Source organism: Canis lupus, chromosome 32 (genome assembly GCF_003254725.2).
Source record: "Canis lupus dingo isolate Sandy chromosome 32, ASM325472v2, whole genome shotgun sequence".
Lineage (NCBI taxonomy): Eukaryota > Metazoa > Chordata > Mammalia > Carnivora > Canidae > Canis > Canis lupus.
The window spans coordinates 8,234,538-8,739,693 of NC_064274.1; the positions used below are offsets into that span (position 1 = coordinate 8,234,538).

Below are 505,156 nucleotides of genomic sequence, written 5' to 3' on the forward strand. Positions count from 1 at the left end.
TTTGCACCTAGTCCAAATCTGGCTTTCATTAGCCATTAAAATCAAAGGCAACTTTATATCAAAGAATAAAAGAGACTTTTCCTAAGCTTAGTCTCACATTAGCATTTGAGAGAACCTGCATCAGCAAAAATCTTTTTTTTAATCAACCTAAACCTCTGACTAAATTAATAAGTGTTGAGTTTGACCTTTAAAATGCTAAAAAATACAGTTCCCAGTATAATTCTTGTTCATCCCTGGACCGAACCATTCTCATAGTAAATTATGGCATTAACAGCTGGCTACCAATGAAGTCAACTATTAATTGTATGTTCACTGCACTGCCTGATATAAATCAATATGAGTAATGAGCAACTGTCCTCAGTCTATAGATACACAGATCCTACATTGCAGAATAATTTAAGGTTGGCTGTCAACCTTCTCAGACTAGATGTCATTTGGTCTTTGCTAAAGATACAGCAAAAACTAACACATTGAAAACCACGTAATCTGTCTCTGCAGCAAACTTCTAGTCATCCCTATAAAAATGACAACAGAAATTATTTTGATAGCATATTAAAATAAATAATTTCTACACTTCTAAAAATCCCCAAGACCTTTAAAGAATAGGACTCAGGGTGTCACTACTTTCTGATCTCAAAGTCTCAAAATTCCCTCTCTGTCCATGTCTTTCTATCTTCCCCACTCCCTCCTTTCTACCAAACCTGCTCTTCATCTTCATAAAGGCCACCAGCCTCTCTGTTTTCCGACTTCCATTACTATCTAGCTTCTTTTGTCTCTCTACCCTGTTTCAATCCCATGGACACTAAGGGGTGGTGACACTTTCATTATATGGTTGACTCTTACCACTTTGGGAATGGCTTACACTAGGCCACCCCATTGTTCCTCATCTCTGACTCCTGGATGGCAGAGTATTGCCAGGGAATATAAGAAAATGACACTGACAAGTCTATCATACACCATCTTGTCTAACTTTGATAGGCTCTCTATACAGTTCAATAATATTTAAGTGCCAGGCTTTCAAAATGGCTTCTGTAAAGCACTCTCAGAATATCTGACCAGTATTTGGTGTGGTTGGTGGATTCCTTGGCTATTTAATCTTGAAAACCACTGGTTTAAATGAGGTTAAGCTCTTTTCTGCAGAACTTAATAGAGCCAGGCATGCATTGAGGATTTCCAGAGAGGGATTACATATGAACCATTTCTCAAAATTTCTGCCTAAGGAACCACTTTTTCACATTACAACCATATCTCTATACACTGTGAAACAAGTTGGTGATATATTAATTCATTTCTTACTAACTCCTAACACAGCTGTTCTGAACCATGTTTTTTATTTATTTTTTATTTTTTATTGGAGTTCGATTTGCCAACATATAGCATAACACCCAGTGCTCATCCTGTCAAGTGCCCCCCTCAGTGCCTGTCACCCAGTCAACCCATCCCCCCGCCCACCTCCCCTTCCACTACCCCTTGTTCGTTTCCCAGAGTTAGGAATCTCTCATGTTCTGTCTCCCTTTCTGATATTTCCCACTCATTTTCTCTCCTTTCCCTTTATTCTCTTTCACTATTTTTTATATTCCCCAAATGAATGAGACCATATAATGTTTGTCCTTCTCCAATTGACTTACTTCACTCAGCATAATACCCTCCAGTTCCACCTACATCGAAGCAAATGAGTATTCGTCCTTTCTAATGGCTGAGGAATATTCCATTGTATACATAAACCACATCTTCTTTATCCATTCATCTGTCGATGGACACCGAGGCGCCTTCCACAGTTTGGCTATTGTGGACATTGCTGCTATCAACATCGGGGTGCAGGTGTCCCAGCGTTTCATTGCATCTGTATCTTTGGGGTAAATCCCCAACAGTGCAATTGCTGGGTCGTAGGGCAGGTCTATTTTTAACTCTTTGAGGAACCTCCACACAGTTTTCCAGAGTGGCTGCACCAGTTCACATTCCCACCAACAGCGCAAGAGGATTCCCCTTTCTCCGCATCCTCTCCAACATTTGGTGTTTCCTGTCTTGTTAATTTCTACTATTCTCACTGGTGTGAGGTGGGATCTCGTTGTGGTTTTGATTTGTATTTCCCTGTTGGCAAGTGATGTGGAGCCTTTTCTCATGTGCTTGTTGGCCATGTCTATGTCTTCCTCTGTGAGATTTCTGTTCATGTCTTTTGCCCATTTCATGATTGGATTGTTTGTTTCTTTGCTGTTCAGTTTAATAAGTTCTTTATAGATCTTGGATACTAGCCCTTTATCTGATACGTCATTTGCAAATATCTTCTCCCATTCTGTAGGTTGTCTGTTAGTTTTGTTGACTGTTTCTTTTCCTGTGCAGAAGATCTTTATCTTGATTAAGTCCCAATAATTCATTTTTGCTTTTGTTTCCCTTGCCTTCATAGATGTATCTTGCAAGAAGTTGCCGTGGCCAAGTTCCAAAAGGGTGTTGCCTGCATTCTCCTCTAGGATTTTGATGGATTCTTGTGTCACATTTAGATCTTTCATCCATTTTGAGTTTATCTTTGTGTATGGCATAAGAGAATGGTCTAGTTTCATTCTTCTGCATGTGGCTGTCCAATTTTCCCAGCACCATTTATTGAAGAGACTGTCCTTTTTCCAGTGGATAGTCTTTCCTGTTTTGTCGAATATTAGTTGACCATAGAGCTAAGGACCCATTTCTGGGTTCTCTATTCTGTTCCATTGATCTATGGGTCTGTTTTTGTGCCAATACCTCATTATCTTGATGATCACAGCTTTGTAGTACAACCTGAAATCAGGCATTGTGATGACCCTGGCTCTGGTTTTCTTTTTCAGTATTCCCCTGGCTATTCGGGTCTTTTCTGATTCCACACAAATCTTAAGATCATTTGTTCCAACTCTCTGAAGAAAGTCCATGGTATTTTGATAGGGATTGCATGAAATGTGTAAATTGCCCTGGGTAGCATTGACATTTTCACAATATTAATTCTGCCAATCCATGAGCATGGAATATTTTTACATCTCTTTGTGTCTTTCTCAATTTCTTTCAGAAGTGTTCTATAGTTTTTTCTTCTTTGGTTAGGTTTATTCCTAGGTATCTTATGCTTTTGGGTGCAATTGTAAATGGGATGGACTCCTTAATTTCTCTTTCTTCATTCTCATTGTTAGTGTATAGAAATGCCACTGACTTCTGGGCATTGACTTTGTATCCTGCCACACTGCCAAATTGCTGTATGAGTTCTAGCAATCTTGGGGTGGAGTCTTTTGGGTTTTCTATATACAGTATCACGTCATCTGCGAAGAGGGAGAGTTTGACTTCTTCTTTGCTAATTTGAATGCCTTTTATTTCTTTTTGTTTGTTCTGAACCATGTTAAATAGGTTCTGGTACTAATTCCAATATGGGGGCAGAGGGAAGTAGATGCCACACCAACAAGCAATTCTCAGATGCCCCCTGAGTGTCCTACAATTGAATTCAAATCCAATACTATCTACCTGGAAATAGCATCAGATCCCACAGGTTAAAAGTTCAGTCCTAACAAGACTGTCCATCTGCTCCTCCCCCCAACTTTAAATGCCAGTTGCAAAGACCTGGGCTTCTGACCAACTAGCTATAAATCGGAGGTTTCCATGACCTCCTCCTTGGGTTCTGCTAATTTGCAAAAGCATTTCACAGAACTCAGAGAAACAATTTACTTGCTAGATCACTGATCTGTTACAAAAAGATATAACTCAGGAACAGCAGCTGGAAAAGATGCATAGGGCAAGGTGTGTGTGGTGAGGGATTGGAGCTTCTAAGCCCTTTGCAAACAGGCAGCTCTCCCAGCATCTCCCAAAGCTCTTCAAAGCTCTTCAGACTCCCCTCTTTTGGGTGTTAATCCCAAAGATTCAGATGCAATGAAACGCCGGGACACCTGCACCCAGATGTTTCTAGCAGCAATGTCCACAATAGCCAAACTGTGGAAGGAGCCTCGGTGTCCATCGAAAGATGAATGGATAAAGAAGACGTGGTTTATGTATACAATGGAATATTACTCAGACATTAGAAACGACAAATACCCACCATTTGCTTCAACGTGGATGGAACTGGAGGGTATTATGCTGAGTGAAGTAAGTCAATCGGAGAAGGACAAACATTATATGTTCTCATTCATTTGGGGAATATAAATAATAGTGAAAGGGATTATAAGGGAAGGGAGAAGAAATGTGTGGGAAATATCAGAAAGGAGACAGAACATAAAGACTCCTAACTCTGGGAAACAAACTAGGGGTGGTGGAAGGGGAGGAGGGCCGGGGAATGGGTTGACTGGGTGACGGGCACTGAGGGGGGCACTTGACAGGATGAGCACTGGGTGTTATTCTGTATGTTGGTAAATTGAACACCAATAAAAAATAAATTTATTTAAAAAAAAAAGAAAAAAAAAGAAGCTTCATTACATAGGCATAGATTGGCTATTGGTTGTTCAACCTCCAGCCCCTCTCCCCTCCCAGAAGGTTGGTGTGTGAGAGTGAAAGTTCCAACCCTCTAATCACATGGTTGTCCCTATGGCCAGCCAACCCTCTTTCTTATGTGCTTTCCAAAAGTCACTTCATCAACATAACAAAAGATATCTCATCGCTCTCCACACTTAAGAAATTCCAGAGGTTTTAGGAGATCTGTGCCTGAACCAATACAAGACCAAATACATTATTTATTATTTTAAATCACAATATCACACATGACCACTCTAAAAATTCTTGACCTCTTCTTGCTTCCTGGGCTGTAACAAATGACTTAGTTTACATAGAAGCTGAAGACTTCCTCACATGAACTCTTCAGTTTAGCTGCTTTTCCTATTCCATTCCTCTCTCTCTTTTCTCTGAAGCTGAAGAAGTGGTAGAGGTAGGTTCATGCTGACCTATCCCCTTAATGTGCTTTAAGACTCTATCCCCTTTCCCCATCTGTAGAAACCTCCTTCAGGGATCCCTGGGTGGCGCAGCGGTTTGGCGCCTGCCTTTGGCCCAGGGCGCGATCCTGGAGACCCGGGATCGAATCCCACATCAGGCTCCCGGTGCATGGAGCCTGCTTCTCCCTCTGCCTATGTCTCTGCCTCTCTCTCTCTCTCTCTCTCTCTCTCTGTGACTATCATAAATAAATAAAAAATTTAAAAAAAGATTTAAAAAAAAAAAAAAGAAACCTCCTTCATTAGCCACCTCACTTCCTTACACTTAAGATCTGTACCTACAACATGTCAACCCTCATCTGGCATAGTCAACTGGTCTTTGACAAAGGAACAAAGGCTATATACAAAGGAGAAACAGTCTTTTCAACAAATGGTGCTAGAACTGGACATCCACATGAAAAAAATGAATCCAGACACAGACCTTACACCTTTCACAAAATTAACTCAGAATGGATCATAGACTTAAATGTAAAATGTAAAACTTCTAGAAGATAGCATTGGAAAAAACCTAGATAACTTTGGTTGATACCAAATGATGATGAATTTTTAGATACAACATCAAAGTCATGATCAATGAAACAATTGATAAGCTGAGATTCATTAAAATTAAAAATGCTCTGTGAGAGACGATGTCAAGAGCGTGAGAAGGTAAGTTGTAGACTGGGAGAAAATACTTGCAAAGAATCCATCTGATAAAAGACTGTTATCAAAAATATACAAAGAATTCGGGCAGCCCAGGTGGCTCAGCGGTTTAGCGCCACCTTCAGCCCAGGGCGTGATCCTGGAGACCGGGGATGGAGTCCCACATCAGGCTCCCTGTATGGATCCTGCTTCACCCTCTGCCTGTCTCTCTGTCTCTCTCTGTGTCTCTCACGAATAAATAAATAGTCTTAAAAAAAAAGAAGTTTAAAATATATATTATATATATAAATAAATATATATAAATATATAAATAAAATATATATATACACACACAAAGAATTCTTAAAACTCAATAAGAAAACAACTGGATGAAAAAATGGGGCAAAAACCTTAATAGACACTAAGATTTACAGATGGTAAATAAGCATATGAAAAGATGCTCCACGTCATATGTCATCAGTGAAATACAAATTGGAACAACAATGACATACATTGTTACATACACATACACACATCTATCAGAATGGCCAAAATCCAGAACACTGACAACATCAAATCCTAACAAAGATGTGTAATAGGCACTCTTCATTCATTTCTGGTAGGAATGCATAATGGTACAGCCATTGGAAAACAGTCTAACCGTTTCTTGGAAACAGTCTAACCGTTTCTTATGAAATTAAATGTACTCTTATTATAAGATCCAGGAATTGCACTTTTTCGTATTTGTCCAAAGGAGTTAAAAACTTATGTCCACACAAAAACCTGCACATGATATTTACAGCAGCTTTATTCGTTACTGCCAAAGTATGGAAGCAACCAAGATGTCTTTTGGTTGGTGAAAGTATAAATGAATTATGGTATATCCAGACAATAGAATATTATTCAGTGTCAAAAAGAATGAGGTATCAAGCCATGAAAAGACATGGAGGAAACTTAAATACATATTACTAAGTGAAAGAAGTCGATCTGAAAAGGCTATGGTTGCAATTATGTTATTCTGGAAAAAAACAAAACTGTGGAGACAGTGAAAGGATGAGTGGTTTCTAGGAGTTGGGATGGAGGGAGGGGTGAATAGGTAGAGCACAGAGGATTTTTAGGTCATTGAAAACATTTAGACAATTTGCCAACTTGCCCCAGTCACCAGGCTTCTCCTCCAGCAACACACAATGATGCCTTCAGGTATACCGCCCACCAGGAGCACATTGCCTATGTTAAGCTGGTTCTTCTTGCCACAGTACAGGAATTGGCCAGTGTGGATGCCCTTGGTGGCAATGAATAGCTCCCTCCACTTCTTAAATCAGCATGAATCCCAGAAGACTACCTCTGTGAGGGGCACACCCCAACCTGGATCATGGATGATGTTCTTCATGATGCTCTTGATGTAGCTCTACTGCTCTGTGAAGTCTACAGTGCGAAGATGGGCAGTGCCTTGCTGTCCTTCCCATGGGTGTGGAACACTGAGCTGGCACCCTTTCTCTACCTCAGAATTATGTAGCTCATGGTGCTAGTCTACTGCCAAGTGCAGTCGGAAGAGCTCTAGTAAATTCTGAAATCAGGTAGTCTCAGTCCTTTGACTTTCTTCTTCTGCTTCATTATTGTGTCAGCTATCTGGATTTCTTGTCTCTCTATATAAATTTTAGAATCAGTCTGCCAATATCCATAAAATAATTTGCTGGGAATCTGACTGGAGTTGCATTGAATCTATAGATCTAGTTGGATGAAACCGATACCATCATAATATTGAGTCTTACTATCCATGAACATGAAAATGTATCTTCATTTATTTAATTCTTTGGTTTTGTTCATCAGAGTTTAGTAATTTTCCACATAAAAATCTTGTACACATTTTGTTAGATTTACACCAAAGTATTTCATTCTTTGGGTGCTAAAGTAAATGGCATTATGCTTTTAATTTCAAACTCCATTTGTTCATTGCTAATATATGGGAAGCAATTGACTTTCACATATTAATCTTGTATTCTGCAACCTTGCTATAACCACTTACCCCAGTTTTTTTAATAATTCTTTCAAATTCTCTACACAGATGATCATGTCATCTATAAAGACAGATTTATTTCTTCCTTCCTAATCTGTGTATCTTTTTTTCCTTTGCTTGTCTTATTGCATTAGCTAGAACTTTCAGTATGGTGTTAAAAGGAGTGGTAAGAGGAAACATCCTCTCTTCGTACTTGATTCTAGTGGGAAAACTTCCGGTTTTTCATTGCTAAGTATGACACGAACTGTTGATTTTTTGTAGATATCCTTTATTGAGTCGAGGAAGTTCCCATCTCTTCCTAGGTTGCTGAGAGTTTTTATCATGAAAGAGTGTTATATTTTGCCAAATGCTTTTTCTGTATCCACCGATGTGATCATTCAGTTTTTCTTTTCTAGCCTCTTGATGTGATAGATTACATTAGTTGGTTTTTGAATGTTGAATCAGCCTTGCATACCTGGGATTGATCCCACTTGGTTATGGTGTATATATGTGGTCTTTCTTGGTTTTGTTTTTTTGTTTTTTTTTTTTAGTTTTGTTTTACTATACATAATGTGATCTATTTCTCTAGTTGCTCTTAAAGTTTGCTTTTTGATATTGGTTCTCAACATTTTATTTTATTTATTATCTTATTTTAGAGAGAGAGAAAGAACATGAGCAGGTAGGAGAGGGAGAGAGACTTTTAGGCAGACTCTGCTGATTATGGAGCCCAACATGGGGCTCCATCTCACAACCCTGAGATCACAACCTGGGCTAATACCAAGAGTCAGATGATCAACTGACTGTGCCACCCAGGTGCCCCAGTTTTTAGCATTTTAATTATAATATGCCTTGATATTGTTTTCTTAATATTTATTTTACTTGACATTCATTGACTTTGTTATATCTGTAGGTCTATACATTTTCTCAAATTTGGAAAATTCTTTATCATTACTTCTCCAAATTTTATCTTCTGCTCCATTATCTTTTTTTCTATTTCTAGGTTCTCAAGGTCACTATTTTTCATATGCAGCACCGAAACTCCTTTAGACCTATCCTACAATTGTTTTATTTTATTTTTTTAATTATGTATTTATTAGAGAGAGGGAGAACTCAAGCAGTGGAGAGGAACAGAGGGAGAAGGAGAAGCAGACTCCCTGCTGAGCAGGGAGCCCAACTTGGGGCTCAATCCCAGGACCTCGAGATGATAACCTGAGCTGAAGGCATTCTTAACCAACTGAGCCACCCAGGTGACCTGCACATTTTTCATTTTAAATCTACAGTTGACCGGGCAGTCCCGGTGGCTCAGTGGTTTACACGACCTTCGGCCCAGGGCGTGATCTTGGAGACCGGGGATCGAGTCCCACGTCGGGTTCCCTGCATGGAGCCTGCTTCTCCCTCTGCCTGTGTCTCTGCCCCTCTCTCTGTGTCTCTCATGAATAAATAAATAAAATCTTAAAAAAAAATCTACAGTTGACTATTGAACAATGCTGGGGTTAGAAGAGTATCAACGTCCTACACAGTTGAAAATCCACATATAACATTTGACTCCCAAGAAGCTTAACTATAATAGCCTACTGTTGACCAGAAGTCTTACCAATAACACAGTCAGATAATACGTTTTGCATGTTATATTTATTTTATACTGAATTCTACAATAAAGTGGTTAGAGAAAAAAATGTTATTAAGTAATTAAAAGGAAGAGAAACTCACTGAAAAAAAATCCACATATATGTGAATCCATGGAGTTCAAAATCTTGTTTTTCAAGGATCAGCTATATTTTTTAAGGTCCAAAAGTTCCATTTGTTTTTATATCTTCCACTTCTGTCCTCATTGTGTTCATGTTTTTATTAAATTCTTAAAAATATTTACACTAGCTATGTTAAAGTTCCTGTCTGCTAGTTCCATTATCCCTGTCATTTCTAGCTCTGCTCCTGTTGACTGATCTTTTATTCATGCTTATGGTCACACATGTTTTCTTACATACCTAATAACTTTGATGCTGGACATTGTGGATATTATACTGTTAAGTGCTGGTTGCTTTTGTTTTTGAAATTTGTCTTAATAATCAGATAAATTATAGTTCAGTCCCTTTAAGATTTTTTGTTTAAACTTTGTTAGGGCAAGTTTAGGAACTTTACTCTCAAACTAATTTAGCCTTGTTATTGAGGCATGACCCTTCTGATATTTCTATGAATTGCCCCAAGAGTTCAATGAGATCTCTCTAGTCTGGCTAGATGAAATTTGGTCATCTCTCTGCCCTATGTGAGCTATTGAATTTATTTTATAGCCCTCTTGTGACACATATTCCTTTCCTAGCTTTATAAAGAAATGCACTGATAAGTATTCACTCAAAGACTTTAGGGCCCCCCTATGCAGGTTCAAGAAGCTTTCTTTCTTGTCCTACATAGCTTTTTTTTCTCTGGAACTCTGTTTTCAAATTCAAGATGCTTAAGCCCTTCAATCTCTATCGCCTCAAATCAGTTAAGTGCAATGTGCTTTCCTTGAGTTCCTCCTCCCTCTGCCATTGTTTAAAAACTGCCTCTAGAGATACAGCATTCATAGGTCTTATATTTTTCTAAGGGATCAGAGTCCTGGATGGCCTGTTGTCTCGATTCTGCAATTTTTTAGTTGTTTATGGGGGGAGGGCAAGTTCCATACCATGGCAAGTCCTGTCGTGTCCAGAGCACATGTCTAAAAGGTTTTGCTCTGTTAAATTTGAATAAATAGGTCCTTTCATCAATTAGTGTATCTTTTCCAAACTGTTTAATATTCTCAATATATCTTTAGATAAATATGTGCATAAAAGAAAGGATGGGTGTGGAAGCAGTGATGGCACTCTTGGTGGGGACCCCGGACACCCCGGCCTGCTTGGTGAGCCTCTCTGGTAACCAGGCTGTGCACCTGCCCCTCATGGAGTGTGTGCAGGTGACCAAGGATGTGACCAAGGCCATGAACGCAGGAAATTCGATGAAGCCGTGAAGCTGAGAGGCCGGAGCTTCATGAACAACTGGGAGGTGTACAAGCTTCTGGCTCACATCAGACCTCCTGTCTCGAAGACATTGGCTAGCATGCACATGGTGGCCGTGACGAACGTGGATGCCCCAGCCGCAGGCATGAATGCTGCCGTCCACTCCACCATGAGAATTGGCCTCATCCAGGGCAACCGGGTGCTGGTTGTGCATGATGGCTTTGAGGGCCTAGCCAAGGGTCAGATGGAGGAGGCTGGCTGGAGCTGTGTGGGGGGCTGGACTGGCCAAGGCGGTTCCAAACTTGGGACTAAGAGGACTCTGCCCAAGAAGAGCTTTGAGCAGATCAGTGCCAACATCACTAAGTTTAACATTCAGGGCCTGATCATCATCGGGGGCTTTGAGGCTTACACTGGGGGCCTGGAGCTGATGGAGGGGAAGGAAGCAGTTTGATGAGCTGTGCATCCCGTTAGTGCTCATCCCTGCTATGGTGTCCAACAACGTCCCTGGCTCGGACTTCAGCGTGGGCACTGACACAGCCCTCTACACTATCTGCACGACCTGTGACCGCATCAAGCAGTCAGCAGCAGGCACCAAGCGGCGGGTGTTCATCATTGAAACTATGGGTGGCTACTGCGGCTACCTGGCCACCATGGCAGGCCTGGCCACTGGGGCGGATGCTGCCTACATTTTTGAGGAGCCCTTCACCATTCGGGACCTGCAGGCAAATGTTGAACATCTGGTGCAAAAGATGAAAACAACTGTGAAGAGGGGCCTGGTGTTAAGGAATGAGAAATGCAATGAGAACTATACCACAGACTTCATTTTCAACCTGTACTCTGAGGAGGGGAAGGGCATCTTCGACAGCAGGAAGAATGTGCTCGGCCACATGCAGCAGGGTGGGAGCCCAACTCCGTTTGACAGGAATTTTGCCACTAAAATGGGCACCAAGGCTATGAACTGGATGTCTGGGAAAATCAAAGAGAGTTACCGTGATGGGAGGATCTTTGCCAATACACCAGACTCGGGCTGTGTTCTGGGGATGCGTAAGAGGGCTCTGGTCTTTCAACCAGTGACTGAGCTGAAGGACCAGACAGATTTTGATCACCACATCCCCAAGGAACAGTGGCGGCTGAAGCTGAGGCCCATCCTCAAAATCCTAGCCAAGTACGAGATTGACTTGGACACCACAGAGCATGCCCACCTGGAGCACATCAGTCGGAAGCGATCTGGAGAAACTTCTATCCAACCCTCTTTGGAGTGAGGGTCATGGATTGTCTGATCATGGTCAGCTCACCCCCTGATAGATCCAAGTCCATGTATCCCCAAGTATTTTAGCTCATTTTTCTTTAGGTTTCCTTTTATTCTGCAACTGTAGCCATGATCAGCTCTGGCCAGGGAGTTGGGGCAGTGGGCAGTGAGTAGAGGCTCCTTTTAGGTGGAATTTATCAACTTCTACCCCAGCTTCATCTGTCACACAAGACTGGGCTCCTCTAGTGCTACTGCTAGATTTCAGTTACTCGGTTATTTATAAGCTTTATTTATTTATTTGTGATAACAAAGTCTTGGTTCCCCTATTACTTTTACTGCAGTGACAAACAATGGCTACACTAATAAATGCCAACTGGTCACTGTGAAAGAAAGAAAGAAAGAAAGAAAGAAAGAAAGAAAGAAAGAAAGAAAGAAAGAAAGAAAGCAATACTTAAAGATCTGTAGAAGTTCCTTACAATGGATCTAATATGGTTTTCCTGTCACAATCACGAATGCAAAAAAGCAGGTCAAAACAATTTTTGTAACACTATCCTCTCTCGATTGCAAAGGAAAGTTATTGGCTGTCCTTACCTGGAGATTCAAAAACCCTGAACTCTAATCGCCTTTCTTAGTTACTGATTAGCTTTCTGTGTCTATTTTATCCGATAACAGGGACCGAAGGAACTAAAATTGATGGTTAAAGGTATATACACATAGGAAGATGGGAATTTCAGATATACTTAATATGGATTTAAGCCTCTAATATTTGCTTTCAACTAGGTCAGACAGGTAACCTAGAAGGTTGAAGGGACATAGTGGGGAATGAGGCAAATTGTGTAACACATGGCCCATCTGAGGAGTTCCGGTAGACTACTGACATGTGGGATGCAAAGCAAATGTTTTCAGCTCTTCTAATTATTTAAGAGAAGATAAAGATCTCAGAAATGTAAATATTTTGTATTAAATCCCCTAACATATAAATTTTGGAAATTAATTCAAAATTTAAAATATTATTAAAAATAGTGGGATTTAACCTAGTAACCACCATTACACTCTACTGCTCTTCTTCCACTCCTGAAATTAAACATTTCAGACATCAACCATTAGAAACAAAACCAATGTATTATAGAGAAGGTTCAAAGAGGTTGGGACCAACATGTAAATGATCACAAGATATCTATAACAAAAAGCTAGTACACTTTGTGGGAAAGGAATGTTCATAAGAGTTATCTTGACGTTACATTCCCAAGTCTTTTATAATATTCCCATGAAAATTGTTATTGAAATGGAGCCAACTGTGAGATTAATGGGGAAGAATAAAAAACTAACTTAAAAGAAAAAGGAAAAATCGGGTGGGATTAAGTGAAAATGGAGGAAAGCTCCTACAAGATGAAATATCCAAGTTGTTGAGGCATCATGCATTATAAAATAGTAAAATAAGTAACTGTAGAAAGTGTATAAGCTTTAGAAAGATAACATCAGTGCATGAATCAAAAGTGTGAGAGTAGAAGACAAGCTTCTCTATGGTGAGATATTTGCTATCAACACTTCACATGTCTAGGTGTAGAAATTCAACATGCAACAGACTGCTTATTTTCTCTAAATACTCTGCGGTTAGAGTAAATCTAATCTAGAAGAGTAGCAGTAATTTTATGCATGGAAGTCAAGCTTTCAATTACCAGGTAACCAAAGAAACATTATCAGATTTTTTGTCTCCTTTAAGTATAAAAGTAACTGTTTAGCAAAATGTTAATATAATGATATTAGAGAGTATTTGAAAGCTATATATAATAGCCAAAATTAAGATAAATTAAATATTTAAATATACTTTAGCACTTACACATTAATTCTTAACTATGCTCAACTACCTGGTTTTATGCACGAATTGAGAGACCATTCCTTTCTAATTTCAGGTCATTATCTGGGAATTAAGGCCTTTCCAGGGCCAAGGTCATGAGCTCCAAGATTTCAACCTACTTTGATAAATATTTTCAGCTCTTCTAATTATTCATGACTCTTACTTTGATTCTCGTTGTTTTTCATTTTCCAAAAAAAATTATTTACCCTTGACTTTTTTTAAAAAAAAGATGTATTTATTCATTTATTTGAAAGAAAGAGAGAGTGTGTTCAAGTGGGGAGGCGCAGAGGGGCAAAGGGAGAGGGAGAGGGAGAATCTGGAGCAAACTAACTCCCTGCTGGCATCGAGCCCAATGCAGGGCTCAATCCTACAATCCTGAGATCATGACCTAAGCCAAAATCAAGAATCAGACACTTAACTGACTGAGCCACTCTGGCAGCATATACATTTGACTTTTAAAGATAATTAAAATGGTGGTTCTTTGACTCTTAGTTCTCCTACTTTAAAAGGAAAAGAAACAAAAATTTAAAAATCCTAGCAGTGTAATATAAGTTACTATATTTAACCCAATTGTCTCCTCTTTCATTTAGTAGATTTAAGTTTCCTTACTCAATTTTCACTGCTCAAGACACTGGCCTACCTATATCCTGTCACTGGCCTTTTCTAGGCCTGTTTCATCTATTCAAGGAGGAATTTGAATTGAACTATCTCTGAGATTCAATAATTCAGTCAAATTCTATAAAATTGCAACCTAAGGCAAAATCTGATTTGGATTTCCAAAAATATCAGTTTACCCTAGAAATTGTTCTCTAAAAGGGCTTGTTACTTCTTCTAGAAAAAAAAAAAGAAGAAGCACTTTCAAATAGGATTTATATATAAAATTTAATGTGGTTTTTAAAGAGATATACAATGATAGCACCACAACAGCATGTTAAGAAAATTTCTAAATATACATAAAAATTACAGGGCAGAGTGTCACTGCCCAGTTAATGGACCTATAAGTCATTGCAAGCCTTTTCAGGATTCTGCTGTAGTCAAAAATACAAAAATATTAAACATCAACCCAAGAGGCAGGGTAAATAAAATTAAGAAGTAGTACCTTACTTTCATACAAAATTAAAAGTTATGCACAAAATTCTGGTCACTGCAGCATTAAAAAGCAAGCCTTGGAGAAGAATATTTCAATAATAATGAAATGGCTAAATGGGATGGCTAAGGCCATAGTCTTTGAGGTTAAACTTTTTTAAAGGTAAGACTGTTTAGTTTTAGCGACAAAGGGTGAAGGGGATGCAATCAAAGTTAATATCATTTTAAATGGAATGGACAGCTTAAACATGAACTCATTAATCAAACCCTAGAACACTAGAGTACCAATTGAAATTGGAAAGAGGTTTTTATAGAGCAAAGGAAGGAAGATAGCTAACATGGAAATTCTTACTTTCAAGAAATGAAACAGGCTGGGGAAAATTTGTGTGTGTGTGTGTGTGTGTGTGTGTGTAATTTCAGTGCAATTTGAGATAAGTTGAGATTTAATTTAGTGAAAATGTACCTGTTATTGTGTCCAGAACAATACTAGATATGACAGAAATGTTTAAAACATGGACCTTCTCTTCAAGATTTATAATCCGCCTAAAAGAAGTGTACATTCATGGATTAACAATTCAGAGTAGGCTGCTAAGAGACAGAGTTATGTTGGGGTATAAATTGAATCATTTAAACTTTTTTGATGGCATTGTTAGAGATAAAAATCTGAGAAGCAGACAATGCTTGACCCTATGATAGTGTTCATTATGTCACACATTCTTAATGAAAACTATAAGAATATAAACTATAATTTTCTGTTCACCTATGACTCTGCATTTCATGAGTTGAAAAAATGCCCTACAAGAAAATAAACATTAGCAAGAACACAAAAAGTCATAAAAACTGAGGACATACCTAGGCCCTAAAGTGATATGCAGCAGAGCATAAGTGTGCACATACAGCCAATCTCCCCAGAGGCCAACACAGTAATGTTGGCTTGGGAAGGCAGTTAGTTTAGTGATGAAGAATATGGCTCACGGAGTCAGCCTGCCAGGTTTGGATCTTAGCTTCAGTATGGAAAAGCTACTAAGCCTTCATTAATCTCAATTTCCTCATCTGTAAAATGAGGATAGATATTGAGTCATCCTTATAGAGTAGCTGTAAAGATGAAATCAGATAAACCATGTAAAGAACTCAACACAATAGCAGGCACATGAAAAACATTCCTTAAAATACTAGCTATTTTGTTAGTAAACAACAGACACATGTAATATGAAGAGCAAAGAGTCTCAGCTATTCCTTTAACAGCTAGCTGAGTTTGTGGAGTCCCTTCATCTCTAAGTCAAGAGCATAAACTCCAGTGGGAAGCAGAATAAGAACATGGATGTCAAAATGCTTTGTAATATATAAAATGGTAAATGCATGTGGGTTCTTGCTATAGTCACAATTCCTGTGCACCCTTCCAAATAAGTTGGCTGCTTATATTTTTGTTTGCTTTTCGCAGATGTATCCCAGCATTTAGGACAGTGATTGGCAATTGGCATATAGCAGTGGTCATTAAACATAATTGAACGAATAAATGAAGATCATGTCTCTATAATCCTGAAGTTCGTTTTGTTTGCCCTTTTATCTCTCTGAAATCAGTACAGATGAGGAATCTGAAGGCCTGAGTAGTCACATAGACTACTGTGTGACTACTGCGTGGCTGTGTAACAAGCTATCACAAACAACACCTACTCGTGCACTCACCGTTCTATAAGACAGAAGTCTGGCTCCATGTAACTGGGTCCCCTGGGGTTGACATCAAGGTATCAGTCAAGCTATATTTTTCACTGGAGGCTCCACTAGGGAAGTTTTTCAAGCCCATTAGGGTTGTGGCAGATTCCAGTTCTTTGTGATTGCAGAACTAAGGTTCCTGTGTCCTTGTCATCATCTGGCTATTCTCAACTCCTGGGGGCTGCCTATATTCCTTCTCATGTGGCCCCTCCATAAGCAATTCACAATATCTCATGGCCAGCAGCAGGGTCCTCCTCACCGTGAATCCCCCACATGCTTCAAATCTGTCTTCTCCTGCTCATCTGCTAGAGAAAAACTCTCCTAAACCCAGGGGCACCTCAGTGGCTCAGTGGTTGAGCATCTGCTTTTGGCTCAGGTCATGATCCCGGCATCCTGGGATCGAGTCCTGCATCAGGATCCCTGCAGGGACCCTGCTTCTGTCTCTTTCTCTCTGTGTCTCTCATGAATAAATAAAATCTAAAAAAATAATAATAATAAAGGAAAACCCAGACAGTCTCCCTTTTACTACAGAATGTGACCTATCCAAGGGAGTAATATCTCATCATGATCAGAGGTTCCACCCACACTTAAAGGGAAGGGGCTTATGAAAAGTCTAGGGTCATTGTAGGTTATTCTTAGAATTCTGCTTCCCCACATACACTATACTGCATGAAGAGATAGACTGTCATAAATACGTTGGTGAACGTTTTAAAAGCAGGTGATAGAACACACGTCTAGGATGATCCTTTACGTTTTTGGGTTTTTTAGACTTTATTTATTTATTCATGAGAGGCACAGAGAGAGAGGCAGAGACAGGGAGCCCCATGTGGGACTCAATCCCAGGACTCCAGGATCATACCCTGAGCCAAAAGCAGACGCTCAACCGCTGAGCCACCCAGGTGTCCCGCCTTTTTTCAATGCAAATTCTAAACACTTGTTTCTCTCCCGCTTTAACTCAGTTCACCAATAATGCCGCAGATCAAGTAAAATAATTTCTTCTCCTTTACAGCATCTTTCTCTAAGAGCTTTACATATATTTCCTTATGAATCATCTCTGAGTTCTTGCTCCACGCTCTCCTAGATTCTCCACTTAAGGTTCAGAAGGCTCTGTCTTCATGGTCCCAAAGGCAACAAGAATTTCACAGCTCTGCTAACCCCACTCTCCCGATACTATGGACTCAACACCATCATTTTTATCAAGTAAGCTAGGTCTCATCTATGTTTTTCTGCCCAAGGAAGGAAAATAAAACCTCAGAAAACCCTCCAATTTAAAGAAAACTGTCATGTTGTAGCCGAGCATAACTGCACAAACCATGTTTGCGCCAGTAGATTGGATTAGCTGTATATTGTACAGTAAATGAGTTAGAAATCCAAGCAGTAGGTGTGCTGATATTTTGTTGTAAAATTCATGTGTCAAGAAGTATTTGACAAGCAGTATTTCCATGCTTAAATTGAGCAATGGATTGAAGCCTGAAAAAAAGCAAAGGGAATGTATTCTGCAGTTGTCTCTTAAATCGTGTTACCCACTGATAGTTTTTTTCCCATGGAAAAAGCAATCCCTTCAATATAGAGAGACTGAAAGCCAAGAAAACAGGCTTTAATTAAATCAGTTATGTTGCATTATATCATGTGAACAGTGTGCGCCCACAGCAATCTTTCCATGGAAAAATTAAATAAAGCAAATTTATAATTCAAATGTATATAAACATGGTTGGGCCACCTCATACACTGCCTGTTGTCTGTTCAAGAAAAACCTCTAAATTCTAAAAATAATGGATTCTTGGCTGGGGTGAGAGATACCAAAGAGATTTTATAATATATTTAAATTTCATCAGATTTCTACACAGTCTTCTCAAATAAGCTAGAAAAAGTCCAGAAACAGTGACCTTTTGTCTGTACCAAGCCCTACCCTGATTATCTATTCTTGTAGTTTCAATAATACATTTCTCACTGTGCCTTGGTAACTCCTATCTATAACTACCCACACAAAGCCCAGATGGCTTTGCATTTTTTCAAAGTACCACACAACATAACATATAAATCAAAAGCAATGTAAGTGTTAGCCTAGAAGAGCTGGTCACCTTGAGTAACTTTCCCTAGCTGCCTAATAAGGTTAGGAGTAAGATCCATTTTTCAATGTGTTAGCAGTGTGTGATTGTTGTTACTATGAGAGAGATTTTTCATTTAAAAAAATGCATATTTCATCCTCAGAAAAATCTTCTTATCCAAATCTCCCAAAGAACTGAGCAAGCATACATTATTCTATATATTATGATGTGGAAGTATTTTGAAAAGCCAAAAGTGCTACACACATTTTTTTAATTATCAATATTCTGAGTGTTTAACTTCTGAAATATGTTGGATGCTGAGCTAAATTGACTTTTTGAGTTTTCCAAAAGTAAACTAATAGGTGGGCTCCAGTGTTCTATCTATACTTGAACATATTCACAAATATTTCCCTCAACATTTAATTTACTATGAGAGGTTGAAGAACTGGGTTTATTTAATTATGTAATGTCCCTTTAGGGCATGTAATTAGTAAAAATGGGTCACAAAGAAGCCAAAAGACATAACCATAGCAAGAAAATACTGCAAACAGCAGTATTTATATTCTGCAAACAGCAGAAATGGACCATGTTTTAATCCTCAAGGTTCCATTTCTCACGTCAAATAAAAATTTAAGTAACGGCAACTGAGGGGGGTTTTTTTGTTTGTTTTGTTTTGTTTTTTTGGCAACTGAGGTTTTTAAACAGCAGAAAATCTGAACAATAAAGATAGCATTCAATCAGGATAATGCTAACTGACTTAATATTTAATATCTGAAGTCTCAATGGATTATCAAAGAGGGTATTTCTTGCTCACTTAAGGTTCAGGGAGGAAGGGAGAATAGAAACTCCATGGAGTCATTCAGGGACCCAGGCTGATGAAGGCTGTCATCAACTGTTAGCTGTCAGTGCTGCCCTAAGGATAAACAGCTAGCCAGTAGCTGGAGCAAGAGGGATGGGAATATCACGGAGAAAGCGTCTCTGGGTCAGGCCTAGAAAGTGAGATGCATCACTCCCACCCACATTGCATTGGCCTGAACTCAGTACTATGGTCACACCTAAATGCAAGGGAGACTGGAAAATGTGATCTATCTGTGTGCTGAAAAGGAAAGATACTTGGCTTAGTAGACTGCAGGCTAGTCTCAGCCAAACCACAAATGCTCTCTTAACCCCCATTCACAAGAAAAAAGAAAGAAAACAAACATCAAGAACAATTTTTAAAAGGAAGAAAAAGAAGAAAAGTTCTCTCCTAGTGGGGCAATTTAGTGTCTGGCTTTTCCAGAACTTCCATTTCTCCAAACCATTTGAGCCCCGACATTCATTCTTCTATTGAGCGGTATGTCCATTCACATGGCCTTCAAAAACACAAAAAATCATAAAATATGGAAATAAAGGGCAGAGCAGAAAACTTATGCAATTTAGTGCTCAGAAGTTTGTGGGCCAACTTGATTTGCTAATCCACAGTCTGTGCTTCTGGAGAGGAGAAGAAGGGGGAGTTCACAATCCACAAACCAATTTGTGTTGTTTCTGCAACACTGCAAAAGTGCGACTCATGAATATGCTAATGAAATTGCAATGAGAGTTTTGGCACTATTTCATCACCTCAACTAGATTAGAGAGTAATAACACTATGGGTTTACATGTCTTCAGAAACTGCTGTGGTAGTAGAAAAAAAAATTGGATCTGCGATATTTATAATGCAACAAAAATTATAACCATGCTACAATAAAATAATGATAATTATTTTATATGTAATAGTTTGCAGCACACGCATACAATAGTTCACTATGAAGGTCATTCACTGCTTTCCGTGTTTCTGCTTCCTGGTGTTAATGTGAGTCGATATTTGTGAATGGGCTCACACATTTCTACTCCTTTTTCCAATGATAGAAAAGAGATTTAAAAAAAAATGGGAATACTAGTGGAAAAAATTTTATTGGCAAGGCAGGAATCTCTTTATAAGCACATAGTGCCTTTTTTATCATTAATTAGGGTACTAAGAACAGAAGGACTAAGAAAAATTTATTCTTACCCTTATATTCCAATTGCTAACAAATAGTCAAACTATATCCTGGGACTCTAGAGTTGTCCCTCAATTCAAGCCTTCTTAACAGTTTATGAATGCAGTTTTAAGGTAGTGACCTATTTGACAGGGAACTATATAGAGACAAAAAGGTTAAAGATTAAATGAAAAGTCTTCAACAGCCTTCATTAGGCAACCTGGGCCACAATGAGGCATCTGAGCATTTTCTCCACGTGGCATTTCAGAATGCCTATTATGAGCGTTCAGCTGAGCTGACCCCCTGCAAAACAGAGATTATGCTCAGCCTTCAACTTCCCAATAGACGTTCTCATTAGAAGCTACGAGAAGTAAGAGAAAATATGGGGAGTAAAAATCCATAGGCTCCAAGATTTGGAATAATCTCTGATCCCATAAGAGATGAGGATGTCGCTAGTTCTATAAACTAAGTGGATGCTGATGATATTCTCACGTTTCACAGGCACCTTGTAAAGGAAAATATACTAGGATTTCTTTTACATTTGTTTAATCAAGAGAGAAAATTTTTTTTAGATTAGTGAGTAATGACCTGTATTTAAAAGACATGTAGCTGCTAAATACTTTCATACACATTATCTCAAGTAATGCCATCCATCCATCAGTATGAGGCTAGGCATCCACTATTTATGATATTAAATATCCCAAAGTGATAAAATTTCAAGGCTATTTATATACATCCTCTGTCCTTCTGGTGTGCCCACTCAGTTTATTATTTTCAAAACAATAAATAAGTTGTGACTAACTCCAGTGACACTTTCAGAATATCCCTGTCCCAAAATGCCTTCATTTTGAGGGCAATTGGGTGCTTTAAATAAAGAAGATGATTTTGCTTATAGAGAAGTTTTTTGGAAAACAAGAAATGGAAATAATTCACTCTAACTGTACATAAATAACATTGTACACATTTGAGCTTTTATGTACTTATACTTGTATATGTATGTATGGATGTGTGTATGACACACATACATATACAATCATAGGAAGAAAAAGAAAAAGCCAAATTGGACATTATCTTTGAGTTGGTATGCATTGTGAGTTCTGTGTTTACTTTGATTCCAAATACACACCTAACTGCTGTTGGTGATACAGTATCATAAATAAGCTCTAGGTTGGGGTTTAACAGACTCTGGTTCTCGCTCAAAATCTAATTTGGTAAAGAATGACTCTGTAATATCAAAGATCTTTTCCAACTCTGAAATTCTGACTCTGTGCTTTTCCTATACCTGTGGAGACCTGGCCCCTGGGGTCCTAAACATATTTCTACATTTCCTTGGATCTCATTTGGCACAACTATAGAACTATTTAATATGTGCTTTATCTCACAGGGATTATCCATGGATGTAAGTGTTTCTGCTACATTTCAATCTGAAATATTTGGGTAATTATTAATTTGCAAAGCTTATAATGTGGATACAACAACATTAGGAAGAAAAAAAACACATAACACCAGAAAGGATCATTTATATAGAAATTCATTTTTCTTTGTTCCTGTTTAGTCTCTTTTCAGACCCATTTCATTTGACCAAAATCTTCGGTGGCTTGGTATCGAAAATGACTTCAAGAAGTAAAGATTGAAAATTAAAACTATGATTTTTTTTATTCAGGTGAGAGTCACTTGGGGTGGAAAAATGCAGGTATATGAAACAGGATTTCTTAAATTTGTATGTCTACAAAGGAAACTAAGGGATCTCTTTAAAAAGTCAAGAACTTTTCATCCCAGCTGGATCATAAATAAGTAGCAGATATTCTAATTAAGTAACACTTTCTGAAAAACAGAGAGTGTAAACGCGATTTGATTTAATAGAACCATCTAGAATATTTATACTATGTTATGGTTCTTAGACTCTTTGGATGCTGAACCCCTTTGAGAATATGACGAAAGCTATGGACCCTCTCTCTAGAAAAACACAGAGGCATGCAATTTTGCAAATAAATTCAGGACCCTACTGGGCCATGGACCACAGGTTAATAACCCCTGATTTACAATGTTACAGCCCTGTTTATAAAGTACAGGGCTCTTGGATCAGAAGAGTCTGAATTTGTAGGGTTATTTACATAAATTTGCATACTCTATTCAATCTGCTCTACCTCTATGTTTATAAGATAAATTATTTAGTCTAACCTACTACAATAGTATTCAAATTCAATATCAGTGACATGATATACATAAAATCCTTTAGCAGATTTTTAAACCAATCAATTTAATCACATCTCACAACCAAAGTATAGCTACAAATACTCTGGCTAAAATGAAGATTGCTCCATGGGCTTTCATATAGTGAAGCCAGGCAGACCCTGGCTTGATCTTACCACAAAAATGCCACAGCCCCTTCCTGATGTTTCCTGTATGCAGCCCTAGAATGTGATGAAATTGCCTTTGGTAGTTTATTTACTAGCCATCAAAGCTATTCTTTCATTACCTTCAGAATGTAATGGTTATTTTATGAAGACTCATTAAATTTAATGAGATACAGCCATGTTTATTGCTATCCTATAAAACAGGGGTTAGGGGGAGACCCATCTTCAAACTGACTCTTTCTTCTGTGGAGTACCAAAAATAAAATGTCAGCCATTGCACTGTACTCAGAGGAAGGCGCTTCAGAATTCAAGAAGTCCTTCCCAGGAGTTGAAGTTGATTAAGATCATAATGACCATTGTTGTTCTTATTACAACCTGGCCTTATTAACAATAACAGCAAACTCATACAACTTAATAGTAAAAATATAAATAATCCAATTAAAAAGTGGGCAATGATTCTGAATAGACATTTTTTCAAAGAAGACATACAGAAAGAAAAAAAAAAAAGAAGACATACAGAGGGCCAATGGGCATATGAAAAAGTGCTCAACATCACTAGTTATCAGGTAAATGCAAATCAAAGTCACGAGACCTTATACTTGTTAGAATGGTTATCATCAGAAAGGCAAGAGATAACAGGTGTTAGTGAAGATGTAGAGAAAAGGGGACACTTGGGACACTTGGGTGGCTCAGTGGTTAAACATCTGCCTTCGGCACCGGGCGTGATCCCAGAGTCCTGGGATTGAGTCCCACATCAGGCTCCTCACAGGGAGCCTGCTTCTCCCTCTGCTTATGTCTCTACCTCTCTCTGTGTCCCTCATGAATAAATAAATAAATAAATAAATAAATAAATAAATAAATAATCTTTAAAAAAAAAAAAAGGAAAGGGGACACTTGTGTACTATTGATGGGAATGTAAATTGGTACAGCTACTATGGAAACCAGTATGGAGGTACCTCAAAAAATTAAAAATGGAGCTACCATATGATCTAGCAATTTCACTTCTAGGTATATATCCAAAGGAAATTAAAACAAGATCTCAAACAGCACCTGCACTCCCATGTTCAGTGCAGCATTATTCTCAATAGCCGAAACATGGAAACAGCGTAAGGGTCCATCAATGGATGAATGAATAAAGAAAACATTATATAGTGTCATATATTATAAATGTTGATTTATAGATATATGAATGTGAAATATTTTTATTTCATAATGGAATATTATTCAGCCATAAAAAGAAGGAAATCCTGCCATTTGCAATAACATAGATGAACCTGGACAGCATTATGCTAAGTAAAATAAGTTAAATAGAGAAAGACAAAAACTATATGATCTCACTTATAAGTGGAATCTAAAAAAGCCGAACTCATAGAAACAGAGTAGATTGGTTGTTGCCGAGGGCTGGGTAATGAGGAAAATGGGGAGATATTGGTTGAATGGTACAAACTTTCAGTTGTACAATGAATAAGTTCTGGGAATCTAATGTACAGCAGTGACTATAGTTAACAATACTGCATTGTATACTGGAAAGTTGCTAAGAGAGAAAATCTTTAACCACCATAACAATAACAAAAATCTCACCATAACAACAATGAAAAATGGTAATTATGTGAGATGAAGGATGTACTAATTAATCTTATTGTTATATGTGTATGAAATCATCACACCATATACCTTAAATGTACTCAATGTTACATGTCAAATATATCCCAATAAAGGTGGAAAAAAAGTAGTATGGTGACAGTCATAGTAATAGTATCAATAATAATAACAGCTACCAATTTTTACACCCTTACTTTGTACCAAGCATTACTGTAGGCACATTACATACTATCTCACTTAATTTAGTTATGCCATTAGTCATAAAGCAAGAAGATGCTACATTTTCATATGCAATCTGGAGCCTCAGCCCAGCCTAAAAATTGAGTTGGGATATGATGAAAGAGCCCCATTGGAAAGGCAAAAGAGCAGAGCCAGATCTTAAAGCAGAACCAGGAGAAAACCCAAGAAGAGAATCCAGATCCACTTTTAGGTAAAAGTTCTGCCTTGTAGTTTTATGGCCAAATCTCACAGTTGAAGCATCTCGTCTTAGAACTCACCCAAACCAAGGGCAACCAGTCTGCCAGTAGTGACCAAGAGCTAAAAAGTACTAGCAAAGAGCTACTTAAATAGAGTCTCAACACTTGGAATTTGGAATAGGATTTGCTGCCCCTATGGTCCAACATGTTGGAGTTGAAATATTTAACTATCAATAGCAATTGGGAGACCATAAATTTTATATGCCAGTTCTCAGAGCAGATTTTAGATTTTGTCATATTTCATACATGAGAATTAAGTTCTACGTTAGAAATCGAATAATTCCAGAATCTGGGTATATTCTTTCCTTTACCTTAATTTTGCCATTCATAAAGGAAAAAAGGAAACTCTATGCTGGGCCCTGAAATTATGTGTTTAACTGACCATGCTCGTCTCCTCTTAAGTTTTCTTTACTTTTAACCCTGTCCCAGAGAGTGTCCAACGTCAGAGGCACTCAAAGAAGGGCAAGGTTGTTTGGAAGGCAGAATAGGAAACTTCCATTGCTCTGAGCCCAGATTCATCCCACTGAAAAATCTTCCACAGTGTATAATGAATATTGAGCATCTGGAAATAGAAATATTTATATTTTCTATTTCCAAATATGTTTCTAATTAATTCTAAATACAAGCTTATGAACAGATTGTCCCTGCAATCTGTGACCTGCAAGTGTCCCAGAAAGTTGCATTTCAGAGGCCAGGTAGAAAAAATAGTCTGGATAAAGAAAGACCAGAAAAAAATGTGCATTTTTCACTTCAAAAGGTTTGGTCCAGCCTACATGGAGAAAGCAGGTTAATAGATGAAACAAACAGAAACCAGTACATGCTGAGGTATAGAGTCTGAATAACAAACCCTCCCAAGCTCCAGGAAAAGTAACTCTGAAGTAGGATGCTTGTCTGAAACTTTCTCAATTCCATTGAAAGTTACCTTAACTTTTTTTGTTTTGGGGGCACCCATGTGAGCTAATCTGATATAATTAACAGTATACCAGTCAATTTACTAAGAAAAAGTTTCTAGGAATGACAGAGTCCCATGAGAAACTGTCCTTTGGAAAGTACAAATCTGGGACACCTGGGGGGCTCAGTGGTTTAGCACCTGCCTTCGGTTCAGGGAGTGATCCTGGAGTCCCAGGATCAAGTCCCACATTGGGCTCCCTGCATGGAGCCTGCTTCTCCCTCTGCCTCTGTCTCTGTCTCTATCTCTGTGTGTGTGTGTGTGTCTCATGAATAAATAAATAAATAAATAAATAAATAAATAAATAAATAAATAAGAAAGTACAAATCTTTTTTTCTTTGGGAGTCACAAGGAAAGGAATCATTTAGGAAATTACTATGGCAGCAATGGGCTCCTTGTGATCTTCTCTTTATCTCACTTAGTTACCTCAAAGAACTTCCTAACTACAGACATCAGGCAGGCCATTTACATTTGGTGGTGTTGACCATCATATACACTATGGGACAGTTTTTTTTTTGTTTTGTTTTGTTTTTAAGATTGATTGATGAGGGATGCCTAGGTGGCTCCGCAGTTGGGCGGCTGCCTTCGGCTCCAGTCGTGATCCTGGGATGCAGGATCAAGTCCCACATCGGGGTCCTGCGAGGAGCCTGCTTCTCCTTCTGCCTATGTCTCTGCCTCTGTGTGTGTGTCTCTCTCTCATGAATAAATAAATAAATCTTTTTAAAAATTGATTTATTGGAGTGTGTGTGTGTGTGTGCATGTGGGGGGAGAAGCAGAGGGAGAGAATCTTCAAGTAGACTCTCCAGTGAATGCAGAGCCCCACATAGGGGGCTTGATCTCACAACCCATGAGATCATGACCTGAGCTGAAATCAAGAGTCAGAGGCTCAAACGACTGAGCCAGTCAGGCAACCCAACACTATGAGACAGTTTTGGTTAAACAACACTGATTTATCATCCTACCCAATTACTTGTTTATCAGTGTTGTGTGAGTTAAGTACAAAAGCTTATTTTTTCTTAGAACCGAAGTAGCTGTATACATTTCTTAGGCCTTCTTCTTCTATCATGTTAAACTGAAAAACAACAGCTGCATGGTAAGATAAGAGTCTAAAATGATGAGAAACAGTTTGCAAATGGAAGTGTTTTAAATGACACGTTTCATGAAGGCACCATCAGGCATTTTAACTGTTTTAGCGACCAAGTTTGACTCCAGATTAATAGCTCTCTTAGTCAAAGTTAAATAAGTAACCTCTCTGAGGCTCAGCATCCTCATCTATAAAATGATGACCATAATAATACCTACTTCATATGGTTATTGATAGGATTACATGAAGTGATGTGAAGTACGTGAATATGTGTACAGTATGTTACTTAGTGCCTGGTATGTGGTGAGCACCCAGTAAATGAAAAATATTGCTAAAATTTGAGAAAAGAAAACCTAAAAATTAAACTTACAAAAAGTTATTTTTACCATTCTAAGAAATGAGCTAAAATCTCTCAGGAAACCTTATAAGGTAAGCCAAGCTTGTCTATGCTTATTTAGATGAAGTTGAGTAAAAGTCTATTCCTGTTTTAATGCAGTGATCTAATTAACCTTTTGCCAGTATTAAAATGACCTTGAGTTGGTCTTGTGACCTCAAATGCTTCATACTGTTGACTTTAAACAGGCTTTTTGGGATGGTCAGAAATAGCATCTGGTGACATGGGCAAAAGGTCATATTCATTTACTTAGTAATAAATAGCAAATATATTTTGCATTAGCCACTCACAAATAGGAAGGAACGCATAAAATTCATTTGTCAAAGCAAGTAAGATATTACATAAGGAATTTAGAATAAATCAAAAAATTCCAAAAAGGTTCCAACATTGATTTTTGGTCTCACGCCACTTATTTTATACCAGAAAGTGATTAAATTATTCATTTTTATAAACTAAAGAAATACATTTCCAGCTAACATTAAAATGAGGTAAAGATGCATCTAATTAAACAACACTGATTTATCATCATAAACATTCCTGTCTCAGGCAGAGAAATCACTGAGCTATGATGAAAGGGAAAAGATAAATGTAGCTTGTGAAAATGTCAGAACTGTATGATTTCTAAAATTCTTTCCTGTTTTACAAATGTTTATGCTTCAAAAACCAAAACTCTAGTCGCAACCCCCATGTTATCCACAAGCTTTAGGGTAAATGACTTAAAAGTAGCCTCTTTGATCAACAGAACCACGTTGGGAAAATTAATTTCAAAAGAGAATCCCAACTATGAATGATATTACATACATTATTTAACCAAAGCCAGTAAATACAACCACATCTGATTTTTGTACCTCTTACTGAAACCTTGTGTGTGTGTGTGTGTGTGTGTGTGTGTGTGTGTGTGTTGGCGGGGGAGGGGTACACTATTCATAGAGCAGGTTTCTTTCTATTCATATAACTCTAAGTTGAGTTTCATCATACGTAATAATCATAATTACTCTTGATACAGCAGAAGGAGCTGTATCTTTTTATTTACAAATTCCATTTATCACCTTAATGTCCATTTCCATTTCAAAAGGACACCAAAAGGAGGACATGAAAGCATTCAAATATACTGTTAATATGTGTGCAGTCTAGAGTCTTTTTCAAAATGAAATCAAGTTCAAATGCCTGCCTGTCCAGCATTGTTAAGAAAGATTTGTAAAGAAAGCATCACCTTATTGGAAATATATCCAGCTCCTCTCTCTTCCCTGTAATAATTGTTAAGCTATTTAGTCAATATCTGGCATCTGTGCATAGTTACTCACATTATGCAGAAGCACTTTATGCCTCCACTGATCATGTAGGGCCATCATTCGCCTTGTATTCCTCTAAGCTCAAATGTTTACCTCGGCAGTAAGCTCATTCAGTTATCATTTATATTAGTTATTGGTTACAAACTGATCATTCCAATCCCTCCATTTATTAATTTTTTCATTGCCCCTCAGATCATGCCCCATTTTTCAAGTGGTGTTTCAGAGCCTAAATCGTTTCTTCCTGCAAAAAATCTAGACATAAATGCCAACTATTTGTAGTGCATTATCATTTGTAATGTTCTAATTATTTTACATAATCAATAACATCAAGTCCCTTTTCTTGGGGACTTTCTGTTTATTTACATTTTATTCTACACACGTCAGTTTCCATCAAGAGCAAAACCGATTTTCTTGTCCTGCATCTGCTCTCAAGACAACCTTAATTCACCATAAATCTATTTGTGTTCACTACATAGTTAGACCCAGTTGGCTATGTTGATAGAATCTTGGGGCCAAACATGTCTTGCTCTGCAAAACAAGACTTAAATGTAACTCAAAATGTTACTCTAATGATGACCACGGAGACCAGAGGGGGTGTTTTATTTCACTGTTGTTATTTTGCAGAGGTCTCTGTTTATGATGTGATGCATTTGGGCCTAAGCACATTAGCTGCATTATTCATTGGGTACATTTGTCAGAACATGCATGTGTATAAAGAACTAATGATCCATATTAAATTAATGGCGCTATAAAAAAGAAAAATACTCCATACAAGCAGCTATGTCAGAAACTACAGACTTTGATAAACCATAGAAAGGACCTAATCAGATGAAGCATTGGACTGTTCTGTCTCCAAAATTACATTTCTAGAAATGTACTTGTACACAATGTTGGTTTTATTAAAACAAATTAATTCAGTCATTAAGGAATCATAAGGCAAGTGTCTCATAAGTCAGGACCTCCAGTGTAACAAATTGATTAAATGACTGTGTAATAGTCTCTTTAAACAAATCTAGTGTAACAAGTTAATAGATCTGCTCAATTACCATGCTGGGGTGATGAGGATGTGGGCGACTCTCTCATTAAATCCGGGAGATTGTTCTTAGTTTTTTTCCCCCCCTTTTCTATTTTTCTGTGAGGGCTGTGTTGTGTTTTGGATTTGAGGTTTATTTTTAGGCCTCTGGAAATTGATGGTCCCAATGGCAATTAAAAAAAAAAAAAACTGAATTCGATGCTGCTGGCTCCTCCAGTGGATTGATTGGTCAGCTGCTGTTTCGGATCCGTGTGGGCCCACCTTGCCCCTTCCCCACCGCACGCCGGGCGTTGGCTCAGGGGCCGCCGGGCACCACCACGGCCCGCGCCCTGCGCCCTGCGCCCTGCGCCCTCCGCATCCGCCCCGCGCTTTCCCTGCTTTAGCAAAATTTACGGCAAAGCGTTCTACCCAGGAACACGCGGCGGGGGTGCGGGGTGGAGCCTGCACGGGGCACCTAGGTTTCCGCAGAGTGGAAGCTGAAAGGAAACGTTCTTAAGATGTAGCCAGGGGTGGAGGTGCACAGAGTGCTTCCCCGGGCTTCTACACGCGAGGGTACAGGTGCCAGCAAGCCCGCCGGCCTTCTCGGGCCTCGTCTGCCCCCACGCAGTGTCCCGGCCGGGGGGACAGAGCGTCCCGGAGCGACTCCAGGTGGGGTGGGCTCCCCCTGCGGCCAGTGTAGACGGAGAGTGGCCTGGGGGGGGGGGCGGTGGGCAGGGAAAGAGCGAGAGGGGGAGAGAGCGATTTGGAGAGGGAGAAATGGTTTGAGCCACAAACCCTACCTTGGCATTTCTTTCGGGTGAGTGTTGAGATCCTGGAGCCAAAAGAGGGAGGCCAGGTAGGGAGCAGAGCTCTGGAAGCCTTCCCTCTCCCAACTCTGAGGGGATCTACCCGGGGCTGGTTCCGGGGTTCGCACAGCACCCAGGGAGATCGAGCCTTTTGCCTCTCCCGAGGCGCGGGTGCCCATGACACCCTTTCGCCAAAAGCCCTAGGAGAAAAAATCTATTACCTCCACTGCCATTTTGTTAAGTGTTTGCTCCTGCGATGTGACCCTGCCACTTTATCTGTTGGTTTTTATTTTCTGAGTGCATGTTGCCCATATGTTACTCTAATAGTTGCTATAATTCTTGAGCAATGGGGCTCGTATTTTACGGGGCTGAATTAAAAAGAATGCACTTTAATAAAAACCTGAGCAATACACTAATGGCCTGACATTGATGTATTTGCATAGAAATGAATTATACCGGCCTGCTTGACACGACTTTTAATAAATGATTGAGGAGGTTATTATAGGGATGCACTTTGGTGTGTGTTAACAGGTTATTTTAGTGCATCCGTAGCCAAAACCGAGAGCAATACAGTCCCGCAGACAGTTGCAGGGTACTTTTTTGTCTTATATCTTGTGACATTTATTGGGACCAATCCGTCCCCATATCACAGTCGCAAACTGCATTTTATGAACCATTCGTAATGTTCAATGTGAATGGAATCGGAGGAAATGAAAAAAGAAAAATGGAGCTGCCCTCCTCTTCCCCATATGCCTCGTCCCACATTAGCCGTCAGGGTAGTCAGTAATGAGCGTTTGATACCAGGAGCCCTCACCTGGGAAGTTACAGAGGCTGCCCACGCTCGACTCCAACGAACGTGGCAGGAAAAGTGGCGGCTCTCCCGGGAACCGCGAGGCCAACTGCTGCTGGGCAGAGGCGGCGAGAAACGGCCCAGGGACGAACTGTCGGTGCACGCGGATGGTCCAGGAAATGATCCTCCCGGGTCTGTGGCCACATGCACCCGTGAGGGTCTTTCTGAGCCCAGAGGTTCCAGAGCTCAGACACTCTAGATTTAGAGAAGACACCCAGGAGGATATATTCAAATACCTGCCTGCATGTGCGTCCTTTTGTCCTGTTTAAATTTCTTTTTCATCACGCGCGTGCACTATCTAGGACAATATACACAAGATAAAACTTAGTTGTAACTGGAGGCGGCCCCGCCTTTCCTCCTGGTCTTAGAGGAGGCCGCTCCCACGCGCCGCTCGCGGGGTATCCGCCGCGCACCGGGAAGCGCCCCAGCTCCGCGCCCCAGCTCCGCGCCCCAGCTCCGCGCCCGCCCTTGCACCCACCCCGGCCGGCGACCTCGCGGGACACGGGCGCAGGTGCAAACCTTCACCTCCAGCTGGCGAGGACAGTGGAGGAGGAGAGGCCCCCCCACCCACCCACCCACCCACCCGGAGCCTACTGGGTGGTGGAGTGAGAACAAAGGGCCAAGGTGGGTAGCACAGGGCGGGGGACACCGCAGAGCGCGCCCACCTCGCGCATTTCGGGCAGCGTCGCGGTGCCCTTCGGCTTGCGGTGCCTGCGGGCTGGAAAATCCTTTGCTACCTGCAGGGACCCTCTCCCCTGGCGCTGCGCCGCGGTGGGGTGCTCCCCGCGGCGCCGCACCCGCCGCCTCGGCTTCCAGCCTCTGCCCGAACAGATGTTTTCGTCCCTCGCAGAGATTTGTAACGGATGTTCGGGACAGCTGGTGGACGGCGCCGGCAACCTGTGTCTGTTCTAGAACATACCTGGTGGGAGCTGGGAGGGGAGGGAGGGAGGTAGAGGCAGCAATGGGGGGGGGGGAGAATCAGGGGTGTGTGTGTGAGAGAGAGGGAACAGATGTACACACATGTGCACACACTTCTCTAAAGATACCGTTTAATAGCTTGTTTTGAACGGTGGGGTCTAGCCTAGCGTGGTGGCCTTTATGGTTTCATCGCAAAGCCCAGAAGGGAGAGAGAAGACCGAAAACTGCTCCGCGGAGGCGAGCGCCCAGCCTCGGTGCTGGGGCGCTCCGGGAAGAGGGCCCACACTTGCACGAGCTGCGAGACCCGCAACCGCTGGCCCAGCGCTGCAGCTCCGTGAGCCCGGAGCCCCCAGGGAGCCGAGCATCCCCCAGGTCGGGCGCAGGGAAGGTGCACGCGGCGCTGGGGGCTCAACCCCGGAGCGCGCGGCCGTCGGGGGCGCTCGGCCCCGCCGCGTGGGGCCAGCCTCGTCCGGATCCGCAGCGCCCGCCGGGACAAACCGCCCAGCCTGCAGAGGGCGCGCCCGGGCGTCGGGGGCCCGGCTGGGGGCTTCCGAGGTCAGGCTTCCCAAGCTCAGCTTCCTCCTCCAAGCTCCGACTAAAAACCCGAGGTGGCCAAGAACGAGGGAGCTGCCAATGCTCAGCTGGCCCTGGACACCGTGGCTTTGCTCCTCTGTGAAGCTGCGCTGTCAGGTGCCTCGGCAGGAACGGGGTCAGTCCTGGGGACAGCAGAATCGAGGGCGGATGGTACAGAGGACGGTCAGGGACTCCCCAGGGAGCTGCTCAAGCCCTCTCTTTTCAGAGAGAGGCCGTCTAGGGGAGGGTCCGGGACTGATCGCGCACACCCGGTGAGGGCAAGGAGCACCCCAGGCCCCCGCAAGTGTGCACCCAGCCTCCGCGGTGGACCCTGCCCCAGTTACAGGCGAACTGGGGCCAAATGTGATCAGGGTTCTGAATCAAACAAGGACTTTCGTCCAGCTGGGCTCAACAAGGAATTTGCCAAAGGCCGAATCAGGACCAGAAAGGGAAGTAGGGTGCCGGGCACTTCCAAAGTCTCTCGAATTTCCAGGGCCTTGGCCTTGCGGTCCCCCAAAGAAAGAATGTGGTAGGGAGCATCTGGTGTGGAAATGAGTTCCTGTGAGACCCGCTGGATTTTAGCTCAATCCAAACCGTGGGAAGGTGTCCCAGAGGAGTATATGAAAAGAGGTGTATAAAGTAAGGGACAGTCGGATGACAGAAGGCAGCGGCCACTGGCACCCTTTCTGGCTCTAGGGGGATCTCCAGGAAGGATCCAGACCAGCAGCACCTGTTCCTCTGCGTGTAGGCATGTGTTTCCTGGACAAGTGTCCTCAGAGGCACCACCTTTCGGGCTTAAAGGTGTCCACAAGCAAACTAGAGAAGCAAACTCATTCACGGGGCCCAACTGCCAATGTCCTGGCATCACCCATATAGCGAGCACCACCATTAAACCCCATGCTGCTGACTCGCCCTTGCCCTCTCTCCTCCCTTTCCAATCGTGGACTCAGGAAGCCAGAGTGTGAAATTAGAAAGACAGGAGAGGACCCACCTTGAGCATGTGTATAGGACTCCCTGGCGGGGAGCCGTTTTCATAGCAGATGGCATGACACAAGCAAATAGTGTTTTTTTAAATCTGTCTTTCCATTTGATCAAGACGAATTCGGATTTGTCTCCTTCTCACCTCTGCCTGTGATTCAAAGGGAGCCTCAGCATCTTTTCTTTCTAGGTCCTTTTTGAACCAGTAGGACCCCTGAGAGGTCCACTCAATTAGGCCCTGCAGGCTTCCCTTTTCCCCTCACCTGGATGGAAAGTGGTGGGAGGCCCAGGCCAGATATTGGGCGAGATTACTTTAGCCCCAGCCAGTAAATAGGACCACTGAGCATATTGCAGATGTCCCAGTGCAGGAAGCCTTTATGTGCAGATATGGCCCTTTTCGCCCTAGGGAAGCCAAGTTTCCTCATTCTCTGCTCGCAAACAGACCCAGCTCTTTAAAGAGAGCCTCATTTGTGACAGTATGAGGTGCAAGGTGGGATCATGGAAACAGCTCCTTGCAAGGGAAACAAGTCTTCCGCCCAGCAGAACAGAATCAGGTAAAGTAAGAGAGCGCAGACTTCAGCTGTGGGACTGAGACCCGCGAACCATGCTCCCACTCCCCCGGTAAAGGACGCCCAGATTTGGAGGGAGCCTAAGATACCACAGGGTTTTTCTAGGCTGCCTGGGCTTCTAGGGGCCAGTGAGGGGGCTATTGCCATAATGCAGCTATGGAGAAAAAAGTACTGAAGAAAAGGAGTCGACCAATGAAGTCATTACAAGCGGAAGAATGCAAACCCCTTTGGAGAGGGGGTGGGGATAGAGAGCTGCGGAGTGGCAGCTATTGCTTGTTTTATCATCTTATTTAAAAGACCCGAGGTCTGGACTTATTCATTTCTCCTCCTCCTTAGACCCTAAATTTGTTCATGGCCCTCAGGGGAAAAAAATTTTTTTTAAAACCTTCCCCTTGGAAACAGAAGTGGTCATTGGCAGTTGGCTTTCCATACAGAGGCTAATGGGGAAGAGTAAACAAAAAACTAGGAGCTCCTAAATTCCCTGTTCTGGAGGAAAGGAAAAGGAGTGGGCTAAAGAAAACAGCCGTAATTGTAGCCTTGGCCAACAGGTTAAGAGAAATTGACTCCAGCCCCACCACCACCTAAGTGCAGCAAGTTCTGCTGGGGGTTTCTTAGCCCTCACACAGCCTCTAAGATCAGTTCACCACAAAGGGGGCTCTAAAGATGCAAACAAAGGTCTCCCAGTGCATCCAGACTCTTCAGGTACTGAGATGGGCATCAGACAGACACAGAGGGAGGAGTGGTCAGGAGACATTCTTCCAAGTCTTAGAGAGAGAGGAAAGCCTAGTTAAAATATGTAGGAGGTGGTTGTATTAATTTATATCATTCTAAGTTTTTGTCTCAGGGAAAATATTGCTGGAAATCTAAGATTGGTATTCCAGACTCTCTGATGGGATCAGTGAAAGAGACATGAGTCTCAACTGCTAAGAGTACTTTAAATGGCCAATAAGTCCTCCATGCAGCATTTTAACCCATGTGCCTTGGAAAGTGAGGCATACATTTCTACAAATGATGATTGTACTGAAGATTTTATTTTACAGTTATTATGTTTTGAGCTGATAAATGAATGTGTTATAGTACCCTTACTTGATCTTCCATTTTACCCAAGGAAAATCTTCACATTGAACTCCCTCATGCTACTTAACCTGTGTGTGCTTATTTTTACAGCAATTTATCAGATGTTTATATATATATACTCACAGCTAAAAGAGACTCCTGATAGTTTGGAGATCATTTCTCTGCCTCCAGGCTGGGAGAAGAGAAAAGGTTACATTACAGGTTTATCATTAAAAAAAAAAAAAAAAAAAAAAAAAGACAACAAAACAAAACAAAAAAAAAACTTCAAGGGAAAAATAGAACGAAACAAAAAAACCTTGCAAGAGAAAGCAAAGTTCCCTGCAGCTTCAGCGTTTGGGGGTATAGTGTATGCTCATGTGCGAGTGCAGACACTCAAGAAATCTTCTTTGAATACCCTCTACGTGTCAGGCACCATACAATGTCCTGGGGTCACAACAGTAAGCAAGGACTGTATAGTCCTGTCCCTTGCAGTCCTCCTATTCTGGGTTTCAGTCTTCCAACAGGTAGAACAGTTGCACCTCTTCCAAACTGTAACCCACTCTGATCTTTCGGATCTTTCTGAGGCACGTTCTTCCCCTAGGTGAAATGCACAGCACTATACTGTACAGAAGGAGGGGGAGAGAAGAAGGGAAAGGGAAGGAGGAAGAGGAAGAAGGAGAAGAAGAAAAGAGGAGAAGGAAAATAGAAGGGAGGGAGGAAAGGGTAGCAGATAGACTATCCACTTGGAAGCCATCATGGTCTCCAGGTAGAGCATGGGTCCCTGGCTGACATCATCATCTTAAGGGTGCTGAAAGCAAGGTCCCTTGAAGTCATCCACTTCTGCCTTAGTCTCTATTTCATGGAAGTTAATGACAGTGTGCTGATTTCATATTTGCCTTTGCAGTTCCTTTTCTCTGTAATTGCTTTTAACAGAATACCTAGACAGGATGGCTTCTTACACCAGAGGCAACGAAGCCCGTCCTCAAGTGTATTTTCCGTTTTTATTGTTACCCTGGTGCACTGAGTTCGCTCTGCTGCTCTGTTGGAAGGAGTGTCCAAGAGTCAAGTAGGAAGAGGAACTTCTCCCCATCAACTTCAGTTGGCAAATAATGTCCAAGCTCCCTGGAAGGAGCAAGGTCTCTAGGAGCTTTCTTCTTAATCAAGAGCTCTCCTGACTTTGGGGCCAGGTGTGGTGGAGGAGGTTTCCTTTGTTGTTCTAGGGGCTTGTTGCCTCTCTTCCTTAATCCCAAGTAACCAACAGCAGCTTCAGCATCCATCACTCACCCCCTCTCTCTCTCCTGCCTTCTTGCCATCCTGTCTTGGAAACAGAGTCATGTCCCTAGTTCTCAAAGGAAAAGTAAAGGGGACAATTCCAAACCCTCAGTCCTAACTTGAAATCCAGGGTCCCTTCTCTCCTTTGCATCTTTTTTTTCTTTTCCTGAGCTCCTCCCACCTCCCCCCACTCCCCCACCCCAGATTTTCCAGCATCCAACCAGTCTGAGTAAAGCTAGAAGTGTATCTGGGCCATTTTCCATGGGGAGAGAAAAAATACCACCCTGCAAAGCCAGATTCAGACTTTTTTCTATGTCTGAGATTCCTTTGTGGGAAACAATAGTATGACATGTTTAACCAAACTATATACATCTGTATTATAGGACAGTCATCACCTCCTACGTTTATGCGCTGCTTCATGCTTTATGAAGCCCTTTGGCTTTTGCAACTTTGTGAGGTAGTAATTCAGATGGTTTTATAGATGAGGAAATGGAAGCTTGTCTAAGTTAAGTAACTTTGGGGGGGGGGGTCAATTTACCATCAAGAAATAGAAATGAGCAATAGGGCTCAAGTTTTTTACCCTGATAAGTTACCCAAGGCTTCTTTCATACTATGTGGGGTCGTTCTGGAAGCATTTTCAAATGACTTTAAGTAATCATGAAAGATGTCTTTCTCAGGAGTCTGTCTTACACTACTCTTTATTCAGAGAACAGAAATAGTTCTGTTAGATACTGTATTAATTATCTAAGCTACATAACAACTTATCCTCAAATGTAATGGCTTAAAACAATAAACACTGAGTATCTCACTGCAGTGGGTAAGGAATCCTGGAGAGCTTAGATGGGTGATTCTGCCTTGGGGCTCATAACATTGCAGTCTGGATGTTGGCCAAGTCTGCAGTCATGTGAAGGCTTGGCTGCACTGGAGGATCAGCTTCCAGAGTTTGTTTACACTCCTTGCAGATTAGGACTGATTGTTGCCAGAGGCCTCAGTTCTTTCCCAAATGGACCTCCCCATAGGGATGCTTGAGTGTCCTCACAACATGGCAGTTGAATTCCCCCAGAGCCATAATGCCTTTTATGACCCAATCACACACCATCACTTCTGCTGTACTCTGTTCATTTAAGTCACTAAACATAGACACAAGAAGAAGGAGATTAGGATACATTTTTAAAAGAAAGGAATACCAAAGAAATTTTAGAAATCTTTGAAAACCACTACCAGTAGTTAACTTTTAAGTTTCACATAAAATGAAAATATCCCTTGCTTACTTCTCTTCCCACTTTCACTTTTCATAACCTTTCCTCAGTTGAATAGTTATTCTACACATGACAGCAGGGTCCAAGCTAGGAGCAACCTGAAACTGGCTGTTCCTGGTGTTGGTAGTGGTGATGATGGCTAAGAATTCCATAGCTTACTATTCGCTGGGCACTGTTCTAAGAACTTCTGCATGTTAATCCATTTAATTCCCCTGATAATCCTATGGATTGCATACAGTTATCTCCATTTTAAAGATGAGAAAACTGAGGCATAGAGAGAGTCATTTGACCAAGATCACGCAACCAGTCAGTGATAGACCTGCAATTCAGATCAGATAATCTGGCTTCATAGTCCTACTCTCAACCACTATGTGATCTGATTGTGGCAAAGGTAAACCATTTCTCAGACCCTCTCATTCACTTGGAACCATTTGGATTTGGGAGAAAATTAGGCAAATGCTTACAAACCAAGTATGGAGCTCAAAGAGGAAAGAAGAAAAATCCAGTGTGAGAGTGGGAGTGGGGGACAGGGAGAAAAGGTTTACAAAATTCTTTTCAAGAGCTGAACCACAAGAAAAAAACAAAAACAAAAACAAAACCCAACAACAGCAAAAAAGAGCTGAGCCACAGCCTGAAGCACAAGAACCACAGCTACCCATGATGACTAGAGGGATTACTACAAACCTTGGACCCATGGAGGAGGCTCAGATTGGAGGCAGGAAAATTTGGATGCCTTTATTTGAAGGTGGTTAGGCCATTTGGTAGTAAAGTTAATAGATTTTCAGCAACCTTGCCTTTCTCTGATCTATACAAACTGGTCCCGAACAATTTACTGGTGATTAATAGTGTTTTTTTCATAATTTTTGCATATCCAAAAATAAAACCGTTATAGAGGTGTGCTGGTTTTCTTTCTCAATTTGATATATCTGTCTCCCTTGTAATAATCAAATATATGGAATAATTATATCTTGACATTTCTTTTGCCTTTACCAAAATACACGGAGGCAATAACATCAGTGAAGTGGTAGGGCTCCTCTACGACAATAATGCTCATTTTCAATTCTGTAGAAAAAACTCTTCCTCTCCCTAGAATGAGGAAGAGATCCATCGTTGAATGTGTATCTTCATTCAAACTAGCCCTTAGTATTCAAAATATACTAAATAGAAGCTCTGGATGAGGCTTCTGCTTCAGAATTCTAGCCAGACTCCGATAGATATTAAACACCACAGAGACATCATGCTCTACTTTTTAAAGTCTTCAAGTGTGGTATTCAATGAACACATTTTGTCGGGGCCAGAAAACAAACGATGCGATGCGTATCTAGAGATTTTATCTTTAGGCTGAATGATCTGGTGGATGAAAGAGGAAGAGTAGATAGTGAACTGAGGCTCTCAGATAAACTTTCCAGTTTGTGGAGCAACCCCAAGCCAATCTATGGAATGCTAAAGCCCCAAATTCAGGAAGATACCCCATCCCTTTGTCATCCCTTCACACCATTGCTCTGCTCCCTAGTCAGACTTTACATTAACAGTGGAGAGGAGTTGTATGAATGTGTTTTCTGCAGATCTGCAAAAGGGCTATGTTATGAAGAATGTATTTCTCTGTGAAGCTTGTAGCCTAAATATTGCAGAACAAAATACTTTCCTGTCAAAAAAGGAAGTGTACTGAGGAATCGGCTTTTTTAAAAGTCCTACTGAAGAGGGGAGAAGACCATTTGTGCATGTATCTATGTGTGGTAAGAGCGAGGAAATTTAACGCAGAGAAAGCTGTCCAATTTAGGTTAAAATAGAGTTGATAGATGAAATCTATTGCTTACCTCTGTTGCTATTACATGATTGTATTGTCAATGATTAACAAAGGAGCCACTGTCTCTTTAAGCTATTCAGTGCTAGGAGTTCCCAAGTGGAATTTCACCTCCTGGTGTGTGTGTGTGTGTGTGTGTGTGTGTGTCCCCACCAATGACCAGCTTAAAGGACAAAACAGTGAGGATCTAATAACATACTCATGTACATGACATTAGGCCCCAAGGGATTTCAAATGCACCCTCAGACTCTGTTGCTTAGTACGTTATTTCCAAGAAGAGCTGGTCTCCAGTCCGAACTTCCTGCACAGTAAGCAGTGACAAAATGCACATCTCTCCAGAGAAGAATGAGTGGTTTTCAGTGCCCCCTCTTCCCACTGTCTCCCAAGGAGTGAAAGAAAAAATGGATTAAAGGTGGATTTCCCAAACTTGGAAAGCTGCTCACTCTACCACAGCTTCTGGGAAAGAAAGCATAGAGCTCTAAGTTACAGAATCCTCTGAATGTGAATGGAAGAGAAAGTTAGCCAGCAATGGAGAACTGAGCTTGGACTCTGGAGACTAGGAAAATAACTTTATAGAAGCTGAGAATTGTAAATGTTGTTGGAACATCTGAGAGACCCAGATAGGGCCCTTCCCTTCCATCTATATCTCTCACCCAACCTCACTGACTCTCTTTTCAGAAAAAGGAACAGAAACACACACACTTTAAAACACAAATGAAAAAGCAGTTTTACCCTTCCTTTCACTACACATACAAACCACCCCCCCCTTTTTTTTCTCATTTCTCATATTTCCATGTTGACATTTCATTGCCTGCAAGCATTTTTAAAAGGAGAGGTTGACTGCTGGGGAGTTAATGGGTGATGGTGGTCAAAGGTAGAAAACATCTGGCCATGTAATGGTGATAGTTAGCAATATCATATATTGGAAAGTTGTTAAGAAAACAGACCTTAAAAGTTTTCATCACAAAGGAAGAAAAGTGTAACTATGCAAGATAATGGATGTTAATTAGAGTTATTATGGTGATCATTTCACAATATATACATATATCATTATATTGTACCTTAAATGGATATGATGTTATATGCCAATTATATCTCAATAGAAGTGGGAACATTTTAAAAATAAAAGTAGTCCATCAGGTCACTTGCTGTCACTTTGTGTTTAAGTCATGACCCCTTTAGTTGTAATAACTGAGTGTCAGCCTTAATCAAATGTTTATGGCTGGTTAATGCCATAAAAGTTTCAAGCCAAAATGGAAAATGATTCTTACTCTGCCTTGCTTGAGCAGTTTCCTTAGCTTCCCCACCATGCTAACTCTTTAAAAAAAAAAAAATTATTCTTGCACATACACAAAACCAAATCAAACTGACCCGTATAAAGGAACACCTAAGTAAAGTGTCCCTCACCCACTTATCCCTCATTCCCAGTTTTCTGGGGCCAGTTGCAACTGGTGGCCAGCTGGAATCCTGGGTGGAAGTAAATTAACTGGAAATGTCAAGTCACTGTTGCAGTCAACTGGAAAAAAGGAACGAAGCCAGTGCAGAATGGCCCATGAGCCCAGCTCTGGCTGCTGCCCACACAACTCAGAGCACTTTAGCAGAAGCATGAAGACCCTGTTTGCTCTCCGTATAATCACCCGTAGGGCACAGGCCAGCCCACCAACTTCCACTTCACAGGTGTTCTCAATGTAAAGGTGAAGAGCTCAGAAGGAATGCTTCCTAAAAAAATTGGAAGAAGTGTCTTTCCACATTTCTAACTTGGAATAAATACTGTAACCCTATTTGCTTCTTGAGAGAAAGCTTCAGTCTTGGTTCCAAGTTTCTATGGTTGATTCTACTATATTACTATTACTACTACTACCAACAATATTAATAATAGTTGTTATTATTCTAAGAATAGCATTTCTAATTATCTTGTGAATTTTTGTTTTCTTAGGAAGAAGGAATAAGTAAAAAGTTGCTTGGCTTTTCAAGGTAGAAAAGGTTAAAAAGTAGTAATGAAGTAGGTAAGACACTTTCATTTGTTGCACATCAGCAAATAATAAAGTGAAGTTTATAACAGACTTTCACAGTGCCCCCTCCCCAGATCCTTTCATAAAAAAAAGAAAGAAACGAGAAAAGGAGGGAGGAAGAGAAAGAAGGAAGAAAAGAAGAAGGGAGGGAGGCAGGGAGGGAGGTAAGGAAGGAAGGAAGGAAAGAAATTCTTATTATTTATAACTAAGGCTCAAATTATATTACCCCAGCACAACAAAAACTCTTTTGAAATAGCTACCTCTCTATAGGAGACACACCCCAATCTTGCTAAGAATGCAGAAATTCAGAAGTTTAAAACTTATTGGGAACTTCACAGAGAAACTAGAGAAAAGAAATAGGGCAGATTTGCATCCTTTCTTTCCATTACACCATGCCATCAGGAATATATTCTATAATAATTTCCTTCAGGCAATCTCATTCCCAGTTTTCACAGTTTTTTTTCCCCAAGGGAACAAAACAGACCCACACTTTCTTTACCTAAGGCTAGCCTGAAGAATCCACTGAATTCTATTGATTTTTCTCTCTTTGAACACAAGCTCATTAACCTGAAACACTAAGGGGATAACTATATTTCACCAAGCCTATAACTGAGTGTCTGAAAACAAAAAGATCCCAAGATAGTGATAGAGCCCCTTTCCCTAGGTAGGATTCCTTCCCACCCACCCACCCCCTGCAAATTTAGCTGCAGAAGCTGTGACTTTGATTCCATAACCCTAAAGACTTTTGCATCCATTAGAAAAAGCTTTCTTTAAATTCATCCTTCTTTATTGTAATGGTTAGCAAAATCAAGGTTCTGTCTTTCCACCAACTTCTACATTCTTACAAGCTTCAGGGGGTGGCTAAATGTTAGCATCAAACATTGCAAACAGTGCTGCAGTGCCAGGAATCTCCTCTGCCTCCTCTCAGCTAATGGAGCCACGGCTCCACTAAGGAGCTATCTTGGATATATGGAAATGAGGCCTTCCTCAAACCCTCCAGGGACTTCTTTGAGAAGGAAAAAAAGCAATCAGGAAAAAATTAGACAACACAGACATCAGAAGCAGCCTGTTAGACAAGTCTGTTCAAGAAGCCCCATGAGTGGAGCTACATTTCTTTTATCTTCCTAATCCAAGAGAATGAGAGCTGTGACCCCCTCTTGAATGAATGAATGAATGAATGAATGAATGAATGAACGGCAGCTATTTTACCCAAGGAACCAATATTAATAATTTTGTGGTCTTGACTTTTGAGATCTCTGGCGAGATCAAATGATCTGTACCCTTCCATTCAAGGCAACGGACATCTTCAAACTGTTTTTTTTTTTTTTTTTAATTTGATTTATCCTTTGAAACAGAAAGTGCATTACATTTAACTGGTCTTGCAAAGGGGGTTCTCTTCTCTTTACAAACCGAATTCCTTATATAAATTAATAAAGGTTAAAGATGCTAATATATCACCATTATTAGCTTAAAAAAGAAAACAATATACATAGTCTATAGTATTCTTATGATACAAAACACTTCAAATTCAATTACAGCAACTAAATGGATTTTTATGTTTCTGACCCGGAGCAGTTGTAACAATTCCCACCATCTACTTTAACACGCAATCTTATCAGAAAGGAATTAAATTAAATACAAGCTATTGTAGCCCCTCCCTCCCCAATACTTCTCTTTAAATCACTAATAAATAGCAACAAACGACTGTGCAATTTCAGAGAGGAACGGAGAGGCAGGTCTGAGGCCTTCCCTGGTTCCACGTCTTCTACTTCAAGTCCTGGAGGCGGGAGCGGGGCGCGGAGCCAGGGGGGTGGTCAGGGACGAGCAAGAAGGGACAAAGGGAAAAGTGAGATTGAACAAATCCAAACCCGAGAGAGGAGCGAGGGGGTGGGGTGGAGGGTGGTGGTGGAGAACATTCTTGCCTCGCTTCTCAAATTAAGATCAAAATACGAGGGAAACGTGTGGTTTGAGTAGCTCTTAAAAGGAGGCAGGGCGCAGGAAGGAGGAGGAGGGCCATCTTTTTATACCAAATTCAAAAAAAGCATTTTACATTTTAAATATTCACAATAAAGTAACTTCTAGTCAGTGTGACTCACGATTTATTTACAAAGAGCCTTCAACAGGTTGCTTTAGTCGGCACAGCAGTGTGTGGGGGTAGGAGGCTCCCTCTCCGCTCCCCTCCGAGGCGGCCGCCCGCCCGCGCGGCTCCGAGGTCCCTGCGGTGGGCGTGGAGCCTTCGGGAACACCTCCCCGCCCCCGCCCCCGCCCCGGCCGCCGCGGGGGGCACGGGCGGGAGGGGAGGGGGCGGTGCGGGGCCGCAGCTCCCGCGGGGGACGGGTCCGGGGCGCCGAGCGGGGCTGGGGGGCGGCCGGCTGCTGGGGCAGGTGCCTTGGAACGCAGCGCGGTGCGTGGTCTTTTCTGCCTTGTGATCAGCCCCCGAGTCTCCCTCTCCATCTCCATCCCTCTCCCTCCATCTCTCCATCTCTCCATCCATCTCTCTCTCTCTCTCTCTCTCTCTCTCTCTCCCCCGCCCCCCTCAATTTCCAGGTTAAAAAAATAGACATGTACATCTCAGAAAATAGCAAAGGGCCCCTGCGGGCGGGGCGGAGGCCGGAGCGCCCGCGGGGCCGGGGCGGTGGCGCTCAGGACGAGCTCTCGTTCTCGGACGCGTGCAGCAGGAGGCCGCCGCCGCCGCCGGACTTGTGCTTCTTCAGCAGCTGCGTGATCTTCTCGTCGTCCGAGTTGGGGTCCAGGGGCTTGTTGTAGTCGTCGTCCTCCTCCTCGTTCTCCGAGGCCCCCTTGAGCCGCTCGGTCTCCGAATCCTGCTTCTTCTTGGCCGTGGCCATCTCGGCCGCGTGCTTCTTCCTCCACTTGGTCCGGCGGTTCTGGAACCAGACCTGGGGACCAAGAGAGGGATGGGGAGGGGAGGGGAGGGGAGGGGAGGGGAGGGGAGCGGAGACGGGGCGGCCGGGGTTGAGGCGGGCGGATCCAGGCACAGCCGCCTCTCCCGCGCCCCCAGGTCGCGCCCCCAGGCCGCCCCCGGCCACCCTCCCGCCCTCCCTCCGAGACCTCCCCGGCCGGGGCCGTCACTGTCCGTGCCCAACGCCCCGGCTTCCTCCCAGGATCCGGCACCGACGGACCGACTGCCGTTGCCATAGCGATGGTAACACAGGAGGACGGACGGTGTCAGCGAGCTCGCTCTCCGAAGAGAAAACACTCGGGAACTGAAGTTTCCCTAAAAACGAGTCCGCCTTCCTACTTCCTAGTCTGAAGTAGAAGAGCTCTCGCCTTCCTAAGTTTGCTTCACAATATGCCTGTGATTTTATTTGTTGTTTACTTTCTTAGATGAATACTTTCAAACGACTTGGAGCGAGCGTTCTTGCTTTTTAGTGTGACTTGTGGGAGAAAGCACAGCATTTACCCCAATTACCTCTGTTCTCCTTTTCGATTTTGGAGGTTGGTCCGTTTCCCCTATCTCAAGTCTGAACCCACACAAACACGGTAGGTAAACACTCTCCTCCCCATTTACACTCGCAATGTACCACATCAAGTCAAAAAAAAAAAAAAGGATTTGCTAAAACACAAACCTCAAATCGCTAATAATAATCAACATAGATGCTTGAAAATATTGAATAGGTAGGTTAGCTAGAATCATCACAGTAGTTTGTGTGTGAGTCTCTCTCTGTGGCTTAATGTTTTTCATAAAACCAAATCAAGCTGAAATTTTCACTAGGTTTTTTAAGTGAAATGTTGCCAATTAAATTATTTCCCACTGTTAGCATGACTACCCTTTCAAATATTATTTTAATATTGTTCTTCTCCAAGACATTTATTTTATATAACAAATATTTTAGCTATTCACGGTGTTTGACACCGTGTGTGATACACATAATTTAACCTAAAGCATCAGCAATAAGCAACCAATTTCCCAAAGATATTATCCTCTTTTTTATGCTTCTCATCCATTTTCTCATCTGTTATGTATTTTATCTAGAGAATCAGAATTGTTAAGAAAGTGATTTTTATTTTCCTTATACAGCTATAATAATTCACTTCTAGCCACACAGACATATTTACGGTGACAAATGAACACTTCCAGATTACTGTGGTAGGCTCTGTACCAACCATTGCAAAAATAATTTTTTACTGTGATGGTATTCTAATGGTCACATACAAAATCACTTCTGAAATGCATTTTATGATGCTTGCCCCCAGGGGAAATACACTCTAACCAGCAGACGTGGCTAACAGTTATTCCTACTTAATTTAAGGAGCAACAAAATTACTAATGAAAACAGACTTACACTCCTCCCTCCTCCCCCCCCCCAAAAAAACCACCCAAATATAATAAACTGAAGAAGAAACTCAAATGAGAATACTGGAAATATAGGAAACCACTTTAATTTGCCTAGCTGGTTCAATCTTTTTATTTTTCAGGGAAAGACTTCTCAAATTTGATTTGAGAAAATATACTGTACAACTCAATTATAAGCTAAGTGACATTTTAATTATAAATTGTTGTCACAAACAGTAAATATGGTACTTCTGTTTATAAACTTAGACAGGATTCTTTCATAACACGGTAATAATCTTGTCAAATCACTTGGAAAATTGCTATTCCAAAGTGATGATCCTCAGCTGAACTAAAAGCAGATTCATCCCTGTAAGTGGTTGGATCTTGCCGATTTTTTTTTTTAACCTGCAAGTTAACATAGTAGCTAGCCCTATAAGGCTGATCTACATCAGGAAATTATATAACTAACGGAGCCTGACTTGACAAACAAAAGCTTGAATAACCTTACAGATAGAATAAATAGAAGCTATCTAACTGGCCTGATCTCTACTCTGGGCTGATATTTCGGTAATGCTTTTATTCTCCAATAATGGCGAGCTCCCCCAGCACAGGCTGCTATCTAGATTAACCTAATTTCAAAGGCGGGGGCTTGATTCCTTTTGTTCATCAACAGTTTGCCCGCCTCAAGACCCCAGGGCCTTTGTAACCCCCACTCCCACCCCTTTCGCTGATTTCATCTTCTCCCCTGGCTCCTCAGATCCGCACCCCCGAGCGGCTGTTTGTTAGAGGGGGATGCGCGCGCGCGCGCACGTGTGTGAGTGTGTGTGTGTGTGTGTGTGTGTGCGCGCGCGCGCGTGTGCTGGGGATTGGGAGACCATCCCTCGAGGTTTGCAAGGTCTGCTCACCTTGACCTGACTCTCCGTCATCCCCAGCGAATAGGCCAAGCGAGCCCTCTCGGGACCCGCCAAGTATTTCGTTTGTTCGAAAGTCTTCTCCAGAGCGAAGATCTGCTGGCCCGAAAACGTGGGTCTCGTGTGTTTTCTCTTCCCGTCTTTGTCCAACAAAATGGATCCTTGATCTGCGAGAACAGATAAACAAGGGAAGTGGGGAGACAGTCCGTTACAAGCGGCGCTACTGAAAAGAAACGAATTCAAAAAACAGTGTTTTCTGGACAGCCTGTACCGTCGCAGACAGCAGAATGGTCTGGCGCTTCCAGTCCCACCGCGCGCCTTGGCCTTTCTACGCCCACCTGTTTTAAAAAGCCCGGTGTGTTTGGAGCAGCAGTAAACAACCTTCTGTTGAACCCAGACGTCAAACAGTGAGGCAGCGCATTGCTGAAGTTTTCCGGGGCGGAATCGCCAGGCCCCCGTAAATTGAGGAATGCGGGGAGAAGGCCCCTCTCGCCTCCCAGCCTAGTAGTGCTCGCTCGGCCTCGGAGACTTTGCACGAGGATGACTAATTTTCCCTTCCTTTTCTTTTTTTCTTTTTTCTTTTCTTTTCTTTTTTCTCCTTGAACGCTTTCCTAACCTGTGCCTGCACAACAAAGGACGCCTTGTTTTTTGCACACAAGAGAGCTAAATCGCCCCCCAAGTCTAAAGCCGCTGCGGCCGAGGGGGAGGGGGGTGCCGCCTTTGTTGGCGGTCCCTGTAGGGCCATCAGAACTAATACAATAGCGTCTCCCCGACACCCTCACCAGCCTGGGCCGCCCTCGGTCCCCAGGCTTCCCGAGGGAGCCTCCCCTTGGCTCCCGCAACCTCCCTTAGTTACACGGAAGAGGTGTAACTCTTTCTCTTTCCATCAAGTGGAAACTTGCGGGACTCGGTCAAGAGCAGAGAACAGAGCAAGAAAAAGACCCGGACAGGGTCTCGAACTCCACCTGGAAGGCTAGGAGCCTCTGCGGAGGTGGCCAACCACCCAGAAGGTTGGAACGATCGCCGGTCAACTCGGTTACAAGCAAGGTCGCGGTGGGACGTGCACATTCCCCAGCCCTTCTGCCGCGACCTCGTTTTTCCTCTGGTTCGTTTTCTTGTTAGGATGTTGGAGGCCGCGATGCCTCTCAATATTCCCAGGCCCAAGACGTCCCGGCCCTTCGCCACCCACACACCCCCCTCCCCTCCCGGGGCCAAGGCAGGTGGGAAAGCGAGAGCCCCGCGGAGGGGAGTGGCCCGAGTGACTGAGCTCGCTCCAGCTCCTGCCGCGGGCCTGGAGTCTAGGGGCTCACTGGGCCCGAAAGTACTGGGGTGGGGGTGGGGGTGGGGGAGCTCCTCGAAGGCGGAGAGGTTAGGTGGGGACTCCCTGGGCCGAGACGTAGGTGCAAATATACGCGCTCGCTCGGGGCTGTGGGGGGCTTGCAGCTGTCGTTCCCCGCCCCCCACCCCGGTCCGCAGAGAGGCCAGCTCGGCTGGCGTAGGTGGGGTGCAGCCCCAGCCGACTACGCGCGGGAGCCGGGAAAGAAGAGGTGGAGGCGGGGGCGCAGCGGCCTCACCTGCCCTTCCCACATCCTTAACCCGGGCAGGGCCTGAGGTTGCCGTCAGGCTGTTCCAGAGCAGCCGGGGCCTCGCATGAGACCCACGCCCGGCACCGCGTTGTTTTCAACGCGAAATGTTTTCCTGCACACCCGCTCCTCGAGGCGTGCCCAAGACTTGGAGAGAGGGGGGCGCTTGGACGCAGGCTCAGGGAAGCCAGAGTCCCTCCACGAAAACGCTGGCAGAGCCTACAGTATCGTGCGATTCTGGCGCTGCCAAACTACTGGGGAGCCAAGAGGGTGCACGGATCCCCGTGCACAGCAGGGGCCATGGCCCGAGCGTGAGCGGGACACGCACAACTGGACTCGGGGCGACCATACTCACGAGGGGTGCAGGCCAGGCGGGCGTCCCTCCAGGGCGGGCTCTGCATAACTCCTGGCCAGAAGATGGGCGTCCGGCCGGGCAGTTCAGCCAGCGGTTTGGGGTACCGACCTACGGCGGCCACGGCCGCTGCGCTGGGGCTGAAGTAGAGCCCGGGCGGCGGCGGCGGCGGACTCAGGCTGCTGAAGCGGGGCAGGCCCGCGAGCAGCCCCGCTGGGGAGGAGGCGGCGGCTGCAGCGGCCGCCGCCGCCGCGGCGGCTGCGGAAGCGGAGGAAGCGGAGGTGGACGAGGAGGAGGAGGAGGAGGAGGAACCGGAGGGCGAGGCGGAGGGCAGGGCGGCCCCTGAGGCCACGGGCATGGAGGGCCGGCTCAGGATGTCGTTGATGCCATGGGGGGTGGCGGCTGAGAGCTGCTGTGGGGGGCTGCCCAGGGACGAGAGCCCCCCCGCGGGCGGGGGCTTCAGGCTGCCTGGGTTGTGGGCGCCCAAAGGCGGGGAGGGCGACGACGAAGAGGACGAGGAGGACGAGGAGGAGGGGGGGCCGGCGGGCAACGGGGGGTACGCCGCGGGGTACAGCGGGGTCTTCATTTCGGCCATGCTGTGCAGGGCGGCCAGGGGCGGGCTGCTGAGCAGGAATGCGCTCTGCCGGGTGCCCTCCATCGCCCCCACCGCTAACATCCCACGGCCCGGCCGGAGCCCGCAGCCACTCAGGGGGGGCGCCGGCCGGTGCCCCGGCGGGGCTCGGGAGAGCGGGGAGTGCCGAGGGCGCGAGCGAGCCGCCGCTCCGCGCTCCCGGAGGCGACCTGCCCACTGGGCCGAGAACGCGGCGGCCGAGAGGTGCTCTCGAAGCTGCGCAGCAGAAATGTCCAAAGGCGCCGCTGGAGAGGCGGTGGCTCGCGGATCCGCGCGCGTCCGGGCGGCTTTGGCTGTCCTTTCGCTCCTAGTCGTGGACTCGATCTCAGTTTCTTCTCTCTTCCTCCCTCTTCCTCGCCTCTCAGTGTGCGCTACTTCTCATCTTCTCTCCGCCCTCCCCGAGAAATAAGCAAAGCAAGACCCAGGCCGGCCCCAGAGTTTGCAACAAAGTTAAGAGTCACTGGGTCTCCACTTGGATGCTGGAGCGTGGGGACTGGCTCGCTGTCCTTGGGGAGGCTCGGAGGGCTCCCGGTTCCGCTGGACGCGCTCCTCCAATCTCACTCGGCCGCTCTGTTCTTTCTCCGCGAGGCTGATTCGCACTCGGCGCTCCCCGCTCGCGAGGAGAGAGCGCATCCAGCCCGCGGGAGGATCTCGCCTCCGGGCGGCCTTCCTCCGCCGGCTCGGCCCGGGGCGGGTGCGCCAGGAAGGGCAGTGCCACCAATCCCCGCGCCCACGGGACTCGGCGCGCCTACCCGCTTTCCCCTCTGGGCCACGGGGCACCGGAGTTGCAATATTGAAAAAGAAAAAGAGGGAGGGGGCAAAAAAAGAAGCCCGCAGAAAAACAAAGACCAAGTGTGAAAAGTCTGAAGGCTCCGTTCGTCGGTCCACCTCCGTAGACGGGCCTGGAGACCCCCGCCCTCCCCCCCCCAGCACCCTCTCCTCTTCTCACTCTCCGCCTTTGCCTCTCCTCTCTCGCATTTTCTTCGCAGCTTTACAGTCTTCGTTCTTCTAAGCCCTGTCCTCTGGCCAAGCTGACCCTCTCCGGCTCTTCCACTCCCTCCCTCTCCTCTCTCCGCTCTCCTCTCTCCCTCCGGGCCTGACAGTTCAGATGAAGCTCTCAAAGGTAATAAAACATTTGCATCACTCCCTACCCCTCTTTAGCTGGGGGACGAAAAGGAGGGGGAGGTGGGGGTCCAAAATGAGAACTTTGAGGGACGTCACCGGAGGCGGCCGGCGGGCGGAGCCCAGGAGCGGGTGCAGGCTGGGGGCGTAACCACCGTCTCCAATTGCGCGCGGCCTGGGGCCTCGCGGCGCCTCCGGGGCGCGCCCTCCCCGGAGCGCCGCGCCCGCTCATTGGCTGGGGAGGGCGAGCCGTAGGGCCGCGCCCGCGGGGCTCCCGCCCCCTCCCTCCTCCGTCCCTCCCGTGGGTGGGACCGGGGGGCGGGGCCTGGCGAGCGGTGCGGCTCCGCCTTGGGGCCAGCGGACGCCTCAATTAATTGTGTTAAATAAAATGGAAAAGTGGAGGGGGGAGCGGAGACGGAGAGGGTATTACTTTTTAAAGAGAAGAATAATGAAAACCCAGCCCTTTTATGGAAAAGCAGTTCATATTCTTCCCTCGCCTCCCCCCTCGCCTGCTCGCCTCCCCCTACCCACCCCCCTTGCCCCTGCGAGCTCGCGACGCCTCACCTCGAACAGTCTGGTCCCTTGTAAAATGGAGCTAATGGAGCGGGCAGCCGGCGCAGCCCTGGCCTAGCTCCTTCTTTTGAAGGGATTAATTAAAGGCCATCTGGGCTCTCCCAGAATTGTGTAAATTAATTTGTTGCTCCTTAAGCCTATAGATGTCCTTAATCCCTTAGTAGGCCGAAGGATCGTCCTCTTCCATTTTTGCCACCTCCCTCTTTCCCTCTGTTCTTTCTTCGTTACTTTTCTTTTCATTCCTAGGTTCCTCCGCAATGTTGCCATTTATAGGATTACTCAATACACAGACAACGGAATCAGCTTAATGGGAATATTTGTTTTTCGTGTGATGTTTAGACCTGAGCGGAATGAACTTTTTTTTCTTATTATTATTATTTTTTTTTTGGCTTTTCATTCCTCTGATTATTGTTGTTATTTGTTCTGAGTTTACGCGGGAGCAGAATCACCAAAATTGGCGTCTGTGTACAGAAGTATCTGGGTACCCGGCTCCCCCAGGGGACTGTACGTTTTTGAAAACTGCCTCGGAAACTCTGTCCCCTTGCCTTCAACTCCAGGGTTGTTTGGAGAGATGGAGATGTCCGGGCTTCTGGGCTGTGGTGATGGGATGTCTAAGATCTGGAGAGTGATTTCCTTTATTCTTTTTGTATCTTCCATCCCTGGTCCCTTGCAAAAAGATCTTGAAATCGCTGGCAGGGCTGAGCCCTGCAAGTGAGGAGGAAGACCTTGGCACAATTTTGAGAGTTCAGGATGTTGAAGTAACATACCAGTGAGAGGTAGTCACTAGAGCAATTTGGGCGAGATCATTAAGTCCAAACTTAATTCTCAGCAAATAGAAATTAATAGCTCAAGAGTAAAATCTGAGCGGTACCACCCAGGGATGGAGTTTGGCTGAGTGCTAAAGCACTCATGTGGGTCCAAGCACCAAAAGCCAGGAGGGCTCATGCTGCTCTGATAGCCCTCCTTTCTAAAGCTTTGGTCTTTTCAAGGTGGCAGCTTGAACTTGAGTTATTTTTTAAATGTTTTTGTTTATCCTTTGCCGTTTTTTAGTATTCATTTCTGAGATAAAAGGAATTTTGCTTTTATTTGGTCCCCCCTTTCCCTCTCCACCCTCCGCCCTTAACTTCGAGCCTGGGCTAAATCGATCACTTCTCAGACCTTAGACCCTGGCCTGAAACAAGGTGAATTCCTTCCTCCACCTGAATTATGCTGAGTCGGACAAGAAAAGAGGTCCTGCGGGGACCGTCTGCGTTTCCCCGGGAAGATGCTCTGCTGGCCTGGGGTCGAAACTCCAGCCCCCCCGCCTTTTCGGCCAAAAGACTGCGTCAGAAGGATGAGGCGGAGAGGCCGGCGGGTCGGAATTGTTGGGGCCCCTCTGCCTCTCGCTTCGTTACAAACGAAACTTTTCCTTGCCTCAGCGGACTACCACTTGACAGTGGCACACAATCTCCCTCCTGAACCCCTCGTCTGGGCCACCCGCGACCTCTTCATGTTCCCCCGAGGACCTCACATTCTCAAGAACGAAGTAGGAATGGGGGGGGAGGTGGCTAGTGATCCCCAAAGATTCCAATTTCCAAAAGCGATCCCTCCTTTATTTCATGTAAATATTGTGCCCCGGGAAAGAATTGGATAGTCTCCTTTTGTAAATTCAATATCTGAAATGGGGAGAAGTGAGGTAAAGAGACAGAGAAATATGAGAGAGACATTCAACTCGATCCAACCAACTCCGGCTTAACTGACACTAGCTAATAGCTGCAAAGCTGGGTGCAAGGCGTCCCCATCGTTTGCTTTTATTTATCAATCACATTGAGGAATTCGAATAGCAGCATTTTTTCTCGTGACAATAAAACAATTCTGGAGTCTGTGTACCTCGATCCCCGGGGTGGGGGTGAACCCTGGGTGCCTGAATCCCGCGTGGGGCCGCCTGTGTTCCACACACACACTGCGCTGCGCTGCGCTGCGCTGAAGGAAGGCGGTGCCTCCTGCCTGGTGCTGGTTGTCACCGATCTGCTCTGTCTCCAGCTGGGAGCGGGAAGAGCTAGGGGCGTCTTCCGAGGGGTGTGGGCTGCTCCTGTCACTCGCAGGGAGAGATGGCCCTGCCCCTGCAGAACTATTCCCACATTGGGGGGCCGAGTCTTGGAAGAGCAGATCCCAACGCTGACCAGGGAGGCCTGTTTCTTACGCGCGGCTTGCAGACGCCCTGCAGAGTCCGGACTTTCCCCTGGGGAATCTCCAGGACCCTCACGCCTCTCTGCCCACGACCCAATAAAGTCGGACATTTCTAAGTCCCACTAGGAGTAGACTCTAGGAGTAGAACGCGTAACACGTGGTCGCGACGCCCCCTCGCATCTCTGCACTGTGTATATATATATATATGGAGGGGCTGTGTTTGCAAGTGAACGATTTGCATTTTAATTGAAAAATAAATGAAAGAGCGTTGGCAAATTCTGAGGTTGCAAAAAACAGCTAAAATGATCCGGATGTGGAAGGCAACACGCCTCCCTTGACTTTCTTGAGCCCGTGAATAAACGGATCCGTTTTCCAGTTACTGTTGTTAGCCCGCTCTACGGTTAAGCCGCCTGTGCGACCCACTTGACCACCCTACCCTCCGCGTAACCCTCGACTCTGAACCTCCTGGCGCGTTCTGGTACTTCTGCTTTAAGTTAAAGGAACAGCCAGTGCATTCAGGGTAACTCGCAGAAGGAATGCAAATGAAATCTCAGCTAAATGTACTTAAATTCAGCAGTGGGGAATGAATAACTATTCTTCCCCAAATATATTAACGTCAAATGGCAGCACACTCCAGTGCAACCGCAAGAAGCCTATTCTACACTCGCAACAGACCGGGGACACGGGCAGGGGTGGCGGTAGGAAGGGAATTAGGTGTGTGTCTCAGGCCATAAACCTCTCTGGTATGGGTTTGCTTGAATTACCTGGATAACATCTTTAACGACTCCACTTGCCAGAGAGCGGGGCCTGTAGGGGCTGAACCCCAGGCCGGCTGGGTTTCTGTGAGTGCTGTAAGAGGGGTCGGGCAAGCTCGAGGGAGGAAGGAGAATGGCCCCCAGCTTGAAACAAGCCAGTCCCGAGGAGAGCAGGGGAGACGGGGAGACGCGCTGCTTCTCCGTCTGTCCCTCTCTTTGCCTCCTGCAAACGCTGAGTGGAAACTGCACCCTTGGCTGCTTCTGCTGACCAGCAGTTAAGGGGGCGGATTTGGGGGAGTGTTGGAGTCGAAAAGGGCCAACAAATGCCCGGTGATGGAGAGTGCTGTAGGATCCTGCGGTCCAAGCTCTCCCAAGGGAGCCCAACAAAATATGCGAGGGAGGTGACTGGTGTAGACGTGAATCCACTACCAAAAAGATCTCGAACCCCACGCCAGGATACTCCTCAGGGATCTTCCAAGTGGCAGCATATTCCTCCTGCTGCACCATCACGGAATAGGTGCTGAGCTCTCTTGAGGCCGGGCTGGGAGGGGGATACTCGCACCCGGGAGGGTTCTGAAACGTCCCAGAAGATGGAGAACTCTCAAGTCCAGAAACGTCTGCAATATCAAAACCCTATTCAGGAATGACAGTATTAAATGCAAGAAAACACTTAAATACCTTGCTGGAGAGAAAACAGGTGTTGAACTTAAGCAAAGCATATAAAAGCATATATATATATATATGCATAAAAGCATATATTTTATATATTATGCATATAATATATGCATATATTGAACTTAAGCAAAGCATATAAAAGCATATATATATGCATAAAAGCATATATTTTATATATATTATGCATATAATATATGCATATATTGAACTTAAGCAAAGCATATATATGCATAAAAGCATATTTTATATATATATTATGCATATAATATATGCATATATTGAACTTAAGCAAAGCATATATATGCATAAAAGCATATTTTATATATATTATGCATATAATATATGCATATATTGAACTTAAGCAAAGCATATAAAAGCATATATATGCATAAAAGCATATATTTTATTATATATGCATATATATATATATATATATATATTCCTCTCCCCTGCAGCATTTTCTGCGGAGAGAGATCCGTGGGCTTCCAGGGAGCCCCCTCGCTTGGGAGTATCTCCTGCAAAACGCCCTGTGCTTGAAGGCATGTCTGCGGGGCACTACAATTTCCTTGCGGAATTAAAGGCTAGCCCGGTTTCATCCACCAGATTATCTCGTGTCTGATGTGAACGGCCATGAAAAACTCCTCTATCTGTGTAAATAATGTCCACCGAACATAATTTAGGTAATTTCCAACGAGTCTATAAATTAATTGCTCTTTATGTCCTGCTTAAAGTTGCTGCTTCTGATGGGTGTGCGTGAGTGTGTCAGGATGGGTCCTTCCTCACACGTGCGGCGCCTTATTCTTCATGCAGAAAAAGTTTATTTCATTTGGGTCGCGGCGTGGTTTCCAAGCGTCTGGCTCCTTCACGAGGCCCTTTGGAAAAAACAAAAAAAAAAAACAAAAAAAAAAACCTGAGCAGTTACTGCCCTCTTGTGGATAAAAACTTCGTAGCGTTTCCTTCTGTCGAGGGAAGACCGGCCTCCCGGGTTGCAAGTGCCTTTTTCGGGATTGATTACCTCCGTGACTCGTCTGCCTTTGTTTCGCTGCAGTGGTCTCTAACTAACATTTATTTAATTTGATCTGAAATGCCAAATTCATAAAATGAAGTGTGGGTCTGCAGTTCTTGCTTTCTCAAATAGCGGGAGCTCTCTAAAATGAACATTTTAGATTTTAAATCTTTCTTCCTCACCTACTGGGTCTTGATGCTCTGTTATTTGACTCAATGATGGTAAAACAAATTACTGTTTTCATTGGAATCATTTTCATTTTCTACTTTTCTTCCCTGATTATCAAAACAATACTATGCTCAATACAGAACACTTGGAAAGTAGAGACAATGATAGAAACACAAGGAGTGGCCCATAATCTCCCTTCAGGGGCAAATGCTTCTGATATTTGGCATATGTGCTTGCTATCTCTTTATTTTATTTTATTTTATTTTATTTTATTTTATTTTATTTATTCATGAAAGACACAGAGAGAAAGGCAGAGACACAGAGGGAGAAGCAGGCTCCATACAGGGAGCCCGAGGCGTGACTGGATCCCAGGTCTCCAAGATCAGGCCCTGGGCTGAAGGCGGTGCCAAACTGCTGAGCCACCCGGGCTGCCCACCTGCTTGCTATCTTTTCTCCAGGTTTATTCTATGCTTTGTTTTAATGGTTGAGACCATATTGAGCCTAGAACATTGTATCCTTAAGTCCATTTTAATAACCTGCTTTATTTACATATTGTAGCAGGTACAGCTCAGCACTGAAAAATCCTAGACTTTGTCTTCAGTGAGGTGGGAAGGGCCCTGAACATGTGTCAGAAGACCTGGGTCCAATAAAAAGGTAATCTTGCATGGAGGCAATGTGCTCCAATGCCTGATTTTTCCACTCACCGTTAACCCCTTCAGATTCTCAGACACTTTGTCACTAGTTCTTAGAATGTTAGGGAATAATAATAATAATAATAATAATAATAATAATAATAGTTAACACTGAGTGTTGTGTTTACAATTCTGTGTACTTTATGGTATAAATTCAACAGCAACTCTGAATCTCTGAATTAGGTACTATAGTGGTCCTCATTATAAGAATGGGAAAAGAGGGGATCCCTAGGTGGCGCAGCGGTTTGGCGCCTGCCTTTGGCCCAGGGCGCGATCCTGGAGACCCGGGATCGAATCCCACATCGGGCTCCCGGTGCATGGAGCCTGCTTCTCCCTCTGCCTGTGTCTCTGCCTCTCTCTCTCTCTCTGTGACTATCATAAAAAAAAAAAAAAAAAAAAAAAAAAAAAAAAGAATGGGAAAAGATAACAAAAATTAAAGCAAGAAAAGTTAAGTAACTCATTTAAGATTACACAGCTACTAATTGGGAAAGGTGGGGTTTAGACCCCAGGTAGTCTGGCTCTAAAATCTCTACTTTTAACCATTACACTAAACTGCCCCTCTGACAACTGAAAAAAATTTTGTTTGGGAGCAGGAAACAACCAATGTTGGAGAAGATGTGGAGAAAGGGGAACCCTCCTGCACTGTTGGTGGGAACGTGAACTGGTGCAGCCACTCTGGAAAACTGTATGGAGGTTCCTCAAAGAGTTAAAAATAGAGCTGCCCTGTGACCCAGCAATTGCACTGTTGGGGATTTACCCCAAAGATACAGATGCAATGAAACGCCGGGACACCTGCACCCCGATGTTTCTAGCAGCAATGTCCACAATAGCCAAACTGTGGAAGGAGCCTCGATGTCCATCGACAGATGAATGGATAAAGAAGATGTGGTCTATGTATACAATGGAATATTACTCAGCCATCAGAAACGACAAATACCCACCATTTGCTTCAATGTGAATGGAACTGGAGAGTATTATGCTGAGTGAAGTAAGTCAATCGGAGAAGGACAAACATTATATGGTCTCATTCATTTGGGGAATATAAATAATAGTGAAAGGGACTAGAAGGGAAGGGAGAAGAAATGGGTGGGAAATATCAGAAAGGGAGACAGAACATAAAGACTCCTAACTCTGGGAAACGAACTAGGGGTGGTGGAAGGGGAGGTGGGTGGGGGGTGGGGGTGACTGGGTGACAGGCACTGAGGTGAGCACTTGACGGGATGAGCACTGGGTGTTATTCTATATGTTGGCAAATTGAACACCAATAAAAAATAAATTTATTTAGAAAATAAATAATAAAAGTGGGGCTTCTTGAATTCTTTTTTAAATTATTCAAACACAAATATAATTCCTGAAAATAATATTAGGCCTTGGTGTACACACAAGACAAGTATCTAAGTTTCAGAATAATGTTGATTTTAGTTACTTTTTAAAATTAACAGACTTTGGGCACGTCAGTGGCTCAGTCAGTTAAGTGTCTGCCTTCACCTCAGGTCATGATCCCGGGGGGTCCTGGGATCAAGTTCCACATCAGGCTCCCCGCCTGGCTGGGAGTCTGCTTCTCCTTCTCCCTCTGCCTGCTGTTCCCCCTGCTTGTGCTCTCTTTCTTTCTCCTTGTCAATAAATAAACAAAATCTTTAAACAAAAATTAATGGACTTTATTTTTAGAGCAGTGTTAGGTATTCTAATTACTTTTTAGCTTTAATTTTTCTTTTAGCATATACACACTTCAGCTTCCTATCTTCATCCCTGATCATGGATTTGCTTCATAGATAATGTAGATTGTAGCTTTAAAAAGCCATTCAAAGACCAAGTAGCATTCAAACAGTCATCCCAACCATCTTATCCTACAAAATTACCAAAGATGTAGGTTATCCCCTTGGTCACCAAGAAAATCTCCAATTACTTGGAATACTTCAGTTATCATGGAGTAATGAGCAAATCTAAGTGGTACTAAAGTCATTTTACATCAGCACAGCATAGCTATCAACCAACCAGAAGTGATACTCTTGTCTATTAAAATGAATGTACTATTTATCACCCTGGAATTCAGCAACTCTACCAAGTTCTGGCTCATGCCCTGTACCCTCCTAGCTGTCATCTTAGTTAACTTAACTTAGTTAAGTTAGTTACTTTTTCTATAAAACTGGCACTCTTGAAGAGAGGCTGGATCTAGTGCATTATCTTCCCTAAGCTTGTCCTGTAGAGGCGATCTTGCAGTGATTGTTGCTCTTGTGTATATAGGGGTGAGGTTTCCTCGCCAGAAGGGAACTTTCCTGGTCTGAATTATTAATAGAAGAACAGGAAGGAAGGAAGAAGGAAGGAAGGAGGTACTTGAAGCCTAGCTTTAGATAATTAGGAAAGAGGAAATGTTTATCTCATTCAGTATCCCCTGTTTTGGTTTGGATTTTGAGCTCTCCAAGGTGTTTCTAAGGTAGAGATTAAAGATAAGCACTGTCACTGGAGGCAAAACTCAATCTAGAAAGGAGGAAATCCTGGGAGGAACCCCAAATCAATGATGAGTGTGTTGTATAAACTAGCTTATCTAGTTTTATGATACTCATTTTTGCACTTCAATTTCCTCTAGATTATTAGTAAGGCTTTGTTTAAATGTTCTAGCATGGTCTATGAATTGCTCCTGGAAAGTACAAATCCACTGTCCACGTTTGGACAGAATATTAAAGAGAGGTCTGTGTCCCTCCTAGGACGTCTAGGTCAGCTATCCAGGTACTTGGATACCCTTGGATACTGGTACCCTTCCAGCTCAGAAATGTTGCCTTAGTGTAATAGAAGAGGTGACAATTTGTGTTTTTCATAGAAATGTGCAGTCCTCTGACAGGTTAAGAGATTACAGCAGACAATGAGAAAAAGGACTGCATTGGCTTAAAACAATGGCTCTTAACTGTATTAAAACTAGTGCTACCAGTACTATAGAATGAATATTTGGTAATGGTTCTTTTACTATTCTGAAATTATAGTAATAGGCAATATAATCTCCCTACCCACATAATTTCCAAAAAGAATCAATATAGAACTTGAACTACAACACAAAGGATAAATAAAAAGAGAACTATTTATAATGAGAGAATGTGTAATTCTATATTTAAATGCACAGAGATGGGGTACCTGGGTGGCTCAGTGGTTGAGCGTCTACCTTTGGGTCAGGTTGTGATCCCCGTGTCCTGGGATCGAGTCCCACATCGGGTTCCCTGCATGGAGCCTGCTTCTCCCTCTACCTGTGTCTCTGCCTTTCTCTGTGTCTCATGAATAAGTAAATAAATAAAATCTTTAAAAAAAATAAAATAAATGCACAGGGACTATCTACACTGGAGACAATGAAATAATCAGACATACCTATATATAGAATCACAGTAGATGCAATCATTACAAATATAGGCTGATTAAGGAGTTTCAAATATTATTAGTGGCACTGATATTTGTGTGTTGAGTTTCAGAAATGGTGAGTAACTCTTGAATGATACAAAGTATGTCCTTCTCTTAGTTTATGTGGAAGTTACATTCCCGGATAAATCAGTGTTTATTGAAATCATTATTAAAAACCTTTTTGTTTAAATATCAAATGAAGTAAATGCTGGGCTCAATAATAAATAACTAGATTTTTTTACACATGTAAATGTTCATTAGGAGAATTGAAAATTTTACTTTTTTCACGAATGTTTCATATATTATAAGATATCTCACCTCCCTGGGCTCTGTCTGTTAACCAATCTGACAAAGGAAAAGCACCCACAGATTTGTCAAATGCCCCCAAAGGAAATCACTGTTTTAGAACTTGAGACAGTTGAGAAACTATTTATATAAATATTAAGTTTACAAAGCATTCTCATATATATTTCACTTAATCCTCCCCCAAGTGCATGAGAAGTATATCATTACTGTCATTTTTAATGATGAAGAAATTGAAGCTGTAAAAGGAGATGTGAAAACTCAAAGCCATTCACCACAGCACATCTTTGTCATTTTTTGGACTCATCAGTCTGGAGTATAGAGGCAGATAGAACAAGTGATAAAATTCTGCATATAACCCAGAAAATTCCACTGCATCTAGCTTGACTATCTAGACCTGGCTGTGCAATATGGTAACCATTAGCCACATGTGACTATTTAAATTAATTAAAAATAAAATGAAAATTAAAATGTAGTTCCTCACTTGCACAACCACATTTCAGTGCTCAATAGCCACATATGGCTAGTGGCTGCCACATTGCACAGAAAGAACCAATATAGAATATTTCTGCCATTACTGAAAGTTTTATTAGGCAGCACTAGTATATTATTTCAATTTATTGTTAAACTTTCAATTGCCTCCCTATGGCCCACTCTTTCCTGTAAGCTGCTAACAATCTTAAACACACACAAACATTTTATTCTCAGCTCTTTCTCCACTTCTTGGTTTATGCTGTCCTGTGTCTAGAATGTCCTGTTACTTCACTATTGAACCTATTTGCTTACATAGTTGTCTCCCTACTGGACCATATACTTGAGACCAGAACCATACCTATTCATCTTTGCATCCCCAGTACCCTGCACAGTACCTGGTACACAGTCAGAGCCCAACACTCACCAATCAATACTACCTTGCCTGCATTTCCTTTTTGATCCTCATTTTGCAGGGTAACTGATAATGAAAATATGCACGCTCTCAAATAAAGTGGATGTAAATAAAATTAATCTTGAAATCCAGGTTATTAACTAGTTTAAATGAAAGTACTTGATATTTACTAACTCCAATCTGTGTGCCCAGTACACAGATTGTGTACTGACAGCGGTGGCTTATCCCACTATGGTGGAAACTTAACAGATACAGAAAGCATAACCCTAGCCCATGGCAGTCCATTGTCCTTGGAGAAACTAAGCACATACAATATATGAAATGTCTGGAGATAATTAATCAGTATTTAGTAGAGCTTGTGATTTAAAAGTTTAAACTAAATGTTGCAGGAATACAGAGATATACAATGTAATTAAAGGGTCGTGCTTCGAAGAGAAAACTTGTGAAAAAGAGCCAGTCACTTATAGTGGGTCTTAAATGAAAGCAAGATTTGCATAAGAAGAATGAGAAAGAGAATTCTGGTTCTAGAGAAGAGCATTGTAGAAAGAAAGCACATAGTCAAGAAATCAAGAAAGAAATGAAAGTGATGTTGGCAAGGGAGGAGATGATATTAAAATACACTGTAGCATTTACTAGCTGCTTCTTTTGTGTCCTTGACACAAACAGATAGAGCAGTGAGGAAAGGGCATTGCTTCATAGAGGTAGAAACTTTTAGTTCTTCCTGAAAATATGAGCTTTCCTCAAATTGCCCTCAAGTTGTGTTTTTTCCATTAGTATTTACCTATTATTCCCTGGATCCATTTTTGCAGGACTTGACTGCCCATACCTCAATCAGGTGAGAAAAAAAAAAAAAAAAACCAGAATGGAAGCAAATGACACAGGATCAGGCCAAGGAAGGTGCCAGAAGTACCTCCCCTTGCCCCTGGGAGAGTTAGACTTAAAACACACGGAGAAATCAGTAGCTTAGGACACTAAACTTCACAGGAATAAGAACAGAGAGATTTAGAGTTTCTAAGCCACATTTAAAAATCCCACTTCAGGAGTCTAAATTAAAGACAATAAAATTACTCAGACCACTAAGGAACAAATGTCATGTTTTACAATCACAGCCACAGTTCCCAGGTTTGGGGCCCCTTCTTTGTTAGGATTAGCCTGGATTAGTATTTAGGGGTCCCAGAATCATATGGGTTATTTTATCTTTGCAGATCTATTTTTTTTTTCACCTTCAAAGTGTCCACAGGTAAAGCAGAGAGTTGTTTTAGGACGTTTCTATGGTTCCTTTTGAGTCTCATACTCTATGGGTCTAATAATCAACCAACAGCCAGGTGTATGCAAAAAAGCAATCTAAAGGCTAATATGAAGCAGACTGTAAGGCTGGAACATAGGAAACCAGTGAGAAATACCAGCAGACTCCAAAGAAGGACACAAATGAAAATACTGTTAACCGGCTGCTGTAGTTTGGCTTCCAGAGGGCTGGTTTCCTGGGAGGCTGCTACCCACTGGCTGTATCCAATTTCTGTGCTTGGAGCAGTGCAGCACACTTGTGATCACAGCTCATTTAGGCACTTATTTTTAACTTAACACTGTTTACCTTGTGCTGATGTATTACAGTCTCGTAGGTCTGTACAGCATTTACTTCCCCGGCATTCTAAGACCCGTGACAGCGGTGGCTTATTCTGTAAGAACTCTCCATAGAATTCCTTCACAATTATTTATTATTTTAAAAAATTATATTACAGGCAACAGATCTCAAAGACTTACTAGAAGGATGCCATGACTGCCTACCTGCAATTTGGAATATGAATAGATACATGGGCAGATACAAAGATGTTTAAAATATTTTGAGAAAAAATTAAAAATATATTTCTACATTTTGGATGCAAATCAAGTCCAGAAATAAAGCAAGGTGTGATATTGAAGTTTTAGAAGTAACTTGTATTTCCAAACTTTCCGGAATATAGTGAGTAGAAAGAGTGCTTTACTAGAAATTGGAATCTTAGGTGCTAGCACTTAGTCTGGTTTTCCTCATGCAAACAAACAAACAAACAAACAAGATTAAAACATAAGTCTATTCAGAAACTTTTATGCTAATGTTCACAGTAGCATTATTCACAGTAGCCAAAAAATGGAAGCAACCCACACGTCCATCAACTAACTGATGGATAAATAAAATGTAGCATATCCATATAATGGAATATTATTGGACAATAAAACGGAATGAAATACTGACACTTACTACAACATGGACGAACCTCGAAAACATTATGCTAAGTGAAGAAGCCAGTCTCAAAAGACCGCATATTCTATAATTCCATTTATGTGAAATGTGCAGAATAGGTAAATCCACAGAGACAGAAAATAGATTAGTGGTTCCTTGGGGATGGGATGGGGTGAGGAAGCAGAAATGGGAATGACTGCTAATGGGTAGGGGGCTTCTTTGGGAGTTATTGAAAATGCTCTAAAATGAGATCGTGTAATGGTTGCACAGCTCTGTGAATATACTAAAAATCTCTGAACTGTACACTTTAAATGGGTGAATTTTATGGCATATGAAACATACATAGCTCAATAAAACTATTTTTTAAACAAGACAGAGATTGTGTGAAGGACTGAAAGGAAAATGCTCTATTTGTGTATGAGAAGCCACTATCATCTTCACCTAAGGAAATCTGCTGGAAGGGAAATGACCAAGTGCTAGGAGCTAAAGGAATCGATACCTGAAGACAAGGGCATGGGGATGACTGCCATATAAAAGGAAGACTAAAGTAAAATGTAATAACACAATGTAAAAACATGGCACCAACTCACTTATTTTTCCTTCTAGGTTTGCCTTATGTTTTATATGTAAACCAGATGTAATTGGCTTGTAGAAACAACAAATGTGCATTTCAGATACTTTTTTACTATTTTAGAATCATAGAATCTATAAATCAGTCCTTGACTGCCCTAGAGACCAAGAAAAGGTATGCAGAGCATTTAAGCCAAGAAATGTTGATGTCCTACTGGGTGTTAATTCTACCTCTTAATCAAAACCTGATTACAAAAAAGGAAGGCAGAACATAAAAATGCTATAAAGATTTAAAATTTTTCACTCTTCTCCATAACTCACACTGTAAATGTGCTCATTATGACATTCACTAGAGCAAGAAAATTGAGATGTTGTTGCAAGGTTCTGTACAGCAGAATCTCTGCCAATTATGATGAATAATCCAAGTCCATATGCTAGCTCTATAAAGCTCTGCAATATCAAGGTATTCCATGCTGCTTTTGCTTCCTCAGAAATATATACTATATCCAAAGAATAGTAAAAGGGAATTAAAAGTACATAATAGCTTAATCACAATTAGTCTTCTATTTGCCCAGTGCAGACACTGGTTTGCTGGTGATGCAGGTGTAAGGCATTATCTTGAGCCAAGAAAATGAATCAGATATTTAATGGATATGTGGAAATGGAAATTTTCTTGTAAAATTACAAAAAAAAATGCAAGCCAACAGTACACTAAATTATAATAAAGATTTTCATTAATATTCTGAGCAGGAACATTATACATTGTATTCTTTTCCCCTGAAGGATTAAGTATTCTCAAAGGAATGCTTGAATACTATGTTCATACTTTTATAGAAAAATAGAACTCGCAGGCTAGTCTACAAAGCAAGTGGATGAATTTTTCCCATTTCATTATTTCTATACATTAAAGGCCTGGGGCAAGAAGCGAGATCCTGGTTATCAACTAGCCAGTTCTGTGTAGATCTCTAAATCAAAATTGAAAATGCCTTACAGCAGAATATCAGATCAGAAGCTTAAATCTCTGAAGAGTCGATAGGAGTAGTTCATACTGTATATAACACTACAGTGCTTTATCAATTACTCCTCTTTAAAAGTAAGGCTTTGTCTTTGGCTAAAATTGAAAGTCCCTGGAAAGACTGAGTGATATGCCTTAGCAATCATATAAGTCCAGGTGTAATGAATTTAGCAGATCCTTACCTAAGAGTAAGCTTTAATAATGGGAACACGGCATGGGACATCTTGGCTACATTGAACATCTAAGGGCTAGGGAAAGGGGCCATGCTGGAGCAAGGGGTCATTACAAAAGATGGAATAAGAATAAGAGATTGCCTCCAATAAGCTTTGACTTCAAAATCATAGAGCTGGAGAACATAATCACGGAGCTACCACAGTCCAGGGAGTCAGCTGATACGCAGAGGAAGTAGGAATATAAAATCTTTGTAGGGATGAGTGGGTGGCTCCATCTGTCAAAAGCTTCTGACTTTGGCTCTGGTCATGATCTCAGGGTCCTGAGCTCTCTGCTCAGTGGGTAGTATGATTGTCCCTCTCCCTCCCTGCTCATGCTCTCTTCCTCAAATAAATAAATAAAATATTTTTTTTTAGAAAAAAGCTTTTGTAAAATTTCTTGAAGTTAGTGACTTAGTTAAGTTACAAGCTTAAGCACCCTTGTTTTTCTTTTTCCTTCCCAAAGCCTAGGGATTCTGTGTGCTTATATTTAGGTACAGCAAGCAACAATGATACCTAGGAGACTTCCCACACTCTTGACAGGTCTTGAGGAGATCTTATCTCCAAGCAAGGCATGTTACCTGGTGTGTATGTATCCTTGTGTCTGTGTGTGTGAACTGGAAAAAGTGGACAGGCAGTGGAGCAAGGCTGTTTAGCCTACAGCTTCCACACAAAAGGGCCTCACATTTAGATTTTGTAAGTTTCCAAAATAGAAAATGTATATAATCACAGTCATATACACTGACCAATGGAAAGAAAACGATGGAATTTCAATTTTAATCCTGTGTCCCATTACCCTACCACATAGTCTTTGTAGGATCTACATTAATATTTATCAATATACCACAAACTTCAAAAACTAGAAGTAGCTCGTGCCCCTATCAACCTTTGACAGATTCTGATGTGAAGAAATTGGATGAGTATGTCAGCTGCTAAGAAGAGAGGCAAGTACACTTAATTTCTGGAGTCTGTAGTAATGGGAAAGGAGTAACAAAGAATTTTGCTGGTCTGAGAAGGGACCCTGAAACTCTAGTAAAAAGATCCTTAGGAGTGTCCCTAGCATTATTATTTGGACACTATATCACAATCTACTTCTGCTTGAATTATCCTAACATTTTCAATAAAGGTAATTTTTTGTTTTTTTAACCAAGCATTTTTTTAAGCAGGCTTCCATGCCCAAAGTTGGGTCAAACTCATGACCCAAGATCAAGAGTCACATGCTCTACTGACTGAGCCAGCCAGGTGACCCTTAAGTTTTTATTTAAATTCCAGTTAGTTAACATACAGTGTAATATTAGTTTCAGGTATCCAGTATAGTGATACAGCACTTCCATACATTACCCAGTGCTCATTACAGCAAGCATACTCCTTCATCCCCATCACCTGTTTGGCCCATTCTCTCGCTCTCCTGACTCCTGCAGTAACCATCAGTTTGTTCTCTATAGTTAAAAGCCTTTTCTTTATTTCTCTCTCTTCCCCTATGGTAGTTTGTTTTGTTTTTTAAATTCCACATGAGTGAAATCATATAGTATTTTTCTTTCTCTGACATTTCATTCAGCATCATACTCTCTAGCTCCAAGTAATTTTTTATTTAGATAAATAAAAATCATTTAGATAATTTAGACTTTTTGTTTAGATAATCTAGAACATCAATTTACCCCTTGACTTTAAGGATGTAGAATATAGTCTTGATCTTAAATCAGCGAGGTGCTGAGTACCCACTGATAACTTAGTTCATTTATGTAAAAAGATAACTAGCAATGCATGGCAGAGGCTAACTGATAAGTACCATGCCTGTGGCTGGTCAACTAGGAAGATCCGTGGGAGCTCATTGAGAAGAGAGCCTCTGGTCAGAGAGAAACTCGCAAGTAAGACAGAATCTAATCCATGCTGGGCCCTTTCACTTTTGAATATGTGTTTGTGCATTTTCCCCTAGACCAGATGTTCATGTGCATTTTTGCAGAAACCAGGAGGAAGAAAATGCAATGGGAGAGACTGAAGATTCTAAAGAAGGATTGCTAAGAAATTTCCAAGAGGATGAGAAAAGATGGAAAGGTAAACCTTTCTTCAGGGTTGAAGGAGGCAAGACAGGGTATAAAAACAAAAACAAAAACAAAAACAGAAGGATGCCTGGGTGGCTCAGTCCATTAAGCCTCTGCCTTCGGCTCAGGTCATGATTCCAGGTTCCTGGGATGGATCACGTGGGGCTCCTTGCTTAGCAGGGAGCCTGCTTCAAACCTCTGCCTGCCAGTCTCTCTGCTGTGCTCTCTCTCTCTTTCTCTCTCTCTGACAACTTTTTTTTTTAATTAAAAAGAAAAACCCACAGACATTTAGGGTAGGAAAATAGATAAGGAAATTTCTATCAGGTAAACAGGAAACACCCATCTGATGGAAAGATTCAGGGAAAAGTTGGTGATGTAAGAAGGGAGAGAGGTCAAAAAAGTTGCCACAATAAATGTGGGAATGGATCAAGAAGAGGTGAATGTAAAAGTTACTTAGTAACAGGATGGAGCTCCCCAGTGACTGGTCGAATGTATCAGAGCTGGAGGTTTGTGAATGCAGCAGCTTCTGCAGCAAGGGTCATCCCACACCAGAAGCTGGATTGTTGAGTGATTAGTGGACAGTCAACAATGTGACCCATCCTGTGAAAGCAAAGGGCCTGAACTTTGAATTCTTTTTCTTATTGGTCCAATACTTGGTTCCTAACTTTTTAGAGTGGAGGCATGGCTTGAGGATCTGACCAGCCTGGCCAGATCTCAGGCTTTGCAGAAAGTAGAGGTGGCCCAATAAATGGGATCATCTTTATCTGCACTTTTTATAAGAGGTATTTCATAAATGGCTTATTGGCAAGGTGCATCTCTTCCATCAACTGGTTATTTTTTTTTAATTTTATTTATTTAAACCTACAGAATGGGAGAATCAGACAAAGGGCTAGTATCCAAGATCTATAAAGAACTTATTAAACTGAACAGGAAAGAAACAAACAATCCAATCATGAAATGGGCAAAAGACATGAACAGAAATCTCACAGAGGAAGACATAGACATGGCCAACATGCACATGAGAAAATGCTCTGCATCACTTGCCATCAGGGAAATACAAATCAAAACCACAATGAGATACCACCTCACACCAGTGAGAATGGGGAAAATTAACAAGGCAGGAAACAACAAATGTGGGAGAGGATGTGGAGACATGAGAACCCTCCTGCACTGTTGGTGGGAATGTGAACTGGTGCAGCCACTCTGGAAAACTGTGTGGAGGTTCCTCAAAGAGTTAAAAATAGACCTGCCCTATGACCCAGCAATTGCACTGCTGGGGATTTACCCCAAAGATACTAATGCAGTGAAATGGCAGGACACCTGCATCCCAATGTTTCTAGCAGCAATGTCCACAATAGCCAAACTGTGGAAGAAGCCTCAGTGTCCATCAAAAGATGAATGGATAAAGAAGATGTGGTCTATGTATACAATAGAATATTCCTCAGCCATCAGAAATGACAAATACCCACCATTTGCTTCAACATGAATGGAACTGGAGGGTATTATGCTGAGTGAAATAAGTCAATTGGAGAAGGACAAACATTATATGCTGTCATTCACTTGGAGAATATAAAACTTAGTGAAAGGGAATAAAGGGGAAAGGAGAGAAAATGAATGAAAATATCAGTGAGGGTGACAGAACATGAGAGACACCTAACTCTGGGAAACAAACAAGGGGTGGTGGAAAGGGAGGTGGGGGGGGTTGGGGTGACTGGGTGATGGGCACTGAGGGGGGCACTTGATGGGATGAGCACTTGGTGTTATGCTATATGTTGGCAAATTGAACTCCAATAAAAAAAATTAAAAATAAATTTTAAAAAATGTTTAAAAATTATTTATTTATTTACTCATGAGAGAGACAGAGAGAGAGAGAGAGAGAGAGAGAGGCAGAGACACAGGCAGAGGGAGAAGCAGGCTCCATGCAGGGAGCCCAACGTGGGACTTGATCCCGGGTCTCCAGGATCATGCCCTGGGCTGAAGGTGGCGCTAGTCCGCTGAGCTACCCGGGATGCCCCCAACAACAGGTTAAAATGTTGTTTCTGTTTCTCATTTTTATTTTATCAGTATAGTTTAAAAAGTACAGCTGTGCCCTAGATTCAGAATTGCTGACAAAGGAGTTACATTTAAACCTATTAGTCGGGGAAAATATCTATTGGTTTCTCCTAAAGAGCTTATTATAATGGTGATTCAAGATAGAAATTCCCAATATCCTCTTTGACTCCCAATCAAGATTCAATTAACAGGAAAGAAGATAAAACATAAAAATAGCAGCTCTATAACAGATTTGCATTGCCTTAATCTCTATACTTAACTGATGCATCACATAATGCACCTTTTTTAGGCCCTGAAGAGTTCACCTGCAGAAGAGCATCCCCAAGCACTGTGCTTTTACACTGCATTGATCATGATGCATTGCATTTTTTTAAACCACAGAGTAAGAGCTTGATCCATTCTGTATGCCTAAAGCAACCTACTCTAAGTATCTGTTTACATCTCTTCATCCTGACCTTTGCTTCCAAAGCTTGACCAGCAAAACAGCACTCACCAATGAGTGGTCCTTTCTGTAGTTAGGAGAAAACTGTCAATTATATAAAAAGATGTATTTTCCTGTCAATTGGTTCAAATGCACAAAAAATACAGTCACCCAGATGACTACAGATGCCAAGTCACAAATTTGATAAAATTTTGAGTTAAGTGAAGCATTATTCAGCCATAAAATACACATGGCCAAAACCAGGTCTACCTCTTCCATCAATAAGCAGAGAACTAGCCCTGAAAATGTCACCTGGAGCACCTGCTAGAGAAGCCAGACAGAGGGTGATGTGATTTATAAGTTTAGCTCTGACTAACACCACAATTACTTGAAATACGGTATGCTTCCACACAGCTATATTTTTCTAATATTTTCCTTTAACAAAGATATAGTTCATATCACATAATTCAGTTTAATGTTAAGTTTAGAATAAATTAGTTCCACAAATGGAATTTCAAGTAAAAGTAAAAGCATTATCAGAAAAAAAAAAGAAAAGAAAGGAAGGGAGGGAGGAAGGAAAAGAAGAAAGAAAGAAGAAAAGAAAGGAAGAAAGAAAAGAAAACACGGCACAGGAGGATTCCTGCACCATGGAATGAAATCTAATAAGGGCAAGTGGGCACAACACACAGGAATAGAAAAGCAGGCAGATATAAACACCCACTAGCATGGATCAGGAAGGCAGAGATCCAGCCAAAACAGACCTGCAGACGTGAGCTGCCAAGATAACTCTGGGCCCACCTCATGTACACAGAGCTGATGGTCCTTGAGTAGCAGGAAGTGAGGCAGAGTTGCTCAGATCTGTCTTTCCCATCTCTGAGTGAGAGTGGAAACCACTCTGAAATCCTCCTTTGAACTTTCCCTCAGTCCACAGTCCAAATTCTCAGTTTAGAAATTTGAACTGTGACATTTAGCATTGCAACCCAGGAAACACACACATACATGTCTATAGGGATGATGTCCTCTAATGCTTCCTATTCTATTTTATTCTATTTCATTCTTTTTAAGTTCTGATGAAGATACATATTTTGGGTTGAATTGTATCCTGCCTCAAAATTCACATGTTCAAGTCCTAACCCCCAGGAACTCAGAGGGTGACCTTATTTGGAGATGGTATCTCCATATTACAGAAGTCATTGTGTTAAAATTAGGTTATAAGAGTAAGCCCTAATCCAGTATGACTGGTATCCTTATAACAAGGGGAAATCTGGACACAGAGACATGCATAGAGGGAAGACGATGTGAAGAGACACAGGGAGAAGATGTCCATCTGCAAGACAAGAAGAGAGGCCTGAAACGGACCCTTCCTTCACACCCTCCAGCAGGAACCACCTGCCAGCCACCTGCCAACACCTTAATTTCAGACTTCTTGCCTTCAGAACAGTAGGATGATAAATTTCTGTTACTTAAGCCACCCCATCTGTGGTGCTTTGTTATACATCAGCCCCAGCAAATTAATATAACACACCAAATCAATTTCATGATCCATTAATAGACCATGAAGAGCAGTTTGGAAAAAATGCATCTGATCCCATCAACTTCTCCAGCGTCTTCTGTCCATCTCAAACACATATGACAGAGAACTCACTACCTACCATGGCTAGGCATTTTGTCTTGCAGATCTCTGGCAAAGCCAAAACTCCGATGCTTATAAATTTTGTCTCACAGCTTGACTGCCACCTTTTGGTCATCAGAGAAGTCAGTTTTCTCCTTAATATGTCAGTCTTTTCAACCTGGCATTTATATTCTAGGGCTACCATATTTGTCCCAGTATCTCCTGTAAACTCTCTGCTTTCTTCCAAATTGTTGTCTTTCAGTCCTGTGAATAGATACAGACCTATTTCTTTGCCTTTTTTGCTGACCTCTCTAGCAAAGTGGGATTGCTGGCCCTTCCTCTCCTGCTGGCCAAGCCCCAACCTAAAGGCTCAGCCACCTTTACAAGTCATTTTGGGGTCCTGCCAACCCAGGGCAATCTCTTCCTTGTCAAACATCTAATGCTGTATGCTAAATAGTAATTAAAGATGGGCTCATACTTATCAGTACTTAGGCAAATGGAGTTTTGACAATAGTTACTGAACTTCAAATTTAATAGAGGGAGTTTGAGGAGAGGGCAGCTTCATGTATCAGATCCCAGATAGACATACCTGAGTGAGCATCTTCTAACCCTTTACTTTTGTTCAAACCAGTTTTTCCCAAAGCGTCTTCTAACCAGCCTCCTTTTGAGGTAAGTAGAAGCTTTGAATCAACAGACCAGGAAAGAATTGCAGATCCTCATAAATCTGAAAGTAGGCTGCTGACAGAGTTGTGTAGTCCCCCCAAAGCCTCTCTTCCCATCTATGTTTTCCCTTCCCCTCTCTCTGTTTTCTATGCACTACGTTGTATCATCTTGCCACTTTTGTGGCTGTGGCTCATTGATGCCTCTCTCACCAGGTCTCTTATTTGAGATCTCCACTTACCTGTCCAGTAACTGATTTCACAGGCTCCTCAGACTCCACAGGTCCAATATGAGCCCATCATCTTCCTCTCTTCATCAGTCTCTCCCACCTAGGGAATGGCCTCATCATCTACCCATTTGCCCAAGCTAGAAACATGGGTATCATTATAACTCCCCCTCCCACCTCATAGTCAATCAGGTGCAGCTATTGTGAATTCTACCTTCCTTTTTTTTTTTTTTTTAAATGATTTATTTGTTTGAGAGAGAGAGAGAGAGAGCATGCAGACACGTGCATGGGGTGGGGGAGGGGCAGAGGGAGAGGAAGAGGCTCTCCAGCAGACTCCCCACTGGGCAGGGAGCCCATTATGGAGCTCAATCTCAAGACCCTGAGATCACGACCTGAGCCGAAATCAAGAGTTGGAGGCTTAAGAGACTGAACCACCCAGGACTCCCTGGTTTCTACCTTCTTAAAATCTCTCCAATTAACCTCTTTTCATTTTACACTCTGACCACTGCCTAAATTCAACCCCTCAACATGTCTCACCTGGGTTACTGCGCCATCCTCAGTTGGTCTCTCCACTTCTGTCTTCCTCCATGCAATCCATTTCTCCCCTGCAGTTTGAATGATCTTTCCCAAATATTAATCAATTATATCATTTTTGTACCAGTCAGTGTCCATCCAAGGAACAAACTACTCTGACAATAGATGTAATTTCATGCTGAAAATTGACTAGAAGTCAAAGGAAAGATGGAGGAGCAACCCAGAGATTCAGAAAAGCAGAAGAAAGAGCCACCTCCTCTGCTTGTCTCTTTAGGTCCCTTTTACCAAGCCTATGAACCCTGGCTTACCCTCACACCCAACTCAGTGCTCCCAGCTAACTATCTGCCTGCAACTTTCTGAATATGCTAAGCTCTCCCACCACTAAACCTTTCTTACTACTAGTCCCCCAAACTAGAATCCACTTGCTATCCCTTCCTCACCTTCACACACCGGCTCCCACTCCAACACCACTTGTGCCTCCATGCACCTGTCAGCATCCTGGGAAGCCTTCCAGAACCTCCTGCCTCCCATCCTCCTCCATTGGGTGCCCTTTCTGTGTGTTTCCATGGCACCCTATGCTCACCTCCAGCATCATATTATCCCATGGATACCAAAATTGTCACTTTTCTGGTCTTCCTCATTTGAATGTAAACCCTTTAAAGGTAAGGACACTTTCTTATTCCCTTTCTCCTTCTCAATACAAAGCATAGTGCCCAGTACATTTAGTAAATACTTATTGAATAAATGAATAAATTTGGTTTTAAGGAAAGTTATACTTCACTTAAGATGGCAGGGCCAAAAAAAAAAAAAAAAAGGATGGCGGGGCCAGTTTGATTCAAAACTTATGACTTCACTCTTCAACCACAAGGTTTATTTTAAAAATTTATTCCAAATATTTTTAATACTGGACAAAGTTTCCTTTCTGGAAACCAGGGAGTCCCTCCTAGATATTTTTGGAATATGACTTGAAAACTGAAAACCTCCTAAAAATAGAAAGTAAGAAAGCTAAAGAATAAGCAGCATTTTAATATTTTCCAAGCTACTTAAGGGTATTAATTTTTTAAACAAATAATATTTTACTTAACAAAAGTTTTTGTCCTAAATCATAGTAGGGCAGTGGTTCTCACAGAGTGGTCCATGGAACCCTAAGAGTCCTTAAGATCTTTTCGGGGGGTCCACCAGTTCAAATTACTTTTATAACAATCCCAGGACATTTTTGCATTTTTCACTGTGATCACTTTATGGTATAAAGGCAATGGGAGTTAGACTACTATTAAGTTAAAATGAATTTAGGTCATGGCACCAAAGTGTACTAGTAGTCATTATGTCCTTTACCACCATGCACTTGCAGGAAAAGAAAAACTAAATAATGATGGTTTTACTTAATAATGTCCCTGACAAAGCTGTAAAAATTACAATCTTACTAATGTTGACATTTGAGTAAATATCTTTTAAATATTCTGTGTCATGAAATTGGAAGTATACACAAAGCACTTCTGATGCATACCAAAATATGATGGTTGCCTTGACCTCATTTGTGGTTCCTTACAAGTTAAACTAGACACTTTCCCAAAAAAATACCATTTTTACTTGAAAGAACAATTTAGACACACAGATCTAATATTTGGCAGGCATTTTCTCAAATATAAACATGATAAGCTTCTCACTTTAAGGAAAACAACTCGCAGTATTTTTGTCAGTGATAAAATATAAGGTTTTCAGCAGAACTTTTGAATATTTGTATTTACTACTATGAGCCTGACCACTTTCTAATATTTAAATCCTTTCTGATTCTCTTGGAAAAATGGTGCATGGTTGACACAAATTTCCATAAACTTAGTGGCTTAAACCATCACAAATGTTTTATTTTATAGTTCTCTTGGCTAGGAGTCCAATACAGGCCTCTCTGGTCTAAAATCAAGGTGTCAGTAGGTCTGTCTGGAAGTTCCAGGGCAGAATTGGTTCATTTGCTTTTTCCAACTTCTAAAGGCTTCCTTGGCTCATGCCCCTTCCTCCATCTTCAAAACCAGTAACATAGCATCTCTGACTTCTGCTTCTATCATTTTTCCTCTCACCCTCTCTTCCAACTCTTTCTCCCACTTTTATAGATCCTTGTGATTGATTACACTGCATCCACCTGGATTATCCAGGCTGATCTCACGCTTAGCTGATTAGCAAACTTCATTTCATCTGCAACCTTAATTTCCCTTTGCCATGTAATCTAATGTATTTCCATACTCTAGGGATTGAAAACTGAATTCAGTTTTCAAAGGTGTGGACATCTTTGGGGGACCATAATTCTGACTACAACAGATAGTATTATTAACAATTGTGATTTTAAAAATATTTTTAAATGATATGTATCAACATTCGAAAGTTCTGCATAATTTAGTGAGTCAACATTTTTGAAATGTTCAGTGATTGATATTCAAAATCATGCATGAGTAAAAGATCCATTCAAACTGCAAGGCACATGGATTTCAGGTTATAGAGTACAAAAATGTTATTGACGTGGTTTCAGATTCCAAATTTCACTAATCTTTTAGAAATTAGTACTTGTTGAATTTTGATGTGGTATCAAAGAAAAATAGATACAATCATCTGAAAAAGGCTACTAAGTTCTCCTCTTTTCCAATTACATATCTGCGTAAGCCCAGATTTTCTTCATGTAAATCAACCAAAACAATATATTGCAACAGATTGAACACAAAAGGAGGTAAGAGAAACTAGCTATTTCCATAAAGCCAGACTTTAAAGAGGGTTACAGAAATGTAGAATAATGCCACTCCTCTCACTAATTTTTTTGAAAATACAATTATTTTCATAAGAATATGTTATCCAGGGGCACCGGGGGGGCTCAATCAGTTAAGCTTCTGCCTTCAACTCAGATCGTGATCTCAGGATCCTGGGATCAGCTCCCACAACGGGTCCCCTGCTCAGCGGGGAGTGTGTTTCTCTCTCCTTCTGCCACTCCCCCTGCTCTCAAATAAATAAATAAAAATAATAGATAAATAAAATACATTTTTAAATAAATAAAAATATTTTTAAAAAATTATATAATTCATCTTAACATGCAATATGTTTATTAAATACATTTTTAAATAAAAATATTTTTAAAAAATTATATCATCCATCTTAACATGTAATATGTTTATTATTGTTACTTCTAAATAGATTAATAAATTCACATTTTTAAGTTCTCAGTTTTCATTTCTGAAATTTATATTGATAGATATAACTCACATAAGCAAAAACTTTCTGAAATCCTCAATGATTTTTAAGAATATAATGGAATCCTGAGGCCAAAATGTTTGAGAACCACTGCACTAGAGTTATAATTTTTCCAGTGAGACCAAAGAATATGTGATATTTAAATTGTGTTCTGCCTTGGGACGTTTCCTTATCTTCTCATGGCCCCAGATTCTTCTTCTATTACCTAGGACTGCCTATTCATGACGGTTGTTGTGAAGCTCAAAAACAAAAATAATGTATATGGTAGGGCTTTTCATAAATTATAAATTCTCTTGTACAAATGACAGCACTAAGGAGGAACTTGATGGCGTAACTTTATTTCTCTCTCCCACCTTCATCATCCCCACTCTCAATTCAACCCAAATGCAATCAAAGTAAAATCATAATTTTTGCTATAAAAATGCAAACTTATGGGGTGCCTGGGTGGCTAGGTCAGTTAAGCACTTGCCTTTGGCTCAGGTCATGATCCTGGGGTCCTGGGATGGAGCCCCAACATCGGCTTCCCTGCTCTGCGAGGAATCTGCTTTTCCCTATCCCTCTGCCTCTCCCCCTTCTTGTGCTCTCTTTCTCTCTCAAATAAATAAAATGTTTCTTTAAAAAAAAAGCAAACTTACTTTTTCCAACCAAACTGTTACTCCCAATACCTTTCTACACAGCCATCCTATACCCTTCTTTGTTCTATTTATTCTTCTGTTCAGTTCTATACATTCTTGTGTTTTATTTATTAATATTTGGCAATATGGTGTTTTTATAAGAATTTGAAATGCTCAGTAACTGACTTGTGCAATCAATCATTCCATTCCATTAAATAAATATTTAAGTATTTACAAAGTGTCAGGCTCTGAACAAGGCAGTGGTTATATAGCAGGGAAAAAACATACAAAAATCCCTGCCTAGAGAGAAAGTTTATATTCTAATGGGGGCTGGGGGTGAGATGATAAGTAGTGAAAGCCAACACTACATCAAAGGGTGATAATGAGCTATAGAGAAGAAGGGAAGGGGATAGAGGAAGGTGTAATAAATTATGTAACTAGGACAAGGCTTCAGGACTATAATGTTTTTAAAGCTAATATCTGATGTTGGATGGAAAAGATGGTTCAAGGCAAAGAAGACAACAAGCACAAAGGTCCTGAGGCCTGGTGTACAGCAAGGGTACAACAAGGAAGCAGGATACCTATGGAGAGCAAAATAGGGGGACAGTAGTAGAAAATGAGTAAGAGAGAGAGTGGTGTGGAGGAAAAAGACAAGATCCAAGGTCTTCCAAGGTCACTATGGAAGAGCTTTGAGCAGAGGACTGAATGGCCAGGTTCAGGTTAAAAGAACTACTTTGGGGCCACCCTGGCGGCTCAGCAGTTTAGCGCCACCTTCAGCCCAGGGCATGATCTTGGAGACCTGGGATCGAGTCCCATGTCAGGCTCCCTGCGTGGAGCCTGCTTCTCCCTCTGCCTGTGTCTCTGCCTTTCTGTCTCTCTGTCTCTATCTCTGTCTCTCTCTGTCTCTCATGAATAAATAAATAAAATCTTAAAAAAAAAAAAAAAAGGAACTACTTTGGCTACTGTATGGAGAGTAGACCATTGAGCAGCAAAGATAAAGAAAGGCTAGCTAGGAGGCTTTGAAAAGAGATCAAAGTGATGACCACAGAGATGGTGGGAGGTAGACCGTCCAGATATGTTCTGATGGTTGAAACAGAAGGATTTGCAGGATTGGATGTGGGTTATAAGAGGAAGAGAGGATAACTAAGGATTTGGCCTGAACAACTGGAACAATGGAGTGGCCTTTTACCGAGAGGAGGTGGGCTGAAGGTGGACCAGGTCTGGATGGGAGGGAAGATTAGCAGTTGTTTTGGACATGTCAGTTCGGAGACGCCTTTTTACATCCAAGATGTCAGGAAGTAGTCAAATATGAGTCTGGAATTCATGGGGGAAAGTCTGGGCTGGGTGTAAATTGGGGAACATCTGCATTTATATGATGCTTAGAGCTATATTGAGACTAAATGATACTGAGATCACGAGTATGGATAGGGAAGAGAAGAATTTCAAGGACTGAGACCTGAGCCTTTTGAATCAAGACTCTGGGGAAGAACCAGCAAGCAAGACTGAAGAATGACCAGTGAAGTCTAAGGAAAAGCTGCAGATTACTGGAATCTAAAAGTGAACAAGCATATCAGGGAGCACAGAGTGAGGGATCAACCATGTCAAATGCTGCTAATAGGTCAAGTCAGATGGGAACTAAGAATTGACACTCAGATTTAGCAAAGGGAAAGTCATTACTGACCTTGATGAGAGCAGGATGGTAGCTGCATCAGGTAGCCCTAACGAAGTAGATTCAAGAAAGGATACAAGGAAAGCAACTAGGGACAGCAAAATACAGATGGCTCTTTTGAGGAGTCATGCTATAAAAAGAAACGGAAAAACAGGGAGAAGGAGAATAGAGGGTTGAGAGGCTTTGTCACCTGAAATATTTTTATGGAGGTGTTTATAAGATGTTTATAGACACTTTATTCATAGTTCTTTATATGTAAGTATACAAACAGCCAAGGTAGGACATAGATAAGTTTTACTCTCAATTTCTCTTTTCATAAACATGACTAGCAACTGTACAATGAAGAAGGAAAAAGCCAAGTCTTACAGAGAGACCAATGCCCCATCCCCCGACACACAGCTAACAGGCAGATCTTAATTGGCTTCAGACTTTGAGCACAAATGAACCCAAATGGATTCAACTTTACTGAACTATGTATCGTTTATTTTGTTACTGAAATAAGAGTATCAGGCAACTGGAAATCAATGAATTGATTTAAATATTATGCAAAAGATGGAGCTATTACTATGGGCACATTTTTATGATTTAAAAATCACATTTCAGCATTTTCCTTATGTCAGGGGCTATGACAGGGCAGCATTGATTAACACATTCAGACCCAATCATCAAGAAAAAGACTTGGAACTGCAAATTTCTCTGGTAAAAGATGTCTTCATAGGTACATGCTGAGTTCAAAGTTATTAAATAATAACTACTGGGTTTTGGAGTTTTTTTGGTATGTAATTTGTTTTTTAACTTTTTACTATGAAAAATTTCATAATATGCAGAAGCAGAGAGAATAGATGATGACCTTCTTCTAGATATTGAGGACCCAGCTTCAATGATTACCAACTTATGGTTAGGCTTATTTCCTCTATAGTCCCTCCCTCTTTTCTCTCCTCAAGCACTGGACTCTTTTGAGACAAATCCCAGACAACACATCATTACATCTGTAATTATTTCAGTGTGTATGTCTAAAAGAGAAGGACTCTTTTTTAAAAAGCCCGCTATATTATTAACAACCATTTACACACCAAAAACTAGTTAGAATTCTTAATTCCATCCAGAAATCCTTCAGTGTTCACACTTTCTCAAATGTCCCATCAATGTGTTTTTACATGTAGTTTGTTTGCATCAGCATTCTAACAAGGTCTACAAATGGACACAACATTTTTGTAGGAGATAAATGAATATTTTAAGACAGTTTTGCAAATTACCAGCTCTTTAGTGTTAGGGTAGATGGTATAAAATTCATTTTGATTGAAATGGGAACTGTGTATTTTTAAATATTATTTGTTATAACGAATCTTCCAAACTTGAAAAGGATTTTCTCAAACAAAATAAAAAGTGGAGATATGATTTGGGGCTGCCAGTTACAAATACATTCATGACTGACATGGAAGTTTCCAGTTGAAAACTTAAATCTGATTTTTAAAAAATATATATTTCTTATGGTAGTTGCCTTGGCTCTGTGTTGTAAGCCGTAGCCCATTCATTCTTCTTAGCTATACTAACATAGCCAGCTTAAACATTCTTCAGTTCGGTCCAGTTCTAAGAAACTATTCTCTTATCCTCCAAAAAGAATCAAAACACAGCACGTAATAAAAATAATTACATGTTAAAGATTTCTGCATGAGTAAATTATGACTCTGATTCTGGTGTTACAGGAGGTTTGGCTAGAGCAAAACGAGGACCATATGACCATAACACCTAAGGTATTAAGAGTTAAGCAAACACCTATCTTAAACATAATTACACTAATTTACTGCTGTTTACTGTCACTATCATAGAGTATCCAAATCGGGAAGACCCTTGGAGCTCCCGTCTTTTTCTCTTAGGGGTAAAGCAACTAAGGCTGATGACTTACCTAATGTCAAACAGCAAAACAGCTGGCCCCCCAAACCCAGGTCACCCAACTAGACTACTAGGCCAATCCTTTCTTATGCTGCTCTGTCACACTGAGTCTCTTAACTGCCAGATTATTTCTGATTCAAAGCCATTCCATTTCCATTAAAAGTCTCCCCTCCTCTTGGGGGAGCAAGACTTGGGAGAGCCACTTTTAAGTTGTCATTCGTCTTTATTTTACTTTCTACAGTCATTTCAGAGGATGCTGTTAACTATTTTAAGTGGTTTGTTTTAATTTCCCTATTTAATGTGACCTTATTTAACTATACAATACAGCTCTACCGATTATTTATTTACCTCTTACAATTTCTGCAAAATCCTTTTGGCCAAGATGGAATGAGATCCTAATGCAGTTTTCAAAGTTTAGTAAATACTTATTATCTCCAAATTAAATTCATGTTTGTCTTTTAAAGCAGTTAGCTATCATATTTATTGTCTGCCCAAAAGTACAGCATAGTACTTACCAATTTTCACCCCATAGCAAAGACACATTGTCAATAAACTATGAGAAATATTTTTAAAAAGAATACCACATAGTTTGTTATAATAGCTCCCCCTAGCGAACATTCCACTATTGTTTTTTTAACACCATTTAGAGCAATTACTTTTAATACTTACTACCTTTTCTTAGAGCTTTTCTATCACACATACAAACAAAAGTTATGTTACTAAATGTATTTTCAGCCTTACATATACTCACAAGAATTTACCCCATCTGCAGAGTGGTTTTCAACTAGAAAAGAATAGTGTAATTTTTTTGCATTCACCTTGAAACAGAAAAAAAGAAAAAGAACAAAGAAGTCAGTAAATATGATTGATAATATTAACTATGTTTTACTGAGGATTCACTCTGTGCTATAGATTCTGCTCAGTACTTAAATGGGGTTTTAATTTAATCCCTGTATTACTTTATGTTGTTAATGTGATTACTAATCTCACTTTATAGATGAGGAAATGAAGTCTTTGACCTAAGGACATATAGCTAGCAAGTGACAGGTGAAATTTGGATCCAGGTAGTCTGACTCCAGCTCTTTAGTGTTAGGGTAGATGGTATAAAATTCATTTTGATTCAAAGGGGAACATTCCACAGAATAGAATAATGCTCCAAGCCATTATTAACAGCTACAAGACAAGTTACATCTCAAACTTGGTTTTTCTCATAATAGCAAAACTGCTTGCTAGATTATTGCATTATTTATCCTCTCTACTTTGCTTGTCACAGAAAGACTGGAAGTCCTCCTGTCTCAGGGTTATAATTCCCCTCTTTCTGCACACCCACCTGAGTCTATAGCTGCCACCTTGTTAAGAAGTAGTAGATTAAAGTATTGCATCAGTGTAAAGAAACTCCCTGAACTTGAGCACTACACTGTGCTTATGTAAGAAAATATCTCTATTGTTAAGAAATATACATGGAAACGTATGGGGGTAAGTTAGGGGTAAAGGGTAATGATGTACATAATGGGCCCTCACATGGTTCAGGAAAAGGGGTGTGTGTACATATATGTGGGCACAGAATGTCAGAGTTGCAAGACAAAAAGTTGCCTGGTCAGATCGGGGTGTGGTTGCACAAAAGTGAGAATGTACTTAATGCCACTGAACAGTGCTCTTAAAAATGGTTTAAGGTGGGGCATCTGGGTGGCTCAGCTGATTAAGCATCTGCCTGTCGACTCAGGTCATGTTCCTGGAATCCTGGGATCAAGCCTTGAGTGGGGCTCCCATCTCAGTGGGGAGTCTGCTTCTCCTTCTCTCTACCCCACCACACCCCACCCCTGCTCATGCCCTCTCTATCTCAAATAAATAAATAAAAATTTAAAGAAAACATACATAGAGAGAGGGGGGGAGACAAAGAGAGAGTAAGCAAATGATAGAGCAAACAGGGTAAAATGTTAAGGATAGGTAACTTTGGGTAAAGAACATTTGGGAGTTCTTCATACTACTTTGACTTCTGTAATTTTTCTGCAAGCTTGAAATTTTTCCAAGTTCAATTTTACATGTAAATAAAGTAATAGCAGTAGTCACAGCTACCTTGAGAGTGGCAGGAGATGCCCTCTGGGAGCTGCTACCTGCACCCAGCTCTGCACCCCCCCCCCCCCACCACCACCACCACTCTGCACTGCACCTGTGCAGTGGCCCTTTCTTTCAAAGGCCTCTGATCTGAGGCCACGTGACCAAACCGACTGCATTCTTTTAATGAACTGTCTGGCTCCCAGCGGCCTGGATAAGATTAGAGAGTGGGTGTAAGGTAAAGAGCCCTGGACAAGGAGGGGAGGAGTCTGCACCTGGCTGATCCTGACCCCACAGATTAGCCATGTGGCCTGAGCAAATCATGCCACCCCCAGATAAACACACCAACCTGGAATTTATCTAAGGTCCCTTCCATGGTTTTATGTTTTACACCCACCACTTTTCAGAACTGGCCACCAATGAAGCGGTAGATGATATATCTCTAATGTTAGAGCCACCGAGGATTTGAAATCTTCCATGTGTTACTTTCTTTTCTTGCTGCTTGACCTTTGGTATTATGTCGCATTCTAGGGAAAGTAGAGGTAAGGGTATGTGTGTGCACTCGTGCAGAGAGAGAGTCTATCAGGAAGACTGATAGACTCTCTGTAAAGATCTGTAGCATTGAAATTTTAAAAAGATATGTTGGAACAAATATAGCCTGGAAGAAAGTGGTGAAAGAGGTCCAGTGTTTCTTCTGTATGGTCATTAAAATGCAATTTGAATTTTACATGCTTTTCAAAGAATATCTTAGCAGAATTCATAATACTACTTTTAATAAAGAACCAAAAATGGGGCCGCCCGGGTGGCTCAACAGTTTTGCGCGGCCTTCAGCCCCGGGCCTGATCTTGGAGACCCGTGGTCGAGTCCCATGTCGGGCTCCCTGCGTGGAGCCTGCTTCTCCCTCTGCCTGTGTCTCTGCCTCTCTCTCTCTCTCTCTCTGTGTCTTTCATGAATAAATAAATAAAATCGTAAAAAAAGAACCAAAAATGTGGGCAGTTAAAAAAAACCTGTAGCATTAACTCACAACTAAAATGAATTTCATTTTTTTTATTCTTTATCTAAACACACTTTAGTTAATATATAGTATATTATTAGTTTCAGGGATAGAATTTAGTGATTCATCAGTTGCTTATAACACCCAGCACTCATTACATCATGCGCCCGCCTTATTGCCCATCACCCAGTTACCCCGTTTCCCCCACCTCTCCTCTAGCAATCCTGTTTTGTTTCCTAGAGTTCAGCATCTCTTATGGTTTACTTCCCTCTCTATTTTCATCTTATTTTATTTTTCCTTCCTCCCCCTATGTTCATATGTTTTGCTTCTTAAATTCCACATATAAGTGAAGTCATATGGTATTTGTCTTTCTCTGACTGACTTATTTTGCTTAGCATAATACCCTCTAGCTCCATCCTCACTCCACCAAACAAATGGCAAGATTTGTTTCCTTTTGATGATTGAGTAATATTCTACTGTGTATATACTACATCTTTATTCATCTGTTGATGGACATCTATAAAATGCCTTTCATTTTATGAAATGCTTTGCAGTTTGGAAATAGTTCTAGATTCATGTTCTTGTCTTCTGAAGAGCTCTATGAGACAGTTGGGTCAGGCAAAATTATCCCCACTTTCTTTTAAAAGAGTTACTATTTATTTGAGAGAGACAAAGAGTGAGGATGCAGGAGAACAGACGGAGAGAGAGAGAATCTCAAGTAGACTCCCCACTGAACATGTGGGGCTTGGTCTCATGACCTGGGCCAAACTAAGAGTGGGACACTTAACTGAGCCACCCAGGGGCCCAACATTATCCCTATATTAAAGATGAGTACATTGGTTCCAAGAATGCAAATGATGCACATCTCATTTATGGTGGATCATCAATTAGAATCCCATATCTCTGACCCTATGTTGATATTCTTACCTCAAATTTCAAAACCTGTGAGATTTTTTTTCCCACAAAATAGGTCTGTATGCTTCAAAAAGGTCACCATCATGAAAGGCAAAGAAAGACTTAGAAACTGCCTTCTAGAATACAGAAAACTAAAGAGGCACCACAACTAAATTGAATGTGTGGTTCTTGACTGGATCTTGAATTAGGGAGAAAACGTTGTTTTTATAAAATACATTACTGAGTACACTGTCAAAATTTCAGTTTAGAAATTTGTTTTGTTAAAATTTCGGAATTGGGGATCCCTGGGTGGCGCAGCGGTTTGGCGCCTCCCTTTGGCCCAGGGCGCGATCCTGGAGACCCGGGATCGAATCCCACATCGGGCTCCCGGTTCCTGGAGCCTGCTTCTCCCTCTGCCTATGTCTCTGCCTCTCTCTCTCTCTGTGTGACTATCATAAATAAATAAAAAATTTAAAAAAAATTTCGGAATTGTTTCTTGTTAAAATTTCGGAATTTGATAATAGTACCATGGTTATGTATGGCAATGCCCTTGTTCTTAGGAGATGATACTGAGGTACTTAGGGATAAAGGGCCATAATCTCTAGCTTACTTCTAATTTGTTCAGGAGAAAATAATTAAAAGAATAAAAAATATTGTACAAATTATATTGTATATTATAACCATATTTATTAGAAATATATGTGTAGCAAATATAATATCTAGAAGTTCTTTGTAATATTATAATTTTTCTGAGGTCTGAAATATCAAAAGTCCAATAAAATAAATAAACAAGAAAATATCTGACTTCAAAACACTCTAGGAAATATCCTATTGATCTCTCTATTATTTTCATTACAATAATAATTGTGTAATAGTGCTGTTTCTATGATTTTATTATAATATACTGTCTTCATCTGTCATTATTGAGAAATATAGTAATTCACAGAAATCACTTTTCTAAAACACAAGCGAAAACAAAGTATAGACCCTTCAATGCTGATATACATTTTTAAAAACAACTTACAAATACATTTAACATATTTATATTTTAAAAAGAGTGTAAGGAACATAATGTATTCATGATTCTGCACATTTTAGGAGTCAAATGCTCTAAATAATCCATGTGGTGATAATTGTTCCTTGGAGGCTATTGAGATGTGTAAAGCTTTTTGCATCTAATCTACAGGACACCCCCAACCCCAACCCCTGACCTCTGAGTCTTGCTGGAGAAGCTGCCATGGTAAAATCAAGATTATCAGCTTCACTACCTGACCATCTTACAACTGCCTTTAATTCTCTAATTCTTTCATTTTCACACTCCCTTTCAAACCACTGAAATATTCCATGTCAGCCAATTCACCAAAACAGTGTTTGCTATGATCTCCTGGTTGATAAATCCAATACGATCTCCTGGTCCTTACTTTACTTGATTTCTCTGAAACATTTAACTGATAGTTCTTCCATTCTTTCTGAGACCATTTCTTCCCCTGGTTTTCATGGGTCTAAGCTTTATTGATTTTTCTATTTCTACTATTATTCTTTCTTCATATCCTTGAAGGAAAAGGCCTTTTTTTCCTCCTGTGTTTTGGTTTTGCTTTTTTGAGAAATAAAGTGTTGTTTTGTTTTGTTTTGTTTTGAACTCTTAGCTATTATTATGAATTCTCACAGCTAGAGACGGGTGGGAAGAGAAAGAAAAATGGAGTTAAGCACAAGGAAGAGGAATGAGCAACAGGTGAGAAGAAAATATTATAAATATTTTATTCAAAAAATGGTGTATGTTCAGAGACACATGTCAGAATAGAAGGAAATATAAAGGCACATAAGGACAACTGGGACCAGTTTCCACTTCTCCTGCCTAGTACTTACCAGTGAGTTTAAAGGCAGTGCCTTCATCTGAAGTAAACGTTGGAGGAGACCTATTTTGGCAGATGTTATTTTACCTGGAAAATGGGTGTGGGGGTAGGTGGGTGTGTGGTGTGTCTGTATATACACTCCAAGGCTCTATTATATATATTTGAACTAACTCATAGCTCTCCTCAGTTCTAATTGAGTAAATAGAAATGACAGGAAGTAGAACTGGCAGCCTTTTGACAAGAAGCTTTCAGACACCCTTACCCCATCCCCATCTCCCTTACACCTCCTTTCAATAATACTCAATAGAGGGAGGAGGGGCTGCCTGGGAAGGCAAGGTCCCTTGTCCAAGGCTAAGGAGTAGTGATGGGAGTAGAAGATTCCGGTAATCCAAAGAATAAAACTCCTTATTTAGCAAGGATTTACTCAACAATCACTGCTGTGCACTTTCCAGACAGCATCTACTTTCCAGGAGCTCAGCATTCAGTGGGGAGATAAAGCCATAAAGAGGTACTCTGATGTAATATATAATATTATTATATATGTCCACAGGATAGTGGTACAACGTGGCTCTCTTCTCTGCAGAGTTGTGCAGTTAAGTGAAGCCTCTGTATCAAGGTGAGTATTGAAGGATGAATGAACATTTCACTGAGTAGGAACTAGAGTCTGATTAACTCAACTTTCTGCACCTGAGAGTCATAAGGTAAGAATATATAGAGACTTATCACCTCGGAAGCTGATGGCAGATCCAAAGGGGATGACGAGCAGAGGGAAAAGTTCATTCTGTGATCATTTTAATACATTTTCATATTCAAACATGTAATGGATTATCAAACTCATGTGAAGTTTTTAAGATAAATCATAGAACTTTAAAGGAAGGTCACTATTTTAAGTACTTCAGAGTTTGCCACCAGCCCTGGAAGATTGCATTTCTTTTCTTTGCTCTTATAGGCAAGTCCCTGATCATTTCATATATATATTTTTTAAAGATTTTATTTATTTATTCATGAGAGACACACAGAGAGAGGCAGAGACACAGGCAGAGGGAGAAGCAGGCTCCATGAGGGGAGCCCGACGTGGAACTCGATCCTAGGACTCCAGGATCACGTCCTGGGCCAAAGGCAGGTGCTAAACCACTGAGCCACCCAGGGATCCCCAGGTCGTTTTATATTTATGTTAAGTGATGTTTTAATATTTATGTTAAATCTATTTCTATTGCATTCCTCTCCTTCCTTTTATGCTTATAATGTCTTTCATGCAGGGACCTGCGAGGTAGCCACTCATGATTTTTCAACTTGGATATAATTTCCCTGCATTTTTCCTCTTCACAAACTTTAATTCTTTAATCCATTTGAAATTTATTTTTATTCATTTATTTAAAGTGCACATATTAGGCATGGAAATCAAATAGATTTTTTTTCTTCCTAATTACCAATTTTCCTAATATATCCTATTATTTTTCCTGTTTTTTCACGGTATACCCCTCATCAATACCAACTCCTCTTTTGTGACAGATTCTGTCACTGACCTATTCTCTCCAAATGGAGTTTTGCTTGTAATTGCATGAACGTCAAAGTTAATTGAGTAAAGCAGGCCACAGTACAGTAGTAGTCAATCAGTATTCCTCACAACCAATAGACTGAGTTCTGCCTAACGTGGACAAGGAAGGAACTGGGACGGACCTGTGGCAGCTCCTAGAGTCAACGGAAAAGCTGAACAACCACAGGGCAAGTCCAAAACCCTCACAGCTCCAGGCTCTGAAACAGAATGCCCTGTAGAGCACCACCTCTGGGATGGATGGGCATCAGTTTCCCAGCCTTTGTGTCAACCAATCAGAACTCAGACTGCAGGGGGACCAAATCCACAGAACCAACCTGGGTCACACGCTCACCTAAATCAAACAGATGTTAGTGGAAGAAAAGAAAATGAATGTCAAGTAAATCACTCAGTGTAGCTCTACCCAGGCCCCACCTCAGCTGCCTGCACTCAAGCTCTTGTCTCAGTCTCCATTCTCAAGGAGGAACCAGACTGCAATTCTTTCCGGTACCAGATGTGACACAGAAGAAGACTGAGACCTCCCTGATGTTGCCACTTCTTTGTGGATAACAATTTTCTTGGATTCTGTAGGATTTCTTCTTTATCATTAAAGTTTTCAATTCTATCAGAATATATTCAGGCACGTTGCTTTTTGCAAAATTTGCCTGGTACATAGATGGCACTTGCTCTTAATTTTCAAAGTGGGGTCTTTGTGTGTTTTTTTGAGTACATGTTCACATATTTATTGGACATTGAACTTTCTCTATTTGGGAATACACATAATTTTTGACTTTTCTATTTGATTATTTTACTTTTATTACTTGTATTTTTTTTATTTTTATTTTTATTTTGGGGGGACTGGCAGCAGCTTTATTTGGGAAGAGACACTTGAACTGGCTTTCAGTTGGGGGCATGGACAAGAAGGGGTACCCAGGGCAATAGACTCCCCATAAGGGTAGGCTGAGGACTGGGGCTGAGCCTTGTACCGTACAAGCAAGGCTCCCCTGCACAGCTCCTTCCCCCAAAGGCTTTATGGGGGCCATAAGAGCAAGGAGCCTGGGAGGGCCCACGGTGGCTGTTCACTTGGGCAGGATGTCAGACGACTCAGACGCCAGCTTCCCATCATGAGTCTTGATCTTCTTCACAACCATGGCCTTGGAGGAGCTGCCGTGGCTGAAGGAAGAGCCAGGGCCAAAGATGGACTGGAAGGAGCTGTGGCCATAGTTGAGGCCAGGGCTTGTGAGGCCCCCATAGGTCAAGTTCAGGCCACCTGAGTAGCCGCTGGTGGTCTTCCTATGGATGTTCATGTTCTGCATCCCAGACTCCAGCCGGCTCTCCTCGCCCTCCAGCAGGTCGGTGGCGATCTCGATGTCCAGGGCCAGCTTGACGTTCATGAGCTCCTGGTACTCGCTCAGCTGCCAGGCCATGTCCTGCTTGGCTCGCTGCAGGGCGGCCTCCAGCTCCAGCCCGGCCACCTTGGCATTGGCGTCCTGAATGGCCAGCTCCCCGCGCTGCTCAGCATCGGCGATGGCAGCCTCCAGGGCAGCCTTCTGGTTTTTGAGGGTCTTGATCTCAGCCTGGAGGCAGCTGATGCTCGGGTTCATCTCGGAAATCTGTCTTCGTGCGACGGAGGTCATCCCCGTGCTTCCCAGCCAATGTCTGCAGCTCCTCGTACTTGATCTGGTACATGGTCTTGGCCTCTGCCCAGCTGTGGTTGGCGGTGTCCTCATCCTGGGCCTTGACCTCGGCCTTGATGTCGTCCAGGTCCAGGAGCAGCTGTTGTCCACGGACAGCATGACGGACGTGGCCGGACGTGGCCGAGATCTGGGACTGCAGTTCATGGACCTCCTCTTCATACAGCTGCCTTAAGAAGTTGATCTCATCGGTCAGCCCTTCCAGGCGGGACTCCAGTTCCATCTTGTTCATGTAAGCTTCGTCCACATCCTTCTTGAAGAGGACAAATTCATTCTCCATATCTGGAAGCAATTTGATCTCATCCTGTATTTATTCTTGAAGTCCTCCACAAGCCCCTGCATGCTGCCAAGCTCCACTTCCAGCTTCAGCTTCTCCTGCCCCAGGGTGTCCAGCTGCCTCCAAGGTTGTTGATGGAGCTCCCAAACATGTTGTCTATGTTGCTCCGAGCAGTTTTCTGCTGCTGCAGGAGGCCCCACTAGGTCTCCAGGATTTTGTTCTGCTGCTCCACATGTCTGACCTTGTCAATAAAGGAGGCAAACTTGTTGTTGAGGCTCTTGATCTGCTCCTTCTCCTGGGTACGCACTGCCTGGATGTTGAGGTCCACCTCCAGCTTAAGGGGGCTCAGCAGGCTCTGGTTCACTGAGACAGTCGTGATGCCCCCGGTGCCCCCGGGCCCTCCGTAGCCCCTGACCACACTCATGCTGCTATTCAGGCTACCCTGGAAGCTGCTGCGGCTGCTGCCCACCCAGGAGAAGGTGGAGGAGCTGATGCGGGAGCCAGGCCCACTCGTGTAGGAGCGGCTGCTGAAGGTCCGGGGCCGGAGGTGGACACCTTGTAGGACTTCTGGGTCACCCTGATGGACATGGTGGAGGCTGCCACGGAGGCTGGAGTGGAGGCGAGGAGGCCGAACCTGACAGAGGCTCTAGAAGGAGCGTGAGGAGCTGCTTCTAGGTGGGCTGTATTTTTTTCTTATCTATTTAGTAGTATGTTTTACACATTTTCAATGTAAGAATTGAAAAAATGGGAAATAATGTAAGACTGAAGCATGAATTTAGAGATGTTTTTCTAGGTGGATATCCACACATTAATCAAAAATATCTATCACTGGGATGCCTGGGTGGCTCAGTGGTTAAGTGTCTGCCTTTGGCTCAGGGTGTGATCCTGGAGTCCCAGGATTAAGTCCCACATCGGGCTCCCTGCGTGGAGCCTGCTTCGCCCTCTGCCTGTGTCTCTGCCTCTCTCTCTCTCTCTCTCTGTCTCTCATGAATAAATAAATAAAATCTTTTTTAAAAAAAGGTCTATCACTACCATGATAAGTCAATTCTGGTTTTCCCCAAGTATGAAAGTTTAATATATATGCATATATATTTTATATATATGCTCATTTATATATTTTTAATTAAAATTCAACTAATTAACATACAGTGTATTATTGGTTTCAGAGGTAGAGGTCAGTGATTATCAGTCTTATATAACACCCCCTGCTCATTACATCACATGCCCTCCTGAATGCCCATCACCCAGTTACTCCATCCCCCGACCCACCTCCCCTCCAGCAACCCTCAGTTTGTTTCCTATAACTAAAAGTTTCTTATGGTTTGTCTCTCTCTCTGATTTCATCTTGTTTTATTCTTTTCCTCTCTTCCCCTATGATCCTCTGTTTTGTTTCTTAAATTCCACATATGAGTGAGATCATATAATTGTCTTTCTCTGATTGACTTATTTCACTTAGCATAATATCCTCTAGTCCCATCCACGTCATTGCAAGTGGCAAGATTTCATTTATTGATGGCTGAGTAGTATTCCATTTTATATACATATATATATATATATATATATAGTATATAGTATTCCCATATATATATATGCAGTATTCCTATATATATATATATATATACACACACACACACATACCACTTCTTTATCCATTCATCTGTTGATGGACATCTGGGCTCTTTCTACAGTTTTGCTGTTGTGGACATTGCTGCTATAAACATTGGGGAGCAGGTGCCCCTTCAGATCACTACATTTGTATCTTTGGAGTAAATACCCAGTAGTGCAATTGCTGTGTCATAGGATAGCTCTATTTTCAACTTTTTGAGGAACCTAAAGTGGAGTCTCTCTTTGGATCAAGAAATTTATCTTCTTTGATTACTGCTTCTGTGGTGATTGTGTCAAAATTCCTCTCACTGAGAGATTAGATTTCTTCCACCTGTCTCATTTAAGACTTTCATAATTTTCATCATTTTGTCATTTTTTCTGTGAGTTTTGGACCATCTCTCAAATTTGCCTTCTGTTTAATTAGCTAGATTTTCGGCAGTTTTTAGCCTCCTATCTAACTAGCCCTTTGGGGTGAATACATTGGCTCAGGTTCCCTGCTAACTCCTGTAAGTAGATACAAATAACATGTCATATCCTTTTTGTGCTTAGTGACTTGCTTTGCCCAAATGGAACTCTCTTCAGTGCTCAGTCCTGGCTTGGAGTGCCCAAACACCCTGTGACCTGACAGTTCTCCATCCTACTAGTGGGCTTGAAATGTATTGTTAGGAAAGAGAGGGGATAGGTCCAAGTGGAGCCCATCCCTACATTCTCATAGGTTAGTCTCATTTCCAGGCCTTGGGGCAGGTGATATTTGCCTCACAATATAAAGGTTACAAAATAATGTACATAAAAGTGCTTTGTAAACATGAAAGCCTTTTAATTTAAAACCATCTAGTGGTTAAACCATGAAAACACTCTGGTTATGGAACTTCACATCACAGCATTGTTACCTCCTCAGTAAGCTCTTGGAGTGAGCAGACTAATTGACTGAGAGAATCAGGAGCATTGGCCCTTTGCCAATATGCTTCTCTGAACTTCCTGCTCCTTTGTAAGGACTTGTGCCAAGCCTTTAATCTATCCAGCAGTTTCCCCCCCTTTTACTAATACCAGCACTCAAATGTCCCTTTCCAGATGCATCTCCTCATTACCAATAAGCACAGTACAGATGGGGCTAACCTCATCCTTATTCCAAACGTGGGCATTTCACCCAATTGGGGTCAATAAATGTAAATCTCTTTCTGCTAGGGTTGGCAACTGGTAGAATGTAAGCCTGGAATTATTGGCCACCATATTTGCCACCAAAGGAAAGAAACTCTTGGAGAATGGGATTAGAGCAAAAGAGAGCAGACCCATTGCATAGCAAGAGATAGACTTCTGACTGAACACCTGGCTGTGCAGTATCCGAGCATGACCTACCTTGGCACCTTCCTGTTTCCTAAACCTATACATTGCCCTTCTGCACAACCTTATTAGAGTTGACATTGTGTCATTTACAACAAAATATTGCTAATAAGAAAGGCTACATATAAGTTTGGTCCTTTGTTGAGATTGCATTTGCAGTGTATAGTGGGGGAAGAAAAGAGAAACTGGAATTTAAAATAGTTTAAGTTTCAAGTCCTGACACTTAGCAGGTGCTGGACATTGTGGTGTGGTCTGAACGTCTTTATCCCCACCAAAATTCATTTATTGACATCCTAACCCCCAAGATGGTGGTATTAGGAGATGTAGCCTCTGGAACATGATTAGGTTAGAAGGGTAGAGACTTAGTTAATGGAATTATTGTCTTTAAAAGAGAGCCAAAGAACATGTTTTCCCCTCAACCATGTGAGGACACAACAAGAAATCTGCAACCCAGAAAAAGGCTCATACCTAAATATGACAGCATCCTAATCTCAGATTTCTAGCCTCCAGAACCATGAGAAATAAATTTCTACTGTTTATAAGCTGCCCAGTATTTTGTTATAGCAGCCCAAACAGACTAAGACACATTGGAGCAGTCATTTCAAAGCCTTATTTATCATTTTTAAAATGATAACATCCGGGATCCCTCGGTGGCGCAGCGGTTTGGCGCCTGCCTTTGGCCCAGGGCGCGATCCTGGAGACCCGGGATCAAATCCCACATCAGGCTCCCGGTGCATGGAGCCTGCTTCTACCTCTGCCTATGTCTCTGCCTCTCTCTCTCTCTCGTGACTATCATAAATAAATAAAAAAAAATTTAAAAAAAATGGTAACATCCTATTTACCTCACAGATCTGTTTGTGTATCAAATCTGAAATGTAATTGAAAGTGCTCTGTGAATTATATAGCATTCTGAAAACTTAAGTTTTTAAAATCTGATTATGTTATTTTGCTTCATTCCAAGAAGAGATACATTGTCTGGGTTTTTTTTTTTTTCATGAAAAATGCTATCAAATGACTGTTCTTTAAAATCATTTTGTTTTACCATTTTAGCTAAAAATTTAGGTATGTTTTTAATTCCTTCTCATTTTTTCCCACTGATGTTTCTAAATACAATAATAGGAAAGCTTTATTATCAAAATATGTCCTGAAACAAACAATACAATGTCTAGGTTTTGCAAGATGGGGAGTGGCAGGGTAGTGGGTTAGAAAAGCTCAAGAAAATTGTGAGTTGATAATTGTTAAGGCTGGATAACTGCATGAATGTTCATTATACCATTTTTATCTGTCTGTGTATATGCTGGAAAACTTACATACAAAAATGTAAAAAAGGGGATCCCTGGGTGGCTCAGCGGTTCAGCGCCTGCCTTAGGCCCAGGGCATGATCCTAGAGTCCCAGGATCGAGTCCTGCATCGGGCTCCGGGCATGGAGCCTGCTTCTCCCTCCCCCCGCCCTCTCTCTCCTGCTTCTCCCTCTCCCTCTCTCTCCCTCTCTCTCTCTCTATCATGAATAAATGAATAAAATCTTTTTAAAAAATGTAAAAAAATTCTACTGTGTCTCGGTGGCACACTCTTAGATTCAGCTCAGGTCATGGCCTCAGGGTTCGAGAATTGAGCCCTTCATCAAGCTCCATGCTCAGCATAGTGTCTGCTTGAGATTCTCTCTCTCTCCCCCCTTCTCTCCCTCCCTCTGCCCCTCCCACTCCTGCTCTCTGTCTCTGTCTCTATCTTAAATAAATAAATAAATAAATAAATAAATAAATAATAATAAATAACAATCTTTAAACAAAAATTTTAAACGTAAAAAAAAAAAAAATTTTTAGGGATCCCTGGGTGGTGCAGCGGTTTGGCGCCTGCCTTTGGCCCAGGGCGCGATCCTGGAGACCCGGGATCAGATCCCACGTCGGGCTCCCGGTGCATGGAGCCTGCTTCTCCCTCTGCCTGTGTCTCTGCCTCTCTCTCTCTCTCTCTCTCTCTGTGACTATCATGAATAAATAAATAAAATCTTTAAAAAAAAAAAAATTTTTAAACGTAAAAAATTCCCTGAAACTCTAAGGTAGCAAACACCTGTTCAAGAAGACTTACTAGCATGCATACTCAAATGTCGGGCCTAGTTTTTATAGGTAAAATCATATCACTCAACTTGCAGGAATATAGTGGTGACAGATAATCTAGAAAAATGACATTGAAATACCCTAGCTAGAGCTAACAAGAGAAAAGCAGGGCTTGACAGTGATAGTGATGATGATAAAAATTTCTCACAAATATAAACAACATCATTATCATTATAACTATGGCTAGAATCTTGTGCTTACTTTGGCAGCACATATACTATGGCTAGAATCTTAACACTTTAATAGACACTGCTCTTTGAATTGTTTTGTACTCTATATAGTGTTTAACTGTACCTATGTCTTTATCTGAAAAGAAAAGAAATCCATGGAAAATATAAGAGAAAAAAAATCAGAACATTCTTGAAGAATATCAGTACTTCCCTAAAACCAAAAGGTCATGTCCTGCATTCCAAGAGGTCTACATTTAAGCTGCCAAGTGGGTGGCCATCTATCTCGATCAGTAGGGTATCAGTCATCATGTAAACCAAAGCTCATGTGACAACCTTGAAAGAATCTGGAATTGGGGGGTGCCTGAGCAACTCAGTTGAGCAACTGCCTTCAGCTCAGATCAATGATCCCAGAGTCCTGAGATCGAGTCCCACACTAGGCTCTCTGCTCATTGGAGAACCTGCTTCTTCCTCTCCCTCTGCCTGCTACTCTGCCTACTTGTGCTCTCTCTCTCTCTGTGTGTCAGATAAGTAAACAAATAGTCTTTGAAAAAAAAAAGAAAAGAAAAGGATCTGGGATTTGAAGTTAAAAGCAATGGACTGAAATAGCTCAACTATCTACTGGCTCTAATTCCTGAGCAAGTCATTTAACCTCAGTGACTTTTAGTTATTCATCCTTAAAATGGAAATGGTAGTAATCTCCACCTAAGAGGTTGCCAAATACAACATAGAGGGGTAAAAGAACTTTGTAAACTGTAGTAGCCTGACTACTTATTTGGTTACTGGTTACTTATTTGGTTGCCATTGTTGCTATTAATATGATTGATTATAAGAACATTTTCATGGTAAAATGTTTCAAAGTAATATAATCCTTATGTTCAGAATATTTTTCTTAAAAGTTACTTAAGTTCCTCCTGCTAAAATTAAACTCCATTCTTCTTAGTGAAAATAAATGGATCCATTCAACATAATCCATGGAGCATCCATTGAAAATCACAGATCCAAACGCTTGTGTGCTGGAGGGGACTTTGGCAATTGGTCCAACCTTCTCATTTCCTACATGAGGAAACCAAGGTCTACAACACTGAATCGTGAGTTAGGGTGACAGAGCCAGCAAAAGAGATAGCCTGAGCTGTAATCTAAGTCTCTGGACTTTTTGTCTTTGTCAGACTATGATGTGATGTCCACGACATCACAGTATCTAAAGAGGGAAAGAGAGAGAGAGAGAGGAAAAAAAAAACAAAAACAAAACAAAACATAAGAGTAATTAAGACACCCTATATCTGTATTATTATTTACCAGATGGTATCCATCGGAATACAAATTCCTCAAGATATTAATAAATGGTATATAGAAAAGAGTTCCAAAGATAAATTTATGAACTGTATTAGATAATTTGATACTGATTATTATCAGTAGGATATCAGCAGGATTATTTACAGAAAGGCTTCTCAAAGTTTTGCACTAGTAAATTATAAATCAAAAAAAAAAAAGAGCAGAATTTCTAAAAAAAATTGATCATAGAACTCTTCTTTTAGTAACAGACTCAAGAGCCAGATGGCCTTTGTTCAAATGCTGTCTAATAACAACAGTGTCTATCTTGGACAAGTTACTTAATCATTTTGTGCCTCAGTTTATGCATCTGAAAAGCTGAAATAATAAAGGCACTTACTTTATTAAGTTGCCACGAAGATTCAAGGAGTTAATATATGTAACGTTTGAAAATAATACCTGGCTTATAGTAAACACTAGAAAAGTATTTGCTATTGTTACATCGTTCTTATTATGTTGTTGTTGCTATTGTTACTCCAGTTGTTATTTTAGAGAACTACACAGTAACACCTCAGTGAGCTAGATCAGCCTAACAACTAAAGAAACTGCTCAAGGTCAGTGGTTACCCAACCTGGTAGATCTTCAAACAATAGTTTGCCAGTCCTCCCACCGGAGATCCTGATGGGACGGATCTGCAATGGGGCCAGGAATTTGCATTGGCTTTTTTTCTTTTTAAATAGTCTTAAGAAGACTTTTATTTGATATGAAAATTATAGTCTTTATCATAGAAATGGATTCCTGTGGTATCATGTGAAAATCTGATGACATGTCTTTGTTTGAAGACATGTCGGGATAAAGAACCAGAAAGTAGCAATAGTTTTGGCAGGCATAGTTGATGCCCATCTGGTATCCTGCTCTTCCCACCCTTTTTTCAGTAGCAGAGCCCCTGTGTGATTGTGTGCCCAGGAAAGCTGATCCTATTTTAGACTCAGAGAGAATGTTGACTAGTTTTAGTCAATCTTGACAATTTCATCCTTCCTGCTAACAGAGTCACCAGGCAGGGGCCAGTAACACCAAAAGAGGTTTGGTAGGGGCTTTGGTGAAAGATATTCTTCCCTATCAAAAAAGAGACACCAAAAGAGAAACCGCCCTTCCTGTCTTTGAACAAAGTTACATGAAGATATGATGTCCAACTCAGGGGGAAAAAAACAGATGTTGGCAAGGATGTGTAGAAAGGGGAACCCTTTCCCTGTTGATGGGAATGCATTGATTTTTAAAATGCCCCATTTCTGTCGTCAATCGCCCTTCTTGTCGCTAAAGGAATGCCCCCAGGGCATGAAGAAGACTTTAAAGCTATTCCTAACTGGAGTTGACAGGATGTTCCCAGGTTCACCCCAGAAACAATACGTAACCTTTCTTCCTCAGTTATGCTAAAACATCATGCTAAGCCTCCTTGTTTGGGTAAACAGGAGCTTTGGTCTCTACCTTTAAGAAATCTATAGTACCTGTCACTGTCTTAATCTTCCATGGTAATAAATAGATTGGCTTGAAGATGTTATCTTTTATTCCACATCGACAAAGAAATGTCAAGATGCTTTTAAAAATCGGTTTCATACCATTATGTTATTCCATAAACTGAATATGGCTATTTAACATATTACGGAAGCTAAATTGATTGCAGTATTGAGACGGTGAATTGATTTAAATTACTTTAATTAAAAAAATATTATCTATCGGCTAAGCATAATGAATTTGTATAAAGTTTTATGTATCACTTAAAGCACAACTGGAATTGAACCCAACAGAGAAGTCACTGGCTTCAGCTGATAGGGAATTACTTTATCCTCTGCAGAGCTTACTAACTAGAAGGTACTTGAAACTTATTATATTGATTATAATACCATAAATAACTGTAAAATAATGGATTTTTTTCCCTCTTAGCACACACATACTTTCTCTCTTTTATTTCTAATGCAGGAGTAAGCAGAAAGGACTACTTTCATCCAGCTACTCCATGTGGGCTCTCATCCAACAAAAGGGACATAGACACTAAAGAATGATCCTACAAAACACTAAATATATCATTTCCCATTAGCACAGCACACATCCCATTCCTGGTAGTAGAAATTAGGCCATGCTAATGTCAGAGCCCAATAATGAGAGCATAAAAATTAATACACATCTCTACAATGAGTTTCAAGTTTCCAAGAATCAACTAATTCTTTTTTTAATATGCTGAGTTTTGGTGAAAAGAGAATAATAGCATGATGGTTAATTTTGTGTCGACTTGGCTAGTCATGATACCCAGATATTTGGTCGAATGTTATTCTAGAATTTTCTGTGGGGGCATTTTTCAGTGAAATGAACATTTAAGTCAGTTGATTTTGCAAAAAGCAGATTATTCTCCATAATGTGGATGGGCCTCATCCAATCAGTTGAAGGCCTTAATAAAAGAAGACTGACCTCTCCCAATGAAGAGTGAATTCTGCCAGGAGACTACTTTTGGACTTGAATTACAGCATCAACTCTTCCCCTGGTCTTCAGCCTGTCAGTCAACCCTGCAGACTTAGGACTTGTCAACCCTCACAATCACATAAGCCCACAAGCCAATTTCTTAAAGTAAATCTCCATTTCTTTTCTTCTTGATAAGATAGATAGATGGATAGATAGATAGATAGATAGATAGATAGATAGATAGACAGACAGACAAATAGATTCTATCCTATTGGTTCTGCTTCTCAGGAGAACCCTGACTAATACAAATAGTAAAGGGTTTACAAGTAATACTTGGAAGTAGGAAGTGAAAGGGAGCAAGGAATGAGCCCAAGAAGGAAGAGGCAACTCTCTAAACAGCTAAGGTATCTGTAATGAATTGGGCAACCACATGACATCAGACCAGGTGAGGCACCTTCCAGCTGTGACACAAGACTTTAAGCCCAGGTCCAACCATGCAGACAGCCCACAGTGAGGGAGCTCAGCCTTGTTTACAACAAAAGTTTGAACTCTCCCAAATTACTCCTGCTTTGTTTCCTAAATATATTCAAGTGTAGTGGAAGAAAAATAACTTTCCATTTTAGGTTCTTGGCTGAGACTTTCCTGTAATAAAAAGACAGACTAACAGAAGAAAAACAAATTTAATTATGGACACACATATTAACATACAGAAACCCCACAAAGGCCTGACATTCAAAGAAGTGGCCAGAACAGGAAGATTTCATCCCTTTTTGACAAGGAAACAATAGATTTGTAAGGAATTGACAAGAGAAAGGGGTTTGGGATAAGGGTAGCAGAATGGTGAAGAAGTAATAATGTTTGTTTATGTAGCCTTCTTAGTCCTAAATTCCCAGACAACGGTGATAAGGATGTCTTCCAGCCTCCTGGCACAGGAAGGGTAACTTTCATATGGGAGATTTATCTGCTGTGTTTTTTGGAATATACTTCATACACTGGCTGATTCTCAAGTACCTTTATTTATTTATTTATTTTTTAATTTTTATTTATTTATGATAGTCACAGAGAGAGAGAGAGAGAGAGAGAGAGAGGCAGAGACACAGGCAGAGGGAGAAGCAGGCTCCATGCACTGGGAGCCCGATGTGGGATTCGATCCCGGGTCTCCAGGATCGCGCCCTAGGCCGAAGGCAGGCGCCAAACCGCAGCGCCACCTAGGGATCCCCTCAAGTACCTTTAATTCAAGATAGTCAATATGCCAAAATGGCGGGTTTGGGAGTGACATATTCTGAACCCTGGCACGAATTAGCCTCTGGTTCCATCCCTGGCTGCCACCTCACCCCTCATCATCACCAGCATCCCTACTACCTGATGATAGATTTCGTTTCTTCCACTTAACCCTTGGTAGACTTCCATGGACATATGACATGTGTCTTCTAGCTTTATCCACTCTTGACATTTCTCCAAACAGGTCCCAATCTCAGCCCCTGTTCCTAGGATGCTGACCATTCATTAAGGAGAGACTCTTATCTGCTCACTTCATCTTAGCAGCAGGGTCCTTCTTCAATGTGGGCTGTTAAGGTTCAGGACTCTCATCTTCTCTTTAATAATACTTAAAGAGACTTTATAAAGGAAACGAAGATATTACTTGTAAAAAGCTAAACCTATAAGATGGTATTAATAAAGTATAATTTACTAGATGGCTAACTAAATTGTATATATGTATATAAAACAAAATACAGCTGACCCTTGAGCAACACAGGGGTTAGAGGCATCCTGCATAGCCAAAAATCAACCATAACTTTTGACTCCCCTAAAACTGAATTATTAATAAATAACCTATTGTTGACTGGAAGCTGTGCCCATAACATAACCATCAATTAGCACATATCTTGTATATTATATGTATTATATACTATATTTTTACTTTAAAGTAAGCTAGAGAAAAAAGTTATTGAGAAAATCATAAAGAAAATACATTTATAGTACTGTGTTGTATTTATTTTTAAAAAATCCACATATAAGTGGACTCACACAGTTCAAACCTTGAGTGTTGCTCAAGGGTCAACTGCATAACAGCTGTGACTGTTATCAATTGCTGCATGTGCTTCACTCCAAAATTTAGTAGCCTAACACAGCAAATGAATTATTTCACACAGTTTCTGATGGTTACCAAGTCCCAAGAGCTGGATGGATCCTGGATCAGGAACTCATCTTGTAGGCAAGATGTTGGCAATGACTATAGTCATGTAAAGCTCAAGTGGGACTGGAGGATTATGTGCTGCAAGGGTAGCTCACCCACATGACTTGTGGGAGAATCCCTCAGTTCCTGATCACTTGGGTATTTCTACTGTCCTCAGGACATAGCAGCTGACTTCTTGCAGAGTTAGTGATTTTTGGCAAACAAAAAAGGAGCTGCAACATTCTTCACGAACTCTCCTTAGAAGTCACACTCTGTCATTTACACAATACCCTGCTAGTTACACAAGTCACTCCTATCTGTTGTGGGACAGGACGATACAAGGTCACAAACACCTGGAGGTGGGCACTATCTTGGAGGCTGGCATTCACACTGGTCTGTGGGCCATGCACCGAGGAGCAAGACTTGACTATCTTGAATATTGGCATCATTCGATACCAATTGGATATTCCAATATCCTTGGAAGCTTTGTTGTTGTTACTCCCATGGCATCCGATTTCACTTACATATAAATAAATTCTAAATTTTTTTTTAAATTTATTTTTTATTGGTGTTCAATTTACTAACATACAGAATAACCCCCAGTGCCCGTCACCCATTCACTCCCACCCCCCGCCCTCCTCCCCTTCTACCACCCCTAGTTCGTTTCCCAGAGTTAGCAGTCTTTACGTTCTGTCTCCCTTTCTGATATTTCCCACACATTTCTTCCCCCTTCCCTTATATTCCCTTTCACTATTATTTATATTCCCCAAACGAATGAGAACATATAATGTTTGTCCATCTCCGACTGGCTTACTTCACTCAGCATAATACCCTCCAGTTCCATCCACGTTGAAGCAAATGGTGGGTATTTGTCATTTCTAATAGCTGAGCAATATTCCATTGTATACATAGACCACATCTTTATCCATTCATCTTTCGTTGGACACCGAGGCTCCTTCCACAGTTTGGCTATCGTGGCCATTGCTACTATAAACCTCGGGGTGCAGGTGTCCCGGCGTTTCATTGCATCTGTATCTTTGGGGTAAATCCCCAACAGTGCAATTGCTGGGTCGTAGGGCAGGTATATTTTTAACTCTTTGAGGAACCTCCACACAGTTTTCCAGAGTGGCTGCACCAGTTCACATTCCCACCAACAGTGTATGAGGGTTCCCTTTTCTCCGCATCCTCTCCAACATTGGTTGTTTCCTGTCTTGTTAATTTTCCCCATTCTCACTGGGGTGAGGTGGGATCTCATTGTGGTTTTGATTTGTATTTCCCTGATGGCAGGTGATGCAGAGCATTTTCTCATATGCATGTTGGCCATGTCTATGTCTTCCTCTGTGAGATTTCTGTTCATGTCTTTTGCCCATTTCATGATTGGATTGTTTGTTTCTTTGGTGTTGAGTTTAATAAGTTCTTTATAGATCTTGGAAACTAGCCCTTTATCTGATATGTCATTTGCAAATATCTTCTCCCATTCTGTAGGTTGTCTTTGAGTTTTGTTGACTGTATCCTTTGCTGTGCAAAAGCTTCTTATCTTGATGAAGTCCCAATAGTTCATTTTTGCTTTTGTTTCTTTTGCCTTCGTGGATGTATCTTGCAAGAAGTTACTATGGCCGAGTTCAAAAAGGGTGTTGCCTGTGTTCTTCTCTAGGATTTTGATGGAATCTTGTCTCACATTTAGATCTTTCATCCATTTTGAGTTTATCTTTGTGTCTGGTGCAAGAGAGTGGTCTAGTTTCATTCTTCTGCATGTGGATGTCCAATTTTCCCAGCACCATTTATTGAAGAGACTGTCTTTCTTCCAATGGATAGTCTTTCCTCCTGTATCGAATATTAGTTGCCCATAAAGTTCAGGGTCCACTTCTGGATTCTCTATTCTGTTCCACTGATCTATATGTCTGTTTTTGTGCCAGTACCACACTGTCTTGATGACCACAGCTTTGTAGTACAACCTGAAATCTGGCATTGTGATGCCCCCAGATATGGTTTTCTTTTTTAAAATTCCCCTGGCTATTCGGGGTCTTTTCTGATTCCACACAAATCTTAAAATTATTTGTTCTAACTCTCTGAAGAAAGTCCATGGTATTTTGATAGGGATTGCATTAAACGTGTATATTGCCCTGGGTAACATTGACATTTTCACAATATTAATTCTGCCAATCCATGAGCATGGAATATTTTTCCATCTCTCTGTGTCTTCCTCAATTTCTTTCAGAAGTGTTCTATAGTTTTGAGGGTATAGATCCTTTACATCTTTGGTGAGGTTTATTCCTAGGTATCTTATGCTTTTGGGTGCAATTGTAAATGGGATTGACTCCTTAATTTCTCTTTCTTCAGTCTCATTGTTAGTGTATAGAAATGCCACTGACTTCTGGGCATTGATTTTGTATCCTGCCACGCTACCGAATTGCTGTATGAGTTCCAGCAATCTTGGGGTGGAGACTTTTGGGTTTTCTATGTAGAGTATCATGTCATCGGCGAAGAGGGAGAGTTTGACTTCTTCTTTGCCAATTTGAATGCCTTTAATGTCTTTTTGTTGTCTGATTGCTGAGGCTAGGAATTCCAGTACTATGCTGAATAGCAGTGGTGAGAGTGGACATCCCTGTCTTGTTCCTGATCTTAGGGGAAAGGCTCCCAGTGCTTCCCCATTGAGAATGATATTTGCTGTGGGCTTTTCATAGATGGCTTTTAAGATGTGGGCTTTTCATAGATGGCTTTTAAGATGTCGAGGAATGTTTCCTCTATCCCTACACTCTGAAGAGTTTTGATCAGGAATGGATGCTGTATTTTGTCAAATGCTTTCTCTGCATCCAATGAGAGGATCATATGGTTCTTGGTTTTTCTCTTGCTGATATGATGAATCACATTGATTGTTTTACGGGTGTTGAACCAGCCTTGTGTCCCAGGGATAAATCCTACTTGGTCACGGTGAATAATTTTTTTAATGTACTGTTGGATCCTATTGGCCAGTATCTTGTTGAGAATTTTTGCATCCATGTTCATCAGGGATATTGGTCTGTAATTCTCCTTTTTGGTGGGGTCTTTGTCTGGTTTTGGAATTAAGGTGATGCTGGCCTCATAGAACGAATTTGGAAGTACTCCATCTCTTTCTATCTTTCCAAACAGCTTTAGGAGAATAGGTATGGTTTCTTCTTTAAACGTTTGATAAAATTCCCCTGGGAAGCCATCTGGCCCTGGACTCTTGTGTCTTGGGAGGTTTTTGATGACTGCTTCAATTTCCTCCCTGGTTATTGGCCTGTTCAGGTTTTCTATTTCTTCCTGTTCCAGTTTTGGTAGTTTGTGGCTTTCCAGGAATGCGTCCATTTCTTCTAGATTGCCTAATTTATTGGCGTATAGCTGTTCATAATATGTTTTTAAAATCGTTTGTATTTCCTTGGTGTTGGTAGTGATCTCTCCTTTCTCATTCATGATTTTATTAATTTGAGTCTTCTCTCTCTTCTTTTTAATAAGGCTGGCTAATGGTTTATCTATCTTGTTAATTCTTTCAAAGAACCAACTCCTGGTTTTGTTGCTCTGTTCCACAGTTCTTCTGGTCTCGATTTTTTGAGTTCTGCTCGAATCTTTATTAACTCCCTTCTTCTCTTGGGTGTAGGATCTATTTGCTGTTTTTTCTCTAGCTCCTTTATGTGTAAGGTTAGCTTTTGTATTTGAGTTCTTTCCAGTTTTTGAATGGATGCTTGTATTGCGATGTATTTCCCCCTTAGGACTGCTTTTGCTGCATCCCAAAGATTTTGAACGGTTGTATCTTCATTCTCATTAGTTTCCATGAATCTTTTTAATTCTTCCTTAATTTCCTGGTTGACCCTTTTATCTTTTAGCAGGATGGTCCTTAACCTCCACGTGTTTGAGGTCCTTCCAAACTTCTTGTTGTGATTTAGTTCTAATTTCAAGGCATTATGGTCTGAGAATATGCAGGGGACAATCCCAATCTTTTGGTATTGGTTCAGACCCGATTTGTGACCCAATATGTGGTCTATTCTGGAGAAAGTTCCATGTGCGCTTGAGAAGAATGTGTATTCAGTTGAGTTTGGATGTAAAGTTCTGTAGATATCTGTGAAATCCATCTGGTCCAGTGTATCATTTAAAGCTCTCGTTTCTTTGGAGATGTGCTTAGAAGACCTATCGAGTATAGAAAGAGCTAGATTGAAGTCACCAAGTATAAGTGTATTATTATCTAAGTATTTCTTCACTTTGGTTAATAATTGATTGATATATTTGGCAGCTCCCACATTCGGGGCATATATATTGAGGATTGTTAAGTCCTCTTGTTGGATAGATCCTTTAAGTATGAGATAGTGTCCCTCTTCATCTCTCACTACAGTCTTTGGGGTAAATTTTAGTTTATCTGATATAAGGATGGCTACCCCTGCTTTCTTTTGAGGACCATTCGAATGGTAAATGGTTCTCCAACCTTTTATTTTCAGGCTGTAGGTGTCCTTCTGTCTAAAATGAGTCTCTTGTAGACAGCAAATAGATGGGTCCTGCTTTTTTATCCAGTCTGAAACCCTGCGCCTTTTGATGGGGTCATTAAGCCCGTTCACATTCAGAGTTACTATTGAGATATATGAGTTTACTGTCATCATGATATCTATTCAGTCCTTGTTTTTGTGGACTGTTCCACTGAACTTCTTCTTAAAGGGGAATTTTAAGAGTCCCCCTTAAAATTTCTTGCAGAGCTGGTTTGGAGGTCACATATTCTTTTAGTTGCTGCCTGTCTTGGAAGCTCTTTATCTCTCCTTCCATTTTGAATGAGAGCCTTGCTGGATAAAGTATTCTTGGTTGCATGTTCTTCTCATTTAGGACCCTGAATATATCCTGCCAGCCCTTTCTGGCCTGCCAGGTCTCTGTGGAGAGGTCTGCTGTTACCCTAATACTCCTCCCCATAAAAGTCAGGGATTTCTTGTCTCTTGCTGCTTTAAGGATCTTCTCTTTATCTTTGGAATTTGCAAGCTTCACTATTAAATGTCGAGGTGTTGAACGGTTTTTATTGATTTTAGGGGGGGATCTCTCTATTTCCTGGATCTGAATGCCTGTTTCCCTTCCCAGATTAGGAAAGTTTTCAGCTAGAATTTGTTCAAATACATATTCTGGCCCTCTGGCCCTTTCGGCGCCCTCGGGAACCCCAATTAAACGTAGGTTTTTCTTTCTCAGGCTGTCGTTTATTTCCCTTAATCTATCTTCATGGTCTTTTAATTGTTTGTCTTTTTTTCCCTCAGTTTCCCTCTTTGCTATCAACTTGTCTTCTATGTCACTCACTCGTTCTTCCACCTTGTTAACCCTCGTCGTTAGGACTTCTAGTTTGGATTGCATCTCATTCAATTGATTTTTAATTTCTGCCTGATTAGCTCTAAATTCTGCAGTCATGAAGTCTCTTGAGTCCTTTATACTTTTTTCTAGAGCCACCAGTAGCTGTATAATAGTGCTTCTGAATTGGCTTTCTGACATTGAATTGTAATCCAGATTTTGTAACTCTGTGGGAGAGAGGACTGTTTCTGATTCTTTCTTTTGGGGTGAGGTTTTCCTTCTAGTCATTTTGCTCAGTGCAGAGTGGCCAAAAGCAAGTTGTATTGGGAAAAAGAGAAAAAGAGAGGAGAGAAAGAAGGAAAGAAAAGAGAAAGAGAAAAAAAAGGGAAGAAAAAAAAGGAAAAAAAAAGAAGAAAAAGAGAAAGAAAAAGAAAGGAGAAAAAAAAGAGGGTGGGGGAAGGAAACAAATCAAAAAGCAAAACAAAACAAAACAAAAAAAAAAAAAAAAAAAAAAGAACCACGGGGGAGTATCTTCTGATTCTGTGTACTTTAAGTCCCTTGGCTTCTCCTGGAAGTCCGTCTAGCTGGTGTTCTGGGGGAGGGGCCTGTTGTGCTGATTTTCAGGTGTTAGCACTTGGGGGAGCTGCTGTGCCCCCGCCTGGTGCAGGGCTCAGTGGGGGTTGTTTACCCCGTGAGGCCCCAGGAGGTACAGCCCCAGTGGCGGGGCCAGCTCTGGAGCCCTGGAGTCAGCTCCGGCAGGAACTCCGGGGCTCTCCGTCTGCAGGGCCTGGAGGCTCCAGGGCAGGGCCGCTGATCTGCTCAGCTGGGGCAGGAGCTTCCTTGCTGTCCCGGGGGAGGCGGGATCCTGGGCTGTGTCCCGGCGCCCTGTGCTCCGGAGCCTGCGCTGGTGGATTCGCGCTCCCGGGCCGCGCAGCCCCCTCCGCGGAGCCGCCCCCGAGCCCCCCGAGCTGCTCCCCCCCCCGCAGCCCCCTCCGCGCAGCCGCCCCCGAGCCCCCCGAGCTGCTCCCCCCCCCGCAGCCCCCTCCGCGCAGCCGCCCCCGAGCCCCCCGAGCTGCCCCCGCCCCGCAGCCCCCTCCGCGGAGCCGCCCCCGAGCCCCCCCGAGCTGCTCCGGGTCCCCCGTGCGCGCTGCAGCCCTTAGGGAGCTCGGCGCACTCTCCCGGGGCGCAGGTGTCTGTTACTGTCCCCGGGAGCCCGAGGGCATCCCCGCCCTCCTGGGTCCTGCTCCACCTCCCCGCGAGCCCCTTTCCGCCCGGGAAGGTCGGTGCAGCTCCTGCTCCTCCGGGACGGGGCTCTCCTGTCCTGGGGACCCTCGCCCCGGCCTCAGCCCGGCTCCTCGCGGGCCCCTCCCCCTTGGAGGCCTTTGTTTCTTTACTTCTTTTTCCCCGTCTTCCTACCTTGATAGAAGCGCGAACTCTTCTCACTGTTGCATTCCAGGTGTTCTCTCTTTAATTCTCAGGCCGAATTCATAGATTTTCAGGATGATTGGAAGGTTTTCTAGGTAATTTGGTGAAGACAGGTGATTTGGGGACCCTACTCTTCCGCCATCTTGCCCCTCCCCCTCCAAATTCTAAATTTTTATGACCCTCCCCCCCCCCCATTTTCTCCTGAGTTCTATACTTATAACTGTTACTGGCATATCTTGCTATTTGAGAAGCACTTCAAACTCAATATGCTCCAGGGGCACCTGGGTGGATCAGTGGTTGAGTATATGCCTTTGGCTCAGGTTGTGATCCCAAGGTCCTGAGATCCAGTCCTGCTTCTCCCTCTGCCTGTCTCTGCCTCTCTCTGTGTGTCTCTGATGAATAAATACATAAAATCTTTAAAAGAAAACAACTCAGTATCCTCCAAAATGAACTAATTTCTGCCCTTACATGTGCCTCATCCTCTCAGCACAAGATAGAGTATTACCATCCACACAGGTGTTCAAGTAAAGAACCTGATAGTCCTCTACTCCTTTTGTGTCACCTTCATATACCTAAATGGTTACCAAGTCCTGCATTTTTGTCTTGCAAATATTACCCTTCTTCACCAATATCATCACTCCTCCCACCTTAGGATCAGATCAACTGATCTTAAAACAATTTTCCTTAACTAATTCAGCTATGATTAAACTATATAGTCACCTAAAATTCATTTAAAACATTCCATATATGATAGGCAAGTGTCAGTCCCTTTTAAGAATTTCTGCATACTCTCTCTTTCCCTGGGGGTGGGGGGGTAGGGTTCTATTTCACCTACTATTTAGCCTTAAGGATTTTTTTAAAACACATTGTCTAAGGACATTTTCTTTTTCTTTTCTTTTTTTTTTTTAAGATTTATTTATTTGAGAGAGAGTGAGTGAGAATGCATGCATGCATGCTCTGGAGAGGGGCAGAGGGAAAGGGAAAGAGAAACCAGGGAGCCCAAGGTGGGGCTCAGTCTCATGACCCTGAAATCAGACCTGAGCCATGACCAGGAGTAAGATGCTTAACCAACTGTACCACCCAGGTGTCCCTAAGGACATATCTAATCAATGTTTTTTTCTAGTATGATTTTAAATAATATTTTTTTTAAACTTTTTATTTATTTATGATAGTCACACACACAGAGAGAGAGGCAGAGACATAGACAGAGGGAGAAGCAGGCTCCATGCACCGGGAGCCTGACGCGGGACTCGATCCCGGATCTCCAGGATCGCGCCCTGGGCCAAAGGCAGGCGCCAAACCGCTGCGCCACCCAGGGATCCCAATATTGATGCATTTATACACAATTACAATGTTTTTCTGTTTCTGAATACGTATGGTTTTGTTTCTCTATTTTGAAAATTTCAGACTTAGCCATCAATGATGCCGCTTTTTATTTTCAAATGTTTCATATATTTATCAAATCTGTGGTGCTCAAATCCAGTATGTCAAATGTTTTCAATATTCTTGTCTTTTTTCAAGCTTTTTTCCTGATTGTACATGTATATCTTTGCTACAAAATAGATTTATTTCATAAATCAGCACATGCTCATTGTTGATTTCTGGTTACTTCAGCCTAATGTGCCGAACATAAGAGTAAAAAAATATTATGGATATATCTAGTGCAATATTAGTGTACTTTTCCTTTTTTCATACTATCTAAATCATAAAATGATGCTGGACTTGAAAATATTTATCAATATAAGTAACATCTTTTAATCTGATCTTTTAAACAAAGTATTTTTAAAAGTAATATAGTTCATTTTCTTATTTGAAAGATACATACAAAGTTTTAAAAATCAGTCATAATTAGGGCCAGATTATGAACATTAGAAGCTCTAAGCACTGAAAAGATAGCTTATCCACTCCCAGTGTAATTCTATGTAAACCACAAAAACACAAAACTTATATATGTGTTGAAATCAAATAGATTATATCTAGACTTTTCTGAGTCAATAGTTTGAAACCAAACTTCTGTCTCTCCTTCCTTCTCGCCTTTTCCCTCCCTCCCTGCCAACCTACCTCTCTTTCCTTTTCTCTCTTTCCCTCTTTGCTTTTGTGTATATGTCCTGTTTTGCTACTGTCCTAAGTGCAGGTTTAGTTTACCTACTGCAAAATCCATCACCTTCCGTGGTCTCACTCCTTCACTTAACAAATAATATATTGACTATCTGCTATGAGCCAGATGTTGTATCAGATGCAAAGAATACGATAGTGAGCAAAAGAAAAACAGTGCCTGTATTCCTGAAGCTTATATAGTCAGGCCTGAGTATTTGTTGTTTAAAAAGAAAAAAATCCCATTAATAAATATAGAATTTCAGTCTGTGATAAGCATCTCGAAGGAACAAGGCAGGATGCAATGAGAATTGATTCCCTCCTAATTCAGGGTGCTAGGAGAGTATGCTTTCCTGAGATGGAGATAATTTTTTTTTAAGATTTTATTTTTAAGTAATCTTCACACCCAGCATGGGGCTCAACTCACAACCCTGAAATCAGGAGTCTCATGCTCCACTGACTAAGCCAGCCAGGTGCCCCAAGCAAGAGATATTTCTGAGTGTAGGTAATCATAATAGGTGGGAATTAACTATACAAAGACGTTGGGGACAATGGGGAAGAAGGTGTCAAGGCAAAGAGTCAAGAGTGGTCTCGTGGTGAACAGAATCTAGCAAAGAATTGATGCATGTAAATATAATGATAATTTGGGTATCAGTTATGTGTGAGGCATTTTTTTCTAATCTTTTACAACCTTGAAAAGTAAATATTATCGTCTGCCTTCAGCCTAAGGCGTGATCCTGAGACCTGAGATCAAGTCCCACATTGGGCTCCCTGCAGGGAACCTGCTTCTCCCTCTGCCTGTGTCTCTGCCTCTCTCTCTGTCTCTCATAAATAAATAAACAAAATATTTTAAAAAAGAAAAGTATTATCTCCACTTCTGAAGAGAGGAAACTGAAACCCAAAGAGTTTTTATGCTGCCCAACATGGCAGCCACTAGCCACATGTGGCTATTTATTTTCAAATTAAATTTAATAAGGCTAAAAATCAAGTTCTTCATTCATACTATCCCCACTGCAAGTACTCCATAGCCACCTGTGGAGAGTAGCTACTGTATTGGACAGGGCTAAATCATAGAACATTTCTTTACTGCAGAAGTGCTACTAGACAGCTTGGTTTAAGTTAATTCAACCCAATCTGATAACTGGTAAGTAATGGAGCAGTGGTCTAAGAGCAGATCTGTTTAACTGCAGTGCCTGTTCTTTACACCAGTAGGGAATGGGCCTCATGAGTGCTGCTTGATTCTGAGCTAAAGGTGTCCTAGACAAGGAGTCACTGAGCATGGCTGACCTGGCCAGAACCAATCTGAGAATGTACATGAATGCACTTAGGCCTTAAGGCGCCAAGCAGGTAGCCCTGGCTGAAATAGGAACCGATGTGGTAGGAAACAAGCAATTACTAATTTGTTGACTTGGTCTGCCCACAGTCAGCATATACTTAATAGTCCACTTTTGAGAATGAAAGGAAGCATTATTAATAATTATGCCAGACAATAAGCAAAAAACAGAACTGCACTAAGCACACCTTGTTATCCTGGTAATCAGGCACTGTGCATGACATAAATATACAAAAGTTGCTTTCAATTTACCTTCATTTTTTGCAATTCTTCCATAATTATTCTCTTAGAATAATTAAAAACTAGTGTGCCTGAGTGGCTTGATGAGTTAAGTGTCCAACTCTTGGTTTTTGGCTCAGGTCATGATCTCACGGTCATGTCTTCAAGCCCTGCAAGGAGCTCTGTGCTTAGCAGGGAGTCTGCTTGAGATTCTCTCCCTCTGCTCCTCCCTGACTCACATGCGTGCCCACTCTCTCAAGTTAATAAATAAATAAAATCTTTTTAAAAAATCATAAGGAACTTAAAAACATTTCAGTCATTCATTGTTTAAGGAAAAATGAATAATTTTACAAATGAAAGGTATAACAAGAAAATTTTTAATGTCATTAATCTAAAAAAAATGCCTATATAAAGTGATCAAGATAAGTGCCAACGATAAGTGATATAACATCATTTCTGCCATGTACTCTTGGTCATACAGACCACTTGGCACAATGGGGAGGGAAACAGATAAGGGGATAAATACAAGAGGCAAGAACTGAGAACCATCTTGGATGCTGGCCACCACAGGTATAAATTTGTTTCCTTGGGCTTTTTGTTTTGCCTCAAAAGCCTAACAAAAGCTGAGTAGAGAATTATTGAATGATTGATGAGTATTCCAGATAGATGTTTGCATTAAAAGTAAAGATATTTGATGAATTATACATTGCATTATGCTCCTGAATCTTAGAGAAAGAAGTCATTGCATGAGAACAAACTACCCCTGCCACTCAGTGGTAAATCATACTTTGAGGATCCGTTTGGGGATGCAAGAACGAAAGAAAAGAAGTAAAGTAATATATACTACTTAGACACATTTCATTTAGTTGAAAAGTTAACTAAAAACAAAACTTTAAAAGAGCTCAGCTGAAGACTGGCTGAGCTCCCCTTGAGGCGCCTTCTTTTGAGTGAACACCAGAGAATCACACAGATGAACAGGATCCAGATGATAATTTATTACTAGTCCGACACCATGGCCTTTAGACCCAGGGAGTTTATGAGGCTTATTAAAGTTACATAGCTGATTCACAGCAGAAGCAAAAGCAAACATGGTCTCCTAATTCCCAGTCTAGGGTTGATTTCTTTTAAAAGATTTACTTATTTGAGAGAGAGAAAAAGAGAGTGTGCAGGGGGAGGGGCTAAGGGAGAGAAAAAAAATCTTTTTTTTTTTTTTTTTTTTTGAGAGAGAAAAATCTTGAAGCAGACTCCCCATTGAGCAGTAAACCCAACTACGGCCCAATCCCAGGACCCCAGGATTATGACCTGAGCCACCCAGGAACCCCAAAGTATTTAAATTTTTATAAATTGCATTATATTTAATTCTTTTCATTTTTATAGAAATAAACTCATATGGCAATATACGATTTTAATTTTGAGTAGTAATTTTTAAAAAGCAGTGATTTTAATTCACAGTGATTAGTTTTGGAAAAGGCAAAACTATGGAGATGATAAAAGATCAGTGGCTGGGCAGCCCAGGTGGCTCAGCGGTTTAGCGCCGCCTTCAGCCCAGGGTGTGATCTTAGAGTCCTGGGATCGAGTCCCATGTCAGGCTCCCTGCATGGAGCCTGCTTCTGTCTCTGCCTGTCTCTCTCTCTGCATCTCTTGTGAATAAATGAATGAAATCTTTAAAAAAAAGAGAGAGAGAAAAAAAAAGATCAGTGGTTGTCAGGGGTTATCGAGGAGAGATGCATGAATTGGCAGAGTACATAGGATTCTTAGGGTAGTGAAATTATTCTTTATGATATTTTAATGGTGAATACATGTCATTATACATTTGTCCAACCCCATAGAACATACATCAAGAGTGAGCCCTAGTATAAACTATAAACTTTGGGTAATAATGATCTGTCAATGTGGGTTTGTTAATAGTAGCAAATGTACCACTCTGGTGGGGGGTGTTGATAGTGAGGGAAACTGTGTAGAGAGGCAGGGAGTGGTGAAAAGGGATATAGGGGAATTCTCCATACTTTTTATTTATTTTTCAAGAAGGCTTCATGCCCAGCATGGAGCCCAATGCAGGGCTTGAACTCATGACCCTGAGATGAAAATTGAGCTGAGATCAGAGGCAGAAGCTTAAACAGCTGAGCTACCCAGGTGCCCCTTCTCTGTACTTTCTGCCTGATTTTACCATGCACCAAAACTGCTCTTAAAAACTAAAGTCTTTTTTTATTCAAGTAATTTTTTCTTTTTAAAGATTTTATTGTAATTTTTTTTCAAAAATATAAAATTAGAAGGAATAAATTGAATCCATCAGACCAGTTTCAGTAATTATCAACACAATAGCTAATCTTATTAAATCTCTACTCCCACTTACTTCCTTCCACCCCCTCCACTGAGTTATTTTGAAACAAATCCCAGATATCAAACCATCTCATCAAGCCAAATTAATTTCAAGGAGTTGAGAAAGATTGAACCAAGCATAGTAGGGCGTCATAACCAAAGGTTTCAAAAATCTTCACCATTTTCCTCATTATGCAATAATAAATAAAAATGGAATTTTCAAAATAACTTCAATTTATATTCAGTCACCTAAACTAATAATGTGAATTATTTTACTGTATTTTCTTTTAGATTTTTTCTTTTACATCTAAACATTTTTGGATGTTTTTTCCCCTAATTTACAGTATGCCCATCTTTTTCAACTTCCAAATACCTTCTAAACAAAATCTGCTTATAAAAATTGAAAAATAGGGACTCCTGGGTGGCTCAGCAGTTTAGTGCCTGCCTTTGGCCCAGGGCATCATCCTGGAGTCCTGGGATCAAGTTCCACATCGGGGTCCCTGCATGGAGCCTGCTTCTTCTCCCTCTGCCTATGTCTCTGCCTCTCTTTCTGTGTCTCTCATGAATAAATAAAATCTTAAAAAAAAAAAAAAAGAAAAATATCATGACTACTGTACTAAGTGAATAACTTACAAAAGCTCCAAGGGAGAAAAAATAGAACACTACAAAATAGTGTCTAAGCTGTCTTATGACTTTTGAATAAGTCTTCAGAAGTAAAAACCCACACTTTTATTATCATATTTTCTTGGCACCAGGACATCTTTTTATGGGCCAAGTTCTCATTTACCACTCGAGTAAGCCATTATGAGGCACAACTTGGTCAACATTCCTGGAGTGCTGAAGTCAATGACCTGAGCTTCCTCAGGGACGAACTGAGTAACTTCACGTGATATGCTTAGGAACGCTTACAACAATATCACCTGTTCACGAAGGGCAGGGCTGGGATCTTTTTTTCTGATAAATATTATTTTAAGTCATATTGCAATAAGGATCTCCATTCACACATGGTATACTTAGTACCATGTTTATCACCACCATCTACCAAAACCCCATTGAAACTACAGGAAGGGAATTTTAAAAGATATAAAGCCAAAAGAATCAAGAAACAGGGAGATGAAAGAAAGAAAAGAAATGGAAATGAGAAGAGAGCAGATGAAATGTCAACAAAATCTTGGAAACTGGGAAGTAGACAGATGAATAATAACCAAAGTACAGAGCAGATAAAACGGAAGTTGAATTGTTACCAAGGAGAAAAGCCAGTACAGGGTAAGATATTTCTCATACAAGGCACCTCTGCCTCTTTTTTTTTTTTTTTTAAGACTTTATTTATTCATGAGAGACTTTATTTATTTATTCATGAGAGAGAGAGCAGGGCAGAGACATAGGCAGAGGGAGAAGCAGGCTCCATGCAGGGAGCCTGATGTGGGACTCCATCCCGGTCTCCAGGATCAGGCCCTGGGCCCGAAGGCAGCGTTAAACCAGAGACACCCGGGCTGCCCGCACCTCTGCCTCTTATCCCTGCCATTGAAAAAACACTATAACACCCTGCCTGCCTGCAGATGGGAAGTTGGGAGTAGGGCAAAAAACTGGAGGATTTATTGAGATCCTACATAAGGAGCAAATAAAATTATAAGGAGTTCAGGATCCTCATGTACAGCCTGTGTGGCTAGGCTAGTACCATTCCCAGTCTGGCAGAAGACCAGTTAACTCTCTGAACCCTGGAGTCCATGGACTTGGAGATCCTAGACATAGGGGAAAGCAACGGGAAGGGACTAAACTGAAAGCAAGTAATGACATCCACATCCTCAAAAGTGAGACTTCCAAATCTGCTCCACTCCACCACCAATGTCCATCTGGCTTCTAGAACATGAGAGGCAGACTTAACTCTATATGCAGATGCTGAAGAATGTCTCTCTGGGGAAATCAATCAAATCAAGGGGGCAAAAAAAAGGATATCAATATTCAATACTTGATCACACAGTAATGAAGTCCATAGGTCAGCAAGGCCTACCACGCACAGGGGTTCTCAGCAGATATTTAGGGGCAGTATTGCTGGCTGCAGAGCTTCAAAGCCTGGCTCTGGTTGTCCCAGAGATTTGTTCAGCTACTCAGTAGTCTTCCACAAATTCTCTACTGTTTAAATCATCCAGAGGAAATTCTGTCATCCACAACTAAGAATCATGACCAATACTGTACAATGGAAAATGCAATGCTATTCAGACATTAACATCATAAAGTTCATTGATACACCCTCATATACAAGAAGCGCCAAGGCATAATGTTAAACAAAAAAGGAAAAGACACAGAATAATGTGCAGTATTCAAAAATAAATAAAATAATATAAGAAAGGCCCTTGGATTCACTGAAATAAACTAACTTGAAAGGACTCCAAAATATCATCATCTATTGGGAGTCAGAGTGTCATAGTGGAAAGAACAACACTTTAGCCTGTGTTCAAAGTGTACTTTTGCTGTTTACTAGCTATTACACCGTTGGCAAATTTCTTTTTTTTAATTTAATTTAATTTAATTTAATTTTATTTTTTATTTATTTTATTTTATTTTATTTTATTTTATTTTATTTTATTTTATTTTATTTTTTTTGGCAAATTTCTTATCCTTACCCTCTCTGAAACTCAGTTTAAGCACATGTGAAGTCATGACAGTACCTGGTGCTGTCAGTCTAAGAACTAAAAGAGAACATAGGTAAAGTTCTGGGTAGAGTCTCTGGCCTCTAGTAGGCTTTCACTAAGTGGTACCCCACTTACTACAGATAGTCACCCTTCCTGTCACTACATGGATGGAAACCACTAAGCCCTCTTTGGTTTACATTGTGGGGTGTTTGAGGGAAGTGGAGGAAGGCTGTGATAGACCATGGGACAGCATCAAAGCTGTGTGGATAACTGCCACACAGATAAGGGCTGTGGGACCTTAGCATTATGAAAAAAAGAAAATCGGCTGCCATTTCCCCTCCATTTTCTCATCTTCAAGAAGGTCTGGCAAACACTCTATAAAAATGGACAACCAGTGACAGAGGTGGGTTTGGGTGACTAGGGAAATAAAGACTGTCCGGACTTGAGGTTGAGTGATTCAAAGTGCTGCTTAGGATGCAAGGTAACGGCTAAGCCGGGAAACCAGCAACGAGCCAGTGGGTCCGACAGACACCACCAGATGCCCCACAGCCCAGCCACAGAGGTGACACTGCCACATCATGCCAGCTGCTTGAAGTTCTAATTCATAGATAGAATTAGGAGAAAAACTCCTGTGTAATCCAGCCCTTAAGAGTTCTGCTTAGGAAAATGCTTATATTATTAAGTGAAAAAAAAAAAGATTAAAATGCAGTGTATGCAGATTATATATATATATATATATATATATATATATATATATACACACACACACACATATATATGTGTCCATGTGTCTATGTGCCTGTGGGTACTTCCAGAAATGACTAGAAAGCAATATGTCAAAAGATCAATAATAATTTAAAGTTTAAAGCAAGATCTCAGGGGCACCTGGGTGGCTGCAGGCTGAGCCTCTGCCTTTGGCTCAGGTCATGATCCCAGGGTCCTGGGATGGAGTCCAGCATGAGGCTCCCTGCAGGGAGCCTGCTTCTCCCTTTGCTGGTGTCTCTGCCTCTCTCTGTGTGTCTCTCATGAATAAATAAATAAAATCTTTTTAAAAAATTAAAAATAAAAAAAAAATAAAGCAAGATCTCAGGAAAATCCAAATCCTGGGGAAAGAATAATCATTCTAAAGAGTAAGAGTTAATAAACAAACCAACCAAAACTCCATAAAATTCACTTCAGTTTTAGCAGGGAAAAAAATAATCCAAGTAATCATCCTAACAACAATGAAATAAATAACCCTTGGGCTGTTAGTGTTCTTTTTTATCTCATCATTCATGAGGCATGCTGATTTGTGGGCTTTGGTTCTTGGTTGGGATAATGATCTCTAAGATTGTTTCTGGGTGTGTCTGAAGAAGACAGCAGGGTAGTGAAAGTGGGAACTTCAGAGTCCTACAATTCTTATTTTTCTTTCTTCTTCACACAGAAAGTTGATACTCTGGGTTTAATCTTTTTTTTGTATTGCGAGGCTCAAGAAGAAGAAAACAATGAAAAATCTTGCTGATAAATATCTTGAAATGAATTTGAAGTTAGGTTGTCATTATCTGCTTTTAACTTCCTCCTGGAAAGAGATACTGTTTGTGCTTAAGGATTTTTCACAGCAGCAAATTATGTGCAGCACTGTGAGCTGCCTGTGAAAACAGGAATAATATGTTTAAGTGGTAACATCCTACTAGTTATAATTAAAATAACACCTTTTTTTTCACCTGTCCAGTTGAGGCCATGGTATTCTGTAACTAGAATGCCTACATAAAATTGCTAATTAGAATGGTACCAAGTCTTAAATACTAGAATAAATAGGAGGTATTTGTTGGCCAAGCCTATGAGTTCTATAGTGCAATTCATTCAATTTTACAGATGAGAGAACAGGCTTATGGAGATTAAATAGCTTGCCCAAAGCCACATGTTAGGAAGTAAAAGGGTCAGAATTAGGAACTAGGACGGACTACCTGGGAACTGCTCCTATCCACTGAATGGCATGACTTTTCCAGAGCTGGCTTTTAGAAGTTGTTGACCTAAAAATAAAATGGCTAGCTATTTTACCAGCAAAATGTGTTTTTTGGAATAGCAGAGGAATTGCAAGCCATTCAGGACATGCAAGCTACAGCGTAAGTCATAGGCAAATCCAGAAAACAAAGGCCAGGACTGCTCCTTAATAGGGGGAAAGGGTGATGGTGCCAGAGTGGCTGTCATACACAAAAAAATCCATTGGAATAAACTGGGAGTTTAAAATGTAGTGATTTTTCATTGGCTGAGTTGTGACTGTCCTTATTGGCTAAACTCTGATTATGTCTCACTGGCTGAGCTGCTACCAGGCAAGAAGAAAATCATCCTTCCCCTCTTCCGTAGTAAGAATGCAAAGTATATCTCTTCCTGTTGGGTCTGCCAAGGGCTGCAAGGAGCAATAGTGTGAGAGCTCCCCCATTCTGGCCTCCCAAATTCATTTTATATTTTATTCTATTTTATTTTATTTTTTTATTTTATTTTCTTTATTCATGAGAGACATGAAAGAGAGAGAGAGAGAGAGAGAGGCAGAGACATAAGCAGAGGGAGAAGCAGGCTCCCCGCAGGAATTTCTGACCAGGGGATCACACCCTGATCCAAAGGGAGACATTCAACCTCTGAGCCATCCAGTCATCCCCCAACTCCATATTAAATGAAATTTATTTAGTTTTCCAAAGCCAGCTACCCCAAATGGCTTAAGTTGCCCATCATCTTTTCTTCCAACCTCTTGGTTTCCCATTTCCTCCCTCTCCACCTTCACTAGTGCCTGCTACAACTGACAGGGATGGCCAGGGCAAGTCGAGAACTATTGAGAAGTTTATTCTCCTCAGGTCAGATGGATTGAGATCAGAAAATAGATATTTTCTTTAAAGTATGTGTATTTAGAACACAATTTAAAATTAGTTGGGAGGGACATGCTCTCCAAAGTAATACCATAGGGGTGTCTGGCTGGCTCAGTCAATAGGCATGCCATTCTTGACCTTGGGTCATGAGTGCAAGCCCCATGTTGGGCATGGAGCCTATTTAATTAAAAAATAAATAAAAATAAGGTAATACCATAAAAAAATCACTTCTAAGGCAATGAATGATTGCATGTATGAGGTATGTGTGTATATATATATATGCATATGCATGTTAATTTGGGCAATTTTGGATTTCTTGATATTCAGTTTGGATTGATACATTAAACACACACCCTTACAAAGTACATCCAGAATTAAGTCAGAAAATATAGAATAAAAACAAGAGTAAAGGACCACATTGGATTTATTATGAAATAGAGAACATTTTGTCTAAAAAGAAAGACTAAGTGGAGAAAAAGCCTCAATGATTACATATTAATAAAAAAAAAGAAAAAAACTACTTTAAAAGATCTTTATACAAAATGTATAAAGGAATCTGATTAAAATGGTTATTCTGAAAGGGACAAAGTGAATTATTCTATGTAGACAAATAAACCAGAGAGTTATGCTGCATGGTGAATCCACACTGGATGTCCTAGTTCAATCACTTTGGAGTAAGATTGGTTTCTGAAAAGTAGAGATCTTCTGAATTCTAAGAATTCTTATTGTGGAAAACGAGTGAGTAGGTGGTAAGTCAGAGTTTACTAAATCATCTCAACCTTTTAACTTGCAAATATTGGCGAAATGTTTTTTGCAAGGATGCCACGTCAATAAGGATGGTTTCGTTAAAAGCTTAAATTGATTTAGATTTCAGAGTCTTTCCAGATTCTTGCTCATATTTTACAGATCTGCATAATCAAACATAAACACTTGAGACTATCATTACTGAATATTTTATCAATATCTGTGATGAAAAATAAACTGCAAATATATATTCATGTGTTTTGAAAGTTAACAAGCACATTTGCCTTTTATTAACCGATGTTGGGTTTTGCACAGAGCATCTGAGATTATTATAAGCTCCAGAAGGGCAGGGACCATGCCCGTTTTGTTCACAGAGAAGCTGGACATTACAAGAGAGTGAGCTTGAGCAGTAAACTGCCTGAGTTTCATCCTGCCATTGACACTTTCTGGGAATGTGATGCTGGAGAATTATTCAACCTCCCTTTGCATATCCAGATCGGTGATTTTACAGATCACCCATCCATAAAATGGGTGATAATTATTAAAGTATCTATTCATAAAGAGTGCTGTGAGGGTAGGATGACACATATAAAGCTTTTGAAGCGGTGGATGGGCACAAATGAAGATCAGCTACCATACCTCACAGCTGCATCCCCAGCCAGGCTCAAAGCAAATCCTTATTGGCTGAATCAATAAATGACAAAGAATCAATTCCTTTTTCTCTTCTTTTGGATTTGTTAACAGATATTAACTTTATGGCAATTTCATGGTGTTGACATACATTGGTTCTTTTTACTGTTAATATGTATAAAGATATTATATCTAGCAGAAAAAAAGAAGCCTAAGGTAGGAAAACCACAAATCAACATATATTCTATCTCAATTGCAATCATGTTTGTTTCTGATTGGACATTTTTAATGGTTTTATAGATAAGAAAAGGGGCCTGGAGTTGGTAGAGTACTATAGAAAGTGAGAAAGTGAATAACCTAGTAAACAATTACCTAACCTCTAAGACTTAAGTCAGGTATTTAAAAGTAAACAGGAGAGGCTTTGGCAGGACTTTTGAGTAGCCATTTACTTAGTTTAAATAAACTTGAAAATCACAGAATTGACTCAAATTTTTAATGGTATAGATTTAGCCAGTGAATGTTCAAATTCAGTGTGAACCCATGTAGCCATGAGACACCCAGACTGAACTTATAGCACAAATAAAATTCAATTTAGCTACATGTCATGCTCCATTCCTTGGGAAATGTGGGCGTCCTGTTTCCTGTTGTCCACAGCATCTGAGTACTCAGGAAGTATGGTTTATAAATATCTCCAAGTATGTTCAAATGGAACTGAATCTCAGAGGCAACATTTTGTACCATTTCTCATTTTGTGCAATGAGTTGCTGGGTTAAATTAATTTGAATTGCCAAGTCAGAATAAAAGATGACCTGAACTCATAGTCTGGTCAGGTTGCCAGATCAAATACAGGATGCCTAGTTAAATTTCAATTTCAGATCAACAGTGAATATTGACTTTTAGTGTAAGTATGTTTCAAATACTGCATAGGACATATTTACACTAAAAAGAAAAAAATTGTTGTCTGTCTGAAATTCAAATTCCACTGGGCATCCTGCATTTTTTGCTAAATCTGGGGAGAGGAGGGAAGAATACTAGCCTAAGAGGGAGTAGAAAATATTTAATAGTTGTCTTGGCTTCGATCAGAAAGAAAAGAAATGGAGAAGGAAAAGAGAAAATAATACCTTCACGATTAACATTTTTGTCACATTAGGGTGGTCAGCTATTTTCTACTTGCAACTAAACCTGTTCAACTGGGACTATTGGACCCTTCAGAAATGTCAAGTTCTCTCTGGTGGCTGAGAAGGAGAAAAGGGTCAAAAGGAGGCAAGAGACCATGAAATGAATAAGACATGATTTTTTCAGAGGCTGAGCTTGCAAGGTAGATGCAGCACAGGTAGAAGTACAAGAGCCACCTGACAGAGGTTAAGGCAGTGGCTTTCAAACTTTAGTTTCATGAGATATATTTAATTGCTAACATGGAATAATGGCTTTTTACCCCCCACTTTAACTTTATATATATATATATATTTTTAACTCCAGAACAGACTTATAGAGTTCAAATCCCAACCCCACTATCTAACAACTAAGGTGCGTTATGAACACTTCTCAATAACTTAATTGGGACTAGAAGGTCTGACAAGTGTGTGAATATTCATTAAGTATATAAAAGGCACATCACTGAGCTTGGTACACAATAAGGATTATATAATTGTATAGAAACTCTGGATTCTCAAATGCATTCTCCAGAGTAGGGCTTAAGGGCCTGGATTCTAAGGTTCTGGAATCAAATGTGGATTTGATTACCAATTATGGGACTCTCAATAAATTATTTAACTTTCATACGTCAGTTTCCTCCTCATCAAGGAGAGGTATAATGTAACAGTACTTTGATCATATGGTTACTGAGAATTTTAACTGAAATAAATGCATGTCATTATTTTTTTATTTTATACTAATTCCAGTATAGTTAACACAAAATGTTAGTTTCGGGTGTACAACATAGAGATTTAACACTTTCATACAACACCCGATGCTCATCACAGCAAGTGCACTCCTTAATCCCCATCATCTATTTCACCCATCCCCCACACACCTTCCTTCTGATAGCCATCACTTTGTTCTCTACGGTTACGAGTGTTTTGTCTCTCTTTTTTCCTTTGTTTGTTTTGTTTCTCAAATTACACATATTAAAAGTTTATAAATGTTGGCTATTACTGTTCTTGTTGAATAAAAACATTCACTTCATTGGCATCCACAACAGTTTTTTTTGATTCTGTTCTTATGTCTTCATCCTTTGCTTGTCACTACCTTATATTCTTGCCTTTTCCCTGCCAATATGAGTGAGCCTTTTGCACACTCACTCTCTCCTCCAGCCCTCATCTCCATGCTAACAACTTGTAAGTCTTTTACCTTCAATCTTTGTTCTCCCACTTATACCACAGTCTCATCAACTCCCACAACCTCAATGTTGTTACTTCAGAGTATTACTAGCATCTCAAAACATGCATGTCCAAATAAAATTCTCAGCTCCCACCCACTGCTAATTTTCTTGGGATTACAGAAGTAGCAGTTTTTTTAAATTTCCCTGCTTTTTTGGCAAACACGGTCATTCTCTAGTGTTCTCAAAGATCTTGGAGTCACCTTTGACATGTCCATTTCTATCCTCCTTCATGCCCATTCAATCACCAAAGCACTAGACCACCTACCAAATACCAGGAAAAGAGAAATCAAAATCCCTGATAAAAATAAAACTGGATGATGCAGAGGTAGAGATGCGCTAGGGAAAGGCTAAGGAGACCACTGCAGGGAAAAGTAGCCAGAAATGAACCTCAAGAGAAATCACAAGTTTTCTGACAAGCTCTTCTTCGGTTAAGAGTGGGACCTAGATTGGATCCTGGCTCTACCATTGTGATGGCTAACTATGTGTCAACTTTAGTGGGTAAAGAGGTGCTGAGATAACTGGGAAAACAGTATTTCCAGGTGTGTCTGTAAGGGTACTCTCAGAAGAGATCAGCATTTGAATCTACAGACTGAGTAAAAACCACACTCACCAATGGATAGGCATTATCTAATCCTTTGAGGGCTGACAGAAAAAAAGTTGGTGGAAAGTGAATTTGTTCTCTTGCTTGAACTAGGATATTCATCTTCTCCTGCTCTTGGACATTGGTACCCTTGGTTCTTGGGCCTTCAGATTTGGATGCGGATTACACCTTAGGTCCCTTGCTTTTGGGTTTTCAGACTTAGATTGAGACTTACACCATTGGCTCCCCTGACTCTCAGGCTTCTGGGTTTGAACTGGAACTGTACCACCAGGCATCTCTAGGCCTCTGGCTTTCAGACAGCAGATACTAGGACCTTTCGCCTCTACAATCCCATGAGCCAGTCATTTATAATAAATCTCTTTCTAGAGATATATATCTTATTGGTTTTGTTTATTTACTATTAAATTTTGCTTCACAATCATATTTTCCGTTTTTTGAGAGCTCTTTCTTATTGTTTTTTCCCTTTTTCACAAAAGCTGTGATACAATGCCTTCTGAGAAATATATATATTTCTCAGATATATTTGGTCTTCACCCACATTTCTAGAGCCATAAAGGTGACATGGATGTCTTGTTACTAATGAAGGTGATTTTGGATTCCACAGAAGGCTGGGGGCTAGTTGCCAGGAGGACCAACCATATCATTAGAAGTTTGGACTTATCAGCTTCACCCCCTGAGCTGTAGGGAGGGAGAGGAGCTGGAAGTAGAATCAGCCAATGGCCAATGACTTAGTAAATCTTGACTGTGTAACAAAACCTCCATGAAAACCTACAAGGACTGGCTTCAGGGAGCTTCTAGGATGGTAAACAGGTGGAGATGCAAGGAGAATGGCATGCCTGAAGGGGACATGGAAGTGCTGCACACTTCTCCCATATCTCACCCTATGTATCCCTTCATCTGGTTGTTGATTGATTGGTATCCTTTATCATATCCTTTAGTAAATTGGTAAACATCAAGTGTTTCCCTGAGTTCTGTGAGTCATTCTAGCAAATTAAAAGAACTGAAGGAAGAGATTCTGGGAACCTCTGATTTATAGCCAATTGGTCAGAAGTACAGGTTATAACCTGGACTTGCAACTGGCATCTGAAATCCAAGGAGAAGATTGTTGGAACCCCCAATCTGTAGCAGACTGATCAGAAGCACAGGTAACAGCTTGAGACTGGTGTCTGAAGTGGGGGGTTAGGGGCAATCTTGTTGGACCGAGCCCTTAACCTGAGGAATTAGTACTATCTCTGGGTAGACTGTGATTGAATTCTCCGACATCCTGTTGGTGTCTGAGAACTGCTTGGTGTGGGGGAATGGAGGGGGGGTCCCTCGACATTGGAATTGGGTCCAGGAACCCAAAGAGTTTGTACCAGTAAAATAGCACTCCATTCTTATTTCAAAAGTCTCTTCTAGTTTTGAAATTACCTTTGCCAAGGGTAATTGTTACTGCTTAGATATCTATATCTTTATTTTGTAGCCTGCTTTCTTTAAATGTCTGGTGCCTTTTTTCACTTTCATATTAAAGTAAAGCTGGAAGGGATCCCTGGGTGGCGCAGTGGTTTAGCGCCTGCCTTTGGCCCAGGGCGCGATCCTGGAGACCCAGGATCGAATCCCACGTCAGTCTCCCGGTGCATGGAGCCTGCTTCTCCCTCTGCCTATGTCTCTGCCTCTCTCTCTCTCTGTGTGACTATCATAAATAAATAAAAAAAAAAAATTAAAAAAAAAAAAGAGGTAAAGTAAAGCTGGAAATATCACATCATGATACTGCCTGTGGGTGGGATTGGTCAAATAAGGGAAGTTGCTTTGAGAACTGGATAAGATGCAGGTGGTGGAGAGATTTTTTTTTCTACTCTTGGACTGGTCCACTATCTTAAGGAAAATAAGTCTTTGATATTTGCCAAGCATTCTGTGTACAAGAATGAGGTGGAGGCATAATGCCATGAAGTTAATTCTCTAATACACTGGTTTCCAATGCCCATTTCCAGTCACATTCCCCATTCTGATAGTTGGCATGTTATTTTTTTTTAAAGATTTTATTTATTTATTCATGAGAGACACAGAGAGAGGGAGAGGCAGAGACACAGGCAGAGGGAGAAGCAGGCTCCCTGAAGGAAGCCTGATGCAGGACTCGATCCCAGGACTCCAGGATCACAACCTGAGCTAAAGGCAGATGCTTTAACCACTGAGCCACCCAGGCATCCCATAGTTGGCATATTATTAAATAATATGCTCCAAGTCATATTATTAAATTAAAAAATATGTTACAGAATATTATGTAGCACATATATGTATATGACATATAATGTATAATGTAGTGTTTGTATATATAATGTATATATCTCTATATATGTGTCTGTATATGTATATATGTATATGAATATATATAAATATACATATATATGTGTATATATGTGTGTGTATATATGTGTGTGTATATATATATATATCAGCAAGGAAGTCCAGCAGTTAAACAATGGTTATTTCCCAGAAAAGTAGTATATTTTCAGGAAGAAGGAAAGAAGACTACATGTTATTATATACTCTAGATAATACAGATTGTTTAACTTTTAGCTTTGAGTATATACTCATGTATCATTTGTAATTGGATGTGTGCGTACACAGATAATAAAAAACAAATCTACATATTGGGATTTCAGTTGGTTCTTATCTCTGAATCTCATAAAGTACCTAGCATAGTGCACTGACATTATAGGTACATAATAAATATCTGTTACATCCATGTAAAGAAAACAGATATGCATTATTATGGCTGCTAAAGTATAATTTCCAAAAATCATGAATCATAAATCTCATAAAAATATGAAATGAACACATGTAAAAGATTTTAATGCATTAATTAATGAGGGAGCCAGAAAGACATTAAAATCAAATGGTAGGGATCCCTGGGTGGCGCAGCGGTTTGGCGCCTGCCTTTGGCCCAGGGCGCGATCCTGGAGACCTGGGATCGAATCCCGCATCGGGCTCCCGGTGCATGGAGCCTATCATAAATAAATTAAAAAAATTAAAAAAAAATCAAATGGTATTTTGACTTAAAATATTGTCTATCGGACAAAATTCACTTACGTTGTCATGAACAAGAACCATGTCCATGATCATTAGTTTTCCACAAATCAACTTTCATCCCTACAGAGTTATAAAATAGCCTCAGTGATCAACTACAATTGCTATAGACTGAATGTTTGTGCCCCCCCCACCAAAATCATATGTTGAAACTGTATCCTCCAATGTGATGGTTTTAGAAGGTGGGCCCTTTGGAAGGTCATAAGGATTAGATGAGGCCAGGAGGATAGAGTCCTCATGAGTAGGATTGGTGACTTATAAGAGTCATTAGATAGTTTGTTTCCTCTCTCTGCTTTCTGCCAACTGAGGATTTGAGAAGCCAGCAGTCTGCAACCTGAGAGAGGTCCCTTAAAAGAACTCAACCAAGTCGACAACTTGATCTTAGACACCCAACCTCCAGAGCTGTGAGAAATAAATTTCTATTGTATATGGGCCACCCAGTCTGTGCTATTTTTGTTATAGCAGCCTGAGATGACTAAGACAACAAAGGTGCATTCCGCTATAGTACCAGATAACCCCCAGTGGACCTGCTAGGCAATGGCTAACATCCACTGCAAGGATCTTTTTTGCTTCTTTCCAAAACATTGCTAATTTTTCCTGACACCATTATGTTAACAATCATCTGTTGTCTTGATGTTTTGGAACACTTATGAATCTCTTTTCTGTTGATGATTCCATAGTTCTGAATAATTTCTTTAATCCATATATATGCAAATTGATACTGTTCATGCATTCTCTCTCTCTCTCTCTCTTTTAAAAAGATTTTATTAATTTATTCATGGGAGACACAGAGAGGCGGAGGGAGAAGCAGGCTCCTTGCAGGGAGCCCGATGTGGGACTCGATCCATGGGACCACGCCCTAAACCAAAGGCAGATGCTCAACCACTGAGCCACCCAGTTGCCCCAGGGAGCCTGCTTCTGTTTCTGCCTCTCTCTGTGTCTCTCATTAATAAATAAATAAAATATTTTTAAAAAAAACAGCACAAATATTCATTGATCAAGATATCAATTATTGTTGTTAAGGGGATGGATGAGATTAATCTTTGTAATTTGGGATATTAATATTAATTTAGGAACCAATAAAATATCTTAAAATATGATAAAAATATTTTTAGTAAATCAAACTGTAAGAGGGGCAACAGACATTAGATATTACCAGAGATATATCTAACATTAGAAGTCTTTTTTCAGATGCAGGAATAAAATAGATTAACTAATGAAACAAATTTTTAAACGTGCTTGCTAATGTTATTTTCCAAGCCAAAAATTAGTCTAGCAAAAAGTGTATTTGTTGTTTTATTTTGGGTTTTGTTGTTGTTTGCTATGAGAATATATAAATGTGGAAAAGTTTTTCAAGTTTTTGAAACCTTAATAATATTATAGTTATATATTAAACAAATATCCTTACTGAAAAGAAAAAAGATGTATGTAATTAGGACCCATCTGGAAAATCCCAGATATGTGATCTTCCTAACCAACCAATGCCAATCTTTAAAGTGCTTTATGCTTCGCTGACTCAATTAAACCATCATTTTTAAACTACACCATTATTTCATGTTCTGCTAAGATAAATAAAATAGCCAATTCAAATAAGACACAATGTTTTCTTACCACATCAACTGTAAGACACAGTTGGTTTGTATGATTTTAGAGAGGTTGAAATGTAAATAAAAAGGGAGTCCTAGGGGCACCTGGATGGTGCAGTGGGTTGGGAGTCTGCCTTCGGCTCAGGTCATGATCCTAGGATCCTGGGTTTGAGCCCCACGTGGGGCTCCCTGCTCAGTGGGGAGGCTGCTTCTCCCTTTCTCTCTGCAGATCCCCCTGCTTGTGCACTCTCTCTTTCTCTCTCTCTCTGGAATAAATAAATAAATAAAAATTTTTAAAAGGGGGAGTCTTAGAAGAAATATGGCATTCGTTATGTCTTCCAACAGACATGAATTATAGCTTTTATTTCTCTGCTCAGTAAGGATTTTTTTTACAAAAAGTTCTTATGGCTATTATTGATTGCATCTTTTCAAATTATTTTTCCCTTTTTCTATTGAAATATAATTAATATACACTATTATATTAGCTTGAGGTGTATAACATAACGATTCAACAATTCTCTGCATTACTCAGTGCTCACCACAATAAGTGTGGTTATTCTCTGTCACCAAACATTATTACAATCTATGGACAATATTCCCTATGCTGTACTTTTCATTTCCATATCTTATGCATTTTACAACCAGAAGTTTGTACCTTTTTATCCCCTTCACCTATTTCACACACAGCCCCACCCACCTCCTCTCTGGCAACCACCAGTTTGTTCTCTGTATTCGAGAGTCTGGCTTTTTGTTTGCTCCTCTCTTGGTTTCTTTGTTCATTATTATTACATCTTATAAAGAAATGAATCCCGTTGTTAAAAGTATAAGTAAATAAAAGTTTGTGAAGAAAAACCTAAGTGAGAAAGAGGCAGCTGTGGCAACTGTGGCACCCAGTGGCTGCTGCCCTCACGGAAATGGTTCAAGCTATGGTGGCTTGTCCCAATGGGTCCAGTAGTTGGGATCTCTTGGCTGGTTTGGCGTATGGCTTGGACTCTAGTCCTGGCTGCTGCTTAGCATCTTTTGTTTCTACCAGTTTTCTATATGGGTTCTTCAGCTTTCGCAACAGTTCTGTGAGCTTCTTTTCAGTAAATTCCTCGTCTGCCTACATCAGCCTGATTTGCAACTAAGAACCTTGACTGGTATTTCTGGATTTCAGCAATTTGTTGACCGAGACCACTGATATAATTAGGAACAAATCCGTAATTCAACCCCTCTAAGGACAGTTAACCAATCTCTTCCACTTCTCTAAACGACCACCTCCAAAAGAGATATAAATCCAGCCAGATTCAACATTAACAGAATAGTTGAACTACGCAGTATCAAAAGGACCCCTAGATCTATTCTTTTAGTGCATAACTCAAAAAGTTACAGAGGGAATATACTGCCTATTTTATAAGAGAATTAAATCACCAAAATAAAATTTGCTGAGAGTTATTCTGATTCATTGGAGAAGCTAGAAAAAAGAAGGAACTTGCAAGTTACCACACCATATACAAGCTACACGGCAGGAACGGATTCCAGTTAATGATACGGACTGCCAATTTCATTAGTTTTACTACCACTGAAGGGTAAAGCAAAAATTAATTAATTTGATAAGCTGATGATTCCTTTGCACTTATTTGCAAAGTTGCCCTACTCCGTTTTATAATTTCTATCCACCTTACCAAAACAATGTTGGCATATCCTTTCTGCTTCAAAGTATTCTGGGGGAGTTGAGGCTCCAGTTAGTTTAGAAGTTGAACATTGTTCTTGAGAAATGCAACTTTTAGTAACACAAATGGTAATCACAGATAACACTGGCGTAGTGCTTCACCACCGGCAGGCACAGTTCTAAGTATTTTATATATACTAACCAGTGTCATCTTCGTAAGAATTCTAGGAGGAAAATATTATTACCCTTATGCTTATTTTAGACACAAGGACACTGAGGCACAAGGGGGTTAAGTTACTTGACTGATAGCACAGGCCACTATGTGGCAGACCTGGGATTTGAACTCAGGTAGGCTCCCAAAGTCCTGTGTTTAGTTGTTAGGATAAGTTGTCCCCTCGTAGAAATTATTTGTTTTTGCTATGACCTATTTGCAGTACAGAGTGGGCGCAACAGAATTTGAACTATAAAAACCCAAACCCGGGCAGTTTACATACTGAACCTCAGATGTTTTTACCTTGTAAAGTGGGAATAACAATAATTGTCCTGCCTACCTCACTGGTTGTTGAATAGAATAAATAATGTATATAAAAGTGCTTTGTGAAAAAAAAAATAAATAAAAAAAATAAAAGTGCTTTGTGAAGTGCTACATGAAGAGTTATTACTTAAATTTTGAATGGTCATGTCAGTAAGCATACGGCTCCAGCCGTATGTGATGTTTCACAAACTAAACTGGGTTACAGCTAGAAGATGGCAGAGCTATGCCTGGACCCCATGGCTGCCCTGTGCTTCTAACTACACCACTACCCTCATTCCTCTGATACTTGGTAGTACATCATGAATTTCCTGTGTCATTTCATTAAAAATAAGAACATAAACAGAAATTATCCTTCAAGAATTTCCCACAAAATGGTTCTCTGGTAGGCCTATACCAGAAATTTCTACTACCAACTTACAAACTGACGGAGGGCAACAGAAAAAGATAGGTCAAGTGAGGAGAGCTATAACATTGGTGTTCAAGCAACCGGAAATGACTCTTGCCTGAGGAAGATTTCTTCCTCCCCCAGCAAGCTGGGACATTCCAGTCAGGGGCCTTTGTGGCTCTGACGCGGAAAGCAGCTCAAATCCCACACAGGAGGAGAACGTTTATCAGTCTGGGAACATTCTCAGGGAAGACAGTGATAACAGGTCTCCCCACATCATCCAGTTACCACTCCAAGCAAGGTCTGTCCATCTTTGGGTAAAATCAAACTAAAATAAAAACCATATAAATAATAATGTTAGTATTCTCCCTCCTTCCCTTCTAGCAAATCCCTTGCTGAGGGTTATAAATCATCCCGATATCATTAAAGTAGAGAATCTATAAACCAACCAAGAAGTATTGGCAAAGTGTCTCCTGTGTAAGTAGTCCATGCATGCACTTGTGGTTCACATGATGCCCTTTAGCAGATTAAACTCTCATAAAACTAACAGGTGAGGACTTCGAAACCATTATATGCCAGATTCTGTGTCACTGTACATAAGTATAAGAAACCTCAAGAAAGGGATCCCTGGGTGGCGCAGCGGTTTAGTGCCTGCCTTTGGCCCAGGGCACGATCCTGGAGACCCGGGATCGAATCCCATGTCGGGCTCCTGGTGCATGGAGCCTGCTTCTCCCTCTGCCTGTGTCTCTGCCTCTCTCTCTCTCTCTCTGTGACTATCACAAATAAATAAAAATTAAAAAAAAAAAGTGATCTTCGACATCACAAAATATTAAAAAAAAAAAAAAAAAAAAGAAACCTCAAGAAGTAAGCTCCTCGAATGAAGAAAAATGAAAGATAAAAATGAAAAAGCACACCTGAAACTAATGTAACATTGTGTATCAAAAAAAAAAAAAAAGTAAAAAAAAAGACACCAAGAAAGTCTGAGAACACAGAACTCAGGAAGGCCATTTGTGGCTGACTATATATCATAATATATCTGAAGTAAAATGTGCAAGTCATTACTAGAACCCCCTTTTATTTATTTATTAAAATTTATTTTTGTTTATTTATGATAGTCATACAGAGAGAGAGAGAGGCAGAGACACAGGCAGAGGGAGAAGCAGGCTCCATGCACCGGGAGCCCGACGTGGGATTCGATCCCGGGTCTCCAGGATCGCGCCCTGGGCCAAAGGCAGGCGCCAAACCGCTGCGCCACCCAGGGATCCCTAGAACCCCCTTTTAATACATACTAAAGTCAATCTTTCTCTTTTCATATAACTGAAAAATGACAAGTGAGCACCTACCTTAATCCAAAAGAGATCTTTCCATTGCAAAAGCACAAATACCATATATCTTTCCTGACTATGCTGCACTCATTCATTTCTTCATTCACTTCTTCAACAAATGTATTCACTAGAAGGGAGTAGGGGCCAGCACTATGGCAACGGCTTGGCCTATGAAGATGAATTAATTACGGTTCTTGCTGTCTGGACTCAGTATGATCACTCGACAAGTGGCAATAATTATAATGAAGAAGACAAAGAAATTTCTATCTCAGCTGAAATTCAGGAAGTAGGCAGAGCTTAAGGAAAGGTGAGGTAAAGTAGTAAACCAGTCTATTTTGGTGGTCTCTGAATAGGTCTCACTTTTCCTAGGTCAGGGAGTATCATTTCTTTTTTCATGCACTTTTATCCTTTATTGTTCCCTCCTGCTACTTCTCTCACCCTTTTTTCCTCCTGCAGCAAAAGGAGAAGAAAGCCAAAGGAGCTATTTGGTTGACTAGGGAAAAGAGAAGGAGGAAACCTTACAGGTGTTTTGCTATGGTAGGTCCCCCTTTCTTGAGGTGTGGGGGAAAGGAAGGACTGGGTTCTGAAAAAGTGAGATTTTAGTTGCAGAATCATGTGTGAGCTGGAAGGGACCATAGGGGCCATCCTCCTCAGTATCCATGTTATAGCTGGGGACATTGAGGCTTAATGACTAATTCAAGCCAATGAGCGACATTAATGAGACTGGAACTCAGGCTTCTTAACTTCCATGAAGGCCAGAATGGACCAGTGGAGAACTTCTTATGCCCCTTTTCACTGAGTTGGGTGAAGGAGCCGGGGATGGAAACTTCACTACTGCCTTCAGTAGCCTTTTCAACCTTATGTTCTTGACAAGTGGGTAGTCCTTCATTTCTGGGCCTTCAAAGAAATGGAGGACAACTGATTAATCTAGTCACCCCCTAGTATTCTGTTCCTTTAAGAAAACCTCACTATGACCATCTCTCAAAGGATTTTTTTCATATCTTTTATCATTTTTGTTATGCTTCCCATAAATCTGATTTCCCCACATCCTTTTGAAAATGTGATGACCCGGGTCGCCCTGGGGGGCTCAGCGGTTGAGCGTCTGCCGTGGGCTCAGGGTGTGATCCCCGATTCCCTGGATGGAGTCCCCACATCGGGCCCCTTGCATGGGGTCTGCTTCTCTTCCTTCTGCCTGTGTCTGTGCTTCTCTTTCTCTGGCTCTCATGGATAAATAAATAAAATCTTAAAAAAAAAAAAAAAAAAAAAAAAGGAAAGCAAATGTGATGACCCATTCTGAACCTAGAGGTTTAAAGATTTGTTTGGTGAAATAAAATGGTGTGCTTGTGCTCTGGTCTTTAATGCATCCTACTCTGACTTTTTGGTTTCGCTTGTTACTAAATTTTCAGAACAATGTGTTAGTAATGACCTTACTGATTTTCAACGTGTTGGTAATGACCTTGAGAAATCTGTATTGTCGATTTGTCTTAAGGGTGTCTTCCTGAACATTGTTGCATTTGTGTGACGGCCTGTCTCCCCACACTTCGCCCTCCCGTGTCAGTAATGACCAGGTGGTGGATACACGTCAAGAAAACTAATCACCTTGTAACAGGATTTGGAATGGAATTAATGCGGATCTTGTGCCCTTCCTGTTCCAACTTTAGCAGCCCAAGGTCCCCGACTGCTTAGAGATTAGCTGGTTGGCAAATGCATCCCGAGTCACTTTAGGGTCTGGGATCTCTCCTTGGACCCCGTAGGCAGTGAACTCTGTGAGATCCAACGCTCGAGTTTCTAGGAGGCAGAGCTTGGGTTTGTCACTGAACCTGGCCAGTCCACTCCAGGACGCCCCGTGCGGGTAGACGCATCTCCTGGCATCTGTTTTCAAGGTGATGACCCTGGGTTCAAATGCCGCGAAGTCAACGCGTTCATCCTGCCGGACAAGTTTCTGCTTCTGGACGCCTCTGAGGCTCCGCCAGGCCGCGGTGGAGCGAGGGGGTGCGGCCGCGGAGCCCTCGGCGGGGGTGCGGGGTGCCGGGAGCACTTGCAGGCAGGCAGGCAGGCAGGCGCCCCGGGAGCCCCTCCAGCCCCCTCGGCTCTCGCGGGCGAGCCTGCGAGCTCTTACCTTCTCCGCTAAGCCCGGGGCTCGTCCCACCTGGCGGCGGGCGCGGCGGGGGGGCCGCGGGGGCCGTGACGTCAGCGCTCCGCGAGGGGGCGGGGCCGTGGGGACCGCAGTGCAGCGCGGAGGGGCGGGGCGGGGCGGGGCCTGCGGCGCGTGACCCGGCTGCGGGAGGCCGAGGTGTGGGGGGCGGGGCGGGGCCGGGCGGCGGGCGCCAGGTGGAGCGCTGGGGCGGCGGCGCTTCCTCCTTGGCTCCCCGCCCCTCCTTCTCCTCCCACCTGGGCCTCTGCGGGAGACGCGCACCTGGCGACGGCGGCCGAGCCCCGCGGCGTGCCCGCCTTCTCCGCTCGGGCCGGGTGCCCCGAGCCGCCCCGGGCCCCGGCGCTCGCCCCTCGCCCCTCGCCCCTCGCCCCTCGCCGGCGCCGCGCTCTCCGGGGGCGGCCTCGAGCGCTCGCTCGTTGATGCCGTTCTGGGGGTGACCCGGCGCGGCGGCGGGGGGCGTGTGAGCGGCCGCGGCTCTGCCCACGTCGGGGCGCGCCTGCCGGGTGGCGGAGCAGCAGCTCGGGTTTCGGGGCGCTGGCGGAGGCCGCGGCGGCCGCGCGGGGGATGTTGGAGCTGAGGCACCGGGGAGGCTGCCCCGGCCCCGGGGCCGCGGGGGCGCCGCCACCCCGCGAGGGAGAGGCGGCCGGCGGCGACCACGAAACCGAGAGCACCAGTGACAAAGTAAGCGGAGCCGCGGGGGGCGCGCACCTGCGCCCTGGCCGGGTCCTGGCTTGGGCCCCGGGGCGCGCGGGGGCGAGGCTGGGGCCGCCGCGCCGCCCTCCGGCCTGGCGCTGTTTGCTCCTTGCTCAGGCGGGGCTGGAACCGGGCACCGGGGCACCAGACACGGGGCTTTGCCCGGAGGGACCACGGCCGCCGCCCGGCAGAGCTGGAGGGTTCAGCTCCTTGCCATTGCCTTTGCCTTTGCGGTGGCCCCTCCCCGGCGTCCCAGGCCGAGGCCAGACGCGGGATGGAACCCGCCACCCTCGTAGCTGCCGCCCAGCACGTCTTCTCCGCAGAGGAATAAAGTTGGGAAGGGCTAAAGTTAAGACGTGCGCCTTCGTTCCTCACAGGTCATCGGATCCTGACGCTGGAAGCTTCGCTGATGGCGCTCCCCCCCCCCCGCCCCGTTTCCTCTGCCCTTTCTCTGAATGATAGATTTTGGAGGGGGGAGGGGGCGGGGGGGGCGCGGGGGAGGGTTGAGAGTATCATACACGTGACACAGTTGTGCTCCTCCAGCTTCTTTGGAGTCCAGGACAGGGCAGCTCTTCCGTCTATAGCGGGCTTCATTTGACCTTATATGCTAATTCATGACTTTTTTAAAAAATTTTATTTATTTATGATAGTCACAGAGAGAGAGAGAGAGAGGGGCAGAGACACAGGCAGAGGGAGAAGCAGGCTGCATGCACCGGGAGCCCGACGTGGGATTCAATCCCGGGTCTCCAGGATCGCGCCCTGGGCCAAAGGCAGGCGCCAAACCGCTGCGCCACCCAGGGTTCCCCTTCATGAAGACTTTGAACTCCCATTCTATTAAAGGCTAGAAAAAGAGTCAGGGTTCAGCTTATTCCACAATAGAGTGGTCCAAGTAGGACTTTTGGGAAAACAAAGCACTTTTATGATCTTTTAAACTAGATGGAAATTGACCTTTTAAACTAGATGGAAACTAGATTGTTTCATAAAACCTGTTTATGCAGCTCCATTGTATTTTAGAAGCCCGAAGCTCTTAAAACTATTCCTAGAAGCCTTCTTTTCTAGAGCAGATACTGCCGTTTGAATTACAGAAGTGAAGTGGATTGCCCAAGGTCAAGTCAGTGGCCTTTTGGAGGTAGAATGTATTTCCTGATAACCCTTTCTTCCGGTTTGTACTGTTGTTGAGCCTCACTGGCAGTTCTGATTTGGGGAGGGTTCCACCTGCAACTTGATGTTGATGAACTTGATGTACCCAAGTTATAAAGTCCTGGTAGGAACATGACGGGGTATCATGAAATAATGAATTTAACAGTGATTTCAGGAATGAAACTTTAGAATCAGTGGGATGACAGATCCTTTTATTTTCTACTCTTGATAACAAGGAGGAATAAAATGAGAATCTATGATAGAACATATGTGTCAAGGAATTACACAAAATATATAACAGTTTCCAGTTACTGAAGGTTGGTGTTACAAAGCTAGAAACAGTGAGCTGAGAATAGTCTTTGTGAAGACTGCCTTGGAAACTAGACCAAAAATAGAATTAATTAGGTTGGGATTTGTTTTGTTTTAGCACTGGTATAGTTTAGAATCAAGGAAATACCCGCTTCCCGGTGTTGACTTACTTAATACCGGCAGAAGCTAACAAGCTTTTAATCGGAGAAAACATGTTCAGGAAGTCATGCATAAAATAACTTTTGAATTAATTTAGCTTCTTAACACCCTAATGTATTTAAAAATGGAAACTACTGTGGTTTGATTTAACTCATTAGAACTGTTGTCTCTAGCTATCTGTGAATGGGTTACCTCACTGTGTATTTATTTATTTATTTATAAATACGGTGCTGTTGGTTTTCATTAATACATACCCAGCTGGATTTTGTTTTCTGAGAGTAGATGTTGCCGTCTATTAAGATTCCTTAGACAACAGTGAGCATTTTCAAACTAAAATATTGCTGCACTTTTAGAGTTTATCACAAGGAACCCTTGACTGGGCAGGCTCTGAGAAATTGAACTCTATCCCCTATCTGTCCTTTCTTATCAGGGTGTATATTTGAATGCACCTGTATTTCCAGGTCAAGGGCTGTTTTAAAATCAGTTTGCACATCAGAGGCTAGTTAATATTTGGTCCATTTAAACTGTTTAAGTCCCCTCTCCGTTCAAGTCGACGTGAAGGTAGAACTCTTGGGGAATTAATGAAGTAGAGGAGGTGCATTATATTCTACTGTTCTGGTACACTCCCATACCATTTAGTAATCTTTTTATAGTAGTGTTGGTAACTTGACATTCTCATTGTTTGGGACCTGGAGACATGCTGAGAGAAGGCTCTGTGCTCCAGAGAATGAGCAAGTGAAAGTGTGTCTTACTGCAGGGTAGTGTTTCCAATTGTTAAATGCTGGAGTAATACTTGAAAGATGACAAGACCATCTCCTCAAGGAAACTCCCAGGAGACAGATGAGTTAGATATATTAAAAGTCTCAACAAGGCTCATTGTTAGCATAGGGGGTCTTCTTGGACTCTATATTGGAGACAACACGTAAAGCTTTAAAGAGGAGGTGAGGGTTGAGCTTGGAATGAAAAGATGCCTGAGGACTCATCAGGTGTGCAAGAGTTGGGGCAGGGTGTTCTAGACAAAGGGTGTGAGGAACTGTTTCTTGAGTCAGCATTCAAAGCATAGGGAACTGAAATTTGTTTGATAATCCTGGAGCATAAACTGTGTATATTTGGGAGGTGAAATTGGGAGATTGAGAGTCTTGTGAAGGAGGTTAGGCTTTATTTTGTGGACCCTGGGAAGTCACTGGAATGTTTTTGCAGAGACATTAGCCTGTCACTCTAGCAGCAGTCTGGAGAAAATGTTGGAAGCTGGAGACACCTGCTACAAAGAAACCAGATAGGAGCGTATTGCAAATGTATTAGATATGACATGATGAGAGCTTGTAGTGGGTCTGGTAGGGATAGGGAAATAAGAGTTGAGAGAGGGGATCCCTGGATGGCGCCTCGGTTTGGCGCCTGCCTTTGGCCCAGGGCATGATCCTGGAGACCCGGGATCGAATCCCACGTCGGGCTCCCTGCATGGAGCCTGCTTCTCCCTCTGCCTGTGTCTCTGCCTCTCTCTCTCTCTCTCTCTCTCTCTCTATCATAAATAAATAAATAATTTAAAAAAAGGGTTGAGAGAGAATGTATATTTTAGATGGTGGTTATGGGACCTAGACTAGAGTGATCACAGTAAGAGTTATACAGTAAGAGCCTGCTGGCAGATGTACTTTGATCCATAATTTAAAGAGATTTTAAGGGAAGAAGCAGAAATTTCAGGGTAATTTTGCAGGTTGAGGGTAAGCATGAGTGAATTGGGTTGAGCAGGGTTTGTCGTTCTCTAGAATAAGAGAGGTGATTCAAGGTGGTGATGGAAATTAAGATGAAAGGTCAGGCCTCTGAAATGTTAACTTTTGGTTAGAATAGTGACGGGAGAAAACTGAAAACAGAACCTTGGGAGGTGCCCATGTATAGAGCAGAGTTGTAGATGTAGGGAAGGAACCAAGATAATGAGGTCCTCTGAGCTGAAGGAAGAGGGATTGCTTAGAGAATATCATTAATAGTATTTAGGAATAAAGGTGAGGCAGAGAACACTAAGTTTAGTAAAAGATCCTAGTAGAAGCCAAGGTTTTAGGTTAAAGAATGTGAGAGGTGAAGTACTGGTAGCTAATGTCAGGAAGTGGCAGTGAAGGGGAGTATATGATAGCAGCTAGAGAAGTTGTTCAAGTGAAAATTTCCTTTTTCAAAGGAGGGAAGATAGTTATTTGTATGAAGGAAATCAAGTGAAAGTAAAGATGCTGATGAGGATGGGCAGGCCTAGAAAAGAAACAGACATTGTGTAGAGAGTACAGTAGATTAGGGTATCCAAGGAAAGGAAAGAAGGAATGGAGGGTGGATATAGAAACATTTTGAAAAGCAGAAAAGGGGAGATCAAAGTATTTAATGCTTTTACTTTTCTTTTTTTTATAATAAATTTATTTTTTATTGGTGTTCTATTTACCAGCATACAGAATAACACCCAGTGCTCATCCCGTCAGGTGCCCCCCTCAATGGCCATCACCCATTCACCCCCACCCCCTGCCCTCCTGCCCTTCCACCACCCCTACTTCGTTTCCCAGAGTTAGGAGTACTTATGTTCTCTCTCCCTTTCTGATATTTCCCACACACTTCTTCTCCCTTCCCTTATATTCCCTTTCACTATTATTTATATTCCCCAAATGAATGAGAACATATAATGTTTGTCCTTCTCCGACTGACTTACTTCACTCAGCATAATACCCTCCAGTTCCATCCACGGTGAAGCAAATGGTGGGTATTTGTCATTTCTGATGGCTGAGGAATATTCCATTGTATACATAGACTACATCTTCTTTATCCATTCATCTGTCGATGGACACCGAGGCTCCTTCCACAGTTTGGCTACTGTGGACATTGCTGCTAGAAACATCGGGGTGCAGGTGTCCCGGCATTTCATTGCATCTGTATCTTTGGGGTAAATCCCCAACAGTGCAATTGCTGGGTCGTAGGGCAGATCTATTTTTAACTCTTTGAGGAACCTCCACACAGTTTCCCAGAGTGGCTGCACCAGTTCACATTCCCACCAACAGTGCAAGAGGGTTCCCTTTTCTCCGCATCCTCTCCAACATTTGTGGCTTCCTGCCTTGTTAATTTTCCCCATTCTCACTGGTGTGAGGTGGGATCTCATTGTGGTTTTGATTTGTATTTCCCTGATGGCAAGTGATGCAGAGCATTTTCTCATGTGCGTGTTGGCCATGTCTATGTCTTCCTCTGTGAGATTTCTCTTCATGGCTTTTGCCCATTTCATGATTGGATTGTTTGTTTCTTTCCTGTTCAGTTTAATAAGTTCTTTATAGATCTTGGATACTAGCCCTTTGTCTGATAGGTCATTTGCAAATATCTTCTCCCATTCTGTAGGTTGTCTTTTAGTTTTGTTGACTGCATCCTTTGCTGTACAGAAGCTTCTTATCTTGATGAAGTCCCAATAGTTCATTTTTGCGTTTGTTTCTTTTGCCTTCGTGGATGTATCTTGCAAGAAGTTACTGTGGCCGAGTTCAAAAAGGTGTTGCCTGTGTTCTCCTCTAGGATTTTGATGGAATCTTGTCTCACATTTAGATCTTTCATCCATTTTGAGTTTATCTTTGTGTCTGGTGCAAGAGAGTGGTCTAGTTTCATTCTTCTGCATGTGGATGTCCAATTTTCCCAGCACCATCTAGAAGAGACTGTTTTTCTTCCAATGGGTAGTCTTTCCTCCTTTATCGAATATTAGCTGACCATAAAGTTGAGGGTCCACTTCTGGGTTCTCTGTTCTGTTCCATTGATCTATGTGTCTGTTTTTGTGCCAGTACCACACTGTCTTGATGACCACAGCTTTGTAGTCCAACCTGAAATCTGGCATTGTGATGCCCTCAGCTATGGTTTTCTTTTTTAAAATTTCCCTGGCTATTTGGGGTCTTTTCTGATTCCACACAAATCTTAAAATAATTTGTTCTATCTCTCTGAAGAAAGTCCATGGTATTTTGATAGGGATTGCATTAAACGTGTAAATTGCCCTGGGTAACACTGACATTTTCACAATATTAATTCTTCCAATCCATGAGCATGGAATATTTTTCCATCTCTTTGTGTCTTCCTCAATTTCTTTCAGAAGTGTTCTATAGTGTTTAGGGTATAGATCCTTGACCTCTTTGGTTAGGTTTATTCCTAGGTATCTTATGCTTTTGGGTGCAATTGTAAATGGGATTGACTCCTTAATTTCTCTTTCTTCAGTCTCATTCTTAGTGTATAGAAATGCCATTGATTTCTGGGCATTGATTTTGTATCCTGCCACGCTACCAAATTGCTGTATGAGTTCTAGCAATCTTGGGGTGGAGGCTTTTGGGTTTTCTATGTAGAGTATCATGTCATCGGCGAAGAGGGAGAGTTTGACTTCTTTGCCAATTTGAATGCCTTTAATGTCTTTTTGTTGTCTGATTGCTGAGGTTAGGACTTCCAGTACTATGTTGAATAGCAGTGGTGAGAGTGGACATCCCTGTCGTGTTCCTGATCTTAGGGGAAAGACTCCCAGTGCTTCCCCATTGAGAATGATATTTGCTGTGGGCTTTTCGTAGATGGCTTTTAAGATGTTGAGGAATGTTCCCTCTATCCCTACACTCTGAAGAGTTTTGATCAGGAATGGATGCTGTATTTTGTCAAATGCTTTCTCTGCATCTAATGAGAGGATCATATGGTTCTTGGTTTTTCTCTTGCTGATATGATGAATCACATTGATTGTTTTATGAGTGTTGAACCAGCCTTGTGTCCCGGATATAAATCCTACTTGGTCATGGTGAATAATTTTCTTAATGTATTGTTGGATCCTATTGGCTAGTATCTTTGCTTTTACTTTTCTCAGTAGAGTCTGAGAACCACAGAGCTTTGAGGGATCTTTGAAGTAATTTAATTCAACACAGTCTCTCTCTCTCTCTCTCTCGTATATAAATATATACATTTTATATAGAATTAAATATATATTATATATTTTATTATATATTTATGTTATATGTTTAACATATAATAATAATAATAAAGTTGGTCTAGAGTGTGGTTGTTATTTCCCAAAATGACCTAATGCAAGCAGCAGAGCTGGAACTAGAAATCATCTCTGACTGGGATCTGTTTAGAGTGTTATTTTAAGGAGTGTGATATGAAATGACTGAGAGGCAACTGGTAGAATTATCACTCAGTGCAGATTCAGTTGAACTAAAATAAAACAAATTTACTATGTACCAAATTAGCATAGTTCTTAACTCAGTGTTATTGGTCATAGTAGTTGATGCTTGTAGAGTGATTTAGAGTTCACAGAGTACTTTTGCATTATTGGGGCGGAAGACTTTGCTCTTCAAGGTCCTTCTAGATGGACTAAGAATGAGATTGAAATAAGACAGATAAACAAGAGAATATAAAATTCAATTTTATATGTACAGGGAATCGAGACAGACATGGAAATTCCACAGCCAAGCAACGTGAGGTATACGTGGTACACAAAGAGAAGAGGGTGTATTGGTATATAAGGAGAAAGGGAGTAGGGATCTGGGATTTTGGAGGGAAGGAATGCAATATCACAGGAAGATGATAAAGAGTAAGTGTTCGATAAACGAAATGTTTGCTGGGCCACTGAGAAACAATGGGACATGGAGGACTTTGATCAAACAGGCGTATCTAGGTCCCTCCCTATCATACCTAGTGTGTAGTATAATATAGTTCTCTGTGGTGATAGCTCTCTACCTGGAGTAGGTCTTCTATCTAATTTCTTTTATGCGGTTGAGGTAAAGACTTTTCCTGTCTGCTGGGTTTTGATTGCTTTTAATTCAAAAAAATCTTCAAGTCAAAGTGTCCCATCTTGGGCCTGCCTGCTCTTCACCCCTAACGTCTTACTTTGTTTCTCACAACTACTATATGTGTTAGGAATAGCCATCATTTAATGGCTGAGAATAAGAAAGGCAGTAGGTGTGATTTCGGCCTGGAAATGCCAAGTCAAGAATGCCAAAAGAACAAACAAATCAACAAGAGCAAATTGAAGTGACTGACCACAAGTTAGGGTAGGCAAAGGAAGTGGACTGAAGGCCAAAGTGAGCTATTGAAGCTCTGAGTGGATTGAGAGAGATGGAGCAATTGGAAATCAAGCTAAGACCTGATTTCCTAGACCAAAAGTGGGAAAGAAGGGGGTGCACATGGAGGTTGTAGCTAATAAAGGGGAGCACATGTGGAACAGTGTGCATGGGACAAGGTCCCTGGGATGCTTGTATGTGAGGCTGCTACTTTAAAAAAAAAATTTTTTTTTAAATATTTATTCATGAGAGACACAGGGAGAGAGGCAGAGACATAGGCAGGGGAGAAGCAGGCTCCCTGTAGGGAGCCTGATGCGGGACTCAATCCCAGGATCATGACCTGAGCCAAAGGTAGATCCTCAACCACTGAGCCATCCAGGTGCCCCGAGGCTGCTGCTTCAATACAGGTTTTGGCTTGTGAAGTTGAGGGTGAAACAGTCTGGTCAGTTAATTTCTGTCCTTCCTCATTTCAGATGTGTGTAGTTTCTTTCATTAATAACTTTAATATTGTTTTAAATAAACTTTTAGTTTTGGAACTTGTGTTTCTGTAAAATCTTCATTTTGGCACACTTCTCTATGGGTTGTCTTGGTATCACCTGTAAACATTTCCCTTTTTTTCATTAAAATCTAGGCCACTAATAAATACTAATATTTGTGTATAGACATCTAGAATACTGTTTAGACTAATATTCCCCAATTGTTGATTAATTATTAATCGATATTACCACCTAAGTAATTTTCCATGATTCTTTTGTCGTTTGCAGCACACTCATTTTATTTAACATTTTTTGCTTGCTGGCTCCTAAAATATCACCAACCAATCAATTGATAAGGTAAATGTGAATTTATGGCTTCCTGTGTTGAGGGAGAACAGTACCTCAATAGAGCTTTGGCAGAGTCTTGGAGTGGGAAAGGCAGAGTGGGATTTTAGTGAGAATTGGAAGTTTGGCTTGAGGCAGATCTTTGGACTGTTTAGGAATGAGTAAAGACCACAAGTAACAGTTTGGGATTGGTGGCAACAGCCATGTAATGATTTTAAGGCAAGCGTTCAGAGAATCTTAGAAAGAAACTTCTTTGTTGATGCTTCCCATTTAAGAGTTGATGTGTATTTCAGAAGTTCTTTTGGTGAACAGTGATCTCCAGACCGAGTGTCCAGGAATAGGAAAGTTATGCTAATGTAGACAGGCACATTTTAAAGTCCTGTTAATGTAGTCAGTAAACTTTGTGGAGGTGAGGGGGTGTTAGTTTCTTTTCATATCTTTAAATTATGTTTTATATTTTTCTTGGGACATCTAAAGAATATCCTGGTGTTGCCATATGAATTTTTATTTACTATTTGTGATCTTGTCTTTTTTTTTTAGAGGTTTTATTTATTTATTAATGAGAGACACAGAGAGAGAGAGGCAGAGACACAGACAGAGGGAGAAGCAGGCTCCATGCAGGGAGCCCGATGTGGGACCCGATCCTGGGTCTTAGGATCAGGCCCTGGGCTGAAGGCAGCGCTAAACCGCTGAGCCATCCAGGCTGCCCTGTGATCTTGTCTTTAAACGGTTTATTTTCTTAATATTTTGAGAAGTTTTATCATATGATGTCATCAGTTTTATCAGGCTTTGGATGTGTACTGCAGTGGACTTTTTGATGCAAACAATATTTTGTCATAAATATACTAGGGAAAAGTCGGACAATTTAAAGTAGTACTCTGGAAAATTATCTCATAAAGAAAAATAATGTATATATGTAAAGTGTGATTATCCTTTATGTTAATATATATGCAGTTTTGTAAAACAGACCTTCACGTTTCTTCATAGATAGCACAGGTAAAAATAAAGTTGTTTTCTGTTTGTGTTCCTTTACTCTGTAGTTAGGAATGTCTTTTTAAAAAAAATACAGGTTTTGGTCCAGTATAAGGAAAATAGGTCATTTAAGAATTTGTATGCAGACATGTTTTATGAGGCTTGTCTGTTTCTGTGCATTCAGTAAATACTTGTTGGATGCATATTTTGTTTGAAGTTCTGATTAAAAGTTTTCTTTTTTGTGGCTCTTTATACCTTTGAGAAAAGGGGCGAGGCCAGGATTTGTTTGTTGTTCAATAACTAATTGTAGGATATATACTAATTTCTTGGACTTTGGACTTTAGCCATATGGAATAAAGGTAATAAAGTAATTTATAGTTTGCAAAATACTCACTTGCACATAATGCCAGTTTGAATCTCTTAACAATTGTGTAGACAGGAAATAGCCTTAGTTTATGCCTGAGAAAACCGAAATTCCTTTCCCAAGGTCATATGATATTAAGAGCTGGGATTTACCCTAAATTTTGTAAGAATATGTGAAGGAGGAAATTAGGTATGTGGTCTTAAATTTATAAAATTAATTAAGATACTTTTTACTTTACTATTAAAACCTTTTTTTTTTTTTTTACTATTAATAAATAGTAAAAAAAATTTTTTTTAAGTAGCAGCCTCACATACAAGCATCCCAGGGACCTTGTCCCATGCACACTGTTCCACATGTGCTCCCCTTTACTAGCCACAACCTCCATGTGGAACCTTTTTTTTTTTTTTTTTTTTTTAACTATTACCCCTTGTGTGATTTTTTTAAAACTAATTTGGCTTTTCTGTTCAATTAGAACCTTTTAACTGAAAACCTATAAATCTGTGATTTTAAGTACCTGGATTCAAATCAAACAAAATAGTTTCTAGGGACGCCTGGGTGGCTCAGTCTGTTGAGCATCCCGTTGTTGATTTCAGCTCAGGTCATGATCTCAGGGTCATGAGTTTGAGTCCCATGTCAGCTTCTACGCTGGGCACAGCCTGCTTAAGATTCTCTCTCTTCTTCCTCTGCACACCCTCCCCCCACCATACACACTCTCTCTCAAAACAACAAAACCCAAAATAGTTTCTTTTTCACTTATTTTTGTGATTGATTAGGAGAAGAAGTCATACATTTTTACTTTATAGGCATTTATATTTTGATTCATTTAGTTGGGAGATGTTTCAGAACTTATTTTTAATGAGAATGATGTCAGATTTTTGAAGTGACTCCAGGAAAGTAATTTCATTAGTGACTAATTGGTTATTGATCATATGCCAATTTTAGTTATCTTTCGAATTGTTTACTAGTTTTCTTATCCACAGGAGAGGTCAAAGTTATTTTTCATGTCATGTCATTGAATGTTTGTTTGCTTAAGACTCAGAACTATCAACATTATTAAGCTTTCTTTTAAATATAAAATTGGAATGCACAGAGAGAAACAAGAATCTAGGCCAACATGAGGAGCTCATACCAATGGAAATTTAAAGTTCCTTTGTGCTAACTTGGTGGCTAGGAAAGCAGTGTTGCTTTTCTGTTTCCTAGCTGTGCTTGCTGTTGCCTTTATTTGCCAGGACCTATGGCCAGCTATTGAAGAGCTTTATGTGAAGCTGATAAAGCCAATCTGACTTCATCAACTGTCTGTCCCAGGTGAAACCAAACCTTGGCAGCTCAGATTGGGCTCAATGCCACCTTCCTATTCTAAGCAGGTAATTTGAAAACAATGTAGTTCTTTGGGGCAGCAAATATTTATTAAGCTCATCTGAGGCTTAACATTTTACCTCAAAAGACAAAAATCCAGATCTGGAAAATCAAATTAGTTTCCTGTCCCTTTCAGGGTTTTTATTTTTATTTTATTTTCACCCATTTACTGTGTTCGTACATGAACTGTTTCTGTGTTGTCTTTGAACAACTCTGGGACACCATTCATGTAGGGATTAGTGTAGATGGTGCCCCCTGGAATTCTGCATGTGGTGGTGCTCCTTATAATAATTTATATTGATTGTTATTAATAAATATAGAATTGATACAAAAGGATCATGATTATAAGGAACCCCGTAGGCATCTAACTAACCACAGCTTGAATTTTCTATTTAGTATTTCCTTCTTTTGGTAGGTTTACAACATATTTATATCCCTGGTGTTGTGTAGTTCTGAATTTTTTTCCTAGATTTTTATTACAAAAGTTTTTTTTTTTTATTACAAAGTTTCTAATGTAGAAAAGTTAAAAGACTAGTATGGTGATTATCTGTCACTCAGCACTTAGATTTAACAATTGTTGAGATTTTGCCAGGTTTGCTCTATCTTGCCATATATGCATATGCAAATATTTTGCTAATGAGCAAAATATTTGAAAATAAGTTGCAGATCTCATGGTCCTTCACTCCTAATATTAAATCATGCATCTCTTGAAGACATTGTCTTTTGTAACCACAATACCATTATCATATCTAAAACAACTAACAATAACTTTCTTATCTACAAACAGTTCATATTCATATTTTCCCATTTGCTGCCAAGTGTCTATTTGAGATTCCTCTCTTTCTCTACCCTTTCCCTTCAAACCAAGATCCAGTCAAGGTTCACACATTGCAGAAAATATCCAAGGACAAATTTAATCACTCTTAATGCATATACTTGTTTTTCTTTCCAAAAAGCAAGATGAGCTGTAAGCATTCTTTCTCTTAGCCCTAAGCCCTACGGAGAGCCCTGCACTAATATGATCTCAGATAGAATGCAAATTTGTGATAATAGTAATATTTCACATTTGAATAAAACTCCTCAAATTTCTGAGCTCATGTATATTATCCCATGGATTTTGCCCTTAGAGATCTTTATTTCTAATTTGGAATTTAACACTCATATAAATGAAACCATAAGATCTAATAAGATTTATCTAGTAAGATTTTAATATGTAATAGAATTGGGTGTCATTAGGGGAAAATCTGAAGGAGCCAAAAATTTAGCAAAGATTTAAAACCGGCCTAGAGGGGCACCTGCCTGGCTCAGGTGGTAAAATGTGAAATTCTTGATCTCTGGGTTGTAAGTTTGAGCCCACTTTGGATGTAAAGATCACTTAAAAATACAGTCTTAAAAAAAAGAGGCCTGGAAAGTAGATTGGATATGAATATTGTAGGTAGCATTCTAGGAATGGCAAAAAAAAAAAAAAAAAAAAAAAGTAAAAACAAAGCTACTATAGATTGGGAGAATCAGCTTGATTCTATTTGGGGGTAGAGATGACTAGTTACCATTTCCTCAGGACACACTCACTGGGCTCCTTGTTGTAGGAGTGGCCATAGTGGGCAAGACTCTGGTGGGCAAACCAGAAACCTCACTACGTGTCATGTAGGCTGTGGCAGAGGTAGGCTGCTTGAGGGGCATGAGCAGCACAACTGGGCTGGGGGGCTCTGAATTTAGTTTCCAGTTGCTACTGCCAAATCACCACAAATCCACTGTCTTACAGTTCTGGACATCACAAGTCCAAAATGGGTCTCACTGGGCTAACACTGAGATGTTGGCAGGACTGTGTTTCTTTTGGAGGCTCTTGGGGAAAATCTGTTTTGCTGCCTTTTCTAGCTTCTAGAGGCTGCCTACATGCCTTGGTTCATGGTCTCTTCCTCCATCTTCAAAGCCAGCATCACTGAGACCTCTGTTTCTGTCATAACATCTCTGACTCTGACTCTCCTCTCTTCTCTCTCACCTGAAGGACCCTTATGATGATATTAAATTTACCTGGATAATCCAGGCTAATCTCCCCATCTGAAGGTCAGCTGATTAGCAAACTTAATTCCATGTATTACTTTAATTCTCCTTTGCATTGTGACGTAACATATTCACAGGTTCCTCAAGACGAGGACATCTTTGGGCACCCTTGTTATTCTTCAGGGAGCTTATGACAGGCTCCCTGAAGAAAGGTTTTCTAGAAGTGATATCAAAACTGAGACCTTAAACAAACAAACAAACAAAAAACAAAACAAAAAAGCCCTAAGACCTTCAAGATAAATAGATGCTAGCCAACAAAGCTATGCTCTGAGGAGGAAACATTATTATAAGTGGAAAATGTCAAGAAGTTAAGACTGTTGTTTCTGCACATGCAAGAAGTTCAGTTCCACAGAGCATGAGTGGCAGGTTGGACATACTGAGAGCCCTGGCTGGAGAGTAAGAGGAGGTTGGATTTGAGCAATGGGAAGTTTCTGGAAGATTTTAAGTGGGTGATTGACAGAATCAGATTTGCATCATTTTTACAGATTTATTTGAGAGAGAGAGTGAGCATGTGGGAAGGTGGGGGCGGGGTGGGGGAGGAGAGAGAGAGAGTCTTAAGCAGACTCAAAGCCTAGCGGGAGCCTGACTCCGGGCTTAGTCTCACAACCCTGACATCACGACCTGAGCTGAAACCAAGAATCAGATGCTTAATGGACTGCTCCACCTAGGCACCCCATCAAGGCATTTTATGTGTTGCTGATGCATATTGAATCTTCTCTGATCCTGACATTGGACCTACTAAATAGTGTGATGTAATGCCTGATCAGAATAGTATCATGGTGCACTGGAGTATAATAAGTCACCTCTTTCCTTCAGTGGGTGATTAGAACAGGGCTGCAAAGATTTGAGGACCAGTCTTTTTCTTTTCTTTTCTTCTCTTTTCTTTTCTTTTCTTTTCTTTTCTTTTCTCTTTTCTTTTCTTTTTTTTTTTTTTTTGTCTTTTTCTTTTCAATTCAAATTTGGAAAAGGCAAAGAGGCTTTGTCAATCATAGTAAATATAGGATAGGACCATAGAGCAGGTCACTGAGATAATCAGATTTCTATCTGTAGAATGTAAAACATTCATCATCATCACAAAGGTCTTGAAGACCCCTGTACGCCACTCTTCACTCTTAGTTCACAGTACTGCTGACTCACCAGGAAATAAATCAGTTTAGTCTCCCTCCCCAGCACAGATATAAGCAATTCTGTCCTCTGTTCACTTCTTGTCCTTGAAGAAGAGGAATCCATGTGTGTGTGGACACAATGAAGGAACCAAAAGAAGATGCTGAAATTGGAAATATAACCTAATATTCTTTCAAGTAAGAACTGCTTAGCATCAAGATTTTTTTTCAGGCACCAAGCTGTTTTACTTATAATTACCTTCCCCACTCATAGAATAAGACATACCCCAGGAATAAAGATAATCTATTGTTAATCTTACAATAATTTATATCACCTGACTTCAAGATAAAGGTAATGAAATTTTAAAAAAAGATCACTTTTATGGGAGAATTACAGGAGACCAAATAGAACAAGATCAGTAAACTTTGCTTGATGGGCTGGCTCACAGGATGAGAAGGTTCAATAGGGAAAGAAGAGACTTCTTGTCAGGGAAGTGTAGTAAAACAACTGTGGAATGAATGTGTATAATATCCTTGGGAAAGGACTAATAATGTAGAGAGGAAGTGAGGAATGCAGCCTGAAATATAGGACAAATGTGTTTGCAGATGGCTTATGATTCCAAAATTGGAGTTGGGATTTTCATCTTATAGAGAAAGAAATATATTTTTGAGAAAATTCATACGTGCCTTCAAAAAATGATCTACAGTGATCTTTCACAATATATATTTTTATAGCTTCATGATTTTTAAAAGCCCTCCTCCTTTTAAGCACACTTGAGGGTTTCCATTTACTTAGTTGCAATTTTAATGTTGAATTAGTACAGGGATCGACATGAACCTCAAGGAACCAGTAGTGGAGAAGCTGACCCTGACTGACTGACTTTTTAGGGAATCAGATATAAAAGGATTGGAAAGTGTGAGTGATTTAATATATTATCCTTTGTTGAATTCTAAACTGCTGCTTACCATAATTAGTTTAGAGCTTTTGCATGATCTTGTATGGACTGGAGCCATTCCCTCCTTCCTATCCTTGAATCCCCAGCATTGGCATGTATTTCGGTTCTCTTTCCCTGACCACTGGCTCTTGTGTGCTCTTCAGGAGTCATCATGAGTTATAAATGACATACACTAAGCCATACAGACACTGCAAAATTTTGTAAGTTCTAACGTGTATAACAGTGTGAATTCATCACCGGAATCAAGATAATAAATAAACATATCCATCACCATGAAAAGTTTGCTCCTGCTCTTTTGTAATTACCCCCTCAAATCCAGTTAACCACTGATCTGCTTTCTGGAACTACAGATGAGTTTGTGTTTTCTAGAATTTTTATATAAAGCAAATACTATACATACAAGTATGCATACAAACATACATATGTACTTTTTTAAAAAAAAAAAACAAGGCTTATGCTCAGTGTGGGGCTTGAACTTATGATCCTGATGTCAAGAGTTGCATGGTCTACCAACCAGCCAGGTTCACATCTCACATCTCAGGTCTACCTGAGCCAGCCAGGTACCCCATATGTACATTTTTATAAGTCCTCTTTATTCAGTGTACTTATTGTGACATTCATCCATATTATTACTGAGTAGTATTCCTTTGCATGATGTAGCCCAACCTGTCCTTTTCCCTGGTGGACATTTATTTCCAGTTTGGAGATATTTCAAATAAAGCTGCCATGGGGGGAAAAAAAAAAGCTGCCATGAACATTTGTGTACAGTCTTTGTGTGGATATATACTTTCATTTCTCTTGGGCAGATACCTAGGAATGGAATGATGGGGTCATATAATGGGTGTATATTTAACTTTTTAAGAAACTGCCAAACTGGGCAACCCCAGTGGTGCAGCGGTTTGGCGCCGCTTGCAGCCTGGGGTGTGATCCTGGAGACCCTGGATCGAGTCCCACGTCAGGCTCTCTGCATGGAGCCTGCTTCTCCCTCTGCCTGTGTCTCTGCCTCTCATTCTCTCTCTGTGTCTCTATAAATAAATAAACAAAATCTTAAAAAAAAAAAAAAAAGAAACTGCCAAACTATTTTCCAAAGTGTTTTTACCATTTTACATTCTTGCCAGTGGTGTGTGAGAGTTTCAGTTTCTCCACATCTTCTCTAACATTTGGTATGTTTTTATTTGTTGTTTTTTTAATTTTAGCCATGTTTCTCAATGTGTAGTAGTATTTATATGATATTGATTTGGATTTCCCTAATAACTAATGATGCTGAACATTTTTTCATTCATTTAGTTGCCATCATGTATTGCCTTTGGTAAATATCTATTCAAATATTTTGCCCATGTATTTTGAGATGATTTTTTAAATTATATTTTGAACTCTTTATGTATTCTGGATTCAGGACCTTTACTTGGTATCTGATTTACTTGATTTCTAGCCTATGGCTTGTTTTCTCATTCTCTTAAGAGTGTCTTTTGAATTAATTTTTGTAAATGGTGTGAGATGTGAACCAAAGTTCTTTCACTTCCCTTTCTTTACATATGGACATCCAAATGTTCCAGCATCATATATTGAATTACCTTTCAACTTTGTTGAAAATCAGTTGGCTGTGTACGTGTGGGTTTATTTTTTGGGCTCCTTATTCTGTTCCATTGATCATTTTTTCTTTCATACCTATACCACAGCTTGATTACAGCTTTATTTTTTTTTAATTGTATTTATTTATTCTTGAGACGCACAGGGAGAGAAAAGCAGAGACATAGGCAGAGGGAGAAGCAAGCTTCATGCAGGGAGCCCCATGTGGGACTCGATTCTGGGATTCCGGGATCGTGCCCTGAGCCAAAGGCAGATGCTTAACTGTTGAGCCACCCAGATGTCCCATGATTACAGCTTTATAATAACAGTTAGACAGGTAGTGTTAGTCCTTCAGCGTTGTTCTTTTTCCATGGATGCTTAGGCTCTTCTAGGTCCTTTGTCTTTTCATGTAAATTTTAGAATCAGCCCATACATGTCGACCAAAAAAAGAAAAACAAAAACAAAAACAAAAAAAACCCTTTTGAGATATTTATTGGGATTACATTGGATCTATAGATCAATTTGTAGGAGAACTGTCCTTTAAATTTCCCTCCTGCATGGTTTCAAATCCCAGCTATATTGCTGAAAGCTGTGTAAAACTTGGGCACTTAGCCTTTTGGAACCTAAATTTTTTCACCTAGAAAATGGAAATGATTATTTACCTACCTCTATGGTAATGTGAGCAGTAAATAAATCAATATTTTTAAAGTGCTTTTGCTCTTATTTTCTAAATATACTTCTGTAGAAATTAAATTTACAGGAAAATAAACTTATTTTTTTTAACTTTGAGCCATCATTTCCCAGACATATTTTCATTAAAATTTAATATTTGGAAAATAGTAGTCCTTCATAGTCAGCAGCCTTTGATTCATGTAAATAAGTGCATCTGAGGTCTCATGCAAGGTAACTTGGCCAAGACTACTCAGCAAGAACAGATGAGAACTTCTTATTTTTAATCTTAAATATTAGCATGAGTTGACAGACTCAGTTTATTCGACATATTTATGTAGTGTCTAATAAATAAATGTCAGCCACTGGGCAAGTTCCTCTCCTGGCGTCTTGGGATTCAAAAATGAGGCCAGTATTTCCACTTCTCACAAAGCCTTTGGACTACTGGAAAATGAAGATAAGCAAACAAATAATTTTAATGTAAACTAATAGGTAAAAATTAAGGGGATTGTGGGAACATAGTTGAAGAGCAGCTAACCTTTAGCTAGGGGGTCAGGGAAGACATTTCAAAAGGAAATGACCTGAAAGCTGAGGTCAGAGGATGAATGGGCAATAGCTAGGTTTGAGAAATGGAGAAGGGAAGATTGGAACTGGGATCCAGAGAGAAAAAGTGTACAATTTGTACTTTATACATAGAACAAACATCTGGATTCAAGAGAGTATGGCACTGTGTGAAACTGGGCAGTCATCAAAGAGTGGCTGGGAGAGCAGGGTCCCGTCATGAAAAACAGTAAAAACAATGCTAAGTAGTTTAACTTTATCCTGATGATTTTAGGCTGTGGAGTAGTAAGATCAGATTTGCAATTTAGAAAGATTCTTTTTGTGTTGAACATGAATTAGAGGGTTGCCTGGGTGGTTCAGTTGGTTGAGCGTCCAATTCTTGATTTTAGCTCAGGTGATGATCTCAGGGTTGTGAGATCGAGCTCCATGCTCAGTGTGGAGTCTGCTTGAAATTCTCCCTCTGCTGCCCCTCCTCCTGCTCTTGCATGCACGCGCGCACACACACACACACACACACACACACACTCTCTCTCTCTCTCTCTCTCTCTCTCTCAAATAAATAAATCTTTTAAAAATGAATTAGAGAAGGCAGGACAGAGGGCAAGGGGATGAGCTATGCAAGAGAGGATGCTCAGCAAGGATAGAGCAGTGTGTAAGGATCAAGACAGGGAGAAAGATGAATGACAGGTTCAGTATTAACTGAATGAGTTTTGGTCAAAGGAAATGCAGGTGTTGATAGCCAAGTTTCAAACCTGAGTTAATTGTTGAACTGTTTTGGTGGTGGTGTCTTTACCTGAGTAGGACATACAGAAAGGGCAGTAGGTTTAGTGTGGAAAAGATAAGTCAGTTTGCTTATGTTGAATTTGAGATGATGTTCATGGAAAGCCCACCCACTCAGAAATGGCATGTTGGAAGCTAGAGATGCAGGTCTTTGGAGAATCATGAGTTCACAGAGACGAAGAGGCTAGATACCATTGGATACCCTGGTAAGTTGTGGGGGAGAACAGGGCTTATGATGAAAAGTGGAGGATCATCACCTTTAAATTACAGGCTTGAGAAGAAGCCCCTAATTTGGTTTTCTCAAACATTTTAAGTACCTTCATTCAGCAGGCACAATGTTTCATGACTCTAGTTGATCACTGAAGTACTACTTCTTTCCCATGATCTCCAGTTACACTCATTTTTGTGTGTGTGTGTGCCAGTTTTGGTATCTTGTAACGGGTCCCATATAAGAAATATAGAGTCTGCCATTCATAGAGTCTGCCATTCACTGAAGTATTTGAGTAACATTGCTCAATGAAATGTCATTATTTTGGAATTATCTTTCATTATTTAGTTACTGGAATGGAATTGAAGAAGCCTAGTTAAATCTTAAGTGTTTCATTTTGTGTTTCTCTAAGGTGTATAAAATAGAAATTAGAAGGGTAAATAATAAAAATAAAGCAGGGCAGCTGTTTTGAGAATGTGTGCATGGCGGGGTTGGGGGATTGTGTCATATCACCATTATTGCCAAGTGGACTTTGAAGTGGCTTACTGAGAGCTTTAGTGTTTGGAGGGCACAATTTGAATTCTAGTCCAATGTTTTTATTTTATGGGGAAACCAAGGGCTGAGTTTCTTAACCGAAGGGCCGAGTACTTTGCCTTTCATCACAGTAATAGAGCAGAAGTAGAATTAGTACTGGCAACTTCTGATTCCTAGTCTAGTGCTCTTTTGGCAACATGATGATGTTGCCTTCAGGAGTCACATCCATTAGTCACTATCTCTACTACTACTCATACCACACCTACAACACTGTATTATTGAAGGTTAAAAAAGAGTAGCAGGGAAAAGGGGGAAAAAAAGTGATCCATCATTCTAGATGTCAAAGACCTGATGGCATGTCGGACTGAGAGCAGATGCCTTGAGATTTTCGGGGGGTGTTCTGGCTCGTGGTTTATTAGTCCGCATCTCTCTCTGTATAAGCTACTTTGGAGACAACTGACTCTTTACAGTGAGAATTCAGCATGTGTATTTCATTTATCATTTTTGGAATAATGACATTTAATAATTGCTTAATATGAAAGTTATAGTTAGTAAACAAAAGTTTATTACTGCTTTATGAAAAATGAAAATGCTCCCCCAAGGCTAAAATTTTATTTGGTAAGCTACTTAATGGAAGGCTTTGGTTCAATCATAATATTAGCTTGTTATTTCTTTGACTTTACTAAGTCCTCAGTATTATATTAAATGCTTTTGTTTTATGGATGAAAAAACAGGTATACACACACACACACACACACACACAAATGTATTGCTCTGCTGGTGTAAGATCCTGCTTTTGTTGGTGGTGCTTTGATTGTAATCAAAAAAGGGACTATGCACAGTTGATCAGAATTTATATGGAAATAACACCATGCTCTCCCAGTTAAATAGCCAAACAACAAACACTTGATTCTTGTTGGTAAATTTCTGATTTAGATAATATAGGAAGTTTCTAGTTGTGTCTTTTGTTCAAATTAATCCTTTATATTGACAGATTTTAGCAAAGATCATCAAACTCTCCTAACAGGGAAGTACAACAGTGCTTGGTTGTTCAAGATAAATTAATAGTTGTTTCTTTGTTTCAAGTTATATAACTAAGATTTGATACACTGAACAATAAATAAATGCTTTGGCAATCGTGCTTTTTTCTTCTTTTTCAATTTTGCAAAGTGATTTTCTTTTTTCTTTAACTTTAGGAAACAGATATTGATGACAGATATGGAGATTTGGATTCCAGACCAGATTCTGATATTCCAGAAATTCCACCATCTTCAGATAGAACCCCTGAGATCCTCAAGAAAGCTCTGTCTGGTTTATCTTCAAGGTATGATTGAATGAAGATGACTATAATGGGTGCTCAAGAGAAGTTGTGAGGTTAATGCTGGTCGATGTAATAAATCTCCCTTTTTCTAAGTTTTGGAGCTGTGAAAGAGAAGGCTTTTACCTTTTCACCATATGTGAGGCATGGTACTAAATGCTTGATGTACATTCTTTCATTTAATCCTTGCAGTCTTGTGAAGTATGAGAAAACCAAATCTGAGAGGTTAACTGGGGAAGGTTACAGAGCTAGGAAGATGCAGACCTGGGACTCTTGCCCTAATCTGTTATATTTCTCAAGTGAATGATCCATTTACCACATCAAGTTACCTTTTCTGGTATTGGAACATCTAAGAAAATTCTGTTTTCTCTGCTCCCCATTTTTCAAATGCCAGGTGAAAATAGGTCATCATTTTTTTTTATTTTATTTTATTTTTTAAGATTTTATTTATTTATTCATGATAGTCACACAGAGAGAGACAGAGAGGCAGAGACATAGGCAGAGGGAGAAGCAGGCTCCATGCACTGGGAGCCCGACGTGGGATTCGATCCCGGGTCTCCAGGATCGCGCCCCGGGCCAAAGGCAGGCGCCAAACCGCTGCGCCACCCAGGGATCCCTCATCATTTTTTTTTAAACTGAGTTTAAAATTATCAGCCCAAACTCTACAAACCCTTTACCATTTTATGTTTACTATAGTTTTGAATGTTTGGTCATCAGCAAATTTGAGCTACTCTTATATTACCCTCCATTGTATGCCTTAGTAATATGAATTATAAAATTTATAAAAGCAAAATAAATATAAGCTTTTATCCAGATTAATGTATGAAATCTTAAATGTTGATATAGAAGAGTGTTTTTCCAACTTTTTTGACTGTGACACACAGTAAGAGATACATTTTACACCACATCCCAAGAGACATACAAATGTGTATTTTAGGTGTTGCAAAAATATTACAAAGCAGTTCTTGCTATTACTGTGTGATGCCCTCTGATTTCTTTTGTTTAATATTGTCCTGTATTGCTGAACAAAAAATGCTGGATGTGACTTACTAAATTGATTTACTATCCATAGGTCAAAACACAAGCCATTGGTTAGCTGTATCTAATAAATGTTGTATGAGTTTTTTTGTTTTTGATTCCTAGCAGATAATCATATTAGAATAAATTGGTTCAAACAGGAGTTTTCATATTTCTTAACCAATAGAACAACTTTTTGCTGTTCGTTACTGAAAACATGATTAGTATTTCAGTCATTATTGATCTCAGTTTTTCCGAGATCATTCACAGATGTTTGCTTTAAAGTATTATCAGGTCTATCTCAGAACTGAAATTTTTCTTATATTGATATTATATAAGAATGATGCTGGATTCCTTTGTGTCATTTATAGTAGATTTTCCTTAATGATGAGGTGTTTTTCTTTTTTTTTTTTTCTGGCATAAAGTAACAATAGCAAATAATAGCAACTGATATTTATTGAATATATACTATGTGCACTACTCCAGGCACTTCACACATATTGACTATTCTCATAGCAACCCTGTAACACAGGTTCAGTCATATAAACCTTTTTTATGAATGAGGAAATTGAGGCACAGAAATGTTATATACGAGGGTCATGCAGTTAGTAAGTGATAGAACCACATTGTGACCCTAGGTATTGTGCTGTTTATAAAAGAATTGGTTTTAAAAAATGAATAATGCATAATATATAACCCCCCAGCCCCAGGCTGCCTGCAACCCAGATTCTTGATGACTCGTGATATTTGTGCCACTAGGAAAATAAGTTTTTAAACCTTACCATTACTTTTGAAGTAAAAACCACTTAATATTTGTAGTACAGTAAGACGTTGTACATCTCATGAATGATTTGAGCAATAAGCATATAACCACTTTACATAATCACTTTTAAGGATGCTGCTTAATTATATACTTTTTAGAAATTTCATTTTTAGCTCATGTAAGTCTTGGAGACATGAGACTTGAATGCAGTTCTTCTTTACTGATTCTGAGTTCCTTTTTCCAAAGCAATCATGAGGTGATGGCTTGAACTCGAAATTAAGACTTTTCTAATGTGATTATGGTAGCATGGTAAAAGAAATAACGAGTTTTAAATTTAGAATCGGGCTATCGTCTGGTTTTTGTAGCAATGATTTTTCTCTCTCATATCATGCTCTGTTTTGAAATCAGTGGTTCTGTCTTAAAAGATGACTTTCAGTTACTGCATCAATGGATATATATGTTTTAAGTATGTTCCTTTACTGGCTTAACTTTGTATTAGGTATTCTTAGGAGATTTGGGGAATCCGTTAAAATAATTAAGGGAATTAAGTCTTTGGCCTTGCTGAAGGAGGATAGTTTTTCTGGGAGGGGGAAAAAACTATATAAAAGATAATCAGGAAAAAAAAAAGATAATCAGGATATGTTTCTTGAGAGCTCAGGTTTTAAGTTACCATTGAATTTTTGGATAATATAAAGAAAGTAGGTTTTCTGTTTAAGATCTCTGGTTCTCAGTAGCTACCATCCTTTGAAGTTCAAAGCCAGGCATCTAACAGAGGTACAGATGGACGTTGGCAACATCCTTACCTGGGGACTGATTTCTGACACCTACATAATATTCTCTTCTGAAGGTTCTCAATGATCCCAAGTCTGAGGGGTCAGTTATAAAGGAGAGCTAAATACACTTCTGGGTTTCATACAGACAAGACAGGATTATTATCAGGAGACTGGCTTCTGGTCCTTTATTTACTTCTGACTAGCCCTCTGACGTAGCCCAGTTCCCAGTCTATTCATTAATCCACAAAGAGTTATGTCTGTAAAAGCAAATGGAACTTCTCAGCTGTAGCATTTTTTGACTCTCTACTCACTTCAGTTCAGCCCTAAAAGTTACAGTCTCATGAGAAATTGGTGAGTCTACATAGTTTGTTACACAGTAGAGGGAAATAGAGTTGGGTAAGTACAATTTGACCACTTCATAAAAAACCTGGGAAGCTAGATGAAAGAGTTTCAATTCAGTGTTGTTGGCATTTTAGAACTTGAGTGCAGAAATGACATCCTAAAAGGCATATTTAAGAAATATCTAGACTGTATAGGAGAGTGATTGAAAGCAGGGAATGCAATCAATATTTGACAAATGGGTGAAGTCAGCTAATATTTCTTTCTATAGACAGGACAATGAAGGCCTGTGCTTTGAACACTGTGTGTGTATATGTGTGTGTATACACACATATATGTATGTATGTTACTATAAGGTGAATCCAGATCTCTTGTAACATAATTTCAATGCTATCATTAGAATTAATAAAACCCAGAAAAGTCTTAAAAAAAAACTTTACTGTGAGTTCAGTATAAAAGGACTGTAGAATGAATAAAACAGGGGGAAAGGAATTTTAAATTCAGAAATACCATGCATTTATAGGTATTATTAGAATCCTTTTGGTTTTACATAGTGGCTGCTGACATTTTTCATGACATGGCCACAGAAAGAGTGACAGTACTTGTAAAATACGCTGGGGATGAGTGTGAGTCTCCTGGGTATGGAGGGAGGGCCACTGGGCACCCCGTGCCCTTACTGACACCCAGAGGATCCAGGGAGATTAGTTCTCAGGCTAGCCAGGCATATGGCAGAGAAGCTCTGCCCTAAGGAACATGAGAAGGCCCACAGATGTGGAAATGCTTTTGTACTTCAGGCTCCTGTCCCTAAGTGAGGAAAACCAGCAGCTTACTTTGAGAACTAGAAGGAAGTGAAGGAAGTGGCCTTGTCCTTAGTGACTGACGACCTCGTGTCCTCTGAAATTTCAGTTAAACCACTATGCTCTGCAGTTTCACTTCTGTGTTAACCTTTCTTTACTTTTTCTCATTGGAAAGCTGTGTTCTCTAAACCATCCTAATAAAATCATTATTGTTTTTATCTGCCACCCAAAAGGATAGAGCATCTTTTCAGAGGGCTTTTCTTCCCTTCTGAATAACCCTGGTGGGGTGTGCACATGTACACATTGACCATTTCACTGCCTAGCCTGGTGATTCATCTTCAATCATGCTGAACAAAAAATCATTTCTTTCTTTGGCTAACATAATTTTTACACTTAATTTAGCTCTAAGTAAGTGAATCAATGCTGTTTGTTTGGCTTTTGTTTTCATTATTATTGTATAAGGTGAAGTAAGGGATTCTTTTTTTTTTTAATTTTTATTTATTTATGATAGTCACACACACACACACACACACACACACAGAGAGGCAGAGACATAGGCAGAGGGAGAAGCAGGCTCCATGCACCAGGAGCCCGACATGGGATTCCATCCCGGGTCTCCGGGATCGTGCCCTGGGCCAAAGGCAGGCGCCAAACCGCTGCGCCACCCAGGGATCCCGAAGTAAGGGATTCTTAAGAGGAGTTTAGGAAAATCCATACTGAGACCACACAAAAAACTTTAGGAAAGAATACATTAAATGCTAACTGAATAAACATTTTCTCTGTAGGTGGAAAAACTGGTGGATTCGTGGAATTCTTACTCTAACTATGATTTCGTTGTTTTTCCTGATCATCTACATGGGATCCTTTATGCTGATGCTTCTTGTAAGTGTTTTACATTTACCTAAGTATTTCTTGCTTTGTTTTTCAGCACTGATCTGATTGAAGTAATTTGAGCATTTCATGAAAAAGAAGGTAGTTCAAGATTTGCTAACAGCAAATTTAGTTCCCTTAGGCATCTTCTAGTTCATGAAATGACCTGCACCAATTTTTTTCTGTTTGCAAAATGGCCATTCAGTGTGTTCACTCAGCAGAGACCAAGTATACATAATAAATACGTCTTGCCAAGCATTAGATATTGCTTACACACACATGATTTTATCATATAGGACTATTAGCTAGATCCCTAATTTCAAAGAACTCAATCTAATGGCAGAGACATATATAAGTAACCATGTGAATAAATAGTATAATACATAAGTGGGTGAGTACTGTGATAGACATTGTTGGTTGAACACAGTAAAAAAATATCTAATCCAGCCACTCCTGATCTTCTCAGGGTGAACCCATAGAAGGCAGTGAGTGCCAGCGACCACCACTTGGGCCTTTCAGGAGTGAGTGTGTGCAGACCACTTTTCAGTGCTGTGTGCTGAGTGTCAGGGCAGGGGATGAAGGGATTGGGTTATAGCTGACAGCTCAGTAAGGCTTGGTGGAGGAGGGGACCTTTCAGTGGACCTGAGGGTATATCAGGGTGGAGTGAGCGCTGAGCAAACGCCTAAATGGCTGGATGCGTCAGAACAAGGTGAGCATTACTCTTCCTGGAGCACCTTTGAACTTGCAAAAGTAATTGGAGATCAGATTCTGAAGGCCCTTGCAATACTGTGTGAAGAAGTTTGGGATTTATTTGTAAAGCACTGGGGAGCCATTGAAAATATTGGGGATCACTTAAATTATTATTCCCCTTTAGAAGGTACTTTTGATCTAAGACATTGACGAACATGAACGTTCTTGATACTTGGATTCAGGCTGGTTTGGTGGGCTCCCTGTGAGTAAGTTAACATTTTTCTCCAAACTAAACTGTTTGGTATGGTAACTCAGGCCAGAATTTGTAGATAAAGGCTAATTTTTAACCACTCATTAATGAGAAAATTCAAAACACTTTTTAAAAAATTTTATTGGAGTTCAATTTGCCAACATATAACACCCAGTGCTCATCCCAGTAAGTGCCCCCCTCAGTGCCCATCACCCAGTCACCCCAACCCCCCGCCCACTTCCCCTTCCACTACCTCTAGTTTATTTCCCAGAGTTAGGTGTCTCTCATGTTTTGTCACCCTCACTGATGTTTTCACTCATTTTCTCTCCTTTCCCTTTATTCCCTTTCACTAATTTTTATATTCCCCAAATGAATGAGACCATATAATGTTTGTCCTTTTCCGATTGACTTATTTCACTCAGCACAGTACCCTCCAGGTCCCTCCATGTTGAAGCAAATGGTGGGTATTTGTCGTTTCTAATGGCTGAGTAATATTCCATTGTATACGTAAACCACATCTTCTTTATCCATTTATCTTTCGATGGACACTGAGGCTCCTTTCACAGTTTGGCTATTGTGAACATTGCTGCTATAGACACTGGGGTGCAGGTGTCCCGGCGTTTCACTGCATCTGTATCTTTGGGGTAAATCCCTAGCAGTGCAATTGCTGGAAAACACTTTTTTTTAAAATTGAAGTTCGATTTGCCAACATATAGTATAGTACCAAGTGCTCATCCCTTCAAGTGCCCTCCTCAGTGCCCATCACCCAGTCACCCCGTTCCCCCCACCTGCCTCAAAACACTTTTAGAGACATCCTCACATATTTGGACTCTGATTTAAAAAAAAGAATCATAAGCATACCTAAAGTACTTAGGCTCTCTTGTCTCTCTTTCTACTATGAGGGGAAAATACCATTTTATTACAAGTTCTTCCTTTCATTGGTGAGCTTAATCAGCAAAGAATATTAAAAATCTAGTTAAAGTAGATTTGAACTCTTATTGCTTTTACTTAGGTTTTTGCAGTGCATGCACACACAGGCACACATGTGCACATGCATCCATACTTATGTTGTATTTATGGTATTCACATTAAGGAAATATGGATGAATAAACACATAGGCACACATTGTTGGTATTCAATTGATACTACTTTTATGTGTTATAAAGTCTTATTTATATTCATATCACTCACGAGGTCATTTATATTTTGAGAAGTATGCATTGTATCTAGCTTGAATTTGCCCTACAATATCAACATTCATAAATGACTAATTCAAGGGAATTTTATTGAAAACTTATTTCTAGGAAATGATAGTTACTACTTTAAGATGGAACTCAAGGGATCCCTGGGTGGCGCAGCGGTTTAGCGCCTGCCTTTGGCCCAGGGCGCGATCCTGGAGACCCAGGATCGAATCCCACATCAGGCTCCCGGTGCATGGAGCCTGCTTCTCCCTCTGCCTGTGTCTCTGCCTCTCTCTCTCTCTCTCTGTGACTATCATAAAAAAATAAAAAATTAAAAAAATTAAAAAAAAAAATAAGATGGAACTCAAAACATGAGTAATGAATAATAAGATGTTCCTTAAAATAAAAAGAGCTTTTTTTCCTTCAGCCTTCTACTTATAGTATTGTAGCATTCATAGCTTGCAGTCATACGTTCTAAGTGATGGAGATACTAAAGCATATTTTGATATAGAGGCAGATAACATAACAGGCTCCCCGCCTCGTCTCCTTGGAAATGCCTATAAGTTTTAATTTACATTATATAATTTATAATATACTACTTACAACTAAATTATATATTTAGTTTATTTTTTCATATTGTGAGAGTTATACAAGTGTGTTAAAATTACTTTGGGAAATTGATAATTTTTTGAAAATCACTCCTAACCCTATCATCAACTACCAAAACCCAATTAATACTTCTGTTTTTCTTTTATCTCTTTTATGTATTAAAAATCATGGCTATAGTCATAATATGACTAGACTTTTGTATCCTGCTTTTCAAACTAAATATCATATCGACTGTTTTGTGTTGTTCCACCATCTTTACAGCCATCAACTTCATTAAAAATTTTTTTTTAACATTTTATTTATTTATTTGCGAGAAAGAAAGTGCACATGTGTGCCAATGAACTGGGGAAGGATCACAGGGGGAGGGAGAGAGAATCTGAAGCACACTCCTCACTTAGCTCAGAGCCCTGTGGGGGCTTCAATCCCATGAAATCATAACCGAAACCAAGGGTCAGACCTTCAACCAACTGAGCCACCCAGACAGCCCCTATCAACTTTAACACATGCATTGACTCAGTGGAATGGAATGCATCATAAGTTATGAACCACTGTGCTATTTTCAGACATTCAAGTTATGTTTTGGTTTTTCTTTATGTTGAATAACACTATCCTGAACATGTTCTTTTTCACATGCAGGATTATTTTCTTTTACTTTTTAAGATTTCATTTGTTTATTCATGAGAGAAACAGAGAGAGAGAGAGAGGCAGGCAGAGACACAGGCAGAGGGAGAAGCAGGCTCCGTGCAGGGAGCCTGACATGGGACTCGATCCCGGGTCTCCAGGATCACGCCCTGAGCTGAAGGCGGCGCTAAACCGCTGAGCCACCTGGGCTGCCCAGGATTATTTTCTTTGAATAGATTCCCGAAGTGAAAATGGGCACTTTTATTTGGATAACCCACGGATAACCATAGTTTGAACTCAACATATCCAAATCTGAACTTCTGTTTCATCCCCAGCCATTCTGCATAAATCTTTCCAGATGTTATTCTGTGTTCCCCAGTCTCTCTTAGCCACCCTTCCCCCGCCCTGCAGTTTCCTCCACCAGAAAATCCAGCCGGTTCTACTTCCTCATTTTCTTATTCTGTATACTATCCCCCTCTGCCACTGGCCCAGTTAAAGAGTCATCTGCATTTGGGTGAATGGTGGTATCTTGCCTGCCTTACTCTTTCTACTTTTGCTGCTGCTCTAGTCCATTCTTTCTACCTCTCTTATCCCCAACCCATACATCTGATCATGTCCCTTAGTGATCAGCCTGAACTCCTTTGTGTACTGCTTGGTGCTGCTTGCTGTGATTCTGTGACCAGGCTTGTCTCTGCTTCTCAACCCCATCTTTGCGTCTCAGCAACTCTGAACTACCTGTAGTTCTCTAACATGTGCTCATCCTCTCCAGTGTATGTGATTCTATATATCCTTCTCTGTCCCAACTGCAGCCTGTCCCCCTTGCCAGCCACAGGTGTTTTGTTTGCTCATGCTTACATCCATGTGGCTATTTCGACGTGGTATTGTAGCCACTTGTGTCTTCCCTGACAGGCTATACCTCTCTGAGGAAAGATGTCCTATATTATTTCTCCAAATCCTCCATAACTAGCAGAGTCAGCATTTACATATTGATGGTGGTTTTTAAGGCTCTTAATACATTTATGGGGCCAGCAGAGCCCTACATTGGTATGTTGCTACCGGTATTGATTATGGGGCCAGCAGAGCCCTACCAATGTATGTTGCTACCGGTGTTGATGGCCTGGAAATTTAGTTTCCATGTGATCACCCAGCCTGGAAGATGCACATATATTTTAAGGATTTTAGCTATGTTGTTTTGAATCCTCCATTTGCTTTTATCCCAGTAGCTCTATATTGATTCTACTTGCAAACTGTGATTGACAGTCATATAAATATATATGTATGTGCTATTAAAAGTAGTTTTTCCCCCCTCGGTAAAATACCATGTATAGTGCTAATGGCTGTTCTTGAGCAAATGTGTTCATTTAGCAAATAGAAATTGCATCAGTACATCTGATATTTTAAAAGCCTTTGGTTCTACAAATAGCATGGCTTTGCCATTGTATTTAAATGTCTATCATTGTCTCCATTCTGTGATTATTTTAAAAAATGACTTTTGACATTATATTCAAAGCTTACTTGAAGGATGCTATTTGAATTTCTTCTTGTCTTTATGTTATAAAACAGTAATGACTTTTTCTTAAAAAAAATACTTATAGTAGTTTGGCCTAGTATTTTCTTATCGTGTGGCTGAGGGGGCACAATTACTTTAAATATGTACATGTAATAGGTAAAATGGGAAATACAACTTAAGAACATCCTGAACACTAGCTTTAGGAAAGCTAATTTGTGGAAAGCTTAAAAGAAACACCAAAGTATTCTTGGGCAGAGTTTGGTAAGCTTTTTAAAGAAGCAGGTGAAAATATTTTAGGTTTTAAGGAACCACATATTTCTCAGTCACATCATGTTTGGGTTTTGTTTTTAACTTTTTAAAAACAAAATCTGAGGCACCATGGTGGCTCAGTTGGTTAAGCATCAGTTTTTGGTTAAGATCATGATCCCAGGATCCTGGGGACTCAATGGGGAGTCTGCTTCTCTCTCTCCCTCTCACTCTGTCCCTGCTCTTGCTCTTTCTCTTTCAAATAAGTAAGTAAAAATCTAAAAAAAATATATACGTATAATATATACATATGTGTGTGTATGTGTATAGATATAATTGTTCTTAGGTGCAGGGCTGTACTAAACCAAGCCCTTGGATATACTCTCTAGAGACTGAAAAAGTTAGTCTGCTACGTTCACAAAGATTTCAGTCTCTTGGTTCATGGTAATAAGTGTTCAACTTGCCAATTGCTCTTGAAGTTTTGGAGTTGATTTAAGGCAAGCGTTACGTATACCCAAGTTGATGGATACAGCAGTTTGAAGGACTATTAAGTAGACCATCAAAAAAGGATTTGTAAATATTAATCCATTTATTATGAATGTACATAGGACACTGTGCAAACAAAAACACATAGAATCAGTTGACTGGCTGACGTGGCTGCAAATGTAGAAGGCTGTTTATAATTTGCCAGTGTAGCACCACTTGGATTGATGAGAGATGTATGCAGCTGGCTATATGAGAGTTAGCACAGCTGGAAGAATAAAAAGATTGTGCCCAAACCCTGCTGGGTGACAGGGTATAGATGTTTTAACCATTTGTTCTGACAGTATCTTTATCTTTAGAAAGCATACCAGGATGTAAAAAAATACATATAAGCAAACTTGCACATATGATTGTTTTCGTAGGGTAACTCAAGAAACAAAATGGACAAAAAGATTGTCCATCTTAAGATGGACTAATGAAATGAAATAGTAATGAGGGATAAAGCCTAGTCAATTGAGACCAACCAGACTCTATCCCTGTTGATTTGCTTACCCCTCTGAAATATCACTTGATTTTAGAAACACCAACTATTGAACTTCTGCTGCTGACATTTAGAATAATTAAAAATGGGCAGGCTAAAGATTTTTAAAATACGTATGACAACAAACTGTGTGTTAAAGGATGAAGCACAAATGTAAACACTAAGAGATGTATGTTAATGTATTCTCTTGGTTTCAGGTTCTAGGCATCCAAGTGAAATGCTTCCATGAAATTATCACTATAGGTTATAGAGTCTATCGCTCTTATGACCTGCCATGGTTTAGAACATTAAGCTGGTAAGTAATTTAAAGCTGTTTCAGATATGAACATTTGACTCTTTTCTAAAGTTTGAAAAGGAAGCATCCTGATTGGTCAGTATCACACAGTTGATGGTATAGATTGATTTCTGGAGGAAGATAAATAAAAAGAATGTAACTGGATTTTGAAAAGAAGAAAATCACCTGTAAGTCTCCCATCCCAATGCAACTATTTTCATTTCTTTCAGTCTTTGTAGAGATACTTTATATCTGTATATATCTTCCTCTTTAAAAAACATCATATTGGACACATTTTTATATCCTTTATAATGATAATTTTAATAAAATTTCATTTTGTAAAATGTTATAAATATGCATGATTTGCTTTATTTTGCCTCAGTTGACATGAGACCACACACAAAATTAGATTATCTCTACAAAGAGTGATAGATGAGATACGAAAATAGTTGTGGGTTTTCTGTTTTGTTTCTTGAGTGGCTTATTCAAGGGAAGGAAAGCCTAGGATAAATAGCTGTCTCCTTCCTACCCTCACTGGCCCACCTCCCTGTAGGCTTTGGGGACAGGGCAGGGATGGGGTATGTATGTGGAGGACACAGAGAGAGGAATGATGGCTCCTAACTTTGTTGTTCCTGGTTTGATCTTGTCTTCAGGCCTGGGACCCCATGACATGCGACCTGGAGGGTAGTTGGAGGGAAGAGTAAGACTCTTGGAGGGGGCAGTATAAGGCAACCTTATAAGTAGCACTGGCAATTACCAGCCCATGAAATATTGTATATGTACAAATACATGTAAAAATTAGTTTAAAAAGTCATGTGATTTTAATATTTAAAGTCTTATATATCTTTACAACTTTTTAGCTAGGATTTTTAGTTATTAAGACTTTTATCAGGAAACATGATAATATGATTATTCATTATTAACTAGCCATGCCTTTGAATATAGTTTTAAGATTATTATCAGCCAGAGGGTCCAGTGTCTTAAGAAAACAAATGTATCACCTTTGAGGTTTAAAGGGGTCAAAAAATAGTTTCTTGGTTTTGGTAATAGCTAATTTTCCCTTATAGCAGGTTTTTCTCATGAAGGGCAAAATATATGGGAAATGTTAGGTAGATTAAGCAGTTAGGGAACAATTAAATGCTAAACCATGAAGGATTGATTGATTCTAGGTATAGGAGGAAAAAAAACTAAGGATGGGCTCCAGTGATTGTAGAAGTCTTTATGGAGAAGGTGAGAAACAAACTATCACTTGAAATAAAGACAAATTTTGGATAGAAAAGAGTGTTCTGGATTGGGGAGGACACACTCATCAGGTTCTAGATGGGGAATGGAGGAGGCACATGCCACAGATGGAGAGACTTTTCCTGGGCAGAATAATGGGGAAAAAGTTGGATTGGTGGGCTAGAGTAGGCCTTGATAGCCTTAGAGAGGAGTCAAAGACCGTTTCCATTGTAAGAGAATGGAAAATGGTATTACAGCTAATAGAAATGAGAATACTTTAACTTTGAAAACATTGGGATCTGATTCAGCCCATGACAACTAGAAGGGAAATTGTTCCTTTCCTCCTCTGCTCTCCTGACCACCTGGAACTCTGCTCTTCAAAGGAAGAGGGAGAGAAGAACTCTGAGGCAGTGTCTCTCAGCCTTTTCCCCTGGCTCACACAAGCTGCCATCAGCAAAATGTCACGGTTGATCCATCAAAGGATGGATCCCTCCTAGAGGGAAAGGATATACCAGGACAGAGCTGGGTGGAGGGATAGGTGATTACACAGTGTAAAGAGGTTTCTCTTAGAGATTTTTACCTGCCGCTTGCTCCCATCACCCACTACTACTTCTTAAGAATCACTGTGCCACTGGAATCCATCTGTTACATGGAGGAGAGGAAGAAAGACACCAGTATGCACAGGGCAGTGAAGAGAGAGGTCAGAGGTTAAATTACCTCTTTGTGCTTTCCCCTTTGATTTTCCTTAAGGCAGGTGGGGGTTTGGCATAGGATCTGCCATATTAAAAGGCTTTAGAGCTGTGAGTAGTTGGGAGTGAATTTTCATTATAATCAGTACTGAATGTGTGTATCTGTGTGTGTCTATGAGAGAGAAAGAATGTGTGTGTTTGTGTATGTGTAGCATTTTTTACATTGTTTCCCAATGTGTCTGGCATTAGATTTTGACCTAAGTAGAGGCATGAGCTATTTTCAGTCAATTTTTGTTGATGGATACATTTGGAATTGAGTTTAAAAGCAGAAAAACATGTTTTGGAATATCCTAAACCTGCCTACTTAATTTGGTTTTTGATCTTTGTGGGATCATCAAAATGTAGAGAATAGTCTTTTGAGTTTCACAGGGAAAGAAGGCTTCGAATATAAAAAAGGCTAATTGTTTTTGAATTATAGGTACTTTCTACTGTGTGTAAACTACTTTTTCTATGGAGAGACTGTAGCTGATTATTTTGCTACATTTGTTCAAAGAGAAGAGCAACTCCAATTCCTCATTCGCTATCATAGATTTATATCATTTGCCCTCTATCTGGCAGGTAAGGAAAATAGTATTGATATGTTGCTAGTATATGTTACGTGTTTATTTTTACTTCATGTGATTTAAATTCACAACCTTCTTTGTTACATTTTAACCCAGCTTCTCTTTTCACCTGTCCTGTGTATAAAGCTGTTTCTCTCATTGTGGTCTTAAATAGCAGTTACTCCCTAATGTGACTAATAAGAAGTACAGACTCATTTGTCCACAGATTTCAAAATTTCCTTTGGAAATTGTAATAAAGAAGCTTTTTAATATATGAATTGGTTGTTAACCAAGTATAATTTACAAATAAATTTTTGCATATATCTTGCTTTATTCGTTCCCAGGAAATAGTGTTCATATAGAATTAATCAGGGTATTTAGTTTTACGGACATGTTTTATTTTATATTCTTTATATACATTTATATATATATATATATAAATGTCATATGCATATTTGTTTATTGTATAGTATTTTTATGATTTTATTTTTAAAGATTGGATTCATTCTAGAGACAAGGGAGGGAAAGAGAGAGCATGTAAGGGGTGGGGCAGAAGGAGTGGGAAGAGAGAGGGAGAGAGACTCTCAAGAAGACTCCCTGCTGAGCACAGAGCCTAACTCTTGGCTTGATCTCAAGATCCTAAGATCACGATCTGAGCTGAAATCAAGAATCAGACGCTTAACCAACTAAGCCATCCAGGCACTGTCATTATTTTCATTTTAAAGGAGGATATGAACTTTGAGTTCTACTTTAGCTCTTAATAGTTACTGTTGTAGTTCTTAAGAGTTTTCCAATAAATAAGTTCTCAGTACAATTTTGGAAACTGAATACAACATGGGTTTTCTATTTCTCGTTAAAATAGACATACGCAGAATATATGAGGAAGTGTGTCAGGTTCTCTAGAAGTATGTCATTTTATTCAGTTGTTATGTTGTTCCTTCAAAGTGTTCCCGTTTTAATAAAGCCTTCCTCAGATCCTGGTCTGATTTTGTTTCTGAATCTAGAAAGTCAGAAAGTGAAACACAATCTGAAATGATAATAGTAATTTTCAGAGAATCATTTTTGGGGTAGGAGGAACCTGCATTTTCTCAAGAGTTTTCTTCTTTTTGCATTCAGGTTTTTGTTTTTTGTTTTTTTTTTTGTTGTTGTTGTTGTTTTTGCATAGTCTAGTTTTCTGAGTCTGTTTACTATATTTTTAAAAATTATTACTAATACATCTAAAGAAAGTACATTCTTAGGAAAAGATATTGAAAGGTATTCCTGTTCTTTCAAGGGCATAAGAAATTACTCATTTTAGTTCTTCAGTTTTAAATTTGAATTAGTTTAGAAGAATCATGATGACAGAGAGATTATTGATGACCAATACCAGCTAAGATTTGGGAAAGAAAAACACTTGACTCTGATTCTGTGTTTATCAAAGCACATATGTGACATTTTTTTCTTGGTAGAAACTTTGAGTGTTTTATCTCACTAATCAAACCAGTGCACTGATAAATGTAAGGTAGATATTGGGATGGATTCTTTACTGTTATTAGAGAGAAGAATACAGTGCCTTCTCACTTTATATATAGACTGGCAAGACTTTATTGGTATTTTGAATTTTAAAAACAGTTATTAGCAAGAAATATGTCTGTAGTGGCTTCTGCTGCTGAACCCAACAACTTTATGTTATTTCATAAGATCATTCTTGTACTTGCTGATAACAAAGTTATGATTAATGAAAATATAAATCATTCATAGCATTAATAGATGTCTAAGAAAATAAATTTTAAAATACAATGCAAATAGCAACCCTGCACCCCACCACTTACAGACTTTTTTTTTTCATTTTTTTAAGTAATATTCCCATTTCTTAATTTTTTATCAGGCATTACCTATTGACTTCCTATTACAACCTTTCTCTCTTCTCCATACTGTTTGTTATTGTCATTGTTGACATTGTTAAACAGATACCTAAAATATCACTTACTGGGGATCCAAATAGTGTCTGTGATTACATTTCTATTCTTATACAACTTTTGTTTTTTTCTTGAACTTAGTAACTGCTCCACCTTCTCCTTTCCACATCTACAAATTTTCATGTAGGAATCCTTAATTTCTCTTCTGGGTCTGTTCAGTGTCTATTGGTAGTTTTTTTTCCATGTTCACACCAATCCGTGTATCAGTTTTTTTTCTTTCCTTGAGACTCACTCTGTTCTAGAAACTCTGTAGTACTATTGCATTTGGACTGTCTGCTTGTAGGCCTCCTGACTCAGTATCCTGATTTGGCCTCCTCATTTCTTCTATCCTGCATCTTCCAGTTTCTGGGTTGACATCCTCCAATAGTTTCCTGTGAAATGCACTTGGAAGATAAATGTTTTATGTTCATATGTTTCTCAAAATATTCTCACAGTTGACTGCTTTGGGTAGGGCTTGCACTAATTACTAGTAGATTTTTACTTAGTACTCTTGTCTAGAAATCTAGGCCTTAGACTTGCCTTCCACTGAGTCTTTTCTGCTCAGTTTTCTCTAGAAAGTACTATTGGTCCCTGATTTCTCAGGTCTGCTAAAAGTTATCTAGTCTGTTCTCCTTTTGCAGCTGTTCCTCTTAAGTTTTCCTCAAAATGTCTTCAGTTCTCCTCGCTCTGTGGGTTTTCACCTTAATTAATTAATTAATTTCTCTCTCTCTCTCTCTCTCTTTCTCTCTCTATTTAAATTAGTCTCCACACCCAGCATGGGACTTGAACTCAGAATCCCAAGATCAAGAGTCTACTGACCAAGCCAGCCAGGCATCCTCTCACCTTGATTTCTTTTAATGTTAATTTAGTGAACTGCCAGGACAGATTTTAAATAAATGCATGTGATCAACTTGCATTTTAAGGCAGAAATCCTTAACTAGTTTTTCTATTTTTTCCTTTGGCTTAAAACAATTTATTCTTTTTTCTCTCCTGGTTGGCTTGGCTTCTCTGGGCAGCTCTCTTATGATTGCAGTCAGGTGGAAGTAGTGCTCATCATTTCAGTCTTGACTCAGCTGGATTGAGGTAGCTCACTCAGGGCCATAGTCTGTGCTGGCCACTGACTTGAACACACACATCTGGCCTCTTGTTGGGGCTTGGATGTCTTAGAGCACAATGGCTGGGTTCTGAACAGGGAGAGTGCCAAAAGCCAAGTGCTTCAAGAGTCCTTAGGTAGGTTGTGTTTGTTTTTGTTTTAATGAGATTTTAAAGATAAAAACCTAATACAGACCCATAGTAAAAATCTGGACTAAAATGGAGTATTGTGAAATCTCCCTCCTGCCTCACAGCCTTACATACAATCTCCAGAAACTGGCCACTACTGTTGGAGGAAGTTTCTGAGTATTCAAGCTTATATGTTTATATCCTCTCCACCCTCATTTTTAAAATACAAATGAGTATACACTATTCCTTAACTGTTTGTTCTTCCAGTTAATGCAGTTTATGGATGATTTTATATCAGCACATCTAAACCTAGTGCATCTTTGTTAATGTGCATACTGTAATACCGGAGGTAGAATGTGAGAAAATAGGGTGACTGCTATTTCCTTTTCTTACTTTCCTTTTGGAGTTTGTTACAACTAATATTTGAGAATAACTGTTCCCACTGAGTTGGTAAAGAATTGAATTTATTTTCTTTGTTTTATTTTACATGTAATATATACTCTAATTTTTAGTAATTGCTTCATACATTAAACTTTCTGTTTTTCTAAAGTAAACTCAATGTCTCTTTTTTTTCTGATTAATTTCTTGCTATTTTAGGCTATTAGAATCATAAAAGCTCATTGCAAGTCGTCATTTTTTCAGCAAACATGTGAATGCTTTCCAAATGCTAGGTACTGTGAATGATTTAGAGGACAGAGAGGGAAATAAGGCTGATAGGGTGCCTTCCATGGTCTTGAAACTAGTGAGACACTAGTCCCCTTGTGCGCTGCTGAAATGTGAACAAGGACCTCTAAGCTCATGAAGGGTAAGGAGAAATCTGCTCTGCTGAAGACCATAGAAGGCCTTTGAGAAGAGATGGCAGGTGTCACGAAAAGTAAAGAACAAGTAGGCATTTGCTAAGTGGATAACGGTAAAGGGCATTCGAGGCAGAGGAAGCAGCTGTGCAAGGCTTGGAAATGGGCGAGGATTGTGTGTTTGGGACCAGAGGCAAGCATTAAAGGTTGGAAAGGTGAGCAGGAGCCACATCTTGAGAAGCTTTGTGTGTCATAGGAAGGGTTGGGACTTTATCCCTAAGAAACTATTGGAAGATTTTAAGAGGTGATATAGCTAGATCTGTAGTAAAGTGAAGGATGGATTGGGAGACATTAATAGGATGAACAAACAGGAAGCTGTTGCTGTGGCTCATGCTAAATACAAGAAGGGCCCGAGCCATTGGGGTTTGTATTTAAATACGAAGAGGGTTGGTTATACATAAAAAAATAAAAATACTGTGGGCTGATCCCAGAAACCAACTGTGCTTTATGACAGTCTATGAAAAATTGTTTTTGTATTCCATATATTATTGGCTTAAAATGTACTTTTTGTTGAGCTAATCATGTATTTACATGTAGTTGTAGGAAGCGACAGAGCTATCCCTTATGCACATGGCCTAGTTTCCACCAATGGTAGTACCTTGCAGAACCATGGTACAATATCACACCAGGATATTGACATTATTAGAGTCCTGTGAATGTAATTTCCTAATGCAACCTTCTTAGGAGCTACTGGGTTAAATGATGAAACGTCAAATATACATCATGCATAATATTCTGTATCTGTTACCATTCTACATGTGGCCTAAATATGGTCCTGTGAGACCATAAACAACCTTCTCTGTGTCTCTCCCTCTTTTTTTATTTATTATTTTTTTTTATTGGAGTTCAAATTGCCAACATTTAGCATAACACCCAGCACTCATCCCGCCAAGCGCCCCCCTCAGTGCCCATCACCCAGTCACCCCAACCCCCTGCCCACCTCCTTTTACACTACCCCTTGTTCGTTTTCCAGAGTTAGGTGTGTCTCATGTTTTGTCACTCTGTGTCTGTCTTATGTTTTTAATTCCTAGTGCCTAGTGCAAGGCCTGGCATTTAGGTTCCCAATACATATTTGATGCACAGTCAAGAGGCTGAGATCGTGCACATTCATATACAGTGTTTTTCAGAGATATTTTTTCAGCATCAGTGTTTTCTTTGCTGAGTCTTGAGACCCTACTGGTGATTCTTGAAGTGGTAAACATTTCATGGGCTTAGTCTAGCAAATGGAATTTGACTTTAAAACTGGAGTGAGGAAATAGAAAGTATGCTTTGTCGAGGTGTGTGTGCCTTTCTCTTAAATGATTCTGTGAGAATCTTTGGAATTCTTTTCATATAACAATATTCAAAGAGTTCTGTCAGAATTTTAGTTCTGCTGTGGTCAAATGACTTTGGAAGGTATAGGTCTTAGCAGATTTAAATAGCAGAGACAGCCCATGTTCTTTCACTGATGCGGAGTTTTGTTAAAATAGAATACGGGTATCTCCAGGTCTGACTTCCTCCCCACAACCCATGAGACTAAGTGACTTATCTAATATCCTACAGAACGACTCACTGACAAAGACCCAGAAAATCATTCTGACATTTAGATAATTTTGTTGTAAAATGAATTTGCCTGATGGCAAAAAAAAAAAAAAAAAAAAAAAAAAATCAGTGAGACTGAAGGTTATAAGGCAAACATTTTCTCTAGAGTCTAGATAATTTTTTAAAAGATATTGGTAATTTGGATTTGAGGCTCTTTAGGAACCAGAGCAACCGTGTGATTATAAATGAGTAATGTTGAGTGAATAAGCTTAGAAATGTTTGACTCTTAATATTATCACCTTAACATCTATGTAGCCAACCAGTGACATGCATGTTATTTTTAGTTGTTTTTGTTTGTTTGTTTTTCCTTGTGTATGCATGGCTATTTTGATTTTTTTCAAAACCCTTAAGGAGAAAGTACAACTTGAATACTTTGAATTTGAGAAAATCAATAGACATATGAAATTAAACTTAGCTAAAATGAATACATAATTAAGAAATTTTCTCCCAAACATCCTGTATATCTTATTATCTCAAAGGATGTTGATGAAATCTTTAGAAAGATGTCACAAATAACTGTGCACAGAGGACTCTACCTCCAAAACTACACTTATAGTTTTGGAGTTAAAGACTATTAGACTCTGTGCACATGTGCCAGTGTCGTTCTACACTTTAAACCCAACATGTAGATTAATAGAAAACTTCTTTATCTTAGCTAGCATAATGGTTGGTTTGTGTGCCAATTTCTACAATGCAGATTCATTTAAGACTTCTTAAAAACTCCATCATGGTATAGTGTCTCAATAGGGGCCACATAATGCAGTGTGTTTCTGAATTAACCTAACATGATATCTGAAATGTTTTGAAAAATATAGCCACATGGAAGATTGAAGAAGAGTCATTAAGCTCCAGTATTTAATCCTGGGCCAGTCTTAATGTCTGTGTCTTGAATTAAGGACTATGTGTGTTTATTGAATTAGTTGATTACCAATAGTAAATTTTAAAAACAACTTCATTAATTTATGTTTTCTTTTTGACTAGATTTTGAGTTCCTTGAATGGGAATACCTGTCACATTCATTTTTTGTGTCTAGTATATCGTTAGTGCTCAATAAATATTTTTTGATTGTCCATTTTTCTGAAATTGCCTCTATCCCATCTTTTGGACTTCTGAATATTTTCTTTCTCCTTTACTTCTCCTGACTCCTTTAGAAATCTCATTCTTTTTTGTTCTTTTCAAATATACCTCTCTTTAGTCTATTGGGTAACTGATCTCCTGAACTCCTTGGGAGCTCTTTGATATACTAGACAACAGGATGTACACATCTTCAGACAACACTAGGCACAGGGCTGTGTACATAAATGGTGATCAGTAATAATAACTAGACATAATTACATAATAAGAACTGTAGGTTAGGAAACTTTTTCAGTGAATACTCTTATTTATAATACTTATATCCTATTTTTTTTTTTTTTTGGAAATGTAACAAGACAGAGGTTCATTGTTAATTAGGAAAAAAGAACTATGGATCCAAATGGATGAAAATTTTCTTTCCATTAGATTTATTGAAATATAGAATAATGTATTTTTACACATTTAAACATAAAATATATACATAGCTATATGGTTGTGAATGAAAAAGTAAATTTATGTGTTTCTTTTTCAGACTGTTTTTCTTTAAAAATAATATTCCTTAGATGTTCTAGGAAAACACCTTACTTAGGCCTTCCCCAAATTAGAAAATTATGTTATCTTAATGTATCTAGAAGTCAGACAATTATATCCTTTATTAAAGCACCCAAGAAGCTGAATGTTATTGGTGATTTAACAGTAAAATTGGATCAGGTAAAAGTGAGTAGCCAAGACTGTCCTCGATAAAATCACCATTAGGACAATACTGAATAATTCTGCTAGTAATTTTGTTTCAAGAAATGCTTAAGGGTGAATGGTATTATATGACTTCAGAAATGAGAAAACCATACATGTGAGAGCAGTATTCATGAAGAGGTAATTCACAGATAATGATGTTCAGAAGTTCCCAAGGTCATGCTGGGAGAGTCAAAGGGGTCCATTTGCGTGGATTTGGAGGTTTCAGAGGCATCGGACTTAGCTTAGCTCTTACCCCATTTGCCTCTGCACCAATTCCAATTTCCATTCATTTCTAACTATGAAGCAGTAGCATAAAACACAGAATTTACATTATTATTTGAGCCACAAAATAAACCTGCCTGTTATAGAATAAAAACTTAAAAGCAATGATTTTAAAGAGGTGTTTTTTTTTTTTTTCTTTTTTTAACACTGCTAGTGATTTCAAAGCCACCAGTAAGGTCTCAAGACTCAGCAAACTCATGTTTTTTGTTTTTTTTTTTCTCTCTACCCCCTCCCAGTTTCTTTCTCTGTCTCAAGAAAGTGACAGATGACTTTCAGTTGTGCTGCATTTGAAAATGTTCCCATATTTCTTTTGCAGTTCAGTCAGATTACTCTGTAGGTGACAAATAGGAGGTGAGATGGGATCTGGGAACCAGTATGTATTCTCTTCCTTTGTCATTATCCTTTACATTGGTGTTTCAGATTAGCCTTCAGAAAATAGGTCATGGAAGCTGCTGGTTGATTTTTTGCTCTGGTCAGAGTAGTATGAACCTTGCTTACTCTGGTGGGTAGAATTGCTTTGGTAAGTATTACTTGTATGTATAAAATCTAGCATTTATTTCATGTGGGATAACTTACCTGATAATTCATTTTCTATTTTGGAGAACTCACTGTAAAGATACTGCAGAATAGAATGGATGGATACCTATTAATCTGAAATTAAACTTTGTTTATACATTTGCAATATCTACCTATGTAAAAGAATATTTCTCTTTAGAAGTTTACTGATATATTGGGCAAAAAGGGCTTCCTGTTGCCTCCCATTATTTTTGTGTATGATTATTAAATTTCAGTTAGGTAGACTTTTTATTTAGTATAATGTCATTGTAATAAATTTGTGGGATATAAACATAAACACAAAGCACAAACATTTGCTTTTATAAATCTTTAAATTATTAAGAGTGTTGTATTTTACTACAATTATTATAATATGGTTCTGAGAAATTTCAAGTCATTCTTAACCTGAAACTTACTGATAATGGTTTATGGAACTACATGACACTTGAGAGTCAATAGGATCTGAAGGTCTAACTGTTTCCTAGCCCTGTAATTTTCAGTCAATTAATAAAGTCCTTTGTCCATTTTTCTTCACCTGTAAAATGGAGATAATAATAGATATGTTCATTATGGGGATGTTGGAAGCATTAAATAAGTTAATATTTGTAAAATGTTTTAGACAAGAGCCTGGAACACAATAAGTGTTCACTAGATGTTAGCTGCCATATAATTATTATTAATTTTCCTATTATTGTAGAGATTGAAACATTCTATACATGTACACTTAATGGATTGATACAGCGAATAAGTTTTTTTTCATAGTGATATTTTTTTTTAGTTTAGTTGATACAATATTACATTAGTTTCAGGTGTACAACATAATGATTTGACAAGTTTATACATTATGCTATGCTTACCACAAGTGTACCTACCATCTATCCCCATGCATTGCTATTACAATATCAGTGACTATATTTTTTATGCTTTTTTATGATTTACTCATCCTGTAACTGAAAGCTTGTATCTCCTACTCCCCTTCACCCATTTTGCCCATTCTCCCACCATCTCCCTTCTGCCAACTGTCAATTTATTCTGTATTTTTAGGTCTGGTTCTGTTTTTTGTTTATTTACTGATTTTTTGTTTTTAGATTCCACATATGAGTGAAATCATATAGTATTTGTCTTCCTCAATCTAACCTATTTCACTTAGCATAATACTCTGGGTCCATCGGTGTTGTTGTAAATGGTAAGATCCCCTCTTTTTTTATTCTCAAATAATATTCCATTATATATATATACTACATCTTCCTAATCTGTTTGTCCCTTGGTGGACACTTAGGTTGCTTTCATATCTTGGCTATTGTAAATAATGCTGCAATAAATATAGGGTGCATGTATCTTTTCAGATTAGTGTCTTTGTTTGGATAAATACCCAGTAGTGGAATTATTGATTCATATGGTTTTTCTATTTTTTTTTAATTTTTATTTATTTATGATAGTCACAGAGAGACAGAGAGAGAGAGAGAGAGAGAGGCAGAGACATAGGCAGAGGCAGAGGGAGAAGCAGGCTCCATGCACCGGGAGCCCGACGTGGGATTCGATCCCGGGTCTCCAGGATCGCGCCCTGGGCCAAAGGCAGGCGCTAAACCTCTGCACCACCCAGGGATCCCTGGTTTTTCTATTTTTAATTTTTTGAGGAACCTCCATACTGTTTTCCACAGTGGTTGTAACAATTTACATTCCCATCAACAGTGTATGAGAGTTCTTTTTTCTCCATATCCCTGCCAACACTTGTTATTTCTTGTCTTTTTAATTTTTGGCCATTCTAATGGGTATGAGGTGATATTGTGGTTTTGATTTCCATTTCCCTGATGGTTAATGATGTTGAGCATCTTTTCATGTTTACCATCTGTGTGTCTTCTTTGGAAAAAATGTCTATTCAGGTCCTCTGCCCATTTTTAAATTAGATTCTTTGTGTTTTTGATGTTGAGTTATAGAAGTTCTTTATGTACTTTGGATATTCACCCTTTATTGGATATATCATTTGCAAATATCTTCTCCCATTTAGTAGGTTGCCTTTTGTTTTGTTGATGGTTTCTTTTGTTATGTAAAAGCTTTTTATTTTGAGATAGTCCCAGTAGTTTATTTTTGCTTTTGTTTCCCTTGCTTTAGGAGATACCATCTAGAAAAATGTTGATGTGGCTGATATCAGAGAAATTACTACCTGTGCTCTCTTCTAGGATTTTTATGGTTTCAAGTCTCACATTTAGGTCTTAAGTCCATTTTGAGTTTATTTTTGTGTATGGTGTTAAGAAGTGGTTCAGTTTCTTCTGCATGTAGTTTTCTAGTTTTCCTAGCACCATTTATTGAAGAGACTACCTTTTTCTTATTTTATATTCTTGCCTCCTTTGTCATAGATTAATTGACCGTACAATCATGGGTTTATCTAAGGGGTCTCTATTGTGTTCCATTGATCTATGTGTCAGTTTTAGTGTCTGTATCACAGTGTTTTGATTATTATAGTTTTGTAATATATCTTGAATCCTAGAAGTGTGATATCTCCAGCTTTTTGGATCTTTTGAGATTCCATACAAATTTTAGTATTATTTGTTCTAGTTCCATGAAAAATGCTGTGGGTAGTTTGATAGGAATTGCATTGAATCTGTAGATTGCTTCGAGTAATATGGACATTTTAACACTATTATTATGACCCATGAGAATAGAATATGTTTCCATTTGTTTGTGTTATCTTTAAGTTTTTTCATTAATGTTTTGGAGTTTCCAGAGTCCAGGTCTTTTATCTTTTTGGTTAAATTTATTCCTAGCTATTTTATTCTTTCTGGTGTAATTTTAAATGGTGTTGTTTTCTTAATTTTTCTTTCTGCTACCTCATTATTAGTGTGTAGAAACACTACTGATTTCTAGGTATTAATTTTGTATCCTGTAACTTTACTGAATTCATTTATTACATATAGTCAGTTTTTTTTGGTATATTTAGGATTTTCTATGTCTCATGTCCTCATCAGTTTAACTTTTACCAATATGGATGCCTATTTCTTTTTCTTGTCTGATTGCTGTGGCTTAGACTTCTAGTACTATGTTGAATAAAAGTAGGGAGAGTGGACATCCTTGTCTTGTTCTTGATCTTAGAGGGAAAGCTCTCAGTTTCTCACTATTGAGTATGGTATTCACTTTGGGTTTTGTGTGTATGTGTGTGTATACATACATACTCTAGCCCCACTTTGTTGAGAGGTTGTTGGGTTTTTTTTATCATGAATATCATCTTGGGATGATCATATGATTTTTATACTTCATTTTGTTGATGCTGGTGTATCATAGTGGTTGATTTGTGGATATTGAATTATGCTTGCATTTCTGGAATAAATTCCACTTGATCCTTGAATGATCTTTTTAATGTATTGTTGTATGTGGTTTCCTAATATTTTGTTGAGGATTGTTGCATCTATATTCAGGAATATTGGCCTATTTTTTTTGTGTGTGTGTGTGGTATTTTTGTCTGGCTTTAGTATTAGGGTAATGCTGGCTTTGTAGAATATATTTGGAAGTTTTTCTTTTATTTTTTTTGGAACAGTTTGAGGAGAATAGGGATTAACTATTTTCTGAATGTTTGGTAGAATTCACCTGGGAATCCATCTAGTCCAAGACTTTAATTTTGGTGGTTTTTGATTAGCGATTCAATTCCTTTCCTTGTAATCAATTTCTTCAGATTTTCGGTTTGTTCCTGATTTAGTTTTAGAAGAGTGCATATTTCTAGAAATTTATCTATTTCATCTATCCGTTTCTGCTAGATTGTCCAATTTGTTGGCATATAAATTTTCATAGCAGTCTTTTTTTTTTATAGCAGTCTCTTATAATCGTTTTTATTTCTGTGGTTTTAGTTATTACTGCTGTCTTGTTTCTGATCTTATTTATTTAGGTCTTTTTTCTTGATGAGTCTGGCTAAAGGTTTATCAATTTTGTTTATCTTTTCAAAGAATCAGGTCTTGGTATCATTCATTTTTTTCCTAATGTGTTTTTTAGTTTCTGTGTCACTTATATCTGCTCTGATCTTTATTATTTCCTTTTTTTCTACTGACTTTGGGCCTCTCTTTTCTTTTTCTAATTCCTTTAGTTGTAAGGTTAGGTTATTTATTTGAGCTCTTCCTTTTTGAGGAAGGCCTACATCACTTTGTATTTTCCTCTTAGAAATGCTTTCACTGTGTTCCAAAGATTTTGGATCATTGTGTTTTCATTTTCATTTGTCTCAATATATTTTTTAAATTATTTCTTTGACTTCTTTTGGCCCATTAGTTGTTAGGATCATATTGTTTAGCCTCCATATGTTTGTGTTGTTTCCATATTTTTCCTTGTAATTAATTTCTAGTTTCATACCACTGTGATTAGAAAAGATGCATGGTATGATTTTGTTCTTCTTAAATTTATTGATGCTTGTTGTGTGGCTCAATATGTGATCTATTCTGGAGAGTTTTCCTTGTGCACTTGAAAAGAAAATAGTGTATTCCGTTTTATGTATTTTTAAAAGCTTATTTATTTATAATCTCTACACACATTGTGAGGCTCAGACTCATAACCCTAAGATCAAAAGTCACATGCTCTACTGACTGAGCCAGCCAGGTGCCCCTATTCTATTGATTTTATTTTTATTGTTACTTATTTTATTTTTAAAGATTTTATTTATTTATTTGATAGGAGGAAATGGGGAGAGAGAGAGAGAGCAAGCACAAGCAGGGGGAGAGGCAGAGGGAGAGGGAGAAGCAGGCTCCCCACTGAGCAGGGAGCTTGACATAGGGTTCGATCCTAGGACCCTGGTATCATGACCTGAGCTGAAGGCAGAAGCTTAACCAACTGAGCTACCCAGCTGCCCCTATTCTACTGTTTTTAGATGGAATGTTCTGTGTATATCTGTTATGTTCATCTGGTACTATATATCATTCAAAGACATTGTTTCTTTTGTTCATTTTCTGCCTGAATAATCTATCCATTGATGTAAGTGGTATGTTAAAGTGCTCTAATATTATTGTATTACCATCAGTTTTTCCTTTTATGCCCATTAATATTTGCTTTATGCATTTAGGTACTCCAGTGTTGAGTGTATAGATGTTTACAATTGTTCTATCTTCTTTTTGGATTGACCCCATTATCATTATGTAATGCCCGTCTTTGTCCAGTACAGTTTATTTTAAAGTCTGCTTTGTCTGAGATAAGTATTGCTTCCCTGCCTCTTTTTCCCCCGCTTCCATTTCCATGGTAAATGCATTGTCATCTTTTTGCTTTTGGTCCATATGTGTCTTTAGATCAGAGATGAGTCTCTTGTAAGCAGCACACAGATGGATCTTGTTTCTTTATCCATTCTGCCATCCTGTGTCTTTCGATTGGAGCATTAAGGCCCTTTATATTTAAAGTAATTATTGATAGGGGAGCCTGGGTGGCTCAGTTGGTTAAGCATTTGCCTTTGGCTCAGGTCATGGTCCTGGGGTCCTGGGATTGAGCCCCACACAGGCTCCCTGCTCAGCAGGGAGTCTGTGTCTCCCTGTCCCTTTGCCCCTCCTCCTGCTTGTGCTTGCTCTCTCTCTCTCTCTCAAATAAATAAATAAAATATTAAAAAAATAATTATTGATAGATACTGCCATTTTGTTGTTTTCTATTTGTTTTTTTGTAGTTCTTCTCTGTTCCTTCTCTTGCTCTCTTTCTTTGTGATTGATGAGTTTCTATGGTCTTATGTTTGGCTTTCTTTATTTTTTGTGTATCTATTATAGGTTTTAGGTTTGTGGTTACCATGAGATTCATGTATGACATCCTAAGTAAATAGCAGTCTACATCAATTTAGTGGTCATTTAAAATCAAACACATTCTTACTAAAAAAAAAAAAAAAAAAAAAAAAAAAAAAAAAAAAAACCGGAAAAGAAAAAATACCATTTCCTTTTCCTTATCTCCCCCTTTCTTTATTCCTGCCTTCATGTTTTATGTATATGTGACCATATTTTACAATTTTTCAAAAAAATATTTATTTGAGAGTGCATGTGAGAGTATGAATGCAGGAGAGGAAGAAGCAGAGCAGGGAGCCCAACATAGGGCTTCATCCCAGGACCCTGAGATCATGACCTGAGCTGAAGGCAAACATTTAACCCATTGAGCCACCCGGATGCCTCTACATCTTTTTTTTTTTAAGGTTTATTTATTCATTTGAGAGAGAAAGCACTCCCATGTGTTTGTGGGGGGAAGGGCAGAGGGAGAAGGAGAGAGAGAATCTTAGGCAGGCTCCATGCTGGGAACATGAAGCTTGATGTAGGTCTTAATCTCACAACCTTGAGATCAGGATCTGAGCCAAAATCAAGAGTCCAAGGCTTAACTGACTGAGCCACCCAGGTGTCCCACATCTCTTTATTCAAAATTGTATTATGTCTACTTATAGCCATTTCTTTTCTACTTAAAGAAGTCCCTTTAACTCTTCTCGTAAGACTCCTTTATCTTTTGTCTAGAAAATACTTTATTCTTCCTTCAAATTTAAATGATAACCTTGCCAGATAGAATATTCTTGGTTGTAGGTTTTTTTCCTTTCAGCACTGGCATGCCACTCCATTCTGGCCTGCATAGTTCCTGCTGAAAAATCAGCTGAGAATCTTATAGATTTTCCCTTGTAGGTAACTGTTTCTCTCTTAGCAAATAACTTTCATTCAACTGAAATTCAAAATCTGTTTGTCCATGTCCACATATTTGCAGGGGACTAATTCACTTAATTAATGAAGGCGATGTTTGTTGAATTCGTACCATGGATATGCCTAATATATTAGGCATTTTGGAGAATATAAGATCATTTTACTCAAGAAACTTATTTAACATGCTTATTATGAGTAGGAGAGGTGGCTGATGAATAAATGCTATAGTGTACTTTGAAGTGATAAGAAAATCAGATTATTTGAGCTCAGTGGATTTTACATTTTGTAACAGATTGCACAACAAGCACATGTTTTTTGTTCTCAAACAGGTTTCTGCATGTTTGTGCTGAGCTTGGTGAAGAAACATTATCGTCTACAGTTTTATATGGTTTGTATTAACCATAACTATATATAATAAAAACGCCTACCTTTATTTTTTCTTCTATAGTGAGAAGATCTAATCTGCTAGTTGATGTTTTGCCTAAATGTGAGGGGTATTTCAATTTTTGATGATTAGTAAATATAAAGGATTTAAGTTATACAATTTTTGAAGATTTAAAATTTTTAACTGGTTTCAAAGTTTCCTAAAAACTCAACTCTTTCTTTGAATATTTTCAAAGACTGTAAAATTAAAATCAAGTATTTGAAGTGTTTTTATAGTCTCCTGAATAGTTAGTAAGCCTGGAAAATATCTACCATATTTTTTTATGGAAAGTAACTATATTTGTTCTTAGCCTGCACATAAATAGAACAAAACATACATTTTCTTGCTAGCTATGGTTAGTCACACAGATAATTACATAATTCTTTTTGCCCTAAGGTATTTTATGCAGTGTATCATTGAACTGTGTTTAGTATCTTATGAAATTTATCACTGATGCAAACTGAGTATGATGAACTTTCTTATTTTCTTAAAAGATAGCTAATTAAAAGGTTGCAAAATGGAAAATATAGCATTTAGATCTGTGAATCCATGTATTAGTAAGGCTTGTTCTGGATTTGGGTATATTTCCTATTCTTTATGCTTTGCTTTTCTTCATTGAGACATTCTGCTGAGCATCATCACTGGGTAACTGTAGTATTTCTTACATTTCTAATTTCTAGGGATCCTGAGAGGAGAGTAAAATGATCCATGAAAATCTAGAAACCATCAAGACAAATTATAAATAATAGTATCTCCTATGAAAATATAAATGGTGCCTATTGGAAAAAAATCATTTAAGCATTTTGAAGCAACTGGAATAAAAAAAATTGGATCTTTTATGCAGATAAAAATAAAACAAAACAGCTAATATATTATTTGACAAAATTGGAATAGGTTAATTATGAATAAATCAAAAATTGTAAGAATTTTGAACGTTTCCTAAATTCTAGTCAAAATTATGAGACAAATATTTAGAAACATCAGATTTTTCATTCATATTGTACTCATGCTGGTGATGCGAAAAATTACTAAAGTGGCATCTCTTAGGCTAGATGGGCTTGATGAAATCCACAAGTTTGAAACTGAAGTTGAACGCCATCATTGAACAGTACTGTGAAGACAACTTTCAAGTATGAAAAGCTGGCATTTAAGAGTAATTGGTCCCTGCTGGTTTGAATTATTTGAAGTCATTAATAACTCTTTATGGGAAAAAGTTACCATAATGAACTCTGAAAGAATAGCTTTTAGCAATTTTAATGCAGAATGCAGCCAGAGTAAAATGTTCCTCTCTAAATGCTGTAACACCACCATAAATTTCTCATTATCATTTTAATCTAATGATTTGAGATTATTGTATATTTTGTATGCGTTTTTAAATCCAGTGGTGTTTCTCAGTATTTTGAGCATTCCATTTGTGTATAAATTAAGATTACTTTGTTAAATGTCTTCATGGTTTTAAGGTTCCAGTAGGCACCAAAATGAATATAATTTACTAACAGCATTTATTTTGTACAACCCTATCATACAAAATTTGACCAGAAATCATGCTAGAAATTTGTGTTTCAAAATTGCTATTGCTCCAGGGCTGCACTGATCAGTTGTATTCACTAATTGTTGTGTTGTTGGGCTATTAACAGTTCGCATGGACTCATGTCACTTTACTGATAACAGTTACTCAGTCACATCTTGTCATCCAAAATCTGTTTGAAGGCATGATATGGTAAGGGGACAGTATTATGCTGCTTTGTATTTATGTCCTAGCCTTTTTAAAGCTCTTTCCCTTGGACAGTGTCTTGTAGATTGCTACTAAAATGTACTCTTTGTTGTTGCTGCTCTATGTCACTAAAATATCTTACTGAGTTTTTCTTACTATTTGACAACTGAAGACAAATACTTTGTTAACCTGAAAACCCTTCTTTTTGGGGTTCCAAATAAAATCCAGGAAGTCCTTGTGAAAGCTCCAAAAATTAAGTATATTTTCAGGTGTTACTACACCTTAGTGTGGCTTTTTACAAAGCATACCCAGACTTTAAAAAGAATATATTATTTTTGTGGAATGCAAAAAGAACACAAAAGTTGGCTTGTCAGCAAAGAGTGTGCTGGCAATGTATTTTCTCTGGGTGAAAGTTGGGTAGGTTCTACACTGCCTTTATGTAGCAGTGGGTATCCAGATTTCAGATGGAGTTACTTGCTATGTAGCAGCGCCTTGCAGGTTCAGAAAGCATTTTTGTTAGTTTTAAAATTATAAAAATTATTAGTTAAAAATCAGAGTGAAGAAAAACAATTTAAGAAATCTGACATATTATACCCATATTCTTTCTAAACCCATTAATTAAAATCTCTTACAGTTGTTAGGTTTTATCAAGATAAAACCCCTCCTCACAGCTTCATGTTTTATTTTGTTTTTATACCAAGGTGTATGTACATAAAACAATCAGAATCATTTTAAGATTGTCTTCCATATGCAAACTTTCAATTGATATGGGGCAGTTACTGAAATTAGTAGGTTCTGTACAATTAGTAGGGTTTAATGTAACTATAGACTAAGGTAGAATTAAAATTCATAGTTATTCCTGAACAAGAAATTGTGCTAAGAGCTTGGTATAAATTTATGAAATTATATTGTGTCTAAACAAATGCCTTGTTTCCATTTTGAAATACTTCTTTCTTTTTTATTCTTTGTACTATTATAACGTATTCTTCACAAAACTGAAATTTGAAAGTCTATAGCTGTAGAAATAGATTGCTTAATATTAAAATTAAATTGATTAATATTTTCCTTAGGAATATTCTCCTGGCATGTTAGTTTATTTATAGATTTTGCTCTGCTGAATTGCATTAAGCAGATCTGGGCAATTTTACTTGATATACATCGTTTCTACTAATGTTTTGGCAAATGTTATGTTCTGGATGAAGCTGCAGTGTAATCCAAAGGGTTATTGCATTGGTTCATTATGAGTCATAACCTGTATAAACGTTTGCCACTTAATCATATGGACTTTTTTTCTGATTTTTTTTTTAAGGTTCCTTGTTCCAATATCAAGTGTTATTTGCAATGACATAACTGCTTACCTTTTTGGATTTTTTTTTGGGAGGACTCCATTAATTAAGGTAATGGAACAACATCACAAGCAGGTCATTACCATAACCTTAAAGATGAGCCACTGGAGAAAATTTCCAACAACTTGGTGCTGTCGCACATTTTATTTCTGAGGTGCTTTGATTTTGCTTAACTGTATTTAACAACTACAGTGTAGGGGCAGTGAGCCATATTTCCCAATGATTCCATCTAGAGCCTTCACGAGATACTCTGTTGGCTCCTCAAGAAGGACCTGGCTCCATCAGTTATCCTCCATCTTGTGAAGGCTCGATTCACCTTTCTGCTGGTGCCTTTCCATTAGCTACAGTGCATTTTTTCTTTCTTCCATTCTCCAGCAACCCTACAAACAAGCCTTTACTAGACTCTGTTCTCCCCTCAAGCCATCTCATCTGTCACCTCTTTTACCAAATTTTTTGAAAGTCTCTCTACACTTAACCATCTTCACATATTCATGTCTATTTGTAAACTTTACACCCAAACTCATTTAAAAAACAAAACAAAACCCTGAGGCCCTAAAATAAAATACTGATAATGCAGTAATAAGTAAATGTTAAGATAAGGGAAAGAGACACGAGCAGATTTTGTCGTTTTGCCTTAGATTTGGTTCTACTTACAGTCAGTGGAGGCAAAGAAAGAAGTAAGTTACACAATTCTCATTTTGGGGAAACTAAGTCCTTGTAGAAAAACAGAACTTTTACTAGAACTAATTACTTTTAAACAAACTTTTCATGTTGGGGCTTTAGATATGCTTCATTCCATTCATGTATTGGGCAAAATATTTAGTAATATTCCCACAAATATGTTAATTGGCTATTTTGATGTTACTCTATGAAGGCAGTTTGGAGAGACTGAGACAGCTGTACAGATACAAAACCTGTTTGATCAGAATGATGCAAGAGGAGCTTAAGTGTTTCCAGAGAAAAGCATGGGCTGCTTATACTTCAAAAAAAAAATCTTCCATAAATTGTTCCCCACATAGGAGTCCAGCATACAGCATTGGGCTGAGCTGTAGGGATACTGGCAAGCAAGCAAAGCAAATATATATATTTAACATTTCTAAAGCTGCTTCAGCATAAGAGAAGTGATTAAATATTCAAGGCATCTATACCAGATGAGAAGTTTTTGGCTTAGGAAGCCTTCAGAGAGGCTGTTATGGTTGTAGAAGAATGTTACTGTCTGATTTTTAACATAGATTTCTAGTGAATTTACCAGGCTACATTAGTTGTATAATATACCCATATGTAATTAAACAAGTTAACCCCTAAATCAGTTTGATATAGATCAATTTAATTGATAGGTTATCTTTTTTTTTTTTTTAAGATTTATTTGTTAGAATACAAGTTGTGGGGAGGGAAGGAATGAAAGGGAGAGAGAATCCCCAAGCAGACTTCCTTGCTGAGTGCAGAGCCTGACACAGGGCTCAGTCCCAGGACCCTGAGATCATGAACTATGCCAAAGTCAAGAGTGAGCTGTCCAACTGACTGAGCCACCCAGGCTACTGATAAGTCACCTTTAAAATAATCAACAGGCACTTTTTAATTTGATTCAGCTCCTACTCCATGACAGTAATATTGAATTATCCTAGGAAATAGTGTATATCAGTCTCTTCTCTGTGGCAGAATTGTTCTCAGATTTGTCAAGAAACTGTATCAACACTTTTAGCTTTGGACTTTATGAACATCATTAGGACAAGAGGTCTATAAAGAGATCAGGTAGGTTAGCCTGTCACCTGTTTCTGTCTGCAGAAACTTCTGTCTGATATTTATGTGGCTTCTGTCCCCACCCATCCACTGAAAGGATCCTCACAGAGGTCATCCATGATCTCCTGAAGACCAGATCCCTGTTTATCAGGCCTTACCTACAGGGCACCTCAGGCAGTTAGTGCTGTCCATTCCCAAATCTTTCCCTCCTGCCCCTGCATCACTGATTTCCAAACTTTCCTCCAGATTTCTCTGCCTGAATGCCCCATTGACTGAGAAACAATAGCCGGAATCTGAAACAGTATCTATTCTTAGAAGCACAACATGTTCCTTTCTTCATGGAGACAGACATAGATTGTGACCAAAGGGAGAAGGATATGTGAATACTTGTGGAGCAAATACTGTATCTGGAGTGTTTTGCCATTTCAGAAAGAGGTCTGTTGTATGCATGGCATTTTTGGGAACATATGAAAATCTGGTGCGCTGCAATGTCTGTGTTTTGTTATACTCATTCTATTTTTTGTCAGTAGTAGGTCAATACAGACCATATGTACTTGGAATGAGTACGCCTCATCCTTATTGCGAGAACTACACTATTGTGGGGGTTTATGTAAGCATAAAAGTCATGGGACGATGATTTCAATCTAGAGATTATAGTTCTTTGAGAGAGAAAAAATAAGTGGAAGTTATATAGAAACAAACATAAATTCACAGTATTTCAATTGTTTGAGGGTCTAATATGTTAGATATTATTAAAGAAATTTGCACAAATAAATTAGGATCATGGAATGAAGGAAAAAGGGTTGCAAAGCCATTCCAATAAGCAAAATGTAAGGAGAGATGTATAAGGTATTGTGGGACTTCATTGAAGAGAGTTTGCATATGTATTTGTGTGTTTTGTGAATGCAGTAACTCTTTTTAATTTATTTGGCTTTTTTTTTAGCTGTCTCCTAAAAAGACTTGGGAAGGATTCATTGGCGGTTTCTTTTCCACAGTTGTATTTGGATTCGTTGTGAGTTTTACTGAAGTTTTTATTTTATTTATATTTTGAAAAATGATGGGAAGTTTATTAGGATATTCTAAACCAAAAAACTGAACCACAAAATGCTAATAATGTATTTATTGAAACCCACTAAACAGAACCAATTCTGTACCCCAGTAGCTTTGATGTGGCCTCTTATCAGAATTACCTGGGGATCTTACACAAAATCTATGTTCCAGCCTCCTCCCAAGTCAGTTAATTCCCCCGGTTGATTCTAATATATACCCAGGCTCGGGACCACTGTTGTGCTGTTGTGCTTTGGTAGTTTCTAATAGCTATTCTGCCTTAAGGGGGACACAGGTGTTTGGACAAGTAGTGGCTTTGAGTGAAGTATAGAAGACAAATGATGTTGAAGAACTCTGCCTCCTTAATGAGTGCCGGCTAATTGGCTTTTTGGATGCTACTGTGAGCGCCAACTTACAGGAAAAGTTTGTTAAAAATAGTGGACATTTACTTTTAGCCATGCATAATGGGTATTGTTAATGTTTTAAAAATTAGTGTACAGGGATCCCTGGGTGGCGCAGCGGTTTAGCACCTGCCTTTGGCCCAGGGCGCGATCCTGGGGACCCAGGAATCGAATCCCACGTCGGGCTCCCGGTGCATGGAGCCTGCTTCTCCCTCTGCCTGTGTCTCTGCCTCTCTCTCTGTGTGTGTGACTATCATAAATAAATGAAAATTAAAAAAAAAGAAATTAAAAAAAAATTAGTGTACAGTTATGAAATTTAGGTTTTTATTTAAAGAGTTTTTGTGAGAATCAAAGGACAATAAAGTGGCTGGATATAAGATGAGTATACAAAAAAATGACTGTTAGGAAGTTTAATTTTTGGAGCCTAATGAAAAAAGATGGATAGATATTTTATATATATATATATTTTTTTTTAATTCAATGTTTCATGGACTCTTACTTTGTTATTCAGGCTGCCTACATGTTATCCAAATACCAATACTTTGTCTGCCCAGTGGAATACCGAAGTGATGTAAACTCCTTTGTTACAGAATGTGAACCCTCAGAACTTTTCCAGCTTCAGAGTTATTCACTTCCTCCCTTTCTAAAGGCAGTGTTGAGACGGGTAAGATAAACATAGTTGAGGATCTTGTATCCCAAAGATAAAGGCTCATTTAAAAATAGGACTAAAGCTTTTTACAAGAAATCAGTTTTTATAGAATCTTTAACTCTATGATACAGAAGTGGTATCACTGTCTACTTAGCATCAATAATGTTTTCTATCCCCTTGTGATTCCCCTTTCTTGAACATAAAATGAATATTACTATCACAAACCACTTGTCTATTAGGAATTTACTTACCTAATGATTTGAATGATTACTGATAGTAATTTATCTTATATTTGTTTTGAAAACATTTTTCAGGATTCCTTAGGTTTCTACAATCAAATGGGTTACAGTGAGCTTCACTTGTAACTGGTAGGAACTGACTCAATTTGAAGCTTAAGTAAAATTCAGTAGCTCAAGGATTCCTTGATTTTTAGGGGACCCTTACTAGTGCAGAAAGCTCTGGCTTCTAAAAAAACGTTTCCCTTTGAGAAGCACACTGTTGTCATTTAAAGGCAGTTGCTGAGGTCTCTCACTGAAGAATGTTGACATGCTGCCCAATAGAACCCTGCTGATCTGTGCCATCAGGAGTGGTGGGTGCTTGGTTAAAGTAAGGATCAAACAGCTCTGTGTGTGTGTGTGTGTGTGTGTGTGTGTGTTGTGTATGTGTGCGTATCTGAAATATTTTAAACTAAAGTCCATAATTTCTGAGGAGCATGTTGACCAACAAATTATTTCTCTCCTTGAGTGCATAATACATTGAATCCAAGAATTTTTTCCAATGTCCTAGCCATCTAACCTGCTACAAAACTTTTTGATGATATCAATCTTTGATGAGGGACAAGGCCTTTGCTTTGAGAACAGATCCAGAGATTGGTGTTCTGAATGATCTTTTTTAAGCCATACCTATTTATGCACTGTCTACAATTTGTAGTTTCAGTTTATTTAAAGTGGAGCAAGAACCAAGAATTTACAAAATAATTTGCCTGCAGAATTCTTCTGTTTTTATTATCTCCTCCCTGAATCTTTTATGACTGTCTTGCTGATGCTCAATTTGGTGGTCTTTTTAAAATCAACTTAATGACAAACTTTTCCCTCATTTTGTCATATAAAAGTGAAATAAAATACAAAATTAAAATATATAAAGTTCTACTGGTAAGAAATAAAGTCAGAAATTAACCGATTCTTAGTAATCCTACAACTCAAGTGTTGTAGAAGTTTCTAGATGAACTTGAGTATCCTGTCAACTGCAAGATTTCACTGTGCCAGGTGCTGTCAGTATGCTTAGAGAGGGAATGGAGAGTGCTGGCTATGTAGAGGTTGGAAATGAGAGCTTACACATACTTTTTTCTCCCATGATCCTGAAAATTTATGAAGTTAACAAAAATGTGGTATAATGATTTGACTTAATATTTATACCATTTTTAGTTTAGGTGGCATGCTCAGATATAATTTTAATGCACTTAAAACCCTTTTTCTTTATTTTCTCTTTAGGAAACAGTGAGCTTGTATCCTTTCCAGATACATAGCATTGCTCTTTCAACATTTGCATCTTTGATTGGTCCTTTTGGAGGCTTCTTTGCCAGTGGATTCAAAAGAGCTTTTAAAATCAAGGTGTGTGTTTAGAATCTGTTACATTATTAGAGAATATCATTAGGGAATGTGATATAGTTGTAATTTGTTTCTCTCTTGGTCTCCCACTTTAAGTCTATGGGCAAAAACTTATACGTACTATTTGTTTTAGCCTCACAGAAATGCTTCCTGGCTAATTTGAGTGTATTCGATCTTGTAAATTTTGGTCATGCTACGTTAATACGTTTCAAAGTGTTATGTCAGCCTCATTTATAGAAATGGCATGTGTCACTTAATGTTGGGACAAACACGAATCTTGGTCCTCAAGTGCTCATCTAAAAATCCAGCTATGAATAAGTTTATGTGTTGTGCCATAGTCTCATTTGAAGAGACAAGCAGAAGAGCGTTTGGATATAATCATCCATTCTTACTAGATCTGGGGCCAGTTAATTATTTCTGTAAAGGGAGAAATCATACATTTATTAATCATATTGCAACTACTCAACTCTAAACTCTGCCTCTGTAGTGCAGAAGCCCTGTGGGCAATATGTCAATGAATGGACATGACTGGGTTTTAATAAAATTTTCTGTACTAAAAGAGTCAGTGGGTGAAACGTGGATTATGGGACATAGTTTGCTGATCCCTGTTCCAGATACTTAAAATTATCCCTATATTTAATTTAATTTGGATTCTCACATATATTTGCCCTATTATCTCAGCTATCCTCACATGCCTTCACTAAGACTGAATGTTATGCCATTGGGAGAGTGGCTGCTGAAGGTGGGGTGGACAGAGCAGGCCTCTCTGGAGGAGGTGCCATTTGAGCAGGGGTCTGAGAAAGAAAGGAGAATGAGTCCTGTAGAGAAATCTAAAGAAGAGAGTTCCAGCCAGTGCAAAGGAGAGGAGGAACTTAGCTTGTTTGAAGGGGAGTGAGAACAGTGTGGCTGCAGTAGAGAGTAGGTGATCAGAGTGCAGAAATTGGTGGGGACAGATTACACAGGGCCACAGAAGCCAGAGAAATAGAAAAACTAACTCAGTGAGTGCTTAAAATGGGGATGATAGTGTATTAGGTGGAATGCAGTATGCGGAAGTGTATAGGATACTGTCTCTGTTCTTCAGATGCTCACCACCTACTAGGGGAGATAACACATGTCCACAGCGAACCACAGCAAGAGCTGTGCATGAAAAGTGTCCTGAAAAGGCCTCAAAGAGCAGAACGGCATTGAGTTACTGTGGCCCTCTTATTCCTTCAGATAGTAGGGAAGAGAAGGAAGAAAATGTGTTGGCAAAAAGTAGAGAATTTTTCAGTAATTGTTTTAAAACAGGAAAATGTTACATTTACAATGGTATTTTCTTTAGTGGTCTCTGATGCAAGGTTTCTTTTTGAGTGATGAGATTATTTGGCATGTCTAAAGTAAGGCATAATAGCTGTTGGATTTAGATGTTTTTAGGTCATCTGAGTAAACTCAGAAGAGAATCTTTCATTTCCATATCCTTAGCACTCAGACATGTGGATATATCTATAGAGTCCATTCAAGAGACTTATTAACCATTCCGTCAGTTTGGCCATTTAATGGACTAATGTGTCCCAGATCTGTTTTGATTTTCTTTTTACCCCAATGCTTAAAGGATACTTATTATAGTAGCAAAATATTTACTTCAGAGTAGAAACTACTAGGATAAACACGAGTTAGAACTAGTTGTACATTGATCAACAACACTAAAAACTCCTCAAATAATTTCTGCTTACACAGAAAAGTAAGCTACAGTATTAGATTAATAGCCGATAGCACTTTTGATTTAGAAAAAGCTTTATTAAGTAAAAAAAGTTAGTGCTAGATTTAATTAATAATCAGTACTACTTGAATGCTATTGGTCAATTCGGGAATCATTCTAATGTGTGTACATATTTGAAAGATGTGGTTTTAACTTGTGAGACATGTTCTAGTAGTTAGTGAAAAAATCCCGTAGTAAAGTTATTTCCCTTAGAGCCCCATGATGCCAAAGAGGCATTTGCAGGTAGGAGTTTAATAGCAGGTGATTTTTTGAAAATTTGCTCATATGTTTGTTTGTTTGTTTCTGAAGGATTTTGCAAACACCATTCCTGGACATGGCGGGATAATGGACAGATTTGATTGTCAGTATTTGATGGCGACTTTTGTGCATGTGTACATCACAAGTTTTATAAGGTACTTTTAGATCTTTTACAAAAGGTTTTATTAGATGATTCCTTTGAGTTCTCATTTCCATAGGCATTAATTTGAACTAGTTACTTTTCCTGTCAATGGTAATTTATGATATAAAAAGGGAATGGTGGCCCCCGGAGTTTGTGTCACATTATAGCCCTGAGAGGTATGATTAAGAAGAAACAATTAAATCATAATTATTTTGTACACATTTGAACAACTTAAATAGTATATGTCCTGATCTTTAATAGGACCAAGGTAAAATCTGGGTAATGTGGATGGATTGAAACATCAGATTTTTCATTTTCAGTGGTATTACAATGATAGTGAACACAAAGTAAAAAGATCCAGTCCACCAGTTATTGCTGAGTGCCTGTGATGTGCTGGGGAATGTTCTAGGCATGGATGTAGCAAAGGACCAAACAAAAGCCCTGCCCTCAGAGCTTACATTCTTAATGGGGAGTTGGAGAGAGAAGGGGCAGAAATAGAAAACAAACCTAGTTTGTTAGGAGGTGGTAAGTGTCAGAGAAGAATAAAGCAAGTCAGGAGATTATGGTTGTATGAGGGATGAAGAGGTGGGGTGAGTGGAGGGGGTGTTGCTTTTTTATATAGGGTGGCTTATTCTTGTTGTTAAACCTTAAGCTTTTGGATCTGCCCTAAAATGTTAGTTTGGAGTGTGAAAGCAAACCTCAACGACCACACATTAACTATTTTCCATGGTCTCTACTAAGTGCTTGACCACAGAAAATATGTATTTCCTTCATAAAGTATTTGGAATGAAACTCATATTTGTAGACCCCTAAACACATATTTTAAATATATACCCAGAGGAGTGTAGGAATTTTGAATTAATTTTTGTTTTTCTTGAGCAGTCTTGTTAGGAGTTTATTTCACTAATCTTGTCAAAGAATCAAATTCTGGCTTTGTTAACTTTCTGTTTCATTGATGTCCACTTGCATCTTTCGTTCCTTCATCTTTCTTTAGACGCGATTTGCTGTTGCTTTTTGAGTTTCTTGAGATAAAGCTTAGATTTTGATCATCAGCCTTCTTGTCTAATAGATTCATCTAATAGAGACATCCCTCTTAAGTACTACCTTATTCTCATCTTACATGTTATGTTTGCCTTTTCATTATCAGTTAAAAATATTTCCTCATTTCCAGTTTGGTATCTTCTTTAACATATGGATTATTTAGATGTGTATTGATTGCTTTCCAAACAAATGCAGATTTTCTTATTCTCTTTCCTTTATTGACTTTTGCCTTCATTCCACTGTGGTCAGAAAACATACTCTTTATTATTTCAGTTTTTAATATATATGGAGACTTGTTTTGTGCCCCCGCATATTATCTGTTCAGGTATATGTTCATATACCCATGGAACAAAGTGTGCTTTCTGCCGGTTAGGGATGTAAGGTTGACTGATTGTTTGCTTTGTTTTATCCATTTTTTCATTATTTCAGGAAGAGAGCTTTGTCAAAATCCCCCACCATGATTGGTTATTTTATTTTATTTTATTTTATTTTATTTTATTTATTTATTTATTTTATTTTATTTATTTTATTTTATTTATTTTATTTTTGAGAGAGAGAGAGAGAGCAAGCACACATGAAAGCACACAAGAAGGGAGGGGCAGAGGGAGAGAAAGAATCCCAAGCAGGTTCCACACCCAGTGAGAAGCCCAATGCAGGCCAACCTCGCAACCCGTGAGATCATGACCTGAGCTGAAATCAAGAGTTGAATGCTCAACCAACTGAACCACCCAGGTGCCCCTCTCTCACTGTGATTGTAAATTTATCTATTCTTAGTCTGCCAGTTTTTGCTTTATGTATTTTGAGGTGGTTTTAGGTGCATGCAAATTTAGAGTGTCATATCTCCCTATTGACTTGCTCCTAATGTCATTAAATGACATCCATCTTGATATATTACTTGCTCAAAGCCTGTCTTTTTGGATATTAGAAGAATGGCATCAGCCTTCTTTTGGTGTTTATATAGTGTTGTTAGTATTTATATAATGTTTCTTTGTTGATCCTTTTATTTTTAGCATTTCTTTATCCTTTTTGTCCTCTAACAAGCATGTACCTTGGTTTTAGTTTTTTTTATTTTTTTATTTTTTTGGTAACCCAGATGATCACCTTTTTTTTTTTAAAAAAAAAAAAAAGATTTTATTTATTTATTTGAGATACAGCAAGAGAGAGCACAGTTTTGGGGAGAGGCAGAGAGAGAGGGAGAAGCAGGCTCTCCACTGAGCAGGGAGCCTGTCACGGGGCTCAGTCCCGGGACCCTGAGATCATGACCTGAGCTAAAAGCAGATGCTTAACCAACTGAGCCACTCAGGCATACCCAACCTTTGTTTTTTTTAAATTGGAGTGTTTAATCTATTTATATGATTCATTTACCGATATATCTGAGTATTAGTCATTAATGCTTAAAATCCTTGGAACTCTGTTTTCAGATGGTGGCAGCTTTTAGGGCATTAACTCACATTTTTTTTATCCAGCAATTCTCTCAGCAGAGGAAAGTCATGCTGAGCCATGCTGTCCACCATTTGAAAGCAAATATTTAGACTATTAGAAATACAGGGCTAGTGCCAGGGTGCATCTAGCTGGGAGCACCTGCTGACATAATTTTGCATTTAGCTGAACTTGCTATAGTACTCTTCCTTTTCCCTGTGGGTCCCTACTCTGGGTTTGTTATGAAGTTGCTGAATCTCTTGAAGACATGGAAGACAAGCTATGCCCTGACTTAAATAGATATTGGCTGTGAGAGACATATGGCCACACTTTTGGCAAATGAGTTGAGCCACGTGCAAGAAGGGCTAATCTGTGCTATTGTGAAATTTTGTTTTGGGGGGTGCAGTTTTTTAAATAATGCTTTTGTTGTGATATCCCTATATAGCAGACATTCCTTTTGTTGCTGGGTTTTTTATTTCCTGGAATTCCATTTGAACTGAACAAGTTCAGTTCAAAGTTGTGATTTGTAGATCATAAATTTAGTTACCCTGTGTAAATGTCTTTCTCAGAATTAGGTGCCATTCTCCATATATCATTTATGTCTTGCTTTTTTCCATTGGATTTTACTAATCTCTCTTTATAAAAAGTTAACCATAATCTCTTTTTCTCATTCAAATAGGCTGTAGAAATTGCAGAGAACAATACGTATACACTAAAATCTGAATTAGGTTCATTCTGAATTTGAGAAAATAGCCCTCTAGAAGATCCCACATGTGTAAACGGCCTGAATTCTAGAGTCCTGGGGATGGAAAGTTAGGAACCCCTGACTGTCAAAGTGTCAGAGCAGGGAAAGGGTAAGAGTCCTGGTTAGGACCTTTCCTGAGTCCCAGTGCAGCATTGAAGGGTGGGAAGAGGAGGTCTGGAGCAGGGATGCTGGGGGAGCTGCGGAGGAGCCCCCCTCCCCCCCACCCACGCTGGCCATTGAGATGTCCCTTAGAGAGGAAGGGGAGCTCACCACATCACTGCCTTGTGGCTTCAGTTCTGCCTGGCCTCGTTGCCTCACTACTGGGCCTGCAAGGGGCAGGCTGCCTGCCTCCTCCTCCTCCCATCAGCTAGAAAGGAGGAGGATGTTTCCTATATTGGGGTTCACCTAAGACTTTTTTTTTGGACAAATCTGTAGGCCCTGAGTAGGGGCTCCAGTGCTAGATCAGCACCTTTGTGTCCTCTTCCCTTGAACGTTGGTAATACCCAGGGGCATTTCTTGGAGTTTCTTTGAAGCTAAAAACTTAAAGTATATTTTCATGTTCTCTTTTGGCTTATCTCCATCAACCAGGATTTTTGCTCCTTCCCTTACAGGTTAATTTTTGTGTCTTGTCCTGTCTCCACCTTAACTCAGGTTGTTCTTTGAGAAGCTTTGTAGAACTTAGATTTGCACCCCCTAGATTGCCTTGTGTTGTTCCTGGGGTTTGTGTTTGTGCATTCTTCCCAAATCTAGACCATATGCCTCTCAGTGCAGAATATTTCTGGGTCTTTTTCTCCCTCTGACATTAATGTTGGGCACTAAAGTGAGCTGATCAAGTAAAGATTGTTACTCTACACTTAAGTGTATGGTTTACTTTCAATTGGGGGAATATGCTTCCCTTAGCTCTCTTAAAATAGCATGAACTTGGCCTTTTCTGCTTTGTTATCAGGGGTCCAAATCCCAGCAAAGTGCTACAGCAGCTGTTGGTGCTTCAACCAGAACAGCAGTTGAATATTTATAAAACCCTGAAGACTCATCTGATTGAGAAAGGAATCCTACAGCCCACCTTGAAGGTATAGCTGGATCCAGAAAGGGGAGGACTGACAATAAGGAATTCTACAGAAAAGCACTGGCAGATAAAATTTTGTGATTGTACAGAAAACTGGTTGAAAATGCAATAGATTGAAGTTTTACAGACACAAATGTTCCTTCTCGAAATTACTGTGAATATTTAGCACTTACTTGATCTTAGTTATGAAATAAGTAGCAAATTATCAGCAAAAGATCCTGTACTTTTTCTAAAGTGTATTTTCTGATGTTAACTTCCTTCCCCTGACTTGGTAGGTTTCATAATGTAAAAAGACTTGTATTTTAAAGAGTCAAACAGAAAAAGAGTAAATTGAGGATGTCTTAAGATCAGATCTGGCATTGTGCCCTTTGCACAAATATTTACTTTTGTACTTGGAGCTGCTCTTGATTTTAACAAAATGTTTTATGTGAGGCACAATAGGATGTTAGTTCTCCTGCACTTCCTCCTCTTAGTCTGAAGTCCTTTCTGAAGGGCTAAGTTGGATCCAAAAAAAAAAAAAAAAAAAAAACTTGTTCAATTTTCAAAGAAGTAAGTAATTATTTGCCTGGGAAAAACATTCCACTTTTAGGTAGGTTCAAAAAGAGCAGACATCAAACTCTAATCCTGATAAAATTGTTTGGAAAAACATGACACTAGCAAAAAAAATTTTCAAGAGAAACAAAGGAGAATTCTGCTATGAAGAACATAATGTACACATCCTCCACAGATTATCTCCACAGATGACGACAGTTCAGAAGGCAGCGTAAGACAATGGTGTGGGACCCGGGCCACCTCTTGGTCGAATTCTCTCCTTTTCCTTTTTTCCCAGTTAGCCGGTTTCTATCAGTTCTGTGGCCTCAAGCACATAAGATCAATATATAGGGTAGCGAGTAGGGGTGGTGGCTGAAGCAGAGCAGGGGGTGCTTCGCTGAGCAAGAGTGGCCCGTCCCCGGATGAGGCTCTGCATGCCTGTGTCCTGGGGGCCTTCCTGCCAGTGCCCTGGGGGCTGCCCCTGTGCCACCCACAGGACACCCACCTGGGGAGAAGAGATTCAAGCCGGGACTAACTCCATGGTAACAGTTCATCCTTGCTCCGTTCCTCTTTCACATCATGTCATTAAATCTGAGGACATCAGCTGATGATTTTTTTCTTCCAAGAATGAAAATCAAGCAGAAGTGACTCTCATCAAGAACAAAAAGCACACTAATGCCAAACCTTTCCTTTGTTGGACAGGACACTGTAACCGGATAAGAAATTTATTCTCATCAGTGAATGTAAATAAGCTGTAGTTGCTGTGTGCCCTCTACAACCGTATTTATTGTAGTGAACAGGTGGCACTAAACCTTCAGAAAATTGCCTAGTGCTCCTTGGCTCTTCAGAGAGGAGAAATTGATATATTTCAAAGAATGTTTTGCTAATGAGAAGAGTAAATATTTTTGTTTAAATCAGAAACAAATTCCAGTTATTTTATATTTCCGTTCTATACGTGAAATAAAAGATCACAGATCTGCCTGAGATCCATGGATCTAAATCTAACTAGCAGCTTCATCATGCGCACTACATGATTCGTAGAGATAGTTGAACTCAATACCAGGAGTCTGCTTTCTTGGTTTGGCATGCACACAGTCAGTTCGTCTGCACTGGATGTGTTCAGTCAGCGTTATTTCAGACCATCCGTCCCGTAAAAACGTAGAATTGGCACTGGAAATGTTATTGCAGGAGGGAATTATTCCTCTTAAAGTCAGGCTACCTACAGGTTTAATTTGCAGCATCTCTCACTTATATTTGCCGCATTAAAAGCTCCAAATGTTACCATAAAAGAATTTAGATTAGCAGAGGATAAAAAATAAAATGGAAAACCTGTCACAAGAACTTACAATAAAAACTTGGGTGATTTATACAGTAAGAACTGCATGGAGATACACGGTTCCCTCCCCAATTTTTCTTTAAAGTAATTGGTGAGGCACTGCAATACAGAATTACAAGAAAGCATTACTGAATACGTGTATTATAAAATCAATAATATTATAAACAAAATATGAAGCTAGAAATATTTGGGGTCACAGTAAATAGCTTTCCTCAAATATACTTTTAGAGGTGGGTGTACATTATTCTGTATGTAAAAAAGTAAATTCTTAATTTTAACAGAGCTCTAACGATTGACTTTTTAGTGTACTTTTATAGCATGTATATTAAAATAGAATATATTTTAGCAAAAGATTGCCATGAAACCCTGATTTCGATCATTTTTATATTTGCACTGTGAAGAGAGCTTAAATTCCAGAGTGGGAATGTGGTGGCAGAAAAATAAAAGACTGGGGACTTCCTTCACAGTAATGGCTAATTCCAAATTTGCTATTTTTGGAGGTACTCGTACTAATTGCTTGACTTTTTAACCTGTGGGATGCAAATGTTTCCTCAGTGCTTTTCCCTTTGTGGTGGTTACATACACATTTACTGTCTGTGAATAAAAAGACCACACTTTTTGCTTTATTTATAATGTCTCTTCCTTGGTACTTTGGTTTGAACAAAGACTATCACCTTGTTCAGTGAAAAAACAAGTAGGAACAGTGGACATGTACTGTATATGGGTGGGAGATAGCTTATTATTTGCATCAATAAGTTCTCTGAATCTTTTACTGAAATTGAGATAGGAAAATAAAATGGAAACAAATCACATTTTGACTTTGTTGTGCTATTTTCTCTTTGGAGAAGAATCATTCGTTCTAGCTAGTGTTTACAAAATGACCACGAATGTGTCAGCATTGCATATTGTGTATATTCCACCGTCGACATCTGCAGCGACATCTTCAGGGCTGGGATACATAGTTCTGTGTTTGTTGAAAGGTGATGTCCTCTTAATAGAAAGAGTACTTCATTTTTATATTTTCCACAGTTTATAATTACACATTTAGTTTTGTGGATCTCTGATCTGGGCCCCAGTAGAGCTTTAAGCTGATGGGTGCTGAATGGCATTGGTTTGGTTATTCCCTGCCCACCCCAGTTTTCATTTTGCATGACTCTAAAATGGATGCCACCATTCCTAGTTCTTAGGGTTGTTTTAAGGATTACGTAAAAAATTCGTACAAATGTACCATGATTTGTGTCCAGCATAGAGGAATCTGATGAGTAATCTTTTGTTACCTTCCTTCTTCCTGTTCCTCTTCTGTTGCCCATGTCCAGTGCAAAGTGACAGTCTAGTAGAACTGACCAGAAAGGAAACCACATTTGGCTGCTTATGATTTGGGTGGTGGTAACATTAAGAGTCCCCTGTATGGTAGATGGCCCACCGGCTTACTTCAGCAAACCTACAGCATTTCCTAGACACCCAGCACTGTGCTTTGTTCTGGCACCAAACAAGGTGATGGGACACCATCATGGGATGTTGACTGGGAGAGTGAAATGTATAAACCGGAGGGAGAAAACAGGAGATCACCATTCTGACCTCTACAGGCGGCTTAATGTTGCAGGACCCCCCCACACACGGGCTGAATCCCAGACCTTGATATTAAGACCTGAGCCACAATCAAGATCAGATGCTCAACCAACTAAGCCATCCAGGCGTCCTGTCATGTCCATATATATATATATATGATAGCCATTTTGGCTGGGATATAGAGGTATCTCAAGGTGGTTTTATTTATCTGTTTAACCTTTCTAAAAAAATTTAATTTGCCAACATAGAGTATAACACCCAGTGCTCATCCCTTTGAAGATGGTTTTAGTTGCATTTCCCTATGGCTGATAGGGCTAAGCATCTTTTCTTGTGCTTATTTGGTATTTGTGTATCTTCCTTGGTGAAATGTCTATTCATATCTTTGCCCATTTTTACATGGGGGTAGTTTTCTTCGTACGGAGTTACAAGAGATCCCTATATACCCTGGATGCAAAACCCTTGTCAGATACATGACTTGCAATTATTTTCTCCCAGGCTGTGGTTTTTCATCTCTTTGGTTTCTTTTTTTCATTTTTAAGACTTTTTAAAGTTTTTAAGTTTTATCATTTTATTGTTTTTAATTGTATTTAAATTCAATTAATTAACATATAACTGGTTTCAGAGGTAGAGGTCAGTGATTCATCAGTCTTATGTAACACCCAGTGCTCATTACATCACGTGCCCTCAATGTCCATCGCCCAGTTACTCCACCCCTCCCCCTCCCCCACTCCAGCAACCCTCAGTTTGTTTCCGATGATTAATAAGAGTCTTTTATGGTTTGTCTCCCTCTCTGGTTTCTTGTTTTATTTTTTTTCCTCTCTCCCACTATGATCTTCTCTTTTGTTTCTTATGCTAAGTGAAATAAGTCAATCAGAGAAAAGCAAATATATTATCTCACTCATGTGGAATTTAAAGAGTTTCTTAAAAGCTGTTTAAAGTTCACAGTAAAACTCAGGCAAAGGTACAGATATTTCCCATAAATCCTTTGTTCTGCATCCCGCCCATCTATCTGTCACCACATTCATAGTCTCCCTATTATTTACCTACCCAACCAGTCATGCATTTGTTGCAACTGATAAACTTGCACTGACACATCATAATCACCTAAGTACAGAGTTTACATTAGGGTTCATTTTTGGTGTTGTACATTCTTTGGATTTGGAAAAAAGTATGATGCTATGTACCCATCATTGTGGTATTATACAGAGTATTTTCACTGCCCTAAAAATCATCTGTGCTTCCCGTATTCATTCCTTCCCATACCCCTAATCTGATCTTTTTGGGAATTATAGTTTTGCCTTTCCCAGAATGTCCTAGAGCTTGAATACAGTTGGAATCATACAGAAGCCTTTTCAGATTGGCTTCTTTCACTTAGTAGTATGCATTTAAGTTTCTTCCATGGCTTTTCATGGGTTAATAGCTCATTTCTTCTTAGTGCCAAATGATATTCCACTGTCTGGATATACCACAGTTTATCCATTCATCAATAAAGGACATCTTGCTTGCTTCCAAATTTTGGCAATTAAGAATAAAGCTGCTATAAACATCAGGTTTCTGGGTGGACATAATTTTTCATCTCCCTTGGATAAATATCAAGAATTGCAGTTGCTGGATCATACGGTAAGAGTATGTTCAATTTTGTAAGAAATTGCTAGGATGTCTTGCAACATGACTATATCATTTTGCATTCTTACCAGTTACTTAAGACATTTGAAGGGAAAATGATCAGGATTCATTTAGAGTATTTATGCCTAAAGACAGATTGCCTTCCATGTAATAGCTACATACAAAAAAGTTATAAAGTTATAAGTTTGTCCTTGGTTTTACAATGAACAATGAAAAACATTAAAATTCTCTAATCAAGGTATGTAAGGATTTTTATATTGTTCTTTTTTTTCATTAAAGAATGAGAGCAAAGTAACTTCCTGGAATATAAAGCTAAGAGCTGAACGAGCATGCCATGAATGGAGAGAAGAGGTATTTTTACAGAACAGTATTTCCCCCATCCATCTCCATTTGATGTTGATCCAAACATACCATTGGCCATTTAGTCACAAAAATGCAATATGCTTGTGTACATACATAGTTACTTTATGTATAATGAAGGAATTAGGAAGGAAAAAAATGAAAGAGAAAAACTGTAGTGGTTGGGAGGTGGCAGGACCAAATTGCAGTTTTCTAATTGAGAATGTCGTCTTGGTCTGGAGGAGCAGAGTCTGCAGTAAAGTAGCGGGCTCCTTTCTTAGTAGACACCTCTTGTCTGCTGCTGGAACCATCAACTGGATCTTCATCCTCCATCTCCGACAGTGCGGTGTGTCTGTTTCATGGACTGGTTCATGGAATTGGAATCTGATCCACTTCATTGACGAACCTTCCAAAGTAGCAGCAGCCCAACATGCTCCAGAAATCAACAGGTTTCGGATTCTGTATGAGAAATGAACATACAGCTGTGTTGGGCCGCTGAAATCAACTGGAAAGATGAAAAGTCTTTGGGCTTTTTTTGTCAGCCATGAAGAGTGCCAGAAGCTCCTTAGCTGCCACTTCACAAAAGAGGTACCAGGTCCACAGCCAACCGGCACATGAGCAGCACCAGGAGCGGCAGGAGGAGGCAGCAGTGGAGCATCTTTTCATATGCTTGTCATCTGTAGATCTTAAATGGTGAGATGCCTGTGAAGGTTTTTGGCCCATTTTTTAATGGGTTTGTTTTCTTACTGTTAAGAATCTTTGTATATTTTGGATGATAGTCCTTTATCACATGTCTTTTGCAAATATTTTCTACCAGTCTGTGCCTTATCTTCTCATTCTCTTGACATTATTTTTTGCAGGACAAATTTTATTTATTATTTATTTTAAAGATTTATTTATTTTAGAGCGTGTGTTTGCAGGGGAAGGGGAAAGGGTAGAGGGAGAGGGAGAGAGAAACTTCAGCAGACTCTGCACTGAGCCCGATGTGGGGCTTGATCTCACAATCCTGAGATTACCACCTGAGACCCTAGCTGAAACCAAGAGTCAGTCATTCAAATGACTGTGCCACCCAGGTGCCCCCAGAAATCTTTAGTTAAGTCGATCGATTCCTTCTTTCATGAATTGTGCCTTTGATGCAGTAACTATGATGTAACAACAACTTAGATGTTGTCATTGCCATACCAGGTTACCTAGGTTTTATGTTATATTCTAGTTTTATAGTTTTGCACTTTACATTTAGGTTTATGAGCCATTTTGAGGTAATTTTTGTAAAAGGTGTAACATCTATCTCTACACTCATTTTTTTTTGCATGTGTGTGTCCAGTTGTTCCACCACCCATTGTTATCTTTGCTCCATTATTATATCCTTTGCTGCTTTGTTGAAATCAGTTGACTATGTTCATGTGCTTCAACTTCTGAGCTCTGTGTACTGTTCCATTGATCTGTATGTTTATTTTTTTTGCTACTACTACACTGTCTTGATTATTGTAGCCATAAGTATTTACTGTTTGCTATATGTAAGCTTCTGATTTACAACTTAATATAAGTAAGGCTTCAAGTTGTGTAGTGTCAGACTTCCAACATTGTTCTCCTATGATATTGTTCTGGGTTTTTTGCCTCTCTGTATAAATTTTAGAATCAGTTTATTGATATCCACAGAACAATATGCTAGGATTTTAACTGGGATTGCAGTGAGTCTATAGATCAAGTTGAGAAGAACTAATATTTTGACAATATTGAGTCTTCCTATCCATGAAGATGGAATATCTCTCCACTTATTTGATTCTTTTGATTTTGTGTGTCAGAATTTTGTGATTTTCCTCATAGGGATCTTGTACATACTTTGTTAGGTTTATAGGTATTTCATTTTGGGTATGCTCATGTAAATAGCATGGTTTTAATTTCAAGTTCCACTTGTTCATCGTTGATTGTTAGGAAAATGATTAGGTTATGTATATTATCTTTATATCCTGCAACCTTTCTATACTCATTAGTTTTAGGAGGTTTTTCATCAATTTCTTTCAACTTTCTACATATGATCATGTCATCTGCCAACAAAGACAGTTTTATGCCTTTTCAAGCTGTATATTTTTCTTTTTCTCATCTTATTGCATAAGCTGGAACTTCCAGTATGATTTTGAAAGGGAGTGGTGAATGGGGACATCCTGCCTTGTAACTGATCTTAGTGGTGAAGCTCTGAGTTTCTCACCATTGAGTGTAATGTTAATTGTAGGTATTTTTAGTCCTCAGAGCAGACATTGTATGATGTCCATGTGAGCTTGAGAAGCATGTGTATTCTGCTGTTGTTGGGTGCACTAGTCTGTAGACATCAGTTATATTCAGTTGTTTGATGGGGTTGAGTTTAAGTGTGTCCTTGCTGATTTTCTGCCTGCTAGATCTATCCATTTCTGATACTGTCATGTTGGTCTTCCACTATGATAGTACTTTAAGGAGAAACAGATGAATGCACTACCAGGTTTTGGCTCACATAGTTTGAAACTCAGTTGTTAGGTGCATGGCTTGGTTTTATTTTCTTAATGGTGTCTATTGAAGTTTGATGCCTTTTGATTTTGATGATAATCAGTTTTACCTGTTGAGAATACTGTGGGCAGTGTCAAGGTCAGCCAGGAGGATGGAGATCACCCAGACCTTCTCTAGGTCTCCACCATGCATGGACATAGCCTCATCCAAGAATATGCTTGGCTCAACCACAAACTTCCAGGCTTATGGGCCCATTAGCTCCCCCAATTCACTCTCTGCTGAGATTGTCACTTCCACTGACAACCTTACTGGGTTCAGGTTTCATCCATCGTTTCAAATTTAGTGAGTCCTGTTTGACTGCTTATATTTGTCCTCATAGTTCTGTCACACTCTGACCAAACCTTCATGTCAACTTAGCTGGCAGGGGAATGGGAGTAGCCTGGGGAGACAACTGCATAGACCTCCTTGTGCAGCAGTTATTCAAGCATAAATGCCTCTCACATTGTTGTAGATCTTTGGCAGTTCCTTAAAATGTTAAACATAAGTTATCATATGATCCAGAAGTTCCACCCTTGGGCATCTATGCCCAAGAGAAATCAGATGCCCATCCACACAAAAACCTGTACATAAATGTTTACAGCAGGGTCATTCACAAATAGTGAAAAAGTGGCAACAACCTAAATATCCATCAAGTGGTAAATGGATAAAGTGTAATTTATGCACACAGTGGCTTAAGCTGCTCAGCCATACAAAGGAGTGACCTACTGATACATGCTACGATATGGATGGTAGCACACTTAACGTGTGTTAAGTGAAATAAGACAGTCACTAAAGACCATGACTCCATTACACAAAATGTCCGAATAGGCAAAGCTGTAGATAGAAAGTAGATTAGTGGATGCAGGGGGTTGGGGAAGTGACTGCTAACAGTATGAGGTTTCTTTGGAGGCGATATGCTCTAAAATCACATGGTGGTGATAGTTGCCCAACTCTGAAAACATGGTAAGACCCATTGAGTTGTACGCTTTAAATTGGTGAATTTTATAGTACATTAATTATAGCTCAATAAAATGGTTTAAAAATCTGATTTAGGAATCTGTAATGATGGGATCTGCAGGGGAAGCTATTCTGGGCTTTGGGAGGGTGAGGGAAGGGCTGGCCAGGAGGTTCCATTGTGGGACCCCACAACTGGTCCCACCTCCCTGAACTGTCCGATGGGCAGTACTGAGGATGGGGCTTGTGCTGGAATATTTCAGCCTACCAGTTAGGTGAGACTAAGAGGAGGAGGGCCGGCTGTCTCCTCTGGTGTTGCTGCAAAGGCCCTAAGGCTGCTATCCTGGCCTGGCAGGCAGCCGGTTCTCCCAGTAGGGAGAGGCTGCCTTGCTCAAAGGTGCCCTTAAGAGCTGAGGAAATTGGGATCCCTGGGTGGCGCAGCGGTTTAGTGCCTGCCTTTGGCCCAGGGCGTGATCCTGGAGACCCGGGATCGAATCCCACGTCGGGCTCCCGGTGCATGGAGCCTGCTTCTCCCTCTGCCTATGTCTCTGCCTCTCTCTCTCTCTGTGTGACTATCATAAAAAAAAAAAAAAAAAAAAAAAAAGAGCTGAGGAAATTTGAATGTTTCAGATTGAATCCCCGTGACAGTTTGAAACACAAGTACTCAGGCATGTGGTATATGAAAGCTCAAATTCAACACATTAAAAAGGATGGAAGAGCTCCTGCAGAGCGGGTTACATTAAGGCTCAAGATCCACGACATGATGCTAAGTGCAACAAGCCAGTCACAGAAGGACCAACACTACGATTCCCCTCTCGCGAGTTCCTGAAAGTACTCGAACTCCTAGAAGTAGAGCGAGGAACGGAGTTTGCCAAGGGCTGGGGTGAGGGGGCACAGAGCGAGGCTCTTCAACAGGCATAAGGCGGTTCCTTCCGTTCCCAGGATGGTCGAGGGTAGGGGTCTGCTGCACAGGCCTGTGCCAACGCTCACCAGCCGGGAACTGTACGGTCAACACTTGCGGAGGGGATAGATCTCAGGTTAAATGGTCTTCCTACAGGGGCCCCTGGGTGGCTCGGGGGTTGAGTGTCTGTCTGTAGCTCAGGTAGTGACCCTGGGGCCCTGGGATCGAGTCCCACGTCGAGCTCCTCGCAGGGAGCCCGCACGAGCACGTCCCCTCGAATAGGGGGGACCGGGTGGAGAAGTCACTGTCCCCGGAGCTCAGAGGCTGAGGCTGAAGCGCGGGCGGGGGGGGCCACACTGCGAAGGAGGAAGATGAAAACCGGCGTCAGGCGCCCCCGGAACAGAGGCAGGCAGCAAGTGGGCAGAAAAACGCTTGCAGAAGAGCACGACCCAGCCCGTCGGCGGGGTGCAAACAGTCCCCGTAGAAGAGAACTTTCTGGTAAGGCTTTGTGTTGTATATGACTTAGAAGAACGTGCATTCAATTCGTATCCAAGAGGAGATGGCGAAATCACAGCATGGTCAATGGTCAATGGTCAATGATCGCAGAGCTAAGAAAACAGATGCGAAGGCCGCGTCGTCCTTACCGAGTCGGAAACGGCGAGGAGTGGAAGGACGTGTTGAGGACTGAGCTACGGACAGCTGCATGGAGGCGAGCCTTTGGGCTTGGCTAGCAAGTCCCTGAAGGGGGTAGTCGTGGCATCTCTCTGCCCTCCTCAAGGCCCAGTGGGGTTGGTGCCCGCAGGAACTCAGAAACTCCCTTTGGAGAAGGCAGATGCGTCCACGTGGGTGCACCCGAATTTGAGCCAGACGCATGCCGGATGCCGCTGCTTTGGTAGCTGTGTCCTTCCTTTTGGCAGAATCAGCTGCAGAGCCAGGCTGTGAGGATTCTCCACTTTATAACCAAAGACTCCTTAGGTTGACCTTTGTTCTACAGTTTGTTTCTAATGAGGTTGCAAAAAAGTGGAATAGAAATACCACTTAGGGCATAGATTTTGTTTGCAATTTGGAGTACTGTTTGAGGACAAATTAATAAGTTGTCTTTTTTTTTTTTTTAAAGATTTTATTTATTTGAGATAAATAGTGACAGAGATAGTGAGAGAGAGTAGGAGCAGGGAGGAGAGGGAGAAGCAGGCTCCCTGCTGAGCAAGGAGCTAGACTCAAGGCTTGATCCCAGGTCCCCGGGATCATGACCTGAGCCTAAGGCAGATGCTTAACCAACTGAGCCACCCAGGCGCCCCAAGTTGTTTGTCTTTAAATAACTGTCCTCTAAATAAATAAATAAATAAATAAATAAATAAATAAATAAATAAATAAATAAAATAAAAATAAAATAAAATAAATAAATAACTCCTCTGCTCTCGACTGCAGCTTGCACCTTTCTTTTGTAGAGCAGGAAGTGTGACAGCAGAAGGCCAACACTGAAGTCCTAGTGTTTTATTTTCCCAATAAAGTAAGCATGATTATGTATGGATGATACTGAAAAAAAAAATCCTAAGTACATTTTCACTGCACTCACTCAAAACAAACAAACAAACAAACAAACAAGAAAATGCAAACTGGGAGCTGTTTATAAAGAGCGTTGGCCTGGGAGCCAGAGCTGAGGGGTGGAGATGAGCAGGATACTCAACACCAGCACAGCTTGCAGACCAGACACCTCTCTCAATCCTTTTCCTCTTGCGTTAAATCAGGGTCTGCGCAGGTGATTTCTAAGGCCTCTTCCCACACTTAACATTCTGGCTGCTGTGCAGCAGACTGAGGATGAACCACCTACCACTGGCTTTATTTGGGCCTCTAGAAATGTTTTAACACATTCCTTTTATGTTCCTATTTCCCCATTGACACAACAATATATTGAGAACATACATGTCAGGCACGACATGTCCCACATCTATAAATTGATTTAATTCTTGCAACAATTCTCTGGGGGCAGGCATCATGATACAGAATTTACACGTGAGGAAACTCAAATGCAGAGTGGTAGCCCCCTCCACAGCTAGTGGTAGAACGGGCACTGAACCCCCGGACCGACTCTGGCTCCATGCTCCTCACTGGTGTATTACACTAGGTAGAAATGTACCTAACACGAGGATAGTCCTTACTGACAGGTTTTTTACTTGATCATAATTTGAAAGTCTTGACTAAAAGAACTAAGAAAAGGACACACAAACTCCCAACACTTCAGAAACTCACTCTTGGTCTCTGTTCTGCTTTGAGCTGGGGGGGTGGTAGTCCCATAGTGGGGTGTGGCCGCCAGGTGCTGGGTGGCGGAGCCTGGTCTTGCACTTGGCAGGTTTCCGTGGGAGCCCAGTTGGAAGGCCCAGGCCTATGATTGGGAACCCGGTTCCCAAATGGGACTGCACACACGCTTCTTTACAATTTGAGTAGTGTCCTCACACATCTCCTTGGACCGGTGCTTCTGAAAGTTTGGTTCACAGAGCCCTGGGAGTTCTGAGTGCCTTTTGGGGGTCTGCCAGAGAAGATTATTTTCATGATTATACTAAAACACTGTTGGCGCTATTTGTACTGAACTGAGGTGCAGAAGCAATGGTGAGTAAAAATGCTGGAATTTACACATTAATCAAGCTGGAATCTACACACCAAACTGCTGGTAGGATCATGATATTCCTTATCTCAAGCACTTGCTATAAAAAGAAAGTGCCCATTTCACTTAAGAATGTCTTGGGGTGGGGGCCCGCGTGGATGGCTCAGTTGGTTAAGTGTCTGCCTTCAGCTCAGGTCGTGGTTCCAGGGTCCTGGGATCGAGTTCCACATCGAGCCTTCTTCTCCCTCTCCCTCTGCCATTCCCCCACCCCCCAGTCCCCGCTTGTGCTCTCTGGCTCTATCGCTCTCTCTCTCTCTAAAAAAAAAAAAAAAAAAAAAAGCAGTAAAACTTGCTTTTATTAAATCTTGAAATTTAAGTTGTGTGACACAAAATGAGAAGTACCATCCACAATTATAGGCATCCTCTGTGGAGCCTGGAACACATCTCCTGTGGTTAAGAGGGGACTGCTATACACCAGCTAGCCTTGACAGTATCATTGACCATCTTCCCCCACCCCCACCACCAAATATCTCTGGAACCAGTGAATATGTCCTGGGACATGGCAAAAAGAACCTTGTAAATATGATTAAGCATAAGGAATTTTACAGAGGGAGATTAGACATGCTTACCCAGATGGGCCCAATTTAATCACACAGGCCCTTAAAAACAATAAATTTCTCTACTTAAAGTCAGAGATGAGGGATGCCTGGGTGGCTAGATGAGCATCTGTCTTCAGCTTAGGACGTTGATCACAGCGTTGAGTCCTGCATCGGGCTCCTTGTGGGGAGCCTGCTTGTCCCTCTGCCTCTGTCTCTGCCTCTTTCTCTGTCTCCCATTAATGAATGAATGAATGAATGAATGAATGAATGAATGGCTAAACAAACAAACAAACAAACAATAAGTAAATAAATGGATGTGTGGCGGAAGAAGGCAGTAGAGAAATGACTTCAGATGGGGAAGTCAGAAAATTTTAGATAAATTTTGAGTATGAGAAGGATGTAGTGTACCACTTGCTGGCTCTCAGACATAGGGCCCAAGTCCAAGGAAGAGAGAGGCTTTCAGGGGCTATAGGTACTAGTAACTTCCCAGAGCCATCAGATACGAGCCCAACCAGCTGACATTTTTACTTCAGCCTTGTGAGACCCTGAACAGAGAAACTGGCAGAGACCACCAAGGCTTCTCAGTTCCAGAACTGTGAGTTAATATATTTATGTCTTAAGAGCAAAATTTGTGTTCATTTCTTACAGTAGCAATAGAAAACACACAGTAGAAGGTACCATCACAAATCAATGCTTGAAGATGTTCTGTAACATGAATACCAATCCTTCAATGCTATGTGAATGCCTAATACCTTATATTTTAAGTCAAGACCTCCAAAACGTATGTTTAAATGTCATGGAGATATATGAATCCATTTCTGCAGAAGAGAAAAGACAGAAATTTAATGTTGAATGTGTAGAAAGAATGGAGAGCTTTGAAAATATTTTTTGAGTATATTTCATGAAACTTGACAGTCAAACCAGAAAACATGGCAACATCCTAACTCATCTTCCAAGTTACTGCATTTTCAGTGTACTTAGTACTTCTTGAAAGAATAAACTAACCTAAAATATAAAAAAAACCAAAAAAACAAAAAACACAAAACAAAATGAGAAGTACCCATAAGGCACCCCCATCCTGAAGTACAATGTTGGCCTTGAAGAAAAGTACTGTGTTAATTGAATTGTGAGTTGAACTAGCTGTTTTCTCACTGTACGCCATGTTTACATCAAAGAACTGACAAATTGTGGTTCTTTGGCAAAGATGTTCTTGAAATTAAGAAAGAGAACCTAGGGGATCCCTGGGTGGCGCAGTGGTTTAGCGCCTGCCTTTGGCCCAGGGCACGATCCCGAAGACCCGGGATCGAATCCCCCGTCGGGCTCCCGGTGCATGGAGCCTGCTTCTCCCTCTGCCTGTGTCTCTGCCTCTCTCTCTCTCTCTCTCTCTCTGTGTGTGACTATCATAAATAAATAAAAATTAAAAAAAAAAAAACTTGTGCCTACATTTAAAAAAAAAAAAAGAAAGAGAACCTATTGCTTCAAAGAAAACAGCAAACTATTTATTGGCAGTGATAAAACTTTAGGTTTTAAGCAAAAATTCTACTAGAAAACCTTGTATCTATCACTCTTTGGCTTAGAAGTTCCTGAAACTGCGGGTGATAGTTGATGTTATATATAATTTTTAATATATATACTTTGAAATGAAATATGTCAACACTTGGAAGATCTGTACACACTTCAGTTATAGTAGTGACATACTGCATTACTCTGTCAGTGAATCAGTATTGTCTAAATGACCAGCGCGTGGGGCACCTGGGGAGCTCAGGTCATGATCCCAGGTCCTGGGATCAAGTCCCACATTGGGCTCCCTGCCTGGAGCCTGCTTCTCCTCTGCCTGTGTCTCTGCCTCTCTCTCTGTGTCTCTCATGAACAAATAAATAAAATCTTAAAAAGATCAGTGCATGCTATAAATTATGCCTGGGTGAATGATGGATTCACAGTGTAAGATTATCAAAAGTTCACGGGTGTAGTTCCAGATGCTATACAGTAATCAAACTTTAACAAACTATTATTTTAAGAAAACCCCAATAATCTGGATATGCTATTAAAATACTGCCCCCCCCCTTCCAACCACATACCTGTGTTAAGCTGCATTTTCCTCATCTGCTTCCACCAAAATGAAGTATCCCCAACTGGAATGTAGAAGCAGACACAAGAGTCCACCTGTGTTCGATTAAGACAGACATTAAAGAGATTTGCAAAATTAAAACAATTCTACTCTTCATTAATTTTTTTTGAGTGTGTAAGGTTTTTCCCCCCATTGAAATATATAATTGATGTTAATATATAATTATTTTATCATTGTTATTTTTAAAGGAATTAACATTATCTTTTAAAAAATCTGTTTTGATTTCTAATACAATGACTATTGATAGATGCAAACCACATAAACAGAAGTGTTGGGGTCCTTGATAGTTTTTAAGGACCAAAGGTTCTAAAACCAGAAAGTTGAGGAAGCGCTATCTTAACCCCCTGCTCCTGGCGGACAGGGCCACAGGAAAACCTGACGCATTGAGCTGCTTCAACAGAGGCTTCTCGAGCTTCTCGAGCTTCTCAAGTTCACAAGCTGCGGGTGCCTGCAGCCTCTGGCTCTCGACTCCTATTTCAGGGCTCCCCGAAACACTGCGCTGGCTCTCAGTGTGGTAGTTCGGCTTGCTGCCATTTCTAGCAAAAGTCAAAAGGAACAATTAATAAAAAAGAGCTTCGCAGTGTGTGGGGAAGGTGAGAATAGCAATAAAGAAGACTAAGCCAAAAAAAAAAAAAAAAAAAGAAGAAGAAAAGAAAAAGACTAAGCCAATGCTAGATCAATTCCATCGGCCTGCTTCTTCTCTGAGGGGTGCAGAGGGAATTTTCTTGAAGATGAGAAGCAAACGGCAAGAGACTTAGTGACCATTTGTCTGTTTGTTCTTTAAAGCCTTAAAAAATTTCAGCAATGCCCATCCTTGACTGCATCTCTGAGGTCACTAGAATAGTATTGCACTATTCTCAAGAATGGTGGGAATGACTAGAGAAATGGGAATGACCCTGTTTTCTCTCTTACCACTTTGTTGTGTTGTTGAAGAAATGGCTGTTTGTTGTCTTAGAAGTTCTTGGCATTCCTCTATCTTTGCCTCCAAAGGGAGTTGCACTGAGGTGGGATTTGCAATAAGCCCCATATCCTCAATATTGGGACTCTGCTGTTCAATCTCGTATTAACTGGAATTTTGTTAGCATCTTTAGAAAGAGGAAAACTAAAGTTGCTAAAGCAGCTTAAATAAGTTTACAGTGTGTTTTCTAGGCTCAGAAGGCAGTTTTACAACTAAATAAGCTAGTAAGACAGGAAGAATGGATTTGTGAGTTTCTTAACTCTCAGACTGAAAACCGAAATGGAAAGACTAGCATAGGAGCACCTGGGTGGCTCAGCGGTTGAGTGCCTGCCTTCGGCTCAGGGCAGGGATCCCGGGGTTCTGGGATCGAGTCCCACATTGAGCTCCTTGTGGGGAGCCTGCTTCTCCCTCTGCCTGTGTCTCTACCTCTCTCTCTGTGTCTCTCATGAATAAATAAAATCTTTAAAAAAAAAAAAAAAAGACTAGCTTGGGACAGAAATATGCTGTGCTTCCAGAAAAGGGGTGGGCTACCAAAATATTCCTGATGTGAATATGGCAGGGGTAGGAGATAGATGATTTACTGTTGCATACTTTTCACAATGTGATGGATAGAGACTAAGGCTCAGTAAAAAAGACCCCAAACCACACTATGTAGGCTTTGTCCATGGGTCCATTGGAGTTTGCAGGCATGTCTCAGAGTCACCTGCTGCTTCCCGCAGCTGTCCACACACACTCATCAAACCCAGGAAGCCAGCACGACCGGGAAGCTTGATGCAGAAAGCATTTAAAGATGGATCAAACAAGAGCTTGAACCAGACCCTAACAGCCAACATTTCTTTAAGCAGGAGCTTCTGGAAGGTATATTCACAGCTAGAAAAGAACTACAAAGTTTAGGGAACTTTTTGCCTTCTGTTTTGTTTTTCCTTCTCTGAATAAACTGGCTTAAAAACAACTTTTTTTCTTTGGGTGGTAAATAGTAGGTATTTATTTGAAATGAAAAAAAAAAAAAAGTACCTGGACTATTGCATTTAATCATGTATTGTAATTGTGTTACTCTACCTTTTTGCATCAGAGACAGATATACAATGAACATTCAGTTATCACAGATTGCACACTAGATAGTAATTCTTCAGGCCTTTTACATAACCACCAAAGAACAGATATTGGATTCTGCAGTATAGTACAAACGTCCACAATCAATCCAGTCTTAGCCAGTATCTTCAGTTTACTTCTGTTGCTGTACAAATAATTGGCCATTACTAGGGCTTACAAGTTAATAACAGGACAAAAAAAATATACATTGCACTGACACAAAAAGTCAGCTGTGTTAATAGTCATGCAACAAGTAACCAAACTTGCTGAAATTAAAAATACTTTCTAAAAACAGTTTTAACAGCATAAATATTTTATACACAGTTCATTTACCAAAACAAAATGTATTTAAATGATACAAAGCAAAAATAAGTTTCTACCAACTTTATACATAAGAAAGTGCAAAATAACTTATCTAGAGTGTTTTGCTATTATCCAGACGGATGGCTGCTATGGGCAGCTATTTTCCCCTTCGGAAGCATGACATTACGGTCGCACGCTACACACAAATGTTAGAATAAGTGGATGAATGAACAAAGGAACTACAAAGGTCAGGCAGGAGCCCTGTGAGGTACTCTCAGAGAAAGAATACAGACCACACAAAGGTGGATGTACATGCTGAGAATATATGTTGGTAAACAAATTTACATGGAACATAGAAAAACATCCAGAGAAACAATTAGTTTATGTATGTGAGTGTACTTGCATGTGTGAGTGATTTGTGATTTCTACATTAGAAAGCAAAAAGAAAAGAAATCCCACTGAATAAAACAGTTGCCCACAGCACCAGCTGCCAGAGGAAATACTATCATGAGGGTTTTGGTTTCCACCTTCTAGTTATGGAAGTTGTGTTGGAAAGTTTAAAAGTGTTCATCCCATATAACTTCATATTACATAGAGGAATAGCCTTTAAGTAACTACATACACACATTCATATATTCAAGTCTTTAAAGAACACCTCTGCTATTGGGTTTGGGGTAAACATGGTTCGTAGACACAAGGAGGACGCTTCTTTTAAAAAGTGTAGAATAACACTGCTACAACTCATCTATAGGGCCGGACAAGGGCAAAGCCCACGATTATGTGATAGCACAATTCCTGCCACTGTTGAACATCCAGCATTATTTATTAGAATTGGAGTAAGATGGTGGGTGGGGGTGGGGGAGGGGTGGGGAGTTAAGACACAGGAAGGAAAACAGAACACAACTGTTCTTCAAGTTAAAGTATTAATGCCAATAATCCTTTTATTAACAAGTGTATTTGAACTTTTAGAAATGGAGGTGTATTAATCAATTTTGATATGTAATCATAAATAGACTGTAGGCTCAAACCTAGGTAAATAAAGGGTTAAATTTAGTGAGCATAAGGCACTAAAGCAGCCTTTATATTTCTCTTGGAGACCTAGTTATCAGGAAGAACAAATTTGTTCTTAAGCTGGTTTCAGCCCATTAGGTACAAGGTTACTATTGTACCAATGCCTATTTTTGAATGCATGTGCATATATGTGCATTTTAGTGCATAAGTGTGCCTGTCACCAGGGCCTAAAGATGAAAAGTTGGGAAAGCCAAAGCCGCTGTCCTTGTATGATACCTCCATGAGGGCGTGAAGGCCTGTCCTTCCTTGCTTGGGCCATAAATAATTCTCCTTTTTTTCAAATCACAGGGCTTTTAGAATTGTTCATAATATTATCACTAAATATCTGAAAATGTTAAAATCTAGATTAATTGTTTCATTTGTTTTTTTATATATATGTATATATATATATATGTACATAACACACATTTAAAAAAAATCCCACCACCAAAGCCTTTTTTCTGTAAACTAAACTTCTCTCTTAGCCCCAACCAGCTTTAGTCTCCCTAGATTTGTGTGTTCTGTATCCAACTAGTAGAACAAATTAAATAACTAATTATTAAAATACTGTAATTATATTCATAGCAAAAACAAAAAAATAGACATTGATACAGTATAAATCTCACTGTTTTCAGGTAGATGGCATTAAATGGTAAAGATTAATTATAAGCAGTTCTGACATGATCCAGTTTTACAAGATTTATATGTTAATTCTGTACACTTTTTTCATTTTTTTACCCTTTTTTGAAAATAAGATATAGTAGAACATTAGTGTCCCCAAAGACACATACTTATTATGTTCTATGCAAGAGAAGCTAATGTGGGTTACATGCAAGTATATTTCCATTAGATGAGGCAGGGCTGTCTCCTGCATCGCATCGATCACCTGACCGCCACACTCTGCAACACTAAAAGGGACGCTGTGGCCACATGGCAGTCCAGATATGAGTTTATGAGGGGCCTTAGGACACTGGAACAACACCGAGGTGGCGCGTAGCCAGGTGTAAGTCGCCCAGCTATTTGCAGGGTATCTTGTGGCAGGACGCATAGTCTCCCACACTGTTTCCTAAAGTAAAGAAGGTCCACATTGTTTTGGTTACTAGCCTAGTTTAAGTGGAGATACTGTGGGCAACTTGAAAGAAAGCACACTGGGCACACAGGCTGGGCTGGGAAGGGGGGAGAAAAGACCACAGATTATGTCTTTGAGGATTTAAAAAACATATTTATAATTAATTTGTGAGAGGTGTCAGACAAACCGTAAGTAGTTCACTGAGTTAGTGGTTTAAGTTTGAAGTCTCATGTTACAGACAGTTAAGTCCTTATTTAGAAAAGAAAAGGCCTTTATACCTATTTACAATATACACAGTTACTTGCAAAGAAGTCAGATTTACAACCATTTTCTAAAAGCCTTTTTGTTTTGTTGGTGGTGGTTTTTCCAAATAAGGATGAGTAGATCTATAAAAATGAGACGCAAGAAAAGCCAGTTAATAAGTGAGGATTTTCTCTTAGAGACAAGCTACTGGTAACAGGGAGAGTGGGATACTGGAGAAGTCGCTCCTGGGAACCACCTGCCGCTCTTCTGGCGCTGCTCCCCCGGAAGGTGTCCGCCCCCCGACTGCACTCTACACCCGCTTCTTCGCTGATCCCTCGGAATCCAACGCTCCAAACACGCGGTATGGAGAGAGGCAGAAACGGAGACTTGCTTCGATGCCTCCCGAGCTGTGAGCCGTGACGGGGGAATCGGGAAGGGGGTCTACAGACTGCAGTCTGCCACCAGCCTGTGGGATCTTCAACAATTCCGAGGCCCGTCCTCTGAACCCCTCTCGTGCTGGAGGTTGTAGTAACAGTTCTGACACACACGCACCGGGGAGGAGATCTTCAAGCGTTTGATTTCTGACTGAAACCGACTGCACCTGAAGGGAAGGCAACATCAGGTATTACAGGTCACCTCCACGTTTGATCACTGGGCCCACTGGGCCGAGAAACACAAACTGAAAAACTCTGCAGAAAGCTTGCGCTGTCATGCCAAAGACCTGCTGGTTTGTGTCGTGTGGTTCACCCAAGATCCCAAACACTACCGTGTTGTTTCAGTCTGTGACGAAAAGTAATATTAAATCGAGGCAAGCTATCTATTTGACAGAATTTTTATTTTTTAATTTTTATATATTTATTTAGGTGTATACTATTTATTAATACATTTATTAAGGCCAGGTTTATTTATTTATTAAGGCCAGATTTTCCTACAGGATGAAGCCAAGAGTCTGAACAGCTATGCGGGCCTGGCCCTCCTGCCCTAGAAACTTGGGAGGGATGCCAATGCCTATTTGGAGCTTAACTTTTTTCTCTTAGCAGAAGATTTTCTACTAGTTTTAAAAGACTCTTTCTTTGGTCACTATCAAGTTCCTCTGGGCTTTTAAACACTGTTTGATCTAACTCCTCGGTGATTTCTTGAACAGTAGTTTGGCTTTTCTGTCTGGTCCAAATGGTCTCATTTTCTGTTTATTTTGATAGAATTCCGTGAAGTAGACTCTACTTTAAGAGGTGCTCAAATTCTTTAAAAAGTATTCCTCTTCCTGGAATAAAGCAGGGTGTGACCTTGGATGTGGCATTTAATCACTTTAAACTTGCCTTTTCATGAGACTGAAATGGAAAATTCTATCTTCTCCAATACTGTACCAGTAAAGGTGTCCAGAGAATAAACAAAGTGTCACTAGCCTAAGAGGCTTTTTTTAAATTTCATTTATTTATTCATGAGAGACACAGAGAGAGAGAGAGAGAGAGAGAGAGAGAGGCCGAGACACAGGCAGAGGGAGAAGCAGGCTCCATGCAGGGAGCCTGACATGGGACTCGATCCCGGGTCTCCAGGATTATGACCTGGGCTGAAGGCGGGGCTAAATCTCTGAGCCACCCGGGTTGCCTGCCTAAGGGGTTTAAAGGGCTGTTCTTGGACTTTGAGGGACCCTCAGGAGTGCTGACAAACTCTAGGGGCGCCTGGGTGGCTCCGTTGGTTAAACGTTCAACTCTTGATTTCAGCTCAGGTCACGATCTCAGGGTCATGGAATCAAGCCCTGCATCTGGCTCCATTCTCAGCGAGGAGTCTGCTTAAGATTCTCTCTGTATCCCTCCCCACAGCTCACATTCTCTCTCTCTCTCTTAAAAAGAAAACTATAAAAAAAAAAAAAGAGGAAGCGCTGACAAACTCTCACCAACTGAAGGGCACAAAGAATGGCAGGGTGATGCTGTGCTCTGCCAAGACAGCTCTTCCTTCTGTGTCTGCTCTATCATAATCAATCACTGGTTGGTTGGTTTTTCAAATACAGCCTCCAACTAACATCTGATAGCAACGGATAAAGAATTATCTACCCTTAAACAATATTTGGAAAATTAGACACTACAAGGAACACTGTATGTGCCAGTGCATATACAGGGGTATTGACTACCCAAAATTACTAGATTACTAGGTTTTGTAGAGTGGGCTTCTTAAAGCCCAGAAACAAAAGACAGAATCCTCTGCCAGCCTCCAGGAAGTCCCAGAAGGAATGGCTGGCACCAACATTCTGGCTACCTCATCTTGAATCAGATTTCCTAGGAAAATGGTTTAAGACATCAATCTGAAAAACAAAAACAAAACAAAACAAAACTACCATTCTATAATAACATCTTTTACTGAAGACCTATACTTGGTGTTTTATAACATTCACACACATGATTTCATTGTTTTCTCACTCAGCACCTCTATGAGAAGGTGTCATTATCCTCATTTTACAGGTTAAAAAAATAGACTCAGGGAGGGTCAGTAACCTGCCTGAGATGACATAATGGACAGTAACCCAGGACGTATTTGGTCACTGTAAACCCAAGGACCACACCTTTTTCAATAAGCCAAAGCCTGCAAGACCACAATAACTGGCTGAAAAACAACTATATGGTTCATGCTTTCTGTGAAAGTATCTCTATAGTTAAGCAATGTGAGCACTGAAGACCATTGCCTATGGGACCCTTTCCATTGTCTGCCATGAAAAGTGTGGACTGTACATGCATGTTGGGGATCCCAGCATATGAGATGGCATCCAAGTCAATGGTGAGGGGACAACTGACTTCTCATACAAGGAAAATAAAAAAGATCCTCACCACACACCATGCTACCAAATAAATTCCAAGTGTATTTGGACCTGAAGACCTAAGCGTGAAAAACAAAACCCTGAATGTTGTAAAAGGAAAGAAAAAAGGCTGTCTTTAATGATCTCAGGACAGGGAAAGATTTCTTAAGCCAGAAAAAAGAAAATCACAATAAGTAATAAATGTGACTACATCATTAAAAACATGTCTGTCAGAAAAAAACATACATAAAGTGAAAACATAAACCACAGACTTGGAGAAGGTATCTATCTGCAAGATGTATATAGAAGACAACTAGAAACCAGAATAAAGAACTTCTCAAGTATGACGGTGGGGGGGGAGGTGGGGGGGTGGGGGGAGTCAAGCAAACCTAAAAGGAAAATGGGCCACGTTCCCCAAGAGGAAACTCAAACAGCCAACAAACACACGCCAATCTGTTCCACCTCGGCAGTGCTGCGCGTTACAACCACCAAGTAGTGCTGGCTCCTGCACTGGTGAAAGTGAGAATGTGTGGCAATCCCAGGTACGAGGAACGGGGACAGCCTGCCGCAGGTCATGTCGAGCAGCACTGCTGGTTTGGACAGCAATCTGGCAATATCTAGGGCAGCTCACGAGTATGTTTATCATCTGTCAGTTCCAATCTGAGGTCCCTCCTCTATGGAAACTCCAGCTCACGTATTAGGAGGGCATTTATACCAAGGGTGTGTGCTGCAGCACTGTTCAGAGCACTAACCAAATGAAAAAGTCCCCTAGGAGCCCATCAAAAGGGAAGCAGATAAACTCTTATATCTTCATGCAAAAAATGTATGACAACAGTTAAAATGAAAATATTAGTTATTTATATGAATGGATTTCAAAAACCATGTTAGGCCAAAAAAAAGGAAGTTCTAGAAGGTATAGACAGTTATGCTGTATTTATGTAACATGAAACAGTAACATGGTGTTGTTTATGGAGATGACCCGCACTCTAAGTAGAAGGCCAGGAGGGCAGTGACCGCGAGGGCAAGCATCCGCACAGCGTTTAACATGCAAGTACGACGGCACCGCAGCACCCTCCCATCCTGAGTCACGGATGACCAGGTGTCTGTGAGCATCATCTCCACAACTGCGACGGGACACAGGTTATTCACAATTGTGATGAAAGAGAACAAAGAGGAAGGGAAGGCTGGGTGAGGCTGTGGCAGGGACCCCAGAGCAAATGGGAATTAACACCCCGGGCCTGACCCACGGAAACTCAAAGAGCTCACGTCCCCTCTTACTTCTGGCAGAAGAGCTGGCCACAGTTCCTGCAATGGTGCCGTCGTTCTGTCAGGGAAAACCGCACAGAGCAGCCCGAACAGCTGTCCCCGCCTTCATCCTTCACCCAGTGGTCAGCGGCGGAGCGGCCCGGCTGGTCACTCACAGACCAGCTGAACACGCGTCCTCGGCTATCACCAACGAGGATCCTGCTGTGATCCCTGCAGGGGACATGACAGGACATGGTGTCACCCGGGGGGAAGCCTCGGCACAGGCACGATCACCCCTGCGGTTCTCCGGTTTTCTGCGGGTGTTTGTGCCCTGCTGGGGTGGGGGTCGTGTGTCTGGGGAGACAAAACAGAACTGAGCCCGAATTTACACTTTCATCTCAACTCTCTGGGTCAAACCTTGCCATCACCTCGAAAAGCAGAGATTTTAAAATCTATGTGCTTTGTCTGTTCGAGCAACATCTGATACTGCAAATGCAATCTGTGTTCCCCTAACTGGTCCAGGCCGTGTGGACACGAGCTAGGCCAATGACTCAGTGAGGGGGAGCAGCTGGCAAGGTCTGGCACTCACTTGGAGACACCCAGGGCGGTGATCTCGGCCGGGTGTGCGTTGTCCTTCCGATCAAAGGCCGTGTGCATAGTTAGCTTGCTCCTGAACACCAGCTGCCGTTCCCACCGGTACCCTGCAGTGCAAAAGTGTGAGACATGACACTCTGAATGGGAAAAGCCGGCATCTGGTGGGGGTGCCCTGAAGAGTTAGGGTGCTAACAGAGCAGCGGCCGCTGCCTGGGCTAAAGGGGGAGAAATCTATCGTGAGGCTGTTCGTGGGCCCGGTCAGAGAGCGCCCCACTTGAAAAGACAAATGCAGAGACGGGGACATGTTCAGTGTAAGAAGACAGAATGCCTCCAATTGAGAACCTAGCCGCTAACTCTCTGAGAGCCAAAGCTACCTGTAAATATGGTTTCATTTATTTCTCTGTAATCAGTAACTTAACTTGTTTGTTTTCAAAAGCTTTCATGATTTGTGAAAGAATGAAGTTTTTGGGTTGAGGTGAAGGTCTTTAAGAAACGCCCAACATACAGCAAACCATTGTGGGACAGGATCTCTAAGTCCATTTTATATAAGAAATTTCAAAGGCCTTCTCTGTGGGTCCCTGAGGGAGAACTAGAGCCCACAGCCTCACTCCATCAACACACCACCCACAAGGAGCAAGACACTGACACCAGATTTCAAGTTACCAGGCTTCAATCTGCTGTAATTCCGCACTTCAATGGGGCTGGGGTGAGGGTGGTTAAGGGGACCCTGCAGATGGGCTCTGGTCTGGCCCTCTGAATAGTTCACAAATATGAAGCCGTCCTTCTCATCCAGACTGAGTTGGTCGGACCAGCGCCTGGAGTCATCTGAGCCACTGTCCGTACACCAGACAGCCGCTGCTCGGCAGGAGGCCGCCCGGGGCCTGTGGCTGGTGCTGCTGGGCTGACTGGGCACGTCCTTGGGATCCTGGCTGGTGCTCTGCTCATCTGCTTCTGAATCGCTGCTGTCCTCGTCCTGGGCTTCCTGCCCTGGGTAATGCATGGGGAGAATAGAAAACACCCACACATGTTATGCTTAGACCCAGCTTTGTCCCACTGGTATTTTCCCTCTACCAGTTAAGACCCAACACACATAGCATTTTAAGCTAAGTATAACAATAATAACAACAACACCAGAATTTTCAGCTAGATTACAATAGCAAAAAGGAAAAAAAAAAAAAAAAAGGAATTTCTGAGTTCAAAGAATGCTTTGGCCACAATCCTGAGGTTGGCATTCATGCTCTGCAATCTGGCCAAAACCTGCCTTTGTGAATTTCTCAGTGCCTGCTGCACATTCCCTACCATGGCTCAGCTGGCCCATGCCAACTCTGTTCTCCACGAAATTCTGTTCCCCCTCATGGCCAATGCTGCACGTGCTGCTGGTCCTACAATACCCTGCTACCCCATCTCTCAAGGCACAGTGGGCATTCTGCTTTTGCTCAAATCTTACCCGGTTCCTGCAGCAGAAAGTAATTCTCACTCTTCGGGACTCCTTGAACAACAGCTGTATGCCCTGCATTTTGGAATTCTCACCCCAAAATATTACTTTTGGGTAATCTTTCTATAAGACAGTGGTCAGCCCCAAGCACAGTGCCTTCCATTTGGCAGTCAGTATAAATGACAATCTAGATGAATCAATTATTGATGAAAGCATAATCTATTGATGTGGGGTTATTCCTTTTTCCCATTGTTATTATGCATTGCCTCAACCCAACTCCCTACTCTCCTGCAAGAGTCTGACATAGAAAAAATTTGTAAGAAATAAATATATAGAATCGAAAAAACCAGAAAGCCAAGAACAAGTGTGCAAGCACCAGCTCGCTATAAGTACACATTTTTTTTAGCAGGACAAATTCCTTGTACTGACACTAGTAGTCTAGTTGGCTAATTTGGGTGATTTTTTTTTTTTTTTTCATTTCAATGGCTTATGACTATGAGCTTTAAGGTCTTCAATGACAAACTGTCTTAAAAATGGCTTTCGTTTCCAGCAAACCACTGGCTTGCCTTCCTATTCATCCAGGCAACTGCCTCGAGCCCTGCCACTCCTGTGCTGTCCAAAGTCAACCCTTCCCTGTGGGCTGCTCTCCACACTGCCACTTCTTTCAAGCTCTGTCCACAATATGAATAGGTAAGAGGAAAGAAGACACACCAGTATGTTTCCTTCCTGAATGTGACCTCTTCTACCTCATTATTGATCTCATCCTCTGCTTTTATTCACTTAAACCCTTGTTAAAGGAGACTTCTCCTCGGACTGCTTAATTCAATGTCTAACACAACAGGTAACCCCCAAATACTTACTGAACTGAACTGGATTTAGGTAGAAACTATTTTCAGCTTACAAGGAGAAGTGATTTATGCCTTTCTGATAATAAGCCCTTCTTCTCATATCATCAAACTCATGCAGAATTCTCAGTGTACAAAAACTCAACAAGAAGAAACAATCTGAAGGTCAAAGTTAAAACCCTGTTCCTCTCTGGCAAGTCCATTGTACCAATTGTTCTAAATCAAAGGCGAGGAGGTAATGTCTCTGGAGATTAGCAACCCAAAGCAGATCTCAGTCTGGGTTTATGGCACTGCTTCCAATCATTCTGTATGGCAATCACCCATCTCTGTATTCCTCTGGAAAACCTTAGAGTGTTTCATAAAGAACAAGTAACAGAGTACAGAACACCAAGCTTCAGTCTGAACAAAAACCCTTTTTCAGCAGACCTATGGTGGGGATTCTGGTTGGCCTCCACAAACATGATGCCACCCTGTCATCTATACTGAGCCTGTTAAGTGATGAGCAGAACAGATGTGGGACTGAGGGCCATCTGATTTGTCTACCACTGTGCCCTCCAGATTTGCTTGTTTTTTCAGAAGTGAAAGGCCAAGCCTTTGGTTGCTAGCCTCCGGGAAGCTAGCAACTCTATTTACCATGGGATGAGGAAGCCAACCACAGATGCTAGCACACCAAGTACTGCCTGATGAACTGGAGAAATCTTTGTGTGTCTGCCCCATAATCTCACGTGTTCGGTGGCAATCGTGCCTCTGACAGCTACACTCAGCCTTAGGCTACTGGTTTATGCTGTTTGATGAAAGTTGATCCATAGTGACTTTAAACAAACAAAAGAAATATGAAAACCATGGAATAATTAGAGAGTATTTAATACCTATTTGTGCTTCTGGACAGTCTTCCTGCATTTCTAGGACTTCAACAGGCTCAGGAGCTGGTGTTTCAGGAACTTGCAAAAATTCCATTCTCCAAAACTGAATTTAAATAAGTATGAAAATAAAAGTTAAGCAGCTTCAAGAAACAACTTACATGTTACTGGATGAAGACGAATTCTTGGGGTTAAACAGGTATCTTTTATTATTGTGTAAATTTCCCTCTATCTTGAAAAATGTGGGAGAGGACTGTGAACACACAGCACTTCCTGAACTTGGTTCCATGAGTTATTGGTGAGTGTTTCATGGTGGAGGGAAAAGGATGAGGGTCAAGAAGGTTGGAAAAACATGGTTCAACTGAGCACACTTTTATTTCCTACAAAAACCTGAGAGCCTTGTGTGCATACTAACATATACTCTAGATCTCCAAGGAGGCATGTAGTAAGCGGGATCCCCAAATGCCTCGGGTGGAGTCATCTGGAACACTGCTCTGGAGCCAGCAGACATGGGGGGTGCCTGTTGCCTAAGGCACAGGTTGTGGTGTGGCCAGGGCTGACTGCCTCATTGTTCGCTCAGCTAATGACTGACTACAGGGCTGCAATGATCTGCTCTCTCTGCTTTTACAAAGAACACAAAGGAAATCTCCTGAGAGAGAAAAGCCCAAGTATTTGAAAACACTGTAAAGGAAGACTCTGTGGATTTTGTTCTCTGCAGAAGCCCAACACAAAGAAAACTATGAAAAGGATAAACTAGGACTTAGGTGAAATTATCCAGGATTCTAGATAGGGATCGGACAACATGAGTCCTCTGAAAGCGGTTTCCAGCTCTGTGATTCTCTGTAAAGAAGAGATAGTGCCTGTTTTCCCCACGAAGCCACCTAAGAGGCTGAAAAGCCAATACTTTTGCCATCCACTGTGACAGGGAAATCATGTTTGTGTGGCCTTGGGTCAAGCTGTCTGGTGGTTACTGGCACTAACAGGTTGATGTAGTGGAAAGGAAAGGGGCCGAGTCACTGATGTTGCTTGTGTCTGAGAATGCAGCTGCTGAGGCTTGTCTGAATCTGAGCAAAAGCTGGCTCACTAATACTACAACCTGTTCAGGGGTCTCTCCACCGTGGACAGCTCCAAGAGCTTCTGGTAAACCAGGGCAGCTAACCCCTAGGGTGTTTCCTCACAGAGAACTTACCCGGACCACGCCATCTGAGTGTCCCGTTACTATGACATTCTGTGTGTCCCACTCATTCATCTCCGACACGCAGCAGCAGACGATCTGCTGGCTCCTGCCTGTGAATGTGTTCACGCTCACAATAGGGTTCCCGTTGATGCTCCACACATGGATATACGTGCCAGCACAGGACACGATGTCCCCCTGAGAAGGTAAAACAACCTCTTCACTCTCTTTGCTCCCTTCGTATCACATTCTGGTTTCAGAAGCAAAGTGGATCTTTGGCCTAGCTCTCAAAAAACCTTTTAAGTTCTTCGATGGGTGATGTGGGATTTCTGAGGTAGCCTGGAATTCAGGGCTTGCGGACCTAAAAATATACTCCAAACAGAGAAGCTCTTAAAGAATTCACAGGTTGGTGGATGCTGTGGCTCAGGTGTTCTCAGACGGAAAGAAGGGCAAGAGCCCCCTTCCACGCTGTCAGTTTCTGCACCAGGATACTACTGGGTCATGCTTGACTTCGTGGGAAAGCGGCCTGGAGGTGAGGCCCTACTCTTGTGCCTCCCATTGTTTACAAAACCTATTTATATCTTTCATTTAGAGGCAGGAATCCACCTCTGCATAATTTTACAAAATCAGTCCAATCACCAACCCCACAAGGTAGAAAAGAAATCTTTCAGTCCAGATACAGTTATATCTCTCTTCTCAATAAATGAAGATGAAATGTTGACAACACTGTAGCACCTTTTTTACAATTTGTATTCATAGTAAGGGGAGGAGAATGAGGAAAAAAAAAGAAGAAAATTGGAATATAGGTCACTTTTTGGGAAACTGACTCTCTAAGCTGTTAACTCAGGTTTTTGTAAGTTCCAAAGACAGAAAAAGGATAGGCTTTTCCCCTTAAGTTCTACCAGGTAGGGCTCCACCCAACCTGGTGAGAATCCAACTCATTCCTGTTATAGGAATGAAGATGCTTCTGAAGCATCTACTATGTGTCACTTAGTGTGGTGGACACTTCAGACATTCCATTTTATCCTTTCAACAGCCTCAGGTTAGCGATTACCAGCGCCCCTGAAGAAGGGATCAAAGTCAGGTGCAAAGAGCTTAAGCAACCTGCCCATTGTCAAAGGATAAAGATTTGAACTCAGTCCTCTCTGCCCCGAAGCTTATGGACCACACCATGCTGCTTCCCTAATCCCTAAGACAGCCTGGATGTCACAATGCCAGGCACCGACTTTAGAAATGACCGGGTGAATTTCAGTACAGTCAACAGGTACATGAGGACCTATCGAAATAGGAAGATGGCCATCAAAAGCAGGAGGAAACTAAAAGCTGAACAGCGGCTTCGACTCAAGAAAGAAGGGAAGGGAGAGCCAAGGGTGGCATGATGAGGAGGCCTGGGGCCTTCCCAAACCACCCTCTGCGTCAGTCTTGCTACTGTTCTCTTCCTTCCTCTGTCTTTCTTCTACCAAGATGGCAAGAACCAAACCAAATCCCAAACAAAAGAGACACTTGGCCAAGTAGTGCTATGTCTACCTCTGATTCAGCCACTGAACCACCTCGGACAATGAGTATTAGCAGCTGTGCTGTAATTAATGGCCTCGGTCTCTCCAAGAGATGAGAAGCTACTGCTCCACTGTGCACTGTGTGAGGCTCTCATCCAGTACTCCAGGGTGCCTCAATTAGAGAGCATTAGAGCAGGTCCTGTGGCTGTGAGGGCTAAGCATAAGAGGAGCTAAAGGGCAGCTGCAAGGTCGCTTATGCCCAAAATGCAGACTGAAGCCACGCAGACTTGACACTGGCTGCAAAAGATACGACAGAAATAGAAATCTTTTCATGTGTTATTAAGAGATTACAAGAGCACGTAAAAGGGAAAAATCAAACACATCTGTGGTGTTTGCTACAACTACTGCAATCCACTGCACAATAACAACTGCAATCTGTAGCAGAATAACTTCCCTGAATAACAACTGACTATAAATAAAATTCTCTGTATTAAAGTTAAGAACAACACAAAAACAAAGCCCTCAAAATAGTGCCCTTTAGCATTTCATTCAGAGCAACACTGCCATATCAGAGCCATTCTGTTGCATTGAGGTTTTCATTAAGCTCTTCAGTACAAGTGTTTGCAGGACCAACCCAAGGTGCTGTTCTAAAAACATCTTAAACCTTTCAAATATACCAAAAAATGAATTTGACTTCTTTTATCCCTGTATGCTCCCCACTCATTGCCAGGTCTGATTGCTCTTACTATTACCAGCCACTCTATGTGCCATTCACTACAACTGAATTGTTTTCTTCTTCTTTGACTACAAGGTATCTGACTAAAAGCATAAGTTAGTATCTTCTGGTGGAAATTAAGGATTTTGCATCCCTCCAAAGAAAAGCTGTCTGTGTGGGTGATGCTATGGTGTGGCTACATGGTGTCACACAAGAAGACACTGGGACAGTACTAAGGATGAGGGAGGGAATGAATACAGCTAAGAAGCAGTGAGGCTGGGGAGTTCTGGTCTATTTGCAAGACTGATTTGCATATGCGGGCATCACCAACCCATGAATGTGCTAACTTGTCCCTCAGACAAAGGGGCCTCAGTCTTTGCATGCCCACCCTTAGTTTCCCCTGCTTTCCCACACACCTTAGCAAGGACTATACTTTCTGCACCCCACCTTAGGTGGGCTCAGTCTCCGTGGGGGTCTTCTAGGCCAGTGCATTTATTTTATGCTGACGTATTTATTTACATATAAAATATTTATTTTTTGAGAAGAGATAATATCCTCCAGTAAGTTTGGGATAACTTCGAAAATAGTTTCTATAACAATTCTGCTCATTTGGTTACCCAAATGTTACTCTTTTCACCTGACATAATAAATTATCTGAACATATTCCATAAAAAGGTCAACACAACTTTAACATTCCTAACAAATCCTACAAATTCCTTGTTTTTAAAAAAAGCTAGTCTAGAATGTTGTTTTGAACTAAATCTTGCTCATCAAAGTATGCAGCAGTGAATGGATTTTAAGACAAAATTATTTCTGAGTTACAAACTTTAATATCCATTCGCTTTTTGCATAAATCAAGGAACATGTAGTAGCATTTATTTTTATTTTAAAGATTTTATTTATTCATGAGAGACACAGAGAGAGACAGGCAAAGACATAGGCAGAGGGAGAAGCAAGCTCCATGAAGGGAGCCCGATGCAGGACTCCATCCAGAGACTCCAGGATCATGCCCTGAGCCAAAGGCAGACGCTCAACTGCTGAGCCACCCAGGTGTCCCTGTAGTAGCATTTATAAAATGAGTGCCTATCAACTTGGAAAACACTCAGAGTCATTTTTTGTTTACATTAGCCAGAAATACTTGTCTTCCTAACCATAAATCAAGTGGACAACTGACTACTTACTGTTAGTTCATTGATACAAAGAGCAGAAACTGGAGCTCGGTGGCCTCGGAGCTGCGTTAGGAATGATAGTTTGTTCAGATCCCAAATGATGCAGGTTCGGTCACGGGACCCGCTGACGATTATGTGATAGGCTAATGATGCTGTGGCACAGGTGACAGTATCGGTGTGGCCAAGTAAGGCCTATGAAGGAAAACAGAAAAAACCAGGCTGATCACAGTGACTGTACTTCAAGGGGCTCCAGAAGGTCCTGGATGCACTAGGAATGAAAGGAGCGTGTGTGGGGAGCAGCAGCATCTGGAAAGTCTTCCTTTTTTGCTGACAGTCCTTGTATCATCCTACTAGGGGAAGACAGAAGTCTGGAGAGCTCTGGAGGCTCTAACCTCCATCTTTTTTTTTTTTTTTTTAAGATTTTATTTATTTATTCATGAGAGACACACAGAGAGAGGCAGAGACACAGGCAGAGGGAGAAGCAGGCTCCATGCAGGGAGCTCGATGCGGGACTCGATCCCGGGAACCCAGGATCATGCCCCGGGCCGAAGGCAGGCACTAAACCGCTGAGCCACCCAGGGATCCCCCAACGTTCATCTTTATATCACTTCTTTCCTGGACTTGGGCCAGAATCTTAGAAGGGGGAATGGAAGCTGCAACACAGCTTAGGTTTCTTCATCCTGTTTCTACATGGAGATGCATCCATTATGGCCCTCAAAGTATACAATTTAAACTCTGCATTGAAAAAAAAAAAAAAAAAAAAACTCTGCATTGATTCTTTTATGCTACTGTCTCCTGTTAGTCTGAGGAACTACAATTGGATGGATCTTTAAAAAACAAATGCGTTGAGGACTGCATAGTTAGGGTACATGGTCCTAGCAAGATAAAGGAAAAGCGTGGTTCTGACGAGTGTGCTGAGCTCCTGTTACTGACCTGGACACATCTATGCCCAAGAGATCCTTCTTCAGACTAGAATAGGAACCTTTTGTCTTTTGCTAGAACATGAAGAGAAACAGGACACTGGGAAATGGTAATGTGGGAGAAGAAGCATTTCAGAGAAGAAGATTCAGATTACTCTTAAAAGTTCCTGACAGTTTAACTATTTATAAATAATGGGTTGGTTTATAGTTTTTTTGTCCTATATAAATCCCTTCTGTATGCTTAGGAAAAACCCCAGGAGGCTGTTTTTAAGTAAGTGCCTTCTACTGAGGGGTTACTGGCAGGTACACTAGGTTCAAAGCCTATTTTCTAAATTGAAAATATTGTTAAGTAAGAGAGTCTGGATCAGCAAACTACAGTATCAACCTTGTATTTGTTCATGTTGGCACTGTATTTTTTTATGTGGTCCATATTTAAACTCAGCAACCAATGAAGTTTTTGGCCCATATACATGACTGGTGGTGTAAGTACAAGGGGGTCCATTCTTTCCACAGATATTTAAGATGCCACTGTCTGAGTTTGGCTTCTAAAGAACTTTGGAGTCACAAAGAACTGAATTCACATCCTGGCTTTACTTCTAAATGTGACTTGGGTTTGTGTCTTCATCTCCTCAAGCAGTGGTATTCTCAGGTATAAACAGGCTTATAAACTACCTCGTAGAATTGTGAGGGTTGGAGTTTTACATTTTAAAACACCCAGCACAGTGTTCTGAACATGATACATGCTCAATATACAACAGATATTATTGTTACATTGTTTTTCAAATCTGTTATCATAAAATACACTTAGATGTGTACTACATAAAAAAAACCCTCACAACTCAAATGTAAAAAAAAGATGGCTTTAATTATAAAAGGTTTCTTGCTTTAGGTAAAACTTTATGCAAGTACATAATAATCAGATGATAAATAAGGAAAGAGAAAAAAATGAATCAAAGAGTTACTAGTTTAGCCAAACAGAAATCACCCAGAAAGATAATTAATAGGAATCAATCACAAGTATAATTTGGCTTGGAAAAATCCAATCTACATACAACACAGTTGATCCTGAACAACATGGCTAGGGGTACTGATCCCTGATTAGTAAAAAATCTGTGTGTAACTTTTGAAACCTCCAAAACTTAATTACTAATAGTCTACTGTTGGCTGGAAGCCTAACCGATAACATAAACAGTTGTTAGACAAATATTTTGTATCTATATTGTATACTTATAATAAAGTGAGCAAGAGAAAGAAAATATTAATAAGAATATCAAAAGGAAAAAAAAGAATATCATAAGGAAAAGAAAATACATTTATAGCACTATACTGGATTTATTGAAAAAAAGTCTGTGTATAAGTGGACCAGGTCAGTCCAAACCCATGTTGTTCAAGGCTCAACTGTATTACTTAAATATATTAAAGTGTGTGTGTGTGTATATATATATATACACACACACACACACACTTGTTCTTGTTTTTAAGATTTATTTATATATATATATATGTATATATATATATATTTAAGATTTTATTTATTTATTCATGAGAGACACAGAGAGAAAAAGAGGTAGAGACACAGGGACAGGGAAAAGCAAGCCCCATGCAAGGAGCCTGATGTGGGACTCGATCCCGGGACTCCAGATCACGCCCTGGGCCGAAGGCAGGCGCGGAACTGCTGAGCCACCCAGGGATCCCTATTTATTTATTTTAGAGAAAGAGACCACATGTGCACATGTGAGCCGGAGTGGGGAGGGGCAGAAGTGGAGGGAAAGAATCCTGAGGCGGAGCTTGACCCCATGACCTTGATTTCATGACCTGAGCTGAAACCAAGAGTTGGATGCTCAACCGAGCCACCCAAGAACCCATATTAATATATTACCTAAAGACAGCTTGCTTTAGATTTTATTTATTATTTATTTATTTATTTATTTATTTATTTATTTATTTATTTATGAGAGAGAGAGAGAGAGAGAGAGAGAGAAAGGCAGAGACACAGGAGGAAGGAGAAGCAGGCTCCATGCTGGGAGCCTGACGTGGGACTCGATCCCGGGACTCCAGGATCACGCCCTGGGCCAAAGGCAGGTGCTAAACCACTGAGCCACCCAGGATCCCTGTTGCTTTAGATTTTAAAAAAGGCCCAGTTTAGATCATTTTTAGAAATAGTACCATCTGATTTCATTTCTTTTTTCTTACGACCCATTTGTAGCAAAAGAACATACATTTTTTTAATTTTGTCCATGATATCTGAAGCACCTTAGAATTAAGGAAGCTTTGTAGTTTCTCTAGAGCACAGGATGCCAAGACGGGATAGGTCCATCTTCCATTTATTTGGTTACCTGTTTGAGAGTGAGGGTCTTGGCCTTTTCTTTGGAGGTGCCCATCTCCCAGACACAGACAACTGTGCTCGTTCCACCGGTGATGACCAACTTGGGGTTGGGGCAGATTGCACAGAGAATCTGGCCCCACTCAGACAAACATTCGTAAATAGTCACTACCTGTAAAATAAAATAGATGTGAGACACACACCAAGCACACTGAGTGAAGGACAACCCCCACGTAGGTACCTCATAGGCAAATGTCCACATAAATTCTGGACTGGATTCACTCTGGCAACATTTCTGCTGAGGCTCTACCCTGAACTAGCCCTACGGCCTCTAGCGGCAGTTGTGGTAAGAAATCATATTAAAAGGGACTTTGCTCATAGTGGGTATCTCCAGTTTCTTCAGTCCAGAAAAATGATGTTCTGACTGTGTGATGCTGTGTATGATGCAGGGGACAACCTGGTAGAAGGATGTGTTTGCTGTAGCCAGTTAGAGGTGAATGGAGATTACAGTGCTGCTGTTCAACAAGAACGTTAACTAAATAGAATTGTGTCACACAGCGATACACAGACTTGCATAAACTAGATCTCACCTGCCTTCAGGAGGGGATCGGCAGAGGGCTAGCAAAGGAAATTGAACGGTCACACATAGAGCCTCTCCAAGAGCTACTATGGGACTCCACACAGTAGTTGCTGCTGCCTGGGTGACAGGTGACGGGTTTTCCATCAGCCACTTAAAAGTACTGAAATGGTAAGTGGGCCAGACCGTGATCCACCAAAAAGAGGCTCTTTTAAGTTGTCAGAAATGGTGAATACCTGGCTGGCGGACCTCTCGGAGGAATTCTTTAAGAGGGAAACTGCTAGAGCATAGTGCACAACTTTTCAAAAGAGGCTTATTCTGTAGGAAACATGCCTTGTCCACAACTCCTTCAACCTGATTTGATGCCGTAAAGCTCTCCCTTCTTCGAGTCTCTGGAGGAGCAGGTGATTAGCCCTTGGCCCAGGCTCTTCCCACCCCTTTGAAGCAGGATATCCAAACCACAAAAGAGCAAGATTAAATGAGTGAGCAAGAAACAATGCAAACCTTGTCTGACTCATAGGTTCCCAGCCTGCAGCTCAGGTCTGCATAGCCCCAAGCGAAAGTTTTGTTCCAGGTTGGTGGAATAAGAACTTTATTCTGTTCTACTGCAAGAATGCCTTTATCTGTACACACTATTTGTCCCACAGGCTCTTTAAGTTCTGTAAAAAAAAAAAAAAAAAAAAAAAAACATCAACAGAACAGGGACAAGAAAAATGAACCTCATGACCCTATAAGGGATTGTCCTCTCAAATATTCATATGAATCAAGTATCCTGACATGTACATTAGGACAAAATAACCTTAGCCAATGAGCTTGGCTTTTGAGTCTCCACTGGGTGGATGGACTTGGACCCTGACAAGTGTTCTGCAGGGCTTCCTTCCAGCCTTCCTGTCTCTTGACACATGTGGGTTTGGTTCCTAGCAAGTGGCTAGTCTTCTTGATCATTGGACAGCACAGAGTAATCTGGGATGCTCTCCAGAATGCCATATCCAGACCTTCAATTAACCTAAGCCTTCAGCACCTCCCAAATGATATCCAGCCTTAGACTTCCTGAAGGAAGGACATGCTGTCCCTCAAGAGGTCCGACTCCCTGCTCTGCCCCAGAACACTGCTGAACACACCAGTGTTCCATAACCACTACTGGTGGTGAGTGGAGTTGGCACAGGTCAGTTTCTGTAATGAGCCAAAATGGCACGGAGTGCCTACCAAATTAACCAGACTTTGATACTCCAATTTTTGGATTTAACGGTGACAACCTCAAGATGTAGCAATAACATTTTTTCATTCTAAGGGAAAAAAATCCACTTGAGAAAGTACATTTATTTATTTAAGATTTTATTTGGTGCGGGGAGAGAACGGGTGGGGAGCGGCAGAGGGAGAAGCAGGTTCCCTGCTGAGCAGGGAGCCCACTCTGACTGGGGCTTGATCCCAGGACCCAGAGATCATGACCTGAGCCGAAGGCTTGCTTAACCAACTGAGCCACCGAGGTACCTCAAAAAAGTACTTTTAGATAACTCACAACCACATTAGATAAAAGACAGATAGTTTTAGTTTGCATATCAAAAATGTAGTCTTTTTACTGTTATCTCTAAATTGACAGAACACATATTACTGTAGATTACAAAGGTTTTTCTACACATAAAAAGTTGACCTACGAAATTTGGTATATTAGAGTTTTCTCGCTATCTTAGCAGGGAGGAGAAACCTGTTTGGTTCTTCTTGATGAAAAATCCAATAGGCCAAAAATACCCAAACCAACTAAAAGGAAAAGGAGAAAAATCTAACAAGTATTTGGTGATTTATCACAAAAAACACAGCACTTACTACAAATGACACTAATGTTGAAAAACACATTTGCTATTGTTAAGCTGAGATTGTTAACTACTCCCACAAACAAAGGCCGACTTCCTATCACACCTCACCTTTTACTGGTGTTAGAGAAGGCCTCAAGTTGTCCAGGTGATGGAAAAAGATCTTGTCACTTGAGGACCCCGGGGGGGCAGAGGCACCCATACTGTCTCCGTTCAGTCGGCTCCTCACTCGTTTTGGTGGATGAGGTTTCTTAAATAACTAGGATGAAAGAGGTGACACATTTTACAATGAAAGCTAACACTTACTGAGCGCCCTTTTATATGCCAGTAGTTAGTTACATTTATATTTCACTTGAGCTTTACAATGACCACTAGGCACTACATTACCACACCTTCCCCTGGAGGAAAGAACTTTTAGGGAGGCTCAGTAGGATGCCAGAGGTCTCCCCCATCTCAGCAAGCAGGGACGGGACCATGAAACTTTTTAAAAGCTTGGGTTATCACCATGCTCTATGCTGTTCTGATTTCGTAACTTTTCAGGAGTAAATTAATCTACTCAAACTATAGTTGACCAACAATTATTTTCCAATGATTTTAAAAAGTAACCAATTCTTTATAGCCAGATACCATTCTGTACCACTGTTGGCAGGCAGACATTCTAACTAAGTTATTTCTGGCTTCAACATGGTCTTTCTCTCTGTGACATCATTTTGGTGTCTTTTAGATGCTACTAATTTGTTGAAAGTATGAACACTATTGCCTTCTTTGTGCATTACAATGCTATAAAGGGGAAAAAAAGAAAATAAAATCTTTGACATCCCTGTTCGGTTCGGTATTACTATAGAACTAAAAAATTATCAATACAGATTTAAGATGATTTTTTCAAATACTATAGATCTCCAAAATAGGCATAGAGCCATTTCTGTTAGTCTGAGGAAGATACTTAGAAAATCTTATGAAAATGAGATTTAAAATGACTAGAAAACCTTCACATTTTGTGAATTTGACATTCTGGATTTCCGAAGAAAAAATGTTTTGTACAGAGAAAGACATTTTAGACACCCAAACATTCAAACACATTGTTCCTATCATATATATATATATATACATATATATATATATATGCATAGATCAGGGTTCTGTTATTTTCTCTAAATGACACAGACTCTTCAGTTGCATAAAAAGACCCCCCTACTTTAAAGCATGTTCATAAATGGACATTTGCTGAAAAACTTTTAAGAGGACCTAGGGATAGAGCACCTTGCCAGGCGAGGGTATATAACAATGTATGGATAGGCTGACAGTTAAACCTAGATTTTTCTCTTTTTCTTGAGGATTTTAAAAATTTATTTGAGAGCAAAAGTATGAGTGGCGGTGGGGGAGGGGGGTTGGGGGTGGCAGGCAGAGGGAGAAGCAAACTCCCTGCTAAGCAGGGAGCTCAACGTAGAGCTGGGATCATGACCTGAGCCAAAGGCAGACATTTAACCAATTGAGTCACCCAGGTGTATCTAAACCTAGACTTTCTAGAATGGCATACTTCGAAGGACTCTTATCAGTCACTGGAATGTCTGAGAAATATTCAAACTATAGTTCCCATACTGTCTGCCTCTTAAACTCAAGAAAGTGGGACTAAAATCCTTAGTGCATGTGTCTTGATTTTTTTGTTCAGAATATTTGTGTCTTAAGAGAGTATGAAACAGTTCCTGTGCTTGTAAACCTCAGTAAAAAGGAAAGGTATGACTGAGATTCTTCAGCTGCAATTAAAGGTCATCAATAAGCATTTCACATTAAAAGTAAACACAGTTCCAGGGTGCCAGGGTGGCTCAGTCAGTTAGGCGTCCAATTCGAGTGTTGGCTCAGGTCTCGGTCCAGGATTGTGGGATCAAGCCCTGCATTGGGCTGGGCGTGAAGTCTGCTTGGGGCTCTCTTTCTCCCTCTCCTTCTGCAACTCCCTCTTTAAAAGTAAACATAGCTCCTTGGTTGGGGGGTCAGATTGCACCATGAGTGGTGTGGTTACAGGTTCTCCTGCTGTATGTCATACAAAGATGTGTCCTTGTTCTGAGTGTTCCCAACTATCAACCCTGGAAACCTCCAAGTTGGTTTAATGTACAGAAAGGGAGCCCAGGAGAGAGATCTGAGGCAGGACCAGAGAAGGATAGCTAGGACAAAGTGCAGAGCCTGGGGCACGGAAAAGCAGGTGGTTTGAACGGCCAGCAAAGTGTGTCTTTCCGACAGCACTGGTTACCCCTGGCACATCACACTCTTCTGGTGTGGTCTGGAGGATGGGGAGGAAAGACGGTATAAAGTCTCTAATAGGGGTTTGCTCACTATGAAGTGAGAGATCTACTCCATCTGGGTACTGGGTGGCTATGTTCTTGGTCTTTCTGTTCAGGTTGGAGACAGCAGTTAGAGCAGCTAGTACAGGGCTAATTCTTGCCATTCACATGGCATGCATCTCCTCCAGAGCACTCATCAGACCTGCATCCCTAATCTAATCTACACACCACCATCTGTTCCCTCGACTATTATTAAGAGCTTCCTGGGTGGTATTCTCCTGCTAACTTGGTTCCCCTAGAGTGTGTGCATTTATAAGACTATGGACAGGATGATCTTTAAAACTGAAATAAATATGGGGGCACCTGGCTGGCTCAGTCGGTATAGCACACAACCCTTAATCTAGGGGTTGTAAATTCAAGCCCCATGCTGGATGTAGAGATTACTCAAAAATACTCAAAAATAAAATCTTAAAAAAAAAAAAATCAAAATATGACCATGCTATTTCCTTGTTCAAAGTCAGCACTGGCTTCCTACTCACCTTGGGATGAAACCCCCTCTGGGTGTGCTATGGCCCCCAAGACCCCATCTTCTTTCCTGATTGTGCTCTTCCCATCCTCCCACCAGGTCTTGTGTAGATACACGGAAGCACATTCTGCACTAGTCTGAGGGGAAATTCTCTTTGAACATTTCTATTTACCTAGACTGCAGAAGGGAGGAGAAAGCAATCATCTTGGAACCTACTGAACCTATCGGGTGGTATGGCTCTTCAATGAAAACTTAGCCTAAACTTATTATATTATATGGCCATTCACCATCTATAGCAATATTATTAAAGCTTAAAAAATGAAACTGAAAGCAACAATAAGAATATCCGTACCTGTTTAGGGATCTGACCAAAGTTATTAATAAATCCTATGGTGGCTGTCTCCTTTAGTGGATCATTTATGTTGTAGATATCCACTTGACCCTCATAAAAAAGATGGTGGAAGACATTTACAGCTTCTACTGCAGCAGGGCCTTGCTGTTTATAGCCAAAGATTAAGTCAATCCACTCATGCAGATGGGCACTCACGTAATCACATTCCAAAGCCTGTAATTTCAAAACACATGTTCAGTCACAGGCTGACTTTTATTACTTGCTCAGAAAGCAAAAAGAACTGGTCAGAGATCACAAGGAACTAAGATAACTAAAAATCATAAGAACCATATCTGTAATTTGAACAAATGGGTGATATTTTGCTCAAAGTCCTCTCTTTGTAAGGAAATCCAAATTCAACTGCAAAGGGGGCTCAAAATTCAACTGCAAAGGGGGCTCCCATTACCTCACGGTGGACTCTGATGAATTCCCGTGGGTCCCCTTTTGCCCATGGTGGAAGGATAACATCTCCAAGCTTGGTGCCATTTTGTTTACAGCCTGTGCAATTGGATAAATTAAAGAGATAATGAAAGACAGGATAAATAGTAACTTTACATTAAAGTAACAGAGAAATAGTGGGTTAGGTTCATCACCAGAATTATGAGATTTTACCACCAGAAAGGGCCCTCTGAGATCATCTACTCTGGTATTTCCCTAAGTTTGCTCCTTAGAGTGTTCCCTCTCAGATTATTAAGCGTTAGCAAAAATAAGGGGCCCGCCCTGTCAGATGACTTCAGAAATGCTGAGTTACCCAAAGTTAAACATGTTTCCTCCTGCAAGACTCCTCAGAGGCACAGCCCTTCTCTGGGAGGGGTGTTAGGCACAACATTCCTGAAATTTAACTGACCACGGGACTCCTTTGTAATGAAAACTTTTGTGAGGCTACTGTTTTGAGTTTGGAAAAAATGCTCAAGTTCCACCCCCTTAGGTCTGCACATTTGGAAGATCATCAGCAATTTCTCTCAAATCTTTTGTTTGTGTTTTTCCTGAATGCTTAGAACTTGGTGAGTCATCAGCAGTGAACCACTACTGAATTTCTTATCTTTATGTTTTGACAAACTTTTGCCATTCACATGAAGGCTGCTGGAGGAATACCTAATTTCTAAGTCACTGAGATGTTTGAGTGCTCTTTTTGCTAAAGAGGAAATGAAAATATCAACCTTTCAGAAATATTCGCAATACACGTGGTTTCTCCTATTTCTGATTCTTAAACTCTTGAGAGAGCGCTGTAGAACTGACATGTATTATGCCGTAGGGACTCTCATTAAAAAAAATCAAATCTGATATGTAACTTTTTGCTATCAGTATACCATTTAACACAAAAAAACATCTGGAAAAACTATGGGGCTATTGGCAGAAACAAAAAATACAAGGAAGTGATATTTATTCCATAGAAACTGTTAATTTAGTCACAGCTAGATAATCTGAAAAATATTAAAGAAACTGTTTGCTATAAAATCCATCCAAAACAAAACATATTACATGGGACTGGTATCTCAGGAAACAGGTCCTGTCTTTTCATTTTTATGAAGTAAAGATCAAAAAGTCAACCTTAGATTACAGTTTTCCTCAATACAAATCAGATGATCAATGTAAAAAATGATTCTATGAATAGTTATGTTGACTCAGATAAACAGTCGTATTAGAAAATTTCAGAGAAGTTCAAATTGTTCAAATTCTAGAACACAAAGACAGTTTCAAGTGAGGGCCAATAAAAATATTTCCCACAGAAACAATCTTATCCTCATCACTGTTATTTAATGGCTTTACTGACAATGTGATATAAAGTGAGAAAAACAAAAATCAGTTTATTGTTTAAAGGAATGTCTTAACTTGTTGGAAAAAATACCATATGACTTAAGAAAAAAATAAAACAACCAAGTTACTGCCATCTCTCCCTCTCTTTCACACTCTCAGTCCACTCCTCTCAGGCCCAAGTTTTCAATAAGAAGCAAGTAATAATCCCCAGACTTGACATATAATCTACTTTTCAAAAAATATGCTTATAATCCCTAATATTTGTGCTATATAATTTTATTTCACCAGCACTATCTGCAATTTAAAAATTTAAAGGGAACATTCTGTAGTATACTCCTGGTCTGGTTCTGGTACTCTGCAGCTTCCCTGCATGTATACCTATATCCAAGGGTATACAGATAAGAAGACTGGGAGAATGTTACTCATCCCAGAACCAGGAAAAAAAACCCAAGTGCACTTTGTTTCACATCATTTCTATCTTTCCCAGTTAGAGGCCAAACAACGTTTTTGTGTGTGTGTGGTTTTTTTTTCTTGGTAATTGAAATGAAATTTACCTAACCAAATTAACCATTTTAAAGCGAACAATTCAGTGGCATTTAGTACATTCACAATTTTGTGTAGCCATCACCTCTATCTAGCCCTAAAAGATTTTCATCACCTCACAGGGAAATCTTATATCCATTAAGCAGTGGTTCCCCATTCCTCCTGCCCTATCTGGGTAACCACTGATCTATGTTCTTTGTCTGTAGATTTATCTATGCTGGATATTCTATAAACAGAATCATAAATTAAGTGATATTTTGTGTCTGGCTTCTTTCACTTAGCATAATGTTTCTGAGATTCATCCATGTTAGAGCGTGTATCAGTAATTCCTACTTCTCCATGGCTAAATAACATTCCACTGTATGTATATTCCACAATTTGTTTATTCATCGGCAGACATGTGGCCTGCTTCTAACACGTGGCTACTGTGCGTAATGTTGCCATGAACAGGTGTGTATATGTACTTGCCTGAGTCCCTGTCTTCAGTTCTTTTGGACAGAAATCTCAGAGTGGAATTGCCAGGTCTTATGGTGATTCTATTTTTAAATTTTAAGAACCCACCAAGCTGTCTTCCACAGCAGCTGAGCCATGGTATACATCCCCACCACCAGTGCATGAAGCTGCTACTCTTTCCACACTCTTTTCAGTTCTTACTTTTTTCCATGGCTGTGGCTTTTTTTCACCACAGCCATCCTAGTGGATGTGAAAGTGGTACCTCACTGTGATTTTCACTGGTACTTGCCTAATGACTAATGATGCTGAGCATCTTTTCATGTGCTTACTGGCCATTTGTATAACTTCTTTGGAGAAATGTCTACTTAGGTCATTGGCCCACTTTTTTTTTTATTGGGTTATCTTTTTGCTGTTGAGTTATAAGAGTTCTTTATATTCTGGATACTAGACCCTTAAGAGATATATCGCTTGCAAATATTTTCTCCCATTCTGTAGGTTTTCTTTTCAGCTTCTTCATAATGCTCTTGGACACAGAAGTGTTACATTTTGATCAAGTCCAAGTCATCTTTTTTGTTGTTGATGCCTGTGAATGCATCAGCAAACAGAAGATCAGTAAGATTTAGATTTAACCCTATGTTTTCTTGTAAGAGTTTTACAGCTTTAGCTTTTTTTTTTTTTTTTCCTTTATGGCTTTAGCTCTTACATGCAAATAGTGTTTTTTAAAGTGTGTGATTTCATGGAAGGAAGATTTATTATGAAGCTGAGCATGACAAAAATACATGACCCTTTTTAAATTTACTTATTTAAAACTGGGTAATTTAGTGAGGTTTGTAAGTGGTCTGGGCTAAAACATTTTTGCAACGTATGTTATTATAACTGATCTAGTGTTTCTGGAAGAATGGGGCTCTTTCTGTACCTCTCCATATTTTTCTCTTTGAAAGTAGTATCCCCAGAGAAGAGAGTAGCATTTTCCAAATGTGAATTATAAGTGAACACATAAAACACTAAATGTGCATCCATATTCAAATACTGTGTATGCATTTGTCGTTTTTCCCTGTTCACCATCTATTCTATTCCTTTAAGGAGCCATCACTCAATCCAACTCCAAGGTCTACAACTTGGTATTTTTAGTTTCTCAAAAGTTAGCTCTAGGTCCGATCACAGGTGATGAGACTGTTTCAGGTCTTTTGCGAGAGCTATTGAGAGAGTCTTATTATCTTTCCCATTATACCTGGAGCAATAATTTCACAAAGTTAGAACTGCCAATGGACAATTAAAAATCATTTAAAACTAGTTTTAAAAAGAAAAATCCTCAGATGTATTGGATATGAACATTTCCCTGAATTTTCTATTAACAAAACTTCGAGGTAGTACAGTATGTTGAACTCTTAAATATGATATGATATGAAATATTAAAAATATATGAAAATAGAAGAATGTCTGGCAGGAATATTCTAAAGTGGAAACAATGGAATTTTGATGTTGAAAAAGAAATACTCAGAAACCTAGATCAGCAAACTATGTTCCAAGAAACTGTAGCCGAAATCAAATCTATTTCCCATAACTGGATTATATAAAGAAAGCAGAGTACTGACGAAATTTCTCTACTTCTTAGAACTATTGATTTGTTTGTTTTTCTAGATAATACTACTCTAACAGGATAGAGAAGAGGAATTAAAGTTATTCTAAAATTCTAATTTTAAAACATATTAGCATGCAAGCTGAGAATGCCTCAGGCAATACATAAGATTAAAGCAATACATGAAAAATGTGGCTATATCATTTTTGGCTATTAACTTCAACCTTAATAATTTTGAAATATATTGTCACCTCACCTTTGTTTTTATTGAAGTCACAATATTCTGACCATTAAATGTAATCTTTGTTAGTTTTTAAATTTTCCCAAGATTCCACATTTGAAACAGCTATTTTGGGCATAAATCTATTTTTCCATTTACACCCACACACAGTAAATAATATCTGCTGAAACCACAAGGAAGTCCTTTCCTGTCAGTGTGTACTGCAGACAATATATAGGAAAGTTTCATTTCTATTGGTCTTTTCCAGGTTAATGTTCCTAAGACAGTGCCACAACTGTACATACCTAGATCAAAGTTGTTGGAATTGAACAGGAATTCTGGTAAGTAAAAAAACTCTGGGATAAGTTCTTTTACGTCTGCCATATTGTGCTTTGATGCTGAATACCAGGCCTCACGCACACTGTGGAACATCCGGTCAGCCAGGTCAAAGTGGCCTCCCTGTGGGCAAAATGAGAAGACACTGCTCTGTTAGAGAGCCGTCCCTACCTCATGGCTTCTGTCAAGCTCACTGGCTTGAAAAAATAAAATAAATACATTTGGTCACAATTCAAATTTCCCATCATCCTAGACCAAACACAATTTTAAGATTTTCTTTATTTATTCACGAGACACACACACACACACACACACACACACACACACACACACAGAGGCAGGCTCTATGCAGGGAGCCCGAAGCAGGACTGGATCCCAGGACTCCCGGATCATGCCCTGGGCCGGAGGCAAATGCTAAACCGCTGAGTCACCCAGGGATCCCCACACACACAATTTTAAAAATCACAAAAAGAAAATTAGTCTCATTCTTTTGGGGGTGCTTCTTAAAAGGAGTGCTTCATAATTGTGCTTAATGAATGTATATTTTGTAATCAAAGTGAAATCCAAATACAAAGACTTTTAGAAGTCATTTAAAAATTAGTTTTTAGTGAGAGGGCAAGAGTGTAAGGAAATATGAATTCTTCCACAGTTTGATGATGCTCCTAAAAATAAGATTCTAATGTGGCCATCTACAGTTGGAAACATTCAAGTTAAATATATGTTTGATTGATATTTTAAATTAACATGACATTCAAGTTCTCACACTTCTAAGAATTAGGTGAAAAATTAGGAAAGTAGGGCGGGGCAAGCTGGAGGAGGAGTAGGGTCCCCAAGTCACCTGTCCCCACCAAATTACCTAGATAACCTTCAAATCATCCTGAAAATCTATGAATTCGGCCTGAGATTTAAAGAGAGAACAGCTGGAATGCTACAGTGAGAAGAGGTCGCGCTTCTAACAAGGTAGGAAGACGGAAAATAAATAATTAGACAGAGAGATAGATAGATAAATAAAATAAATAAAAAAGAATCAAGTGGGGGAGGGCTGCTGTCAGGAGCCCTGCTAAGGCCTGGCGGCAAAAGCCTCTTGACAGGAAAGCCCAGTCCCGGAGAAGCAGGAACTTTTAAAAATCTGCACCAGATTCTTCCCGGAGGGAAAGGCACTCGCAGGGAACTCGGGCAGGATCCCAGGAGGGGCGGTGGAGCCCCCAGGTTCCTGGGGTCACTAGGAGAGGAAGTGTGCCTGGGGGAGAGCGCGCCACACACCGCGGGCTGAGTTCAGTAAAGGGCTGGAGCAGGCGCCGGGTGGGCCCGGGGAGCAACTCAGGCGGGGACTCCGCGCGGAGGGGCCTGCGCGGCCCAGGAGCGCGATTCCAGCAGCGCAGACTCCAGAGCTCAGGGTGCCGGGGACACAGCCAGGATCCTGCGCTCTCCCCGGGACAGGCGGAGGCAGGGAGGGCATAGGACAGAGAGGATGCTCCTGCCGCCGGGTGCCTCCAGCTGTGCAGATCGGCGCCCCCGTGCCCGGAGCATCCAGGTCCCTGGGGACTGGGAGCTGCGGTAGTTACTGCGGGAGCAGACTCCAGGGCTGGAGAGGTGACCGCCTTAGGGATGGTGTTCCTCTTGGTGTCATCCTGTGCCTGGAGAGGCGGGGCTGCCAGGGAACAGGGGCCTCAGCATAAACAGCTCGCACTGAGCTGTGCACCTGGCAGGGGGTGGGCAGCTCCCCCAGGTGCACACACGTGAGAATCAACACAGCAGGCCCCTCCCCCAGAAGACCAGCTGGAAGGACAGGGGAAGAGCAAGTTCTTGGCCAAGCAAGAACTTGGATGGAAAGCTCCAGGGGAAGTCGAGGGATTTACAGTATATAGAACCAGAGGATGCCCCTCCTTGTTTTTTATTTTTTCTCTTTTTTTTTCTTCCTTTTTCCAGTACAACTCATTTTTAGCCACTCTGCACTGAGCAAAATGACTAGAAAGAACTCACCACAAAAGAAAGAAACTGTACTCTCTGCCACAGAGTTACAGAATTTGGATTACAATTCTATGTCAGAAAGCCAATTCAGAAGCACAATTACGAAGCTACTGGTGGCTCTGGAAAAAAGCAAAAGGATTCAAGAGACTTCATGACTGCAGAATTAAGATCTAATCAGGCCAAACTTAAAATCAATTAAATGAGATGCAATCCAAACTGGAGGTCCTAAAGACAAGGGTTAATGAGGTAGAAGAAAGAGTGAGTGACATAGAAGACAAGTTGATGGCAAGGAAGGAAGCAGAGGAAAGAAGAGAAAAACAATGAAAAGACCATGAAGAAAGGTTAAGGGAAATAAATGACAGCCTTAGAAGGAAAAATCTACGTTTAATTGGGGTTTCAGAGGGCGCCAAAAGGGACAGAGGTCCAAAAGTGTATTTGAACAAATCATAGCTGAGAACTTCCCTAACTTGGGGAGGGAAACAGGCATTCAGATCTAGGAGATAGAGAGATCGCCCCTAAAATCAATAAAAGCCGTTCAACACCCCGACATCTAATAGTGAAACTTGCGAATTCCAAAGATAAAGAGAAAATCCTTAAAGCAGCAAGAGACAAGAGATCCCTAATTTATATGGGGAGAAATATTAGATTAACAGTAGACCTCTCCACAGAGACCTGGCAGGCCAGAAAGGGCTGGCAGGACATACTCAAGGTCCTAAATGAGAAGAACATGCAACCAAGAATATTTTATGCAGCAAGGCTCTCGTTCAGAATAGGAGGAGAGATAAAGGGCTTCCAAGATAAGCAGAAACTGAAAGAATAACTGACCACCAAACCAGCTCTGTAAAATATATTAAGGGGGACTCTGTAAAAGAAAGAGGACGCCTAAAGAAATATAACCCACAAAAACAGGAATGGAATAGGTATTACGATGACACTAAATTCCTGTCTTTTAATAGTAACTCTGAACGTGAATGGGCTTAATGATCCCATCAAATGGTGCAGGGTTTCAGACTGGATAAAAAAGCAAGGTCCATCTATTTGCTGTCTACAAGAGATTCATTTTAGACCTAAGGACACCTACAGCCTGAAAATGGAAGGTTGGAGAACCATTTACCATTCAAACGGTCCTCAAAAGAAAACAGAGGTAGCAATCCGCATATCAGATAAATTAAAGTTTATCCCAAAGACTATAGTAGGAGATGACGAGGGATACTATATCATACTTAAAGGATCTATCCAACAAGAGGACTTAACAATCCTCAATATATATGCCCCGAATGTGGGAGCTGCCAAGTCTATCAATCAATTAATAACCAAAGTTAAGACATAATTAGATAATAATACACTTATGCTGGGAGACTTTAACACGGTGCTTTCTACAAATAACAGATCTTCTAAGCACACTATCTCCAAAGAAATGAGAGCTTTAAATGATACATTGGGCCAGATGGATTTCACAGATATTTACAGAACTTTACATCCAAACGCAACTGAATACACATTCTTCTCAAGTGCACATGGAACTTTCTCCAGAATAGACCATATACTGGGTCACAAACCAGGTCTTAACCCATACCAAAAGACTGGGATTGTCCCCTGCATATTTTCAGACCATAATGCTTTGAAACTAGAACTCAATCACAAGAAGAAATTTGGAAGAAATTCAAACATGTGGAGGTTAAAGGCCATCGTGCTTAAAAATGAAAGGGTCAACCAGGAAATTAGAGAAGAATTAAAAAGATTCATGGAAACTAATAAGAAAGAAGATACAACCATTCAAAATCTTTGGGATACAGCAAAAACAGTCCTGAGAGGGAAATACATTGCAATACAAGCATCCCTCAAAAAACTGTAAAAAAACCCAAATACACAAGCTAACCTTGTACCTAAAGGAACTGGAGAAAGAACAGCAAATAAAACCTACACCCAGCAGAAGAAGAGAGTTAATAAAGATTCGAGCAGAACTCAATGAAATAGAGACCAGAAGAACCATGGAACAGATCAACAAAACCAGGAGTTGGTTCTCTGAAAGAATTATTAAGATAGATAGACCATTAGCCAGCCTTATTAAAAACAAAAGAGAAAAGACTCTAATTAATAAAATCACAAATGAAAAAGGCGAGATCACAGCCAACCAAGGAAATACAAACTATTTTAAAACCATATTATGAGCAGATATACACCAATAAATTAGGCAATCTAGAAGAAATGGACACATTTCTGGAAAGCCACAAACTACCAAAACTAGAATAAGAAGAAATAGAAAATCTCAATAGGCTGATAACCAGGGAGGAAATTGAAGCAGTCATCAAAAACCTCCCAAGTCACAAAAGTCCAAGGCCAGATGGCTTCCCAGGGGAATTCTATCAAACGTTTGGAGAGGAAACCATACCTATTTTACTAAAGCTGTTCCAAAAGATAGAAAGGGATGGAATACTCCCAAACTCATTCTATGAGGCCAGCATCACCCTAATTCCAAAACCAGACAGACCCCCCAAAAAGGAGAATTATAGACCAATATCCCTGATGTACACAGATGCAAAAATTTTCAACAAGATATTAGCCAGTAGGATCCAACAGTACATTAAGAAGATTATTCACCATGACCAAGTAGGATTTATTCCTGGGATGCAAGGCTGGTTCAACACTCGTAAAGCAATCAATGTGATAGATCATATCAACAAGAGGAAAAAACAAGAACCATATGATCCTCTCAATAGATACAGAGAAAGCATTTGACAAAATACAGCATCCATTCCTGATCAAAACTCTTCAGAGTGTAGGGATAGATGGTACATTCCTTAGCATCTTAAAAGCCATCTACGAAAAGCCCACAGCAAATATTCTCAATGAGGAAACACTGGGAGCCTTTCCCCTAAGATCAGGAACATGACAAGGATGTCCACTCTCACCACTGCTATTCAACCTAGTACTAGAAGTCCTAGCCTCAGCAACCAGGCAACAAAAAGAAATAAAAGGCATTCAAATTGGCAAAGAAGAAGTCAAACTCTCCCTCTTTGCAGATGACATGATACAGTACATAGAAAACCCAAAAGACTCCAGCCCAAGATTGCTAGAACTCATACAGCAATTTGGCAGTGTGGCAGGATACAAAATCAATGCCCAGAAGTCAGTGGCATTTCTATACACTCACAATGAGACTGAAGAAAGAGAAATTAAGGAGTCCATCCCATTTACCATTGTACCCAAAAGCATAAAATACCTAGGAATAAAACTAACCAAAGAGGTAAAGGATCTATACTCTAAAAACTACAGAACACTTCTGAAAGAAATTGAGGAAGACACAAAGAGATGGAAAAATATTCCATGCTCATGGATTGGCAGAATTAATATTGTGAAAATGTCAATGCTACCCAGGGCAATTTACACATTTAATGGGATCCCTATCAAAACACCATGGACTTTCTTCAGACAGTTGGAACAAATCATCTTAAGATTTGTGTGGAATCAGAAAAGACCCTGAATAGCTAGGGGGAATATTGAAAAAGAAAATCAGAGCTGGGGGCATCACAATGCCAGATATCAGGTTGTACTACAAAGCTGTGATCATCAACACAATGTGGTACTGGCACAAAAACAGACACATAGATCAATGGAACAGAACAGAGAACCCAGAAATGGGCCCTCAACTCTATGGTCAACTAATATTCGACAAAGCAGGGAAGACTATCCACTGGAAAAAGGACAGTCTCTTCAATAAATGGTGCTGGGAAAATTGGTCAGGCATGTTAAGAAGAATGAAACTAGACCATTCTCTTACACCATACACAAAGATAAACTCAAAATGGATGAAAGATCTAAATATGAGACAAGAATCTATCAAAATCCTAGAGGAGAACACAGGCAACACCTTTTTTGAACTTGGCCACGGCAACTTCTTGCAAGATATATCTATGAAGGCAAGGGAAACAAAAGCAAAATGAATTATTGGGACTTAAGATAAAAAACTTCTGCACAGCAAAAGATACAGTCCAGAAATATAAAAGACAACCTACAGAACGGGAGAAGATATTTGCAAATGACCTATCAGACAAAGGGCTAGTATCCAAGATCTATAAAGAACTTATTAAACTCAACACCAAAGAAGCAAACAATCCAATCATGAAATGGGCAAAAGACATGAATAGAAATTTCACAGAGGAGGACATAGACACGGCCAACTAGCACATGAGAAAATGCTCCGCATTCCTTGCCATCAAGGAAATACAAATCACAACCACAATGAGATACCACCTCACACCAGTGAGAATGGTGAAAATTAACAAGACAGGAAACAACAAATGTTGGGAGGATGTGGAGAAAGGGAAACCCTCTTGCACTGTTGGTGGGAATGTGAACTGGTGCAGCCACTCTGGAAAACTGTGTGGAGGTTCCTCAAAGAGTTAAAAATGGAGCTACCCCCTATGACCCAGCAATTGCACTGCCAGGAATTTACACCAAAGACACAGATGCAGTGAAACACCGGGACACCTGCACCCCAATGTTTCTAGCAGCAATGTCCACAATAGCCAAACTGTGGAAGGAGCCTCAGTGTCCATCGAAAGATGAATGGATAAAGAATATGTGGTCTATATACACATGGAATATTACTCAGCCATCAGAAATGACCAATACCCACCATTTGCTGCAACGTGGATGGAACTGGAGGGGTTATGCTGAGTGATTAAGTCAATTGGAGAAGGACAAATATTATATGGTCTTATTCGTTTGGGGAATATAAAAAATAGCAAAAGGGAATACAGGGGAAAGGAGAGAAAAGGAGTGGGAAATATCAGTGAAGGTGACAGAGCATGAGAGATTCCTAACTCTGGGAAACGAACAATGGGTAGTGGAAGGGGAGGTGGGCGGGGGGATGGGGTGACTGGGTGACAGGCACTGAGGGGGACACTTGACAGGATGAGCACTGTGTATTATACTATATGTTGGCAAATCGAACTCTAATAAGAAAAATTAAAGAAAAACTAAGAAAGCCCAAAAAGTTATAATAAATTCAAATAGAAAAAGGATTTCTTTTGATTGCATAGCCTCATAGATATACCACACCTTCCTCAAACGAACTCCCTATTGCTGTTTTAGGTGGACACAGTGTATCTGTCTTCATGAGGAAGCTCACTGCAGGAAAATGCCAAAGTCCATACAATGCCACCAAGGCCTGCCACCTCTCTGATGCCATCCTCTATGAGTTTTCTCTCCACTTACTCTGATCTAGACACAGTGGCCTCCTTGCTGCTCCTAAAACATCTCAGGCACATGCTTAACTCTGGGCCCTCACATGGACTCTTCCCTCCACCTAGGACACACTTTCTCCAGATAGCTGCATGAATAACTGCCTCATCTCCTTCAAGTTTTTGCTCACATGCCACCTTTTCAAGGAGACTCACTCTGACCACTCTATTTATAACTGAACTGCACCCTCCTCTACCTCCTACTCCTATATTTCCCAGCCTCCTTTCTCTGATCTATATTTTCTGATAGCATTTATTATATTCCTAGATACTTTAAAATGTATTTATTTATTATTCTTGCCTTGTTTCCCTCAAGTAAAATATATAAGCTCTACCAAGCAGAGCTTTTGTGTTTATTCACTGATATCTTCCATGTACTTAGAACAGTGCCTGGTACATAGTAAGTATTCAATAAACATTTTCTGATTAAATGACAGAGAATGTGGAGAAAAGTAATTATAATCAAGAAGACAGGGAATAAGCTAGAGTATATTACTCTTTTTAAAATATTTGTTGTTAATTTAAACCAGTCAGGTAGAGAGCACACAGTACTTGCTTCTTTAACAAAAGGACCCTAGCTCTTGCTTACTATAAACAAATTCTAGTTTACTTATTAATTTTGATCCAGTGAAATTCCACTTTGTTTGACTATGTTTTGTGTCTAAAACTTCAAAGGGCTTCTTGTAAGGCAGTATACCAACATTAAAAAGAAAAAAAAGCAACAATTTTAAGTAGAAAGGAGGTTTGACTAAAATAGAAAAATAGCAAATTTAGAGTTTTACCTGCAGCCTTAAGAATATCTGTGTGAATGGCTCCATCCTTACTAGATACGAGGCCACAATCATTGCAGATGAATAGTGGGTCCCATAGTGGTAGGCTGGAGTTTCTCCTGTTCAAAAAAATTAAAGCATAATTGAAAACAAAACTGTAAAGGTGAAAAATAAAATTGGTATTAATATGCTTGAAAACACTAACACGTGATAGTTGTGACACTAAACACAATCAGTATTAGCATTTGTGGAGTTGAAAACTTTATGGCACCACTATCCCTCGCTTATCTGGCAGTAATCCAAATTAACTATAACTCAGTGCCTTTCCCCACAAACTTAGCATATCCACCAATTCATGTTTTGAGGCTTCCTATAATAGATAAGCCTTAATAGCAAACGATCTTCCACTAAAGTAGGATATTGACTTACAGCTACTTTTCATGAGGTTCTGGCTTTGCAATGATCTCTCTTTAAATTGTTGTCTATGAATATTATGCAATTGTTATCACATATTTTCCTTGGAGGGAAAAAAAAAAAGGTCCACACAGGGAATACTGTTAGGCTTAGGTTTTTCTTTCCTTTGTTTCATCCATCTCAGGGGGACACATGATAAACACTAAACATAATAGGGGTGCCTAGGTGGTGAAGTCAGTTAAGCACCCAACTCTTGGTTTCAGCTCAGGTTGTGATCTCAGGGTTGTGAGATCAAGCCCTGCATCAGGCTCTGTGCTTAGTGCTGAGTCTGCTTAAGATTCTCACCCCATCTCCCTCTGCCTTTACCCAACTCATGAAAGCAGACACGTGTGTTCTTTCTCTCTCAAATAAATAAGTCTTTAAAAACAAAACAGTATCAAAACATTAAATATAATAAATAAGTATAGAGTTTCAGGAGGTAATCTATTATTATTATTATTATTATTATTATTATTATTATTATTATTACTGTTGTTGTTGTTAAAGTAAAAGGATGCCAAAAAATGCCTCAATAAAATTAGAAGACAGTTTAATTAAGGAAACTGTAGTTCCTGGTATATTATTATTTTTTTTAAAGATTTTATTTATTTATTCATGAGAGACACACACAAACAGAGGCAAAGACAGAGGCAGAGGGAGAAGCAGGCTCCACACAGGAAGCCCGACGTGGGACTCGATCCTGGGTCTCTAGGATCAAGCCCTGGGCTGAAGGTGGCGCTAAACCGCTGAGCCACCCGGGCTGCCCGTAGTTCCTGGTTTAAATATGATTAGAAATAAAAGCAGATTAGCTGATGGGAAATTTCTAACCTACACAAAGTAGACACTTAGTTTTCTGCCAGTACCTGATAAGCCACCTAAAACACGCCTTCTAAGCAGGGCCATTCGGTGGCATGTTAAATCTGATAGCTGTATATATGTGTGAATATGTAACCTATATAGATGTCATGATATATAAGCAATTTGGGGAAAGATACAAGGACGTCAGGCCACTAAATCATGGCTTACATGTGAAACTAAGGTACAAAGTTCAATGACTAGAAAAGTTACTTACCATTAGGATCTTCCCAGTCTTTATACCGCTTCTTATATTGAGCTAATCGTTCATCTGTCTGTGCTCCCATTGGCTTAGCCAGGTTTCTAAATGTCTTGGGATTAGTCAGATCCACCTCCTAAAATACAAAATGAAATCCAATTCCAAATTACTCTACACTTTTCATTCTTGCCAGTGAAGATACAGTAGCCATAGCAGACAATGATTTATAAATATTTGTGGTTACACTGGGCAGAAGGGACTCCAAAACAATGCCTTGTACCTGCTGGTTATCCATATTTTACAGACAGGCACGAGGCAGTTTGTTAACTGATTAAGTTTGAAGCAACTACTTAAGAAATTAAGTATTTATAGAAGACACTCAGGATCCAGGTTGGAGATGAGGAATAAGAGAAAATCCTTCCTAGTCTTGGCAAGAACATGGCAGGAGACTTGACAGAGGAGCCCTAATTCATCTTTATCCTCCATCACCCATGCAACTGGAGTACCAAGTCTCCTTTTCTGTTCTTTTCCTCTCCTCCATTTCACCCTGATGTCACTTCTCAGTATTCTCTTCTTAGAGGTGATCAGAAAGTGAAATAAACTAGAGCACTTGGTAACTCGTTCACCTCTGAAAGTCATCATACTAGACCATGGGACTTCCAAATGAGATGGAATCTTTCATCTACCACCAATTATTTTAAAAGTTCATTTCTAACTGACCTAATCCATATACTTAGAACCAAAATTTACCACTGGAGGTTTCCAAAGTAAAAATCTGAAATATGTACCAGGGGGATATTTAATCTGTGTCCTTTCAAGGGCAGCACGACCAATCAATTTTGTCAAATTTGTACTTTATTTTTTAAAATTTTATTTATTTATTCATGAGAGACACAGAAAGAGAGAAAGAGAGAAAGAGAGAGAGAAAGAGAGAGAGGCAGAAACACAGGCAGAGGGAGAAGCAGGCTCCATGCAGGGAGCCTGACATGGGACTCGATCCCAGGTCTCCAGGATCAGGCCCTGAGCTGAAGGCAGCGCTAAACTGCTGAGCCACCTGGAGTGCCCAAACTTGTACTTTAAATTAATCTACTTCCATGAATATAAGTCAAGTTAATTATAAATCTGTCTTCTCAAAATCTATATGCAAAATCCCTCATTAATACTTTTTTGGTTAATTTAACAAACATTAATTGTATGCGATTTATGGACCCGTTCTAGTGGTTGGGAATGGAGAGATCCGGGACTGTTTTCTTTGTGCTCAACGGATATATGTGTAAGAGCTACTTTGTGAAGGGTGCTGTGCTGAGGTTTCTAAATTCTTTTCAAGTTGTGATGATCATTCACTGAGTAATTTTAAACAGAGCGATGACTTAGTTACAGTAGTGTTTCTAAAACTGGCTGCAGTGTAGAGGACAGAGGGACACCTACCAGGGGATACAAATTAACTAGCTCTTAAGAAAACAAAATAGATATTATAAATATTTAAAATATTGGTCAGTGATCTAAATTTTGTACAAGTTCAAGCTAAAACTCTTCTCATCTTCTTAAAATAAGTGCCTGTTAAGAACTTTAAATTATAAAAATCATAAATTATAGTATAAATTAAATTATAAATAATAAAGCAAGTAAAACATTCAAGCAATTTAAGTACCTCTTAATTACTTCTGAAAATGTGTTCCACTTACATAAAATGTTTTGAGATTTACCTCTGAGTCGTAATCTGCAAGGATCCAGGGGAAGACAGGATACTGCATGAGATCATTATACGATCTGCCAGCCAAAGTGTTCAAGTGCATCAAATACTGGAAGTTGCTGATTTCACCTCTCTTGGGAAATATAAATAAAGGTTCATTTCAGGACAATTATTACTACTACGTTCACTTTAAAAAAAAATTTTATGCAAAATGAGGTAAAAGTCAGTTTCTTTCTTACAGATTTCAAGACAACAAGACATTTGTTTCTCCCAAAAAGAACAGAAACCAAAGGTTTTTTTTTTAATATACGTAATTTACAGATTGTTGAAGTGCTTTTAACTGTTGAAGTGCATCTAACTACAAATTATGAACGGAGCTTATATTTTCATTAAGCCTACCTCCCATCTTTGAGTCACAGACTTCTCTCCAACCAAAGTGCTAAGCAACCCAGATCTAAAAACAAGAAATAATTAAATAAATTATAGGCAATATAATTTTAAATCTGAGTAATAATCAAGGTGAAAAATTTAAATCATCTGGTCCGGGAATTTTTCAAACTATGGAAGACCTATTACAAATGGGTCATGAAATCAGCTTAGTGTGTTGTAATCAACATTCAAAAATATGAAATAACATGGAATTAAACTGAAGAAAATACAGAACACAGAAGGGTACCACACACAGTAAGGGAAAGTATTTCCAGTCAACCTTCTGTTAGTATTTGTAACTCAGTTTGTGGGTTCTGAAATGTAATGTAAACAAAGTATACTTTTACTATGGGTTACAGCAGGAGTTTGAAAAACAATGACCTAGTTCAACTGTCCACCTTTTACAGTGGTCTATATGTAAACAAATTCAAAGACATTAAATCAGAATAATTGAAATAGTATACACAGCACATTTCCTAAAAGAGATGTTGAAGAGTGAATAAAAATATGAATATTTTATGACAATAAAGCCATTGCTTTTTAGGTCATTTGAAGTTATGGACTTTTTGGGATATCAGATGTTCTTAGAATGCTATAAAACTCTTTTTAAGGTTTAACAGCTTTATAATATTAGTAATTAATGATTCGAAGATTGTGAATTGCTCACTGAATCCACTGGAAAGTACTGAACTATGTATTTTATTGTATGAAAGGAAATCAACAGATTTATCAACCTTAGTTCTTAAACATTTCCAGCTCAATAGTACAGGTAATACTTTCTACTTCTATTGAGTTTCCATCAGGCAAACTGAATGTACAGGAACTCTCCCTGGAAAAAGAGCTATGTTGATTCCTCAACTTTATAAGAAAGGGAACAACTGAAAAGATTAAGCTGGAAATGAATTTCTGCTTCTTGCCTTTGAGCTTTTTAACAGATCTTTAAGAACTGCCAACTCAGCACAGAAAGTAGCAAGAATAATAAAATAACAAGTTGAAGATTATCTAAGCAGGTGAAAGTACTGGCAACTTAATTACAAGTAGAAAAAAAAGGTTCAATGTGCTGTAAAGGGACCTATTATTTCCTGTTATTTATCTTAATACAAATGGTTAGGAATAGAACATGATCTGAGGTTAACAAAAGCACATATTTAGCATTTGTATTGGCTAAACCTCAGCTAAAGAAAAAGAAAGCAACAATTTAAAAGAGAAACACACAATTTAATAGAGTTAGATGCACACAGACTGGAATAAAATTTTATTTACAAATTACAGAATCCCCAGTAAAATTTTAAGTCATTTTCTTGCATGTTGCAATCATTTGTAGCCCAAAAGCACTGCTTCTTTTCCAATGAATTATAAATGGCTACCCGTTCCTGAACGACTATAAATGGATTCTTGAAATGGCTAGATCATCCAGAAGGACTTTCTAAGACTAAAAGCAGGTGAAATGAGCATAAAGGAACCACTGATAGGTTTGAACACCTAAAAACAAAAGTTTAAATGTAAATGTTAAAAAACAAAATTAAGAGAAGACTGGGCAATTTTCAACAAATATAATAAGCGACAGAGTAATATATTATTATAGAAAAATCCCATACAAAATGATAATAAGAACTCAGAGGAGATGTCAAGTAGACTTATCGTGATCATCTTTCTCAATTACACAAATATCATATCATTATGTTGTATACCTGAAACTACTATAATTATATGTCAATTGTATCTCAATTAAAAAGGAAAGTCAAATCACCACCACCAACAATAAAAAAGAACTCAGGAAAAAATAGATGAAGTTACACATAATTCAAAATGAGGATTTTAAAGGGCTAACAAATATTACAGAGATCAAAATTAGTAAGATAAATGTGCATCTAAAAATGAGAAAGCATTTTATAAAATCAATAAAAATAAGATAAGTATAAAAAGCTGGCAAGCATCTACTGAGAGAAGTTAACTTATCCACTAGTGGTGGAATATAAACATGTATAATTTTTATGGAAATCAAGTTGGTTTTGTATATCAAAAGCCTTAAGATTCATACACATTTTTTTATGAAGGGAATTTTACCTTAAAAAAATAATGAGCAATCACATTTGTATTATTAGAACAAGGAAATTTGACAAAGATGAAGTATCCAAAAGTAAGACAATGCTTTATACATACAATGAATAGGTAGTAAATAAAAGTAATATTTCTGAAGAATTTTTTTTTAAATGCAAGGGGAAATAGTTACATACAACACCGAATGGAAGAAGCAAATAAAAATCTGTGTTTAGAGTATGAACTCAATTATACACACAGGACCATATGCCTGTTTAAAAGACTCAAGGAAATCGATCAAACTGGGAGTGCTGATCTGACAGGAGCAATCATGCATACCATGTCTTTTTCCTTTTAAGTTTTCAGTATTTAAAACATTTTGTACAACCACTAGGAGGGGAAAACACTCATTAAAAATATTAAATAACTTCTCCCATTCTGTTGGTAAGGGCAATGTCTATAATAGCCAAACTATGGAAAGACCCCAGATGTCCATCGACAGATGAATGGATAAAGAAGATGTGGTGTGTATACACACACACACACACACACACACACACACACACACACAATGGAATACTACTCAGCCATCAAAAAAATATTGCCATTTGCAATGACGTGGATGGAACTAGAGGATATTATACTAAACAGAATAAGTCAATCAGAGAAAGACAATTGTCATATGATCTCATGCATATGTAGAATTTAAGAAACAAAACAGGATCACAGAGGAAGAGAGGAAAAATAAGACAAAATCAGAGAGGCAGAAAAACCATAAGAGACAAATTGAGGGTTGCTGGAGGGGATCGGGGTGGGAGGATGGAGTAACTGGGTGATGGACAATAAAGAGGCCACATGATGTAATGAGCACTGAGTATTATATAAGAATGATGAATCACTGACCTCTACTCCTGAAATCAATAATAGAGGTTAATTAATTGAATTAAATAAAATTTAAAAAATAAAATACATAAATGTTAAAAAAATTAAATAATACAATGCAGATGCAAACCATCCTAATTTCACTATTAAACTAAGATGCAAGAAGCAAACAACCTACCCCTGCTCCACACTGGTGTTCGGTCGTTGCCCAGACACAGACTCTGAACTGTCAGTTAGAGATGGCACTACAGCCAAAAACCTGGAAAATTTAAAAATAGCATAAAATTGGAAATGAAGTGAAAGTCAGGACTGAATGGGAGCCTCAGAAGGGATTCTTCAGACCTCAACTGTTGCATTTACCCCTCCACTACCCAGGCAAAGGAAATACACAAAAACTGGAATACTCTTATAAAAAAGGGTCAGATGATAGCTTCTGAAGCCAAATATAAAGGTTCACAGCAAAATCTATCATTCTGGATTTTATTTAATTTATTTTATTTTATTTTTTTTATTTTTTAATTTTTTTTCATTCTGGATTTTAAATATGCTGTCATAGTACTGGAAGAAAAAGCCTTGCCACACTGATTCACAGAAACTGAGTCAACTTAATCAAGTCCTGAAGAGTGACTAACAGCTAAATATTCACATGATAGCAAGTAACAATGATAACTAAACAAATGACAGAACAGGGACAACACTAAACAAATAAAGATACAAGATACAAGATACATACAAGAAAAGCAACTTTATGTGATGCTTGTACCTCTTCAGAGTTGCTCGCAATGTCAACATAAATATTTTAAAGGCAGAAGAGAATTATAGGAAAATTCTCAGAATAGACGTGAATCCTGACCTTGGCACTTTAACAGAAATTTCTCAGGGAAAGACAAACTCATCTCCTTGTAGCAGCTGCTAATTATAAGAGCAAATAATTTCCTAGCATCGAAAACATTGTCTTTAGAAGTGGACAAGATAGATAACTAAAATCTCAGTCACTTTATTATTTCCCACAGTGAAAAGAGTTTTGGATTACCAATCACCATGCACTTTAAGAACTACCCTCATTTCCCTTTGGTCACAGGTAGTATTACTGTACTGCAATGATAAGCAATGTTGCTTGGCATCAGACATTCCTCATAGAAGTACGGTGAAATATAAAACTTCCCTTAGCAGAGGACTTGCTAGGATCTGTAATAACCTTCAAAGAATAAGAGAAGGTCTCTCATATCTGTGATCAGTTCATAAAAGCCTCATTATACATACATGCAACAGATATTTTCAAGCACCATGCATACATAACTGCTTTTCTTTTACAAGGCAGATTTTAAATAGAGCTTATCAAAAGTAAAATATGGTGATTAAGTTAGATTAACTGCTTTTATTTGGCTATGCTACTTTTTAAAGTCACAACCTCCCTTCGAAGGCCAGAGAAAGTCTCATATAATTATAATTTCTAAGTCAACTCAGTCTCTGCATTCAATGCAATGCATGCAATGCAAGGAATGGCACTGTTTTCTTTTTTGGTAAATAGGAAAGAAGCCTATTTTGAACCAGAAGTATTATTTTTTACGCTACAGTTTCACCATTCTTTTATATTTAAAGACACGGGACTCAGTGATAAAAGTGATGGCATCTACTATAGTGACCAGAAAGATAAATGGTATTTTAAAACAGAATAGCATCATTTTATTTATTTATTTTTTTTCAGAATAGCATCATTTTAAAAGCTAATTAGAAGAATCATATTTCAAGAGGTTGGCAAAAATGAAACAAGTATTTTCTTCAAAGAAGTTTACTCACTGATCTCAAAAGCCTAGACTTTAAAAAACTAGCTTATCTGGTGCTGTTTTCCTTCACCCCTGCCCATGATAGCATTATCAAGTATTCCTAATAAATAATACCTTTGATAGACTTTATTTCTAATTCCTTTTTGAAAAGCAAGGAGGTAATTGCGTCCATCTCCAGAGAAAACCTCCACAGCAATAGGCTGAAATGATCAAAGAGAAAAACATTACGAAAAACACAAACAAGGTTATTTATTAACTTTTCCACTATGAATATCTATAATGTTGAAGAAATTAACTTTTTAAAGAACATTTTTAGAGTCATGAATTCCCAGCAGATTAAATTGCAAAATAAACAAAGCCAATGTGGGACTCCTGGGTGGCTCAGTGGTTGAGCGTCTGCCCTCGGCTCAGGGTGTGATCCTGGAGTCCCGGGATTGAGTCCCATATCAGCCTCCCTGCATGGAGCCTGCTTCTCCCTCTGCCTGTGTCTCTGCCTCTCTCTCTCTCTGTCTCTCATGAATAAATAAATAAAATCTTAAAAAAAAAAAAAAAAAAGCCCATGTACTCTGTTCAATTTTTGTTTCTAAAATCTTTAATAGAATAGTAAGATAATTTTTTTAAAGATTTTATTTATTTATTCATGAGAGACACAGAGAGAGAGAGGCAGAGGCACAGGCAGAGGGAGGAGAAACAGACTCCATGCAGGGAGTCCCATGTAGCACTTGATCCTGGGATTCGGGATCATGCCCTGAGCCAAAAGCAGACGCTCAACCACGAGCCACCCAGGTGTCCCTAATGGTAAGATAATTATAAAACTATAATTTAGAAAAATTATAGTGAAGATGCAATTTTTATATTAAAAGATAATATATGTTGATTTGGATGCTATAGGGAAAGGTGGATATTACTCAAGTTTTAGGCTGTGTTTAAAAAAAAAGAGAGGGCAGCCCAGGTGGCTCAGTGGTTTGGCGCTGCCTTCAGCCCAGGGCGTGATCCTTGAGACCTGGGATCGAGTCCCATGTCGGGCTCCCTGCATGGAGCCTGCTTCTCCTTCTGCCTGTATCTCTGCCTCTTTCTCTCTCACTCTCGCTCCTCTCTATATATTCTCATGAATAAATAAATAAAATCTTTTAAATAAATAAATAAATAGAGAGATGTATTATAGAGCGTCGTGCACCCATGTGATGTGAGTTTGTCTATTATAAAATCATCTGAGGAAATACTGTAAGAGATAGTGTAGATCCTATAAAGGCAAATATGAGTTTTAAAATAATACATCCTCTGAAAAAAGGAAGATGACAAGATGTTTAGTACTACTAAATCAACTCACCTGTAGGAGATACCTCCTTTTATGTACTTCCTTGATATCTTCATATGCAAAAATGCTGCATGTTCTCTTGAGCTGACTGGGGCCTTGCCTGGCTCCTCTGGGGATAATTGGCTCATGCATACTATAGGCAGCCAAGAGAAAAAAGATAAACAGAAGCACAGCAAGAGATAAATTCACTGTTCAACAAAGGGTGTGTTATTTTCAACCTATGAGTAAAACCAGGGAACAATACATCAGAATATGGAGTTCAAAAAAAAATGTTTAAGAGAATAATGTATCAACTACTCAGCAAAGAGCCCTCTTTGATTAATTTTTAAAAAATCCCACTGTCACTCTCAGGGCTAACTTATCTAAGAGACACAGCCAGTATAGTGCATAGGCCCACATTCTTTTAGGCACCCAAGAAAATGTTTTAATTTTTTTTGAAATTAGAAGAAAAAACAATTTTTTGGTAGAAAAAATGGTTTAACATATAATATGAATATATTATCTTTAAACAACACAGTCACAAAATATAATTTTTAGTATTTTTATATGGAGTAAGGGGCCACTGGAAGTCATAATATGGCCCTAACTGTTGCTGATAGTTCAGTATTCGAAACATCTTCTAGGAATGGACCCCAGAGGCCACGTCTATATTTGGCAGTTAGGTATTCAAAATGTTAGAGAGAAGAGCATGTTGACTTTGTAAGCTGTAAGCTTTCTGTCTTCCTTCTGGCTTTGTCTGTCTCCTGGATTTTTGTTACCCACTATCATCCCATCACAGGACCAGCAGAAGAAAAGGAAGATAGATAAAAGTCAGTTAATTCCTGCCTGTGCTTCAGTCACTGCTTCAAGAGTACTCAGAGGACATGGACACTCTTCCACCATTTGTAAGAGAGTTGTGTAGTTACCTGCATTTTCCCTGTAACTGTGTTTGTACTAAAATTTAAAAACAACAGTTTGCAAATTCTGAATAAATTTATAAATATGCAGATCATAATATAAGGAATTTGGGTCTAATGCTATTAATGCATAACAAAAAATTTTATTTAATTTTCATTTTGATAAATAAGACAAATGTTTTCTTACCTTGAAATAACTATTACCCTTGTGAATATTTAGTGACACACAAACTAAAAGATAACATTCTTAAAACACAATTTTTGTATTAAAACAGGACTATATAATTAGATTGCTTTCTCAAGATAGCTGCACTTTGTGTCTCTTCATTCATTTACTTACTTTGGAGGTAAGGTTTCAATATCTCTTATTTCCCTGGTTGCTGTCATTGTAAATCCATCAATCACATAAAAATGCTCTTTACCAAAAAGAAGTAGCCCCTCACTGGTATCTAGGCCCTGGACCCGAGCACAGCGGTACATGTGTTGAATCTATAAAGAAAACCATAAATGTTTATTAATATAGTTAACAAAAACCCTGATAATTTTTTTGATATAACGAAATGTGGATTTAACGGGCACGCAGGATTTTACCAAGATGTAGTCTGTTATGGTATCCCCTGAGCTAAGCGTATTAAACCTGAGTTTAAGCATGTTAAAAAGAGTCAGCTAAAACTGCCATCTGATTTGCAGTTGAATTTAGTAAAAGGAGACAACCATTTTATTCACATCCATACACCTATCCATCTAACTCACTTCTCCCACTATTCACAGAGTACTCACTGGGTGCCAGGGACATGTGTACTAACTAGGCTCTAGAAGCGATGAACAAGTTAGATAAGGAAAGAGACAGAGACAATAAACTTGGCAGGAAAAAAAGAGGACTGAAGCGTATATGTAAGATTAGGATCATGCCCTTGGTGAGGCAAGAGTGAAAACAGGTCTGCTGAGTCTGACAAACCTGAGTGTATTCCCAATGCTGTCACTTAGTTGTGGATTTAGCCAAGTTTCTTAATTTCTTTGGGCCTCTGTGTCTTCCTCTGTGAATTTCAGATACAGTCTGGCACGTTGTGAGAGTTACTAAGGTAATGTACGTGACCATGTTAGAAACCGTTGGCTGCCTTCTCTTCACACAGCTCAATTTTGTCTATTTCCACAACAGCTCCAGGGACCGGGACTGTGACACATTTGTCCCTATTTGCTCCCCACCTGGGGTCCTGCTTGCCTGGCAGACTGCTGTGCCATTGTAAAAAGCCAAACTTGGCAGAGGTGGTATTTTCCTCAGAGGAAGAAAGAGTTGCTTAATCTCTCAATGTAAGTATTGTTTTCTTTCCAACAGGCAGGATCTAGTTTTTCTTACCTAAAAACTATTTCTTGCTTAAACTTAGTTCAACATGAGTCACGGAAAAAAATATCAGCAACTAAACTAGAGTCAAAGAAATGTTAGTCTGAATACACTTCCTGCAGTACTCAAACTTAAAAAATGTACTCATGAGATTAAAAGTTTAAGAAATGACAGCATTAGAAAACAGTAAAATACACAAATGTATTCATTTTCATCACATCTGTACTACATAAAAACGTAGAATGTTATAGGAAAAACACTGATATTTTAAAAATAATTCTATTGTGTAATACACAAACACAAAAATGTTTTCTGTAAGTGCACAGCTTGATGAATTTTCAAATGCTAAAAATATGATGCAGCCAGCATTTGGATTAAGATATAGAACATTCCCAGGACTTCAGAAGCTTCTCTTATGCTTCCATCAGATGTAATGTACTTTTATTTTTTTTTTTTTATTTATTATTTTTTTTTTTTTAATTTTTATTTATTTATGATAGTCACAGAGAGAGAAAGAGAGAGAGGCAGAGACACAGGCAGAGGGAGAAGCAGGCTCCATGCACCGGGAGCCTGATGTGGGATTCGATCCCGGGTCTCCAGGATCGCGCCCTGGGCCAAAGGCAGGCGCCAAACCGCTGCGCCACCCAGGGATCCCCTGTAATGTACTTTTAAAATTATGTGTCTTTTAAAAATATTTTCATTCAGGCACCTGGGTGGCACAGTGGTTGAGCATCTGCCTTTGGCTCAGGTTGTGATTCTAGGTCCTGGGATTGAGTCCCACATTAGGCTCCTTGCAGGGAGCCTGTTTCTCCCTCTGCCTATGTCTATGCCTTTCTCTCTGTGTCTCTCATGAATAAATAAAATCTTAAAAAAATTTTTCATTCAAGATTAATTGAGCTGTATATTCAAAGAGATTTTTTAAAATTAACCCCTAAATTCTAGCTATATCTTAGTGGGTAAGATTAAAAAGGTTACAACAAAGATCTAATATGAGAGGCAAAAAGAACATTCTTTTAAAAAGGTGATTCAGCACATTAATTAATTCATTCCTTCATTTACTTAATTATTCTTTTATTTACTCAAGAGATCTTGAGAAATGAGACTGTACCCAGTGGGGAGTTCCTAGGATAGAGATTATGCAAGTGATGGAGAGAGGGGCATCCTGGCAAAAAACACAGTGACTAAAAGCACAGAGTAAAGAAATAGCATTATGGATGTAGTGAATTGCCAGATACAGGTGCTGCAGGGGCCTTGGCTTATAAGGCAGAGCCCGAACAGGTTGGCGGAGAGGGAAACAGAAAGGTAGGGTAGTCTTCTGTGAGTGAAGGAGAACAGGGCTTAAATACAACCCTGAGAATGAATGACAGTACAGATAGGCTGAAGCTGCCTGTAGATGGTTCATGGAACTATGCAGGTGTAGAAAAAAAGACAAGACCAGATTAGTGAATGGTGTGCATGATCTAAAATAGAGAATTACAGCAAGAAGTACAGTCTAATAAAGGGTACAGAGATAGAATGAACTAGGAATGCAGTGTTAATATTGTGTCTCATGAAATTTTGGGTTCAGTGTGGGTTTAGTATGTTCAGACAGGTCAAAAATCCTGAAACCAGGACATGTAGAGTACTGAAACCAAAATATTGCTTACTCTTCACACGGTATTTCATTATAGAGAGGAAAATATTTATCTTCTGCCACCAAGTAAATATCCTATCAGGTTCCTGTTGTAAAATGCAAATGAGCTACTTCAATGTAATCCTTACTTTTTTAGAAGCACAGTACCTTTTCTCCTTCCTCCAGTAGGCGTAGCAGGGTGGCATTATCCGTTTTCTCCTCCTCCTCTATAGAGCTGCCCTCTGCAATCTGGTCTTGTAGCTGCTCCTGGCTCTCCTCATCTCCCCCATCAGGTGCGGATCGAGACCGTTTCAGAGGAGGCTTGACCAGACCTATGGGATCATAACACAAGAGCCCTGTGACCTTGGCAGGGGCCATTTGGGAAGCCGTTGGGGCTCCCAGTCCCTCCTAACATTTCCAAATTGAGATAAGTCTCAATTGGTACAGGGAGGCAACACAGTGCAGTAGTTAATGACAGAGGCTCTACAGTTAAATAATTGTATAACCCTGGACAAAGATCTGCCTCTCCAAACTGGCTTTCTCATCTATAAAACTGGGACAAAAACACTATCTTAGATGGTTGTGGAGGACTTAATGAGTTACTCATGCTTAGTATCATGCTTAATAGTAAATTCTAAATAAGTATCAGATGATGATAGTAACAGAGCATAGCGTAATTAATGGTAAGAACGGTACTGCTAAGGACAGGTGTCATTGTGGGGATACCATAAATAAATGATCAATCACTATCAGAAACAAAATTAAAGAGAATAAGTTATAAATATGATTATAAAAGATCTCACCTACTCGGAGGGCCCATGAGGACTATTTCAAGACTTATATCACAAGCAACAGTATAATTGTTCATATATGAACAGAGGTGATTAAAATACAGGGACAGATCATTTAATTTGCAGATTAAAGCATTCTATTGTCTACATTTTGATAACTTTATTAATAATCACAGGAGGTGACATTAAAATCAATTGATGAGATACCAAAGTATGACAAGCACTCAAAATACACTCTAAATCCCACATTTAATTAATATTCTTTAGTTATTCCAAAAAAAGTCATGTTACACCTACCAATGATAGTTGCCCTAAGAATTTTGAAAAAGGTAAGACATAGATCAGAGGTTCTTCTTTGCCTTAAGAACCTTCTTTTCACATATAAAAGAGTATGTAAGTAAGAAAGAGAGCTGAAATCCTGCTGAGAATATCCATAAGGGGATACAGCTTATAATTACATTTTTTAAAAGTAAGCTCTATGCCCAACATGAAGTTTGAACTCACAAACCCAGATTAAGAATCCCATGCTTTACCAACTGAACCAGTCAGATGCCCATATCATTGCATTATTTTTAATAAATTAAAACTTCCAATTCTATGTCTATTATAACACCTTGCATAGCATAGTAGTGACACCAAAATTTGTGAAATTAGAAAAATGAGGCCAAGACAAGCGAAGTGCTAAAGACCCAAACACAAGCCCTCTGACTAACTCTGTGAATTATACCTTCACTTATGCTCAAATAATAGCTTTGGATCCATTTCCATAACTTTGCTGGTGTACTGTCAAGAAAACTAGAAGACTTTTATAAACTTGCTCCACTACTAAAAGTTTTAGGATTCTATTTAAAATGTTAGATAAATTATGAAATGCTTAATAAGTCACAGTCACCATGAGAGAGAAGAGGAAAATTATAATCAGAGAAATGGGTCATAATTTTTAATGGTGTGTTTTGCTGACATGGTCATATATTATCAATTTTTTAATCAATGGGATCTGAAACTAATTTTTAACTTAAAGTTCTTAATTTATATCCTAAGGCTTTGTTTATAGAGTATGCCAAGATCAGAGGCTTCAAAGAGTTAAAACAATGGGTTGAGTTACTTTTTCAATAGAAACCGAATCCCCATTTTGTGCTAGGCATGTGCCAAAAGCCATAAAGTGAGAAGAAAAATTATCTCTGCCCCTGAGAAACTCATAATTTAGAAAACAGAAATCAGTGAAAAATCACTGAAATTTGGGAAATGGGCAAATGTATCTGTGGACAGGAGAGTGGGAAAATGTTTCAGAGAAGGATGATTTGACCACGGTCTTTGAGGCTGGGTAGGGTTTGTCAGGATCCATATCAAGGGGGAGAGGGCACACATATGTAAAAGTACAGAATCAAAAAGTCCAAATTATCTCATGTGTATTTTACTAAGCTCATAAAGTACAGTTGTGGAATAATGTGTCTTAGCTCATAGGAAGAAAGACCATGATTTCTTAACTGTTGTCTAACATGCAGTAATAACACATTTAGTAGTTGTTTTAATTTTATAAATATTTATTTAGTTATCAGGGCCTTAAATTAAAATGTCAGGTGTCACTGAGAATCCTGCCAAATGTAATAAAAACTTTATCAAGCCAAAAAGGCACATTCCATCCATCTGTAGGCAATAAAGAGCCAGTCTCTTTAGTTCTGATACAGAAAACAATCTTTAAGAAGATTGTTTAAGATTCTTTACGAATAGACTGTAAAATATGTATGGATACTTTTATCTAGAGGATTGACCCTACTTTTTATGGTAGCTCATATTTTCATAAAAATTCAAATATAAGAAGTACTCCAAAGAGATTTTTACTTCAATCAAAGAGGAAGGCTGACCTTTGACTTTAGCAATAGTGTCTTCACCGTGCTCTGGTTCTTGCTGAGCAGCTTCACCTTCTGAACTCTCTACAATGGCATCTTGGACAATGGCTGGATTCCCAGAGGCTAGTCGCATATAGTATTCTTTACTGTCATAACTTATGGCTCTTCTGTATCGAGCGGGTTTCTAAGAAATAGCAGAAGAAAGGATTCAAATAAATTATTTTCAAGAATTAAAATATAAGCTTCCCAAAGGAAGTATGGTATCAAGACTTCTTTAGGTGTTACCTTTTTAAAGGGATTTTTAACAGACTGCATTTATACACAGTAAATCCACAGACTTCTGGGTTAAGTTTCTCTATTTTTAAAATGCATTGACTTTTAAAACAGACATATCAAAAAACAATATTAGCAGTTTTTCTTCCTGAAATAGAAATAAATCATCTCTAGTCAAATAACGCTTTCACGTTAGTATTATATGGCCTCACTGATGTATTAGGAAACCTTCCTAGACAGTAAAGAGAACACTCAGTTTTGGAGAGCATCAAGTTGCAAGAGGATGTCTGGTTTGTATAAGGGCTGGAACTTTGCTTCCATCCCAAATAAGGTAAGTAGTCAGGCCTAAAGGCAAATGCATTCAATTGGAATCATCAGTGCCAATGTTACTTCAGATACTTAGAGGTAAAGACTAAGAACTGCAGTGTTCTTCCTCATATTCCAGTTCTTACTAAAGCTCCAGAAATGGCCCAAACCTTCTGAGAGTTCTGACTCAACACAGAATCAACCATCTTAAGCCAGATGGTACTCTCTGCTTGGCCTGCTCCTCCAAGCTGGTACCTCCAATTTGCTAAGACATCCCTATTGTTTGTTGTGTAAAATAATATGCTCCATAAACTAACTAAATGAGTATATTCAGAATATATATATTATGCACATATATATATCCATCTTGAAGAAGAAATTTATTATCTAGAAACATTAGAAAAGATTTGAAATTTTTGGCATATGATTCAAGAGCATTTCTTTTTCAGATTTAATATTTATCCTAAAAATATACTTTCCAACTGACCTAAACCTTTCTTTTCCCCCTTAAAACCATAAAATAATGAAAAAAAAATAAGGTCTCAAATGTCCTACACAACTGTAAAACCATAGGGAAAATTTAGTATGTATACAGGTTCCTTGATCAGAATTAGACCCAGACTTTGGATTTAACAATTAAAAAAAGGATGCGGTTTTAAACATGCTTTAAAACCTTCCCTTTGTAGAGGCACCTGGCTGGGTCAGTTGGGTGAGTGCCCCACTCTTGGTTTGGGCTCAGGGCATGATCTCATGGGTCTTGAGATTGAGCCCCACACTGGCTCGGTGCTCAGTGGGGAATCCGCTTGAGCTTCTCTCCTTCCCCCTCTTCTTCGAGATTTTCCCCCCTGCTCACATGCACTTTCTCTCTCTCTAAAATAAATAAATCTTAAAAAAAGAACCCTTCACTTTTTAAACGTTATTTCAGTTTTCTTTTCCAAGTCAGAATAGCTAATTAAAAATACTCTATTGGCCCTACTCTTCAAGTCAAATAGTCAATATGTATTATCCACAATAATGTTTATTTCAAGCAAGACCATTTTAAACAAATGATTTCCAATTCAAGTGGAAAACAGGTGTCCAATTGGTTGGAATATTTAGACTAAAACACTGAAACTATTTTGAGATAAAAAACTATGTAACTGAAGTCACACTGCCCTTCTTTTAAATTTAGATACATTCAGATACAGAGTCAGGGAATCCAAAGCGCTGTAAGCTAACTGTGGAATGATACACAAGAAATGGAAATTGAAATATATGACAAAGAAAAGTATTAAAATGAGGTAAAATCATATTACAATGAAGGAAGAACCAATCTGATGAGCAAACTAACAAGAATATTGCAATATTTCTGAAATGTAAGAAAGGCAGTAAACTTTGTACCATACCCCTTCTTCTATACAAGGTATAACAATTATCTTCAACTCAAAATTGTTTATTTTGAAAATGATGAAAGCATAGTTAGTGATGGGCAAGACAATGAATTAATAGATGTGGGACATCTACTTGATTACTGACTTCAACTTGGAACTATAAGTCTTTTTCCCTAAATATTTTGAGGTATATTTCTGGATTCTAAAGAACTACATCTTTTTTTTTTTTTTTCCTGAATTATGTACTGAATCATTCTGGAAAGAGAAAACTATTTTAACTACTTAAATAAGTTAAAATTGTATTTTAAAAAGTAATCTATTCATACTCTTAGTTTTCATTAGTTCCTTCTGATTGAAAAATAATTTTTAAAAGAGAATACTCCTTGAATTCTCAAAATACACACTGTTTAGTATTTGGAAGAATTAAATGAGCAAATAAAAAAAAAGTTGAAGGTGTCAGGCTGCCCATTACTAACATGCGTCAGAACTTGTTAGTTTATATGTGAAGCAATATACATTTTATGGTGAAAGCAGTGAATACTCAGCCTGTTAGTGAGCAGCACACAGGCCCTAGAAAGCTAATTAGAACAAAGCCGAGAAAGACTAAAACCCCTCTCAGCATGAGTGACACCAACTTTTCAACTCTAAGGAACTTACAGGAAGAACAAATGGAAAGTCAATCTTTTATGTTAGTCTAGTCTACCATGCACTAAAAAACAAAAACAAACAAAGAAAACTGCAAGTATTTTGCATTCTCTTATGGTAATTTGTGTTTTACCTTTTGAGGAATGATATCATCAGGTGTCTCAGGCTGTTTACTTGGGACCTCAGACTGAAAACAGGGTATTAAGTATAGAAATATCAGAAAAAAAACAACATAAAGAACACCACAAAAATAAAATTTTCTTGAGGATTGTATGAAATATGGAAGATGCACATACTCAAAGAAAATTAATATGATATCCTATGTTGTTTGAAACAATCATTTAGCATCTTGTAACTTTTTTTATTATTATCAAAAGTAGTTTTAAAGTAGAAACTACAATAAAATTCTCAAGACTACTGAACAGGACTTATAAATCACAGACAAAATTTCAGCACAGGTGGCCAGAGTCACGGATGACTGACAGGCAACTCCACATGGCTTTGAAAAGGAAAAACTGAAAACTGAACAACAGAATCTAATACTAGCTATTACCTTCCACCTACCTTTCACTGTGCTTATCCCTATATCTGTTTTGTAACAGGAGTAACTGGTTTACTCCATTATCTCCAATTCCCCATACCGCAGAAAACATGAGGTGCTTATTAGTGGAAAAAACATTCTCCCATAAAAGCCCAGTGACCTACTTTCTTTATTCCTTTCACAGATATAACCCCAGAAAAGCTAAAAGCAGAAGGCAGGAGACTGGGTCATCAGCCTCCAGACCAAAAGTTTTGGTAAAAAGTACTTTAAAAAGTATTAGATGGTTGCTTTATATTTCATTCTCCGAATCAAACAAAAGGGCAAAAACATCTGTTGAGCTGTCCTGTGTTGCTTAGGCACCTAAATATACAGGCTATATACAGGCAATAACGGACCCAAGAATAATCCAGTTTTTCTTCCTTTTCACAGTTTTATCTGGAGATGACATCTAGTACTTCTCCCCACATAAACATGCACCGGCAAAATAATTTCACAAATGTTTCCTCCCTAGGCAAAACAAACACTGGACTACTGGGCATACTTTCAAATACTTCACATGGTTTTAATAAATGTTTCTCTTTAAAACCCAACTTTTAAAAACATACCTTGTAATGAAGAATAATCTTTAAAATATACATCTATGTTCTCTATCTTGGTAGGGGTTTTGGCTACACGAGTGTAAAACACACAGATGTGAACACATAATGGAACACTTAAGATTTGTATATTTCAATGTATGTAAAATTTATGACAACAAAACGGAATTACAAAGACTGAACTCTACTGATGTACATGTGGAATTATGAAGGAGTGAAGGGTACTGATTCTGCAATTCTCTCTGAAATTCATTAAAAAACAAAACAAAACAAAACAAGATAATTTCCTGGATGTGTGACAGACCAACATAGCAAAATAGACCTATTACTGCTGTCAAAAGCAACTTTAATGACCACTGTTTACCCCCCAACCAGAATGTGGGAAAGGTCTGGCATTCACTCTTTGTTTTCCCTGCAGCATATAGTACAGTGCTGGTTTAATACATATTTACATTGATCCACTGCCTGGGGCTCTCATTTTACTACAAGGCACAGCATTCAATCAATTGTAAAGAGATATGCTATGCTAATAATTTTAGTGTTATCATAGCTCTCTTTTACTTAAAATTCTATAATTATTATAATTATATTTACACAGAAGTCTTAAATTTTCAAAGTCAAAATTTCTAGAAAATAATTATTTTTTTCTCTTCAAATTTTTCTATATTGCTAGCAATGGAAATTTCCTGAATGAGCTGCTTAGTTTCCATGGGTTCCATGACATCTATATATTACATAAAAAATATATGTAGGGGTAGTCACAGGAGACTCCTTTAATTAGAAAAGGAAACTTTGAGTAAGTCGCTTACCCTTCTGTCCCAAGCAGCCCCAGATTAAAAGGTAGACAGTGGGGTCTTCAGCACAATGGTATTTGCAAACAATAGTTAATTTGTTTGAGATTATTATTCCATCAAAATAAATTCACGAAAATAAGGGGATCACAGAATTAAAACCTGGTATTTATACCTAAATATGATTTTATAATGGCAAAATATGGAATCTTATTCTCCTTCCATAGGATTCAGAGTAATGAGACAGTTGCTGAAAAGCCACTGGATTTTATATTTTCATCATATCCAAGGCTCACATCTTAACAATATCTGCAACTGACATTACCTCTTAAAATACAGAATTACAGTGCAATTTAGCATAGCTGTTTTGTTATGGAAATTACCCCATAAGGAAAGTCACTGTGCAAAGAGGAATTATTTTCATGTGAGAATAGATAAGTTCCTACATGTATCTAATTTTTCTCATTACAAAAATTATTACTCTTGCTTTTATTAAAATAATTTTTGGGGATAAACTTTCAAAGCATTTATGTCTAAGGCAAATGAGACTCTAAAAATATAGTCTATATTCTATAAATAAACATCCAGTTTAAAAATCAAGAAACAAAGTTCAAAACTTAGAATGTTAGGTAAGCTATCCTGTATACAGCATATAGCAGTATCAAGATTTAAGAAATAAAACTTTAATGACCAAAGGGGAAAAAAAAAACCCTCAATTCATTTCTAATACATCAAGGATTTTAAAACAAGAAAATAAATTTTAATCATCGCTGTATTCTTTCAGCTTACGCAACAGAACTAAAAATTAAAATGCCACTTAGAAACAGTAATTATTCTTAATAAGGCAAAAGATTAAACCAATTAATTGTCCTTGCTCAGATAAAGCCTGTTTTACCTAGCAAGAGGCTTTGAAAGCATTTTTTAGGTTGGCACATACCCCTTACAGCACAAAAAATATTGACTATATTTTATAAACATGCAGGCAAGGAAGGCAACACATTTATAGGAACAGAAGTAGAAGAAGTGATAGATCTCTAACTCTGCGAGGTAATCTGGAATATTGTTCAGGGTAGAGGTGGATTTTCTATAAAGTTAATAAAGAAAGCTTAAACTTCAACAGCCCTCACTTCCCACGGGATCCTTTCAAAATCCTGGAAAGAGGCACCTGAGTAATTTCATATTCATAAGTTTACACCCTTTTTCTTATATAGCCCTCTGCCAAGTTATACTTGAGGCCCAAATTTTATAATTTGTTACCAGCCCTTTTTAGTGGAAAAATTTCAGAATTAGGAAACTTCTACAGAATGCTGAATTGGAAAGCAATGGAAAAAGTCTCTAATTTTGGGAGGAACAGTGCTGGTAGTCCACTCATTCAACATTTATAAAGTTCTTGATACTCTATTAGCATCAGGCAGACAAAACCTAGTATACTATTTCTGCCTGGAAGAAATTCACTGTCCACCGATAAGGTCATCAACGGTTGGAATCTCTTCTCATTTAAAAGTGAATCAAATTCTAAGGAAGTGTCATCCTATATACTCATGTCATACTCTATTACTTAGGAGCTGTGCCTAGACCTTTCTCTAGGTTTTGACTCCTCATCTGTAAAATTGGGAAAATTGTATTCATGTTGTGTTCATTGTGCTTTTATTTGATCTTCTTTTTTGATTTTATTATAGAAGACAGTAAGATAACAGTTACTTCTACTTTTTGGAATTTTCTTGACACTCAACATTGCCAGATTGCGCATTCCATAAAATAAAAGTGGACATTTAATGGCGTTTCAAATTTACAAGGATTTTGAACTGGCAACCCAAAATAATTAGTCATTCAGAAAATTTCGTCAGAGCAGATCAATCTTGACTTGCATATGAACTAAGCCACACAGATTCCACATTCTGTAACAGTCTCCCCTTCCCCACCCGCTCTTTCCTTTTTTGCTAATGTATCTCCAACATTTCTAGACTGTCTTGTATTTCCCAATATGTAACCCATCTGGTTAAAAAATAAGTTCCATATGGTGCATACTTATTTCTGAGACTGTCTGTTTAGATTTTTCAGGCTCGTGAACGCTTTTGCTTACGTAAAATGCTAATATTACTAAGGTTGTAAGTGTGAACTCCAAATAGGTTATTTTGTTTTTATCTGGTACAGAAGTTTAAATATATTTTTATAATGTGAATGGCACTGTTGTAAAGAAGGAAAGGAATAAACAATATAAAAATGTTATGGTTATGTAAGTAAAAATATACTTCAGTTAAATAAAAAACTCAAAAACATATGCCTCAGTTAAATAAAAATAGTGAGCTGGTCACATTTTTGGGAGAGCATGTTTATCTCATATTTTAGTATTTTTGAATGGATTCAATTTATAGGACTGTTGACTAAATAAATATTTTGTCAAATTGTTACAAGCTTAAAGTCTTATTTATTTGGGGAAAAAAGGTTAAGAATTAAAGACTGTATTGCTGGTTAGCTCAGACAAAAGTAGTTGCTAGTAAAACTCTGCAAAATATGGGTGGATTAATTTTTTCCCCATAGTGCAGTATCACTAGAAATTATGGTGCTTTAAGTTACAGCTGTACCAAGTATGACGTTCTTGACAGAATGGAATAGCTTTGAGAAAAGTGGACTTTAGAAAGCTATCTTGAAAAATCTCAATTATATATTAGCAGCTCTAAGACCTATGTCCTAGAAGTATCAGGACAGAAGTGAAATCACTGAGTACAAAATAAACAGAGCCAGTGTTTTGGTAGAAAAAAAAAAGAGACATTGGAACAATACAAACTGCCCTCACATTATAGAATCTGAACTATTTATTAGAAGTTTCATGTTCTAAGCCTCTTTTGTAAATCTTAATTTCTTCAATTGTTGACAGAATCAAAAATAAAGTCAACAATGTGAAAGTACTTAAAATCCATGAGGGTTTTGAAATTCAGTTTTTAAATAAAATATAATAAAACTTCTACACTGGGCAGGTGTTTGTACTGTATGACCTCATAGATTCTAAAATCGTATTAACCAAACATCAAGAAGAACAAGCCAAAAACGATTTTCAGTGGATGAGTCTTTGCAGTGATCTGGGTTCCCAACTGGGTGTAAGAGTTTATACTAGATTCATCTTAGAGGCAGCTAAACACTAAAAGTGAAACAAAGCTTGGGATACATTCCCTTCAGAGATAGTCACCTTTCTCTCTTAATGAAGCATAGTGTGGTCAGATTCCTGAATCTCAGAATATGCTTTTCCAGACTATATTTCTTAAAAGTCACAGCATTAATTTTTTAAATTTTAAATGATACCTCAAAAAAATTAAATGATATTAGAGGGAGACGTAAGAATTTTATTTATCAAAATGGAGTATACATTTAAAGAAAGTCACAAAACGGTGGTCTAAAAGTCAGGGATTCTCTAGAGCTGTCTGGTCCATTACAGCGGACCCATGTGAAATGGGACTAGTATAAATTGAGATGTGCTGTAATTATGAAATACAGATTGCATTTCAAAGACAAGGTACAAAAACAGGTAAAATGCTTCAGAGATAATGTCTTTGTAACTGATTAAACATTAAAATGATAGTGTTAGGAAGCTGGGTAAGATAACTGGTTGAGACCCCCTCTCAACTCCCAAAGCTGTGATTCTATGACAAAAATTACTTTTCTACAGACAAAAGTATTCTTCATTTTGGAGGCAAAGGATTATTACTGGACACTGAAGAATCGAATTATTATTTAGAAATGTTATAAGGATTTTCAGAATTAAATTCAGTAGATTTTATACCCCTGTGTTTTCTCTTTTGAACTTGTAGTAGCTTTATTGGGAGAGTATATATTTTCCTGAACTTAAAAACATGATTCTTGGACCATCATCAACTTAGACAGAATTCTTCTGGTCATGTGCAAAAGTCTGAGTAAAGGCTTTTGGAAGGGTGACTTGTCTGAATAAAATAAACTTACGGGCAAAGGCTGTGTTTTAAACCTGAGGAAATCAGTAATGAAGTTTCTTGACATAGAAAGATCTACATATTCAGGCTATTATTCTTTAGCTGTCTTCTGTATTTCTTCAAAGATTATTACTTATGCCAATATTTATTTACTTAACAGTCACTTAGAATAGTGTCTGGCAAAAAATAAGCACTATATAAGTACTTCACTGATTTTAACCAATCTAATCCCAACAACTTTTGAGATGGAACTGTTATTCTCGGTGTGTTTTTCTCCACATGAGACACAAGGACACAGACACCTAAAGTGGCCAAATGGCCTGTCCTAGGTCAGCCAGCTAGTGAAGTGGCAGGGCCAGGTTTTAAATCCTGGCAGTCTGACTTCAGAGCCTGTAACCTAAACCACTTCACCAGTCTCCCTGTTACACTGCTGCATTGCTTCATTATATCATCACCACCACCACCACCACCACCACCACCACCACCACCACCACCACCCTGCATTATGAATTTAATATAGTTTAGTGCATTCCTGAAATTAGATATTTTAGGTAACTGACCTAGAAGAAAAATGCCTACCAAAAAGAAGAAAATTTGGAAGAGCCATTACCAACATTTAATTCTGCATACTCACCGCCACATTTGTCTCTTGCTCCGTTTCTGGCACATAGGGGTAATGGTTATAAAACATATCATTTCGCACCATTTTTTTCCTCATTCTGCAGGGCCCTTCTGTCATCTCCAACATCCACTTGTCTAGATGGGAACCGATGGGGGGACCCCACAACCCTCGCTCCCGCAACAGTTCGTACTCGATTTGGCACCACTCTTCTGTCACGTACTTCAGGGCATTTTGCTGACGCTAAGGGGAGGGAGTCCAGGTTGGTTTTCAAGCAAAAGCAGGAGTAATCATTAAAAGTCTACAAATAACTTAAAACCAAGTTAATATTTGGAAACAAAATCAGTATATATCATTTCAGTCAATATCATAAAAGTAAAGTTACATTTATTTATGATTACAGCAGCCTGCTAATTCTGTGAGAAGGTGTGATTTTTGGGATGGCCCAAGTGTTTACATCAACACCAGATACATACAAGGTAGAGGGTGCAGTATGCTTGAACAAAGTAACACTGAAACAAGAAAGATGGTAATATTACTTATGAAAATACACTGAAATGGTTAAGTCCAGTGTAAATTGATAGATAACATGGTAGTTTAAGGATGACTCTCTTCCTGCCACCTCCAAGTTATAAAAACAGGTACTAGAACATGCACAGGAGAAAATCTAGTAAATGGGATCACACTGCCATCATCTGAGCTTACTGGTAAGCTTAACATTTCCAAAGATTTTAGGTAAAGAATATAAACATGCAGCTTTGATAAAGAACTTGATGATCATATAAAAATAAAAGAAAAATCATTTTCAAATGACCACTGGGATAGATCCAAACTATTTTACTTAAGTGAAAATTTATGAAGTGGTATAACTTGCTATATTATCATATGTCAAGATGTATAGAAATTTAGCAGATGATTATAAATTATAACTACCTTATCTAATGATTCATAGAATTTAAGTATATAAGATCAATCTAAGAAGATTACTGAATGAATAATCTTAAAATTACTTGATATCACAATAGTACTTATGTGTTCCTGGTAGGGAGGGGACTCTCTTATAACAACTAGCTAGTGAATGCCCATAAAATATTAGCAGTTTATCATTCAGAAACCTTCAATAGATCTAAATCAGCCACACTGGAAATAAAATATTTAGGATAAGTTGCTGAGTAATTATGAATTCACCAAAAGGATTCTACTGAATTTACTTCTTACCAACATAATCACCCAAGTGCTTATAATAAAAAAAGTTATTTTAACTTTAAGGTTTTTTTTTTTTTAATTTTAAGAGACTTTGATGCATATTTTCAGAATCTCTTTGTTAACTCTGAGAGGGATTTTCTTGTATTTTAAAATTTATTAAGAACAACACTTGCAATATGTCAGTAGCTAATGTCAATGGGACTCAGTTGTGATTTCCAGTTTGTTTTTTTTAATACCACCTACCTCTAGAAAATTCAAACTTTTTATCTTAAAAACAATGGCCAAAGCAGCTGTTGGGAGGGATAATTAAAAACATCAACTGACGATGAATGCAGCTCAGCAACTTACTCTTAAAAGGGGTAAAATCATCATGAAAAACAGAGTCCTTTCTCACTCAAGGAATACAAAGCAAACCTTTCTTGTGGTTATGAATTCTTACCTCCTGATATTCCTTATATTGTGTGTCTACTAAGTCACGGACAACAGCAATATGTGTAAACATCCACTGAGAAATCTCCTAACAATGGACAGAAAAAGAGTCTTAATATTTCGTGGATTTTCCTGGAAAAATATTAACTAGCCTTAAAATAATGCTAACTAAATTTATTAAAATCCCATGAAAGACACAACTACAAAACAAAACAAAACAAAAAACTGATGGATTAATTTTATGACGAATCTAGTGGAGGCTTGTGTGATGGACACAGATCAACGCCTCCCATGACCCTTCCCCAAGGGATGGGCCAGCTCCTATAGCTTCTGAGGGTGCCTTTAACACCTTCAGGGATCATCTCAGCTGTAGAGAACTGCCAGGAAACTCCCAACTGAATGACTGGCTGATCTGGAGGTAAGAAGGTTCAGCATCTCAGCTCAGTATAGATCAACTGTGACAGTCCACTCTGGCCTCAAAGTTCCACTTAGGTCAGTTGAGGCTAGACCCACCTTGTAACCTGGTATTTCCCCGTAACCAATCCTGCATCTTTTCTTACCCTTCTACAGACAGGGACCACGAGAGCACCTGTAAAAAACACCTTGCACCAAAAACCCTCTCAGTGTACTTCCTGGAGAACCCAACCTGATGCAGGGAATGAATGACACATATGGTTTCTCTTAGGCCCTTTTCAGAGATGCCACTAAGATTCTAGGATGGTAAAGGCAGTATGATGAGGAAGAAATTAATGGAGGTACAGAAATTAAAAAAAAATCAATCACAAATACATATGACAAAATGATAAATAAAAACCCCATTTTGTTCTGCTATTGCTTCAAAATTTATATGATTATCAGTAACAAAATTATTGAAAGTTTGGAAAAACTGGGAAAAAATTACCCATGGCTGATTACATATCAATCACTGAATCTCATCTTATGTCCAATTATGAAGTGGGTCTGCATACACAACACTCACAATGCAATTTTATCATAATATATTGGGAGAGGTTTCCATAATCTGGGTTATCTCTTTATCTCTTCTAAAAGCAAAAATGCAGAAAAGTTCTACTTCATAATGTGTGCTTCTACACATGAAGAGTGTTATATAAAACGCTACAACTAAACTTTGAAATATAAATTTCTAGTAATGCTATTGATGAAACCAAGCAATGTACCTGGGTGGAAAGACTGTGTTTATTAAGACCACTTTCCTTTCGATTCCTTCTCGATCCTGTTAACTTGGAAAGCCCAAAGCCACTGCTGACACGGGACAATTTGGACTGGGTGGTAGGCACTAAAGCTTCTCCTCGACTTATGCATTTCTTTTCATGGGCTATGAAATTAAAATTAGATTACTTTACAATTTCTCCATGTATTTATTAGTCTTAACATTTTTGCATCATGGCTACAAATCACAATTCTATAGTTTTAAAAGTGGCTTATATTACAGACACAGACATTCTCTTAGATATTACAGATTTACTTGCTGGTAATCTTGTATAACCATAGCAGCTTGACAATTAGTGTACTAACTGAATTTACATTTGGTAGAAACTTTACAGCTCTGCAATAATATGTAAACTGTACTTACAGTTTAACTGTATTCAGTTTCTATGTTAATAACAATTTATAACTCCCCACCTAAAATATTTGGTGCTGTGAATACTCTGAAATTTAGAAGGTTTTGGATTTTAAAAAAGTGATATGATACATACACTGTATTTTATAAATACTGAGGGTCAATGGTAGTAAACCATAACTGAACACATTAATATCTCTGCAGCAAAATGTGTGAATATTTACACTACGTAGAATAAAAATACATCAGGTTTTGCTACCAAGTGATTTTAGACACCAAATTCATGAAAAAAAACCTTAGGTTTTAGGGCTTTTTAAATTTCAGAATTACAGAGAAGAGACCATAGATTTGTAGCCAAGACAGTGACCATAATTACATCTGCAAGCAATGTATATGTTCCAACTTCATAGATGTCAGATGTGTAACACATTTTAGATTTAAAAAAAAAAAAATCTGAGAAGAAAAGCCAAATCTCAACATAGTCATTCTAGAACGGGTGTTGCTCTTCACTAATGCTGCCATCATAACACCCTTTTGGGAAAATTTTAATTACATATCCAAAGTGCACCCATATACAACCCAGTTGCATGTAAGTCTCGTAGCCACAGGATCTCTGAGGACTCTCTTACCCAAATGATTCTGCCAACACTTTAAACCAGCTTCTTCAATGAGTGGCCTTGCTATAGCTATGTCCACGTGGCCCCTTTCGTTCACAGGTAGAGTGACTTTGAAAAGCTCCTCCAAGGCTTGTTTCTTACTATGGATCAATTCAGTCCAAACTCTGTTGACAGCTTTTATAAGAAGCTGACGTCCTAGGAAATGAAGAAAAGCCATTTATCAAAAACATATACCAACCCACTAGCTATAGCTCTCCTTCTGCTAAGTTGGGTAAACCACTTAATCACGGATATTGCTAGCCCCTAACACTTCATGATAACACTGTGAGACTTGATGATACTTACATTTGTACAAGTAATAGTACCAATGCTAATGTGGCATTTGCCATTAAGAGAGCTGCCTATCAGTAGTACTAGCTGCCTCTCATTAGAGGTGCAAATATTGCTTGAAACAGATTGCTGCTACTACTGTTTTTATTCTCTTATATTTGTTTTCTCTTTTCCCAATGATTTTTGTAAGTACTGTACATTAAAATCTTTGGGGTGGATTGATTTCTAATTGGGGTGGATTGATTTCTAATGTGCAGTGGTTAGTAGAAAGTCAGATAACTATAAGAGTGTTACATAATCCCTAGCATACTAGCTACAGTTGGGCATATTGATGTACATTCTGGAGTGACCTACTGGAGCACTGGTTGTCAATGCTGGCAGTTTCTGAAGTGAGTCTGTTGGGGGGAAGGGACAGGGTATATCTTAAAAATTGGAAATGAGGGGTGCTTAGATGGCTCAGTCAGTTAAGTATCCAACTCCTGATTTTGGCTGAGGTCATGATCTCAGGGTCATGAGATTGAGCCCCAGCGTGGAGTTCTCTCTCTCTCTCCAGCTTAAGTTCTCTCCATCTGCCTTTCTCTGCTCATACACTCATTCTCTCTTAAAAAAAAAATTGGAAATGGGGAGAATGGGGAATAAAAAAGGAAGAAAACAAACTACCTTCACTAATATCTTGGCTGTAACCACCATCTGGTTCAATGTCAGAGGGGATCATAATGTGCCATGTAGTCATGCGGGCTTCTGCTTCCAGTCCAAACCCATCCACATTGCTGAAAAATTCCAGTCAGTTTAAACTATACGAAGGAAATGATTATAGCTGAAAACCATAATGACTAAGTATAACTCTCCAGACACAAGTAAATGCTGGCTCTATCACAAAGTTCTATAATTGGCAGACAGATATTTGGCAGGTGCACAAAACAGAACTACTACTTTATCATGAAAATGCCATTTTAAAGGAATGATCTCACAAATCCACTTGACTAAATGTAATTAAACTAAACAACAGCATCAAGATGAGCATCTTAATATTTAAGGTGTTTTTTGATCATGATTAATATTTTTACCTAAAAATTACAAAGTTCCTAAGAACATTTTCCTCATATGCCTATGCACCACCTCCCCTCAGTCTCTCTCCCATCACCCTTTGCTCCAGGAGCAGTGACAAATTTGCAGTTTCCCGAAAGTGCCATATGCTTTCCTCCCCCAAGGCAATCACATAGATGGCTCTTTCTTCCTACATCACTTTCCCATCCTTTTTGGAGAGTTAACCTCCTTGTCAAACACATTCAAGTTGTAACTCAGCAGGTGTCTCTTTCCAGGTAGGAGCACCTGTTCCATGCACCCAAAGAGCCATGCTTCCAGCAGAGCACTTAGCGCACTTAGCACACTTTGCCTGGTCTGGCTTAGTTGTCTATTTTCCCTCCTAGACTGCATGTTCCAAGACCCTGCCATGAGGTCTTTCTGGCTCACATTTTATCCCAGTCCCTAATTCAATGTCCAGACATTAAATAAGTATCTGTCAAAGAATCAAGGAAAAATACTAATTACGCCCATTTAACATATACCACTGCATTTATTCATTATTCTTTCCTTTTTATCCCTCTTAACCTCCAACATTGTATACTTTGTTTATTTTAAAAGTAAACTTTTTAAAAAAAATTACATACATGACTTAAGGTGATTAATGACCAATTTAAAGACATGGAAAATTACAGAAAAAATACTCATTCTTTTATTGCAAAAATGTTACCCTTGTGTTTATATTTTCCATGAAGTTTTAAAACTGAGATTAAAAGGAAAAAAATGTTACTATCAAAAAAGTAGGACAGAGTTTTGGTGGAATGACAAATTCACGGTGGCAAACTGAATGTGAAAAAGTTACCTTCCAACATGTAGATTAATAAGGCAGTGAGCCAGACAGCTAATGAATTCTTGGTCATGGTTCCCAGGTCCCAGGATCAAGTTCCTGTTTACAGTCAGTACCCTGAGCGAATCTAGGAGAGCTACTTGCTGTGGAACGGTTTTGTGTGCCCGTGAGAACTGGTACAAGATGGTCCTATTGAGGCAGTGATAAACTGCATCAAGTGACAATCCCTGTGATCTTCTTTTTGACTAAAGGTAAGAAAGATACTTTATTTAGTAAAATAGAAACAAATGGTCTGCTTATCATTCACATATAAATATTAGCTTTATTACATACCAGGTGCCATGCTCAATACAAGGTGCTAAGTTAAAAACCAAAAAGCTCTTGCTATTATGAGGTTCAGAACCCAAGAGACACATAAGTATAATTTAATGAGATGAAAACCACATGCCCCATTGAGGAGAGCTGCTAAAACTCCTGTAGGCAGAGCAGCCTGCCTGAGTACATATGGAAGTGTAATCTAAGGAGAATCTCCTGCAACAAAAGTTTTGTTAGGGTGAATGATCTCTATTCACAATTACTGAGAAAAACAAACAAACAAACAACCAAATCTAAAATGTTAGTAAAAAAACCTTTGACATTCTAGATTGATTTCCTCACTTGTAAACTTTTCTTTGGCTTAAACACAAATTTATCTCTTAAAAAATTCTTAGATGACACGAAAGAACCTATGCACCATATGCTAATAACACGTGGTAACAGTATTTTCTAGTTTCTACGCTATGTGTTGAATAAGATTAATCACTTGTGGCAAACCAGGCCAACATTCCTAGTCAAAAGTACCACACACACACACACACACACACACACACCCACTCGCTCACTAAAATGACACCTTCAAAGAACTACAATGAACTCTGTGAAGATTTAATTATAAGAAGAAAATATTCCTTTCATATCAACTCTTTGTGCTCTGTAAACCTTTACATACAAATGTAGCATACTGTAAAAACAAACAAAAAAACCAAGTCATCAAATTGTATTAACTTAAAACCATATTTAAACCATAAGAAAGTTACCCAGGTATTTGGGTAGCAAAGAGCAATACCAGTGGGGAAGCCAGTGAGAGCCCAGAGCTTAAGAGAACTAGGCAACTTTACAGGGACACGCTGGTACCACCCTATGGGTAAGGAGGGGAAGGGTTAGAAGTCTATGGTTTTTACTCACTTTCAACAAGCTGAGCTTTGTTTGTATTAAATGTTAACATTATCTTATTAGTTACATTTATTTCCAATAATTTTGACACATTAGGAAAAGTTTTTCAATAAGAAAATATGTACTCTAAAACTAATAGTGACAATAGATTACCTGTGCAATTAGTTGAATTATAAAATCTATAAGAAGTTTAGATTCTTTGTTGAACATGCCTTGCCAAAGTTTGTCCACCACACGTTGTGTGAAATAAAACACATTGTTCACCAATACCTGGTAGCTTCCTCCACTGGTAATAGGCAGGGATGCATCTTCCCCTAAATTTGAGCAGGAAAAAAAAGAATCTAAGAAACTGTTATCAACCAGCAGAAGACCAGAACCTCCAATAAATGAAACTAAGGCAAAATGAGTTCATCTACTACATTAAAAAATAAGACCACTAGCTCTTATGTACTACTTTAAGAAAATGATGTTCATGGCCAGAAATGACGACAAAAGTTGGAAGAAACCATTTCTGCAGGATAAAATATAGACTGAGAGTATGAAGTCTCCTACTGCCTCGAGAATGTCTGTGATAAGCAAATAGTTCCTCAACTTAAACTAGCAATGACAGAGGATCTCTGAGAAAAAAAAAAAAAAAGCTGTCAGGTTATTTGCTGTGAATAGATTCTGTATAACTAATAAAGGGTAAAACAAGTCATCAAGCAAAACTCTAGTTCTGAATGTACCTTTGAGCACAATGAAGTAATATATGCAGGAGAAGTTCAGAACAACTGTGAAAAATAAACTACAATCAGTGCCGGTGGGGCCAAAGGGGCACTTCTTCCTCCCTCCACGATTACCTTCAGTACTGTTTCTCTTCAAAAAGCTACTCCAGTGCCTTCAGCGTGTTTGCTGTGTCCATACCACTTTAACACTAATCTTCCTAACAAAATGCCCTCTGTAAGCTCCCCCTTCCTATATTCTGGAGCCCCACTGATTGTGATTATTATTCCTACTAACTCTAAATTATTCCATTATGCAAAACTCTGCATTTTGTATCTTTACATAGTAAGACTGATACTATGTAAGTAAGATTCTCAAGTGATAAAAACAAATGCAAAATTTCACTTGACACCATGCTTTGAGAGTTACACATTAAGACAATATTAAAGATTTCTTGGCAATTTTGCAAAACAAAGATAATTTAATAGGATGGAAGTTCTTTGATTAATATTATTACTGGGAACTCAAGTAACAAATATGTTAAGTCATTACTTTTCCTCCTCCTTTAAATTCTATCATTATTTTATATATAAATGTTAGCTCCACTGTAAATGTATCAAGCTTTGAATTTTTATTGTAACTAGATAGGGACATACAGAAAAAAACATCATAGTAGGTTTTGAATTTATGTCCTGGAAGCCATCCTAAAGAATAACATAGGGGTCGAGGTGCCTGGGCGGCTCAGTGGGTTAAGCATCCTAGTCTTTATTTTGGCTCAGGTCACATTCTCAGGGTCACAAGATCAAGCCCTATGTGGAGCCCTAAGCCCAGCTCCGTGCTGGGTGTGGAGCCTGCTTAAGGTTCTCTCTCTCCCTTTCTCTCTGCCTCTACCCTCCTTCAGAAAAGAGTAACATACACATACTTCTAACCCAACAATTCCACTCATGGTATTTATCTAACAGATATGTATAAATACTATATACAAGAATACAAACAAGAATATTTATTGTAGCTGTATTTCTAAGTGTCCCAACCTAGAAACTACTAAATGTCCAACAACAGCAAAATTGATACATTTATATATTCATATGATAAAATACTACAGAGTGATGAAAATAAATGGACTTTTGACCTTTGGCAATAATGTGGACAAATCTCACAAATGTGTTGAGTATACAAAGCTAGACTACAAGGAATACATGTATGAGTTCATTTATAAAGTTCAAAAGGATGCAAAGTGAATCTGTTGTTGTAGAAGTTGGGACAGTGATTCAGTGAGCAGTTATTGGGTCAGGGCAGGAGGGAAGTTTCTGGGGATGTCTATAAAGCATTTTTATCTGAGGGGCTTTATATAGTCATGATGTCATAGTTCTAATTCACAGAGCTTTATAATTTGATTAAGTATATCACAGTAGTTAATTTTTAAAAGTATTAGACATTCAGAGAAATGTAGCTTGTTTACATAATGTGGATTTTTTTTTAAAGATTTTATTTATTTATTCATGAGAGACACAGAGAGCGAGGCAAAGATACAGGCAGAGGGAGAAGCAGGCTCCCTGCGGGGAGCCCGATGCAGGACTTGATTCCAGGACCCCAGGATCATGATCTGAGCTGAAGGCAGACACTCGCCGCCACCCAAGCATCCATGTTATATGGTTAACACATTCTCTTTACTTGTCCTCTTCCTCCCACCTGAATGTACAGATGTGGACAAGCAACTGAAGTACTTCCTGTTGCTGATTCTTTATCCCAGATTCAAAGGGAAGAGCTAGATGGGCCTTTTCCTCACTACAGAAAATACCAATAAGAAGGGAAGATGCACAGAAAGGAAAGATGAAGTTAAAAAGGAGATATACTTGGGGTTTAGACAGAGAAGAAGAATGACCAGGTACTTTTAAAAAGTGGAAGTAAAACACAGTATTACCCAATAAGACATCAGCTGCAAGCAAATGGTCCATCACACTATCCAAAATATAAGTCTGGAATTCTTTTTGCTGAGTTCTTGTAGATCTTTCAGGGGAAGCCTAATCAATAAAATTTAGAATTAGAAACAGAATCAACTAAATAAAGATAAGGGTTCAATCATAGTTATATTATCATACTTACACAGTCAAATAAAAAAACTACTGGTAAATAACAAAATATGATATGAGAGATGGTAGATATGCTTATATTTTCTTTTATTTTCTGACCACAGAATTAAAAAGAAGCAAAAGTGAAACATCATCTTCTTTTGAATCCAGTCTTCCAAAAACAATATTCTAAGCACTATAGGTATTTAATAAATATTTGATAGTATATCTCACTTCCAAAGACAGCTGGCTATTTCTAATGAGATATAGATAAAATTATAAAGCCATTAAAACAAATACCAAGCCTCAGAAATCTAGTATTCTAGTAATCAATGGGGAGGGGAATGTTTATATCAATAGGTTAGCTAAACATACAATTTAGCTCTGAGCTTCTCATGTATCAAGGAGAAAAAAAAAGATGATATGGTTTACAAAGCTTTTTATTGTGTATAAAAAGCAGCACACTAGATTGGCAGGAAGCATTCCTAAAATTGTTCTTGGAGGAATGTTCTCTGTGGGTTTTTATAAAGAGGACAATGATAACTCTATAGGTAATGCTTTTGATAACGGTTTTATACAGTCCAAAGATGATTTTAAAAATTATCTTGAATAAGAGCTTATGGCACAAAGTTAAACTACAGTCCTCAGACGGCATTTCTATTGGTAATTAGGGTAATATAATCCAGGTGCATAAACGTCAAGTATCTAACCTGTGAGGTGGGTGGCAAAGCACTGGCAGTCCAGTGGATAAAAGGTGGGAAAGATCCTTTTGTCATTCTCAAATGCCAGTGGTTTTAGTCAACTTTTGATAAGGGCTGGATATTAAACAATTCAACAAACGGACATAAATTTTTTTCTTAAAAAGAGATCTTTATGTTTTAAATACAGGCATAGCACTGATGCTTTGTAGATCCTTGAACAGATAGATTTGGGACTACGTTTATGACCATGTTACAAAAGTAGGCTTTAGACTACTGTTGTGAATTTAAAATTAAAATCTGCTCTACTTCAAAAAACCCATTTCTTTCCATTCTGATTTTCAAGATACTGATAAAGGGTTTAAAGGAGCAGTTAAAATTTAAATTCTCTATTCAAATAAAAAATCTTATTCTAGGGATTTGAAAACCAACTAAACCAAAGTTGCAACAAACATTTTTCTGTTTTCCTTGTAAGACATATTTATTTTGTTTTAAAATGACAAAATATGGGCCTTAAATAGTTAAAATAGTACTAGTGTTACAAGGAGACAAGCTGTATTACTCAAATCTTAAAACAAATCAATGTCCCAATAAAGAATGATGAATGAAAAAACAAAATAGTACTACTGTTCAGGAATTTGGTCTGGTATTAGAATAATTTAGGAAAAAGTGAAGGACATGTCATGTTGTTTTTGATCTTAATAAATTTTCCTGTGTGGTTGAACAGATTAATAACAATGGTCAGCAGGAGAGCCCTGGTCACCCATGCCCTGCTTATTCCTCATGCTGATGGTACAGTGAGACCCCATCCCTGCCAAATGAAGAGCAAATGAGAATGTTTTAAGTGGTAAGCAGCAGATTGATTAGATCTTTGAGGATTACCTTGTAATCAGATCAGAGACCATTTTATCAAATAGCTTGAGCTGATCAAAGTTTACCAGAGTAAGGCTCTCCACTCACAGGAGGATTTGAATACTCCTGAAGATGACAGTGTTCATTCTGGATCATAATAACTAAAGGTGGTTAATGGGTAAGTAATAATGAGCAGAGTTTATCAAAACTTAACTAGACAAAGTTTTGGGGTCTACAAACAGAGGGACCACAGGACACAGAGAAGTAGCTTCATTAACAATTTTTATCTTTACTTAATTAAGAAATATTATTTTGCATTCTGCAAGGATTTAAGGCTGGCTCAGTCACCAATTGACATTTAATCCTCTGAATCCCCTCACAGAAGCTGATATAGGAGTGATTATGACCCAGAATTTATACTTGTCATCGGCTCTAATTGCTGAGTTTAAATGTTATTGGTGACATTTATTGTAGCTTTTTTCCTAGCTTTTTAAGGATTTAAGACTATACAAATACATGCACAGTGTCTCAGAGGTGTTTTTTAAAAAAAAAACATTCTATGGACTTACTATTATGTACCAGATACAGTGCTTAGTTTTATGTACATTATCTCAATCTGCAAAATATCTCTCTGAAGTAGATACTATCACATTTCAGAGATACAGTAACTGAGGCTTAGAGTGGTTAAGTCACAACAAGGATTCAAACCTCAGTTTCTTTGATGGTAAAGTCCATGGCCTCACCTGCTATACCATACGCTTCCAGCTTTACTAAAAGTCTCCATAGTGAAGTTAACAAATGCACAAGAGCAACTCTGCTACAATCTCCTCATCAATCTTTTAGATAAACCTGGTTGGCTGCACCAGATAACTGGGATGAGTTCAGGGCAGAAGGAAGATAGGGTGAGCACTATGATCTGTTCTGGCTTGTGGCCGTCAGATGCCTTCCCTATAGAAACAGGGAAGCCAGTCAATACCAGTATTCAAAAATATCACAGCCTCCTTTTTGCAGCCTATAGACGCTGTGCAGAATCTGTGCGTGCACAGGCCAGATAGCCCATGGAGCCTGCTGCTCACATTCAGGGCAACGTGGCTCTGAGAGGAAGACTTTTCGTATCCTGTGGTTTCTGTAATGGGCTGAAGCCCTTAAGAGGATTTTGAGCTTCTTCACTCTGGCTGCAGTATTCCTCTTAACTGATTTCTTCTCTCAGGTATGTTATCGAGCTCTCTTTGCCCCCTTTTGCTACCTTTTGTTTACTGTCCTATAGTCACCCAGGGTGGATTTCACACTGATTTGAATGGGGAAGTCTTTTAGAAGATGGCTGGAATACAGTCTTAACTCCCGAGACCATGGAGAAGTACATATGGCATCAGACAAGCACACTTCAACCCAGCCCCCTTAGCTCCATTATCTTTCGGGTATAGCCAAAACCTTTTCTATCTACTTTCCTGCCACCATGGTGGCATTTGTGTGTAGCAAATTCACTGGACCCTCCATTAGACACGGTGGTGACAGCAGAGACACACATGAGTTGGGAGCAGGGCTACTGGACATCCACAGGTATATGACAGTATAGGTCACTGCATTTTCTGAGTAAGCCTTACGTGCCAGGTCTTCTGTTAGAATCTTCAATGTATTATCTTATTTAATTCTCACAGCAGTCCTCAGAGACAGGTTCTATTTTATACCATTTGAGAAGTGGGCAAACTATAAGGGGTGAAGAGAACTAAGAATGGCCAAGGTCACACAGCTATAACCAGCATACATTTCCCAAAACAGTTTTTGCTGGTGATTTACATACACTTAACTCCCACAAAAATCACATAGGGGAGATTGTATATAAATTATTTCCCAGAGAATGGACTGAGCTCAGTGAGATGAAAATTCTTATATAATAAATAACAGGGCTAGAATTCAAAATAGGTATTTCTCACTCCAAAACCTCTGCTCTATCAATTACGCCATACTATCTCCTCTGTACTTGGCCTCAGTGTCACACTCTGGCCAGCCTGTATGAATGGGAATCTTATTTTTATAAACTACTAATAAAGATAATTTCACACATTCTTTTGTAGATCAAATCAAGTGGATACTCTCATGGTGAGAATCTTACAGTCCTAAGACTGAAGATGGTCTGCCTCAAATGTACCAAACTGAAAATAAGTTGGTTCAAACCCCATCCTTTATGTGTAGGTAAATGGTAAATATACAGGATAATTCTCTTCTTGAACTTCTTCAGAGATAAAGACTTTATAATCCCAACGTTCAAAATCATATGCTTGCCATTCACTTTTTTACACCATAGGAAGACATGAGGTGCAATAAATGTTTTGTATGTTTATTCTGTACTTGTGTAGTAGAGTTGAAGGTCCTCAAGGTATTAAGTTAACTTTTAAAAGCAAATGTGTATCTCTTATTAGACGATATCGTATTTTCCTGTTTGAGTACTGCCAGGATGTAGTTATAGTTAAATGATTAAAAAATACACAAAAGAATACATCAAAAAACTGTACTAATTCTGTGAGAGATTAAAGGACATGTGAAAGGTGGTGACTAATTTTAAGGAGTTTATAATCTACCTGGGAATTTCAATCTTGACATTCCCTGTTTCTCCCTGAAATATAACACTAGCATCCCTGACTTCCCAGTACAGATACAATTCCACTATAGGGCAAATTACTATCCACAACAAAGAGAGTATTAACTAAAGGTTAACACATGCTATATCAAATCTTCTTTTTGAAAAATATAGAAAACCAAAATAAAAGACAATTATATCATTTATTCAAGGCTAGTTAGTTAGCTATCAGGGTTTCTACAAGACTGAAAATTCTATTACTGGATAGATCTCTCCATATATTCCATACATGTGTATTTCATTATTTGGCTCAGTTGTGCTTTCTTACACACACTTCTTCTGAACTTTATTATCCTGTTATGTCTTGATCACCATTTCATTTTGCATAGAGTGCTTCAAATTCTTACCCAATACACTAAGGTTCTAGCCATCTTGCTTCTTAAAGTTTCCAAGGAGGGGGGAAAAAAGAGTTTCCAAGGATGACAAGCTCTACTAGGCATGCTTTTAAATCCACCAAATGAATTATTGATGATAGTGATTATTTTTCTGCCAATATTAAACATTGTGGTCCTGGTTAAAATGCTTAGCATGACTGGTATCTAAATTACATCAGCAATTTCTTTTAACTGACTGAACAGAGACATTTTCACATGAACAGGATAAAATATCTCCTGCAGTTTTAAGGTTTCAAATAAAAATATTAACTGTGTTAGCCACTAGAGGGAGCAGAGAAAGTGCAGATTCGGTTGCCAAATGGCTGAGAGCATATGGGAAGTTCCTCAGAGAGAAAAGCAGTTAGTCTTTTGCACTGACTGAATCTTTAGAGAGCTAACGTTATTATTTTCAGAGATGTGGAATGAATGGACTGCTTGACCCTACCTATATGAATTGACCAAAAGAATATGAATGTACAGGCAACTAGTCATATACTAAATTCTCTTCCTTTGATCTTTCGAGATTTTTTTCCTAGGTGAACATTTGGTTTTCAGGGATGATCAATTTCTAGAGCCAGCAATATGGCCACTTAGGGCTCATTTTTGATGTGTCAGCTGATCTGTATCATTTATTAGGAAAATGGACAAGAGCAATGTAGTAAATGTGTCCCTCCAAATTCATATGGCAAAGCTCTAACCATCAATGTGATGGCATTAAGAGATGGAGCCATCAGAAAGTAATTAGGTTTAGATGAGGTCATGATGGTGGAGTGCTCATGAGAAGATTAGTGCCCTTAGAAGAAAAAGAAACACCAGAGCTTGCTCTTGTGCTCACTCTTTCTCTCTCTCCCTCTGCCATGTGAGAGTATAGCAAGGCAGCCATCTACAAGCCAGGAAGAGGGCACCAAAACTTCACCAAGCTGCCACCTTGATGTCAAGATTTCTGTCTCTGGAACTGTGAAAAATAAATGTCTGTTACTTACTTAAGCCACATAGTCTATGGTATTTGGTATAGCAGTCCGAGCTAAGACAGCAAGCAACCTAGAACTTTGCTGCCTTGGGGAAATTTCAGTAAGTGCATATTAAGCAAATACTGTGTGCAATGCACCATGTTTTAAGCTGCACAGGACCCCAAGAGCAATAATACCTGATAATATTACAGAAGTGGGACGGAAGTAGGGAGTTATAAGCTGAGGAGACAAGGTCGCTGTGAGTGGCATGAGAAGGTGTTGGTACATGAAGGCCCACGGGCCAAATCCAGCCTATGTCTGTTTTTGTGGCAAAGTCTTACTGAAACAGCCATGCTCACTCATTTATGTATTGTCATTGGCTGTTTTCTAGCTATAATGTTATAGTTGAATAGTTTTATAACAGAGACTGCATGGCCTGTAAAGCTTGGAATATTTACTCTTTGGCCCTTTACAGAAGAGTCTATCAATTCCTGCCTAGGGAAAGGATGATAAAGGGCTGAATTAGGGATACGCTTGTGGGAATGGAAAGAAAATAAGTTGTTAGAGTATATAGCATATCTGAGATTTAAAAAAATTCCCATAGTCTGTGATATGCTCTGCCTGTACAACCCAAAATATGAAATCTGAAAGGCATCTGGCATAAAATGTGCTTGGTTATTAATGTTCTAAGTATAAAAACTACACAAGAGATGTAAATGCATTTTTTTTTCTTTACCTCCAACAAAAGATCAATTAGTGGAGTCTGCTTGCTGGCAGGAGTAAGACAGAGGTTGTCAATTATTAAGACTCGCATGAAGTCAAAAACAAATTTTTTGGCTGGGTGATTGGTCAGATAGGTCTTTGTGCCCACATTGCAATATTCTGACTGGCTTCTGTTCATCCCCGTGTCTGCTGCAAAGGCTTTAAATTCTTCTGCTGGAGATCCAACTTCATCATCAAGATCAGTCACCTGGTAAAATCAAGCAGGAGTATAGGCTAATCATATTTGATTTTATATGATATTTTCACTTTCATGTTTCCTAAAAACTAAATTATAGTAGCAACAGTATTTCCCTTCAGTCTTTTACCTCGTATTAAGCTATTCAATACATTACTTCACTTTGCTTATTTAACTCTCATTTCTAGGTAGCAACTGGGAACCACATGTCATGGTTACTTAATGCATGGTCTTTCAGATATTAAGCTGACCAGTCACTAACCGTGTATCTGTTTTATGTTGAATTTTAGCTCTATTGTGGATAACTGTGCTTAAAATAAATGAAATGAGAACGACATTATTTGCATATTGAAATACAGCTACTGAGAAGTCAAATGTCACAGAATTTCAGAGAAAGATCTGGCACAATGGTAGCACCTAAGGGCTGATCCGTTTTTGCAAATTAAGAAAACCCCAGATCAATAAACAAAATAAAACCAGGGCTGATTTTGAGCCAACAGGAAAAAAAAAAAAAAAAAGACCAAAAGACAGATTATAAATTGCTAAGAAGGAAAAGGTGTTGAAATAATATTAATTGTCTGTTTAAAAAAAAAAAATATATATATATATATAAATCCTATATACATATGGATGTGGCTATATACATATTTATATATAGGATTTAAAAATTACAAACAAGCCAAGGTATTAAGGTCATGTGTTTTATTTCTCTTTCTCCTAAAATTCCTCACATTTTTATAATGAGTTTTTCACCTTTATACATGAGGAAAAATTAGTATGAACAAGGCAGTTTATTTTAGACCCTAGAATAAGTGGTAAAATAGAAAACATCATGAAATTCTGAAGTGTATGGAGTGGTAACTGTCTCTGGAGCTTTGTTTTAAAGGACAGAAGAAGTACCTGTATTACCTATGACTATAGTCTAATAATTTTCTATTAAAATACTATAAAATATTTTAAAAGTTGAACAAAATAAGAAAAGCTGAACGAAGAAGACAAACACAGACCTCATTTTTGTATAAAGACAACCAATCCTATAATTAATCTGTAAAGACTAAGTCTAGGAGATGCCTAATTTCTGAAATAAATAAAGTGGAGACCAATTCAGACTGACCAGAGTTCTGTGACTTGGATACGACATTTCACAACAACACTGCTATGAGCACATAAAGCAAGAAATGGTCTGCGATGACTTGAAGAGGGAAGTGATTAACCAAGGATTTGCAAGAACACAGTACACAAAACAGGAAGTAGGGTTCACTTCTATTTTAGGGAAAGCAGAAGGAGAGTGTGGGGAGGCGACACCAGACAATAATGTGAGAGGTGAGGCTATAACTTGGTCAAAAGCTTAAAAGACTGGGAAGAAAATGCTGCTAACCATTGGAGCCGAGTAATTCCAGTTTGACATTCCCTCTGCCCCCTTTCCTACCATCTCTGAGTAAGGGCGGATGTTGAAGGGGAAGACTGTGGCTGCTAATGCACACAGGAAGTCAGGGCTCATCCACATGGAAGCCAGGTCGGGAACGTTGTGATATAAGTATCTAAAGAACTGCATCAGGGTCACAGGATATTCTCGGAGCCAAGATCCCTCTTCTTCTGATTGCCAAGGCTGTCATGGGGACAAGAAGAGAAATAATATGTTAGAAAAACTGACACTGCTAAAAATTGCTTTAAAAATACATTACTCACTGCTTTTCTAAAACTGGGTATGTTGATGGTTCAGAACTCTTACGAACTACACACATGAGCAAATATACATAAACAAATCTAGAAATGAGCTAAAACAAACACAATTCTCCTAGAGACTGGCAGAAGGTTTCTCTATGCACTGATATACTCACAGCTCAGTAACTGGAGTCAGTGGTTTTGATTATTTATCATTATCACCATGAGTATAGTTGGTGCCAGTAGTGGCTGTATTATCCACAAAGCTGTCCCATCCTCCATCATGTGAGAATTAGGAGTAACATAAAAGATGGGGAAGTTACTTCACCTTTCTGAACCTCACACTGTCATATGTAAAATGACAAGAATAACACTTCCAACGATATTCAACTGTAATATTATGATTTATAATAAGAAATATATACTTGGTCTTTTTCCCATCCCATTCTTGGCACAGAGGTACTAAAACCCTTGGAATGTCCTGAGTAAGAAGGGACACAAAGGTGTCTTTCATTAATCATAACAAACCCCTTTCAACCACAGCTGAGTTAATGTTAATGATCAGGCTTAAGGAAAGCCCTGAAAGATAGAGGCTTGCCAGGGAACCAACCACCTGATTAGAGGGTTAGAACTTTCAGAACTAGAGCTCTGCACTTCCTAACTTCTAGGAAGGGGAGAGGGACTGGAGATTGAGTTCAGTCACCAGTGGCCAATGATTCAATCACGTCTATGAAATGTAGCCTGCATAAAACCCCTAAAGAACAGGGTTTGGAGAGCTTCTACGTTGATGGACAGAGGTGCTGGGAGAACAACAGGTGGAGAGGACATGGAAGCTCTGTGTCCTTCCCTATACCTTACACTCTACATCTCTCCCATCTGGCTGTTCCTGAGTTATATCCTTTTATAATAAATTGGTAATCTAGTAAGTAAAATGATTTCCTGAGTGATTTGGGAACCTCCAATTTATAGCTGGCAGGTCAGAAGCACAGGTAACAACATGGACTTTTGACTGGCATCTGATGTGGGGGTAGGGAACTACAGTCTGGTAGGAATGATGCTATCTCCAGGTGAACAGCATCGGAACTGAACTGAGCTGTGGACACCCAGCTAGTGTGGTAAACACCCCCATGTATTTTGTGACCATAGTGTCAGAAGTAAAGCAGTGTTATAGCAGAATGTTGGGAGTGGAGGAGACACATAAGAGTGTGTTTTTTCCTTAAGAGCAATACAACAGGGTAGCCCAGGTGGCTCAGCGGTTTAGCGCCTGCCTTCAGCCCAGGGCCTGATCCTGGAGACCGGGGATCGAGTCCCACATCGGGCTCCCTGCATGGAGCCTGCTTCTCCCTCTGCCTGTGTCTCTGCCTCTCTCTCCCTGTCTGTGTGTCATGAATAAGTCAATAAAATCTTTTAAAAAATAAAATAAAATCATAAAAAAAGAGCAATACAACAATAACGATGATGATAAAAGGAAGAAAGGGGACGCCTGAGTGGCTCAATCAGTTAAGGAACTGACTCTTGGTTTTGACTCAGGTCACAAGCTCTGGTCCAGAGATGGAGCCCATGTGGGCCGGCGGTGGAGCCTCACCTATAGGGCTCTGTGCTCAGCGGTGACGCAGCTTGCCCTTTCCTCCTCTCTATGCCCCTCCCCACCCTGTTAGTGCATTCTTGCTTTCTTTCTCTCTCTAAAATAAATAAATAAATCTTTAAAAATGGGGGGGGGGGGACGACAATACCAATCTTCTGATACTTGCCCAGAGTTGAGTTTTTTGAACTTAGATTTTTATGTTTATGAAAAGGAGCCAAAATAAGAGTCCCAAAGCATCCTAAATTGATACAATGTAATGTCCTTTTCTAAGATGACATAGGAATAGTTTTGACTATAATTAAGTTTGTCAGTGCTTGTAATCCAGAGAGTCCAGTTAGTAATTCCTCTTATAATGTGATCTTAAATTGTATAAGCAAATTAAGTCATTTTTCACAGTATTCCTGTGAGATAAATAGGAACATACATTTCGTCACTTAGTCTTCCAATTCTTCATCTCTAAGTTAGAAATAATAATAATAGAAAAAACAGAAATATATTTTTAACCTTTAAATGAAAGTGATTTTCAAGTAACATATTGCAATGACATATACTATAACATATATTCATTATATACATGTATACATTGTAATATACATTTTATAACACTAATAACATCAATTAACACTTATGAAGCACTTACTACATACCAGATACTCTTGTAAGTGCTTTGTGTATATACTAATTCCTCATTAAAACCTCAGAGCAACCCTAAGAGATAAGTTCTCTTAACATCAGCATTTTATACATGTGGAAACTGAGGCATATAGAGGTTAGCATGTCTTAAGTATCAGACATGGGATTTGAATCCAGGCAGAGGTTCAGAGTCCATGGTCTAACCAACTGCACCGTCCATCCTTACAGTAGAGATAACAAAACAGAGAGGCTGAGCTTCCAGAGACCATGCAGGTAATAAACAGTTATGTTACCGAAGGATTCTTCTATTTAAATAAATGAGGGATCCCTGGGTGGCTCAGCGGTTCAGTGCCTGCCTTTGGCCCAGGGCGTGATTCTGGAGACCCGGGATCAAGTCCCGCATCAGGCTCCCTGAATAAAGCCTGCTTCTCCCCTCTGCCTGGGTCTCTGCCCACACCCCCCCATGTGTGTGTCTGTCATGAATAAATAAATAAACTCTTTAAAAATATATACATATCACAGGCAGGAGGAAGTGCCAGCAGGTTTAAGTATGTCTGTAAACTTACTGAATTCAGCATGCTGCGGAGCATCCCCAATAATAAAAAAGCAGCTTCTGTGCACACATTATGGATAGAAGAGACCACAGTTCCACTGGAGGCAGGAACTCCAAAGATGAATGTCCAAATGGAATCTAAATCAAACTGCAGAGGTCAAAGTGAATGAAGATTAGCCACTGTCAATTTTTTCACCTAGAGTCCCTTACAAGTTCCAATATTCTAAAACTTCAAAACTAATTAGGTTTTTTTCAAAGTGATCAATGATGGAGAGAGAGAGATCTAACATTCTTCCCTCCTAAATTTTGAAAATTTGTATATTTTTACATTTATAAAGAAAAGAGAATACTATGTATCATCCTGTCTTAGGTACCTATGTTAAAAAGATTGTTTTCTACTTTTTTTCTATAACGAAAACAAACAAAAAGAAAGTACATGCTAATTAACCAGGAGATCACATTATAGAACTGAGGATTTTAAGCCCAATCTTTTAAAAAAGCACGTGGGACTCACTTTTTTCCCCCTCTCCTAGCAATGTTCTAATTCACTTTTAGGTTACATACAGATAAGATTTGACGAAATAAAAATCAGTTGAGGAGACTTATTCACAGCACTTTTATATAACACTTTATGACTATGGTGTCATGCTTATTTTGAAAAATTATATAACCAACCAAACTCTGTTAAGCCTGAATCTGTATTGTGACTTAATGTAAAGGTACAGACTTTGTTTTGGTTTAAAAGGTTTTGTCAATTACTAGAATAGATCTGAATTAGCATTTGGCTTTATGATGGAAGTATAGTAATTGAGTTGAAAACTAAATTCCTAAGTCTTCACAGTGCCAAAAACGTAAGCTATATATAGATATCCACAATAGTCTTCAACTAGGATTCAAATAAAGCTTTAGTGTTTTCCTAAAGTGGATGTCACCAATCATTAAGAAATTTAAAACATTTTTGTAATCAGAACTCTCTTTATTTTTCGTTCTATAGAAATGACATTATACTTTTAGATAAAATCACATCACTTGGATTCTTCACGTCACCATTAAAATACCACCCAAAGTCTTTATGCACACAGGATCATATAGAGTAATCAAAAACAAAACAAAACAAAACAAAACAACACAAGACAAAACCAAAAAACCAAATAGGGAAAAAGGACTTTTTGCAAAAGTTTTCTACAGTATCTTCAGATTTTTCCTCCCAAATCAAATTCTAACTGTGAGAAAGGGATGGAAGCCTTTCGGTTTTACTGTGAGTAACCGATCACCATGTGGTGATTTTCCGGCACATATAATCACACTTACGCCTTACTAGATAATTCCTACCTGGCAACCCTGCTTACATCGGCTGCTGATGACAGGCACACTGACCTGCAGGTTCTCAGGCAGCTCACTAACTGGCTGCTGTAGAAACAATGCCATGAGGAGAAAATAGAGAGCAGGGACATTAGTGTGTTTAGGAAGGAATGACTGAAGAACTGGGAAACCAGGAAAATGACAAGCATCCCGGTTAATCTCCCTGACCGTCGATCTCCCGCCAGCACTCCTGCCCACATTGAATCCTAAGAGGAGAGGAAACGTAACAGTAAGTACAAGATGAATAATTGATTGTCATGCTGTATTAACAAAGAAAGGAGTAATTCAGTACATGTGACATTTCTACCCAGAATATCCGTATTAATACAATTAACTATTCCATTGTTGAATTAATCTTCCAGTTAAAAGTTCTACTTTACTATCTCTGATTTCAGCAAGCCTGTCTATTGGAGTACAGGTCTTGAAAAATACTTGAGACAATCAGATACATGAGGTAATGTAAATTCTCCTCATTAAAACAATGCCCTCGTGAGCTCTAAAATTTCCCTAAGAAGAAAATAAAATTCAAAATGTGGCCAAAATTTAGGATATACAAAAATGTACCTTAAAAAACAAAAATTGCCGTAATTATATTTAGCATGTAATTATAATTAACTATATTTAGTTAATATGTCATTTGTCCTGAAGATCATGTTAAACTAGTTGATTGCAAATTATGTACAAGTTTTGAGACAAGACAAAATAAAATAAATCCTTCCTCACAACATGATCCGTGATTCTGCTGGAAGGTTGCCCAGCGCTGGGACAGCAAATCTGAGCCTGCTGTGACTGTGGCTATCTGAATGAACATGCAGGGTTCTTCCTAGAAATACAGCTCTGCTAGGAAATGGTCAGTGTTTATGGATGTGGCTTACATAGCATCTTTCTGTCAATCCTGATCCTTTGGTTATGTAACTAATCAGGATACAACTATAAATTTAACATTTAGTCCTTTTGCCTCCCCATACCTAGTGCAATGCTTGGCACAGAATAAGTGTTGGCCAGAGTTTCAATGTAAAACTCATATGAAGAGCAACCAAGAGAAGGATTTTTACCCTGAAGCAATTTTGATTTCAAATGAATATTCATTTTTTTCTTACAATTTGTTTTTTTCTAGGATGAAGTGAGCACATATTTGCTACTATTTAAAATAATAAAAGAGAAGTTCGTCTAGCTAGCTTTTTAATGATTTCATCCTAAGCAACTGCTTACTGTGATGTGAATTAATGTTCTGAAGTTTTTTCTAATTAAAAAACTGCATAGCAATTTGCCAATCTCTTTCATATTATCATCTCATTTCTCAAACAATAAATCTGTGAGTTAGAAATTGCTATGATTATTTTTATATGGATGGAAATAAGTTTATGTGGAAAATATGCAATTTGTTCAAAGTCACAAAGCTGAAGAGTGGTGGCCCTAGGACTCCAGTAAGTATGTCTCTATTTTAGCAAGAGAGACTAAAGTAAGGAGACTCCAGCCCGATGTCTCTATTTTAGAGTTTGTAAAGTTACACTGTCTCCCTTGGCCTTCTTAAGGACACTGGCACATTTCTGAAAGACTGGCTGCAGTGGGACACTGGTGGTTTTTGCTTATAGTGAATTCTAAGCTACAAAAAAAAAAGTCTTGAGTTTTAAGAAGTCAGAAGACATAAAGTGATAATTTTATACATTAAATAGGAAAATAAATTTTGAACAAATTACAGGTCCTAAATGAAAACTAGTACCAGCATTTATTTCCTTTCTAAATTCTCACATTCTACTTTTCCCTATAATTAATTTTAAGGAATACTTAGTATGTTACTAACAATTAAGATTCAAGTTAAAGCTATGTAGAAGGTATTTTATAAAGAAAAATTTTATAAAAACTAATAAATGTGAATAAAACATGCAAGAACAGGTTGCTCATCACATCAAATAGAATCAAATTATATATATATAATATTATATATATATCTGTCTACAAATATGTGTGTTATCACACAGGTATTTAGGAAAATTAAATTGAATCAAATTTATATTAAACTTAAATTCCTAGATTTCTTTTTTAGAATAAGAGAAGCATATGCAATTTGTAAGCAGAATGAAGGACAAACAAATTCTAAGGCACGAAGTCAGGTAGGTCAGATACAGAAAAAGCATCTTTTTCTGATATTACTGAAGTGACACAGGTCAGACAAAAGAACAGGATTACCATTTAGAAGACAGCTACTTAGACACTATTATTGTCTGACTCAGGAACCTAATGCACTTAACAGTGTTACTTTCCTAGTTAGAGAAATCAATCCTTAATTTGTATTTATTAGGCTTATTTCTTATAAAGTATAACTTATGATAAAATATACATCTGCCTCCAGAATCATGAAGCTCAAAGGAGATGACACATGTTAAAAGACTTTGGCAAACCACAATGTGCTGTATGAATCTTAGGTGTTAACACTACTGTGGGTGGTTTTGGCTTTTGATGAGAAACAGTGCTATCAATTAGTATTTAAAACTCTCACATTCAACAGAACACACATTCAGCAGAATTCACATTTATTGCTTACTCTCCTAGCAGCTATCATTAAGGTCAACGAGTGAAATCTCTTGCTATCAAACTGTTTATAATAATGTTTGTAGGTTATATCCCTCTCCTAAGGTCATTGCAAAATAGTGAGACTTTTTAGATCATGAAAGTATATATATAATGATAATTTAGAATACATATTTGAAAGCCAACAATTTTCTTGAGAAATCATTTCACAGTGAATTCTTTTCTTCATTACAAAGTTTCTTCAGCCATTCTCCAATATGAAATAACAATAAAATCATCTTATGCTGTAAAATCTGTCTTCCTATCATTTTCCTTAATATTTGAGAAAGCAGTGTAGGCAACACCTAAGTACTGATGCTTTTACATTTTTTTTTTCAGATAAATTGCATATTCAATCTGGACTCCTAAATAACACGGGCAAATATGTATTCTTGATGCTTTATTCCAGACTACAATTACATAGCATTTTAAAATGTAATGTTATAAAGGAATATATTTTCAAAATACTTGAATTAAAAATACCTTAAGAATTGAATGACTATAATTCTCAATAAAAACATTATTTTAAATATATATTTTCCAAAAAATGTCTTTAATGTGAACAGAAATATAGCAGTTCAAATGAATCTAACATAAGAAACTATAATTTTCTAATTTTACTTAAATGCTTAGTTCCATGTTAAAAACAGCATAGAACTAGCAAGCAGGTAATAGGGAACTTTGGCTGAAACTTCGAGCTTAGATCTTTGAGAGGCAATATAACTATTAAAAGCACAGTTTTATTGAATCTAATTGACCTGGATTCAATTTTTGACACTTCCTCACTGACAAGTGACTTCATCTGTATGCCTTGGTTTTCTCATTCTCTAAAATGGGTGTGATAGTATTTATACCTCTTGGGACTATTGTGAAAATAAGTTATTGTGAAAATGAAAATGTTTAGTAACTGGCACAGAATTGGCACTCAAAATACTGATTGTTCTTAATTTAGTTTTTGATAATTTGCTAATTACCTACTTACAGATCAGAAAGGGAACTACAGAACAACAACAAAAAGAGAATAAGGAATTCTCTTGAGTTTTCACATTGTTAATATCCTGTGTCTGACTTCAGTTTGATTTGTAATTAAAAATGCCAAATTTGAAACTAAGTTTTTTATTCATTTGTTCACTCATTAAAATTCATAATTCTGGGGCACTTGAGTGGCTCAGTCAGTTAAGCATCTGCCTTCGGTTCTGGTCATGATCTTGGGGTCTTGGGATTGAGCCCTGAATCAGGCTCCCTACTCATCTGGGAGAGTCTGCTTCTCCCTCTCCCTCTGCCCCTCCCCCTGCTCGTGCTAGTGCTTGCTCTCAAATAAATAGAATCTTTGAAAAAAATAATTCATGATTCTTAATGATTGTCAGATAAATTGAAGAGTATATAAGCTTTGATAAGATTTTTAAAAAACAAACAAAATACAAGAAAGCTTAATTTTAAAGCAGCTGATGGTAAGTCCCATACCTAATACAGTTCCAATCTTATTAGTTAAGACAGAATCTGTCTGTTCCAGCCACCCTCCACCGCTGAGTCCTTCCTTAAATTTGATGAGGATAGACTGATTACTCAGTAGCACAACAAGAATCCTCATGGCTGCCGTAACTGTGGTGGAATGCAAGTGTTCTTCCATAAACATCATAATCCAGTCAAAACCCAGTGTCTTGACCAGTTCTTCACAAGCTCTATTTAAAGGCAGATGAATTCAGAAGAAAAAAACAGAACATTAATTTCAAGGATTAGTACTCAAAATTTCAAGAAAGACTAGTTTTGTTTGAAGATACTATAAGTTGCAGGGTTCAAAAAATCTATTAAAAGCCAGTAGCAGTTCTTCCTTTACTCTGATTTAACTAGTAATAGACACTGCTACCATCAAGTCTAAGAAAATTTTACTTACTGCAAATTAATGCTGGTTTTTTCTTTAGATGTGTAAACTAGTTTTAACAAGATATCTAGAAGTCTGTTCCTCAAAAGTATAAGATTAGCAGACACAAGACCTCCAAACTCTTCTTCAGTTCCTACAATGAAAATATATATATTAAATTGCCTTAGTAGATAAACCAGTATAAAATACACAACATTGTTCTTGGAAATCTCACTGAAAAATACATTTTTTAGGAAATATTTTCTCTAGGAGTGCTTTCCACTAATGTGGACAAGCAGAAGGGTCTATTAACTACTTCTCTTTAGAAACCTGAAAATTGTTCATTACATTTGACATATCTAAAACAAGTAATAAAAGGATGTAAACCCTTTCTTAAATAATATTTACCCCACCAGTAGAGTGAAAATAGCCATGTGAATAAAAATATCGATCCAAATTCTTAATTGCCAGTTTCATTTTGAAGGATATAAATAAATTTACAAGATTTAAAAATGAAAAATAAGATACATAAACTACTCAATAAATTTGTAATGTATAAAAGAGAGATAAATAGAGCTACCATATGACCCAGCAATTACACTACTGGGTTTACCCCAAAGATACAGATGTAGTGAAACACCAGGACACCTGCAACCCAATGTTCATAGCAGCAATGTCTACAATAGCTAAACTGTGGAAGGAGCTGTGTTGTCCTTCGACAGATGAATGGATAAAGAAAAATGGAATATTACTCAGCCATCATAAAGGACGAATACCTAACATTTGCTTCGACATGGATGGAACTGGAGGATATTATGCTGAGTGAAGTAAGTCAATTGGAGAAGGACAATCCTATGGTTATACTCATTAATGCAATATAAGAAATAGTGAAAGGGATTATAAGGGAAAGGAGTGGGAAAAATTAGAGAGGTAGACAAATCATGAGAGACTCCTAACTCTGGGAAACAAAAAAAGGGTTGCAGAAGGGGAGGTGGGCGGAGGATTGGGGTAACTGGCACTGAGGGCACTCCATGGCCCGGTGTTCCAGACCCAGGCCTGACAATGATGGGCTCTGGCTTGGTAAATCACAATCTCCAGGCCTTCCTTTATTCTAGAACTGAAGCTCAGGCTAAACTTGGACTTTCAATGGTCATTTGCTTTTATTTGTTTGGGCAAGGGATTCCTTTCATCCTTAAACATTGTCTTTTAAAATGCTAATTCTGGGATCCCTGGGTGGCGCAGCGGTTTAGCGCCTGCCTTTGGCTCAGTGCGAGATCCTGGAGACCCGGTCCCACGTCGGGCTCCCGGTGCATGGAGCCTGCTTCTCCCTTTGCCTAGGTCTCTGCCTCTCTGTCTCTCTCTCTCTCTATCATAAATAAATAAAACTTAAAAAAAAAAAACTTTAAAATGCTAATTCTGTGCCTTAATCATTGGGAAGGGTGCTTCAAGTTTACCAAGGGAGATTCAAGATTCCCTTCTCTTCTAAGAGGTAAGACTGGTATTTTATAAACTGCTTGATTAAAAACATACCATACAACCTAAATTGAGATACAGAGAGCTTCCTTTCAATTATTCCTTTTCAGTAAAATAGTGATCCACACAGAAGTGAAAAATTCTCCTTAGACTGATTGATTGTTTGATTTTTCTAAATTGAGATACAGAGAGCTTCCTTTCAATTATTCCTTTTCAGTAAAATAGTGATCCACACAGAAGTGAAAAATTCTCCTTAGACTGATTGATTGTTTGATTTTTCTCCTTAGATTTACATCTAGTTTTCTCACTGTTAGTTTTGCTTCCCCTAATTTTAAAATATAAAACAATAAAACTCTGAATTTCCAGCTTAACCTCTTCCCACTCAGACTGATGCTTTCTTCCATAGTGCACTACCCTTTTATGCTATTTTATTTTCCACTGATTATTATACTGCTGTTCTGCATTATTTAAGCCATCTTCTTTTTTGTAGGTATATCCTGAATGTTGTATTAATTACTTCAAAGAATAAACTATGGTTTTAATTTTTTGGAACATCACATTGCAGTTAATATAGTCTTTCGTAAAATACTTTTTTTTCTTTTTTAAATAACATCTTTAATTAAAGTTTTTGCAAAGGTAAAATATTAAACTTAAAATAGGTCTTAGTACATCAAAATACTAAAGTCTCTAATTGTATTCCAAGATGGTCTTTAAAACATAATATCCTGTATATCACAGAAGAGCAACCTTGATCTGCAACTGTACAGAATGAATTTTACAAACATAATAAATATACTTATGCCCTTACACATAACAGTATGTACAACAGCAGTTGGCAATAGTAGCTCAGAACAGCAAAAGGATTAGCCCCTCCCCCAAAATTGTAGCTCTGACACATATTGGACTGATTTAAGGAACTTATTTAAGGAACCTGCTGTCCATGTTAAATAAACAGCAAATGCCCTATACTATCAAGACCAGTAATATACTTCTGATTTTTTCTATTATTTCAAATGGCAATGAAATGATGAGAATACCGGTCTGATTAACCTGGCAGATCAACAGAAAAACTTAGCAGTTTATACATTTCCACGACTGTGCTCTTCTCAAAGAAAATGTTATATTAGTTGTACTAACTGAATTCAATAGCCAGCAAGAAATATAGAGACTAGAGAAATACTTTTCATATATCTTTTTAATATTTGAAATAAACGTTATATATTTCCAAAGATTTTTTAAAGGGCTTTTGCTAATACCAATTTACTTGGCTTAGATTAATTAATTCAGAGCTAAGAAATAATCCTTGCAAATGGCAGAAAAATGTAGTGGTCAAAAAGCTTCCAGTGTTGGTCTAGATTATCTGGGTTCAAATGCAAGTAGTATGATCTCAGGTAAATTTCTTCTACTTAATCTTTCTGGGCCTCAGTTTCTTCCCTTGTAAAACTAGGATAACAATAATACTTATTTCATAGGATTGTTATAAGAATATAAAAAGCACTTAAACAGTGCATGGCAGATATTAGGCACTCAGTAAGTGTTAACCATTGATTTTATCTTTAGGCTTCTCATCCACTGCTAATCTGCTTTATCAAAGAAATATCAACATTGTTCCAAATAAGTATAGGAGTAGATGAGTGGTCAGCAGCAGCCTTATGTTCCGCTATAATTTGCAGGAAATCCCAGGTTTAAGGAATTTAAAGAGACTCTTAAATCCCAGGTTCTCTTTTGAAAAACATGATTATAACACTTTCTCTTCTTATTCATGAAGCACCAGAGAGGCTGTGTTCCAGGTGGTATAGCCAACGGAGGAAAACACCTTTGTGTGGTACTGATTCAACAGCATTGTTTCTCCACTGTCCAGGTGGATAGTGGTATAAGGAAAGTCATTTATGTGATATGATTTAGGAATAATAGCATAATAATGGAAATAATGCCGACAAATATAAGATATTGTGAATTTAATTACAAGTTAATGTAAGAGGTTCTTTCAATGCTTTCCCAACAAATCTATCCTAGAATACATAAAAGGAAAAATATGGACCAGAAGGGGAAAAAATATGCACCAAATGAAGAAAGGTTAAAAAAGAAAAGTGGGGGTGCCTGGGTGACTTAGTTGGCTAAACATCCGACTCTTGATTTTGCCTCATATCATGATCTCAGGGTCCTGGGGTCAAGCCCCATGTCCTCAGGCTCTACTTGCAGTGGGAGTCTGCTGGATATTTTCTTTCTCCCTCTCTCTGCTCCTCCCCCTGCTCATGGTCTCTAAAATAAATAAATCTTAAAAAAAAAAAAAGTGGTTTTCATGGGCTCAGAATCCCACAACTTATGAAACTATTTTTATTTTTATTTTTTTAACTATTTATTTTATACTTACATAAAATGATTCCAGTAAGTGTTTTTTCTGACTACTAAATATTTCATAGGAAAATGAAAATAAGTTATATAGATATAATTCATACTATCAAGTATCTATGAAGAGATGTATATAATTTTTAAAAATTAATATTCAAAAATCACATAGAATAGTTTGCTATTTAAAGGATCACTGCTATGAATCCTCTAAGATTTAATTAATTAATTCTATTTTTAATTTTTTTACACAGTGATTTGACATCTATATATGTTATGTTCAACCACATGTGTAGGTAGCTACCATCTGTCACTATACAACATTTACAATATCACTGACTATTCCCTATGCTGTGCCTTTCATCTCTGTGGCTTTTCTTTTTTTTTTTTTTACTGCTTTAAGAGTTTTTTTTTTTTTTTTTTAATTTACTTACAATTAACATACAGTATTATAGGGGCACCTGAGCAGCTCGGTTGGTTGTGTCTGCCTTTGGCTCAGGTCATTATCCTGGGGTCCTGGAATCGAGCCCTGAATCAGGCTCCCTACACAACTAGGAATCTGCTTCTCCCTCTCCCTCTGTACCTCCCCACCCCTACTTGTGTGCTCTCTCTCTCTCTCTCAAATAAATAAATAAAATCTTTAAAAAAAGAAAAACAAACATATACTATATTAGTTTCAGGTCACGATTCAACAATTCTATACATTTCTTAGTGCTCATCAAGTAAAGTGTACTTTTTTTTTTAAGATTTTATTTATTTATTCATGAGAGACACACAGAGAGAGAGAAAAGCAGAGACACAGGCAGAGGGAGAAGCAGGCTCCATGCGGGGAGCCCGATGTGGGACTTGCTCCTGGGACTACAGGATCGTGCCCTGAGCCAAAGGCAGACACTCAACTGCTGAGCCACCCAGGCACCCATGGTAAGTGTACTCTTAATCTCCCTTATTTCACCCATCTCTTTACCCACCACCAGGAAAGATTTTAGTTTTTAAGTAGAATTCACACCCTATTAAGTTCCATAGGTAATTCTGTACTTTGCTTATTATATAAATACATCTGTGAAAGACCATGAAAAGTAATGTAAGGAGAAAAGTAATATAACAGCATCACATATAATTATAAATTGTGCAAGAAAACAGGGCATAGCAATTAGTTTTCAAGCTCCAGACTGGACTCACCAGTATCAAGCTTCTCTTCATTGTTTATTTCCATAACTACAAATTTCTCACAAACTGCAAATGTTGGTAAAGTAGAAGAAATAAACTGGCCAAACCTTTAAAAACAAGAGAAAAGTTATGGATTTTAGGTTTTTTCTCTCCCCAAACACAAAGAAATGAAAAAATAATACTTCTTGTTTTAACTAATCTTTTATAGACCTTTAAGAGATTGTGTAAATTTTACTTCCCCTAGGAACACTGTAATTAACATTATATGTTACAATATTTTAAAGCATAGGATAAAATGTATTTCTCCAGAAATGAGTCCTTTAATGGACTAACCCTTTAATGCATTTTTAAGAACTGAACAGTATGATCCAAATTAAAATGTCCTAGCATTATCTATATGAGTCCACTGTAGCCTGGTAATTAAGAACTTTAGTTTTAGAAACACGGGTAATGTTAAAATCCTGGCTCTACCAGTTTTTAATCTTGTTACTTGAGGCAGGTAACTTAACCTCTCTAGGTTTTAGTTTCTAAATTGGTAGATAAAAATAAAAACTTGATGGGTTTCAGTGATAATTTTAGCAAAGTGATTATTATAGTTCCAGAATAAGATTTAAATAGTTACTGTTAAAAAACAAACACACTAATCTCCAAAATAATTTTCAAACTCCAGTTTTAAATCTGTTGCAAAGTTACAAAAATGTCCTTAAGGTAAATAAATGTAAAAAAACAAAACAAAACAAAACAAAAACAAAAAAAACATGGTACACAGATTAGAGACTAGTCTATAGGGAATATTCTAATCAGTCAGCATGGTTTTACCTGTGATACCTGGGCAAGTACATGAAAAGTGATCAAATTGAGTTTAAGGAATTCTCTACTTGGAAAATACTTTGGTTAGGCTGCATTTTCCTTCCATTTTAAGATGGGAATTACCATGTAGATATTAAAATTATTCTACAGACAACCTGTAAATATGCCTTAAGCCATTTCTCATTAGCTGCAAAATAATAAATCATATGAAAGGTTTGAATATACAAAAATAAAATCTCATCATCTGTTTGGGTGACAGAAAATAAATATATAAAAGAGATGGCATGCCCACTACAGGGGGCAGGGTAGGAGATTGTGCACAATTGGCACATACACTTGAGAAGTAGCAGGGCTTAGGGAAGATGCACCGAGAATTCTTATACTGAACACATTTAACGTCTAGGACAATCAATGTCGCTGGGCTCAGTCCTATATATTTTCTTATTCACTAGTGGCAACAACTGGTTTTGCTATATAGAGACAAGATACTGAGACATGCATATTTTTTATGCCTTACAAGTATCTGGAATATTAACATTACAGGTATGACACATGCATAAGAACCAATTACATTTGTCTCATTCACTTTAACCTCACTGATACTTTTACTTAATAAACAGATACAGAAGTTTTCACTACCTGAGGAGATCATTGCTATTGGGAAAACCTTGCAGTAAGAAGCTCAGCACATTACTAATAGCAGCAATGGTAGGTTGGGATAAAGACATATCTCGAAGAGTCAGTAGCAACTTGGGAATTAGCTGGAATTCCCTCATTAATTTGGCATTCTTTGAAGCTTCACTGTAAGAGAAAGAAAATTTTATATAGACCATGCTATCATCTCTTCTATTACTGAACAATTAACTCATGGTATTAACTAATACCTGGACTCGGTGAGTAGTTCAATAAAATGTTCAAATAAGGAAAGATGAAGTTCATATGGTGCATGGAGCCAAACCTACAATAAAAATAAAGAATAGTGGTACATTTAGGGTTAAAAAAACACCCCAAATGACTATCCAACAAACATACATGCAACACACAAACTTATTTCACTTATATAGTTGACTGAATATAACCACTTTATAAAATTTTATAATATTTTATAATATTTGGCGAAGTCCTATAAAAATGCTAACATATAAGACTTCTGGTTCTATTTATAAAAGATTAATTGCTATGGAAATTACCCTCCAAAACAACTGGAAAGGTAAGACGTATTGAAAAATCATCTGTAAATCAAGGACTGAATATTATTACTGAATACTGAACACAGCATACAGAATAGAATGAATACTGAATGCTGCATCCTGCAGACAAAGACTGAGTGACTGGAATCTCATGTGGAGTCCAAAACTGGAATCAATCACTGCAGTTGAGTGCAACAAACAATTCCTGTAATTTATGAGTCTGAGACTAGTCTGTACCCCCACCAAAGAGCATGGAGACTTCCTAATATATAGGGAGTTGAATAGAGGCCCTAGAAGGGAAATACCTGAGTAATGGGGCTAAATTAGTACTAAAGGTTACTCTAGGTCCACCCTAACAAATATTAAAAGTGTGACTCAAAAAGATAACCACAACGTTAAAGTTCAATACTTTTATAATGGAACACAACAAAATCTAGCACTTACTAATGTAAAATTTAGTATACAATCAAAAATTACCAAGAACACAAAGAAAAAGGAAAATATGATCCATAAGTAGGTAAAAAATCAATTACTATACATAGCCCAGAAATTACAGAGATGATAGAATTATCAGGACTTTTATTTTTTTTTAAAGATTTTCTTATATATTCATGAGAGGCACACAGAGAGAGGCAGAGACACAGGCAGAGGGAGAAGCAGGCTCCATGCAGGGAGCCTGTTATGGGACTCAATCACAGGACCCTGGGATCATGACCTGAACCAAAGGCAGACGCTCAACCGCTGAGCCACCCAGGTGCCCCTATCAGGCCTTCTTAAAAGTTATTAAAAATATGCTCAAGGAGCACCTGGGTAGCTCAGTCGGTTAGGCAGCTGACCACTGATTTTGGCTTTAGTCATAGTCTCAGAGTCCCACAACAAGCTCTGTGCTCAGTGGGGAGTCAGCTTGAAGATTTCTCTCCCTCTTCCTTTGCCCCCTCCCCCAACTTGTGCATGCTCTCACTCACTCTCAAATAAATAAATAAATTTTTTAAGCTCCATATACTATAGAATATAACCAAAAATATGAACATGAGGAGGAAAAATAGAAAGCAATCAAAGATCCAAAATGAACTTCTATAGAGGAAAAGTAAAATATTTAAAATGAAAACTATAATAATCTGCTAATGTGTTCTACACATATTCCCCTAAAAAAAAAGATTTATATTGTTTTCCAAGTATTTCTTGAACCCCAAACCCCCTTGTACCACAATGATCTGTAGCAAGACCTTGAGACATACTTAAATAGCATTTAGATAGCATTTATTCAGGATAATGAACATTTTTGTGTGTATGTGTGAACTATTATCATTATTGAAACTTTTCAGAGAAATGTTCAATGATTCATTCATTAAACAATTAATTTAATAAATAAAAAAAAATGAAAACTATACTGGATGGGACTAACAGGAGACTGGATACTGCAGAAAATAATTCAGTGAGCTTGAAGACACAACAATAGAAACTATTCAAAATCAAACATGAGAAAAGAACTAAAAAGAAATTAAAGTGACTTGTGGGAAAACATCAAGCAATCTAAGACATATGTTATTGGAGTCCAGAAGAGACTGGGGGAAGGCACTAGGAAAAATAGCTGGAGAAATAATGGCTAAAAAATTTCTAATTCAATAAAAATGACAAACTCACAGATCTAGAAAAGTCAACAAATCCCAAACAGAAGAAAAAGAAAAGACAATGGAGTGACGGACATCTTTAAGGCATAAAAAGAATTTTTAAAAGTCAATTAGAATTCTATTCAAAAAAGAAAAAATGAAGACTTTTTCAGATGGGAGAATTGAAGGCCAGTGGACAGGCACCATGAAAAATGCTAGTTTTTCCAGTTAGAAGAATCATATAAGATGGAAATCAGGTACTACACAAAGGAATAAAAATGCCATGAATATTATATATGTGGGTAAGTATAAAATAATTTTTTAAATTTTCTTTAAAAGATAACTTGCTATTTAAACAAAAATACAGAAAGTATTATGGAGATCATAAACATACAGAAATAAAATGTTGGACCGTAACAGCATAAAGGACAGGATGAAAGAAATCGAAGTTTATCTTTGTAAGGTTTTTATGCGATAGGTAAAGTGGTAAAATATACTTTGAAGACAGAATGAACTGTTATAAATGTATATTATAAATTTTAGAACAACCACTAAAAAGAAAATGCCTGTAAATTCTATTACTATTATTTTTATCTGTCAGATGCTGTTTTAAAAATAGGGTGAATTAAGTATTTATAGACTATTATGTTTTGCATTAATTAGGAACGCTATATGATGTCATAAAATGAGAGAGGTAATTTAAAATGAAACAAAATATGTTGAGCAACCAGATTTCTGATGTTTGTATATTAGATTTTTATCAGATACTTGAAACTAAAGATAACCCATGATTTAAACATATCAGTTTCCAGATAAAAAAAAAAAGCCAGGCTTGATTAAGTAGGTCTCCTTAGTACTCCTGTAATTCTCTCTGCATACCTTTATCTCTATACTTTTACACATTTTTATTGGTCTATTTATTTGCTCTTCTCTTCTAATGGACTTCTTTATTTTTGCATCATTAGCACCAACAGGATGCCTAGTTCAAAGATGCTCAAAAGGTATTTTCTAAAAGAATGAGAGGTTTGTGTGTTACAATTTTGAATATCAGGTTGAGAAATGTATACTTTATTGTTTGGAAGGGAAATCATCAGAAGCTTTTGAATAATTAGTATGATTATGCTTTAAAAGAATGAGGTCAAAAGATCTATGGATAGGTTGAGGGAAGGAGGAAAGAAGTGGTAGTTACCCTAGTAGGTAAGAGAAGAGTTGATCAGGGCTTGGGCTAGGATGTAAAAGTAGAAACAAGAAGGTAAACTATAGGAAATATGGAAGTATAGTCTATAGGACTTAATTTCAGACTGTTTATAAACAGGGAAGAAGAAGAAAGCTGATTTTTCAATTTCAAGCCTCGGTGACTAGGGAAATGGTTTTATTAACAGAAATACAGTTAGAAGGAAGAACTAATTTGGGGGAAGATGTTAAGTTCAGGTTAGGTGTTACTGGGACATAAAAATGGAAATGTTGATCAAGAGATCAGAACTAAGTGGGGAATTTAGATGCCAAGCTAGAGATTCAGATCTAGGGCTGAACTTTGTAGAGATGAGGCTGTGGGAAGAACCTGAAGGGAAGAAAACAAAAGGGGATCCCTGAGTGGCTCAGTGGTTTAGCACCTGCCTTCAGCCCAGGGCATGATCCTGGAGTCCCAGGATCGAATCCCACATCTGGCTCCCTGCATGGAGCCTGCTTCTCCCTCTGCCTGTGTCTCTGCCTGCCTCTCTCTCTCCTTCTCTCTCTCTCTCTGTGTCTCTCATGAATAAATAAATAAAATCTTAAAAAAAAAAAAAGGAAAGAAAACAAAAGAAGGTAAAGAAGTTGGACATTTTTAAGTAAAATAATAAAAATTTCCAAGCCAGAAAATTATGGGGCAAGTAGTAAGAAAGATACAGGAGCTGCAGGCTAGCAAGAGTCAGGAGCTGCAAAAAGAGGGAGACACTGGAGTGCTTGGGTAGCTCAACTGGTTAGGCGTCTGCCTTTGGCTCAAGTCATGACCTCAGGGTCCTGGGATTGAGTCCCATATTAGGCTCCCCTTCAGCAGAGAGTCTGCTTGTCTCTCTACCCCTCCCCCCACTCGTTTTCTCTCTCTCTCTCTCTCTCAAGTAAATAAATAAAATCTAAAAAAAGAGAGAGAAAGCAAATGCAGAATTTGCTCCTGAGCTGCAGGTACTGTAGATGGAGTATGGGCCAGGATGCTAATATGCATTCAAATAAAGTTTCAGGAAAGCAATTAGAGCACATAACCTGTTTTTTTGTTTTATTTTTTGGGGGGATTTTTTTAAAAAAAGATTTTATTTATTAATTCATAAGAGACACAGAATGAGAGGCAGAGGCATAGGCAGAGGGAGAGCGTGATGCGGGACTCAATCCCAGACCTGGGGATCATGACCTGAGCCAAAGGCAGATGCTCAACCACTAAGCCACCCAGGTGCTCACAAAATCTGTTTGTTAGGAATTTAAAATAACCCAAAAGACAGAGATTATAGTAGTTATGAGAAAGAAGGGTTGTGGCCTAGACATTACAGCCAGCAAACATTTAGTACTAGACATCAATCTGGGTGGTAGGGATACAAATGAAGACAGGATCTCTGCACACGTGAAGTCCACAGCCCCACAGGGGAGATATATACCGACATCAAATGTATAGTATATAAAGTATATAGTGACGAGTCGTAAAGTACTGTGAATGGGAAGTTAAATGGAGAAGGGATATATGAGAGTAAGTGGTACCTATTAGAATTATTTAATGAATATATGTTTGCCTCTTATAATGCTAGAGAAAGCAGCAAATTAGCTATAGTTAGATAAATGCCTTATACACCATTTCATTTCTACACCACTTGTAAACTGGAATACCCCTGGGGAGAAGAAACCCCATCACTATTCTATTTTTGTACTTTACCAATGACACTAGTAGGAGCATCATAAAATTATAGAACTTAAACACATCCTAGAGACAAATTTTTTAATACTTAACTCTATCAACATGCAGAGTAAGACCTGGATTCATTGACTGTATATTAACAATTAGTGTTCATATACATACTTCAAAATCACAAAGTAGATCCTGGAAGGCAGTTGAATTTGGAATAATGGAGGTCTCATGTCCACTATCAACAGTTCCCACCAAGGAAAACGTTAGATGGAGAATGTGGCTGTTAAGGAGGGAACGTTTTTTCTTAAGCAGCATCGCCAGCAACTAGAAGAAACAGTATCATATGCCCATTGATTAATCATATCATATATGCACACACACACACACACACACACGAACTCTATGTAAAGCAATTCCTTGAGACTTCCAAGCTGATTTCTAAATTTTTATTATGACAATATAAAATTAAATTTTTTTTTTAATTTTTATTTATTTATGATAGTCACAGAGAGAAAGAGAGAGGCAGAGACACAGGCAGAGGGAGAAGCAGGCTCCATGCACCGGGAGCCTGATGTGGGATTCGATCCCGGGTCTCCAGGATCGCACCCTGGGCCAAAGGCAGGCGCCAAACCGCTGCGCCACCCAGGGATCCCTGACAATATAAAATTAGAGCAAATCTAATAAGCAGGGTCATCCCAACTACTCTATCATTAAAATATCTTCTACATAAACGCTTTCAATCCACATATATTTAATTTGTTGCCTACATGTACATACAACTTTTTTACTCTTTTTCTCCATTTTATTACATTTCACTACAAGGATTTTTCTTTTGCAACATAGTCTTCATAATTTCAAATTTAAAAGGTTGAATGGTAATCTCTGGAATGGATATAGAATTATTAGTCATCCTCATAATGTTGGAACATTTAGAGGGCTTGTGTATTTTCATGAAATGTGGTGAGCAATGCCACAATAATCATTTTGAAAGTTTTGCAAAATAGAACACTTACCAAAATAATGTGATTAAATCTACAGAAAACAAACAGTAAACAGTTTATTCACTAGCAATGAACTGCTGGCTATAGTAGGAGAAGGCATTCATACTTCATCTATACTAAAGAGATTAAATTTTACTCCAAATACTTGTTTCTTTTCTGACAAATAACTTTTTGCTTAAACCTAGTAGGTTGTGGATACATGAATACTGCATATTTTTAATCCCACTTGAGTTTTCAGGACTAGCAATGGCACAGGTATTATAGAGTGGTTCTCACATCCCCTCGGTAAGAGAGCGGGGGCGGGCAGTCAGTAAAAGATGACTGGATGTGGAGGGGAGAGACAAGGAAAACAAGGAACTCTCTCAATCTATCACCCATTTAGCAGCTAGCGTGGGCTGGCAATATGACCCTATTTCATTTCACTCCAATTTCCATAGAGAAAAAGAATTCTAAAGTAGCAAATAGATCTGAAATAACTGAATAACTGAAATAACAAAGCCTAATTCAAGAGTTTAGGAAACAAGATTTGATGAGATAGGCTAAAAAGTTTGAGCCAAAATAAACAATTCACATTCTCACTTGAAATATATTACTTTTACTAAAAAACTACTGACCTTTAAAGTACATTTGGATGAAATAATTCTTCCAGAGTTTGAAAAAATATAAATAATAATGAAAATTAGATTTTTTTTTCCCCTAAACATGAAGTAACATGAGAGTGAAGCTTTATGGTTACAAACCTGGTAGCCCTTGATTCTTTCCATTTCTTTGCTGGCTAGTGGGTTACTCTTGACAACACAAACCAGGGCCTTGACTGCTGCATATAGCCCTTCCACATCAGAAGCCATGGCCACCAGGCCCAGGATGGCTGCCGCTCCACCAATGTACTGCAAAGTAGTGGCAACAGGCTTAGGGACAAATGTTCTTACTCCTGATTAAAAGACAGTGAAAAATAATTAAATTCCCTATGTAAACAAGAACTGAATAAATCATCTTAAGAAATATTTAATTAATTTTAAATTATACTCTATCCTATAATAAAAATTCTAAATAAAAATTCAAGGTCGGATGTGGAATGTAATAAATGCTAATGTCTACACTAAGAGATGAGGTGGGAGTAAAGGAGTGAGTAGAGAAGGGTTGGGGTTCGAGAGCAAGCTCAAAGGTTTTGACTGTGTAGCTTTGGACAGCATAAAGGCAAAGTATAAAGGCCCTGAGAATTCACTTCTGAGGTGAGTGAGGAGAATGCCTGACTAGGTACTGCTGGGGAATAAACTTGGGGAAGGTAACAGCCCTTGAACTCTGAACTGGGGAATGGGTTGTGGATGTCATCCTGGCAAAGACCAAGTATTCCCAAGATGAGCCAAGCAAGGTACATCAGTAGCCATTACTCAAAACTTTCTAGTTATATAGTCTGAGTAACAGTACACCAGTGACAGTGACTCCAGAAGAGCATAAGCATGTGGAAACCCAGCACTAGAACTCACTTCATGTCAACTAAAGAAACCTCGCTTCCATGTTCCTAACTTTGCTTTTTTTTTTCTAACCTTGCTTTTAAAAGAAAGCACTGTTTGAATGTCATTTGCCTACTAATCAAGATTGAGTTTTCCAAAAATAAAACTAATATGCATTTTATATTTCTATGTGCTTTGCAGTATCCATAATATTTGCATATATTATGGCACCAAATTTTGAAAACTACTCTCTGAAATAATTAGGGCCAGTATTACTAGTTTATAGATAAGAAAGTTGAAGTCCAAAAAGCTCAAATGTCTGGTATAATGCCACACAGTTACAGAATAGGAGCAGGAACCTCAATCTTTGAACTCTTCACTCACTGATTTTTTTTTACTATACCATGTGCTGTTATATTTTTGCAAAGGACATAGAGCAGAGCTCAGTAAATACTTGCTGAATTGAATAAAGAAAAACTAACATGTGCATTAGCATAAAGAAAACTGTTTTATAATGCAATGTGGTTAATGAAGAAAACCAAAGTTAGGATATGTACACATCACTGAGACAATAAAAACTGCCAAGGACTGATAAATACGTAGGATTCTGACCAATAGAACACTAACTTTTTATTAATCTAATAAAGAACCAATATTAATGTACTTTAGATATATAATGGCTGGTTCTGAATTTTGGATGACATGACTGGATTATGTCTCAGGATTCTATCTAACCAAAAAAATCAACTCTTTTTAAGCACACATCAAGTACAAGGCTCTGTAGAATGTCCACCAGCTTTAACTTCTACTATATTTGGAGTCACTGTTTATACTCCAGAGGTCTTATTTCTAGCTCATTTCCAAATAACAGATGCACTCACGGGTGCCACCACTGCTGCACCAAACCATGCAATAATCACCAATATTTCTAAATCTTTACATCTCTATCCCTAAATGTAGTGTGAATTTTACCTTGAAATTACACAGAAATATGTAGTCGGCACTCATTAGTGCTGACAAAATAGGGAAAAAGTTAATGGGATTTTTAAAAAGGTTATGATTTTTAAGGTTGACTGGAGTTTGAGATTGTTATTAATTTCTAAATATTGTAAGAACACTATAAAATATGAATGCAGTGAATGCAGATTTGAAGGCCAATAAAGGAGTCTGAAACAGTAAGACAATCTGACTCACCCAAGTATCCAATCAGAGTAGCTCCAACTGTCCGTGCAGGTCCATTAAGGTGTCCTGCTGAGTTGTGTATCAATTTCACAGGAGTGGCATTCTCATGGGAAGAAATGCCTAACTGAAGAATAGGAAAGGGGAGAAAAATGTAACTATAGAAGAACAGTCTGAACATTTGGATTGGAAAAAAAAAACAAAAAACAAACACACGACCATGATTTGTAACATCATTTCTTTCTCTTCTCAGAATATTAAAAACATGGACATTCTTTTTTTTTTTTTTTAAGTGTGCAAGCTCTTCCTATGGATAGAAAGTCACAGATAGTAAGTTAAGTACAATCTACTGAGATAAAGATGGTGAGGGGTTCATTGGAAATAGCTTCAGAGATCTTTGGATTTAAAGTTCTTAACACTAGCTGTCTCACGGTATTTCTGATCAGTGAACATAATATTAACTTTACTTCATATCCAAGTAAATGTCACATAATTTATTCAAGTGTTTATAGATAAAACATGCCTACAAAAGAGAAATGATACGTTTTGCATATGTAACACAAATATACACATAATGGGCTTTCAAAGCAAACACAATCCTAAAACTTTAATTCTATTGTTCCTTGTAGAACTAAATTTATCTATAGTTCATGTTCCTTGAAGGATGGTCCATGTACTTACAGACATATGCCTGCACAAGAGTTGTCAATACTTACTGTTCCCAAATCCTTTCCTCCCTTTCTCTCGATTTCCTCCCTTGGGCTGTGCCTCCTCTAATCAGCCAGACAGCTTGCCAAGTTCACCTACGACTTCCACCTTGTTAGACCCACTGCTGGTCAGTCCTTAGTCCTAGTCTTTTCTGGACCAGAGACATTTGCCACAGTGAATTACTGATTTCTATCACATCAAACTCTCCTCATTTTTCTCCTTTCTTGCTGTTTTTTGCTGGTTCCTCACTGTTTTTTGCTGGTTCTTCATCTCCATAGCTCCCCAGTACTAGATGTCCAGGTCTCAGTCTGGAACCTTTCTCTTCTCTAGCCACATCTATACTTAGATAAAAGCATCTAGCCTCCCGGCTTTAGATATCACTTCTGAACATCCATGGTTCAAACCTCTACGTCAAAGTCCAGATTCACATTTCCAATGGCTTTGAGATCTCCACTAAGATATCTAATATACTTCTCAAATTTCTCTAAAACGTAGTTCTGAGTATTCTTTCTCAAAGTACTCTTCCAGAAGTTTTCTCCAAATCAGAAAAAGCAACCCTGTTTTCCTCAATGTTAGAGCAAAAAAACCTTGGAGTTATCCTTGATTTCTTTCTTTTCTTCATAATTCACACCCAATCTCCAAAAACTGTTGGCCTCATCTTTAAAATATACCTCATTTCTCATCATGGCCACCACTATCCTCCCAGGTGTCCCCACCATTATAGTCATATGAATTATTATAAAACTGGTCTCCTTGTTTCTACCTTTGTCTGTTGTCCCCCTTCAGTCTATTCAAGGAAGGTCAGAGCCATCCTGGCTAACATTTCATTCATTAGGTCTGGAACCCTGTAATGCTTCCCATCTCACTTGGCTCAAGCCAATGTCTCTACCACTGCCTATAAATCCAATACAGTCTAGTACCTATTACCTATCTGAGTTCTTCTTCTACTACCCAGGTCTTCTCTCATTTGCTCCAGCCTCGCCACCTCTACAGCATGCATGGACCTTCCTCAGGGCCTCAGCACTTATACCACTGGGACAATATCACCCATGCTGTGACTATATCCCATTCTGCATGTTCTCATGGCTTACTGCCTCTCCTATTTCAAGTCTTCTCCAATTTCACCTTTAGAATGAGGCCTCCTACAACCATTCTATTTAGCACTATAAGTTGATCACTTTCTCCTTCCTTGCTTTATTCTCTGCACTCTTCACCTTCTAATATAACCTAAGATTAGGTCATTTCTTTAGCTATTATCATCTGTCTCTTCCACTACAATGTAAGAAACATAAAGGCAGGAATTTTCTCTATATCCACCTCTGTATCCTAAACAAAGCGGTACTTGACACATAGTAGGTGATCCAGAAAAAAGTTACGTGATACCCTTAAAAATAGCAATTGTTTTCTTTCATTTTCTGTAATTCAATTTCTTAATTGCCAATATTAATATTTTAAAAAGAATATAAATCATGCACAGAGAAGGAAATTCTCACTTTTCCAAATTAAGCTAATTATCTAACTATGTTTTGGCTTAAATCCAAATCCAATAAAACAAATATAAACAATACACGAAAGGCACTATTTTCAGTAACTATTCAAACTTGGGTGGACCCATAATGATGTTCTGAAACACTTTCCTGGGAAAACCAGCCACAGCTTACTGTGAAATCATTCTGCTTACCTGCTTAGCGATGGCTTTGCTGTCCAACTTGTTGTACACTTTCCGGATTCTTGCCACCGTTAGGGAAGACACAGAGAGTGCATATAGGCCAAATGACACCTTTTCTTCTGGTACTAATGACACAGGAGATGGGACTACACCTTCACACTTTGCATCTTTACCTTCAAATGAAGAATAATCCTTTTCAAAATTGTCAGTATTTCTCCTTTTCTTATACAAATGTTTTATTCTTACTATCATTTTTAAATGGGTGGACTTGAAAAATCTTTTAAAGTGGAACATTAGGGTTAAATTTAAAAACTGTAAATTTTCAGCTCTTCATTTTTTTCTTTTTACAAAATAAGAGAAAACCACCTAGTAATAGACCTTTACATTCTAAGTTTTAATCTTAAAGTGTGTTTTACAAATAGCATAATATAAAGGAAAAGAGTTTTAAGTATTATCAAAGAAATCATACCTTTCCCCCTTTAACTTCAAAGGAGAAAGAAAATGAACATGAGTGGAATGCCTATAAGCTTTGTTGCAGTAGGTCTCTTCCCCAACGAGAGCCCCCATATGTGCTTCTCTATATTCTTCTAAGCTAAGCAACATAGCAGAACAGTTAAGAATATAAAGTCTTGGAGCTAGATGGCTTAAGTTTGAATTTTTGCTTTATCACCTAAAAGATATGTGACTTACACATTTCTGTGCCTCAGTTTCCCCATCTGTAAAATGGGGATTATAAAAACAGTATGTAAGTACCAATGTTTGAAAAGATGAACAAGGGGCACCTGGGTGGCTCAGTGGTTGAGCATCTGTCTTTGGCTCAGGTTGTGATTCCTGGGTCCTGGGATTGAGTCCTCCATCAGGCTCCCTACTGGGACCCTGCCTCTCCCTCTGACTATGTCTCTGCCTCTCTCTCTTTCTCTCTCTGTGTCTCTCATGAATAAAAAAATAAAATCTTAAAAAAAAAAAAAAAAAGATGAACAACTACGTGTGAAGAACTCAGAACAGCTCTGTCCTTCACGTGAATTAACTTATTGCAGAGCCTGAGTGCTCAGTCTTAGCTCTTATTAGATCTCTCTAAATCAAGAATATGAGTGAAAGAGGGGTGCTATGGTGGCTCCGTTGGTTGAGCATCTACCTTCAGCTCACGTCATGATCTCAGGGTTCTGGGATCAAGCCCCACATTGCACTTCCTGTTCAGTGGGAAGTCTGCTTCTCCCTCAGTCCCCCTATACAGTCATGCTGTGTGTGCTCTCTTTCTCAAATAAATAAATAAAGTCTTAAAAAAAACAAAAAGAACACAAGAGAAAGACAACTTAGCCACAGGATTATCATCATTTACAATAAACTTGTCCTAATTCTTCTGAGAACATCACTTGGAAAAAGTACTGCTACATCAGTTCCTTTGACTCTAAATTTCTTTAGGAAGAAAGGATAACAAGAAGTAGACTGTAGGAGTAAAGGGATAAGGAAATCTGATGTTAATTGGTCTAACCTGAAAAATATTTATGAGTGTGTATTTTCTGGAAACATCCTTCCTTTCTTTAACCAGAGTAGATAACACATTAAAATGCTTATATATGGGGCACCTGGGTGAGTCAGTCAGTTAAGCATTTGCCTGATTGGCTCCAGTCATGATCTCAGGTCCTGGGATGGAGCCCCATGTGAGGCTCTGTTCAGCAAGGACTCTGCTTCTCCTCTCTCTGCCCTCCACTTGTGCTCTCTCTTGCTCTCTCTCCCTCTCTCTTACAATTAAAATCTTTAAAACTAAATTAAAATGCTTATTTAGGAAAAATTATAGAAAGAGAAAAAGGTTATAGTTTGACTCTTAGAGAGCAAACATATCTTAGAGCCAATAAGAGAAACTAGAAAGTTAGTGATCAGGCATGAAAACAAAAATCAGGAAAGTATAGCACAATCAGTGGAGGAGAGCATCTGGAAGAAGAGTGAATCATCAATAATATCACATTGAAGAAAAGTGAAGGCGAAGTCTCTTTTATAAGATAACAATGTATAACCCTATCCACACCCTATATACAAACCTGTATATACACGTGTATATGCACTTATTCATGTACCTACATGGCAGCTTCACACATTAAGCTTCACACATTAAGTTACTCACATGGCATACATACGGCCTGAAAGCTTCCAACATAATTTGGTCCTAGTTCATAAATGGTAGTAACATTTGAAGGAGGTAAAACTTCTTCCAGAAAATGAGTGGGTCCAAGACGCCAAACCAATGAAGCAATTTGGCGTTGGGCAGGTGGAGTGCCAACATATGCATAGACTGTGCTGACCACAGGTGGGTTAGCAGAACCTGAACCTCCAGGAGTACTGTGAACATAATGCAGCTGTAGAAAAAAAAAAAATGAAAGCAAATGTAAGAGATACAAACCAAAATCTCCCACTTTCACCAGGAAAATAATCACTTTCTGCATATAGTTTCATTATTCCAAGGTCATGTAACTTTATGTACAAAATAGTTGGATTGAGAAATACAAGGGCAGACCAAGATTCTGGAACCTGATTTGGAAGATGGAAATTTGCTATTATCCAACTCTCTGATAAACTATCTAATGTAAGAAAGGGAAACAATCAAATAGAGGGATACTATTACTGTATGGGGATTGGTTTGCATATCAGATTAACATTGCTTCTATGAAATTTTTGGGTTGAAATAAAAACAGAGCTTTCCAACTATGGAATTCAAGTAGTCTTGAAATTATGTCACCTTCAATCTGAGTCTGTCAAAATTATTCATGAGAAGTGTTTTATATAATGGGTGAAGTGCTACAAAAGTTCTAAAATTTAACAGTCTGTTATGTAATTAATACACACATAATCTCAATGTAAAATATATTCTCAGATTTGAAATTACGCTAGTGTTTACTGACAAGGTGCAAAATTATCATTCAATTCATTTGTAGTAACTATATAATTAGAACATAAGAGAAAATTAAGTCAAGTGGTTTCTTATGGTATAGGCAGCTTCTATCACTCGATAGTACGAAGGATATTTTACAGTAACACGTTCTCGACTTCAGATTACTCTATCACTCCATATATTACAGAAAAGTTCTGGTGATGTTAACAGTTAAGTATGAAGACCACCACTCAGCCTAAAGTTGGTTTCACGGGACCACTGACTCCTCACAGGCACAGGGATAACAACGATGTAAATATATTAATAATAAATCTACCTCTCAATTCTAGAAGCTGAGGATATTTTTATTTTAAATAATATTAAAAATAACAAAGGAGCAACCTATTAGAGAATCCACAAGCCCATTCCAAATGCAATCATGTGTACAGAAGAAACAATACAATTCCCACAGAGTGGATTTTAGGGTTTATCTTATTGAAATACAAATGTCACAATAAAATATTATTAATGAAGAAAATACATTCAAGGAAGCTAACGATCTCAATGCTTTTTAAACTTTAATTCACACACGAGGACAAACTTTGCTTCTTTCAACAGATAATTGCTATAAAAATGGATACTATATTTTAGATAGCTATAGCATTTTAACAGCTTGCTAGCTGAGTTCTGTCGGAAGTAACTAGCAGCATTCATCCTGATACAAAAAAAGGAACTTCTGGTTCTTTACTGGCTGTTTCAATTCTCTTCTCTCTCTTCTGAATATCATAGTATAGTATACCTATATCTAGAGTAATATTATACACTCATTCACTCAGCAAACAGTATTGGAATACCTAACTACTATTATCAGGGGCTATTAAATGGATGATCTGAAAACAAAGATGAATAAAAACGTTCCAGCTCCAAAGGAATATAGTCTACTGGAATGCATAACAAGACAGAGTGACAAAACTGCTCATAGGTTATTTAGGCATCCTTCACCTGGTTTTTCTTTCATGAAAAATCACTTAGCAAACTGCGGCTCAAGTGCTAACATATTTACAATCTTCTTTAGTACTCAGTAACCTCTTCTTTCTCTTCTTCTCTAAGGAAGTGATAAGAATCAGCCAGCCACATGACTTTTAAACACATTGTTCAAATGGGTAATAAAGGTCACTCTGAAATTAAAACAGTAATTTCAAATATACCCCTGCAAATACGTACACACAAACACATCTATCCCTAAACTATCTCGTAAGGCAGATTAAGACTTACAAGCACAAGTGTGCTTACCTTTACAGTGTTAACAAGCTGTCCATCAATATAGAGGGCTGCAGTACTGTTTTTCAGCATGCCTTTGCTCATCACCAAAACTAAATGATGCCACTGCCCCTCAACTATAAGTTCTCCACATCGAAAGCGGGCACAGCACGGGAGAATCTCATAAAAAGAAGATTCTTCACTAAAATCATCAACTAAAATAAAGAGGAGAAAGAAAAAACTCAACATCTTCATTCAAACAATTATTCATACCTAGATCTTGACTTTGTTAAAATAATATAATACTGGTATAGACAAAAATACCCTCTTCACTCAACAATGTTACCTGTAGCAACAAGTAAAACCTGGAATGTATTTTTGCTTTCTTCTGCTCAAGATACAGTTATTATTAAATAAAGTTATAAGAGTTGATGAAATAAAAAAAGACAATAAAATAAAGTTATAAGAGATGAGAAAAAGAGACTAATTGATTTTTATCTGTCATGGTCTGTTTAAAAAGGTCTTTTTAAATTCTCATTTGCCATGTATTTCATTACAGCACTGGTTGGAAAACTAAAAATTTTAATCTTGCCATATGCTCTGCTCAATGACACAATGAGCCAACTATCTGCTCTCAGGTTGTAGTTACACTGCCCTGACCCCTGCCCTATGATAGCTGGTAGTAAGGAGGTAATTTATGGAGTGGAAAGGTTTATTATATTAGTTTCATGTGTACAATATAGTGATTCAGTAATTCTGTACATTACTTAGTGCTCATCATGATAAGTGTACTGTTAATCCCTATCACCTATTTTACCCTGCCTTCCAAACCCTCCTTCTCTGGGAGCATCAGTTTGTTCTCTATAGTTAAGAGTCTGTTTCTTGGTTTATCTCTCATTGTTCCCCTCTGCTTCTTTTGTTTCTTAAATTCCACATGCATGAAATCATATGGTATATGTCTTTCTCTAACTTATTTTACTTAGCATAACACCCTCTAGCTCCAACCATATTGTTGCAAGTGGCAAGATTTCATTCTTTTCTGTGGCTGAGCAATATTCCATTGTATATACACCACCTCTTCTTTACCCATTCATCTCTTAATGGACACTTGGGTTGCTTCCATATCTTGCCTATTGTAAGTAATGCTGCTATAAACATAGGGGTGCAGAGATCTTTTTGGGTTAATATTTTTGTTTTGTTTTTCATAAATACCCAATAGTGGAATTACTGGATCATATGGAAGTTTCTGAGGAAACTTCATACTATTTTCCATAATGGCTACGTGGAAAGGTATTTTTTGATTCAAGTTTCCTGCTTCAACAGACAACTCTGATTAATTTCCTAACACTCTGCAAACATTTCCTGGCTCCCATCTATTTTCTCTCTGCTACCCAATATATTGCCTGATCATGGTAGGAAATAATGGGTCAATATTAATTCAATCTTAGTGTTAAGCTAATTAAAAATTAATTTAACTTTCCTAAACATCCAAGGGGTGGGACAACAATGGATATCCAGATGTTAAAAATTCATTCTTCCTGGGGCACCTGGGTGGCTCAGCGATTGAGCATCTGCCTTTGACTTATCCTGGGATCAAGTCCCACATCAGGCTCCCTGTGGTGAGCCCGTTTCTCCCTCTTCTTATGCCTTTGTCTCTCTCATGAATAAATAAACAAAAATCTTTTTAAAAAATTCATTCCTCCACCTACCCCCCCAAAAAAAACTTCAAAAAGAACTAATCTGTAACAATGTAACTTAAAGCAGGCCCACCATTTTTCAGGATAAGCACACACAAGTAAATACACTAAAAGTTAAAAGTGTAATTTATATGAAGAAAGAATTATAAATAAAATAAAAAAATACAATAGAGAACCACAAGCCCATTCCAAATGCAATCATGTGTACATGATAAAATACTAACTTTAATTTTTGGAATCCTAAAATATCAGTGTATACTGAAATGTCAAGATTATATTTTAAAAATGACAATACAGAATATACACCCATTCATGAGTTAAGAAAGGCACAATCTTATATTAGGTGACCTAATATAGGAACAGAATTGAAGAAACCAGGGGAAAAGCAGAGTCAAACAGTTTTGAAAAGTCTAGTTTACGGACCAAAGGATGTGAAAGAAAAGATAACAAGTATGCTCAAAACCAGGAACTCTTCTCTTTTTCTTTCCTGTTAATAGACTGAATCTTACCAGAATTGTAGATTTCACTTAAAAAATTTTCTGAATTTCATATTCTGACTCAGGCTAGGACTAAGCCATATCCAGCATATCCAGCATGTCAGGATATCTTGGTGAGCCAACTGGTTTCAGACAACTCTTAATTACCTACACATCTTAATGGGCTACAGCTGTTCAGAGGATGGATTCTTGTAGTAGTAACATCATCTATAACTAATGTATCTGTTACTTTAATTTCTAGTGATATATAGACGATGGTAGTCTTGTAAATTAAATTTTGAGAAAATGATGCAAAGTTAGAAAACATTTCCCTAGTTTACTGAAATATCACTAGATCCATTTGTTAACTTTTCTACTAACCTCTATCCCTTTTCTAAATTCTCCATTATTATTCACTTTGCTCATTATTTCCCTTTCAAGCCATCCATATTTATTTTCCTTTTCTTCTCATTCATTCATTCATTCATTCATTCACACTTCTACAAAACATTTTAAGTGTTTGGGTGGCAGGGCTTCTCAGATTACCAAAGTAATAAATCACATAGCATGTGCAATCATCTAGTTCTATTTTTGTCTAGACAAAGACAAAAATAAAGAATTAAAATCTTGGAAGTCCAGATCAGTGACAAAAAAACCAAACCGAGTAATATCTATGATGGTGGACATAAGAGGAAGGGAAGAATTTTGAAGAAAGCATAATTCAGTGAGACGTAATGAAAGGGGTGGTATTATCAAGGTAGACTTGAGGTTTTTAGCTAGGCTAACTGGTGGAGGAGGTGTCATTTACCAAGATAGGAAAATAGAGATGCAGGCTTTATAAAGTATTATATTTTGAGTTGTTTACAGAATGACTATTCATATGAAGATGTCTACTTTGCAGTTAAAATATGAAGAGAAAGCATGAGACACAGATAAATAAAAAAATTTTTAATTTCAGAATCCCTGGGATTAAAAAGACCTAAAGCTAACAAAGATAAGATTTTTTTTTTCCTCATGAAGAAAAGTTTGAATACAAAGACTAAAGATGAAATCTGGGAGAATATTAATTTTAAGGGGAAGATGGAAAAGAAAGAAGGAAGTTGTAGAAGAGAGGTCAGAGATTTGGTAAAAGAAAATGAAAGAATGCAGATAGGTCTGATTATGAGGAAAACATCAACAGGATTAAATAGAGTATCCTAATAAGAATTTTAAAGCGATTATACTATATTGATGCATACTCTGTGCTAGTTGTAAAGAATACTAGGAAAAGAGGCCTTACAACCTAATTGAGCTAACATTCAAATTAATATTCAAATACCAATCACATGTGAAGCAATACATGGTATTATTTGGTTAAAGATAAATTTAGAAAACGATAAAAAAGGTGTATTTATATTACAAATACTTATATTCAGAGCAAAGGACATTCAGTAAACTGAGACTTATATTTTACACTATTCACATCATTTAGGAAGATCTCCATGAATGCCTTGAATAAGTTCTACTGATAGTAATGTAACATTCTGGCATGTTGGAAAGAATTAGAAAATTAGATTATTAAATGCATTAAGCCTTGAAGGTAAGTGATGGATAAAGTAATTAAAATGCTATTGTGTCTAGCACAGAGTAGCACATATGGTAGGCAGGTGCTGAATGAATATTCATTAGCTAAGCAGAATTCATAGCCAATGAAAATCCTTACTAAAATACACCAAACAAGCAATCTGCTTTCCTAGCAAAAGCTGTGATTTCTTGGCAAGTAGAGAGGAATCCTTATTTTAAGAACTCTATCCATTGTTTTCTATCTAAGTCTCTTTTGAAAGTGCCTTAAAATTCACTGGTAAACAATATTCAACATTTCATATAACTTATTCTATCCTATGATAATTTAAATTGGAAAAAAATTACCAGCTGGATCTTAAAGATGAATATTATAATAAAGTTTAATACTTTCAATTACCACGAGAAGCAAAAGGAAACTGATACGAACCATAGTTTTGGAGTAGTTCCTCTTTGGTGGAAACAATCAGAGATCGGTCTTTTGCTGACAGAATGATGGCAAGGCACACATAATGCTGCTCAGAAGAATTTGCTCGGCGCACGACAGTAAGAAGTCTGACAGGGTGGTTATTTGGAGGAGAACTAAAATGTTCAATACAGAACCAGCTAGAGTAGCTTAAGCCAGATGGAGGAGGGAAGAATCTTTCACCTAAAAATAGAAAAGTAACAATGAAAGAGTTTGTGTTGATTCATATTTACATTTTATAAAGAAGGCAATAAACTCTAAATAAAATATAACCAACTAAAAAATGGAATCTCATGAGCAAAGAAAGTTAATATTTACCAGAACCAATGCCACTGACCACAGCCCCATCGGTAAGACCCGTTGTGACGGCATTGTTTGTAGGAGCATTGTGAGGGGCCAAACTAGGCAGGAACAAGCAGCTATTAGAGAAAAGACAATGTACATATGAGAGAGATCAACTGCTTTCTTCTCTTACCACTAAACACTTACCATACTGAAATAAACTGCCTTCATCTAAGGGCAACTGGAACAAAGAGAACATGAAACAAACCTGGCTACCTAACAAGGTCCCTCCCTTCTTGTAATTATGAAAGAGTGCTGAAAGATATATTTTAAAAATCTCCAGCGGCATCATTTTTATTTTTAAAAATTTTTTTTTAAATTCAGAGTACAGGTTGCATTATGGAAAAATGCACCAATGTATAACCCTGTTCAAGACAATGCAACACTTTCATCACAGAAAAAGGTCCCTGATGCCCCTTTCCAGTGTGTTGTTTTCCTCTGTGCCGATTAGTTCTGACTATTCTGTAATATGTTTTAATCCATCATTTAATAATAACCCATGACAATGTTCTTAAAATACAATTTATAGTTTTAGACTGATGTCTAAGAATCCCACAAAAAACTAGTATAGACCTAGATCTACAGTATTAGCATTTGTGTCTGTTTTGAGGCATAGGATTTTATAAATTCTTCAAGGTTTTCTATAGATTCTTTATTGTTGCTTCTGCTACAATGGCATTTTCTGCCACTTGAAATTATTTACTCATTTGATGTGCTAGTCATTGCATATTTATAATGTATAAGGTACTAAGCTAGGTAATTGGGGGGGGGGAAAGGATGATGAGTAAACCCAAACACTCTTTAATCTAATTTTAATTTGCATATTACCTATAATTTATTGTACTAACTCAAAGGTGGCAAGCAGTTTCTGGAAGGGCCAAACCATAAATACTTTATGCTTTGCGGATCAGAGTCTCTGTCTTGACTACTCAACTTTGCCATCCTAGCACAAAAGCAGCCATAGACAATACATACACAATTGAGTGTGGCTGTGTTAAAATACAACTTTAGTTGCCAAAAAATAAAATTTACAAAAAAAAAAAAAAATGTGGACCATGGGTCTTAGATTACAGAGTCCTATAACATATCAACTTAGCTAATAAATAATTTAAAATTAAATCTAAAAACCTTAAAATAATATGTTCGAAGAACTCAATCATTTGAGAATACATAGTATATAGTATATTTTAACTAAGTATATTTAAAACCAAAGATCTATTTGTCAAAGGCAAGTAGGAGGCATAAAATAGTATAATAAGGCTTGGCTACCTTATAAATTCCTTACCCAAACCCTTCAAGGGATGTGTCAAATTCAACAAAAGCTGGAGTAACTGATGATCCATGAAGTCTGATGTCATGTGGGGTTGTCATGGAGACCAGACACTTCACCCTAGTTAGAGGTACAGTACTTCCTTCTGCAGATTTTACCAGGCTCTTGCTTATCCGATAATGGTTATCTTCATGTAAGCTGAAAACATTATCAGAACCCAGACCTTCCATAGATGTGATCAAACTACCTGTAAGTCAAAGGAAATATCTTGGGGAAAATATCATGGAGATTTCTAAAATAATGACTTTACAAAGTGGACTTATTTTTAAATACTTCAATTTCAATATATAATAATTTTATCTTTAAACACCAAAGCTATCATCCAGTTTTAATGTACTTTATGTTCATTTTTCAACTTAAATAACATGTATTTCCTTTTTTACTTATTACTAAAGTCATAAACACATTGCATAAATGTTGGAAACTACACAGTACAAATAAGAATCACCAGTAACCACTATCCAGGCCACTGTTACAATGTAATTTAATTATAAATTACAGATAATGATGTTTCTAAAAGCCAGATTATATTTTTTTTTCACAAAATTATTTATCTCCGAGAAGAAAGCAAAATAGTCTAGAAGATTACAATTGAAAAAAATAGGTTGTCTTTATCATAAAAATAATCAGATACATAGCAAAATCCTGCTTCTCTCTCATTTTCTCCCTACTTTTAGCTCTTCCCTTACAATTATTAAAATTAAATATGTAATCACAAAAGTATGTGAATTTAAAAATTCCTATATGCACGTAAATGGTAATAATTTCAAGAATAAAAAGACAAATTTTAAACAAACTGGTCTGTTTTTCAGGAATACATTACCAATGTAAAGAATGGAGAAGATATTCCTTCTCAAGATAAACTCCATAAAACTGGTTTCCCTCTTAAACGTACTAATAAGCATTCAGGCAACCATAAAAAAAATCTCAATATTCTCTTACAGAAAGGAACTGTTTCGTTTCTGCTCTTTGCAAAGGAAATCAGAATCCAATTCTAAAGAACTGTGTTAAGTACTAAAACAATAATAAAAATATATATATATATATATTGACAGATATGGAAAACTGCAATAATTTGTTTTCCAGTATACCGTGCTAAAACTCAAAAGATCTTAGTTTCCAAAACACAGTATTCACTAATCACTGATGATAATTCACAGGAGAAAAAATTTAGACTGAAATAACAGTTGTAGGTTGCTCAACTTTCTGGATTCTCCCCTGAAAGAACAAGGGCTTAATAAAATGATCACTACAACCTTTCAGGGAAGCTGTTCTACTTTTCTAAGTTTAATTCTTTCTTGCTTTGCTAGTAATGGTTACTTCAATCCACCTAAACAAATGCCTATCACTACGGTTCACAATTCTACACAACAAATGGTAAAGAACAGAACCCCAACAAAACTACAGAATTGGCACTGGGAGAAGTTCAGCACAATGCAGCTCTCTACTGAGGACATGCTTTTCCGTGGCTTTGATGGACTCTGTTGCCTCTTAGTGGTCCCTGCCAGACTGGGAGGCAGTGCCTGTGCTCTGCCAGTTGCCAGGCATCATGCCAGCAGCCTGATGCAAAAACTTCTCCTTTTCGGGGTTCCTCTCAGCAATCTACCGCACACCTCTCTACAAAAGTGGCCTCCATGACTACTGGCAGATCATCCTCAGTCTTCTCTGGCCCGGTTGTTGCCAGTATACTGGGAGACATCGAGGCCCACAGGTACAACCCATCTAACACCTCACTTCTAGCTCTAGGACCATCTTTCACTCAAGAGCCATAATTTGGTCATGGTCCTTTCTGCCACGTGTTTCACTGCTCCAATTTTTATTGCATTATTTGTGCTCCCTCCCCCCTGCCCTCTCAACCCTCTAGTTCTCTCATTCGTTTTCTCACACTACATTTGCTTTCTGGCCTAGATGCTATTCTCCAGGACAGTGACCTATCCCTTTTCTCACGGCCTAGCAGCAGCTGCTTGGTTTCACTTCTCTCGCTAGCCAGCCTATATTCCTTGGTGTAGCTCTTCAACTACTTTTATCAGTATTTTTAAATTCTGGTCCTCTGTGTCCTCCTGTAGCCGCTGTCCTGCAAACCCATGGCCTGCTAACAATCCAATGAACCACACTCAGTTCACGTTGCAAGGGCTACTTGAGAAAGGCAAAGAAATTATGTATCCTCCGAGCAAGAGGTATTGCCCTTTCCAAGCCAAGTGTTCCTGTGCACATAGTAATTCTCATCTTCTCTGGATCCTGCTTACATCAGTGACTCCTTTCTCACCCCAGTTGGCCCCCTCTTCAGTCAGCCAACCAAATTTTATGTTTCCTCATTTTTTTTGTTTCCTCACTTAAATAACGACAATCCCTTTTCCTTTCCTCTCCTTCACAGTGCAACTTCTTGATATAATATTCATCCCCTACATGATTTTCATATACACAATAACCAAAAAAGGGAACTTCAAAGGTTAACTTACTTCTCATCTCTGGCTCATAACTCAGTGAACTTGGTTTGTGGACCCTATATTGTTTTAGCAGTTTTTTGTCCCAGGCACCACAATTTAATGGACTTGCCAAACGCAAAAACTCCCTGAAGAGGAGACAAAGCAGTTATTCCTTGATTGAGAGCATTACAGAATTCATAAACAAAACACAAAAAAATGGGGTTTCATGAATTGCAACAGACTACTTAAAAGTAAAAAGCATTCAAAAAGTTATTATAAAATGATATGCAATGTTAATTTTATATTTGAATTACCTAGCACTGAAAAGAGCACAGAATATTGTGGGCTAAAAAATGAAATTCAAGGAGCATGTTCCCTTGAAATGTGATATACAAAAATGTAATAAACTGGAGTTACACAAGTAGGAGTCCTTCATATCCAGTCATTTATGGCATCAGGTAAAAGGAAAAAAATAAAAGAATATTTCTCTGAATTTTCAACTCCCTATAGCAGAAAAAAAATTTTTTTTTTAAGTTAGGTATCCTTTGACAGTTTTTCAGGTAGAGTACAATTTATGAGTTTATAACTTTATCGTATATGGCTTATAAACAACTCAGCTATCTGTACCATCATGAGCCCTTTTGTTCTGAAAATTCATTCACAGTGAAAACTGAGCACACACAAATGGTTGATCTGCATTGCTTAGTGTTTCCTGACTAGGCAGTATAAGTTATTCAATAAAATACTAGTATCAAGTACAAGATAGTCCCTCTGTCTCATTCATTCTCTCTACTTTTAAGGCAGCTGATTAACAAAAATGATCAGGAGAAAATCTCCATGACATTTCCAATATTTTAGGTTCCTGAATATGTCCATAAGATGATAGACAAAGTGAGGAGGGATGGTCTCATTCATCTTGGTACTGTCAAGGCCTAGTACACACTGATACAATACTGTTTAATGTTTGTCACATGGTTTATTCTTAATACATCATTATTTGGAGCCAGTTAAAAAATATAAATTGCAACCATTTTAAGAAAATTACTAAAAGCTATATTAAAAAGGAGTACTTCAGCAGAAAAAAAATTATCTTACAAAGAGAGCTTCTCATATATGATAGTGATGATATGTAAGTATATTTTTGTAATGGACAAGTTGACCTACACATTAAATCTTATATATATATATATATATATAGGCAGCCCTGGTGGCTCAGCGGTTTAGCGTCGCCTTCGGCCCAGGGTGTGATCCTGGAGACCTGGGATCGAGTCCCGCATCAGGCTCCCTGCATGGAGCCTGCTTCTCCCTCTGCCTGTCTCTGCCTCTCTCTCTCTCTCTCTGTGTCTCTCATGAATAAATAAATAAAATCTTTTTTAAAAAATCTATACATATATTTATTTTTTTGAGAGGGAAAGAGGGGGTAGTGGAGAGAGAGAGAATCTTAAGTCATCTTAAGTAAGCTCCACACCCAGCATGGAGCGTAATGCAGGGCTTGATCTCACAACCCTGAGATCATGACCAGAGTCAAAACCAGGAGTTGGATACTTAAGTGACTGAGCCACCCAGATGTCCGTTCCTTAAGGAAAATACTTTTTTAAATAGTTTCACCCCAGGAGCACTCGGATTGGCTCAATTGGTTAAGTGGCCGACTCATGGTTTCAGCTCAGGTCATGATTTCAGGGTTCTGGGATTGAGCCCTACGCCAGGCTCTGCGCTCACAGGGGTTTGCTGGAGATTCTCTCTCTCTCCCAATCTCTCTAAAATAAACAAACAAATCTTTTTTTTTTTTTTTTTAAGGGTTTATTCCTAAAATAGAGGACTGCTTCTCTTGCATTACTAAGATTTAAATATACATATAATAAGAAATATTATATATAGTTCATGAATGGTTAAACTGTGCAAGGTATATTCATTCATACCATAGAATACTACTAAGCAATAAAAAACTACTACTGAAAGATAACAATTTGGATGCATCTTCAAGGCATTATGGTAAGTGAAAAAGTTGATTTCTAAAGGTCACATACTACATGACTTCATTTATATAACATTCTCAAAGTAACAAAATTACAGAGATAGAAAAGAGATTAGTGGTTTCCAGAGGTTAGGAATGGTGTGGGCTGGGGGAGCGAATGTGACAATAAAGGAATAGCATCATTAGGGAGATCTGCCGTGGGCAAATAAATCTACACATGTGGTAAATAACAGAGAACTACAGAACACAAGGATATATTGTAGCAATGTCAGTTTCTTACTTTTCATGGTGTACTATAGTTACATAAGATGTAACCACTGGAGGAAAGTGGTGGAGGGGACCAGAACATCTCTGGTCTACCTTTATAACTTTCTCTAAATCTCTAAGTATTTTAAAATAAAAACATTTAAAAGCATTTCTTAAGAGTTCTTACATATAAAAAGTTCTTAAATATAAAGTAGACGCAAGTCATATAAACATAATAACATGACTTTATTTTTAAAGGAGAGTTTGCTGGATTCCAGTAGAAGGAATAACCAATGGGCAGAAACATACTCTGTTTTCTAATAACTAGACTTACCTAAGACTGACATGCCAAGCATTTTGCCCATTTTGGTTATTTTGGTTTTGTCCACATATACTTGAATATATGTCTATTAAGGCAGGCACTCCTGAATATAAAGACTCCAGGAATTGTCATTACTAATTGTGGCTTATTCGACTGTGAAAAAGAGAACATACTGACCTCAGCACCATGGGCTCCAGAGCCTGAGAGGCTAATCGCTCAAACATCCGCTGGAGAGGTGGGTGCAACGAGTGGTCCTCGTCAGCCAGTGCAGCACTGCACCGCTGCAGCAGCCGTGCATGAAGACCAGCTTCACACATGACCTGCTGGTTTCTTTCTGTATGCACCAGGGATTGTAAGATATTTGCCACAGCAAGTTGAAGATCCAGAGCATGCTAAAGTTAAAGAAATCCATGCCACCAGGGCATTCTTAGTAAAAAAGGTGACAGTCCTCTCCACATGAAGCACACCTTTTTTAATATGAAGTCTCTACATGTTTCAGATTACCTTCAGATGAATCAAGAAGCTCACTCAGAGTGATACAGCAACTTCAGAACTCAGTGAGGCAAACATTTCCTATCCTCATTTTGCTGGAAGCATACCAGCATACCTACCCTCCATGCTGGAGGTAGACTCCACTGTCTTTGAAGTCTTTTGTATTAAATGACTATATAATAGTATTTTAATTTTTATAGAAATAGTGAACACCAAGTCTTTTACATGCTAGATAAATAGCCAGTTTAAAGAAAACCCTATCATTTATATTTGTAATACTTTAGGTCTTAGAGGCCATATACCATTTTAACAAATTTGTCACTAAAGCTCCAATTCACCCAAACTCTTGACTACTGTAAGTCAAAACAGATAAATAGGCTCAAAGTGGTATCTGCAGTCATTTTTCTTTCTGCACTATTTATTAATAATTTCCACCACTAAGCAGGATTTATAAAAGAGGAAGAGAATTATTTTAGCACCTGTTGTGGTTCCATTTGTGATAAACGAATTGTATTCTAAAACATACATATCTAGCTTAAGAAAGCTAAGATTCGGGGCACCTGGGTGGCTCAGTTGGTTAAGCATCTGCTTTTGGCTCAGGTCATGATCCCAGGGTCCTGGGATCAAGTCCTGCATCAGGCTCCCTGCTCTGTGGGGAGCCTGCTTCTCCTTCCTTTGCCATTTCCCCTGCTTATGCTCTCTGGCTCTATCTGTCAAATAAATAAATAAAATCTTTAAAAAAAAAAGTTAAGAATTAAATTTTAAAATCCTATTTTTTCCTTTCCTACATTAGTATATGATATAGAATGGTTCCCCAACCGTCTGTCATTTTTGGCCACTGCCTTGCTTATACAGTCACATTCACGTCCTTTCACTTATTAAAGGTGGAAAGGAGCTAACATATCCAAGCTTACTTCTGGCTGTGTCACTGACCCAACAGAGGCCAGGAGGTCCAGCATGGCAAGCATGGCTCCAGGATGGATGATGACGGCATCAGAACTCTGGAGAGATGTAGTTGCCACATGTAGTTTCAGGTCAACGATGTTTTTAGGAGGGTAAACAGGGGGAGTTGAAACAGAATGATACGCATGCCTGTAAAAAAGAAAGAAGGGTAATTTAACATCAAAGTCCAATCAAATTCTCTGTTCAACTTCATCTCTTATATAACCTTTATCCACAGACAAGCAAAAACTTCTGTAATTCATGGTTGGGCTACAAAACACTTTAAGGTTGGGACGTAATACAGTCATATTACCAATTCTTAATGAGTCATGTATAAACAATTTAAGTATGAATTCTTCTAGGCTATGACATGTCTTTACCATTTGTTATCTGAATTGTTTCATTAAAGAAGGGCACAGGATGACTAAAGTTAACATTCTCTCTGGTATATTTGAAAGTTGCTAAGAGAGTAGATCCTAAAAGTTTTCATCACAAGGAAAACATTTTTTTTCTTGTATCTGTATGAGATTATGGATTTTTTTTTTTTGAGAGAGAGAGAACATACATGCACAAGCAACAAGGGGGGAGGGGCAAAAAGGGAGAGAATCTCAAACAGACTGTGCTAAGCATGTACATAGGCTTGATCCCATGGCCCTGAGATCATGACCTGAGCCAAAATCAAGTCGGACAATTAACCAACACAGATGCCTCGAGATGGTGATATTAACTAAACTAAACTTATTGTGGTAATCATTTTACAAACTATGTAAGGCAAGTCATTATGCTGTATAACTTAACTTATCCAAGACTGTATGTCAATTATGTTTCAATAAAACTAGAAGAAAAGAAATGACACCTGTATCAAAAGATACAACAAACACGTAAAATCACAATGATGATTAACAAAACTTTAGGTAAGGCAAAAGTTCTGATAAAATGTGATGAGGGTATAAATTAAATCAAATCCCCCCTTGATAAGATTTTCTATTTTCTCTTTTTCGTTCTTTTTTTTGAGGGTGGGGGATGGAGGGGCAGAGGGAGAAAGAGAAACTCTAGCATGGGCCAGAGAGGGAGCTTGATCCCACAACCCTGAGATCATGACCTGAGCTGAAATCAAGAGCTGGGTGCTTAACTGACTGAGACACCCAGGCACTCCTTGATAAGATTTTCTTTTGAAATTTCCTATGTGTTTGTAACCTTTCCTCAAACCATGGGTAACATAATCAAGGACTAACAAGATCTAAGTGGCCCACTCTATACCTGGGTCAACCAGTATGGGTTGGCTAAGAATCTTGGCTACCTGACAAGAAATAATGTTAAACATCAAGGAAGTTCTCCTTTAGCTTATTTGGAACTACAGTCCCATTCTTTTGTTTTACCCACTTACCACTGAAAATACTCCTCAGGATTTTTAAAAACTTAGAGGGCGTATTTTACATAATAAGCTTCTATGAGGTAGAAAGCCTAGCTATATCCTGAACATACCATATTTCTTCTCATCAATGATCTCCACTTTCCATTTCATACTATTCTTCTACAATTCATGAGTTTTGCACATTTTGTATCCTGGCACTAGAAAACAGATGCTTGTGGCTTCAGCCTATGGGAGCTCTTTGTTCCAATGAATTGGTTTCAGCATAATTTGTCTAATGCTGAGCTCTGTCACTGAGAGCAGTGCAGTTTCAGCTCTCTGGCACAAGAGCAGCTTGGGAAACAGATGCTTTAAGTCAGTGATTTTGTAGCAAAGATTTGGCACTGTCTTTTTTTTTTTTTTTTTTTAAAGTACCATTCTCTTTTTAACAGAGATTCTAGGAAAGTATTCAGCTTCACTTAAAAAAAAAAAGCATGTGGGCTCTCCTAGTTTATTTAAAGTCAGTATGTCCTCCACCTACACACTTTTTCAAATCTGGGTTTTTTTATGGTTTTTTTGTTTGTTTGTTTTGCTGTTTTTGTTCAGAAATATTTAATTTCTAAACTTACTAGGATAGATTTCTAAATACTTATTACCAATAGGTATCTTCTTCCTATGTTGCTTCTTTTATTCTATGAAATATTTTGGCCCATCCAGAAAATATAATTATAATGTAATAGAAATTCTCAACCATTAAGAAATTTCATAAAAACTGTTTTTCAGGGATCCTTGGGTGGCGCAGCGGTTTGGCGCCTGCCTTTGGCCCAGGGCGCGATCCTGGAGACCCGGGATCGAATCCCACATCGGGCTCCCGGTGCATGGAGCCTGCTTCTACCTCTGCCTGTGTCTCTGCCTCTCTCTCTCTCTCTGTGACTATCATAAATAAATAAAAAATTAAAAAAAAAACTGTTTTTCATTACACATAAAAAAATAACTCAGTTTGGAGAAAAAAACCAATTCTACTTGCATATTTTAGTCACAGGCCTTCCAAAATTATTTCCAAATTCCAGATTTAATGAATACTGAATTATGGATATACCCAGGAAGGAACCTTTATGTCTCCAGAAATATAAGGTTTCCAGATTTTCTTCCCTAATTCTTAAAATAGAGAAAAATCTCCCGATTTTACATGTCAGACAAGTGTCACAAACTCAAAGTTTCCTTGTGTCTGAATACTCCACAAGCCATAAAAACTAATACAATGTTGGTTTCTCCTTTTGCTAAAAACACATGTTTTGCCACAAGAAAAAGATGCTGGCGTAATTTGTTGAGATGTTCTAGAGATATTCTAATTCCAAAAGTTACCATATTTGCATTTGAAAATAAAAGCATTGTTTTATTAGCTTATGATTCTTGTCACTAAGCAAAACATATGTAATCTGACCAGAATGGCAACTGGAAAATGTCAACATTGACCTTATTATTATGAACAGTATTGGGACCCTCCTTGGGGTAAAACCAACCTGAAAGCCTAGTTAGAATTCTCACAGAAAGGATTCATTCAACCAGGACTATTGATTCAGTGACAGTTTCCCCTTAAGTCAGAGATATGGCATCCTTACATGTAGCTGTGTTGCAAAATGTTTTTGATCTAAGCCCTTAAATAACTCTCTATAATATGGAATAAAACTTCCCTTTGTCAAATTATCATTTAAATAAATTTGTTTAAGACTCTTCTGAACTACTGCATGATATCCTATCAGAAAATGAGGTGTAAGTCCCAGTCTAAAATAAAAGGAAAAGGAAAATATAAAGTCCACATATCTAAGAAATAGTAATACTGGAATATATTGAAATATAGGATCTACAAATAGTTTTAATACAACAACTCCACTAATATTCAAATTTCAAAATCTGAACAGACATAAAATTAATCAACACCACAGCTGAACCTCAGGATTCATTTTTAGAAAACTGCAAGAGAAGAATATATTAACATAAGACTGAAGGACTTATACTTGGTTATGAGAAAAAGGAGAAGGAACGGTATTGGTCCCAACTGTACAGACTACGATCATTTTAAATACCGGTTGCAAACAGAATCTTAAATGGATCTGAGTTGTACTCGTGTCGATCAACTGCTGGTTTTTTATATTTATAAGCTTTATATACAAGGTAGACTAGATCAGCTTAGAAAGAGATGTGTACACAGAACCAATGAAACCAAGAGCAAGGGTAGGTTTTTTTATTCATTTTTTTCAAAGGTTGGCGGTGACAAGTCTCCACAACAACATCACATTTCAACTGGTTAAACCTGATTGAGAAAACACACAGTTCCTTGCCAGTCTGTGATGTTCATTTTGGAGTAAAAGCAAAACTGGAGAATGATTCCTGGCACATTTAAAGTAAAAAGAAAAAGTACACTACTTAAAAGAGGCACTAAGTCCTCATTTCTAAATTAATTTTAATAAGACATAAGCCTGCTCTAAAAGTAAAATGTCTCTTTTACTCTAAATAATAGAATCAGATGACAATATTCTAAATGTCCCTCATATCCTCATAACATTAACACATTTTATTCTCATAAATATACTTAAAGTTGGTAATTCTAAAACCTAAAAAAAAAAAATCAAATAGCCAAAAAATTTTTATACAAAGCACAATCACATTAACATATAATTAAGCACAGACCCCCAAAACCCCACACAAATACAGATTGACTTCTGTTATAAGATCAGTACCTTTTCCTGGACAAAGCTGGTGTACCCCAGGGAGAGGGGAGAGAAGACTCACTTGTCAGGCAAGGAGGGATCTGTTCTGCACGACTACAGACACAAAACAGACAGGGCGGTTTTGAGAGGTTAGAAGAGAACACCAGGTTGGCGGCTGGTTAGTTTCACAAGAAATACCAGTAAAAGTGTACTAAGGAACATCTTCCATACTCAGCAGGAACAAGAAACAAGACCACAACACATGCACTGAGGGGAACAGAAAAGCATGCTCAAGGCAGATGCTTATTTATTAATGTTAACACTTAGTATGTTTGTTAAACAGAGGGCCATAAGCCCTGTTTTCGACAAAGAAAACTAAAAATGAGGTCTACTAATTAGGATAAGTAGAAAAGGGAAAAGAAGTTGAATCTAAATATAAAAATTTCAAACAGCTGATTCCTTGAATATTACACCATACTATGTTTCTTCTAACAGTATATGTGCATTTTTATTTTCAAGATGTTAAAAATGGGAAAACAATTTTTCTTACATCACTGTATTCTCTTATCTAAATGGTAAGGTCTAAGAAATATCATCAAGAAACAAGAAACATCTCGGTAGGTATTTCAAAGTAGATTATCTAACGGTAAAGGATATAAAAGTTATTAGAAGCTCTAGCCAAGTAGAGTTACTTGTGTTACATATGGGGGTAATATAGAAACAATTCAGTTATTTTATGAAATAAAACTACAGCAATTATTTAAAGTGATAATGCTTGGGACAGATTATTACCATGCACACTCTTACATTATGTTCAAAGTTGAGAAAACACCTGAAGAACTGAAAATAAATGATTTAGGTAAAGTGGTACTCCTATGATCTGCCTTCCAAGTCTGGAATTCCCTCATCATAGATTTTATCACAGTATATTGTAATTGTTTCTGTGTCTGTATTTAAGCTAACGGATGGCCATGTCTAAAGTAGTCTTGTGCTTGAACCTCAAGACTAGCACAATAACATGGCACACAGCAGGTGTTCATTAAGTATTTGTTTAATGAAGGCATGAATAAACAAGCCTGACAGACTCTTGAACTACCAATGTCTCTTATGGATCTATACTCTTTTACAAGGATTATGAAATGTTGAGAATAATTATGAATGCTGAAAATATATCATCTGTCTGGAAATACATATAATCATAACCATGCTCTCCTACTGATAATATATATCAATAAGTCTATTCCTAATGTTGAGAATAGACGAAAAAGGGAACAATAGTAAATACCACCATGAAAGTAAACTTTATAGAAACTTTCATTAAGTGTATCGAGAGCTAACTGACCCTAGATTTACAAATAATACACAAATATTCATGTTGAAAACCTTAACATCAGAGCAACAGTAATATTCACAAATAAGTAACAGGTAAGTAAATAAAAGGATTCATTTTCATTCTCTTTCAGGTTAACTTATAATTCAAGCTTTAATGCTGAAGTCATACAGAATACCCTTTAATTCAGAGCAAAGCCATACCTGTCAAAAGAATCTGTGGCTACTTTGTAGAGATAAATAAAGAGTTTACTGCAGTGCCGTAAAGTGGGTGACACTGTGTCCATCGAGATTACATCTTCCTCCAAAAGTCTTTGAAACGGCTGTGTGTTTGAGGGGAAGACATTCATGGGGCTTATTTTTCTTAGGTCTGAGAAGCAGCCAAGAAATCGAACGGCATCTGCCAACTTCTCATACTGAATCTCTGTTTTGAAGAAATGAGAGTTGGCTGGCTCATAGCGCATTGCTGCAGTCAATGTGCAGAACACAGTGTGGAGTAGTTCAAACACATGATTCTGGTTCACTTTCTCCCAGCCATTCTTGGGTGGTGAGCTCAAAGACCTTTCCATAGCAACAAGCAAGGACGTAATGTACACAAATCCTCCAACTTTCCTGAAAACTGTTCTTGAACGATGGCTTTCTCGAAGGACTGACAGGAGGGCCTACAGGGGATGAGAAAACAAAGGGTTTCCCTTATAATTCAAATTAAAACAATGTACATGAATGTTAAGGGAGAATATCATTTCTATGAGTATCTGAAAGGAATGTTTCTGTAATTTCCCCATTAAGCAGCCCTATGAAGCATATCAGATATTTTAGTAATTAAAAAATGACACATTACACAAAAATAGTCATATAGATCAATGGAACAGAACAGACAGCCCAGAAATAAATCCATGCTTATATGGTCAATTAATCTATGACAAAGGAGACAAGAATATACAATGGGGAAAATGGACAATGTCCACAAATGCTGCTGGGAAAAATGGACAGCTAACACTGGAAAGATTTAACTGGACTGGTTTCTTACATCATACACAAAAATAAACTCAAAATAGATTAAAGACCTAATTTTGAGACATGAAACCATAAAACTCCTGAAAAAAACAAAAAACAAAACACAGTAATTTCTTTGACATGAGCTATATAAATATTTTTCTAGATATGTCTCTTGAGGCAAGGGAAACAAAAGTAAAATTAAACCATGGGAACTATACCAAAGTAAAAACTTTTGCACAGCAAAAAGACAGCCTACTGAATGGGAGGAGATATTTGAAAATGACTTATCAGATAAGAGGTTAACATCCAAAATACATAAAGAAGTTACATATTCAATACCCCCCCCAAAAAAATACAAAAATACAATTTAAAAATGGGCAGGAGACATAAGCAGTTTTCCAAAGAAGATATACAGATGGCCAACAGACACGTGAAATACTCCACATCACTTATCCAGGGAAATACCAATCAAAACAATAATAAAATATCATCTCACACCTGTCAGAATGGCTAAAATCAAAAACACAAAAAACAACTGTTGGCAAGGATGTGAAGAAAAAGGAAACCCTTTGTGCACTCTTGGTAGGCATGCAAATTGGTATAGCCACTGTAGAAAACAGTATGGAGATCTTCAAAAAAAAATTTTTTTTCAAAAAATTAAAAATAGAACTACCATATGATCCAATAATTCCACTCCTGGATATTTATGAAAAGAAAACAGAAACTCTAATTCAAAAAGATGCATGCACCCCTGCTTATTGAAGCATTAATTACAATAGTCAAGATACGGAAGCAATCCAAGTGCCTGTCTATAGGCGAATGGATAAATAAAATATGTGTATATATAATGGAATATTACTTAGTCATAAAAAAGAACTAGATTTTTTCAATTGCAACAACATGGATGGATATAGAGGGCATAATGTTAGTGAAATAGGTTACAGAAATACAAATGCTGTCACTTATGCATGGAATTTAAAAAACAAAACAAACAAAAAAAGAAAAACAAGAAAAAAAAGGAGACAAACAGAGTCCAATAGAACAAACTGGTGGTTGTCAAGGGGGAATGGATGAGGGGATGGGTGAGACAGGTGACAGAGATTAAGAGTACACTTATCATGATGAAAATTGAGAAATGTATATAACTGAATAATTATACTATACATTTGAAACTAATAACACCGTATATTAATTTATACTTCAATTAAAAGATGTCACATTAGAGGCAGAAGATCAGTGTTAGGAAACACTGCCACATACTTCTTGGCAGATTAAGGCTATACCCAAAAGCTGATGGAAAAGCTTTTCCTTTGTCTTTGATGGATATCAATGAATTCAGTGATTTTTACAAAGCAATTATATTAAATGAGTAAAATAAATATTCTAGTATAATTTTTATACTACTATGAACACTTATGACTGTGTATGTATACAAACTGATTTATTCTAGGAAAGATCAGAAGTCAGGGCAGCCAAGACCTAAAAGTATTTGAATTCATACAAAACAACCATATCCTGATGCTTTGGAAAGAGGAGTATCTTCAGGGGACTTATAGGCATTCTCTCTTGCAAAGTCAATATAATCTGATGGCTGAAGGCATGTTCTTGCCCAGAATAGCTAGAAGTCCTATGAAATAAAACCTGAAGGTCAAACAAGTAAAACAGTCTTTCAGAACTATCAGTTATTTTCTGAACTATCATACTTTTAACTTAGTTTATTATTAAAAATAACACATTATAGAATTACCTAACATTGTATGGGCCCTTACTTTGGATAAGGTACTTCTTCAAATTATGTATCAGCTTAGTTAAATCTCTCCATAATCCTATGTATTACCCCCACATGATAGTTAAACGCAGTTCAACATGGTTAATTAACTTGCCAAAGATTGTACGACTTACACAATGGCAATGGGAAGATATGATGTACAATGATGTACCTACTTGTGCACTTAACTACAACACTACTGCCCCAAACAGCAACCTGAATTTTTTGCTGACACATGCGCTTCTTTTCCTTCTGTTTCAGCTACTGGAACAACATGGTATCTAATGTTACTTAAGACATCATGTGTAATGTCCCCAATCATTACATTTGAAAAGGCCATTTTATTAAAATACCTCATATTACTAATGGTACATGATGAAGGGAAAGGCCAAATATTAATAAATATAATTACCCTTTTGAAATATAGTGCTTCAGAAATTGAGATATTATACATAGAATGCCTTATTTTTTTAAAAAAAATATGCAATCTGTATAAATAAAAATCTAAACTCCAATGCATTCCTTCCATTATTCTGCCAATAATTTTCATTTTAATAGGATTTAATAGTACAGTTTCCCTATCTTGTCAAATTTAATAAACTGTATTTATACTTTCAATATCAACTTTTTTCTTCTTTTTAAACATTTTATCACCTAGCCTGGAGATTAAATGCAAGGGCTTGAATTAGAATGCTTGGGTTGAAATTCTGAATCCGATGTTATATTTTTGGAATTTTATGTGCCAGTTGTTAAAACACGGCATGATTAAAAATTAAGTTCTATAAATCTACAACTAAATAAATTATGTAAAAAACAAAAACAGTAAATACAGAAACTCATCACTTCCAAGTTATTTTATGTATTTTACTATTACCTATACTCTTAAGATACTACATAACAGGGTGCTATCATCCATCTCTTTCCAAACCACATCCAGAAACACATTAGCTGCCTGAAATAGGTCATAGTGGCAGTATTTACACCATGGAAATCAGTAAATACAACACATGAGGACCTCTCTCCTGCCCTCCTCCAGTCGGAGAGTCAGTTATTACCATTACAGAATAACAATGAGTTAATATTACAGGTCAGCTCATTACCTCTTGTTGGCTTTATCTAACAATGTTTTACAAATCCAATTAAAAAGGTATTTTTAATCAAGAAAGAAGGAAAATGTATGTTAAAAAAGCTGGCACCTTAAAATCTCTGGAAGGCACTTGTTTTTTTGTTTTCCTGAACAATACTTTCAAATATACAAGTATTCCCTAATATTGATAGGCTATAGACTTCCTTCTCATCTGTGAGATAAGTTGTGGTCAGATTATGTTTTAAAATAAAATGTATATTCAAAATTATTATACACAATCAAAACAGGATGAAATATACAATAGTATAAAGAATAAAAACTTCTTACTGATGAGAAAATCACTGAAAAAAGCAAAAGTTAATAAAACAAAATATGAGATTCTAGAAAGCAGCTATATTTGCTGTGATATCTGTGCCAAGGATGGGGCAAGGGGGCAAGGGGTGGATATCAGAGGGGAAGGAAACGGCTCCCTTGAGGGCTTTGGAGACTGGAAAAGACACTAGCTTTTCTTTTACTATTATGATTTTGACATAATCTTAGACTTGAAGAAAAACTACAAGAATAGCTTATGATAATTTTAAGTCATTTAAAAATAACCACGTATTTTAATGGTACGAGAGTAGTAACAACACACTTATTAAATTTACCCTTAAAATGTCAGTCTTCAACTGCAATTCTGTTGGTGGGGCTGAATGCATTAAGCCCAGGAGAGTGCCCATGTCATCCTCCCCATTTGGAGAAAGCACCAACTGCTGGATAATCATCAGGGCATGCTGCCGGCACTGTGGGTACTTCACTATATTATGTGCACATCTCGCACCTCCAAATTCTCGGAAAATTCCTTGAAAGAGAAAAAAGAACAACATGGGTTAACTTAAAACATTCTAAGACAATTCAGATGGAATAAAATTTTATCTTCTTGTAGAAAGGATAACTGAAAAGAATGTAAATAAAACCCACCCAGGCATTTCACCTTTTAAATCAGCACACAAAACTGCACTGTAGGATGTCGGCAAAGGCATAAACAAATTCTCTCTTGATTTCCTTAATGAAAGATTAATGCCCTAATATGTCCACCATGTTCAAATTCTACAAATCTAGAACATTCAGAAATTTCACAGGTAGGTACTAAGAGATTCAATATTTTTATGTAAAGGCTTTTAGTTTAACAATATTGAAAATTAAATTATGTAAAAAGCTTTCAGGTGAACAACAACCCATAAATGAGGTTAAACTGAATAGGCATCCAAAGTAGTAGCAAAAAAGGAGTGGAATAAATATTCTTAAATGAGAAAAATTATAAGGAACTAAACTTTTTGGTGAAATAGAGAACACAAACAAACAAACAAAAAGACAAACTCTATAATAAAAAGCATCAGTCCCTGTACCACTCCAAAGACTTTCATAGACTGACTTATTTAATCTTCATGCTGTACTGTACAGATGAGGAAATGAGACACAGAGAAGTTTGGTAACATGGCCAAGGTCATCCAGCTAACAAATGACAGAGCAGGACTGATGCCTACATGGACCAACTTTAAAGCTTTAGACTTTTAGAGTACCCTGTATATGTCACTATTACAATAGTCTATATCAAACAGTTTAGTGTTATATGTTTGTATATTTGGTCCCCCATTAAACTTAGGATTTTCTTCTAGGCTGTATTTCTTTCTTTCTTTTATTTTTAAAGATTTATTTTTATTTATTTATGATAGACAGAGAGAGAGAGAGAGACAGGCAGAGACACAGGCAGAAGGAGAAGCAGGCTCCATGCCGGGAGCCCGATGCGGGACTCGATCCTGGGACTCCAGGATCGCGCCCCGGGCCAAAGGCAGGTGCGAAACTGCTGAGCCACCCAGGGATCCCCTTCTAGGCTGTATTTCAATAAATATTTCCTGAGTGAAAAGATGTCAGTGCATTTTGCTATAGTGGCTACTGTCCTATGTAATGACTTTTTATTTGCAAACTTTAAGAATTATATGATTCTCAAATGAGTGTAAGTCCTGTGCTGAGATTTAGCACATGGAAAGCCATGTGTACTTACTAACTGTGGCCAGTTAGTGCCCATTACATAATCATAATGGCTAATATTTTCTGAACACTTACCATGAGCAAAGCATTGTCCAAGTGCCCAAGATCACACACTTAAGTAACATCTTTCTTAATAAGGAAAGATAGTCAATAAGAAAAGAACTTTGTGAAAACGTATGGCACTCTGGGAGATGTGTTAAGTGACTTGTAGTCACACAGAGTAAGCTCTCCACTCTCCTCCAATAGTCCAATAGAACTATCCAGTCCCTCTTGAATAATACCATGTCATGTCATCAAAAGATAATCTGCCAAAGAAATTCTTGATAGTACAAGAATTTATCCTTCTAAGGATAAATCCTTCGAAGTCAACTAAACCTAGCTTAGTTACTGGAAATGAGGAGATTATGCTTTATACCACAGTCAAAATGTTAACAGCATACCCATTAAACTTCACCATACTTATTATTTAAACGACCTACTAAATTCATTCAATTCTGTCTTGGCATTTGCCAAAACTATATTTAAGTAATGATATATAATTACATGTTGACATCTTTTCCATTAGGTTATAATTCCTTCAGGGCAAGAATGATCTCTGTTTCTCTAACATCTAGCATGGTGCCTAGGACACACAATAGATTTTAAATATGTTGAATACTGAGTTCCTTTGCATTTAGGCAAACAGGCAATGCATTTGTTCACTAGTTCATTTTTTCGTTTGTTCATTCTTTCATTCATTTGTGGCTTCCTGTAACACTTAAAATACAATTTATGTTCCTTGGCAGGGCCTAAAAGGTTCTATATGATGTGAGCCCAGGCTACTCATCTCAATTCACCTCCCCATTACTTACTCTTCTCAAATTATATTGACATTGTTGCCTGAGATGTTTCTGATGTTAGCTAAAATGTCAAGTGATCCTTTTTTTAAGAGCAAGGGTGATATTTTATAAATACAAATGGACTGTCTGTTAATGACAGAAAAGGACTGAAGAGAAGTTGAAACAAAAGATAAAGATTTAATAAATCCAATTTACCTGGGAGAGGCAAGTTTTAATACAGAATAATTTTTCAATAATTCCTTAAAGTGTAATACTCTAACCTGAATTACTAAAAATTAAGAAAATCACCAAAGGAAGCAGATATTTTAGAAAATATTTAAGTAAAGTCATTCGACCAGAAGTCTATATTATGTAAATCTAAAAATAGAAAAAGACAACTTCAAAAACAAGGCACACTACAAAAAGCAATAAAATATAAGAACATATTATGAAATAATAAAATAATGTTATATATTTTGTAAATAAACTTATAAAGGTCAAAAGTATTGTATTTCTAGATATGACAGTACCATCACTGAATCAACAGTTTTTTCTGTAAGTGACAAGAACATCTCAGAAGCAAGAGTCATTAGAGAAGACAAAACCAGACATAATGCTCTCCCAAAGAATTTGTGAGTAGCCTGTGTAGTCACCTGCATTTGTGTTTGATCCTTGGAGCAGCACTGTCAAGGTCTCCATAACCAACAAAGCCAGATGTTTTTGGTCTTCAATTGAACTATTATTTCTTGAGTCCCCTAGAAAAAAAAAGATGAAAGGTTCAAAGAACAAAAGCTATAAGCTTACCTTTTTTTTTTTCTTGATTAGGTTTTGTTTTAATAATTTATTATTTCTTACTATTCACTTTTACCACTAATACAGCTGATATAATACAACCTTTCAAAAAGATGTATGTTTCCATCAGCTACCAAAAGTAAGGCCAAAATCAGTGTTTACAGATTTTATTTCGGTGTGGCTAGAAAGTTACAGCTGTCTAACAAATAGGAAAAAGGAAAGGTCAGCGCTGGGTGATGTACTGAAGTGGGGAATCACGATATTACACACCTGAAACTAATATGTTAGCTGAAATTAAAATAGAACTTTAAAAAATAAAAAAAGGGAAGATGCCAAAGTTAAATATATTCTTCTTACAAAGGTTTTCCTAATCAAGGTGAAGGTTAACAGGAGAAAGCTAAGATTTTAAGGCACTATTTATGAATATTCTATCTATTCAAACTGCATTAATTCATTAAGCATATGTAATAGTTACTAAGTGCCAGATACTACCATTCTTTTATCAGATTTAAAAGGATGAAAAATATCACATTTAAGGTACTTTAAATGATAATATATGTAAATGTACATAACTTGACTAAAAAAAGTTTTTTTTTTTTTTTTTTTTTTTGCTATCTATAATTTAAAATATTTTGAGGGACCTAAACATCCCAATTGTTTCCAGGATCTTTTAAAATTCCCTCTTAGAAGCAGAAAGTGGCACTTATGAGTCATGTGGACCATAAAGGTTTCCCTCAATTTTTGCCTTAAATTCTTTTCCACTACAATGACATATATCTAAGCGCCTGTCCTCTCCCAATTCTGTAACAGAGGTTGAATGGACAAGTTAACTGTGGGAAATATTCACAAGAATATTACCATAATGTACATTAAGTCATTCAAATCAACAGCCAAATAAAAAGCAAAACATGAACAAAACACCCTGCCCAAACCCCTTTGTCAAACAAAAGTGAAATCATAGAAAATGCTTTACCTTGTTCATTTAGTGCCTGAGTTGGATCCTTCAAGAGGGCAGCATATTTGTGCAAAAGGTTTACCATGACCTCCAGAAGGCCCACCTCCCTGAACACATCTTTAAATATGTAGTCATGTCGTGTAAACTTAAGGAGTGTCTTCATTGCAATAATGCTACAGTGGTAAGAAGAGCTAGATTTTAAGAGGATGCTAACACTAATGAGTTCTTTACAAGGGATATAATTTAAGCTAAAAACGACGAATTCCAACATCTCAAAGTATTTGCTTTGTACTTCTGGGAGTTTAGAAATCTTTTCTGCAAACTGTGACAGTGTGTGCTGTGACTCGAGTATGAAGTAATTGGCATTGTCGGCCATGTAAATATTTGTGATGGCATCGAGGATAATTTGGGCAAGGAAGTTGGTTTTTGCTTTTAAAAATGCATTCTGAAGAACTGCAAAGGCTTGGATGTTTCTCACACTGTGACCTAAAATGGAAAACAAGAACACAAAAGTAGGTGCTACATGGTATTTTAATCATGGCAAAGTAGTCTATTTAAACAGATTATAACATTTATCAACTATTTACAAAGAACATATCTTGTTTTCAAAATAAGTTCTGTTTTTCTCCATCTGACTTTAGTCATTTAATTAAAAACAATGTTGATTAAACTTTTAACGCATTATTATGAATATCCAATTCAAGAATTGTTATATATTGATTGAAACAGTAGGCTGTTTTACAGAGAATAAATCATATTATGTAAGTCTAGCTTTCTGAGTTTGGAAATGTGCAGGGATTTCACTTTTTATTATTTGTAAGATGGACCTTGACTATAAGAACAGTTACGTCTCATTAAAAGACTTTTAACCTGAGCAGTAAAAGGCCAAGGAGTATCAAGAATGCAAGAACAAAAACAGGGGGTTGAAAATTCTCTACATTCCAGTTTCTCTTTATAATTACCACACTAGAACTTCCATAAATTTTCATTTGAAAACGCATTTTGTTTTCAAGCTAAAAGTGTGATTTCTTTACATATACGTTTTTTAAAGCCATTTATGGCTAACTACTAGCTATGTTCAACATCTGATTTTTTTTTTTAAGATTTTATTTATTCATGACAGATACAGAGAGAGAGAGAGGCAAAGACATAGGCAGAGGGAGAAGCAGGCTCCTCACAGGCAGCCTGATATGGGACTCGATCCCCGAAATGGGATCATGCCCTGAGCCAAAGGCAGATGCTCAACCGCTGAGCTACCCAGGTGTCCCAACATCTGATTTTCAAACATCTGATTTTCTCATTTGCCCACCAAATGAGAAAAAAAAAATCTACATACATAGCTCTTGTGAGGCAAATTAATAAAATTAATTATAAAGAAATTAACACATAAAGTATTTGAAGCACCCAAAACAAGTGTTTGCCTCTAAAAACTGTCTCCAGGTTCACAACTACTAGGAGTATAGGGCATTTGCCAGAGTGAACAAAAATTTAACCTAGTACCAAGAAATTAGCATAGTCCATCATTTCTTATCCAAAACTAGATTAATAAGATATCTAACAACAGAAAAAAAAAAACAAAAAACAAAAACAAACAAAAACAAAAACAAAAAACAAGAAAACCCACTAAAACCAAAAATCAAACTTAACAAAGTCATAGTTAAAAATGGGTAATATTTAAAAAATCAATTGCATTTCTAGAAACTAGCAACAAGAAATCTGAAATGAAATTAAGAAAACAATTCTGTTCACAATAGTATCAAAAAGAATAAAATATTTAAAGGTAAATTTAACAAAAGAATTGAAAATCCTGTGCGATGTACACTATAAAACTATAGTTGGAGAAAATAAGACCCAAATAAATGGAAAGCTATATATATTCATGGATTGAAAGAGTCAATATCATTAAGATGCGAATTGTTCCCAAGTTGATCTACATTTAATGTAATCCCAATCAACTCCTAATCTCAAGAAGCTTAGTTTTGTTTTTAAACACTGACATGATTATTAAATATATATGGAGTTCAAAGAATGCAGAATAGCCAAAGTACTTTTGAAAAGAACAAAATCAGACAACTTAAATGACTCTATTTCAAGAGTCGCTTTAGATAGAGAGTCAACACTTTATAGTACAGGCTTAAGGACAGACATATCCATCAATGGAGCAGAACTGAAAAAGAATCACAGATATCTGGTTATACACAGTCTTTTCAACAAAAGGTCATAGATGTCCATACTGGAAGAAAAAAACCTTCTTTTCTACTATATATATAAATTAAAAGGTATCACAGACCCTTACAAAAGTTATCAAAATATGAAACTCCTAGAAGAAAACACAGATCTTAGTGAATTTGGGTTAAAATTTTTCAATTCGAGGTAAAATATACAAAATAATTTTTTTCAAAATATTTTTAAAATGATAAGTTGGACTTCATCAAAACTAAAAGTTTCCATTCTTCTAAAGATGCTACTAAGAAAAAAGGCAAGTTAAGACCAGGAGAACATACTTACAAAATATGCGTAACTTTTAAAAGATTTATCCAGAATATTTAAAAGACTTAAAATCCCAATAAAAAGAGCAATCCTATTGAATACTGGGCACAGACAGAGATCTGAACCAAAGTAGAGATACAGGTGGCAAATAAACACATTAAAAGGTCCCTGAAATAATTTCAAAAAATGCAAATTAAAAACACAACTAGATACTACAACACACTCACTAGAATATCTAAAATTAAAAAGACTAACACTACCAAGTGTTGCTGAGGATATAAAGCAAACTTTCTCACATTGCTGCTGATGGTAGTGCAAATGGGATAGCTACTTTAGAAAAAATTCTGGCAGTTTCTCATAAAGTTACATATTCATATGACCCAGCATTCTACTGTGTGGTATTTGCCCCAAAGAAATGAAAATACATGTCCCCACTAAGACTTGTTTCATATAAATGTTCATAGTAGCTTTATTCATGATAGTTAAATAAATGCCATCAGTTGATGAGGAGGCAAACAAAGTACAAGAAATCCAAATAATGAAATACTATCCAAAAAAGGAACAAACTTCAGATACATGCAATAACATGGATAAATCATAAAAGTGAAAGAAACTGGATACAAGAAATTATATACTATATGATTCCAGTTTATGAAATTCTAGAAAGGCTGAAACCAAAGTAGATCAATGATTGCCAGGGCAAGCGGGTAGGGAAGCGAGGATTGTAAAGGGAAACAAATTTTTAGAAGGATTGGAATATCCCATATTATGATTACAGTGGTGATTACACAAGCACATATACTTATGAAAACTCATCAAATTCAACACTTAAAATGAATAGATCTGAATATATGCAAATGATGTCTCAATATTGTTGACCAGGAAAAAAAAAAAGCCATTCCATATTCTCTGTATATGAAACAGAGCTATCTCCTTTAGTCTGCACAATAACTCTACAACGCAGGCTACAGGAAATATATTTTTGGACTTATAGATGAAACTGAAAATGATCTAGCTGATCCATTCACTTTATAGACTATTATTACATCAACTATTCTGAAGAAGAAAGGGATGATTTAGAAAGGTTGAATGACTCATGGTCACCTGAATTCTGACTCTGGGGGCACTGTCCTTTTAGTTAACTGCACTTTCGTAGACATCAAGTCACTAGATTCTCCCAGTAACCCCAGTATATGTGGTTATCTCTTTTACAGATGAGACAATATAAGGAAAACATATGAGGAAGGTTAACTGTGCTGCATTAATTCTCTCATTACAAAATTATGCTATTATAACTATTATTTCAGTATCATGATTAGATTGATTAACCAAAACAATGAAGTTTAAAATAAGATATATGCTGTGAGCTATTTTTAAATTAACTCAAAGAAATAGTTAATTGTGGAATATTCAAGCTACAGTCTATAAATTAGAAGTTTTTTGAGACTCTTATTTTTTTCTTAGTGTTAAATAAAGTGAAACCTTGAACTTCTCGGTAAGATATGCCTGGAATTCTAGTTATTGCATAGAGACTCACTTGAAAAGTCCTATATAGCCTACACAATGAGGGTACAATTTACTATAGGAAATCTGACAACTCCAATCTAAGTCATGACTTTTTTTTTTTAAGATTTTATTTATTTATTCATGAGACACACAGAGAGAAAGAGAGGCAGAGACACAGGCAGAGGGAGAAGCAGGCTCCATGCAGGGAGCCCGACGTGAGACTCGATCCTAGATCTTCAGGATCAGGCTCTGGGCTGAAGACGGCGCTAAACCGCTTAGCCACCCAGGCTGCCCTAAGTCATGACTTTTGAATATAATTTTCTCCAGTAAATTAAATTGAGGACTTTCTAGTAAATCCATTTCTCTTCACTGAAGAAAAAGATTTATAACTGCTGACTTCTATGTAATAAAAATACATAGATAACATACTGTGATACTTAAATAACCAGACAGGTTGATATTTTCTGGCTAGTGAAATTTTACATGTAAATATCGTAACTACCAAATATGTAGTAAGTGACAATCATAGGAAAGAAACTAGAAGAGGCCTTCAGGCTCAGATCTTTCAGAACAGTTATGCAGTTAAAAAAATTAAACAGTAAAACTTGCTTGCACTCTTACATAACTAAATGTTACTAACTAAACGAGTTTTCTTGGTTAAAAAATCACTAGATGAAGAGTCAAAGTTAGGAAATGTGAATTATAAAATTTATTCTCCAGCCTGAAAGAAATAATATAACGTCTTTACAGGGCACCTGGGTGGCTCAGTCGGTTAAGCGTCCAATTTTGGCTCAGGTCATGACATCAGGGTTGAGATCCAGCCCCTGGTCAGGCTCCATGCTAGGTGTGGAGCATACTTAAGATTCTCTCCCTTTGCCTCTCTCTGCTCTTCTCTTTCTCTCTCAAAAATAAAAAGTCTTTGTACCTATTTTTTAAAATATAAGCATTTTCACCTCTGCTTTCTGTTTATATCTTATATAGAGATAAGCATGGTGATCAGAAAGTGAATCAAGTTCCAACCACATAATCTAGAAATGCATTAGCAGCCAACATTCAAAAAGAGGATGTTTAGGTTATTAAGCTGTTTAAATGTTAAGATGAAATACTAAAATGTAAATTTCATAAGCTGATTCTTACAGTATTTTCATAATATACATTGTTTTCAAGTATTAGATCTGGTAACGTTGTCACTCAAGAATTTACACCATAAATAAAGCATAAACTCTGATGAATATATAGTATTGAATAATGTATATGAATAATAGCCTATTACCTTTCTACATATAACAAGGAGTACTCAAAGTTAAATTTATTTATTTACTAATTTATTGTTTCTACATCTTTGAGTGGTCCAGAATAGGGAAAAAAAACAAAAACAAAAACAAAACTCACCTTTCCCTGCAGGCTGAGGTACTGCAAATCCAGGCAATAAAAAGGGTGCTCCTGTGGTAATACCAGCTGGTTTTAGTTCATTGACACCATATGTTGTTAGGGAAGTTATCAGATTAACCAGATCTTTCAAGGCATCTTTGGATTCTGCTTCTTTTGCTTGTTCCAATCTAGGAAAAGTATGGTTTAGTAAATATTTTTTCTCTTTTGCTGTATATTCAAATTTAATGTAGAAATTTTCAATTTGCATATGCAATAAATGTATAAAGTACTCCAAAAAGTTTCTTCATACAATTTTTCCTTATATAAAAACAAACTATTTTTTAAACCTACAAATTTCATTATAAAGACATTACACCACAACGAAAGAAAATTATGCCAAATATGCTAAGACCTCATATATATAAGTGCTGATCTTGCCTTTAACAGTGTTATTTTAGGTAGATCGCTAATCTTTGATAGAAAGTATCTATAAAATAAAAGAATGACATGAAATGTCTCTTAAATTCCCTAAAATTCTTTTTTTTCCCTAAAACTCTAAGATTATAAAGTTTCACTGTTTACAACTAAAAACTTTACTAACCATTTCTTTCCAAAGACATTTCTTTGTTAACAATTTTTAAAAATTAATTTCCTGGAAAGAATTTTAAATCTTTATCTGTATTTCATTAATTAAAGTACTGTCTTTGGAATACATTTAAGTAAAGTTGTGAGAGTCTGACAATTTTTAAAAATAACACTTGGAGTCATTATGGAATTATCTTTTGACTGTGGCTTTATCAAAAACACAAAATAGGGTGCAAAACTATCTTTTTTAAAGACTAAGATTTATTGGGGCTTCCTCCCTCATAGAACTAATTAAAGTTCTCATTAAAATAAAGCTGAAGAATGCACACAAGTAGGAAAAAAAGTAAAAGTAGTTTTAGCCTCACAACTCACTTTGAATAACCTGTTTTTTTGATTTACCCATGTTAACACAAATGTTTTTCCTTTAATATAAAATCCCTATACATATTCTTTCAATGGTCTTGAAGAGCCAACCACAGATTTGGGGAAAAGAAGGCACAGTCAGTAGAAATCAGAATATAGGAGCACTAATACACATAAAATTTTGTCTACATTTAGGATTATATTTTTATATTTTTGGATTAATAACCATAAGTGAAATTACACTCAAGGAGTATCAACATTTTTGAGGCTCTTGATAGTAGCTGATCACCTGCATTCTCAAAGGATTATACCAATTAACACCCCCCCTAAGTAAAGTGAAATGCTTGTTTCTTTTTTTTTTTTTTAATTTTTTTTTTTATTTATTTATGATAGTCACAGAGAGAGAGAGAGAGAGAGAGAGAGAGGGGCAGAGACACCGGCAGAGGGAGAAGCAGGCTCCATGCACCGGGAGCCCGACGTGGGATTTGATCCCGGGTCTCCAGGATCGCGCCCTGGGCCAAAGGCAGGCACCAAACCGCTGTGCCACCCAGGGATCCCGAAATGCTTGTTTCATCTATTTTTATGTCCTCCTTTATAAATAAGGATATATGTGCAAAATTATATTCTAGGGAACTGCTTAGTAGTAATGGCAACTAGGTTAAACTGGTGTCAGAAATAAGGAATTTACAAGAGTGCAGATAAAATTATTTAAAAGTAAGTTATGGGCGAGGAACAACTAGTAAGGCATTGAGTATTTTCTTCCTAAGAAATTTGCAGTCAGTCATTTTCCCAGGATACACATGAAACATTTGGGATGGACAAGGGGGCTTGTGAGACATTTTGTTTTATATATATATATATATTTGTAAGGTCTCATTCAATCCACGTAATTATTAATATTAACTATATTAATAAACCACTGGTATTGTAATAAATCCCAAAAATACAAGTAAGCACACAGAGTTTATACTTTAGGAAGATGCTGATTAGTTCATCTAAGCTCTTCTCCCACAGCTACTGCAGAGCAGATTTACTTCCACACCTGACCACGGACTCTACCAAGTAGAGTAGCCTGCGTTAGCCAGCTTAAACTCACTTTTTATTCTCTGTTGACAGACAGGAATAAAGAGAAGGGATTAAAGCCAACGAGATAAAAGTATACATTAAATAAGTGATTAAAAAATAATAATAAATAAATAAACAAATAAATAAATAATTCCTTTTTCTCCATAGTCCCAGACCACACTGTTTCCATTGATGAAAAAGACTGAGTAGACATTTAAAACATATTCTTAAATTGTGGGGGTTTTACCTAAGCAAGAGATCACAAAGGAAATTATATCCTTGCCATATCCGAAAATCATCCAAAAGAGTTTGGGAAACATCACTCGAATCTTTGAGGAAACAAGAAAGCCCAGCAAACATTTCAACAATTTCTAGGGGAGACAGGTCATCTGATTGCTGCATATTTTGAACACATGTAGATAAACATTCTTTTTCTGCAAAAATTAAGAATTAAATAAACATATTATTTATGTAAATTGCTTTAAAAAATTTTTTACTCTTAACCAGTGTTTAATAAAACATTAAATTTTTAATGTATCTATAAAATACTGTAAGATAAAGGTCACATGTTCTAAAAGTAAATATAAGATTCAAATTCACTGTAAAAGCTCTGTCTCAAAGTAGTAAACAAAGAGTAATACAACTATTGAAAAGTAGTTGACATGTATAGTTTTTACATCATATTTGGATGTTTTTCATTAAACAAAATGATTCCTTGCTGCCAAATGGTATTTTTAATCTTTTACGTCATTAAAAAGAAAATTCCAATCATTAGTTTAAAAACTCAAATTAGGGTGAATTTGGACCAATGAGATAGACAAAGACTTCAAGAAATAAAATCTTTAAGTTATGTTTGCCCTATATATTACTAATTTAAAGCACAAGTTATACCTTCTCACTGACTTTGGCAATTAAAGGCTTTTCAAAAAAAAGATTTTCTCTCAGCCACCTGCAGGCACATTGCAGGCCCAATTCAGCCTCGCAGTCAGAGGAACACTGAGCTTGGACCCCCAAGCAGGCTGTCACACACTCCTTAACTACAAGAAGTTTTCCCAGCACAGAGCCTTGTGGAGAGGTGCTGGGTGGATGTGACATCTATCACAGAAGCCCTTGCACAGCTGGGCAGGCACTAGGATGTAATGGTAACTCATTTGTTCTTGTGGACCCTTCTGACCTTTGAGTTAAAGCAAATTTTCCACTGAACACTCATAGCTCAGTAAAAGCATGGAGGAGTGTGAGTTCGAGCAGAAGCAGGTTGACTCATGAATCATGACCAAATTTAAGAATAGAAATGGGGTTTTGAATGAGGCATAACTCTATGATTTATTAGTTGTTCCATGAAATAAAACAGAGTGTAAACTATCAAAAAAAAAAAAAAAAGATTTTTCTCTCTCTTTAACAAAATTTGTTTGTCTAAAGGAAACTCAGTGTCACATAAAAAAGCCAAGAAGATTTAACATAGGAATGGAGGCAGGAAACATTTAATGACTGGATGTTATGAGTAAACAAACCGTTGTATTAAAAATTATTTTGAAAGATTTTCAGGAAAAAATATATAAGTGAACTATCTGAGATGCTACATTGTCTCTTATTTAGACATTTTGAAGGGTAGCTGACACTTATATGGGAGTTCAACAGAATCTACAATTCCCCCTTAGTGCTAATAAAGAACCATCTAAATTCATTTATGTCTCATTGCGCAGATACTTATCTACCTATTTATGAAGTATCTTCAGAAAGGCTTTAAATTATAGCATCTCAAAAAAATATTTTTTAGTAGAAAAGGAGGAAAGAATGGGCTGTGACACCGAACTTACATTATGATTAAACAAGACAATGAAATTATTTCAACTCTTGTAAACATCCTTTGTTGTAACATATAAAAATTTCTAACATTTGAAATGCCTCATGAATAAAAAAAATTTTTTCTCCTGGTAAATATTGTTTTTAATTCAAAATAAAATCAATCTTTAGAGGATTGAGAGAGAAAAAAGCAGTGTTGTCATCATATGAGGAAAATGGAAGAAACTTTCAAATAAACTTTCAAATAAACATAAAGAAATATTCACCATGAATATACTTCACTACATTGACACTAAGACCGTGACGGGATATGGTCATAAGGACTTCTCCAGCACTCTTCCTCCAAGGCAGGTTGTAGGGAGGGCACCAAGAGGTTATTGCACTGAATAAAAGCTGGAGATCATCTTTTTGAGCCAGCTCCTCCGCCGGAGAAACAAAACTGCAGAGTTTCACTAAGATCTAAAAAACACAAAACAAATATGTATTTAAATAAATGAATGGATGGGTAAAGGGAGGAGCTAGAAGAGGACTAGATCTTATTATTAAAAACTTGGAAAGTTCAGGGTTAGTATAAGTGATATCATTAAGCCACAATGATGGGTGTTCTTAACTAAGGCAACATTAAAAAAAAATCCATAATTCAGAAGTATGTTATGGTAAGACAGTAAGCCAGGCCTACTTTTATCAGCTTATTTAAAAACAACAACAACTCTGGTGTTTACTATCCTGTCTTCTCTGTGCTATTTTTTTTTAAGATTTTATTTATTTATTTGAGAGAGGGGAGAGAAAGAAAGAGAGAGAGAGAGAACATAAAGGGGAGGAGCAGAGAAAGAAGGGGAAACAGATTCTCTGCTGAGCAGGGAGTCTGACATGGGACTCGATCCCAGAACCCTGGGATCATGACCTGAGCTGAAGGCAGACACTTAACTGATTGACCACCCAGGTACCCTTCTCTATGGTATTTTTGCATACTGACTCTAAACTGGAATAAATCAATAGTAACTTTCAAGGTCAACATTTTGGTTTTCTACTTTGGTTTTTAAATTCTTAGATTGTCCTAGGTGAGACACAATTTTCTTCTTTAAATAGGACAGTTTTAGGGAGGTGAGAAAGTAAAAACAGGTCTGTAGAAGTATTTTTTTAAATTGTTCTTATCTCTGTACAAGTAAAAGGGGATATTACAATAATAAAATCATCTTTATTCAGAAGTATCTTTCAATTATGTCTAGTAGCCAAAAATCTTCTAAGGCTTGGCTTTCAAAGAAGATTTAAAAAACTTCTTAAGCTTTGGGATAAGAGCTTATCCCTTACCTATGATTTGCAGAATTTATATTGCACAAGGACTCAAAAAAAACCAAGAGCCACTACTTGCAAAATTCAGTTATGGTTTTTGCCTTCAGTGGATTTTTTTCTTCTAATCTTGACTCAGCATCAGGAGAAGTTAACTTTTCTCTTCCTTGCTAAAGTTTCTTTTCTAAATATTTTAAAATGCATATAATAATGAATAAAGTAACTAATTCATGTAAGTTTTATTCTTTTGAAAGACAAGTGCTTCATGAAATCTGAGTATTTCAGTATCTGTAGGGAAACTGCAAAATACAAAAAAAAAAGTATTTAAAATATGTTTTGTCTGAGATAGCTAGGTTTTACTTTTCCTATTTCCTTCAATGCAAAAATTTAAATAGAAGGGCTTTCTAATTCATAGCTGCCAAATATCAGAAAGGGAAAAAAAAAAGGACCAAGAATTTAAAGAAAGAAGATATTTACAAAATCAGTAAATACAGGCTTTCCCCTCCAACAGACATATACAAAATGCCTAGAGAAATTGTTGGATACTGACTTAATACATGTAATAGGTATTATCTTTTTCCATATGTGTCAAATGCAACAAAAATGATAATATGAAAAAAGGACAGTCAACTGCAACAAAAATACCTCTCCTCAGAAAGGTGTATTATCAATTACACTTTTCACTGGTTCTCACACTGCCCTTGTGATTAGAGAAATGGATGTCATTTTTCTAATTTGTAATATAAAAACAAATCCAAAAATAAAATATTTTTCTAAATCAAATCTTTGTTCTCAAAAATGAACTGAATTTAATTCCTTAAATTTGTTGATTCTTAAAAATAACTAGTTCTTGATCTTTAAAGGCAAAAATATTCTCAGAAATAATCTCATGTAATCCTTTTATTTTATAGAATAAAAAACCAAAGAGTCTGTATCTCAATTCCTCTTCTCCCATACAGTAACCATTTCTATTTGCAGGGACTCTGTTATTCATTCCAGCCAAGTGTAGGAGAGAATAACTGGCCATATCAACAAAACAACAACAAAACCCCACAAAACACACACAAAAAAAAACAAACAAAAAAATACAACGCATGCCTACATGAAGCAGTACCAATGCTAAGGTCCCAGGAAACCATCTGTCACATAACATAAACATAAGGATTTCATCTACCACAAACAACATGTATGCTGAAAACACTCAATAATTCTGTCTCCACCGGTGTTCTAGACAAAATGATGAATACAGTGTCCAGCCTGTGATGAGAAACTGAAATGAAGAAGTGAAAAGCTAAAGGAAGACTGGGTTAGGAGGTGGGAAGAGCAAGGCTCCCATCCCTGCCACACACCTGCTGTGCATCACAGCCTTGGCTATTAGTTTCTGTAACTTTAAATGGGGAGTTTCAGTCAAATTTTCTTTGAAGTTCCTTTTGGCCTTAATATTCAATATGCTAAAATGAATCCCACATTCCATTGGAAACACCCACTGCATTCAGATAGAAAAAACGTTTTTTTTAAGTTTTAGAAGAAATCTTTGCTATACGTATTTAGAATTAAATGCATAAAATTCAGCTTCTATTTAATGCCTAATATATTAATTTTTAGAAGGGTTTTATTGAAATAGGGACAGTAGCCTAATAAGCAAAGACTAACCCACTACATTCATTAGCAATGTCTTAAAGAAGCTTTAATTCCTATGAGATTTACTCCTTTGTTTATTCCCATTGCTTTTCTCAACCAATCTAATTCAGGACTCAGATAAACCTAAATAATAATCCTATTTCTACCATTTGCTCTCATCATCATTTTGTGGAAAAGAAAAACCTCTGAAGTCATGGGCTGTCTTGCAAATTATAGGAGATAATGGATGCTACCTAACCACTGTAAAAAGTATCCCAAAAAATCCAGTGTTCGAGAATTTTTTGTTGAATTAGTACTTTTTTATAATTGTCTCTTTTTTAAGATTTTATTTATTATTTTGAGGGAAAGAGAGAGAGAACACGAGTGGGGGGGAGGGGCAGAGGCAGAGGGAAAGGGAGAAACAAATCCCCCGCTGAGCAGGGAGCCCAGCCTGGAGCTCTAACCCAGCACCTTAGGATCATGACCTGAGTTGAAGGCAGATGCTTAGCCCACTGAGCCACCCAGGGACTCCATGTCTTTTCCTTTCTAAAATTGCCTGGGTTTCCCTCTCTCCTGTCCCTTCATGGCTCACACCTCCACAAAGCTCTACAGCAAAGACCCCAATATATGATGTGTGATCATCACCTGTACCTGGCTCCAGCTTATCTACTTCAGATACTGTCCTCTCTGCCACTCCTACTGACGATGGTGGCATTGGTGGTGGCAAGAGCAGCAATCATAGGGACTTTCAGTTCATGTCTACCACACCCTGGGCAGAGAACCATTGTTTTGTGTATTGTTCCACTTAATCCTCACAAAAACCCTTTAGGTAGGTATCATTATCTTTATTTCAGAGGTGAGAAATCTGCATCTTAAAATTATGTAATTCCAGAGAACTGAATTCAAACAAGTGTGGTTTTTGTTTTTTTTTTTTAAATTGAGGTAAAAACACATAACACAAAATTTATCATCGTAATCATTTTTAAGTATAGAGTACAGTAGTGTTCATTACATGCATGTTGTACAACAGATCTCTAGAACATTTTCATCTTGCAAAACTGAAAACTCTACACCCACTGAACAACAACTCCTTGTTCCCCACCCTCCAGCTCCTGGGAACCATCACTCAATTTGCTAAGAGTCTGACCACTTTGGATTCACAGAAATAAAAGTATGTAGTATATGTCCTCTTGTGTTAAATGTGGCTTTTTTAGTACTGTATTAGTCCCACGGACAGACTGTGCTCCACATGTGTATAGTTTTGAAAATTTTCTCCTAAGAAAGGATATGAAAATGATGGCAATATTTTCAGGCTAACAACAGCCTATTTAAACCTTGGTTAACTGCTAATGCTATTAAAAGAAAACCAGCAACAGCAGTGAAGAAGGACTTTATAAGCAGGGAGCAGAGGAGGTGGTAGCAGCTACTAAAATAAACTGCCTTGTACAAGAAAAATATTTATAGGCTAGGAATTTCCTGTATTTAGAGCAATGAACAGAATCTCTTGATATTAAAAGAAATATTATCCCAAATTTAATATGATTGTCAATAGAAGTTTTTCTTGCTTATTAGTTCATTTTGGAGATGTTATTGCTTTATCAAAGGTACTTTAATAGTTGAATCTGTCCAAAGAAATAAACTTGTTAATGCCTCACTCCTTTACTCCTCAAAGTAAAAGTTCATATTCAAGAAATGTGACAGTTATATGAGATGAAGTCAATAATAAAGAGCATAGAAGGGGTGCCTGGGCTCAGTCAGTTAAGCATCTGCCTTCAGCTCAAATCATGATGCCAGGGTCCTGGGATTCAGCTCTACATCATGCTCCCTGCTCAGCGGAGAGTCTGCTTCTCCTCCCTCTCTGCCGCTCCCCCTGCTTGTGTGCTCTCTCTCTCTCTCTCATATAAAATAAATAAAATCTTAAAAAAAAAAAAAAAGCATGAAATACTACAGAAAATGGAATAAGCAGAAATCTCTTTATGAGCGCACCTGCTTCATTTGAAATAGACTGGTATTGATGGGCAGGCAAATAGCACCCTCCATACCTGCACAAAAACTTTCTGGAGTAGTCCACGACGCTCTGCTAGAGGTAGCTCATTCTGTGCACCTCCAACTGCCTCAGGCACATGTGGAAGGTCAAAAAACAGATATAAACATTTAACCAGGGTGGAAGGCACTGACATCGTTGTCATGCAGTCCACGGTTTTCTGGAAAACAAACCAATTAATAAGTGAATAGGTAGACAGACAGATATAACTGCAATTTGTACTGCTAGGTAAGTTCACAAATTTTAAGCCAGAAGTTAAATCATTAACTCACAAATTTTAAGACAGAAAATTATATATCAGAATAACTTTTTAAAATGCCTGAAAAATTTAAGAATGACTCTATGCTGACGAATATTCATTTTCCATTTAGACAAGTTTGCTTTAATCAAATATTGAGATGTGTTTGTTATTTATTAAGTTTGCTATTTATTCATTAAAAGGCAGCACGTTTCAAAGAACGTAAGCTTTGGGATTTAGAAAAAAGAAACTTAACCATAAACTTGGGCAAACTAATTTTGTTGGACCTCACTTTCCTCTCCTATGAAACAGATCCATTGACACATAAGTCTTAGAGTTAATATGTAACAAATGTGAGATATATTAAGCACTAAATTACAAATTACTAGTTGCTTTACTATCATTTTTATTTTATTACACATTCTTGGGGCTGGAAGGACACTTGGAAGGATACAGCCATCACTGACATACACAGAAATCTCTATATTATTTTCAACAATCCACCTTTATTTATGGTAAACCTTTCAGTATTCTTAAGAAGTATACTATAATAATTGCCAAATTTTTTCATGGTGCAGTTTGGAATAACAAGTTTTATCACACTGGAGATCAAGAGGCTGGCATCATCTGTATTTAGTTTAATAGCATTTTCATCAAGCATTTTTTGAAAGCATAGGGTATGTCTGGCAGTATGCTGGGAACTGGACATGTAATGAAAAAGTACCCCTGTCCTTCAGAAGACTGTAGTCTATTAGCAGAAGTAGGTTCATCAGTAACTATGATTTAATCTCTTAAAGGTAGAAATGACAGTACACAGAGGCTAATATAAAGGGGAGTGATCCACACCTCCAGGAATGGAATGTAAAAGTATAGGAACTAAGAGGGGGAAAGATCACCTGGAAGACACATAGGAGGTTGAACTATATGGTATACAGTATGTTTTAGGAACCTGAGTCCAAAACTGTTAACTCCTGAAAAGCCACAATAATAATGTCAAATCTTTAATGAGTATAAATCATAGAATAAGGCTATGAATTTTAATTATCTCATCTATTCCTCCATCAACCCTACAAGGTAGATTCTATTACTGTATGTTCCTTACTTTACACATGAAGCAGTTGAAGCTCATTACTGACATAAGCTGTCTTAGGTTAGAGAGCTGGTTAAATGGTCCCCAAGTGTATACTATGTATGCATATGGTCTCCCACACTAGTTTGACTTTTTTTTTGCTGGCATTGGAGAACCAGTGAAGTTTTAAAGTGTTACAAACAAAGGAGTAACAGAATCAGATTTCAAAAAAATAACTGGTGATAGTATAGATCTAAATTAGATAAAAAGGGCTAGAGAGTCAGGATAATTAGGAAACTAATACAGAAAACCATATGAGAGATGGGGCCTGAACTAACGCAGTAGTAGGGTGATGGAGAGGAGAGAGAAAGCCTAAAGAACAATCCTTTGGGGGGAAAAAAATCACAATCCCTTGCATCATCTGGACCCTTTCTACATCTCCAGTGTCATTTCCTCCCTCTAAGTATTTTAAAAACCCTTTGCTCTTCCCACTATGATTATTTCTAGTTATCCCATGTCTCCAAACACCTGATGATCAGTCTATTTTTTTTTTAAGATTTATTTATTTATTCAGAGAGAGAGAGGCAGAAACACAGGCAGAGGGAGAAGCAGGCTCCATGCAGGAAGGCTGACGTGGGTCTCGATCCGGGTCTCCAGGATCACACCCCAGGCTGCAGGCGGCGCTAAACCGCTGCACAACTAGGCTGCCCCTATTAATTTTTTTAAAGATTTATTTAAGAGAGAGATAGAGAGAGATAGTGAGAGAATGCCCAAGTGGAGGGGAGAGGGAGAAGCAGGTTCTTTGCTAAGCAGGGAGCCTGGTGCGGAGTTGGGTCATGACTTGAGCCAAAGGCAGATGCTTAACCTACTAAGCTACCCAGGCACTCCCTGACATTAAAGGTCTGACCACGTCTGAAGCTTTAATCCTTATCTTTCCTCCTACCCTCACCTACGAAATTTGTAAGGTTCACATTTCAATTTTCATAGTACTACGTATACCCCATGACTGCATTTTATAGGATTGTCTTCATCTTCTCCATCTCTGTCATCTACATGTTGATTTAGGACGCCTACAAAAAAGTCAACTCAAAATATTTAACACTGAATTTTCTTTTAAAATGTCTCTTTTTCTAGTTAGGTTATTACTAGCTTTCCCTTTACATTAGGCAAAATGGTATGATTTTTCATTCTCATTTTATAACTGACAGACTAAAAGTATAACTTGGTATCCAAACTAGTAATCAACATCATTTGTAATTTTTTCAAAAAGTGATTTGGTCTCCTGATTCTTTTCTTATACTTTTAAGGCAATCTGTCTATCTGTACACATTTAAGTTAATCCACATTTACTGACTTTCTACTGTGTTAGGTATTCTGGTAGGATACACTTTCTGTTCACACGTGAAAAAGATAGCATCTACAGAAAATATGAATAAAACTTAGAAATATCACAATTAAAAATGATTATTTTTACATGCTATTCTGAACCCAACCAAATTTTTTGTACAACATGGAGACATATAGCTACAATCAATAGCAAATAGAACTGACATTTTGATAGTTTTCTGGTATGGTCACAGATACATGAAACAGTGGGCCTCTTTAGGACTATCTGAAGGTTACTTAGGATAAATAAATACCTCTATTTGCCCAGGACTCAAGGATTGTCTGGGATGTACGGCTTGCAGGCTAAAATCTGGAAAGTCCCAGGTACATCAGAGCAAATTGGTCTGATTCCTTTTGTGATGTTGAGAAACAAACAAACAAACCTAAACCAGCAAACAAAAAAGGGGATTCTAAAGGAAAAAACTCCAAGTGCTACTACTTTAGGCTAGTGATTAGTGTCAGGACATGGTTACTAAGGAATATGCATTGTTTCCGCTGTGGCCCATCACTGTAGAACAGACTAGTGTCACAGCTACCTTTGTAAATTCAATTATTAAATGATAGTTGTTTGAAAAGCCCACTGTAATAACCATTCTCAAGAGTAGTACTAACTTTGCTGGGTAATTCTATTTGGAACTGTAGAAGGCTGCAAAAACCTCTTGAATGTCCACCTCACAGACCAATAATCAGGTATCCAAATAGCTCATCACCAAGTAGATGCAATACAGATCATGGCAGATATTTTAAAGGTGATTGGTGGGGCAGGGGGCAATCTCCAGAATAGATTAAGCAGGAAGGGAATATATATTATCCTGAAAATGTCAGTATTCCCATATTTTCCATAAAAATTAGAAAATTTAAAAGTATTTTCAATGTCATTTATACCTTATTAGTGAAGTGACCTCAGATGATTCTTCTAAGGCAAGTTCCCTAACATGAGTTACAGAAGTGTTGGTCTGGGTCCGATGGAGCCAGAGCTCCTGGGCTCCTTGTCTACAGTCACAGGAAGTCCACTGCTATGCCTAGGATGGTATTGTGTTCTATACGCGTGTTATGAGGTGACAAAGATGGAAAACACTGTTTAAGTTAGGCATTTCTTCAGGTTTATGTTCTAAAACATAAACCTCCTCATAGAGATGCTGTAAGCAGCATGAAGTAAAATGTAAGAAAGATTAAAAGAATACAATGGTTATATTAAAATCTTATTTGGATACGGTGATAAATTTCACAAAATTCCAAGAGGATAAAAAAAGTAGTTACCAAACATAAAAACAACTTACCTGACCAGAGGATGCTAACAAATTAATTGTTGTCAGAAGCATCCAACCTCTACTGGCTTCTTCACTCTGATTGATTTCTAGAAATTGGACTATGGCGCGACTTGCAGCTTCTATAAAACCAAAGAAAAGACATAAGGTGGGGGGTATCACATATAAAGAGGTTTTTCCTTAAAACCTGCCGAAAAACGATCATTTAAGCACATCTTTATATCAACACAATTACATGCTCTATGTAAAATATGTTAAAAAGAGTAATATTTTAATGTATATCTAGGCCCTTAGTATATCATCAGATCAACACAAAAACACAGAAGTCAACCTATAGATTTTAGGGATAGTTACGTCATGAGCTAGTCAAAAAGAGTCATGAGAAAGGTAAAATTTGAGCTAAACGTACCTGGAAAATAAGGATACGTTTGTCTAGGAAGTGGGAGGGAAGGCAGGGAACAGAGAGATTAAAAGCACAGTATTAAAACAAAAGTGAAAATAGAAGACTGAGCCTAATATGCAAGATCAAGACAAAGAACTGTAATAACACTGGGTTAATATTCTACAAGAGCATTTTGAGAATTAGAGTCTAGTATCAACAGTAGTGATAGAAAATCAAAGCCAATTTAGGAAGGAAGGTAATCTAATGGCTGTATTTGACTCTCTGAGCAAGAGAAAGCAAATATAGTTTTTTTGAGCAAAGTAGATGATGAAAGGATCATTCTCAGACTATTTAGTGGTGATGTGTAAAATAAACTGGAAGGGCAAAGACACCTGGTGGAGGTGACACAAATCATGAGGCTGCCACAGTGATACACGTGAGGAGGGACTTGAGCAGTTGACAGTGGGAATAGTGTCATGCACAGCACGGTACCATTGGAGCAATCTATGAAAGTAAATTTAGTCATTTACGGTTTCAGAGGTAAGGGAAAAAGGACAAATCCCAAACCATGTGATTAATTTCATCGGCATAGAGTTCATCAATTTTTATATCAATAAAGGAGATGAATTAAAGTTGTCAGAAAAGAAGCCCATCTGTTCACATATCAAACCAACCTAATAAGTTGCTAATGTACACTTAACACACATGATAAAAATGCAAAATGCAGAATAAATAGAATTTAGGTTGCCTTAGAGGTATTTTTTTCCTCCATTTAAGAAAATCAAGATAAAAGTGTTTCATAAAATAATTGAATGAATACAAGACTTACATAGGATACTATGCTAGGCATATTTCATCTTTAAAAACTTTGAAAGAATATTTTAATAGTAAAAATAAGCTATCTAAAATTTTTCCTAAGTCTTAATTGTAGAACACTCTTTAAAGTACTTGAGGATTTAGCTCATTTAATTTTTACAAGAATCTTATGAGTTATTTTCTATTCTTAAGCCTGTCATAATAATACAAATTGAGAAATGGAGAGGATGAGTAATATGCCTAGAACCACATAGCTAGTCAGTGACAAAACTTATATTCAAATCCAAGCTGTCTAGCCTGTAAGAGATAAAGATAGTGATTAAATAAAAAATTACTAGAAAAGAGGGAAGCCAACAGAAGCCTGGCTTATTTCTAATATTTCAACATCTTAAACGTGTTGAAATTATTGTATTCATATTTTCACTGATTTATACCCTCTTGCCCCTCTCTGGAGAAAAAAAAAAAAAAAAACACCATGGGAACAGACTCCTTCTTGTCTGCCTTGTTCACACCACCAGTCCCTAGTATAAAGTACATCTCTGGTACTAAGTGGGTCCTAGACACATATCTGTTAAATGAGTGAACCTAAAGAGATCAAAGAAGGACACTTTGAGCTCAACTTACTACAAACATCAAGAGTGTTTGAGTTTACTGTGGATAACAAAGATTCCTAAAAGTTCTGAGAAGGGGAGTAACAATATAAAGAAAGCAACATTCAAGGCTAGTTAAATTTTGAAGGTCTCTCTAGAGAGGGAAGCAAACAAATAAAAGAATGCCACTGAGAAACATACTTTAGCAATTGTGGTTTGAGACCATTGGTAAATATGGATTTGCAAGTTTTCCTGCAAACCTGTAATGGACCAGGTTTTAATACTACATTACATAAGCTCCCTTTCCTTGATAGGAATTACATGCTCATGTAAGGAAGAGGACTCCTTTCCAGTGAGTAAAATTCTCAAAGCTGCAATGTTCTGCTTTCATTTCCTAGGCTTCTGTACAAGTTAGGCAACTTTGGTGTTAAATTGTGCATTTTCAACTTCGTAACTCAACATACTAAAAAACTACTTGCAGTCTTCAAATTGATTATTCCATTGTGAAATCAATGTAACAAAATTCTATTTCATAACAACAACAAAAAAGCTGATTAGTAAATGAACTGGTCAATACCACCTATGCTTCTGACAGAAAATTTTTAAAAGATGCTGAAAAAATAAACAAAATTACCTTCCCGGTACAAAAGCTAGAGAGATATAGATAAGACACATTTTGAGTGAATTTGAATGCTACCCATGTTTTTTAACATAATGCTATTAATGTTAAAAGAAAATTGGACAAAAAGGTATTTTCTGCTACTCAACAACTGCTATTCAGTAAGTTGTCAATTATGAACAATGAATGCTAATGCTTATTTTGAGAACCAAAACACCAAAAATGCACTCCTGGCTTGCAATAGTTCTATTTATCTGAGCAAGAGTGGGCATTTACACAAATGTGTGGTTTCTCTTGTGTTGGATGACAATGAATATTAAGGTATTCCTCAAGATCAGAACAGATAAATAATAGAGTTTTTAAAACTCTCAATGTTCTAATTGTTATTAAACATTACAACAATGGATTGATGACCTGATTAATACACATGAAAATATACTGAAAAAGATCAAGATAGTGTAATTATTAACAGTATCTAACAACTGTACCAACTTAATAACAACTACTATTCTTTTCTGAGAAGAATGTGGAGAAGACCTCATTGACAAATGATCTTTACATAACAAATGTATTCATAAAAACTATTTTACTCTCACCTACTTTTTTCAGTATGTTGCCATTCAAAACACCTTATTGGGTTCTTCCACCTTTTATTTTAAATAAGTGAAGAAGCTCATAGTAAAAGTATTTAATATTAAGTGCCATCTTAAAAATATTTTTTAATTATACTAGAAAATAATTTTAAATTAAACCTCCACAAATTATAGTTTCTTAAAACTTTGAAATAAAGACACTTCAAGTTAAAAAAAAAAAACTGCAATAGGAGCTTTCATTTTCACTAATATTTAACAATACAAATTTAAATGATTTAACTTAAGGTTATAAGAGTTAATGAAAGGAACATATTAATATTAACCCATCTTGAGAGTTGCCAATCATTTGATTCAAGCTTTAGTTTTCACACTGCATTTCAATACATACAGTTAACTGAAAAATACAGAAATGGAGTTAGCAGACCTCATTATTAAATGATAGCTGATTGACAATTTTAAAAGAAATTTACAGATAGAATGTAAGTGAATTCAGTTAGACAATATTGAGAACAATCAGAATGCAAAACTTGTTAGTGCAATACAATTTTTCCTTTGCATTTAAAGCATAGTCATTGTCAAATTTATGCAAGATTATAATGTGAAACACATCAATAGTATCATTATATATTTTCATTAATGAAGAAACCAAGCCCTAAAAACTCCTTCCCATCTCAAAAAAACTTCCACAAGTTAGTCAGAAAAATAGTATTAGAACTCAAAGCTTCCATGCTCTTTTTTCATTTGATAATACACAACCACACCTTGAGAAAATTACCTGAGGGTGTTGTGGCTTTGAAATCCTTGGAGGACAGCGGGGCACACTGTTTTTCTGTTTAAAAAAAGAGGCTGTGTTGTCTACTTGGGGATTCACTATGTTATACTAATCCCACCACAGATGCTACATAAGACACCAATTGTGGTAAGCATCCACCAGCTTCTCCATCACCAAGCTGCTGCCCACTGGGGATCACACCATTGTATTTAACAGCAGCACCTATTATGCAGTAATGCTAAAATATAATATATTATATATTATAATATAATAAACTGAAGATACTATTTCACATGGGTGGCGATTTTTTGCTTCAATGACATAAACAGACCATATGCCCTTAGAACTAAGCAGACTGCATAGTCACACTTAACAAATACCTACAGGGGGTAGGAAAAAAATCTTAAACTCTATCTTGTACACAATATGACCACAAAATAATAAATTTTTTCAAATTAGTTGAGAGCCACTACATATTTTTAACAAAAGCCACATGGAGGGCAGCCCGGGTGGCTCAGTGGTCTAGCACCACCTTCAGGCCAGGGTGCGATCCTGGAGACCAGGGATCGAGTCCTGCGTGGGGCTTCCTGCATGGAGCCTGTTTCTCCCTCTGCCTGTGTCTCTGCCCCTCTTTCTCTCCCTCTCTCTCTCTCTCTCTCATGAATAAATAAATAAAATCTTAAAAAAGAAATGCCACATGGAGGCAACAATCAAGAGAGAATTATGGGAAACAGAAAAAACGATAACTGTCAGGTTGCCCTAATACATTACACATCAGTCCTTGTACCCATTTTGCAGGTTTCCATTTTTACTACATTCTGATGGATAGATTCAAACAACAGAATTGCAGATAAGCATATCTTCCTACTGAGATATCTACAATCCATGTTAGAAACAATCTGATAGAAAGACTTTATATGTGGCTGGTAATTAGGTAGCAAACAAAGTAACAAGTACTTTACACCAAATTCAGAAGAGTCCTGAAAAAATAACTTTGCCATGATGCACAACAAATAGACAACAGAGGGCTCAATTTTTGGAGAGAAATTATATGCACATAAATTTTAGCAAAATTACTTTCAATGATAACTTCCTGTGACATAAAAGGTCATGTAAGGTATCAAAAGTAGCCAAACTCATACAAGCAAAAAGTAGAATGATGCTGAGGCCAGGAGAAGGAAGAGATAGGAGCTGCTGTTCAGTAAATACAAAGCTACAGTTACACAAGATAAAAAAGTCCGAGAGTTCTGCTGTAGGACATTTCACTTTGCGTGAACTGCGCCATACGCTAAGAATTTGTTAGGAGGATAAATCTCGTGTTATGTGTTTTTTACTACAATAAAAATCAATCAGCGATCAGAAAATGAGAATGGGATATACAAGAGGTAAGATGACTCAGGAGCCCCTGGGTGGCTCAGTTGGTTAATCAGTGGACTCTTGTCAGCTCAAGTAATGATCTCAGGGTCCTAGGATCAAGTCCTGAGTCAGGCTCCACGCTCAGAGGAGAATCATCTTGTCCCTCTGCCCCTCCTCCCAACTCATGCTCTTCTCTCAAATAAATAAAATCTTTAAAAATAAATAAATAAATAAAGGACTCAGAATGTCAGAATGAACCTAGGGATCTTGAAAATGTTTTACTAGAAAAACCAAAAGATCAAAAAATCTCCATGAAAGTAGTTTTTTAAAAAGATTTTTATTTATTTATTTATTTGAGAGAGAGAGAGAGAGAGAGATCACAGGCAGGGGTGAGGGGACAGGGAGAGGGAGAAGCAGATTCCCCACTGAGCAGGGAACCCAATCTGGGGCTTGATCCCAGAACCTTGTCATGACCTGAGCTGAAGGCAGATGCTTAACAGACTAAGCCACCTGGGTACCCTTCCATCCAAGTATTTTTGATAACAACATTATCCAAAAGAAATTTCCAATGTTCAAGACTAAAAATAAAATAAAGATTCCCCCAGCCAGAGTTCTTTAAGACTAAGGAGATACTCCAAAATTATGCTCTTCCCTTTTAAACATCAGTAAGTCTGGCTTTTCTATCACTATTCCAATTTTCAAAGCATTTAAAGAAAACAAAACAACCAAACAGAGAAATCCTATATCAAAAATCAGTAACAAGGGGATCCCTGGGTGGCGCAGCGGTTTGGCGCCTGCCTTTGGCCCAGGGCGTGATCCTGGAGACCCGGGATCGAATCCCACATCGGGCTCCCGGTGCATGGAGCCTGCTTCTCCCTCTGCCTGTGTCTCTGCGCCTCTCTCTCTCTCTCTGTGACTATCATAAATAAATAAAAATTTAAAAAAAAAAAAAAAAAAAAATCAGTAACAAAAAACCAAAAATCAGTATTGAGCATCTAATCTGTAACAAGTAGTTCTCTAGGTGATAAGGGGTGAACATAGCAGACTATAAAATTAAGTAAATGAGATACTTACAAATGACAAAGCTCTATAAGAACTATTTAAGGTTAAAAAAAAAAAGAACTACTTAAGGTGAGTGAATAAAATACTCACTGGTATAGGGATAGAGGATAAAAGTTCTATTTGAGATAGGGTGATCAGGAAAAGTTTCTCTTGTGGAGATAATACCTATAAAAATTGAATTGAATCTCAATTCATTGGATTCTGAAGTTAATAAATTTCAAAAATTTAAAACTAAAAATTACATGGAATTACATGATGTAAAAAATATATCTTAAAAATACCTGAAAAACAAGAAGTCACCAGTGCAGGAGAGGCTCAGGGGACTCTATGTGCTAAGTTTACAATTTCCAGTGAGTCTAGAATTATTTCAACATAAAAAGTTTTTTTTTTTAAAAAAAAGCTCCTTGTGTAACTATTACCATATTAACAATAAGTCATCTTGTACTCCATTTAAGATACTTTTCAATATGTCAAAAAACCTATCCTATGTATGTGAAATCATAAAAAGATTTCGGAAATCGAATCTCTAGTGCAGAAAAGCATTTTTCTACAAACATGCAGATTAGGTATTTAAAAAGACAGAAACAGGAAAGCAAATATAAATACAGTTTGGGGAATATTTTATTCTAATCTAGAGATATCACTAAAGAAAGAAAATGCAATGACAGGAGTCAATATAGAACAAAGAAATTTCCCTTCATGTTACCTGTTTAAAATAGCTAAAAAGGCATTAAACATACAACTCTTATAGTTAAGAACAACTTTTTAGTTCTACAGGAATAACTGAAATCAGGAAAACAAAAGGATGTGGGTGGAGAAGGGAGAAGGCAAGGGTGGGAGGTTACCTTAAACTATCTTACTACCTTTCAGTGGACTTGCTTTAAGGACTGCAAGAATAATTAAATCATCCCACTTTAAAATCCATACATCAATTAATATAACGTGCTACTTCCGAATTAGAGATTTAGTCCCTCATTCTAAAAATATTTTAATGGCTGTTGTTCCAAAGACTCCATCACGGGCTCCAGTTAAAGATGGAAGGTTGTGCACGTGCACTAGCACGTCCACAGCTATGGAATGAAGCATGCCCCTCTTCCTTAAATTCCTATGGTGATGCACTAACTCATAATGTGATGGTACCACAGATGGAACCTCTTGAGAGATAATAAGGGTTCAGATGCAATCATGATAGTGGTATGCTCATAATGAGATTAATGCCCTTATAAGAAAGACACCAGGGGGATCCCTGGGTGGCGCAGCGGTTTGGCGCCTGCCTTTGGCCCAGGGCGCGATCCTGGAGACCCGGGATCGAATCCCACATCAGGCTCCTGGTGCATGGAGCCTGCTTCTCCCTCTGCCTGTGTCTCTGCGCCCCCCTCTCTCTCTGTGACTATCATAAATAAATTAAAAAAAAAAAAAAAAGAAAGACACCAGGGATGCCTGGGTGGCTCAGTGGTTGAGCATCTGCCTTTGGTTCACAGCGTCATTCTGGAGTCCCGGGATCAAGTCCCACATCGGACTCCCTGCGTGGAACCTGCTTTTCCCTCTGCCTGTGTCTCTGCCTCTCTGTGTGTCTCTCATGAATAAATAAATAAAATCTTTAAAAAAAAAAGAAAGACACCAGAGCTCTCTCTCCTCCAGCTGAAGCCACATTAAGAAGGTGTCATTTGCAAGTCAGGAAGAGAGATCTCACCAGAAACCAATCATGCTGGCACTCTGATCTTAGACTTTCAGGCTCCAGAACTGTGAAGGAAAATTTCTGTTATTTAAGTCACTGGCCTATGGTATTTTGTTATGGCAGCTTGAGCAGATTAATACACCCACTAAAATGGTTATAAAAGGATTTTTCAAAAAGCCTAAACCCATAAGGACAAAGAGAATAGGAAAGATGAAAGCAACATTTTGGATACTAAAATAGGAGAGAGGTTAGTGGTAACTGATTTAGCAAACTCTAGAATCTTAAAGCAAGCACAGGAAAAATGAAAAAGCAACTAAACTACCACAGAACCCCCAAGAGGCTCAGGAACTGGAGGCATAAGGTACCTTTGAAAGCACAGGTAAACGTGGGAGTGTATGCAGAAGCTCTACTATGCTTAAGAGCAGCAAGACACCCCCCCCCCCCCACATCCCACTATGTGGGCACCAGACCGAAGGTCTGCTCACTAGAGTGAGACTGTGCTGGAGCTGGAGTGGGAGTGAGGCCATCACACCAGGCACAACTGCGGACCTGTGGAGGTCAAGCAGAAGCTTACACACTGAATGCAGAGGGTCCTCAGACATTTCCCTACTTGGCTTCCAAAATGCTGAGAGGTAGACATATATCTTCCAAGGAGAAACTGGACATTCACTGGGGACTCTGCCTAGCTCAAGGGAGACAGTCAACAGAACAGCCTAGCAAGATCTCACTGGGCTGATGCCCACAGTTTCAAGCCCCACCCACAACTGCAGAGCTACCCAGCAGCTTTCTATGGCTCCATTCTTACACAGGAGCAGATGGCCAAGCAAGTTCTCTAACCTCAAAGGCAGACAAAAGCAAATTAACAAAAAAGGCAACCTGAAAGAAACAGAGCTAAAAAGAGAATCTATGAAAGAATAGACACCAAGAAAAAAAAAAAAAAAAAGAAACTCTTAGGAATTAAAATTATGTCACAAATGAAAAAAAACCTCCACAGAAGGGACAGATGATAAAACGGATAGAGCCAAAAACCAAAAATAAAAATAAGAGAAAATAAGAAAATGGGAGGGACAATCTCAGGAGTACATCTGACTAGAAAAAGAAAACTGAGTGGAGGGTATTATTATACAAATAATTCATGAAATTTTCCCAAAATTAAAGGATGTGACTCCCCAGACTTCAAGGTCTAATAAATACTCAGGGTAATGTATAAGAATATATGTTCTATGGGCACCTGGATGGCTCAGTGCATAAGCGTCTGCCTTCAGCCCAGGGTGTGATCCTGGAGACCTGGGATCGAGTCCCGCATTGGGCTCCCTGCATGGAGCCTGCTTCTCCCTCTGCCTCTGCCTATGTCTCTGCCTCTTTCTCTGTGTGTCTCTAAATAAATAAATAAAATCTTTTAAAAAAAAAAAAAGAATATATGTTCTAAGGCATGTTATCAAGAACTTTTAGAACAGGAGCCAAAGTAAGGATCCTAAATGCTCCTGCCTCCCCCCACCCCCCCACCAAAAAAAGAAACAAAAAGCAGGTCACAGAAAGAAACAAGAATCTAGGTAGCTTCAGATTTCTTAATAGCAGTGTAGGAGTTTAGAATATGAAGGAGAAATTATTTTAAAATTCTCTCATAAAATGATACTCACCCTAGAAACTGATATCCACTAAAAGTGGGATAAATGTAATGCAAGCTGCAAGATTTTCCAAAATGATCAGAGAGCTCACCACAGGCTGACTGGAAAAGGACTGAGAGCTAAGACACCCCCTTTACTGACCATGTCCCCAAGGAAGTTGTTAGACCTAAACTCAACTTCCCATGACACTGGTAGCTTCCGCTCTCTGGTTGGAGGGCCTGTAACTTCCACTGGGCCCCAAAGTCTCCTGGAGCAAAACAGCTAGTATCTGCAAATGGCTCCTACAACATCCAACAGATATTCAAATCCAGTACTCAAGTAACCTACATCATAAAAGGTGTGTTTATTTCTTCACTGATAAGATCGAATTTGTGCTTATACTTTAGGAATGGAGGGGCATTAAAGATTTTTCCAAGCACACTTTTCTGTGAGATAATGCAGGTGGTGCACCTGTGCCTTCTTTTCTCTTGCTGAGCCCCTTGTTTTAGGTTTCCCCCCTCTGCAGTAAAGTCATGATAGAAGATGTGTTGTCCTAAGCCCTGGTACCTGATGGGCTGTGAGCCTAAAGGCATCACTTTCCTTGGTAAAAAGAAAGGAACCCGTCTTATACAGTAACAGTCAAAAAATTTTTCACTAGTGGGATTTCTAAAAAACAAAACAAAACAAAACACACACACACACACACACACACACACACACACACACAAACCCCAAAACTGAAAATGGTAACTCCCCTGCATCTTTTCTCAGGAAGCTGTTGGAAAAGATGCCTTAACAAAAATGAGAAAGTTGGTTTGAGAAAAAAAGATGCGATGAGATTCAAGAAACAGAGGCTCCATTCCAAAGAAGTGGAAAGACATCCCAGACAATGTGAATGGAAATGTGAAAGGGACAGCTGTGCGGCTGGCCTACAGAGCAACCACCATGGATTAATGAATTAACCTAGCCAGGAAATTATGGAAGAGCTATTTCAAGAAGATGAAACTGACAGAGTATCTGATGCCTTCAATCATATTAAGGGGAGATTCAGAAAAACATTTTAGCAACAGGGGATGAATGTGTGATGAAAATTTAGAAAACTAGTAAATAAAAAATAGGCAATTATTAACTCAGATGGAGGTGGAAAAGAAGTTTTCAAGAAAAGAAATCACAGCATACCATACAGCTCATCTCAAAATAGTGTTTTCAAAGCCTAAACAAGATAATATTGATCTAAACAAATAATGACAGAACAGTATTAGAGGGGTCTAGGAAGCAGGCATATACAGCTAGTGGCAAGGAGTTTAAGAGAGTCAAAGTCTCATTTTCTTTTGTGGGAGTCAAACAACAGTGTTTAAAAGTGAAAAAACAAGGGCGTGCACTGTAAGCACACTATTTAGAGACACAGAGGTAAATATCAAAAAAAAATTTTTTATAAGTAATAGTGAGAAGTGAAGTTGAACTAGGATGGTGGAAGAGAGATGCTGTTTTCAATAAGCCTTTTAACTATTGGACCTTTAAAATATGTGCCTATATCATGTTAATAAAAATAAAAAATTTAAAAATAAGATTATATAACAAAAACATTACTGTTACTATTGGAAAAATAGTAATTTGATGAACTGAAAAGAGAAGTGATTGCCCACAGGGACATTATAAAGAGAATTTAAATCACCAATTTATTAGTCTAATGCTTCAATAAGAAAACTATCACTCAACCATTACAAAACCAAAATAACAAAATAAAACAAAGTAAAGATAAAAATTCCTCAGACATGTGGTTAATTTAGAAAATGACTAATGGTAAATAAACTCAAGAAAACTTATCTTAATATTGGATAAAGGAAAGCTATTTTTAAAAGTTTAAAATTACCTAATTATGAGTAAGCATTTATAAACAACTTACTGTACATAAAGATTATAGGTTAAGGACCCAAGTAGTTTATGATCTAATAGAAGATAAAGACGCACTCACAAATAACCACTGGTGGAGGTGAGAAACAAAGAGCAGTTCTAAAGAAAAAGTCTTTCCTTTGATTGAGGGAATCAAGAAACATTCCATCAAGAGGTATGATTTAATCCAAGCTTCAAAGATTGAGACATACTGGCGTGGCAGGGGTCTCCCTTCTGGGTGAACCATCATAAGTAAGGGAAAAAATTAAGAGCACAGACATGTTTGGGACTATAAGAACATTGGTTTCATTGAAATATAGAAAACCAGAAATAAAAGGCAGACTAAAAAAAATTCGTATGGCCAGATCCTGGGTTTGCCTTGAATGTCATGCTAGGAATCTGGATTTTTGCCAGAAGGAAACAGAGTGTTCTTGGGAGAGCAGGGGCAGGGATGGTAGGTCCAAAGACAATGGCCTTGAGCATAAGTGCTCCACTTGGGAGCTACTGAATCAACCAACAGAACAGAGTGTAAGAATGGGAACATGGACAGGTAATTAAAACCGACATGGATAAAACGGGGTCAATTTTCTCTTTAATTTTAATAGCACTTTTACCGAATAGCTCATTCAAATTGTTGTTGCAGGGCTCATAAAAATACCTGTGGATTTGTTTGATGCTCTCCTTCGAATTTCTGTCACCATCAGTCGTGAGACTTGGGTTGTGAACTGCAGAAGGTCAGAAAATTTTTCTGTCATCGTATTTGGCGGAGCATTTCCAAAAACCTGTGGATGGAAAAAAAAAATTAATGAAGCATTGTCAACTACTGCCCTTCATTCTGTGCATTTCAAAGTGTGCTATGATTTGAAAATCAAGTCAAAAAAGTATTCTTACATAGCTACTTTGAATCTGAAAAAATGTTTATTTTTATGTTCTCAACTTCCATTTTTTGTAAATGCAGGAGTGATCACTCTTTTACTATTTATGAGTAACCACCTGACAACCATTTCAGGCCCTCATTCTGCTTCTATATTCTCTAGACTATTCCTGTATCCTCTCCTTTTAAATTCAGTTTGCCAACATATAGTATAACACCCAGTGCTCATCCCATCAAGTGTCCTCCTTAGTGCCCGTTACCCAGTCACCCCATCTCCCCATTCTCCTCCCCTGTCACAACCCTTTGTTACCCAAAATCAGGAGTCTCTCATGGTTTGTCTTCCTCTCTAATTTTCCCCATTCAGTTTCCCTTCCTTTCCCTTATAGTCCTTTTCACTATTTCTTATATTCCACGTATAAGTAAAGCCAGATGATGACTGTCCTTCTCCGACTGACTTATTTCACTTAGCATGATACCCTCCAGTTCCATCCACATTGAAGCAAATGGTAGGTGTTCATCCTTTATAATGGCTGAGTAATATTCCATTGTGTGTGTGTGTGTGTGTGCGTGTGTATACACACATCTTCTTTATCCATTCATTTGTCAAAAGACATCTTGACTCCTTCCACAGTTCTGACTGTTGTAGACATTGCCACTATGAACTTTGGGGTGCAGGTGTCCCAGTGTTTCACCACATCAGTATCTTTGGGGTAAATACCCAGTGGTGCAATTGCTGGGTCATAGGGTGGCTCTATTTTTAACTTCTTGAGGAACCTCCACACTGTTTTCCAGAGTGGCTGTACCAGTTTGCATTCCCACCAACAGTGCAAGAGGGTTCCCCTTTCTACACATCCTCTCCAACATTTGTTGTTTCCTGTCTTGTTAATTTAGCCATTCTCACTGGTGTGGGGTGGTATCTCATTGTGGTTTTGATTTGTATTTCCCTGAATGCAAATAATGCAGAGCATTTTCTCATGTGCTTGCTGGCCATGTGTAGGTCTTCTTTGGAGAAATGTCTGTTCATGTCTCTGCCCATTTCATGACTGGATCATTTGTTTCTTGGGTGTTGAGTTTGATATGTTCTTTATAGATCTTGGATACTAACCCTTTATCTGATATGTCATTTGTGAATATCTTTTCCCATTCTGTAGGTTGTCTTTCAGTATTGTTGATTATTTCCTTCACTGTGCAGAAGCTTTTTATGTTGATGAAGTCCCAAGAGTTCATTTTTGCTTTTGCTTCCCTTGCCTTCATAGATGTGTCTTGCAAGAAGTTGCTGTTGCCAAGTTCAAAAAGGTTGTTGCCTGTGTTCTCCTCTAGGATTTTGATGGATTCTTGTCTCACATTTAGATCTTTCAACAATTTTGAGTTTATCTTTGTGTATAGTGTAAGAGAATGGTCTAGGTTCATTCTTCTACATGTAGCTGTCCAATTTTCCCAACACCACTTTGAATAATATGTTTAAAATACAACTTGTACAATAAATCATATCTAGCTACACTTCCTAGTACATATTACACAACCTTTGTTTTTTTTTTTTTTAATTTTATTTTTTTTATTTTTTATTTATTTGTTTTTTATTTATGATAGTCACACAGAGAAAGAGAGGCAGAGACATAGGCAGAGGGAGAAGCAGGCTCCATGCACCGGGAGCCCAACATGGAACTCGATCCTGGGTCTCCAGGATCACGCCCTGGGCCAAAGGCAGGCGCTAAACCGCTGCGCCACCCAGGGATCCCTTACACAACCTTTGAATGAATGATTAAATAAATGAAATAAAAAGCCAAAGACTATTTATCCATAAAATTTGAATCAATCTTACTGATAAATTTTAGAAAGCATGATGTTTCTCTGAAGATATCGTAAATTAAGAATTTACAGAAAGGAGACCCTGAGTGGCTTAGTCAGTCAAGCTTCAGACTCTTGGGTTTAGGCTGAGGTCCTGATCCATGGGTCTTGAGATCCAGCCCCACTCTTTGTAGGGCTCCATACTCAGTAGGGAGTCTGCCTGAAGATTTTTTCCCTCTGTCCCTCCCCCCACTGGCCCACATGCATATGCTCTAAAATCAGTAAGTAAATCTTTTTAAAAGAGATTCTTTTTTTAAAAAAAGAAGTTAGAGAAAAATGGTAAGGTTCTATGATGGCACATAGATACATCAGATGGTGAAAAGCAGGGATTTATCTATGGTTAAGTCCTAGGCTGAATACAGAATTCAGTAAACTCATGTTAAAGCTCAGAATTTTGAAATTCTAAAATTCCCAAAACAAGACTGTTAGGAAAAAGACTAGGATAAAGAAAATGAATGTGAGGGTCATGAAAACTGCTTGTTTCTGGGCAGCCTGGGTGGCTTAGCAGTTTAGCACCGCCTTCAGCCCAGGGTGTGATCCTGGAGACCCGGGATCGAGTCCCACATCAGGCTCCCTGCATGGAGCCTGCTTCTCCCTCTGCCTGTGTCTCTGTCTCTCTTTCTCTCTGTGTCTCTCATGAATATATAAATAAAATCTTAAAAAAAAAAAAGAAAAGAAAACCACTTGTTTCAATAAAAGTCTAAGACAAAAGAACTTTAGAATAAATAATTTTTTTGAGATCTTATTTATTTATAGAGAACAAGGGTGAGAGAGCATGCACGCAAGCAGGGGAGAAGGGCAAAAGGAGAGGGGGAAGAGAATCTCAAACAGACTCCTTACTAAATACAGAGCCCTATTCAGGGCAGAGCTCAATCTGAAGACCCTTGAATCATGACCTGAGCCTAAACCAAGAGTCAGAAGCTTAGCCCACTGAGCCACAAGGAACCTCTAGAATACATAATTCTTAAAGATAAAACAATGTGAGTTCGGCAAAGAAGACAAGAAAATGAAACCTGGACCGATAGTCATAGGAAAAGAAATGGTTAAAAAAAAAAAAAGAAAGAAATGGTATTATAATGGCTATATAACTGGATATACCCTGAAATATTATTTTAAAAAGTGTTCTGTATAGCTAAAACGAAATACAGTCTTTAAAACTATTTTAATAGCTCTCATAGTATTTTGTATTCTTATTATTTATTCAAATGTTACTACATAAGGAAGGAACATATCTTATCTTTGTATTCTACTTTAATTTATAGGGATGTTCCCTAAATATGTTGATTTATATGCTATCTCCCACTCCCCACAACAAATTCTAGAGAATGTATAAGTAGAATTGAAGGATACATAAAATATAACATGAGAATATAAACTAAAATTAAGAAAAAACAAAAAAAAGGAAATAACCAAGGCTAGGGAATGGATGGAAAGAAAAAGATTAAAAATCTAAGACCAAAGACTAATTCTGTATTTGCCATGTTTTGGTCATAAATTTTAGCTCAAAAAGAAAAAAAAACAAAAACAAAAACAAAAAAACTCTATCACCTGGTTCACAATGTCCTTAGGTAAGAAAAATATACATTTAAGGAAGTATCTGTGTTTTTATACAATAGCATGAAAATTTCTTTCCAAGGATCCTCAAAAAAGGGATATAATGTAATATCCCTGTAACAGAAATATATTTTTTACATTCTTAGAACAGATACTATATTCTTTATAACCTCCTTCAAATTGAGCTGAAAGTACCAAACAAACAAATCAATTCTATAGGATATAACTTTAACTATCTAAAGACTGTTCATTAGCTTGACACAGGAGTAATTTTACATTATCTCAAAGAACAAATAAACTGTACTTTTCAAGACCTCAATAAATTGCTTTTTTTCTGCTGAGATATTGATAAATGTTGTTTGCTTATAGCTCAACTATGTCACTTAGACTGATACTCTTTAACAAACAAATTGAAGGCAGGTTAGAAATTGAGGGGTGCCTGACTGGCTTAGTTAAGTGTCTGCTTTGGCCTAGTCATGATCCCAGGGTCCCGGGATCAAGCCCCAAGTTGGGACTCCCTCCAACTAGGCAGGGAGCCATCTTCTCCCTCACCTCCCTGTTCATGCTCCCTCCCACTCACTATCTCTGTCTCTCTGAAATAAATAAAATCTTAAAAAAAAAAAAAAAAAGATTAGAAGTTGAGAAGCCTAATAATGACACATGCTTGAATAAACGTCCTACTTTCAACTCAGAGATGTGAGTATATAAACTGTTGTTTATAAAACAATTGTGTATTCTGCTAAGGCATTTATGAGGCCTTCTGCCAAACTAATTTATTTTTTTATTATTTTAAGATTTTATTTATTTACTCATGAGAGACAGAGAGAGAAAGAGAGAGAGAGAGAGGCAGAGACATAGGCAGAGGGAGAAGCAGGCTCCATGCATGAAGGCCAATGTGGAACTGGATCCCAGGACTCAGGGATCAGGCCCTGAGCCAAAGGCAGGTGGCTCAACTGCTAAGCCACCCAGGTATCTGTAAAACTAATTTAAAATAGGCCAATATTCCTATCACTCAGTATATATTAATATATTTTTTGCTCCTAAGAATTATTTTGTAAAAGATTTTATTTTGAGAGGGACAGAAGAAAGCATGAGCAGAGAGGGAGAAGCCAACTGCCTGCTATGTAGGGAGCCAAATGTGGGGACCCCAAGATCATGACCTGAGCTAAAGGCAGAGGCTTAACTGACTGAGCTACCTAGGCACCTCAGCTCTGAAGAATTACTAAGAGCTATTTTATTCTGAAGGGTTATTTAGACAACTTCGTAAGATTAAAAGATCACTTCTTAGACAGTGAAAAAGGATACGATTCTTCAAGGAGTCTTCATGTTAGGTGAAAAATACATTGTTAAAAATCCAACTAACTTGGGGTACCTGCATGGCTTAGTCGGGTAAGCGACCGACATTTGACTTCTGCTTAGGTCATGATCTCAGGCTTGTTAGACTGAGCCCTAGGTTTGGCTCCACACTGGGCATGGAGCCTGCTTAGGATTCTCTCTCCCCTTCTGTCCCACCACCACCTACCCCCCAACGCTGCTCTCTTAAAAAAACAAAACAAAACTACCTTTTCACACAAATCCTGATATTTAACTGCTTTATTGCCATAAGAAACTTTTTTCAAAAGATAGGTCTTCCTTGAACTGACCAAATCACTAAAAAAAATCACGGAAAAAGAGTTATGTCCTATTTGCTATTTTGAACTGTTTCTCTTTTAACATAAATTTAGTCCAATGATTCTTTTATTTAATCACTCATAAACATGTATTGATCTAAACATGCCCGGCAATATCTGGAGTCATGAATACAAAGGTAAATAGAGAGTTGTGAATACAAAAGTAAATGAAGCAAAGAGGATTCTTGTGCTTGTGGAGTGCACATTTTAGTAGAAGAGACAAATATTAACCAAATTAAGAATGGAAATTACACTAGTAATTTAGTAAAGGAAGTAAACAAGGTAACTAGAAGGGAATGCCTGTTGTGGGGAAAGGCTGTCAGAGAAGGTCTCCCTGAGATGATGCCGGCATGGATGAGTGACACTGCATGATGAGACAAAGTCACACAGTTCAGATTGCAAAAGAAAGAGGGTTCTGGGCAGCGCGGAGAGTTGTGCTCAGCTCTCCAAGGGGACATAAGATTGAGGTACGTGAGGAATACAAAGACAGGTGAAACTGGAATGTATTTTATGAGATGGAAAATACGCACACTAAGATTGGAGAGGTACAGGGACTAAAATATGAACCTGACATTTAGATAATACTGAATATATAAGGTAGCAAAGAAAAGAGTAGATTTTTCTGTGATTAACTTCAATATTAAATCCAAAAATATTAGGTATATATATTGAACCACCTTCCACAAATATGGTACTTCTTGAAAACATACAACACTTAAATGATGTACTTAAATGTGTGCCATAAAGGATGGAGCAAGGAGCTGGGAGTCCAAGGAGGCTTGGATTCTCCTCCTCTTCAGAGACTACTGGTCAAGTTTTTCTGGTTCTCCACTTCCCTATCTGCCAAGGAAGAGAGCTAAGCAAGAGACTGAAGTAATACATATAACTCAGAAGAAATGATTCTACAACATATACGTGACATTCATAAATCAGATTTAAAAAAAACCCAGAGTAGTGAGGAACAAACATGCCATCTAGCAAATTCAATAAAAATAATAGTTACCATGCAAAACATTTATAATGTGCCTAGTATTATTCAAATACTTGATACGTAATGTCATTCAAATCTCATAAAATCCTTTATGTGTCCTTGTTTTACAGATAAGGACATTAAAGTTTAGAGAGGTTAAATAACTCAAGCCAGAAGATGGTGGAGACAAAAATTAAAATTAGGTCTCATTCCAAGCCATACTCTAAATCACTCAGTACTAAGTTGTCTCAATTAAACTTCGCATGAACCCTATCACTGTCACTTCACAGTTTCACCTTAAGAGGGGAACAGCATTGTTAGTCTTGTTATCAGAAGAGTCATTTTTAATATCTACCTGAATTACAGAAAATTTTCTGGCACTTCCTCAACTAAATGCTGTTGGCATACTCAGGGAGAACAAATCAATAGTGTTATTTATTAATGCCATGTACAAAATAGAAGCTCAATATATTTTTGTTACTGAATGAAACTACTCAAATAAAAATTTATTAAATAGGACTAATAAAAAGAGGTTGGAATTTATACAAAGTTTTCTAAAATGGTGGCTCTGATTTCCTAAACTTATGCAATATCTAAAATTAAGTTACATAGCACTGACCATTAGGAGACCTGGAATAACCTGATTTTAAAAGGTTTTAAAAATTAACAATGAAGATATAATTGCATTATTTCATAGTAAATGAGTCTTATTAATTAATATAAATGATTAGGAAAACATGTGTATCCTCCTTGTTTCTAAGAAGGACCACCAACTCAAGAGAAAGGAAACTGAGAAAGCTAGCTCAGTCCCTTTCTCCCTTTTGGGATATGCCCACCTCATGAGAACATACACTCTCTCATCTACTCTGTATGGGGCTTCCAACTATCCAGTTTTGCCTATGGCTAGGTAAGAAAATATAGCTATTTCAGATGTGAATTTAGCCAATCCACTGCCATACAGACCTAAGCTACATTGTCCAATACCAGCTGTACTGGTATTATGTAATAAGTAGTAAACTGTATATATGTAAATACAATGCTGTAAACATGCAAATAGTACAACTGTGTGACTCCTGATCAATCTCTCCTTTGGTTCTCAATTTGAGTATTCTTCTTTTAAAGCCAACATTTTAAAAAGTAAAGGTCACTTGTAAGGGATAAAAGAAGAAAAACATTCTATTCAACTTAGGTGCTTTTCAAATCTAAATAATTCAAAAACGGGCAGCCCCGGTGGTGCAGCGGTTTGGCGCCGCCTGCGGCCCGGGGTGTGATCCTGGGGACCCAGGATCGAGTCCCACATCGGGCTTCCTGCATGGAGCCTGCTTCTCCCTCTGCCTGTGTCTCTGCCTCTCTCTCGCTCTCTCTGAATGAATAAATAAATAAATCTTTTTTAAAAATAAATAAATAATTCAAAAGCAAGGGGAGTTTCTAAAAGAAGATCTAGTTAGTAAAATGGTATTTTAAATCACAATGAAAAAAAAGGAAAAAATCACAATGAAGTATGATAATATATACCACAGTAATTAATAATGGCAGTTAATTTTTAGATGATGAGAATGTTATTCATTTTTGAACAGCTTAAGTATTTTGTCAATAAGGTTTTGTTCTTAAGATTGAAAAGGTTAATTATTTTTAAAAATGCTGGATAAGTATTATTCAGCTATTCTCAGACTCCACTACCACCTCTCAAATGACAGCAGCAGTTTCCTTGCAGAACTGCGATGAGGACCATGGGAGGCAGCTGACGACCACAGCATGAGCCCTGGCCCAGAAAAAGGACTCAACACATGTCATTTCTCAACCTGTGTCTCTTAAAGGCAAAAATCACACACTGAAATAACACTACTGAGCACTCTTTTTTAAAAACAATTTTGTAGATAGATGCCCATGACTAACAGCAATATGGTTTATTTACAATTGAGTACAAATCAAGCGAAAAATTGACAGTACAATTCATTTTTAACAATCATGGTAGGAACTCTAGAGCCATATCGAGCTATTTTTCATCAAAGCTATTTCTTTCTTTCTTTTTTTAGAGAGGGAGGAAGTAGGGAAGAGACCGAGGGAGAGAGAGAAAATCTTAAGGAGGCTCCATGCCTCAGCCCAGAGCCCGATGCAGGGCTCAATCTCACCACCCTGAGTACATGACCTGAGCCAAACCTGAGTCGGATGCTTACCAACTGAGCCACCCAGATGCCTCCCATTAAAGCTATTTCTTAGCAGTGGAGAATGTTCGTGTATAAATGGTCAAACACTAAATAATACATGAAGCATTTCAAAACCTAATGAATGGAATGTCTTATCTAAGGATTTTAGTTTATTATAATCCAATAAATACTCTTTATATACTTTTTAAATTGGTCATAATGGTACAGAAATAACTTCCTCTCTTTTCATTAGTTAACAGCTGACCTTTTTTTTTTTTTAAAAAAAAAAAGATTTATTTATTTATTCATTCAGAGAGAGCGCGAAGAGAGAGGCAGAGACACAGGCAGAGGGAGAAGCAGGCTCCCTGCAGGAGCCCGATATGGGACTCGATCCTGGGTCTCCAGGATCACACCCCGGGCTACAGGCGGGGCTAAACCGCTGCGCCCCGGGGCTGCCCAACAGCTGACCTTTTATGATAGTTAAATCACTCATTGTATTAGAGGTATATAAGACAATGCATATACATATGTGCTTTTACTCAGGCAATTAAAAACTTTTGACTTGAAAGAATACTTAATGAAACATGACAATATACAACAGAGTCACAGTCTAAGCAATAGAGAATCACTAAAGCATCTTTTTTTTTTTTTTTTTTAAGATTTTATTTATTTACTCATGAGAGACACAGAAAGAGAGGCAGAGACACAGGCAGAGGGAGAAGCAGGCTCCATGCAGGAGCCCGATGCCGGACTCGATCCCAGGACTCCGGGCTCATGCCCTGAGCCAAAGGCAGACGTTCAACTGCTGAGCCACCCAGGCATCCCATCACTAAGGCATCTTAAATCTACTTTAAAAAAACAACAACAAATATTTAGATGATTCTTCCAGTCTAAGCCTCATTAAATTGGCTGTAGAAGCCCAACTGATGAAATACATGAGGCACATATGTAAGCTATTACTTACTAATTTATGTTAATAGCTGAGAACAATAGCCCTAACTATTCTGAACATTATCAACACTTTGTAAACGTGCATAAGTCTGAGAGAAGGAAATTACCTCAAACTATCCGGTAGACAATAGTACATAGTGACACTGAGGTAAAACAAAAATTAAAAAAAAACTTCCCAGAACTGATTCCAATAAAAATTAATGACTGTTACCTCACCAGGGCTTGAAAAAAATGACTTCTCCATAATCAGTTTCTCTCTCTCACTTTCAAAACAGCTATTTTAAACCTTTCCTCACCTCTTTGCATACTCGTACTCTACCATAACCTCTGTCCATCATTCTGTCTCTTATTTCATAGATTAAAGAAAATGAACATCCTCGAAATGTACTAATGTTTGCACCTGCTCTTCTCTTCTACTCAACCCAATAGGTGATATGTGAACTGATCTATTTCCTTCTACCCCTTCTGCCTTACTACCCTCGCAAAACCGCAATCCCAACAACTAATGTATCTGCCTCTACTTCTACCCACATGCTGCTGAATGCCTACAAAAATCACACACCCGCATGGGTAAGATCCAGTACAAATTTATCATCTCTAACTTTCATTGGACTCTCAATACCTTAATTCTTTTACCATCTTTTCAACTATCTCTCTCATTCCCTTTCATAATATTCCAAATCATCACAATTTCCTTAAGCCCCCTAAATTTACTCCAAGGCTCTTTACAGATAACATCTTCTGTTGATGACTACAAGAAACCAAGGTCATCAAGATCTTATTCAACTTTTCATTTAAATACAAACCATATGCACACCCAACAATACGTGCTCTCCTCCAGGATGAAGTATCTTTCTCCTGCTCAAGGCTCACCTGCCCCCACCCCCACCCCCCTTAATTTGACTCCATGCTCTCCTCCCTCAATTTCACTCTTAAAATTTTCCAAATCTCCCCTTCTGCTTTCTTCCCTTCTCTTTATGAGCTGCATCTCCTCCATCTTTACAAAGCAAAACACTACAAACATACAAAAAAACCCTTCTCATCAGCAAGTTCACATACATCAATTTTTTTTGTTATCTTTTCTTTCAAAATTTCTACAACCCCAGTATATCCTTACTGTCTCTTTTCATCTCCCATTTACTCCCCATTCACTGTTTTCTGGCTCTGCATTCTAGTAACTTACAAACTGGCAAATTTCATGAACATTTTTCAATCTTCATCTTACTGGGTCTATGGTACATGATAGTGTTGACTACTCTCTCTCTCTCCTTACATTTATCTTTTGAGCTCGATAACCACCCCTCTCCTGATTCTTTTTGTAGTGCTACTGACCAGCTCATACTCTGTATCTTTCATGGGTTCCCCTTCTTTCATCAGACATTCATATTCACCATGGTTCATCCTTAGCCTAGTGCTCTTCTCACTTGGCAGTATAAACCATGAGTAACTGCTCATCCCCTTCCAGGGTTCCAACTACCCCTTCTGTGCCGGAGTCCCCAAAGCACATATCCAGCCAAATTCTCTACCTGAGCTTCCAATTGCTTATTGAATACATCCACTTGGGAAGCTTACAAATAGTTCAGACTCAATGATCCAAAGTGAAAAGATCTTTTAAACCTTTTTTTCTCAGCAACTGGGAAAAACATTTCCCAAATTAGAAACCTAGAAGATAACCTGCCTTGGTCCCTTCTATTCTCTTATTCTATTGTTTAAAATACTTCACTGGCTCTGTATGACTCCAGGAAAAAGAATTGGGTCCTAATACAATATACAAATCCATCTTGATGTGCCTCCTATCAATCTTGACAGTCTTATTTTTTGATCCTCCTCGATATGAAATCAACGTCTTGGACTCCTTATAGATACTGGCACATATGAAAATATTTACCTTTATCTTGACTCAGCTTTATTTTTTTTTTAAAGATTTTATTTTATTCATGAAAGACACACAGAGAGAGAGGCAGAGACATAGGCAGAGGGAGAAGCAGGCTCCATGCAGGGACCTGATGTGGAACTCGATCCCGGGAGTCCGGGATCAGCCCTGAGCCACAGGTGGACACGCAACCACTGAGCCACCCACGCATCCCTTGACTCAGCTTTATCTCTTACATAAATTACCTCCGTGGTTAATTGAGTCTAGTTAATTCCATTTGTGCTAATGTTTATCTTTTAAGACCTCAAGAATCACATCATATTCTTTTCTTTTTTTTAAGATTTAATTATTTATGAGACAGAGAGAGCATCCAAACAGGGGGAAGGGGAGAGGGAGAGAAAGAGTCTCAAGCAGATTCCCGGCTGAGCACGGAACCCTAGATGGAGTTGGAACCCACAACCCCAAGATCATGACCTGAGCCAAAATCAAGAGTTTCATTCAACAGACATTGAGTTTCATTCAAGAGACATTCAACTGACTGAGCCGCCCAGGCACACCCACATCACATTCTTGGAGATGTCCTTTCCCCATTCTCCACAGGCTTTTAGACAACTTTCTCTCAAGGGGTGCCCTTCAGTGCTGAAAGAGTTACAAGTAGCCGCAGTAATTGGCAGTGAATGGTGGAGCATCTAAAAGCCCTATGGAACTACTGACTTTTTAAACTATGTACTTGTACACCTCTGATAAAAATATAAAAATTATTTTAAATATCCCCACCAAGATTGCTACATGTAATTAACTTAACAAAATATATTAAGAAACTAACTCTATTTAACTTAACAAAATATCTTAAGAAACTAACTCTATTTAGACTCAATCTTGGGCCTATAAATATCCTCTTTCAAAATCTCTTAAAGAGAACCTGCCAAACAACAGAGCAAACTGAGATGATTCTGTAAAGTGTACAAAATACTCAGGCAGGGATCCCTGGGTGGCGCAGCGGTTTAGCGCCTGCCTTTGGCCCAGGGCGCGATCCTAGAGACCCGGGATCGAATCCCACGTCGGGCTCCCGGTGCATGGAGCCTGCTTCTCCCTCTGCCTGTGTCTCTGCCTGTATCTATCTCTCTCTCTCTCACTGTGACTATCATAAATAAAATTAAAAAAAAAAATACTCAGGCAATTAACTATCATTTCAAAAAATAATGGAAATGACAAGTGGTAATTCCTATCCCCTTCCAAAACTCAACCACTATAGGAATAATATAAAGAATGCTCAGTCTTCCTTTTATCTGTTAGAACTAAATGAAGTTCACTCTGACCAGGTCTCAGATAGTCACATGGCTTTACGCAAACTGAAAAAAAGGAATGAAAACATCAAGCTTCTTAAAATCCCTGGGTGGCTCAGCAGTTTAGCACCTGCCTTCGGCCCAGGTTGTGATCCTGGAGACCTGGGATCGAGTCCCACATGGGACTCCCTGCATGGAGCCTGCCTCTCCCTCTGCCTGTGTCTCTGCCTCTCTCTCTCTCCCTCTCTCTCTCTCTCTCTCTGACTCTCATGAATAAATAAATATTTAAAAAAAAACAACAAAAACAACTCATTCTATCATTTTTTCCTACCTATGATTTATTATAACCTTAAAATTCCTGCAGTGCCACCCTGCCTTGGAAGGCCTGGCCTTGGCAACCAGGACTTACCCTGTTAAACACTGGCAGCATCATGTACAGCTTCTCCTCTTGTTCCTTCTGAGTCATGTGCCGGGGAGGATGGCACAACTCCGTGAAGAGACGGCGGAGGTGCATCAGTCCTAAGGCATTGTCTTGGGGGCTGCACTCCTCCTGCCTCGGTCGCCCCATAATCCTCTTCACCATGTTCATCTTGGCTGGTTGGTGATAAACACTTCTAATTCTGTGGAAAGATGTTCATACGTAGACAGTCAAAATGTCATCATCCTGATCAGGTCAAGAGCTTAAAAAAAGCCAGAAAAACACAAAATCCTGTTTGAAATGTTTTTTTTCTTCTTCTTTAAATAGAAAATGTAGAAAGGCAAAGCTAATTTTGATAAGTCTCCCTAAGTGACATATTAGGAATCATGGCACTCAATATTCCTACTAGCTTTGGCACAATGTGTATAAAATGTAGAACATTAATTGGACAAGTGTCAAATGTTTCCAACTAAGTCATATGAAGTTCAACAAATAAAGGGACCACAAATCTCACTATTAATATTGTTGCTTAATAGCTGAGCAGATATAAAAAGAATGAAGAATAGAAAGTTCACCCTCATCTCAAAACACCAAACCAATAAAAAAAAAAAAAAAAAAAAAAAAACACTCCAAAACAAACAAGCAAAACAAATAACCAGCCTATGCCCCTGGAAACATAAGGTTTTCTATTTTTAATTTTTTTTTTCTAGATGAAGGATTGCATTTTGGGTACCTGTTTGAAGAGTCTACTTTATTACAGTTTGAAAATGTACAAATTAAAATGAATGCATCCCAATGTATTTTACAAATCATAAGATGACAGTAAAAATTTTCATATAGCTTGAAGATCACTTTTTCAGACTATAGTTTGAAACTCTGGCAAGTCATGTTAATTCATTTAGTGGATCATGATGCACGTTAAAAAAAGTGAAATGGAAGATATTGAAATACATATGGTAAGGGGAATTATTATTTCATGCAACTTATTTTAGGTGATTCATGCATACTAAATGACAATGTAAAATGTATTCCTGACTAGAGCTGCAGTTAAGAAATAAACAAACCAACCACTGGGTTAGGATATGTACCAGAATCAATAACACTAAGCATTCAGAAAGCATCATCAGCCCTTTTCAATCACCACTAACTGCTCCAGCAATCACCTAATTTCAGATACAAAAAGAGGGTATCTTAAAAAAAGGAACCAGAAGGGCTGGGAAGACATTATGAATATACAGAATTTGGATAAAAGGCAATTAGCTTTTTAATCTGTAGAAAAGTAGGAATAACCTGAAGATCAGTTTTTAATTTTGCGCTATAACCACATTAGCCAGTAATGCCATTTCTTAAGAAATAAAAGATTACTGCAAGGCTAGAGCTCTACTTACTAAACATTGGTCTACTGATTTTTAATACTCTAAGAACTGGCATCTTACATATGCTTGAGAATTTTGAGTGAATTCCATATTTGGCCACGGGTACATGCTTATGCATTCTAGGATCTAGCCTACTGCAACAGGAGGCCATGAGGTGACTCATCCCAGGTAAGGAGTAGAAAGACACTGCCTAGAGCCCCGCCAGTGGCTCCGCCATGCTAAGTGACTGCTGTCCTGAGAGCACTTAAAACACTCTAAGGGGTCCAACCATGGGGGAGAGTACTTAGACACATAGGCAAAAGCCAAAAGAGCCTCTAAACCACAAAATGACAAACCAAAGATCATCCAGTTCAAAGCTGTTTAATGTATTTCATCCTTGGAAAATAGGTAAGTCCTTCAAATATAAGGATTTCAATAAATACATTCAAATCACCTATGTGCTATTTATACTCCTGGAGAGCCCCAGAACAAAAACAAAATTTGAAGTGAATTATAACTTTTGATGATTAGCTAACATTTTAGATCATGCTTATCTCTGCTTTTTCCTTAGCCCATAGCTAAAGTTCATGATCTAGACAGTCCTGAAGAGGATTTAGATTCATGTTCCCCTAACACTTCAAAACATTTTTAAGAGATCTCAGCTTTCCAAGGGTTCTATGTCATTTTTTAAAAGTTAAGTATTATTACTCTATAATACTCTAGTTCAAAGCACTTTCAGATCTTCTCCTTTGCTCTTCATTCTAACTTAAGCAAGTGGGTGGACAAGAGGATTAACTCTACCTTTATGTAAGGCCCTGAGACAAGGGCAATAAGCACAAAATCTCACAGTGATAAAGAACTGGATGAGAATCCAAACCTCCTACCTCCTGGTCAAGTACCCTTCCCACCTAACTCATATTCACGTGCGTTTTTTTTATGATTTTATTTTTTAAAAGATTATTTATTCATGAGAGACACACACAGAGCGAGGTAAAGACATATGCAGAGGAAGAAGCAAGCTCCACGCAGGGAGCCCGATGTCGGACTCAATCCTGGGACCCTGGGACCCCGGGACACCCTGAGCCGAGGGCAGATGCTCAACCACTGAGCCATCCAGGCATTCCTATGATTTTATTTTTAAGTAATCTCTACACCCAACGTGGGGCTTGAACTCACAACTCTGAGATCAAGAGTCGCATGCACTACTGACTGAGCCAGCCAGGTGCCCTCCTCCCGTGCTTATTTTAAATTACAGAATTCTTAGAAACTGGAACTGTAGAAATAATTTATTTAGCACCAAGTAGAATGGGAAATAAATCTTTTTTGATTTTTCTTAAGATTCTAATCAACTTTCATTAAAAAAAGGAACCACATGATCACGGAACGACAAACAGTAACTAGACGTAATGAAGCTATTGTACTATCGTTATTTAATATTTATCTGATACAAAAGGATATATATTAATCAGCTAAGTGGGTTTACTGGGATTTCTCTTACTCAGATAATCTCAGTGATGGAAAAATTCAGATTCCTCCTTCTCTCCTTCCTTACCAAGAAACACTTAAGCATATCAGATTGCTGGATTATTGCTTTATCTCCACTCCAATATTTATATTTGAAGTAGTATTCAGAATAAGAACTATCATGTTTAAAATACTATTCAGCAATGAGAGACTAAAAAGAATAAGTACTTTTCAATCAAATCTGTAAAAACATATCCATGTGATACAGGTAACTTCAGGTGAACCCCTTTGAATCCTGGGTTTCTCTCATCTGTAAAATCTTTCCTCACAGCCTTTTTGTAATGCATACATAAAAGAACTTCGTTTCTATTAAGCGCCAAACACATTAGTTTACATTCAATAAATTCTTTTTCCTTCCTTTGAGCCTAATCATGAAACATTTAATCCTTTTTATTTACTTTTTTAATTATTTAAGCAAGTAAGGAAAACAGTTTAAGACTTTACAGTATTTGGCTTTAGAGATTTACACAATGATAAAAAATTAGCGAAGTATTTATTTCTTTGTTAGATGCTCAATAAGAAACTTACAGAGTAATGGAGAAGAGATAGGCAAAATATAATAATAATAATAACAACAACAAACCACAGAATGATTATTTTGGGGATATTGTCACTAGAGGTTTTCAAAATATTTATAAAGATAATTCTCTATAAGAACTAGTTTTCTAGTACAAACCCTATTTTGTTTCACAAAAGTATTTGTACCACCATAGTGCCAACAGGGGGTTATTTAAATAGCAATGAGATAATTACTGCAATGAGCCCAGACAGTATTTCTTATTCTAATCTCCTGTATTAATGCTTGAAAATCCCAGATACTTTAATCTTCTCCGCCCAAAATTCTTTAAAGAGTCTGCCATTATTTAAATTACAGAAGGGTATAAAACAAGGAGCCTAAATTTTAAAAATATATTATTCAAGTAACTAGCTGCCTTTGAGTAGCACAGCCAAAAACTTAAAATAGCTTTCCTTTATTTATTTATTTATTTTTAAAAGATTATTTATTTATTTATTCATGAGAGACACACAGAGAGAGAGAGGCAGAGACACAGGCAGAGGGAGAAGCAGGCTCCATGCAGGGAGCCCCGATGTGGGACTGGATCCTGGGACTCCAGGATCACGCCCTGGGCCAAAGGCAGACTCTAAACCGCTGAGCCAGCCAGGCGTCCCAATAGCTTTCCTTTAAAAAAAGAAAAAAACATCCCTTAATTCCATAAGAGAAAAAAATAAATAGTTCACATGGCTAAAGGAAATCTTAAAATTTCATCAAAGAATTACAGGTAATTTCTCAGGTATTTATTTTATTCTTAAAACTTCTGGGGAAAAAATCCTTTACTGTGAAAAAGAAAAGCAAAACTTCTTACACTTTAGAAGAGTAAAGGGCAAAACCTAGAGAGACTCCCACCACACTGGTTCTATATAACTCAGCAATCTAACATATATACACATTGAAAAATACCTATAGATACAGTCCTCAATTGGAATTTAATCTTTCTGCCTGCTAAAGCATTAGTTTTTTTTGCCTTTTTCGCCGTTATCAGATTTTAGTCTCTTCATTTACAGATGAATCAGCCACTTCATTTATTTATATAGCAAAATACAATCACTTAAGACCTATTCCCAGTATCTCCCCATCCTTTGCAGACCATCTAGTTCACTCATCTACTGCATATATACTGAACTAAACAATTTCTCAAAGCATCTTTTAGGTATGCTTAATTTGCTTAATTTTTCTCTCTTCATAGACAAAAGCATATTCCAAAGTCAAAAGCGACTTGCTTCCATTTAAGAACACTTCACTTACATATGATTTCCAAGTACAAGTAGCCACTGAGGACATGTCCCAGACAAGTTTCTTGAACCCCTCCTTCTAGCAGCCTCTACTGCTGTTTTGGCAGCCTCAAAGGCAAATTTACTCCAATAGATAAACAACAGTTAGGTTACTTGATATGATTAATATTATAGTATAATTAAATCATTTATGGAATAAATAAACTTCTGTTGGCTGACCTGAAATCCCCAGCATTCTCTGAAAGTGTATTTTATGCAAATTGTGTTCTAAATTTTGTATAAGATCCATGAAAGAAGAATATTTGTAGCACAATGCTTCCGTAATTTGTGATTATCTAACACTGGCACATTTCTGCATTCCACACACCTCTACTACTTCTACTACAAATCATTCAGCTCTGTGATCATTTATTAGTAGCCTCAGTGGATGGCACAGGGCAGGAGAGACTGACCTCCAGAGTGAGATGAATATTAGCAGGCCCAAAACTTTCGGGCCATATTCACCTACCCCCCGATAGGAATTTCTCTATTTCTGAAATTTCAAATTGTGAGATCTCACTCTGAGATCCTAATTTTCAATCCATCTACTTTTCTCATTCCTTAAACCTGTGGTCTTAACTGAAAATATACAGATTGGAAACTATATTTACATAAGAAAAGGAGGAATGTCAGAGAAGAAATAAATGAAGGTAAAATAAAATTTTATTATTCTTTTTTAATTCAAGTATAACTATTTTTTTTAAGATTTTATTTATTTATTCATGAGAGATACACAGAGAGAGAGAGAGAGGCAGAGACACAGGCAGAGGGAGAAGCAGGCTCCATGCAGGGAGCCTGACATGGGACTCGATCCCAGGTCTCCAGGATCCCGCCCTGGGCTGAAGGTGGCGCTAAACCACTGAGCCACCCACCGGGGCTGCCCTCCACAGCTGATATTTATAGAACACTCCATCCAACAAAAGAATACATATCCTTCTCAAATTCACATGGGACATACTTCAAGACAGATCACACATTGGGCCATAAATACGCCTTAACAAATGTAAAAGCAGAGAAATCATACAAAGTATGCTCTAAGATCACAATGGAATTAAACAAGAAACCAGTAACAAAAGGTAGCCCCAAATACTTTAAATTAAATAATACACCTTTAAATAACACATGGAAGAAGTGTCAAGAAAAATTCACAAACATCTTGAACTGAAAATACAACTTATTAAAATGTATGAAACACAATGAAAGCTGTTGTGAGAGGGAAATTTGTAGCACTAAATGCATATATTACAGAAGAAAAAAGACCTGCAATCTTTCAAACTTTACTCTGCCCATACCTTGTCTCATGCAGGTCTCCCTCCTGTGCTTTCATACTTCTGTGCCTCTGCATACCCTGAATCCTTTGAGGGGAGAAGGGGTTCCCCCTCCAGTTTATCTGAATTGACCTGATTACTAATCATCCCTTAAATCTCTAGTCCGGGGCATCCTGGGTGGCTCGGCGGTTTAGCACTGCCTTCAGTCCAGGGCCTGATCCTAGAGACTTGGGATTGAGTCCCAAGTCAGGCTCCCTGCATGGAGCCTGCTTCTCCCTCTGCTTGTGTCTCTGCCTCTCTGTGTGTGTCTCTCATTAATAAATAAATAAAATAAAAAATATAAATAAATAAAATAAAATAAAATAAATAATAAATAAATAAATAAATAAAATCTTTAAAAAAAAAATCTCTAGTCAGTTGTCCCTCTTCTAGAAAGCACTCCCCAATCTCCCTGTTAGAGATGATCCCTTCTTTCCCATACAATCCGGTGCATATCTTTATCACAGCATTTTTCACAATGTTACATAACTGTTATTTGTTTTTTCCAATACTAGACAAACAATATAAGATTATGGAAGGCAAAGTTCACGTCATATTCAACTTCTTTCCCCCAGTATTTAACACCTGGCAAATAAGAGGACAGACTAAGAAACGGCTGATAAATGAGTAAAAAGAGACCAACAAAAGTTTCGAAGATGAATGAACTAGAAACAGCTCAAGCCAAAGGTAAGTTAAGGTGATTTAAAACAGGCCAAAGATGGGGAAATTTTTCTATAAATTCCTTATCTGTTTATTTTAAAACAAGAAGGCTTAGAAGACAACTACGATCTTTATGGTTTGTTTAAATTCAATTTTATTATTTGAAAAAGTAAACCATTACCATATGACCATTTTTGGTGAGAGGTATTGGGTAACCCAAAACATATTTTTCTAAAGTAGTCAGGGAAAACAGATACAAATTCAGAAAGTAAGAATTATAAATGTGGAGGCAGGGACAGAAAGGATAAAAATCACTGCTAACAGAATTGGTTGGTAAGCAAATGATGACAAAACAAACAGCAGTGAGCCAGAATCTTCGACAGGGAATCAATGTATCAACAACAATCTTGAGGACAAGGAACATCCAGAAAGGAAGTCACTTTAGTACCATCAACAACAAATCACTTCTGTGTGAGTGGGAATATACTCAGTGATCTGAAAGTGATGAAAAGGAAATGACAAATGCAAAAGACAGTGCAGAATTGGATCAGTAAAATCACACAAATAAAAAAACAAACAAACAAAAAAAATAACATTATCAATGAAAAAAAGAATGGGAAAGTAAGTGTTGGCTTCTTCACAGACTAAATTATACAATAATGAGAGTTTTAATTGTGAATTCCTATACTTTCATGTTTCTCAAAGTATCAGAGTTCATATATTCAGATAAATTTTGCTCTACTCACCAATTATTTTCAAAGGCTATGTACACAGAATGATGCGAACATGGTTCAAAATGCTTTTTAAAATTCCTCTCTAGAATTGCTTTCAGAGCATTTTATAAACTCTATCTAAAAATCAGTGTCATCATATATCATGTTTTACCAAAAATGGTATTACCCACTTTGCTCATTTGCCTTAGTTCCTAAACTTTCTCCATATAACTTTTGCCTATTACTAAATATCAAATCCTTTCAAAAAGACTGAAAATTGACCACTAATAATCAAAAGAATGCACTGCAGACTCTGCAGCTAATTATGAGGAAAATATTCTATTAGATTCTGAGCAATGGCAAGAGTCTACTATATGTAAGGCACTGTGAGTGTATCAACCCTCCATGGTGTGGTGTATTCACTTTCCTAAAATTCCTAACAGATCAGTATAACTTCCCTTAAAAGTGACATGACTGCCTCAAGTGGAATACAGCCAAAACCCTTTACAAGGCATAAAACGTTTCTCAAAATCTGTTGTATACCCAATTTTGCAGTATTGTCTTCTGCAATATCCCTCCTCCCATTCTACGCTCATAGAAAATCACCTAACCGCTGTTCCCTGAATATGCCATGGAATTTCAAACTCTTCATGCTTTCCCCCCATGGCCTTTCCTCTGCCTAAAATGGCCTCCTCAGATTTTCTTTTTACTGCCTAGGAACCTCTCATAGATAGCTCATAATCTTACTTAATACAATTTAAACATCTCCAGCATAGTAACATGATCACTGATTCAAATAAATATTTGTCAAGACATTCCACACCTCATCCGAATCTCTTTCTGTTCCAGCCACCTAGCTCTGCTTTCGGTAGCTTATATTCGCCATGTCCTTGCCATTAAAGCAATTAAGAAATAATCTGAAACACAAAACTTAAAATATTTATAAGAAAAAATGTTGGAAAACATATTTATAACCTCAAGGTAAGGAAGTAAGGAAGAAGATCTTTAAAAAAAAACCCCAGCAAATTAGACACAGACAAAATTAACCTTACCAAATTAGTAACTTTTGTACATGAATAATTAACAGAAAGTCAACACAAGCCACAAATTAGGAATGAAATATCTCCAATACTTATAATGAACAAAAAAATCATTTGATCTAATATATATAAAGAATGGCTATAACTCACTGAAAAAAGTAAACCACCCAATAAAAAAATAGACAAAAGACAGACATTTCACAGAACAAGGCAAATGACCACAAATATATAAGGGTGGTGCACAACCTCATCAGTAATAAATGAAATAGAAATTTATAATTTTCTGACAGCTTTTTGCACTCTGGTAAGAATGCATGTTCATTTACCTTATGTCTGTTTTTATGCCATTGACTGTCATCCACCCTCCCCAAATCCACAGGACTCCTTCATATCACCTAGAAAAACATGTACTACAGATCCGCATAAACTTCTCCACCAGGGTTGAGCCTGTAGTCAACAGCCAATAACCTAGTCTGATCCCATATGAGGCTATTTCTCAATCTACCACAGGTATAGTACAAACATCTTAGAAGTTATGGAGGGTATCTCTAGGAACAGGCAGCTCCACCATTTCCATACATTGAACCTAGTTTGAAGTCAGTGACCTATAAATATATATATATAATATAAATATATATTTAAAAATGTATTTTTTTAAATAGAACAATCCTATTTTAAAACTATCAAATAGATTTTTTATTTTATTTATTTTTATTTTTTTAAAGATTTTATTTATTTACTCATGACAGACCGAGAGAGAGAGAGAGGCAGAGACACAGGCAGAGGGAGAAGCAGGCTCCACGCAGGGAACCTGACACAGGACTCGATCCTGTGTCTCCAGGATCACACTCCGGGCTGAAGGCAGCGCTAAACCGCTCAGCCACTGGGGCTGCCCTCAAATAGATTTTTTAATATATATTTTTATATTCAACTTTTTGGTGTTTGCCACATACCTGACATACCAAATATGAATAATACATTTTTATGGATGGCTACATGATAGTTAGGTGGATAGAGTGAGGCAAGAAATCTTCCTGCTGACACTTAAAACTTTTCCATAAATTCCTCTATCCAAATATCATTTAACGGAGGTATATGAATGAAAACACTTATGAAATTTATTTTTATAAAATCCTTAAAGAAACATACTTTAAAAAAAAAGGTGGTACTAATATGAATCTTTTGGACAAAAAGATTACTTGTTACCAGATATAACCTTTTGCTAACCAGAATATTAATTGCTTCTCTTTTAATTTTTTTACATTAGATATTATACAAATGAAATATTAAAATATACTTACATTCTCATGACTGAGGGGTACATTCTCACTAAAAGGGTCAAGGGAAGGGAGCTGAGGAGTGAAGGGGTAGAAGGAGAGGAGAAAAGAATAAGAAAAACTGTATTTCTCTATCGTTCCAATAGTAGCATATAAGAATGATTGCCACAAATAGCCATGTCCTAATTACATCATTTCACTGTTGATCACATGTAGCCTATTTTAAAAAATGCCTTTGGGGAAGAATAAGAGGGAAAATGCTATTCTTAACAGTTGGCTATTTAATACATTTTATAAATGCATCCAAAATATTGATAATAATGTTTTAAATATATTGCCCTTTATTCTAGGGAAATAAGTTATTAAAGTGAATAATTTTGCAGAGTACAACTCAATTTACCATATTTTTCTTATAATAATTTCATCCTCCTCTTAGAAAGAATGCCACGTTAATACATAAAATACTATCTTAAACAAATTGGCAGTGACCCCGACGATGGACATCAGTGTTCTTAGGTTTGTTAATTTTTTTAAACATTCCATAATATTTAACATTCATTGTTTTGTGGGAACAATCTAAACAAAAATCACTGACTTTTCTTGAAGGACCAGAGGATCAAGCATAAACCAGCATTATTCTCATTTTGCTCATCTCCTTATCCATTTTACAGCTAACCTCTCAACTAGAGCTGGAGAACAAAGGTATAGGCTATACAACTGAAAATTCCTAGCTCATAAATTTACTAGTAGAGACTGAATCTTTGGAGGTTAAAATTAAAAATGTAAAGTATTTTATTTCAGATGTCTAGGCTTTTGAATCCTGCTCCTTAAACAGAAAATATAACCTATAAGAAGTGCAATTTTCTATAAATGAAGACTATGAAGTTTCATTTTGTTACTTAACTTCCTCCTACTAATTATATATAATATTCTAAAAATCACAATTTGGATTGTTTTAGGTAGGGAAGTGTACCATGCAAAGACTTAGGACTGAAGAAAATATAGATTATTTTTCAGCTTTATTTTTCTTTCTGAAATTATGTAAGACAAAGTTATTCTATAGTCATTCTAAGACATTTTAGTTGATTCTGCTAAAAAGCAAAATTTAGTACCTCAAATGGGGAAGAGACCCATGAAGCAATTATAATTAATTGCATTTAAAGAAATGGATTAGGGGATGCAGGGCTGGCTCAGTGTTGAGATTCTGACTTCAGCCCAGGGTGTGACCCCAGAGTCCTGGGATTGGGTCCAACGTCAGGCTTCCTGCATAGAGACTGCTTCTCCCTCTGCCTGTGTCTCTGTCTCTCTCTGTGTCTCGCAGGAATAAATAAATAAAAGCTTAAAAAAAGAAATAAAAGAAAAAACCTTAATGAAACTTGCACATTAAATTATGTGATTGTAAATTCTGAAAATAATCGTCTCCATATCACGGTAGTAAAGCCGGTGGCTGACATAAGAATAAGCAAACCAAAATGCAGCTGAGACCTTAGAAAAAGACCACAGAAAGGGATGTAACTGTTATGTAGGTGGTACTGACACACTTGACCTCTACCTAAAGCCATACACAAAGGACTCAAGGTGGATTAAAGACCGAACAGTAAGAGGAAAAACTATAAAAGAAAATGAAGATATTTTTATGAATCACGTAAGAATTTATTAAGCATATATTCAAAACTATATAACATGCAAAAATAAAATGAATGTGATAAAATCTAAAGTTAAATATTTGGGGCCCCTGGTGGCTCAGTCAGTTAAGCACCCAACTCTTGATTTCGGCTCAGGTCATAATCTCTGGTTTGGGAGATTAAATCCTGTACTGGGCACCATCTCTCTCTCTCCCTCTACCTCTGCCTCTTCCCCACTTCTAAAAAAAAATTTTAGAAATATTTTGGCTCAGCAAAGAACATGGTGAACCAAGCAAAAAGCAAAATAACACAACGGGAGAAGATATTTGAAATGTCTAGAACCACAGGGATTATAATCTACAATTAACAACAACAAAAAAATCTCAAGAAAAATCCCAAATAACAAATTCAAATCCCCAAGAAAATTACAGCTTTCCCAATTTAAAAAAAAAATAAATAAATAAAAGATGAACAAGCACCCTGTAAGGTCAAAATATGAAAGAGATATTTTTACTTTACTCAATAATCAAAGAAATGCAGGCTAAGATAAGGAAATGCCATTTTACACCTCTTAATTAGCAACAAGCAGCAAGTTAGGAAATGCCCTAAATTCCTGGACATGTGGACAAGACCCACATACAGGGAAAACTGTCTGGTAGAGGACCTAAATAATGGGGTTTTTTTGTCCCCATTTTCTTAAAATTCAGGTATAACTGACATACTTTATTATGTTACTTTCAGGTGGACAATATAATGATTCAGCAATTCCATACATTACTCAGTGACCATCACAAGAAATGTATTCTTGATCCCTTTAAACTATTTCACCCATCTCCCCCCAATTTCCCTCTTGTAAACTACTGTTTGTTCTCTACATTTAAGAGTGCTTTTCTATCTTTTTAATTTGTTCATTTGTTTTGTTTCTTAAATTCCACATATGACTGAAATCATATGCTTTTGTATTTCTACGATTTATTTCACTTAGCATAATACCCTCTAGGTCCATCCATGCTGTTGCAAATGGCAATATTTCATTCATTCTATGGCTGAGTAATATTCCAGTGTGTGCTCAAATATGCACACACACACCCCCACACACCTTCCTTATCCATTTGTCTATCAATGGACACTTGGAGTGCTTCCATATCTTGACTATTGTAAATAATACTGCAGGAAGCATAGGACTGCACATATTTTTAAGTCAGTATTTTTGTTTTCCTTAGGTAAATACCCCACAGTAAAATTACTGGATCATATGTCTAATCATGTCTTCTGCCTATTTTTAATCATATTTGGTTTTTTGGTGTTGAGTTGTATAAATTCTTTACATATTTTGGATATTAATCCCTTATTGTATATATCATTTGCAAATATCTTCTTCCTGTTCAGTAGGCTTGTTTTGTTCACGGTTTCCTTTGCTGTGCAAAAATTTTTTATTTGGTATAGTTCCAGTAGTTTTACTTTTGTTTCTCTTGCTAGAAGAGACATATCCAAAAAAATGCTTCTACAGTAAATGTCAAAGAATTTATTACCTATTATTTCCTTCTAGGAGTTTTATAGTTTCAAGTCTTCTACTTACGTCTTTAATCCATTTTGAGTTTACTTTTGTGGATGGTGTTAGAAATTGGTCCAGATTCATTCCTTTGCATGCAGCTGTCCAGTTTTCCCAACACCATTTGTTGAAGAGACTGTTCCCCATTGTATATTCCTGCCTCCTTTGTCATAGATTAATTGACCATATAATTGGAGGTTTATCTGGATTCTCTATTCTGTTCTATTAATGTACATGTCTATTTTTGTACCAGTACCATACTGTTTTGCTTACTACAGCTTTGTAGTATATGTTGAAATTTGGGTTTGTGATAGCTCTAAATTTGTACTTTTTCAAGATTGTTTTGGCTACTTAGCATCTTTTGTGGTTCCACACAAATTTAAAGATTATTTGTTCCAGATTTCTGAAAAATGCAGTTTGTATTCTGATAGAGATTATATTAAATCTATATACTTGCCTTAAGCAGTATGGACATTTTAACAGTATTGATTCTCCCATTCCATAAGCATGGAATATCGTTCTATTTGCTTGTGTCAGCTTCAATTTCTTTTAACGCTTTATAGTTTTCAGAGTATGGGTCTTTTCCTCTTTAAGTTTATTTCTAAGTATTTTATTATTTTTGGTGCAACTGTGGGACAGTTGTCTTAATTTCTCTTTCTGCTACTTCATTTAGTGGACTGAAATGTAACAGATTTCTGTATATTAATTTTCATTCATTTATGAAATAAAGTTTTACTTCTTCCTCACCAACTTGGATACATTTCTTTTTTTGTCTGATTGCTGAGGCTAAGGCTTCCAGTGACATGTTAAATAAAAGTATTAAGAGTGGACATCCTTAATTTGTTCCTGACCTTACAGGAAAAGCTCTCAGTTTACCACCACTGAGTACGATAGTAGTTTCAGGTTTTTCATATATGGCCTTCATTATGTTGAGGTATGTTCCCTCAAAATCTACTTTGTTGAGAGGGTTTTTACCATGAATGGATGTTGTAATTTGTCAAGTGCGTTTTCTGCATCTATTAAGATGATCATATGATTTTTATTCTTCTCTTATTAATGTGATTTATCACTTTGGTTGATTGGTGAATATTGAACCACCCTTGCATCCTGGGAAGAAATCCCACTTAATTATACTGAATGATCTTTTAAATAGTGTTGCTGGATCTTGTTTGCTAAATTGGGAGGATTTTTCATCTATGTTTATCAGAATTACTGGCCTGTAGTTTTTTGTAGAGTCTATCTGGTTTTGTATCAGAGTAATGCTGCTCTCATAGAATGAATTTGTTTTTTGTTTTTGTTTCTTAAAGATTTTATTTATTCATGAGAGACACACAGTGAGAGAGGCAGAGACATAGGCAAAGGGAGAAGCAGGCTCCATGTGGGCTCTCTCAATCCTGGGACTCCGGGACCATGCCCTGAGCCGAAGGCAAATGTTCAATCACTGAGCCACCCAGGAATGAATTTGGAAGCTTTTCTTCCTTTTCTATTTTTTGGAATAGTTTAAGAATAGGTATTAATGGGGATCCCTGGGTGGCGCAGCGGTTTGGCGCCTGCCTTTGGCCCAGGGCGCGATCCTGGAGACCCGGGATCGAATCCCACGTCAGGCTCCCGGTGCATGGAGCCTGCTTCTCCCTCTGCCTGTGTCTCTGCCTCTCTCTCTCTCTCTCTCTCTGTGACTATCATAAATAAAATTTTAAAAAAATTTTAAAAAGATTTAAAAAAAAAAGAATAGGTATTAATGGTTTTTAAATGTTTGGTAGAATTTCTCAGCTATCTGGTCCTGGACTTTTGCTTCTTGGGAGTTTGCTGATAACTAATTCAATTTATTACTCCTACTTGGTCTGTTCAAATTTCCTATTTCTTTCTGATTCAATGTGCAGAAGTTACATGTTTCTAGGAATTTATCCATTTCTTCTAGGTTGTCTGATTTGTTGGCATATGATTTTTCATTATATTCTCTTATACTTCTTTGTATTTCTGTGGTGTCAGTTACTTCTCCTCTCTAAAGGGCAGTTTCACATTATTCAATCTTGCATTTTGCTACTCAGTATATACTCCAAAGAAACTCATATGGGTAATAACTTCTAAAAGGATATTTACTGTACTGTTGTTTGTGGAGACTAGGGAGCTGGAAGCTATTCAGAGGTTCATCATGGCTCATCACTAAGAAGAGGAGTAACTAAAACAGAGTTGATAATCATATATATTCATTTAAAAGTATACATTTTGGGACGCCTGGGTGGCTCAGTGGTTGAGCGTCTGCCTTTGGCTCAGGTCGTGATCCTGGGACCAGGATCAAGTCAAACATCCGGCTCCGTGCATGGAGCCTGAGAGAACCTCTGCCTCTGTCTCTGCCTCTCTCTGTGTCTCTCTCATGAATAAATAAATAAAACAAAATCTTTAAAAAAAAAGCATACATTTCACATAGATGCATCTTAAAAACACAGTGATGAGTGAAAGGAACTAAAATTAGGATGAAATATGTTTTTAGAATACCATTTTTTAATTAAAATTATGTACACATAAAATAAATATTTTGCAAGAACACATACTAACTAAAGAACACTAAATGCTTCAAAATTATTGTGCTTATCCTTCATTAAATTACAGGTCTTTAAAGGAAATACTTTGTAATACTTCTGAATTTAGTTAAATTAAAACCAACAAACTGCTGTTTTTTGTAAGAACTATACATTCACTATGATTACTAAAATCAAACAAATAAAAACCATTTCTTAAATGAGTTTCAACTGAACCACATTTAAGTCATATACAAGTAGTTAATTTTTTTCTAAAGTGATTCTTAGCTATTTCTCAATTTAGCCTTTTTATTCCTTTTAATCCTCTGACATTAAAAAAAAAAATCCTTTAAAGGAGACTCAGGGCAGCCCGAGTGGCTCAGTGGTTTAGTGCTGCCTTCAGCCCAGGGTGTGATCCTGGAGACCTGGGATCGAGTCCCACATCGGGCTTCCTGCACGGAGCCTGCTTCTCCCTCTGCCTGTGTCTCTCTTTGCCTCTCTCTCTGTCTCTGTGTCGCTCATGAATAAATAAATAAAATCTTAAAAAAAAAAAAAATAAGGGAGACTTCATCTGCTATGCAAGTAACAATAAAAAAACTTACATGTGCAGGAATATTTAGCTAAGCATTTTTCTTAAAGCCACTTGTGACTGTTAGAATGGTACAAAGTCTGGATAGGTTTTTCCATCCCTCCATCCACCTGGGCTGGAAAGGGAATGACTTTTAGTCAGAGATAATAACCCGGCATGTATAATAAACCTTAAGGAAATAGGACCTGGCTCAGAAAAAGAAGAGAGACTTCCAGGAAGATTTCCATTCCAGTATCAGAGAGAAAAAAGGAAATAAAACTGGGTTATTACCTCAAAATAAATTATGTAGTTTTTTTATAAAGAGAGAGAAAGAGAGCAGGGAGGAACAGAGGGAGAGGGACAAGCAGACTGTTGTCTGATGTCCCATCATGCTGAGCATGATGTCTGACGTGGAACTCCATCTCAGGACCCTGAGATTGTGACCTGAGCCGAAGCCAAGAGTTGCATGCTTAACAGACTGAGCCACGCAGGCACCCCAAATGGTGCAGGTTTTAATGATAAATCTGAGGTTTTTCTAATTCTCACACAAGCCTACCCTTGATCTCCATTAACAAAAAATCACATTGTCAATACTAAGATCTTCTGTCATGTTTGATAACCTAGATTTGACTTTAATAAAAAAAGAAACTTTGGGATCACTGGGTGGCGCAGCGGTTTGGCGCCTGCCTTTGGCCCAGGGCATGATCCTGGAGACCCGGGATCGAATCCCACGTCGGGCTCCCAGTGCATGGAGCCTGCTTCTCCCTCTGCCTATGTCTCTGCCTCTCTCTCTCTCTGTGACGATCATAAATAATAAATAAAAATTTATTTAAAAAAAATAATAAAAAAAATAAATAAATAAAAAAAGAAACTTCTATTAGTATTTGGAGTTATTATAACTTTGTTATAATCTCTCTCTCATCTTTTCTATGGCTATATACGAAGAAATTATAGTTCAGAATGCACTATTACTTTTGCACTATGATATCTGCAATTAAGAGTAAATTATAAAATGCCAGCCATTGTGCCAGAAAGAGCTTTGGGATTCAGTGGTGAATGTCCATAACAATTAGCAGATCTGGCATTTACCACTGGTTCTGAAATGCCAAGTCTTTTAAGAATGACGTGATATCTGATCTCATAGAGCTTAGTCTGGGTGTCACATAGGCAGGTAAAGCATGTTGTACCAGTGAAGCACACAGCACTCGGGAAAAGTACAGCAGAGAACCTGATCTAGCTGCAGGAGGGCAGGGCTATGGGGAAGAAAAGTGTCAGAGAAAATAAGTACATTTTTCAAAGATTTTCAACAATAGAGGGGTGCCTGCGTGGCTCAGTCAGTTAAGCGTCTGAGTTTGGCTCAGGTCGTGATCTCAGGGTCCTGAGATCAGGCCCCGTGTTGGGCTCCCTGTTCAGCAGAGAGTCTGCTTCCTTCCCCTCTGCCTCTTGATCCTCTCCACCCCCACGTGCACTCTCTCTCAAATAAATAAATAAAATCTTAAAAAAAAAAAAAAGATTTTCAACAATAGAAAGAAAGTGGAATTCAATGGCCTATCCAGAGGCTATTTTAACCAATCACATTTGTGTAGCTTTGGTCTCTCCATGTTAATTCTTCACACACAAAACTTTTCTGCACATTGGTTTGTGATCAGTTTTTCCAAGTGGAAAACACCAGCCATTCTGCCCTTGAATCATTTTAAGAGTCTAAAGGGACAGCATCAGTAATTAGGAGCCAGTACTAGAGTTAATCCCTAAGGAACTCTTGTTTCCTGCCTGTGTCAGTTTTTGTCCAGGAAATACAGACTTGAATTCCACAGCCACGTACAATGAAATTGTATTCATTTATTTCCTACCACAGAAGGGTAGAATGCCTACTTTACAGATAAAGAAGCTGAAGTTCAGAAAGGTTACAGCAACTTACCAAAAAGATCCAATAAGTAGAAATAGCTGAAATTTAAATTCGAGACACTTTATTCCAAGTCCAATGTTCTTCCTATTAAATGGAAGCTGTCACCTTTTCATTGTGAAATAATTTTATTTACGAGAGCAGTTGTGATTTTATTTTCTAGCTATTTCCAGAAATGATAGTACTATTTGTTCTTCCCTAAAACATTTGGACAAAATTATCTCAAGTATTTTCGTCCCAAAGATGTTAAAAAGACACACACACAAAACCCATGTTTACTCTGTGTATCTTCCACCATGGGTGTAACCAGACTAGCAACAAGAAACGTAATTCATGAGCAATATCTTGGCGGAGAACAATTAGTATCTCTAGATACATCTGACACATAAGGGAAATGCCACATATACCTAACTACATTTTCTTTTTAAGTTTCCTGTTCTCTTTAATTGAAGTCTTTCCCAGCCCTCACACCATGCACTCAACCATGTAATCCCAAAAATGGAATATTCAGAATATTAAGGAAATAATTTCCTGGCAGGATTCAAAGAAAAATACAAATTAAATAAATATTAGCAATTACATACAACAATATATTATGTAATTTAACATGTTCTGAGCAATTTTTCTCATTACAGAGAAAATATGAAATAATCTTAGAAAAAATTTCTTCCAACATCAATAGAAACTATTCATCTTATTCTTCTGTAAATAATATACTTTTTAAAATAAGATGAACACTTTGATTTACAAGAGAAACTGAATTCCACAAATGAGTGAAATCAGATGGTATTTGTCTCTGACTGAATTATTATATGATACACCTAAAACTAATATTACGCGGCATGTTAACTGCAATTTACATAAAAACTTAAAAAATAAAGAGAAACTCGAAGTTTCATGAAATATTTTCCCTGCATATTCAATATAAATATAAATGTAAATAAACTATTTCTGCCCTGCCTTGTCTAGTGTTTTTACCTTATTTGTAGGCTAAGCTTAGTGGTGTGGTATAACCAGCTCATACGAGCCAATGGCTAAATTTTCAGAAATGTGGAAAACCAGTTGTCAAACCATTAATAACTTAAAACCAGCTATGATGAGAGTATTTATACCAAAGAAATCAACAAATGCTAACAATCAGGATTTCTGGGAATTTTTTCCTAGACAGCCAGTTGCTAATCATTTATCAGCACACCACTGTACTTGGGCCTCACTAGTACCTCAGAGGCTTATATTTTATTTACTTCATTATGTCTCTTCTTTTTCTCTTCAAGTCTGATTTTGTGCTTTCATTTATTTTTTCCCAAGGCCTAGCCTTGAAAATATTTAGACTTAACCTCAAAAAGTTAGGATATTATGACTAAGGATATAAATTAAAAATATTCTTTCACCAAAATATTCTCACAGGAAATATTTCCCTGAGTCCTTATCTGATTGGCCTAATTTAGCATACTTGGCTACTTTCAGGGCAAAGTCTCTATTCTTTGTGAGGCTGCTGATATGAATATTGTGCTCGAGGTTTATACATGTGTTCCTTATAAAATATAAATGTATTTAGTATTAATACTAAAACTTCTATGGTCTCCTAAGAAAATAGATTTTACAGTGCTGTATATTCAGAGACCCTTTGCATTAAGTATGAGTATTATGCAAAAAAAAAAAAAAAAAGGATAAAATCTTAGTCTGCTTTTAGTGAAGAAACAAACATAAGAGGCTACAGTTTCTATAAAGGCAATGAGAACTGAATTAGAATATTTAAATGTTCTCAGTATGTTACATAAAATTTCTGGTAGATTCATAAAAACAGTACATCACAGGTAGACAAGCAATAGGTTGGCAAGAACCAAGGATGGTAGTAAAAGGGTTCTGGAGTCAGGAAAATGTAGGTTTGAAACTCTGTACACTCACTGTGTGACCTCAAGAAAATTAGTCAAATGACCATAAGCCACATTTTCCTTAACTGAAGTGGAATAACTATGGTACTGGCTTTACAGTGCTTTTAAGAACAGAATGTCAGGGGGTGCCTGGATGGCTCAGTCAGTTAAGCATCTGCCTTCAGCTCAGGTCATGATCTTGGAGTTCTGGGATCAAGCCCCCATCGGGCTCCCTGCTTCTCCCTCTCCCTCTGTTCCTCCATCTTGCTCGTTCTCTCAAATAATGAAATAAAATCTTAAAGGAAAAAAGAATGTTAGAATACATGTGATGTGACTATCATCTAGCTAATTAAGATCTAGTTATTACATAACTAGAATCAATTATAGCTAAACCAGTCAATAGCTCTAAATTAGAAATATATATATATATATGTTAATGAACAAAGTTAGAGACTATCGATTTCAAATTCTTACAACGAATGGGGCACCTGACTGACTTAGTTGGTGGAATGTGCAACTCTTGATCCTGGGGTTGTGAGTTCAAAGCCCACATTTGGGTGTAGAGATTGCTTAAAAAAATAAAAATAAAAAAATCTTATAAAAGCAAAGCAAAACAAAACAAAACCCAAGCAAATTCTTACAATTAGTGTATGATAAATATGGTAGCAGTTAGAGCTCAACATCCATTCTACCCTGCTTCAATAATATACCTTCATATATTACAAGGGCTACAAAGCAAATGGCAGAGTTTCCAGACTCCTATGTGAATAGGGGCTTGTTGCAATTGACATTCAGCCAATCAAACTCACTTGTCCAAATTCTGAAAGGCAGAAGTGAAGCAGAGACCACACTCTGCTGACATTTACATTTTTAGCTGCACTGTTAGCAGAGATTCAGTAACCAGTAGGGAAGCAGAGTATGACACATCCATTTGGCTGGCCCCTAATACTGGCTGTAAAGCAAGCAACAGTAGAGGTAGCTTCCTAAAATGGCAGTGAGTATTCCAGAACAAGAGCTGGCAAACTTTTTTCTGTTAAGAGCCAGATCATCAATATCTGAGCATGTGGTTTCTGCTGCACCTATTCAACACTGCCACTATCATGTGAAAGTTACCATCAATGACCGGTAAGTGAGTAAGTGTGGCTGTTTTCTAATAAAACTTTATGTATGAACACTGAAATTTGAATTTCACATAATTTTAAGGTGCCACAAAACATTCTCTTTTTTCCTCTTCATTTAAAAATGCAAAAACTAGAGGGACACATATAAACAGTTTAGATCAGACGTTGCCTACAGGTGGTAGTTTGCTACCTCCAACAGTACCCTGATATAAGAGAAAGCAGCAGATGCCTCAACAGCCCAGCTCAGTGGCAGAACACTAGGAAAGGTCTGTAAACGGTCAAGACCCAGGAGCCTGGGAACCCTGGGTGGCGCAGCGGTTTAGCGCCTGCCTTTGGCCCAGGGCGCAATCCTGGAGACCCAGGATCGAGTCCCACGTCAGGCTCCTGGTGCATGGAGCCTGCTTCTCCCTCTGCCTATGTCTCTGCCTCTCTCTCTCTCTCTGTGTGTGTGTGTGACTATCATAAATAAATAAAAATTTTTAAAAAATTAAAAAAAAAAGACCCATGAGCGTAAAATCTGCTTGTTGAGCCCTTCCTTCTCTCTGTAAGCCATGAAAAAACCTGCAGTAAGTATCTGGCTGCTGTAACTGGCTAGAATGGATTCACAACCAAATCCTGACTGGTTTATAGTGCCACTACATACACATTGTTAAATACCCAGTGTTCCAATGGTCAATGATTTAATAAATGTCATTTTTATAATTATTTTACATGAATCAGGATAAAAATAAGGACAAATTATTGCTATCTGTTGATAATGTCTCTTAAACCTCTCCACGTGGATCTCCCAATTTTTACAGGGTACAAGAATTAATTCTATGTTGCCTACTAGAACACCTTTATATTCATGTATTTGCTTAATAGTCCATTCAACAAGGATTTATTAAACAACCACTATGTGCCAGGCACTGTTCTAGGTGCTAAGAACACGGAAGGGGAATAGAAGCCTACTAACCATGCATCCTTTTAGAGCTTAGATGCTAGTAGGGAAGGGGGAAAAAAATCAATATATAGGCCTGCTGGTGAGATGGCTATGAAGAAAAGTAAAGTAAGCTTTGAAAACAGAATGTTCCCAGGGTTGCTGTTTGAGTCTGCAAAGTCAAGGAATGCTTTTTAAAGTGTGAACACCAGGGATGCCTGGGTGGCTGAGCGGTTGGGCGGCTGCCTTCGACTCAGGTCGTGATCCTGGGATCCAGGATCAAGACCTGCATAGGGCTCCTGCGAAGAGCCTGCTTCTCCCTCTGCCTGTCTCTCTCTCTCTCTCTCTTTCTCTCTCTCTCTCTCGAATAAATAAATAAGTCTTTTAAATAAATAAATAAAGTGTGAACACCAGAAGAGAAACCTGAATGAGGGAACAATCCATAAGCATTTCTAGGGAAGAATTTTCCAGGCTGAGGGACAAGCAAAATCAAAGGCTCAAGGTAAGAACATGCTTAGTTAGCATGGTTGAAGAATTGTAATGAAGTCGGTATGGCTGAGGCACAGATAGAAAAGGAAAATGCTAAACTGTCAATTGTCTGCACTGTGATTCAGGATTTACTTCTCATCTGCTGCTTTACATCAACTGACGCCTAGGTGACAGTTCTGTAAACTACCTCCTCCACTCTGCTGCTTTTTCCCCACTGTTTTCTGCATAAAAGTCTATCTGTGTCTTTTCCTGCAGCCTCCCCTTGCCTGCCACTCTGTAGAGTTCCCAGGCCACCTACTTTGGGGGAGCTCTTGCTGTGTTTAAGATGTTTTCACAGTTCCTCAATTTATTTTAAAGTTCACAGTGTCTGGCAGATCTTCTTGTCCTGAGGCTTAGGATTATGGTTTTCTCATTTCACTAAAGTCAAAAGCTTTCTTCCCTATTCTTTACTCTTAGTTTGTTCACTTAGCATGAGGAAGGAGAGAATACAAATGTTTTCCCTCAGTTATCTCAATATGGAAATCCTTTATTTCAGACATTCATTAAGATACGTATGTCTACAGATGAGTAAACTTAAATTTCTCAATTCTTACACTTTTTTTTCAAATCCTACATTTTTGACTTCAATCTACACTTTCCTATTTGAAAATCTAGATCACTGAAGTCTACAGACTACAGATTAAAGATCATTGAGATCTATAACCATATAACTCGTTTAAAAAAATAGCACAGAATCGATTTAAATGTATATGAAAGTATTTAAAGGAAACATAAAATCACATTGTAGTCCAGTAAATTACTACCATGACACTTATATTGAAGCTAAGAAATTATAAAAGGCAAATAGTTATCAATATCCAAATGAATACCAGTGAGAACAAGTAAAAGGTCGAAACAACAGATTATATGTTAAGTAAATACAGCATTATTACTTTCCAGACGTAAGCTCTGAATATGTTAATAAAGGCTTACTTTATTAGCCTTTAAATATTACTTAAAGGTTTCTGATTTAAATAATATTCAAAATGTCTTGGACTTATGATATAAATGATTTGGATAAAAAGTATTCTGAATCATCTAAAGTTACTTTTAAAAAGTCAGTTTTTTTGTTTTTTTTTTTTTTACATTTTTATTTATTTATGATAGTCACAGAGAGAGAGAGAGAGAGAAAGAGGCAGAGACACAGGCAGAGGGAGAAGCAGGCTCCATGCACCAGGAGCCCAACATGGGATTCGATCCCGGGTCTCCAGGATCGTGCCCTGGGCCAAAGGCAGGCGCTAAACCGCTGCGCCACCCAGGGATCCCAAAAAGTCAGTTCTTTAAACAAGTAAACATCTTCCTCAATCTTAGTTATACAGTCTAGTAAGCCCTTTCTCCATAAATGTACAGTTTAGTTTAGCTCTTACTAAATTATCAAAAATACTGAATTAGTGAGCTCAAGGAATTATAAAGCAAGTGTGCAAAAATGCTGTATGTTTTACCTTTTATTTTCTTGTTCATTCACTAGTACTTTCTACAACAAAGTACTATGCTAAGTCCCTACCCTCTAAAGACACACAGTTAAGCTAAAAAATATTACAGAAGTGGTAAGTGCTAAAATAAGCAATAAATAAGTAAACAAAAATGATCAATACAAAAGGTGACATTTGAACTAAATCTTAGAAACTGAACAGGAGTTCATTCAATTGACAATGGGCCAGATCTCATTTCTATCAAGACCGTTGTATACAGAGGAGAAGACACAAGACATGCTGCTGTGTCCTGGTAGTAGTTGGCAGAGCTGGAGCACGGTAAATGTGGGAAAAACTAGAGGTGAAGCTTGTACAGAATAGGTCGACATGGGTAGATCATAAAAAGCCTTACACACTAGGATATCAATAAACTTCATAGGATATCTACTATGAAGTAGGAGAGTAATATATGTAGAGAAAGTATTTCTAAACATCATATAAAGTGCGGAATGAATACTTAAAGGATTCTTCATTGATAAAAGGCAGTGCCTATGGAGGTAGGGTAAGGAACAATGGTATGGGAAAACACAAGAAATGTCACAGACACAGTAGCAACAATCCGGGACTGGGATGTCTTTTAGGGTCAGAGGAAATGGATGAAGGCGACTGAGATTTCCAGCCTGAGTGATGAATGAGAGCCCCATTAACTAAGTTAGGAAATATAGTAAAGGAATAAGGATTAATGGGAAAGATAAAAAAGAAAGATGAATTTGGTGAAATAAAAGAGCCAGGAGAAAACATTAAAGCAAAGTGCAGACCCAGGACTTAGGTTCAGAAAAGGAAAAAGCAGATGAATATACCTAAATAACACATCTAAAACAAGAAGTAATATACCAAATAAGAAGGAGGTATCTTCAATTTCATTGACAATGAGGTTCTATCTTCTAAGTAATAAAAACTCTAAGTGTAGCTGCAAAACTTTTTTTTTTAAAAACCATGTTTAGCCATTGAAAAGATTTTTCGAAGTTTAAAGTATGCATGGTGTTTAAAAAAAGAAGACACTAAAAAGAATATACAATAGAAGTAAATGTGCCACCATTGGGCCCCAGGTGACCTACCCAAAATCAATCATACTTACCAATTTCTTGAATGTCTTTGCAAAGATATGCAATATATGTATAAGCCTATAGATGTATATATTTTATGCATGCTCCTTTAAGTAGTCAATGGAAAATAAATAATTTTCAAGAAGATAACATTTTGTATCTACTCATGAGTAATTTATAATTTTAATTTGCCAAAAAATTTAATAGTAATAAAGATTAAAACCAAAACACCACTTATTTCTCTTCCCATACACTGACCTTTAGGGAATTCTTTGGATAACAGGTTCTGAAAGTATGAGCACAATAAGGTCCATTCTTCTGATGAGCCATTCTTCTGATGATATTTTACTCAAGACTTGAAATCGGAACACCTGGGTGCCGCAGTGGTTGAGTGTCTGCCTTCAGCCCAAGGCATGATCCTGGAGACCCAGGATCGAGTACCACATCAGGCTCCTTGCATGGAGCCTGCTTCTCCCTCTGCCTGTGTCTCTGCCTCTCTCTCTCTCTCTCTCTCTCATGAATAAATAAATAAAATCTTTTTAAAAAAATAAAAAAATTAAAAAAAAGTGAACAAATCAAACTCCCCAGAAGTGGCATATCTAAGAATGTCTCATAGGGTCTCTAAACCAGGATGACATGGAAGAGTTCAGGCCTGTGTTGTCCAACATGGCAGCCACCAGCCACATGTGGCTATTGAAACTTAAACTCATATTAATTTAATTAAATAAAAAACAATTTCTCAGCTGTACCAGCCATATCTGAAGTACTCAACAGCCATATGCAGCTAGTGAATACCATATTAAGAACCAAACGTCACAGAAGGATATATTAGACAGTGCTGGCTTGGGCTAAATGAATCTCTGAAACTGCATATTATATTTGTGAATAGACATATATTCTAGGAAGATGGTCTATAATTTTTATTTGATTCTCAAAGGAGACCATCTATGATTCAGTTGCCAGTGCCAGAGCCTACAGTAGATAGGAAAAAGCTCTTTTTTCAAAGAGTTATCTCTTATAAGAAGGATATATTAACAGTAGCACTTCCCACCCACAGATATAGCCTTTCAACCATCACATTAAGACAAGTGGAACTGTGACTAGTACAAAATGTTCTTCTACTTCCATAATGTTGTCAGGAGCCTAGGGCTTTACTGCTTGTTAAGAGCAAAACTAATTGTAAACTACAACCAAAAATATATACCTCTTCTGATTCACCACCTCCAAGCTTGTGGTATATCTAAGAATCTTTGCCTCCCTTTCAACCCCAAATCCTTACTTTTGTAGCAATGGGAATCATAACCAAATATTAAGTAGTATTTCCATAAGTAACGGAAACATTGTTTATGGAAAGCTAATTCTGCATCTCATAGACAAACCAAACAGAAACAACAGTCTTCCAACAGCAACTGTAGAATCCTGTTCCCCAGACTAATTCCAAGGACATAGATATAAACCTAAGATTTAATGCCTAACTCGTCATCAGGAACTTACACAAAATACAAAGACCCAAGGATCTCCTGAGTGAGCTCCCATTATAAACAGTTTGGGTCTGGTATTGAAAAAATGAACAAACACTTCTAAACAGACTGCATATCATGATGTGATGGCTGCCTATTCAGTTACACTCAATTTCTAGGATAAAATCCACTGTTCGATTGATTTAAAAACCTATCAGTTCTCACTGTGATTCACTGATCCTAATACATCCCTGAAAAAACTCTAAATATCTTAAGATAGTATCTTAAGTGACTCAAATAAAAATGACTGAAAGAAGGGTATACCCTTTATTTGGGAAGGAATGGTATACCCTTTATTTGGGAAGGAATGATCCACCTACACCAAAAGACCTCATATGAATATGAATAAAAGTAGAAGTCAAAACAGATCCTCAATGTAAGACAAGACCAAAGCTTATCCTACAGCATAAATTATGTAGGCCTGATGTGTGAACTATAAGGTCTGAGTTTATCAACATTCCACAGTCAAATATTATTAAACAGTATTTAAAAATCAATAAACTGGCAGTTTCTTATCAAGTGAAACCTGTATTTATATTGTCCCTGGCAATCCGTTACTAGGTATTTCCATGGAAAAGGAATTGGCAAATTATGGCCATGTGCCATATCTGGCCCACCTCCTGTTTCTAAATAAAGTCTTCTTGGAACACAACTGCATTCATTCATTTATGTATTGTATATGACTGCTTTCATATTACAAGAGTAGAGTAGGTAAAACAGAGATCCTATAGCCTAAAATACAGACTATTTAGTTCTTTACTGATCCCTGCACTTGAGAAATAACTTAGGTTCACAGAAAATCTAAACACAGTTTATAGCAGCTCAATTCATTATGGCTAAAAAATAGAAACAACCCAAATGTCACTCAACAGGTTAATGGATACACAAACTGTGACAAAGACATACGACTCAACAATAAAAGCAAATTATCAATGCATACAATAACTTGGGTGATTCTCAAAGCATTATTCTGCATGAAAGGAACCAGTCTCAAAAGGTTACATGCTGTAAGATTCCATTATAGGGAAGACAAACTGATGAAGTCAGAGTAGTCGCCAGGAGTTAAAGGTAAAGGGAGAGACAAGGAAGGAATAGGACAAGGAAGTTTTTGGGGTGATGAAACCATTCTATGCACATAAAGTGGTAGTGGTTACACTACTCTGTATATTTATTAGAGTTCACAGAGCTGTATACCAACCAAAGATAAATTTTATTTCATAATAATTTGAAAAAAATAAAAATCTTATGGACTGGGATAATGATTTAAAGAAAAACAATAAACTAACAAGAAAATAGTCTCTAAAAATTCAGGGCAAAGAATAAGAGTTTGCCAAAGAAGATCAGATAAGAAAAAGTAGTCTAGGTCACTATATTCTCAGGTTTTATTCCTGGTCTTACCATTGATTCATTATAAGGCATTAAATCAACAACCCATTTCAGTATTTCTCGATGATTTTTGCGCATACTGTTTGACAGGTGGTATCTAGGAGGAATACAAAAATCCTCCAAACAATATTTCCCCTGTCAAATATAACATTCTACATGAAGAAATACTACAATTCAACTTATCTCATGATACTTCCATTCTCCCTCCAGATTAGTCATAAATATAAAGGTGTGGTTTATAGTAAAGCTGTCAGGTCTTTTCACACACATTTTCTCACTCTGCTCTCAAAGCTCGTTCACATTTCCAGCTGTCTAGAAAATCTGGCCTCTTATTCCATACATACACCAAAAGACTCTATCACATATGTTTTCATTCTATACGTGATCTGCAATTTTCTTTCTGGCAACCAGACCTGCAGATTGCCCATGAGCAGACTGCAAACTGCTACCCTGAATTCATCAAAAGGTAAATATGCTAAATACAAAACAATTTTCAGGGAAAACAAGGGGTATGGTTTAGTCCTTTTACAGAATCAACAATAAAAGCAACGTAAATTATATATTTTGTAAATGTAATAACAGATTTCAAAAAAACAAACAAACAATAAAAACTGAAAGATCAAGAATCCTGTGCCAGTAAGAACATTCAGACAAACTGCTTTCATTGTATATTGTTAATAAACCATATCTCAAGTTAAAATCGGAAAGAGAATGCAGGAGTGACCACTAATCTATAAATCATTTATATCCACATCAAAGAAAACAGAAAAAAAATTTTGAGAAGAAAAAAACTTTAAGGGCAAAAATAAATTTTTCATCATGACAGCACATTCAAAAGTCTTTAGTTTTTTGTGGTGATTTTAAAATGTCAACAAATTCTTAGACACTCTTACCTTCAAAAGGAGGAAGGAGCCTATCTCCCTCCTGAAAGAGAACTCTTTTCTAACAAATACACTGTTGGGAGAAACACAACCAATTTCCAAGACTAGGTCATTAAAAAAATTCAAATCCTAGCTCTGCCATTTATAATCATTACTCTTCCAGGTCCATTGTCAAAATTAGAGATAACATATATAAAGCCTTTTACTTATTGCCAGGACATTAGAAGCTTAACAGCTTCTAAACAACCATTTATAGTCCTCAATATCTCATGGAAGATGCGTATTATCAACATTTAAAAATGAAAAAAGTGGGGTGCCTGGGTGGTTAAGTTGGTTGAGTGGCTAACTTTTGGTTTCAGCTCTGGTTTGATCTGAGGGTTGTGAGATCGAGCCTCACTTGGGACTCCACACTTAGCACAGAGTCTGCATGTGTTTCTCTCTCCCTTTGCCCCTCCTCCCCCTCTTAAAAAAAAACACTTTAAAAATAAAATAAAGATGAAAAAAGTTAATTATGTTGTTAAAAGAATGAAAGTCACAAACAGCTGAAGTCAAACCAAACTGCAAGGAGTATAAAGACTTTAGGCAAAATTCTCACTTTCTATTAGGTTGAATCAAATGAAATGCCATTTTTATTAGGTCAGAAGGGGTAGAGTACCAGCAACTATATGGTTAAACCTAAGAGTTATAAAAAGAAAATATAGGTGACCAAGAAATATTATTGAAGTGGCTTTTCTAATTATTATAAACTAAAAAAAATCATATGTCACAAGTTATGGTAGAAGAAAAATTGAAGCTAAGATTGTTATATCATGATACAGTTTTTCTATAATCATTTTGATATGTTATTAACCTAGCCTCATCTGAGTTCAAATGAAAGTTAAATTTATTTGTAAATAGTTCTAGCATTCTCTATCAGAAAGATCACCTTGAGGCACTGAAAAGTGAAGGATGTGACCCAGAACAAAGCCTTAAGAACAACTCATAGATTTTAGTTTCTAGTGGACTACAGACATGAACAATAGACCACTTTCTCCAATTCAAACAAAAGATGGGTCTTATAAAATCAGAAGAATGACTGGAAAATTAGCACCTTGAGAAAAACAAATTCCCATTCATCTGAGAGCCAGATACTAGATTAGTCACCATGAAGTAAACACAGAGAAAACAATGGTATTTTAAGGGCGTCCATGGTAAAAAGGAGAAAACACTATGCATTACAAACTCCTTTTATATTTATTACTTTAAGCGGCAAATTACTCTGGCTTAAACTCAATAGTAATGGAAATATTTCTAAGTATCTTACTTATTTATGACACTGAAATTCTAGGTACTCATTTAATCCTCAAAAAACCCTATGAGATAAGTACTACTATTACCCACATTTTACAGAAGAGAATATTGAGGCATAGAGAGACTGAATAAGTATCCCACTGTCACAAACAAGTGGTAAAGTCTAGATTTAATCAGGCTATTTGGCTCTATAGTTAATGCTCTTAATAAGTTCATTATGTTACCTCTCATATTCAACTAACTTCATGATGTTACCTCTTAAACTTCCTAGGCATGGGTCTAAATACAGTCAGTTTTCTGGTACCAACTCTGACAACCAAGGAAGAGGACTAAATTAAACTATTATTCTCAGGGTGCCTGAATGGCTCAGTCAGTTAAGCATCTAACTCTTGAGTGTGGCTCAGGTCATGATCTCTGAGTGGTGAATCAAGTCTCACATCAGGCTCCATCCTAAGCATGGAGGCTGCTTAAGATTTTCTCTGCCCTTCCCCTGCCACTCCTGCGCTCTCTCTCTTAAAAAAAAAAAAAAAAAAAATCTCTGACTTATTAATCTGTTAACAGTTTTTCACCAATCTTACTTTATCTATGGAATAACAAATCACAAACTATCATTTGTGAACAAAGAGAAAAATCAGTTGCAAACTTAAACCAAAGTTCACTCAGGGAAAAGACAAATATCTACTGGTTCATGAAGGTAAGTTATGATGACCTTGAGACAGGTAGATGGAATGGACAAGCAACTGTGGGAACAAATAGAAACTTTTTAAATACAATATATGGACCAAAAGCCTCAAAGATGAACTAGAAGTATTTTGGGGACTGATGTTTCAGAAGTAATTTGATCATTATAATGTTCTACTATGGGCTAGCAAACTTAGCTTATTGACAAAATTCTGTCCCAGGCTGTTGTTACAAACAAATTTACTGGAACATAGCAGTGCTCATCTGTATTGTCTAAGGCTGCTTTTGTGCTACAACAGCAGAGGTGAACAGCTACAACAGACGTAGGGCCCATAAAGTCAAATGTATTTATTATGTAGCCTATGCAGAGTTTGCTGACCTGTTACATTTATCAACACTGAGAATATAAATGCAAAAAACATAATCTGACCTCTAAGAAACTGATTCATATTTGACATGAGCATAAATTAATATCAAATTTATGTATTCTGTGGCCTGAGACTTAAAGTTGAAGGGCTACCATATTTCTTCAAATCCAAGATACCACCAACTATAAGACTTAACTATTTTATGTACCAAGAAAAAAAACACTGCCAATTTAAAAAAATGACATAATAATTTCATAACATATCTACTGCAAGATTATTCCAGTGTGAAAATACTGCACATCAGGAAAAAAAATGTGTATCTTAGAATTGATGTATCTTAGAATTGATGTGATATAAATTCACACATAAAAGGTCATAGGACTATGATACATTTCAAAGTAATGGAATATCCCCTGGAGTATATTCCACAGTAGAATACACATGAAGAGACTCTGTGAGTCACTGCTTGTATTTGGAGGAAAGGAGGGGGGTAAAAGTGGAAGGGAAGGGAAGAATGAATTAGAAGCAGATTTCAAAGACTCAAATTTAGTATTTTATTTTTGTCTTCAAAGTATTAGATTATCCAATTTTATGCCTGAGAATGAACAATTTATTATGCAATTGAGAATTCTATATTAATAATTACAAAATTTTAATACATAGGAGTAGAAATAACTTCTATAAGACTGCTGTAATTCATTCTCCTACTCATGAGGCTTCAAAAGTACTTCAAAACAAACCTTTATCTTAGTGTTTCATTATTTAAGAAATGACCTTCTTTTTATTTATTTTATCTGAGAGAGAGTATGTATGCTTGGGGCTAGGGAGGTGGGCAGAGGGATAGAGAGAGAGAGATGCAGACTCCCTGCTGAGCATGGAGCCTGACATGGGGCTGGATCTTTGAGATCATGACCTGAGCTGAAATCAAGAGTTGGACACTTAACCAACTAAGCCACCCAGGTGCCCCAGAAATGACTTTCCTTGAAGACAAGAGAGTTATGACAATCTGAGAAAATCAGGACAAAAAGTCTATGAACACTTGGCAAATAATAGTTATCAGATATTTAATAAACTATGCTACACACACATATTTTATGTTACGTTTGTATCTCTCCTTATCTATCTACCTAACATCATATAAAAAAATAATGCATTAAGTACAACATATGTTTCAAACACCTCTCCTGTTGAGATACACATATGAACAAATTAAGAGCAAGAAAAAGGAAAATAAAAGAATATTGAGTGTTTACTCCCACCAGACACCAACCCGGGCACTTTAGATAGCTTCATTTAATCTTTAAAATAAGTCTGCTATTATTCTCTTTAGCAAATAAGGAAACTGAGGCTCAGAGAAATAAAATTCCAAAGTCACATGGTAACTGGTAAAAGTGGCTTATTCATTCAACAGGTGGCTGGATGGAGATTTAAATTTCTCATTTAACCACACTGCTGCCAAATTAAAACAAAACAAAACAAAAAACATGTCTTTAATATTTATTAGATAGAAATAACCAAATTTTCTGTGCTACAACTTTGTCTTATCTTTTTTAAAGAAGAAAGCAACAATGTTGCCCATGCATGCAAATCCTAAAAACTGGAATTCCTACGGAATCCCCTTTTTAGAAAGGATCTCATCTATTCTCAACTTTAAATATCATCTGTGTATCCCCTCTTGCCTATTTTCTCTTTTGCAGCCAAATGGCCTTTTTGCTTTGGTTAGCACCAACTGTAATATGGAACCTCAGAATCCTTTAATAGTTTTCAGTGTGTTGAATAAAATCCATACTCCTTATCATAGCCTCTTAAACTTTAGATAACATGATCTCTTTCTACCTCTCAAACTCTATTCCACTCTTCCCCTGGACATCTCCAGGCATTCTTTCAACTCCTCATACACCAACTGTTCACACTGCAGGGCATTCCCTCTTCCTATAAGCTCCTGGCAGGGATAGCTCCTTTATTTCTCAGCTTTAAGGTCACTTCTCCTGACAAGCCTTTTCTCACAATGTAGAAGTAACTCTGTCTTCCCATAACTCTCTATCGCTTCACCTTTTTCATTTCTTCCATAGACACTATAATTGCTGTTGATAAATATCTATTTATCTGTTTATTATCTACTCCCTACCAGATCATGGACTCCAAGTGGACAAGAATATCTCTCTTCTGTTCACTGATATATACCAGCACACAGTAAAATGCCTGGCATATGTTAGCAACTCCAATTTTTCTTAAATGAGCAAATTATGTATATTAGCTAAAAATACTTTAATTTTTGTACAATTAGTTGAAATTTTGTTTTAAACTACAAGTTTAAAAAGCTATCATTTCTCTTTTAAAGGTATATACAGTTCACAGATAGATGCATTTGATTTTTTGAAGACCTGCAGTAAGCCTTAAAGCAGTGAATTCTGCATCACATTCATTTTATAGGCAATCCAGAACTTAAGGGACAACTTTCTTATTAAGGGATGAGGAAAACATGGGCAGTCTGGGTGGCTCAGGGGTTTAGTACCGCCTTCAGCCCCGGGCGTGATCCTGGTATCCCAGGATCACATGCCACATCGGGCTCCCTGCATGGAGCCTGCTTCTCCCTCTGTCTGTGCCTCTGCATCTCTCTCTCTCTCTGTGTCTCTCACGAATAAATAAATAAAGTCTCTAAGAAAGAAAGAAGAAAGAAAGAAAGAAAGAAAGAAAGAAAGAAAGAAAGAAAGAAAGAAAGAAAGAAACTTTATCATCTTAAAAAAAAGGGATGAGGAAAACATAAGGATGAAATATGAAGAGACTAGAGGTATAACCACCAGCTGGGTAAGCAAACACGTTATAGGACATACTCTGAGCTCTACCTAAAGACAGTAAGGAAACACTGAGAATTTCAAGAAGCTGAGTAAGAAAACCAGATTTGCACTCTATAAAGAGGATTCTTGTACCATGGAAAAGGATTCAGATGGAGCTTTGTCTAATCCAGACAATTAAAAAGAAAGTGCAGCCATTCAGTTTAGGTAGGATGATGGCCTGAAATGCTAACAGCAAGAAGAAGAAATAGTAGTAAGTGAAATCAGTAAATATTAGGAAGGTTTAGGGGCACCTGGACGGATCAGTGAGTTAAGCATTTGCCTTCGGCTCAGGTCATGATCCCAGGGTCCTGGGATAGAGAGCCTCACAGGCTCCCTGTTCAGCAGGGAGTCTGTCCCTCCCTCTCTCTCTGCCTGCCACTACCCCTGCTTCTGCTGGCTCATGCTCTCTCGCTCTCTGTCAAATAAATAAAATCTGTAAAGAAAAAAAAGAAGGTTTAAAAACAGGGGTATTTAAAATTAAAGGTCACCAATATCTCAAAACTGAAAAAAGGAAAATCACAGTAATATAAAAATATTTAGAATAAAGGAAAATCTTAATTAGTATACGTGACATAGTTTCTAAATTTAAAAAACCACCAGCACATTCTGAAAATGGAAAATGATTTTTTAAATTACCACTGTTCTAAAAAAAAAAGGAACTATAAAGTCAGTATAATGAAAGCATAGTAGTCATTCTAATTCACCTGATCTAAAACCATAATAGTGATTTATAACTGATAAGTCTAACTCTGTATATTTCTAACTTTTTTTTTTTTTTTTTTCTGGCATCAAGTGTAGCTCTATTTCTTTTTCTTTTAAGATAAAAGGGCTAGGAGAATATTGTATTACCTCTCCCTGAGTATGAGTCAGTATGTCAGATACAATTCACTGTTTATTTGGCTCAGGAATTCTGTTTTGTGTTTCTAAGGCTGGACTCAAACTCTTCAAGACTTCAGAGCCCACAAATTTTCAGCATAAGAAATGGGTCTAAGCTATTTTTTTTTAATTTTTTTTAAATTTTTTATTTATTTATGATAGTCACAGAGAGAGAGAGAGAGAGAGAGAGAGGCAGAGACACAGGCAGAGGGAGCAGCAGGCTCCATGCACCGGGAGCCCGACGTGGGATTCGATCCCGGGTCTCCAGGATCGTGCCCTGGGCCAAAGGCAGGCGCCAAACCGCTGCGCCACCCAGGGATCCCGGTCTAAGCTATTATGTTAAGTTCCTTCAGTAAAGAGACTATCTTAAACATTTGTCTATCCCTAGCATTGATCTACCACATCTAGACCATAGTAGACATTTTTTAAAAATTTACTGAATGCGGGATCCCTGGGTGGCGCAGCGGTTTGGCGCCTGCCTTTGGCCCAGAGCGCGATCCTGGAGACCCGGGATCGAATCCCACATCGGGCTCCTGGTGCATGGAGCCTGCTTCTCCCCTCTGCCTGTGTCTCTGCCTCTCTCTCTCTCTCTGTGACTATCATGAATAAATAAATAAAAATCTTTAAAAAAAAAAAAAAAAAAAAATTTACTGAATGCATTTGCCCTAAACTGTACACACTAGCAGTCTGTTTCTATACACACACACACACACACACACACACACCTGTACTAGAATATTTACTGATGAAATGATGTCTAGAATTTGTTTCAAAATCATACAGGGATAGAATAAGTACATGGGGATATAGATAACATAAGACTGGCCATTATACAACTTTCAATTACTGTGAGACTTATCAGGAAAAAAGTGAAAGTAAGCAACTAAGTTATGCGGGAGCATCTATTTTGGATGACAGGTTAGAATTCAATTATAGCAAACTATAAAAAGATTAAATTATGTTTTCTTAGAGAGGTCTGCCTTTAATTTATAACCCAGTATTCCTGTTACAAAATATTTTTTTCATAAATACTAAATAATTTACTTATGGCCTACAGTTAAAATATAGGGGAAGAAGGTATAAACCTACTCTGAAAAAAGTGATAAAAACAAAAATCTGTATATCAACAGAGAAAGAATAACATCTGATGTTCTAATTTTCTAATTTTGTTGCAGCCTGAAAGGAGACAAATTAAGTCAGAAATCTTTAACACAGGGATGCCTGGGGGGCTCAGAGGTTGAGCACCTGCCTTTGCTAAGGGTACAATCCTGGAGTCCCAAGATTGAGTCCCACATCGAGCTCCCTGCATGGAACCTGCTTCTTCCTCTGCCTCTCTATGTCTCTCATGAATAAACAAGTAAGATCTTTAAAAAAAAAAAAAAAATCTGTAACATAAAAAAGCCTAATAAACACGGCCATTCAGTTCTGGCTTAATAATTAAGAGTCTGCCATTAACTAGCTCCTTATTGAAAATGTTCCTCACAAAATACAAATTATTTTCTTTTATGAAATTCCTGAAAGAGTTTCATTAAGTAGATTACTTTTGGAACTAAAAGAAAATGACATTTAACATGAAATTAAAGCATCACTTACTAGATTATATATATATAATTGGTCTTTCCAATTCCTTTTGTTCTTTCTATGGCCAAGTACAGACAATATTCATTTTTTTGTATTTATGGTTTTCCCTATGATTTCTGAAAAAAATGCAGTATCAATTAAATAACCCCAAATTTGCTTGCTTTAATATTAATTTTCCTGGTATAGTAACTCCAACAATATTCATTATAAAGTTGATATTTGCAGCTCATGTTGAAGTCCTGTCAACTAAATGTAACTATTGAAAGCAAGTTTTATTTTATTTTATGTTTTTTTTTTAAAGCAAATTTTAAAGACACATATTAGAAACATTTTTAAAGGTAGACATAAAGAATGTTAAACTAGTCAATTTGGAACGTCTGGGTGGCTCAGCAGTTGAGTGGCTGCCTTCAGCCCAGGGCATGATCCTGGAGTCCTGGGATCGAGTCCCGCATTGGGCTCCCTGCATGGAGCCTGCTTCTCTCTCTGCCTGTGTCTCTGTCTCTGTCTCTGTCTCTGTCTCTGCCTCTCTCTCTCTCTCTATCTGTGTCTCTCATGAATAAAGTCTTAAAAAAAAAAAAGCTTAAAAAAAAAACCAAGAATGATAAACTAGTCAGTCAAAAAGAAAACCTTTAATACAGTAATAAAAACTACGTTCTGGTGTAAGGATGGATGTATGGTGCAGTGGAATAGAATAGGGAGCCCAGAAATAAACTCTCACATATATGTCCAGCTGATTTTCAACAAGAGCCAAGACCATTCAGTGAGGAAAGGATCTCTTTAAATAAAAGTTTAAAAAAATAAAAAATAAAAAAAAAAAGGTGCTGGGAGAACTGGAAACCCACATGCAAGAAAAATGAAGTTGGACCCATACCTTACTTACACCACTCACAAAAATAAACCTAAAATGGATCACAGATATAATTTAAGTTAAAACTATCAAATTCTCAGAAAAAAACACAAGAGCATTTCTTCGTGACCATAGATTTGGCAATAGTTTCTTAAATATGACACCAAAACCACACGGCAAAAAAGGAAAGGATAAATTGGAGTTATGAAAATTAAAAACTTTTTTGCATCAGAGGGCACTATCATAAGTGAAAAGACAGCCCAAAGAAAGGAGAAAATATTTGCAAATCATATCTTTACATAGGGTTTAATATCCAAAATACATAAAGCAGAGGCTCTTACAACTTAGCATCAAAAAAGAACCCAATTAAAAAATGGGCTGGGTAGCTCAGTCAGTTAAGTATCTGACTTCTGATTTGGGCTAAGTCATTAAACAAACTGGAATTTTTTAGCGTTTTCTGTGTTATGTTTAGATGCTGGCTAGCAAATGTCTGTAAGTTGTTTTAGGTTCATTGATAAAAGACATTTGTAGCTTCTGCTCTAATAACAAATACATATGTATACAGTAAACACTGTTTATTTTGACCTGAAATAAGAGATACAATTCTTTTAAAGATTTTATTTATTTATTCATGAGAGACACAGACACAGAGAGGCGCAGGGACATAAGCAGAGCTGAGCCACCCAGGGATCCCCCAAGAGATACAACTTTTAATGCATCCATCAACCAGACTGCTTTTGTGCTATTTTCACTGATCCGTGCCACAATAGTCTCTAACCTATTATTCTCTTTCTCACCTTTTTTTCTATGCACTTCAGATATGTGGAGATGGTGGAGTTACAGAAGCCTAAAAGAGGTCAAGTCTAGTGTTAGTTTTATGGATGTTTGAAATTTTCTGTAATAAAAAGTTAAAATAATTAAATGGCATACTCTATAAATGAAATAGTAGATTCCTGTGGTTCAGGCTTTAAAATGTAAAATTGTGGGTCTGTGACAGAGCACAGATAATTATCCCTATTTCTCTGATATAGATTACTACCCCATTCCTTCACTGTTAAAAACAGTAAACTGATTCCAAATTCATTGTTTTCTAATGCAAAACAGTACAATTCCAATGGAAGGAGATTTGGTAACATCTAGCAAAAGTACATATCCATTTACCCTTTAAGCCAGTAATCCCACACCTATATTTATCCTGAAGACCCACCTCCAGCAGTAAAAAAGACATGCACAAGATTATTCATTGTAGCACTCCAAAACTGCAAAATCACCTCGATAGCCTAGAGAAGATAGGACAGAAGACAGGACAAATGAACTTGCATACACACACACACACAGAAGAATAATGATGATCTCTATGAATTGAGACAGAATGATTTTCAGGGTATATTTTTTCAGTGAAAACAGCTAAGTGCCAAAGTACTTATATAGACAGCATTCGTGTTTGTGCTAGAAAAAAAGGAAATAAGGAAAAATACATGTTATCTGTTTATTGAATCAAAAGAAAAATCAGAAGAATAAACACAAAACCAATGAAGTTAATTATCTACCAGGGTGGGGTGTTGTTTTGGTTTTATAGTGGTAAAGGTGAAGTAATTCTGAAATCATTTTAGATGACGCTCACTTAGGGCAAATTAGTAAAAATGCTGATATTTAGGTATCAGTGTTCTCACTACACAAAAACGGAAAACAGAGGAACCAGTGTAAACTCATATTTCTAAAGTATATATCCATATTCAAGCATATACCTGTATTACATAAGCACATGCAAATGTATTTATACATATATGTATGTGTACATATAAAGATACATATATTTTCTAGCTTGTTCCCTCATAGGGCCCAGGAGCAAAAATACCCAATGGCGACATATATACTAAATGTCTAGATCTTGGCTCCTACTATCATTTCTCTTCCCCCACTAACAGGGACCAGGGCTCCTAGGAGACATGACTGACTCTAGGGGCCGAGAAGATTAAGGTTATTTTTAATAATGAAAACAATGAAGTGGGATCCCTGGGTGGCGCAGCGGTTTAGCGCCTGCCTTTGGCCCAGGGCACGATCCTGGAGACCCGGGATCGAATCCCACATCGGGCTCCCAGTACATGGAGCCTGCTTCTCCCTCTGCCTATGTCTCTGCCTCTCTCTCTCTCTCTGTGTGTGACTATCATAAATAAAGAAAAAGAAAAGAAAACAATGAAGTACTTGAAAAGCAAAAAATAAAAAGTGATAAGAGCATGGAGAAGGATAACAGGAGCCAGCATGGAGAAAGAGGATCCCATTGATGAGATCTGGAACAATTTGAGAACCCAAATATTTAAGGATAGTAATAAATTATTAATCATTGGGTAATAAATAAGAACCCAGGAGTTCAATAATAAAAACAATATGGATAGATAAATAAAAAGGCTCTTATTTCAATAGAATGCTGAGTTATCACTAGTAAAAGGAGAGAGAGAACTGGTGTTAGAAAAAATCATCATGAAAAAAAAAAAAAGAAAAAAATCATCATGTAACAACCACGATGGCAACAATTGGTAGATCCTACACTAAGGGGATGAAATTTTGATGAGAGGTAGGATATTTTAATTGTCTTAAAGTACCTCCTCACAGTCTGCTTATTAACTGTATGAGAGTATAGTAACCATAGAGCGAAGAAATCAGATAATGAAACAGGTGGTCAAAATTTATATTACAGGGGCACCTGGATGGCTCAATGGTTGAGTATCAGCCTTTGGTTCAGGTTGTGATCCCAGGGTCCTGGGATCAAGTTCCGCATCAGGCTCCCTGTAGGGAACCTGCTTCTCTCTCTGCCAATGTCTCTGCCTCTCTCTTTGTGTCTCTCATGAATGAATAAATAAAATCTTTTTTAAAAAATTTATATTACAAATGAGAAGCAGACACTGCATACCTCCAGATATATTAAGACACATCCCTTATATGATATTCCATCTAGAAATGCATAACCTGAATCTTATCAAGAGGAAACATCAGATACACTGAAGATAAGGCACACACTGTTAAAAAGGAAAAAAAGGGAAAGGGGGATGACTATATTCTTTGAAAATGCCAATGTAATAAAGGACAAAGAAAAGATGAAGAACTCTCACAGATTAAAAAACGTTGAAGACATAACATCTAAATGCAATATGGGTCCACAGACTAAATACTATAGTGGAAGAGAAGAACTTTGCTTACTATAAAAGACATTTATGTGAACAACTGACAAAACTAGAAAATGACAAATCAGATCAAAGCAATATAGGAGCACCTGGGTGGCTCAATTGGATAAGTATCTGACTCTTGATCTCAACTCAGGTCCTGAACTAAGGGTCATGAGTTCAACCCTCAGTAGGCCTAGCATGGAGCCTACTTAAAAATAAATAATAATAATAGATAAATAGATAGCAATGTTAAATTTACTGAAGTTTTGTTTTGTTTTTGAAGATTTTATTTATTTATTCATGAGAGACACAAAGAGGGAGAGACACAGGCAGAGGGAGAAGCAGGCTCCATGCAGGGAACCTGATGTAGGAGTCAATCCCAGGAATCCAGGATCATGCCCTGAGCTGAAGGCAGGCACTTTAACCACCGAGCTACCCAGGCGTCCCTTAAATCTACTGAAGTTTTTTAAGACTGCTCTATATGAGATTATCCTCATCCTTGGGAAACCCACACTAAGATATTTAGGACTAAAGTGCTATATGATATGTTCAATGTAACTTTTGCATGATTCAAAAAGAATACATGTACACGTGTGTGTATTTACACATATATACACAGAAATATTCATTTATAAAGTTAATAATAAAGCATTAGGGACAAAAGGCTAATAGATAAATCTGAACAGAGGACACATGGATGATCTTTATATTACTGTGGCAGCTTCTTTTTAAGTTTGAAATTCTTTCCAAAAAGCCATTATGCTCAAAAATCTAACCCATTATTTTTTTTTCCCTCAATTCTATTTTTTCTTCTATAATTTCTACATAGCTAAACAGGATACAGAGTCAATCAGTCATCCAGGTAAAACTTGGCAGTTAACCTGGCCTACCCAATGGTTTCAATTAATTTCTTTCCTTTCATATTACTCAGCCATTAGAAATGACAAATACCCACCATTTGCTTCAACGTGGATGGAACTGGAGGGTATTATGCTGAGTGAAATAAGTCAATCGGAGAAAGACAAACATTATATGGTCTCATTCATTTGGGGAATATAAATAATAGTGAAAGGGAATAGAAGGGAAGGGAGAAGAAATGGGTGGGAAGTATCAGAAAGGGAGACAGAACATGAGGACTCCTAACTCTGGGAAACGAACTGGGGGTGGTGGAAGGAGAGGAGGGCGGGGGGGTGGGGGTGAATGGGTGACGGGCACTGAGGGGGGCACTTGACGGGATGAGCACTGGGTGTTATTCTGTAGGTTGGCAAATTGAACACCAATAAAAAATAAATTTCTTATTAAAAAAATTTTTCCTTCCTTTCCTTCAACTCTCACCCCAAAGGGAGCATATTCTAAGGGAATATCTTTTATATTTGTCCTTCTATCTCCAGTCATACTGAATGGTTTCAGGAACTAATCATTTAGCATATCTCATCTGATTTATAATCATCCTTCCACCTGCCCTCACTCTAAACCACTCTCCACACAGCTACAGAGTACCCATGTCCAAATGAAACCTGATCATGTCACTCTGTATTTCTCAACTGGTCCTGAATATGGATAGGAAAGAACGTACTAGATCAACTTAGAAATACCAACACTGAGAAAATGTATTACTTTGGATCTTAAGAAGTAATAAATAAGTGAAAATTACTGCCTAGAGGCTCAAAAGCTAGTATAACATAAACATAAACTCAGTCATGAGACAACAGAGGTTTTTCTTGGATCAAATCATAAAATATCTGCTATTAAGCAGTGCCTTCAGTGTTCTTACAGTGTTCTTACACAAATAACATGGGATAGAAGTTCAGAAACAGAGGAGGTCATTAAAAATAGGGGATGAAAGAAAAGGAAGGGAACAGAAGAGAAAGGTACACTACTTAAAAATACGGGAAGGAAAAGGAGAGAAGAGAAAAAAAGAGAAAGGATGAGAAAAAAAGTCTATTTTCACAGTAAAACAGACTGGTCTTGTAGTAAAATGTCACCATTTTGAGAATTAACTAGCTCTCTCAATGCCTCCTAGTTGAAAAGCACTGAACATAATCAGATAAAAGTTCTTTATGTCTATGAATATCTGACATTTTATCAGAAATTACTTGAGAGAAGTATTATTCAGTATGTTCTATGAGTAGTGAAAATATTTATAAGCAAACATAGAATGTTTCTACTGCTTTCATTTTGTATTCTTTTTTTTTAAATTTCTCAATTCAAGGGTTCAATACATAAACTACATTATATAAAACTGCATATATGTTTTATACATGTATATTGCATACAAAAGTTATAAAACTAGAACTCTTCCCACTTAGAGTACCTACCTACACAATTATTCTAATATATATATATATATATATATATATATATATAGCCAAAGTATAAAAGAAGCAGTACAAAATATGAATATGACCCCTGTACTTTCACAGGAAACCTCATAGCTAAGCAATACACACAACCTCCTTTGCTTTTCTAATAGCAGTTAGGCTGACCTAGGTTCATTGTGCCTACCTACACAGTTAGTACAGAAAATTCAAAGACTTCATTCGTTCAACCTCTCAGCCAATGCAGAATGAGGATCTAGCCCTCTACCTCTACCTCTAGGTACTAGGTACTATGATTCCCCAACCCTCTCCTCCCTCTCTTTTTCTTCCCTCCTCTCTATAAACAAATTACCTGCGGCCATCCGTCACTGCCATATGCATTCCCTTTAACCTCTTTCTTTTCCTGTTCTTTCTCAAACTCTGCTTCATTAATCTGAAAGAAATCTTCTCTATTCTCACTTGTTAACCTCAACCCAGTAATAATCACTTCAAGGCACTATTCAATTCCCCTACAAATTTTGTCATATGTATCTCATGTGGCTTCCTGCTCCTGTGGAAGGAGTATTTTCTAACTTCAGTGGGCAGGCTACCAGGAAGGAACAAAAGCAGAATGTGAATTGCTAACAAGAGAACTTCTGGACTCTCTTCAAAAGGTGAGGATCATTAAAAAAAAAAAAAAAAAAAAAAAAAAGAGGAGGAGGAGAAGGAGAAATTAATCTAGATTTTTATCTTTCTTTCTTTTTTTTTTATCTTTCTTTTTAATCCAGATTTTTAAAGATTTTATTTATTCATGAGAGACACAGAGAGAGAGGCAGAGACATAGGCAGAGGGAGAAAGAGGCTCCCTGTGGGGAGCCAGATGCGGGACTTGATTCTAAGACCCTGGGATCATGACCTGAGCCAAAAGCAGACGCTTAACCACTGAACCACTCAGGCATCCCTTAATCTTGATTTCTAAAGACTAAAGAGATATAAAGCAAATGTAATGTGTGGATCTTAACTAGATTGTTGTTTGGAGAAAGCTATAAAAGAAATCTTGGGGATAATTAGAGAATTTGGGTATGGACTGGATTTAACATAACAATGTACTAAATTATTGTTATTTTGTTACCTATGATAACAGTGTAATGGTCATGTAGAGGAACACCCTTATTTCTAGAAGGCCCATGCTGAAGTATTTATGAAGTATCATGATAGCTGAAATTACTTTCAAATGGTTCAGCGATGCCATCCCTCCTCCCTGAAATGTATATAAATACAATGGGAATGTATGTGGCAAAACACTGGTAACTACTAAGTCAAGGTTGAAAGTATTTAGATAAATGCTGTATTTTCTGTAAAATTTTGCAGAAATGATAAATATTTCTGTATATTTAAAATTTCCAAAATGCAAACTTTGGCTTAAAAGGAGAGGCATAGGGTTGCTTGGATGGCTCGGCTGGTTAAAGTGTCCAACTCTAGGCTCTGACCATGATCTCAGGGTCCTAGGATCAAGCCCAGCATCAGAGCTCCACACTCAGCAGGGAGTCTACATGGGATTCTGTCTCTCCCTCTCCTTCTGCCTCTCCTCTACTCTCTCTAAAATAAATACTTTAGAAAAATAAAAGGAGAGGGATAAAACCATTGAGCAGTCTCCACTTGTTTCTAGATTTCTAATATTTTTGAAAGAACAAAAATAAGAAACTTCCCATTGGTCTACAAAATGCCAACTGATAAATCTTAGAATAGTGTACCACTCTAGCCAGGTAACGTACATTGTAAGGATACACAAAACCATGACTTTTTTTCCTATACAAACAGATGTATTTTACATCACCAATACTTTAAACATGAAACCATATTAATTTCTCCCATGTTACCAAAGATGAAAATCTGTGGTCATACTGCACAAATCTTTCTTTAAACCATGTAGTTTACAGTCTGCCTTAGAACATTATATCAAGGTAAACAAAAGGTCATGGAGTAAAGTATATTTTCATAATCTGAGAATTATTTGTATATACTTCACACAATCTCATAGATGTTCTTTTTGCTAATTCTGTGATACTTTTTTAAAAGATATTATTTATCTGACACAGAGAGACAGTGCATGCACATAAGTACATAAGTAGGCAGAGCAGCAGGCAGAGGAAGAGGGAGAAGCAGATGTCTTCCCTGCTGAGCAGGGAGCTTGATGTAGGGGTCAATCCCAGGACTCTGGATCACGACCTGAGCCGAAGGCAAACACTTAACTGACTGAGCCACTCAGGCATCCCGAAAGACACTTTTTTTTTTTAAGGGTTTATTTATTTATTCATGAGAGACAGAGAGAGAGAGAGGCAGAGACAGAGGCAGAGGGAGAAGCAGGCTCCATGCAGAGAGCCCGATGTGGGACTCGATCCCAGGACTCCAGGATCATGCCCTGAGCTGAAGGCAGGCGCTAAACTGCCAAGCCACCCAGGGATCCCCAGACACATTTTTAATCTTAAAAGATCCTACAACTCTCAGAGGCCTAGCTCTTTGGAAAATCATGCAGAAAGAAGTGCAATGAACTTAAAGTAAAAAAGATGGCTGACACCATTTTTTTTTTTTTTTTTTTTTTACTGGAATACACATCACAGAGGATACCGTTTAAATATTTTTAGGACCTATGGTGCCTGGCTGGCTCAGTCAGAAAAGCATATGACTCTTGGTCACAGGTTGTGAGTTCAAGCCTCACAAGCCTCACACATTCTTCAAAATACAGTTATAAGATACAGCTAAAATATCCATTCATTGAATTTACAGACCATTTCTTCTATTAGACTTCAATGTATCTATCTCCACTCCAGGCTCATAAACTATGAACCATGGAAAACAAGACTGCAAAATAAGAAAAGCAAAGAGCTAATTCAAACAATAAACTTAAAACATATTAAAACTTGGGATCCCTGGGTGGCGCAGCGGTTTGGCGCCTGCCTTTGGCCCAGGGCGCGATCCTGGAGACCCGGGATCGAATCCCACGTCGGGCTCCCAGTGCATGGAGCCTGCTTCTCCCTCTGCCTCTCTCTCTCTCTCTCTCTCTGTGTGTGTGACTATCATAAATAAATAAAGAAAAAAATATTAAAAAAAAAAAAAAAAACATATTAAAACTTAAAATCTCAAAAATTTTCTCATGGATAATTTATTTTCTTCCTACACACAACCCTCCCCTTTTTAAAAATTTTATTTATTTGCTTACTTATTTTAGAGAAAGTGTATGCAAGCATGAGTAGAGGGAGGGCAGAGGGAGAGGGAGAGAATCTCAAGTGGACTCCACACTGAGTGCAGAGCCTGATGAAGGGCTTGGTCTTATAACCCTTAGATCATGACCCGAGCTGAAATCAAGAGTCAACCACTTAAACAACTGAGCCATCCAGGTGACCCACACACAAGCCCTTCTTACAGAATCTGCCCTTCCCCACTCAGGCAATTCTATCATAAACACATAACTGGGTCTTTCCAGCAAAAAAACACAATTTCTATCATACAGCCTTTGCACCAATAAACTAAGGTGTTCTTCCATAGGGGACAGCTTGCCTTCTCATTATATTCTGTAAAAGTTTTCCTTCAACAACCTCTGACCCTAAAAGCCCTTATTCCTGAATGGCCACTTAGACACCACAAAGCATCATGATGATCTACTGATGTTGGAGGAAAGTAAAAATATTTTAAAAGGTTATTTTAATTTTAAAAGATACTGTTTTTAAATAAAACAAATCTTAGCTCTGATCTCAAAAAGAACCATGATTAGTTCTGAGACAATTTCAAAAATTCGTTCTTAGGGATCTCTTTGAAACATTTATTGGACTAGGCAATTAATCTAGTTAAGAAAGAGCTACAGATATTTTAAGGAGAAAAACAAGTCTTCTATCATGAACACAATAACATGATTTGCTTCCTACAAAACATGCAGTAACACCAAATATAAAAGAACCAACCTGAAATGTCAAAAATTATGTGGAAAATAGGAAGGGAAGGAGTAAATGTGGAAGGGAGAGAGGGCAGCCATTATAAATTACTTCAGTTCTTTGGAGGTGGAAAGAACCAAGATTTCCTAATTTCTCTTTTAAAGAACCAAAATAATTAAAAACTTAAAAAGAAAAAAAGAATGGAATGTATCCTTGCTTCCCTTTATGTTTTTAAATCATTCTTTAACTGACATTTTACTTCAGCGTATGGTCATACTCACACAATCTTTCATTCCATTAACAACAACTAAATCTTTACTTTCCAAAAGATGATTTAGGCTAGGCTTTAAAAAAATTATTTATTTATTTATTTGAGGAAGAGAGGGGAAGGGGGAGAGAAGGAGAAGCAGATTCCCCACTGAGCAGGGAACCTAACACAGCTTGATCCTGGGATAATGACCTGAGCTGAAGGGAGATGCTTAACCAACTGAGCCACCCAGGTACCCTTAGACTAGGCTCTTTGAGGTTCCTTCACCACCACACACAAAGAAGATAATAAAACAGCTTGAGAAATTATGCTTCACACTTCCTTTCCTCTTCCTTTGTCATTTATTGTACAACACTTCCAGTTTACAAACTCTACGGAGAGCTGTGGCCTTCTTAGTTTTCACTGACATAAAGCACCCAAAAAAAAAAAAAAAAAAAAAGCTCAGGGAAAGTAAAACTGACATCTTACCAAATTAGCAGCAAAACATGTGAACAGGAGACTTCCTCCAAAATTCAGTATTTCCCTCAACTTAGACATAGATCCTTCTTCTACAAGGAGAAGTAGCCTAGCTTTCTTAGGATGCTCCTAAGTGGCCATAATCATCTCACAACCAGGTTAATACAGGAGCCCTGTGGTAGAGGTTTTCATAAAACTGAAGCAAGGGGTAATGCTACTATGGGTAAGAAGACATAAGACTGTGAAGGGAATAGGTACCCCCTCTCTCACTCCTTTCTCCCAGGTCAAAACAAAACAAAAAACAGGAGTGGCCAGTAGTAAAAGTCTAAAGAGAAAACAGAAATGAAAAGTTGACTTCCTTGGGTTATAGATTTATAATACCAAACACATATGTATTTGGTGACTGCAAAATAGCTCCTCAAACCTAGAGCAAATCAGAAAACAATACAAATTTAAGGTTAGAATATAAAGAGAATGCTGTTCTGCTAATGACAGTATATAACCCTGCAAACATTACCTCATTTAACCCTTATGAAACTTCTATTAAATATTATTAATAAATTCACAGATGAGGAGTTTACAGATGAGGAAGTAAAAAGAGAAATTAAGAAATGTATACTAGGGCAAAGAGCTATAGCAATGACTCCATGATCTAAACTTAGAAATAGGGATCCCTGGGTGGCGCAGCGGTTTGGCGCCTGCCTTTGGCCCAGGGTGCGATCCTGGAGACCTGGAATCGAATCCCACATCGGGCTCCCGGTGCATAGAGCCTGCTTCTCCCTCTGCCTGTGTCTCTGCCTCTCTCTCTCTCTCTCTCTCTCTCTGTGTGACTATCATAAATAAATAAAAATTAAAAAAAAAATTTAAACTTAGAAATATGACTAAGTTTGGTACCTTAACCAACACATATACTACACTACAGTTCTCTCTCACACCTGCTTTTAAATCTTTATATAATTTTTAATGAAGATCAATACATAATTTGTCTGTGCTCGCTTTGGCAGCACATATACTAAAAAAAATGCATAATTTGTCCTCAAACAAGAGCCAAATAAGGAATACTCGAGGTCAAAAATAACTCAAAGATGAAGTCATAGAAACCTCTAGCTCTAGTCAATCACCAGAAGTCTACAGAAAAAAAAAAATCACAAAAGGGGATAAAGTGTGATAAAAATGATTTATATTTCTAAGTCCCGAACTTAAGGTATCAATTCCTGAAATAAAAGAAAGCTGAAAATTTTAAATTCCAATACTCTAATTAGTGATGTTGTTTTTTTTCAACTTCTATTTTTTTCTGATAATAAAAACTTTTAAAACTTTGTAATTTAAGCTTCACATTAAATACACCTGTATTGAGGCACCTCGGTGGTTCAGTAGTTGAGCATCCACCTTTGGCTCAGATCAGGATCCCAGGGTCCTGGGATCGAGTTCCGCATTGGGCTCTCCGTGGGGAGCCTACTTCTCCTTCTGCCTATATCTGTCCCTCTCTCTGTGTGTCTCTCATGAATAAATAAAATCTTTAAAAAAAGAAAAAACCTGTACTTTTCATATTGAATTCCATTTCTTAAACTTTTTAAACTCTCAATATATGTTTCTACATAGAATGCATTCTACATTGGGACACCTGGGTGGCTCAGTGGTTGGTTGAATGTCGGCCTTTGACTCAGGGTGTGATCCCAGAGTCAAGTCCCTCACTGGGCTCCCTGCATGGAGCCTGCTTCTCCCTCTGCCTATGTCTGCCTCACTCTCTCTGGTCTCTAGTGAATTAAAAAAAAAAAAAAAAAAAAGAATGCATCCTACATAAACTTTCATTTCTGGGTAATATTCTTCTAAACCATATAATATTCAACACTATTTCTTTCAGAGTCTAAAGCCCCTCCTCCTGCTCATGCTTGCTCTTTCTCTCTTGAACAAATAAAATCTTTAAAAATAAATAAATAAATAAAACTTCCTCTCTGCCATAATCAATGCAGCAGACCTTTTTTCCAAAGAAAAAATATTACCATTTGTTCAAACATAAGAATGCATTCCCTAGGCCATTCTGTGTATCAAAAGAAAGTCTTCAATTTAAAATTCTGTATGGTCTCTGTTAAACCACATCCTGCTAACAAGTAAAAAAAAGGATATTCCATACAAATTCTATTGAGTTCATACTCATTTTACTTTTGTACAGTATGAAATGATTTAAACTTACAAACCTAGCAAGATTTAAAAATAAATCTCATCATTTCTAATAATTAGGTATTCACTAATAATAACTCACAAATTCATTTTATAATAACTCACAAATAATTATAAACAAATGCTTAGAAAATTCAGTCATGTAATCAGTGCTTTAGAAGTATATGCTCAGGGCAGCCCGGGTGGCTCAGCGGTTTAGCGCCGCCTTCCACCTGAGGCGTGATCCTGAAGACCAGGGATCGAGTCCCAAGTCGGGCTCCCTGCATGGAGCCTGCTTCTCCCTCTGCCTATATCTCTGCTCTCTCTCTCTCTCTCTCTCTCTCTCTATCTATCTATGTGGGTCTCTCATGAATAAATAAATAAAAATCTTAAAAAAAAAAAAGAAGTATATGCTCAAACTATTCTAATGAAGTTGTTTAAAACAATCTTTTCTCATTGAAGTGGAGATTTTGTTAGACCAAATTTACTGAAGAAATGTCACTCCATTTGCCACATACACACAAACTTATCTTGGATTAAACTCACAAAGATAATGCCAATTAAGTCAAATCTCACTTCCAGAAACTCAACTATACTGCCTTCCAAACAAAGATTACAAAAACTAACACATAATAATACTTTCCAAGTACTTCTCCATCAACGTAAATATTAAGAACTGCTAGCTGGTAGATATAGCATATGTGACTGTGCCACTACGTTCTGTAGAAGTAATTATGACTGTAATTTCTTTTAGCCAATTCACTGTATTAAATATCCTTACAAATGTCTTAACAATTTCTAACAATATAAAATATAACTTAGGGGCACTGGATGGCTCAGTGGGTTGAGTCCACCTTTGGTTCAGGTCATGATCCCAGAGTCCCGGGATCGAGTCCCATGTCTGGCTCCCTGCTTGGCAGAAGTCGGCTTCTCCCTCTGCACCACCCCTGCCCTTGCTCTCTCTCTCAAATTAAAATAAATAAAATCTTTACAATAAAATAAAATGTAACTCAGTTGAAGAAAGTAACCATAGTAAAGCTGGTAAATTTGAAGTAATCTTAACAACACAGGACCTCTTATTCTTCAATATTTTTAGGGACATAAGGTTAGGCTTTTGGATATTCTATGAGAAATAGTTTAACAACTCAGCAAAGTAAAAAGCCAGATACCATTTGAGCATTTCTACATAGGACCAAAAAATAACTGATTTAATGAAATGCACCATTTTGCTTTAAAAAAAAAAAAAAAAAAAAAGAGGGACACGTGGGTGGCTCAGTAGATTAAGCATCTGCCTTCAGCTCAGGTCAGGATCCCGGGGTCCTGGGATTGAGTTCCACATCGAGCTCCCTGCTTGGCAGGAAGTTTGCTTCTCCCTCTGCCCCACCCCTGCTTATGCTCTCACTCTACCCACTCCCCTGCCCCTGCACACTCTCTCTCTCTCTCTCTCTCTCTCTCTCAAATAAATACAACCTTTAAAGGATAAAAAAAATTTTAAATAAGGAAACTGAAGATAAAAGTTACATTTCTTCCTTTTTTAAAAAAATAAGAGTGAGGAGGTACTTTCTCCTTACAAAGTCACATGGCTTAAGGGTATTAAATTTCTGTTTAAAGTTGAAGACTAAGGGTGCCTGGTTGGCTCAGTCAGTGGAGCATGACACTCTGGATCTCAGGAGTCATTAAGTTCGAGCCCCACATTGGGAGTAGAGATTACTTTAAAAAGTTGAACACTTAAGCTTTGTGAACAATATCAAATTATGTATTTTTCCATTTAGCATATTATCTTCTCCCTTCATTTTTATATACTACTATAGGGAGCTTCAAGGATGGCTCCCAATGACCCCACCTCCTAGTACACACACTCCTGTGTAATCCTCTCTGCTGGATTCAATGACTTTTTTTTTATTTTTCTTAAGATTTTATTTATTTATTTGAGAGAGAGAACGTGCAAGCAGAGGGAGAAGCGGAGGGAGAGGGAGAAGCAGACTCCATGCTGAGCAGAGTCTGACTCGGGGCTCAATCCCATGACCCAAAGATCATGACCTAAGCCAAAACCAAGAGATGGAGGCTTAACCGAGACACCCAGATGCTCCAGTGACTCACTTAACGAAGAGAAAAGGGAGTAAGTAATGGGATGACACTTCCATGATTACATTACAAAATTAAAGGCTCACATGGAAAGGAATTAATATAGGCTATTGGCAAACAGCCAATATGAGAAACTAGGGCCTTCAGCCCAACAACCATGGCAGAACTAAATGCTGCCAACAACCATGTGAGTGAACTGGAGACAGATCCTTCGCCAGAGCCTTCAGATGAAACCATATCCCTGTGGACATGTTGAAAGCAACTTTGTAAGAGGCCTTGAACCAGAGGAACCAGCTTAGATTCTTGATCAACAAAATCTATAACATAACATTTGTTGCCTTAAGTCACTAAGTTTTGGAGTAATCTGTTATTTTATTTATTTATCTATTTATTTTAAAGATTTTATTTATTTATTCATGAGAGACACACAGAGAGAGGCAGAGACACAGGCAGAGGGAGAAGCAGGCTCCATGATGGGAACCGGATGTGGGACTTGATCCTGGGACTCTAGGATCAAGCCCTGGGCTGAAGGCAGGTGCTAAACCGCTAAGCCACCCAGACATCGCTGGAGTAATCTGTTATGCAGTGCTATGGGTTGAATTGTGTCCCTCAGAGAATTCATATGTTGAAGTCCTAATCCCCACTACTTCAGAATGTAACTTTTTTTGCAGTCAGGCTTTTACAGAGGTAATCAAATTAAACTCACATCATTAGGGTAGACCCTAATCCAATATGACTGGTATCCTTATAGAAAGGGGAAATTTGGACACACACACACACACACACACACACACACAAAGAAAGACCATGATGTGAAGAGACAGGGAAAAGACAGCTATCTACAGGCCAAGGAAAGAGCACTGGAATACAACCTTCCCACATGGAAGGGACCAATCCTTGAGGGATTGGGGTCCTTGGGGTCATGGAAGGGACACACTGATTGCAGACTTTTGGCCCCAGACTATAAGACTAAAAATAAATTTCTGTTGTTTAAGCCACCTAATTTGTAGTAATTTGCTATAGAAGCCCTAATAAATTAATACATATAGCCAGAGAGAACAAATATATATACTTAATACAAAATAACTTTTATTGGCAGTACCAATATCAGTCTTAATGCAAGGCTCAAGTAGTTGGCCAAAGCTTCTAAGTATTAATTCTGAAAAAAGACATTAGTCCTATCAGAAAAATCTTAGACCACAGGTTTATTTTTTTAAGTAAGCTAGGACTCCAGCAATCATATAATCTAATCCATTTATTTCAAAAATTGAGGATGCTGATGTGCTAGGAGCTGTTTAGAACACTTAATATATAGTAATACCTCTCAAGAAACTGATGAGAGATCACTATCATCAATTCCATCTTTAGATGAAGAAACTGATGTCTAGAAGTTAAAAAAATCACACAGCTGGTAAGTGGCCCGAATTTAGTAAACTGCGGTGCACAAGAGATAAGTGATTTAAGCAAAATCACAGTTAGTAGTTGAGCTGGGACTAAACCTAATGGTCCTTTCTCTTAACCTTCAAATCTTTTTTTCAGAAAGTTAAATTGAAGAGCTTTTCTTCTACTTGCTATATTCAATAACACTGCTACCTTAGAAATATATGTGATTATCTATCTGCCCTTCTCTGACTACTCAAACATGGTTGCTCATTTTTCTCCCACTCCCTAAACCCTAAAATATCATCTTTCAATCCCTACTGCTCTTCTTTCATCTATGTTAATCATTATTATATACTGGAACTCAAGGCTTCACTTCTACTCAGTTTGGGAAACACGGCTTTAGCTTGATGTTTGATCCCAATTAAAATACAAATACACCTTGAAGGGCTAATTTCCTATTATGAGCTATCTGCATTTCAGTAGGAATAAATCAGATCCTTTTTCAGAGAACAGGCTTCTAAATAAATATGTCAAGACAGCCATTGTCAAGTTTTAAAAAGACTCTGACCTAAGGTACAACTTATTCTGGGGTACCTGACTAATGAATCAGAGTCTGTTTTGGGAAATCTGGGGTTGGGTACTTAAGTGATAGCCTTTCTTTGGGAGTCTGAACTATAAGACACAGAGTGTGGGAAGTGGTAACAACCATGTTTCCCATGACAAAGAAGAGAAATGTGAAAAGCGTCAGCTCTCCGAAGATGGTGAAACAGACACAGAAAAGAGGCACTCCACTGACAGTGAGGGAAACCTGACTGCATTTGGGTACTGGGTTCTTGTATAGCCTAGGGGCATTTCTGTGTCCCTGAATCTTTTGATGTCTCCTGGGACACACTCAAAAGTCTGATAACTTCCCTTTTGCTTAAGCTATTGGAATTGTATCACATGCAATAGAGAACTAACATCGTCAAAAAGATACCCTCTCTACAACTAAGAACCGGGATGCCTGGATGGCTCAGCGGTCGAGCATCTGCCTTCGGCTCAGGGTGTGATCCCGGAGTCCCAGGATCGAGTCCCATATCAGGCTCCTTGCACGGAGCCTGCTCCTCCTGTCTCTGCCTGTCTCTGGGTCTCTCATGAATAACTAAATAAAATCTTAAAAAAAAAAAAAACTGAAGAACATTACCAAAGGACTAATAACTTCACATAAAAAACTCTTCAGTAACGATAAAGCCAAGCAAAATACTAAAACCAAGGCAAACAGGTAGCAGGAGTACCCTCAACTGCCTTACAACATAGCTCATCATTTAAACTATTCACTCAGGGATGCCTGGGTGGCTCAGCAGTTGAGCGCCTACCTTTGGCTCAGGGTGTGATCCCAGGATCCCGGATCCAGGATCAAGTCCCACATTGGGCTCCTTGTGGGGAGACTGCTTCTCCCTCTGCCTGTGTCTCTGCCTCTCTATGTTTCTCAAGAATAAATAAATAAAATCATTAAAAAAATAAACTATTCACTCAAAGGAACTACAATACAGTAGAGTTAAAGAGTTCCAAACCCTGAGCTTACAACTAGATTTTTCCAGAAGAAAAAGAAAAGGATGTTTTAAAAACAAGATTTTATTCTATGTAGGTACCAACAATAAAAGTAATAATGCATTAAAGCCAAAATTGAAACTGAAAGTAATTTCTTCTAATATATCCTTTTTTGGATGCAGAAAACTACAAGCCCTTCAAGAAAGCAGGTTTGCCTAAGCTTACCCAGCCATCAGCAATTAAAGGAGGACTAAAATCTAGCTCTTTTTTGAGTCAGAGTTCAGTGGTCTTGTTACAATGCTAATGCAAAAAAAGACTACCATAATTCTTGCTCCTCACTCCTTATTCAATAGACAAAACAGTCATAAAACTGACCTGATTCTCTGTTCTGGGCTGGCATGAACCTGCGTAGAAACAATAGGAGTGGCAGGCACTTTCTTCCTGAAGCAGATGTGGAGAAGTATTATACCTATGATGAAAGAAAGAAAAAGAAAACCCAATTTATTTTCAGAATATGTTTTGGCATAATGAGTTGATTTTTCTACTGATTCCTTCTTTATCTCCTTATTTGTTGGTAGTGATTTAGTAGTGGAAAACATGACAATGATTTATTCAAGACAGATAAAATTTACTAGATAAAATCCATAAAGAATACAGTTGTTTAAATTTGGTATCTATAAACCATCTGGTTCAACTTCTTCATTTTACTGAGACCAGGAAAAGTTATACTAAGAATCAAGGACAACAGATACTTAGTGGCAGAGCCAGGTTCAGAACGTAATTCTTCCCATATCCAGTCCAGTATTCATTGGTACATCACAGATCAAACTCATTTTGGAAAGCCAAATATAAGCAAAAAAAAAAAAGCAAAAAAATTCCTGTTAGTTTTCAAGGTATATTTGTCAAGCATCTGAAGGTAAATGTAGTTTGTTCTATATTAAAATCAGAAAACAATGTTTTCTCACTTAATGGTTATAACCCAACCTCAAGTGATTTAGCATGCCTTATATAAGATAGTAAAATATTTGTTTTATTTGGGGCACTTGGCTGGTTCAGTCAACACAGTATGCAACTCTTGGTCTCAGGGTTGTGATTTCAAGCCCCATGACGGATATAGAAATCACTTAAAAAAAAAAAAAAAGTCTTGGGGCACCTGGGTGGCTCAGTGGTTGAGTGTCTGCCTTCAGCTCAGGTCATGATCCCAGAGTCCTGGGATCGAGTTCCACATCAGCCTCCCCATAGGGAGCCTGTTTCTCCCTCTATGTCTCTGCCTCTCTCTGTGTGTCTCTCATGAATAAATAAATAAAATCTTTTTTAAAAAGTCTTAAAAAATGTTTATTTGCCATTCAGTATTTCAATATGAAAACACTAGTATATGAACCATGAAATATAGGTTCTAATCTTTCCTAATTCTATTCTCAACAAGTTTTATGATCTTAATCGATTACGTCTTTGGTTCCAAAGTGCCTTCATTCAAAAACAAGGAGGGTGAACTAATTCCCACGGACCTTCTAACTCTAAAACGTTATACCTATGAATCGCTTCCTCTTTTAGCAACATTCAGCTTTTCTGATCGACTGTTTTTTGTCATGTATTTGTTAATCTCTCTGATATTATTACAGGAGTTAAAACATAATCAGAAATATTGCCTTCAAAGGAAGCCTGGTTGGTTAAGTTGGTAGAGCATGTGACTTTTGATCCCAGGGTTGTGAGTTCGAGCCCCACAGTAGGTGTAAAGATTAATTTAAAAAAAATAATTAAAGGAGAGTTGTACTTAAAAAAAGAAATACTGCCTTCAAATATACAGTTAATTATCATTCAAAAGCCTACATAACAATAACCTAGTTTTGCTGGCTAGCTCACCCAGCCTGAAGTGTTAGAAGTATTTTTCAAAATCTACCTCTTAGGGAGTTGTTTTTTTAAATCTTAGAATTAGGGGATCCCTGGGTGGCGCAGCGGTTTTGCGCCTGCCTTTGGCCCAGGGCGTGATCCTGGAGACCCGGGATCGAGTCCCACATTGGGCTCCCGGTGCATGGAGCCTGCTTCTCCCTCTGCCTGTGTCTCTGCCTCTCTCTCTCTCTCTCTCTCTCTGTGACTATCATAAATAAATTAATTAATTAATTTAAAAAAAATTTAAAAACCTTTAAAAAAAATCTTGGAATTATTTTCCCAAATGATTCATTCAGTTATTCATCCAACAAGTTGTTACCAAGTGACTTGACAGACACACCCCAGCCTAATCAGATAAAAGACTTTTTTTTTTTTTTAAGATTTTATTTATTCATAGAGAAAGAGGGGGGTGGGGGCAGAGACACAGGCAGAGGGAGAAGCAGGCTCCATACAGGAAGCCCGACGTGGGACTCGATCCCAGGTCTCCAGGATCACACCCCAGGCTGCAGGCGGCGCCAAACCGCTGCGCCACTGGGGCTGCCCCCCCCCCTTTTTTTTTTTTTAAAGAAGATAAAAGACTTTAAAACAAGATACCTCTAGTGAAAAACTGAATGACATTAGGAATTCAAGTGGCAATAAGGGAATAAGCAGAAATGATGACATGTCTCCTAATTTATGCTTTCCCTATTTTTTAACTTATTACATAAAAGTTACTTGTAACATGTTTTAAAAAAAAGAAAAAGAAAGAGTAAACACCCAGGTACCTACCACCCAACTCAAGAATCTAAATAGAAGTTCCTGGTAATGTTCTCCTAACTTGCTCACCCCCTCCCATGCCCCACCTCTCTCACCCCTTCAGTTTCCTCTAACTGCTCTACTGTTTTTGTGTTTATCATTACTTGGCTTTTTGAAAAGTTTATTGCAGGGGGGCGCCTGGGAGGCTCAGTCGGTTAGGTGTCTGACTCTTGGTTTCAGCTCTGGTCATCATCTCACACTAGTGGAATGAACAGGGGCTTCGTGCTCAGTCTACTTCAGACCCTTTTTCCCGTTCCCTCTGCCCCTCCTCACTCACTCACTCTCTCATGGATGCCTGGGTGGCTCAGTTGGTTAAGCCTCTGACTCTTGATTTTGGCTCAGGTCATGATCTCAAGTCCCCCACCTTACCCCTTGAGCTCTGTGTGGAGCATAGAGCCTGCTTAAGATTCTCTTTTCCTCTCCCTCTGCCTCCCCTACCAACAACCGCTTCCCCACCACTAGCATGTGCTCAAGTACTCTCTCTAAAAATTACCTAATAGTTTGTCACAAGAGGGGCACCTGGGTGGCTCAGTCAGTTAAGCATCGGACTTCAGCTCAGGTCATGATCTCCCAGTCCTGGGACTGGGACCTGCATCAGGCTCCCTGCTCAGCAGGGAGTCTGCTTGTCCCTCTTCCCTCCCCAGTTGGTGCTTGCTCTCTCAAATAAATATGTTTTTAAAAGTTTATCATATATGTACATATCCCTCAGCCCCATAGTATTCCACTGAATTTTGTGAAAAGAGTATTAAAATAGCTCCCATCTTCTAGGGTTTGACTTTTTCATTCAGTATTATATTTTAAAAATTCATCCATGTTGTTCCCTTTAGTTGCAGGTCATACCTTTTCACTGTAGAATTTTTCTTCATTGTATAAATATATCATAATTATCCATTTTCCTCACAATAGTATCTTATTTTTCTCCCAGGGTTTTTTCCCCCTATTACGACCATTTGTTATAAATGTTCTCACACGCCTTTTCCTATGTCCCATGTGCCAAAGTTTCACTTAAGTTTGTGCCTAGGAGTTGAGGAATATGCACATGTTCAATTTTTCATGACGATGCCAATTTTTATTTTCCCCAAATGTGTTTAGCAATTTATAATCCCACCAGCAACTACCTGTTCATATTAAACCACATCCAATACTTAGTAATGCTAACTCCTTAATTTGGCATCAAATTGTGGTCTGACTTTGCTTTTTCCTGTTGATTAATTATACTGAGTATTTCTTCAGATTTATTGGCTAACTCATGTTTCCTCTTTTATGAAATGCCTATTCATATATTTTGCCACTTCCTCCTCAGTTGTTTGCTCATACTTATTGTTTCATAGAAATTTTAGTATTTTGGATGATTATTTGGTTTTACCCATTTTGAACTACCAGGTACAAGCAAGTGTTGAGATAAAGAAGCAGAAACAAAACAGCAGGAGGCCAGACAGAGTGGGAAACAGTAAGATAGAAGACCAAATGTTTTTGTATATTAACCCAATCTACTGATGTCTTAAAGTACCAGAAGCCTAGAATATTACATAATCCTGTTTTATAATCCTTTATTTTCATATAAATGCAGCCAAAGGCAAATGCTTTGACATGATTTCAATGTACTGTAACTGTAATATGCAATATAATTTCAAGTATCAGCTTTATACAAATCACAATTTAAATCACACTCTAGACAGAGTTCTCATTTTAACCCTGACGTTTTACCTGTTTTCATTTCATGCTTTGGTTGCCTTCAATTTAGAGTAAGTCAGTTATACTGTCAAAGGGGTGAGAATGAATTATGAATATGCACACAGGTATGAACTGAATTTCAAAAATTAAATTATATAACCTAGAAGATCACAGAGATCCTCATTCCAGACTTGGCTAGACAATTAACTATACCTTGCCCTAAATATGTCTTTAAGTTGATTTTCTTATATTCACATGAAAATTCTAAGGACATTAGGATCATACTCTGGCTTGAATTTCAATAAGAAAAAAAAAAAAAAAATTCTAGACAGTCCCAAAAGGGTTTTAGGAATTTCTTCCTAAGTGTTTTACAAACCAGATGGTTAGACTAAAGAGCAACAAAAAGTTGAATGTCTGAAAAAAAAAAAAATTTTAATAAGCAGTGCTATAGCCTTCCTATACCTTCTCAGGACTCCTGACAGAACACCTGATGAACAGCATTATACAGGGGAAAAAAAAAAAAAATCAAAAGCCACATAAAATCTGAATCACTCTACACACTGGCCTTGATTCCTATAGAAGAGTACTTCCAGAACCACACTTACGAACTTACCTAAATCTTACCCTTCTACTGTGCTTGAACTTTCTGGGTCAAAGTCTAGCTCCTCTACTTTAATACTAGGACCATGACCCTACTTTTCAAGGGCAGTGTTCTATAAAGGCCCACTTCTTTCTCATATATCATCAATTTCCTAATTTCCTCCTTCAGATAAAGCAAACCATCAGTGTATACATATATTTCCAATCATTAGAAAACAAACAATAACAACGAACCTTTTTGATACCACTACCCCTCTAGGTCATGGCCAGTTTCTCTGATTCCTTTTTGCAAAAGGTCACAAAAGAGTTGTCAGTACTCTGTCTTCAAGATTCTTCAATTCAAATTGAACACATTCCAATTAGACTTTTGCCTCCCAAAATGTCATTGAACTTGAGGGCCACCAATTATCTACATATTGTTAAATCCAAAGGCCAGTGAGTTCTCACCTTTCTTGACCTATCTGCAACTGGCATGACTCATCAAGCCCTGATACACTTTCTTTACCTGGCTTCCAGAACAAAGACTCTCCTGGTTTCATCCTATCTCACTGGCTACTCCTCACCTCCGCTGCTTATTTCTCCTCTTCTCACTGATCACTTAAGTTCAAGTTCTTACCCTCTCTCCACCCTATCAGTTAACTGTACTGACTCTGTCTACAAAACATATCCAGAATCTGACCACTTCTCCTCACCTAGACTTTGACCAGAATAACTATCATTTCTCACTTGGATTTTTCCTACAATTTAGTAACTGGCCTCCCAACTTCTACCCTTGCCCTACTTCAGTTTTTCTCATCAAAGCAGTCAGAGCAATCCTGATAATCTTACATAATTCATATAATGTAACTCCTGTGTCCAAAATCTCCTAAAGGCTTCTTATCTCAGACTAAATGCCAAAATCTTTAAAATAGCATAAATAACCTACATAGTTTGGCCCCTATTACCTCTGACTTCATTTCCTAAGAGACCTCCTTGCTATTCCTTATTCATGCGAAGCATACTCCATCTCAGAGTCTTTACATTTGTTGTTCTCTCTGCCCAGATGCTTTTCCAGGAGATAATTATCTCTGCATTCCTCACTCCTGCACTATCTTCTAACTGATGCCCAAATGTCTACAGGGCTAAGTCTTCTTTGTCCGCTCTATTTAAAATCTTAACAATTTTGCTCCCAAGGCACTTGGCAGGATGAGCCCTGGGTGTTATGCTAAATGTTGGCAAATTGAACTCCAATAAAAAAAAAAATTTTTTTTGGTCCCAAGATCCCTAATCCACCTTTCTGGTTTATTTTTCTCCAGTGTTACTAACATACATTAAATTCACTTCTATTTCTGTTTGTGTCCTCCCATGAAAACTTAAAACCCACAGGGCAAGAGCTTTTGTTTTGTTTGGTGCTATACCTTCAATGCCTAGGAAGGGTTATGGCACACAGTAGGCATTCAATAAACATTTTTTGAATGAACAAATAAAAATTACAACCTTTCTGAGTTTTCAAAACAAGAAAATCTAATCAGGGTGCAAGAGTTAGATTTTTTTACATAAAATAACCATTCTGATTTTTTAACAGTTAAATGATAACTCTGAAGAATTCAGTAGATGTTGCAACTAATACTTCTAGAAATTTAAATTAATCGCTATAGTAAATAGTTTCCCTCCCCAAGTTAGATTTTAGACTGTAGCTGTCCACACAGTGACATTTATTTTCCACTAACTGCTGTCATATTCAACAATGGTTGGCTTACAGAGCCACAACACCAACACACAGGAAAATATTATAAAAATGTTCATTCCAAACTGGTTCCAGACAAAGAACCACACTCTTTATAAATAAAGAAACTCTAAAAATAAAGGGCAGATATTTTTAAATGTTTTAAATATTTGGTTTGGAAATAATTTCAGACTTACAGAAAAGCTGCAAATATCAGAATTCAAAACCACCATTATACCTACAGTCACCAATTTTTAATGCTACTCTGTTTTATCATCTGTGCTCACATTCTCTCTTGCACGTTCTTTCCTTTCACACACACACACATACACATACACACACACACACATTTTTTTCTCTAAACCAACTGAGGATAGAGATGCCTGGGTGGCTCAGCAGTTTGGCACCTGCCTTCAGCCCAGAGTGTGATCCTGAAGACCCAGGATTGAATCCCATGTAGGCTCCCTGCATGGAGCCTGCTTCTCCCTCTGCCTATGTCTCTGCCTTTCTTTCTGTGTCTCCCATGAATAAATAAATAAAATCTTTAAAAATAAATAAACAAACAAACAGAGGATAAATTATATACAACATGGCCCTTGGCTCTGTTGACTTCATGTACATTTCCTTAGTCTCTTTTATAATCATAGTACATTACCTTCAGTAATTTGAACAGTATTATAACATTTTTTTGTAGTCTAGTATCCACATCCCCGATTTTTTCAACTGGCCCAATTATGTCCTTTTATGGTATTCCCACACACACACCATCCAGTATAGGATCCAGTCTAGGGGCAGGTATTGCAGTTAGTGATTCTCTCACTTAAACCTCAATATGGAACACTTCCACACTCTTTGTCTTTTATTGACATGGGTGTTTTGGAAGAACACAGCTCCCTCCCCTTTTTATTAGGTAGAATGCTCCTCAGTGTGAGTCAGTCTAATGTTTCCTCATGATTAGATTCAGGTTATGCGGTCTTGGCCAGACTATCACACAGATGATATGTCCCCTCAGGATATCATATCTGGAATCACATGGTACCCAACCTCCCTTCTCTATTCATTTATCAGTTTTTTACTATGAATAATGAATTCTTATTGTTACTGGTTCATAATTCATTATTATACTTATTTGATCATAAAATTAATCTAGACTGGTCCAGTAGGAAGCCTAATAGGCTTCTTATGAAATGCTCCCATTTTTTTTCCAAAAACATTTTCTTATTTTCTAGTATACCAATAAGGAAAATGATTTGAGGTTCACCTGGTATATACCCTGCCCAGGCCTGCAATCAGCCAATTCTCTGAGGATCTCTGGTTCCTTTGTGCTGGTAACAGGTTTAGAGATCAAGATTTGGCAATTAAGTGTTCTCTGCTCTTTCATTCTTAGCCTCTTTGTTGGCAAAGCTACCAGGAAATACAAGTGCATACATAGACATATGCATACAAACGTATGTAAATGCACATGTTCATACATATACATACATGGGCACATGTAGACACACATATATGTATACATACTAGCTTCAAAAATAATGAATTCACATTAGTACCTTCAATTGCAATCCATTCCCTCAGGATTCATTTTTGCCTTTCCCCATTTCATATTTGTATATCCCTCCTTCCTCAGGTCCTGGCTCAAGCAACCTCAAAACATTTACTCAAAGCATAATAAACCTAAAAACGACCCGGAGTTGCTTTGTTCTTATCACTACAAAAATAAACTCCAGTAGAAAGAGTTCAAGATTTGTTTGCAAGCCCTCCCTCTTCCTCCACCCAGGCAAGAGTAAATAGTCAAATATTGTGTTAGTAAGTCACTTAGATTCATTCTTTCTTCCCTTTCAATGTAAATATAGCACTAAATGAATATACAGTCAGGTTCATTTGTTTTAATAGTTTAAGATTTTCCCCATCCCTGTTTTTAATATGAAAGATAACATGTTTTGCTTAAAAAAATCGATATATAAAAAGAGATAGTTTGAAAAGTGTCATTTCCACCCATAAACCTTTGGTCCCATCATCTCTTACTACCCCTACCTTTTGCAAAGTTTAGCAGATATATGTATATTTTATACCTCACCCTTTAAAACAAAACAAAACAAAACAAAACAGACTATATATGTGTGTTAAACTAACAAGTTCAACCCAGACTGGAGGAAGCTCTTTCTACATTTTATGAGACCAGTAATTTCTTAATGCCAAACCAAACAAAGATACTAAGAGAAAAGAAGACTAGAAATCTGATATCCTTTGTGAAGACAGATGAGAAAGTTTTATCAAAATATTAAGTATATATAATAGAAATATTACATTACGACCAAATGGAGTTTTTCCTGAAAATAACTTAAAGCTGATTCAACATTTGACAAATTCAAATTCACTAAAAAATAAAAAATAAAAAAATAAATTAATATAATTCACTAAAAAATAAAAAAACATATGATAATCTCAATACAAAAAAAAGCATTTAACAAAATTCAACATTCATTCATGATATTAAAAACTCTTCATCAGGTAGGAACAGAATGAATCTAACCTGATACTTGGCATCCTTAAAACAAATACAGCTAATTAGTTATCATGTTTAATGGTGAAAGACTGAATGTCTTTTGTATTTAACATTATACAGGGAGTCCTAGCCAGTGCTATAAGGTGTAAAAAAGAAATAAAAAGCATACATTACAAAGGAGGATATAAAACTGTCTTTAGCGCAGCCCTGGGGGCTCAGCAGTTTAGCACTGCCTTCAGCCCAGGGCATGATCCTGGAGACCCGGGATTGAGTCCCACGTCAGGCTCCCTGCATGGAGCCTGCTTCACCCTCTGTCTCTTTTTCTTTTTCTTTCTCTCTCTCTCTCTTTAATAAATAAAAAATCTTTAAAAATAAATAAAAAAACTGTCTTTATTTCAAGCAACATCACTGTCTATATATAAAACCTCCAAAGAATCTACAAAAAGCAAACCCTACTAGATTTAATAAGGGAATTTGGCAAGGTTGTAGCATACATAATTCAATATACAAAGATCCATCATGGGGACATCTGGGTGGCTCAGCAGTTGAGCATCTGTCTGCCTTCGATCAGGGTGTGATCCCAGAGTCCTGGGATCCAGCCCCACATCAGGTTCCTTGCAAGGAGCCTGCTTCTCCTTCTGCCTATATCTCTGCCTTCTCTCTGTGTCTCTCATGAATAAATAAATAAAATCTAAAAAAAAAAAAAAAAAGGATCTGTAATGTTTCCACATAATAATGAAACTATTGAAAATTACACATATTGCCACTTATAACAGCAACCAAAAATCATGAAGTGCTTAGGGATAAATCTAACAAACTATGTGCAAGATTTGTATCCTGAAAACTACAAACACTGATGAGATAAATCAAAGATGACCAGAGTAAATGGAGAGAGATACTATGTTCACAGATTTGAAGATTTAACAGTTACCACTTCTCTCCAAATTTATCTACAGATTTAATGCAGTACCAAAATTTTAGTACTTTTAGTATTTTTTTCTTTTTTTGGAAACTGACAGGATGATTCTAAAATTTACACACACACACACACACACACACACACACACACACACAAATAAAATAAAAAAAAAAACAAAGAAACGAGAATAGCCCAAACAATTTCAAAACAAAAAGAAGTTAGAGTACTTGTATTAGTTGATTTCAAGGCTTACTCTAAATCTATAGTAATCAAGACAGTGTGGTACTGGTGAAAGGTAGACACCTCGATCAATGGAAGAAGAGAGATTCCAGCAATAGACATACGCATATGCAATCAACTGATTTTTGACAAAGACGTCAATGAATTCAGTGGAGAAAGGCAGAACTTTTCACCCAATGGTGGTAGAACTGGGCATCCATATGCAAAAACCAAAGCAAGACAAAAGAATCTCACCAGCCCATACATCAGAACATACTCAAAATTTAACTCAAAATGAATCCTAAATCTGAATGTAAAATCTAAACTATAAAACTTCTAGAAGAAAACAGTACAAAATAATGTTGACTTTGAGTTAGGCAAAGAATTCTATGATAGGATATAAAGCACAAACCATAAAAGGAAACACTGACAAACTGGATTTCATCAAAAGTAACTTCTCTTCAAAAGATACAGTTTTAAAAATGAAACAAATCCAGGGTTCCTGGCTCAGTTGATGGAACATGCAACTCTTGATCTCAGGGTTGCGAGTCTGAGCTCCATGTTGGTCTAGGGCAGAGTTTATTGAAAAAATAACTAATAGTAAGATTTTTTTAAAGATATTAAAAAAAAAAGAACTCCCAAACTAGGAGAAAGTATTTATAAAACATACACCATAAAAAAAGAAAAATATATCCAAAATATATAAAAAACTCTTATTATTCAATAATAAAATAGACAACCTAATTTTAAAAAGAGCTGAACATGTCAACACTTCTTAAAAAGACAGATGTAGAGGGACGCCTGGGTAGCTTAGTTGGTTAACTGTCTGTCTGGAGCTTAGGTCAGTCATCCCCTTGTTGGGCTCCCTGCTCTGTGGGAAGCCTGCTTCTCCCTCTCCCCACTGCTCGTGCTCCCTCTTGCTAGTTCTCTCTCTCAAATAAATAAATAAAATCTTAAGAAAAATGTAGATAGAGCAAAGAAACACATGAAAGGATGTTCAATACTGTTAATTATTCATTAAAATTATATTAGAACCATTTTGAATAATGCTATGAACATTAGCTTTTTTGTGGACATATGCTTTCATTTCCCTTGCATATATACCATGGAATTCATAGCTCACAGAGAAACTGTTTTTTAACTTTATAAGAAACTACCCAACTGTTTGCCAAAGTGGCAATACCATTTCATCAGCAATGTATGAAAGGAAACTTCTAGTTGCTCCACATCCTCACCAATTTTAACACTGTCTGACTTTATTCCTAGCCATGCTAGTGGGTGTGTAATAGTATCACCCTATGGTTTAAGTTTACATTTCCTTGATGACTAGAGATGTTAAGCATCTTTCTACATACTTGCATCTTACTATGCAGGATGTATTGGCATTCAATTTTTTGTCTATTTTTTGACAGTTCTTTGTCTTATTATCAAACAGTGACAGTTCTTAAGATATTTTGGGTCAAATCCACTGTGAGATATATATTTTGCAAATATTTTTCCCAGCCTATGGCCAGCCTTTTCATTTTTTAAAATAGTACATTTAAGGGATCCCTGGGTGGCGCAGCGGTTTAGCGCCTGCCTTTGGCCCAGGGCACGATCCTGGAGACCCGGGATCGAATCCCACGTCGGGCTCCCGGTGCATGGAGCCTGCTTCTCCCTCTGCCTATGTCTTTGCCTCTCTCTCTCTCTCTCTGTGTGTGTGACTATCATAAATAAATTTTAAAAAATTTTTAAAAAATGGTACATTTAAATGTTCATTTACAGAAAATTCACTTACAATTTGTTCACTTTTCTCTATGTATATACTTGAAGGAATAGGGTTTTGTTTTGTTTTTAAAGACATAAATGGACTGCTTTTGGGGAGGTGACAAAATCATTGTCAACTACTGAATAGTCTTAAGATAATACAATCTGGACTGCCATACTAAAAACTGGAAAGTACATCCTTCTACTTCCCTTCATAGTATTGGGTCCCTATCAGATGCCTGACATGAAACCTAAAATTAGGAAGAGAGGGCAGCCCCGGTGGCGCAGCGGTTTGGCGCTGCCTGCGGCCCAGGGCGTGATCCTGGTAGACCCTGGATCGAGTCCCACATCAGGCTCTCTGTATGATGCCTGCTTCTCCCTCTGCCTCTCTCTCTCTGTCTCTATGAATAAATAAATAAAATAAAAATAAAATAAAATAAATAAAATAAATAAAAATAAAAAAAAATAAAATTAGGAAGAGAGAATAACATGTTGGAAGCCTCCCTCCTGCAACTCCTTATTATAATTTGACCTCTGAATTATAGACATTTTAGATTAGGATGTACTATACTTTTTTGTTAGTTACAGTTTTGTTTTTTTTTTTTAAGATTTCATTTACTTATGAGAGACCAAGAGAGGCAGAGACATAGTCAGAGGGAGAGGCAGGCTCCACGCAGGGAACGTGATGTGGGACTCGATCCCGGGACTCCAGGATCACACCCTGGGCTGAAGGCAGATGCTCAACCGCTGAGCCACCCAGGCGTCCTTGTTAGTTACAGTTTTAAATGAAAACTTTATGTTGATGAGAAAAGCAAACAAACTCAACTTTAGTGTAAATACATGAAAAACTGATTTATGAAATGGCTTTCAATTAGTAGATGATTGTTAAATACATAAGCTAAAGAAAAATATAAAAACATTACATGCACGTTTGTGTTAAAAGCACAGCGCTTATAAATTCTTAATTATCCTGAAATTCTCTCTCCTAACTTTAACTGTAAGAAATAAAAATCTTATGGTGTTTTTCATGTTAATGAAAGTGCATGCTCAGTAGAATACAAAATGTCAAGCAGAACAGTTTTTTAAGTAAAACAGTAAAAGTTGCTCTCTACCACAATACCTAGTCCTCTTTTCCCCCAACCCATGCTCAAAGATAATCATTACAGTCTGGTATGCAATTTTTAGAACACTTCCTATGCTCAAATGAGTGTGTATATGTATATATACATACACACATGCCTTCACAAACACAGGATATATGGCATTTCAGTATTTTATAAACGAAATAAAAATTTAAAATGAAGCCTTTATGGCTGAGAAACTATAAAACATGAAATCAAAAAAAGATTTGAATCAATTAAGACAAAATATATTCTAAAAGTATTCAAAAACTTTTAAGTTTTGAGAACTTATAAAATATATTATTACTTCTGTAGTAGGTACTTCTTGAAGTGGTTAGAGAGCCTACGATCCTTCCCCTTCCTGTGGCACGATCAATGGCCTTGAAGGAAGAAGATCAGAGGAAAAACCATGGGGAGATTTTTTTCTTCCCCCATGGGGAGTTTTAAGAAGTGGCTATTTGAATGAACCTCTCACACTGGGGCCATAGCCTAAAAAATTCCTCACTGAATCCTGCTACTGCCAAAGCAAACAAATCAAAATATGAAGCCTCTTAATGATCACTGGATACATGACCCACATCAGAGATCAAGTACTACTCCTCCTGCAGCCAGCCTAGTCCTTGCTCAGTGAGTTCATGAATTCAATCAAACCAGGTAGTAGGAAGGGCAGTTATGCAAGAGATCAATTACCTGACTCACTAAAACTGACCTCAAGTGACTCTACTGTCCAGAACCCATTTGCCTGAGTTCTCCATAGGTGCTACTTCTTAGCATGCAAAATACTGCAAGCCCCGATTCCAGAAATGGTGATGGCAGCGGTGTCTGGGTGGCTTGGTGCGTTAAGCATCTGCCTTCAGCTCAGGTCATGATTCCAAGGGTCCTGGGATCAAGCCCCGCATCTGGCTCTCTGCTCATCGAGGGAGTCTGCTTCTCCCTCTCCATCTCTTTAATAAAATCTAGAAAGAAAGAAAAGAAAGAAAGAAAGGAAGGAAGGAAGGGAGGGAGGGAGGGAGGGAGGGAGGGAGGGAGGGAGGGAGGGAGGGAGGGAGGGAGATGGCAGTAGGTGTGGGGATGGGGGAATTGGGTGATGGCGATGAAACTGCACTTGTGATGAGCACTGGGTGTTGTATGGAAGTGCTAAATCAATACATGTCATATCTGAAACTAATATGACACCGCATGTTAACTGGAATTTCAATAAAAACTTTTTTTAAAAGGTGATGGCTGGTTCTTGCTGTAAAAGACACTGATTCTGAATTCACCTTGCCAGCAACACTATGCAAGGTTAACCAAATATTTCACATAAATCACACGGCCTCTGATCCAAGAATCCATTTCAAATGACAATAAGTGGATGCTCAGGGCCTCATTATCTGGTAGACTCTTACTCAGACACAGCTGTCTCCCCAGTAGGAAGTAAAGGCTTCTTGAAGCTTAATATACAGCTGTCCCAGCTAAAAACTTCTGAATTTGGGATGGTACAGGATATAAACGAAGCTCTGAACCACCAGCCAATAAATGCTGTTTCCCATCTCCAGAATACAACAGAGGAGGGAACCAATGATTACAGTGGAGTGATGTCTTTTCTGCTCACAAGATTTTGTTTTTTTTTTTTGTTTTTTTAAGATTTTTTCATTTATTTATGATAGACAGAGAGAGAGAGAGAGAGAGAGAGGCAGAGTCACAGGCAGAGGGAGAGGCAGGCTCCAAGCCGGGAGCCCAACGCGGGACTCGATCCCGGGACTCCAGGATCACCCCCTGGGCCAAAGGCAGGCGCTAAACCGCTGAGCCACCCAGGGATCCCCAAGATTTTGTTTCTTATCTCAAGAACTCTGAATTCTGCTGACCTAGGAGTTTTAGTGCCCAATGAAGAAAATTCTTATACCAGGAAACAAAGTAACTATTTCACTCCATTGAAAGCTAAGCTTATCATGTTCAGTTTGATTTCCTCAGGACAGCAGAAAAACAAAAACAAAAATAAAGGCTACAGAACTGGTTGGGGGCGGGGGGTGGGGGGGGACGACTGTCCCTGACTATCAAGGGGAAGAGAGGTTGCTACTATAACTCTGGGAGCTTGGAAGACCATGAGAAGAACTCCAGGGAATTCTGAGTACATTCTCAAAAACATTCTCACAGACTGTGCACATGTTAAGGTTGTAGAAGACTATCCCAATTCCATACAGATGGAACTATGAGGGGCTCAGACTCAAGAACGAAGGACTGGGTCAGCTTGTTAAGAACAGAACCCTGATAAGCCAAGATTCTAGCAGAAGGTAAGAAATCTGAAGTGAAACAGATTAGGGTGTGTGCACTGATGCAATACTAAAGACTGAAGCCAGCACTTATTTCCTTACTAGTCACCAGTATGTAGTAAGTACACCTATCTTTCCTTTTAGACACATTTTCTGTTTGTTTGTTTTTTTTTAAGATTTTATTTATTTATTCATGAGACACACACAAAGAGAGGCAGAGGCAGGCAGAAGGAGAAACAGGCTCCCAAGACCCTGGGATCACGACCTGAGCCAAAGGCAGACACTCAACCACTGAGCCACCCAGGCATCACTAAACATATTTTCTTTTTTATTTCCTTTTCCCTTCTCCCAATCACGCAGAGGGCAAGTTGGCAGAAATTAAATTTAAGTTGTAAAATATCAAGAATCACAATGCAACCAGCAGCAGCGTAACACTAGAACCAGTAGCCCTATGGCCTTGCCTCTGGATATGGTACCTCAGCTTGTGTTGAGATTTTCTCCCATTAGGAAAAACTGTATCCCCAGGTGGTATAACACGATTATATCTACGCTTACATAAGTGAGGAGAGAAATTAGATGAAAGAAGAGAAGGGAAAAGAGGTGGTTAAACTACTACAGGCTGAGATATTTTAGATATTTACTAGGACGGCTATCCCACCTTTGATTTCCCCTTCTTGAGAACGGCCCCCAGCAATCATGGACTCCAGGGCCTATGACTGACTATGTTTCATAATCCCGGTCCCTACCTCTGGAATACAGATACCTGATCAGAACTGAACAGGGTAATCTAATCCTCTCTTATTGGAATGTAAAAACTGAAAAGGCAAGGCGGAGAGACTAAATCCTTGGTGCGAAGTCACATTAATGGCAGGGGTCTAGAAAGAAGGTATAAAAACTCCTGCAGATGAGATCCCCAGAGATCCTCTGATTTCTTTCATTCAAGTCGCACTTTTTCAATTCAACATTCAATGTCCAGTATGGGTTCCAAAAATAGCTTTTGTTCCCCCTTAAGCTTATGAGTATCAGCTGACTGCAACCCCAAAAATGCCAATATGACTTCTAGGAAGTGAAAAAAGGTGTGGAAGGTTCTCATTTTAACGTCGAATTATCGTAATCATACATTTTCCTTGCTTCCTCTTACCCTGCTCAAAAGCTCAACTCCTATCATATTGTACTTTTGCCTTCAGATTCATGACATTAGAACCCTCATGCCTACCATGCTTTTTCATATCCTCTTATTTTGCAAGAAAGTGTACTTACTCCAAAGCTTCAGTTTGTTCATTTCAGCAGCAGTTCCCTGTTAAGGCTTTACTATGAGGCATCAGCAGTTCTTTCAACTCGTGACACCTTACTAGTGCCAATAAAGCAAACTAAATGATTACTGATTAACAACGGGAATGATTTTTTTCCTTAAAAGATACTTACAAAAATGTCAAGCCCAGTCTAATTCTGCTCTCCATGTGCCTCGCTTTTCCTGTCACTTAAATCCTAGATCACCACCATGGACTTGTAACAGGAGAGGCATAAGCAGTTTTAGCCCCAGTCTTCGATTCCAGATCAAGTCGTCATTAATACAAATTCACCCAGCCCTTATGCCCTAGATTAGAGGATTCCTAACTAGGGTTCCTAGCTTGTTCTCATACACACTCTGTCCTACTCTTACCCTTTCTTCTGTCCTAGTCCTGTTCATACCTCAGTTATTATGACTAGGCTTCTGTTTTGACACTTTTGGAGGTTCCTAGTCTGATCTTCACCTTGACTCTTCTTAGGATACCTACCTTTGATTACCAGTCCCAATCCCAAAGACAGAAATCAGCCCATGATCTGGAGCCCAGGACCCACAAACAGAATTCTCTTACAGCCACTCATATATGTGTATCTGTAGATATTTGATTCACTTACATTTATACACACACACACACACACACACACACACTTTTTCCCCCAAGATTCCATGTGCTTCTTCACCCTGAATTCACAGTTAACAAAAGGTTTGCTCTCTGGCTTTTCTACTCAAGATACAGATTACCAAAGAGACCTTTCCTCTACACCTGTAGTGTAGACAAGACTGGCTCTAACATGCAGCACTACTTTTAAGTGTGGACTTCTAGTCTGTCCTGTATAATAGTAACCTGTGCTCTGGGCTAAAACTTGCCCATGCTCTATCATCATAAATACAAAACTCTATCATATCTTGAGATATGGTACAAGTAAGCAAACTTACAGAATTTAGAAACAAAGCAAATAGGGGGATCCCTGGGTGGCGCAGCGGTTTAGCGCCTGCCTTTGGCCCAGGGCGCGATCCTGGAGACCCAGGATCGAATCCCACGTCGGGCTCCCGGTGCATGGAGCCTGCTTCTCCCTCTGCCTGTGTCTCTGCCTCTCTCTCTCTCTGTGACTATCATAAGTAAATAAATAAATTAAAAAAAAATAAATAAATAAAAAAAAAGCAAATAGATATATGAAAGAAAAAATTATTTTCTAAATGGTATAGATTATAAACTTTGTAGTACAGTAATATTAAAGTAACATAATATGATTTCTGGAGGTTTACATACAAAAAGAATTTTTTTGATCACTAGATTATAATTTTTTAAAAGTAGAGAAAAAGACTACATCACAGTTTATATATTCTAATATAGCATATAGAAATGACCATTTCATTCCCAAGAGTTCTAGCCGTAATTTGACACAAAACTATAAGGTAATTAGAGCAGTAAAACAGTGTAAATATCTAGTCACATAAATTAGTATCTTTTTTTAAGATTTTATTTATTTTTAAGTAATCTCTTCACCCAACGTGAGGCTTGAACTTACAGCTCTGAGATCAAGAGTCATGTACTCTACCAACTGAGCCAGCCAAGTGCCCCAAATAGTATCTCTTTTGATCAAAACTGAATACTTCTTTATGAAACTTAAACTTCTAATCCCATGTAGTATTCAAAATGGGATTCGCATCACTTTGTCCACCTTCATTATATTTCACCTCCACTGAATAAACTTAAACATTTCAGTGAATACTACACCTTCATTAAAGTTGCTCCTCCTTCTGGCTTTCTCTACCTTGATTCAAGCCACAAATGGGATCACAGGTATAAGGGAAAACTGCAAAGCAGCCTAAGATTCAAGGAAAAAGGTGTATGTACTTACCTTTGGCCCCTTATAAGCTAAGAGAACTACAGTAAGAACAAATGAAGGAATAAGGAACCCCAAATACTGTGGCTAGGGAGGAAAGCCAATGGAACCTCAAAACAGATGTCATTACCACAATATTTAATAATTATCTGTTCATAAGCTAAAGTAGTTTACTAACTCTTCAAAATGAGAAATCATATTTTACCATCTTAACATTTCAAAACAGAAAACAGTTAACTTTTGTTGAATGAAAAAAAAAAAAAAAACAAGGGTTCAGATAGCTGCTTAAAGGAATGTCAAAAGTACTCATCTTAGATGTAATACATTTATTGTAGAATGACAACTTCCAGGGAGGCCATTACTCTAACAAAGTGTGATGTGAGTTCTAAGTCCCTCTTCCCAAAAACAACTCCCTACTGACATCAATAAGCACATGCAAAAATGCATCCCAATGTCATGGATTAATTTCATTTGCTCTTACCCTTTGACCAGTCAATTATTTTCCTCTATTCCAATTTTACATTACTGTAACCCTTTCCTCGATCTAACACTATGCTTAATATTTATCTTTTAAAAATCCATTTTATTACAGGCATCTGGGAATGAGTTACTGGCCAATATATCATCTAAACTGCTGTTAAGACCTCTTACAGTGAGTTGAACTCTCATGAAGAAAACAGATTACATGATAGAAAAATAATAATGTAATTTAGTTTTAACAATAACTCCAATAACCCAGAAGATTCTTTACTAAGGTAGTCACTTTGCCATCTTTAAAAATTTTTGAAAAAAATTTTTTTGTAAAAACAGGACTTATTGACCCCTTAATGGTAGTAGATAATGAAATGCACCAAACTCAAACCTTGTGTATAGTACTTAACTGTTACTCAGAATGATGGACAAAAATTTTCAAAATGCCAAAATCAGCATGCTATATAAGAGCATGTTTAAGCTTTAATAAAACTGGAAAAAGCACATGCAGATGTGATTAATAGACATAAGCATGCTAGATATTAAATAATAAATACCAAAACAATAGTAGGTACTGGAATGCAACTGGTCTTCCATCTAAACAGCACTTGCTAAACAATCTTGAGGACTGGAATAATGCTTTGACATCAGGATATGCAAAGCAACTACTAAAATCTATGCTTAAAGTAGGTGTCAACAAGTATAATAGGAAGAAAGGCCAGAATATGAGGATCCTTTTAAAGATCTTTCAACACTGGCAAGCAACAGCCAAAAAAAGGCTCATTTTTTTTTAAGATTTTATTCATTTATTTATGAGAGATACAGAGAGAGAGGCAAAGACATAGGCAGAGGGAGAAGCAGGGTCCATGCAGGGAGCCCAACGTGGGACTTGAAAAAAGGCTCATTTTTGATGAGGTAGTAGTCAGGCTGAGAAAATTCAAAGTGCATGCAAATTCACAAAGAAGAAAAAGAATAAACTTTCTAAGAAAGACACAATACTCTTCTCCCTGCTATGCCTACACATCACTAGTATTAAATATCGTCATCTCAAGAAAGGCAATTCAGCACATATTTCTCCTGCCCTGCCCCAAACGCACAAATAATGTCCATGGTAATGGTAGCCTCCATACCATTCAGCAGCTGCCATGTCCTGTCTGGCTTCCCCACACCCTTCTAAAAGTAGAAACACCTATGCCAACCCATGTGGTTGGTGAGATTATGCAATCTAACACAAGCTGGGAATCACTAAATTTATTTACCCTGGTGACTCAGATTTAAATCTAGGTCTCTTTGGAAAAGGAAGTGGAAAACACGAATGTGTTAACACCATTTTCCACTAATATTTATTATATCACTAAAGCAAACTCAAAAGATTTTCTGCTCTTTCTATAAGTTTTTATTTCTATAAGTTTTTATATAGGTTTGACAAGAAACTAGCCTTCAGAAATGCTCAGGTCTAACTAGGTCCAGTAGGGCATCAGCTACACTGAACAACAAGTAATTCCCTTCGACCTATGGTGTTGCCATTCACACACACGGTCCTTTTCCTTCCTCCTCTAACCTCGGTTTAAACTGCCACCAAGAGCTACCTCTTAGCAATGTGAAACTTCACAACGTTAAGATAATTTTTTTAAAGATTTTACTTACTTACTTACTTACTTACTTATTTATTTGGAGGGGGGGAGGGAGGGAGAGAGAGAATCTCAAGCAGACACTCTGCTGAGTGTGGAGCCTGATGTGGAACTCCATCTCATGACCTGAGCTGAAATCAAGAGCCAGATGCTCAACAGATTGAGCCACCCAGGCACCCTATCAAGATAATTTTTCAATACTATTTCACCCAGAGAGAACAGAAATACTTTAAACACTGGAACCTCAGAAATAATAAAACAGCAATAAAACAGTTTTCATTTTTAGCAAAGAGATAACTCTTCTATTTCTGGAGTTACCAAACTAAGATGAAATATATAAAGCACATTTGTCATTGATCCGACAGATCAAATTATCTCTAAAAATAAAGCAGGCTAGGAAAATCATATTTAGTACAAATTTCAGGGTAACCGAGCTGCAAAATGCTTCAGGAGCAAAAGTAAGATTTTTTTTTTTAATATTTTATTTATTTACTCATGAGAGACACAGAGAGAGAGAGAGGCAAGACACAGGCAGAGGGAGAAGCAGGCTCCATGCAGGGAGCCTGATGTGTGACTCGATCCCAGGACTCCACGATCATGCCCTGGGCCAAAGGCAGGCGCTAAACCACTGAGCCACCCAGGGGCCCCCAAAAGTAAAATTTTCATATTAAAAAGAGATTTAAAAAAAAAAGAGAGAGAGATTTTTTTCCTAAATGTTTTATTTTATTCCTAATCCTTATCTTCATTATTTAAATAAATAATAAATTCAGACTAATTTTTTCCTAGAAAATTCATCTGACTGATAGTAAAATCAATTGATTTTATAATTTTTCTGTAATTCTGAAATAAAAAATTTCAGTTTTCACCAGGTAATTCCATCAATCTCCCTGACATTCAGATCAAACATCATCTTAGGTTCCCCTAATCATCTCAACTGAAAGTAATCTATCTACACACTAAGCATCCATAGAATGTCTATACCTCAAAAAAAAAAAAAAAGTCTATACCTCACAGACTAATCACACACTATTCAATTACTTATGAGTCTATTTTATCTTCACTATATTATAAAGATATTGCGAAAATTATCCATGTCTTAGATATCCTTGTAGCTCCCATAGCACCCAGCATAGCATACTATAAAACATTTTTAGCATCTTTGAGAGACTATTTACAGTGTGTATCATCATTTTGGGAAATAAGAACTCAGTTCTCAGAGAAAGTTTAATCCCTTATATTTGATCTAATTTAGTCAATAGTCATTACCGAAATAAGTCAAACTAAATAAAATTATAGGCAACCAATACACAATGATTTTTCTAAAAATAACTGATAGGGAGCTAATTTTTATTTCACACTTGTTTACTTAAGTATGGCATTTATCACCTAATACTGTGTTTTAATGAGCAATGAGCCAGGGGAAAAACTTGGACTTTAGAGTCACAGAGACCCAGGCTTTTATCAAGGAAAACTGATTATGAATTTACCAAAGAATTTCTAAGGTGAAGAGAATAAGAAAACATAATAAAGCATGTATTATCATTCTTTCAGTCGATAATGAATAGTTTTAGAACTCCTAGGAGTGACAGTAAACATTTATTTTCTTAAGACTTACATAATTTTGTGACAACATGATTACCTAAGTACATTCATTCACTCAACAAATGCTTACTGAAGGCCAATTATATCCCTATGTGTACGTGTTTAGAGAATAAAACTTGCTGAAATACATTATACAATATGTGGTAATGTTCTACAGCTGTTTATTCATCTACACTATAAATACCCCTTCTGCTTTTCCAAAATTTCCTTTATATTCAATATAGTGATAGAGGGTACTTATAAATAACCTTTGACTAACTGTCCTTTATATTCTGATACATGTTAAGAATGAAAGCTCCCAGTCAACAAATATACTAGTGATTAAATAAAGAAGTCCAACAAAGCAAAATTAAGAATGCCACGTAACTGAAATTTACATGACTATATTCAGGGCTGTGAATGAACTACTCAGTGGAAAATAATCAGCCATTTGCCTAGTTACTCATCACCTTTTTTTACAGCAAATGCAAGGAAGAAATATATATCTTTCTCTGGTGCCTATGGAAATAAGAGGAAAATTTGAATTTGTACATGCTAACCTCTTCACCCTGAGGTGAATAAAAATATCAGTATTCTTGTATCTGTCAACATTTTTCAAAATGAGCAAGACCATTATGCTTTTAGCAATAAAATACAGACAAATCAGTATTATACTATAGTCATGTAAAATGTTACCACCAGGTAAAGGGTGATAGGTGAAGGGTACATGTAATTATATTTTTGCAACACCCTGTACATTTATAATTACTGCAAAATTTAAAAATATAGGGTGCACCTAGGTGGCTCAGCGATTGAGCATCTGCCTTTGGCTCAGGTGGTGATCCTGGAGTCCTAGGATTGAGTTCTGCATGGAGCTCCCCAGAGGGAGCCTGTTTCTCCTCTGCCTATGTCTCTGCCTCTCTGTGTCTCTCATGAATAAATAAATAAAATCTTTTTTAAAAATTAAAAAATATGTATATTAGTAAGGTAATGCAGTTTGAGAGATTAAAACAAATATATAAATTGCTTTTCTAAATTCAAACACTTAAAATGTACTAAGAGATCTGGATATTTTGAGATGATACTTGTGGGATTTTTTTTTAAAGACTATATTTTATTTTAGTTAATCTCTACACCCAATGTGGGACTTGAACTCACAACCTCAAGATCAAGAGCTGCATGCTCCACCAGTCAGGTGCCCCACGTGTTGGATCCTTTTTAAAGTGTTGAGTCCTATCACTCACTCAACAGCACATATACTAAAACTTGGAACAATAGAGATATTAGCATGGCCCCTGCGAAAGGATGACAAAGTGATGAATCCTACCTACAATAATTAATCACCTCCTAAATTATAAAGTAAAATTTATGTATGTGGATATTTATTTAGAGCAAGGCAATAAACCGACAAGGTTCTATGTAGATATAAACAAATTAGTCGTCTCCCTGAAGGAAAAAAAATGCAAAATAATTTTGGCATGAGTTTTTAATACCAAATAATGGCTAAGTATAACAGTGTATGTCAACAATATTTCAATAAATATAATGGCTATATGCTACATGCTTACCTTTCTTAGGCTTATATTAAATTAATTGACCTCTTTAAGTCCAAACTGGCCAGAGAAGAAGGAAACATGCTAGAAAGAAACATGTAAGAAGAGGAAGCTGGAATGGATTTTTAAAAATGCAGCAAATTGGGATCCCTGGGTGGCGCAGCGGTTTGGCGCCTGCCTTTGGCCCAGGGCGCGATCCTGGAGACCCGGGATCGAATCCCACATCGGGCTCCCGGTGCATGGGGCCTGCTTCTCCCTCTGCCTATGTCTCTGCCTCTCTCTCTGACTATCATAAATTAAAAGAAAAAAAAAATGCAGCAAATTCAGGGCACCTGGGTGGTGCAGTTGGTTGAACATTGGACTCTTGGTTTTGTCTCAGGTTGTGATTGTGGGCTTGTGGGATTGAATCCTGTGTGGGCACTGCACTCAGCACAGTCTGCTTGTGACTCTCCCACTACCCCTGCTCACTGCATGTGTTTATTTTCTTAAATATATCTTCTAAAAATATGCAAATCAAGTGTTGATGACATATCTTGTATTCGTGTCAAAGGGTACACTGTAACATGATCCCTCTCACAACACAGGTACCAAAGGCTTAAGAACTGAGAAAAGCAAACAGAACTAGTGTCAGAACTCAACTACCACTATTATCTAAGGGACCTGCAGTGGAAAAGATTGCCAACAGATGGAGGGCCAGACGCCAGATGAGACCCATCAGAGGCCCAAAGTAACAAGCTCTGTAGTGGCAGAGGTGGTACAAGAATCCAAATCCCTTAATTTTTGGGCCTCTAAAGTACCATTATAAATATGCACTTATCTTCTCTAAAGGTATTAGGCCATACACAAAAGAATCAAATAACTGTAATTAGTTTATTAAAAAAATAAATAAATTCTCATCCAGTAGTCTTCTAGACTCCAAAATAGGAGCACAGTACTTTTAAACCCACTATAGCTTCCACATGAATGTAGTTGACTTACAGTCACTAATCTAAGTAACTTCACCAAAATGGATAGTAGCATTACCACCTAAGTCTGTTCTCTTTGCTGAGCAGAGGTTCAGTTTTCCTAAGGCTTCCCAGTGTCTGCTACTGGGTCAGTGTAACAAAAAGAATGGGTTGTCACAGCACACCCACAAGTCTCAAGTGTGCCTGGGTACTGCAGCACATGACCGCAGTGGTGCTCTTCTGTGGAATAGTACAAACAATGATATACTGTATTTAAAATAACTAAATGTACTAATACTGTCCTAAGTCATATACTAATATACTATATATAAAAAGGAGGTGACAATTTTTTTTAATTTGTGGGAGTAAATTTAATATAAATCACTAATAATCATCCTTGACTTAAGTAAACGTACAAATTTAACAGGAAGACCACTCTATTAGAGAAATAAAATGAAAGCCCTACTCACACATAACCATTTAAACAGCAACAACAAAAAAAACTCAAATCCAAAACAAAAATTCAGCATAGAGTGAAATGCCCATTTTATTCATCAAAATACAACAGTTAACCACACTGAGTGGGTTTAGATATATAAAGTATTTCACATACTAAAAAACTAAAGGGCCTATCATACTATCACAACAGATTACAATGCTATTAAAGATCAAAAATCCAATATTTATGATTACACATAAGACAGCCTATTCCACACAATGATTTTTAGTTAAACAAAAATCAAAGAAAAATTCCTAACATATGTTACTTTAAATGCTTTGCCTCATCTTACAACAGGTACGATAGTTAGGCTCTTTCAAGGTCTTCCTCTGCAGGCTCAAAGACATGCAGATATTGGGGGGCAGGGGGAGACAGGATGTGGAAGCCTGAGATGTAAGGGCTGAGGGACTAAAGAGTTACTGGTAGGATTTCCAGGTTTTTTTGTTTTTGTTTTTGTTTTTTTAAGATTTTTATTTAATTGGGAACCTGGGTGGCTCAGTGGTTGAGTGTCTGCTTTGGCTTAGGTCATGATCCCAGGTTCCTGAGATTGAGTCCCACATGCGGCTCGCCGCAGGGAACCTGCTTCTCCCCCTGCCTATGTCTCTGCCTCTGTGTGTGTCTCTCTCTTTAAAAGAAAAAAAAAAAAAAAAAAAAGATTTTTACTTATTTGAGAGAGAGAGAGAGAGAGAGAGAAAGTGCACGAGCAGAGGGGAGATAATAAGGAAGAGGAGGGAGAAGCAGGCTCCCCACTGAGCAAGGAACCCCATGTGAGGCTCATCCCAGGACCCTGGGATCATGACCTGAGCTAAAAGCAGACACTTAACCAACTCAACCACCCATGCGCCCCAAGATTTCCATGCTTAAGATGATACCTATATGTTGAAGAGTCCCTGCTACAGCTGGCCATTTCTACAGACTCAGTCAGTGGTGAGCACAAAGAGCCCAAGGACTCGCACCAGTATAGTAAGGAGAATAAACTAATTCTAATTGTTTGTTCATCCAAATGAAACACACTAAGAAAAACTGTTGATTTTATTTCTGGTACTAGACTTTTCACACTCTGCTCCTGCTTCAGTTGTTTACAGAAGTGATATTCTAAACCTATCAGTATCTTGTTTATTAAAGATTCAAGAGCCCCTAAAAAAATAACCTCAAAAAATTCCCACCAAAGAAAGGAAAACAGAAGTGCAAATGAGTCAAAAATTGTGCTATAACCCCCACCTATTTAACCTGGAAAGAAATTATCTACATTTCTTGGTTACATTTACATTCATTTATAATGAATGAATGAATGAATGAATGAATGAATGAATTTCTGAAGTATTGGCATTTCTTGAGCTTGTGATTAAATAAAGGATAAGGTAGCAGGGAAGGATGTTAAGAAATTTGGGGGGGGGGGATCCCTGGGTGGCGCAGTGGTTTGGCGCCTGCCTTTGGCCCAGGGCGCGCGATCCTGGAGACCTGGGATCGAATCCCACGTCAGGCTCCCGGTGCATGGAGCCTGCTTCTCCCTCTGCCTGTGTCTCTGCCTCTCTCTCTCTCTCTCTGTGACTATCATAAATAAATAAAATTAAAAAAAAATAAAAAAAAAAAAAAGAAATTTGGGGGAAGTTTGCCCATGGGTTTAAGGGAAAGAGAAGAAAGAATAAGCATACGGGTATGCACTTAATCATTCACCAAGTATTTATTGAACAATTATGCACGATTCATTGCTTGGGCACTAAATGCACAGTGATTGGCAAAACAGAATCCACATTCCCATGACGTAGCAGTCACTAGGCAATACTGTTGAGTATCTCTTACCCAGTTTTCAATAATTACCCCAGTTTCAGCAATTCTAAAATTCGACAGACATTAATGCAATGAAATAGGAATTTAGGAAATAGGAATTTAGAGGTTTTCAGGATGCCTGAATGGCTCAGCAGTTGAGCGTTTGCCTTTAGTTCAGGGAGTGATCCCGGGTCTGGGGCTCCAGTCCCACATCAGCCTCCCTGTGAGGAGCCTTCTTCTCCCTCTATGTCTCTGCCTGTGTGTGTCTCTCATGAATAAATAAAATCTTTAAAAAAAAAGGAATTTAGAGGTTTTAAAAAACAATCCAGGACTTCAGCCTAGGGAGAGGAGACAGACAAAGCAGCTATTAAGTACAGGTATGACAAAGAGTGCTAAGGGAACACGGGAGAGACAACTCAGCACTACTCCTGAGAGAAGGAATGGCTTAAGGTAGGAGAGGTAGCATACCTCAGAAACTTCAAGCAGGAGACAGGAATGCATCTCTGTCCACGCAGAGGACACACTCTAGGCTCATACTCTGAGCTCAGAAGTCAAAGTCCTCATGCTGGCCTGCTGGGTCTGCAGGCACCTCCACCAGCCTGACCTCAGCTCTCACTGTCCTTTTCTCTGAACATCTCAAGCACCCTCCCTCTTCAAGGCCTCAACACCTACACAGATCTAAAACTCTCAGTCCCTTCAAGTCTGCTCAGATGTCACCATTAACAGAGGCATTCTCATACAGCCGCCCTCTATTAAGGGCACAGGCACCCATACCTCAGCAACCTACTAGTACCTAACTCCTTACCCAGCCTTATGTTGCTCCTAGGCGCTTAGTACCAACTGACAATAGCAGACACTTGTCTGTTCCCCTCTAGAGTTTAAGCTTGATAAACCTCTATCACCTAGCACTCTGAAGAGCACACAGCAAACAGTCAAATCTCTTTTTTTTTTTTTTTTTTTTTTTAAATAAATGACTCGCTGTCAGAGATAAGACCAGAGAAGCCACAGCCAGGTCACAAAAAGCTTTGGACAGACTAGTAGCCCATGCTTTAATGGCTCTTTGTTGACTTAGGATATCTAAAAAATTTTTAAAGAGAAAAAAAAAATGCATATTGAAATCATCACAATTGTGTATTTTTCAAAATTAGAAAAAAGCATTTGTTTTAGAAAGGGTGTGAGGGGAACTGATGTGCAGAGGTGAGACCAGACCTAAGGTGATCATGTATAGAGGAGCGCTGTAATACTTCAGCAGAGAAATACAGGCCCAAATTACAGGCCCAAATTAAGGCCTATTAGGAGGAGAAGTACTTAGAACATAAAAGCAAATGGACCGAGGACTTCTTCAGTGGAAACTGAGGAAGACAGCGGAGTGGAAGATGACAGTCAGGTGCCCACCTAGTGACATGGTAGATGAGAATGGCATTTTCTCAAAATGAGAAGAGAGGAGGAAGGAGGACACTTTGCAGGAAGGAAACATTAGGAGTTGAGGTTTGAATAGGTTGAGGTTGACATGTCTATGGAACATCTCAGTTGGGTATGTCTAAACTAGCAGTTGGATATATGAATCCAGAGCCAAGTATGTAAGATTTGGACGGTAAAGTAACAAGTGATAGTTAAGGACGCATGCTAAAATATCACAAATGTACTGCTTTTAAATTATATTTAAATAATTAGCCTTCAAATGTGTTGTCACTCCAAATGGAAAAACTAAAACCCATTTTAGCTCTCTGAAGAAAATCAGCACTCTAAATGTCATTAACGCTTACACATTATATATGAAAAATAAAACTTGACAAACTGATAGTAGCAAAAAAAATATATACCTAATTAGAAATATACATAATATTACAAGAAAATTGGCTTTCTAATTTTCTAATTTTTCTAATTACCAGAAAAGTAATGCTTCAATCTTTTATGTATTAACACTTCTTACAAGTTCCTGGATGAGTTCAAAGTCTACATGACTAAATTATTTCAGTCTCTCACTCTCTCTCTCTCTCTCTCTCTCTCTTTTTTTTTTTTTTTTTTTTTGTTTAAGCAAAAGTTGAAGAAATGCTTCATAATTTGAGGTTTTTTTTAATTCTAAATTTTTATGAAAGAAACAAAGCTTTACCTAGGTTTTTCTTAGCCACATTTTAAAAATATTAACAGCTAAGTTTCAGAATTCCCTAGTGATTCCTCTCAAAAAAGCCATTCTAATAACATGAAAGGCAATTTCATAATAATCAAGAAACATTTTGAGTGCTGTACCTTTCACAGTGAGATGATGACTGATGAACAAGTCAAAAAATTATTCAGCAATCTCAGTCATAAGCTTCTGTTAGTTCAAATACTACCACAAATGAGTTAAAAAGTCAAAAACATTAAAGGAGACTGCTACACACAAATTAATGGCCAGAAGTTTAATAACTGACAATAATAAGTACTGACAAGGATGCAGTGCAACTGAAATTCTCCTAACACTCTGGCAGGAATACAAAATAGAATAGTCAATTTGGAAAAGTCTGGCAATTCACAGAAAGTTATTGCTATCGACAAATACACACTTCTCTGAGGACCCTATAATCCCACTCCTAGGTACAACTCAAGAAAACTGAAAACATTTGTCCCTTACACTGTTTACAAAAGTTTTATTCATAACTGACTCAAACGAGGCATGACTCAAGATACCTTAACACAGGCCATGATAATAGTATTTATGCTGCAATAATTAGCAAATAGTGTAAATCAGGTTTTTTTTTTTTTTCTTTGGAGAGCAGGTTGTTACAACATTTATCAGCATACCATTAAACAAACTATTGATACATGCAACAACTTAGTATCAAAATCATTATGCTTAGTGAAAGAAGACACACAAGACTACACATTGTAGGATTTCATTTACATGATATTCTAGAAAAGAGAAAACTACAGAGATATGAATAAGATTAATAGTTGCCAGGTGCTGGGGACAGAGGCAGAGAACCTTTTGGTCTGATGGAAATGTTTCATATCTTGATTGTGATTAGCCAATTGTATGTATTTGTCAAAACTTTTACTGCTGCATGCAAATTATACTTCATTAAACCTGATGACAAAAAAAATTAGAGTAGGAGTCATTTATCTCTTAATTCTTTTATGGATGATAAATGCACCATACATACGAAAGGGAAACTGGAATTTAGCAGAAATGTTAGGAGGCAGATTTTAACTTACATAAACAGAAAAAGATTTAAAATGTCGAAAAAAGAAGTGAACTTGTAATCCCATAGGTATGAAACTGGAATTTAGCAGAAATGTTAGGAGGCAGATTTTAACTTACATAAACAGAAAAAGATTTAAAATGTTGAAAAAAGAAGTGAACTTGTAATCACACAGGTATGAAAATCAGAGGCTGGATGATCCTTCCAAGGATGCTATAGAAATGGCCCTACTGTGGGTATGATTTCAGATTAGTATCATTAAGAGAGGTTAGCATCACTAAAGGTCCTCTTTTTTGCTGAGATAACCTGCATTATCTTCCTACATTGAATCAGTGGCTCTAAAATTCCAGGATATATGTTATAATTATCTCCGATCCACTTTTCAATTTTAACGAAGCATCAATTACTCACTGTAACATCAAGTAAATGTTATCACTGACTTAAAGCTTAGCGTAGCCTTGTTGCTAAGAGTGCTAGCTCTGACTTTAGACCGCCTGGGTTCAAACGTTGACCCACCAGTGGCTGTGTGACTTTGAACAAGCATCTCTAAATATCTGTCTCCTCATCAGTAAAATGGGATTAATATTTTCCTGAGGGTTCAGTAAGACCGTGAAAAATGATTTGTGTGTGCTAAACTCTCAATAACAAAAATTTCTTAGCCATAACTGCAAGGTGAAGGATATAAATATAAACTATCAAGTCTCTAAGAATTTTACCTTCCAAATTCAGGAGATTAATTATATATCCACTATTTCATAATCTTTTGTGGAGCCGTATCTTTTGGGAATGTGATGACTCCACGAACTCTTTATCTAGAAAAGAATCCAAATATATGCTACATTCTGCATAGGCTTTCTAAGGATTCAAGGACCCTCTCTGAAGCACATGCATCAAATTAAGAATGGCTGATATAAACTCTTAAAATTGCAAAGTTTAAGAATCTTCCGAGTAGATAATCCAACTAATATTGAAATATCATACGGTCATTTATTTTCTTTTCCTGTTTAACAGATTTTGCAAGAGCAGGACGTCATGCTCTCTAATTCATATCTCCTTTTTGCAGAAATTTTAAATGAGAAATGTTAACATTTTTTACATGTATTGATTTCAACTCAGAAAAAGAAGCTAGTAGTCTAAATCTATATTTCTAGCAGCCTGAGAATGAGTAGTTCAAAGTATAACATGTAGTACTGTGCTCAAATATTCTAGGAAGAGTTCTCAAGTCCGTCTAATGCAATATGTATTTCTAAATATAAAAAAACATACTAAGCTATTTCCTGTGCTTAGAGTCCCACCATAAAGTTTGATTTTTTTTTTTTTCTTTTTAAGCAGCATTAATTTTTTGCTAGACCTGTGCACTAACACACACGTTTGTTCGGTTTTTTTTTTTTTTTAGCCAACATATTTTTGGTTCTGTTTTACCTTGTTTTATTAGCCGGATGGTGGAAACTAATTGTTCTAAACCTGCTCTCAAACGATTCCAACCTGGAAAATACAGTGCTATCTCAAAGCAAAAGGTCTTGCATTTCTTTTTTAATTGTTTCGTTTTCAGACTACAAATAAGCATCTGGCACTAACCAACTCACACCCATTACTGGGGAAAAAAAAAAAAAATGTTTTCCCTATGCATTAGCACCATTTTCCCACAGGAAACAACCATTTTCAAGGCACTGGAAGTAGAGGCAAGGAGTCACCCATATAGTAAACATCCTTTCAGTCAGGTTTTGTCAGATTATCTCAGCGAAAAAGAGGACCGAACGCTGCAGATGTCAGACCCGAATGGTGTAAATGAACGAAATGCTGCACCTGGGGATCAACCGCCGGCCAGGTGGGCCGAGGGGCTTCCGGCAGGGAAAGGTCACGCCTGCCTCTCGAACCCCGCCGTAGCCGTGCAGGGCTGCGATGCCACCACGTCCCGCGTCCGAGACACTCCACCGGCAAACAGCGGCCCAGCAGCCGCTCGGTCCCCCGCCCACACGCAGGGTTTGCAGCCCGCGGCGCCGGGGGCGAGCGGGGCTCGGGATCCGCGGGCAGGAGAGGCCGCAGCCCGGGAGGCGGCGCCGAGGGACGCAGGCCTCGCTCGGCCGCGCGGGCGCAGGGGCCTCCGGCAGCGCAGACCCCGCGGGGTCCGGCAAAGGGGCCGCCGGCTCACACCTGCCCTGCTCGCCTGGGGCCCCGTCGGGCGCTGGCCGCCCCCGCCCCCGCCGCCCCCGCCGCCGCCGGCCGCGCGTGACCCCAGCCCCGACCCCACCGCGACGGCGCCCTCTCCAGGCCGCGGCGGAGGGAGGGCACAGGGCAGGCGGCCAACCGCGGCGGCGGCGGCGGCGGCTCGGAGCAGCGCGGTCCCGGGGGAGGCGGCCTGTCCGCGGGGGCAGCGGGCACGGGGCCGCGAGTGGGCAGCGCCTCCGCCCGGCACAGACAAAGCGGCGCGGGGCGCGGGGCGCGGGGCGGGGGGCGCGGGGCGGGGGCACTCACCGGGCGCGGGCGGGCGGGCGGGCGGGCCTGGCCCGGGAGCGGGGACCGCGGCGGCCCCGAGTGCGCGGCGGCGCCGGGCAGGCAGGGGTCGGCGGGCGCGGCGTCCGCGGGGGGCCCGGGGCGGCGGGCGGGCGGCGGGCGGGCGGGCCTGGCCTGTGCGGCCGCGAGCTGCGGGAACCGGCCCTCCGGAGCGGGCGGCGGCGCTAGGCGGCCGGGACAGCGACGCCGCCGCCTCTCCCTCCTGCGGCCCCGCTCCCTGCTCCCGCGCGGCCTCCTCGTCGCTGGGTCCCCGCCGCCGCCGCCGCCGCCTCAGCCTCGGCGCTCCTCGCGCTCCGCGAGCCGCTCCTCTCCATCAAGGCCGGGCCGACCCGCGGGGACCATCCCGGGAAGTGAGGGGCTGTTGCCGTCGCCCGCAGCTGCCGGTGGCCATCTTTAATCCTCCTCCTCCTCCTGCTGCTCCTGCTCCTGCTCCTGCTCCTCCACCTCCCGGGCCGGCCTGACTGACTGATCTGGATCCTCCTCCTGCTCCTCCTACCGAGCCGGCCGCAGAAATTGCAGCCGCTCTTCCTCTCACCCCTCTTGCCTTTCCTTCCTCTTTCCTGGCCTCCCCCCGCCCCCCGCCTCCCGCTCCCGCTCCCGCTCCCCCTCGCCCTCGCGGGCCGCCCTCGCCCCCTTTTGCAGGCTCGGGCGCTGGGTCCGGGCTCCACTCGCGCCCCTCCCCCTCCCCCTCCCTCCCGCTCCTCCCCCTCCCCCCCGCTCCTCCCCCTCCCCCTCCCTCCCGCTCCCGTCCGGACGCGCGCACGCCCGGGCTCCGTCCCCGGGACCAGGGACCAGCGCTCCGCCGCCCCCCTCCGCCGCCGCCGCCCCCGCCTTCCTCCCCGGCTCCCGGCCTCCCGGCTGCTTCTCACCCTCCCCAGCGCCCGCGCCTCGAAGGGCTCGCTGGGCGCCGCTGTCCGTCCCCTACACCCATTTGCTGGATGCTGGATGCTGGATGCTGGATGCTGGATGCTGGCAGCGGCGGAAGGAAGGGAGGCCGCGCTCATCGAGCCGTAGCCGGGGCACAAAAGGACCGCGCGGCTGCGAGACTCCTGGATGGTGTCGGCGTCGGCTCCAGCCGCAGCTCGACCCCTCGAGGAGCTGACGAGCCCAGTCTCAATGCTGCCTTCCCTCAGTGACCTTGAGCCCGTGCACTCAAAATTTTAGGGTTTGGGGTCCCCCCCCCCTTCCTGTAAAGGATATTATTACTGACACCTTTGCGGTCCTAACAAACATCGTGTCTAGACCTGATTCACAGGCTTTGGTAAACGCAGAACTACTGAGCGGTCATCAGTTTGTCCCTCTGTGGTCTGTTCCTGATCGACCCAGTGGACGATCTGGGGCCAGCCTCAGTACTGGCGGCGGAGGCAACCTGAGTCAGCAGTTACGAGCGGGAGTGGGGGGGGGGGGGGGGGGACTCCGAAACAGGCTTCGAGTGGGAAGTGGCAATATTGTTCTAATGACAAATTTGCTTTTCCTAATACTGCAATCTACAGAAGCTTGTGAATTTCCTCCACCGAAGATGAAGCGAGGGGGAACTTGATGTTTGCTTCTTCTTAACTACTTTGCCTTTGGCAAATGGAACCCATTCGTAACGATCCAACACACGGTTCAGCACCTGCCACCAAACACGGGGTATTATATATGTGAGCACTTGGATTTGGGGGCCTATAATTTCTGTTTCTTAGGGATGGTGGCTACCAAAAATAAAAAATTAAAAATTAAAAAAAAAATTAAAAAAAAGCACCTTACCCTTCCAGAATAAGAGAACTAGACGAATTCAAAGGTTAATTCCTTCAACAGAACAAATAACGGGGAGAAATATTTTCGAATGTAGTTTTCGATGCTACATCAAAATGAGTCATTTTTTAAAGTTTGAATCTAAAACATGGTTACTATAAAAAGGTGTTTCAAAGTCCTATGAAAAGAACATGTTCAATAAAAAATATTAGTATGCTTTGATGGGGTCATTGAGGTGGGGTTCTAGTTCTTTGATCATCACAAAGTAACCTGTGCCCAGTTAGGTTCCAGATTTCAGTTGCCATCTTTCAAACCAGTAATTCTGTTTGAAATCGACAACTGCATCAGCATCTAAAACTCTTTCAATAAAGTCTTTCAGACAGCTTTGTGTCTCAAATTCCAAATACATTTTGGAATAAATTATTAAAAACAAAGCATTTAAAAAAAAGAGAAAAAAAAAAGGACCTGTGTGTTGTGTGTGTGTACTTTTTAGCCCTTTAATGTTTATTCTTCATTTAGATTGTGTGTCTCTCCAGTCTATTACTAAGCAAAATTACAGCAAAATTCTTAACAAGTATTTCCTTATAAAACTGCTTACTTCCAGAAATAAAGATTGGATAACATGAATACAGAGTAAAAAATCAACTGACTTGTTTTAAACACAGACCAGCATGCATTTTAAAAGGAGGGTTTTCGGTTAAATGAGAGGTTTCAGGAATCTTACTGTCATTTACACTAAGGAAAAAAGTGTTCACATTTTTTAATTCATTAACACCTTAATTATATTTTTCTGTTGAAAGAAATATATTGCAATAAAGTTCATGGATAGCTCAGTAAGCAGATACAGCCGTTTCTTGTTAATGTCTTACAAAGTGAAAATCTCACAAAGGTTCTTCACTGATACAAAAAAGTAGCACGCCTTTTTCTCTTCCTGAGGCTGTAGAAACACGAGCACTGTAATAATGGATAGTATCCCAAGGCGATCAGACCCTTCATTACTATTTTGCAGGTCTGTTTCAGATCTGTCATCCTTATAGCCCTTAGTCTTTGTTACTGGCTAGGTGTAGTTTCTCTGTCATCTTAGGGTTTGTGTATGGAAAAAAAAAGGTCAGATCAGGTTCTCCTGTAACATGATTATTGTTTCATATGTATTCACTCTCAGATAAACTCGAGGCCCTCCCTAAAACAAAGAATTGTGTTAAAGTGGGATAAACCCTTTGTGCAGAGGCCAGATGGAAAGGGATGGAGGCATGTGCAGCAAACTCCTCTGGGAATAGAGGAACAAACACGAAGGGCTATTTCTAAGCAGAGCCTGGTCCACAACTTACAATTCATGAATAAGGTGATTGTGGAGAATAACAAGAGGATATCTGTGACAATAAACCAACAAAACCCATATTTGTTTTTAACATGATTGAGAATTCTATGAACACAAATAAGGAAAGCATAATTTGAAATGAAGGAAGCTAGAGATAAAAGGTTCGTGAAAACTATCAAAAAGCAAGAGGAAGAAAATAAAATATAATAGAGCAATTTTGGAAGATTGTCAGGATAAATAACATGTATTGACAACTTGCTGTTTAAACCAATGTTTCTGTTAATGTTTGCTTTTAAAACTAAAAGAGTAAATTAAACCTGGGCAGGTAGATAATCTCAGAAAGAAACATATGTAAATTATAGAATTTTAGGATATTTATTACCAGAATACAGAGTGCTAAATTATGTTGGAACACAAAAATTAAAAGGAATTGAAGCTTCAATAGACATTTTTAAACTACATAACTATCGTATTTAAAATACACACCCAGGGGCAGCCCCTGTGGCTCAGCGGTTTGGCGCCACCTGCAGCCCAGGGTGTGATCCTGGAGACCCTGGATCGAGTCCCACGTCGGGCTCCCTGCATGAAGCCTGCATCTCCCTCTGCCTGTGTCTCTGCCTCTCTCTCTCCTCTCTGTGTATTCTCATGAATAAATAAATAAAATCTTTAAAAAAAAAAAAAAAAAAAAAAAAAAATAAAATACACACCCAGTTTTCCAGGCTGTTAAGTACAGCAGTAGTAGTATCATATTATTTTATCTTGTTTGAAAGAGCCGGATGGAAAATAAATGGACAAGCAAATGAAAGTCTCTGGGGGTCATGGAAATTGAATGACTATAAAAACCATATTCCAGACAACAGTATAGTCTTGTAGTAAATGTTCAGTGTGATTCTCATAATCTCTATTCTTTTAGAAAAGACAATATTTCTGTTCCATGTCTTCCTCTTTAAAGGGACTGTCTAAAATATCAAGTGAATAATGACAAGCCATATTTATCTACACTGATTGAAATTTAGTATCATTCTTCACTCCTCAATTTAGAGAACTCCTTATAATTAACTGATGAGCTGTCCTCGAGACAGTGCCATTTAGAGTCATTACTGCACTCTAATTGGGGAGAAATGCTTTTAGAAAGTTCCAATTAGAGACTTTTTCTGTTCTTATAAATACATTCGAGGGAGGTACTGAAGCATTTGTTTTGTGGAGATTTTTTTGAGTGTCTTTTTTTTTTTTTTTTTTTTTGGTGGAGAGGAAGTCATCGCTTAGTGCATTGTTTTTATGTTTTTACATAAATAATAGAAGATAAAGCTTTGTGTTTTGAAGATACCATGACCATATGAAGAAAGTGAATAGCAACAATTTTTGCTTTTGCTCATCATTATGATCGTAATTATAATAGAAAAGGAGTTTTCTGGACACTTTGTTATCAGTGAACTGTTTCTACTTAAAGGTTGAAGACCCACTGGATCCTCAATCCCTTATAGAGAGGTCACATTTTTAAAACCAGTATCTTGGAAATGTTTTTACAAATTAAAAATAGTGATACCGGGAAGCCTGGGTGGCTCAGCAGTTGAGCCCCTGGCTACGGCTCAGGTCATGATCCTGAAGTCCCGGGATCAAGTCCCACATCGGGCTCCCTGCATGGAGCCTGCTTCTCCCTCTGCCTATGTCTCTGCCTCCCTCTCTGTGTCTCTGATGAATAAATAAATAAAAATATTTTTTAAAAAATGGTGATACCCAGACTGGATTTACTTTATTCATTAAAAAAATGTTGGCAAAGAATTCAAACGCCTTGTTATAAGTCATTTGGGCATATTTTATGGCACTCTGAAGAGAACCCAGATCTCCTGACTCACTCTTCAGTGCAAAAACTTCAGAGTTGAAAGGATAAATCTTATAAAATGGTAACTGAAGCCCAATGAAACTTTTAACTGTGCCACATTAGTTTAAATATAATTTAAACCTTGTTTCCAGAAGTACTGTTCAGTATTGACCTTTTTCAAAACTAAAGCTGAGGAATAAGGTAAAAGAAACTGTTTTTTTGTTGTTGTTGTTGTTGTTGACAAAAAATGAGAATAATTTAAAAAAAAAAAACCTGTAAAAAGCAAATTGGAAAAGAATTCAAGAAAATTCTAATTGACTAAAAAATGTGTGAAATTATTATTTTTTAATCTAGAGCAGCCCCTATTCTATAATATTTATTTTTGGGGCAAAAAGTATAAAATTAACTCTCAAAAATACTGTGTTATTTAGTAGAGGAAGTCTAAATCGGAGCCGAAGAAACTTCTATTAGCTAAATAAAGTAAAACACTGCCATCTGCTGACCAGATGAAAAAAGTAGTTGCTCTTTGACGCCTCTGTATGAAGAGAAAGAAATTCAAGAAAACGGTACCAATTTATTCCATATATCTTTTAATCATGCTAAAAAACACTATGGTGGGTAAAATTAATCAATATCCTACAGAGAAACATATCATTCTATATTCTATACTAGCATGTGGTTTTTGTTGATAGCCCTATTTGAAATCAGGCCAACAATTAAATCTTACCATATTAGTAATGCAGCCATATTTAACAAATCCACATTTTCTTTTATGGGTGAAATTTTTCTTTTATGGGTAAAATTTAAATGAGTAAGTAAAGCTATTAACTTGGAATTTTGAATTGGGCAAATTGTATGTAAAGATTTTTGTTCAAAAATATGTAAATTCACTAAAAATTATTTGGAAAACAGAAAACTTTAAAGTTTGGTTCTTCCACCTAATTATTTCACTTTGCAAATATTTGAGTGGCTGCTATGTCAGAAGCTTCACTGCCTGCTGGAGATATAAATCAGACTTTAGTGTCTTCCCTCATAAAGTTCACAGTGTAGTGAAGGAAACAGATATAAACCAGAAATGATAACATATTAAGAATTATAATAGAAGCATATGTGGGATAGTATGTGAGTACTTCATTCTGCTCTATTAGGACACGCAGATCGTTATCAACAGTTCATATAAACTGAAGTCTATAAGCATTTGTTCCCATATTTAATTGCTATAAAAATATTCCTTGGATTCGTACAAAAACTGTAGTTGAAAACTTTCTTCCTGAGTGGTGTTTTCTATTGCTTTATTCAGGAACCTCAAAAGGCAATATTCATAACATTTCCATTTCTCTCATTCCCTGCATCATCTATCCCTAAATATCTCTCAAACATCAATGCTTCCATTTTTCCCTGGCACTACTCTATGCTCACTTTCACAAATGCAATACCTCTTGTCTGGTCTACCCACATTCCCTTGGGCCTCTCCCAGTCCATTGTTGCCACTTACAAATATTCAGTGGCGCTTAGGACCTGTCATGGTTAGTTCACCACACACCTTTGTAGCATCAGCTCATACCATGATTTCTTGCATTTTCTCTGCTGCGGCCACCCTGACCTTGGCATATGCTCCTTCTGCCACAGGGCTTTTCCGTGGTCTATTCCCTCTCTTTCCATTCTTCACTTATCATAAAGAAGCCGTCACTGAAATATCTAAGTCAGAAAATCCCAGCATTAAAAGCTTTCACATAAGCACCCGACCTTTCTTCACAGCATTCATCACAGATGCAATTTTGTAGTTTTATGTTAGTAATCACATGTTATCAAGTAACTTGTGTCTATAAATCCAAGGAGGACAATGACTGTCTGTTTGGGCTTTCTATTGCTCCAATTTTGGCAACACAGTTTTGCATTACAAAAATTTTCCAATTCATATGGAAAAGTATTAAATCAAGCAATTAAGAGCTATCATTGCTTAATGACATAATACTAATAAAAGGGATGAATAGAATAAGCTGGATTATTGATGATTCCAAACACATAATATTTCCTCTCATTGGAACACCAGTGTATTATTTTTTCCCCTGCTTATTTCCTCTATGTCACAACGATACTAGAAAACATATTTGTTTTCTTTAAAATTGCCTACTGGGTCTAGTTATCTCAATCAGAATGCTTGCTAACTTGGGGGCGCACTATCTACCAGACAGTATTATACTGGGGGAGAAACTACTAACAAAGTTAAATATGGGCCTAATATCTTTTTAGATCGTTCCCATCACTGAAATGTTCTGTGCTTCCTCTTTTGTTGTTCCTTATCTCCTGACATTTCTGCCATGATTATGTGCCTTTAAAAATCAAGTTCCTTTTTTACTCTACTTTTGAAACTTCCAGCCAATGGGATAGGAGTAGAAGGACATAATAACAAACCAACCAACCAAAAACACAACCTACAGCTTCTTTGTTTTACTTTTACATTGTCTCAATACCTTTGGGTTGTTGGGGTTTTTTTGTTTTTTTGTTTTTGTTTTGGTTTTGGTTTTGGGTTTTTTTTTTTGTTTGTTTGTTTTTTAAGTAGACTCCACCGTAGGGGCTTGAGCTCACAACCCTGAGATTAAGACCCTGAGCTGAGTAAGATCAAGAGTCTAATGCTTAACCAACTGAGCCACCCAGGTACCCTGCAATACCTTGGGAGTCTAAATAGAACCAGTCACTAACAAATGCATTTCTATTTTCTTGCATCGTCAAGAAGTTAAATCATTCTGAATTCAAATCAAGGTCATGTAAAATCAACTTATGTTATATATACAACATCGAAGATTTATTTTTCTTTAAATAAATCCAGATTTCATTTAATGACAGATGGTTGATTTAATGTGTCAAACTTGAGTGGGCCATCCAGTACTCAGATATTTGGTTAAACATTCTTCTGGGTTTATCTGTGAGGGTATTTCCAGATGTGATTAACATTTGAATAGGTATGCTGAGTAAAGCAGATTGCTTTCCCCAGTGCGAGTAAACCTCGTCCAATCTGTTGAAGGCCTAAATACAACAAAAAGGCAGAGTAAGGGAGAATTTATTTGCTGCATAACCATTTCAAGCTGGGACATTGGTCTTCTCCTGGCTTTGGACTTCAGCTTGGACTGCAACTTATACTATTGACTCTCCTGGGCCTCCAATTTGCTCACTGCAGATCTTGGGACTTCTCAGTCACCGATAGGGGTGAATTAATTTCTTACAATGAATCTCTTCATTATATCTATAGATTATATTTATCTATATCCTATTGGTTCTGTTTCTCTAGAGAAGCCCGACAAATACACATATCATGATATTAAAGACTGACTAGAGGTACATAAATTTTATAGTATTTAAACATAGTTATGTAAATTGATTTTAGTCTTAAATTCCAGGCAGTTTTATCTTGTATATTCATCTATTTATAAAATATAAGTGGACACACACACACACACACAGAATCTTTGGTCTTTTAAACACTTTCAAATTCTTTTGGTCAAATGGAGGAAACATCCCAATCTCTTTTTTTTCCTTCTACATTTTTCAAAAGAATAAACTATTTATACTAAGTTTCTCCACTTAAATCCCTAATAGTCATTCAGTTGCCTGCTACTTTACTGCTCTGTTGAAACTGGTCCAATTTTACCATTCTGTTGAAATTGTTCATACCAAAGTCACCAATAATCTCCTAATGCAGCATTAAATAATTTCCACTTTATACTAGAGGTTGTCTATCCTTATTTTGGAAATGCTAAAACTTTCTTTCCTTGGTACGCTCTACTTCCTTAGTTTATTTTGAAAAAGGACTTTGGCTGCCTCCATTTTGATCTTAAACTTTCTAGTCCTTTCCAGCTTGTTTCTTGGCTCAGGTGGAAGGCCCTGAAGGCAAACCATCCCCTGATGGGAACTGAAACTACCCTCTCCAGCAATAAGGACTGACCTGAGTCAGCAAGATTCCAGGTGACAGACTCCAAAACAGTGATCAACCTGACCTTTACTTCCCACCTGCACATACCCACCAACCTTTGTCCCACATTTTCCTTATATAACCTACAAGGATTTTCAGCACTTTGGAGACAGTCTTTGAGATGCTAGTCTGCTATCTTCCTGGTGTTGGCTTTCTTGGTTCACCACCACTCATTACTCTTTCTTTGGGGGTTTTGTTATCACGTTTGGCTGAAGCTGGTCTGTTGTGTACCCCCAGAGCCAGGCGTTCTTACACACCTGCGTCCTGGCTACAATATGCCAGGTCTCTTCCTGGTTCCTTTCAAATTCTCTTCCCACTCTTTCTGTTTCCTTTACCAACTCTATTTCTTTTGCCTGATCCTTACAGTTATTGCTCTCCAAGGTGACACCATTATCCCAGTGCTTCTTCCAGTAATTCTTAAGAAATTCAGTTCTATGCATTGATCACATAACTTGATATCTCCAATCTAGACCTTTCCCCCCTATGTTCAGCCTCATATCCAATGACTGCTAGGTATTTTATACTCAACTCTCTGAAACTAAAATCATTATCTTTTCCCTAAACTGATTCCTGTTTTTATTTCTCATGTCTCAGTTGTAGAAGTCTTCATTTAACCTTCTTCTTTATCAATGAAAATGCTAGCATAATGTGGCAATATCTGACATAAGGAGGGTGTTGTGAATTACATTATTGTTTACAACTACTATTTACAAGTATTGGTTGTTCAACCCTGGGAGACAATTATACTCCCCTGCCTTACTAACAGCAGTTCTGACCCTTTGACTTGCTCTGGCCAATAAAATGCAAGTGTAATGACTTGTCACTTCCCACAGATACTTAAGCGCCAGAAGATAGTTTGCCATCCTCTTTTTGCCCTATGCTGGGACAACCAACAATATTCTAGATGCTCCATCAGCTTAGGTGTGGCATAAAGATGAAGCCAATCTGCCAAGAAATAGGGTGACTGAAAATAAAGCTTTAAAATTCTAGTCACTGAAATTTGGGGTTCATTTATTAACATAACACATTCTAGCCTAAATTGAGTGAGCTGAAACTGGAGAAGTTTTAACCAAAGAATTTTATGCCCATATGTATAATTAGTAGTGTGTAAAGGCAACAGAAAGATGCTCTCAGATATGCAAATACTATCACACGATCTTTAAAGGACTTTTTAAAATAAAAACCTTAGGGTACCTGGGTGGCTCAGTGGTTGAACATCTGCCTTCTGCTCAGGTCGTGATCCTGGGGTCCTGGGATGAAGTCCCACATCGGGCTCCCTGCAGGGAGCCTGCTTCTCCCTCTGCCTATGTCTCTGCCTCTCTCTGTTTGTCTCTCATGAGTAAATAAATAAAATCTTACAAATAAATAAATAAATCCCTTAAATATTTCTCCAAAGCGAAATATGAAGCAAAATGAAGAGCTAACAGAAAATGAGAACTTGAAATGACTAACCGCAAGCACTGAAACTTGGTAAAAGGGCAAATATCTGAAAAAATGGATGAAGATCTGCTTACAAACGGAGCTAAATATCACTAATAATTCCTAAGAGGAAAGAGATATGAAATATTAATACAGTAACACCTTGCATCTAGATTCTATATTAGCAAAGTTGGGAAAGGAAAAAGTTTACAAAACTCATTGTATCAAATAGAGAGAATTAAAACTATATCATTTTACTCTCAATAATGAATATTATAGAAATAGAGGTTAAAGGAGCACCTGGGTGGCTCAGGGGTTGAGTGTCTGTCTTTAGCATAGGTTGTGATCCTGGGGTCCTGGGATCGAGTCCCACATTGGGCTCCCTGCATGGAGCCTGCTTCTCCCTCTGCCTCTGTCTCTGCCCCTCTCTCTGTGTTTCTCCTGAGTAAATTAATAAAATATTAACAACAACAACAAAAAAAGTAGAGTTTAAATAATTACATTAAAAGTCTTAAGGAGTTTAGTAGAGGCTTTTATTTTTTTTGTTTTTGTTTTTTTTTAAGATTGTATTTACTTATTTGAGAGAGAGAATGAAAGGGAGCAAGAGTGGGTAAGAGTGGTAGAGGGAGAAGCAGACTCCCCACTGAGCAGAGACCTGATGTGGGGCTCAATCCCAGAGCCCTGGGATCATGACCAGAGCCAGAGGCAGATGCTTAACTGACTGAGCCACCCAGGAGCCCCCAGTATAGGCTTTTAAAGACAAGAGATATTTTTATTTATTCCCTTCCTTGAAATCTACTAATATAAAAAAATTGAAAAACAATTAGAAGGGGGAAAAAAACCTCATCTTCAATGAAATAAGGAAATGATACAACCCTTAGTTACAAAACAGAAAGCAGGTCTGCCAGGCAATGAAGTGAAATGAGGAAAGAGACTGAGCGCTGAGAACCAAATCATGCCCTCCTTCACCTTGAGCAGGATGCAGAATTCTCTCAAAGGAAGAGGCACAATCCTGAAAGACTATGATTTGAATTGCAAGATCTGGGTCTGGAGGAGCCTCAGCAAAAACAGAATGTCTGAGATGAAGCTGAAGGGTTGGCGGAACTAAAGTAGACACGAGGCTGGCATGCCATCTTTACAGCCTTCTGCCTATTCTCTGAGCCAAGAGGATTGCTGGAGCTGAAGCAGCGTGAGGAGAAGAAGCAAGGAGCCAGCAATCTCATATCACTCCTCGGTCCTCAATGAAATTTTGCCAGTAACTCATTTACAAGTACTTCGTGTCATGGCAACCCCTAGCTGCAAGGAAGGCACAGAAAACAAATACCTATTAAAGCTTCTATAATAGTTGGTTGAGAAGGAGAAAGGTAAGCAAATCTGCAATTTTTGCCACTATATTTTAAAAAAAGAATTAGAATGCGATCTAGCAATTAAAAAAAAAAAACTAAAAAGAGGAGAAAAAGAAAATAAATGAACTGGAAGAGGAGAGTATACAGTACAAAATAAATTACCTCATAAACAGACCGAGAGCTAAGATATGTTTCTGCAGAGTCTTTCAAGGGGGTTGAATAATGTCCCCCTAAAATTCACATCTACTTAGAACCTCAGACTGTAACCTAATTAAGAAATATGTCTTTGCAAATGTAATTAGTTAGGAAAAGGTCATGCTGGATTAGGGTAGGCCCTCAATCAATAACTGATAGCCTTATAAGGAGAAGAGAGGACATGCAGAGACACATATAGAAAAGAAGTACATGTGAGAGCCAAGGCAGAAATTGGAGTGTGTATCTACAAGCTCAAGAATGCCATGGATATCAAGGAGCTACCGGAAGCTGGGAGAGGCAAAGAAGGACTCTTCTCTAGATCTTCAGAGAAAGCATAGCCCTGCTGATATCTTACTTTCACTTCTAGACTCCAGAACCATGAATCAAATATTTCTTTCTAGCTACCCAGTTTATATTACTTTGTTATGGCAGCCTAGGAAGTTAATACATTCTCCAAGAAACTATACACAACATGAATGTGGTGGACACATCCTAGGGTATTCCCATGAGTCCCACTTCTTGGTGCTTATGCCCTCATATTATTTTTTCTCCTTCAGTATGGGTAGGACCTATAATTTGCTTCTAACCAATAGACTTCAGTAAATGGGATAGGGTGTATATGATTATGACATGGAGATTAGAGGCATCAACCCCTGTGTAGTTGAAAATCCGCATAAACTTTTGACTCCTTAATGGCTAATAGCTTATTGTTGACTGGAAGCCTTACTGATAACACTGATAACATGAATTAATGTATATTTTGTATGTTATATATGTTATACACTATGTTAGTAGAATAAAGAAAGCTAGGGAAAAGAAAATGTTATTAAGGAAATCATTAGAAAGAAAAAGTTCATTTACAGTATTGTATTTACTGTCTGTGCGGTTCAAATCCAGGTTATTCAAGCGTCAACTGTATATATGATCACATTACATAAGGGAGACTTGCCCTTGCTAACTTTGAAGAAGCAAGTTACCATGTTGTGAGCTTCATGCGATTTGGAAAGGACCACAAAGCAAAGTGGTGAGGGTTTCAAGAGCCAGTAAGAAAATGAGGCCTGGGGGCAGCCCTGGTGGCGCAGCAGTTTAGTGCTGCCTGAAGCCTGGAGTGTGATCCTGGGGATTCCAGATCGAGTCCCACGTCGGGCTCCCTGCATGGAGCCTGCTTCTCCCTCTGCCTGTGTCTCTGCCTCTCTCTCTCTCTCAATCTGTGTGTCTCTCATGAATAAATAAATAAAATATTAAAAAAAAAAAAAAGGAAAGAAAGAAAATGAGGTCTGGGACACCTGGGTGGCTCAGTGGTTGAGCATCTGCCTTTGGCTCAGGGCATGATTGCAGGATCCAGGATCAAGTCCCACATCAGCCTCCTCCTCCTGGGGAGCCTGCTTCTTGCTCTGCCTGTGTGTCTGCCTCTTTTTGTGTCTCTCATGAATAAATAAATAAAACCTTAAAAAAAAAGAAAGAAGAAAGAAAGAAAGAAAGAAAGAAAGAAAGAAAGAAAGAAAGAAAGAAGAAAGGAAGGAAGGAAGGAAGGAAGGAAGGAAGAAAGAAAGAAAGAAAGAAAGAAAGAAAGAAAGAAAGAAAGAAAGAAAGAAAGGAAATGATGCTTTCAGTCTGGCAGCCTAAAAGGAACTAAATTTTGCAAACAACCATGTTCAGTTGGGAAGTAGATCCTTCCCCAGTCAAGTCTCAGATGAAACAGCAGCCTGATACCTTGATGGCAGCTTTGTGGGACTTCAAAGCAGAAGATCTGACTAGACTATGCTCAAACACCAACCCACAGAGATTAAGCCCTTAAATTTGTGGTAATATTGTTATATAGCAATAGATAACAGTGCTCTCTGTAGAGAAAGAACTCAAAGAAGAGAGTCAAGAGTTTAAAGTAACAACTTGGGGATCCCTGGGTGGCGCGGCGGTTTGGTGCTTGCCTTTGGCCCAGGGCGCGATCCTGGAGACCCAGGATTGAATCCCATGTCGGGCTCCCAGTGCATGGAGCCTGCTTCTCCCTCTGCCTGTGTCTCTGCCTCTCTCTCTCTCTCTCTGTGACTATCATAAATAAATAAAAATTAAAAAAAATAAAGTAACAACTTAAGGCATTAGAGAAGGAGAATTTTGAGATGGAAGATCTCAGAAAATAAATGAAAGAGATAAAAGCCATGTTTGAAAAATACAGTAAAGAAAAACCCAGAAACATGCAGTTAACATTTTGGTATTTATCCCTTAAACCTTTTATTCCCTCTGTACATATTTGTTCATCTCAAAAATAAAGAAGATTTTTAGATATTTTCAGATATTTAGGAAAAGAAGAGAAAAAAATAGACTGACTATACAATCTAATGAAATCGTATGATGCAAAATGAAAATATATATAGCAATGTAATAATAGATTTGATATGAAAAAAGGTAACATAGGCATAAAGAAGAAAACAGATTTGAGGAAGACATAGAAATGGAGGAAGAAAATAGACCAAGTGTAGTTAAATAAATAACAACAACAACAAAAATAATTACATGGAACTTTCAGGAAATAAAGACCAGAATTTGAAGATTAAAAGAGTAAACTTTATCCAAGAGAAAAACTGATGTAGAATGAATGCACCACAAAGTAGCCTGGTACCCAAAACATCCAAATTGTTAAATTTTAAGAATAAAACCAGAATTCTATGGAAACTATATGCAGAAAAGCAAGTAGCATTCAAGGTGGAAAAAAAAATTTAGTCTCTCCTTGAATTTCCCCATAGCAATATGTGAATGCCAGAACACAAAGGAATAATGTCTAGTCTATAAATTTCTGAGGGAGAGAAAATGTGTTTGTAAAATGTTTCCCTAGCCTAGTTATTATTCAACTATAAAGAGAAGGACATATATTCTCAAGGGTACAGAAACTCAGGGAATACATTGCCCATAGGCCTTTGAAAAACAGTATATCAATGAAATTTAGTCAACTAAGAGGTATAGAGAATCATAGAACTCACAAAACAATTAGCTGAGGTAAAAAGACTGATGGTGAACACAATCTCTTTAGGCATAAATTAGCCAGCACTGAAAAGTGTCAAGAATTTTGACTGCAAGATAAAATGTAAATATTATTCATGTTGACATTATATAATTAATAATATGAGTCATACAAATCTGGGAGAGTGCTGTGGAGGAAACTAGGTACATGAACCTCCCCTTCTTCCAAACAAGAAGGCCATGGATACTGTGCAAAGTCATAATATGTGGCTTATAAAGTCATGAGTCCAACCTCCTCACAGTTTTCTTAATTCAGGGGAAAATTTTTTAAAATTTATTATTTGTAGTAAAGAAACATTGATGTCAAGGTCACCAATTCCTCTAGCTTCACTTCAATTTCTACTTTCGTTCAATTACATTTTATTTTTTTTCAATGACATTTTAATTGAATAATTTATCAAAAGCAATCCTTTAATCCCCATTTGGATTCTATTTGCATAACTGAATATAAGTGAAATTTTGCTAAACCAAAGTTTAGTAATGGCTATTTTTGGGCAACAGACTTGGAATAATTTGTTCATATCTCCTTCATATTTTTGTGAATTGTTTATTTAGATTTTTAAAATGATAAATGTGTATGGGACACCTGGTGGCTCAGTTGGTTAAATGACTGAGTATTAATTTGGGTTCACATCATGATCTCAGGGTCCTGAGATTGAGTCCCACATCAGGCTTTGCAGCATGGAGCCTGCTTGGGATTCTCTCTCCCTCTCCCTCTATCCATCACCCTCCCTAAAAAAAAAATAAAAAATAAAAAAAAAGGAAAAAAGTGATATGTGTACATTTTTATAAAAGTAACTTTTCTTATAAATAAATCTTGTTCATTACTAATAAATTAAAAGCATAATGTATATACCTAATAAAAAAAGAGAAGATAAAACAAATTATTGATGAAATAAGTATCTACGTCTAAAATTCAGCGAGGGGCACCCAGGTGGCTCAGTGTTTGAGAGTCTTTGACTCAGGTCATGATCCCAGAGTCCTGGGATCGAGTCCCACAACAGGCTCCTCGTAGGGAGACTGCTTCTCCCTCTGCCTATGTTTCTGCCTCTCTCTGTGTGTCTCTCATGAATAAATAACTAAAATCATTCAAAAAAAGTATATTAAATTAAAAAATTAAATTAAATTCAACTATATGCTGTTTATAAATATTTATGGGACAAAATAACTTAATAAGCCTATAGTTTACTGTGCAAGAAAATATTAGGAAAATACAAGCAAAAAGAAAGTATAATGCCTATAAGAAACAAATGCATTTCAGAAAAAAAAAGCCATCTACATTAAACAAATTTTATAAGAAATAAAGGAAGGGGACCTGGATGGCTAAGTTGGTTAAGCATTTGACTCTTGATTTCCGCTCAGGTCGTGATCTCAGGGTTGTGAGATGGAACTACTAGGCAGGCTCTGTGCTAGGCATGGAACCTGCTTAAAATTCTCTTTCTCTCTCCCTTGGCCTCTCCCCCACCTTCCTCTCTTAAATCAATAAATCAATAAATCAATAAATCAATAAATATTCACAGATGCAACTTAATGAAATATCATGTGTATTAAAATGTATTATGCAAAAGCTATTTGAATAAAAGAAGAAATTAGCAGAAATACAAATATTTAATTTAGAGTAGGCAAAAAAAATAAAACAATTTAAAATACATGAAATATAAATAAAATCAGTTTGTACCCTATAAACAAAGGCACATGATTTCTCAGTGCCTAAGAACATCTACAAAGTTTGATTATACATTGAGTGAAAAAATATACAATGATTTTTGAAAGACAGAAGGCCAGGGATCCCTGGGTGGCGCAGTGGTTTGGCGCTTGCCTTTGGCCCAGGGCGCGATCCTGGAGACCCAGGATCGAATCCCACGTCGGGCTCCCAGTGTATGGAGCCTGCTTCTCCCTCTGCCTGTGTCTCTGCCTCTCTCTTTCTCTCTCTGTGTGACTATCATAAAAAAAAAAAAAAAAAACAGAAGGCCATATTCACTGACCATATGCAATAAAATTAGATAAATAAAAAGTAACAACAACAAAATAGAGGGACTCTCCACTCCCTTGGAAATAACATAGTAAAATGTTAACCAAATGTTAGTAAAATGTTAACCAAAGAATCATTGGTTAAAAAAAGAAATGAAACCTGTGATTGTATACCAGTTAGATATTAACAACAATAACAACGATATTACATATAAAAATATGTAATAAAAGTACATATTTTGACCCAAAACCGTTTGCAGAGAAAAGTACATAGTTTTCAGTGTATTTACTTTTTTTTTTTAAGTTTCAGATATTTATTTATTTATGTTTATTTAAGTGATCTCTACACCCAATGTGGGACTCAAACTCACGACCCCGAGAGGGAGTCAGATGCTCTACTGACTGAGCCAGCCAGGCATCCCTTAAGTTTTTATTTAAATTTCAATGCATTTGCTCTTTAACAAGGAAAGGAATAAAGGAAGAAGAAAGAAGCAGGAAAGAAGGAAGAAAAGAAGGAAGTGAATGAAATGTATCTAAGAACCAAGAAAAATAACAATAAAAAATAACAATCGTTATATAGGAAAATGGAATAAATAAATCAGATTTTAACGAATTAGAAGATAGTAGGACTATCGGAAATACATAACTTTAGGGAACAGAAACTATTCCAACTATTTTCAATAGAAAGGGATTTAGCACAGTGAATTTGATACTTACAACATAATTAGAAAGGCTGGAAACTAAAGCTTTTGGCTGGGCGTTCAGGAATTGCTAAAAAAAGAATACTGAACTGCACTGCCGGTTTCAACCTTGTCATATCAAGAAGATGGAGATTTAAGAGGCTACAACTGGAATGGTGGAATTCAAGAACACAATTGTGAAAGATTTTAAACAGGAATCAGAAACCTTGGATGAGAGGCTACTGCTGCTACCATTGCAATTCCTTTGCTCTTGCAGAAAAACCCCCTATCTCTACCACTGGGACAGACAGCAGCAGCAGCTGGGTTAGATGAATCCAGAACCCAGCCTTAAATGGACCTGGAAAAAGTGGTTTTGGGTTTGCAGTACAAAAATTGACATTTAAAGCAGGCTGGAATGAATGCTGAGTACTAGTTACCTACATTGACCATAATAGCTAGTTTTTCCTAAGCAGTAATACCAGGCACTGTTTTAAGCATTTTACGTGTATTAACTGATTTAATCTGCATAATATCCCTACAATTTTTGGTACAATTATTAGCCTCTAGTTTACAGATAAGGAAAATACATGTAGAGATCGAGTAATTTATGCCAAGTTTCATGGTAAAGGATTGTGTCAGGATTCAAATACAGTCAGTCTCTGACTCTAGAACTTGCACTCCAAACTGTTACATTCAGCATTTGTCATTTCTTTCTTTCTTTTTTAAAGATCAATAAAAATTTGCAGTGCCTGGGTGGTTCAGTTGGTTAAGCAACCCACTCGTGATTTTCGCTCAGACGATGATCTCATGGGGCATGAGATGGAGCCCTGCACCTGACTCCACACTCAGTGGGGAGCCTGCCTGAGATTCTCTCTCTCCCTCTGCCCCTCCCCCCCATTGTATCTCTCTTTTTCTCTGTCTCTCTCTCAAATAAATAAATCTTTTAAAAACAAGACCAATAAAAATTTAAAACTTCCATCAAAGTTAGTGGACAAAACAAGAGCAAAAAACCAAATGTATGCTATTAAGCATTAGGGGTTCTACCACAGAGACAGAGGACATGACAAATGTTACATGATGGTATCAGGGGAACCTTGATGGTATTAAATTCATAAATTTCAACGAAATAGATATTTCTAAGAAAATATAACAGTCAAAAACAAATGCAAAAATGAATTTGGAAATGTCAATGTATCATCAGTCATAGTAAAAAATAGCTACATCCTAAAAAGTGTAAGACCCAGACAAGTTCTTTTTTTAAGTACCTTTTTAAAAAAAAAGATGTATCCATTTATTTGAGAGAGAAAAAGTGAGCAAGTAAGCACAGCAGGGGGAGCAGCAGAGGGAGAGGGAGAGGGAGAGGGAGAAGCAGGCTCCCCACTGAGTGCAGAGGCTATTGGAGGCTCTATCCCAAAACCCTGAGATCATGACCCCAGCTGAAATCAAGAGTTGGATGCCCAACCAACTGAGCCACGCAGGTCCCCCAAGACCCAGACAGTTTTATAAGCATAAGCAACAGCTGAAAAATCCTCAAGGAACAGGTAATTCCTATACTATTGTGCCACTTAAAAAACTTCTGAGCCACACTATTGGGTTTAGTGAAAATGTCATGTTTCTTTTCTATAATACACCTTAACCACATTAGAAATAATACACCTTAACCACATTAGAAATAACCACATTAGGGGCACCTGGGTGGCTCAGTTGGTTAAGCATCTGTCTTTGGCTCAAGTTATGATCCCAGGGTCCTGGGATGGAGCCCCACATCACATTGGGCTCCCTGCTCAGCGGGAAGACCTATACCTTCCCCCTGCTTGTTCACTCTCTCTCTTTCTCAAATAAATAAATAAATAAAAATCTTTTTAAAAAGTAGCTGGGTTTTCAGTACAAAAATTCACTACAAAACATATTTCAGGGCCTCTATTATAGCAGAAAAATAATATTTGCATTGACATAATTTCCTTGATTGTTTTCTTTCTCTTCCTCTCCCTGGGACACCGTTTACCTTCAAAGAGCTTAAGTGTAGTCATAGCATGATGGTGTGAGCTGTTTGTAGCCCCCTTGGCTGGCATCTGCCTGAGACTCCAATTCCCAATCCAGCCACCTCTCCTCAGTGTCATCTGCTGAATCCTGGTTGACCTTATCTGGTTTCTAGTCATTCAATTCCATTAGTGTCATTGCCCAATTCCCTCTTTTACCTGGGAGATTTCTCCAGTCTTCATAGGGTTCAAACAAGCAGGAAGGAAAACATTTGGTTCCTCTGTCATTCCTTCTTGGGATACAAAGTGGTTCTCCATGAGTCTGTCTCACTCCTGGACTCCTAGATGTTGGGTAGAGGTTCTACTCAGCTACTCCATACTGTGTAAGGTTGAGGGACACTTCTGGGCTCAGGAGCTTACAGGTACAACCAGACCTGAAGTTGAGCTCAGGTCTCTTCTAGTCTCAAATCCCCAATATTTCCTGCAAGATCATCACCATCCCCTCTCTCCTTTAGAAGCCAAAGGATCAGAAATAAGGGCCACCATGGAAAGGTGGCGGAGCACTTGATTTTTTCTTGGAGACTATACCAGTGTCCATGCCTTGCTTCCTTTCCATCTCTATGGAGGATAGAGGGAAGACAAGCAGAGGCTCTCCTGATAGGAAACTATTTAGAGACTGGGAGTAAAAAATGTGGTAGTCAGGAGACTCATTGTGCTTATTTATATGTCCATTGAAAATATTTCTTTCTTAAACCTTGACTTGGAACTTTGATGTTCAAAACTAAGAACGTGATGCTTTTGTTTCTCTGCTTCTACTATGATAGGAAGTTAAAGGAGGAAAAGAGTGTCCTGACCTGTGATTAGTCACCAACACTCCTGGTTGACTGCAAGCTCAGTGTACACTTCCCTGAAAAATTACCATCCCTATGCAGTTTAAGCATGCAGTCTACTTTCTCTGGACTCTCTCTCTCAAGACCTGCACAAATCGTCAACTGCACAATGGCCAACTCTTGTGCCATCTACGCTACCTTTATTTTCTAGACCTAGTCCCTGGATTCTTTACTGTTATCCACATCAAGGCATACTCATTCTAAAATGAAGATAAACTTGCTGCTAAAAGTAATACAGAAGTAAAACCATGTATATTGAAACTTTCACAAGATGAACTTGAAACTGGGGAGGGATGACTGTGCTGCATTGAAAAATTTTTGTTGTTCTCTCATGTCAACATGATGTTTTTCTAACTAGACTGTGGATTCTTTGGGGCTCACAGACTAAAAATTCAGTTCTTTGTGTATAAAGATTCGGTTCTTTGTGGAAGCTCCCAACAGCTCCAGATGTAGAATTACTTCATTGGTTTAGATGGAAACACCCAGGGCAGCCCTGGTGGCGCAGTGGTTTAGCACCCCCTGCAGCCCAGGGTGTGATCCTGGAGACCCGGGATCAAGTCCCACGTCGGCTCCCTGCATGGAGCCTGCTTCTCCCTCTGCCTGTGTCTCTGCTCTCTCTCTGTGTCTCTATGAATGGATAAATAAAATCTTAAAAAAAGAAAAAAAAAAAAAAGAAAAGAAAGAAACACCCAGCAACTTTATCTCTCTACTTGGGGATGCTAACTGAAGAAAACTCCTTACCTGTTTTCAGAATTTCTTGGCCACTCTCCTCACCTTCCACGGCTCCCATCCCCCTGCAGGCTGGTCCTGTATTCTTGACACCTACTAAGTCTCTGCTCTGACTGCATTAATCTCACATAGATTTCAGTGTGTCATTCTTAAATCTGAGCAGAGCTTGCCTTCTCAAGGTCCACTCCACTTTGCCTTAGCTTCCTTTATCTTTTCCAAGAGGGCACTGCAAAAACATCTGCTCCTATTCTGCATCTACTTCACCTCTCATCTCTTCTCAATCTCCTCCTTTGTTATTATTCCCAACATATTGCACTTACTCTCTAAATATTCATTGATTGATTGGTTGGTTCTGCATTATACAAAAGGGTTACTGACTCTATTTAAAAAATAATGAGAATTGTGACTTCCCGCAAGCAGGAGTAGGGAATAGATAAACTCCTGCATGACAAATCAAGAAAATAAACATTTTATCTTATTAGATTGTTTCCACCGAGATGCAAATGAAACAGGTGATAAATCACCACCATCAACTAAATTATAAACACTGCTTAGGCTTATAATAATCATTATTATATCTGCAACTATTTTTTTTTTTAAATTACTATCTTGGTCAAAAGGAAGAATGAAAAATGTCCATTGGATCAATAATGTGTTCTTTTAACCTGACCCCAACTCCTAACAGTGGTTGCAGATGCATTAAATGCTGGTTAGAGTGGGGATCCATCAGGGCATAAGGGATCAATGCCAGCCTAAAGAGCAGCAGTCGTGTTAGAACCACATTATCCTGTATCCCACTTCTATTAACAGATGGTCCACGGGCTCCATAATGTTGAATATGTGAAGATCTGGATTTTGTATTCATTTTAGTTCAATTGCTTTTTCTTTGTGATGGTAGACGGTTTCACTCACTCCCTTCCTGAATTGTTTTCCCCAGCTTACCATAACTTCGTGGTGGGCAAAGTAGACTCCCAACTCAAAAGACTGAGGCATTCCTCTCAAATTTTAGAAATACAATGAAATAGATTAGTAGCTGATTTTATGTGAGCATTGTTCCTTTTGTTTATGTCTCTATTACAGGATTATCACATTAGTTGTTTTTCTGTCTTTTTAACTCACCAGAATAAAATGTCAGGGGACCGGGCAGCCCCGGTGGCTCAGCAGTTTAGCGCTGCCTTCAGCCTAGAGTGTGATTCTGGAGACCCGGGATCGAGTCCCACGTCAGCCTCCCTGCATGGAGCCTGCTTCTCCCTCTGCCTGTGTTTCTGCTCCCCCCCCCCACCCCCGGTGTGTCTCTCATGAATAAATAAATAAAGTATTAAAAAAATAAAATAAATAAAATGTCAGGGGACCATGGC

General features: G+C 38.4%; 4 protein-coding genes and 1 pseudogene across 12 annotated transcripts; 2 read left to right on the forward strand and 3 right to left on the reverse strand.

Moving 5' to 3' along the window:
- Positions 1–10,351: 10,351 nt before the first annotated feature.
- Positions 10,352–12,027, forward strand: LOC112646097 (ATP-dependent 6-phosphofructokinase, muscle type-like). Its single transcript, XM_049105015.1, is given in 3 exon segments — positions 10,352–10,493; positions 10,496–10,941; positions 10,943–12,027. Coding segments are annotated over 3 exon segments (1,416 nt in total). The 3' UTR covers positions 11,771–12,027.
- A 31,011-nt stretch (positions 12,028–43,038) lies between these two features.
- NKX6-1 (NK6 homeobox 1) lies at positions 43,039–50,411 on the reverse strand. Its single transcript, XM_025425732.3, has 3 exons — positions 48,866–50,411; positions 46,922–47,094; positions 43,039–44,619 (listed from the first exon to the last, which is right to left on the reverse strand). Exons 1-3 carry the CDS (start codon positions 49,536–49,538, stop codon positions 44,365–44,367), a joined length of 1,101 nt encoding a protein of 366 aa, XP_025281517.1. The 5' UTR covers positions 49,539–50,411; the 3' UTR covers positions 43,039–44,364.
- Positions 50,412–88,601: 38,190 nt separating this feature from the next.
- Positions 88,602–90,084, reverse strand: LOC112647324 (keratin, type II cytoskeletal 8-like; annotated as a pseudogene).
- Positions 90,085–134,206: 44,122 nt separating this feature from the next.
- On the forward strand, positions 134,207–201,758 carry CDS1 (CDP-diacylglycerol synthase 1). The gene is made up of 13 exons (XM_025425721.3): positions 134,207–134,492; positions 155,289–155,416; positions 159,885–159,981; positions 166,298–166,395; positions 168,763–168,902; positions 184,072–184,130; positions 185,804–185,886; positions 187,190–187,277; positions 189,910–189,978; positions 190,926–191,078; positions 192,554–192,673; positions 194,718–194,821; positions 198,960–201,758. The coding sequence occupies exons 1-13, from the start codon at positions 134,376–134,378 to the stop codon at positions 199,087–199,089; spliced, it is 1,386 nt and encodes a 461-aa protein (XP_025281506.1). The 5' UTR covers positions 134,207–134,375; the 3' UTR covers positions 199,090–201,758.
- A 14,395-nt stretch (positions 201,759–216,153) lies between these two features.
- WDFY3 (WD repeat and FYVE domain containing 3) lies at positions 216,154–482,738 on the reverse strand. 9 transcript variants are annotated; one of them, XM_025425668.3, is made up of 68 exons: positions 482,689–482,738; positions 450,396–450,489; positions 395,641–395,851; positions 382,717–382,840; positions 374,466–374,519; positions 370,703–370,812; positions 366,728–366,889; positions 362,042–362,234; positions 360,220–360,406; positions 357,981–358,147; positions 352,611–353,078; positions 351,499–351,600; positions 348,644–348,837; positions 344,347–344,804; positions 342,844–342,927; positions 338,724–338,901; positions 337,495–337,709; positions 334,808–334,920; positions 332,304–332,535; positions 330,995–331,095; positions 330,641–330,859; positions 326,511–326,692; positions 324,474–324,705; positions 322,364–322,524; positions 319,990–320,101; positions 318,082–318,272; positions 316,512–316,664; positions 311,553–311,626; positions 311,308–311,469; positions 309,871–309,965; positions 304,903–305,023; positions 304,473–304,690; positions 300,453–300,643; positions 299,089–299,223; positions 296,018–296,248; positions 294,418–294,651; positions 288,022–288,121; positions 285,549–285,709; positions 284,199–284,428; positions 282,974–283,083; positions 281,996–282,178; positions 280,963–281,120; positions 279,795–279,872; positions 278,165–278,392; positions 271,795–271,848; positions 269,083–269,251; positions 266,595–266,758; positions 263,813–263,961; positions 262,589–262,709; positions 261,373–261,458; positions 259,650–259,730; positions 256,520–256,574; positions 256,134–256,253; positions 254,446–254,563; positions 252,933–253,039; positions 244,903–245,056; positions 240,451–240,542; positions 240,006–240,218; positions 236,963–237,110; positions 235,545–235,699; positions 234,477–234,635; positions 231,233–231,412; positions 227,856–228,038; positions 226,676–226,772; positions 224,190–224,513; positions 223,522–223,633; positions 222,966–223,163; positions 216,154–219,500 (listed from the first exon to the last, which is right to left on the reverse strand). In XM_025425668.3, exons 3-68 carry the CDS (start codon positions 395,818–395,820, stop codon positions 219,377–219,379), a joined length of 10,644 nt encoding a protein of 3,547 aa, XP_025281453.1. In that variant the 5' UTR covers positions 395,821–395,851; positions 450,396–450,489; positions 482,689–482,738; the 3' UTR covers positions 216,154–219,376. The 9 variants fall into 9 exon arrangements, with proteins under 9 accessions (XP_025281453.1, XP_025281459.1, XP_025281447.1 ...); XM_025425674.3 differs by having other exon boundaries at positions 296,069–296,248; positions 300,408–300,643; XM_025425662.3 differs by having other exon boundaries at positions 300,408–300,643.
- Between the last annotated feature and the right edge of the window lie 22,418 nt (positions 482,739–505,156).

Bases quoted from the DNA above. Each gene is read 5' to 3' on its own strand.
- NKX6-1 (XM_025425732.3), bottom strand. From the start codon at position 49,538: ATGTTAGCGGTGGGGGCGATGGAGGGCACCCGGCAGAGCGCATTCCTG. The intron at 47,095-48,865 runs GTGAGTATGGTC...CTGTTCTCGCAG, and splicing joins CCGCCTGGCCTGCACCCCTC to ATCAAGGATCCATTTTGTTG. The intron at 44,620-46,921 runs GTGAGCAGACCT...CTTGGTCCCCAG, and splicing joins TGACGGAGAGTCAGGTCAAG to GTCTGGTTCCAGAACCGCCG.
- WDFY3 (XM_025425662.3), bottom strand. From the start codon at position 395,820: ATGAACATGGTGAAGAGGATTATGGGGCGACCGAGGCAGGAGGAGTGC. The intron at 235,700-236,962 runs GTGAGGTGTGAT...TTTTTTTTACAG, and splicing joins TTCTCTAACACCAGTAAAAG to AACTTAAAGAGCCTGTGGGA. The intron at 234,636-235,544 runs GTTTGCATTGTT...TTTATTTTACAG, and splicing joins GAACCTATGAGTCAGACAAG to GTAGTGACTATTTACGAATG.
- CDS1 (XM_025425721.3), top strand. From the start codon at position 134,376: ATGTTGGAGCTGAGGCACCGGGGAGGCTGCCCCGGCCCCGGGGCCGCG. The intron at 184,131-185,803 runs GTTTGTATTAAC...GGCTATTAACAG, and splicing joins ATCGTCTACAGTTTTATATG to TTCGCATGGACTCATGTCAC. The intron at 192,674-194,717 runs GTGTGTGTTTAG...TTGTTTCTGAAG, and splicing joins AAAGAGCTTTTAAAATCAAG to GATTTTGCAAACACCATTCC.